General features: G+C 50.1%; 19 protein-coding genes across 74 annotated transcripts; 9 read left to right on the forward strand and 10 right to left on the reverse strand.

The window, feature by feature from the left end:
- Positions 1 to 1,283: 1,283 nt before the first annotated feature.
- On the reverse strand, positions 1,284 to 11,818 carry KIF7 (kinesin family member 7). Its single transcript, XM_074318066.1, has 11 exons — positions 11,682 to 11,818; positions 9,213 to 9,327; positions 7,997 to 8,348; positions 6,563 to 6,763; positions 5,879 to 6,272; positions 5,205 to 5,736; positions 4,598 to 4,708; positions 3,803 to 4,030; positions 2,275 to 2,411; positions 1,772 to 1,887; positions 1,284 to 1,585 (listed from the first exon to the last, which is right to left on the reverse strand). The coding sequence occupies exons 3-11, from the start codon at positions 8,322 to 8,324 to the stop codon at positions 1,284 to 1,286; spliced, it is 2,349 nt and encodes a 782-aa protein (XP_074174167.1). The 5' UTR covers positions 8,325 to 8,348; positions 9,213 to 9,327; positions 11,682 to 11,818.
- A 2,984-nt stretch (positions 11,819 to 14,802) lies between these two features.
- PLIN1 (perilipin 1) lies at positions 14,803 to 29,808 on the reverse strand. 4 transcript variants are annotated; one of them, XM_019719885.2, is made up of 11 exons: positions 29,671 to 29,808; positions 28,632 to 28,726; positions 26,877 to 26,980; positions 26,178 to 26,236; positions 23,309 to 23,513; positions 21,475 to 21,557; positions 20,080 to 20,344; positions 19,614 to 19,786; positions 17,917 to 18,108; positions 17,284 to 17,529; positions 14,803 to 16,305 (listed from the first exon to the last, which is right to left on the reverse strand). In XM_019719885.2, the coding sequence occupies exons 4-11, from the start codon at positions 26,220 to 26,222 to the stop codon at positions 15,979 to 15,981; spliced, it is 1,536 nt and encodes a 511-aa protein (XP_019575444.2). In that variant the 5' UTR covers positions 26,223 to 26,236; positions 26,877 to 26,980; positions 28,632 to 28,726; positions 29,671 to 29,808; the 3' UTR covers positions 14,803 to 15,978. The 4 variants fall into 4 exon arrangements, with proteins under 4 accessions (XP_019575444.2, XP_074173928.1, XP_074173927.1 ...); XM_074317827.1 differs by lacking the exon at positions 28,632 to 28,726 and having other exon boundaries at positions 26,877 to 26,977; positions 29,671 to 29,805; XM_074317826.1 differs by lacking the exon at positions 28,632 to 28,726 and having other exon boundaries at positions 29,671 to 29,804.
- PEX11A (peroxisomal biogenesis factor 11 alpha) lies at positions 29,022 to 34,700 on the reverse strand. Of its 3 annotated transcripts, none has more exons than XM_019719890.2 (3): positions 34,560 to 34,700; positions 32,949 to 33,064; positions 29,022 to 31,035 (listed from the first exon to the last, which is right to left on the reverse strand). In XM_019719890.2, exons 1-3 carry the CDS (start codon positions 34,613 to 34,615, stop codon positions 30,467 to 30,469), a joined length of 741 nt encoding a protein of 246 aa, XP_019575449.1. In that variant the 5' UTR covers positions 34,616 to 34,700; the 3' UTR covers positions 29,022 to 30,466. The 3 variants fall into 3 exon arrangements, with proteins under 3 accessions (XP_019575449.1, XP_074173933.1, XP_019575452.1); XM_074317832.1 differs by lacking the exon at positions 34,560 to 34,700 and adding an exon at positions 34,104 to 34,503; XM_019719893.2 differs by lacking the exon at positions 32,949 to 33,064 and having other exon boundaries at positions 34,560 to 34,694.
- Positions 34,701 to 34,738: 38 nt separating this feature from the next.
- On the forward strand, positions 34,739 to 70,403 carry WDR93 (WD repeat domain 93). 6 transcript variants are annotated; one of them, XR_012491334.1, is made up of 17 exons: positions 34,739 to 34,824; positions 38,842 to 39,186; positions 39,797 to 39,989; positions 41,672 to 41,736; positions 45,359 to 45,437; positions 49,177 to 49,292; positions 50,778 to 50,816; positions 52,637 to 52,721; positions 54,594 to 54,765; positions 55,952 to 56,022; positions 56,583 to 56,669; positions 57,650 to 57,769; positions 59,063 to 59,276; positions 60,686 to 60,749; positions 62,207 to 62,363; positions 62,821 to 62,916; positions 70,050 to 70,403. XR_012491334.1 is itself a non-coding variant. In XM_074317823.1 (17 exons), the coding sequence occupies exons 2-17, from the start codon at positions 38,860 to 38,862 to the stop codon at positions 70,144 to 70,146; spliced, it is 2,088 nt and encodes a 695-aa protein (XP_074173924.1). In that variant the 5' UTR covers positions 34,739 to 34,824; positions 38,842 to 38,859; the 3' UTR covers positions 70,147 to 70,403. The 6 variants fall into 6 exon arrangements, 3 of the variants coding, with proteins under 3 accessions (XP_074173924.1, XP_074173925.1, XP_074173926.1); XR_012491335.1 differs by lacking the exon at positions 70,050 to 70,403 and adding an exon at positions 64,402 to 69,972; XM_074317823.1 differs by having other exon boundaries at positions 62,715 to 62,916.
- On the reverse strand, positions 44,713 to 75,211 carry MESP1 (mesoderm posterior bHLH transcription factor 1). Of its 2 annotated transcripts, none has more exons than XM_074317830.1 (4): positions 74,466 to 75,211; positions 74,012 to 74,220; positions 71,937 to 72,087; positions 44,713 to 45,381 (listed from the first exon to the last, which is right to left on the reverse strand). In XM_074317830.1, the coding sequence occupies exons 1-2, from the start codon at positions 75,150 to 75,152 to the stop codon at positions 74,146 to 74,148; spliced, it is 762 nt and encodes a 253-aa protein (XP_074173931.1). In that variant the 5' UTR covers positions 75,153 to 75,211; the 3' UTR covers positions 44,713 to 45,381; positions 71,937 to 72,087; positions 74,012 to 74,145. The 2 variants fall into 2 exon arrangements, with proteins under 2 accessions (XP_074173931.1, XP_074173932.1); XM_074317831.1 differs by lacking the exon at positions 44,713 to 45,381 and adding an exon at positions 71,345 to 71,448.
- Positions 75,212 to 90,138: 14,927 nt separating this feature from the next.
- Positions 90,139 to 92,300, forward strand: MESP2 (mesoderm posterior bHLH transcription factor 2). Its single transcript, XM_074317829.1, has 2 exons — positions 90,139 to 90,981; positions 91,676 to 92,300. The coding sequence occupies exons 1-2, from the start codon at positions 90,154 to 90,156 to the stop codon at positions 91,940 to 91,942; spliced, it is 1,095 nt and encodes a 364-aa protein (XP_074173930.1). The 5' UTR covers positions 90,139 to 90,153; the 3' UTR covers positions 91,943 to 92,300.
- Positions 92,301 to 95,491: 3,191 nt separating this feature from the next.
- ANPEP (alanyl aminopeptidase, membrane) lies at positions 95,492 to 124,008 on the reverse strand. Of its 6 annotated transcripts, none has more exons than XM_074317380.1 (22): positions 123,856 to 124,008; positions 119,501 to 119,608; positions 111,478 to 112,266; positions 110,810 to 110,952; positions 110,558 to 110,697; positions 110,025 to 110,151; positions 109,787 to 109,941; positions 109,446 to 109,559; positions 109,194 to 109,337; positions 109,031 to 109,096; positions 108,825 to 108,890; positions 107,042 to 107,217; positions 106,711 to 106,790; positions 105,303 to 105,436; positions 105,161 to 105,216; positions 104,200 to 104,347; positions 101,402 to 101,493; positions 100,863 to 100,973; positions 100,591 to 100,758; positions 99,675 to 99,815; positions 99,198 to 99,279; positions 95,492 to 96,068 (listed from the first exon to the last, which is right to left on the reverse strand). In XM_074317380.1, exons 3-22 carry the CDS (start codon positions 112,056 to 112,058, stop codon positions 95,916 to 95,918), a joined length of 2,877 nt encoding a protein of 958 aa, XP_074173481.1. In that variant the 5' UTR covers positions 112,059 to 112,266; positions 119,501 to 119,608; positions 123,856 to 124,008; the 3' UTR covers positions 95,492 to 95,915. The 6 variants fall into 6 exon arrangements, with proteins under 6 accessions (XP_074173481.1, XP_019574804.2, XP_074173478.1 ...); XM_019719245.2 differs by having other exon boundaries at positions 119,501 to 119,611; positions 123,856 to 123,978; XM_074317377.1 differs by lacking the exons at positions 119,501 to 119,608; positions 123,856 to 124,008 and adding exons at positions 112,514 to 112,632; positions 118,945 to 119,022.
- Positions 124,009 to 131,328: 7,320 nt separating this feature from the next.
- On the reverse strand, positions 131,329 to 167,209 carry AP3S2 (adaptor related protein complex 3 subunit sigma 2). 2 transcript variants are annotated; one of them, XM_019719248.2, is made up of 6 exons: positions 167,053 to 167,209; positions 163,321 to 163,412; positions 162,794 to 162,905; positions 153,204 to 153,275; positions 134,314 to 134,421; positions 131,329 to 132,740 (listed from the first exon to the last, which is right to left on the reverse strand). In XM_019719248.2, exons 1-6 carry the CDS (start codon positions 167,119 to 167,121, stop codon positions 132,612 to 132,614), a joined length of 582 nt encoding a protein of 193 aa, XP_019574807.1. In that variant the 5' UTR covers positions 167,122 to 167,209; the 3' UTR covers positions 131,329 to 132,611. The 2 variants fall into 2 exon arrangements, with proteins under 2 accessions (XP_019574807.1, XP_019574808.1); XM_019719249.2 differs by lacking the exon at positions 131,329 to 132,740 and adding an exon at positions 132,751 to 133,770.
- A 4,836-nt stretch (positions 167,210 to 172,045) lies between these two features.
- On the reverse strand, positions 172,046 to 180,109 carry ARPIN (actin related protein 2/3 complex inhibitor). 2 transcript variants are annotated; one of them, XM_074317726.1, is made up of 6 exons: positions 180,091 to 180,109; positions 177,201 to 177,276; positions 175,146 to 175,278; positions 174,248 to 174,454; positions 173,675 to 173,838; positions 172,046 to 172,793 (listed from the first exon to the last, which is right to left on the reverse strand). In XM_074317726.1, exons 3-6 carry the CDS (start codon positions 175,156 to 175,158, stop codon positions 172,785 to 172,787), a joined length of 393 nt encoding a protein of 130 aa, XP_074173827.1. In that variant the 5' UTR covers positions 175,159 to 175,278; positions 177,201 to 177,276; positions 180,091 to 180,109; the 3' UTR covers positions 172,046 to 172,784. The 2 variants fall into 2 exon arrangements, with proteins under 2 accessions (XP_074173827.1, XP_074173828.1); XM_074317727.1 differs by lacking the exon at positions 180,091 to 180,109 and adding an exon at positions 178,573 to 178,774.
- A 7,167-nt stretch (positions 180,110 to 187,276) lies between these two features.
- LOC109438254 (uncharacterized) lies at positions 187,277 to 220,840 on the reverse strand. The gene is made up of 12 exons (XM_074318068.1): positions 220,579 to 220,840; positions 219,789 to 219,967; positions 219,152 to 219,664; positions 218,253 to 218,366; positions 217,331 to 217,512; positions 216,327 to 216,435; positions 214,539 to 214,651; positions 214,074 to 214,178; positions 209,648 to 209,738; positions 196,491 to 196,644; positions 191,677 to 191,750; positions 187,277 to 190,331 (listed from the first exon to the last, which is right to left on the reverse strand). Exons 1-5 carry the CDS (start codon positions 220,838 to 220,840, stop codon positions 217,483 to 217,485), a joined length of 1,098 nt encoding a protein of 365 aa, XP_074174169.1. The 3' UTR covers positions 187,277 to 190,331; positions 191,677 to 191,750; positions 196,491 to 196,644; positions 209,648 to 209,738; positions 214,074 to 214,178; positions 214,539 to 214,651; positions 216,327 to 216,435; positions 217,331 to 217,482.
- ZNF710 (zinc finger protein 710) lies at positions 219,026 to 270,623 on the forward strand. 12 transcript variants are annotated; one of them, XM_074317715.1, is made up of 6 exons: positions 219,875 to 220,687; positions 222,076 to 222,155; positions 222,644 to 222,735; positions 261,089 to 262,571; positions 265,200 to 265,391; positions 265,862 to 266,278. In XM_074317715.1, exons 4-6 carry the CDS (start codon positions 261,117 to 261,119, stop codon positions 266,228 to 266,230), a joined length of 2,016 nt encoding a protein of 671 aa, XP_074173816.1. In that variant the 5' UTR covers positions 219,875 to 220,687; positions 222,076 to 222,155; positions 222,644 to 222,735; positions 261,089 to 261,116; the 3' UTR covers positions 266,231 to 266,278. The 12 variants fall into 12 exon arrangements, with proteins under 12 accessions (XP_074173825.1, XP_074173816.1, XP_074173822.1 ...); XM_074317718.1 differs by lacking the exon at positions 219,875 to 220,687 and adding an exon at positions 220,721 to 220,916; XM_074317717.1 differs by lacking the exon at positions 219,875 to 220,687 and adding an exon at positions 220,956 to 221,535.
- A 604-nt stretch (positions 270,624 to 271,227) lies between these two features.
- On the reverse strand, positions 271,228 to 286,877 carry IDH2 (isocitrate dehydrogenase (NADP(+)) 2). 2 transcript variants are annotated; one of them, XM_074317725.1, is made up of 11 exons: positions 286,773 to 286,877; positions 278,373 to 278,464; positions 277,307 to 277,472; positions 275,908 to 276,068; positions 275,681 to 275,824; positions 275,048 to 275,184; positions 274,724 to 274,875; positions 273,193 to 273,305; positions 272,930 to 273,027; positions 272,755 to 272,847; positions 271,228 to 272,289 (listed from the first exon to the last, which is right to left on the reverse strand). In XM_074317725.1, the coding sequence occupies exons 2-11, from the start codon at positions 278,421 to 278,423 to the stop codon at positions 272,202 to 272,204; spliced, it is 1,203 nt and encodes a 400-aa protein (XP_074173826.1). In that variant the 5' UTR covers positions 278,424 to 278,464; positions 286,773 to 286,877; the 3' UTR covers positions 271,228 to 272,201. The 2 variants fall into 2 exon arrangements, with proteins under 2 accessions (XP_074173826.1, XP_019573604.1); XM_019718045.2 differs by lacking the exon at positions 286,773 to 286,877 and adding an exon at positions 286,099 to 286,317.
- SEMA4B (semaphorin 4B) lies at positions 286,428 to 360,707 on the forward strand. 17 transcript variants are annotated; one of them, XM_019718024.2, is made up of 19 exons: positions 286,853 to 286,992; positions 292,400 to 292,563; positions 293,027 to 293,093; positions 294,113 to 294,224; positions 304,356 to 304,415; positions 337,662 to 337,845; positions 351,059 to 351,222; positions 351,395 to 351,457; positions 353,027 to 353,125; positions 353,657 to 353,768; positions 354,032 to 354,145; positions 354,290 to 354,441; positions 355,293 to 355,474; positions 355,613 to 355,763; positions 356,737 to 356,947; positions 357,051 to 357,166; positions 357,422 to 357,588; positions 358,631 to 358,716; positions 358,977 to 360,707. In XM_019718024.2, exons 4-19 carry the CDS (start codon positions 294,123 to 294,125, stop codon positions 359,705 to 359,707), a joined length of 2,694 nt encoding a protein of 897 aa, XP_019573583.2. In that variant the 5' UTR covers positions 286,853 to 286,992; positions 292,400 to 292,563; positions 293,027 to 293,093; positions 294,113 to 294,122; the 3' UTR covers positions 359,708 to 360,707. The 17 variants fall into 17 exon arrangements, with proteins under 17 accessions (XP_074173806.1, XP_019573583.2, XP_074173808.1 ...); XM_074317708.1 differs by lacking the exon at positions 294,113 to 294,224 and adding an exon at positions 288,343 to 288,467 and having other exon boundaries at positions 286,856 to 286,992; XM_019718023.2 differs by lacking the exon at positions 293,027 to 293,093 and adding an exon at positions 288,343 to 288,467 and having other exon boundaries at positions 286,856 to 286,992.
- Positions 360,708 to 361,211: 504 nt separating this feature from the next.
- CIB1 (calcium and integrin binding 1) lies at positions 361,212 to 364,297 on the reverse strand. Its single transcript, XM_019718049.2, has 7 exons — positions 364,060 to 364,297; positions 363,906 to 363,940; positions 362,826 to 362,934; positions 362,100 to 362,250; positions 361,847 to 361,965; positions 361,675 to 361,763; positions 361,212 to 361,470 (listed from the first exon to the last, which is right to left on the reverse strand). The coding sequence occupies exons 1-7, from the start codon at positions 364,108 to 364,110 to the stop codon at positions 361,449 to 361,451; spliced, it is 576 nt and encodes a 191-aa protein (XP_019573608.2). The 5' UTR covers positions 364,111 to 364,297; the 3' UTR covers positions 361,212 to 361,448.
- Positions 364,298 to 364,423: 126 nt separating this feature from the next.
- On the forward strand, positions 364,424 to 370,590 carry GDPGP1 (GDP-D-glucose phosphorylase 1). Its single transcript, XM_019718046.2, has 4 exons — positions 364,424 to 364,816; positions 365,599 to 365,722; positions 368,177 to 368,233; positions 369,258 to 370,590. The coding sequence occupies exon 4, from the start codon at positions 369,266 to 369,268 to the stop codon at positions 370,421 to 370,423; it is 1,158 nt and encodes a 385-aa protein (XP_019573605.2). The 5' UTR covers positions 364,424 to 364,816; positions 365,599 to 365,722; positions 368,177 to 368,233; positions 369,258 to 369,265; the 3' UTR covers positions 370,424 to 370,590.
- A 271-nt stretch (positions 370,591 to 370,861) lies between these two features.
- TTLL13 (tubulin tyrosine ligase like 13) lies at positions 370,862 to 383,112 on the forward strand. Of its 5 annotated transcripts, none has more exons than XM_019718031.2 (14): positions 370,862 to 370,999; positions 373,559 to 373,828; positions 374,175 to 374,215; positions 374,902 to 375,020; positions 376,310 to 376,440; positions 376,672 to 376,828; positions 377,222 to 377,365; positions 377,661 to 377,746; positions 378,020 to 378,251; positions 378,733 to 378,926; positions 380,377 to 380,562; positions 380,860 to 381,037; positions 381,319 to 381,498; positions 382,059 to 382,570. In XM_019718031.2, exons 2-14 carry the CDS (start codon positions 373,569 to 373,571, stop codon positions 382,428 to 382,430), a joined length of 2,280 nt encoding a protein of 759 aa, XP_019573590.2. In that variant the 5' UTR covers positions 370,862 to 370,999; positions 373,559 to 373,568; the 3' UTR covers positions 382,431 to 382,570. The 5 variants fall into 5 exon arrangements, with proteins under 5 accessions (XP_019573590.2, XP_019573591.2, XP_019573593.2 ...); XM_019718032.2 differs by having other exon boundaries at positions 378,733 to 378,917; XM_019718034.2 differs by having other exon boundaries at positions 382,018 to 382,335.
- Positions 383,113 to 383,558: 446 nt separating this feature from the next.
- Positions 383,559 to 387,987, forward strand: NGRN (neugrin, neurite outgrowth associated). The gene is made up of 3 exons (XM_019718048.2): positions 383,559 to 383,791; positions 384,153 to 384,263; positions 386,919 to 387,987. Exons 1-3 carry the CDS (start codon positions 383,628 to 383,630, stop codon positions 387,508 to 387,510), a joined length of 867 nt encoding a protein of 288 aa, XP_019573607.2. The 5' UTR covers positions 383,559 to 383,627; the 3' UTR covers positions 387,511 to 387,987.
- Positions 387,988 to 390,068: 2,081 nt separating this feature from the next.
- On the forward strand, positions 390,069 to 406,077 carry VPS33B (VPS33B late endosome and lysosome associated). 2 transcript variants are annotated; one of them, XM_019718050.2, is made up of 23 exons: positions 390,069 to 390,494; positions 393,194 to 393,274; positions 393,637 to 393,698; positions 394,715 to 394,764; positions 394,915 to 394,982; positions 397,662 to 397,707; positions 398,664 to 398,758; positions 399,042 to 399,146; positions 399,630 to 399,726; positions 399,936 to 400,013; positions 400,219 to 400,292; positions 400,575 to 400,661; positions 400,850 to 400,940; positions 401,130 to 401,204; positions 401,442 to 401,506; positions 401,629 to 401,683; positions 402,997 to 403,043; positions 403,592 to 403,724; positions 404,287 to 404,360; positions 404,854 to 404,955; positions 405,133 to 405,208; positions 405,317 to 405,433; positions 405,712 to 406,077. In XM_019718050.2, exons 1-23 carry the CDS (start codon positions 390,399 to 390,401, stop codon positions 405,789 to 405,791), a joined length of 1,854 nt encoding a protein of 617 aa, XP_019573609.2. In that variant the 5' UTR covers positions 390,069 to 390,398; the 3' UTR covers positions 405,792 to 406,077. The 2 variants fall into 2 exon arrangements, with proteins under 2 accessions (XP_019573609.2, XP_019573610.2); XM_019718051.2 differs by having other exon boundaries at positions 390,089 to 391,215.
- A 2,703-nt stretch (positions 406,078 to 408,780) lies between these two features.
- On the forward strand, positions 408,781 to 432,801 carry PRC1 (protein regulator of cytokinesis 1). 5 transcript variants are annotated; one of them, XM_019718053.2, is made up of 15 exons: positions 408,878 to 409,034; positions 416,968 to 417,100; positions 417,311 to 417,433; positions 418,828 to 419,061; positions 419,140 to 419,310; positions 419,792 to 419,941; positions 420,935 to 421,082; positions 421,855 to 421,991; positions 423,736 to 423,831; positions 424,572 to 424,718; positions 424,891 to 425,001; positions 427,271 to 427,381; positions 429,813 to 429,989; positions 430,311 to 430,352; positions 431,755 to 432,801. In XM_019718053.2, the coding sequence occupies exons 1-15, from the start codon at positions 409,024 to 409,026 to the stop codon at positions 431,824 to 431,826; spliced, it is 1,863 nt and encodes a 620-aa protein (XP_019573612.2). In that variant the 5' UTR covers positions 408,878 to 409,023; the 3' UTR covers positions 431,827 to 432,801. The 5 variants fall into 5 exon arrangements, with proteins under 5 accessions (XP_019573615.2, XP_019573612.2, XP_019573616.2 ...); XM_019718057.2 differs by having other exon boundaries at positions 429,813 to 429,912; XM_074317654.1 differs by lacking the exon at positions 408,878 to 409,034 and adding an exon at positions 413,718 to 413,740.
- Positions 432,802 to 437,610: the final 4,809 nt, after the last annotated feature.

Below are 437,610 nucleotides of genomic sequence, written 5' to 3' on the forward strand. Positions count from 1 at the left end.
AAAGCAACAAACAAACTCACAGACACAGACAACAGTACGGAGGTGACCAGAGGGGAAGGACGAAGAGGGAGAAGAAGGTCAAATATATGGTGACGGGAGGAGACTAGACTTTGGGTGCACAGTGCAATATACAGATTACGCATTACAGAATCACACACCTGAAGTTTACATAATGTTATTAACCATTTTTACCCCACTGTCAATTACAAACCGGGGGTGCCAAAAAAAATGTATACACATGTGGGGGCAGAGCCCCAGAAAGTAGTTTCCAGGCTCTCGGCCTCACATAGAAAGGTGTTGGCTCAGGTAGTAAATGGCCATCAACTGTGATTGGATGGCCATCAGCTATGGCTAGTTGGCTGTAACCAGTGAGCCATTGGCCACTAATATAACTGCTGTGGCTACACTAGCAGAAAGAAAAAATGGGGGCTAGCAAGAAGATGGTGGCTGAGCCTGCAAGCGGCGCAGTGAGGGTTGAGAATTGTGTGGCTCCTGTTTCCTGTTTCTCCAACCCAGCCACCAGCGAGAATATAGTGGTATGACTCCCCTACCTATGGCTCCGTGGGTGTTCCTTTTTGGCCTCACCATATCCTGCATTCTTATGTGGGGAGCGGGAGCTGAGACCCGGCAGGCCGCCCCACACAACAACACATTTTAAGAAAGAAAGGAAAAAAAACTATTAAAATTGTAATACTCAATACACGCCGATAACAAAAGATGATTACAAGTCACATTTGATTTCTACAATTACAAGAGGGGCTCAAAGTGGTTCCCATCAGCGTCCAGACACTTCTGATGACGGCGAACTACTGCTTGAGCAACGCTGACCAAAGCATCCACTTGTAGACATTTTTTTTTTTTTTTGACACTCCCAGTATATATGTATTTCAGCAATGAAAAGAGGAATAAAACGTGGGAGAAACTTGGTAACTGCTAATCTTGGTGATGGGTATACGGAGACCCACTGTACTAGTCTTATTTTCTGTTTGAAATTTTTCACACTGCATTTTATACTAAATTTGTAACTATTGCTAAAAAGGTTCAATGGGTCCCCCCACTTAAAATCACCCCCTACTCCATCACATGTATGACCAGTAGTAAACGTAGCATGATTTGGGGGCCCTATGTGTTCCCCAGGACTGAGAGATTCAGTCCTAACACAGCAGGCACTGGGTAAGTAATAACAGGTAATGCTTCCTGAGAGCTACTCTAAGCACTTTACCTGAAGTAACTCATTCCATCCTCACAACCCTGGGAAGCAGGTACCATTACTTATCCCCATTTTAGGGATGAGAAAGCTGAGGCACAAAGTGGTTATCCGACCTGCTTTTAGGATCACACAAATGGAAGAGGCTGAGCTGGGCATCAAACCAAGGCCGTCTGGCCCCTGCTCCAAACCCAGCCTCGGGTGGGGGCCGCCCCAGTGCCCACGCCTCACCTGTGCGGACCAGCTCCCCAATGAGCTCCTCCTTCACGCGGATGTTGATGGCCAGCTCCCGGATCTTCTGCTGGGCTTGGGCCAGCCGCCACTCGGAGGCAGCGGGGACCTGGCGGGGCCGAGCCTGGGCCTTGCTCTCACGGACCGCTGTATAAGACCCACTGTCAAGTCTGCTGCCCCAGCCAACAGTGGGGGAGGCACAGGGGGTAAGGGGAGGGGCAGGTCCTGGGCAGGGGCAGGCAGGGGTGAGGGTGCAGTGTCCAGGATAGCTGGTCCGGGACCACGGAGGGGATGAGGAGCCGGGGCCCTCTGTATCCCTCCCACCAAGCCCACCTCTGGGCTCCAGGATGGCTGCACCCAGCTCGTCAAGGCCAAGTTCCGGGTCCTTCCTGCCGGGCGGACTCCCTGGGCTGGCCTCCTCCCTCTGGCTCCACTTGCTGATCCCGTTTCTAGAGGGCAGACGCAGGAGTCTGTACCTGCCCCCAGCCCAGCCACCTCCTGGACCGGAGGGAGAGAGACAGGCCACCACCGACCTTCCACCCCCTCAGGGTCAGTGGAGCCCTGGGGTGTCAGCCCAGCAGAACCCAAGGCCAGGAGCCATGCTTAGAGGGTACAGGGCAGCCGTGGGCAGCGAGGACCACCTTGGAGACTGAGAAGCAGGAAGCCTGGCCCACTCCACGGTACACCTACCCCAAGTACTTGGTTCAGGGCCCACAGTTCCTGTCTGCTCTCCTTCAAGGGTCGGCCAGGGCGATGTAGGTGAGGGCACCGAGACCCCGGGTCCTCCCAGCCAGGCCCTGACTTGGTCCGTGAGGTCAGCAGTGGGTCCTACTCACCTACGCAGGTGCAGGGTCCGTGGGGGTGGCGGCTCCTCCTCCCCTTCCTCCCCCTCCTCCGATGCAGCAGAAGAGCCACTTTCCAGCCTGTCTACCTCCTCCAGCAACTTAGCTCCGGTCTCCCGGCCATTTGGCACCTGCTAGGGGAGTGTCAGGGCTCAGGACAGAAAGCCTCCAGGGCCGCCTCCATCAGCCATTCCCCTCCGCCTCACACCTCTGCCTCAAGCCCTGCCTTACCTTTGAGACCTACCTCAAGTGACCCCACGGACGCCTTTCCAAGCTCACATCGGAGCAGGAGCCTCCTCCCTCCCCCCATTTCTCCCTCCCTGGCTCCCACAGTACCTGGTACTGTCAGCTGACCATCTGCTCTTTCTATCTTGTACGAGGTCTGGTCTGACAATTAAGTTCGTGAACTTGTTGCAACGCTGTTGCTAACCTTTTCTGATATCAGAGGGATTATTCATTATGAATTTACACCAACTGGACAGTTAACCAAGTTTATTATTTGGAAGAGCTGAAAAGGCTGCAGGAAAAAGTTAGACGACCTGAACTTTTCGCCAACAATTCATGGCTCTTGCATCACGACAATGCACCAGCTCACACGGCACTGTCTGTGAGGGAGTTTTTAGCCAGTAAACAAATAACTGCATTGGAACAGTTATTGCTCACCTGATCTGGCCCCCAGTGACTTTTCTTTACCTGAAGATAAATACTGAAAAGAAGACATTTTGATGACATTCAGGACATCAAAGGTAATACGATGACAGCTCTGATGGCCATTCCAGAAAAAGAGTTCCAAAATTGCTTTGAAGGGTGGACTAGGCGCTGGTGTTGGTGCATAGCTTCCCAAGGGGAGTATTTCGAAGGTGACCGTAGTGATATTTGGCAGTGAGGTATATAGCACTTTTTCTAGGATGAGTTTGCGAACTTAATTATCCGACCTCGTACACAGGTCACCTGCACCCAAGTCACATCTTGCTAACAACACCCGGCCAGAGTGGTGACTTCATAAGACTTCTGGCAAACCCATGGCCTCCCTCTCCTCAGTCCCTCAGGACTCGAGAGCTGAGATGACCCAGTGCTTTCAGGCAGATGCAGGAGCAGCCTTTGTCCAAAAGGCCCTATGTGGCAGAACTAAGAGACCAGACTCAGGGAACTTAGGGCTCATGGAAAAGTAAACTTGCAAAGACAGGCACCCAAACACAGAGAGGGAGGCCTCAGAGGTGATGAACTTCCCATCTCTGGAAGTATGCAAGCTTCCCTTCCAATGCTAGAAGCCAGAAGCCCCTCTGTAACCCCCAAACAACCTCTAGCTGCCCTGGGGCTTCCCAATGGCACCACATATCTGAGAGACCCTACCAGAGTCACACAAACCTTGGCCCTTCCTGTAGTGACACAAACAGGGGCACCTCACTGCTGGTCCCATGAAAGCATGGGGTGAGAGACATTCTCCAGTATCACCCTGCCCCTGCCTGAGCCCACCCAGTCCAACTGGCCCAGCAGATGCCCAGCATCGCCGCTTCCTCACCTCTCCCCACTTCTCAGGGCCAACTTCATTTCCAGGAAGACAGGCAGGGGGCATCATGCTCAGCACATGGGTGTGGGTGCCCCCCAGGGGGGCTGTGTGAGGCCGGGGCACAAAGGACCCAGGAGGCAGGCCCTGCAGGAGCCCTGGGGCACCCCAGCCAGGCCGCACCATCTCTAGTCGTAGCCGCAGCTCGGCCATCTCCTCCTGCTGCTCACGCAGACGGTCGCTCTGCAAGACATGGTCCAGGGGCTGCTGGGGGACTCGGCTGGGGGAGGGGGTGCTGCAGGGATGCTGACAGGCAGAAGTGCAGGAGACTGAAGAAGAGGTCTGGGGACACCCGCTTGCTCTGGGCTAAAACTGAGGACCGCCAAATACCTCTGACCGCCTCTTGCCCACCCACACCCACACACAAACTGTACTAGTTCAGGCTCAAGCTCTCACACCACCCGGCCGCCTCCGATCACTCACTCCGTCCTCCATGTCCATACCCATCACTGCCACCAGAGGGCGCCAGGAACACTGCTGGCTCAGTTATCTTGAGACAAAAGGGTCTGACTCCAACTGCCCCATCCTGCCGCCCCTCGAGTCCCACTTCCCCACCCACTCGTGACCATCGTGCACAGCCACCCGCATCATTGTTCCTCACCTCCACACTTTTGCTCATTTGTGCATGCCCCCATCTCTACCCACCCTGCCAGAATGCGAGCGGCTAATTTCTTCTCACTCCAGGAAAGCTCAGCTCACTTTCACCTCCTCAAGGAAGCCTTCTCCCCACCGTGGAAAGGGCGGCCCCACCTGCAGCTTGTACTGCTCCATGGCATCCTCCAGTGCAGCTAGGAAGTCTCGGTTCTCTTCCTCCAGCCGCGCCACCTGATTCTGCAGGGCCAGCAGTGCCCCATCATCTTCCTACCGGGGCAGGGAGAGAGGCTTCAGCACCCGGAGCTGGCACGACAAACCTGCCCGTCCCTGGTACCCCGGGGCCCTCTCTCTGCCCTGCCAGGGGATCCCCTAGCCCTACTTGTTACTCTGCTCCAAGCCCTGACTGCAGTGGGCGCCCCAAACCCCAGCTGCACTGTGGGTCCCTCTGCAAGCCGTTTGGGCCATCTCTCATCATTTTTATTAACATCACTATTATTACGAACAACTCACTGCGCCTTCACCAGTGCGCTGCGTGCGTCTTACACCTTCACCCTTACACCAACCCCAGGAGGCAGACATCAGTGCCACTGTCACCCCTATTTTAGAGACCCTGAGGCTGGGTGACGTTACCAAAAGTGACCTCGGTCATCAGCAGAAGTGCCTCTGAATCCCTAGAGCGCTCTGCTAACGGACAGGGGGCAGAGGCACGGCTGGCTACCCAAAGATGATCTCCCTTCCCCTGCCCGCTGCTCCCAGGGCCCACCTGGCCCCTGGCCACCTTTCTGCCGCCGGGCCCCTGCGTGGCCTGCTCCTCCGCGGCGGAGGCGCTCTCGATGCCGCTGTCGGGCCCAGACGCGGAGCTCAGCGCGCTGCGCTCGCCCTCGACAGCGCACAGCCAGTCGCGCACCTTGCGGGCGGCGGCGCCAGGCAGCCCGGGCTGGGCCTGCAGCTCGCGCAGGAGGCTGTAGGCAGCGTCGGTGCGGGCCCGGTAGCGCGCGCATTCGGCGCCCAGGCGGGCAGCCGCCGTGGCAGGGGCGGCGGGGCCCGGGGGGCGCCGGCCACGGTGGATGATGCGCGTCTCCGAGCGGTGCCGAGGAGGACCCCGCGCGCCGGCCGCCTCCTCGGGCACCCGCTCGGCCTCCGGCCGCCAGTTGATGGTGGCGCGGTTGCGGATGTTCTGGGCGCGGCTGGCGTAGTTGAGGGTGTTGAGGGTCTCGTCGAAGTCCGAGGAGGAGGGGCTGACGCAGGCGATCATCACCGTCTTGGAGTTGCCGCCCAGCGAGTCTTTGAGGATCCTGAGGACGCCAGGCCGGTGCGTCAGGGACCCCACACAAGGCCCGCTCTTCGGAATGCTCGGCTGCGCACCCCAGACGCCGGAGGGGGCCCCATCCCCTACTGCCCGCCCCCCCAGCCACACCGAGCGGACGAGTGGCTCACCGCGTGATCTTGGAGTCCCGGTAAGGGATGTGGCTGCCCCGGCGCTGCGGGTCGCCCAGGGCGCTGATGACGTTGCCCAGAGCCAGCAGGCTGCTGTTGATCTGGATGCTCTCCTTGAGGCGCTCGCCCGAGCTGCCCGTCTTGAGCACCCTCTCTGAGCCCGCCAGGTCCACAAAGTGGAACTTGGACACGAGCAGCTGCGCCGCGGCGGGGCGGGGCAGGCGGCTGGGGGTGCGTCCCCGCTGCTCCAGGGTCACGGTGAACACAGTGTGTGAGCGGCTGGACAGGCGGTTGAGGTGTGTGGCTCCCGTGTGCCGCGCGGCGTTGCCCATCTCCAGGACGCTCAGCACCTCGTCCAGGCCCTCCACGTCCACCTCCTTCACCCCACACAGCACTGCGGGCACACAGGGGCAGGGACAGCCTGCGACCTGCCCTCCACAGCTCTTCCTGCCTCCGCTGCCCCTTCCCCAGGTCCTGCCCCTCCTGGTCTGGGCTGGAGGGGCTCCAGCTTCCCCCACGCCCACCTCAATGCCTCTCACTCTGGGGGCTGAAGAAATACACCACCGTCAGTGGAGACGGGACACCAAAGCAAAACCTCCCGGGGTTTCCCAGTTAGGAGGTGTCCCTCCCAGCCAGGTAAGCAGATGAAGCTTCCAGTCAGTGGAGGACCCAGGATTTCCTCACCAACGTTCCCACGGTCGTCCTCCCGCAGCTGGATGTCACGGCTGGCAGTGCCCACCTCCAGCAGGTCCCGGAACTCCTCCTTGTACACTTCCAGGTAGGACACGTGCAGCAGACAGTCAAGCAGATCGTTCTCGTCAATGAGCTTGAAGGCCTCGGCCATGGCCCGTGGGATGATGCCCTGCTCGTCCTCGTGAAGGGAGGCTGGGGAGATACCACCGTGCCTTCAGCTGGACACCCAAGGCCCTGAGGCTCCTGCCAGCATCCGGATGGGGCTCGTGTGGAGAAGGCAGCAGCAGAGGCCGGGATGGGCTAGGCAGCCTGGGCCAGGTCATGCTCCGGGGGGTCAGGCAGAACCACAGAATTTCAGAGTTGGAAACAAACTCTCATGGGTCAACTAATGCCTTTCATGATGTAAGCATCCCCTCCACTACTTTCCTGCCAGATTGTCAGATACCCTTGGCTTGATTACTCCCCAAGACAGGGAGCTCATTACTATAGTCTACACTTAGTTATCTAAAGGACCTCCTAAATTTATCCCAAAGAAGTAATAAGAGGATGTTCAGAGCAGCACTCTTCCTCCTAACTTCAAAAATAGAAAAAAGCAAATATCCCAAGTGCCCAATCCTAAGATCCAATAGGGGATAAGGTTAAATAAATTACCTTATATTCACAATGGAATGTCCAGCCGCCATTACAAAATCAGATTGAAGAATATTTAATGATATAGAGAAATGCCCAGGAGATATTGTTAAGAAAACATAAAGGACACAAAAGAATGGGTACAAAGTAATCTCTTTTTTTAAAAAAAGTGTAATTTACAAAGAGAAAGAAACTGAATCAGTAACAGGGTGAGTGATTTCTGAAAGGAAATGATCAAGTAAATTTTATTTTGTGCATGTGCTTTTCTGTATTTCCCTAATTGTCCTTGACAAACAAGTACACTTTTATAATCTAAGAGAAAGCCTTCACACTCCGTAAAACGGGGAATCCCTTCAACTGTCACAAAGTGCCTCTCCCAAACCTCAGTGCACCTGCCCTGCTATGCAGCCACCAGGGCGCCTCTTGCAGGACAGTCCCCATTCGAACGACTCCAACTTGGTGTCCTGACCCTCAACAGCCATCCCCGACCACGTCCAGAGACAAACCAAGTTCCCAAGCCCTTCCTCCCCAAGGTCCCCAGAACCAGCCAGCGTGGTCCCATCTCTATGGCGCTGAGAAGGCCATCCTCGACTCCCAGGACCCTTCCTTCCTGCCCTGCCCAGCCCACTGACATGGCTGGTCCCACCCCAGGCTCCGGATCTGTTCCAGAAACCTGCTCCCCCTCCCCCAGCCACCCCACCTTCAACAGGGAATGGCAGCGAGAGGGCTGGGCAGAAATTCAGGAGCCACTGAGGCCCCTCAACAGGGGCATGGGGCCCAAGCGGGGTCACTCACCCACACTGGCCTCCCCCATGGTGTATGTCTTCCCGGAGCCTGTCTGACCGTAGGCAAACACGGTGGCATTGAAGCCCTCGAAGAAAGCCTCCAGCAGCGGCTGCACACAGGCCTGGTACACAGCCTCCTGCCCGGCGTCCTCGTCCAGCACCACATGGAAGCCAAAGTGGCGGTCTCGGCCCAGGGTGACACGGCCCTGCCCCGGCTCCACCCGCAGACAGCTCTGGTGCCCGTGCAGCAGCTCCTTGGGCAGCAGTGGGCGGACTCGCAGGGCCACCCTCACCGGGGCCTCCTCGGCCCCTGGCAGCCTCTGGGACTCCAGGCCCATGTGGACAGAGGGCTGCTCCAGGCCCTGTGGAGAGAGGAAGAGTTCCTGCCCTCAGCACCTGCACTCCAGAGACTGGACTCACCCTACAGGGGACCTGGAGCCAGATCCCACAGCTCCTGACCTTGGACAGACAGTGGGGCTGGCCAAAGTTCCGCACACCTTCGGGCCCCAGCCTGGTGCTCAAAGGCTGCCAGCACCACGAAACTGCCCTACACAGTAACATTTCTTGGCTCTCGTCACTGGCAAACTAAGGCCCTAACTCACTCACTTAACATCCAAGGGCTTGTTTTCCAGCGGCTCCCTTTCATTGTGACCCCATCTCCTAGAAGATGAAGACACACACACACACACACACACACACACACTCACACACACACACGAAACTCCTTTCCCTAACACCCACTGAGGCAGAGACCAATCTCTGCTTGTTACATCATTCCCCCTGCCCCACCTTCAAAACAGTCAACAGATCCTTCGAGATCAAGCTCCCACTGCCAAATCCTGTTAATTTTATCCCCTAAGTATAGCAGTCCCCCTCTTACATGCAGGGGATACATTCCAAGATCCCCAGTGGACGCCTGAAACCACAGATAGAACCAAGCCCTATATACATTATGTTTTTTCCTATGCATACATTCCTGTAGTCAAGTTTAATTTATAAACTAGGCACAGCAAGAGATTAACAATACCTAGTAAAATAGAATTACAACAACCTACTGTAGTAAAAGTTATGTGAACGTGGTCACTCATTTTGGGGGAGCCCTTGCTGAAGTCCTCATAGAGGCTCAAGGCTTTCTGGGAGCAACCCACTGGCCACTCAGAACACACTTTCCATTCATACCTTCCACCCACACATGAAATGGCTTTTCCATCTTAACTAGCACTTACCACACACTATGGCCGTTAACTCTTGCAGGTTGAGGTGCGACAGCAAAACTAGCATGAATTGTTTTCCTTCTTCGCAATTTCACAGAAGGCTCGTTCTTACTGCAGCTCTTCCAACCTAAGCATATGATATTTTTCTTTCCTGATTAAGTCCAGAACTTTCACCTTTTCACTTAAAGGAAGCACCTCACGGCTTCCTATATTGCCAGCATCATTACTCTTGCACTTTGGGGCTTATTAGGTAAAATAAGCCTCACATGAACACAAGCGCTGATACCGTGTTTCCCCCAAAATAAGACCTCACTGGAAAACAAACCCTAGCAGGATTTTTCAGGATCACCTTCCCTGAACATAAGCCCTAATGCATCTTTTGGAGCAAAAATTAATATGAGAGCCGGCCTTATTTTCAGGGAAACATGGTACCATGACCATCTATGCAGGAAGCACCCACAGCTTGCATGCACTTGATTTTCACCACAGGTTTACCTTGCTTATTACTTTGCTTTACTGCACTTCACAGGTATTGGGTTGTTTTTCAAACTGACTCACATCCAAGACGGCCAAAAACATCGTGAGATTTCATCACGATACTCAGAACGACGCACAGGTTCAAACTTACCAGCCGTTTATTTCTGGAATTTTCTATTAATAGTTCCAGACCACAGTTAACCATGGGTGTCTAAAACCGCAGCTAAGGGTAGGCTACTGAATTTCTCAAGTTCACCTGTTTCTCCCCATTTTATGCCCAAGCCCTGGTCCTGGCCAGTGACGTCTTCAGAGGATGACCTCTACCAGCCCCTCACTGGTCTGTCTCCCTGACCCTTGGACACAGCAACCAAGGCCATTTTTTAAAAATGCAAACGACATCCAAATTCCCTACTTAAACTCCTCCCCAAAAAGGCCCCCCACTGCCCTTGAGAGTCTAAACCTTAACAGGGGGACTAACAAGCCCTGCATAACCTGGACTAATCACATGTACCCCACCTTTCCTCACCTTTCTCTGCCTGCAACATACAGTTGTCCAAGCTGCCTCCTCCTCCTCCAAGGTGAGACTGGCTCCACCTCCTTCAGGGAGCCAGACAGCACCTCCCCCACCCTCCCCCACACACACCCTCCTCCCAGGCCGCTCCCATCAACCATTGATCACTGTTACAATTGCCAGATTACCTGTTGGTCTCCCTGCCCCTCCCAGACTGGGAGCTGGGAGGCAGGGACGCACCTGTCCCCTTGGTGCTGTACCTCCAGTGCCCGCTCAGGCCTGACGCTTAGTAGCTGCCCAACAGAGAGGACTAATGTTTATCCAAGGAACCTTCCCAGTCTTCATCCCTCTCTTACCCCAGGCCTCACCGCCCCTTTCCCTGGGGCCCACTGTATTTTTCACCAAAAAAACCTCATTTACTGTGCTTGGCTTTATGGCGCTTCACAGGTGTTTTTTTGGTTTGTTTGTTTCTTACAAACTGAAGGCAAGCCCCTCCATCAGCAAAAAGATTATAATTGGTTTTATTGGGAGACCTTAGTGGTGATGGTAGACACAAGCCTCCTGCCCTGCCAGTCGTACAAAAGCACTGCACATGCAGTTATGCACAATACATACTACTTGATAACGCTCATAAACTGTGCCTGGTTTATGTACTTACTATCCTATCAACCCTTAGAGTGTAGTCTTTCTACTTATGAGGCTTGGCTGTGAGACAGCACGCCGTATTACACGCAGCAGCCTCACACACAGCGTTTATTCCGTCTCTTGATTTAACCATTTTCTCCTGTGCTTGATTTAGTCCCCTCCTGTTTTGTGCCCTCACAGGCTGTGCAGGTTTGTAGCCTCGGCTGTCCCAGAACCTAGTGTGTAGTAGGCTGTCCTGTCCAGATGTGTGTAACTGCCTCTATGATGTTTGCACCGGACGCAACCGCCTACCATTTCTCAGCAACGCTTGAGTACATTTTCTGTCAGCACGTATAACGGTTTAATTGAAGCATCCAGGCCCTGCTGAGTGCCGGGCCCTGGGGACACAGCGGTTCCTGCCCCGCTGACCCAGAGCTTTCTCAGGCCCTCGCGGTCCCTGCTTCTGCGCGCCCAGAAGGCGCCCAGACACCTCCACCGGTGCGGTCCCGCGCGGGGAGGACGTCAGGAGCCGGAGGCGGGAACTTCGAGAAAGTTTGGGAAAGTAGTCACAAATGCACACCCGACCCTCACAGCAGCAGCGCTCTCTCCTCCAGACCAGGCCCGGGATGTCCGCCTCATGCCCCGGACCTAGGGAAAGGGGAGCTCCCGCTTGCCCAGGGAGGGGCCTCCCGGAGGCTAGTAAGCAATGGTGGGGGCTCCTCGTGCCGGGCCGGGACGCCAAAGCCGTGCGGGTTTCCAGGGCCACCAAGCCCAGGCCTGCTCAGGACGGGGCGAGCGCGCCTCCCACACCCAGCCCACGCGCCCAGCCCTCGCCCTCCACCCTCCACCCGCCCCGGGCCCACACTCACCTGCTGCGGTACCAGGGTAGCCCCCAGGTCCGGCAGCCAGCCTCCCTGCCTCAGAGCGGCGCGCTCAGATGCCGTCACCAGGACCCCCGCCCCCTAAATAATCCCGCCCCTCCCCCGCAACTCCGCCCGCTCGGGCTCTCGGGGACCTAGGAGGGGCGGGGCCACGAGGGGCGGGGCCTTGCCTGGGGGCGGGGCCACGTGTTCCTGGTTTCCACCCCCAGCCCCGCCGAGGTGTGGCACCGCCGCGCGCTGACAGTAGCGCAGGCTTATGGAATTCTGTGGCCACAATTCACGGGGCCGAAGCCCATCTGCCCACGGGCCGGGCACCTACGTCTCATAATGGCAAGTTGTTAACACGGGAGAAGATGGAAATTAACTAGGGACCATTTTGGCTCCGCAAGGGGAGGGTGGATTTTCCAACCCTGAGACTTAATAACTAGACTAAAAGCTAAGTTACCCTTCCTTCCTTCCTTCCTTCCTTCCTTCCTTCCTTCCTTCCTTCCTTCCTTCCTTCCTTCCTTCCTTCCTTCCTTCCTTCCTTCCTTCCTTCCTTCCTTCCTTCCTTCCCTCCTTCCCTCCCTCCCTCCCTCCCTCCTTCCTTCCTTCCTTCCTTCCTTCCTTTAGGTGTAGACCTTTCCTCCTGCTACTGCACCGCCCCCTCTAGCTGCACTCGCCACGCCCCCTCAAAGCTAAGCAGAGCTCTCCATCCAGACCCCAGGAAGCCTCCATCCCCCTCTTCTCCACTGATTTCACGTCCCCTTCTAAAGCTGAAGATTCCATCCGCCACGACTTTCAGGGTTGGGATGGGGGTCCAATTCTCCCCAAGTGGTTGGGACTCTGGCTGCACCCTTGGCACTCACACTAGGCAGTCATTGCTGTGCCCCTTCTCTGCCCCAGACCCTGGGTGACCCAGGGGCTGGATACCTGAAGCCACCAGGGAGCTCCTATTTAGGCCAGGAAGAGAGCAGGACGGGGCAAGGGGGGGGCGAAGGGGGGGGTTCTGTCCCCTGGAGCGGCCTTCCTGCAGAGCAGACCCTGACAAGTCCTGGCTCACCGCTCGGGCTTGTAAGCCCCCAGTCTGGAAAGGGCATGGGATCCATGGGTGGGCTCCACTGCCACCAGCCTCGAGTTCCTGGGTGGGCCACTGCCCCTAAGAAAGGCCACTGGGAGTGGGGGTTCCTATAGAGCTCTTAACCCACCTCTCCAATTGGGGAGGTTATTCTGTGGGCAAAAGGCCAGTGGGAACCTTGCAGAGGTTTCATCCTGCATCTACCTGGGCAGGTGCTACCCAGGTGTCCCCAGCACTCAAGCCATCCTAGACTCCTGTCATCTCACTTCTAACACCAAGCCCCGATTTGCCCTCCACAGTAGCTTCCAGTCAAATTTCTCTGTAAACCTCCCCAGCCTTGCCACCACGCCACCACTGTCCCTGGCCTGGGCCACTGCAAAGCCTCTGTGCTGGTCTCCCTCTCGTCCCTGTAACACATGCCATTGAAAAAAAAAAAAAGGTGTACAGAAGGCGGCCAGTAAGTACACTCAATGTCTTGTAGATTCCCCTTCCAACGTATGTGTCTTGCTCCATTTGGGCTGTTATAACAAAATACTCCAGACTGGGTGGCTGATAAACATCAACTGTCTATTTCTCACCGTTCTGGGGGCTGGAAGTCCAAGATCATGGTGCCGGCAGACTCAGTGTCAGATGAAGGCCCACTTCCTCCCACACAGCTGTCTTTTCACTGTGTCCTCAAAGGATGGAAGGGAGCCAGCTTTCTAGGGTCTCTTACAAAGACACTCTTCCTAATCAGGAAGGTCCCACCCTCATGACCCAATCACTCCCAGAGGCTCCACCTCCTAATGCCATCACCTTGGGGGTTAGGATTTCCATATATGAATTTTCAGGAGCCACAAACTTTCAGACCATCACACTATGATATACAAGCATATACATACTATTATGTACATGTGCCATGTATGTAATTGTTTACTTGTCCATTTCACCCACTAAACTGTGAGCTCCTTGAAGGGAGTATGTCTTATTCATGTCTCTTTGCCTTGGCCCAAGACCTGGCATAGACACTCCACAGGGGTTTTTGGTAAAAGTTACTGAAAAAGGAATGAAAACTGTCTTTGCTCTAACAGAACTATGGATGTGGGACAGTATGGTATTTTATTGTAGGTACAAAATGACAGCGTGGTACATGGAACATACCCAGAGAACAAACGCACATCCTCACGATGGCCTCTCCTTATGTTTTAGAAGTCCCCAAACCGGGTACCAGACAATCCGTCCTCAGCTCAGAATCCCTTCTTTTCTCATATCTGTTTTCCATTTCCAAGCCACCCTTGTCTGCCCCCAAAACAGCAGAAACTTCCATCTCGCCACATCAGAAAATGTTTCCTCAGTTCTAAGACTTGCGTTTTCTCACATCCTAACATTTCTGAAATTGAGTTGCATCTTGGCAGTCATTACCAATTCAAACTTGGCACCAGGACAGGTGATATGGGGATGTCCACATGCCGCCTGGAGGAGACAGTGTCTGCACTTCTGTAACCTCTGGTGGATTGGTTGCACTGGGAGCGCTATGCCTGGTTGAATTTCAATTAAAATCTAGAAACATATCTGTCACCTAAAATGTCATTAGAAAAATGGAACTCTGATGTAGTAGCAAAATTTATCTTGTGTACAGAAGATTTCTGCAGAAAAGGCTATTGAAATTGCCAAGACTCCTCTAGATCTGTATCAGGAAACCCTCAGCCTCAAGGAACAGAAACCACAACTTGAAGTGGCTTGAACAATAAGGTCATCTGTTATGTCAGAAAACAGAGAGATCAGAGGAAGGAGTGCTTCAGGGCAGGTTGAGTCAGTGGCAATGTGACAAAGGACCAGGCTTTTCCAGTTCTCTCTGCTATCACCTTCAGAGAGAAAACACCCAGAGACGGAAGAGCGCATTTAATTATCTATGTAGCTGCAGATGAAAATGATAAGAAAAACAGAGTTTGGTTTTGGAGCGCACTTGGCATTATCTAACAATATTTGCAACATAGATACCCTTTCGCCCATCAGGTCACGGTTCCAAGTGATAATTTTGTCCTATAGATATATACACACGTACACAAGACACTCTGTATAAGGACATTTATTGCAGTACTGTTTGCAGTAGCAAAAAAAAAAATAAGAGAGAGAGAGAGAAAGAAAGGGAAACAACCTAACAGTCCTCCACCAGGGAACTAGTTAAATCAATTATAGAATCTACACTATGAGGCACCTACTATGTGGCCATTAAAAAGTGCAAGGAGGATTTATGAGAGTGATACAAAAAGATCTCTAAGATATATTGTTAAGTGGACAGAGCAGGTGAGTGTAACATCCCAGAGGTGTGCAAACAAAATGGGGAGTACATACACACACGTGCTAGCACGTGCACAGCCTGGAACTAGGACGATATACAGGCGACTGGCACCCTGGTTGTTTTTGTGAAGGGGAACCAGGACCTCAGGGCTCCAAACCTTTTGCAGTGTTTCAATTTTAAATTGCATGTATTCATTCCTTAGATTTACCGAAGATTAACATTTTCAAAAACAGGGCTTGAATGGTCTATACAGTGTAGACTTTATAAGGGGAAGGGTCACCTGTCGTCCAGCCGCCACACTGGGAGCGCCAGCATTCAAAACGGGAAATGCGCAGGTGGAAGTCAGGATGCAAATGGGAATGACTATGAGCCAGAAGGTGGCGCTACAGAGCACAGGTCGGGACCCAGCCTGGGACAACGTCGGGCACCGGGTACACAAAGTGACGCTGAGATTTTATATAAATACACGAGAGCTTTTACACCCGATTGTTGTTCCTTCAAAGTAGCCTACTGAGAGGCAGGATGCTCAGAAATCTGAGCTCAGGGCTTAAAAATGTGCCCAGAGCTCCTGCTTGGCCCTTCAGGGTAGTGACACGTCATTCATTGGTGGCAAATATTTGTCCTCCGTAGATGGGTCAAAATCTTGGAAACAGTCAAATGTCATTTCGCCACAAGTTTGGTTAAAGAAGAGATCAAATTAGGCAATTAATCTTTTAGTAGAAAACAAGACATACAATCAAAGAAGGCTGCTGCTCTGAAGCTTCTTAAAAATTGGCTCTGAGGGCTCAGCTCCAAAAGGATGCTCAAAAGCTGACGTGTGGCTGGGCAGCCTGATCGGAACGAGCCTCGGGCTGCCCAGCGGACTACTTTGAAGAAGTCAACGCTCTCTTGGAAGTGTAGGTTTGCTTACTTGCTGGCCACACGGCCCGGGCTCCCTGGGTGCGCGCTCAGCTCTTCTTGCGCAGCTGGTTGTACTGCGCGCGGCCCAGGATGGGCTCCATGACGCTGGGCCGGAAGAAGCTGTCGCTGACCCTGCGCGCCGGCTTCTCGCGGGGCGCGGCCGGGAAAGCCGGGCGCGACGAGGCAGGCGGGTCCCCCCTGTCCTCCAGGCCGGGGCCCCGTGCACTGCGTAGGCTGCCTCGGGGCTGAGCCGGGCGCAGTGTGGAATCGGGGCCAGCGGGCGGGACCCCAGACCCCCGGCGCTCGGTCTCAGGCGGCGGGTTGTCGATGTCCCGGAACTCGCTCTCGGGCTCCATCAGTGACAGCCTGGGGAGCTGAGGACCCGGCAGCCTCATCAGGGCCCGGTTTGGCCTTCGCCTTGCGACTGCCACCCCCCACCCCTTACCGCCCCTTTTCCCGCCCCCCACCGCTTCCCCACCCCACCCCCGGCCCGCTCCCAGGAGCGGCCATCAGGAGGCCACAGGCTGGCTGGTGGAACAAGGGCCTCGCGCCGTGGGATGGGGTTTGGGGGTAGATTGCTGAGGTCCTGCCTGCTCTGACGATCTCCACCGTCTACACACCCAAGGCAAGGCAGACCCCCACCAAAGTTTCTGAACCCCTTGTGCCTCCCTCAGAAGTCCCTCAGTGGGAGGTCAGTGGCTTTCCTGACCTTTCTGGGGCCTGAGTTGTGAGCTAAGCACAACCCACACATTGCCCCAGTTAGGGAGCCCCCACCTGGGCCTGTTTCAGGGCCCAAGGTAGGCAGGCTGGCGGCCAACACCCCTGGCACACCTCTCGGTGGGAGTGACTGAATGCCCCCCCCCCCACTGCTCTAAGGGAGGCCCCTGCCCTGACCAGCCCTCCCAGGGCCTGTAACTTGCTCCAGGAAGGGGCCCAAGGACTCCCAAAAGGCTGGTACTGGTGTCCCTTGGGTTTTTCCTGTTGGCGATAGCTGACAGAATTGAGATGGGGGCAGCTGCTGTCCCTGGAACATAGCCCACCCCCAAGGACCTCAGGCAGCCTCCCTCCAGCCCCTGCCCAGGGAGAGGCCTGCAAACCTCCCAGGTCCTGCAGGTGGGAGCCGAGGGGTGAGGGCTGGGCCACTGGGGACCCCCAGACTGACGGGGAGGAGGGATGTGGGAGAGGAACCAGGCCAGGGCAACAGGCGTCTGCATTCCTGGGGCTGGGAAGGGCCCCAGTCAAGGCCCCAGTGTGTGGAAATGTTTTCGGGACACTGAGGGTCAGAGAAGGATCACCAAGGAGATGGAAGGAGGCCGAGGGACGGGGCGGGTCAGCGTGGTGGCGGGACTCACCGGCACATACTGCACGACGGTGTCCACCACGTTGTCCGTCACGCCCTTCAGGGCGTCTGACAGGGACATGGCCCTCCCTTTGGTGGAGGAGACTGGTCTGGCTGGGGTGAGGCCCAGCATCCTCCCTGCCGTGCCCAGCACAGCTGCAGGTGCCCACGTCACAGCCGAGATGGTGCCCTGGACGGCCTTCTGCAGGGTGTGGGCCACACTGCCCAGGAGGCCCCGAGGGCTGGGCTGGGTTGCTACCTGGGGACCAGGGCAAGGTCAGCGCCTCCTGTAGCGCCTCCCCTGGCCCTTCCCCTCACCACCATCCCCAGAGCTAGAGAAAGAACCTGGCTCGGCCCCTAGCTGTGTGGTCTTAGGCAGGTCACTTTCCCTCTCTGAGCCTGTTGCTTCATCTGCGAAATGGGGACAACAGGTTCGACCCTGCCTATCTCATGGGTTGTTGGGAGGGTCAGCTGAGAGAAGGGCATGCAAGCACTTTGTTGGCGGGGTGTCTGGGGTGAGGTGACGAGTGCCGCCCCCAGGTGCCACGTCCCTGGGCCCTTGTATCACCCTGTGCCTCGCTTCTCACCCCTCTGTGGGCTGTGGGACCTCCAGGCTGCCGCACCCCCACTCAGCTCCGGCTCTCACCTCACTGAGCAGCTTCTCCTCCATCTCTGACTCCTCCTCCTCCTCAGTCTCCTCTCCCTCTGTGTCTGTCTGCTCGTTGTGGTCCTCCTCCTGGGAGGTGGCCAGGTTGTGCAACCAGGGGACCCGCACCTCGCTCTGCCTCCGGGACACCACTTGCATGGCCGCTGAGGCGCCCCACTGGGCCAGGCTGCTCTGAGGGAGTGAAGGCAGAGGCCCCCGTCTTCACAGCCCTTGCAGCCAGAGCCCCTCGCCCCCGGCGTCAGGTGGGGGACATGAGCAAGGCCTAGCTCCAGCAGACCATTCTGAAAACTTTTTTGAGTGGTAACAGACATACAGTGCACACATCTTCAGTGTACAGCTCTGTAAACCGTTACAAGCACACAGATCAAGACAGAGACCATTTTCAACCCCCCAGGAGACGCCCTGTGCCCCCCACCCAGTCAGCAGCCCCCAAGGGTGACCACATTCTCACCTCTATGCACTGGCTTTGCCTATCTGTGAACTGCGCATAAATGGACTCAGACACTGAGTGTCTTCTTTCGTGAATACCGTTTTGTTCAGCATGATGTTGTGAGACGCCCCCGTGTTAGGGCGTGTTGAAGTAGCCCCTTCTTTTCCCTTTCTGTGCAACCGGCCAGTGTAGGAAGAGACCCACCACATGTCCCCATTCTACTACCGATGGACATTTGAGTTGTTCTCAGTTCCCGGCCAAGGATAAAGCCAAGAACATTTTTGACCTGTCGTGTGGGGCATATAAGCTCTCATTTCTGTCGGGTGGAGTTGCTGGGTCACAGGACATGTGCAGGTAGTCCTTGTAGATCTTTAGAGTGAAAAAAATCAAGTGGGCCAGTGTGTCCCATGGAAGGAAATCAGCAGGACCCTCTGGGAAATGCCCCCCCCCAGTGCAGGGGACAGAGAAGAACTGCTGTGACAGAACCTAGCGCACAGTAGGCTCTCAGCAAACGTTCGCTTGAATGAATGAGCCAGGCCTGACGATGCTTTTAAAAGTATCACCCCAATGAGGGCTGAAAAGTGGTTGTCGTGGTTGCTGACCTTTAGGCTTTAATGTTTTTATTTCCTTTTTGGCCTTAGCTTATGAAAAAAATCCAGCTTATCTCTGCTAAAAATACACAGAGAAAGGTGTGTGTGTGTGTGTGTGTGTGTGTGTGTGTGTGTGTAGGGTGGGGGTGGGGGGAGACAGCCCTCCCTGGGCCTAGAAAAGGCAGTTTTACCTTGGGTGCCCTGGGCTGCAAATCAGAAGCCTCCAGAAGGAAAATCAGCAACCTGGGGTCATCAGGGACAAGGCCCAGCTGGGGCTCTCTCCCCAACAGAACGGGTCTGTGTGTGGCTCATTTACAGGTGACACTCCCTATGCCTGGACAGCAGATGGGGGTCTCTGCTCCCTCACAGTTGGGAGGGTCCGCCTGGGGGAATGAAGGGGGGTGGGACCCCGTAGGAGAATGGGAGGGACAGAAATGGGTGGTGGGGAAGGATCACCCCGGAAAGGCTGACCTGCCTTCAGCTCGCGTTGTCCTTTTCCTCCCCTTGCAGCCTAGAGGACTAGCCCTCCGTCCCCCACTTCAGGCCTCCTGTCTTTAGACCTAAAGTCGCAGCCCAGGCTGGAAGAGCGGATGTTCCCAGGACATGTGGCAGAGTCGAGTGGGGGGGGACCTGGGAGGGACCGGGTGGACACTCACCAGAGGAGCCACACCTGGGATCCACATGGCCAGTGCGTGGCCCTGCTTCAGCACCCGGGCTGTGGTCTGGAAGGTGTGTTGGGAGAGGGTGTTGGCCAGAGCCCCAACCCTGCCCACGAGGCTCGGCTTGGCCTTGGGAGGCTTCTGGGCTCCCTGGCATCCTGGAGCAGGGCCTGGGTAGGAGTTTGGGGGGAGAGAAAGGATTAGAGATGAGAGGGGCAGGGGAAAGCTGGTCTGGGTCTAGGCTTTGTCCTAGCTCCACCACAAGCTCGGTGTGATTTGGGCAACTCACTTTCCCCACTTACAAATGGGGCGAAGTGAGGATGGGTCCATCTGGAAATCCCACTGGGCCTGCCCTGCTCGAGAGCAGTGGCTGGATGAGCCCTTGCCAGTTTTGCTCATTCCCAGGCAGCTTGGGGGCCCACTCACTCCCCGGGTGGGTCCGCCAGCCCCTAACAGCAGATACCTGACTCTTTCTTGGCTGGAGGGAGGAGGAGCTCGACCACCTTCTCCACACCGCCCAGGGCCAGGTCGGCCCCTCCAGAGGCCAGCCGGCCGGCGCGCGTGCTGGCAGCGTACTCGGCAGTGTCTTTGGCCACGCCCCACGCCAGCTCACAGCTGGCCAGGGCGGCCCCCACCACCTTGTCGGAAGTGCTGGCAATGGGCACGCTGATGCTGTTCCTGGCGCTGCGGAGGCGCGTGGAGATGGTGTCCTTCAGCTCGGAGGCGATCTGGGGGAAGCGCAGGAGGGCGGGCACGTTAAAGGCTCAGGGCACTGGCACCAGTATGTGGACACCTGGAGTAAGCTGGGCTTGAAAGGGAAAGGGCCCAGCTGTCCCCGTGCCAACCATCCGGGTCAGCTGGCTTCTGTACCGTTTCTGCCTGTCGAGGTCCTGACCATCCTGCGAGGTCCCCCCGGGGCCCCCTCCTTGATGACACCTGTCCTGATCCCCTCATGCGCACAAGGCCTCTCCTCTCCCAAATTCCTCCCCTGGCTCCTCTGTCCTGCCCTCAGAACACTGCTCCCGGGCCCATCTGCATAGACCGTGGTCCATAGACTTGGTTGTTCTTCCTACAAGTTCTGCATTGAAGGGGTTTGTCTCTCTCTCCTAGTAGTAACCTGGGACCTCCCGTAACAAACACATTGTCCTTCATTTGGAGACAAAGGGGAGTGAAGAGCACAGGCCTGGGAGCCCAACAGACCCACTGTCATGTGGCCTCCATGTAAGGCTGTGGCCGTTGGGAAGTCACTATTTTGTCATCTGTAAAATGGGGACAACCACCGCATCCCTGAGGAGGGTTGACAATTACATGAGAAGGCTCTAGAAGTCACGCCTTATGGCCCCTGGCATAGGGTAGGGCTCAGTAAATGTCAGTGGGACAGATGAGATCAGAGACTGAAGTTTATTCCCCAAAAGCACCTGACATGGCCCCGACCACAGCAAATACCCAATGAATATGTCTCCAGGTGAAGTGCCTTTTCAGTCTCTTGGCCCATTAAGGGTTGGATCTTGAGGATATGGGACTGCAATCCTAGGATCTGATGACGTGACCCACACACTTAGGGGGACCTCGTCCTCACGTGGTCCAATGCATGCCCCTGGGGTGGGAAATCAGGATCAGTGGGACCCACTCCAAGCTCCTCTCTGGGTTTGCCGCGGGCCTTGGGCCTGCTGGTCCCTGCCCTCATTTGGCTCCACAGAAGCACGTGTGGCCTTAGGGACAGGCAGCCGCCACCAGGAGGGCACTTGCCATAGAAATGAAAGACGCGTGGTCATGACATCATCCGCTCATGCCCTCTCCTCCCGAGGGGCAGTGACAACAGAGTGTGGGGCACATTAGAGAAGAGGAAAAGGCTCACCTTTTCAGGAGGGTACTGGAGGGCCGGGATCTTTTCCTCCAGGTGGTCCAGGCCTCGGCAGGCCAGCTCGTTGGCAGCTATGACTGGAAGCAAAGGGCCATGGTGGGGTGAGCCCTGCCCCCAGTGAAGACCCAGTAGGGACCTCTGTGCCAAGGCAGGCGCCTGGGAGCCCTCACACCCCCCAGCCCCGCTGTCTGCAGGGCATCTCGGAACCTGGGGCCCTCTGCCCCCTTCCGCCCCCATCTGCTGTGACTCCTTGAGACCACGCCGGTTTCTGCCGTCTGTGTGGGGACACCTACACTCAGCCCACTGCAAGTCACAGCCTGCCTCAACCTCACTTCCTCCTTGCAGATGTGGGTTAATGGTGCCTGCGTGCAGGGTTGCTGTGAGGAGAAAGTGGTGGAAACTACGTGCATCAGCAACGAATACTGGACTGTCCCTCCTTCCCTCCCTCCCGTCTCGGGGTGAGCACGAGGTGACCAACTCCCAGCCACAGCCCAGCCTGGCCCCTGACTGTCCGTGGCCCTTCCTTTTAACCTCTAGGAGTGAGATGGTCACCAGTGGGAAAGAGGTTCACAGGGAAGAGGAGCTGCCCCCAGGGAGCGGGGCGGGTGCCACAGGAAGCTTCCAGGAGATACCGCCCCGGGGCTGCCAAGGGCTAAGCTCCGCCATTACAGTCGTGGAGGTCAGTTTTAAAGGACACTTATATATACTCTTTCATATGTTCTTTCTCCAGGTATCTTAGTTTTCTTCACGGAAATTCTTTAGTAGCGAGCCAGGATTACTTAGCCACCTTCTGCCTGGGCCAAAGGAGACCCGGGGACGTGACCTGTGGCGCGTGCAGGCAGGGCGGCTGGCCCAGGGCCTGGGTCTTCCTTACGACTGTCCTCCCCTGTTTGCTGTGTGGAACCCTCAGACACCGTAATTCTCTCATCGGGATGGTGGAAGGTCCCACACTCTCTGGTGCTGCTGGAATTTCCCTCAGTTCTGTCAAGAGCTGTGCCTTGGAGACCACGTTTTCAAACGGGGACAGGTCTGGTAAGGCTGCAAGGACAGCTGTCCTCCACCTCCAGGCCCCGGGCTGGTGGCTCTCTGCTGCTCCCACCTGGCATGAGCTGGTACCAACAGCTGCTGGGCCCAGAGGGCTTCCCCTGGCCTTCCCCTCTCCCAAGCCCTGCCAGGCCAGCCCTCGTGCCCACTGCCTCTGCGTCTGTGCCAGACGCTGCTAGTTCCTACAGCTGCTACTGCCGCTGGACTCGGAGCTAAAGTGGGTGCCGGGTCCGCCCCGGGCCCCACTCCCACCACTGCCCACACAGCTCTGCCCATCCCTCCCCCCTGCCCATTCTTTGGCCCATCACTATTACCCTAGAGCAGGGGTGTCCATACTTTTGTCAACGTTTTTCACCAAGGGCCATATGCGGTAAAATACACAAACAGCCGGGCCACTCACTTGAGGTGAAGTACGTATTGCCTCACCTGGTTTATTTAAGGAAACTAAATATATTTTTGAAATTTGCCGCGGGCCAATTAACAATGGATCGCGGGCCGCAGTTTGGACACCTCTGCCCTAGAAAAACACCAGTTGAGCACCTATGGATAAGAAGACAGGTGTCTAATCTTTCCATATCTATATACGTATCTGTATCGTCTACATCTACAGATGAGAAGACTCTGCAATGAGTCCGACAGACAAAAAGGCGGACAGACATCTAAGCAGACAGATATGCAAGCTATGAGGGGATCAGACAGACTGACAGGCGGACACACAGACTGGCAGGCGGGCTGTGAGCAGCACTGGACAGGCGGGCAGCCTCCAAGTGCCACGCGGACTCACACTGCGTGGACAGCCTGCGGACCACCGGCTCCATGCTCCAGGCTGCCAGGCTGCTGGCGCCCTGCACGCCCTTCTCGTAGGCATTGCACACAGACGCCACCAGCGGGTGGGCTTCCTTGGTGCTGCTGTAGGTCTTCTGGACGCACTCGCAGGTGCCACTCACCACCGGCAGCTGCAGGACTCGCTGCAGCACGTTCTCCTGCTCCTGGCAGGGAGGGAAGGAAGGAAGGAAGGCATTCAAGTCGTCCCACCCCGTCCTGGGGGCACTGCCGGGGCAGGCAGCCCCAGGGCCACGGAGCCCATGGGTGAGGCCCGCGGGGCTTCAAGTGGCCCAGGAGGAACCCAGGCCAGAGAGTTCTCTGGACGCCCCACAGGAAAAACAAGGCGGCCTGCCCTGCAATCTGGTCGCAGGCCAGGGCCTGGAGTGCGACGGGGGCAGTCGCCCTCCTCCAGGGCCCTCCAGCCGCCCCTCTCCACCTACTGTACAGAGCGATGTGCCAGCACACCCGCCCGGAGTCCTTATTCATCGTGGTCTGGGGGGCTTCTCTAAACATGTCTCTGGTCTTTCTGGGACAGTGCCCCCTGCCTGTGCACGCGTGTCCCATGCTTGGAATAGAACGCTCCCCTTTCCTCCTATACCCCTCCTGTCTGGAGAAATGCCACCTCCTCAAGACACAGCTGGGGAATCCCTTCTTCTGGGAAGCTTCCTGACTCTCCTCCCTCACCTCAGAAGCCACCGCTTCTGTCCCCAGGCTGTCTCCACATTGGTCGCGTGATGCTGTGATCATGTGTGTACCTGTCTCTCTCCCAGTAGACTGTCATCTCTGTGTCCCCGCTACCTTCCTAAAGTGGGCACAGTAAGTTGAATAAGTGAACCATGGTCGGGCTGCACCTACGTAGCAGATGTAAGTTTAGATCTGCGCACAGAACCACGGCTTCTCAGACCTCCCCCTTAGGGACCTCTGCAGCAAAACTGCTTCCCACCGTCTCTCTGGGAGGCTTGTGTCTGGATGTCTCCTCGGACAGAGCGCGTCCGTCCTCACGTGGCCTATGCCCCTTGTTGGACAGCGCTGAGGAGCTGAAATCCGCCTCCACCCTCTGCCCTCTGGCAACACTGAGCAAGTCAGTTTCATCATTCATGGGCTGGCCTTTTCCACACTGGAAGGCAGATATGTCTCCCTTCGGGGGTCCCTCCTCCATGCCAAATAGCTCCAGTTCCTAACAGGCTCACCCTGCCCTGGTGGTCTCCTCTGGACACGCTACAGTTTGGCGTCGCCTTTCTCACAAACACAGCACTCAAACGTGAAGACAGCGTTCCGGGGGTGGTCTGAGTATGTGGGGCACCAGCGAAACCAGCACTTCTCATTATTGGGGTGCTGTGCTCTTACCAACTTTGGCAGCAGTCACATAAGCAAACTTTAGGTCACCTACGAATCTTAGTGAAAAGACACTGGTCTTTGAGTAAAAGAATGTGGGTTCTAGTCACACAGAGGGAAACACTGATTCAATGCCACTCTGCTCCGAGCACCAACTGGCTGCTTGGGTGACCTGACCTCACTTACGCCTAACAGAGACCCTCTGAGGTCAGCATTATCACCACCGCCTTGCCGATGAGAAGAGAAAGACTCAGTGATGGGAAGTGACTTAGCCAAGATCACACAGCCAGTAAGTGGCAGAACTGGGATTCTAATTCAGGCCTCACACGGCACATCTGGGATTTGTTTAAAATAACACAAGGTGGGGAATAGATGAAGGCGAGGATGAGGCAGGACTGGCCATGGATTAAGGGTTGTTGGGGCGAGTGAAGGGTATTATATTCAGCCTGCTCTCAGGAATGCTAACAATTCTCCACATAAATGGTAAAAAGAGGACAGTCCCCAAGTCTGACTCAGACGCTCGAGCTCGCTACAGCTTTGAATTTGCACGGTTCTGCTCAGGAGGCGAGGACCTAGCCTCTTCTGCAGGCAGGAGCCGGGGGACCCACCAGGGAGATGTGCACCGGGCCACGGGCTACAATATTGGAGCTTTTTGTCTTGCAGGTGAGTTTGAGATATGACCCAGCAAAAGACTACGGCCATAAACAGAAAACATTTTCTTTTATGTTTTGGAGTCTTCTGGGGTTGTTTTAGGCAAAGGGGGACAGAGATCCTGGCAAGGGAATAAAGCACCACCTGTTAGGAGGGCTTACCTGTGCCCTCGGCCATTTAGGCCTCTCCGTGTTCTACGAGTCGACACAAAACTGAACACAGTAATGCACGGAGCAAAGGGCAGCTGAAGCCTAACCCCGGACAGCATGGGTATTGCGTGGGTTCACAGGGTTTTAGTTTCACTAACAAGCTGAACCGTGCCGACATCAGAGGCCTTGCCGGGAGGCAGCAGGACACCTAAACGTGTCAGCATTCCACGGCACAGGGAAAAGCAGGCGAGATGCACAACCCTGGACGCCCTGCCCCTTGATCCGCTTCCCACACACGGCAGCCCGGGCTGTGCACCCTGGGGCTCCATGAGGTGCCATTTACAGACCCCAACGTGAAGGACGCCCTGGAGGTACAGAACGCAAAGGCTCACTACTGGATGGGGGGCTCTGCGTCAGGGCTCAGCACAGTTCCCTCCTCCTTTCCCGCCCAGCCATTTTTCTGTCCTTCTTCTCCAAGGTGCGTAGCTTTTAATAGGCCCCTGCGCTCCCCAAGCCCAGATCCTCTACCGGCCCCTGCAAAAAGCAGTGAGGGCAGGAACAACGATGCTGTAGCGGGCAATGAACTTGAGTGTCATCCAGACGCATCTTGCTCTCCGTCCCCGAGCCTCCCTCCCTACTCCGCCCTCCCCCAGCCGTTGCCCAGCCCCATCTCACAGAGCCCAAGTTACTTACGGGGAGGTCTCCGTCAGGCAAGGTCAGGCCCTTGTTGACAGCCATCGGAGCGCTTCAGGCTGCAAAGCAGAGGGCCCCAGGTCTATTAGAAAGCCCTCGGCCGGAGACCCACAGTCCCCTACCTCTCAGGGCCACCGATGGGACCCAGGCTGCCTGGGAGGTCAAGTTCCCTGAGAGAAGGCATGAGGTTGGAGGGGGAATGTCACAGATCTGCAGCCACTTCCTGGAGTCCCACAGGGAGAGGCCCTACAGCTGCCTGTCAAGCCCGATGTCTCTGAGAAGGAGGGTTCAGGGTAAAGAGCGAATAATGAAGACAGTGTTAGGAGGGAAGAGGGTTTAGAAGGTTAGGGTCTCTTAGATGAGGGGCCAAAAGAGACTTAAAAAAATAGGTTTCGTGTTTAGTCATCTTTTTTTTTTTTTAATGAAGAAATTTTGCCTTAATTCCCCTCTTTTTAAGCAAGCCTATCTGCCAGTCCTTCCCTCTACGCTCTACCAGGTGAGAACGTAGTCACTCTTAAAACGCGCTATTTTGTTGGCTGCATTCTGGAAAAGCCAGTGGCTCCAGACTGTCTACACTCTTGGTCATTCACCTTGCAGGCCTCTTCATCCTCAGTAACATTCCCAGGACACCCTGACCCAGCTTCTTTAACTCTCAGAAACCCACCGGCTAAGGCAGATGGCCCACGACCCAACACTCACTCCGGCTAATGCCGCCTCAGTCCCAGAGCCCAGGCTGCAGTGTCTCCTCCGGCAGAATTCCAGTTGCTCTGAGGCGTCTCGGCAATGCCACTAACACCTCCCTGCTAGGGGAGGGCAGAGGAAAAGAAAGCCGGGTCAATCGGTTGTCATGGTTATTTGAGCTAGGGTCCCCGGGGCATATCCCAACTCTGTAAGATTGAGCCAAGTGGGAGGTAGATCACGGAGCTGGACATCCAGGCTCAGAGGAGTTACTATTCCAGAGCCTGGAAATATCAGTTCTGTAACATGTTTCTGGCCCCCCGTTCTCAAAAAGCTGTTTTCCACAAAGGTTGGGCTATGTCATTAATCTCGTAAGCTCTGAAGTTCCGTATCTTGGGCTCTTTTTCCACAGAGGGTCCTGTGGAGCTGTTTTAAACCCATTCCATCCTTTAGAACTTACCAACCAGGGGTGGATTTTGACAGTAAGATTAAAACCCACACGGAACACAGTTCACCTGAATGTACCACTCTTTGATTATGAAAAGAAATTGTTCTCAGTGAAGAAGAGAAGCCGGGTTGGGGTTGAGTCCTTAACAGTCCAGCCTTTCAGGGAACAATTTCAGCTTCTGGAAATTCCTAGATTTCAAGGAAGTTTATTGAACTCTACCTGGTCTAAGATGCCAGCAGAGGCAGCGGGAGAGCCAACTGGATTTTGTCAAGTCTGGAAAAGTGACCGTGTTGACCGAGATCCTATTAGTGACCTACAGCCCGAGACCTACCTCCTCACTCGCACCTGTTCCTGAGCCCGAGTTCTAGTTCCTGGCTCCAAATGACGGAGGACGATGGCGTAAGCCATAGTTTTCAGACTGCCTCAGAAGGGCCTTTTAATTAAAATGGACAGCAGGACGAGACTTATTTCCCTTGTTGGTAGAGTTGTACCTACTGTCCTAAGTGGTGTGCTATGGGCAGTGGGAGAAAGAGGCAGAGGGTGGGGAAGAACGGAGCTTTACAACAGGTCCCTAGTAATCGATTCTGTACCTGATACAATAAAGCAGGAAAGGGAGACAGGGTCCAGCAGGGAGCCCCCAAAAGAAGTAATACTTGGTACATTTAACACTTACGGGTCCAACCAGGACTTTTAAAACATGCGACAGTGATGGAGAGAAGGCACGTGTGTAGAGAAGTGGCCCATGGCCTCTCTCCAAGGTTCAGGACAAATTCCCCACGAGGCTGCATCTGGAGAGCAACCTGGGCCAAAGGGCGGCTTGAGCCTTTGGACAAAGGGCTGTGGGCCAGAGGGCTCTGTGCCTGGAAGCTCTGCTGACAAAGCTGATCCTCTGTCCTCGCAGCTGGGAGTCCAGAATGTGGGTGAGAAGTGAACACGGTGAAAGGGCTGAGGACAGTCCCTCGGGGAGAGCCCACTTTCCAGCAGCCACCTGCAGGACACCGTTCCCTTCTTCCCTTCCCCACCCCCCCGACATGTGCACAGTGGGCCCCACAACGAGGCAAGGCACTTAGACATTCAGTGTTGAATAGCAAGTTCTCGGGCAACAAGGTTCAGGTGCGAGTGTGCTGGCCTGTGCGCCTATTAGGAGCAGCTTTGATTTTTAGACTCCCTCACGAATGTGGAGGCTCGGAGGTGGGAAGGGCTAGTTAAAAAAGAGCAAGATACATGGCGGGGGGGTGGGGGGCAGCACCGGGGGCCACCAGGAAGGTTTTCCCAAAGTCGAGAAGAGGTGACATTCCCCAAAATCCCCACCGCCCAACCTAACTTACAGAGGACAAAAGTACCAGGACGGAGCCTGCCGTCACCTGGGGCCGCAGATTCAAGGCTGACTTCTCCAGGCGGAAGCCAAAACACACTGACGGGGCTGAAACAGAGGACCTGGGTAGCAGCCTGGGCGAGACCACCTTAGGGGTCTCCTCTTTCAACTCAGGCGTTCTACGTCTACATCCTCCTCCTCCTCAGCTTGGATCCTCCAGGCGAGAGCTCATTTTACCAGCTCACTCTACCAGCTGTGTAGACTCTGAGTAAGACTGTCTCTAGGCCGCCTTCCTTTGGACGCTTCTCCGTTCCCAGAACACATTCACAGATACATGAGGCAAGTTGGTTTAGAAATTTAATTAGACACGATCTATTACAGTAGAGAATCTGAAGAAAGTAAAAATAGTTCAAGTTTTTATTTGCCCTGATCTAGCAGATTTCATTTCTCCTAAAATTCCAAAAATGTTCTTTTTCAGATCCTGTATCTTGATTGACCATTTTAAAAGCAGAGAGCCAAAGACCTGAGTCTACTGTTTAAGAAACTCAATCGCATTTATGGGAAATTTATTTGGTGTACGTCTCTTTTTTTTTCATTTCCACTCAGATAAACGAGATGGCTTTACTGGTAGGGCGGCCATCAGCCTCCTATTTCTCTACCTCACATCGTCAAATTAAAGATCTGTAATCCCAAATAAGAACCCAACACTCAAGACAGGAAGAAGGAATGAGTAAATGGCCTTGACTCCATATTCAAATGTCCTCTTCACTAGCCCCTAGTGTTCTTTCCACTTCTCCAACCGCCCCACACATATGAAGTCTGACTTATCACAGAAAATGGCAAACCTTCTATAAGCAGAGTATTTGTGAAATTTAATTGCATAAATTTTGATGAAAATTAATTTAGAAGGGTCCACACTGTCACATGGCTTTAAAGAAAACAATCTAGTTAAATCTAAACATAGTTTTAATTTATGTAGAATAAATTATAAAACCACTGACCAACAGATGTTCTCACAGAGGTTTTTCGTACAGAACTCTGGAGAGTCTCACCTTTCCGCTCTGTCCAGAAGGCAGTGAAATATCATGGAAAAGATGCTGGATTGAGAATCAGAGGAGTGAGGTTCTGGTCTGCTTTTTTAAACCTCAGTGTCCTCATCTGTCACAGGTACCCGTTGTGACGGCCACATTATTATTTTCACCTCAAGTTCTTTCTATCTGCTTCCGATTTTTGCTTACTCGCTGTACTACCTAAAGACACAGTTTATACCATGTAGGTGCCTGATGTGTTTCTGATTCCACTTCTGGACAAGGACCGGAGCGCAGTGATGTAAACATGAGCAATCTCCGAGGCTATAAGTTCAGCTCCCCTCCATCCTGGCGCTGGCATCTATGGAAGAAGGGGGCGGGTAACTGCTCAGAGGAAGAAGGGGCCTCTACTAGATCTGGGAGAGGGCTGTGCCTCAGACCCACTGTGGTCTGCAAAAGCAGCGAGGCACACAGCCCAAAGGTTACTGTACAGTAGTGTTAGTTTGGGCCTTTTTCAATGGTTTTCTTTCCATTTTTATTCATTCAGCAAACGCTAAGCTCCTACTATGCACGTAAGAGATGCTCAGTAAATGTTAGATGAAGGGAAAATACTCAGGAATTTAGAAGTCACTTCAGCACTCTAAAAAACATCTATACATCTTCATGCGCTCCCCTTCCCCATTCTTGGACCGACTTCTGCTCACGTCACAGGCCACTAAATGCTGTCGTGAACAAGTCTTTAAACCCGTTGTGACATGGTCTGTACCCAATGCAAATGTCCGTTCCACTAAGAGGTACAAGTCTTTGGCCTGAAACTGCCTCAGTGGGTCTTCAGCTTCATGTGAGGGTATGCCACAGTGATAATGCCTGCGATAGAGGACAAAAGACCTCCAAGTCCAATGACACCAGGATTGGACTTATAGATCCCCAACTGGTGCAAAGGGTTCAGGATGTCACACAAGTTCTTCACCGTGTCCAGGAACAAGGGAGGATGCCTCCTCAGAGATCGGAATAAGAGGAGGAGAAAGGACTGGAGCCATTCTGTTTCCTCATCGGCCACGCTGCACCCCGGGTCCTGGGAGGGTGACTTCTCCCGCTTTGCTCTATCATGTGCAACCTGCTCCATCTGCAGGAAGATTTCATACAGATCCCTGACCAGGCTCAGCAGGAGAGAATAGTAGTAGTGGCGTGCGGCCCACATCCGCCATTTCTCTTTGTTAATGCTGGAGGTGAGCCCTACGCTCCTCACCCACAGGATGGTGTCACAGATGAAATATAGCACACGGTTCAGGTTGGCGAGTGTCAGGCACAAGCGGGGCACCGGGTCCGTGGCGTACATGCTTTGCTCAGTGGCCTGCACAGCGTGGACCACGTTGCCTAGTCTGAACCCTGTAAGGAGAAGCCACAACAGTTAATGGTTATTTAACAAACGTGCAACAGGAAGGCAGGGTCTCTGCGTCAGGGTGAGAGGCCAGCACTTGTTTTTTTAACAACGGACGGTCATCTGAGACTCAGTCTTGGCTCAGGAAAGGAGAAGGGCTGTACATTATGTTAAGGACACCAAAAATGATCCTGGAAGGCAGGAAAGACAGTGGTCCTTTAAATGGATCACCTCCATTCCAGTGAGTACTTCACACTGCCTTACAACATACTTCAGGGAAGGTCAATCATGAGTGTGGACTGTCACATTCGACTATCACCAGCTACGCTTCTTTAGGGGGACGGTACTCTGATAACATGAACCCCAGATGCAACATTCTTCTGGGGAGCCTGATGCCCTATATTTTATTTACTTCCCAGACAAAAGTCTGCTTTGTAGAAAACGCCATTATCAATTTGCCATTTTCTCTGGTCCAAACCCGTTTTGCCTCCCTACTGTCAAGAAGACAAAGTAAAGATGGTAGAATTTGGTGGCTAGGACAACTAATAATGTTGTCGCATGTGACTCCTAGCTGCATTAAATCAACCGTTGCAAGGCGTGTCCTTATCTGAGCATGTAATTCAATTAATTGGGTATGTATCAATGAAATATTTATTGAGCAGCTACTCGGAATGAGTTATATAGTCCTAAACATTACGGAGGATACAAAAGAAGCACTTTCCTTAAAGGATTATATCTTAGACTCAGCCAAAGCTCAGAAGTAGCTACCCTCAGGACACTTATAATCTCAGAAGAATGTTTGCTATTCTTTTATCAAAAATAACACAAAACAGAGTATGTAATGAATACTCCTGGGTTCCAGTTCTGGCTCTTGCACTAACTGACTGAGTGACCTTGGGTAAGTCCTTTCTGAACTTCAAAGACTAGTGACCTCTAAAGGGCCTTTGAGCTCCAACATTCTAAAGAATCTGAGAACTTCTCATCTTGGCCTTCAAAGCCATCCAGAAAAGCTCACCTTAGTTTTCCCATCTTGTTTGACAACTCAGTCTTCTGTCAAACTAGGTTTCTCAATCCTCCAATACAATGGTTTGCTCGTAACAGTTCTGAGCCTTCACTAGAGGAAAACCATCCTTCAAGAACACGCTCCTTCCATCTCGCACGAGGCATACCTCAAGTTCCACCTCCTCCCAAACACCTTTCTTTTCCGCTACCACGTATTGGGCACCAAACCTTGTGTCACTATTTACACCACGTGACCTGAGTTCTCCCATACCGCTCAGAACTCTGCCTCTGTGAAGTACGGTCTGATTTCTACATTCCAACGCCTCTGCTCACCTACTCTAGCAACATCCGGCTCTCCTCAAACAACGAGGAGGCAGGCGCACAATGGTTATTAGAAGGATGGGCTTCCCCAGTATGATTTAGTGTTCAAGTGAATCAAAAGGCGTATAAAACAGTGGCTTCATTTTTTGCCATTAACATGAAACCGCGGCACAAATGGTCTAAGAAAGTGTATCCATTCGTTTCTTCTAGCAATCCCCCAAAAGAAGAAACGGAAAGGGCAGGGGGTCCAGGATACAGCTATTCTGTTCTTCTAGAGAATACAAAGGGCTCCCAGCAGCCAGGAACTCAGGTCAAGGACAGCCGAAACCTTTTGTGATTCTAAGAACTAAAGGTGAGCTAACACAAGGTCCGTCCCACAGGTTACGATTAAACAGAAAGATGGTGTAGCGCCAACTGTGGACACAGGAGGGTGAGTGGTCGGCAGCCAAACAGGCAACGTTTTGGCCTGTCGTTCCGTGAGGGCACACTTCCCGGTCGACTGCCTCCACAAACTCGACTGCCTGCAAAGGATTTTGTGAATGACTGAGCCTGAGGATCTAAAGCAGGAGCCACGTCCCTCAGGAGCTGGGCTACTTACATTTACGGCCTGTGCTCACACTGGACTCCAGTTTCTTGAGCTTCATTACCACCTTCTCTTTGCCAGCTTGAGGCTCTAACAAATAGCTAAGCAACATGCATGTGTACTGAGTGGCTCTGAAATGGAAAAGAAAATGAGAATAATTTACAAACCAAATGAAACTTGATTCGTGAAGTACGGGAAGGAGAAACATGCCTTGGTAAAGGCAAGGTTTCCAAGACCACGTCTCATGTAAACTGTTCTTACTAGAGCAAAATTCTGCAACAGTCACCCTACAGGGCCAAAGGGGAGAGTACACGATGGAAATGCAACACAAAGGTAACGGCAGAGAACTTGGCGGTAATCCAGAGCCCTCGGAAGGCCTTCTGCTGGCACAGAGAAGCGGGTACTGCCAAAGTGGTAAACTGCACAAAAACTTCCCTCATGCTAAGTCTGCCAAGATCCATAGTCTTTATTTTCTCCAGTGCACAATGATTTCTCAGATTTCTAAAATGCATGTTTTTACCATATACCCTGTTTCCCCAAAAATTAGACCGAGGGGGACAATCAGCTCTAATGTGTCTTTTGGAGCAAAAATTAATATATAATATTAATATAATAAAAAATTAATATAATATAATTTATATAGTAAAATAAGACTGGGTCTTATATAATGTAATAATATAACACCGGGTCTGATGTGATGTGATACAATATAATAAATATAATATAATAAATATAATACAATACCGGGTCTTATATTAATTTTTGCTCCAAAAGACCCATTAGAGCTGATTGTCCAGCTAGGTCTTATTTTCGGGGAAACAGGGTATGAACCCTCCGCTTCAGTTTGTCCAACTGTGACATGGGGATGATTTATCCTCATAGGAGTGTGATGAGGGCTAAATGAGTTAAGAGGTGTGACCCACTGAGATCAGTATCTGGCCTACAGTCTGCTTCCCAAAGTCTTATTACTGGGGCTATTCTCACCAGTCTGTTGTATTAGCACTTGTACACCCAGAAGAGGAGGAAAAGCTGTTCAATAAAACTGCGACTGTAACTCATCTTTTTTATTATTGATCAAGAATCAACCAAATTTCTTTTTAAAAAAGCATCACCAACGATTTAGCATTAAATCCACAATCACTTTAATATTTTTGATACCAAAGCGTGTACCTCAAGCTGTTAGTTCTGCTTGCATTTTGTTTTCCAGTTCACAAAACTCATTCTACGGTATCTCACTGAGGGAGACAGACAATAAAGGAAAATAAAGAAGATAACTACAGTTCCTGTTTCTCCATAAGCACATCGTGGGATATTTGAAGCCACAACCAAGGGGTTGGTTCCCTAGCCACAAATGCCAACCCAAACTGTCTTTTCAAAATAAATTCCTCGGAAGCACCTTGAGCAGAGAACCCAGGCTTCCCCAGGTTAGGAGACCTCGTTACCCAGACGCGGCCTCTCCGCCCAGCAGGGTGAGGGGAGCTCGAGTCAAACCCCCTCCGGGAGCCGGGGGACTGCTCCCTGCTTCCGTCCACTGGGATGCTCCCTCCTCCTCGGGGTGGGGAGACCCAGGACCCAAGCGCGGTCGGGGGAAGGGGGAGGGGTGGAGGCCGCTGGCACCCGAGTCACCTGAAGAGCCGGTCACGGCCCTGGGTCTGGTTGAGGAAACGGGTGAAGGCGTCCATGGCGTCCGGCCCAAGACCAAGTGTCGCACCGGCCTGGGACGGGAGCCCTCAGGGGCACCGTCGGGTCCCCGCAGGAGGCTCTGCCACCCGCAGCGCCCAGGAGTCTCTCCGCCCCCGGGGGCCGGGGCACCTTGGGAAGAGCTACTTGGAGACTTCCGGCGAGGGCCGGAAGTTGTGGTTACTAGGGCGACACCAAGCCGCTGGCCCAGGTGAGTGAAACCTCTGCTTCCGCTCTGTGGTGCTTCGGCCCCCCACTTGCCCCGGGACTCCCCTCTACATCCAGGGTCTCTCAGAGGGGGCTGTGAGGGTGCCCGTCTCCCCAGCCGCAGGCGCTCCGGGGACGCCCCGCGCCACCCCGCAGCCCCGGCTCCCCAGGTGGAATCCCGAAGGGAGCTTCCCCTGAGATTTTGCTGGGGGACTGCGGGGCCTCATCATTTCCCAGGTCTGTGCCTCTGTCCCTCCAGCAACACCAGACCCAAGTCCGGGGAAGGACATGGTCAGAGCAGAGAGAAGCAAATTCGTGGAGTGTCCTTCTAGCATGAGAGCCAGGAACAGGGAGGGCATTTTCTATTAGGATTAGTGAACACCCAACGAAGATCGCTACTTAAGGAATCCTAAAGGGGCAACGTGAACAAAGTGAGGGCAAAAATTGATTACAATAAAATTGCACCACTGAACCTTCCTTCTGTGGGGCTTGAAGACGTGGAACCCTACCCATTCCCTAGCAGTGATTTTATAAAATGCATCCCTGTAATTATAAAACAAGGTCACCTATTTTTGTAATCTCTATTCCCCTGTTCCGGCCTGCCCTTGAGATTTGCTGGCACTGGAGTAGGAGTACAACATGGAAACCCAAATACCACATGTTTAAATATTTAAAAGTTTTAAGTCAAAGTGACAAATTGTTAAATACGTTCTGTTCTCCTACCTTGACAAATATACTTGCATAACGATCTAGAAGTCCAGTCTCACATTCAGGATTCTTGGGCTCTTTGGAATAGCTGGAAACATATCTGGAATATGGGACTGTGGGGAGAGCTGGCCTCCAGTCCTTTCCTACCCGCCTTCTCTTCCTATTTCGGGCTCCCATCCACATCACTGAGAGGGGCCTTGCACACGGTGTGTGGATACTCCAAGCCACATCCAAGTTCTCCTGCAAACAGCTAGGCCTTGGCCACCTTTCAGGTCTAAGGCTACACATTAGCAGCTGGGTCTGCCCTCAGGAGAAAGCTGGGAAAGAGGCTCGGCAGGCCCTGACATCATTTGGACGGGAAATTTCAGGGGTATATAGGTACCCTGAACATGGTCTAGACTCCAGAAGGGGGCATCTAGACTTTGGGTGGTATATCCTCTTGGCCCTGAAATTATTCATCCTTTGCAGAGGGAAGTGCCTGGAAGGGAGCCAGAAGGATTCTTTAAGTTCATGGCCCAGGACAGGGCCATACTGTTAAGAAAATAAGAATTTGTTGAATGCTGGCTACGTACCCACCACTTTGCGAAGCTCTGGGCCTCAGGTCATAGGTTAATGAGGGACACAAGTAGAGAAGGACAACACAGTCATGTGTTAGATGACAGAGATGAGCGCGGGGTGCATCTAAACACAGCTTTATACCGTTTTCTGTACTGATAATTCTGCCTTTTTCACAGTGCCATATAAATTATATCATAAAGTATGTAGCTTTTTCTGTCTGCTTTCACTTAGCATAATGTATTTGAGTTTCATCCGTGTTGTACATATCAGGAGCTTGTCATTTTTTATCGCTGACTAGTATCCCACTATATGGATGGACCATAGTTCATGTACCCACTGAAGTATATTCGTTTTGTTTCCAGTCTGAGGCGATTATAAATAAATCTGCCAGACATAGTTAAATACAGATTTTCTTATGAAACATGTTATTATTTTTCTTGTGTAAATATGTAGGAGTGGGATTGTTGAATCACATGTTCAACTTTCGGAGAAACTGCCAAACCTTTTTGCAAAGTGGCTGTGGTATCTGTATTCCCAGTGAATACGGGCTATGAGTGGCTGGGAGTTTTCAGTCTCACTTATATCAGGTCACCTCAACTTATCCCACATCTCAGTCTCTTCATTTTCCCCCCAAGTTATTTCTCTCTTTGTTCCATGTTGTTTCTATTGCTATGTCTTCAAAATCACTAATCTCTTCTTCTGCCCATCTAATTTGTTTTGCTCTGAAATCTTGTTGTGAGTCTAATCCAGTGTATTTTTCATCTCAGACTTATAGTTTTCATCATTAAAAGTTCAGTTTGAGTTTTTAAAAATATCTTCTGCATCTCTACTTAACCCATTCAGCATTTATTCTGGGTTTTTGAACATTCGGAATATACTTTCTGCTAATATCTGTTTGATTATGAGTCAGTTTTAATGGACTGATTTTTCTGTGTATAATGTCTTGTATTTCCTTGCCACTCTGCATGCCGGGTAATTTTTTTGATTAGGTCCCAGACACTGTGAATTTTACTTCACTGAATGCTGGATATGTTTGAATTCCTGTAAATATTCTTGAGCTTTGTTCTGGCATGCAGTTAAGTTACTTAGTTTGGTCATCTAACTTCTGAGATTTGATGGGTGATACCAGAGCAGCGTGTATTTTAGGGCTCATTTTCCCCACTACTTGGCAAAACTCTTCCGGGTACTGTCCAGTGTTTGTGAATTATGAGGTTTTCCATTTTGGCTGGTGAAAACAGGCATGATTCCTGGCCCTATGTGAGCTCAGTTCCTGTTCCCACTATTGCAGGTGGTTCTTTCCGCTGAGATTATGACTGAGACTCAGTTTCCTCTCACTAATGCACTGGAAACGTCACAAACGTACTCTAGTGGGTGAGAAAAAGTGATGGCGGGAGGGCGTTTATAAGACTTCCATGGCTTCCAGACGCTCTGATAGTGCAAGGCTCTGCTCTACTACATATGAAGCACCTTAAAATGTGCTCTATACAGATGCACCCATGTTCACTGCAGCATTATTTACAATGGCCAAGACAGGGAGGCAACCTGGGTCCATTGATAGATGATTAGATAAAGAAGACGTGCTGCGTAGGTACAGTGGGATATTACTCAACCATAAAAAATGAAATCTTGCCATTTGCAACAAACTGGATGGACCTAGAGGGTATTACGCTAAGTGAGATAAGTCGGATAAAGACAAATACCATATGATTTCATTTATATATGTGGAATTTATAAAACAAAATAAATGAACAAACAAACAGAAACAAACTCATAGATACATAGAAGAAACTATGGTTGCCAGATGGGAGGGAGGTTGGGGGAATGGGTGGGAAAGGGGGAGGGATTAACAAATTGCCACTTTTAAAAACAGTCACAGGGATGTGAAGGACAGCATAGGGAATATAGTCAATATTACTGTAATAATTATGTTTGGTGTCAGATGAGTACTAGATTTATTGGGGTGATCACTTCATATGTTATATAAATGTCTAGTCACCATGTTATACACCTGAATCTAATATTGCATGTCAACTGTAATGGAAATTAAAAAAAAAAATTTAAATGTACCCGATGTTCCACATTAAATACTTTTAAAACTGTAATTTTTGAACGCCTTTTTAAAATTTGTAAGTTTGAGTTTCATAAAGTACAGATTATTTTTCTTTAAGACTCAAACTTTATGCACACACACAGTGAGGCTGATAAGTTGTAACGATTTTTGTAAATATTTCATTATTTTGATTTTGTGGGGGTTTTTTCTTGTAGTCAATTTTTTTTCAAGTCACAAACATTTCTGTAGGTCCCTGAAAAATCTCCTAGGTTCTGTGCACTGTGCCTGCAGGACTCCCGGATGGCATCAGTGGGAACAGCGAGACCGGAATAAATTAGGCCGTAATTATTGGAAGTGGTTGAACTGCCTGTGATTGGAGGTGAGGGAAAGGAAAGGCAGGAGTCATGAGCACAGCCATTTACAGAGACGGAAGAACCAGGGGAAGACGTAGTTGAAGGAGAATGGGTGAATTCTATTTGGGACATAGCGCACGCCATCGTGGGCTGGCCTGGACCATGTGCATAGTCAATCCCTGTCTCTGCTGATATCCTTACTCAAGTGAAGAGCAATGTGGTGACAATCCTGTAAGAAATGAGAGTGCCAGGCTCTAGGATAAATAGTCCCCATAGGCTGTTGTGCTAGAGAAGATGATACACTGTGTTCTAGTAACTTCCCCAAAGCAGCGTTGCTTACTTCTTTTGTCAGCTCTTCGGCGTTTCACAGATGTTCCCAGCGCTGCCCTCTGTGCTGTCGTCCCCTGTTGGAAGTCGCGCCCAGAAGATGCGGCTGCCCATGTTTACACAAAAGGGGCTCCTGGAGGTGCCGTCCCCGACAGAGAAGGACTGGTCTCAGGATGACGACGAGGATTATGTCTTCAGGGATCCCGATCGGGAGCGGGACTCCCTGCCTCAGCCTTATCGGATGATCAACAAGCTGGTGACCCTTCTGTTTGACAGGGCGTGGGAAGTCATTGAGGAGAGGGACACGCTGAGGCAAGTGGAGCTCAGCCGGACCCAGCCCACCACCTACCCTCCGGTTATGGAAAGCAAGGTAGGGGGCAGCTGCCCAGGACTCCCCGCTCCTCAGTGGGGGTTAAGAAGTGAAAGCCCCTAAGCCAGGGAAGGGCTTCCCACCAGGGAGCGTCACTCAGTAAGACAGCTGCATTTTTGGAAGATTATTAGCAGGTTGATGTAGATTAAAATGGATCTAGTCATTGCCTGGGGAAGCGGGTGTTCTGGTTAATTAAAGATTTTATAGTCAGCAGTTATTTAAAAAACCTTTCTGAATGTAGTAATCACACTCATGCTCGATGGCTGAGAATCTACCAGTGCCTCAGCTAGAGCTCTTCCCACGGTGTTCTAGACGCATCAAGTACAGGGGAAGGGACCACTTGCCCACTCATCACAAGCCCCATGGTCACGCTTAGTGTGGGGAATTTCCACTTATTCTCCACCTCTTTGTTTTCTCTGGCCCCTTTCCCAAGTGGAATGCTGTGACTTTCTTGATACTTTCTTGATTGTTGCAAATGGCAAGATATTTAGGTGAGCCCTGTGTTTGGGGATATTTTCTCTAAGAAGGGCACACATCCCTCTTTGAAACATTATATTATGTGCAGATGGTAACAGCTGAAAATCATTTCTTTTTTGTTTTTTTTTTACAGCTCAACCAAATGCCAAACTGTATGGCTATTTGCCAAGACTATGTGTTTATTGGAGGAGCCAAAGGATTCTCCATCTATAATCTGTACAATGCCAAACGGATATACGTTTGGGACAAACTTAAGGTTGATGTCACTTCCATCTGGGCCACAGATCTGGGGAGTGAAATACTTGTTGTTCCTGTGGATGAGATGGGTACTTGTTCTTCATCTTCCGTTTAGCCTAGTTTACATACCTGTACACTGCTGTTCAATCTCAGCTCCCTCCCAGGTGTGGGCGGGGCCAGACATGGGGAGTCTCCCTGTAGTAACTAACCAGGCACCATTCCAACAGTTCACAGATTTGGCCTATTTAACCCTCCCAACAGCCGTGGGAGGTAAGTATGAGTTATTATTCCTGTTTTCCACAGGAGGCAACTTGAGGTAACGTGGAAAGTAAGTGGCATAGACAGGATTCGAACCAGGTGGTGTGGCCCCACAGTGCACACCCTGCAGTCCTGCCGTGCACATAAAGCAGCGCTTGCTTTTTTCCCTCGGCCTGAGGACAAACCAGGCCCTCCTGGGGACTATAGAACAGAGAATTACAGACCGTGTCCTGGAGGACACTGTGTCTGCGGCCGAGTGACAGCACCTGACTGGCATTTTAGGAGGGGCACACTGGTATGAGTTTGGAAAAGTCAAAACGAGAGGCAGAGAGACCAGGAAGAACTACTGCATTAGTTGAGGACAGAAATTATGAAGGTCTGAACCCAGGCAGGGGCTGTTCAAATGGAAAGAGAAAGCGTGTTATGGTTACGTAAGATGGTAACATTAGCGGAAGTGAGGTGAGGGATAGAAGGGAATTCTTTGTACCAGTTTTGCAAGTTTTCTATAAGTCTAAAATTAGTTCAAAATAAAAATCTTTAGAAATGAAAGGGAAATGTAATAGAAAAGCTTGGTGAGTTGTGGAATATGTGTATGGGGTGGGGTAGTAAGTGACGGGGAAGTAAAGAAGTAATGGGGTCGCTGATGAGCCACACTCCTTGGGAGCCGTTTGAGGAGACTGAGGCTTCAGGCGTCTGTGAGCGGAAGAATTCCATCTGAGCGCGCATAGCTGTGAGGCACCAGGAGTGGGAACGTTGCTACTCGGGAAGAGGTGGGTCTGAAGGCAGGATGGCACTGCATTCTAGCTGGTTGGTTTCAGGTCTGAGTGACACTCAGTGGGATAATTGGAGGGCAGAGGCTGCCTTGGTTGTCCCCAGCACATTCATGGTCGTGGAGCAGATATGCCATGAAGTTTTATTGGATTGAGTTAGATTCTCATCCACAGTGGGCAGGATGCCTTTGCAAGGTCTGTATTATGGGTGGACGGGCGAATTCTGAGTGTCTGGGAGGCGCCTAAAGAACAGTAAGAAGTCACAGTGGATGGTGACCCTCTCCTGGAGCCCTCAGATTACAGGGGAATTAGAATGACAGAACGACTTATTAAATCAACATTAACTGTATGAGGAGCCTGTCGGGTTGAGAGATGAGGCACATAGAAGGGTGAGAGCTGAGCCTTTCCCTCACAGAATCTATGAACTCACCAGAAGAATAGAACAGGAAACAGACGGATAACAATGCGAGGTGGCATGAAGTAGACCGAAGTCAAGGAGAAGAGGGTAGGGCCAGGGCAGGGCCAGGGTAGGCAGAGAGGACCCAGGAGGGAGAACAACCTGAACATTTCAAGTGCAGGGTGGAGGAAGGCCGGGAGACCGGTCATCACGGCAGGGGAGGGGCCAGGGAGGAGGCCTAAGAATGCAGGAGCTCATGATGGTAACTTCAGAGAGTCCAATAGAAAATTCGTTCTCCTTTGGCTCACTTGTCTATCTTACAGTCTTACTTATTTGTCTGTTTCAGGTATCGTCAGACTGTTGTATTTTTATAAGGGTGGTCTTTTCCTCATCAAAGTCATCAACGAAGTGGTAAGTTCCCATAGCTGGGCCAAAAAAATCGAGTTTCCTGTTAATATGGGGGCGATGACAGCTGTCCCAGGATCGTAAGAAACAGAGACCTCCCTGGTCAGAGGGCCTCCTCCGGAACAGTCATCTGAAAGCTCCCCCACCTCTGCAGAGTGCATGCTGAATGCCTCCTCTTGTCAAGAGAAGGAAATGACTAGGGAGCTCCAGTCCAGACTAAGCACCAGACCAACAAGTCTGGTCACTACTCATTGGTCCCCAAATGTTCCACATCCCGCTCCTTCCGCCTCCAGTGCTCTCTGTCTCCCTACCTTCTGTGTGTGCTTCTTCAATTCCTCTCCTTCCTTAAGACCAGCTCAAATATCTCCTTCTCTGAGATACTTGCCCTGATGTACCCAAAGAGCTGGTCTCTCCCTCTTTTCTGCCACCGCCACACAGAACAGAATTTCTATCATAATGTTTTTACCACCCTCCATACTTATTTGTTCAGTGACTGCTTCTTCCCCTGGCTCTAAGTTCCCCGACGGCAGGGGACATGTCTTATTCACCTGTGTATCCCTGGTTCCTAGCACACTGCCTACAAATACTGTAGGTTATCAGAACATGGTTGGTTTTTTTTATTTTATTTTATTTTAATCCAAAAAAGAGAGGGTATTGCTCAGAGTAGATGTTTAATTGCATTTTTCTTGTCAAAATATTATTGATGGGCCCCAAAACAATGTGGTGGGGAAAAGAAAGTATTTTCAACAAGTGTTGCTAGAATGCTGGATAAAAAAAAGGGAGGAAATAAACCTCAAGCCTACTTCACACCATATATAAAAATTATTTGAGATGGATTATAGACCTAAATGTAAAGCCTAAAAACATTATCCTTCTTGAAGTAAACACAGGAAAATATTTTTTTTCAACTTTGGGGCAGGCAGAGATCTCTTAGGACATAAAAAACTCTCACCAGAAAAGAAACAAACTGGCTGGATTTCATCAAAATTAAAAACTTCTGTTCTGCAAGACACTGTTAAAAGAATAAAAAGATAAGCCATAGATGGAGAAAATAATTGTAACTCACATACCTGATAAAGGACCAGTATCCAGAATGTGTGAAGAACTCTCCAAATTCAAAATTAAAAAATGAAACAACTCAATTTTTTAAATGAGCAGAGGACTTGAAAAGAAAGGACAGTTCACCAAAAAATGGATAATGGAAGGGACGTAAGATGTTCAACATCATTAGTCACCAGAGAAATGCAAATCAAAATCACCAGCTATCACTGCACGCGTATTAGAAGGCCTAAACTTAAAAGACCGACCATCCAAGTGTTGGCAGAGCTGTGGAACCGCTGAACTCTGACATACCACTGGTGGTAAAGCGCAATGGTACAACCACTTTGGCAGTTTTCTAAAAAGTTAAACATACACCTACATATGACCCAGCCCTCCTACTCCTAGGTAGGTACCCAGGAGAACTGAAAGCCTAGCTCCTTACAAAGACCTGCACAGGAATGTTCGCAGCAGCTCAGTCTGTAATGGCCGAGAACCGGAAACCACTCGATGTCCACCAACAGGTAAACGGTCAGCAAATCGTGGTACAAACATTCAAGGACTACTGCCCAGCAATAAAAAGGAACACACAGAACAACGCGGATGAATCTAAGAATAAGCACACTGAATGAAGGAAGTCAGATGAAATAGAATATATACTGTATGATTCCATTTCTGTAAAATTCTAGAAAATACAATCTAGTGATAGGAAACCTCAGTTTTTGCCTGGGGTGAGGTGGAGGGATTACCAAGGGGCAGGAGGAAACTTTGAGGGTGATGGTAATGTTCACTGTCTTGCTTGTGGTGATGGTTTCAAGGGATAGACATATGTCCAAACTTATCGAACTGTACATTTAAACGTGTGCGGTTTAGTATATGTCATTGTACCACTAGTAAAGCTGCTAAAATTTTTTAAAACTTCTGCTCACCTAAAGATGTTATTAGAGTTTATTCGGTATCTGGGGTGAACAGCAGACCCTATGGAGCCCTGAGATACCCCACCGCCGCCCCACCTAGTGACCCTCACTCCCCAGCACCATAACCCTGGGCAAGAAGGCCCTGCCCACACCCACACCACCCCCGGAAGGAGCGACACCTGCTAGCGGGGCAAGGAGGTCATGGCAGCAAAGGTTTAGGGAAGTCAGATGGCTCCATGAGGACAACAGATCCATTCTATCCAGGCTAGAAGAGACTGCTATGGGGAGTAACGCCAGGAATAATGTCGCCTGTGTGCAGGGACCCTGCTGGCATCCCCCTGGTGTTCCAACCCTCCTGAGTGGGGAGAGGAGATGGAAGGGCTGACAAGCAGGTCACAGAACAGGGTAGACCAGTGAGACAGAAACTGTGTGTGGGGGGTGGGGGGTACGCCAAAGCCTGGAGAGGCCAGCAGGGAAGAGGAGAAGGAAAATCATGGAGATGAGACCCCAGGTCAGCAGTCACCTCAACAATGGATCCCCATGACTCAATGACCAACACAAAAGCACAGGAAACCTAAGCCATATGATGGCCAAGGGATGAAAGCAGCCGAGAATTCCACTGAAAAGTCATCATCCTCTGAGGCTGACCACCTAAACCATCTGGTCTGTCATCCAACAGGAAATGAATGTGAAATTCCAGCAATAAGAAGTGAATGTAAGACTGGAGCAGAATACATTAAGTGCTTGTTTTTTTTTTTTTGTTGTTGTTGTTGTTGTTTTTTCAGTTTTCCAGATAACTAGAACTATGGGCATTATCTGGTTTTTATTTTTACCTAGAGATGTCTCTTTTTGGTAATACCAAATAGGTTTTTTAAAAAGCCTTGTTTTCCTCAATCCAGCTTTAAAGTTTTTTTTAATTGGTTTAAATCTTGCCAAGTTGAGATTTTTAACCTTATTTTTAATTTGTAATAAAACATTACATACAACTTGACTTTTTTTCCAAAAAAGTCAACAAAATGCAAGTATCTGTTAATCAGGTTCTTAATAGTAATAATTTATAATTATTTCCAAGAATAATAATTATTATAATGATACTATTATGAAAATGTAAAAGCAAGCTACAGACAGACTGGGAGAAAATATCTGCAATGTATATATCTTTTAAAGTATATCCAGAATATATAAAGAACTCCAAATCAATAATAAAAAAACACAATAAAAAATCAGCAAAAGAATTGCACTATTTTACGAAAGAAGATATACAAATAACTGATTTTTTAAGTGCCTAATGTCATCAGGTAACAGAAAGGTGCACATTAAAATCACAATGAGACACCACTGCTCACCTATTACAGGGCTTACAATGAAGAAGAAGCATCAAATACTCCTGAGCGACACAGCAGCACAAACTTTCATACTTGGCTGTACAAGCATAACATGGTGCAACCACTTTGAAAAACGGGAAGTTCCTTATAAAGTTCAATTAATTGCCCATCAATTCCATTCCTAGAGGCCAAGAGGAATAAAAACATATCCACAAAAAGGCATCTTTTCATGCCTCAAGCTTTGAAAGGATGTCCGTTCCCTGGCGGGAACCACGCGGGGCCTGAACTGCCCACCCCTGCTTTGTGGTCAGGCCGAGCTTAGTCCAGCAGCATCTCTCTTCTTTTCAGGAGGACACCAGCAAGCAAACCACCTGTGTAAAGATGGAGATTTCTCAAGGAGGGGACTTTGCAGCCTTCCTGCTTCAAGGTAAGATGAACCAAAGGCTGTGACCAAGGTTCAGATGTGCAGTGTCTCCAGACAATCACTTTTCCCCCAAACTTATTTAGAAATAATTTACAGAAATTGCAAAGACCTTACAGAGTTCCTCTATATTCTCCACTCAGTTTCCCCCCCGCCAGCATTTAACAGAACCATGGTGCATTCGTCAAACGTAAGCAGATAAATTGGTATGATACTATTAACTACAGATTTTTTTCAGGTTTTACCAGTTTCTCCACTGATCTAATTTTTTTTGCTCCAAGGTTCAATCCAGGAGACTATACTACATTTAGTCATTACGTCTCCTTTGTCTACTCCTCTCTGTAAAAAAGCCTTGGTCGCCGGGGCCCACGGGCTGCGGGGCAGGTGTGGCGGGAAGTCACCACACACCCGGAGTCCTTACTAGGGCCCGGTGGCGGCCGGCCTCCTGGTCGGAGTCAGTGCGAAGGGGCAGAGCTCCGGGAAGGAGCGGCAGTTCCTCGGCCTCCCGCGGAGAGCGCAGCCTGTCGGTTAGACCAGCTCTCCGAGGGCGGGGGCGCAGGCGGAGCGCCGCGGCCATGCAGCCGGCAGGAGACGCAGGCTGCCCCGGAGCGGAAGGCCCGGGAGGCCCCGGCAGTGCGGGCATGGCGGCCCCAGCGTCTGGCGGGGCTCCGCGTGTCCTGCGAGCACAGCGTGGCCCAGAGCCGGGCGGAGATGCAGCGTCCACGGCCAGGAGACCGGGAGACCGACTACATAGATTCGCCCTCAGCGTGCCTTTCCCGTCCCCCTTGGAGGCTGACATCGCCTGTGCGTCTCTGGCCCCAGATGCGGAACCCCACCCAGGGGCGGTTCGGAAGGAGCTCACAGTGAGCGGCAGCGTCCTAGCGGTCCGCTGGAGCGCTGAGGATGCTCGCCTCCTCCGAGTGTCCGTCATCAGCTTTCTTGACCAGCTTTCCCTGGTGATGCGGACCCTGCAGCGCTTTGGGCCCCGTCTTTCCCGCTAAGCCTGAGCTAGGAGAAGGGGGCTGAGGCCCAACCTTGTGTCCCATCCTAGGCACTGGAACCTTCCTACGACAGTGATTATTGCAGTCGTTGCCACTTTACTATGGAGCCCTAAATCTTTTGCCTGTACCGGCCCTTGGGCACGGGGGTTCACTTCATTTGTTTGGCCCTTACTGCAGACAACAACTGAGCCACTATTCCATGTCTGATTTTCTTTTAAACTACAGCACCTAATAGTCTTGCCTTTGTCCCAGGGTTGGAGGAGAGGTCTGGGATTCAGATACTCAAGCACTACCAGGTAACTGAAGACAATTTAGGAAATGGAAGATGGTTCCTGTCGTTCAGTATTAACTACTGTCAACATGTTGGAATCTTTCCTTAGTTTTAAAGCTGTATTTTATATAGTAAATGTATAACAATAATACATAATGTGTAATATTTTGCATTTTTACTGATATTTTTAATCTAACATGAACATTTCCACTAAAAATTCTTCAAAAGCATTATTGAATGGAGGCATAAAAGATACATTATAATGTAATTATTGGCTATTTAAATTACCGTGTTTCCCCGAAAATAAGACCTAGCCGGACAATCAGCTCTGATGTGTCTTTTGGAGCAAAAATTAATATAAGACCGGGTCTTATAATATAAGACCCGGTCTTATAGTAAAATAAGACCCTGTCTTTATATTATGTTATATTATATTATATTATTATATTAAAGACCTGGTCTTATTTTACTGTAAGACAGGGTCTTATATTAATTTTTGCTCCAAAAGACGCAGTAGAGCTGATTGTCCAGCTAGGTCTTATTTTCAGGGAAACTGTATTTTCAATTTTTTTGTCCTATTATAGGTAATGGATGAGTCAATGGAATTCTTGTATATAAATCTTTGCATGAATGATTGTTTCCATAAGATAGATGCCAAGAGGTAGACTTACTGCGTCAAATATTTATGATTTATTTTTTTAAAGCTGTCAATCTACAGTGCAGAATTGCTCTCCAGAAAATACACCCTCCCACCAGAATGCTGGTTTCCCACTTCCTTGCCACTGCTGGGTCTCCTTGGCAAACATTTTTAAAAACTTAGTTTGCATGGGAAGAGCAAACAACCCAGATATACTAGAGTCAGAGCCTTGTGGGCTGACTGGCAGTGTGTCAGGTCAATGAAGAAAAGTGCTGGGACAATTGGTTAAGCCTTTCGTTGGCAGGAATGAGCTCCCTATAAAATACATTGCATTGCTTGCTAAACTCACTTATTCTAGCAGCTCCTTTATAAGTGCCGTCAGATTTTCTCCAAGATGATCATGTTTTCTCAGAATAAAGGTAATTTTAGTTCCTTTTCAAAAAAAAAAAAAAAAGAAAAGAAAAGAAAAAGAAAAGCCTTGGTCTTTCCTTGTTTTTCGTAACCTTGACACTTTTGAAGAGTACCAGTCAGATATTTTGTGCATTGTCCCTCAGTTTTAATTTGTGTGAGTTTTTCCCCATGACTCAACTGGGGTTAAAAATTATGGGGAAGATACAGAGGTGAAGTGCCCTTTTCATTGCATTGTACCAGGAGGTAGGTGATACAGCAGCGTGCCTCACTACTCTGATCTTAACCTTGACCATTACTTAAAGTGGTGTCTGCCACATTCCTCCACTGTTGAGCTACTGTTTTCCCTCTCCAAGCCACACTCAAGAAGAGAGGATTTAAGCACCACTTCCTGGAGGTAGGAGGAGCAAAGAACTTTTAAATACATGTTGAAACCACAACAGTAACTGATAAACATTTGGGGGGGAGATACCTGGAGACTCTGCAAATATCCTGTTTCTCCTTAACGTTTTGCCCATCAATTTTAGCACTCATCATTGAATGAGCTGCGATTGTTACTATGGTGATAGAACATGTTTTATTCAAATGATTGTTAGCTTGGTTTTTAACTCTTAAATATTTAGACATATGGTTCATGGGTCTCTGTGTATGCTCTTACCCCAGGTCCCTCAAATGTTAAGTGCTTCAGGAAGATATATGTTTCATAACACTTTATGCATCAAAGGAAACTTTCATACAATCTGTAGTAGCTTCCGAGGGCTGCCATAACGAAGGGCCATCAACTGGGTAGCTTCAAACGACAGATATGTATTCTCTGGCAGTACCGGAGGCCAGAGGCTGAAATCAAGGTGTCCGGGTGATCACTTCTTTAAGGAAACTTTTAGCCAGAATCCCATCCCTCTGGAAGCAACCTTCCCTGGCTGGCAGGTATTTGGTACGGAAGCTGAGCTTATTTCTATGACAAGACAAACCCTAGGAGTTGTCATCTCCTCGGGTATTGGTCCGAAGAATTCTCTTGAGGCATCTCTCCCAATTGTAAACCTTTCTCGGCCACATCCCTCCCAGTTATAGATTCTATGTAAGTCACCTTCCTCCCCAGACAAGAATCTCTGCAAGACCAAATGTCAGTGGGATTTACCATTTGGAACCTAGAACACACGGGCAGCAGGCCCAGCAGCCTTGGGTTAGGAACTGTTAGGTCAGTGCAGTGAGTGTGAAAAGGCGCTGGACGCGGGGGGCCCCAGCTCTCCAGGAGTGAGGACTGGCAGTGACCATGGGAGAAAGACGTCTCCTTCGGTCGGTCAAAGTTGCTTTTCCGCGGGTGTCTCCTGTGCTCCGTGCCAGGGGTTCTGAGAAGACAGGCTATTTCTCAGGAAATTTGTTGCCTACTTGCAGTTGCTCAACGGCTCCCTTGGTTTCCCAATGCAGGAGCCGGAGATATTTGGCTGGATGTGTATAAATTGCCCAAGGAGTCTTGGCTCAAGGAAGTCGAACACCCCCAACTTGCTCTGAACCCAAAGAAAAAAGGCAGACAGCCGCAACTGGTAGGAAATATCTCTGTTTCAAGTGCTATGTTTCTTCCTACCCTTGACCCAAATCCTCCTTGGAATCTCAGGCTGAACAGGCACCGTGGCCCGTGTCTCCCAAATGGATCTGCTTTGGGGACAATCGGTTGTTGAACAGCAGAGTGTCTTGGGGAGTGGGCCTCGCATTAGCCTCCTTGTCTGGGAGTTGCCACTCCACCAACGTCACTCCCAGGCCGTTCTCTTGGGGGGGCCTTTCATCCTGACTCTTGCCTCCTGGGATGAAATAATCCTTTCCTGCCTCGCAGTCCACTCAGTCTCCCAGATTATGGCATCCACAGGTTGTCCTCCATGTACAGGAATGCACACATACAGTCTTCGTTTTATTCTTGGGAGGTGGGAACTCTACCATTTCAGTTATTTTGACCCCTGGGCCTTGTGCCATGTCTTCAAAATACAGTTCCTCAGTAAATGTTATTTTAAAACTTAATTTGCTCATCCATCTGAGGTGCACTTACTGTTATTTTTAACCAACAACTAATATTAATGAGTGTGCCTTTAAAACCTATTGTGCTAGGCGGTAAAGAGTGAGTGACATGATAAGTATAGGCGACTGAGACTCACTTTCACTGCTGAGCTCAGAGTGGCTCTGAAGAGATGCCTTTTACCCCAGTGAATGTCTGGGGGGGGGGGGGGGGCGGGTAGTTCTGTATCACTGGGAATGTAACCAGCTCGGAGATCGTCCTCCTCTGAACTCTTACTGAATTTTCTTCTTTGTACCTCTTTTTTGACACCTCACACACACACACTGCATTGATTTTTAGTTACCGTGCTGTGCGTGAAAGTCCTTTCTTCTTAACTAGAAGTTTCTGGTTTTTTGTTTTGTTTTTACTCTTTTTTATTATTACTTTGACTCAGGTGATAAGTTTCTGAATTGTTAAGACCATACCTTCTGCTACTTTTTATCAACCAGCCCCTTGGTATTATATTCAGGTGCCCGACAGGTATGTTGGGAGGGAGTCATTTATTATCCACCTGGGAAAAGCTCCTTGGAACGGGGTGGCTTCTCACCCCATGTCACTCAGTTCCCATACTCTGAGAAGCAGCCAACTAATGCCAGTTACAGTGAGTTACTGTATGGTGAGTTACATTTAGAGGTAGTTAAATAAAGTTGTCAACATTGCACATATAATTTGCCAATCAGAAGTATTCACTTCACCCTTGAGTTCTGTAATGGTCTCCTACCTGATCCTACCTCTGCTTATTCATATTTCCTCTTCCCGTCACTGTTTACTTCCTCAAATACGTTTAAAGTTCCCGGAGAATGGGGATCATGTGTTAAAATCCTGTTGGCCAGAGGACCACACAAATAGTGGTCCTCTGTGTCTACTGAATGAGTTCCTACTCACAAGAGTAATCGGGGGAAGAGACAGCATCTCAGATTAAAGGGGGAGGGGAACATACATCAACCCCATTGTGAATTAATTTCTCCTTCTTTTTTCTCAGAACACTCCTGAGCCCATGACTTCAGATAATTTAGAAATGGTAAGAGACTTTACAGAGAGAAAATCTCCAGAGAGATTTAAGTTGCATGTTAGAGATTTTTATTTTTAGTTGTACTTTCTTATTACACCTTTGGTTGTGCTATCAAGGTGATGCTGACCTCATATAGTAAGTTGGAAGTGTTCCTCTTCTTCTAGTTTCTGGAAGAGTTTGTGTAGAGCTTCTTCCTAAAATGTTTGATAGAATTTATCAGTAAAGCCATCTGGTCCTGGAGTTTTCCTTGTGGAACTACAAACTCCATTTCTTTAACACGCAAAGGATTATTTGGGTTATCTGTCCCTTCTTAAGCAAACTTTTGTATTTTGTGTCTTTCAAGGAATCTGTCCATTTTTTTCTAAGTTGTCAAATATATTGGCTCAAAGTGGTTCATAACAGTCCCTTATTATCCTTTATTATCTGTAAAATCTGTTTTTATGTATCTGATATTAGTAATTCATTCCTGATATTGGTAGTTTGTATTTTCTCTTTTTTTTTCTTAACAGCATGACTAGAGGTTTGTCAATTTTATTGACCTCAAAGAACCAGTTTTTCATTTCTTTTTCTCTGTTGTTTTGTGTTTTCTATTTAATTTCCAGTTCAATTTTTATACTTTCTTTCTTCTGCTTACTTTGGGTTTAATTATTTCCTGGTCTTCTGGTTTCTTAAGTAGAAGCTTAGTTTACTGATTTACGATCTTTCTTCTTTTCTGATATAAGCATTGAGTGCTATAAAGTCACATCTAAGCACTGCTTTAGATGCATCCTTTAAATTTTGATATGGTATGTCCTCATTTTCAAAAATACTTGAGAATACTTCCTAATTTGCTTTTTTACCGCTTTTTTGACCAATGGATTATTTACAAACATGTTATTTAGTGTCCAAATACTGGAGATGTTCCAGATATTTTCCTTTTTTGGTTTATAATTTAATTCTATTGTAATTAGAGAACATACTTCAAATTATTTGAAACCTTTTAAAGTTATTAAGATTTTGTTTTATGCCTAGAATACGGTTTATCATGGGAAGTGTCCTATGTGCCCTTGAAAAGAATGTGTGTTCTGCTGTTGGTCAAGTTATTCACGCCTTCTACATCCTCACTGCTTTTCCTTCTATAACCTTCCTCAGGGGGTTCCTGGTTTTAGCACTGAAAGCCCCACATCCCAGGAAACCCCTCAGTCCCAGGCAAACTGGTACAGTCGGTCACCCGACCTGGGAGTGCACTGATTCTGTCTACTTTTTCTGTCAAGTATTGAGAAAGGAGTGTTGGGATCGCTAAGATTATAGATTTATCTATTTCCGCTTTCACTTCCATGAGTTGTTGCTTCATGTATTTTGAAGCTCTGTTATTAAGCGCATTTGGAACGTTATAGCCCCTTGATGAATTAATCATTTTATCATTCAGTGACTCTTTGGTCCCTGGTAACATTCTTTGCTCTGATATCTGTAATATCAGATATTAATACAGCCATCCCAGCTTTCTTTTGATTAGATTTACAAGAGGTATTTTTTTCTATACTTTTCCTCTGAATATATTTGTGACTTTATATTTAAAATGAGTTTTCAGCAGCATATACGTGGGTCTCGCCTTTTTATACATGCTGTCAAACTCTACCTTTTATTTGGGGAGTTTAGGCCATTTATATTTAATGTGATTATTGATATGTTTGGGTTTAAATCTACCACTTTGGTGTTTACTTTCTATTTGTCCCACCTGTTTTTCTTCCTTTCCCCTCTTTTTCTGCCTTTTTTTAGAATGAATGTTTTTAATGATTCTTTTTTATCTCCTTTGTCAGCTAATTATCTGCGTCTTTTCCTTACTGTAGGATACAAACATTTGTTTTAAAGGAGACATTAAGTTGAGTCTTCCAGTTCACATAATGAAGATCAAACCACCCAAACCAGTTATGGGTCAGTATGATTCAACTAATATTCTCTTTCCTTTTGCCACTGATTTCTCAAATTTGTCTTTCTTTGCCTTTTCCCACACTCCTATCTTTTCTATTTATTAGCAGCAATATCTGAATTACGAGTATAGTTCTGCAGAGGAATTTTTTTTAAAAGTCATAAGCTCTGGGACCTAAAGACAAAAACGACAAATGTTACGAGTATACACTTAACTAACAGAATTGGGAGATCAGGAGAGAGAGATCTTTCCCTGAGTGCTAGCTGAAGTTCATTCATTCCTACATTCCTGTGTTAGTTCATTCATCGGTACAGTAAGTCCTTACTTAATGCCATCAATAGGTTCTATGGCTTTCAGTGAAATGGTGTATAAGGAAACAGTTTTACCACACACTCATTGAGATAAACAAGAGTGACGTTCCCACAACATCTCATCAACATGATAAGGAAATGTTCTTTGAAGACCTGCTGTATCTGCTGAGCGCCAGTAATACTGAGCAAGCACAGAGAGGAGGGGGACACAACTCCTGTGCCCTAATGCCGCTGGTCCACCGAGGCAGAATAGAAAGAAACCGCCATAGTAGGATATGATAAGTGCAGCAAAGGGGAACACCCAGCGCCATGAAAACAGAGGAAGGAGTGACTAACTCTGTCCCGGGTGTAGGCAGAGGCTTATCAGAGGGACCTTTGGGAAGGTTTCGGAGAATAAGTAGGAGTGGGTCAGGAGGAGCGGAAGGGAAGTCCACTGCAGGCAGAGGACACAGCATGTCCTCTCAGTACTCGCACATGACCGCAACGATGCAGCTAGAAGAACGTCCACGCAGTGTTACTGATGGAGGCAAACACTGGTTAGATCAAATCCAGTGCACTCATACAAAGGAATACTTTGCAACCATTAAACACAAAGAGGGAAATGCGAAAGTCCAAGAAGAGCCAATTCACTCATGTAAAAGAACGTGATGGTACGATTTGTTCCATCGAGATTTATTATAAGCAACAGTAATTAAGAAAGATAGAAAGATGAGTGAATCATAGGTAGAAAGGAACATATATATAAAATATAGAAATATAGTAGCTAGGAAAATAGATGAGTGAAACAGGCCAGAGGTGAGAAGAGACCCCGGCATAAATGAACAGGTGATACCTGACAGAGGTAGCCCTCCAGAGCAGTGGATAAAGCACGGTCATTTCAATATGTGGTGCTGGTTGTCCATACGGAAACAAAAGTGAAACCTGACCCCTGCTTCATAGTACACACAAAAATAAATTCCAGATGAACAATAGAAGTAAATATGAAAGTCTTTTAAGACAATCAAGCTTTTAGAAAATAATATAAGGCAATATCTTTATGACCTCTGGGTAGGGAAAAGGCTTTTTACACAAAACACGAAAAGTACTTACAATAAAGGCTAAACTTCACTACATTAAAATGAAGGACGTCTAAGCATCCAGACAGGTAGTTGGCCAAATGTAAGCACAGGGAGAGACTGGGGCTGCCTAGTTGGGTGGGTCTTCAGCGGAGGCTGAATAGTGACAGTCCTGGTCGGGTTGGGGCCTTCCTAGCTGAGGGGACGGCAGCAGTGACCTCAGGCCTCCAGCGACATCGTGAACATTCTCCTCGGCCTCCCTTGGAGATGCTTATCCGGGATCAGGAAATGACATTGGGATGGGGCTGCAGAAGTAAAAGGAGGGAGCGCAGCTGCCCATGGCCTGTGCTCCCCGAGCGGTGGGGTCAGAGAGAGGCCGAGAGAAGACACCGCAAAGCCCGCTGTCTGAGGAGGGATTCTGCAGGAAACTGGGAAGCATGGAGGAAGGAGGGGGACATCAGGAAGGGGGCAGCCAGATGGCTTGACCAATTCTGGAATATTTGCAACCTAGGTACCACCTTTAAAAGCCCCCTGGAAGTCTTTGCAAAGATAGAGGACTGCTACGGGCTGGGCTCGGGGCAGAATCACTTCATCAAGGACAGTCAGTGGGAGCAGCACGCGGCCATCTTCAAGGCCACATACAAGAAGTACCTGGACGGGGAATGGGAGGAGGAGCCGCCCAGGTGAGCCGGGAGGAGGGCCGGCCCGATCCCCCTGCTCCCCGGGACCCCCCGAGCTTCTCTCTGGGCACACACAGGAATCAACTCAAGGACCTGAATTAATCGGGGGCCTAAGAGCTCTTCCTGGTTTGGGGGATTTTTCTGAGAACTTCAGCAGCTCTTTTGACAAATTGTACGGAGACTGTTGAAACAGAATGAGAACAAAGGCTGAGATATGGATTTCGAGAAGGAGTAGACAGCTGTGGAGATGAGAAATAGAGCTTATTTTACACTTGTATGTATGATAGCATCTCTTAAATTATTTTTTTTCCCCGATTACCTAGACAACATAGAAGATCCCAGAGATGGGGCCATAAGTCACCACTGCTAACATGTTTCTCCATCTACACCCGGTCTTCCTAAATGTAACATATTCATGTGTAATTATTAAGATACGTCACTTTCTAACTCCGGTCAGCAGGTTGGCCCCACTCACCCCACCTTGTGACTGTGAAAACTGAGCTCAAGCGTTTGAAGTGTCTGCTGGAGCTGGTTTCAGGAACTAGCTTTCCTTACCGCTACTGTGGCTCTCAGGAATGTTCTGGCTTCACACGGAAGTGAAACCTCTCATCTTGCCATCAAGTGGATCTTGAGTTCCCTCACTTCAGGGCACGAAGTCCTAGGGCTGAGCCCTGACAGCAACTACCTGAGACCTGAACCGGAACCCAGCAAGGTTCAAGGGTGTACTGCCTAGCTAGGCACTTAGGAATTGTGCCAGTTGTGAAACCACCGGCAATTGTCCGTCGTGGGACTATTTCCACCAGAAAAAGCTACAAACCCTATACATCAGGAAATCGGGCCTTTTTTTTTCCTTTAAAGAGCCAGTTTATGAACACACCACTGGTCGTATGGCCCCAGGACAAGAGAGCATTAGTGCACATCACCCAAGTCTGGTCCTTAAGAGGTGTTCCCCAAGGGTGGGGAGAGACTCCGGCCTGGGAGAGACTCCACCGCTCCGCCCGCCCTGCTCTCAACAACTTCCAAGGTCTGCGCCCACCAGGACCAGCCAGAATGCGATTTGCCCCAGGGCTCTTACCCCTGGGAAGGGCCATCCTAACTACCCATTTCTGGTCTTCGTACTGAGTCTGCCAGCATTGCTCCTTGCCAAGGAGCCTGCCACGGCTCTGACTGGTGTTTCTTTCTTTCCCAGTACGGCCACGTTCTATTTCCTCCTTCCTAGCTGCATAACTGCAATGCCAATGGAGGTCAAGAGCCCGTCAGGTAAATGAACGGATGGGGTGCTGGGGGAATGCCTCAGCGAGCCCCCCTAGGGAAGTTCCACGCATCAAACCCGCACGGTGGAGGGGGCCAAGTGGAAAGCAGGTGCCAGCTGCAGCTGCCCAGTTCCTGGTTGGACATGTGGCCCCCCCAGCCCAGGTTCCCCAATAACGGAGGCTGGCACTGTCTTCAGGGGTGACCTGGCACAGAGGCGAGTGTGAGCGTGCATGCCACCAGGCTGCTTCTGGATATGCCTTCATTTTGTAGAAGGTGTTCTGTAAACACTGACAGCCACGTGGACAGGACTGACCCAGGTGCGAAAGCAGCCACGGGCAGGTGTGACCGCTCGCTCTCCCTGCCCACGAAGGCTAGCTGGCCCTAGGAGCAGCCCTCCTGGGAGGCCCAGCCACTCCACCTGGGAAGCTCACCCTTTTGTTGGGCGCTGCCTAGTAGAACAAACCACTTTGGATTTCAAACCAACTTCCTCTTGGGCAGACACCTCCCATACAAGCCAACGGCCACCCAGACGCCTCACGTGACTCCCCTTTCCTCTCTTTTCCCAGGGGTAGCCTGTGTCCTGGGCGTACACTGGACCAGACATCACAACTTCTTCCTCTATTCACTTAACCGGACCCTGAAGGATAGAGTTGGTACGTCACTGCTGAGATGGGGGCTGCCCACACTCAGACCGTGTCCTTCAGCTTTGCTGGACGCACGTGACTGACACCTCAGTGTCGGGTGAGGGGAGCGGAGCTGTGCAGGCAGAAGTGGGTGGCTTAGTGGCAGTGTTGTGACCCAAAGGCTGTCTCTGAGCTATCATGTTTCTTAAAGGCGACAGATCAATAGGGACAAAGCCCAGTCAGGTCCACAGGGCTCCTTAGGCAGCTAAGGTCCAGGCCCAGCCCAACTGTCCGCAAACTGTAGTCTCAGGCCAGTCATCTGACGCCCCAACCCCCGTTTCTCATCTGAGACGTAGAGCTGATTAATGACACCATCCCTGTCTACTGCACACATTTGTTGGGAACAGCAAAATCCAGAGTTTCCGTATGTGAAAGCTCTTTGAAACTGAAATGCACGCAGGAAAATATGGATGTTTGTTTGTTTTTGTTTTTTACAAATTTGTGGAAGCAGTTGCATGAGCAAAGTTTACTTTGTCATTAATTCCTTGAGCTGTTATACTTATGTTATACTTTAAATAATACTTCGAAAGTAACACTGACAAATTTGCAAGGGAAGCATTTCTTTCCTTCCACCCCTCTCCCAGAGAGCCTGGCTCGAATCTCGGCTTCTGTACTGACTGGCTGTGTCAGTCTCCTAATCTGTGAAACGGGCGCGTTAACCGGACCCAAAGCACGGGATCCTGGTGGGAACTCAATGAAATGATGCGTGAAGTGCTAGTCGGCTCTCGCTCACTGTTAGCTGCAGTGGAACAGAGTGTGACTTGTCACGTGATCCTGAGGAAGGAGCTAGCGGTACATGGAGCGGAGCGCTGGGGGGTCCTCACAGGGGCTCCTGCCCACGTCCCAGACGGGCAGTCGAGTCCGGGTCTCAGGCTGTCCAGGTGGAGATGATGGCTGGGTGCGGGGTCGGGGGGGCAGGCTGGTGAGTGGAGTGGTGTCCTCCCCGCTAGAGCCCGAGGGCGTGTGGCCCTGCGCTGCGCCCATTGCCGTGTCCCAGCTCAGCCCCTCCAGCTCCTGCCTGGCGCTGGCCTGCGAGGACGGTGTGCTCACGCTGTGGGACCTGGCCGAAGGTGAGCCCCCACGTCTGCCTAACACCTGGATGGCTCTCCAGGGACTGACTCCGGGAGCTCGGAACTCCTGCAGGCTCCGGGCCTTCTTTCAGATCCACTGCTCCTGAAGTCAGCATGGGGTACTGGCCCTGCCTTCGCCTCATTCATTCATTCATTTAACAAACACTTATTGGACCTAAGCGGTGCTGACACGTCCGCTCCCCCATATGGTTACCGAGTGCTCGCTGTGCTGGGCCTGACGCCAGGTCCTGGAGCCCACCCGTTCCCTTCACCGCCACCCTCCAGACAGCACCTGAGATCACAGCGGCCCCAGCCCTCCTCCTGGCCCCTGGTCTTCCTTCCTGCTCCTCCCCCCACCCCAACAGCGGGATGCTCTTTGCTATTGAAGCTAAGAGACCTACACAGTGGTCAGTGCGCGACCAGCAGCTCTTCTGGGTGGGTGGCACCTTGGTGTGGTCCCTGCGGCCAGCTCTGTCGATGCAGAAAAGCAAAGGTATCTATTTACCCTAAACTGACCAGCCTCTAAGGGAGCGTCTCTCTCTAACCAGACTTTTACAAAAGCCACAAATGAATCAGTGGTTTGTCAGTTTACAAGAGGATATGTGGTTCATTTGACAGTGGAGGTGGCCTTCTTCCCTGGGAGCCCTCCCGGCAGACGCGTCGGTGAGGAGACGCAGACGTGGCGCCCTGATTACCGGGGAGCTCGTGATCAGACCGCACAGCTGTCTGTTCTCAGGGGGCCTTCTGTCCAGTCTGTGACGCCTTCCTCACCTGGGCCTTTTCCATCTGAGGAACTCGGTGGCTGTTTCAAACGGGGACGTTTTCCCCACTCGGTGCTATGATAAACACCGCTCAAAGTGCTCCTGCTCGTTACTGGTCGCACCCACGGCTTTACTGAAGTCGTGAAGGTTATGTCAAGAGCAGAAGAATGACCGTCATTTCACAATCCCTTGCCCAATAGCCTGTTTTTGTTTTTCTGGAGGGTGATAAACTCTTGTTGTTTGGCTCCTGGCACCTGGTCAGGACTTAGCACCTAGCACCCCCTTCTCGTGCCTGAAACCGCTGCCCCTGCTGCACCATGACCTCCACGGTCAGCTGGGGGTCAGTGCCTGGCTGGGTTGCAGCCCCCTTCCCTCAGCTCCAGTGCTGAGCCTGCCCCCGCCCAGCTCCGCTCCGTACTCAGAAGCTTCGTTTCGCCCTCACATCCCTCCTAAGCTTGCGGGTCCACGTCCCCGCGCCCACGGCTGCATCCCCGTCCCCTTCCTGAGCTGCTTGTGTGTCATTGCTCTCCAGGATTCCCTCTTGGGGTCATCGCTCTTCCTGAGGGATGTTTCTGCCAAAGCATTCACTTCCTAAAATACTTCGTAGTCCACAAAGGACAGAACATGTATCCTGAGGGTCCGGTGAAGTCCCACACGATGTGTGTGGTGCTGTGCACAGATGCGTCTCTCCATCTGGTGGCAGCCAAAGGAACCCAGGGACCAACCAGCCGTGTGCTTGTGGAGAGGTCAGTGGTTTGAGGGCAGGATGGGGTAGACGATGCAATGTAATAGTGAAATACTGACACCTCTCCGACCAGAGTCACACTGACGCCTCTCCGACCAGAGTCACACTGACACCTCTCCCACCAGAGTCCACTTTTCCCATAGGCACCACTCTCCCGATGAGCTTCTCAAGACCACCAGTATCTCCTATATGAGGGTATACATCTTCCTAACAAAACTGCATGATGGCACAGATGACATCTTTCATGTCCCACACAGCCAAGAGGGTCAGTTTTGCCAGAATAACCACAGCCTTTTATCAGTTTCCCCAAGGGCTCTCTCTCTCTTTTAAATTACGAAATATTTTATGCATGCAAAAGATCTATACAGTAAGTATTTAGTATACGTATATATATAGAGAGAGAGAGACAGACAGAGACAGAGAGAGAGAGAGAGAGAGAGAGAGAGAGAGAGAGAGAGAGACTCCCCCGTAACCACCACTTAAGAAGTACATCATCCCCAGTTCAGATAAGGCTGTGGCCTGCTCCCTGCTCACCTCCTCCTCTCTCTTCCTCAGAGGTAACCGCCTCATTCCTGACCTACTGTAGACAACAAGCCATCCCACAGCTTGATGGCTTCAGAGGACAGTCACTGTTTAGCCCCTGACTCTGTGGGCCGGTCCTGCCGCTGGGTCTTCCTTCAGCTCTCACATGTGCCTGCAGCAGCGGGCAGTCCAGCTAAGGGCTGGACAGTCCAAGCTGGCCTCACTCACATGCCTGGCGGTTGGCAGGCTGTGGCCAGGGCACTTGGCTCTCCTCCCAGTGGCCTGTCCTGCAGGATTCATCCCCTGGTTGCTGAAGGGTCCCCAGCAGCAAGCGAGGGCAGCCGCCCTGCACAAATGCTTCCCCAGCCTCAGCGTGTGTTACGTGGGACAGAGCCCGTCGTGGTCACACCTGCATTCAAGCAGTGCAAAGATAGACTCCACCTTCCGATGGGAGCTGCTGCCAAACATGAGGGCCAATTTCTTTTCCAATCCATCACCTCATTTTTCTAAATTCATTCCTTTGAATTCCTTTAAAAATTAGCCACATCCATAGGCTCGCATCTCCAAGCAACTTACTGCTTAACTGCATATGGAGGGAACGTAAGTGGCGTCATATTCTTTGTATCCACCAACATGCTCTTTAGTGCTATTTATTCTCTAATTTGCTTTGCAACATGGTTCATGAGCGAGCGTGGCACCTGCGCAGCCCGTTCTTACCCTCCGTGCTGCACCGTATCCCACGGTACGGCTCCCAGTTTCTGCTGTGAGGCACCGTCGCCACCATGCCTCCTGATGCTTGCATACAAGCGTCCCTTCAGGAGCTCTGCCTGGGAGAGGACAGCGCAGCTCTGACACTCCAAGGACGAGTGTGTGTCCCGTTTCCCACAGGCCTGTCAAGCACCTGGATGAAGCCATCTGTGCAGTGGCCCCTGTCCCGGCCTTGCCTGGCATGGTAGGTTCCTCATGCCTCTCGTTCCTCTTCCGTGAACGTCTCCATGTTTCCTTCACAAACATTTGCTGAAGGCCTATCTATCATGTGCTAGGCGCTAGGCTAGCTTTGGGGTACACAGGTAGGAAAGAAAAAGTCGCTGACTTCACGGAGCTCACAATGCAGGGGGGCAGACCGGCGAGTCACCAGGCAGCTGCCCTAAACATGAGAAAAGCTGTGGTACGTGACGCACTGGGTGCCATGGAACAGAGACAGGGGGCACCTAACAACCTGCAGAAGTCGCTGGGGGGGATGTTTTCTGGAGGAGGTGACAGGACAGCTGAGCCGAGCCACGGGAGCTAAGAGGCGGGAGAACACTGTCCGGGCAGCACAGGAAGGCCAGGTGGAGGCAGAGGGGCCAGACCAAGGAGGGTGTGCGCGAGCCCTGTGTGGGGTGGGGGTTGGAGCAGGGGAGCAGCACGGAGAGGGAGGGGTGTCCGTGAGGAGGCGGCTCCACCGTGCTGGGCTGCCTTGCTGTGGCCTAAGGACAGGGCGGCAGTGAGGCTGGTTCCCTAAGCCTCACAGGGCCCGCTGGCGGGACGCAGGTCTGGGGGGAAAGGGTGACTGTGGTGTGGCCCTGCCAGGGGGGAAGGGCCGATAGCCCCCCCCCCCGCCCCAGGAGGCGCTGGGAGCCCAGGGCTGGAAGTGCAGATTGTGTGCTCACCAGCGGGTACTGGTGGTTAAAGCCATGGGGCCAGCAGGTACCCCTGGTCAGAGAGAAGGAGTGGGTGGAGAAGGGGTTCGCTGGGGGACCACCATCACTGACAGGACAGGGAAAATGAGCTCACCCAGTGACTAACAGGGACACCCCAGGGCCACCAGGAGGGGGCTCCTGGAAGCTCAGGGAGGAGACCTTCCTGTGCTGAAGAGAAACCAAGTACCTCGCGGAGACCAGTGTCCACAGCGGGGACAGATGGCGCGCGGGGAGGGGGAGGAGCGGAGAGGATGTGGGTGTGAGAAAGGGGACCTGGTGTGGCAGCGGGAGGAGGCTGGGCGAGTGGCATGTGTTCATGTGCAGAGGGAGGGACTGGGCAGCAGACAGGCTGACTCGGATCTCAGGCGAGGACGCGTTGAGGACTGAGCAGGCGCCCAGGAGGTGGGAGGCAGGGGCATCTGCCCGATGCAGGACTGGATCCTGGCCCCACGGAGGCGGGCCCGGCAGCAGAGATGCCAGGGGACTGGGAAGAGAAGCCAGAGCAAACGGGGGACAGACACAGCACCAGATGAGGGCCTGCTGCTGGTGGTGGCCCCAGCGGGGTTCACACACACGCCTGCCATTCCCCTGCACAGGGACGGGGGCTGTGAGCCCCAGAGCTCGTCAGGTCTCTGTTGTCACTTCTATGTCCAGCTGCATCTCTCACTCCTACTGGGGTGAGTGACGTGGTAGAGAAGCCCCCATTCACTGTCCTTCTGCTCCCCAGGTGCTGGTCTTCTCCAGGAACGGCTCTGTGCAACTCCTGGACGTGGCCAAGCCTCAGGTCGTCTGTGCCTTCGCTCCTCCCGGAGCGCACCGTCCGGCGGGGCACTGGACGCCAGTGTTTGTCGTGTCTTTACAGCAGCCGTATTTCCTGCTCCGAGGTATGGAAGGGGGCCCACCAGGGCTGCTGCCCAGGTGTGTGGCCGGCCGACCATTTCCCTGACTCTTAGTCCCCTCACAAAGCCTAGGGTGACCCCACCCAGTCTGCTTCCCACTCTTCGCCCCCCCCACACACACACACAGACCAAAAGTCCTCACCAGGCACTTAGAGGAAATGCCAGCGGCCTTGTCTCTGGACTCCGGCTGCTGCAGATCAAGTGAGCCCCTCACAGCTCAGCCCCGGGGACCCAGACTTTGTAAGCAGAGAGCAGCCCCCACGTCCCCACCTGGGCCACAGACGCCATAGAGAAAGTCATCCTCGTACAGAACACGGCGCTCTTGTTCCATCTTAGGAGACCCTCCCGGGGAACCAGAGTCCACTGACAGTGCCAGTGACGTCCAATCTTCTGTCTTCTATTTTCATTTCGACTCCTACCCACTCTTGGAAAACACCTCAAGGAACTGCACCATTCCTCACACTGACGTGACGGACGGCACGGCCCTCGCCCAGGTGGTGCCCTTGGAGAAAAGATGCGAGAGCTTCCTGCAGAGGAGGTAGAGTTCTGGGTCTGTCCCCCCGGGCACAGAACGGGGGTTGGCGCTGGGTGAGGAAGAGGAGGTGTTTGGTGGTAAGACCCTTTCAGCACTGACCGTCTCCCCTCACTGAGGGATCCATGGATTGCAGCCGTGAGTCACACTCCCATCCACGTTCGGCTTGGTAGAAAGGGAGGAATGAGTTCAGGCCAGTGGGAAAGAAGGCCTCCAGCGGGTGTGTCCTTCCTGTCGAAGCTGTCTTTTCTTTTTCTGCCTTCTCGATTTTTCTAAAGCATAGCTGGGCTATTAGACACAGCCACTGAAGGCAGGGGTTGGTCAACGACGGCCTGGGGCCCAGTTCAGCCCACTGCCTGTTCTTTATAAAGAACGCCTCAGTGGGACAGTCAGGCCATGGGCTTACACACATCATCTCTGGGGCTCCGCGGCAGAGAGAGGCTGTACCAGCGACCACACGGCCCGTAGAGCCCGCGGTCCAAGGCCCCTTTCCTTTGTCCACCCTCTAGACAGACGCTTACGGCTGGCATTTCTCCTCTTACCCGCCCTTTCTGCCACTACCCCCAACCTGCCAGCACTCACTTGCATCCTTTCTGCTGTGAAAGCCTAAGGAAGTGACTCAACCCATTCTGGAGAATCAGGTCTCTCTTCTGATCCATCCACAACAGATTCCTGGGGCTTGCGAAACCTTGTTGATTTCTGCCATGATCTGACTGTACATTTTAGGTGGAAAGAATCATCGGCAGGGCCCTGGATTCTCATCCCAGGCGGGTGACTCTGGCAGGTCTCTTCCCTTCCGGGCACTGGAGGTCTGTCTGTAGCGTGAGCTCGGAGACTCTGGCATTGCTCCCTTCTCCACAACATCCCTTCACGACCACTTCTCCCTTTCTCTACTTACTCTTTCCTCAAGAGGAACAGAGTAGATACTCAGGTTTCAGTTCTGACTCCACCGCTTACTGTGAGACCTTGGGTGAGTTACTTAGCCTCTCAGAGCCTCAGTTTCCTCATTCATTCAAACAGTTTTTATTGAGCACCTATTATGTGCAAGGCTGTGTTCTGGACATTTCAGTGATGCCTGATCTTCAGGTTTTGAAGGTATTTGGTGAGATAATACATGCAAAGTGCTAGGCACAGGGTAGTCACTCAATGACTAGGAGGCACGAGAACCATGATGATGGGTCCCCTCTGGGTTAATCCTGGGAAAATTCTAAACCTCACCACGAGGGGCACCACAGCTCCCCGCATGACTGCAGTTACCTGCTGCGTTTACTTCCTTTGGCGTTGTGGTGGGTTTTGGGGGGGCCTTTCGGTATCTCACGGAGGGAAGCGTGCTATTCATGAGGAGAGGCGTGTATGTGGCCAGTGGGCCTTGGGGAAGGAAGACAATGAAGAAGGGGACAGTTGACATTTCCGCTGCTTAAACATTTACCCAGAATGCTTGGCTACTCCTCACATGGAAGTTTATTTTGACACTTGATGACTTGTTCCTAGGAGATGCAGCTGAAGAATTTAAGGGTGAAGTATCACAACGTCTACAACGTACTTTCAAGTGGTCCATGAAAACATGTATAGAGAGAGCCAAAAAGAGAAAATGTTAACAGCGGGTGAAACCCAGGAAAATATTTAGAGAGAGAGACAGAAAGAGAGGGAGAGAAAATGTTAACAGTGGGTGAACACAAGTGAAGGGTCACTGTACTACTTGCAACTTTTCTACAGGTTTGAAATTTTCCAAAATAAAAAGGTGGAGGAAATGATAAAATACTATTTACAGTCTAATCCCTGATATTAAGAGAGAAGACTGGAAATGTATACACCGATAGTAACAGTTGTTATATTTGGATAATGAAGTATGTGTTTTTGTTTTTTCAGTATTGTCCATATTTGCAACTTTTCCACACACAAAAAATAAGCATTATTTTGGTAAATTTAAAATAATGGTTTGGGGAAAAAAAAAGACAGACAGAAAATCATGAGTGTGAGGCGAGGCTACGGCACAGCGAGGCTGTTCCCTGGGGGAGGGCACGGCATGGGTCTCCCTGGTGCTCTGGCCTGATGGCGCTCAGCAAACTGTTTAATGAGCCTGTTAACATTTCTGTCCTAAACCCCTCCTTTTACCGGCCTAGCAAGGGTGAGCCACCCCGCTTCACCCAAAGCTAATTGGCTACCCTACCGGTGGGTGGGAACAGACCACGGGCCAGCAGCTCCGGCTCTGATCTCACCTCCAGCGGCAGCAGAAAGCTGGGCAGCTCCGGAAGCCTCAGTCCCTAAGGGACATTCCCACCCTCGGCCATGGCGCCGGTGCCAGGGAGGTTAGTATTCAGACCCCTGCCAAACCCCGCTTAGCCCGCGAACGTGGTTTCAAGAGTAGAACCACTGCCATAAGAGTAATTCCCCGTTGCACACAATATTCATTATTTCTGTTATAAGTTACATCTGCACTTGTAGAAATGTAGAAAACAAGATAATGCAAAAGAGAGAACTTAGTAACCCATAATGCCATCAGCAAAAATCCCGGCCACGCCATTTGTTAGCGCATGCTGCCTATTCAGCTTTCACCTTCTCTTGAGAAGACAGGCCCTTCTGCCGCGACTTCCTCCAGGCTCCTCCACGCCACCCCCCCCAACTGTCTCTCCTTCAGGTCAACAGTTTAACTCCCAGGCCCCACACCCCGACCCCTCCCGGGAAGGGGCCACAGTGCTGGGCGGGTGGAGAAAACTGTCATCTGGGGAACCTTCTGCAGGGAAGAGGCCGAAGTCAGTGGGGCTGCCTGGGTGTCCACTGGGGCACAGGGCAGAGGGAACTTAGAGACGTTCTCCTCAGCTGGGAGGGACGCACCCTGTGGTTGCTGCAGGCCGTGCTCGAAGGAATATTTACTTGGGCCTAGTCACAGTGTTCCAATCAAACCCATTTTCTGAACTGGGTCCCAGCAATAAATCGGGAGGCGCTACCATTTAAAGAAGGCATTCCTGTTCTCCTTGCTCTGAGGCCTGATATCTGGGCCTTTCCCAAAGAGTACCCACCCATATTATGAACTTTCAAATGCACAGCAGCTTTGAAAACAATCTCAGTCCACACCCACATACCCACAACCTAGATTGTCATTAACATTTTACTCTTGTTGCTTACCACACATATCCATGGACGCCTCAAAGATTTTAAGCCTATTTTTTTTCTATTTATAGCTTGGCTGAAAGTTTCCATTGGCCCTAAAACGAGGTGAAACTTTAAGGCAATGGGTTCATGTGGCAATAGAGTCAAAGTTTGAGACTTGCAAGAGTCTGTCCAAATTGTTCTCACCAAATCTGCCCTGGGCCTTTGGGAAGGAGCAGTGTGAGATGGAGCCCGCCCTCAGGGCTTTGAAAGGAGGCCAGTCCTGTGAAAGAGCCACACGCCCCCCTGCTGCCCCCAAGCCTGGCTCTGGCCCCTGCTCCCTTCCAGCCCCGGCCTCCAGGGCCCCATTTCCATCTGGCTTCGCTCCGTTTTAGTGTCTGCCACCTCCAGCTGGGTCAAACTTCTGACCACAGACAGAAATTTCAAGACACCAGGAAGCAGACAGAAACCGTTGCCCCCCCCCTCTCCCCCTTTATTCCCTGTGAAACGCAAGGCCAAGAAAGGTACAGGTTCTACCCACCCAGCTTTCTGCCGGCAGAGGCTTCTGGGATGACCTGGCAGACCTGGGGCCCGCTGGGCTCCCTTGGTGAGGGACCGGCAGGCCCATGGGGACACCAGGTGACATTTCCCTTGAGGCTGCAGGAGGAGGGCGAGGGGTGATGTTCTGACTGCCTTTGTTACTATCCCTGGCGTGGAAATGGGGGGGGGTCCATCCTAACTTTCCTTTGCCTTTCTTGAGAAACAAAGGGATGACTCCCTGGAAAACTATCTATAGACGCACAGACCCGACACGCAAGCAGTCAGGCTGCCGGAAGCCAGAGGCGCTGTGGGGAAGTGCGGAAGTCCATCTTCCCTCCCACTTTGCCATGGATGGCGCCTCTTTTTGGAAGATGTTCGCACACCCTGTCAGTACCTCACTTCTAAACAACACACAGCAGCCGTACTTTGTTACGCCATCCTGGGAGGGAGAAACCTCTGCTTGCTGATGGTGGCAGGATGGGGGTTCTCGGGCGCCATAGAGGGCTTTTCCAGGGGGTTCCTGCCAGTCCACGCCGAGCCTCAGATGAGCCCGGCACCCTCCCCAATCCCTCCTTGGCCCTGAGCACTCCCAAGGGAATCACACTGCTGCCAGGCTGGTTCCACGCAGGACGCCGTGCCCAGCTTCCACCTGCTCCCTCCGCAAGCAGGCTCTCCCACCACCTTCCCCCGCCCCAGAGGTGGATAAGCCCTCCTCTGCTTCCCAGGGCGCTGGGGTCCCTTGGCTGCTCTCTAGACTGCATCACCAGTCACCCTACACACACACACACACACACACACACACACACACACACACACACACACACACACACACACGCCCTGCCTGCCTCCTGATTCAGAGAAAGAGGCACCCTGCCCCTAGTGAGACAATTACTTCCTCCTGCATTTGGGGTTCCAGGCCACCCCTCCCCCAGAACACCACCATCTTCTCTTCCATCTGGTTGGCGACCTCCTCTGTCCTAATCACGGCACATGTGCCCCCAGGGTCCCATGTTAGCAAACAAGCAGGCACCGTCCCAGTTCCGCAGCTGCCTGATTTCCCTGACCCGGAGCCCGGCCCCCAGGAACTGCAGCCGACTCACGGTGCCCTCTTCTCCCGTCTGCTCCCCAACCACCCCAACCACGGCTGACTCACCGTCGGGAGGCCCCACCTTCCCGACATCCTCACACGGTCCCTTCTGTGAGTTTGTCCCAGTGTTTCTGTAGGGTAAACCCCTAGGGGCAGCCTTCCAGGGTCCATCCATGTATAACTGTGATAGTTGTACCCACCGGCCCCGAGAGATGGTGGTCACTCCGTGTCCTCACCCCTTCCCCGCACTGGCCAAGACACAAGGGACGGCAATCCTGTCACATGGAAAGTAAGGAGGTCGCGTGTTTTCTGCGGTGTATGTACCTCGTGTGTTTCTCTCCTTCCGTGGCTTCGGTCTTTTTCCTCTGCGTGGGCTCACTTCCTCGATGTTTAGTTCTCTGTCAGTATGGTGAGACCAGTTCTTCCCAGTTTGTCTCTGGGTAGGAGTAATGTTGGTGTCTTGTTCAGCCAAAGGGGAAGTTTCAAATGTGGCGTCAAGCCTCCAGCCCCCCCCCCACCGTTAGGCTTCACCGAGGGGCAGGTATAAAGAGCTTCAAATTCGGGGTGCGAGACCTGCAGTATGACCGGGGTGCACTGGCGACCTCGAGCGCGTGACGGGGCAGACCTCAGTGTACTCAAGTATAAAATGGGTGGCAGTCCTTGCAGGACGCTGCCTGGCGCGTGCAGGAAAGGTGAGCCATTCCTCGGCACTAGATCACGAAAGAAAGCCCTTCTACACACCAACGTGGCTTTTGCAAACTCACCCGCGTTTTCTTTAACACATTAATGGCTTTATTTCCGGTCTTCCTCTTAAACCTTGTCCTAGTTCCCTCTATTCGGCTGCCTCCTGGGTGGTCGCTCAGTGATTCTATGTTGTCTGGATCCCCTGGCCCAGCAATGTCACTGTCACTTACGTATCAGCAGAAGCGCGATTAAAATTAACCCTGACTGAGCACCCACTGTGTGCCAGGTACAAGGCTAACACTCTGTGCGCACAGCTTATTTTTTCGCTATTAGTATCCCTGCTGTACAGTGAGGCAGCTGAGGCTGACAGAGGCTAAGTGGCCCGACCAAGGGCACCAGCTTGTAAGTGAAGGCGCTGAGTGTAAACACAAGCCGCACGGGTCCGAAGCCCGAGTTTCCAACCTGCACACACACTGCCTCCCCCCACCACACACAGGCAAAGACGCGGCCCAGAGGCCTTCACTGCAGCCCTGATCACATTAGCAAAAGACTGGAAACCCTAAGTGTCACCAACAGGGAAAAAGAAAGAGGCACATCTGAGTGCAGCTGCCGGAACTGATTTCCAGGCTATGTTTTCAGTGAAAAAGAGCAGGATGCAAAACCGCGTGTTGCACACTTCTATTTAAGTTTTAAAAACAAGATTATCTGCAAGTCCGTGCTTGTGGGGAAAGAAAATAAGGATCTAAAGTGAGGAGATTCACTTTTAATTGTATACTTTTTGTATACAATTGTATAACTTATTATATATTAATGACTAATTAACTTGTATAATTTATTTAATTTTAATCATATAAAATCAATCTATTTGGTTTTTTTAAAAAGCAATATATAGATTCTTTTTTAGGTTAAAAAGGCTTTAACGTACTGAGTAGCAGACACATCTCCACGTGGTGTCCCCGGGGCAGAGCCTCAAAATGGATCCAAAGCTGCAATCACTGTCTTCCCCCTAAAAGTGCTCCTCCTCCTGCTTGCTTTAAGCTTTACACCGCCCGCCTGTTCGCTCAGGCAGCTGAGGCGGAAACCTGGGCAGCCTGCACCCCTGCTCAGAAAAGGCCCCGCCCACCCTGCTCGCAGGGGCCACCTCTGCATGCAGAATGAGGGTGGATCCTGGGCTTCTCTGATTTTTCTGTACCGATCATGCATTCACTTATTATTGAAACAAACAAACAAAAACCACCCTCTTATTTTTTAAAAGACCCAACTCAAACTCTATCTCCGCAGGCAGGGGCCATCTCGTCTTCCTGTCTGCATTATAACCTCGGTTGCATTTCAACGCCTCCTTCTACAAATGTCCTCTCACTCTTATCACCCTTACTACACTGGGGACAAACAGGGGCTGTTTTGGTCACTTTGGTCTTCCCAACACCGGTACCCGTGCCTGTCACTAGCTTATTAAATGGAGTTGTTGGCATTCTGACATGTTTCATGTTGGTCCATGCAAACAGACTTCTGTTCCAAATGTCACGGTGCCGTCTGCCACCGTCCACCTCCCGGTTCAGAATGCTACCCCTCAGGCCTTCAGTAAAAGTGTTTTGGGTGCCTGCTGTGTGTCCTGAGGACGCAGAGGGGAAGCACATGTGTGTCACCTGGAGAGTTCCTGATATGAGCACAGGGAGGTCAAGGTCAGCCCTGGGGGCCTGAGGGCCGGTTCCTCTCATCTCCCACTGTGTGGCCCCAGGTTTCAGGAGCTGGAGAACAAGGAGAACGAGCAGGAGCACCGGAGCCGGCTGCGCAGGTACTCCTTGCTTCTCCAGAGAGAGAACGCCAAGAAGTGATGGGGCCGCAGCCCCGGGCCCTGGGGAAGGGTTTCAGCAGCACCGGCTTCACCCCAGGAGGCCCTCGGAGGAAGAGACACAGCCACAAAGGACTGCAGCTCGGCAGGCCCGAGGGGCCTGGACTTGCAGTCTGGGACCTCCACAGAGCCAGGAAGGGGAGAGCTACTGTTTTGGGGGGCTTCAACCACTATGCCGCTTGTCAGAGCCCTCAGGCAGACAGATATGTCACCCAAATAAACAGCGATGTTGTTTCCAGACTCCAGAGTTGCTGTGGTGTGTTCATTCCCCAGGTCCAAACCCCAGCGGGGACCACTCGCCTCACGGTCCCAGGAGAGCCACTTTGCTCAACTGAGCAAGACACCCAGCCCACCCCAGCTACTGTGGCCCCTCTTTCCCTCCGCCCACTTCTTTCCCCTCCCTGTGCTGGCTCATAACCTTTAATGGAACCGCTTTGGAGAGGCCGAGGCTCAGAGTGGTTGAGTGATCTACTGAGGTCACACTGGTGTAAGAGGCAGAGGTGCCAGGAGAGGTGGCAGGCAGGAACCGTGCCACTACTGCCCCTTTCCTGCTGGCCTGCGAATTTTAGAAGAGGCTGGAGGGCCTGGGGGGCACAGGAGCAGGGCAGAGAGGCACCTTTCTTCTCTAGGAACTGCCCTTCCCAGGAAAGCAGCTAAAGGGCTATGCCTGCCTCTCTGAGGACATCATGTGGTGTCTTTGAGAACTGCAGCCTCCCCCATGATACTGTCCACAGAAGCCAACTGCACACAGGGTTTGTCACAAACCTTCTTTTGTGTCCCCATCTACCTCCTCCCCTGGGTCACACACAAGCTCCGTTAGCGTGACACCTTCCTCACGGCACTGGAACCGACAAGCTGCAGGTCCCCTTTCCTAGATGAAGACACTCCCCTTCCTCTGCCCCCAGTTCATAGTGTGAGCCTGGCCCGTCCTTGAGTACCTGTGTTGAATAGACGAAGGTCGGCTTAGCTGCCCCACCTTCACACACTGGCCCATCCAGCACCAGCGTCTACACAGCACAGCTGCCTCAGCGGGAGCGACATGTGCAGTCAACAAGCAGAAGCGCGTTTCCTGCCCGTGTCCTAGAAACTCTATTTCACACCCGAGATGCACGCATGCACGCACGCTTGGCTGCCAGGGCTGTTCCAAAGCCCGGATTTGTCCACTACCACTCACAGTTGTCCCCACCCCCATAGCCACGTACCAGTTTTGCGAAAGATTCCTTGACCTTTTCCTGTAAAACGACACACCTATCTGCCTCGCCTCTGGCCCAGAGGCTAAAGTGACCTGAAATTAGATGGTGAAATTCAAGTCCTAAGCACAGAGCCTGGCCCATGGTCACCGCTCTATACACGTCTGTTTCTCCCTCACAGGAGTTCTGATCAGTCCGGCTACGCAAGCAGCTCTGCGGGAAAGGACGCCCGTGCTGACACCATCCCTGTCACTCCCCTCTCCCAGCAAGCGTGCCCCCAGACAGCCCCAGACCAGGGCACCCTGCCAGGGCCCCAGGCGAGATGAGATGCCAGCCAGTACCCTGTCCTTGAGACAGGCTGGTGTTTAGCTGTCACAGAGGCAGTGCACCCGTGGGTAAGCACACAGGCGCTGGAGCCACATCTGGGGCCCAATCCCAGTGCTGCCACTGAACTTTGGTGCCGCCACGTTATCAGTGAGCCGCTTCCTTACTGCACTTCCGCACCCTTAAGATGGCCCCCTTCGCGGGGGCTTACCTCACAGGTTAGCTGAGAACTGAGAGCACGTGTCCATGGCTCACCTACCTGGCGCTGGTGACGGTCCTGTCCCTCTGACTGGGCACGCAGGGCTTCCTCCAGCTGCCGTGCGGTGGGGCTGGCCCAGGAAGGGGTGGGGACGGGGAGTGCTGGGAGGCGACCCTTCCCACCTCCAATCCTTGGTCTTATTAGCAGGGACCTGTTAATGAAAATCACACCCAGATGCTAATAAATGGTGGGCGGCCCAGCTCTGACGGAGATGAGCCCCTCCGCAGGGGAGGGGCTGGCCAACGAGCCCCACTTATCTGTGAAAAGACTTGTTAATAACTTTAATTCCCCATCCTAAACCGCAGGGCCTTTGCCATGCAAATAGATTTCCTAAACTGTGTAGGTTCCTGGAGAAACGCTCCCATCTACCCCGCTTAGGGTCCTGGAGGGGGAGAGTGAGCTGGGGGTGGAGGTGCTGGAAGGTGAGGTGATGAGCAAAGGTGTGAGGTCCCGCCCCCGCAGCTGGGTCTCTGCTTTGGGATTCCACTCTGCAGCCAAATGCGGCCAACATGCGCCCCAACTACAGGGCAGTGACCCCATCCCACTCTGAATTACTGCCCCTCCAGACCGGGACTGGAGCCCTGTAAATGATCCCAGAGGTGGGTTCAAAACAAACCCATCGACATCAGTGGATAAACTGTGGTGTATCCGTACTATGGGATACAACTGGGCAATAAAAAGAAAGGGAGGACTGACACACAGACAACATGGAATAAACCTTGAAAACCTTATGCTAAGTGAAAAAAGCCAGACACAAAAGGCCACACATCATGTGATATACTCATATGAAATGTTCAGAACAGGCAAATCTCTAGAAACAGAATACAGGAGAGTAGTGGGATGGGGGTGGGGGAGTGGAATACAGGGTTTCTTTTGGGGGGGTGATGAAAATGTTCTACAATTAGTGGTGATGGTTACATCAACTATGATAAAACCAGTCAATTATATACTTTAAAGGGGTATGGAATTTTATGGTATGTAAAGTATATCTCAATAAAGTTCTTATAAAAACTAAATACCATGGCTATATTTCAAAGCTTGAGGAGGCCAGAGGGGAGAACTGGGTATCCATAGAGGGCTGAAGGACCCTTAAACAGAGGGGTTACCTCCCCTTGCCCACCTCCCCCCTGGCCCCCCAGGCTTGACTGCTCACCAGATCCCCGGACCCAAGCCAGGCTCCTTCTGGGCTCAAGGCTCCCCTCTCCCCACAGAGCAATTCCCTCATCTGAAACCAGCCAATGTAGACAGGAGTGTGGCAGCCTGGTCTGCTCTAGGTCAGCTGTGTGGACTTGGATGCGGCCAGATGGGCCTCATTCACCTAGGCCTCTGGGAGGTCACGTCACATAAACTCTGATGTTATTTTACGTCCCTACGTAATCCCCATGGGAAGGAAACATGAGTGAAGGGAGATGGGAAAATCCCAGAGTCCAGGCCAGGATGCTCCAGCACAAAGGGAATAAGGACTCGGGACATGTGAAATGGCTCCTTGGAGCTGGTGTCCCCTCAGGCCCCAGAATGACTGGACCTAACAAAATCCTACCAGGGCCAGAGAGCTGACCCTTAGTTTAGCCTTCTGACAAATGGTTATTTGGATACAAAATGTGTAAAGGACCCAACACAGTTAAGTACAACACGTACTCACTAAATGAGATGTATTTTCCAGAGAAACTTTGGTTTTTCTCTAGCTCCCGACCAGGTTTAAAAAACAAAAAATGGACAGACTCCATTTTCTGCTACTTTTCCATATGAAGCACGTTCCCTGCCAGGCTGGAACAGGAGGTGCTAAGCCAGGGCTGGAGGCAAGGAGGAAGGGGTGTGGGCCTGTGCACTCTGGGGACTCAGGATTGCAAGACAGCCTCTCAATTGTCCTCAGGTCTTCTCTGGAGGAGAGGGAGGGAGCTATGTGTCCATACAGAGAAAGAAGAAATTGCCAATTGACACCAGCACAGTTTATTCACAAATAAATAAATACATATTAAGCAGAGCTTCCTGCCTGCCTCTAAGCGTCTACCCTATGGTTCCTTCCATCGCGGGAGGGGATAGGGAGGGTGGTCCTGGTGGGGACAGGCTCTCACCCTCAGGAATGCCCATGCCAGCATCCCAGGTGCCCTCGGCCAGGAGAGGGAGTCTGGAGAGGGGTCGCTTCGAAGGTGCTGAGGCTTCAGTGCTCACAGACAGGGCGCCAGTTGTCCGTCGTCACTTCAGCTACTCAGGCCGGTGGCCACTCCAGGGGCGAGAGGGGCATCCAGGTCTCCAGCAGAGCCAGCACGTCGCCGGATAAGAGCTGCGGAGAGAGCGGTGACAGCACGGCCCTCAGCGCTGGGCACCGAGCGTGGGCGTCCGCGCTTGTGGGCTCCACTCTCAAGGACCGTGCCCTGCGTGTCCTCTCCCGCCCCTAGCCGCCTGGGCGCCCCGGGCACACCAGCCATGTAGCTCGGGAGAGAGCGGGCGAGGCCAAGCTCCGGGGACAGCAGGCGGCGCCCTCCTGGAAGGCGCGGGGCGAGCTCCGCGCGGGAACGAGATACTAACCGGAGACGACGGGCCCGGCTCCGGCGCCTGCCCCTCCGGGCGCGCCGCTACGTCGTAGAACACCGCAGGGTCGCGCGGCTCGGGCGCCGCTCGGGCTCCGGGACAGGCGGGGGAGGACGCCCAGGACCCCGCGGCGGGGGCGGCGGAGCCCAGGCCCGGGCCGCGCGCCTGCGTCTGCGCGGGGCCGCCGTCGGGGCAGAGCGGGCAGCCCTGAGGGAGCGCCGCGTCGCTGTGGCGCCGGCGCCGCAGGTTCTCCTCGCTGAGGCCCAGCACCGCCGACAGGTGGCCGATGTAGCGGATGGCCAGGCGCAGCGTCTCGATCTTGGTCAGGCTCTGGCCGGCGGGCGCCACCGACGGCGGCAGGAAGCGGCGCAGCTCGTGCAGGGCGCGGGCGAGCGTGCGCATGCGCAGCTTCTCGCGCTCGCTGGCGCTCTGCCGCTGCCCGCTGCCCAGGCGGCTGCTCCGGGCGCCGCGCCTCTCGGTGGTCGCGACGCGAGGGGCCGCGCGAGACCCGGGCCGCCTGGATCTCGGCACGGGGCTGCCAGCCGGGGCGCTGCCCCAGGAGTTCGGGGACGAGGCGGGGGAGCAGCCGCAGTCCCCGTCGGAGGGTGGCGGCGGCTGAGCTGGTCCCCAGGCCGCGGGGAGGATCCAGGACTCGGAGAGCGGCGGGCACAGGGACTGGGCCATGGCAGCGGCGGCGCGTCTGGGGACAGGCGGCCGGGGACCGCTTTATCCCGAGCCCGAGGTGTGAAGTGGCCCCTTCCAGGCCACATCAGCACATCAAAGCTGGCTCAGGGCCTGGAGGGGGCGGGGCCTGACCCTTTGAACCAACGGAGGGGAGGCCGAAGGTGCCGGCCGGTGGGCTGCAGCAGGTTGCACCCCCAACTCCCGCCCCGGCCCTCGCATGGGCACCGTCCTCAGCCACTCCCGCCTCCTGCCTGCGCCCAGCTCCGGGTGTTGGGCCAGCTCAGCAGGTTAAAGGAAGCATGATCAGAGAGACCTGGAAGTCCAGTAGGTAGGTTTGGGGCTGCCCTCACCTGTTGGGGACCTTGCAAACAAATTTTCTTCCACCTTCGTTTCCACTGTATATAATGGGGTCCTAGGGTCATGCTGCATCCAGGTGTATAGAATCAGCTAGGGATTGGGGGTGAGGACCTGATTCCTGCTACAAGTGAGAGAAATAGTGATCCATTCCTTCTCTGAGACAGACTGGTCCTGGATGCGACCTTCCCTGGTGGCAGTGAGTAGAGGGGAACACTATGAGGACACTATCCCAGGCACGTCCAACAAGCTGGCAGAATCTGATCAGGTTGCTGGACCCTCTGAGCCAAGGGAAGGGTGAGCCCCCTGCCCTCCAGGACACCCTAAGCTGGGCAGGATCAGGGCCTTGGCTGCCCCCACTGTTCTCTAGCTGGTGTTCTGCACCTTTGGGGTAGGTATAATAGGCCTTGCCAATGAAATGTGAGTGAAAATAACACACAAAAAAGCATTTGACAGAATTCAACACCCCTACATGATATAAATTCCCAATAGATGGGAACTTTCTCAACCCGAAAAAAGGCATCTACAAAGAACATACAGCTAACCTCATATTAAATAGTGAAAGACTGAAAGTTTTCACCCTAATATTGAGAACAAAACGAGATTGTCACCTCCTACCTAAGCGTATTCACCATTGTCCTGGAGAGTCTAGCTTGGGCAGTAAGAAAACAAAAAGGCATGCAGATTGGAAACGAAGAAATAAAGCTATTTGCAGACACCATGATTATCACGTAGGAAATCTCAGAACCTGTATTGTCTACCTAACCCCTCTGGTTGGAGTTTGCACCTTGTAACAGCTACAGCTACTTCACACGAGACGCTCTCCAGCTGGACTGCAGAACCTGGTGTCTGGCTTCACGTCTTCAAGAGAAGTGGTACCTAGGGTCTCTTCCAGTGCTGGGGATCTAAAGTTTTGCATCCTCCATGGCTTCCAGCCCTGGAGACTGATGGGAGAGCTGATTTGTAGGAAAGGAAGCCAAACGGCTTGCTACCTTCTCCTTGGGCATCTCTGCCCACCACCGCCCCCTTCCCTTGTCTCTTTTATCTTCAGTGCCCTTGACCACCTCTAACACTTACACCCTCCTCTCTGCTGTCTGTCCCAGCAGCCCCAGAATGCTTATGTCCAGGGTCACATCCAGGAGAGGCAATATCAAACCACCCTTGGGGAGAACGGAGAAGCCCACTCCCTGGGGACACAGCGTAGGACCCATCTACTTCCAAGGGGAGCCTGGCCCAGGAGGGCCCCCATCAGCCTGCAGCTGTCAGCAGGGTCTGCCCCTGGCTGACAGATGCCTTGGTGGGCTCCAGGTCCAAGCCAAGAACCTGGTATTGGAACCCATTGGGGCCCCTTCGATCCTGCTGGACCCAAGGGAACAAGCAATTGGAACTTGGCAGTGTTGTGTACAGCGCAAGAGGGGGTGCAGGGTGAAGGCTGGACAGCTGGGGGGTGCGTAGCAGGGCAAAGCCTGGACAGGCAGGTCTCAGACGGTCTAGACACCCTGTTGCCAGTCTTCTGAATATCAAAAAAATCCCTCCAATTCCCACAATTGTGATTTCCACTGGTTTGTAGGCAACAATGCTCCAAAGTGAAATCTGTGTTTTATTAAGTACAAAATCAAATAGACATAATTGGACAAGAGGCTGTATGTGTGGGAGGCAGACTGTTTATCCTGAAAAGAGCTTTGGTCCCTGACGTTTCCCAGATCTGGAACCTAATAGTTAACATTCGTTAAGTATTTACATGGGAGCCATAGAGAGATCTGGAACAGGAAAAGGCACCATAAGTGGTGTGTGACAAAAGGGTCTCTGGTGTCAGGGTTGAGGGAGGGATAGAAAGACCCAAGGGTGAGTGTGGAAACAAAAAGCCCACAAAAATGGCATGAGAGAGGCAGGGTCTTCGGCCTTAAAGGCTGATAAACTGGAGGTGCCATGTGGGAGTCCCTCCCTCTCCTGTTGCCCCTGGCGTCTCTGGGCCCAGGTTGTGCAAAGTACCGTCCATAGGCCTGATGGAGCCAAGTGGGGGCAGAGCAGGAACCCCCAACCCGAGCCTGGGCTCTCCCCCCTCCTGCCAGCCAGCCTCCCTCTTCCCTTTCCCCATGCCTCTCTTGCCTTTGATCTCCTTATCACGGCCTCTCTGGTAGGTTCATTTGGGAGCTGCCGGAGTTAATGAGTTCTCCGGGCAGCAGGGCCCACATGCCCTCCTGCTGGGGTGAGGACTTCACACCTCCGAGGCCTGTGTTTTGACAAGTGCCGAGCCAGTGGCTCCTGCTGCCCCTCTCGAGCCTGCCTTCTCCTGCCAAAGTGTAAGGCTGGGAAATGGGGCCGGGGCACAGCCCCCCTGAGCAGAGGTGAGAGTTCAATGGGGTCCTTAGCCAGGGTGAGGGGCAGGCAGGGCAGGGCAGCATCCTCACAGGCTGGGACCGGCTAGGAACCGGCTGGCTTCCTCAGCCCAAGCCGCAGTCCTGGGCACTGCTCCCCTCCCACCTCCCAGCCCAGGGCCCTCATTTCCCGGCCAGACCCTCTGACATAGGCGTGCTAATCAGAGGTGCTATGTCACTACTCCCCTTGCAGCCCTTAATCCCCACTGGAGCCAGAGCCCCGGGAGAAGGAAGCAGCTCTGCCACCGCCAGCCTGCTTAGCGTCAGCAGGCATATCCCCTGGGAAGCTCCTAATGTGGGGTCCCCTATTGCCAGGAGTCTTCCCATCACACCTTGTACCAGCCCGAGACAAGACCTTTCAGGGGCATGACTGTTACTGACGAAGCCCCCACCTTCATAGAGCCCTAGGACGCCCCTCTGGAGTGTGGCCAGTGAGGTTGCCGTCCCTGCCCTGCCATATACAACCTGTGTCACTCACTCTGTCTCGGCCCCAGCTTCTGCTGCTGTGCCCCCGGGGGACTAACGCCCACCGTGCTGACTGCCGCCGTGGTGAGTGCCAGGTTGTACTACACAAGCTCGTGCAGCGCCACGTGCACGTTCGCTACTGTCCCCGTGCTGGGCTTGGCTGGGTCACAGCTCACAACCACGCTGTGATGTGGATATTACTGACTCACGTGGTGGATGAGGACACGGAGTGGCGAGAGGGTGTCCCATGTCACTTAGCTAGAAGGGGCAGAGCTGGGGACCATGTGGCTCTGTCTGGGGCCGCAGCCTGTGTTTGCCCCCTGCCACCTCCCGTCTCCTCCTCTGAGGACTCGTGGCTCCTTTCCTCCTGGAGGGAAGGCCTGAGAGTGAGGGTGCCAGGTGGGGCGATACCCTGGAGGCCTCCAGTCCCCATGGAACCTTGCTCCACGTCCCAGGGGCCTGTGGAGATGAACAAAGAAAAAGGTTTCCAAGCCCGCCCTGGACCTGCTGAACCAGGGTCCCCGAGGATGGAGCCAGAGAGTCTGGATCTGAAAAGTAAAATCTCCCCAGAATTAGGAAACTCGGCCATTTTTGAGAAACAGTGCCTATAGTGAACACCCCCCAATGCAGAGAGTGGAAAAGGCCCCGGGGAGTGCCTGGCCCCCCACCATGCATCCTAAGCACCCCTTGGGTCGCAGACAGATGAGGATGAGCTTGGCTTGGAGAAGGGGCTGAGGTTACCTGCAGCCCAGAGCATCAGAGGCTCTGCCCCCCTCCTTCCCCAGCAGCCTCCCAGCTACTGCCCGGCCCCCCAAGCTCCCAGGGAGCCCCTTCCAACTGAGATCACCCCCTCTCCTCACACCTCCAGCTCCCGGAGCCACTGAGCTGGCAAGCCATATGGAATAGATTATTCTGGACCCATGATAATCTGATTATCTTGGCCATGGGTCAGCTGGATGCCAGCCAGTGGAAGTCACAGGAGGCAGAGGGGTGATGAGGAGGGAGGGGGTGGGAAGAAAGGAGAGAGATTTGGCAGATTCTGGGAAAGGCTCAAGAGGAAGTGCCAGAATCTCCGTGGTCCTAGGAGCCAGGCTGAGAAAGCAGGCTAAGTAGACAGCACTTTCTCCTCAGGGGCGTCACATGTCCGCTTCTTCGCTCCGTCTGGGTTAGCACAGGAGGGCAAGGGGTGGTCTACGCTTTACAGTGGAAGGTGGGGAAACCAGCATAAAGGGAAGATGCAGACATGTGAATGTGGGGAAACTTGTCACACAGTACCTCAGTTTCCCCAGCTGTAAACTGAAGCAGGGGCTCCCGACCTCCTGCTGAGAGCTGAGAGCCCTGCAGGCCGCGGCGGGAAAGCATCAGTCTCAGGCCACAGTTTTGACCACTGAGTCATGCACACGGGTAACAGTGCATAGACGGATAGGTGACGGGATACACTGATGTGTGCTTGCATTCCCAGCCACAGCCAGCAGAGGGTGCTGCCAAGCCAGCTGGCACCTTGGGATCTGAAAGCACAGACCTACCTCTAAGCAGAGGCCTTCCTCCTGGAGCAGGGCCAGCGCAGGGCGGGATAGGTACCAGGAGCTAAGCAGATGTGTCAGAAATGCTGGGGCTGCCTTACAAAGTGGGTAAAGCTGGCTCAGTGCTGGGGTGACAGGCCGTGTGACCCTGACAGCCACTTGCCTTCTCATGTGTCCACTGGAAAACACGCATCTGCGTGCAGAGAGGCAGAGCAAGACAGCCTAGAGGAAGGAGAAGGGGGCTGGCTCAGGAGGGCAGGGGCCAAGCAGCGCTCAGGTCCCTTCCCCCTTCCTGACACACACGCCTGGGAACAAAGGCTGGAAACAGTCAAAACACAAGCTGATCAAACTCTAGGCGGGGCATGCCTTGGGCTCTGTGCCCTTGCCAACTCCCAGGTGAGGATTTGCAGGCCCAGCTCAGCTGCCAACTTGGGGTGCGTCCAACACTAGCCCCTCCAGAAAGTATAGGATAGAGCTTTCTGCAGGCCGGATGTACAGGTTTCGGGCCCCTTCCAATACCGCCCCTGCCCTCGCGACCGCTCACGACAGCAGTGAGGTGCCAGGTGAGTGATGAATCTTGGCAGGAGGGGGCGGCACACAGTGCCAGCCCAGGCCGCCCGGCTAGAAACCCTGGTGTGAGCGGCTCCCACACCAAGCTGCTCGGTCCTCAGGCAGCTTCAGGTCCTCCTTCAGAGGGGCAGGGGAAGGAGGGCACCCCACTTTAGACCCAAGAAAGAGCAGAGTGGGGGGCTCCTAGGACCGAGTTGGAATGCCTGGGCAGAGCCTGGGGGAGTGAGGAATCTCTGGGCGACCTCCTTTGCCAGAAGCTGGGGGACGGGGACGTCCCTAGATGGAGTGGGAAACATCTAGAGGAAGGGGATAGAGATTAAATTGACCAAATAATAAGTCAAACAGGGGAAGGGTCTTACATGATCAGCACCGATTATGCGCCTAAAACTGAGGAGAGGATGAACTCAGTCCTTGGCTCTGGAGGTCTCCCACCAAGAGAAGTCTGGATCCGGCCCTTGGCCTGAGCCAAGGCAGTTCTCTTCACCCTGGGCGCTTATGCGCCAGCCCCGGCCCTGTGTGTGTGCATGGTGAGTCCCTGGCACGGGCAGCCAGGCTGGTACGGCACCGCGGGTGTGCCACGTGCTGCTGGCTGGCCATGACCAGGCCCCCACCTCCGGGGTTCCCAGGGCTGGCCTGAGGCTTCAGAGCAGTCTCGGCATTTGCCCAGTGGTTGCCCTGACAGGAATTCATCCTGATTAGAAAAGATTCGCGGTTCAAGTGAAGACATACTGCTGAGTGACAGAGTCTAGTTGCAGAAAAATCCACTCCATGTGACATTACTGATATAAACAAACACGTAAGAAAACGAGAATCTAAAACAACCCCGTGCTTAGAAAGTCACCAAACGACAGCACGTATTTTGTAAAGGTGTACTGTGTAAATGGCATTGTCACCAAATCCGTAATAACATACCAGGACTTATTTGGTATGTGGGGAGGGCAGGGCCGGGCTCTGGGAGGTGGTCAAGGAAGCCTTAAACCGTATCTGTAATGTTTGCATTCTGACAAGGAGATTGCATTCATATATGAATGTGCAATTAAACATATTTTTTAAATTATAGGCGTAAGGACGCCCCGATGCGGAAAACATTAAGGCGCCTCAGTGTATACGAGAACTTGTTACCACCACTCCAGGGGGTGCTAGGCAGGCCTTCAAAATCTCGCTTGGGAAATCCATCTGCTGATACGGAAAATGATCTGAATACGTCAGTGAGAAAAGTCGGTCGCCAAACAACGTGCTCTCTAAATACCCAAAGGAATCGAAAGCAGGGACCAGAGCAGATGTTTGTAAGCCAACGTTCACAGCAGCAACAGGCACAAAAACGAAAAGGTGGAACCAACCCCGATGTCCACTGACAGATGAATGGATAGACAAAATGTGGTCTATGTCCACAATGGAATATTATTCACCCGAGAAAGGGAATGAAGTTGGGCACATGCTACACCGTGGATAAACCTTGAAGACACGATGCTAAATGAAATAAGCCAGCTACCAAAGGACACACACTGTATGATTTCACTTACAGGAGGTGTCTAAAATAGTCAAATTCAAGAGACAGGAAGCAGATTAGAGGTTACCAGGAGCTGGGGGCAGAAGGGAACGGGTAAGGGGGAGCTGTTGTTTAATGGGCACAAAGGTTCTACCTGAGGTGATAAATAGGTTTTGGAAATAGAAGTGGTGATGGTCACACAGCATTGTGAATGCAATTAAAGCCACTGAATTGCATGCTTAAAAATGGTTAAGATGGCACATTTTAACCTTATATATAGAGGATGCCCCCCCAAAAGAAACACATTTTAAGAAAGGAAAAACTGTATTAAAATTGTAATACTCAATGTATAGTCACATTTGACTTCTGCAATTACAAGAGGTGCTCAAAGTGGTTCCCATCAGCGTCTAGACACTTCTGATTATGGCAAACTACTGCTACATACATAACATCTCTTAAATGTGTATACATTTTTTTGGCACCCTCTGTATATTTTACCACAATTAAAAAAATTGTAAATGTAACATACAAAAACGATTGAATTGTACACTTTAACAGGTGAATGTATAGTATGTAAATTATATCTCTATAAAGCTGTTTATAAAAGAAAATACATACACCAGAAGCTTCAAAAAATGGAAAAACAAAAATCCCTGACATGCTCTTTCTCAATGCCTGTGTGTATGTGTTCAGGTATTTGTAGGGGTGCCGAGAAAGGCTGGGGTAGAGATGTGGGGCTACCTGCTGACGTGGAACTCTCTGGGTGCATGAAACTGGAGGCATTCAAAATTCCCTTCTTTTTGACTGTCTATACCTTCTTGCTTTTCTGTAACAAGCATTCATTGCTTTGGTAATTAATGAAAGGAGGGAGGGAGGAAAAAAGGAAGGAGAAGAGGGGGAGGAAGAAGGAAGGGTGGAAGGGAGACTTTGCAGAGCCAAGACCCCAAGCTTGTCTGCATTCCAGCCGGTGGGCCCAAGCTCCTTCAGCGCTGGGTTTACCCTCCCAGAGCCTGGGGTTCCAGGAGTGGGTACCACTCAGTCTCCCTCTTCGTCCTTTCCAGGAGCCCCAGGACCACAGATGGTCACCCCTGTCCTATAGGGAAGGCAGGCAGGACTTGTGGAGTCCCACGTGCTGAACACACAGTGCTACTACACCTAACCTTCCCAGCAAGGGCACCCATTTCACTGATGAGGAGACTGAGGCTCAGGGGGATTGAACCCAGGCACAGGTAGCTCTAGGCGTGGCTGCCCCTCCTGGGCCCCAGGCTCTGACCCAGGCAGCTGTGGGGCCTCTGCAGGCCCTTCCACACCAGCCTCCTCAGCTCAGCTATTTTGTTGCGGGAAGAGCAGGGAGACCCCTCCATGCCCGCCACCTGCGGGGCAGCTCCCTAGGTACTGGTGGCCTCTAGCCCCTCCAGTGTCCCCAGCCAGTAGTGGTCCATCCTTCCCACCTTCCTCCACACGCTCTCCCTCCTGCCCTGCCCTCCTCGGCCCACTCCCAGCGCCCCTGGCCGGGTCTAGTAGCTCTGATGTGACCAGTCTCCTGTCCGGTGTCCTGCCTCCAGCCCTTCACCTTCCAGCTCCTTTTCTTCCTCAGAATTTCTGTGGCCTCATTGCCTCCCGAGTCCAAACTCAACCAGCAGGATTTGCACTCCCCCCACCCCCGCCCGTCCAGGCCCTCACACCCCTCCTGGGGCTCCAGCCCTCTTGGCGTTGCCCAAAGCAGTCCTGGGCCTCTCCACTCCCAGACTGGGGCTCAGCTCTTCCCGCTGCCAGGAATGCCCCAGCTCCACTTGGAGAAAATCCACCATTTCTGGTCCCTCCCTCCCTCCTGTGACCTGGCCTGGTGACTGACTGGCCAGGAAGCACCTCTGTCGCCCGTGGGCTCCCAACACACTAGGCCACCATTGATGCAGAGCTGCCTTGTTCCTTTCTCCTCCTCCTCCAGCTCCAGCTCCCAGAGGGCAGCAAACTCACCACCCCCCAGGAGCCTTCACCCCCAGCCGGTTGGTATTTCCCAGTGGTCTTGTACATGGTCTTTGTGGGTTCACATTCTGGCTCTGAGGGACTGGGGCAAATGATGGGGCCTCTTTGGGCCTGGTTTCCCCATTGGAGGAGGAGAACAGCAGGACGCTGCAGTCCTGGGGTCTGAGCACTGAACGGCTGCCACAGGCCCGGCGCTGGCACTTACTCTGTGGAAGTGCTAGGAAGACAGGTGGCCTGAGGCCTGGTCAGGGGGAGCTCCAGTTCCAGCCGCTGCTCTGAGACTTGTCGTGTGGCTGTCGGTCTCAGAGTCTCCCAGTGACACCGATGGTGCCCTGCTTGGCAGGGCCTTGTCATCGGGCTTCCCTGGCTGTGCCCAGAGGCATGCACCCGCCCCTGGGCCGGGAGGGGCAGTAGCTGGGCACGCTGACGGCTCCTGGAGTAAGGGGCCGTCCGGGGCCGTCCTCCTCCATTTCCTCCCTCGCTCCCTCGCCATCCCAGGGACACAGACCCTGCCTTTTCCCTGGGCCTACAGGGGCGGGGCGGTGGGGGGTGACCTGCAGTCTCCCACCCCCACCCCAGAAGCACATTCTGGGGTTTCTGAGGGGGCCTGCTGCCTGGCTGTTTTGGAGGCCCCTGCACACCCTCGTTCCCAAGTCAACACCTTCTGCCCTGGGGGAAGCGGCCTTGTGTCAACAGGCAGAGTGGAGGTGTGAAGGCAGCCACAGTGGCCAAGGGGGCGGCTGGGCTGGCCCTCACTGCTCGGCTGGTAATGAGAATACCACACGGCCCCTGCAGCCCCTCACAGGCTGCCTCCTTCCCTTCCGTGTTCCCACAGCCTGTCCACCCCCAGGGCCTGGAAGGGAAAGCAGAGCTACGGGGCACAGGCCAGGCCTTAACCTGGCTCCAGCTCCTTGGACCCGATCCTGGGGGCCCTGCACTACCTGCCCAGGGAGAAAGAGCAGGTGGAGAACTGGGGCTGGGGGTAAACAAACAATGAGGCCTGTGCAAGGCCGCCAAGAGCAGGCCTGGCACGTTCGGGGCCCAACCTGGGCCTCTGCCCTGCTCATCCGACAGGTGGTCAGGGGCAAAGTCCTGGGACATCAATAAACGGAGAATGGGATGGAGGCCTCCGTGTCCTCACCTATGTAACAGGAATCGTGACATGGGCACTGCCGGCCTCAGCACCAAGCTGACTGGTGCCACACGAGGAAGCTCAGCCAAAGGTCACAGTGGCCCTGTGGTTCCAGCCCCACAGCTGGCCATCTGAGCCAGAGCTTCCGGAGCCCAGGAGAGCAGGGCGGGAGACTCAGGGCGGAAGCGCCTGTGCGACCTCATTCTGCAAGCCCAGCGCAGGATGGGTGCCCTGTGGCTCCCTCACCCGGAGGCTGCCCAGCGCCCGGAGGCGGCAGTTCCTGTGTTCTCCCTGCTTCTTGGCCTCGGCTCTAAAAGCACCTCGGGATTGTCAGGTCCACCCCCCTTGTTTTATGGAGCTCGTCAGGGCTGAGAGGCAACAACAGCCATCCACTGCACTATACGTGCCGACCGTGTTCCATCGGGCCTCTTCCGGATCTTGTGCAGAAACAGGCCACTCACTCCCGGGACAGCCCCTCTCAGCTTAGAAAGTTCTTCAGACTCCCCCTGGAGTATTCTCCTCCAGGTATCTGGAGACGACATCACATCGCCATATTGTGTGCTTCCTGGACAAAGCACCCCCAAGTCCTTCGGCTATTTCTCTGGTGACCTGGCTTCCAGCCCCTCACCAAGCTCCCTCCCCGGTTTGTCCCATTGCTCATACACTGTGGCCCCTCGGTCTGACCACTTTCCTGGGTACGGCCCACCCTGCCTAGGGAATGAGAGACCAGCCCTGTGGCTGAAGACCCCGTTTCTTGCCAATAAGAAGGGAATCACTTTTGTTTCTCATGCCCCCTGATGCGTGGAAGGCAATGACGGCCACGCCTTTTCCAGACCTGCTGCTGGTTACACCTGCCTCCCGACCCTGAACTTAAAGGGAGGACACCCGGGGCTCCGTTGATTCTACCTTATTAGATCCGATGGGTTCTTCTGGCCTGTTGGGATCTCTTTAGGTCCTGGTTGCTACCCAGTTCACTTCTTGGGTTTGGATCTTGCCCCACATTAGATCAATTCATATCTTCATTCCAGATCATAACGCTGCCCCTGAGAAGCTGGGACTAGAGCCGGTGGCACAACACGAGGCCTGCTTCCAAGTGAACATCCATCCATTCATCTGGGGGAACAAAGAATCTGTTATGAATTATCTTAACTGAACTGTCATCCAGCTTACCTGGCCCCATTTGTTGGCAAGGACACCCCAGGAACGTCTTTCTTATGTGGACAGGAATTGTGTCTGGCTGCTCAGAGCACACTCCCAAAATGACAATGATGTGATTTTATTTTCTCTCACATTAAAGACTTTCAGGAGTAGAGAGTTCTGGACCAGTATGGCACTTCCATTGTCATTGATGCCTCAGGCTTCCTGCTGCGGCACTATCCTTCGTGTGTGACTTCTATCCTTGAGGTGGCCTCACGGTCACAAAATGGTTGCTGAAGCTACACCCATCACGTTTCCCAGGTAGAAAGAAAATATAAGTGGTCAGAGCCACAGGAATGTATCTCTCTGCCTTAAAGAGCTTTTTTAGAAGCCCCATCCAATACTTCTAACATTTCATTGGCCACTCCATCCGCTAGGCAGGGTGGGAACTGTAGTTGTTTTATCTGGGCATATAACCACCCACAGTAATACTGGGCCCTGTGATTAAGTTAGAAAGAAGAACAGAGGCTGTAATACATGCTGTGTGGGCAACCAGAAGTCCTTGCCATCCTCATGCACATGCTACTGACCATGTTTCCTAAATCTAGCCACCATTTCCTCAGCTGGTAAGGGGTGGAGCTGGGACTCTAAAACCCAGGTCTGTCTGATTCCACAGCTCGACCTCCTAACCATGAAGCTACACTGCTTCCCTGTGTAAACGGGAGGCCCAGTGGGAGGATGCACTTTGGTTTTCCCCTCGTGAGTGGGGCTGACAGACACTGTGTCCCTGGCCCCTAGAGCCTGGCTGCAAGGCCTAGTGAAGAGCCAGGGGCCACAGCAAACCAAGCCCGGGGTCCCACCTTCCAGAACTTATGCTCTGACATTGCACAGTCTAAGGCCTGGGCTCTGGGGAAAGCTCAAAGGTAGACAGAAGGCGGCCAGGGGACCCTAGAGAGGGAAAAGCATGCAGGGCTCTGTGCTGGGTGGAGTGCCATTATTCACCACATCCTCTCACAGGCAATCCCTCCAGGCTGCTCTGATGAATGGGGGTGGGATGGGAGACAGGAGGAATAATTCTGAAAATTCATAACCATTCTGGAGAACACATGGCCACTTCACCACTCCACATCCAGCTACCTGTGCACAAGGCAGGGCTGTTTGGCAAAAACTAGAAACACGCCAAAGGTGTAGCAATAAGAGACTGACTACGGTGTGAGCATGCTTTGGAATATTATACGGCAATTAAAAAGAACGAGTCAGTAAGATCAACAGCACATCAATCTGAAATTTCAGAACCCAGATCAAGAAATATATATGAAACTTGATGAATTTTGTTTACAACTGTCAATTCCATGTACATAAATTCTTTGATAGTACAGTGTGTCAGAGTTTCATAGTATTGTACAGCTTTGGATGAATAAATGGTGATATTCGAGTACGTACCCTACGTTTGCCATTATTTCAACCTCAGAAGTGTGGGACTGACTGCTTTCTAAGTCCACAGTACCCAAAGGGAAAAGTAGCTCTTTTTTTTTTTTTTTTTTTCACCTTGGGCTTAAACCCTTTTAAGTCCCGAAATGTTGTATAACTAACTGCTTCTTTCCAAAGAAAGCCTGTTTGAAATCCAGCATGCTTAACCAATTCCATCTTCTTTTGTGTTATGGACAAATTAAAACATTTCCTCTCCTCATTCATTGCAGCTAGAATAAACTAAACAACAGTTAGTGACCTTGGTCAGCGTTATTCCATGTCCATTTTTACTTCATCATAATGTTACAGTGGTAACATAAACATTTTTTCTCCAACATATTTTAAAATAAGTCCTGAGGAAAAAGGGATGCAATTTCATCATTGAACGTCTATCTGCACCTCCTGCCACTACATCTTTTATCCCCCAAGTAAAATGATCCTCTATGATTGAAACAGATGAACACAAGTCACCCATGACCAACTATGAGTCAGTTAAATATGTCATGACATGGAATGCTCTAAGATATGCTACTAAATGAAAAAACAGCAAGTTACAGGCTCGGACAGGCACGTGTCGTAACGTTACCCAACTTACGCGATGTGTTTTCTAAGGAGACATGTTGAAGAGAATGCAATGGACCAGGTCTGGAAGGACACATGATAACCTAACAATAGCTATTACCTTTGGGGACGGCTTACAGGGCCGTCAGCTTTCTCCCTAATGTTTCCATTTCTTACCAAGAGAATGTATTCATTATGTAATTTGTGAAACTAAAAGTTAATTTTTAAAAACAGCCATAGAAATACCACAAGGCCATTGATGACTTCAGGGTAGGACCAGCTAACCTATTCCTGCATCACTGTGTTGGCCTTCAATTATTGGCTCCTGAGTTGTTTTTCATGTCACACTTCTGCTCAAAAGTCAGTTTGACTCCCCATTGCCTTGGGAAGAAGACCCCACTTCTTAGCCTGGCACCCCCCGCGTGTGCTCTAGCTCTCCCCATCACCACCCTGCACACTGTTCCTGAAGCACCTTGGGAAGTCCCACTGCCAGTCCTTTGCTGATGCCATTCATTCCCACATCCAGAATGCTCTTTACCTGCCTCTCTCTCTGTGCAAGTCCTAGTCATGGTTCAAGGCCCCGCTCTACCTCTCCACCTCTGTGGCCAAATTCTACAGTCCCTGGCCCTCATGAGACCCTTAGTCTTTCCTCGGAAGATCACAAAGGACACTGACACCTCCTTTAAACTGTAATTATTGCTGAGAAGTGAGAGCTTTTATGTTATAAACTTTACCATTGTTCAAGTGGATACTATGAGACAAAAACAGTCCTGTGAGTAGAAATACAATTATTATTCCTGTTTTATAGAGCAAAAGGCTCAGACAGGTTAAGGGCTCTGCCCAAGGGCACACAGCTAGTTAGTGGTGGGCCTACTAATTATATCATGACCTGTTCACTCATCTCTCCCACAAAACTGAGACCCTGGTGTGCCTGACATTTACCAGTTACTAAATATTATGAATATGAATTAAATGAATAATGCCTACAAGCATCTTGAAATGTAAATACCTTCTTTATAAAATGACAGCACCAAACATTTAGCCCACTTACCAGGTACATACTAAGTAGTTCCGTGCACGGTTCCCCTTAGTACCAGCAACCACCCTAGGTGGTGGGTATTCTGTATTATTGCTGACGATGAGGAAACTTGAGTCTCAGAGGAGTTAAGTCACTTGTCCAAAGTCACACAGCAAATAAAAAGGATCTGACTCTGGCCTGCTTGTGGGGGACCCATCTTCCCCCATTTCATTCCCATTAATTCTTCTTCTGCAAGCTGCTCTGTTCTGTTTTTCAGGAACAGAAATTAACTGTGGGCAACAAGATGACTTTCTCAGTGTCACTCAGCAAATCAGCAAGTGCAGGTTGGAAAGAACCCAGGTAGGGTCAACCTGTATGTCTCTTTCCCGCCCACTGCCCCATCCCCCATCACTGCTGGCAGGTCCCTCCAGGCTTGTCTTGAAGCCTTACAAGCACAGGTGTGGGCACTGGGTGTAAGTTACTGGGCACGGCCCCCCAGGGACTGGTGATGAGCGAGGCGGCCACTCATCACAGGGGGCCATGTGTGACTTGGGGGACAGCCCTAGACGATGGCACTGCCCACGGTTGTCGGACTCCTGGGCACTCACCCTGCGCAGTGGACGGGGCGGGGTGGGTGGGTAGCCGGTGAGAAGCTTAGCAACTCCATCCAGATGCGAATTGTCCCTCCCACACTTCCCGGGCTGCAGGGGCCTCCATTAGAGCTCCTGAGGGGTCAGAATCCACACCTTCGCAAATGGGCCCGCTTTCCCAGGGCCCCCCTGCCCAGACCTTCCCTGGGCTCTGTGGGTTTTGACACCTCTCTGTAACCTGGCGGGAGGCCACCTCACACCTTTGGTCCAGATAAAAGCTCAGGCCTGGAGGTGGCCGGCCCAGCCTCCCATAGCCCTCCGCCCGGCCATGGCCCAGTCCCCTTCCCTGCAGAGCCTCGACCACTGGATCTTACCCCAGGGTTGGCGCTGGGCCGGCCACTCGGACTCCACGTCCCCAGCCTCCTCCTCGGATTCGTCGGGCTCGTGCCCCTGCGACGGCGCCCGCGGCCCCTCGCAGCCCGCGCTCCCCGCTCGCGGCGCCGGCGCCGCCGAGGCCGCCCAGACGGCGCCAGGACGAGCACGGCCGGGACCCGGCGGCGGGCAGCAGCGGCAGAGCGCCAGCGAGCGCGAGAAGCTGCGCATGCGCACGCTCGCCCGCGCCCTGCACGAGCTGCGCCGCTACCTGCCGCCGTCGGTGGCGCCCGCCGGGCAGAGCCTGACCAAGATCGAGACGCTGCGCCTGGCCATCCGCTACATCGGCCACCTGTCGGCGGTGCTGGGCCTCAGCGAGGAGAACCTGCGGCGCCGTCGCCGGCGCCACGGCGACGCGGCGCTCCCTCAGGGCTGCCCGCTCTGCCCCGACGGCGGCCCCGCGCAGACGCAGGCGCGCGGCCCGGGCCTGGGCTCCGCCGCCCCCGCCGCGGCGTCCTGGGCGTCCTCCCCCGCCTGTCCCGGAGCCCGAGCGGCGCCCGAGCGCTTGGGGAGCAGGGTCCTTGACGTGGGTCGCCAGGTGACACCCCCTTACTGCCCCAGGATGCAGTCGCTCCCGCAGGTGTCGCAAGGGAGAGCCCCCGACGCGGCCCTTTGGACGCTGCCCCAAATCCGTTCCGGAACGCTGACATCCCCACAGCCCGGGAACCAGGCCACGCCCTGGACGCCGCCTCCCGCGGCTCCGGAGCTGACTGCAGTGCACCAGGTACCGAGGTCCGCCCCGCTTCCCTCGGGTGGTCCCTCCGCTTCAGTTGGAAATGGACGGGGTGGGTGGGCTCTAATCTGCAGAGAATCCCACGCTCTTTAGATTCCCATCATCTAACCCAACCCTAGTTCGGGGTGGAGAGAAACTGAAGGATGGACAGCATGCTAACCTCCTTGGAGAAAGGAGAAAGAGATGGGGCCCTGGGGAGTGAAGGCCACCCCCACCCCCACTTAGAAGTCTTCAAAACATTGTGGGAGAGGGAGGAGCCCTCAGACTTGCACCTGTGGCCCTAGGGTTGGGGGCTTCCTGACAAGATTGGCTTTGAGCTGGTAACCATAAAAGAGCATATTAATAACCAAAATTTATTGAACCCTTACTGTGTTCCCAACACCATGCCTGACACTTTACATGTATTGACGCATTCAACCTTCCAGCAACCCTGTGAAGCAGGTATTATCATCCTCATTTTACAGATAAGAAAAATGAGACTCAAAGAGCTTATCTGAGTTTTCATAGATAGTGGGTAGCAGAGCTGGGATTTGAACCCTGGGGGGTGTCTCTCCACAGTAGCTACTGTTCACCACTTTGCCTTACCGCATTCATAGCACCAGGGAACTCTGGGGGGCATCCAAGGTCAAGATTTCAGGGCATCAGGCAGTAGCCCACTCACCAACTGCTCTTGTCTCTCTTGCAGGGTATCTCTGTGTCTCCAGAGTCCTATGTGTTGCCAGAAACCCCTCCCCTCCTGCCCCACTCAGCATGCCAGAGACTCCAGCCTCAGACCCAGTGGGGATACTGGAGCCACAGTGCAGAGATGCTCCCCAGCTCGGAGGACCAGGGAGCAGGCCCCACCCTCCAGCTCAATGATGAAAGCCCTCTCCAGAGCTCAGGCCTGCAGCTCAGTGGCTGCCCTGAATTTTGGCAAGAAGATTTGGAGGGGGGCCACCTCGGCATCTTCTAATGGCTTTGCTGTCCCCTTTCCAGCTGGGAGTCTGGCCTGTAGTGTGAGCACCCTCCTTGTATGTGACATCAGTGGTTTTCAAACTTTCCTTTAGCCAAGGGTCCCTTTCCCAAGTGATGTCTTTCGTGGAAGCAGTGTTTGAAATAGTTGGTGGCCCCTGGCTGGAGTTGGGGCTGGGGCAGTGCCCTCTGCTCCTAGACACCCCCCAGAAAGACCTGCAGAGCACAGCCTGAGCTGCAATAAGACAGTAGCTGCCTGACCATGAAGTTGGCAGGGCTGGGAGTGGTGGAGGAATGGGTTCGGGGAGGGGGGAGGGCAGAAGCCTATATGCTTTGATTTTGCTTCTTAAAGAAAAGACACAAGAAAAATCTGGTTTGGTCTGTTTTTCTTCTATCAACGTGCGTTTTATGGCCTCTGGGAAAGGAAAAATGTTCCCATCCTGTGGGAAACAAGCCATGCTGCTCTTCCCTCCCCAAATCCAAGCCTACCAAGGTTGAGGTGGGCCTTCACTTGCCAGTTGGACCATTTTTACTGTGCAGGGGCTCCCCCTGGCCTGCTGTGCAAGGTGGCACGGGGGGGTCGACGCTTGGACCTGTTCACTTGCCTCAGACCCATCACATTGCCCTTTCCCGTTCTCCTAGGTGCATCCCTGCTGGCCTGTGGGACTCTGTCACAATTATAGGACATTGCTTTCAAAGGATGCCTGAGTGGGTCCCACTTAACTAGGTCAGTGTATTCGTTTGCTTGGGCTGTCCAGACAGAATACCACAAATTGGGAGACTTAACAGACATTTGTTTTCTCACAGTTCTGGAGGCTAGAAGTCCAAGATCAAGGTGTCAGCAGGTCTGGTTTCTTCTGAGGCCTCTCCTTGGCCCCCTTCTCACTGTGTCCTCTCATGGTCACCCCTTGGTCTGTGTCTGTTTGACTCTCTTTCTATAAGGATACCGGTCCTATGGGGTTAGGGCCCACCCATGACCTCATTTTACCGTAATTACCTCTTTACAGAGTCTCTCTACCCCCAAGCTGGGTATCGACATCAGGGCCCTGACTCCCTGTCGAGTGCTCTTTCCTTCCCAAGAAACCCCAGAAAACTCAAGGTCTTGGCTCCAGCCACAGCATCTGCACTGAAGACAGAACTAAACAATTGCCCGTCTCCTTCCTTTGGCCCCCACCCACCTGGGGTTAGTCCTATAGGGACAGAGACAGGTATCCCTGGTCCAGTCACTGATGACCATGCTTCCCCAGCTCCGAAGCCCTGCAAGGGCTGGAGTGGAGCCCAAGAGAGTCCTGGCCTTCACCACCGGCAGCCAGAGCATCTTCTAGAATTTGGCAGGCTCGTTCTTCCAGCTCAATAAGTACTCTTCTAGAAGGAGCCCACCCCTCTCCTCACACTCTGGGAGGGAAGGCTCAGCCCCTTGCCCCCATCCGTCTGGTCCGGTTGGTCGGTCGGTCGGCGGCTGCACCTCTGCTAAGTGACTGGCAGGGGAGCGGGAGGGGCTAATGCGCGTGCCCTGCCTGGGATGACTGCTCTACCCATACCCTGGGGACCCCAGTCACCATCTGTGAGACTGGACATTTGCTGAGTGCCTCACCCAGGCCTTTCAGTGACCCCAGAGGAGAGGACATGCCTCCTGAGGAGCCTCCTGGAGGGTGGGGAGGCGGGAGAGGGCACAGCACCCCGGCTGCTTCGTGCTGACCCTCGGATCCTGCCTTCCCCCCTGGTCTTGAGCGCTGGACAGGCAGTGAGCAGCCTGGGTTCTCCTGGGCCCCTGCTCTGCGTGCGACCTTGAACAAGGAAGGCTGCAGGCGGGTGTCTGGGTCTGCGTGTCCTTGCTGCAGCCGGGAAACCAGTGTCCTCCAGCCACACAAGGCCTTGCATTGTGAGCTGTCAGGTGGCCCAGCAACGTAACATGTTTGTCACAGACCCTGCTCCGGCTCCAAATGGAGACCAGCTCCACTCATGCAGGGGCTCGAGAGCCAGCTCTACTGAGTTGTGACTCAACTTCCCTGAGCCTCAGTTTCCTTATCAGCAGAACTGAGATCAAGACTGTCCTTATCTCCTGGGACTGTTGAGAACCAAATGAGATAAAGAGCATAAGCATAAATGCTTAGCCCAGCGCCAGGCACAGAGACTGCTAGGCTCCTTGCCAACTCTTCTCCCTGGAGGCCAGCTCTCCCCCAGGGACACTGATGGTGGGGCTGATCCCTCCCCCAGCAGGAACCACCTGAGGGGGCCTGCACTGTCTCCCCAGGTCAAGTGCCAGCCACTGCTGCTGGGCACTGGCGTCAGGAAGCGCCAGCCCAGAGGGGCTGGGCTGAGGGATGCAGGGACCTGGTTGGTGGGGGACCCCACAGGGCCGGCCCCGCCCCACCCTTTGATGTGCAGACACCAGTAGAGCACGGGGAGCCTGTCTGCCTACCCCAGGGGAAGTGGCCGTGAGGGCAGAGGGCTGGTGGGGACTTGAGCCAGGAGACAAGGCTGAGGACCATAACAGGAACCTGGTCTCCTTACCTATCAGGCCAAGGGCTAAGTGGGAGTCGCCTCCTTTGAGCCACACCACACACCCGCCACAGGCTCAATCATCTTTGGAAGCCCAGGGCTTTCGGTCACTTGTCCAAGAAGCAGGGGCTGAGCCATGAACCGAAACCAGGCCTCAGGACTCCAAAGCCCGGGGCCAAGGGTCTCAGTGGATCAGGTGGAGCCCTGCAGCCATCTGTCTGTGACCTCCCTCTCGTTCCCGCCAGCCTCAGAGGCTCAGCTGGGCCTCCTGGGGCTGAGGCCAAGGTGAGCTTCAAACCATTTACCCAGAAATTCCCAGCAAGTCCAATGTGGGCTGTGGAACCTGTGGGTCCCAAGCCTTCTCCTCAGAGTCAGCCCTGACCCATGGCTCCCCAAGGTGATCAGGGGACACCTGCCTTTTTCTGTATGCTACTTTTGAAAACAATTACTTTACAAATTGATATCGCACCTACCCACTATGGATCCCAGAGAGAGAGTGGGACATGCCCTTGGCCAGCAGGTGGGCACACCAGGCCTGGGACCCAGGGTTTGCTGCCCTCAGTACAAGTCCCTTTCTCTTAGTCCCAGTTGTCCCAGGTGTGCTGACTGGGGTGCAGGAAGACGGGCCCAGCCAGCACTCTACTCCCTTGCCGCATATTAGGACGGGGATAAACCCTAGCTTCCGGAACTGTGGAAAGTCCTGCTTTCTGGAAAGCACTCCCTCTAGGCCTGGTCCCAAGCCCTGGCTCTCCCCACGCTGCCCTGGGAACCACTGAGTTCAGCTGCAGGCCTCCCAGCTCCCCATGGTTCCCCAGCATCCAGCAGGTCAAGCCTGCCACGAGAATTCGGATGAAATGAACACTGTGCAGACACCACACACGGGGAGGAAGGGCCAGCAGGTGGGCACGTCTCCCCTCCCATGCTCCCTGGGTAGGGGGAGCCCAGACCCCCACAGCACTGCCCATATACCCCAGCTTCCCTCCATCCCAGGCTCCCCAGCTGTTGTGCAGACCCACTCCTTCTCTGCTTTAGTAATGAGTCTGGAAGCTCATCTAGAAATCCTTTATCTATGTTTTTCTCTTAGAAAAAAAAAATAAAGATCTGGTGTCCTCTTGAGTGTCCGGTTTCAGGGTCTTTTTGGAAAGGTGAGGGAAGGCGCAGGGCAGCCCCTCAAGGCCATTCCTAGTCCACGAGGGCTTCTGCTCACCTGGCGCTGGAGCGGGGCTTCCCTGAGATCAGTCCCAGGGCTCTGGGCCCCAGGGGCCATGCCAGGTCTGGGGAGGGTTGGCACAAGGGCAGGGGTGGAAGTGTTTGGACAGTCTGGCCATCAGGAGCTGGATTAGCCCCACAGGCAGAGGGGAGAGGACGTGGGCCAGAGACTTGGTCTCTGAGGGGAGGATGCTGGTGCCTTGGGCTCCAGGAAGGGGGGCCCAGCCAGGGGTCACCTGGGCCTCTCACATGGAGGGTGGGGACTATTGGCTGTGGTCTGTGAACCACGTTAACACCTTCTGCTTGTTTTCCTTCACCCACTTGATGTTGGCTTTGGTCTTCTCCAGGGCTTGCTCCAGAGCCCGCGTGGCTGAGCCGAAGCCCGTGTCCATGTTGCTGTTCTTGAACTGCTCCAGCTGCCAGGAAAAGGGAGATTCTCAGTCTCGGGCTGAGTCTTCCAGGCCCAGTGCGCGGTCCTCCCACTCCATGTTAATCACCCCCCACCCCAATGGGGACCACAGCCTGTTTTTCAGGACCGGAAGTGCCAGTCCGTCCCTCTCCCTGCAGCAAAATCCGTATCTAGGGCAGAGGTTTCAAAAGGACGGCCTGGGGTAGAATCTGGCTCCCACATGTATGTAGCCTCCATTGTGTGGTTCTTCCTAGAATTGACCCTCAGTTTTTAAATGAATTACAATCTCAATCCAATCAAAGGAGGGCAGAGGGACAAATTAAACAGACACTAAAAGGAAACCACCAGCCAAATTCAAAATGTGGCCATTTCCACACTACAAATGATCCAGTTGCTTCAACAAATAAGTGGTATTTTTTTTAAAACAGATGGTGCAGATTAAAAGATGTATTAGTACTAGAGGTTGTAGCTGGGCAATTAGATAAGAAAGGAAGAAGTAAAACTATCTCTACTTGTAAATGACATGATTTCTGTATAGGAAATCCTAAGAGATCTACAAAAATATTATTAAAACAAATGAGTTCAGCAAGGTTGCAGGATACAAGATCAATATATAAAAATCAATTGTTTTTCTACACACTAGCAATGAAGAATCTGCAAATGAAATGAAGAAAACAGTTTCATTTACCATAGCATCCAAAAGAATAAAATACTTAGAAAAAAATTTGACAAAAGAAGTATAAGACTGGTATGCTAAGAACTACAAAACATTGTTGAAGGAAATTAAGAAGACCTAAATAAAAGAAAAAAAATAAATTTGTTAGTGGATTGGAAGATTTAATATTATTAACATGGCAATACTCCCCCAAAATCTAGATTCAGTGCCATCCCTATCAAAGTTCCGGTGGCCCTTTTTTGCAGGAATTGGCAAGCTGATCCTAAAACTCATAAAGAAACGCAAGGGACACAGAGGAGCCAAATAATCATGAAAAAGAACAAAGTTGGAGGACTCAAATTCCTGATTTTAAAATTCACTACAAAGCTACAGTAATCAAGACAGAGTGGTACCGGCCTAAGGATAGACAACAGACAGACCAATGAAATAGAATTGAGACTCCAGAAATAAACCCTCACATTTACAGTCAGTTGATTTTCAACAAGGGTGCCAAGACCAATTAACAGGGGAAAGAATGGTCATCAACAAATGGTGCTCGGACAACTGAATAACCATATGCAAAGAATGGTTCCGGATCCCTGTTTTACATAGATGAAGTAAAAATTTATCAAAGTCCTAAATGTAAGAGCTAAAATGATAAGACTCTTGGTAAACAGCATAGGTGTGTAAATCTAAGTGACTTTGGATTACACAATTGTTTCTTAGCTACAACATGTAAAGCACAAGCAACAACAACACAAAAAAGAAAGTTGGATTTCATCAAAGTAAAAAACTTTTGTGTATCAAAAGACACTACCAAAGGAGTGAAAAGACAATCCACAGAATGGGAAAATATATTTGCAAATCATGTATCTAATAAGGGCGTAATATCCAGAATATATAAAGAAAGCTTACAACTCAACAATAAAATGATAAATATCCCAATTTAAAAATGGGTGACGGATTTGAATAGACATGGCTCCAAAGATGACATACAAAGGGCCAATAAGCCCATGTAAAGATGCCCAGCATCACCAGTCCTCAGGGAAATGCATATCAAAACCACAATGAGACACCACCTCGCACTCACTTAGGAGGGCTAGAATGAAGAAAAGGAAAGTAACGAATGTCCACAAAGACAGAAAGAAATTGCAACTCTACATTGCTGGTGAGGAGGTAAACTCTGTGCCTGTTGTTTTGGAAAACATTTTGGCAGTTTCTCAAGAAGTTAAACACAAAGTTGCCAAATGACTCAGTAATTCCACTCCTAGGTATATACCCAAGAGAAATGAAAACATATGTGCACTCCAAAATTTGTACATGAATGCTCACAGCCGTGTTATTCATAATAAAGGTGGAAACAACCAAATGTTTGTCAACTGATCTATGGATAAACAAAATGTGTTTTATCCATACAATGACATATGATCATGGATAAACCTTGAGAATATTATGCTAAGTGAAAGAAGCCAGACACAAAAGGCCACATGTATGAGTCCATTAAATGAAATATACAGAATAGGCAAATCCATAGAGGCAAAAAGCAGATTAGTGATCGTCTGGGGCTCGGGACACAGGAGTGGGGAGTGACTTAATACCGTGTGTCCCCAAAAATAAGACCTAGCCAGACCGTCAGCTCTAATGTGTCTTTTGGAGCAAAAATTAATATAATTTTGTTATATTATATTATATTATACTATACTATATTATACCCGGTGTTATATTAACATAAGACCAGGTCTTATATTAATTTTTGCTCCAAAAGATGCATTAGAGCTAATGGTCCGGATAGGTCTTTTTTTTGGGGAAACACGGTAGGTAAGGGGTTTTTTTTAGGGGTGATGAAAAAGTTCTAGAATTAGATGATGGTGATGGTTGTACAACCTTGTAAATATATTAAAATCCATTTAAAATGGTGAATTTTACGATACCTGAATTATATCTCAATGTAAAAAAAAAGACAAATCAACCTCATGCAGTGAGTTAACTTTGGCTTCTAACTCAAACATACATATCAATTACACAAAGAATTTTAAAAAGAACTTGGAGAATTGGAAAATGGCCTGGGTATAAGATGACTGTTGATTTTCTTGGGTTTGCTAATGACTGAGATTATATTTCAAAAATTCCTTTATTTTAGATATAACTAAAGTATTTAGAGGTGAAATTATATAATATCACTGATTTGCTTGAAAATCGTCCACCCCCAAAAAATGTCAGCAAAATGTTGGTAATTATTCAGTCTGGGTAATGGGTACACAGCAGTTCCTGACATTCTTCTTTTTTCGCCTGTACAGAAATTCCAAAATGAACTTTTTGGATTGAACCGTCACCACTTAGAAAGTCTAGACACCCAGCTTGGCCCGTAACTGACGGAGGCCTGGCACCATGGAGCCCACTCTCCGTCATCAGACTCAGTGGCAGCTGAATGGCGGCCACCCCTGTAGACTGGGGATGGGCCCCAGGTTCTCGGCTTCTTACCTGTTCCAGCTCGTACTCAGTGGAGAATCGTCGGGTCACTGCCTGGATGAGGTTGGAGAAGGAGAAGGAGCCACCGCCGTAACTGCAGGGCGGAGAGAGGAACTGTGAGGGGAGGCGCTGATGATACTCAGTGCCTGACTCTATCCACACAGCTACCCTGGGACTGGCCCCATCCTGTCGCTGAGATGGCATGACATGCCTAAGGAGACACCACTAGGCACCTGAACACAGGTTTCACTGCAGTGTCCTCATTCCTATCACTCCAGAAATCACTCCCACCAGCCAGACTTCCTTTCGCCCAGTAGGAAAAGGGACGGCCCATGTCCCGCCTGATCTTTCAGTTCCTCCCCTGACCCGACCTCAAGCTGGGTTCATTTCTGACCACTATGCGGTGCCGAGCCCCCACTGCCAGCCCTGTGGAATCCTGTGCACACAGATTAGCCCCAGGCCACCCTGACATGCTCTCAGCAGACTCACTCCTCAAAGAGCTTCTTCCAGTTGCTCTGGATAAAGTTCCAGGCCAGAGTTTGCCCGACAACGTTGTTGGAGATGGAGATGATGGTGGAGGTGGCATCCTGCTTCCGGATTAACTCAGGGTTCAGGGTGTATCTCAGGTACCTGTGAGGGCAGGGCGCGGCGTTAGTAACTACTTCCCAGGGCTGCAGTCAGATGGCTCGACAGAGAACCCAGGCTGGCAAAGGGCCCTGCGCCCCCCCACCTCTGCGTCCTTTCCACATCCCTTTGGCATGCTGGGGGCTGACGGCCCCTTGGTCTGGCCTCCCTCTTGTAGATGGGACACTGAGTCCCCTACGCAGGGTCACGGGCTATGCATGTCAAGGGTCATGCTGACACATCTGGTGCTTGGTAAATATGTCATGGGGGGAGGGAAGAAGGGAGGGGTACTAGAGCCCTGCCCCAGGTAGGGGGGCCACTCCTGTCTTTGACATTGAGAGTGGCCTTTTCAGGAGATGGCATATGATGCACCCAATGGGAGCCAGGAGCCCTTATCAAGGCTTGGGGGCCGCACAGCTGGACGTTCAGTAAGACCCAGGTCCAGCTACATCACAGCCCTTGAAGAGAAAGAAACTGAATCACTGACAAGGAAAGACTGAGAAGCTGCAGCAGTGAAAAGCACAGGACGTGGGCCTGGACCTGGGTTCGAATCTTGGCTCTATCACTTATTATAGCTTCGGACGTTGGACAAGTTGCTTTGATTCTCTGAGCCTCAGTGTCATCATCTGCAAAATGGGAACATCCTACCCCGCTGCACAGGTTTGAGGACCCCGTGAACAACAATGTGGAGGCACCTGTGAGGCTGGTCTTTCTCCCCGACTTTGGGACCCTGGTCCCCGGTGGGGAGGGGAACTCATCCAGCTCGGCAAGCCAGTCCTACCTGTCCAGGATCCAGACGTGAGTGCTGCAAGCCAGGGCTGCTCGGAGCTTGTCGGCTTCATTTACCAATGTGGCTTTCTGGTACTGCTCCCAGGCGAAGTCCCACTCTTTCTCGCCACCCTGGGCGATGGCGTTGCAGTAGATAGTGGACCGCAGGTTGGCATGGATCCTGGCATGGGTGGGGGTGTTAGGGGTGGAGCAGTAGCAGGGAGGGTGAAAGCAGGGTCTGGGGAGGACAGATGAAGACTGGGGAGGAGCGGGAGATGCACTCACGGGTTATTACTGGGGTTAGCCATCCACTGGCTGAAAAGCCCCGCGGCCAGCTGCTTGCACTCGGGAACCCCACTGGAGCACGCGGTGCTGATGGAGTTAATCTCGTTGTACCTGCCCGAGGTGACACTTGGTCAGCTGCCTGGCCCAGACGGTAGCAAAGACTCCCCAGCTGCAGGCAGGGAGGCTGGGCTGGAGCACTAAGAATGCAGCCTACCCTGCCCTCTGGGTCCCCCTCTTTGCTTTGTGCCTTTGGCAGCCTGGGGACCCAGAGGGGCCGGCCCAGGGTCCAGCCCCAGCTTCAACGCCTAGAATCTGAATGAACGGGTCGGTGAGGGGACCTCAGAGTTTCAGTTTGCTCCTTTGTGCAAAGAGGCCAGATGGGCCCACAGGCCACACAGAGCCTCCAGCAAGGCCTCCGGCTCCTTGGCGGGGGTCACTCCCCACCTGGTGGCCCTAGTCAGGCCAGGAGTTAGGAGATGCAGAAGGGGTCACGGCCAGGGCACCACAGAACCTCCAGACCCAGGAGAGGTCATACTCACTGGTCCGTTAGCTTTTCCGGACGTATAGTCCATTTGTTGGTGACGTTTTTGAAATGATTGAAGAGGGGCGTGACCTGTTTCTTCAGGTAGGCCTGGGGGAAAGAAAACATTAGTAGCTTCAAAGGGGAGATTCAAGCCTGACTTGCCTGGAGTCCCATGGTGCCTGGATGTGGGTAAGCAGGCGGAGCCAGGACTACCACCTACAGAGGCAAAGCGGGCAGAGGCTGGGGGCCTTGACCAAGCCTCGCAGGGCTCAGCGGGGCCAGCACTAGTCTGGGTTTCAGGTGACTGATCTGAGGTCCTTTCTCCTCAAGGCTTCATCAATTCTAATGCTCTAAGTGTCACCCTTTCCTAATGTAGGGTTGGGTCCCACCAACCCCCGCCACCTGTTCCTAAGTATTCTGCATGTATTGTGGGGAATTTACAAAACACACAAAAAATACTCAGAAAATAATCACCATTCAGGAGCTTACCACAACTATGATTTCCAAGTTGACGCACTTCCCCCTTCTTTTTTCTTTTCTACCTTGCATAGCTACAATTCTGCATGCTGCACTTTTTACCTGGCATTGTAATGTCAGCCCCACCCATGTTATTAAAATCCTCTACAGACTCTGGTTCAACGCGGTAATCATCCGTCACGTGTGCCAACAGCAATCCGTATCCAAAGACAGAAAGAATTAACCCCCAAGAAAAAAGAAACAGGAAAGGAAAGAAGAGTGGGTAAGGGGTCCACACAGTTTAGGAGCTGGAAGGCAGACAGCGGCAGGTGGCAGAGGTTTCCGAGAGCGGGAGGAGGCAACAGGGGAGCTGCCTGCCAGGGGCGGTGGAGACAGAAGCAAGGACACTTGCTGTGGCAGGCTCAGCATTAGAGGCAGGGGCTGCACACAAGGCGAGGGAGTCCAAGTCTGCAGAGGGGATAATCAAACCCCCAGCCCTCACGTCCCTCCTTGCAGCTGGCCACAGCCCCCACCATGGGCGAGGCTGAATCAGAGGGGTTCAGAACTGCGGGTCACCAGACACAGTGGGAAGATGGCTGGACTGCAGAGAAGAGCACAGGTAAAAGTTTACGTGCTGAATAGAGGGGCCTCCAGCTGCCGTCCCCACTCTGATTCCAGTGAGCATCACCAGACTCAATACATAAGACAGAGCATAACACTCTGAAAACTGAATGGTCTCAAGGGAGCACACTCAGGGATATGATTTCTGAGGGGCCCCATGAAGAGTCACGTGGCCACCCAGTCACTCCACAACAAGACCCACAGGCAACACACCCCACCTCCCCACGGAGCTTCCAATCACTTTTTATTATCTCACTCTCAAATCCAAAGGGGCAGCTCAGCCTCCAACTTGAAAGAGGCGACCAAAACCAACAGATGGCACAGGGGAAACAAATCAATGGAGAAGAAAACTTCGGGAAAGCCTGTGACGAAAATCCTCTGAGTTCAGAGAAGTTACTGCACAGGATGCTAGAGCCAGGAACAACCCTTGGAAGTTTAAAAATACGACAGAAGAAATGAACACACTCTGTAGAGGAGAGCTGGTGTGTTACCCCGAGGGCATATCTGAGGGGGTCGAACAAAGTCAACACTCTGGGAAAGAGAAAAGAAAATGGGAGGACCAGTACGGGAGCAGTAAGTTGGATTAACAGGGGTCCCAGGAAAAGAGACTCTTAAAAATAAAAAAGAAACAAAAGAGAGGAAGAAAATTTAAAGGAGCAATGCAAAAATGTCCAGAATGAAAGAGTAGAAGGATGAGAAAGGCCCACCAGGATTGACAAGAGCCCACAAGCTTCCAGAAGGGGAAACTAGCCATATTCCAAGGACTGGAAATGAGAAAGACTCTGGGCTTCTCAACAGCAACACAAGAGGCTTGACGTCAGTGGAGCAAGACCTGACATTTTCTGAGGAATAACTTCCAACCTAGAAACTTCTAAAGCCAGGTAAGTTCTCAATCCCACATGGGGGCGGAATAAAGACATTTCAGACCACTTACTTCAGAACACCACCTCTTATGAACTCCATCTCAGAAACTGGAAGGGTAAAGGGGGTCAAATGTATGGTGACAGAAGGAGAACTGACTCTGGGTGATGAGCACGCAATGTGATATATAGATGATGTCTTGTAGAATTGCACACTTGAAACCTATGTAATTTTACTAACTAGTGTCACCCCAAAAAATTTAATTAGGAAAAAAAATCTCCTAGAAGATGTGCTCCCCTATGAGTGAAAAAAACTAAAGGAAGAACCCATGGGCTCAGGGAACAAGAGAGCCGCTCAACATGGGAGCTGAGTGGGGTTCTAGAAAAAAGCGGGGGGTTCCTTCAGGAAAAAGCAAATCGCAGTACTCTACATGGCTCAGCAGAGAATGTTAGTTAAATAATCACAACAAAATTAATGCTAAATACTGAGTTGACCCAATATTGTGATTGAACCCCCTTAGGAGGATGGGGTGAATCCAAGGTAGGAAGATTAATGAATTAAGAGTTAAACTCACTAATCATAATACCTCATTTACCATGATAGGAAGTTAATAATGTGAAAAATTTGTAATAAAAAAATGATCCCTTCAAGTATGACCTAAAGGCTACGTAGTATTCCATCAAATGGATATCCTACTTAACCAATCCCCAACTATTAGACGTTTAAGTGTTTGGGTATTTTTTTTCTTTTCCCAGGTCCTTTCCTTGTCCCGCCCAACCTGCTCACTCGTCCAGTCCTTGTTTCCTTCCCCCCCAATCCTCCTGCTCTCACCACGTTGGTCGGTCCTCACACCCTGCCAGCCATGCCCCTCTGTACCTGCATGGGGGCGTAGACCTCTGAGCGGTCGAACATGAGTTTGAAGTAGCTCAGGCTGCTCAGGGCGGCCTGCCAAGGCATGTACTCTGTCTCTCGGATCAGGAAGAGGGTGTTGTCCAGCGCCAGGGTGACAGGGACCTTTTGGGCACTGGAGGAGAAACAGAAGGGTTCAAGTCAGCACCCACATCCAGTCCAGCCCCCTCCTGGAGCCCGAGGTCCCAGAGCCCCAACTGAGCCACTTCCAGTGTTCACCAGGGGTGGGGGCGTGAGTGCTGGGTGGTGGCCCAAGGCTAGCCCAGGCTCCGCCCCCACCCACTGCCCGTCACAATCCCTTGCTTTTATCCCCATTTTACATATGAAGAAACCGAGGTTCAGAGAGGCCAAGTTGCTTGCCTAAGGCTACACAGCCCCTAAGAGACAGAGCTTAGATTCAAGGACAAAAAGCCTGCGCTCTTTACTCAGCCTATGTCCTCCGACTCGCTTGGCCCTCTGGGCGTTTCTCACGCCTCCTCATGCTGTCTGTGCACATCTGTCCACGTTTGTGGGTGACATCACTTGTATCATAGAGCTCACCATGACAGGTGCTCAATGTTTGTTTCTCCGTGCTGTTTTCCCAGATTTTTTAGCACCAAACAGCACAGCAGCCTGGCACACAGCTAGCCCTCAGGAAAAGACTGGTGCCATGGAATGCACTCCTTTTGGAGTTGGACAGGCCTGAGTCTGTCAGGCGCCACGTGCCTCAGACAGGTACACAAACTCTGAGTCTCAGATTCCTTATCTGGGAAATGGGCTGTAACACTGACGATCTCTAAGGGAGAGGTGCAGAGTGCAGGGAGCCCGCTGCACTGTGCCTGGCACATGGTGAGGACAACTGGTTCTCACTATGGAAACGCACTTGCTGAAGTCACCAGGCCTTCCCCGGCAGTGCCGGTCTGGGCCTAAGGAGGAAGGGGACACTCACCTGGCTAGGTCAAAGGCGTCGTGGATGACCTGTGCCCGATTGATGACAGGGATGGCCTAGAAGGGGCAACAGAGTGTGTGACCTCGGGGTGACCTTGGGCTGAGCCTGGGGCAGGAGACGGGGTGGGGTGGCAGACACCCACCGACAGGTCTGTGTTTAGCTGATTCTGAATCTTCTTCCAGTTGCCTTCGTCGTAGTTCACCTGGTAATAGCCCGTCACATTAAGGTTCAACAGGACCCAATCGTTGCCTGCGGTTTTGAACAGATTGCTCTGACCTGTGGAGAGAGACCAGAGCTAGGGCGAGGCTGCCCGGAAGACCACAGGCTGACCCTTGGCCCTCCTCTCCAGGCTTCTGTGCAGCCTGGCACCAGCTGACCCACAAGCCTCTGGGGCGATGCCAAGGAAAGGGGAAGAAAAGGGGTGTAGGCCCAGGCTGCCAAGCCAAACTCTGCCTCCGTCTGGCTGGTGACCTCAGACAGACCATGGGCCATATCTGAACCTCAGTGCCCGCCCTGCCAAGCACAGGGTCCGTGTGGCCGGGCCAGTGGCAGCTGCTTGGACATCTCTAACCACAAACCTCCAGGCCACTCAGACTCTAGTCCTCTCCATCCTCCTCTCTCAGCTTGTAACAGCTCCATCACACCCATCACCTAGTAGGGAGCCACGGCTTCCCATCCAGTTGCTTCCTCAATGCTGCCTGAGTTCCATGGGGTTCAGCGCCCCTCCTTTCCTTCTCTCCCTTCCGTCCTTTCTCCTGGCAGCCAGAGGGGACCCTTCCATCCCTGCAGGTCAGACCCAGTCATGTGCCCACTTCCCACCTGTCCCAGCTCCTCCTGGCCCAAGGACACAGCCATTGTCTACTGCAGCCTGCAGGGACCTCTACTCAGTCCCCACATTCCCTCCTGCCTCTACGTCTTGCACTTGCTATGTCCTCTGCCTGGAATACTCTTCTCTGCCACCATTAGCCTAGTTAACAGCTACTTCTCCTCTAAGACTCGGCTCACCTCCTCCAGGAAGCCTTCCCTGACTTTTCCATGAAGTTGAATCTTCCTTATTGCCAGCTCCTGTGCTCCAGTAACCCAGAGACTATACCTGCCTCTGTTAAAGCCCTCAGCACAGCTCTGGAATGTTTGAACTGCTTGCCTTCCTTCCCTTCATCTGCAGCCTTGGCTTAGGTAGAGGATGGCTTCCCTTGACCTTGGTTTCCTCAGTGCCTGGCAGAGTAGGGCTGCTCATTCTATGTGCCAGGCACTGTTTGAAGCATATTGCGTGGATTCTCTCCTCTAATCCTCACACAACTCAATGGGGTTGTGTTCTTAGAACCATTTTATAGATGAGGAAATGGAGACCAGAGAGGGACGGTAACTTGCCCAGAATCACACAGCTGGGCAGCAGCACAGTAAAGATTAGAACCAAAGCAATTGGCTCCATTTGGTGAATGAAATGATGAAGGAAGCCCTCTCTGAGCCTGCCGTAATCCCCAGAACACGGGCCAGGAGCTGGGCGTGTTGGGTGGGGGCTACTATCCGCGAGGACAGGGCTGCATTACTTTGTGGGACGCCCTCCAGCCAATACTTTTCCTGTTGTACACCATTTCTGACAGATGAGATGGGAACAATCCACAGGTAGCTGCAACAAGAGAACCAAGGGGTGGGCGGTGAGAGACGTCAGTTCCTGGCCGCTGCCGGCAAAGAGCAGTCCTGCCTAGGCTCCCACTTTCCGCTTGACTCTGACACCCAGGCCCAAGAGGGAGAGCCTGTCTACAGCCACTGGGGCTGGGACGACAGCAGACCAGACCCTGCTATGGTCTGGGGGTCCCAGAGCAACTGTCCCTCAGAACCCTCACGAAGACACCTGCCTCGGTGACCCTGTCTGCTCACCTGAAATTTGAGGGACGAGTGACTTCGGACGTGGGGTCAAGGAGGAAGTGCTGCTGGGAGATGGTCCCCGTCGTGGTGTTAACGGTGACGAGGGGGAAGCCCATCTGCAGGATCCAGCGGTCCATGATGTCACGCACGGAGGAGGGCAGCTTGATTTCTGTCTGACTGTTTACAGCCTTGGGCAGAGCCAGAGGGTGCAGCTGTCAGCTCACCGCCCCCCTTTCACCCCGCCCATCCAGGGCAGCCCAGCAGCCGCCGACTTCTCCCCGTGGTATCATTTCCCGGGGGAGGAGCACTGGGCTGGGGGCAGGAGTTGGGGCCCAGCCTGGCTGTCTCTCCTCGGTTGCCCAGTGCTGGGTGAGCGAGAACTTCCTGGTTTGTTCCATATTGATTAATCATATCTGTGTGGCCCCCCCATTCTGTGATCCAATCTGAGGTAGGTGGGTATGTGTTGGAGAGGGGGGCCCAGGATGACCATTGTTCAGCCGAACAACCCAAGGACAATGAGAAGGGAGAGGAGACAGAGGTGAGTGGAAACAGTGTCACAGTCAGGGCCAGGGAGAAGGCCATGGGCACCCAGATGGGGTCTGGGAACAGGCGTAGGGTGGTTGTTACTGCCTTTTTAGGTCTTTTTACATCTTTTTCCATGCTTGTGCATTGCTTTTGTGATAACAACAAAAGCCCAACAACATCTGTTAATAACTGAGAAAATAAAGACCTAAGAACAGGGCAAGAAAGCAGGCAGAAGAGCATGTCAGAGGGTACAGGCTGCGAGGAGAGGGGAGCTGTGGGGGCTGCAGAGAGAGGGGGCTCAGGGGAAGAGGGAGCAGGAGAAAAGGATGGAGCTGGAGGGATCCCCAGCATGGAGAAGGGCTCAGCTTTACAGGAGAGGAGTGGGGAAAGGAGGCAGGGCAAGGAAGACAGAGGAAGTGCAGGGGAGGGACCGAGCCAAGGAGGAGCCCCCATCAGTGGGCCGCGGGAGGAGGTGTGGCCAGGCTCACGCAGATGGAACTGGCAGGAGGGCCCTGGAGTCCAGCTGTGACTGTGACTGTGACAGAGCCCTGCGTCTCCTCTCCCTGGTCGGACTGGCCGTGGAGCCTGCGTATCTGGGGACTGGAGGGAGGGCAGCTGGCAGGGAAGCCTGGGCATGGGGTTCTGGAGGGGTCAGTTGGGCTGAGGAGGGCCTCAGGGAAAGAGGGTGCTGCTGTGAGGGAGAGGAAGAGATGGGGGTGATGGGGGCCCGGCAGCCTCCAAGCCCAGGAGAGGCACAAGGGGAGGGAGAAGGTGGGGGGCAGTCAGAGGCTTGGCCCCACAGCAGGGGTTGCTTGGAGCCTGAGCGGACAGGAGTGAAGGTGGGACCACATGGGAGGGTCTGTTTGTGCTGAGGATGCTGGTGTGGGAAGTCGTGCCTGGGAGGGGCCAGAAGGGCCCAGGGTCGCCAGGAGGCCGAGTCGCAAGAATGACCCCTGCCCATCCAGGGTTCCTGGGTGTGGCAACTGTGGGGGCGCGTTTCCTCAACACTGAGGTGAGGGGACTCCTCGGCGGCCATCACAAGCTCACTACATACAGCATGAGGAAGGTCACCTGCTGGGGTCTTGACCTACAGTCTTTCTCAACACCTTCAAGGAGCTACCGTTCTGCAGATGACCCACCAAGCTTCAAATGACCTGTCTGGGCTGGGAAGCAGTGGAGCTGGCCACCTTCTCATACATGTGCTGCCCGAGGGTCTTCTAGCATCTCAAAACCCCCACAGACTGGCTTCCAGGGGGCCGCTGTTACTTACCTCCTGCAGGTGATGCCACAAGTCCAGGTAGGTGGTGCTTTTGTAGGCAAAGGTATTGAGGTAGGACTGTGGGAAGACAGGCCACGGTGAGGGCACAGCTGGATCCCCCGGGCTCTACCACTCAAGCTCTGTGGTAGGCCAGGGCTTCGGGGCCAGGGGCAGGGCTGGAGAAGAGCCGCCGCCACGGGCTGGCCACACTCACTCACCGCCAGGCCCTTCTTGAACAGGTCCTCCGTCAGGAAGTCGGACAGCATCCGGAGCACCGAGCCTCCCTGGGGAGGGCGGGGAGGGAGCTCAGCCGGCCGTGCTGAGCCAGCAGGGGCCTGTGACCCCCCTCCCTCTCCACGACCCCCACGGAGATGGCAGCACCTTGCTGTACGAGATGGAGTCGAACATCTCGCTGATCTGGGCCGGCGTGTTGACCTCCGAGGCTGGGGCGGACAGCGGGTGGGAGGAGGCCAGCGCGTCCACGGCCATCACGCGGTACAGCTCGTTTTGCACTATGAGGTCTTTCTGCGAATCCCCGGCAGCCGTCAGTAGACCGGCCTGCGAGGGGGCACCCATGGCTGCCCCGCCCCTGCCCGGCCCGCAGACCCCAGGGCCCCTGCACAGCTGGCTCACCAGGTTCCAGGTAGGTTCTGCATAGTCAGCACCCAGATACTCCACGTAGGAGGCAAAGCCCTCGTTCAGCCACAGGTCGTTCCACCAGGCCACGGTCACCAGGTTCCCAAACCACTGTAGGGGAGGGGGGTCAGCCCGGCAAGCTACTCTGGCCTTGCAGTCACTAAAAGCACACAGAGGGACCCTTCCCGAGTGTGCAAACGCGCCAGACCTAGGCTCAGCGCTTCTCTGCCATTGTGACTGCCCCCTGCTACCTTGCCCGCTGCCAAGGACAGAGCCAGGACCTGTGCCATCGCCTCTCAGCTTCCCGTGTCTTTCTCTGCACTCCCTATGGGGGGTACCTGGTGTGCCAGCTCGTGAGCAATCACGGTGACCACGCGCTCCTTGTTGCTGCTGGACGAGGATTGCGGGTCAAACAGCAGCGAGTTCTCCCGGTACGTCACCAGCCCCCAGTTCTCCATGGCGCCAGCGTTGAAGTCGGGCAAGCCGATCTGGTCTGGGGAGGCCAGGCAGTGGGCAGGATGGCCTCTGGGTGTGGAGCCCCCTCTGCTGCCCCCCCATGGCGGGCCGCACACTCACCGGATTTCTCAAGTGGGTAGGGTGTGTTATAATGTTGGGCGAAGAAGTTGAGGATGGGGCCTGTCTTGTTCAGGGCATACATGCCGTGACCCGCCGCGGTTGCACTAGGTCGAGCCCAGATCCGTATCTACGAAAAGGATGGAGGTCAACCAGGGGCCCCCTCTGGGGTCCTGGTGCAGGTGGGCGGAGTCTCCAGGCCTGGACGAGGTCAAACTGGGAGACCTGGTCACAGAAGAGAGGGCTGGGGGCCTCTGAGGGGCTTTGAGTCCTAGGGAGGAGCCTCTGGGGAACAACAGCAGTCAGCCACCATCTGTCTGGCAGCCCTGAGTCGGGAACTCCCTTCATGAGGACGGACCCATTTTTCAGATGCAGAGACTGAGGGTCAGAGAACTCAGCTAAGAGGACTCAAAACTGGGATTCAAGATTCAAACACTGGCCCAACAATCAGTGGCTGGGACAGGGATGAGGAGACACAGGACTATCCCTCCGGCAAGGCCAAGGCTGGGGAAGGGCAAGGGGGTGCAGCTTCGTACCAACACGTTATTAGGTGACTTCTGCTCCACATATGTGAACTCGCTAACGATGTAGGCCAGCAGGTACGTGGACATGACAGGTGTGGTGTGGAACTCGGTGATGTTCCAGGTGGGGTCATTCGGGAACGGGACACTGGGGCCTGGGAATGGAGCACTCAGGCATGCAGGCATGCACCCTTTCCCCAACCCTGCACCCCAGCCCTTGGGTGCTGGCTTCCCAGGGCTGTGTGGCCCCCGGACAGACCCGCTCACCTTTGGGCAGCATGTTGGACAGGGCTGTGAGGTCACGGGGGTGGATGAGGGTGATGTTAAACGTCGCCTTCATGGCCGGTTCGTCGAAGCATGGGAAGGATTTCCGGGCATCTGCAGACTGCATCTGCGTCGTGGCCAGCACCCTGCCCAAACCACGGTGTTAGAGGGGTGCCAGCTGAATGCCTGCACCCGTGGGGGGGGAGGAAGGCGACTTTGGGGGCTGCTGGGAGTGCAGGGGAAGGGGTACACGGAAGGATACTCTGGCCTAATCCCTGCCTCCCTATCTCCCACAGGCAGCCTCTGGTTCCCAACAGGCCAGCAGACTCTGGCATATTAGAGCTCCTTATGGACTCAGGTCAAAGTTCTGGTGGGCTCCATCCCTGTTACCTAGGAGACTGAGGGCAATTTCTCTCCTCGGAGCCTCCGTCTTCCTAGCTATCCAAAGGGCACTTTAATCATTTATCCCTAACTCCCTAATATGGGGTAAGGAGGCCCTCGGAGAAAGGCTTTGTGGTCTCAGTAGTTGCTCCACCAGAGCTGTTTGGAGCAATGAGCCAGCCAAAGGCTCCAGAATTTTCTAAGGCATCAAAGCCAAGGCCGTCCTCGGCCTTAGCTCTTCCTCAGCACTGAGGACAGGCCCCCACCGGGCAGACCCAGGTCCCACTTACTTTTTGACATTGCCATCCATGTACTCGCTGCGGTAGAAGCCTGCCAGGTCATCAGCCAGCTCGCCCACAAACTCACTGTCCATCTCGTACACGCTGCCCGCCTGCAGCTCGCCGTTAAGATGCACCACCAGGTACTCGGTGAGCTCTACCAGCTCGGTCCTGTCGATGACGGGGGGCTGGGAGCCCCCCACACCCCGCAGGGTCACCCTGTGCCCGTTGGGGGTGGTGTAGTTGAGCTTCTTGCTATGGATGATGATGAGACGGGTGGGCTCATTGCAGGTGAAGCGGACGGTGCTCCAGCCCTTGAAGATGTACAGGCCATTGTTGTCGGGGGTGAGGAAAGGCTGCAGCTTTACGTTGTAGGACTCAGGCACCAGGGTCCGGGGGAGGCGGTACTGGTTCCACGGCTTGCTCTGGTCCAAGGTGGTGCTCACGGTAGTGGCGGGGCTGGTGGGGGCCACATCAGGAGAGCTCGCGGCATTCTTGTTCTTCTCCTGCGAGTACAGCACCGACAGAGCAATAATGGTGCTCACGGCTGCCACGCCCAGCAGTACGCCCAGGACGACGAGGGGCTTGGCCATGGTGAGGGTGGGGAGGGAGCTTGGGGAGGCTCAGGGCAGGCAGGGAACAGGGCAGCCTGGGGCCAGGCTTATATCCCGGAGGGGAGGAGCCCACAGCCCGCAGACTAGGCAAAAATTAACCCGGCCTCAGACAGGCGAAGGTCACTGGACTGGGCAGGGGTGTGCTTTGCCCAGGCTCCGGAGAAGAGATCCAGGAATAGTGCACCTGCTGGGAGCAAACAGTGTCCGGTTATAGGCTGCAGGCCGCCCTGGCGCCTGCCAAACCAAGGGCGGAAGGGTAGGGGGCAGCCTGGGCCCACAGGGTAGGGAAGCGGGCAGGTGGCACTGAGCTGTGTACATTGAGACAGTGGGGACAGAAGCAGGAGGATCGGGGTTAGAGTCAGGGAAGGACTTCCCAAGAGCAAGAGGTGGGAGACGCAGAGAAGGGAGAGTCAGTTTCTGGGTCAAGAACACACTGGGTCTCCCCTGTGGTTGGATGCTGGAAAGATGCCTGGGTTCCTCAGTGGCGCGCTCCCAGCCTCCCCTGCATTCCTCCAGAGCAGACCGGGCTCCCAGGTGTCCCTCCTTTGCCTTCCTGCCAATAAATGGTTTTCCTCAATTTTCAGCTCACTGAGTAGAAAACAGTAAGTTGTTTTGCCTTTTTAAGAGAGGAGCCTGGTGGAGGCTTAACCTTTTCCCAGCCATGACCTTGGGCAGGTAGCCTTGTCTTTCTGAGATCTCTTTCCTCTTAAACAATAATAATGTTCACCGCTGAGGTTTGTTGGACAGATTTAATGAGAAAACACATTAAACACCAAACACCCCCCCCCCATTCCGAGTTCACCGACTGCCTCTTTTCCTGTACTTGGTAAAAATGAAGATATTACTTATCATACTCAATAAAATGCGTTCTTCATGGAAAGCAATGTTTTTCACACCTTGACACTGCCTGGCCCTGACCCCCACATCCAATTCCCCCACACCCCGATCTCACCATGTCCTTAGTCAAAGCCACTCTCATTGTTTCTGTGGACACTGCTGTACGCTCATGGACTCCCCACTTCCACTCAGGCCCCCTCAAGCCTGTTCACCACATAAACTGGATCATGATTTTCTACTACTGCTGAAAACCTTCCTCTTGGTCTTGGAACCACAGCAAATATTCTAAAGTTCGGGTGCTTTCAGCCTACCCACTGTCCAGCCTCATTCTCACCACACTCCCCTCTGTTTTGGTTCTCCAACCTCTCTGGTGTTCATCCAGCCCCTTCACCACAGGACCTTTGCACGTGCTGTTCCCTCTGCCTGGGCCATCTTCTCTCCCTTCTTGTCTGGGTTAATTCCTATTCATCCCTCAAGTCTTTCTCAGAGAAGATGCGTGACATCCCTGGCCAGGTCAAGCCCCTGTGAGCCCCATTAGCTCCGCAAACCTCTTTTTCAAAGCCCTATAACTCAGCACGTTCCCCATCTGATCTGTGTGGTTGATGACTTAAGTCCTGCCTGTCTCCCTCAGGGACTGGAGGCCCCGTGAGAGCAGTGCCGTGGCTGCTTCTGCTCACCAGCACGCGACACATGCCTGACACGTAGCAGGCGCTCAGTACCTACTTGTTGAGCGAATGCACACATGCATGAATGGGCAAATGAACGGATGAGTCAATTCAGGAGTCTTGCCTTATGGTAGTCTTTCTAGGCCATCTCCAGTTCCGTCCCTGCCCCTACTCTTGCCGTCTTCTCTCAGCCTTCCTCCATCCAGGGCACACAGGCAGGACCCTTGTGGAGGCCAAATGAATCTCAAGACTCCCATCAATCTGCTCCATACCTCATTCATCTGCCCTCCCTGCCCCGGCTTGGGCCTGCCATCCCCGAGGCTACATAAAGGAATGTAATGCACCCAGCGATGAATTCATTCAGGCATAACTGCAAGAGGGAATGACTGCCAACTGTCACCTGGCCAGCAGAGGCCAGGGGCTGAGTGCTGGGTCTTCATGGGAATCCTGGGTGCCCATCTTTCAGATGGAATGTACTCTGAGCCCCCAGCATTTCCTTCTCTCCCTCTGGAGACCTGCCCCCGGTGCTGTGGTCTGGGCAGTGTGGACTGTCCACTTCAGTGGCCAGCAGCCACCCCTGCCAGGCCTGGGCTGATGGCCAAGGGACACTAGTGGGAAGCCAAGTGCCCAAGGCAGAGCTGCAACTTGGACATGGTGAAAGAAAGAACAGTGACACACCATGGTAATGTAGTGTGTGCTCCCAGTTCCGTCCATCAGGGTTAGAATTTGCCAAGGGAGGCCATCTTTATAGTACCCCTGAAGGCTGGCACCCAGGACCCATGCATCCCCCTGAACTGTGTTTCACCATGTCCCTGAGGAGGCCTGCAGCCCCCTCCCACCTTTGCAGCAGAAAGACCCACAAATCCGCTTGGCCTAATCCCTTTTCCAAACAAAGAAAGAGGCCCTGCCTGGCCCACAGTGGTCTCTTCCTGTTTGCTTTGGACACGGACCACAGGCCCAGCTGGCTGGAATCTAACTCTTTTGGAAAGGGCCCATTTGCCCTGTAATAGGTCCCTGCTCTGGACACCAGGCCAGCCCATGCTGGGGGAGCGGAGAGGGGTACGCTCCACAGCCCCCACCTCTGTAACACAGAATAGGGCCCCCTCCTTCCGCCCCCTGCTGTAGCCCAGCAGTGGCTACCTCCACACCCCACCAGGTAGTGGTAGCAGTGCTGTCCTGCCCTGTCACCCAACCCTGCCACACACCTTGGCAGAGGGATCTTCCTCTCCTGCTCAAGCCTGGTCTCTGGCTCCTCACTGCCCCTGGAATAAAACCTCAATTCTGGCTTGAGCCTCAAGACCGTCTGTGAGCCTGACCCTCTGGCCTCTATTTCCAAAGCCCCCTGTGGCTCCAACTGCTGGCATTTCCTCACACCCTCTGAGTGTTTCACATCCCCGTGCCTTTGCTCATCCTGTTTCGGCCACCAGGAACGCCCTTCCTCTCCCTCCTGTCAAACTCCTACTCATCCTTCAAAACCCAGCTCATATGTCACTCCCTTCTGTATGGGTTGCCCTTCTGTGCATCCCTGGCCTCTGGTTCATGCCTCTGTCACAGCACTTATGAAAAGGCCATCTACATGTTCAAAGCCTGCCACTGGACCTCGGCATCCCAAGGGAAGGCTCTGTGACTTTGTACACCCCTCCATGACTAGTACAGGTCAGAAGCCCAATAAATGATGGTTGAATGAATGATAACATCTACAATCCTCGCCATGGCTTACAGGTGCGGCGTGATCCAGCCTCCCTGTGATTCTCTGGTCTCATCTCATGTCATCTGCCTCTACTGCCCTTTCTCCTCTGCCTCACTGGCCTCTCGTGGTTCCTCAAGCCCACCAGGCTCTGCCCCCATCAGTGGCCCCACACAAGCTGCTCTTTGGGCCTGGTACACTTCTGTCTTTCCGTCACCTACCACCCACTCTTCCCGGAGGTTCACTTCGGGGATGCCATCCCAGGATAGCCCTGCCCCCAGCACCCCGGAGACTGAGCGTCATGAGCACTGTGCCCTCCTCCCCAGACAAGCACCTAGTGCACAGCCAGCGGGTAGCACAGCGTGTGGAATGGACGCACCACGGAAATGAGAGATAGTGGTTAAAGATGGAACTCTGTAATTAAGCCCCTGGATCCTCACTGAGGTCAGGTTTCCCCTCTATCCCCCCACTCTCCTTCTTGGGGTCCTAGACTGCACCCACAAACCACCTGTGTGAGCTGTGCCACATCTGTGATCCTCCTATATGTGATTTACTTAATATTTTTCTTTACATCAATTCACTCCTTACTCTCCTTCTGAGGAATAATGACCAAGCAATCATGGTTGGATGTGTTATGTCATATTTTTTCCAACACACGTTTCAATTCATGACTACTGATTTCAAAACTACTCATCTGGATAGCCCCTAAAATCATCTTGTAGAGATGCACCCACTTTGGGAATCACTGCTGCATCCGGCGTGATTCTGCGGGTGGAGTCACCTGCAGGCCCTCTTTGGGGTGGGACCTTTCTGCCAGTGAACAAAGTGTTTGTGTTCCTTTGTTCGTCTCTTGACGGCAGAAAAACCATGCTCCTCCAGCCCCATCTCAACCAAAGCAGCCTTTCCATGGGTTTATCTATTTATAAATACATGCCTATGGTTTGATCCAGAGAACAAAAGTTCTCTCGTTAAAAAAAATAAATAACTAAATGAAGGTTGACAATGATCACGTGAGAGAATATTTAGGGCAGAGCCACACATGTAAAAGACATCAACTGGACGGGAAAAGGCAGCTTCGTCTCAGATGTGGGGGGACAGGTTGCCCTCTATTTACACACAAAAACACCAGGAACCTGGGAGGGGCTGGGACGGAGGGAGCTGAAGGCGAACAGTCAGGAGAACTGCTGTGTGATCCCGCCCCCTCACCCTTGGGTGAGCTGCTACTCACTCTCCTTCGGTCCCCCCCACCCCACCCCATCCTGTCAATGGCAGGGCTGGTGGGCTGGGAGCTAGGGGACAACCTGAAGCCCATCTGTCTGCTCTGAAGAGGCAGTGAGTGGGGGGCGAGAACAAGCTCTGACCCCTCAGGTCCCTGGCTTCTGAGGCCTCCACTCACAGCTGCATGGGACTGGATGTGGGCCAATCCCCAGGGTGCTTCCTCTGGGAGCCTCGGACACTGTCCATCCTGTGAGAACCTCAGAAGGCCCCCTGATGGGAAGTCAGCTCCTATTTTGGCCTCTGGAGCCCAGTGCAGGGCACTCAGGAGAGAAGGGGTAGAGGGGCCTTCATGGGATTGGGGGGGAGGTATACGGCTGTGTAGGAGCCATTCTGGGCTGCGGATCCTGCCTGGTAACTTCCATCTGTTTAACTGAGCACCTACTATGTGCTCCACCGGGATAATCACCATTTGGCAGTTGAGGAAAGCAAAGCACAGAGAGGTTAAGTGGCTTGCACAAAGTCACACATCTCGTGCGTGGCAGTTTCTATAGGCTTAGCTACACATGCCTCCCAAAGCATCGTCCCATATAGCACCCCACATTTTCTACTACGCAGTGCCCAGGAGACATATACCTTTGAACATAACAACACCTGATTGCACATTACAGAAGGCAGATCTGGGTGGGATGAAACGTCTGATCATCTTTTAGGAAAACCAGGTCCCTTCTTCTGAACAGACACACTAAAGGGCATAGAGCGGGGGTGGCAGGAGCAAGGAAAGGTGAGAGACTGGGAACCTGCTGGAAACCAGTTTGGAGACTCTGAGCTCCCTGTCTCCAGACCAGTGCCAGGAGCTGGGGCTGGTTCTGGGAAGTGGGGAGCAGAGAGGGCTGCTATCAGACACATGCCTGTGGAGGACCCTAGCTCAGCTTCCAAAGGTGCAGCCGGAGCCACGGCTGACAGACCCAGGCTGGGGATGATGGATGAAGACACCCAGGGGCCTCGGTGTGAGCAGCTGGCCCACCATCAAGGCCCTCCCCTCCCCCCCGCCCCCGCAAGGAGTCCTGAATCTGCCACCAGGGCCACAGCCCAGTAACTAGGCCCAATTCGAATGGCCCAGCCCATTCCTACGCGGAGACCCCTACCTGTCTCCTCAGACTGCTTAGCAGTAGAGCTCTTGCAGCAAAGGGGCTGGAGGACATGGGTTACGGGAGTGGTAAGGAGCTGGGTCCCACTGCCCAGAAGGCTCTGGGGGAAAGCACGGGGCAGGATGGGCTGCTTCACACAGTTGGGCCTATTTCCCCATCTGTGAAATGGGAGCAGCTCTCTCCAGTACCTTCCACCGACAGTCTAGCCTTAGACTCTAGGGCTCCACAGGGGGCTAGTGGATTACGGCTGGACTTGGGCCCAGGATGCCTGCCCACTGCAAGAGGGTAGGAGTCACCTGCCTTCCCCAGGTCCCCTGTCTTCGGGTGCATTGGAGGCCCATCCCCACTTCCCCTTGGCATGCTCTCATTCCTCCCCACGCTCATCCCACAGGTCTACTGCCCTACCTCAAAAACAGATGAGCTGAGTACCCAACGGGTCCAAGATGCCACTTTTACAGGTGCGTACACAAAGGCGCAGAGACGCTCAGGCCATTTAGACACTGAGCCACAGTCAGACCTCAAGTGCTCTCATCCCCAAACAACACTGCCTGGTTGGTGCGTTCCCCTGGCTGGGATGGAGGGAGCAGGGGATTCAAGTTACAAAACCCAAAGCAAACCCCGGCCCACTGCTCTGCTGGGGGTTTGGAGGTACTTGGTAAGCACTCCATTAACCCCGTTTGGAGGACCCCTCCCCAGAACAAGGGCCCGATGAGGTGGTTGTAAGGCGGGAGGGAGACCACGATTGTAAAACGGGTGATTAAAAATAGGAGCGCCCTTTCCTATTCCTGGATGGGCCAGGGAGGGCTCTGGACAGAGGCAAAATTGCAGAGGTGATGCACAGGCTCCGGGGCCACACTCTCCAGCTGTGGTCTAGAGCCTTCTCCTTTCCTCTCCGGCTCCACCTTCCCACCCGCTAGGAGACTGAGTGCCCAGCTGCCGTGCTGGGTCCCCACGTGCCCGCACCTTTCGTCCCACCACCCTGCCTCGGACCCTAGCAGGGTGCAGTCTGCCCCGGGAGCCAGTCTCTCCACCTTTCCTCCCCAGAGGCTCCAGCAATCCCCTCCCCGCCCTGGGGGCCACCTCTCCAGGTGGGATGTCCCCTGTCCCGACTGGGCCACAAGATCGCAGCGGGATCTTGGCCAAAGGAATTCTTGCTTCTCCCTGGGCCTCAGTGTGCTGGTCTGAGAAGCAGAGGTCAGCAGCAGACGTGGGGTTCCTTGCGTGCACTGGCGGCGGGTCCCCCCTCACTCCGGCTGCAGCCCCCCAACCGGCCGCACCCCCTCCGCGCTCCTCCACCACGCTCCACTTGCCTCGACCGTGGGAGCCTCCTCCCGGGACGACCAGCCGGACCAGTAACTCACACGGCCCCACCAGGACCAGACTCCTCCTTTCCCCGGCTTTTAAAGGGAAGTAACCTGACCCGACCACTACTCCTCCTCACAGGGTTAACCCTTTCAGGGCTCCCGCCCGCCTTCAGCCGCGCAGGGACTCCCCCGTCTGCCTGCCAACCTCCGGGGTGTCCCGGAGCTCCGGGTGTGGGGCGCCGCGTCCTCTCCCCGACGGCCCAACCGGCGGGACCTGGAGTCTCTCTTCGGTTCCTGGTTTCCTGCTGCCCCCTGACTGAGCCCCGCTGTGACCCAGCCCCATAGCCCCATCCCTCCACATCTGGATGGCATCTGCCACTGGGGGAGGGGCACAGAGCTTGGCCCTTCGAGTTGGGGTGGGGGGTGAGCCCCACTCATCTAGGAAAAGAAACCATGCATCCCACCTCCCCCCAAAATGGATGTTCCGGATAACTGATGCAATTTAACTTTTGTGATTCCAGGGGACTGTCAGGAAGAAGGCAGAGGGGGACGCGCTTCTCACCCAGCTTCTGCTTCCAGGGGCTGTGTCGACATGGCAGGGTCCTCCTCTTCTCTGAGCACCTTTTTACTGAGCAGTGCCAGCCGGTATCAGTATCTGCCTCTCCTGTGGCTGCTGTAACAAATTAACACCAACTCAAAACAACTGCACGTTTCTGTAAGTCAAGTCCAAGATGGGTCTCCCTAAGCGACACTCAAGGGTGTCCGCAGGGCTTTCTTTCTTCCCGACACTCAGGGAACATGCGGCCTTTTCCAGCTTCTGGAGGCTGCCCACATTCCTCAGCTTGTGGCCCCTACCGTGTTCAAAGCCAGCAATTTCCGACATCACGTTACTCTGACACTAACTTTTCTCCTGCCTCCTGCTTCTCCTTTTAAGGATCCTCCACTTGGATAACCCAAGGTACTCTCTCAATGTTAAGGTCAGCTCACAGCAAATTTAATTCCATCTGCAACCTTAATTCCCCTGCCATGTAGCATAACATATTCCCACATTCCAGGAATTAGGAAGAGGACTTCGGAGAGGGAGCGTTATTCTGCCTCCCACAACACTCAAGATGCCTTCCAGACGCTCAGGTTTAGAAGCAAATGTAGAGATTGCCCAGCCGAATCAGCTCTTCCTCAGGCATTACTGGGATCTGTGTCCAGACTGGTTGCTTTCTGACGGACTGTTACACTTGCATTTGCTCTCTCTTTGGCAACTATCTGGTGGGCTAGGGTTCCTCTAAGCAGCAGCCTTCTTCTCCTTCCTAATGTGTTGCTGGGCTCTTAAAAGCCAGGCCACAAATTGGTTGGAATATTGAATTGTGTGCCAAGGAAGGAGGCTCTGAGTGAGACCCCAGCAGCTATTTTGGGCTTTCCCCCTCGCCCTCCAGTCTCATCCTGCCTGGCTCGTCCTCCAGCATATTTGACACAATCACCTCTATCGCTGACAAGCCAAGGAAAGGCTCAATCAGGCCAGAGGGGATCTTCCACCAGGCTCTCTGCCTTAGGCTCTGAGGGCATTTTGAGAGGAGTAAATAAGCTACCCCACAGACACAGACACAGACGACAGAGAGCAGCCTGCCCTTCTGGAGGGCAGTGTGGGGACAGGAATGAAGTCCCTTTCAGGAATTTAGCCTAATGACAGAATATTTATGGACAAGGCTTTTCACTACAGTATTATTTATAATCCAGGAAACTCAGATACACCCTAAATGTTCTGGTTAAATAAATTATGGTCTTCCCACATGATGAAACACTATCCCACCATGAAAAGCCAATCATGTTTATAACTTCCTAATGAAACCATGGGAGAATTAAAATAAAATCCCTAAGTGTGAAGTCCCTTCTAAATATTATACAAAACCTGAATCGCAACAAGGAAACATTGATGCATTTGACTACATAAAAAATTTTTAAAATTTCTGTATTGCAAAAAACACATAAGCGACGTCAAAAGAAAAACTTTTAACTGGGGGTGGAGTGGGATGGGTTGGAAACATAGGCAAAGGGCTGATTTCTCTTATAAAGAACTCCCATAAATCATTTTAATATGAACTGAAATGGAGGGAAATGGGCAAAGGATATGAAGAAAGTTAATGGAAAAGGGGACATCAAATGGGCCCTTAAACATGTGAAAAGATACTCAATAACTCTCTTAAAAAGATGCATGAGAATTCTATCTCCAAAAATACTATTCTTCACTTATCACATCAGCAAAGATAAAAAAACAAAAAACTTTGGCAGCACAGTATGTTTGTAACCGTGGGAGGAGAGAGGCATCCTCCCGTGATGCTGGCTGGTGTGCAAACTGACTCAACCTTGGTGGAGGCAATTTGGTAATATTTATTAAACAGATAAACACAGGCTCCCTTTGACTCAGCACTTCCACTTCTAGAAATGTATCCTACAGATAGCCTTACATACTAGCGAAACGGTGAATGTATAAGGCTTTCCGTGGCTACACTGTCTGTAGCTGGAAAGAACCGAAGTGGCTACCAAGCAGGGAGAACCGCACGCTCTTCCTATGACTCCATGCAATGGAATGTACGTCACTGGGAAAAAGAACATGGATGCTCTCTATGGAACAAAGTGCAAGCCATGTTGTTAAGTAATAAAAGCTGGGTGCAGGTCATTGTTCAAATAGCTTGTTAGCTGTATCTTAAAAGGGAAAAAGCACATAATTCGCTCTTAGGTCTGAATACAATGACTGTAAAGATACATCAGAAACTGGTAACACTGGTTGTTTCCCCAGAGGTGAACTGGGCAATCAGAGAGCCAGGTGGGAAACAGATTTTTCAATGTATCCTTTTGTTCTCTTGAATGTTGAACCATGTGAATACTCCATGTATTCAAAATATAAATACAATTAAAGTGGAAGACAGAAAGACTGGAGGATTAATGGATCTTACGATATAAACAATTTTAAACTTTTATATTTATGGATGAAATGATTTGATTTCTGGGGTTTGCTTTGAAATAATCCAGATGAGGTGGGGAAATCAGGGCTGGCTGCTCAATACAGCATGATTAAAAATAGTTAAGAATCAGGAACAACGTAATGTCCAGTAATTGGAGATTGGCTGAGTAAATTAGGGCTCTCCATGTGCAAAAATACTCTGCCACCATTTAGGACATAATAAATCACGATTTAGAAGTCCTAGAAGAATCTGTTTTGTTTTGTTAATAATCGTGGGGTGGGAAGACCCTTCTAAGTATTACACAAAGCCCAGAAGCCACAAAAAGAAAGGCTGAGAAATTGGACTACATAAAAGCAAAAATTTCTGCATTACAAAAACCACCACATGCAACGTCAAAAGGAAAGCTTCACATGGGGTGGGGGGAATTAGTTTCATTGTGATCAGTGTTGGAGCACAGAGGTGGACAAGGTGGGAATTCACTACAGTGTTCTTATTACTCTTGAATATGTTTTCAAATTTCTATAATAAAGAGTTAAAAATCATATAAGTATCTACAAACTTCTGTATGGCAAAAAACATCTATTATACTGGGCTATAATATTTGCAACACACAAAACAAAGGGTTACTATCAATAATGTTCAAAAATGTCTTACAAGGTGATTTTTCAAAATAAAGATGCCACAACTGAAAACTGGGCAAAGGGTTAGAATCAAAAACTCACAGAGGAGGAAACAAAAACGGACAGCTGACACATGAAAAGATGTTCAATCTTAGTCATATTCAGGAAATACAATTTCAAAACAATGAGATGTCAGTATTTGCCCACGATACTGGCGAGGGTTTAGACGACTGAGAACACCCAGTGTGGAGAACCAGCATTTTGCACAGGTTCCAAGAGCACTTGTGAACTGCTCTGACCACTTGAGAAAGCAAACTGGCAAGACTTATTGAAAATGTAAATGCATATGCCCTTTGACTCAGTGACCCTGCTCTGGGGAATTTGTTCGAAAGCCAGGGGAACCCAACCAGAACTTAAGGATATATATATAGGAGGAGCTTTATTGCAGAATTCCTTGTGCAAAAAAAAAAAAGGCTGAGGTGTCCATTTATAGGTAACTTCACATAGCAGTGAGCGAGAACAAGCTAATTCTGTACATATTACCTTGGAATGATGTCCAAAGTCTATTTGTAAGTTTAAAACCAAGTGCCAAAGCAATACATTGACAAAGACCCCCTCTTCATGAGAATGCTCTGGGGACCCGGCCACTGTGTAGGGGACAGAGCAGGAACACCTGTGCCAGACAGAGAACCGAACTGGTCTCAGTGAGGTCACCTTGATGCTGAAGGTGGGGGCGGAGGGCAGGAGAGACTACCGTTTTTGTCTTTATATACCTGTGTAGTCTTTGAATTGTCTGAACAAACATATACTATTTTTGCAGCAACCACCACCACTACCAAAACCATTAGACTACTTACTGTTTTAAAAAAGGAGACAAGAAAGTGGTGGGGAAGGGGGAGGTGGCAGGGGCTGGGCCCTGCTTGTCCAGTGTGGGGCCCCTTGTTGACCCTGGCCCTGCTCCAAGCTTGGGGTTGCTGGGCAGAGCCCTGGGGCGGCAGTGCCAGATGTCAGGGTGGAGCAGGGACTAGCTCCAGGCATCTTGCGATCTTCCCCTGAACTCCCTTCTCCAAGCTTGAGTCCCTTGACTGGGACAGGGAGTTTTTCCCAGGCCTCCCGCCCTCTGCTCATGAGATGGGAAATAATGTGGGTGTAGGCAGGAGAGGGGTGGAGACGCGCACAGCACTGTCTCCTCACTGTCTGTTCCCTACACACTTGTTCCTCTTCCTGGGGAGCAGTGTGTCTGAGAACTGAGCACCTACTGCAAGCAGGTAATTCCACTGTGTGAGGCCGGCACAGCCCCTGCCCAGGCGTGAGAAGGGTTATGGCTGTTCACTACTCACTCATTTGGTCAGTCAGTGAACAAACACTGAAGGAGCACACACTCCCTGCAGGCCCACGCTCCGCTCTGTGCATGCAGCTGGTGCCCGTCCTCAGGGTCTCCCTGGGCCACAGAAGCAAGGATAAGTCTGTCCTGTTGTCCCTGTGCTTGTGCCCCAGTGCCCAGCACAGCACTTGGCCCGTGTCAGGTGAACAAATGAACCAAGTGCCAGAAGACCGTCATGACAGCGGGGAGTAGTGCCACTAAGTGCTCCAGGAGGGTCACTAACAGAGGGAACTATTCAGGTGGAGTCTTGAGGATCGTGTGGAATTAGTCTGATGGACAGGTGGAGGGAGGGTGTCCTAAGCAGAGGGAACAGCATATGAAAAGGCAGGGGGTAGGGTGCATGGTGGGGCGTAAGGCTGGGGTGGGCGAGGGCTGGACACAGGAGCCCTGGGTGCCATGCCAAGGAGTTTAGCTTCTATGAATATTGACAAAAGGCCACTGAAGTGAGATATGCCTTTCAGAGAGAGCCTCTAGGGACAGTTTGGGAACCAGCTTGTGTGTGTGGGGTGGTCAGAAGGGAGGCAGGGAGAGCAGCTGGGAGGGGGCAGGGGGTCTCCAGCGATGAAGGAACCCAGCCGCAGGCAGAGACCTAGGGGCTTCGAGGAGGGGGCGGCTAGGGGATGTTTAGGAGGCTCAGTGACCAGAAGCTGCGGTTTGGTGGGGAGGGGAGGGGAGGAGGGGAACTGGACTTGTCGCTCAGGCTGGAGAGGGTGGTGCTGGAGTCAGCACTTCCTGGAACTGAGATTTAAAAAAAATTTCTTATTGCTGTTGTTTTCAAGAATTCAGTTTGGGTTTTATTATAAAATTGATTAAAAACACATTTTTGACAAAAAGGACAAAGAGCCTCTTTTAGAGCAAACCATCTTGGTGAGGCAGGAAATGGGAGAAATGGGACAAGGCCTATTGATATGTTTGGCCCAGCGGGGGCCCAGGCTGTGGAGGGGACAGAAGGAAGCCAGAGCCCAGTGGGAGGCACAGAGGTCTTTGCGGCAGGGTGACAGGGAGGGACAAGCCAGGTGGGGCAGGAAGGCAGTGAGCCTGGCACCCTTAGGGGGGGCTCCCACCCCAGTGCACTGACCTCGGGCTGTGGGAGCCTCCTGAGGGCAGGGCAGGGTGCTCAGGAGGAGGCTGGCTTTGCAGTCACACAAGTGGCTTCCTATCACGGTCTGACAGTTACAGGATGGGCAACTTGGAGCCTTCACCTTCCTCATCTGTAAAATGGGGGCAGGTCTCCATTGAGCTGTTATGAGACTAGATGAGGTGTGGACAGTTTACCATGAGCAATGGTACCTCCACGGACGCTTTCTGTCAGTGTCTGACCAGCTTGGCACTGCTCGCGTCCCCTCCAGCCTCTCTCCTTGGGGCATCAGCCTCTTTCCCCAGGAATCCTCAGCTCTGGGGGTTTCCGCATTGGTCTCCTCTGCCACCCCTCCTGCACCTCTTCCCAGGGTCCTGCCATCTCTTGAAAGAGCCCTTTCCTGGGTCCCCCTCCCGGATCCCCGCTCTCCAGGCCTCTGCTCACCTCCCTCCCCATCTGTCACCCTCTGCAGCCTTCCTTCTGCCCACCCTGAGGCCACCCGGCAGCCCCCCTCCATAACAAAGTACCACAAACGGTGGCTTCAAACAAGAGAAAGTGATCCTCTTGCCATTTGGAGGCCAGAAGTCTGCAATCGAGGTACCAGCAGGGCCAAGCTCCCTCCACAGGCTCTTGGGCAGGACCTTCCCTTCCCGTGGCCCTTCCAGCGTCTGGTGGCTCCAGGTGGTCCTTGGCTTGTGGCTGCATCACTCCAAGCTCTGCCTCTGCGGTGACAGGGCCAGCTCCTCCCTGTGTCTCATAAGGACACCTGTCACTGGATTTAGGGCTCACCTGAATACTCCACCATGATCTCATCTCCAGATCCTTAATTACACCAAACACCCCCTTTTTAAAATAAGGTCCAGGGATTAGGACGTGGACATATCTTTTGGGGGGGCCACCATTCAACCCATTGCAGCAGCAGGGCCGTGGGGCCCTCCTCAGCCTCTTCCAGCGCAGCCTCTGCCCACTGCCCAGGTGGCTCACACCCCCTCACCCCACACCCGCACCACAGCCTCCTCTGCCGCCAGCATCAGAGAGAAAATCAGGTGTCCTTTCCAGCTGCCCATGGGGCCCCACCTTCCTGGCACCTGGGAGACCTGCTCCAACCTGTCTCACCTCCCAAGGGCTTCCTCTTCTTGCTCTGGTAGCCTGAGCCCTTTTCTAGAATACCCTTCTTTGAAATCCGAGACGCTGGACAGTGTGGCCCACGGAAGCCCAGAGGCCTCCCCATTTCCACATCCCACCCCAGCGGAGCCCCCGGCATTCCTCGCATTTCTCTTCATGCCCTCAGGAGTCTTCCTGGGGCCCCCACATGCTCAGGAGGCCCCGAGGCCCCAGTGTGAGGACACCAGCCCGCCAGGGTGGCTCCCAGCTGTTCTGGGATGAGCGCCACCTGCCCCGGAGGCAGGTCGTCCTCTCCCTCACACTCAGATCCGTACCAAACGTGGCCTCCAGCACTGGCCGGCCACAGAAGTGGGGCCATGGGCCTGGGATCTACACCTGGGCAGAGGTTTCAGGAAAGGGGTGGGCCAGATCCCAGTGTCCAACACTGGTCCTTTGGGGAGGCAGGCTGTGGACAGTGGCCATTAAGTGCCAGGCTTTGAGTCATGGCTGTGATAATTACTAGCTGAGTGACTCTGTGCAGGAAACTTCTCTGTGCCTCAACTACAGAGAGTAACAGCACTTTGCCTCACGGGCTGTGGTGACGATTAAGTGACGAGCTGGCTATTCCCTGATGAATGAACCAAGATGGAGTGACCCAAGTCTTCCCACATCTCCCACACACCAGCTCAGAGCCCCTGCACTCGGCACCAGCTCTGTCTGATGTGAACATTTGAGGGCTAAGGACACAGGGGTCCCTTCCAGCCTGGGAGGACTGGGGAGGGGGTGTGGAGACCCCCAGAGACAGGACAACAGTAAAAATGACCTAACAGTCATTCCGCTCCTACCATCCCACGTACTGTTACTTGGGACACCTGAGGACCCACTCAGAGCAAAGCTGGGGCCTGCAGGCTCAGAGCAAAAGGCCCATGTGTGAGGATACGTGGGACAGAGGTCACACGGAGGCCAAGGGAGCCTGGTCCAGCCTGGAGTCGTACCTGTTCCTGGGCTGCGGAGATGGGAGCAGCTCAGCAGGGCTGGGCTGGGCTGGGGCTGGGCGCGGGGTGACCTGACAGGAAAGGTTGTAACCCTGAGCGAGCACAGAGGCTCAGGGAGGGCCCGCCTCAGGCTGGCTGTCAGCCTGTGCCAGGTTAGGTCCTCGTTCTCATCAATGTGCAAGACAACCTTCACTCTGCCCTCTGGAAGGCGTGGCGGGCACACCTAGGGCATGCCCAGGAGGCAGGGGAGCCACCGTTCCCAAGTGCTCTCAGGAGGCCAACCTGATGTCAAAGGTGAAGAAAAAGGAGAGCCTGACTCTTGCGAAGGCCCAAAGATACCATTTGCCATGGGTAGTGGGGTGCTCCCCACAGGACCCCAACTCGCAACGCGGCCTGCTTGGCCAGAGGCCCTCTGCCAGCCCTAGCCCAACGCCGAGCCCTCCGGCTATGCCCGCAGGACCTCTGGATTTCTCTGCTGACTTTGGGGAAAGGGAACTCCCCCACCACTTATGGTTCTACTGTGATGAGTTAGCTGTTTTGTCTTCTAACTCATCGTAAAGGAAACTTCACCTTGCAGAGACTCTACCACTTTTCCTACAGATTTATCCAGGAGAGGCCTCTAGATATGGGCATGGGACCCCACTGGTCCGGCCAGGCCAGCATCCACTATCCCATCACCCCTCTGCAGACCCCCTCTTTTGAAGCCCACCTTGGTGCCCCTTCCCGTCTGCCAGGCTGTCTCCTGCCCAGCACCTCCAAACTCCTCCCAGTTTATTGCATTGAAGTCAACTCCCCTTCCCTCTGCACGCGCCCCAACGACAGCAGCCAGTGCCTATGGAGCCCTTCACGGTCCACACCGGTCCTCTCATGAACCCTCACAACCCTCCACGGCGGGAGTTACTGGCACCCCTTTATGGGTGACGCTGATATTCCAAGGGCTCTGTGTCAAAGGGCTGGATTGTGACCCGTACTCTTCTGGTACCACCTTGAGGTCTGGGTCCGCCCCACCAGAACCAACCAGCTCGGCAGAACCAACCCTTCCAAGTTCCCTCATTTCACTGCCGCACTCTGGGGGCCCGCTGGGACCAAACGCAAGCCCGAGAGCTCATCTCTTCCTAGTCCCCGCGGCCTCGGCCTCTCCCGGGGGCCCCTTCTATGGCAAGTCCTCCCTTGACTTGAAGTTCCTTTTCTGTTTTGATTCTCCTCTCACTTCCCCTGCCCACAGGCTAGATCCTTAATCCTCTCATTTTCTGACCATGTCACTCATCCCATGGCCTCCACCACCACCTCTCTGGGACAGACACTCATTTCCTCTCTGGCCCACTCCCAGGTTCCCAGCTGGCTGGTGGACATCTGCCCCCAGAGACGCTTGGGCAACTCCAACCTAACATGTCCACCTCCAAACTCTGGATCGTTCTCCCTCCCAAACCACCTCCTCCTCTGGCAACCACACTCTCTCTGGTCCTCCATCACTCGGGCTCCGCTGTCACCAGCTTTGCTTTTCTCTTCCCCGGAGCCCTCCTCACCTGCCACTCCCAATGACACAACCCTAACCCGCTTCCCAAAGCGCTGAGCACAGGCCCGGAGCACACAGCTCTGGTGAGTCACTGACGACTGTTTGCTTCAACCATTCACGCAGCCAAGGGATTTACTGCACGCCATGCTCACGGCAGTTGGGGTACAGCACTGAACAGGAGAGAAACCTCTGCCCTTGAGGGGCGTACATGCCAGCAGGGAACGGACAGTACCTACAGCCCAAACATACAGACGTCAGAGAGCCAGGGGAAAGGAAAGGCGGAGCAAGCAGAGGCAGTGGGGACGCGGGGTGCTATTTCACACGGGTGGCTGGGGAGGCCCCTGCTCCCTACAGCGGAAGATACACTCTCAGTTTTGGTAACAAAAATCCAGGGTCTGGGTTTCTTAATCCTTTAAATTGAAAACACTTGTTTCTATCAGGGATGGCGGGGCTGTGTGGTTTGGGAGAACAGGGTGAGAGTCTGGTTGAACAGCCTTTTATTATCTTAATTTTTGAACTACATGAGTGTATTTCCTTTTTAAAACATTGTAATAGCAAAGAATTTAAAAAGTCTTTTGGAAAAGATTAATCATTTTCAGGAACTATTTCCTTAAAGGGGCCTGTGTGCAATCGACCAACAGCTGCCAGAACGCCGCAGATGTGGAAGCCTCCAGGGCTCCCGGGGCCAAAGTCTTAACCACACGGCAGCCAATCGGCACCTGTGAGCACCAACCACACGCTGCTGCATGAGGCTAACAAATCCCACAATGAGGGGGCCCCTCTCGGCAGGCGGGCGGGGAGAGGACAGGGAGCCCCAAGACCAAGACACGTGCTGGGAGCTGACAACCCCCCCACCGTCTCTCATACTTAAGGGGGTCTCCCTCTGGGCTACCGCACTCACTCCTGACCTTTACCTTCAGGCACCCATCACTGCTGCGTCCTCTTTGCAAAGCCATGGACAGATGGCCATGCAAAGAAAAACCCTACCCAAGACTTGTCCTCGCGACAGGACCTAGCCAGCAGCCTGGTTTTACTCAGTGCCCTGGTTTCTCTTCTGGCAAAGCTGGGCCAGAGAGGCTCAGTGGAAGTGGAGGTAGTGGGAGGGAGGGCAGAGGCCTGAGTAACAGAAGACAGGTATCCAGCCTTCATCCTGAATGTGACAAGCACAGGGCCATGACCAGGCCCCGAGGAAAGGTGCACTGCAGGGAATGAATGCGTGTGTTCCCCAGATTCAGATGTTGAAGTCTAATCCCCAATGTGATGGCATTTGGAGGTGGGGCCTTTGGGAGATAATTAGGTTTGGAGGAGGTCATGGGGGTAGAACCCCCATGATGGGACTGGTGCCCTTATAAAGGGCCATGTGAGGACATAGCAAGAATATGGCCTTCTATGAAGCAGGAAACAGGTCCTCAGCTTGACCTCAAATCTACTGGCACCTCGATCTTGATCAGCCTGCAGAACTGTGAGACATGTTTGCTGTGTAAGCCTCCCCCTATGGTATTTGTTACAGCCGTTTGAACTAAGACAGGCTGTTCGGACCATGGGATGGTGGGGTCAGCTGGGGGTGGGAAACGGGTGTGGCCCTTTAAACATTCCATGGAACACAATCACTGACGCAATCTGAGCACTCAAGAGACCAAAGTAGGAAGCAGAGCCTGAACCGAGCCTGGCGCTCACCAGATACTCAGAAACTGCCTAATGGCAGAATATTAGATTTTAATTAGTGGAAGCAAGCACTGAAAACCCAGTATCCTGTACCACTTTAGGAAATGCTCTGTGTAAATCCATCCAGGGCCAAGGACTCTCAAAGTTAGACCCAGCCCATATTTTCATAACTGACACCCCTCAGCAGCAGTACTGTACCCCTCTCCAAAAACAGGCCAACAAGGATTTCGTCTTCACTTAAGAAAAAAAAAAATGTATGGCTTTGCTGACAGCAGACAAGAAAGCTAGTTGGATTTGTAGGCAACCTGAAGTAGTTAATGAACAATGACTGTGGCTTGTTCAAAGTGACTGAGTTTTCCATATACAAAACCAGGTTGGAGCTGTACGCCAGTTTTAGAGGCAGTGAGGAGTGGGGTTGGGGTGCCCACCGTTGGGAGTCTACAGGACCAGCCAATGGTTTGTGGGCACAAAACACAGGTGAAACATTTGAAGACTATTCCAGGAACTCCAGGACATGTGGCTTCCTGCTGTCATGCATTAAACCACAAAACAAATCAAGTCAAACGACTTGGCTCTTATTTCGGGACCGTCAACGCACCTAACACTCTGGGCCTGTATCCTCATCACCTCAGTGCAGGCGTGCAGAGGGCCCTCCTGCTCTTACACTCTGCGATGTGGTCACCGGCTACCTCAGAAAGCCAAGCCTGCGCTTACTTAACCCCTGTGAGCCTGTTTCCTTATCTGTAAGGAAGAAGATGAAATTGGGAGAGGTCACCCTGAGCAGTGGAAAAGAGGGGGCTTTGGAGTTAGGCAGGCAGGCCGTCTCAAATCTTAGCGCTGTGTGGCCTTGAGCAGGTTACCTGACCTCTCTGAGTCTTACTTTCTTCACCTGGAAACTGGAGATGACAATGTCTGGATTAAGGATTGCGGAAGGATCTTGCCTGTGTCACCTTCCAGCAGGTGCAAAACAAACATCAGTTTCCTTCCTTTGTTCCTACTTCACATTCAGCAAATATAAGAGGGATGTGAATGGGCTGAAATGTCTGTAAAAAAAACAAACACAGAATGTCACCAGGTTTTGACATCAGATGTATTTGCCTACACTGCCCTCTTCCAACATAAGAAGGCTTCTGCTCAACATGGGCAGTACCGGAGAGGATCGGAAAGCCTGAGGACGAGGGGCTGCCTGAACAATGGGCGCCCACCACAGGGAGCATGCTCAAACAGGGAGTGGGTGTGATGGGACATGGGCCCGCGGGGTGCCACCCGCTGGGCTCCGCGACAGCATCAGGAGGCCTGCACACAGTCTGGGCCCCTGGCCAGTGGGCGCCATGGCGGTACAGTGAGCTCCACACCGTCCCCGACCTGGCCTTGAGGCAGTGCTACTCCGAGGAGGGCTCTTATCGCCCCTAAATGCTGACAGGTCTCCGAAGCTAGTCCAGAAGCTGTTGCAGATGGAGGTGGGTTTCCCATTCGGAGAAGAGTCATCATTCGTCACACAGCAACACAGGAGAACGTGTTTTACACCCAGAGAGAGTCGTAATTCTGAGATGTTTCATATGTTGTCAGGTTTACCTTCGACAGACACAGGGCCTCTTCCCTTTGAGCGGGGACACCTCAAGCTGTGCTAGAGATGGCTGTTGTGGGGGTGCGCTCCTGATCAGCGGAAATGTGATGGGCATGCACCAGGCTTATGATGTGGATTGTGTCCTGCACATAAACACCTGTGACAGCAGAGCTAGGACGATGGCAGTAGGGAGATGTACTCTGCAGGAGGGGGTAATCAGAAAGCTTGGCTATACAAAAGGATTCTGGGTATGACAACCCTAGCAGAGCCAGGAGGCCATGGTTCTCCTAAGATCCTGCCCTTGTTTGCCAATCAGCACACCCCCAGGCCTGAAGGGTCAGCTCTTTTCTACTCATGGCCCCTCAGCAGCAAAAGTAAATGCTACGGGATGCCAGCTCTCATGGCACTAAGGGAGAAGACTACCTGGAGAAGGTACAAGTGCTGGGGTTCTGGGAAGCAGGCGGGCCTCTCAATACAGCCCCCAATGCCTGGGAGCGGCTGCATGTGGGAGGTAGAGGGTGCAAGTGGCCTGGGCGCGCTGACCCTCCACTGGGGAAGCCAGGGCGCTCCTCACATCTGCAGTGGCCACGTGTGTCAGAGACCAGCCAGGCTGCACATGTGAGAACGGAGCACATGCTAGCAGGGTCACAGGACTCCCTTCCCGGCTCCACGACAGCAAGGCTCGGACCCGAGGCTTGAGCCTTCCAGGGCTCAGAGTGGGTTCTGTTGCGGGGCTGACGTGGCTTCGCTTGTTGCGAGGACTGCAGTTCAGCCCAGCCTTCAGCTCTCACACAAACTGGGACAGGTTGGGGACTTTGATGTTCAGATCACCGATGTTGATGTTCCGAGGAATCTCCGGCAGATTGATGTTTTTCACCGCAGACACGGCACGGGCGGGGGCTGCTGAGAGGCCGCCCTGAGGAGAAATGAGACGTGGGTATGAGACAAACCTTCAGTGTCATCTATGGAACGCTGGAAAAAACAAAACAAGGAAAGAGGCCTAGCAAATGTCCAACCTGAGCACACGTAACGCGAGCTTTGCTTTTTTTCTCCCTGCTACCTGGATGGTCGCCAATAAAACAATTAGGTGACGTGGGGGACTATGGCATAGGGGTCCAAACCCTGCGCTCCTACGGGAGGCGTGCGGCTCACCCACTTTTATAGCCCCAGCCCCTAACGGAGATTGGCACACAGCAGGTGCTCAATAAATGCTTGCTGAAATGATCGGAGGGGGTTTCACCAAGTCACGGTTGGTATCAGGGGCACTTTTAAGGTTACAAAACATAACAAAACTCTTTCCTCAAGAGACCAAAGACTCTCATAGACAAGTGCAGTCACAGGGAAATTCTTAAAAGGAAAAGGAATGTCACAGCTTAGGGTAAATGCCTGCCAACTAATAAAGTGAGATGGAAAACAAGTGGCTTTCCAAATGTCATATGGCAGCAAGATGGGGGGAAGGACATGCAGGAGGTGGGGTGCATCCAGATGCGGAAGGACTGGTAACAGTCAGCCCGCACCCTCCAGGCTCACCCCCGTGTGCAGAGAGCGGGAGGGGTTGACACAAGGGCGCTCGCAATCATTTCCTCTTTACTGCCTACCCTCTGGACACCAACTCGGAGCCACCCGCGCCCAGCACGTCTCCATTTCTTTTGGTTGCCAAACCCCTTGCCTCTGACTCACTTACTATTCCTGGAAGCTTCCCAGCCCGCATTTCTAGAACTACAGCTGCCACAGTAACTGTGGTCTGGAAAAGCTGCAGCAGGATTGCCAGGCCTTACAGAAAGAATCCCTGGTTTCGTAAGATCAAGTTCTGCTACTCAGAGCAAGGAATATCTTTAAGACACTCAGATAACAGAGCAGGAATCTGTTCTGCCATTGTAGCCGTGTGAAGGTGGATCCCCGCCGCCTCTCCTCCCTGGTAAGGCTGATGACGGTGATGGAGAGACCTCGGGAGAGGAGAGACTTACTGTGAGCATCCGCATGAAGCCAGCACCATGTGGGGGTGGACCCGGGCATGGTATTTTCAAACCCAGCCCAGACTCTACAATAGCTTTTTATAAGGCTAACTGGAAATAAGGAAACTGGCAACTCTGAGGTCTGAAAGACACCAGGAGAAATGGCTGCTGGGAGATCAGACTCATACAGCACACAAACTAGCAAACCACACTGGAAGTAGAGAAGGGGATTCTGGGTCCCTCCAGGGAATGGGTGGCTTTGAGAGAAGGAATTACAAACCACAAACATGGGTCAGACCTCCCATGCCAAAAGCTGACTGCCTTCCCGTGGCATCTGGCTTTTCCATTCACACTCTTAACCCCATTCTGACCTGGCCTTCAAATGAATGAGCTTTGATGAACTCAAAGAAGAAAGAAGGTGAGTGTAAAACATTCCTAAGGTTCCACAGAAATACAAACCAACACAGGTACCCACTCTTCCTTCTGCCCAAGACCTGGTGAACCACCCAGGGTAAAGTGCAGCGCTGTGCTCACCTCCGATTTCTCCAGCCTGTTCTGAGCTTCAATCTGAGCCACGATTTCGTTCATGTTGGTTTCCAGCACCATCCCACCCATCACCACCTCCTGCAGGATGTAGTGCACCTGCAGGGGAAACAGAAGTAGGAAGGGTTAGAGCACGCTGCGGGAGCTGGTGTGGCCCCAAAAGAAACGTCGCGGGCTTTCGTGTAGCAGCAGAATAATCGGACCCGACACTGGTTCCTGAGTCACAGACACAGAAGTCCCGATCACCCACCTTTCAGGTGAGACCACAGGGGTTTCCCTCACACCTTGCGTGTCATAACACATATCTTCCATGAGCAGCGGTAGAGGGGCCTGGCTGCACGCAAGGCGGGCGGATGGGAGCACAGGCTTTTAAGTCAGGCAGACCTTGGTTAATTCTCAGCTCTGCTATTCATCAGCTGGTGACCTTGGGCAAATTAGCCTTTCAATGTTTCCGCTTCCTTCCAGGATGCTGGTGAGGACTGAGTGCGATAATCTGAACAAAGCTCCTCACTTGCTGCCTGGCACACACTGAGATCTAAATAAATAACGATGGCATTCATTACAGTATCATCGTCAGTCGATGTCCATCAACAGAGAAAGAGATAAACAAAATGTGGCATGGACATACAATGGAGTACAATTCTGCCTTAAAAAGGAAGACAATTCTGACACGTGCTCCAGCATGGAGGAACCTTAAAGATCTTATGCTAAGTGAAATAAGCCCGACACCAAAGGACAAATACGGTATGACCCACTTATATGAGATACCCAGTAGTAAAAATAAAGGAGGCAGAAAGTAGAACGGTGGTCGCCAGGGGCTGAGGGAAGTGGGGAATGGGGAGTTGTTGTTTAATGGGTGCAGAGTTTCAGTTTTGCCAGATGAGAAGAGTTCTGGAGACGAGATGCACAGAAATGTGCATGTACTTATTAACCCTACGGAGCTGTATACTGAAAACTTTACGTTATGGACACTTCACCACGATGAAAAAGAACAGGTCACTATCCCAACAGTCCTAGTACTATATTTACCCCTTTTGTTGAACGCACCCCATCTTGCTGGGGGAAGTGGTACCTGTTGAGCATCTACCATGCCCTGGGCACCTCAGTGTGACTGATTTTAATTTCACAACATCCATCTGAGACAGGGACTGTGAGCTGCGTTTTGCATGTGAGAACACTGACACGGGGCAGAGCCGGTAAGCTCTCCCCACGCCACAGGCACCAGCAGCACTGAGCCAAGGCCTGTGCGACTCCGGAGCTCACGCCCCACCTTTCCCACCTCTCGTCCTCCAGGTCCTGAGCTGGTCCCCGCTCACCCCTTACCCTGGTCCGCATGGCATCACTTCAAGACTTGCCTCCGGGGTATCACCGATCTTGTGTGGATTCTGCCATGCTTTCGCCCCAAGGCCTAGAACAGTGCCCAGGGAGGGCAGGCAGCCTGAATGAATGGAAGGCTTTACATGTGCCTGAGAAGCATGTTCCTTGTGCTTAGAAGATGGACGCCAGCGTGGTGCCGGAGGCTTTATGGAGAAGGTGCAGTGACTGGCCTAACGCAGCACAACACGGGACCAGTGGTTGGCTAATAGGAAATGTCAATTAAGACTTCTGATTTGAACACTGCATCATGAAGTCAGAATTTTAAAATGCTATTCAAAATGTGTTCTAAGTGCAAAAAGGAGAAATAAATAAAAATGCAAACTCCATTTTCAGCAAAACTAGAACATAACCAAAATCCCAGGCCCCCAAACAGGTGGAAAAGTTGTCAAACACAGGGAGCTTAAACACGGGCTCCTTTCCTTTCGAGAAGGAAATGATGAAAAGGACGCTATGTAGAGAGGATGCAGGAGCTGGAAAGCTCAGAAAAGCCTGCAAAAATACACTTCCTATAGGTACAGGGCACGCTGTCTGGGACCAAACAGATTCCTGGTTCTTTGGACGATAGGACCTCGCCTGGACCTAGAGTTGAGGGTAAATGAGAAACCACACAAACAACCTATAGTTGCCTCACAGAGTTGGTCTCTGTGCAGCGGAGAAGATAGGCTTTGCATTGTGGAAAAGCTCATACTTGTATATGCCTCTCTCTCTTGGCCGGATGAAATAAAGGGTAAATGAACTCACCCAGAACCCTAAATCATGAGAACTGCAGCCAGCTTGGAATACAGACTAGGCATGCCCTAAACAAGCATCCTGCAAACCGCTGGTTCCTGAAAAACTCACCTATTTAAAGATGAGTTATAAAAATGAAATCTGCACAGGATCTATAATAAAGATACAAGAAAAAAATTAGGAAAGAAAAAGGCAGACTAAGCTATACACTGGAAAAATGCCATGGAGCAGATAAGATTGTAATACAATATTTTGCAAAATTGAAAAAAGAAAAATATGAAGCAAGAGCTCAACGCAGAAGTGCAAGAGCTTATGCGAGAGAGAGGGGGAGACAAGACGACGAGAAGACATCTACTAACACTGCTCAGGAAAGAAGTGGAAAGAAAAAAACGTACAGAAATGAAGGTGAAACTGGAAGAAACACCAGGGGGAAGAGACACTGCTAAAAACATAGTAAGGAATGACAAGGAGAGAAATGAAAAAAAACCAAGTACAGTGAAACGAAAAAGAGTTCAAAGGAGTAGAGAAAATGAGAGTTACAGAAAACAGCAAAGGAGACGTGTAACATCTGCGTAAAAGAAAACTAACATGGAATGGAACGATTAGATAAAGATTTGTCCATAAAGAGTACATACACATAAAGATATAATTCAAGGCGTGTCTGAGACACAGAGGATCTACATACATACTGAAAGGACACACTGTACCCCAGGGAAAAGAGACCCTGAACACTCAGTGCCGAGACAGACCTTCACGGGGAGATTTCTGCAACCTGGCAAAAAGATTAAATCACTTAAAAGAGGGATACAAATCTCGGTATTTTGTAGGAGCAATACCTACAAAATTCTCAAGGAGAGACAGTGTGACCTGAGAATTTTATACCCAGATGATTGTCAATCAAGAGTAGTAAGTGGGAACTGTTGTCTTTCTTGAGGAATCTACAAAAGGACACACTTCTGCCAGCCAAGGGATGACCGGAGAAATCTATGGCAGGAAGATGGGTGGTGAGCATTGAGTCTACATAACGGTAGGACTAAGACTAAACGGGATCACAGTGACAACAGAATGTCCATGCTTAACGTCTTGACAAAAATTTCTGCCTAGCAAAAATTAGGAAGACAGGAAAAAGGAGGTAGGTTGAATGTGAACACCGATTTTCTATCCGCAATGACTGAGAGCTGATGGCTATCACTTAAAAATCAACAACCCATGTAATGAAGATATAGTCATGACTTTTATTGTGACTCTGCCCAAGGTCCACACCCACAATCATTTACTATAAACAAAACTCTGAGAGCCATCAAACTTCTGACTTAGGGCCAACAAGCTCTTTTCTGCTGACTAGAGTTCTACACCATTTTTCTTGCATTAAATTTACCCATCATGCATCTTCCACAATTTCTCTTTTCTCTAAAGCAGAGGGCGAACTCAGGCTCCTGTGAAGCAGTAAGTACAGAATCCTTCTAGGTTTTTTGGAACCCTCCACCTCTCAGCGCCTGTATTTATCTTGCCCTAACCTAATTCAGCTTCATTTCCTTTTTAAAGTAATTTGCCTTTCCAAAGCATTCGCCTTTTCACAGGACATTTCTCTTTTCTCATGCATGGTTTAACTGTGTATTATTAACTAAATTACATGATCACAATGCCAGTGTAACTGGCATCAACGGGTCTGAAAACATCACACTGACCTCTGGCGAGCAGTCACTCATGTGGTTGTCTATGAGCAAGAATGAGCAACTAGGGATCAACTGACCAGCTGCCCAGTCACCTGGCAAGTTGGGGAAGACATCTTCCACTGACCAAGAACTGGACCATGACAGACAGGCAACATTTCTTTGAGTGAAGATGGAAGGAACTTGGGAAAGTTGGAGGTTGTCACGCACAGGTGTGGGGAAAAGGTGGCCAAGAATTAAAACTCACGTGCGTAACACACTAGAGATACTGTCAGATCACAGCGAATGCTTCTGCCAGATGACAGGAGCTGATGATGGACTTGCTCTTGAGGATGCTAGTAACAGACATGTGAGAAAACACATCGGAGAACCTGAGAGTTAAAGGACCGACCTGACAGAGGGAGGCGGGAAAAATGAAATCTCCAATCTGAGTCATGTAGGTGGCAATACAATCCACAACAGAAGAAAGCAGAGGTAAAGGTCCTCAAGAGTCCTAAACCCAGCCTAACACAGTGTGTACTGAACAAATAGGAATTATCAATTAATAATTCACAGTGTTCTGCTATTCAGCCACCACCTAAAATAATGACACCAGCGAAATGCATTCAGAAGCGTTTGTTCAGAGAGCAACAGTGGCAATTTGACCTAGGAATAATCACAACCAGGAAGAGTTTCATCTGAACAAAAAGGTTACGATAACCCCAATAAACCAACGGGTTATCTTGATGTAAAGGGAATGCAACAGTGGAAATAGTTTCAACGATGAATCTGAAAGTTCAACACATAAATACTGGGTGGAAAGTGATGTTTTACAACCTCAAGATACATCAATGTATGGCCACACTTCACGTGACTGAAAGTGGGAGTTTATAGTTAGTCCTGTCCTATTAAAAATATTCTTTTTAAAAACGCTTCAAAAGTCAAAAAGTAGGGATGATTACCAGAATCGAAACATCTATTTCTCTGAAGGCAATCGAACCCACTATCAAGCCTCGATTTCTCCTCCCCACACGTCTGGACACCTGTCTTCTTTCATGTTTCTTTTCTAGGAAGCTGCCACACCATCCTCCCTCCCAGAAGGTACTTGCTTCTATACATGGATCCACTGCGCATCCAATGTGGCCCCACTCTCCTTTTCTGTCAATGTAAGTTAACTGAGCTCTCCCCTACCTCATTCCCCAGAGGCAGTATGTCTGTCCTGGTCAAGATGGGGACCTGTACGTTTCTGTCCTGGGCTCCCTGCGCTTCTGTGACCCGTTTACTAAGACAAAGTGAGGAGAGCAAATCTGTTGCGTGCTGAGGATTCGACAGCACGTGGGGACAGCGTAGGGAGTCCTGGAAGGTGTGACTCTCCTGTTGAAGAGCCTCAGTCTGACGTTCTGTGCCAACCAAGGCGTGGCCAGCAGTTCCACAGAAAGGCAAAACGCGCCCTGGGAGGCATCAGGGCAGTTCCACGAGTGTCCGACCTGCTGGGACTTCCTGATAGAAGGAAAGACAGCACTTCTCCAAACTGGAACAAGGGCTTGTCGTGCTGCCGACTTTGCTGCCATTTCCTAATCCTAATGCTCACTACCTCCGACTCTTCATGGGGATCCGGTTAAGCAGTTCTGTAAAAATCGGAGATATTCTTCTAGGATTTGAGGTGCTAAGTACACAAGACTTGGGCCAGGCAAACTCAAGAAAGGCTGAGGACCCACTGAGATACCACTCGTCAGTGACCGTGCTGTGCTCAGTACACGTTTCTGCTGAGGTACTTAACTCAGGGCACGGCCAAGCTGTCTACTTGTCTATCTCTTCTCCTTGACCATGATTTCCTTCGAGGGAAGGTTCTATGTCACCGTCACCTGGGGGTCCCCAATGCCGAGCACGATGCTTGGTAACAGCGGTACAGCATAAATGCTGGCAGAATGGACAGGAGAAGCTCATCTGGCTCTGAGTCCTGATTTTGAGGAGATACAGGCCTTTTGAGGTGGCCTGGCTCCCCATCTGGCCCTGAAAAACACGCTCTGCTGCTGGGACACCAAGTGTTAACCTCGACAGACAACAGTGGGTGAAAACGAGCTTGCTAGTTTCATGTCAGAATTGACAGAGTCTGAGAAGGGAAAGAAAAGCATCACTGCAAGGACAGAGACGCTCCTTAGGGACACCACTCCGGAACTGCTGGCGATGGAGACAAGTCGGTTTCAACAACCCCATCTTAGGACAAGGGATGTTTCTCACTGACGTCAAAAAAGTTCTGAGTGTAACCCCGGGTCAACGGAGACCATCACCAGAAGCAAACTCATCTGGAGCTGGAAGATAACAAACATTACTCTTTGCCTCTAGTAAAAACAGTCTCCAAACCTTAAACTGGCCACGTTCTAAAAGCTTCTTTTTAAGTATAAAGCTGATGATGTATTTTTCTATAGATGTAAGTAAGGTTCTCAGGCTAGTGGCTCACAAAAGCTGACTTTTATAAATCTGTGGTGCCGCCCAGAACGTGGTACCACGGAGCAGCCCTGCAGCTACAGCCAAGTACCGGAATCGCACTTTCTACAGTAAAATGCAGTTCTCTATAGGGGTGGCAGGAACCCATCTGGCAGAACTCCATGGGCAGACAGGGCAGCGAAGATCGTCCGAGACATGGCACGTTCACGCCCACCACACCCCAAGCTCCATCACCTCCACAGAAAGTGCTAGGCTGGATGAATCCCTCGCTAGGGGTTTTGCACTGGAGGACAAAGGCCTATCACACCACAAAAGACAAGGCTCACATCCCCGATGATCCGCTCTCACTCCTTTCTTAAAATAACTGTGTCACCAAAGGAGACAGTAAAACTAATAAAAAAACAAAAGAGCACAGTGCTTGTACTGGAACGTGAGGATGCCAACATTGCAACACTCAAGTTTTAAAAAAGGATTGGTAACCACTAATAAGATACCTCGTGTGCTATATAAAGACCGAGTGCTGATTACTTTCTTCCCCTTCCTGGCTTGCTTGGTTTCATGAATTCCTAGGCAAGGTCTCCAGAGAGTAAGAAGTCAGATTTTTCTTTTTATTGTTTCAGGTGTACAAAGAAGTGAGATTCTTGGTAGGGTGGGAGAGGCACCATTTCCTTGGCCACGCGAGAGGGTGTGGTGGCTTTTAATAAGTAAGCCAAAGGGGACAGAGGACAGACACTAAGTGGACTGACATTGAGAGGGGAAGAGAAAATCATTTGAGTCAGACTCTAGTTCCCTATATTTCATTTTAGAAAAAAACAAAAGGGGAAGAGGGCATGAAAACACCTTCCAGAAACCTGGTACATATGCCTGCTCTCTTATCCTCACTTTCATTCTAAAGGCCAACTTTTTTTTTTATTTAAAGATGAAGGGAACAGGACTTTATTGGGGAACAGTGTGTACTTCTAGGACTTTTTTCCAAGTCAAGTTGTTGTCCTTTCAGTCTTAGCTGTGGAGGGCGCAGCTCAGCTCCAGGTCATTGCCGTTGCTAGTTGCAGGGAGCACAGCCCACGATCCCTTGCGCAAGTCAAAACCCGCAACCTTGTTGAGAGGACGACGCACTCCAACCGAGCCATCCTTGTTGAGAGGACGATGCACTCCAACCGAGCCATCCGGGAGCTCAGCTCAGCGGCAACTCAGCTCAAGGTGCCGTGTTCAATTTTAGTTGCGGGGGGGCGGAGCCCACCATCCCTTGTGGGACTTGAGGAATTGAACTGACAACCTTGTGGTTGAGAGCCCACTGGCCCACGTGGGAATTGAACCGGCAGCCTTCGGAGTTAGGAGCATGGAGCTCTAACCGCCTGAGCCACCGGGCCGGCCCCTAAAGGCCAATGTTTTATCAGTGTTTTAAGACATGCTATGAACTGCCGGCCCTCATTTTCTGGGTGTTGCCTTTCATCTATCTACAAACGAACACATTAATAACTGGATTCCACAATGTCGGTGGAGTGTCTCTGTAGGTTTAACTGCCACGGAACGCACGAAACACACAGAGAAGTGTCAGCCATACCTGGCTCTGCTGGAAGAGTGAGACGTTAAGTCACCATTTCAACGGAAACCTTCAAAACTCTCCCATGACTTCGAAAACAGAATCTTCTGAACATAGCTTCGCCCTTGCTTTACCACTCATTGTTAATGTTGCTTAATGAATCTACTCTATGCTGATATTCCCTTGGGAACTCTCCGGCACACAGGGCTGCCTGGCCCGAGCAGCAATGCAAGCTAAAGAAAGCAGGCAATCTGCTTTGTGAAGTTCCCATTCTCTTTCCTCCTGTTAGCGTCTCCTGGACCCCTTTTATGTCCTTCCTTGGTCTTCAGACTGGACATTTCCAGTTTTCTCCAGATGTCTCCCTGTCATGAAACTCCGTAAGACTCAATCCCTAGCCCTTGATTTTCTTTCTTCTCTGTCACTCACATGATCCTACATTTTTTCAACGAAGATTACAAAACATCTAGTTGATTCTCATCTTATATAGGTCAAGTTCTGAGGTCACCAAGTCAGATGGAAACTATACACAGCCCCAAATCCCTTACTTCTTTGATGGAGTCCAACCCAGCTCCGTTTTCCTCCACCAGGAGAACTGACGCCTTTCTTCCCCCAGTGGAGCACCAGACGACTTAAGTGAGTGGCTTGTTTAGGGACCACGTCGATTGCAAATGTGCATTAAGCATTAAAACAACCTGAGGCATCACGAGGCACGTGACAGGCATGTGAGAGGAGTGCAAAGAAGAGCCAATTCAAATGTTCCATCTCACACTCACTCCAGGCACACACTAACTGAGCACAACTGTATTTAGAATTTTCTTTTCTTTTTGCCTAATGGCTAGAGTGGAATCTGTATAAGCTAAATATGTGTATGTGAGCCCAATGGACCCTCTACACACAAGGTAATGTGTCAGGCTCAAGGCAGTCACTCATTTTCAACACAAGAATGTGATCTGCAACAATGTCTATTTTCAAATATTCTTAAGCACAGAAGGCTAAGAGCTGGAAGGAGGAAATGAAGATAAGACGTGGACCCTGTCCTCAAAGGGCTTATACTCAAGTAAGGAAGATAAAACATACGGGGAATTAACTGTAATAAAAGAAGACTTTTATTACCATGACCGAAGGACAAAATGCTATAAAAGTTCAAACACGGTTGGGCCTTAAACTAACTGGTAAACGGAGGAGGGAATGGCAAATCTCCCAGCAACTCATTAACTATTCTTCAGGCTCTGCTAACAAATAATTCTTTAATAAAGGATCACTCACTCATGTGCTTTGCGTATGTGTAGATGACAGCAGCAAAGTATACCACTGCATAGTAACCCTTCCTTAAAAAAAAAATAAAATCCTATTATGAGTTAGAGTTCTCTGTGAATTTTTTTTAATGCCTCCCTTACAGCTTTATTTATTTATTTTTAAAAAGATTTTATTGGGCAAGGGGAACAGGACTTTATTGGGGAACAGTGTGTGCTTCCAGGACTTTTTCCAAGTCAAGTTGTTGTCCTTTCAGTGTTAGTTGTGGAGGGTGCAGCTCAGCTCCAGGTCCAGTTGCCGTTCCTAGTTGCAACCATCCCTTGCGGGACTCGAGGAGTTGAACTGGTAACCTTGTGGTTGAGAGTCCACTGGCCCATGTGGGAATCGAACCGGCAGCCTTCGGAGTTAGGAGCACAGAGCATCAAACGCCTGAGCCACCGGGCCAGCCCCTCTGTGAAGTAATTTTTTAACAATGTTCTAGCAGGACTTCTTTCGCGTCAGCTGTTTCATCCACCTTCATTTCCTGCCTGTTTGCAATACTGGTCCTAAATGGTAAGCATGGTAATGGCTAAAGAAAATGATCCAGGCCTTGTCCTCTTGAATTTTATCCTCTCTGGCTGGTTATCTGCTAACACAACAGGACCCAAACATCTCTTTCCACACTGAGTAGGCTGATGCAGGAGAGGACAGTAAGGGCCGTGGAGCAGTGTGGAGAGTACAGGGTCTGAACTCTGTCTCTGCCACTTACTAGCTGTGTGGCCTTGGAGAAACGGGTGTCCTGGTTCTAAACCTCCATTTCTTCATCTGTAAAATGGGGAGAACTAGTGTTCTTACCTCACGCGCCTATTCTAAAGATAAATAAGGTGACACAGGAAATAACTGAGACACTATATTTAAAGCACTTAGCTATTATGTGCCTGACACTTAAGTACTTGATGAATACTAGTTGATGTAGTAATTACAAGCAGTCTTTTTGGTCAACCTCCTTTGTAATGCAGGAATTTATTCTTTGGCTCCTGAGAAAATTTATTCTTCGGCACCTCGGTGAAGAGAGCTCACTACTGTTCCTAAGCTGCCCATCTACTGTGCAGCAGGAAGAACTGTCAGAAAGTTCTTACCTGTATTGAGCTGCAATGTGCATGTAGCCATTTGCATCCCAGGGCCCTCCCTGTGCCCTCTGGGTGGGAGGGCCTATAAATAAATAAATAACTAAGTCCCTACCCTCTGCCCTAGGTTTTTCTCTCTCTCTTCCTGATCTGACTAAATGCCGTGCCTGGATCCACGAGCCTCTGTCTAAGGAGATGATCTCCACCCCCATGGTTCCTGTTCCTTCCAAAGCATTGCTCCTGGAATGGCCCTGGGCCCTGCTCCACCCTCTCTAGCCCTTTCAGTGCCGGGTCAGAAACTTACAAAGCTATGCTATCCCCACAGACAAGGGACATAGCTCAGCGCTGCTGCAGCACAACGTGCAAAAGGAGGACCGGCGAGTGGAGAGGCCAGAGGCCTTGGAGGGCTTTGTAAGCTACGTGATGGGGCCTCAGCTCCGTCCTTTCGGCAGCGGCCCCATCTTTTTTTATAGTCCCGGGAATTCACCTATGGAACACATTTCCCTCAATCGCTCAGGGTCTGTCACTTAGCATCAGAAGGGTTCTGAGGAAGGCAGGGGAAGGAGTCAGGCACGTCCTCCTTCTCCTTAAGAGCCACTGCTGTGGGGGAGACGGAGACACTGAGTAATTCAAACAAGGCAGTTAGACTAAAGACACACTTTTAGCGTCTTTAGGCAGGTGTGGAAAGGATGGATTTAAGGGGGAATTTGGAGTAGGAAACAGTCAACATAAAGTAGGAAAAAGTAAAAATAAAGACAAAATCACCATTTATTGAGCTATGCAATTACTAACTCCAATTCTCAAAATAACCACGAATGATGGACTCCACTAATTATAAATCACACCATTATTTTATGTATCACTAAGAATAATGTTGCCAATTAAACTGTGAAATGCCACTAAGGCAAATCTTGATTTGATATGTTAAAATCATAAATATTACAAAAACTGAGTCTAAGAATTCATGAAATATGGTATTACCCTTATTTTACAACAACTAAACTGAGGCACAGAGAGTTGCCTAAGTCACCCAGTTAGAACCCCAAAATTCGAGCGCATGCACAGGTTATAATCTTGAAAGTCAAGCTCTAATTAGAATTAGACCTTTCCAGTTTTAAAAAATGAGCCTCTAGCTGTGTTGATCAGACATTATATTTGAAAAGTACTATAAAATTAATAAATTAAAAACCACCCAGAATTTGAACAATCAATCAACTACATCAATCAACCAATCATATTTGAATGCCCTGTACTGTTCAGGTCACCAACAAAGTATCATATACTGACACTATTCCAAGAGTTTACAACCTACTGGAAACAATTAGGACTCAAGACTTGAGAGCGTAGCAAGAAGACAAACAGCTTGGAGAAGTACCGCAGTAGCGTTCAGAGAAGATTTCACTGTATGGAGAATTTGACCTGGGCCCTGATAGGTGAAGGTGGGGTATTTCGGGATGGGGAGTGTCAGGGACAAAGGTAAAAAGGTGGGAACTAGCAGGGTACCTACAGAAAACAGAGGGAGAGAACTGATGGGCCTGGGGGGGGGGGTCTGCGTCCCAGGGTGGGCAGGGCCTGAGGGCCCAGAGCCCACAGTCCAGGCCTGAGTGTACAGTGAAGGAAAATGCCAGAAACGTTTTCCGGAAGATTAGACAAGGTGAGGGAGGCTGGGGGCAAGACTGGATACAGCTGCTGTGGTTACCTAGAGCTGATATGTTACCTGGATTCAAGTAAAGGGAATTTTAAAAAGGAAAAGAAAAAAAGTAAGAGGTGGACTTGAAGAAAACACGGAAGGAACCAATACCATCTGGTGACTTCTTGGAAACAGAAGGGGAGGTCAGCATCCTTGAGATTTCATGCTTTGAAGCAAGATGGTTATCGCTGACAGAAGTAAGAAAGTCAAGAAGAGAAGATACTGCTGCTGCGGGGGCAGCAGCTCAAGGGGGAGGCGGGAAGGACGTGGCGTGAGGAGAAGAAGCGGGTGGTTTGGGGCACACGACGTTGGAAGTGGTGGCAGGAAGTCCAGATGGAAAGGCGCTGCACACTCCTGGAAACACAGCCTTCTGCCGGGGCAGAATGAGGTACAGTTGTCCCCCATCTGCATCAAGCACCTGAGTGCCCAAGGATGGATACACAGCGAGAGCCAGCAGGGAGCTGGGGACAGAGCTGTGGGGAATGTTCTGCAGGCAGGAAAAGAAGCTGCGGCCAGAAAGCCCAGGGGGTCAGGCCCAGTCAGCAGGGGACTTCCCACTCCTTCCCTGGTTTTCATAACCAACATTAAACGTGACACAGGTAAATGCAGGTATGTGGATTCTGAAAATCTGAAGGGACGCACTTGTGTAGTGACCAGGCAACAACCCAGGAAGTGCTCAGCTCCAGGCTGGCACCGGAAGACCTCCCTTCAGTTTAAACCACAGGGAGAGGGGACTGGGCACCCCTCCACCATTGCTGCTGACAGCGTCTCATGGTGCAGACCTGTGTGATTTCAGACACAGGCTCAACACCTTGTTCTCTACAGAACGTGAATCTTAATTCTTGAGGCCATAAGCAGGCAGGGCCACAAAGATGTAGCAATGGAAGCGACGTAAACGCAGTGGATTCTTTTCAGCAGGCTGACAGACCCATCTGCTTTCTGACTCAGACATGGACACGGATGCGGAAGCAGACTGCGGGCTATTTACCACCGCTGTGCACACACTGCCACCCCCTCCCCACTCGGACGCCGGGAGATAACCACGGTTCCTAGGAGAGGACGAAGGGAGACTGTGCAGACAATCTATCAATTTATCTGGCTTTAAGCTCAGACTTTGCCTCCGAGCAGCAGAGCGCGACTGAAACTGTTTACCGTGCTAGGCAATAAAGCCTCGGTGGAGAGGACTGCCTGTACCCTCCAGTGCAGTGGGCCTAAGAGAGCCAGCCTGATAAACAGGCAATGTGCGCACGTGGCGCAACGTTTCTGAAAAGCTCGGACCCACACTGACCTCGGAGCCCGCCCCAGGGGCAGCGATGACCCCTTGCTTCTGTAACGAGGACCTATCTGATCCTCCCCACCTTTCTCACTTCCATTCAGCCTCAAGGTCTTGGCCCTTGTTGTTCCCTCTCCCTGGAACGTTCTTCTCCTGAGAGCCACCTGTCTCTCCCTCTCCTACTTACTTCAGGTATTTGCTCAATGCCATCTGATCAGAGATGCGCTCCCCAACCCCCCTATAGAAACTATCACGCCCTATCTACCCACCCCTTTGCCGCTTTATTTTCTCCGTCGCACTCATCACCACCTAACATTGATTTTATTTTCTCTCCCCCAGTAGGTATAAGACAGGAAAGTTTTATTAACTATTTCCCCAGCACCTAGAATAGTGGATGGATAAATGAGTTCAGTCAGTATGTACCAAGTAGTATACTGATACCTGGAAACGCAGTGGTGAACAAGACAGTCTGATCCTTCCCTTAATGTCGGGGGTGGGGGGCAAACAAAAGAATGAAATGCCACGTGGAACCGTTCCAAGCACTTGCCGTGTACTGACTGCTCCCATCCAGATACCAGCCAGGGGCTCCATGACTCCCAGTCCACACACAACCACCCACAGCACAAGTCCTACAGTTCTAAGAGGCAGAGCCAGGCGGGCTGTGCAGCGTGTGCTCTTAACCAAGCAAATAAGCAACACAAGGCACCATGACATGCCACGGCCACAGCAGTTAGGGTCCTGGGGAGGGGGCTTGACTGATAAGACACGAATGGCTGTTTCGGTCTGTGGGCGGGGGAGGAATGTGAGGAAAGGTTTTATGAACACTAACTTCTTTGATGGGTGAGTCAAAATAGTCAGTCTGGAGAGGCAGGAGGCTGGAGACTCCGTTTTGGACATAACTGAATTGGAAGATAAATGAGTTTTGATGATACTTTAGGAGTCATCAGTAGACAATCAACAAGCCATGGTATTGCGTGAGATTTCCTAAGAAGGGAATGTCTAAAAAAAGGGAAGAGGGACCATTTAGGAAGTAAAAAGCCCAAGAGGCCCAGATGGAATGGCCATAAAGATAGATAAAAATACTGTGTTTCCCCAAAAATAAGACCTAGCTGGACAATCAGCTCGAACGGGTCTTTTGGAACAAAAGTTAATATAAAACCTGGTTTTATTTTACTATAAAACCCGGTATAATATATTACAATAATATAATTAATGTAACATAAGACAGGGTCTTACATTAATTTTTGCTCCAAAAGATGCATTAGAGCTGATTGTCTGGCTAGGTCTTATTTTCGGGGGAAATAAGCCATCCTTGGAACGAAGCTCAAAATATGTACCTACAAAGGACATGACTAGGACAGATGGGGAAAGGTAAATATGAGCTACATATTGAATAACAGTATTTAGTAATGATAAATTTCCTAAATATGTTAATTATGTTATGGTTAATTACTTACTTGTTGTGATTCAGTATGTTAGAGAATTAGGCACATGTTATAAAATATAAGACAATGTTCTTGTCCTTAGGAAACACCTGCTGAAGTATTTGGGGATAAAAAGTTATGATGTCAGCAACTAACTCTCAAATGGTTCAGCAAAAAAGTACGTATCTAGAGACATAAAGGCAAGTGCGCCAAACGTGAGTACCTGGTGAATCTACGAGCAAGACACAGGAAGACTCTACAGGAAGAAACGCCGCCTTTCGTGACTGACTTGCTTGGGGGACAGGAAGGGGGAACAGGTTCTGAGTGCACATGACCGAGAATGGTGGCAGCACGACTAGAAGAGGGAAGCGGGGGGAGAGACGGTTTTCAGAGGACACGTGCTGAATCCTGCTCTGGATGAGAAGTGGCAGGAAGAAACAAGACACCAGAATAAACTAAGAAAGAAATGTCTTCAGGCAGCTGGAAAAACAAGAATGAGAGCCAGGCCGTACATCAGGACTACACATCACGACGTGGGAACTACCTAAACGGGTAACAGTTTAAGGACGAGAAGTGGGTGAGGTCTAAGAAACGGGGGAGAAGAGCGCGGTGAGAGACGACTGACGACAGCATTTACCAGTAGGAGGCGGGAAGACAGAGAGAGAGAAGGCAGGAGGGCCGATGTGGCAGAAACCACGGTGGCACGAGGACTACGAAGGATGCGCCGTGCAATGATCAACAGCAGCAAATACTGCAGAAACGTGACGAGAGCTGATGACCAGCAAATGGGCTCAGATCATCGGTGAACTTTGGGCAGGAGTGAAAACCAGGCTAGTGGGCCCCAGAAAGGCAACAGATGAAGGAGAAATACGAGAGGGGGTATAAACCTCTCCCTCATTTAAGCAGTTTACCTTCAGTGAAGGACAGAGATGGAACTGCAATGGAAAGGGGCAGGAGAAGCATGGGAGGAGCTGTGTCCCGGGAGGGACTGGGGCAATGTGGGGAGATCTGTAGTGACAGAAGGAGCTAATAAAGACAGCTCAGAGACGAGGGGAAGCAGTGAGGTTACGGGCTGTGTTGGGAAGAGAAAGGAAGAGGGCTGAGCTCCAGAAGTAGTGTGAACAAACCTGCCTTTAAGGCAGGAAGAAAGGGAGACAGAAGAGGCGAAGACCACAGCAGTGATAAAAGAGGACAGCAACAAAAACAACTTATGAGCGGAAAAAGAAATCTCAAGATTAGAAATAAACGAATTGCCAGGGCAACAGGAATCGTCACCTGTGGCCCTTCCACAGGCCTGCGACTCCAGCCACATCTGCCCAGGGGAACAGGGCAGCTGCCCATGACAACCTAATGCAGAGTGTGAAGGCCTAGGAACTGACAGGCGTTCCCGACTTAAAGTGGAGAGAATCTTCAACTAAGAAGGATGGAGTTCAAGGTGATATTCCTAGTATTGTCTTAAAACAGGTCATTTGCCTATCTCAGTAAAAAGACCATTTTCTACTCTCGATAGGAGATACACCTGAATTAGCAACAGCTCTACACGAGGGCAAAGATAAGCTTGAAATCCCACTAGAAGAAAGTCACCTGCTGGGAAACTCCTTCAGACATTCTAAAACGTGAGTAGAGTGAAAGTCTGACTCCTGGCGTCATCACTTTTCAAAAATCACAGGACATACGGAGAGTAATTTCCTGATGTCATGTGAACAACAAAAAATTACAACTCTATAAACTAAAAGAAAATTGCAGCAGCAGCAAAATACTATATGGCACTTACATGAAGATAAGATAAATGAGAAATAACAAAATTTTTATGGCCTTTTATTTCCATGACCAATAAAATAGTTGGGACTGAAATTACTTTACTGCTCTAGCAGGTATCCTCACAAATATTTAAAAGATATTATTAGAATGATAAGGCAAGGGGGCGGTCTGATGGTTCAGCTGGTTAGAGCACGAGCTCTTAACAACAAGGTTGCTGGTTCAATTCCCGCATGGGATGGTGGGCTGTGCCTCATGGAACTAGAGATTGAAAACAGCGACTGGTCTTGGAGCTGAGCTGCACCCTCCACAACTAGACTGAAGGACAATGACTTGGAGCTGATGGGCCCTGGAGAAACGCACTGTTCCCCAATATTCCCCAATAAAGTTTATATTAAAAAAAATGATAAGGCAAGAAGTCATGATTAGCTCAGGAGATGGAGAAAAAGCTTCTGATACATTTTAACACCGTTTCATGACTAAATGCTGTTAGTCACTAGGAAGAGAAGGGAAGAAACTTCCTCTACCTGAAAAGAATATTTACTGAAAAAACCCCTCCTATATGTGAAATACTATATATATAGTAAATGCCATGCTTCATGATGACAGAATGAAAGCTTCCCTTTGAATCAGGAAGAAACTTAGATGCCCAGTATTCAACAGCACATGAGAAGTACAAGGATTGGAAATAAACGGGCAAGTTGCTTACAGATAAAATATCAGAATTAATAAAGAGTTTAATATAATCTCTGGATTCAACATCAACATACAGAAATAAAGCAATTTTTATATACTAGCAATAAACAAAAAATGAATATTTAAAATCATACACATAAAAAACAGGTATCTAGGAATAAATTTAATAAAAAATATGTAAAACCTCTATGGGAAAAATTATGAGTCTTCACTGAGAAACCTCAAAGAAGATCTAAAGAAATGGATACACCATAATACGGATAAAACTTGATATTGCTAAGATTTAAATTTTCCTCAAATGTTCTATAGATTCAGTGCATTCCAATCAAAACCCCAACAGATTATGTATAACTTACAAGTTAACTCTAAATTGTAACTAAAATGCAAAGGACCCAAGCTCAACCAGCTGTTGTCCCACAAGCCCGAAAGTTTTCAGGTTTTGGGCAGCTGGCAATTCCCAGACGCCGATTGCCTGGTGTGCAGGCAGCGTGTGCATCTCCTACTGGTAAGGTGACTCTCACAGCTGCCTGATAAAGAGAGGGCACTGGGAGAGGGGGGTTGGGGGGTTAGTCCAGAGGAGACTGGCCCCAACAGACCTCTCGCCATGGGGCCAATGGGACCTGTGCCTTCTCTTCCCTTGCATGGGAATTTCTACCTAAAAACACCAGTGAGCTCTGGAAGCCTTGTGAGGCTCGGGGAGCCCCAAGTCAAGTACAGTAAGTTCTCACTTAACGTCCATGAAGGTTCTGCAACTTGAAGCAATACAACGAAAGCAATTTTCCCACCGGCTAACTGATATAAACAAGAGCGTCATTCCTGGGGCCTCTCTCCAGGATTGCAATGAAGACGCTGAACGGAACAACGTTATTCAAGGGCCTGCTGTATCTACAGAGCTATGGGGTGCTCGGATTCTCCTGCACTGGGCTCCCTGTGGAGCCCCAGAGCCAAGCCAGGTGCTGCGAGGGAAACCTCAGTCCATTCCAACAGCCAACCCTAAGAATGCCCTCACTGCATTGGCCTGGAAAGTGCCATCTGAGGACCCTGGCAGAGTTAACTGAGACAGAAGATCCTGTTGGAAAACGACAGGAAAGTCCTCTAGACGGCAACGCTAGCAGGGACGGATCTAACAACACCGACCGCCTCATGATGCAAACAGATTACCAGGCATCATGGCTTAGCAATGAGTAACATTCTCTAAAACTCAGTGTCTCCCGCCAAGTGGGTCTCAGCGACAACAATCAGCGGAAGGAAAACCGGGACCAAGCAAATCTAAGACACATCAACCCCCACCGTGAACAGCACTGGGTACAGTGTGTGCCCAGTTGGACACAATGAGTGTGGCAGCTTCTGTCCCCTTGCTGGCTATCTCCCGCGTGTTTCTGGCACATGAGGACATAGGCCATGCCAGTTACGCTAGCAACACAAATCTGAGAACATGTACTTTGAACGACTTCAGTTCGCCTGACGGTCAGCTTCCCTAGAGAGTATCACCTGATCCAAACTACTATATTACTCATTAGGAAAATACCAATTTTTCTAGCTAAGTCAGAGCCCCTGAGTCATGATTATTCCATAGCTTCACTCTCACTGGACTATTGCCTATGAAACTCATTTTACAATCAACATAAAATTATTTATCTCACTCTGGGCCTGGCAGCCATCCATTCCCGTGACATCACTGCCCTATACCAGGAAGTCTTGCTGAAAAGATGGACCATGATATGGACCTAATAATAATCTTGTAGTGTTAACAGTGGTAACAGGTCTTAGCAAAATACCCCCTAAACTACCACACTTAAGTTTTCCATAAAACAGGACCTAGGACTATCACCAAAGTAAAAAGCCAAAGGAAAAACATGCGGGTGTAGAGGTAGCCGGAGACCTCCAAGGCTCTTAGTTTTCCCATGACCCTGGTTTGGGAGAGACGGTACCTTATCCATATGGAAGATCAAATCCAATTCACAAACATTTTCGAAACACTTATCCAGGGTCTCCACAAAAACCTAGGAAACAAAGACAAATAGGTAAAGAGAGAAACAGGAGTGTATTCACATCTGCATACACATCACATTGGAAAGTAAGGGGGTTGTCATGACACTCTCTATCTTACGGGAATTCTCAGACAAAACAAAAGCTACCAGCATTAGGTGATCACCCGACTTATCCCAACTCAGAGGGGACAGCCTAGGGTAGTGGGACAATCTTGTTTTCAGTCTAGCAACACAACCAGCAGGCACAGGTGGCTTTCTTTCCCCCTTTGTAAGATGCTGATTTACGTAAAATAACAAACTGAAATACCAACTACTTCCAATACGACGTCCTTCCCCCAAGCCTTTTTTCAGTATATACAGGTACAAAAAAATGTCACTATTACAGTGTTAACACAGTTGCGTCCTGCTAATTTCAGTTAACATTAACTTCAAACACCTCTCCACGAATCAACGTAATGTATATGCTTACAATTTTAACTTTTTAATATAATACTGAAACAGAAAACACGTATTAATAGTAAGGGTACAGCTTCATGCATTTTCAGAATGAACCCATCACGTAACGCCACCCTGGAACTGACATGGAATACTACCAGCTCCCCGGAAGGTCCCCTCAGACAGCACCGACTCCCCAACGGTAACCCACTCTGACTCGTAGCTTCACAGTTCAGTTCTGCCTGTCTCTACATTTATGTAGATGGAATCATACACACACACTCCTTTTGTCTGGCTTCTTTCTCTCAACAATGCTTATACATTCCTCCGCGTTGTTGCATGTCATAAAAGCTCGTTAGTACTCACGGCTGTACAGTATTGCATACTAAAATTTATTTCTCCATTCTCCTACAGAAGGCACACTTGTTTTCAAGTTTTTGACTGGGCACAAATTAATATAAATGGAAATTATATTTCCAAGCACTGTGGAAAACAATTTGCCATAATTTACTAATACTCTATGACCCAGCAATTTTTGGAGGTACATACCCAACAGAAATGCATACAAGTTTTGCCAAAAAATACACAGAATAATTTCCTAACAGCACTATTTTGAACTCTTTCCATCTTTAACTGTGACTAAAGAGCTCACCGTAAAGATACCACACTTAACTACGGGCTTGTTTTCCAGATCCAGCTGGGCACTTTGTGAGCCCTTACAATCCAGCAATTCTGTCCTTCAGTTTAGGGAATTGTATCAAATAATTTTGTTGAGAATTTCCTCCTTTCCAGGTTCCTACCCTTTTTGTTGAGCTGCTTATACTGGAGTATCAGGCCTCCTTATTTTCTTTTCTCTCCCAATTCCCTCTCAGATTTTTAATTTCTAAGAGATCACTTTGTTTCTTGTTTGTTTAGCAGCCCATTTTTTATTTGTCTTTTACTTCTCTGTGGCTTAAAGACAGGAGGTTGTTTGCCTTACTGTTTTCCGTTCTTTGTATGGTCTCTGTTTCCTCTAAGATGCTTTTCACTGTTTGCTAGTTTTAGTCTCTATCTTCCATGTCAGAGGCTTCTGTCGGATGTCTGCCTGTCTTTGTTTTATTCATAAGAACAACAGCCTGAGTGGAGGCTCTGTAACTATCGCTACTTGTTGTGGGTCCTCCCCTCCACCCCTGTGGGCTTTTAAATTTCCTTCCCCTTAGGGTGGTCAGATTTCCCAGAGAAATTTTATAATCGTCTGCCTGAAAAGTAAAAGACTAGCTGCCAGAAATTTAGGAACTGAATGGTGGGAAAAGGGCTGGGAAGTTAGTATACCACACTCACCAGGCATATGTTCATGGAATCTCATCAACTGTGTCTAGTGTCCCCCAAGAAATGGGGAAAGGACTTAGCGATCTGGCTGGTTCTCAGACAACTTTCCCTGTCCACTCCACACCCACACCCCAGTGAGACTGTGCTGCCAGCTCTGTGCCTTTGAGGGATCCATGGGGTGTAGCAAGTTGGCTGTCAGCTTTCGCTACCACAGGCCTGGGATGTGGCTTCCTTGGGTTTACCAAGTCAGTTACTAGGCTTTCATATTCTTTGCTTTCAAAAAATTCCTTGTTATGGTCTCCTCGCCTGTTCTCTCTGTACTTGTGTGTATGTATGTGCTATTAAAATTCGTGTTCTACAGGTTTTCTTTTCTTTTTTTTTCCTTAAATATTTCATTGGGGAAGAGGAACAGGACTTTATTGGAGAACAGTATGTACTTCCAGGACTTTTTTCTAAGTCAAGTTGTTGTCCTTTCAGTCTTAGTTGTGGGGGTGCAGCTCAGCTCCAGGTCCCGTTGCCACTGCTAGTTGCAGGGGGGCGCAGCCCACCATCCCTTGTGGGAGTCGAACCGGCAACCTTGTGGTTGAGAGGACGTGCTCCAACCAACTGAGCCATCTGGGAGCTCAGTGGCAGCTCAGCTCAAGGTGCCATGTTCAATCTTTAGTTGCAGGGGGCGCTGCCCACCATCCCTTGCGGGACTTGAGGAGTTAAACCGGCAACCTTGTGGTTGAGAGCCCACTGGCCTATGTGGGAATCGAACCGGCAGCCTTTGGAGTTAGGAGCATGGAGCTCCAACCGCCTGAGCCACCGGGCCGGCCCCTACAGGTTTTTTTTTAATTTTTATTTTTCAATTACAGTTGACATTCAGTATTATTTCGTATTAGTTTCAGGTATATAGCATAGTGGTTAGACATTTATGTAACTTACAAAGTGAGCCCCTGAATAGTCTAGTACCCACCTGACACTATACATAGCTATTACAATATTATTGACTATATTTCCTATATTGTACTTTACATCCCCATGACTATTTTGTCATATTCTATAGTTTTAAAGGAAGAAAATGAAATTAGAAGTATGGAAATTCTCAAGAGAACTTTTTCAAAAAATGAAACTGACAAAGTTTAAAGTTCTTCTAGAAATAAAATATGAAAGAATCTGCCAAGAAAGTCTAGAAAAACAATAATGAGATATGACGGGTCTTACTAGGTATCAAAATGCATTGCAAAGCTTTGGAAATTAAAATAGTGCAACACTAAGATAGAAATGAAAGTATGGATTGATGGGACAGAATACAAAACACTGAAACATACACGTTTACAAAAAATGTAATTTTTTTCTAGATGTGGTAAATCATTTTCATTACCGTCAAAGACATAAACCAGTTTTGGAAATTTGTTCAAAGGTTAAAATTCACACCAAACCTGCTGCAAATGAAGACAAAGGTAGAGCAAAAGTATTATTATTTGTCTCTTAAATATAGTATCTACTTTCCAAAAAGCAAGATGGGCTTTTGCCTTAATGATGAACAATGCTGGCTCTAGAATTCTGTGCAATTCTGAATAAAAATGAATTCTCTGAAAATCATTTTCCACTTATTGTGAACTTTAACAGACCAAGTTCAAAGGCAAATCATGATAAAAACTGCCATTGTCTTAAATTCTGCAGACTGAGTTTCAGACAAGCTGCAGTGAAAAGCCACTGTTGAGAAACCCAGTGAAGCACAAGGACACAGCACGGACTCTTCGAGTTTTGAAGTTCGAGGAAACTGGAGTAAAAAGTTGATTTTGTGTGCTAATACTTTTAGATGCTCCAGGAAGACCTCAAATCATGCTAGCCATAGCAGGCTATGAAAAAGTCAAGGTAGTTTGCTGTCGCCAAGTGGCCTCCATACCTGCAGCTCCCACACCTGGCACCACCAAATCTTCTGCCTCTCCCTCTACTGTGGATGGCCCCTCCGTCCTCCCTGCTCTGGAGCGTTTGGGGTGAGGGCACTACCTTGTGTGTGGGGCTGCCCATGAGGAAAAGATTAACTAGTTAATAAATAGTGCTGGAATAAATGGCTATCCTTACGGGTAAAAAAATAGTTACCTGTCTCAATACAGACATAAAAATACCTTACAGCTATTAATGAGCTAAATGTAGAAAACTAAAAAAGCAACGGTAGATCTCTTTTGTGCCATCGGGCTCTCTGGTAGGAGCGATTTAGTTGGTCTGTGAAATATGCTGAACAAGAGAAAAACAGGAAAATGCTTCGGCAAGGCAAGACAGAAGGGGACAAATCCCAGCCTGCTTAAATACAGGATCAACTGAATTTTGACCACACGGACCCAAATATCAAATTTAGGAAACTAATGGGTATTGAGAGTGCAGCTGAAACTTGATGTCGCTCAGTTGATAAAGTTACAAGACTCTGAACACCAGGAAGAAGTATTTGGGAACCTATGCTCTGCATGAAGTAACAGGATCACAAACCCCCACCCCCAGAGGAATGGGAGTGGGGTTCACGTCTTCACTGGTACAGTTAGAAAAAGGTCACACTTTTCCAGTTTGGGACTTTACAGACTTCTTGTTATGTCAGGTCCTCGTTCACCAAACAGCTGGCATTCTAACGTGCATGGGGGCTGGACTTTAATTTACTGAAAAATAAGATTCTTACCACACACAAAAATGGCAACTATGTGACATGATAAGAGGTGTAGCCAACACTATGCTATGGTGGTCATCATTTTGGTATACGTAAGCGGTATCAAATCAACACACTGTACGCCTTAAACATGCACAGTGTTTTTTGTCAATTACTATATCTCAATGAAGCTGGGGGGAAAATATCATTTTTTAAATAAATATCAAATCATTCTAAGTTTCTCGGGGTTCACGCACATGATCTTGCCCTCAGACTTCCCCAGCAGGGGCTCTTGTAAACTCTCAGGGATACTGAAGCTAGATCGTGACCCACCTTCCCCTAAAAGTGGCAAATTACCCTTTCGTTACACAGCGAAGTTTGTGCTTGTCACTCAGTTTTTCCAAACTAAGTAAAATATTTAGGGAATATATGTCAGGTGGAGAAGCAAAGGAATGATGAACTCAAAAGTCTGAGGACAGATGCAGTGAATGAGGGGTATACAGGGGCTTTAAGGGACTAGCAATGTACTGTTTCTTAATCTGAGGGATAGTTTTATTTTATTGGCGTTCTTTAAATTGTATAGGCATGTTTTGCATATTTCTGTGTACATACAATATGTTTCACACAAAAGCATTATAAAACAATAATCTTACTGGAATTCTGTTAAGATTTCCAGTAATTTATAATCTAAAGTACTGACATTTTAATGAGTTTTCTCAACTCACAAAGCGCGTTTTATTTATTTTGCTCTTTTTTCATATTTTCAATAGTTTTAAAGTTTTCTTTATACAGGTCTTGTACATTTTTTACATTTATTCCTCGGTATCTTATGGACCTTTTTGCTATTATTTTGCTATTCCCTTTTAAACGTATTTCCTAACTTATTATTGCTAAAGGAAAGCTACTAATTTTTACATGTTAAACTTGTATCCAGTCCCCTTACTAAACTCTTATTATTAGTTCTACTTGTTTTCCAGTTGATTGTTTTGGATTTTATAGGTAGATAATTTCATCTGCAAACATATATTCTTAAGGCTAGTAAAGCCAATCCCCATTACTGCCATTTTCCCCTCAAAACACACTTTGTATTTCTTGCCCATTTATTTTTCCTGACAAATTTTCCCTTTACCAAGTTCTGTAAGATCTCCTGATGGAACTATATTGGTTTCCCACTGAAACTACTGATTACTACTGTCATTTTCACTTTTTCCAACAAGGGGAAGGCTTATAGCTCCATTTAGTTCAAGTATTCCTTTACGTTTTTCCTTTATGATTTTACAGTTTTATTGGAATCAATGTCAAGTAGTCCATACTAAGCTAATTTCCAAACACTAAATATCCTTTGTCACTACTATAAGTGAAATATCTTCAATTACAAGTTTTCTAGCTGTTTTCACAGAAATAGAAAATTCAATTTTGATGAATATCTCATATTCTGCTATTTTGCTCATACCATTCATTACTTGCTATACTTTTTTGGTGTTTTTTCTTTGAGGTTTTCTAGGTACATAATCAGGCCATCTTAGTGATAACTTATCCCTCTCTTCCTTTACTATGTTACTTCTTCATTTTTTTTTTTATCGTCACTCATTACGCTTGTTCAAATTGGAGCAACTAGTAAGAGACATCTTGTTTACATGAATGACTGTAGATTTCTCCCCTGAGATGACACTGGCTCTTGGTTTCAAAACTAAAATTGGCTGCTTCTAGGGAAATAAACTACGTAGGTGACTGGGAGAGAGAAGATATTTTTCACTGTATACTCTTGGTGTGCCTTTTGAATTTTGAACTACATAAATGTATTATTTCTTCAATAAATAGTTTACATTAAATAAACATGCACCAAATAATCAAATAAAAATGCTTCCTATTCCAATTTTAAGAGTATTTCAGGAATATAATTTGGATGTTCATTTCTCTCAGCATCTACTGACACAATTATAATCGTTTCCACTATTTTTCTTAGTGCTGTAAAAGATTCTGGGAAATTTTCCTTGTTAAACTGACTTGTATCCTTGGGATAAAGACTATTTGAACCCAATGAACAAATCTTATAGTATGTAGTATTCCTGAGGGAGGGAAAATTTTAGAGCTAGAAAATAACATCTACTTGTTAATTGAAACAAACACACACTGAGAAGAATCAGAATATAAAACAAAAACCCTAAGTCCAACAAAGCTTAAAAGATTTGTTTAAGGCCACATTGGGAGAGTCAGAAACAAGAGCCAGGTCTCATGACTCCTTGGTCCAATTGATTATTGTCTAAGGTTTTATTTAGTGATTCTGTATCAATACTAATATGCAATATTTGAGTTAACATTTTCTTTTTGAGAAGCTTTTGGATCACAATCAATTTACTCTGTAAAATACATTCAAGTAGCAGAGTTTTTATTGAGTTTAAAAAATAAGTTTTATAATATAGAGGTTTTATTGTACTTCAACATTAAAAAAATTTTTACTGAGTCTAAAGGGAATCGGTTTTTTTTTAACCTTATTTCCTCCTAATATTGGATTAAGTGCTTTTTCTTTCACCTAATTTGGATATTTTTTGTAGACAGCTATTTCAAATATATTGGTAATGTAACTACAAATATGATCCTCTAAAAACATTTTGATATTTTCTATTTCTGATTTTTATGTTCTTTATATTAGGCCAACTACTGATTTTATTGTCCTTTCAAAGATCAAGCCTCTTAGTTCCCATTATTTTCACCATTTACTTATCAAGCTTTCCAAACCCAATGCACACTAAATATTTAATAAATGTCCATTATGTTATGAACTTACATTTTTTTCTGTCTTGTCTGAAATGCATTTCCTCTAATAACTACATCTCCATTTCAAATATATATTGTCACTGTATTTCCTTCATTTTCTAATACACTTATTATATGCACATTTCTATAACATTCTATAATTTACAATACTATAAAGTACATTGCCACAATTGAAATCTACAACCTAATATTTCTATACTTACAGATGGTCGGTACACTGCTCAAACCCAGATTTTCTAATTCTTCATCTTGAGTTCTTCCTATTATGCTACGCTGACTTTTAATGTCCAATTTGACTCAGGTATTAAGAAAGCATTTAAAATTATCTTAGAGGGGAGCCTTTTTTTTTAGATGTTTTCATTATTTATTTATACTTTTATGTATAAGTGAATATGATGTATGAAATTTTTAATCAGCTTAAATAATTTTCTAAATGTGAATGGGTTTAAATAAATAAAATTTAATTAAAAGTTGCCATGTCTAAGAAGAACGTCACTTCTTAGAAAAGAGTCTGGTGTATTTAAAATGAAAATACACATTCAAGATTTCCATTTATTTGTCCCTAAGTATATTAAATTTAGCTTTTTAAATTTTATCTTAACAAAATAAAATATATTAATAGTATGTAAGCAGGTAAAGTTTATATTTTATAGCTAGAGTTTTCTTTTCTATAATTGTTAATTAGGTTTTTTTAAATTTCTTATTTTTAATTGTTTTTTGATTTTTTTTCCCAATTACAGTTGACATTGTTGTTAATTAGGTTTTAATGCAAGCTTCTATTTGAGTGCTTTCTACTTACGTGACTTTACTCAAGTCACTTCAAAGAAGCCCACCTAGATTACATGCATAAAATGATAGAATTGTACTAAATTAATGGTTCTAAGCTAGGGTTCCTACACATCTCAGTTACCACGAAGGTAATGAAAAGAATCTGTAAGCCATTTCTAATTTTCAAAAAGACTAACAAAAATCATGTTTTACTATGTCAAGATTGCACAGACTAACTAAAGCATCAACCTTCTTTGTTTTAGGCTAGAATTGTAAGAAACATATAGAAATATATACCAAAAAAAGTATGAATTTTTAAGTAGCATTTGGTTTGACAGTTAAAAAAATTTCAAAACATGATGCGATATTGTAATTTATAAGAAATATTTGGTATTCATCCCATTTCTGGTACAGACTTCCCAAAACCCTTGGAATTTCCTCAGTGATACAGGTGTCTTTTGTTTATGTTACTAAGGTGACTTCTGGAAAGCACCAAAGGATGGGGGTTGATTGCCAAGGGAACCAACCACGAGTAGAGAGTGGGAGACTGAATCAACCACCAGTGGCCAATGGTTGGATTAATCATGCCTAGGTAATGAAGCCTCCATACAAATGCAAAAAGACAGGGATCGGAAGAGCTGCAGGTTGCTGCACAGCAGGAAATTCTGGGAGAATGGTGTGCCTGGGGAGGGCACCCCAGCTCCGTGCCCTTTCCCCAAATGCTGTTCTATATATCTCTTCCATCTGGCTGCTCTTATGTTATACCCTTTCATAATAAGCTGGTAATCTAGTAAGTAAAATGTTTCTCTAGAGAGTTCTGTGAGCTACTTTAGCAAACTAAGCAAAACTGAGGAGGGAGTCATGTGAACCTCTGTTCTACAGCCAGTCAGTCAGAAATACAGGGGACAGACAACCTGGTCTTACATGGTATCTATCTCCAGATAGTGTCAGAATTGAGTTAAATTTATGGGACACCCGGTCAGTGTCCATGGAGAACTGAGTTAGCTGCTTGGTGACGGGGCTAAAAAACACACATACATTGGAATTGGTGTCAGAATCGTGTATGAAAACCAAGGGCAGTGAGAGGGCTGAGTAGAAACCAATGAATCCAAAAGCTCTAAGAGTTTTTAAGGGTTGCTAAGGAGCTTTCTCACAGCACCATCTGGTGGACATCTGGCAACTTTTACCATTATCCAGAAACAGATTGACAAAAGGTTCTACAGGGTGGTTACTCAAAAATCCAGTGTAGGGGCCGGCCTGGGTGGCTCAGGCAGTTGGAGCTCTGTGCTCCTAACTCCGAAGGCTGCCGGTTCGATTCCCACACGGGCCAGTGGGCTCTCAACCACAAGGTTGCCAGCTCAACTCCTTGAGTCCCGCAAGGGATGGTGGGCTGCGCCCCCTGCAGCTATCAATGGCAACTGGACCTGGAGCTGAGCTGCGCCCTCCACAACTAAGACTGAAAGGACAACAACTTGACTTGGAAAAAAGTCCTGGAAGTACACACTGTTCCCCAATAAAGTCCTGTTCCCCTTCCCCAATAAAATCTTATATAAAAAAAAAAAAAAATCCAGTGTGAACTCTAAGGTGGCTGCCATCACTAGCTGACTACACATACCTGGATGAGGTCCAAGATCCCAAGTTCACTCTCCGACGAATCCACACAAAATACAAAGTAGAGGGTAGCATAGTGCCGATAAATCAGTTTGTAGTCAGAGCCACCAATCAAACTGCGGAAATGGGAAACACGTAAACGTTCACATCTTTAAAAAATCAAAGAGAAACCTTGTCCCAAGGAATGAGAATGGAGTCAACAGAAAAGAGGAAGACAGGCCAAACAATAGGCCATTTCTACCAGGTGAACGCAACCAAGGTTGGCAGTGGTGCCCAAAGCCACTTTTCCTGACCTTTTCTTCTGCCCACCCTCCCAGGAACCAAACATCTAAGTCAGTCATATCTGAAGCACAACCATTCAATACCTTCCAAACACAATTGGGTCTCTTTCTCAGCAGATCAGGCTAAGATCAGCTCAGGGTGCATTGGGGACCCCCCCCCCCGACACTGGAGTACTCCCTGAAGAAGCAGTAATGATAAAAGCCACCCAAAAGAGAAGATACGGGGAGAAAACTAAATCTGACTATTTACCTCCCACTTTCCAAGAAGTTACAGATGTTGTCATCCCTCTTGAGAACTAGATGGAAGGTCTCTCGAACAATCTGCTGTTGAATTTCTTCTGGCTACGGAATAAAATAAATGAAGTAATTCAGTGGGGATGTCTGAAAATACATCTCATTGATGGAGAGGGACAGGGAGAGAAGTGCTTCCAAGCTGGGAAACATCTGATTATTTGGTTATCGGCTTCCAGAAAAGATAAAAACGATTAGATAAAAAATAAAAGGGGAACCTATGGAAAAATGGACAAGCCCATTACAGGAATTAAGACAGAGTGCATTTACCTAGCTATCTAGTCACTAACCATTACAGTCCTCATAGATAAGCTAAGATTTCTTTATAGTTAATAACCAAGGAAAGGAGAACTGATAAACTATCGTGCAAGGTCAAGAACTACTAAAAGGCCTGGTCCTGAAATATTTTGTCTTCCCCTACAAGACATCTATAACAGGGTAAATAACAATGTCAATAGGTCTAATACTTTAAGGTCAAGATGTAATCATGTACATGTTTTAAAAAACTGAATTTGCCATCTTTTCTACTGGTAATATAGGTATTACATATAAGATGCTGTGTTACTCACCAACAAAGTTATTACTGAGAAAGACAGAAACAGTTCTATTTACAGTAAGAATTTTGAACAACTGCAGAGCTATAAATACTTTTTTCACTTACTGCATTATGAGCAAGTGCAACTGTGATGGAATTTCTTGATAACTCACCTTCGATTTGTATTTATACATGTGAGGTTCATAGTAAGTATGGTTTAAAAGAAAGGATGATGGGAGCAAGAACGAGTCATTACAGCAGTAATGAAAAGCCCTAGAACAGCGCTTTCAAACCACAACGTGCAGTAAGTCATCTGGGAATGTATTAAAATGCAGATTCTGATTTAGCAGATCTGGGATAAGTCCTGAGACCGTTTCCAACAAGCTTCTAGGTGACACCAATGCTGCTAGTCTGGGGACCACACTTTGAGTAGCAAAGCTTAAGAAAACCTTCAGAATGGACTTGCCCGGAGAGTCAGAAAATCAATTCAAGAGATGTTAATCGCTTTCTTTCTACAACATTGAATGTAGGTTGGAAATAGTTATTTAAAAGAAATAAAGGGAAAATGTCATTGTGGAGAAATCATTTTTTGTAACTTTGACTCACCATGGATACACAGTGGCTCTCAGTATTTACTGAACAGATAAATGAACACTTGCTCAGCACTGGCCACTGCAAGTGTGAGCTAATCAATCACTACTTTCCTGGTTTCCATGTAAAGAAGTCATGGAGCTCACAGATGCCAGGAGTTAAAGGATTAACTCCGTGTCCTTGGAAATACGAAACATACTAAGCATCAGCACTTTTTAAAACTGACAGAAACATCTATCTGACTCCAGGGGGAAGTGGCCACAGTCAGGGGAGAAGGGGTATGAGGCTTCCTAATTTCTAATTCAACAAAAAGGTAATCTAGCAACTGCAGACACGCCTCAACTGTTTTCATAATCCCTCATATCTTTCAGTATTCAACAGTTTTCAAGGTAATCTTCACTCATGAGCTAATCTGGCTCTTATAAAAATCCTATGTTCTTCACAGACAATATACAAATGGTCAATAAGGACATGAAAAGATGCTCAACATCATTAGTCATTAGGGAAATGGAAATTAAAATCACAATAAGAATCCACTTTATACCCAGTAAAACGTCTTTAATCAAAAAGATAGTAACAAACGTTGACAGGGAGGTGGAGAAATTGGAACTCTTATATATTGCTGATGAGAATATAAAATGGTACAGCCACTTTGAAAAACAGCTTGGCAGTTCACCATAAAGTTACCGTATGACCCAGCAATTCTATTCCTAGGCATATAACCAAGAGAAATGAAAACACGTGTCATGCAGGGTGTCATGCGGGGTCTCTAGTCCCGCTCCTCACATAAGAACACAGGACTTGGTGAGGCCAAACAGGAACACCCACGGAGCCATAGGTAGGGGAGTCACACCACTATAGTCTCACTGGCGGTTGGGTTGGAGATACAGGCAGCAGGAACCATACTATCCGCCACTTGCCATCCACTCCTCTCTGCCAACCAACCTCACTTGCTAACTGCAATCCATGCTCACTAGCTCAGCCACCATCTTCTTGCTAGCCCCCCATCTGCTGCTAGCGTAGCCACAGCAGTTATTAGTGGCCAGTGGCTCATTGGTTACAGCTGATGGCCATTTACTATCTGAGCCAGCACCTTTCCACGTGAGGCCGAGCGCCTGGAAACTGCACTCCTCTGTCCCCACAACATGTCCACACAAAAACTTGTAGCACATGAACGTCCATAGCAACATTATTCACAAGAGCCACAGGAAACATCAACTGGTGAACGTACAATCAAAATGTGGAATGTCCATATAATGGAATATAATCCGGCAATAAAAAGTAATGAAGAACTGATACACACTACAACATGGATGAACATTAAAAAATATACTGTACTAAGGGAAAAAAGTCATAAAGACCATGTATTGTTTGATGACATTTATATGAAATGTCCAGAATAGGTGAATTTAGAGCGACAGAAAGTAGATTAGTGGTTGCCTAGGGCTAGGGGAATTGAGGGGGAAATTCAGAATAATTGCTAATGGGTAGGGGTTTCTTCTGGGGTAATGAAAATGTTCTAAAATTGATTGTGGTGATGGTCGCATAACTTTGTGAACCTACTCATAACCACTGAATAGCACAGTCAATAACACTTTTTTAAAAAACAGAGGGAAGATTTCACACACATAAAAATACAAATATAAATTGAGTAGTTATAGCGAATGTTAATATCTTCGCCTCGATATAATTATTTAATAAAATGTAGTCTAGCTCAAAAATATCCAATTAAAAATATTTTTTTCATTTCTACTTGACAGAAGAGGAAATAAAGTCTGAAAGAGGTTTGTTAACTTGTCAACAGACACAAAAGGTAAAAAAGGTGGAGTTGATGCTTGAACATTTTCTCTTTCCCCCCTTCAGTTTCACCAATCTACTCATTATGTATGTAATGTTGTTAAACGTTACCAAATCACCAAGTCATCAAGACATAAGAAGGGGCGGGGAGAGAGGGGAACACATAGGAGGGAAATGATGTTTGTGTTTCCAGAGAAACGTTTTTGTAAAATTCAAGTTAATACTATCATTTACTGAGCCCTCATGCGGCAGCATGAATTATAATTTCTCATCATTTCCCACTTTTAAACTTTTTCCAATTTTACGGAGTGAAGAGTATCCAGTCCCTGAGCAAACCCAGCCAACACTGAAGCGAAATTATTCCTAGAAAGCGCTTATCCAGACCCCCTGGCTAAAGCAAAAACTTTAAGAAGCTGCATTATTTCTTCCTCCTCGTGAAATTCAGTTTAACAACCCACAAGATTGAAGTGACTTCGACCATTCTCAGTGAGCACCCCCATCCCGTCACTTATAGTGCCCTGAGACCCAAGAAGTGGTGTCAAAAAATGATACAGGAATGCCGAGGGTCCAGGAAGAGGTCAAGGAGAGCAGGGGGCTTGGGGCAAAAGGCCACACTGGCCTCGGTCCGGAAACGGTCATTAAGGAGTACGAGGGTCATGCACGATGCCGGAGCCCGAGCTGGTCAGCAGGCTGCGCGCGTCGGGGCCTACGAGAGGGAAGGGGACGTGGGGGCCCTGCAGGGACGTGATGAAAGTGGGCCGCACTCACGAAACGCTGGTAGAAGCGGACCAGACGCGGCTTCCCGTGGTTGTTGAAAACCATAATCGCCTGAATCATCTTTGCCTGCCGCGCTTCTCTTAACACAGGGAGCTTCCAGAAAGCGTCAACTTCCGCCACAACACGGACACTTCCGGTTGGTGCGCTGCTGAAAAGTAGCCGGCGGAAACTTGTCCTGGCGCCCAGAGGCCCGAAGGTGAAGAGTCCGGCTTCCCCGCAATCCGCGGTGAACGTTCCAGGATGGACGGTGGGCTCGCCAGAGGGAGGCTGGTGCGGACACCCAGGCTGGGGAGGGTTGTCACCTCGGCCAGCGTCGGTTGGTCAGTCAGTGCCTGGCCAAGACGCGTGCGAGCCCGGATCTGTGCCCACCCAGACTGACCCCTTGTCGCAGAATCCCGGGCTCGGCGCAAATCTGAGCACGTCGGAAAAGCAGATCCAAAAAAGATACACAAATGTTCCCGCAGGAGCCTCACTTTCGCACCGTTTGCGCGAAAACACACAGTCCAGTCTTACTTTTAACACTTGCAGGACGTCCCATAGTGTGAGATGCCAGCTAATTTAGCCATTCCCCGGTTGGGGCACATTAAGGTCATTTTTATTTTTTGGCATTCTATCCATGGTAGATACAGAATGGTGGAATTAAGGGATCTTCAATGCAATTTCATTTAAAAGGTAACGTTTTTGGGTTGTTGTTTTTTAAATGATTCATTGGGGGGGATTGAGGCACATCTCCCAATATTGCAGATAGAACTGGAAATTGGAATCACGTATTCAGATGACTGGCAACATGTGTCAAAAGCCTTTAAAATATATAGAACATTAAACCCTGCATTTCCAGTTTTAGAATATGTAATACAATGATTATGGATATGTGAAAAGATTTAAGTGTGAGAACGCACATCTCAGCAGTGTGATTACAGAGGGAAATGGGAAGCAAACTAATTATTCCAAAATGAGAAATTGTTAAATGCACTGATCCACATGCATCTGAGAAAAATTAGTAATTAAAAATCATGTAAAAGATGTATGGTATAGGGAAATGATCATGACATCCGTAAGTGAAAAGATTACACAAAGTACGTACAGGGATACCCCACTTTGTAAAACTTGGAAGTAGATACACCAAAATATGAATAATTGTGGCTGATGGAATGGCAGCTTCATAACATTCAGCATAGGTACCTGGAACCACATTGCCCAGATTAGAACCCTGGCTCTGTTGACCAACTGTGCACCCTGGGCAAGTGTTTTCATCTGCAAAACTGGCATAATATCTGTTTCACTTACTGTAAAACGGGGGTTTTTCTACCTGAAAAAAAATCAATGTGTTTAGGCAGTTGTTATGAACACAAAAGGAGTTACAAGCACTTGGGGCAGTATCTGGCATGTAACTACCTACGTGATTTAAAAAACGATGGTGGAATTATATATTTTTTTCTTTTTTTAAAAATTTTCTAAAATAAATATGTATTACTCCCTCTGCTTGACAATTTAGAGTAATTTTCCATACCTTACTATGTAAAATCCTAATTTACCTTGCAATAACATCTTTCACCAAGTGGATTGCCCCTTCCTCTAACCAAGGAAATATTTATCACTCTCAGAAATATGTGAGGCTCTATGCTTTACATAACATGCTTTGTATTTTCAGGAAAATTCGGAAAGGTTTTTGAATAAGATTACTGGATTCCCTTTCAATGGAATGCTGGATATTAGGGATTATCTTATTTTATGGGGTGTGTACCTGTGATTGTTCTTGGCTAGTGTATTTGGCACCTTGATAAAGATTAATATTTAGAGAAAAAAATGTTATTACTCTTGTAGCCAGAGTTTTTTAATTTAAAAAAATCTAAAGGCAGTAAATATGCACTGAAACTTGACAAAGTGTTCTAAATGTTGATTGAGAAGGAATACCAAACAAAATTCTAAAACAGAAGAATGAGGGGGACCTAGCTCTACCAACTAATAAAACCTACTATGACATCATAGGGAGACATTGAAATATAATGGACGGGTGGAGGGGGGTGGTAGATGAGGGTAAAGGGGGTCAAATATATGGTATTGGAAAGAGAACTGACTCTGGGTGGTGAACACACAATGTGATATATAGATGAGATATTACAGAATTGTATACCTGAAATCTATGTAACTTTACCAACAATTGTCACCTCAATAAACTTTAATTAATAAAAATAAATTGATGAATTCTGGGAAAAAATATATATATAATGGATAACTTAAGTATACAAAAATTTAATATGTAATGTAGGAGACATCTTAATAGTAGGAAGGAAATCAATGAATTTGTTGGGATAACTGGTTAGCAATCTGAAATTAAGCAATTTACTTATCTTACTTCATATCCTTCCACAAATTAAAGGCAGAGTGGATAAAAGAGTTAAATATAAAACCAGATAATAACCAAAATGGAAGAAAATTAAATTGAGAATCTAACAACAAAAGAGAATATAAGCTTAGAAGCAATAAAAATCACAAAGAGTCAGCAGATATATCTCTATAAAGATTTTGCTTGTAAAACCCATTTTTAAAAATGGAAGAAATAAAAAATAAAAATGGAAAAGAAGTTGTTAAAATATGGCAAATGGTTATATGTAAAATATACATAATTCTGTTAAACTAAAAAGACCTACCCCCTAAGTAGATAAATGGGCAAAGGAACTGAGTAACAAAAGAGGAAATACATCTAGGAAATGAAAATGAAAACAATGTTTAAGCTCACTATTAATGGGGGGCAAAGCTAATTAAAATTAAAATATTAACTTTAAAGTATTATTTTCACCTTATCAAGTATCATTTTTAAAAATGTTATCATACCCAATTCTAGCAAGTGTAACAATGAAAATGGTCCTCTCTTACACTGCTGGTGAAATTATAGTATAATTTAGAACAACCCTTTTGGAGAGCAATTTGGCAACATAACAAGACCTTTACAAAAAATTCCTAGGTTCCCAGTAATCTCACTTCTGGAAATCTGTCCCTAAAGAAATAACTCAAAAATATAGTGGGGAGGGAGGGATGGAGGGAAGTGGGTAGGTAGGTGAGACTGAAGGGAGATACAATTTAAAACAATTCTTGACACATTAATTATATTAGCTCCAAAAACAAACCAATTAATTATCCCCAAATTGGACAGTGATAGAGCTACGGTGGTCAATCTTAAAAAACAAATGGTTATGAAGACTATGCAGCAATATGGAAAGTAATTATATAACAATTTTTAAAAGATGCTCAAATTTCATGTGTAGGGATAGTATGATAACAACCATGTATAGAAATTGCATATTCCAGGAACAGGCCACGCCCCCCCACCTCCATGGCTTTGCTGGTGCTGTTCTCTTGCTGGAAGGTCCGTTTCCTCCTCTGTCAACATGAATTTCTTTCCATCTCCACTGTCAACGCTATAGACCAAACCACTCTAGACTCTCACCCTGACAACTGCAGCAATCTCCTCATGGGGCTCATTGCCTCCAGTTTCTCTGTAGTCAAGTGACCTTTGAAATACAGGAATCAGAGCTCACTCCCACAGGGGACCATTGGCTTCCAGGATGTTAAGGATAAAGGCCCAAAATGCTTATGCTGAAGATGCCATGTGCATTCTCCAGCCTCATCTCAAAGACAGCTCTCCCCCTACCCATTCTCTGAGCTCCAGCCAAATGGCCTTTTTCTTATAGGAGCCCCAGAAGACAACAAGCCCTTTGGCTGCTCAGGGCTTCCCCCACTGACACACTGAGCCTCCTTGTTTGGAATGGTGGCCTGCCCATAGGAGTTTGCCATACACTATGGCCACAGTACTCTGGGCAGCAGGATGCCCTCACTGGGTGCCTCTACCCCCAACCAGTGTCCCCAGTTCTCCTCCCGCTATCCTGGCCACCCGCATGGTTGAGGTCCCAGTATGCTCAACAGTGAGCGAGGCCCATTCAGACACAGGACACCAGGGAGGCGGCTTCTATAATTATGGAGGTGAGAGATCACAAGGGAAAGGGCGACAAGAACGGAAGCCACCCGTGGGCAGTGCACTTCAGGTGGCCCAACCGAAGTGTGAGTCCCAAGCCTCACAGCTGGATTATTGAGCCCCGGCTGAGACACGCAGGAGAGCAAACAAAAGTCTGAGCCATGACAACAAATGCTGGAAACACAATACTACCTACTCAACTGCTGATACCGGCACGGCCGACTTCAGCCTGGGCAGACCAGCAGCCACGGGTTTAGGGACCTTCCCTAACGTCTGGGAATATAACCCGGCTTCACTGGGCCAGGACCTGCCTGGGGCCTGTGTCCAAGGCCCTTCTGTAGGCCAAGGAAGCAGAGAACGGGGAATGAGCATATGCTTTGCTTCTGACAGCTCTGGACTGGAATCTGGCTCCGCCACTTATTAGCTGTGTGACTCCGGACAAGTCGCTTAACATCTCTGAGGCCCCATTTCTCCTCTGTAGTTCGCATGTGGAAGCAGAATAATCCAGGAGTTAGGAATGTGGATTTGAAATCTGACTGCCTGGCTCTCTCCTCTATATTCTATCAGTGGAGCCTCTGAGCTTCAGCCTCATATGGAAAGAAATGGGGAAAATAACCATAGGTTCCATGTGGGATTGTTGTAACGATTAAGTAAGATACCACAAATGCTTGGCACAGGTTTTAGCACCAGGAAGCACTCAACAGTCAGTGGCTGTAATGATTATCATGGAAAGCATCTAGTGCTGTGTTTGATACATCAGAGGACTCAATAATTGTGAGGTCACCACCACCCCTTTTCCCTGAGGGAAGCAGGACCCCCCTGCCACCAAGTCCCTACCCACTCTTAGGACATGTAGGTTTCCACTCTAGGTCGCTTCACAGATATGGGTGTGGGCACACTACCCAGCCAGGCAACGCTCATGACCAAAAAGAAATGGCTTCCTTCTTATAGGAACCTGGCTCAGCTGAAGGACTGTTTACAACAAATAATAACCCAGTCAGTGTAGAGGAATCATTTTCTGAAGATTTACTCATTCATGAAAAGTTCCCAAGGTACAAAACAACAACAGAAAAGGGGTTATCAAAAATGTGGCCTGGCAGAGTGCGCCTGAGACGGCGAACAGCCAAGCAACCCTGAGCTCAGCACCCCCAGGAAAGCAGCCGGGGGGGACAGGAGGCAGCGGACCGGAGGACGAATAAAGAGCTGGTAGCCCTGGGGGAAGAAAGGGACGCGGGGACAGGAGGCTCGAGCAGGCGAGCAGAGACCTCAGCACTCCGCCGTGGGTCGCGGGGCAGGTGTGGAAGGAAAGCAGGAAGTACAAGGACAGAGGTAGAGAGGAAGGAGCCCCTGCTAACTTCTCCTCTGAGCCACTTTGCATGCAGATGACGGACGCTCCCCAAGTCAGTACCAAAACCAAGTGCAGCGGCTCTGACTGCCCCCCACCCCGGGACTCGCCCACCACCTGCCTCTAGAAACAAGGCTGCCACTCAGGGCAGGGGCTGGCATGAAAATGTCTAAGAAGGCTAAACTCACATCCAGGGAGGGACCCTCCGTGAGCCACAGCGTGGGGCCCCACTGCTAACGTCGTGGTCTTGGATTTGATCTTAGCAGAGCTTGTTCAAAGGGTGTCCCATGGCGGCTGTGTGGAAGAACTGGGCAGGCTGCTTCCTCGAGCTCCAGAATGGAAGTCGGTGGAAGAAATTCTCAACAGTGCTGGTGGGCCCCGGAGATGCTCCACTTCCCACTAACCTCAGTCGTCCTGGGGATAACGTAAAGTGATGTGAACACAGCACATTTCATAAAAGTCTTCTCCAAGTTGGGGGACAAACAAGGGTTCCACAGAATGGTACCAGTGGGGCCCTGGGCCACCTGCCTGGGGCCCACCTCCTCAGACCTGGCCCAGGGAGCCAGCCTGGCAGCTCCAATTGTTTTTACATACAAGACTCACTTTATGAGATAAAAAAGGAAACCAGACCCTCTACTCTACCCGCTCCTGCTTTCTCTGACAAATGTCATCATCTTCACCTAGATAAATAGCCCATTTTTCTGTTGACTGTTTCCAAATGTTCAGTTTGGGGCCTTTTAACATCAATTCAAATCTTGAGGTGAAATCCACTTCAGAAAAACAAATCAGTTCTGAGTAGGCTGAGGATTTACTAGGGGGTTGACCTTTGGCACAAAAAACTATTAAGGACTAGTCAGCCCCTTTCCAGCCACTCTGGGCAGGGAGCCCAGCACAAAGGAGAACAGCTCACTCCGTGGCTCAAGTGCCTCAGCCTGGGTCATGTAGTCAACCGACGTGACAATGTTTGGAGACTTGATATTAAGTCTCATTGGTTCCCCTCCGCTGTCCATTCTTTCCATCCTTTGCTTTTATGTATCTCTGGGTCTCTCTTGTAGATTGGCACAGTTCAGACCCACCAAAAGAGACAGGTCCCAGGTTGTCACCCTTCAACCTTGAAGGAATTTTCCTGATGCGAACATACTCTCAGGAATTCCACGGAATTAACCAAGGCTGGAGGGTAAAGCTTATGCTACCATCTCCTTGTCCTACACCCAACAACAGCCCGTACCTACAAAACTCCTGCCAAGAGACCAACCACACCAATGCCAGGTCCACGGTCACTGCCCTTGACCTACCCACTCGTCGTCCTCTGCCCCGTCCCCCTGCTCGCGGGTCTCCGCCAAGGCCCCCTCTGAAGACTTTTGAGCCATGATGTTGTCTGTCCACGATGCCCCTGTCTTTCCATCACCAGCAAAATTACACTTGGTCACTGTTCCAGCCTCAAGTTTGGCTAATGAATCTGAAAGAAGGGAAGACGTTAAATGGTCTCTGCTCTATGGGGGAAACATAGTGGGGGGCTGGCCCCTTCTGCTGGGGTCTCTGAGGCCTGAGTTAAGCCCTTGTTCTCTTCAGTCTGGGAGTGGACCTGAGGGAGACCCCGGGTGGGACCCCGAAGGCACGAGATAGGAGAGGCCACCCTCAGGAATCATGAGATTGGGGGCACCCCAGGATCCAGAGTGTCTAGGCTTTAGGCCTCAAAGCTCTGGTCCAGGATTTAGGAAAAATCTTAGGGGGTCATGTTCCCACAGAGGCCAGACCTCACCAGCTCCCATGAGCTCTGAGCAGCAGGAGGAGCTTTGGACAGGAAGCCAGGCGACCCTGCACGTCATATGGGAACCTCAGGCCTCAGTGGGGGCTGCATTGCTCACCCAAGAACGGGCCGTCGCCTCGAGTTTTCAGCCGTACCCCGGCCCCCAGCTCCAGCTCCATCGCCTCCAGCTCTGACTCAGGCATCCAGAACGCCACTGTCTGCTCGGGGGTGAGGCTCTCTGTCAGTGCAAGCAGCTCGGGCTTATTGACCAGCTCCTTCAGGGCCTCGGGCGTGAGCCTGTCAGTGTCCCCCTTGGCGTCCACCTCTGCAGGCACACAGCACGGGAGCATTATTCCCACTGGAAGAGCAAGCACTTAGGGAGGGCTTTTCAGGAGCCAGGTGACGCCTGAGTGTCTTTCCCGAAGGTAGGACTCTGAGCACCCACCCCACCCTGCCAGGACTCATCGAGGAGCTCAAGCCAGAGGCGGTACAGGCATGGGCTCCGGGCCTGACACGTGGCAGAGGCTCGCTAGGCGTTCAGAGAATTGATGAGTCACTGAAAGCAGGAGTGAACACCAGGATAGCGGGATGGATGGGTTCCCACTCTACCTTAAACCTGCTCACAGAGGGGCAGACAGCGAGGTCGTCCTTCTACCACCAGACGTGGAGAGAGGAATGAAATCACAAAGGGCCCAAGAACCAAATGGGAAGTTTGGCAGGAAAATGGAGGCCACCTCGGGCCACCTGGGCTCTGCGCAAAGGCAGTTAGACCCAGAGCCAGGTTCATGGATGATTCCGCCAGACTGCAGGAGACGGCAGGAGTTGGGAAGGCCAGACAGGCCCTTGGGACTGAGGTGGGGCACTGGGGTCCCCTGAGTGAATGGGGGGGCCCCCAGGCATGGGCTGTAAAGCCAACCATGCTGAGAAGACCCTTTCTGCGGCCAAGAGAGGCCTGGGCACAAAGGAAAGCCTCAGCGCAGCAGGGCCGGGGGTGGGGGGGGACAGCAGACACCTACTGTAGGATGACATGAGGAAGCCCGTGTTCACCTTCCTGGTGGCGCTGAAGTTGGGCTCGATTTCATTTCCCTTGAGGTCAAACTTACGGCGATGGATGCGACTAGGCCGGATGTACAGCACGTAGTAGCGCTCCTGGGGGCCAGGCAGAGAGAGTAGGGGGGCTGCTCCAGTCCCCCCGCCCTCCATCACACATTCCCCACAGGGCTGCGGCTGCAGCCCTCCTCAACCTCACTCTGTACCCCAGAATCCCACCTCGGCTCCAAAGGGGACAGATGCCCCACTCCAATATGCATCCATCCATCCATCCATTTATTCATTCATGTGCTTCGTAAAAGCACATGCCACACGTAACGAACCACGCCAGACGTCCATGAGAGGGCGGGCCAGGACCTGACGCCTCATGTCGCCAAGACAAAAAGCATATGCAGACAACCATAACCCAAGCTCCAAGGGCCCCAGGAGAGCAAGCAGCCACGGGGCCCTGGAAACGGCCCTGAAAGGCCGTTCTGAGGGGGGTCACTCTGCCTCTTTCAATAGATGTGGGCCCTGGGGCCAAGCCTTCCTAGCCTCCGTTTCCCTTGTTGCATGGGGATATGATGTCTGCTTTCAGGATTGTCATAAGGGTTCGATGAGAGAATGAAGGAGCAAGCAGAGCGGAAAACCTGAAGTGTGCTGTTATGCTGGTTGTCAGCTGTGCTAATCACAGAAGGCGGGTGAGGGGTGGCCGGATGGCTCAGTTAGAGCGTGAGTTCTCAACAACAGGGTTGGCGGTTCAATTCTCACACGGGATGGTGGGCAACTAAAGATTGAAAACGGTGACTGGACTTGGAGCTGAGCTGCGCCCTCCACAACCAGACTGAAGGACAACGACTTGGAGCTGATGGGACCTGGAGAAACACATTGTTCCCCAATATTCCCCAATAAAATTTATATAGAAAAAGAAGAAAAATTAAAAAAATAAAAGCAGGTGAAATGCTCCTGGGGATTAAAGATGAGCAAACTGCTTTTTGGGAGAAACAGAGAAGGTGGAGAAAGCTGCAACTGTGGAAATAGGGTACAGGAAGCGTATTAAACGTCTGGGACAGGCGTTTAAAGCCTGTTTGAGCAACATGGGCAAATGGACGCTAAGAATGGAAGAGGGTTGGTTTGAGATGGGCCTTGAGTTGGCATTTGGAGTTTGGGTTTCACTGGGCAGACAAGAATGAATCCTGTAAGGTTTGTGAGCAGCAGAGAGACCCTCGGAGATAGCTTTCAGGAAACAGGTTGGCAGCAGGACAGGAATGAGCGTCGGGGGCAACCAGAAAGCAGGGGGGGCAGGTGCCAGGTTTAATCAGGACAAACTACTTCCTGGGGGCCATGTGAGGACAGGGGACATGGAAAGAGAAAGCAAAGGGAGTACCCTTAAAGTAATTCAATTCCAAAAAATTCACAGTACACAGAACTTCCCGGGAACAGAGCTGGTGCCCAGAAAGGGGAAGGTCACTGCTGACCTCATACCCACCCCGGCCGACACCCCACTCTGACCTGCCCATCAGGACAAGCAGTGAGAACCTCCAGGCCAGGCGACAGGAGCCTGGCCTCTCAGCCCTCCCAGCACAGTCACTCAGCCTGCCCACCCCACCCGCCTCCCGCCATTCTAAACCTGTTCCACCAGAAGGCCACAGGACCTCTTCGGAGGGCCTTCCATCCCACTCTGCACCACGGCCTTAGTCCCGAGCCACTCACCTCACCCCTTCGTCCTCTCAACCCTCCCAATGCCGGCCCAAAACACACCACGTGGGCTCGGGGCCTGGTCGGTCTTCTCAGCAAACACGCAGGCCCTCCCATCTGTCTGCTGCTCAGAACAACCCTCATTGATCATTTTCCACTCAGTGGCCCCTTTCAGCTGCTGATCTCCTGACCCACCTCCCCCCTGTCTTGTGAGCCCCTCAAGGAAAGAGCTGGACCCCACAACTTGGCACCGGCTGAGCCAAGCACAGGGAGATGCCTTGGTGGGTGAGGACCATGAAGCCAGTGCCGGTTCCTTTGGGTACCGCCCAGGGAAACATCCTCACCTTCTTCCCATGCGCATCCAGGATGCTGTGACGAGATATATCGACCAGCTCTCCCTCCAGCAGGACGCCGTTACCCCTGGGGATGAGAGGAAAAGGAGGGATCGGCTTGTTCTGCCAGTCCTCAGGAAAGAACGGTTAAGTTCCGTGGGCCAGGTCAGAGTCCGCCCTGGGACAGAAGTAAGTCCCACACGTGTCTGCTCTTCACCTGGTCCCTGAGAAGGCCAGGCACTAAGCAGCCCCCTTTGTGCTTCCCACATGGGGCCTCCATTCCTTTGAGGGTCCCAAAGGCTGAAATGCTGCTCAGAGTGCAGGAGGGACCTTGTCAAGCTACAAGACCAAGCCGTTGCCCCTGTACTGTAACTGGAGCCTCAGTCTTCTTATCTACAAAATGGGAGAGTAACAGCCACCTCACTGCTCCTACGATGACAAGATCATGCAGGTGAAGGTGTTTTGTATACTATTCAGTGCTTAACAAATATAGATTTTACTTCTTTATTTAACCAATGTTATGTGTGTGTGTGTGTGTGTGGGGTCTAGGCTGCTATAAAGTATTTTTCCTTTTCACCTGTTTTAAAGCACTCTCATATTCCTGTTCTCATAGCCACGTTACAGATGGAGAAACCCAGACTCAACTTTTGTGACCAGCCCAAGATCACAGGGTCCCCACGGAGAGGAGCTGGACCCGCTTCCCCATTCTAGTGTTCAAACGCAGAACCTGTGGACTTCCTTTTTTGGAATCACAGAAGTGGAGAGGGGTGGGGACAGCTGAAGGGATGGGGATGACACCTGACAACTGTACCCACCTCCTCACCTCCTCAATCCTTCAGGGTTTGTAACTGCAAACAGAACGTCCATTCACTGCCACAACCTCCGCCTCCATGGCAGAAGGCCTGGCCCTGCAGTCCCACCCCGGCCTCCAGGCAGGCCTTGCCATCCCCCAGCCCTGCCAAGGGGACTCCCAGCCTCGGTTCCGGCCACTTCTGGTGAGGGGGTGCAGCCCGCACAAAGGCCTGAAGGAAGGCATGGCGGCGTGGCAAGTGGTTGCCGTTTACAGCCACGGGGGTGGGGTGGAGACAAAGGTCGGTGTGAACTGAGCACCGCCTTTTCAGCCCTGCTTGGGGGTGGGGACCAGACCCTCTCCCGAGGGTCGGGGGCAGCAAGGGCGTCTTAAGCCCATCGGTGTCTTGGGGGGGTGGGCTCCGGCCTCAGGGCGACGGGGCGCTGGAGGAGCTTTGGCACGTCCTGCCTTTCCTCCCACCCGCACCCCGGCCCTGGGCGCCCCGTCTCCAATCCGGGAGCCCAGGCTGAAAGCTGGGGCGGGAGAGCGGACGAAGGCCAGGCCGTCGGCGCGGGGAGGGCGGGCGAGGCCTACCCCTGGTGGGTGGCGGGCTCCCAGGCCCCGGGGAGCCGTGCGCTCCGCACCGCCTTGTTCCGGAGCGCGCTGTCCTGATAGATGCGGCTCATTCTCCCCCCGCCGCTGCGCAGAAAACCCGGGGTACCGCGAGGGGACGCGCCAGGAGGACGCGCCGAGACCCACGATTCCCGGCGACAGATCAAGGAAGGGTGCGGCCAGCCCGGGCGTTCCCGACAGGCTTAAAGGGGCCGATCCCCATTCCTGCCCGAAGGACCCACTCGCGGTCGGAGGGGGTTTCCGGGAAGACCCGCGGCTGGGGCCTTAGAACGTCCTTCTCTTTTCTCTCTCTTCCTTGTTACTAAAGGGGAGACCCCTGCCCCAACACACGCACAAAGGGGAAACTGAGGCTCAGAGCGCCTATTGGACCAGCTCTGAAAGAACGGGTTTCCAGGGAGTAGGGAAAATCCATTAGGGAGGGCGGTGTGATCAGCATGGAAGCTACTCTATGCCCTGCCCGCCCGAGGTCCCAACAGCGGCGGAAGGAGGGTTCCAGGGATCTGTGCCGGAGGAGCCCAGGTTTGGGTGTCCGACCCACGACATACCAAGGTTTGAAGCCCAGCTGTGTGACCTTGGGCAAGTTCCTCAACCTCTCTGAGCCCGATTCCTCCTCTGTCAAATGGGTCACTATCCGAGGAGCTGTAAAGATGAATTAACTCGCTCTAGAACATAGCATTGCCCCTCTCTGTCCCCCCCCCACACACACACAGTGTGGGGGGCCCCTACCCAGCTTCCTACCCAAGGAAGGTTTGCCCAAGTATGCATGGTCTAGGGGTACATTGTCCAAGCCTGGGCTCAGGGGTCTCTTCGGACCCCAGGACTCCTTTGTGCCAACATCTGGGGCAGGTGGGCCCATTCATGGAGTCCAGCTGTGTCCTCTGGGGGAGCCTCAAAGGGGAGGTAGCCAGGTAGGTACCTGGGAGCCCAAGATGAGCAGTCAGTGGTGGAAGAAGCACCACCCTCTCCCCCCCACACGTGACGTTCATGGGTCGTAGGCATTTTTATTTTCAAGGGCTCCTTCCTCCGTTAACATTTTTTAAAAATTACCTTTTATAACTGGGTTGACATAAGGATGCATATGTTGTTAGTTACATATTGAAACACTTTCTTGGCTCCCACATTCTACTCTTCTTTTTTTTTTTTTTTTTAAATATATCTTTTTTTTTTTTAATAGATTATTTTATTAGGTTTTTTTTGGACTATATTGAATTTCTTTAAATGTAGTCTTTAATGATTGCTGTGTTTTTTTGTTGTTGTTGTTTGTTTTTGTTGAACTGGCAACCTTGTGGTTGAGAGCCCACTGGCCCATGTGGGAATCGAACCGGCAGCCTTCGGAGTTAGGAGCATGGAGCTCTAACCACCTGAGCCACTGGGCTGGCCCCCCATTCTACTCTTCTGATTTTAAAAGAAATGAAGACATTTCTGTGGGCCCCAGGCAGTGTGCCTAATGGATTGGTCAGCCCACCCCGTCTGGCCTACCTGGCTGCTCCAAAATGTCTGGGAAAGAAGGACACACAACTCTAGGAGGAAACCCCTCTGGGCAGCACTGCACTCTGGCTCCCTCTCTTCAAAACTCCCCAGGCCGTGGAACTCCTACAACTCAATAGCCAAAAAACAAATAACCTGATTAAAACATGGGCAAAGGAACTGAAAAGATACTTCTCCAAAAAAGACACACAAGTGGCTCGCAGGCACGTGAAAGGCTACTCAACAACACTCATCATCAGGGAAATGCAAACCGAAACCACACTGAGCGATCACGTCACACCCGTCAGAATTGCTATTATAAAAATGACAAAAGAAACGTGTTAATGAGGCTGTGGAGAAAAGGGACCGCTTGTGCACTGTTGGTGGGAATGTAAATTGGTGCAGTACCATGGAAGACAGTATGGAAGTTTCTCAAGAAATCAAAAATAGAACTATCGTCTGATCCAGCAATCTCACTTGTGGGTATCTGTCCAAAGGAATTGAAATCCGGATCTCAAAGAGATATCCACACTCCCATATTCCTTGTAGCACCACTCACAATAGCCAAGCCATGGAAACAACCTAAATGTCCATCGATAGATGAACAGAAAAAGAAAACGTGCTATATGCATACGATGGAATATTATTCAGCCTTAAAAAAGAAGGAAACCCTGTCATGTGCAACAACATAGATGAACCTGGAAGTGAGAGAAGCCAGACACAGAAAGACAAATACCGCATGATCTCGTTTACATTGGGGAATCCAAAATAGTCAAACTCACAGAAGCAGAGAGTAGAATGGTGGTTGTCAGGGGCTGAGGGCATGGGAAACGGGGAGGTAATAGTCAAAGGGTACAAAGTTTCAGGGATACAAGATGAATAAGACCTAGAAAGCTAACTTACAGCACAATGCTTATGGTGAACAATATTGTATTATGTACTTGAAAATTTACTAACAAGGGTGATCTTATATTATCACACACAAAATAGTAACAGTAAGTAAAGAAGACTTGAGGACACTTTTGCAGGTGATGGATATGTTTATGGCATAGGTTGTGGTGATGGTTTCATGGGTGTGTACTGACCTCCACACTCATCAAGTTGTATACATTAAATATGCACAGCTTTTTGCATGTCAGTCATAGCTCAATAAAATTATTTAAAAACCAACCAACCAACTAAACAAAACAACTCCCCAGGCTGGTCGCAGCCACCTGGCTGGCATGGCCACCCTCCTGCTACCCCTTCCTGTGTCCTCTCACCTTTCCCCTCAAAAAGCTCCCAATCGAAAGTTCAAGGCCCGAGTCTCGTCAGCCACATGTCAAGTGCTCAGTAGCCAGCAACCTCGGGGCAGAAACACGTCTCCACCATCACAGGAAGCGCTCCTGGACAGCGGGCGCGCCTAGAAGTCTTCTCTTGGGGAGAGTTATCTGTTTACCGGGCCCATGACTTCCCCCATCAGAGCCATCAGCAGACCAGGCACCCGCAAGACACAGGGACTAAAAGAGCAAGAAAAATGTTTTTTGAAAGGTTTTGGTTTTTATTTCCTAAAAAGTATCAATCATCGTGGGGGGAAAAACTAGAACTTTGTTGGACTTTCTCACACCTATATGCAGGTTATGGATGTTTCTCTATATAAAATTACAAACCACCAGGTACAACATGGAGACAGCTTAAGCTTTGGGCCCCTCGGTTCCACGGCCCCTTTTTAAGGACAGAGATGGATGGCCCCAACAATATGTTCACACGGTCGCATGCTTTGGTCAAATTTCCATAGGTTAAGGCCGCGTGGGTGCTGTCAGTTAAGATCACTCTCTCTTTTTGCCTGGAATCCTTCTTTATCTCGTGTCAGATGGCACTGGAGTGGATGTGAGTGAGGGGAAGTTGGTATGGGACGCAGGTAGTTGGATTTTGTGGAATAGATGTATGTGGTCTCCCACCTAGAATTCTTTGGCAGCTGTCCTGCTGTAGAAGTGTCCTGCCACCCTCCTGCAGGAGGGCACAAAGCGTGTGACACAAAGGAGCAGGGTAAGGGGTACCTGGGTGGGGAGGGGAGGGGAACAAGGTGTGAAGCACAGGGAGCCAGAAGCTGGTGGCAGAAAATGATTCCGCTCGTCAGACAGGTAACATTGTTCAGTGGAGGATTTGGTTCTCGTTAATCCTGGTCAATATGGAGGTTCATTCAGGAACATTCTCACTAAAGCTGTGCATGTAATTATTATTATTATTATTATTATTATTATTTTTAAAGATTTCCCAATTTTTAAAAAGATTTTATTGGGGAAGGGGAACAGGACTTTATTGGGGAACAGTGTGTACTTCCAGGATTTTTTCTAAGTCAAGTTGTTGTCCCTTCAGTCTTAGTTGTGGAGGGCGCAGCTCAGCTCCAGGTCCAGTTGCCGTTGCTAGTTGCAGGGGGCACAGCCCACCACCCCTTGCGGGACTCGAGGAGTCAAACCGGCAACCTTGTGGTTGAGAGGACTCGCTCCAACCTACTGAGCCATCTGGGAGCTCAGTGGCAGCTCAACTCAAGGTGCCAGCTCAGATCAAGGTGCCGTGTTCAATCTTAGTTGCAGAGGGCGGAGCCCACCATCCCTTGCGGGAGTTGAGGAATCGAACTGGCAACCTTATGGTTGAGAGCCCACTGGCCCATGTGGGAATTGAACCGGCAGCCTTCGGAGTTAGGAGCATGGAGCTCTAACTGCCTGAGCCACTGGGCTGGCCCTGCATGTAATTATTAAACCACTGAATTTCTTTTTCCCTCTCTTGATGAGCACTGGGCAACACAGAATTTATCAGGATTCCCATAGGGCACGAATAGGTAACAGGAAAACAAACCAGGAACGTGTGTGTGCGTGGAATTTTAGGTTTTATGTATCAGATCACATCTTAGCCTACTGGACACATCTTGTCTTGACAAAATAAGGTAGTTCCAGAAGAATTAGAGTGTCAAATTGCCAAAATTCAGTGAAATAACCTGAAGGAAACACAGACCACAGAGCAAAAGACACAAGACAAAGGAAGCCCTCAGAGACAAAGCGTAACATAAAATAAGCTGCCAGAATGAGAACTCAACCTATCCATCACGTTGCATCAATAAATGCAAACAGGGCAAGCCTCGTTTGGAAAGAAAATCTATGACATGCCTGGGTAGCAGACATCCCTTCGTGCCTCATCAGAGCCTTTCATCCTCCGGCCTCTGACACATGCTGTCCTGGCCTCTCCGTTGTAGTGACCATCTCTGCTTGGGCTCTGCCTGACTTCCTGCAGAAACAGTCCTCCACACCTGGTCTCATGGCCACACCGTGCCAGGAGAGGATTGTGAAATTGGATTGCCTATTGTTCTGATGGCAATAGGCATCTGATTGCTAGTGGTAAGTGGGGGGTGATAACCCTTGGTATGAAGTGGCATCAAAATTATTGAGGTTTCATCTGTGGTTTTGGAGGTAGGCTGCAGGTGGAAGGTGAAACTGAGCTGGGGAATGGGGGACCTGTAGTATTTGATGAGATGGAGGCAGTGATAATTATAAGAAACCTAGAGTAGGCTGACTTTTACTAATAACATCGGCAACCTAGCAAAAAAGAAAACGATCGGCTCAGCGTAGCTAACAGCCAACTTAAGTATATGTAAAAATCATGGTGAGCTTGACAGCCGTTTTTAAGGAGACTCTAGTCTCCTGCAGCTGCAGGGCAAACTGTGAAAAGTCAGTCTCAGCAGCTGATTGTAAGGAGACAGCACTGCCAAAGAAGGTTGACTGTGCAGTTCTGACAGATCTACTGTCAAATTCAGGGACCCCACTAAGAAAAGAGTGGGACTCTGGGATGGGGATTTTGGGTGGTGGAAGAGCCTGAACACGTTGAACCCCCAAGTTCCCCCTGAACTCTTCTAGCCATCAGAAGCAGCCCACTCCCTAATCTGGAGACAGTGCAAAGACCTCACTGGAAGCAGATGTCTTGTAAGCTGTCACTTGCTTTTCTTAAGACCTGTCTCCATCATCACGCATCACCTCCAGACCAATAATCAGAATCAGCTCTCACCACAACCTGAGCTGGAAGGTCCAGTCTGCTCCCAGAGGATCAGCTCACACACCCAAGGAATCGCAGACCTGCCCAACGCGTGTCATGGGGACTAATGGAAGCCATGAGGCAGGGGACCGGAGGTGAACGACCAGGGGAGTAGAAAATATGGCTGGACTGGAGGGAATTTATTGACATTGGGGCATTCACTTGCTAAGTGGCATTCAATATCCCAGCAAGGTACCTGCAGCTAGTCTTACCAGTATGTGCAGATGGCCATGAAACTTGTACATGACAATGAGGTGGAGATGCCAAAACTTCCTTGACACAGGAAGTGGTTATAAGGCTCAGGGAGAGGGGAATGTTAGAGGGATTTTCTATGTAAGACCTGAGAACCCACCATCTGACTAGGCCCAGAGGCAAGGAGGAAAAACGGGGCCACCGGAGCCTTTGATATGTCCTGTGGGGTTGATGGGAGTAGATAGTACCATGGAATCAGAGGGGAGAGATAGAGACAGCGATAGAGATGATGATATATAGAGATGATGATATAGAGATGATAGAGATGGAGATGATAGAGCTAGAGATGATAGAGCCAGAGATAGAGATGATGATAGAGATATAGGTAAAGAGTGGGTGAGTTGAAGGCTGCTGTCATTCACCGCTATGGAAAACAATGGTCCCTTGTCAATACCCAGACCTGTGTCGGTTTTCAGACCCAGAGTCCATTGAAATGGGTGGGAGTGCTGAGTCCCCTTGAGGAAAACTGAGAGTTTGTTTTTTTCTCACATCAATCACTTCTCCAATTCTCTAACACCAACCGGTGTCGTACAATTGAATTCAATGTAGACACTAACTATCGAATTGGCACCAGACTCCACAGGTTTTGGGGCTCCGTCCCACGGGACTGCCCCCCACTTTGGGTGCCAGTCTCAAGTATTGCATCTCTAGGTTACCCACTCTTCTGTCTGACTTGGCTACAAAGTTAGGGGTTCCAACAGCCCCTACCCTCAGGTTTGATAAATTGCTAGAAGGAATCACAGAACTCAGGAAAAAGCTATAGTTACTCTTCCAGTTTTTATAAAGGATATGAATGAACAGCCAGGTGAAGTGGTACACAGGGTGAGGTCTGGAAGGGTCCCAAGTCCAGGAGCTTCTGTCCCCTTGGAGCTGGGGTGCGTAATCCTCCCAGCATATTCATCAACCCAGAAGCTCTCTAAACCCCATCATTTAGGGGTTTTCATGGAGGCTTCATTACACAGGCACGATTAATGAAATCATTGGCCATTGGTGCTTCACTCAATCTCCAGTCCCTCCCCCCTCCTTGGAGATTGGGAGGTGGGGCTGAAAGTTCCAAACTTCTAATCAAGGCTTGGTCTTCCTGGCCACCTGTCCCCAACCTGAAGCTATCTAGGGGCCCCCTAAAACTTGCTCCGTTAGAACAAATAATGCTCCCATTGCCCTAATCATTCATGAAGTCCCCAGGTATTTAGGAGCTTTATGCCAGGAACCAGGACAGACTGAACATTTTTCTTATTATACCACAACCAACACCTCAAGTGTATGTCGAAATAGACCTCCAGTCCTTCCCCCAGAGGGAACAGTGGCCACGGACTGGATAACTGCACTGGGGCAAGAGGGCTGACACCATCCTAACTGGACGTGGTGAGCAGAAATTGGCATATGTCGATATCCTAGCCATATCTACATATATGACAGAGAGTAAAAGAGAAATCCCACAGAAACATTCCGAGGCCTACCACGCTGGTGAAGTTGTTAGGGACCTAGCAGTCTTGCATACATTGAGACATTTCTATGAAAGTAAAGGACAAATTGTTGCACCTTGCACCTAAGAAAGAGTGGCATGCTCTTACGAGTAGGTACTGTGTATACAATATCAAAGCACTTCACTTATTTTTAAGTAAAAACAGCAACGTACAATACAGTGTGCCCAGCGGTCACTCATTCAGCAAACACAGTGGGCCTCCATTATCAGAGGGTTTCACATCTGTAGATTCAACCAATGGCAGATTGAAAATATTCAAAGAAAAATGTTCCGTCGTTGCTGATGTTTACTATGTACTTAGGCCTACAGTGGTTGTAGCTGTACTGAACACGTACAGACTTTTTCTTCTTGTCTTTATTCCTCAAACGATACAGTACGACAAGTAGCTATACAGCATTTATATCGTGTTAGGTATTTTAAGTAACCTAGAGATGGTTTAAAGTAGATGGGAGGATGTGCGTAGGTTATAAGCAAATACTACGGCATTTTATATAAGGGGCTTGGGCATACCCGGATGTTGGTATCCATAGGGATCCTGGAAACCAATCCCCCTCGCACACCAAAGGACGACTGTATTAATAATCGAGGACTTCCTCTATGCCAGGAACTGTCCTAGGTCCTGGAGAAACAGGTAAACAAAACAGCTGCAATCCAAACTGCCAGGAAGCTTACATCCTGGGAGAAGAGAGGGACAATGAACAAATAAGACCCCTCCGAAATGAGATCATTTCCGATAGTGGTAGATGGTAGGAAGGAAACCCAACAAAGAGGTGTGACAGTGAGAGGTTGGGGGCGGTGGGTCTGCTTTAGAACAGGTGGTAAGGGAAGGCTTCTCTCCAGGTACCATTTGAGCTGAGGCAGCAGGATGCAAGCGAAAAGCCCCGAGGCAGGAAAGGGCTTAGAGTGCAGAGGGCCACGGAGATGGGAGTCCAGCTGGAGCCAGGTGACCGGTGCGGAGAGCAGTAACGATGCCATCTGAGAGGTAGGCAAGGCTCAGAATTTGTAGTTTGCCTCTACAAACATGTTCTCCTTGTATAAAAAAGGAGGCTACAGATGTACAAAAATGCATTTTTTCTTGCACATGTGCTTGTTTATGTGCAGAATATTTCTGGAGGGAGAAACAAGAAGCTGGTCATGGAGGCTGCCTCCGGCACGGGGGCTCCAGGGCGGGAAGGCGACGTATGTTTCATAGCGTTTCTTTTTATGCTGTTTGATATTTTTACCATGTACATGAATTACTTTTTCAATTAAAAACTAGTTAATTTTTTAAAACCAGTGGAAACATCTTAATATTCAATCTCAGCTGTAATCAAAGAGATGTATATTCAAGCATCACAGAAATAAGATTGTTCAGGAAGGATTTAAAAACTCATAAAGCTCATAGTTGATGAGGACATGAGAAAGCAAACTCGTGTTGTTTGTATGTTTTAGTCGTGGAAATGAGCATATATGTAAGCCATGGAGTCCATAGTTATCAAATATGAATTACTTTTTACTAATGCTCATACTCCCCCCACCATTTGTCATTATATTCAGAACTAAATACATCCTTAAAAGGTTATTTGAAATGCCATCTTTGTTATGGCTCCCTTTTTTTAATATGGCTGCTCTCCTTGCGAATATTTCTTGGCTTTTTATTCTGTCCCACTTGTATGTCCGTGTAGTAACACGACATTTTGATTTTTGTAGTTCTATGAAATAATTTCTGTAAGCGATAGGGCCAGCTCCCCTTTGTCACTCTTCTCAACTTGACACGTTAAGGCACAGCTGGAGTAACAGTAACTCCCACCGCCTGTGTGAAGCAAGGTGTGCCTAAGGGATTCCCACCTATTGCCAGACTCACGCTCCAGAATATTAACTGCTACTCAACTATGTGGTCGATTTGCCCAGAGCAAGTCTAATAGGAATGGACGAAACCTATGCTTCCCTGAACTAGATGTCTCCACACCGGGCACAGGTCTGCCAAGGGGCAGCTGTGGTGTCAGAGGTGCTGAGATGCCCGAGGTGGGTTTAGGTGCTATTCTCCATGCTGTGTGCAAGACACTGAGTTTTAGAAAATAAATGTGCTCTTGTTGCATGGTGGCGATGTGGTCATGCGAACTGTAAGGGAAACCCCCCGACCAAGCAGAGGTAGGGCAGGTCAGAGGGGTTCCTGTGAGTGTCACTTCAGGGGCCTCCAGCCACACTTCTCTGCTCTGACCGCTTGACACCGTTCTGCTGCCTCCTTCATCTCGTCACACTTTGATTGTATTTAAGTCTTTGTTCGGCTTTGGTGCCTCTGGAGAAGTAAATTATCTCTGAGGATTAGCGTGTTTGGGGGAGGTGGGTCCTCCTAGCGCTGCCAGCACGGATGCCAATCTGTATGGAAAATTCCTCACTGATGTGTTCATGAAGAAATGGGTGATGTTAAACAGTGACATTTGGGAACAATCTTGGAGGAACTCTGCTACTCTAGTTCGGCTTGAAGACCTAGTGTCATAGAGACGTCCTGTCCACTTGTCACCCATGGCACACTGTCACCCATGGGCACACTGTCACCCGTGGACTGGAGACTGGGCAAGAGGGGAGAATGACCATTTCCCACACTCTGTCCCCAGCCGTCATCCACATCCTGTGGCAGCTGGTTTTCGTGGATTTGAGGAAAGTAAGGGGCTTCCGAAATCCTTTTGACATTTGCTAGAAAAGATTTTGTTTTTGAATGTTATTTATTATTTTCTCAGAGCTACATAGTCACTGTGGAAAATCTGGAAAATACAGAGCGGCGTAAAGAATTAAAATCACCCAAACTCCGCCATTCAATGTAACTGTAGTTAACATTTTCATGCATTTCCTCCAGCCCATTTTGTATATGTAACTGAGATCTTCCAGTACATACACGTTTATTTCTTGACTTCCACTATTTGTGTGATTAAAATAGTCCATAAAGATAATTTTAATAACTGGGCAAAATTATATTTTACGCACGTGTAATAACTGTGATATCATTCTCCTATGCAGTGCTTTTAAGTGGTTTCCAAGCTTTCCTTTTATAAATATAGCAGGTCTCAAAATGCAGTGCAACTGTATCTGGGATGTGAAGAAAAAATACAGCTGTTTCATTTTTTTGGTCTTCCAATGTCCTCGTCTCTGGCTAGTGTGTGTGTGGGGGGGAAGTTACCTTTAAAATCTTAGTCCTACCCAATAATCCTTATACACAAGGCTCAGTCTCTAAGAAAAAAGGTGTCTTCCGCCACTGTCCAGATGGCGACTTGGGAGTAGAGGGGAAGAAGTGTGGCTTCTGGGAGCCCAGGGATAGGGTGTGAGGGTGACTCAGGGTGTTTGGCGGTGGGTTTGCTCAGGTCCTTGCTGATTCCAGGGTGATGTCACATCCCAGTGACCCCTCCAGAAATGTCAGGATCCCATGTACCCATGGGGACGCTACAGGGGCTCAGGAGCGGGAACCTCAGGGCCCCTTCTTCTGTGATGGTGCAGCCTCCTCCAGGGGCTCCAAGCAGGAAGAGACGCAAAGCCCCCTCAACCAGGGGTGTCACTGAGTTACTGACTTAACTAAGTGGCTCTCATTTCTGTCTGACTTGCTCTCCTCCTCCTCCTTCACTGTTTCATCTTCCCACTTTCCCTGGGGCCTGAGACAGATAGGCTTCCCCCCTGCTCTGCCCCACGTCCCTCCAGGGAATGGCAGCAAAGCTCGTGGCCTGCCTTGCAGAGCGGGAAGGACTGCCTTCTCCACTCACAGAGGACCCCACAGGCTGAGTCCTCGGGGCTCGGCTGCTGAAATGCTAAAGGAAGGAGCTTGCAAGTGTGCCTATGATCCAAAGAAAATAATTTAGGTCTTTTTTGAAGAAAGACACCCATTTTGCAAGGCTAATTTCTTCCTGCATAATTTTATTTTGAATGTCAGAAGCTGGATATTAATTCCTTTTTTTTTTCTTCTGTCTTCATTCTCTCTATAATTTTGCACTTTACTGAAATGAATGCCATCAGTTAGAAGACGCACCGTTATTTCAGGTCCTCCTAAGAAAGACAAGCGAGCTGCCAATGAAATTATGAACAATACTGCCTTATTATTTAGGATTTTGGTTGATGCTTTTTGAGAAAGCTCTGTCTCGGCTTATTCAGACATACATTTTTATCACTCCTGTGCATAGGTAAAAAGGAAAACAGAAGCGAAATAAATTGGAAAGTGATCCTAAAACTTCTTCACGGAAGAGACTGTTGTAGAAAATGATGCTTCTGAAGCCCCTTTCAACGCAGAGCTGGGGAAGATCGAGTCCTTGTCCACAGCGTATTGTCAGTGCACTGTTGACATAGGATCCCTTAGCCCAGAGATGAGGACATCTGCCACTGCCTTTGCGACTTTCTTCCAAATGGCGGACCCCCATCCTGCAAGTGGATACACTGCACCTTCCCAGCCAATTGACACAGGTGTTAACAGAAGGTTTTCAGACCACGACTGCAGGTGGGCAGACAAAGACCACCATATCATTTCTGTTGCCTAGCCAACCACTATTGTCAACCAACACCGATTGTAGGACAAACCCCAGTTTCACACACGTAAGTCTTAGACACGATGAACTATCGTAAGCCTTCATATTTCTCCATCCCACACCTCTTCTTCCACCTCTAGGCAGGTGGATGCTTCAAGCCAAACAGAGAGAAAGTTGTGTTCTTGGAAAGACATGGATCTTCTCTGAGATACTCATCCTATTACATAAACCGCCGTGGAAAGGAAATCTTTTTTTTTTAAAATTAAATTTATTGGGGTGACAATTGTTAGTAAAATTACATAGATTTCAGGTGTACAATTCTGTATTACATCATCTATAAATCCCATTGTGTGTTCATCACCCAGAGTCAGTTCTCCTTCCATCACCATATATTCGATTCCCCCTTACCCTCATCTCCCACTCCCCACCCCCCACCCCCCCAAAATCTTCTAATATAAAGCTTTGACTACAACTCTGCTATTTCTTCAGATAGATTCCTAGGAGGGGGGTTTAGGTACGAAAAAATAAGGCTGACTGTTCTTTTCATGAATATAAACCATAGTTACTGGATCAAATGTGAGGGAGGCAGACATGCAAGCGCGTACACACACACACACACACACACACACACACACACACACACACTATGGCAACACCAGCAAACAAGAAGTGCTTTCAATAGGACCAGAAATGATCGGGAGCCCTTGAAAGACAGACAGAGGATGAGGCCAGACTAAGGGAGGAAACCATGGCATAAACCACGTGCGAGGGAAGACGGCTATAGAAGTCGAGAGCAGCTTAGAGGCTCTAAACGCAGAAACGATAGACACGGGAAACAGAAGAAAGCTCTGGGGCGACTTGCAGTTGGTTGAGGCATCACAGCAGGAACGGGAGACTTGCTCTCCTCCCCTGATTGTGCCAACAAGAGGACGGCAGAGCCATCTGCCCACAGTCAGGAGCAGTAAGGTGGGCACTTGAACTAAAAAATCAGGGCAGGACCTGGGAAGGCCACTAGCACGTAGAGCCAAGATGGAACTTCTTCAGCCAAAGGCAGATGCTGCTAGTTCACCCCACTCAGCAGAGCCTTCCCTTCTTCCACCATAATCGTTGGATTCAGGATGCAGCAAACAGTTGCAATACTCACAGACTAGCCACGTTTGTTGGGAATGTTTGACAAATAACAAATCTGACTGACAGTGGCTCAAGCAAAAAAAGACATTTAATTAAATCACATCCCAAGATATCTAGAGGTGATTTCAGGTTTGGCACCTCTGACTCAATTAAAGCCATCCAGGAAAACAAATCTCCTACCTTTCCACTTCACCATCCTTGGTGTATAGCTGCCTCATGGTCACACAATGGCTGCCACGGTCCAGACATCACATCTATGTCAAAGGAAGGAAGACAGGGAAAGAGGCAGTGTCACTGAGCTTTCCTGACACAAGTGTCCATTTTATAATAAAGCAAAAGATTTCCCAAAAATTTCTCAATAGGCTTCCACTTATATCTCATTGGCTAGAACTTTGTCACATGCCAGCCCTACCTGCAAGGGAGGCTGGGAAGAGAGGCATTGGAATTACAATGGACTTAGTATGATCATGAATTGTCACCTGAGCTGGGTGAGCATATGATTGCCTAAACACAATCAGGGTTCTGTTAGGAAGCAACAAGTGAGGAATATATCACATGAGCTCATTGCCAGAGTCTTTGAAAGCTAATAGGAACACTCAAACATAAAGACAATCACACATCCAACAGTCAAAAAAAATATGGGAGGATTAACACCACCTTGAAACAGAGATACTGAACCCAACAAGCAGAAGAAAACAATAAGACTTTAGATTAATTACATACACTACCTTCAGACAGATAAAAGAGACATTTGCATTCCAAAATAATGATAATAAAAAATTAGAGATTTTGGCTAATAGACAATCAGATGTTAATAATATGCATTTTTAAAATGTCAATGCAAAAATGCAAACCACAGAGCAGAAAGATAAACCAACGAAGAAGGAAAGAAAAAAATGATGTACACCTAGAGACAGTATGATGACATTTCACACCACCAAGGATCAAAGAGAAATCCCTAAGAGAGGAAAAACGGATGAACTATAAAGGACAAAAAAAAAAAAAAAAAATTAGATTGGCATCAGCCCTTTTTTGGCAATACTGGATGAAAGAAGATAATAGCAAAGTTTTGAGGGGGGTAAAACATTATGAGCCAGGAATTCTGTCCCCATGTATATACTACAGTCAAGCGGGAGGACAAAACAAATCCATTTCAGACCTTTGAGATCTAAGACATTTTACCACCCAAGACCCACACATGCAAGAACTATTAGAGGATGTACTCCAACAAGAAAAAAATAGGAATCTGTGGCAGACAGATACTTAAACGGTCCAAAGGATCTCTGCCTCCTGGTGTTCACCCTCTTGTGTAATCCCCGCCCCTTGAGTGTGGGTGGGACCTGTGACGTGCTTCTCACCAAGAAAACACAGCGAAAGATTCCGACTTCTGTTTTGTCAGCAGACTTTCTCCTTTGCTTGCTCAAGGAAGCCAAGTGACATGTTGTGAGCTGCCCTATGTTGTGAGATGCCCACATGACCAAGACCCAGAGGAGGCCTCCATCCGACATCCAGCTAGGAACTGAGGCCCTCATCCAACAACCCAAGTCCTGGGTCTTTCCTCAGTCAAACCTTCAGATGAGACCCTAGCCCGGGCCCACACCTTTTTGCAGCCTGGGAGAGACCCTGACGCAGAGGCCCCAGATAAGCCCGGCCTGGATTCCTGACTCACAGTGAGATGCTGTTGGTTTAAACCAGCAAGTGTGTGGCGATTTGTTATCCAGCAACAGATGCCTAACGCTGAATCCAAGATGCAAAGGTGGGCTGGCTATAGGAAGCAGTGGTGGGCAAACAGGCCAGTGAAACTCTGTGAGAAGTCCAAGAAGGTGTGGATTAAAAGCAAACTCTGGAATAAGAATCTCTGATTATTCAACACGGGAGGTGGGGAGAAGAGGAGAAATAAGGGAGGGAAGAAAAAGGGTAGAGGATTTCTTGTCCTATTTGAAGGTATGATATAAATTCTACCTTAAACTCTAGAGACTAATACATACATATCGCTCCAAATATTTGTACTAAAATGTTAAGGGTAAAGAACTTGTTGAAAAACCAATAAAAATTACAGCAAAATCTTTTTTAAAAGGCAAATGCCCACAAAGAAGTGGAGATTGGTAGAGAGAACAATAGCAAGACAATAAACAGATGGACAGGCAGTAAACGATGCCGCACACCCAAAAAAGCCGAATCCTAGAGCTTAAACTCGAGGTGGCCATACTGCAAAGAAAGGACTACAGAAAAGGGACATTCAGGGAATTTAAGATATGAGCTATTGGGAGTGAAAGTGGAGGAAATCTCCCAGAAAACAGAGCAAGAGACAAAGAGATGGAAAATAGAAAACAGAAAATAGAGGCTCAACCCAGGAGATCCAGTGCTCAAATAATTAGCGCAGAAAAGGAAAACGGAGGCGAGGAAATTATTTGTGAAACAATTTGAAACAATTTCCCAGAATTCTGGCCATCATGCATAAGACAGTTGTGAACGCTTTTAAATAGCTCAGAATACATGATCACTGGGGGGGCCCGTGCATGTTTTCCCATTTTATTCACATGGATTTGCATTTCTGTACGCATTTATTTATGGAAGGAACTCCCACAAACCCATCCCCCAACTAATCAATAACTATCTATGGGCTCCTTGCCTACCCCCCCACACCTCCTTTGCTTTCAAAAGTAGCTTTACTATACATCCGGGTGCCGGAACAATGTATTATTTTGTTTTACTTGGTTTACAATCTTAGGAAGAGAGTATCACTCTGTGTGGTCGTCTGAGATATACTTTTTTCACTCATCTTTATACTGTGCAGATTTGTAGCTGTTGCTGCCTGGAGCCACAATTCAATCATTTTCACAGCTGCATGATATTCTATTCTTTTTTTTTTTTTTTTTAAGGAGGGCACAGCTCACAGTGGCCCATGTGGGGATCTTACCGGCAACCTTGGTGTTATCAGCACCACGCTCTTACCAGCAGAGCTAACCAGCCACCCCTATGATATTCTATACTTTATACTAAAGTTTACTCATTCATTCTCCTACCTCCTACCAGCTTGGAAGGATTGGGAAAGAGCATGTATGTGTGTGTGTGTGTGTGTGTGTGTGTGTGTGTGTGTGTATGTGTGTTGATAATGAGATTTCAATCCTCATCGTCTCCAGTGGAAAATCAACAGGTAATGACTAAAACGGAAAAATCAAGAAGTAGCAATACACGTATATCATATAGAGATAAAGAAGTAAATATGAAATGAATCAGCTAAAGGAGTGAAAGTGGTTTCCGCTGAGGGGGAGGACGGAGGAGACAGCTGTTTTTCACAACAAGACTTATATCATAATTGGACTTTCACACCAAGTGCACATCTAACATTGCAAAAAGGTGAAATATGAAGGGGAACCACCAGAATAACAAAAATAGGATAGAGCTTGCAAACTATCAGTGAGAAAAGAAATGGAATAAAGAAATGTGATTAATCAAACAAATGGTAGGAAAAGAAATAAGAAAAGCCATTTTAAAAAATGTAGTGGTTTTTTTTTTAAAAAGGATATTAGTTTCCTATTGCTACTATCACAAATTACCACAAATTTAGTGGCTTATAGCAACACAAATTTATTAGCTTGCAGTTCTGGAAGTTAAAAACCCAAAACAAGTCTCCCTGGACTGAAATCAAGGTGTTGGCAGGGTTCCTTTCTGGAGGCTCCAGGGGTGAATCTGTTTCCCTGCCTTTTCCAGCTTCTAGAGGCCTCCCTTACTCCATGGCTCATGGCCCTTTCCTCCATCTCTGTGCCTTTCTGCCACAGTCACGTCTCTGTCTGATTATCCTCTTCTGTGTCCCTCTTGCCCATTTAAGGATCCCTGTGACTGCACTGGGCCCACCCGGAGAATCCAGGATGGTCTCTGTATTTGAAGGTCAGCTGGTTAAGAACCGTAATTCCATCTGCAACCTTACTTCCCCTTTGCCAGGTAACCTAACGTGCTCACAGGTTCTGGGGATTAGGACGTGACGTCTTTGGGGGGCCGTTATTCTGCCGACCACAAAACAGTACAGCCAATAGAAAACAGAGTTAAACAGAAACAAATAGATGAAAGTTTAGAAAGAGGAGCAAAAATTAGAAAGGAGGAAATAATTGGGAAAATGGAGACAAATTTATTAGAATTAAATTAAGATGAAAGATTTTAGATCGAAATGGACCACAAGGACCAAAGAAGAGAGAAAAGGAAAACCCACACTTAGAGGAATAATAGTGTAATTTAAGAATGTCAAAGACAAAGAGAAACTTTAAAGTTTGCAAGAAAAAGAATAGATTTTTTACCAAAGAACAAAGATCAGGTTTACATCAATTTTTCAATAACAGTACGGGATGCAAAAAGGCAATTGAACCTTTCTTACAAATTATTGAAGGAAAAGAATTTAGAAACCTAAAACTTGACATCCAGCCATATTTTCATTCAAATATAAGGGTACAAAAATATCATGAGGTTTACCAGGCCTGAAAAGGTTTGCCACAGAAAGAGTCACACTGGAAAATAAAGTATTTAAATAATAGGAGAGACAAATCTAATAAATGCTACAGGAGCAAAACAGGGTAGAGAGCCACTGGGGTTCGGGTACAACCTGGCATGAGGTGAGGGGTAAGGAGGTTTTCATGTCTGGGGAGATGACCCTTCATGGGGAGACGGAACCCAAGAGGGATCAGGAAAGTGTCCATGGGGGAGAGATGGCAACTGCAATAACAGATTAGCTACATATAAGGGATTAATCACATAATTTAGTATATCAAAGACAATGGAAACCAAGTTTCACAAGGTCAGAGAAAGAAGTTACAAATATGCAATGGAAAAAGGCTACAATGTACCCTGTGGGGTTGGATTGCAATTCCAGGTGTCTCCTGAACTCATGATTTTCAATACACATAAACATAAGCTTGTAGATAGGTTTACTATGTATGTTCCCTAGCTCTGTCCCCTCAGAGGGCCTGGGAGAAGTGACACCCCTAAAGCTATTCACATACCTAGTGTCCATGTTTGCAGGGCAGGCAAAGCACACTATCAGAGCTGGAAGCTGAACAATTCCCGCAGCTCATTCAGGGCTCAGGGATGTTTGAGTCCTAGCCAATCTGAGTGGAGGGGCTTCATTGAACACCCAGTGCATTCCTTGGAAAATCACTGAAAAACAAATTACAGAAACTGGCATAAGAAGAAATAGACACATTCCTGTCACTATTCAACAAGCCAGATTTGTAATTTCAAAACAAAATCTTCACAAACACACATACACACTCACAGGCAACATTCTTAGGGGAAAGTTTATGGCTGAGCAAATATTTGTATTAGAAAAGAAGAAATTTCTAAAATCAACCTTCCACCTTAAGGAACCAGAAAAAGAAGAGCAAATTAAACTCAAAGTAAGTAGAGGGAAAGAAATAAGATAAGGGCAGAAATCAATAAAAATAGGAAGCAGTCAAACATTAGAGAAAATCAATGAGGCCAAAAGCTGGTTCTCTGAAAAGATCAATAAAATTGATCAACCTTAGATAGACTGGTCAAGAAAAAAGAAAGGAAGGCACAAATTGCCAACATGTTTGGATCTATTTTTGTTTACTCTATGTTAAACATTCATATAATTCTAGTCAAATGTACAAAACCAGGTATGTTCAGAGAAGTATGACTTCTCCCTGTCCCTTTTACTCTGTCTCCTTCCTCTCCTATAGGTATTTATTTTATTTGTTTTGTGGCTTATCCAATCCACATTTGGGCACAAGAAAATACATGCACAGTGAATATACCTGCAGCATTGTTTTAAGGAATGCTGTGTTTCTCAGATGGGGCTCTCTTGGGGTGGTTTGAGATTCTTGTGAATATAGTCACGTTCAAATATAACCAACGCATCCAAACAGAAACTTTTAGAGTGTTCAAAAACACATGCAAGAGTGGGTTTCACAGATCAATGAATATGGTTATAGTTGATAAACATCTGCAAAGAATATCAAAGGGGCTTATCCTGACTCTGCAGAAAGAGAGTTCCACCTTTTTCTTGAATGTAGAGTGACAAAGCACCTGGCTGTCGGATCCAGGTTTCTGTGCAAAATTGGTCCAGTTCATTTTTCAAAATCGTATTTTGTATTCCACAGGTCCTGCTAATCCCGAGTGATGCAGAGTCCCTTTACAATCTGGCCAGTAAAGTTGGTGGCCCTCATACCATCAACGGACAAGTGCGTCCTGACCAAGGGAGGGGTCTTTCAAAAGCCTTTTGTTGTCAGTGTTTAAAATTGTTACCCTTTTCCTGTAATAAAGTGATGAACCTTAACTAACCATCTTGACTAAAACTCTAATTACTTGTTTGTTTTATCCTGAGATAAAAATCCAATGTCTGCACTGGTACTATAACCAGAGAATGCATAATGAGATTTAATACCAGGGGTACCAAAAAAATGCATACAAGTGGACATGTGGGTCAGCGTTGCTCAAACAGTAGTTCGCCGTCATCAGAAGTGCCTGGATGCTGATGGGAACCACTTTGAGCACCTCTTGTAATTGCAGAAGTCAAACGTGACTTGTATTCATCTTTTGTTATTGGTATATATTGAGTATTATCATTTTAATACAGTGTTTTTCCCTTTATTAAAATGTGCATACATTTTTTTGGCACCCTCTGCATTATAGTTGTTCCTGGTATCCATATGGTGAATATATCTACCTGACGATCAGTGCTAGGAATAATTCCTGATGCTGCTGTGATTGTATAAACACTTGCATGGCTCGATCCAATTGTTTACAATTATTTTCACATTAAAAGTGATAGTGTCCTGATAACTTACAATGTGTACTTGGTAGAGGCTTTCAGCTACTCTTCCTTACGTGGCAGATGTGTTTAGTTGCTAACGTGAAATCTCTTTTATGAGATGATCGTCATGTACAAGAGTTTGGATGGGCCTCTCTCTGGTTCAATGCTGGTTACATATACAAAGTTCCTGCATAAGAATTCTTGTTAGGCAATCTTAACGGACGATGAAGCTGACACTGTAAACCGGTAGGGAAAAGATACCTCGTCAATAAATGGTGTGGGGTCAAGGGGATATCTGTATTGAAAATGAAAAGAAACTCAGCTCCTATCTCATACAATATACAAAAATCTATTTCACGTGGATTATAGACCTAAATGTGGAAAGCAAGACCAAAAAGCTTTTAGCCAATAGCTCCATGTAGCTAACAATCACTAAAAATGTGGCTAAACCTGATTTGAAATGTGCTCTCTGTGTAAAGTACATACTGTATTTCAAAGACTTAACATCAAAAATGAATGTCAAATATCTCATTAAAAATTTTATATTGACCACATGTTGAAATAATATTTTGATGTATTGGGTTAGACAAAGTATATTATTAAAATTAATGTTGCCTGTTTCTTTTTACTTTTTTAAATGAGACTACCAGAAAATTTAAAATTACGTACGCGTAATAATTCATTTGTGCCTCATGTTATATTTCTATCATTCGGCAGCTACGCACTAGAAGATAGCATAGGAAGACGTATTCATAACCTTAGAATAAGCAAAGAGTTCTTTAAAAGGACACAAAAAGCACTGACTACAGTGGAAAAGATTAATGAATTGGACTTCATGAATATGAATAACTTCTGTTCATCAAAAAATGACATTCAGAGAGTGAGAAGCATCAAAATTAAAAACATTTGTGCTTTTAAGGACATCATCAAGAAAGAAAAATGACAACCCTCAGAAAAGGAGAAAAAAAATTGCAAATCATGTACCTGAGAAGGGTCTAGTATCAAGAATATATAGAGCGCTCTTACAATTTAATGATAAAAAGACGAATAACCCAATATGAAAATGGGCAAAGGATCTGAATAGGCATTTCTCCGAAGAAGACACACAAACGGCCGACAAGCACGTGAAAAGATGCTCAACACCATTGGCCATCAGGGAAATGCTAATAGAAGCCAAAACAGGATCCCACTTCACACCCAGTACAATGTCTATAATCAAAAAGACAGTAACAAATGTCAGTGAGAATCTGCAGAAATTGGAACCCCCACTACTATGGGGATGTACAACAGTGCAGTCACTTTGGAAAACAGCCTGGCCGTTCCTCAGAAAGATAAACACAGAGTTACCATGTGACCCAGCAATTCTATGTGTATATATGTATATATCCAAGAGAAATGAAAATATATGTCCACACAAAAACTTGTATACTAGTGTTTACAGTAGCATTATTCATAGTAGTCAAAAAGTAGAATAACCCAAGCATTCATCAACTAATGAATGGATAAACAAAATGTGGTATATCCATACAATGGAACATTATTTAGGAATAAAAAGAAACGAAATACTGATAAACACTACGAAGTGGATGAACCTTGAAAACATTATGCTAAGAGAAAGAAGCCAACACAAAGGACCACATATTGTGTGACTCCATTTACATGAAATGTCCAGAATGGGCAAATCTATAGAGACAGAAAGAAAATAGATGAGTGATTGCCTAGGACTAAAATAGTGGGCAGCCGGAGGGGTGACAGCTAAGAGGTGTGGGGTCTCTTTTTGGGGTGAAGAAAAGTTTTCTAAAATTGATTGTGGTGATGGTTACACAACTCTGAATAGCCTAAAAGCCACTGAATTGCACACTCTAAATGGGTAAATTGCATGGCTTGTGAATTATACCTCAATAAAGCTGTTTAAAAAACAGAGAGAGTATGAAGGTAAACCATAGAGTAAGAGAAGATATTTGAAATACCTATAATAGAAATAGAACCATATCCAGAAAATATAAAGAAATTCAAAAGTTAGCAAGAAAAAATAAAGACAACCCAACAGAAAAAGAGCAGAATACTTGAGTAAACATTTCACAAAAGAGAGTGTCTAAATGGTCAATCAACATAGGAAAAGAGTTCAGCATTAATAGTCGAGATGGAAATGGTATTACAACCATAATGAGATACCACTAGCCTCGCATCAGAATAGCTACAATTAAAAATTATTGCCAGTCAAGAATTAACAAGGGAGTGATGCCAGCAAGATAGTGGAATAGGCGGTCCCTAGCCCTCATCCCCACACAGAAACAACAATTTGGCAGCCATCCACGGGAAAAAGTGCCTTTCTGGAAGCTTTGCGATCCAGGTTGCAGTTTGCAAAAAATATTTTTTAATTAAAAAAATAAATGAATTCACAAGGTCACGAAGCAACTAAAATTCGCATATGCAGTTGGTGGGAGGGTATAATCATTTGAAAACCTATTTTGGTATCTATGAAAGATAAAATATGTAAACCCTATGACCCAGCTATCCCATAGCTAGGTACACAACCAACGGAAATATGTACATATATACACCAAAAGATATATATATATATATATATATATATATATATATATATATACAAGAAAATTTATAGTAGCTCTATTCACAATAGTTCAAAACTGGAAACAGTCCAAATATGTGTAGAAAGTCGAAGTTCTCCATACATTGTGAGATAGTCCGTAATGGGCTACTATACAGCCATAAAAATGAATGCACTACTGCTACAGCTACGTGGAGAGTTGTTGTAATTAGTATAACGTTGAATGAAAGAAGCCAGTCACTAAAGAATTCACAGGTTGTATAATTCCATTCATACATAGTTCAAAACTAAGGAAGATGAAACATTATTGTTTAGAGGTGAAAGCTCAGGCCATAAAATTCTAAAAGAAAAGCAAGGAAGTTATCTTTGTGGGAGGACGCAGTGACTGGAGGAGCCGCTTTCTGGGGCGCTAACGCTGTATTCTTGACTTGAGTGGTGGGTAGGTGGTGTTCACTTCGTGATACATCACTGAGCTAAACATGTCTGTTTTGTGTAGATTTTTACATGCATGTTACAGTTTTATAATAAAAACGTTTTAAAAAGAAGAGTATTTACTAGCAAGGAGACATATGCCTGTGAAGTATCATAAAGTGAAAAAAGTTTGCAGAACTATTTATATGGCATGGTCTTAATTTTACTGTATGAATATAGATTTATCTATGTTTGTATAAATACACTGATCTGAAGTGATGTAAACCCAGGTCATATGGTATTTATCCCTGGACGCAGTCACCAGTCTTCTTTGTTCAGTTTGTTTGTGCCCATGTATTTTCCTGCTCTTTCTGTAATAAGCCTTTATTGCTTTTCTAATAAGAAATAAAGCCATTTTGTAGTATTGGCCTGGGAATAAACTAACAGATCAATAGAACAGAATAGAAAACTGAGAAAGAGATTCAATAGATATAAGACTTTGATATGTGATAAAGGTGGGATTTCAAATCAATGGGGAAAAGATGGGTAATTTGATAACATTTCATTGGTTCAACTAACAATTTGGAAGATAAAGCTGAATTCTACCTCACACCTAAACAAATCCTAAATAAGTCCCTATATTATTTAAATGCAAACAAAAACTTTTAACCACACTAAATAAAAACATACGTTTGAGAAGAAAATGTAAGCAAATAGTCCCATCATCTTGGAACGGAGATCTTTCTAACCTTGTATCAAAGTTGGCTCGCACAAAGGTGGGCAGATTTGGCAATTTAAAAATATAAAACTAAATATACATATATATATATATATATATCAGAAGTTCATAATAATCACAGCTGTAAAATGCCTAGGAATAAAATTAACAAGAAATGTGAAATGTCTTTATGACAAAACTGTACAACTTTACTGGAAGACATAAAAGAAGACCTGAAAAAATGGAGAGCTTGGTGGAGGGAGTCAAATTTATTCACTGTCACTTTGCGCATATGTATATATATATATATATATATATATATATATATATATATATATATATATATATAGAGAGAGAGAGAGAGAGAGAGAGAGAGAGAGAGAGAGAGAACCTAAATATTTGGGAATAGATTACTCCTCCAACTGTGTGATGTGCAGTGGTTAAGAATACATAGCCCTGCACACACTTTTACATGCAGGGAAAATTTCTCTGCCACTTCTTCTCACATCCCCCAAGCCTGGGGGAGAGAAGTTGCTGGACTTTGATCGGTCCTACACAGCAAGCTGAGGTCACTGTGTTACAAGGACACACACACACTTGGTCTCCCTGTGCTGTCCCGCCATGCACACCCGGTTTAGCAGAGGACGGGCTGTGCCTCACTTTCTGCCCTCACACTGGGAGGCGTGAAGCTGACCTGTTTCTAATCCCCTAACTTGAGGGCTGGCCAGATTCCCAGCCTCAGCCCAGGCTCTGTGCTGCCGTCCAGCTTCTACCCACGTCCTGAGTGAGGCAGTGGCAGAATGGCCAGGCCTGCTGGTTCATGGCGAGGCCTCCTGGCCCAGGAGACAAATGACGATACATAGTCACATGGTTGCAGGGTGACTGCAACAGGCAATATCTAGCCATCACTCTATAACCAGAGGACTCTACAGCAATGTGGCACTGTGCTGGAGGAAGAAATTGTCCCATGAACCTAGGTGCCAGATCTGGATGATGTAAATAACCAAAAGCCATTATAAACTAGCTGGGGAGATAGAATAGCACATTGGTTAAAAATACAGATTTTACAATGCCTGGGTTCAAGTCCAGGTTCTACATCTAGCTAGCTGTGTGACCTTTGACAACATACTTAACCACTCTGAGCCTCAGTTTTCTCCTCTGTAAAATATTACTGTGCTACAGTACTATTATAATGATATTTACCAATACAGGGCTCTTACGAGGATTAAATGAGTCAGTATATATAAATAATACTTAGAACTGTGCCTGGCACGGAATAACTATGTGTTAGTTGTTACCATCATTACAATGGAATCTAAGAGACTCAGAAAACCCCTGCCCAGGCCGAGCTCCACAGCCTGGCTACGCAAGCACCTCTCCTGAGAGGGAACCAGGCACCCGGAGAAGCCACCGGCTAACATGCCCAGCCTGTCGTCACCTGGCCATGCTCGTTGAAACTTGCCGCCTGTGTGCTAATTGCAGTAAAATGGAACTGCTGTAAGATGCACCAGGGCGCACGTTTTGCGCTGGTTCTCAAACCCAGGCCTGTCTGGTATCAGGCATGTGCTCCGCTGACAATGAAATGAATGTGCTGTGATCTTGATTTGGCTACTGACCCACGTACAGGAGCTCCTTTGGGAACCATTCTGTCCACCCGCAGCCTCCCAGAGTTGCTGAGCGCAGGGCCCCAGCCCCACCCTCACTGGGGCCCCCTCAAGACCCCACCTCCACACAGGTGGGGCTGATTTCAAAAGACGCCTAGCATGTATTGCTGAGTGAAAAAGCAAAAGGCCGAACAGTGTGTGTAATGCAATTGTTGTTGGAAGCATACAGGAAACTGCATTTTCAAAGTCTAGCAGGATGTATGCCAAACAGTGCATGGTGGTTACTTGGTGGGTTTACCTGGGCAAGGGGCTTGAGTGTGGAGGAGGGGGCATGGTCACTCTTTGCTGTAGACCCGTTACTGTGGTTTGACTTTTTCACAGCAACATATGCAAATTTGGCTATGAACAAAAACGAAACGAAACAAAACAAAACAACAAAAACATTTTTTTCAATAAACATCAAATCACAGGAAAATATTTGCAACATGTATGTCAGACAAAGGGTTAAAGCAATATCTCTAAGTGTTCAGGAATAGAAAAAGTAGTTGAAGAGAATAGAATAAAACAGCAACAGTGGTTATTCCTAGAGGAGACTTAATGGGATATTTTAATTTTCTTCTTTATACCCTTTCCTATATTTTCCAAACATTTAGCAATAAAAATACATTATACTTTCCTAGTCAGAAAAATACGATTTTTTAAGTTGAAGGGAAATATAACAATAAAAACAGATACTTATAGAGAAGATATGAAAGGAAACCAGAAGACTTAAGAGGTTTGAAAAGATAGAAGGTAAAATGAGACCATTTAAAAAGGAAAGATAATTGGGAACAGTACAAGTCAGAATGATAAAATATACACACTAAAATAATTAAAAAAAAACAATAAGCGAAAATATTGAAAAGCAATATTAAAAATCAATATTAAAAATCAATAGCCAGAAAGTTGAAAAGAAACCACTAGAAAGCTTCTGCAGGTCTTGCAGGCAGGAGACCCCAGCTGAGGTCCAGCTGCATCCTCAGGGTGCCTCACGGGCTCCCCAAGAGGGAGGTGACAGGTCCTTTGGCAACTTTGTGGCCACCCAGCCCCCAGGGCTTCAACCTCCAGGACCTTCCACCTTATCTCAGAGTCTTGCGGGCATGTGCCTGACCCCCCCAGGGCTAGTGCGGGGTGGGGGGGCTCCCCCATGCTTCAGTTCCTGCTCCATATGTAGCTCCCCTGTGGCGTGCTGCCAACCCCGGAGCCATTCTGGCTCCACACCCCGGCATTCTCAGGTCCGCCCTGCCGTGCAGCCCGATGGGCAGCCCAGGTGAGCCTCGGCTGCCAGCCCACTTTCTTGAGATACTGTGGCCCAGATACATCAGATGATGTTTGCAAAGTGCCTGGCACACAGTGGGTGGGTAGCACACGCTTAGGGAGTAAGTGGCTCTGAGTGGCATCCCATCCCCCAGGAGTTCGAGCCTGCGTGGGCTCCATGTAGACATTGCTGTGTCCTCCCACAAAGACAGACCCCACATCGCAGCAGCTTCCTTGGCCTGCAGATCAAAGAAAGCCCCCACGCTGCCCCACGCTAAGCTCAGGCCTCACTGTGCCCGAGAGAAGGGGGTGCCACGGGCACAGAAGGGTGCCCTGAGGCTGCAGTGAGTTCTCAGCAGACCCTCTCCCCACCCACACCCGACTGTAGCGCCCCAGCCAGAGCTGCACCCTGTAAGCCTCTGGGAAGCCCAGAGACCTCAGCCAGCTCCGCAGATGCCCCTAGCTGCTGGCTAGAGAGGCATTTGTGCTCGTCAGTTCACGTCAGCGTGGCGCCCCTACCTAAATTACAAATAGGTCCTTAAACGTATAGCTGTGGTCAGCCCAGGCCTGGCTGTCGCCAGTGAGAGCAACGGAGCCTATCCAGGGACCAGGGCAGTGCTTCTCAAACTGTAATTCCTGTACAGAGTCACCTGGGATCTTGTGAAAATGCAAATTCTGAGTCAGCAGGTCTGGGATAGAGCCTGAGAGTCACGTTTCTCACAAGGAGGCTACTGCTGGTCCAGGAATCACACTGAGTGGCAGCTGCCAGACAGTGCCTTTATGCCCATGAAATCATTAAACTCGAGGGGACTCCAGAGGCCAGGTTCTCTGGCTTCCCATTAAGGCCAGCAATTTTTCCTGCAGCATTTCTGATAGCAGGACAGCATCTGGCATGTACTAGGTACTAAATAGACGATAATTGGCCTGAAGTAAAATTATTTCCAGGAACAGGAAGCTCTTCTGGTGAAGGCAGGCCTTTCCTGGTTAGAAAGCTCCTTCCTTTCAGCCAGCCCAGGCGCCCTGAAACTGCCACCCGCTGGCTTTGGCACACCCCATGCCGCTCCACCCAGCAGGTACCACGCAAAGCGCCGAGACCGAGTGAAATGTTTGCAACCTAAAAACTAAACAGCAAGCAAACAACAACAAAAATGGACTCCAAAACTAAAAAAGCAGAATCACAACTAATAAATGTTTGTCTACAAAATGTAGGATGTGTCCAACTGGCAACAGCAATGTGACTCCTACATAGTTAGGTATAAATTATATTTAATTGTGGGTGCAGGTGCATTTTAAGCTGCTTCGTGGTACCTGGGGTGGGGCCTCCCAAAGTAAACATGCCTTTAGCCCTCAAAGGTCTTAGGTGGCCTGTATCATCTTCCTTAGACGATTCTCTCATCAGAAATCAGTAATTGTGGCCTCCCCAAGGCATCACTCTTTTACATTAAACCAATTCCACAGGTATCCAGGCTGGACACAGGGAGAAACACACCTTAAAAAACAGGTAAGAATACTTCCAACTTCTTTCTGCCAAAAATAACAATGGAATCGACATCTTTTTTGCATAAAGTCTTTTTAATAGTTGGAATTACTTCACTACCACGTGGACTCAAACAGGATTAAGACGCCTGTCTCACCTTCTCATCTAATTGGTACCAAGTCCTCTCAATGCTTTCTTCTTAATATTTCCTAAATTCATCTACTCTTATCACATTTACTGTTTAAATTCATGGAAATTAAATAACACACTTTTAAACCACCAAAGGGTCAAAGAATAAATCACAAGGGGAATTAGAAAATACCTTGAGACAAGTAAAAATGAAAAACACAACATATCAATCCTTATGGGACGCAGTGAAAATGGTGCTAAGGGGGAATTTTACAACTATAGATACTCACATTCAAAACGAAGAAAGAGCTCAAATCAATAACCTAACTTCATACGTCAAGAAATAAAAAGAAGAACAAACTAAATCCAAGCTAGAAGAAGGAACTTATAAAGGTTAGAGAAAAGCAGAATAGAACATAGAAAAATAATCAACAAAATTAAGAGTTTTTTTTTAAAAGATCAACAAAATTGACAAACACTTAGCTAGACTAAGAAAAAAAGAGAGAAGACACAAATAACTAAAATTAGAAATGAAAGAGGAGACATTACAACTGATTTTGCAGCATATAATATTGTGAACAACTGTACACCAAAAAATTGGATAACACAGAAGAATATTAATTCCTAGAAAAACATACCTACTAAGACTGGAATATGAAGAAATAGAAAAATCTGAGGGTATAATGTACACCATGGTGAATATAGTTAATAATATTGTATTTCACATTTGAAAGTTGCTAACAGAGTAAATTTTAAAAGTCCTCATCACAAGAAAAATAATTGTAGCTATGTATGTTAACTAGACTTATTGTGGTGATCATTTCTAAATATATACAAGTATCAAAACATTCTGTTGTACATCTGAAACTAATGTTTGTTATATGTCAATTACACCTCAAAAAAAAAAAAAAGAAAATCTGAAATCTGAACAGACTTATAACTAGTAAGAGATTTAATGAGTAACCAAAAACCTCCCAACTAAGGAAAGCCTAAAACCAGACCACTTCACTGGAAAATTTTACCAAATATTTAAAGAAGAATTAATATGAATTCTCCTCAAACTCTTCCAAAAATGTTGAAGAGGAGGGAATACTCCCAAACTCATTCTAGGAGGCCAGCATTACCCTCAGACCAAAGCCAGACAAAGGCACTGCAGAAAAAGAAAATCATAGACCAATATCCCTGAAGAACACTGACGCCAAATCCTCAGCAAATGACTAGCAGACCAAATTCAACAGCATGTTAAAAGGATTATACACCATGACCAAGTGGGCTTTATCCCTGAAATGCAAGGATGATCTAACATACAAAACTCAACGTAACACATCACATTCACAGAAGGAAGGACAAAAACCCCACGATCATTTCAATTGATGCAGAGAAAGCTTTTGACAAAATTCAACATAATTGTATGATAAAAAACGACAAATTCAGAATAGAAGGAAACTACCTCAGCATACAAGAGTCTCCCCTTTATCTGAAGGGGATACGTTCCACGACCCCCAGTGGATGCCTGAAACCACGGAGAGTACTGAACCCTATATATACTATATTTTTTCCTAAACATGTATATGCTTTCTGGCTTCCCTTTGGCGTGCCCGAATGGCCAGCGTCACTACACTGCGCTTTGGGGCCCTTCTTAAGTGAAATCAGGGGGATTTGCACACCAGCACGGTGATATTTCCCTAGTCAATCTGATAACCGAGATGGTTACTACATGACCAGCGTGCAGGGGGTGTCTACAGTGTGGACAGAGTGATGACTCACGTCCCAGGTGGGACAGAATGGGTCACTCGAGATTTTCATCACGCTACTCGAACGGGTACAATCTAAAACTGATGAATTGTTTATTTCTGGAATTTTCAATTTAATATTTCAGACCACAGTTGAGCGTAATAACTGAAACCTTGGAAAGTGAAACTGAGGATTGGGGTAGGCGGGTACTGTAATAAAGACCATATATAATAACCCTACAGCTATCATTACACTTAATGGGGAAAAACTGTAGACTTTTCCTCTAAGATCAGGAACAAGACAAGAAAGCCCGCTGTCACCATTTCTAGTCCAACATAGCACTGGAAGCTCCAGCTACTGCAATTAGTCTATATTGCCATTCAAGTCAAGGGACCCCAAACAGCCACATTCGCTCAAATGTTTTTCACCAAGGGTGCCAAGGCCACCCACTGGGAAAAGGGTCATCTCTTTAATAAACGGTGCTGGGGAAAGAGGATATCCACATGCAAAACTGGATCTTTCTACCAAGTACAAAAATTAATTCAAAATGGATCGAAAATCTAAACGTAAGATCCAAAACTATAAAACTCCATGCAGAAAACATAGGGGGAAAGCCTCCTGACATCAGATTTTGCAGTGCTTTCTTGGATGTGACACCAACAGCACAGACAACAAAAGAAAAAACAGACAAATGAGCTATCATATCCCCTCACACCCATTAAAAAAACAACAGAAAATAACAAGTATGGATGAGGATGTAGAGAAATTGAAACCCTTGTGCACTGTTGATGGGGTTGTAAATGGTACAATTGCTATGGAAAACAGTATGGCACTTCCTCAAAAAATTAACATAGAATTTTTGTATGATCCAGCAATCCCACTTCTGGGTAAATAAAATACCCAAAAGAATTAAAAGCCAAGACTTGAACAGATATTTGCACTTTCACGTTCATGGTAGCACGATTCACAGTAGCCAAAAGATGCCACCCAAATGTCCATCGATAGATGAACAGATAAACAAAATGTGGTAGATTAGATTACATACAGTGGAATATTATTCAGCCTGAAAAAGGAAGGAAATCCTGCCACAAGCTAAACATGGACGAACCTTCAGGACATTCTGCTAAGTGGTATGAGCCAGTCACAAAAAGACCAATATTGTAGATTCCACTTACATGAGGCATATAGTCAGATTCAGAGACAGACACTGGAGTGATGGTTACCAGGGACAGGACAAGGGGAAATGGGGAGTTTTTTTAATGTGTACAGTCTCAGTTTAGTGAAATGAAAAAGCTCTGGAGATCTGTTCCACAACAATGTGAATATACTTAACACTATTGAACTGTACATTTAAAAATGGTGAAGATGGTAAATTTTACCTCCCAAAAAAGTTTTTTTCAACCATGCCAAAAAAAAAAGGAAAGAAACAAAAAAATCTTCTCACCTTCTCGAGGTGATTCTGAAGAATTTCAGCTTTGAAACCACTGGCCCGAAGGTATCCTGAAGAGCTTCTGGAAGCCCGGTTTTGAGCTGGGCTGTGAAGGGTGGAACCATTTTGGTTGGGTGAAGAGGGGGGAAATTACAAAGGAAGGCATTAGTTCAGCAGCAGCAGCCTATCATCATCACAAACATTTATTGTAAGTGCCTATTAAGTGTCGGGTGTGTGTTTCGAGAACACGTGTTCTCTCATTTAATCCTCTCAACAGCAGCTCTGTGAGATGGGCACTGCTGGTGCGGATTTATAGAGAAAGGGGATGGCAGTTCGGAGGAGGCAGCGAGGGGACCCATCTGCCTAAGGCAAACAGGGCACGTAGAGGTGATGCAGCCTGGAAGGGAGGAGGCCAGTTGGCCTCGACACCAGGCAGACACCCACATGACACCATGGAACGAGTTCTCAAGCACAGGCCTACGATGCCAGAGGTGTTTTCAGCAGGTGAACCTGCAAGCAGCGTGCGGGAAAGTCCTGTGCTCTACATAGGGGTGGAAGCCTGATCAGTGCAACTTGGGTGACAAATGGAAGTGCAAGTTGAAGGTCAAAGGAAATCCACCCCTGAAGCAGGTGCCTGTTCTCTATCTGCCCCTACTCCTGCCATGCCAGGCCTCTCTGAATGACTCATATCCTCTGGACTAGGCAGCAGGACTCCTGGTACCTGCCCTGCTCTGGCTGAACAGGACCAGATGGGGCAGGGCTGCATTTTCCTGAAGTTCGGTGGCTGGCACTGTGGGCATTGATTGGCATGAGGGTACGATGGTCCCTGAGCGCGCCCTCTGCTGGACGCTCCTGGTCTGGCAACTCTCTGCAGGCTCTGTGGGCACTGGGCCCAGTTAGCTTTCATTTTTTATTAGAATGACGGGATGTCTTTCCGAGCCTGGGTGATATTAATTACAGTCTGTTGTATAACAACCTGGTTTCATAGAGGACAGAGCCCTCTGTCCCAGAGGCCTGTCCCCCAGGAACCCCCCAAAAGGATGGACTTCTCACAAATTCTGAACTCCCTCCTCCTTTTGCTGCTCAGAATGAGCCTTCAGCATCCTCAGGCCAATCAGGCAGAATCTTGGAGCTCCTGGTGGGTTATGCTGCAAGCTGCTCCTTAAGAATGGAGAATTCTAGAAATTTGATCTAAAAGCTGGACACAGATGACCTTGACAGGGCAGTAGATCTCTGCTCCAATAAAGAAAGGTAGTGGTCTACTGTTACCGGATTCTTCCAAGAAGGGCCTCAGCCTCACACGGGGAACACCATAATGGATTCAGGCATTGAGCTGTGGGGATTTCAAACCTCTTTTAGCAGCAAACCCTTGGGACCCTTCCTACTGGGCCTTCCTGGCAGTGAGGCAGCTCTGCAGAACCCAGGATTCCTACGTGGGGAGAGGGAGGGGAAGGGGAATTTTTCATTGTAAAGTTCCCAAACTAGCCGAAAATATATAGCTTTGTTTTGTGTACATTTTTCTTTTTTATGCAAACTTTATACTAACTATAACTTGCTTTCTTCACGTAACAATATATCTTGGAGATCATTTTTATTTTCTTAGCATGGTAAAGTTGGACTTATTTACATAACCAGAAACGTTCTCTTTTCCCTTAATTTCTTCCACTGGTTTTAAGCTTAAAAAGTCATTTCTTCTTTAGGTATTTGAAAGTGTCTATTTTATTTTCCTTATTATTGTTGCTGTTATTTGCAAACAGAATTTGTTTGTTGTATTATATGCTGCGAGGGTACACATTTTTTTTTCCTAATTGTCAGCCAGTTAGCTCAAAATAATTTTTAAAATAACCCTTTCTATTCCCAATGATAGTACTTTATTACGTGTTAAATTACTATGTGTATCATTGCCTCATTTTGAGCTATTTTAATCTATTAAAATGACTGTACATTTTTGCCTTAATACCACACAATTTTAAATATTATAATTTTCTAATATGTTTTATATTTAGGTCAATTCTCTCCAGCTTTACTCTTACTTTATAAATTTTCTTTGAAATTCTGTTTATTCTGCTAAATGAATTTTTATAAAGCAAATTAATTTTTATATAGCAAAAGTTGAAAATTTGGATTTGCACTAAGCCTGTAAATTAATTCGACTTTCCATCTTCACATTATTTCGCCTTTGCATCAGGCACACTGTATGTCTTTCCACATTCAGGTCTTCTCTCATATTCTTTACAAAAAAAAAGTTTTCTTCATATAGAAAATGCTATATTCTGGATTAATTTATATAACATGGGGTCACCCATGCCTCAAAACTTTAGAAGACATTGCCCTCTCCCCAGTAAAACCTCTGGACTCAGAACTTTTGGGGGCAATATTCTTGATATCTTTCTTAAATTCTTCCTCAACTCATCTATTCATTAAACTAAGGATTTATTTCAGACGCCTACTATGTGCCCAGCCCAGTTCTATGTGATACACCAGTGGGAAAATAGTTTTCTTACAATGCTCTTGAAATAAAACGTTTTAAATTATGAAACAAAAAAAGAAAAAAAATGAAACAAAGTAATTAAAAAATAAAACATTTAATTAAAAGAACACAATTATTTACAAATAAAAAGTTTAATTAAAAAAACAAAGCAAATTCTCTCTTCTCAGGAAGCTCACATTCTAATGAGGAGAAAAGGGAAACAAGTAAGCCACCAGGCATATGTCATATCAGATGGTACATAGGAGAAAAGTGAAACAGTGGGGGGGGGGTCGGGGGTGCCACTTTAAAAGCTGGTCAGGATTAGGTTTTGAGCAGAAACCCAAGGAGGTGGCTTACATTTTCCACTTCTGATTCTGTTCAATAGAGGAAACTTCTCTATGTTTTTTTTCCCACAGAAAACTATCTATTTCCTTCAAGTTTCAAATTTGTGGGCAATTTCACCTAGTATCCTTTTATATTTTTAGTCCAGTTCTGTTGTCCTTTTACCATTTCACCTTAAGTTGTGTTTGCTTCTGGTGTTTTTCCTTCATTATATTTGTCCATTGTATTATTCAGACTTTAACAAAAAGAATCGGCTCAAGAGATAGGTATTATTTAACTGCTTTTCTAGTTTCTAATTTATTCTTTTCTGCTTTTTTCCTGCTTTCCTTCTGCATCTTTATTTATTTTTCTTTTCTTTTTTTTTAAATATTCCTAAATGACTTCATGAATATTTTGTTTGTTTAACTTTTCCTGGGCATAATAATAAAATCATTTTAGAAGCCACAGTTTTTGAGTAAAACTTTGCACGTGTACTGTTGGTTTTCATTAGTACAGTTCTTTTTTGTCTTATTTCCTAAATTAGCACTTGGTACTTGATGTCCTTCTTTATCTAAAAGCGATTTTGGAGAATTCTCAATGGTCAATTTCTAACATTAATTTCTAATTTTATCATATTGTCATCAAAAGATGTGGTCCACATAACATCTGTATTTCAAATTTATTGGGATTTTCTTTATGGCGAAAAATATGATCTGTTTTTTAAATTGTTTTGAGGATCCTGGAACTTACAGCCTACGCCAACAGTTGATATGCCCCCAGGAACTGGGGAAAAGAACAAAATGTGGACAGGAAGTGATCTTGATACAGGGAGACAGAGAACTGCTTTTTTTCAGTACCGACTACAGGTCAGGCTCTGTGCTAGGCACCTGGCACGTACTGTCTCATTCAGTGGTCAGGTAGGTTCTTCAGAGCAGGAAACCAAAGCTCAGAGAGGTTAAGTAACTTCCTAAAGTCTGTTCCCCTGCTCAAAGCTCTGACCCCCTTGCATAGCTGAGCAGGTTCCCACTTTTCTTTCAGTTCATTTTAAACATAACCTCTTGTAAGAAGGCTTCCCAAACATGAGAGGTATGTACCCCTCTTCTGTTTTTGTATAAGTCATCGCTAGTCTTACATCTGTCACCGTTGGTTGCCTGGAGGACCCTTGAGGGTGGCCAGCATGTTAGGGGTTTTCCATAAATGTGTGTTGATGAATAAAGACAATAAAGTGAAAAATAAAGGCAAAGGGAGGAGACCAAAAAGAGAATACATGTCTGAAGATTCAACACAGCAAACCCATCACCCTACGGCACCTCTCCTCCACCGCTGCCAAGCAGGTGAAGCCTGGGGTTTCCAGGTAATCATATTCACATCAACAGCTCATTCCATTTGCAGAGTGCTTTCCCGTCTACGCAGCAGTATCTCATATGCATTATCTCATGTGATCTTCTCGACAAACACAGGTGGCCCTGAGCCCATTTTGTAGGCAGTGAAACCATTCAGAGACTGAGTCTGGCCAAGGTCACACAGCTGGCAAGTGGCAATAGCCAAGAGCTCCTCAGACTCCAGTCATCGCCACATTCAAACTCGAACCCTGGTCCCTCCTGACTTTAAAGCAGGTACACACACACACACACACACACACACCCCTACCTTGCTTCCTTGGTGGAGAAGATGGTAAGTCCCCTCTCATCGTGCTCATCATGGCTTCACAATGATGTCCTTTTTTTCCCACCAGACAACATGTTTAATTAATGCCTTAAAGGAAATTCATGAGAGTGAACCCTGTAACATGCTCATTCATGCATCTGTTCTTATGAACAATAAACGTTTATGGAACCCCCAGGTACTTGGCTGGCCCTGGACACTGACCCAGGTGGCAGGCTTGGGAAGACAACTTGGAGGAACCTTCAGGGCGGTCCTGCCCACAATCGACCCACAGCTCCCAGGCCTGCCTCCTCCTCCCCTGTCCTCCCAGTTCCCACCCCACACCCTCTCTATCTCCCTTCACAAAAAGACCCATTCTCTTTTTGCACAATACACTTTCACAATAGTAGTCTATTCAGCTCAGAGCCCAAATCATCAGCAACCAAAATGCTGGTTCCCCTTTCCTCTTACCAGGTCTTCATGCATTTCCAGAGGAGGAGAAATAATTGAAGTCTGCAGCACAACTTCCTGTTTGCTTGGCTGTTTCTACTGAGGACTGTAAGCTCCTTGAAGGCCTGACCTGTCTTTGGAATGAATGAGAAGCCTAGATCTTGTTCTCTAAAGTTACTCCTTAAAAATGATACAATCATTATAGAAATTTGGCAAATACACTAAGAGAGAAAGAAGAAAATGCGTAAAACGTGCCTCTAATTCTAAAAAACAGAAATGACTTTTAACTTGTCTGTGTTTCCTTCCAAGCATTTTATGTATTTTTTGGGATAAATACAGATGTATATACAAAATTGGACAAAAATATAATTCTGATGCATATGCAATTTTGTATCTCACTCAGTATATTACAAACATTTCCCAAGTCATTAAATATTCTTCAAAAACATGCTTTTAATGGCTGTGTAGTATCACATCAAATGTGTACGCCATAACTTCTTAAACATTTCTTCACTGTTGAATACTTACCATATTTCCCTCCTCCCTTCCTTCTCCCCTCTCGCTACCTTTTTTTCGGTTTGTGATTTTTGCTAACATAAATAACAATTGATAAATATCGTTAACACACGTCTTTGTCCACATTGCTGATTCTCTCAAATAGATTTCTAGAACTGAACTTACGGAATCCAAAGGATGCAAACTTTTAAGCTTTTCTTGATCTCTAATATCAAATTATTTTCCAGGCTTTGTACCCATGAGTTCTCTCACAGCATTATGGCTTTTATCTGTTTGTTTTTAACTGGTGAAGTTGGCAATTTCCTGTTTACGGTCGATGGGCTCTGTTTCTTTTGGCATATTTTTATTCTTATATTTATGCAAATAAGGCCAGTTAACTTATGGGAAATAAAGCCATGCAAATATGTACCCTTGGTCACAGGCAGAATCAGAGGACATGGGTCATTATTCCAGGAAAAATGATTTGCACATGTCACATGTTCACCCCACCTGTCCATGCAGACTCGCTTTTTTTTGGTTTTTCCCCAAAATTTTAATTATTCCTAAACTGTTACTATATTTCTGATAATTTTGTTTAGCTGCTCAATACATCTGCTGTGGAAATCCAGTCATTAGCTTAGTTTTCAGGGACTGTCCACCAGTTCCGGGTCCCTCTGCTATCCTTTCAGGAGCCCTGAGTCTAGCTCTGCTTCTGCAGCCCCTCTTAGTTCAATCCTGGGATCCTACACCTTCCATGAGGGGATTCCAGTTGAGAGATTTGGTATTAATAATCAAATATTAAATATGGCAAAGTCACTGATATTTTTAATAACGTTTGTTTGGTTCTGTCAATGAAAGAAACAGATCTTAATAATCACCTGCTAATCTCCCAGCAGCTACTCTAGTGAACACATCAACTGAAACACTGACGAGCTGTGCTTCACCTCTTTTCTCAGCTTACAAAATCTCTTAGATTTTCAGAGATGGATGTGAACATTCTGGAAAGTCTGTAGCATGAATGCACCCTCCCCAGGGAAATCATGATTAGTAAAACTTATAATACACACCTTCCTTCCCAATTCAGCTCTAAAGGGGCAACTGTGGGGCTTCTGAAATGCCCAGGGGAGGCCTCCACTGACTGCTTCTGCATTCGAGCAGTCCACTTCTTTCTCTCTTCTGTGAATCCAGAGGCTTCTTTCCCCAGTTTGGGCAGGGATTTGGCTAAACCTTGTAGTGTCTGACTGTGAGTTTAGGCCTAACATTCTTACAGGCTTCACAATTTACAAAATACACTATCATGCATTCATATATTACCTGGTTTAATTCCTCCCAACAACCCCAGGAGGTGGACATTTGGAAGGTAAAAAGGTGTCACAGAAGGCGATGGGTCACCTGTCCAGACAGGGTCTCCCGGGGAGGCAATCTGTAAGAGAAAAAGTTAATGGGGAGGTAGAGGAGAGTCCTTCTAAAGAAAAGGAGTAAACAGATGCTAAAAGGAACTCCCAACTGGAAACTGTCTGCAAATTCTGGCTCAGTTACACCCTAGCCGTGACCTTGGGAAGCTTTTTAACTTTTCTGTCCCTCAGTCTCAGCTATAAAATGAGGAGCAGAATACGGCATAGACCTGGCACATATGTTCATCATAGTGGGTCCATAAAAGTGAAAAACTGGAAACATCCCACAAGTCCAACAATTTGTTTAAACAAATTAAGATACATGCATACCATGGAATAATATCATTCTTTCTTTAAGATTGATAATGTGGGTGGTTAAAGAGAGGGAAAGATATTTGTGACATATTACTGGGCGAACATGGTTACAATTTGGTAGGTATAGCGTAACGCTATTTTTGTTAATTTTGTAAAAATAACATATTTACATGCATAGTCATTTGTTTAACATTTACTTTGTACAGTTTCATTATTATGTGCATTTACATGCAGATATGCGGATATAAAAGGTCCAAGGATATACACCACAATATAATGTCTCTACAGGGGGTTCCTTTTCAGTTTTGCTTAGCTGATTTTCAAATTCTTTCACAATGAACTTGTGTCACAAAGAAATAATAGAAGTGTAAAATGTTTACAATGCAGAACTGGAAGACTGGTGTCTGCCTGGATCCAGGGGGCATTTTGCTGGTGCCAAGTTCATCTGCAAGTTGCTTAGAGAATGAGGAACCCAAACAATGGACTAAGAGGTTTTGAGAGATTTAATTTGGGCTCTGGAGGAGTCAATAATCCCCTTCTTCCCCTCTCTCCCCCTCAGTGTGAACTTCTGTGCCTACTGCTCTCCACTGAGCAAACACAGCCAGGTACCTGCTCCCATGCGCCCTTCTGGATTTTACAAGGCCCACTCTCTTCTGATTCCTGTTTGTTCTTCAGGCAGGCTACAGTTCCACTGATGAGGCCTTTGCAACCAGTCTTCACATTTCAGTCATGTTCCTGAGACTACACCCTTGCCACCTTGATCAGACATAGGAGTTCCCAATCCAGGCCACCTGTGGGGAAATAGGGCAGCTTTCAGTGAATGCTTCCTCCACAACCAGCTCATCATGTTTCTGCCATGGTGACTCATCCTGGTTTCAACCCAGAACATAATCTCATTTCTAGGTTGTGAGGGCATCTCTCTGTCACTCCCTGATTTATAAAAACAACGAATGAAAGCTACATACATGACATCCATGACATAACTGTATGTCAGATGTTTTCACCTCCATTTTACAGGTGAGAAAACTTTGACCTAGAGAGGTCAACTTTCCCAGGGATAATCAACAAGTAAACCTGGGCCCTTAAGCATAAGATTGTTTCTGCAACCCAAGATCTTCTTACCTCCATTTGAAAAGCGAGGAAACTGAGTTTAAGTTATTCACTGAAGCTGTTATTCACCCAAGTTCATGAAGTTAGCAAGTGGGAGAGGCTAAAATTTGAACACCTCCCCGATACCCGCCCCCTGCTCCACTTACACCCTGTCACACTCCTCGCTCTCTCCTCCACTACTTGTGCCCGGATACTGTCCTCACTCCCCACTCCCCCACTTGTACTCCACACTCCAGCCAGTACTTGTGGCAGTTCCCAGCATCTGTAAGAATGTGCTCTCTTGCCCTGGGGGCTTTGGACAGCCTGTGCCTTCCCATGCATTTGCCTGGCACATGCCTACTCAGCTAGATGTAACCTCCTCTAGGAAGCCATCCCTGACCACACTAGTCCAAGTACCCTCTTAGGGGCTTCCTGGGTTCACCTCTGCATGCACCACGGAGCATTGTGGTTGCCTGTCTTCTTGCTGCTTCCCCTGCTGGTCTGCAAAGCCTGAGTGAGGACTGTATGTGCTGAGGGGCCTCAGCACCCAGCACAGCTGCAGGCACAGAATAGGTACTCAGTCAGCATTTGTTAAACGAATGCTTGACTATCAGAGCTGCGTTTGCCTTGTTTGAAGGAGACAGCTTAGGTGCACTAAGCAGGAGGATATAAAATGACGGAAATGTAGCTTCTGCATATCCTATTAAGAGGGCGTAGTGGGTAAATGCTCACTTTGGGAGATCACCCAGGGCTCAGTGTGCTGATATTAAAACCACGGTGTCCTTGCTTAAGCAAAGTCTCAGGCTACTGTTTTCTCACTCCCAGTCAGAAACAAATCGTGCTCTGAGTGACTGGAGTCGTAGCTCACAACACCAGGCGCTGGTTTAGGGTGGGGTGAGGGGCAGTGGCCTTGGGGCCCCAGTCTCTATAGGCCCAGGCCTCCCGGCTGGGGGGAGGGGTGACGAGTGGCAGGTCCGTCCCGGGAGGCTGCAGTCACTGGGGGAGAGACAATAGGGCTCAGCATCTGCTCCTCGCTGGGAGAAGGGACCCTCCAGTGAAAAGCCAGGGAGAGCAGGGAAGTGTGGGAGGAATTGATGAGAAGGGGTGGAGCCAAGGAGATGCAGCCGGGAGGAAGGAAGAGAAGGGGAAGGAAGAGAGGCGGGAGGCGAGAGAGGAGCCAGGCTTTCCTTCCTCTCCATGACCTGGTCCTGAGCGGCAGCCTCCTCAGGCATTGTTTCCTGCGGAAACTCTGAGGGCCCACGAAGACCTCACGTTTCTCCCCAGCCCCTGGCAGCAGCCCCAGTCCAAGTGCCAGGCATCCAGCAGGTGCTCAATACTTACTTGAGAAAAAGAGAAATGTGGCCAACTTTGCTCTGCGAACTTTTCCCCTGCCTTCTCCCCACTTCTCCGGAGAAGCTGAGGGCAGAGCAGGTCTTGGGAGCACGCCCGGGCGCCCCATGAATAATTGACCCTTCGTGGCGGCTCGGCCCGGCTCTGTCCGAGGACTCCGGCCCCGCCCAGCTTCGGAGTCAGAAGCGGCTCCCTCCGAGTGGCCGGCGGGCTGAAGGTTGGAGGCCGAGGGTCCGGCCTGCCCGGGAGCTGGGAGGAGGCCAGGCTGTGCGGAGCCCCCGCAGGGAGGCGCAGCCGCCTGACCCCCGCGCGGCGAACGGCCACGCCTCGGCGCCCCCAGCAGTGCGTCCGGGGCCGAGGCCCAGGCCCTGGGATTGGAGGGCCCACGAGGGCCCGACCCCGGCTTCCAGCCCCTTCCCCACTGGGCCCCGGCGCGCGCTCGAGTCCCGCGCCGCTCCCTCGAGCCTGGCTGTCCAGGGCTCCACAAACAGCTGTTTGAAGGCTCTTTTACAGTTCAGTGCGGTGCGGGGACGCCTGTTCCGAGCCCATCTGCCTACTTTAAAAATACAGGAGTAAAGAACACACCTAGGCTTCCACCTCAGGCCGGGGAGGGGCGACTGGGCGGCACCCGGCAGCCGCGCCCCCGGCCCCACTGACGCCCCTTCCCGAGGACGCCCGGGGCTTCCCTTGGGGCCGGGGGGCGCGAAGTCCCCCGGCCCCCTTTGTGCCGGGCCGGGCCCCCCATTTCCATGAGAGGCCCTGCCGCTCTCCCTCTCCTCCGCTTCAGTTCATCTTTGTTCCCCTTTTCTGAGGAGAAAAAAAGAGAGAGAAAGAAAAGGAGGAAAAAAGGCGTGACTTGATTTTCAAACGAAACTCCCACAGCAAACAAAACCCTTTTAGAGAAATAAGAAAGGAGGAAGAAGGAAGAAAAGAGGGAAGAAAAAAAAGGAGAGCGAGAAAGCCTCCAGGCGTTCCATTTGAGTGGGAGAGTTGAACCGAAAGGCAGAGAAAGAGAGGAAGAAAAAAATCCTCTCTGTGGTGGAAAGAGAAAAGAAAACTTGGGCTGACAGGAGGGGGGTGTGGGGGGGTGGAAGGAAGTGAGAAAACAAAAGAGAGATAAAAGGGCTGCTTTTCGGTCTCTCTTCCTCTGCGAGCTGGCTTAGGAGGAGCTGTTTTGCATCCCTTCACGTCAGCCCTGCCTCATTCCCTTCTTCCAGGGAGGGAGAGGGAGAGAGAGAGAGAGAGAGCGAGAGAGAGAGAGAGAGAGAGAGAGGATAGAGGGGCAGAGAGAGGGAGAGAGAGGGAGAGAGAGAGAGAGAGAGGGAGGGAGGGAGAGAGAGAGAGAGGGAGAGAGAGAGAGAGAGAGAGAGAGAGAGAGAGAAGCGGAGGGCGGGCGGCGGAGCAGGCGGCGGGCGCGCGTGGAGGCGGCAGCCGGCGCGCAGCAGCAGCCCGGGCGGTGGGCAGCCAGGAGCCCCCCGGCCCCGGCCCGCCGAGGGCCCCCGCGCAGGAGCCGCGCCCGGACCCAGGGTGAGTGTCCCGCGCGGCCTGGGCCCCTGCAACCCCGGGCGGGCGGGCGGGCTGCGGCGGGGGCGCGGGGGTGGGTCGCTGCAGCCGCGCCGGCCCGCCCCCCGCCTCTCCCCGGGGACGGCCGCGCGCAGGCCCGCGCCGCGCTGCAAACATGTCGTCTTTCCCTTTCACTTCCACATTCCCTCATGCCGGCGAGCTGGAGGGAAAGAGGGAGAGATGGCGTCTGGGGGTAGGGGTGGGAGGAGGGAGAGGGGGAAGGGAGGGAGAGAGGAAGGGAGCGAGGAGAACGCGCGAATGAGAGACTGAGAGAGAGAGGAAGAGAGAGAGAGAAGCAGAAATGAAAGGAAAGCGCCGCGGTGGCGGCAGCGGCGCGGGAGGCCCGGGCGGCGGCGGCGGCCCTGGGGCCCGCACGTGGGTGTCCCGGCGCGGGTGCGCTCCCCCCGCCGCCCGCCGGGGACTCAAAAGTTTCGCCCCCTCGCCGCGCCGCCCCGCCCCTCGGCTGCCCACAAACTTTATTCTCCTGGCGGGTGGGGTGGCCGCGCGTCCCCGCCACCCGGGGTGGGGGAGGGTGGAGCGCGCCGCCGGGGGTTCGGAGGGGGTCCCCGATAGCAACTGGAGGCGGTGCGCCGCGGGACCCCCGCGGGGTCGGCGTCGGGGCGCCCCGGCCCGGGACCTGTTGAAGACGCTCGCTGTCTGGCGGGGTCCTCACGGCCTGTCCTCAGCCTCCTGAGTCTCAGTCCCCCTAACTGGTCACCCCCTCTCAACGTCTCCTCGTGGTCATTTTCCTAATTGGACAGAGCTGAGCGGTGTGATCGTCGGCGTCAGATTAGGGGTCCTGAGGCTGCCAGGTGGGCGCGGGGGCCGGGGGGCCGTCGGGGCAGCCCTGCCTCCCCACCCCGGGCGCGCAGATCCCACCATTCCAGCCCTCTGCCACCGCCCCCCCAATCGCGGACTTGCTAAGTAGTGCGTGTCGGTTTTTTTCCAACTTGCCTTTTAAGATGACTTTTATGATCGCTGCCACTGCTTGCCTCCAGTCTGAGGTGTAGTTTGGGAAGATTTAAGAGGCCAGGGAGGTGCTTGCGTGGATTTTAACTAACCCCAAACGGTCATTAATGTCTCTCTAAGCTCCGCGATGGTTCTGGCAAGGCACAGCGGTAGCCTGGGTGCGTTTTCACAGGGATACTGAGAAGTGCTGGTCCTTCCCAGTCTCAGCGGTCCACTGACCATCCTCTGGGCCCTTCCTGGAGCTGGGGGCCGGGAGCCCTAACTGCTCAGGGCGCCTTCAGCGCCTTTATTTCTGTGCAAAATGGAAACTCCTAGCTGGCAACGACCTAGACGGGACACCAGTTCCAGTGGGCTCCTGGGAAATTTACAAAATTTTCCCACAGGTGTGAGGAGGACTTTGCACCTTTGGGGGTCACCCAGCCAACTTTGAAGCTGCTCTTTCTGCCCTGTCTTTGTTCCACGTGTAAGTAAAAAGAGTTCATTTCTGCCAAAGAAAGGGCCTGGGGGCCTGCATCCCTGTTTTGCCATCACCAGGGCCCTTCAAAGGACCTGCTGGGCCAGGTGGGAGGGGAAGAGAACCACCCCTAATTGTCATTAGACCTTAGAAAATGTATTCTCAATGTTTGTGATCAAAGCCGTGGGCCTGTCTGGTTTTGATTTTGGAGAATCAGTATGACTGTCCCTTTCTCATTTGTTTTAAAGTGAATGTTGTTTTCTAGAGCTTTTCGGGTGGTTTTCGTCAGCTGTCCCTCAGGCCATGTGTCACCCTGGGCCAGGTACCTGCCAGTCTTGGAACAGGACCTCTTAACTGGTCATGTATAGTTCCAGCCACATTAGTGCTCCAGTAAGCTGCAGAAGCTGGCTTTCCTGTGTGGAGGAGACATTGTAGTGGAGCTGCTTTCTTTTGGGTAGAGGGAGTTGGACATTTGGGTCTCATTTTCTTTCTTCCAGGCTCTCTTGGTTGCCTGTGTGCCCATGGAGGGAGATGCAGTGAGTTGAAGTGGGGGCAGAGGCTCGCTCTTCTCCTCAGACCAGATTCCTGGGTGAGTCCCTGTCCTGTGGTGTGTGGCCTGCGTTATCGGTTCTGTACTTGGGTCACTTCCATTCTAACCAGTGAGACTTAATTTTAGGCCAGCTGTCTAGAGACGAGGAGACAGGCCAGGTCTGGAATGGTTTTTGAGTTGGTGGAAGGGAGGCTAATGGGTCCACCAGAGATTTTGTACAACTTGTATTTTAGATTTGCCTTGTGGCCCAGAGATACTTCTATTGGAGTTGTGCCTAGAAAGCTCGAGTTTGGAGTTAGAAGGGAGGAAATAAATAAAGAAGGATTGCGGTGCCCCTTAGAGATGCCCCCTGATGGGCTCCTCATCTGCCTTGTTCACCCACCCCACCCCCCATCCCAGAGCAGGGGCTCATTTTGTTGAAATAAGGGATCTGTGTGAATCTGTTCAATCTCATGTTAATGGTGGTTGATCCCAGACCTTCGGCTTCAAAAGCCGGAAGAGGACCTTAAAGGTTGTCTAAAAGAAACCGAGGCATGAGACAGGCTCCAGGCCTGGGGTCCCACAGTAAGTGGCAGAGCCAGCGCTGGAACCTGAGCTTTCAGTGTCCACTCCCAGGGCTCTTTGCACAAGGCCGCTGCCTCTATTCCTGCTGGGAAACCCGAATCAAGCTCTGGCCAAGGAACGTGGTTGTGAGAACATGAAACCATGGGCTTAAGCTCCGTGCCTGAGACTAAATGGAGCGCCTTAGTTTTCAGCCGTGTTACACAAACTGTCCTGGAGGATTTGACGTCCGGGGTGACTGCTAGGGGGACCAGGAGCTTCTGGCTGTTTTAACATGGACCTCTTCACTGTCCACTTGTTCAGTGGGGCAGCACTTCAGTTGTCGGGCTGTTCCCAAGTCACACGGAGCACTTTCGGTCTGGAATACTTTCTTGATGCTTTGTACTTGTGATTCAGTTAGGAGTCTGGGGAGAAGATGGGATGTAAGGGCCAGAGACCTGAACGGATCTCTCTTTGAGGATTAGATCTCCTCCTAGAATGTCAGTTCTTTCTTTGTTCATGGCTAAGAGGCCTGGCCTACAGAGGGCCCCGATAAATACTTATTGAATAAATATTCTGGACATTAGGAAAAAGATTTCCCTCTTAGAAACAACCCACGTATAATACAAGGAGGCAGGGACAGGGAGGTGATTGATGGGAGCTGCAGTTTTGCAGTGAGTCATTGCTTCAAACAAGCACCAGACAGGTAAGGCAGGAGGGGCTGGGGAGAGTAAGCCCTGAATGGGGTGGAGCCACTGGGTGGAGACTTGTGCAAAACAATAGGGCGGTCTCTAATGGACTGGATATGGGAAGAAGAAGAAGAATCATATATCTTGGGCCAGGCTTGGCTAAGTGCTTTATGAATATCATCTCCCTTCATCCATCGCAGCTGCTAGCTGCTATGTTGTTATTCCCATTTGGCAGATTGGGAAACTGGAGCACAGGGAATTAAGTAACTCGTCCAGGGACTCGAGCTGGTATCTAAACCCAGGCAGATTGACATCAAACTTCGCTTCTCTAGAATGACGATGAGGAGCTGGGCACTCAGAGCTTTGGACTTTCTCGAAAGGATGGCAGCAGAAAAACTTGAAAAGAAATTGTTGGTCTGCAGGGGAGTGAGGCTGGTCAGGGAGGGTGCACCCTGCTTCCTGTGCCAGGCTCCTCACAGTGCCCGAAAACCCTTCACCCAGTGAAGACTTTAAGGGGATGCTTATTTGGGGGAGCTTAACTATTCCCCAAGCAGAGTGGCTAGTACCAGATCGGCACTATTTTGCACTTGATAAAGATTTAGCAAAAAAAGATTTTTTTTTAAGTGCACTTTGTACCTTAAATTATGGTTGGCATGTACTTGAAAGTGGTGGTAATTTTAAAGCCAGATGTTGTCCTTGAGGCCTCCAGAAAGTGTTTCCTGCATGTGTAAACCTTCCTTTCCTGCTCCAGGATGCTGGTCCAGGCTGTTCCAGGCCATAATACTACCCTTTTATTGACAGTGTGTGATTTACCAGTTGCTGAGCTAGTCCCGTCCTCGTGGAGCTTGCAGTCTCCCTGGGAGACAGACATTAATGATTACACAAATACTCTTTAATTACAGTTGTTATAAATGCTTCAAAGGAAAAAGTACAGAGGCCAGGGGAGCTGCTGATCAGGGAGCACAGGGAAGGGAGGTGTTCCCGAAGAAAGGACATTTCAACAGTCACGTGAAGTGTGGGCAAAGAGGCTTTAACCAGGGTGGGGACAGTCCATCAACCTTGACGTAAACCTTTGCTCCTCTCTGTGATCCGAGCATCACTGTACGCTGCGAGCTTGTTAGAAATGCAGAATCTCAGGCCCCTCAGCACACCTGCTGAGTCTGCATTGGAACAAGAGTCCGGCACAGGGTAAAGTCTGAGAAATGCTGATGGACTCAAAGTACCGAACTGGGACGTTCTTGGCTTTGCTGGGAATGAATTGGGTGACATCGCACAAGTCACTTCTTAGGGTAACGAGGGAATGAGATCAACTCACAAGTTCCTTCTGGCTTCTCTGATCTCTGGTTTCTGCTGCTTTGTGCAGCCACTGAGTTTACTGAGGCCCTGGGCTTACCCAGCGTCCACCTCTGAGATGCCTCTGGTCCGTGCTCTGGGATGACTTCAGGACGCACTGAAAAGGGGCCAGACCATCAGAGCTTTGGGGAAAGATCAGAATAATTCACAAAAAGCATGTGGAATTTTGTTGCACACAGAGAGACTGTGTTAGGGCGACCCAGGAGGATTTGGCCTGAAGAGAGGAAAACTGGCCAGAGTCAGGGGCCTTGGGGAAGAAAGGTGTAACATGTCTGTCAAAAGGAGAACCCAAAATGAGGGCGGGAGGCACCTGCCCAGCGGTTCCGTGCATGTGAACATAATACTTTAGGAATTGCCAACGGAGTTTCGTCCCTGAGATCCTCACGTCAGTCTTTGTAGAGAGGACGTGAGGTCTGAAACCATGGGTCCTCCAGCCTTGCCGTCTGTGGGTGGGCTTCGGTGGCACCTGCAGCTGTGTAGGTGGTTACGTGCGTGTGCACTTTTCTGAGAAGATCCATAGCTCTCACCAGCCTCAAAGGGGTCTGTGGCCTCCCAGAACTAGGGAACAGTGCTTTTCTTGATGAATCTCCTCCAGCTCTTTTATCATACGGCACTTACTGTGTGTCAGGCACTATTCTAAGCACTTTCCATCTATTAGCTCATTTACAGTAAGAAACTTTCCAGAAGTCATGCACCAAGTGTCAGAACCAGGATGGCACGCCGGCAGTCGGCTGCAGAGTCCCTGCTCTCAGAGCCCACCTTAGTACCAGGGCAGGTGGGCCTAGGGGGCAATGCTTCTGGGTAGAACAGAAATGGAGATTACAGAGGCCCCCACTTTACAAGTAAGCATCTCCCAATGGTTCACGTGTAAAACAGGAAGGATTTCCCCAAGGAAACACGTTATGAATAGCACCAAGTTGCCAGGCTAGCCCGTGAGAGCCTATGTCTGTTGGGCCCAACTCATGCTTGTTTGCAAAGGGGAAAAAAAAAAAAAGAGAAAACAAGACTGCTTCAGTCTTACAAGCTAAATTAAAAATTCTACAATTGGTGTTTGAAGAATTGCAGTGTCAAATAAGGGGCGTGGGTGAAGTGGTAGCAGGAAATTGGGGTAGATTCTGAGAGGGGATTAAAGAAGGTTAAAGGCCAAAGCAGAGCCAAATGTATGTCGAATCAGCAGCTTCAAAAAGTAAAATAACTGGTTTTTATTACTTACTAATTAATGTGTGTAGCTCACAGACCTGACCCTTCCCCCATCCCTAGTGCCTTACCCCAAGTACAGAGGCCTTTTGTCTTCTCTTTTATTCATTTCTGTGCTATTTGAATTTTTATCAGTATGTATTATCTTCAAAATCTATATATTTTCAAATGGAGGCAAAGGACTATTAGAAGTGGGTTGACCTCTGGGGGGGAGGGGTTCTGTCTTCTGCCACCATCATCATAAAGGACTTTCTGATATTAAATATATATGCTCTATTGTGTGTGTGTATTTTGGGAATACTGAGAAAACGATTGGAAATGTGAGGATTTTCAGTGCAGGCGGAAGCTGAGAATAAGGGATCACATTGCAGCCCAACTGCCTTCGCTTTCTTCCTTCCCTCCCCCCCAGGGTGTAAGAAATAGAAAATCAAAATCAGGTAAGAATTAGCACCGCAGAAAGCAGGAATGCCCACCCTCCCGATTTACACCGGAACCCAGCTTCTCTGAAGACTCTTGGTGATGTGTGGTTTGCCTTCTGGGTGGTGTCTGAATGCCATCTCTGGCCCTGTCCTGTTTCCAGTGGGGCTGCAATGGAGGGGCTTCCAGATGGGGAAGATGGTCCTGCGTGTGTTGGGGGTAAAAAGCACTTGCCAAACTTGAGCGGTGGTTTTATGCGCCCCCATCAGAGTGTCCTCCCAAGGACCATGTCCAAGCCGGCCTCTCAATAAGCATCAGGTACCCTTTGGAGACTGGTGGTGCTGGGTGGCGAACCCCACCCTGTGACGTCGATCCTGGGACCCCCCAGACCCTCAGCCGCACCTCCTGTCCATTCACTAGCTACAGACCCCAAGACCACTTGTGGACTTGGGAGCAGGTCACCTCTGAAATTCTGAACTCTTAAGGGTCCCTCCACTGCACAGCCCTGCCCACCCCTGCCCCAAGCTGGGCCTACTCTCCTGGGCCACACCCCCACCATCAGCCCCAGCCCTGGTTCGCAAGTCCTGCCCTGGCCACCTTCCTAGAGTTGAGCACCCCATATCCTCCTGTGCCCCAGTTCCCCACTACAGCGACGGACACACCTGCCTCCCTCCCTTTTGGCCCTTCTTCTCTCCGGCCCCCTCCCACCTCGCTTCTCTGCACCCTAGGACTTCACAAAGAAGAGTCCACCCTCCTGTCCCTACGTCCTTTCTCCCCCTCTCCTCTCCAGCCCCAAAACAGCAGAGTGTATTTCACCCCTCACCCTGACCTGCTCTCCCAGAAGTCCCAAGCCACTTCCTGATCACACCCCATGGCCCATTTGGTGGCCTCTACTTTGACTTCTCCAAGGCAGGTGCTGTTGTGGAGAGTCTTGCCCCCAGTGGATTCTGGCTCATCACTCTGGGTGTTTCTCAGACCTCTTGATCCTGCTTTTTCTCCCACTCCCTCCTCTCCTGGCTGCACTTTGGTACCTGGCTTCCCTTCCGTGTGTATGGTTTCAGCCTGTGCAGTGAGGACTCTTGGCCTGTGTCCCAGGCCTCTTGTCGCCTGTAAGCAGCTTAGAACTGGGTTTACATTTGTTATAGCTTTGGATATATATGGATTTCTTTGTGCCATCTTATTTTATGCTTTCTGTTTCTTCTTTTTCTGAATCTTTCTTCTCTGTTCATTCTTTCTTTTAAATTGATTGAAAGTTTTTTTTCCCTTTTCTTCCCTCCAATTTTTTCTCTGTGCTGCTTTGGAACTTACACATTCTGAATAAGGGTTTAAAGTCAGTTGTTGTGTATATCTTTTTTCAAGCAAAGAGAGGACCTTGGAATGCTTTATATAAAGACGCTGTTGTCCCTCTCGTGTTCAGTTGCCATAGAGTGGATTAGCTGCATCTTCTTTCTCTCTTTAATTCTACAAACTGGACGTCATTTTTGATGTTCTATATGTTATTTCTGATGTATGTTAGATCTTATTCTGTCCTTTATGTCTCTCAATGCCTTTTTCAATTTCAGTCTTCTGGTTTTTTGTGGTGTTTCCTGGGTAAGTTTTTATTTGTCTTCCAGTTCACTAATTCTCTCTTTAGTTATCTCTAATCTTCTGTTTAGCCCTTCTATGAGGCATTTTTAGGATCAATATTAACTCACAAATTTTAATATATTTGATGTGTTTTAATCCATGCTGTTAATATTTTTGATTCTCATCCTTTGAGATTTTCATTTGGATGATTATATTTTTTTATGTCTGTGTTTTTATTTTATCCTTCTCAAGTATGCCTGATCTATTTTTTTTTAAATATGCTCTTATTCCTTATTTGTCTTTAATTCCTCATTTTATTTCCTTCATCACAGTAAGCATACTTATTTTGTATTCAGTATCCAGTAATTCCAGTATGTGAAGTATTTGCAGGTATAATTCTGTCGTTTGATGCTTCTGCTGATTCCCACTCATGAGGGCTTATTCCCTTATGTGTTTTGTGATTTTTTAATAGTGAGTTGATATCTGTTAGAGTTCTATGTGTGAGAATTCTTTCAGCTATGGGAGCGGAGTACATTCTCCCATGGGTGATATGTTGCCTTCTGCCAGATGCCTGAAGGCCCTGCACATGGGTCCCTTTATTTATAATTCTTAGCTCGCAGTTTTGAAGGCCTCCGTCCACAGCTAACACTAAGCCAGATTTCTTCTTTCCTGATTATGTACCAGTAGACACCCCGCTTTGGCCCCATTGTTCCTTTATTGCCAAATGCCTTCTCCCCATATTTGGACAAAGCCCTAGTCATGCCAGGCCCAATTAAAAACGACGTATCTTCTGGCCTTTTCCATGCCACCCCTTGCAGCATTACCCCGACTTTCCGTATTCATTGGCCGCTATTGCCTTACCTCTTAGTCTGTAGGTGTGCGTGTTCAGACCCTGCGCTGGACTCGGACCTTCTTGAAAGCTCAGGGCTGTGTCATTTATTTCTGGAGCCCCAGTGCCTGACTCACTGTTGGGCAAAGCAGCTGCTTAATAGATATTTATTGATTGAACAGAATTTATGCTAAAATCAATACTTTTCTTCTTCTTGAATAGTAATAAAAAAAGAATCACAAACACTAACCTGCCCCGTGATCTGGAATAAGACCAGTTCACCTCTTTGGATCTCAGTGTCTTTAGCTATAAAATGAAGGGGTGCTTCTGAGATCTCCACTTGCTCTAAGATACTGAGATTCAGCGTCACTTGTATGACTGGCATGGCTCACAAGTGGAATGAAGAAATGGGAGGGACATGGAGAGAAAGAGCGTGATTCTGAGGTAACGGGGCGTGATTTGGAAGAAAGGAAAGAGAAGGGGGACTCAAAGATAAATTAATGTGAAAGAAAGATGGCATTTAGAAATTTGTGACCATTAGACAACTTGATGGCTGTCTAAATAAAAAATGAGCACATTGTCACAAAATAAATTTCAGATGGATTAAAGATGGTAAATATATATATAAAAAAATGAACTCGGGAAAATACTAAGTCTGACTTAAAACCCAGAAGCCAGAAAAGACTAGTATATTTGACCCTACACAGGTAAGTTATTGCTGTGTGGCAAAATCATCATAAGCAGAGTCTAAGAGTCTCCTAGTTCTCAAAACTAGGAAAATAGTATTGTAACATATCAGAGAAAGAGCTAATTTCCTTAATATCTGAAGAACATCTACAAATCAATAAGAAAAAGACCAGTGATCCCACTTTTCAAATGGGCCAAGAACATGGATGGTTTACAGAAAAGGAAATATAAATGGTTTATAACCATATAAGAATGGGTTCAACCCACTAGTAATAACAGAAATGCAAGTTTAACTCTACCATGGAGAAGTGACAGTGGGAACAAATACTCTCATAATTGTTGACCCAGTGTCAGTTGGTACAACCTGTGTAGAGAGGATTTTTGACGATACTTATTAAAATTAAAAGTGCATAAGTAATTCTGGGAATTCCTCTCCCAGATATGTCGTACCCATGTGAACTGATTTTTCAAGATACTTCATTGCATCAGTAGAGAATCGGTAAATACAGTATCCTCTAACCATACAATGAAATTCTGTAGAAAAGAATGTGAAAGCTCCCTATGTACTCCTGTGGTCTCTGAAGTGAGAAAGTAAGGGACAGATGCCTGGCCATGCAGTAGCTGCACCGAGCTACCTGGGAGCGTAGTAAGGTTGGTTTCCCATAGCGGGGACTGACTTTTCACTCTTATCTTTTTCCGCATTTTGAATTTTGTTGTTAAAGAAGGAAAGGAGATTAGGGTGGAAAGGTAGGAGGGTGGGAGGGAGGGAAGAAGGATCTCACCTTTGCTCTGCATTTTCACACAGTTTATTTTAGTTACTTCGGGAGCAGGATTACCATTTCTATAGACCAAGAACCTGAAACTCTGAAGTCTGAAATGACTTGCTTAAGTTCATGGAGAGAGCCTTGGAACCTGGCATGGAATCCCATTCTCATGTCAGAACCACTGGGCTCCTCTCTGTAGATCAGAGTGTTCTTGTTTCCTTCCTTTATTTTTAACTGCCATCTTGTAATGGCTGTACACGGAGGCCTACATCCAGCCCTCCCAAGGAAGTGAATGTAAAGTTCCACCTCACTTCCTCCAGCTGGCTTGCCGACTCACAAGTGTGTACAGGGCAAAACTCAGGCGGTAGGTGGTGGAGCCAGCCCAGACCCAGGCAGCCACATCAGACGCAATGAAGAGCTTTGGGGATGAGCTTTGCAGTCTTCCCTTTGAAGTTCCCAGCTTTTATCAGAGTGTCTGAACCTTAACATTATTTCAAGGGAGCTTTTATTACTGCCTGTGAACTGGCCTCAGGTAGGAACCAGCTGCCACCAGGTGTCGAGGGAATACTTCACTTTGTTTCATGACGAGGAAGTTTTCAGGGCTTGAGGTACTGGGAAGATTCTGGAAGAAAAACTTTTTCTGTGTTTCTATCCAGAGGTGCAATCAGATGGCATCTCTTTAATTAAAGGGAGGAAGAGGTGCTTTTTGTGTTTTAGGAGTTTTTTTGCCTCACAGAAACACCTGTGCTGTTTTCAAAGTACGGTATTGCCTGCTTCCTCTTTGCTGAAGCGAAATGCTGTACGGAGAACAAAGCTAAAGGCGCTGGTCATATATAATACAAGGCTGTAATTTATAGGACACAGCTTCACCCTGGGAAAGAATCTGATGTCTTTAAGAGATATGAAATCATCCCGCACCACCTGTCCTCGTGTGCGGTGTCATATTTATTTTCTAAGTTGGAGTCATCGTCTCTTAAGAAAGCGGCAGAGCCCTTCGGGGCAAAGGAAGGAGAAAGCTCGTGGGGCTGGGAAGTCTTCAGGATCCATGGGCCTGCGCTGGCCCATCCAACACCCCGCCCTGTGCTACTGGCCTCTTTACCAGGAAAGCATCCTAATGACCCCCACCCCCGTCCACTTTGATTTGTTTGGCCAATGAAAGTGGAAGTACTTGGACGTCACAGAGCTGTCCCCTGGTAAAGTTTGCACCCAGCCATTTGCTAAATGCACGAGTGGATGGGACGCGCCCAATGACTGTTTCCCACATGGATGGATTTTGATGTTGGAGCACAGACTTGACAGCTTTTGACCATAAAGAGGACTGGAGAGATCCAGACGTCTCCCGTTGCTCCTTGGGTTTTCCTGACACTTGAATACTTAATTCCATGCCCTGTGGAATTTTTCCTTCCTTGAGCTCTCGGTCCTCTCTTACACACAAGCCAGCTTCTGTAAATGGTACACTGTATATATCTTAACACCTCCTGCGTGGTCCATTCCATCATCTATTAATGTTCTAGTTGGTTATCCTGGAAAACTTCTGAGTCAGATCAGCTGAGTTCTTTTGCTTCAGTTGTAGGATGTGTCAGAATTTCTCTTCTAAACCCCTATTTTGGGGCCTTTACGCCTTCGTTATAAAAATGCATTCCCAGTCGCCAGGTAGATTATCCATTCTCAGCTCTGGACCTGGTCTCTTTTTCTCTCCCCTTTGAATTCTTTGTCGGAAGAGATGGCCGTTGTCCTTTCCTTGATCAAGGACAAAAGTCACATTTGTTTTACCTTTTCGCACCTTGGCCCCTCTGCCCGCTCCCTTCTCCCTGTCTCAGTGGCAGTTACTGGAAGGACCTGGACAGAAATTTGGGTCCTGGGTGTCCTGGGGCACCTGGCCCCCTGCTAGGAGCTTCACCCCTCTGTACTCACTAGGCTCTCCTGGAAGATCTCACTTCCTTGTGACTGGAAACCACCTCTTAGTCCTTGAAAAACAGTCGTAGGTGGTTTTAAGATGTCTCTGTCCAATTTTTTGTTTCTGTTTTTCAATCCAGTTCAGATATGAATGTCCACGGAATGAACAGTCTCTTGGATCTTGGACCTCTTCCTTTTGTTTTTTAGAAAATAGCTTTTATTGATTTCTTTTCCTTGTTACAAAGAGATTTATGATTGTTGCAGAAAATTTAAGAAACAAGCAAAAATAAAAAATAAAAAACACTTATAATTGTTAATAGTTTAGTATATTATGTATACTGCCAGCGTACATTTTTTTAATTTAAAAAAATGAAATCATCCTGGATATGCCATCTTGTTACTTTTCTCTTTTCTTTTTGTTTTGCTTTTACTTAACGATGTGTGTTATTAAAATTTCCATTGGATTAAATGTTCTCCTCCAAGTCACTTTAAAGGGTTGCATAGTGTTCTTTTGAACAGATGGGCCATAATAATACATATTTAAGCAGCCTCCCACATTGAGGTTGTTTCGTCTCTTTCTCTTTTATAAAGAGTTCTCTGGTGGACATCCTTGGGCATTTTTGCCCACAGCTTTGATACATTTCTAGAAGAGAATCACTGGGCCGAGGACATATTCTACCGTGTTTCCTCGAAATAAGACCTAGCCGGACCATCAGCTCTAATGCGTCTTTTGGAGCAAAAATTAATATAAGACCGGGTCTTATATTACTATAATATATAAGACCCAGTCTTATAATAATATAAGACTGGGTATAATATAATATAATATAATATAATATAATATAATACTGGGTCTTATATTAATTTTTGCTCCAAAAGACACATTAGAGCTGATTATCCGGGTAGGTCTTATTTTCGGGGAAACAGTAGAGGCTCTGGATTTAGAGGGTTAAATTGCCGTCCAGAAACGTTGCATAGTATTTTTTGTTCCTTTTGGGTGAATACCAAGTCTTATTCTTTGTGGTACGTTTTTAAGACATCATTTTCCAAATGTTTCCCGCATGTTGGTTAAGAGTGACTGGCCGGGTAAAGGCCTGAGGGACCCAGCACACAGCTGTCCTGGGAAGGAGAACCTCCCATGCTTGCTTTTTGTGTACAGGGGTCTCGAGGGCTGAGGCCAGAGGCCTTTCTGGCCTCTTCTGACTGTAGGCAGCTGGGTAGAGAAATCTCACGGTGCCACCCTTAGGGTGCCTGGGGCAGAGCTGGCTTCGAGGATTCCAGAGTCTCTCAGAGAATTTAGGCTGGTCTTTCCTCCAAGGCTGTGCTCATAAAACAAATGTCTGCCCTGCCTCCAGAGTCCAGAACTGGTTGTCCCTGGTGGGCTTGGTGTTGGTACAGGGTGGTGAGGGGCTGGAGGGTTTCCTGTGCAGACATTAGACTGTCCCCGACCCAGGTCCTGCCTGCGCAGGGCACTGCTTCTGCCCAGACCTGCAGCCTTTGCGGCCCAATGCTTCCATCACTGCCCTGGGGAGGCGACGGGACAGGAGGGGGTTTGATGGAATTGCGGAGGAAGTAACATTTGCTTAGGCTAAATCGGGTCTTCCTGTTCCATTCCTCGCTTGCGCGCCCTCCTTTGTGTGCTTCCTCTTCATGGCAGCGCATTCTTCAGGGTAGTGGGTGAGGCCTCTGAGGACCTTCCCTACTTCTTAGCTCCTTCCTTTCCTCTGCACTCCTGGTGACACCTAGGCTGGCTTGGCTCAGCTGAGCCCATCACTGTGGTGCACGCACCTCCGCTCTGTCGCTACATCCGCTCTGCTCTGGCTCCGGGCCCTATCACCATCCTGTCCAGGTGGTCGAGTCCCAGCCAAGGCCCAGTCCCAGCCAGCCCTGCTTTCTCAGGCCTGGTAGGAAGGCCATGGGCTCATGGAGGCCCGAGCTGCCTGCCTCCCCCCACCACGAGAGACGCAGTGTGCCAGCTGCTGCCCGTTGGGTTACAAACGACAAAAACACAAAACCCAGCCCCCTGAGATGAGGGACGGTTTGGTTTCTATGAACCAGACGACTCCTGTGCTGGAAATGAGAGGCACGGGCTGGGGGAGGGAGGCTGGAGGTTCCCCTGGGGTGGGCTTTGTTTAAAATTTAATATGCTCTTCCCTTCTCTCAACACACCAGCGAGGACGGCTTCTAGATGCTTTGTCATTTTAGCCCCGTTGTCTGTCTGGTGGAGGAGATCTCTTATCTGCTGGGCCCTGCCTCTCTTCCCTGAGAGCTCCATCCCCGTCCCACACCACACCCCCTCCGTTTGTGATACGAGATTATAGATCCCATCCTGCAACCTTAGATTCCAATGAAACTTGTCACTTTGCTTCTTAGTCAATTAAGATTTGGGGGAAATCTTTGAATGGTGTGGAGCCTACCAAGGGCATAAGTGCTGGGCAACTGTGGAGTGTGGTCTGAGGGCGTGGCACTGCCCTTAGCCCTGTGGGGAGTGTTGGGTCCCAGGGTGAGGGTCTCGGGTCTGGGTGGCCTGAGGCAGAGTCAAACGTTTGCTCCCGTGTATGTGCGAACTTCTGACCTGCACCTTCTTGGCCTTGGGGAGCTCTGCAGGGCAAAACGTGCACTGAGCACAGAAACAGAGCTGCCCTTTTCCCCACAGGCAGGAGTGGATCTGAAAGATTGCTCCCCACAGAAGTGGGCCCAGAGGCCAGGGGAGAACCTTACTTCAGCCACAGAACTCAGCACCAGAGCCGTGGCTTCCTGTCTTGGCTTGCCGTCTCCTAGCCTTGGTTTCACGGCTGTGACATGGGTTCATGGGCCCGCTTCCCATGGCTGTGCTTTGTGCTGTATAACACTACATGGTTCCCATGATCGCTTGTGAAGTCAGGGGAGAGACCCGCGCCATTCTGAATCCCCCTTTTTCTTACAAGTGTCCTTTATTCCTTTAGTCAATCAGCAAACACTTAGCAAGCACGTAGTATGTGCTAAGCGATGGCATGAGAAACATGGTCTCTGTCCCCAGCGAGCCCTCCCCCAGAGGGGTTTTGGGCGTGTAAACAAGAGCACAGGCTCTGGCAGTTGACCTTGGGTTGAAAATTGCAGTTTTTTTGAGTGGAACTCAGGTCATGTTGAGGAAGAAAGAAAATAAGCCCGCATGGGTCATCCACAATAGTTGGATTTCACTATTTTTCTCTTTGAAGGAAAACTCTGCCATCACAGTAACGGGGTATATATGTATGTGTGTGTGTGGGGGGTTAGAGTGAGGAGCATGGAGGGGTGAGGGGGGTTCTCCTGGGTGTACCCCAGGAATGAATTTCCTCCTTCAGGGTCCAAGTGACTGTGGCTTCCTCACAGACCGATGGTCTTTAGGTGTCAGCGCTGTTTTGGGTCCAAATCCCATTTTTCTTGGTGACTTCCTTACCTGTCTGTCCAGGGAGAATCTTTGCAAAGACAGAGCTCAGGGCAGAAGATTTCTGTCGCCAAGCCTTAGGCAAATACACATTTAAAGAAATCTCATTAATAAACTAGTAAATCTTACGCTTATATAGAACATTTGGAAATCCAAAAAAATGTAAAGAAACTGAAAATTGCCCGTAATCTCCCCAACTAGGAATTACCAACACTGTTTAGTACCTTTACATATTTCCTCATAGTCTTATCCGATGCACATATGTAAATATACTGTATTTTAAACATGGTTACGAGCATATTGAACTTTATAGTCTTTTCATTTTTTTGTCTGACAGAACATTATGGCAAGCAAACACTTTTAAAAAGCACTTGGGCTTTGCAAGCGAGCTTATGCTTTGCAAACATTTCCGTCAGCCACCGGTATCCAACTGTAAGAACGCACGTTCTACCCAAAACAGAAATTGTGCCAATCCAGGAGGTCTTTGATCACCAGGCAGTAAACCAAAATATTGTAAATTTAAACAGACGAAAACTAAAACCCAACCACTTGAAAAAAATTTAAAACGCTCTCCTAAGTGGCTATTGGGTCAAAGAAGAGCTAAGGTATATAGTGACAAATATTTAGAAAGCATTGAAAAGCAGAATGCCATGTAACCAAACCTATGGGTGACAGCTGGTGCTATTCTCATAGCCTTAAATGCTTTTATTTTTAAAAAGGGGGAGAGAAAAAGAATAAATCAAGCATTCAGCCTGAGATCTTAGGAGAAAAAAAAAAAACCAGAATAAAAAACAGCCCCTAAGGAAAACAGAAAGAAAAAAATAGTAAAGATGAAGGCAGCAATAAATGAATTAGGAAACAGAAACAGTGAAATTAGCACAGATATCCAAGAGCTGATTCTGTTTTTAACCAAACAATAAAGGAAACTAACCTCTGGCAAATCTATGTGAGAAATACAAGAGAGAAAAGAAGAAGAAAAAAAAAAGGAATGAGAAAGGGGACATGGCAAGAGAGAGATTTTTAAAAGTAAAAATGTATGCACAATAGACGCAACTTTGAAAATCTCAGTTAAATGAATGCATTTCTGAAAATGTACATGTTGCTAACTAAGAAAAAATTTACTATCATTATCAAAGTGATGTCCCCTCTACCCGAACAAGACACTGGTCCCACGTGTTTTTGCTAAGTAATTATTTCAAATTTGATGATACTAATAATGTTGAGCTATTCCATGGTTGAGCAAAAGATGGAGAGCTCTCCAATTCATTCTACAAAGCAAAATAAGCCTGATATTAAACATGGCAAAGAGACCATATTGAAGTATGCAAATGCTACGTCGGAAATAAAATTCAATATTATATTAAACAAGTCATCCACCATACCCCAGTGGGGCAAGGGGGGGAGGACTGTCGATATTAGGAAAGCTTAATATAGTAACTACGTCACACTAATGGGTTAAAGAAGTGTAATAAAATCAGATTGATTCCAGTATATGCAGGGGAAAATTGCTTCAAATCGAGCAGCCATTTCTACCTAATCAATACACCCAAAAAAAGGAATAGAAGAGTACATTCTTAGCATGATTAAGAATATCTATTTCAAACCAATAGCCAATATTATAATTAACTGAAACATTTGAGGCATTCCGATTGGAACCAGTAACAAAATAAGAAGGCCTGCCAACACCATCACTGTTTACCTTTGATTTTGAAATACTAATCCACACCATAAAACTGAAACAGAAATATAAAGAAGGAACCAAAGTAACAGCATCTACAATTTATACCAAATCATGAGCTAGAGGTTAATTTCAAAAGTTTAGAAATTTTTAAAAAGTCATCAAAAAATTCAAGAGATTTGACTACCTTGGGAGGGCTATGAGAATTGTACAGAGCAATTGAAAGCCTGGGAGGAAAGATTTTATTATAAGACCCCTATAGGGTTAATATTTTAATTCTACCAAGATCTTCTATATATTGGTTTTACAATCAAGATTTAAACTGGAAGACAAAGTGAACAGACAATATAATTAGCAAGTAAATAATCCGGTGGTTAAGCTCCATGGTCAGTTCACTGTATGACAGTTACTATGCTGAATTCATATTTGTTGAACATATAAATGAATGCAACGCAAGTTTTTAAAGTATGATACCATTATTTTTACCTTTTCAATTAGCAAGAGGTTTTTTTCAAGGTTTTATCATGAAAAATTTCAAATATGTAGAAAAGTTGAAAGAACAGTAAATTCTCGTACATCCATGACTAAATATAACAGAGACTAACATTTGCCGTATTTGTGTCATCTGTACATGTATATATTTTTCTCCTGACTCGTTTTGGAGTAAGTTGCAGACCACATATCACTTTTCCCCTGAATACTCGAGTTTGGGAATCTTAAATCTCCCAGAATGTAGCGGTCGGTTCAGAGGGTTTGGGAAGCTGTTGCCCTGTGCCCCACGGGTATCTCTGCAGATTGTCCTTGTGTTTGGGAAGGTATCTAGGAGTCACAGTCGTGACCTTCTGATATGTAAGAGGAAAGAAAGTGCACACTGATTGAGTTTCAGGCCCAGTGCTGGGTGTTTTCCTGGTGGTCTCCTATTTAATATTCTCCACAACCGTATGGAGGCAGCCTTGTGCCCATTTTGGGGAAAATTGAAGTTCAAAGAGGTTAAGTAACTTGCCCAGGTACACACAGTGGCATTATTCAGCCCAGGCCTATCTGACACCATCGAATTACACAATATTTGTCTCTTCATCTTCTCTCTGCATGAATGCATGAAGGCATTTCGTGAGCAGGGTGGACACATTAGAAGCAACCGGAATATTCTTCATTGCAAGAACAGGCAGGCAAAAACGGTGATCTGTACCCTCATGTGAATTTCTGTGTTTGTGAACACGATTGTTGATTATGAACAAGCAACACGGAAAATGGCTCGTATCGTCCAGCAGGACACCAGAGGATACACTCCCTGGTCAAAACCTTCCTGAAGAGGCCCAGGAAGAAATAGATGGGAAGTGGTTGGGTTAGGGTGAGAAGGAGTAGTCATTATTTTTCTCTTCCGTCTTTTTCAAACTCTTTGCAATGGGTGGTTTTATTAATTTTGCAATAGAATTTTTTAATCAAAAAAAAAAGCACTTTATACCCGCATGACAGTTCTGTAAGCTCATGTGGGGAAGACTCTGCTCTGTTTGTTGTTGGTCTTTTATTTTTCAATGCCCAGCCCCACGCCTGGCATATTATGGACATAATGAAGGTGTTAGACGAGGGACTCGGCCCAGGAACACGTTTGCAGGGAGCTTCCATCAGCTGGTCTCCCCGAGAACAAGCGCGCGCCAGGTGTGTGTCATGGGGTGTGTCACGGGGGAGGGTATTTGTAGGGTGGTGAGCTCTCCATTTCCAACAGGAAGGCCCCACCATTGTGTAGAGGCCATTCTGGCCATTTAGCATCTCTGGGGCATTTAGTGCATCAGAACCATGTGGAACAGACAAACTCTAGCTCGTGTGGAATCAGATTTTATGTCATTCTCGGACTTTCAAAACTGATGATTTTATGAACCGCTTATTATTTGCTGAGTGCTTACTAGAGGCCAGGCTAAGTGCATTTACAAAACCATTCCCTCATTTAATTTTAACAACCATGAGAATTAGCAACGATGATCTCTATTTTACAGATGAGGAAAATGAGGCACAGAGGAAAGAGGCATGAGTTCCAGGGCAAGTCTTGGTTGGTTTTGCCGAGAACTTGACTTTCAGCAAATCACAAGCCTTCTGGGCTTTAATCTCCTTGTCTGGAACAACAGCTGGCATTAGTGGAGTGTTTACTATGTGCCAGGCCCAGCTGAGTGGAGAATGTGAGTCCACCTTCAATAAACAAACAAACTGGATTCCTTCCACTGGTCTCTCTATGCCAGGGCTTTACACAGCACTTGCGCCAGCGGAAGAAACCCCGTTGGTTTTCTTTGGGCTTGTCTTACTCTTCCAAGACCAAATTTTTGAGCCACTGACCACACCCCATTGCTCCTGGCACTTATGCAGCAGGGGCATTTGCAGTGGTCCCACCAATGGTTACTCCCTGCTGGAGAGAGCTTATCAAAATACATTTCCCAGTGTCCAGCCCCAAATCCTCTGGATCTGGGGAACACCCATGAGTCCATCTTAGATTACCTTCAGCTAGCTGCCAGTCTTGTTGTGATCAGCTTGAGCCAACCGTGAACTATTACAGTGGCCCTTTTCTCCTGAGACGGCACCTGCAAAGGCTTGGGCTGGTATAAACCAAAGCCCACTTTCGTGTGGAAGAACCCAACAGAGTTATGGACGTGGTTAAGGATTGCAAATTTTGTGCTCTACACTGAGCGCTTGCGTTTCTCATTGACAGAACGTTCTCTACAAACCTCAGCTCCCGGGAGCTCAGCAGGCCACGAGTAGTTGAATGTAAATTCCGAGAACCCTTAAGAAACATAAATGTATTACTTTCTGTTTTTATGAGAGAGGAGAAGCAGGTGAGAGGACTGGAAAATTAAACACCCCCCAAAAAATAGCAATTAAGATTGCATGTTTGAACTATTAAGAACAGGCAAATTTGGGGCTTTCTTGCCTATGAGCTGAATTTACGTCTCAGAGGAAATACATATATCTGCCTGTAAGACTCTTAAATTTATAAACATTGTCATACATTCTTAGGCCAGTAGCACACGAAAGTACAGGTCGTGGATTGAAGTGTGGTGTTACCCCAACCAGAAGGAGCTAAGTATGGAAATTGAGAATGATGTTTAGAGACTTTTGTAGTGTGACGTTACCATGACGACACCCAAGTAGGTGATTGGCAGCTGCATCGTGAACAGGGTGTGGACCAGTGTCATTGACCTTATGTGGACAGTCGCAGGACCAAGAGCTGCCTGTTAGTGTTAGTTCTTCGAGGGATTCAAATAAAATGGATTCTCCCCTGCAGGGAGTTGGAGAAGCGCTGGGCATGTTAAAAGGGTTGAGTTTGCAGTGGGTAAAGAGCTGGGAGAGAGGTAGAAGACTTCACACTCGACCTTCCATCCCAACAGGCCAGTTCATGCAGAAGGGGGTTGGCTGCCATGCCTGCTGGCCATTCTGTTAGGGAGCCCCTCCACTTGTCCCATAGGATTTGTTTGAACCCTGGTCATGGAGCCTGTGGGAGAGATTTGCTGGTCCACAGTGGAGCCAGGTGGTTTAAGAGGTGGCCTTCGGAGTCTGGCCAGGCTTGGCTTGGAAAACCTGGGCACTTCCCTGCTTGTGGCCTGGTCCACTTACTTTCCTTCTTCGTGCCTCAGCGTTTAGGAAATGGGGAATGACGGTTTCTCCTGGCAGGGTTCTCCTGAGCGATAGGAATGAGATAATACACACAAGGGGCTCCATGTACCATCTGCACTGGGAAGGAGGGTTCTTTGTGTTGCTTTGTCTTCATTCTTTGAAAGAGTGGATTGCATTGTGGGTCTCCAGGAAGTTTTGAGCTGCCCTCCCTTTTCCGAATTCCTCTGTGTGTGTGTGTGTGTGTGTGTGTGTGTGTGTGTGTTCTGTACCCTTGGTGGCGGTGCTGGTGGTGGCGGTGTCAGGAAACAGCCACCAGTTTCCTGCCGATTAACTCAGTTCCTGGAGGGTCCTCCCTCGCAGTAAGGGAGGCCTGGCCTCCTGCCTCACCAGCTTGCTCTCCTGGCCCCTGGCCCCTAAGGGGCCTGCCTGCCCTCCCACTGCCCGAGGTCCCAGGACACCCTCACAGGCCTGCTGAGCCGGGCTCTGTTCTGGCCATGGGTGGGGCACCCAGGTTCCAGCTGCCGCTGGTTTTGCCTGCAGGTGTATTTCCTGTGCACACCTGGCATCTGTGGGGACTTAGGCTTGTCCCAAGTGACCCCTCAAGTTGGACCTAGGAGGTTTTGATCATCTGAGCTGTAAGCCCTGGGGTATGATGCTGTTAGGGTCTGCGGCCCCTTTACAGGAGGCCTGATGGCAGGGGCCTCAGGAAGGAGCCCAGGCCAGGGTGGAAGACCCCAAGATTTCCCTGCTGCTGAAAGGGGAGTCTGGAGGGCCTCTCTTTGGTCTTCAGAAGGGAGGGTCTAGTACGGGGAGAGGCCAGCATAGTGCTGGATTTGGGGTCCCTAGTCTGCCACTTGGCCCTTGAGTGAAGGACCACAGAGAAGGGAGCTCTGCTGGCAGAGGGCACTAGGCCTGGCACGGCCACGAGGCCGTGGTTTTGGTCCCAGACACCCCAGCTCTCTGACTGCGGGGTGCCAGTGATGAGCTGAGGCTTCCTGCTCAGACCCCTCGGCGTCCACAGAAGTGGCATCTCCCGAGGGCTGCCCGAGGGTGTGGACCCCAATGCCTGCAGGTCGGCCAGGACTGGGCAGCGGTCATCGGGCTGGCTCGGGCCTCAGCACGACCCATGCTTCTTGCACAGGGACGGGGCCAGGACCACATTGGGCCTGGTGTGTGGAGGCCCTCAGCTTCCTGAACGATTATACTTCCCAGCACACGCACAGCTCCGCACACGTTTCACCCGAGTCGGGCCCAGCTCCTTAGCTGGGATGGGAAGCCCTGTGCTTGCTCAGACCTAGTGGCTGAGTCAACAACGCCGGGATGTGTATTTGGTTAGCACACAGAGCGGCCGCTGAGCCGGCCCACGGCCTTCCTGCTCTTGGCTTTCTAGCAAAATGTCCTCTGGAAAGGTCAGCCGGGACCAGCTACATAATACGTGGGGCCTGGTTCAAAATGAAAATGAGGGCCCTTGTTTGAAAATGAGTAAGAGTTTCAAGATGGCGGCAGCAGCGTGATGACACCAAGGTGGCCTGTCCTCAGCCTGGGCCCCGGGGGGCTGCACCCTGAGCTCAGCATTCCCCAGCCTTGTAAGACCTGGTGGCAGAATTAGGCTTCTCTTTGGTAGAAGAGGGACTTTTCATCCAAACCCGCTGAGTTCGGAGACGTGCTCTCCCCACAGGCAGCTTTTCTCAAGGGTAGGAGTGACTGGAACTTCTCCTTTTCGTCCTTCTCCCTGTCTCTGTAAACTCAGGAAGCTTTGAGGCCCTCCCTCCCTCCCAGCCCTTCTCCTTTCTTTCTTCCCCTCCATCCTTGCTGCCCTCCTCCCATCTCTGTTTCTCTCTTCCTCTTTCCATTGTGTTTATTAGGGGAAAACCCTTCTCATGTTTGCTGTGTCACATTTTCCAGCCGTTCATTTGGTGCTGTTTGATTTTCACGTCCCTTTAATGACACGAGCGAGATTGCTCCTTGGATTTCCAAAGCCTCTCGCTGAAGTGGCTCAAGCCAACACCTTCCCCCCCCCCCCCCCAAGGATGTCCCTTCAGTGGCCTCTGGCTCTGTCCAGATGGTCTCTGCCCATTGGGAGCCTGGAATGAATTCTCATTGTTAGCATTCGTCACTCACCACCTCCCCCCTACATGTAGCCGTCAGCCCTACTGGCCACGTGGAAAGAAAGGCGGCTCCATTCTTCCTGGTGACACCCCCAGGAGCTCTGGTGACAGACCTGGCCATAGTTCCCAAACATAGTGGCTTCCATGGCTTCCATGAAGGCCCGGGTGTGTGAAGGGGTTAAGCAGCTAAGCGCCATGTGACACTGTTCTGCCTTCCCTCACCCTCTCCACAGTCACCAGAGGATTCTCACAGCAGCCATACTTCCTTGCGGAAAACCCTCCTCTGGTCTCCTGCTGCCTAAGAACAGCGTCCAGACCCTGTGTGTGGCCTTCCAGGCCCTGCCCTCCTGGAAAGGCAGGCAGCCAGGGTTGCTAAAGAGACACTTGAGCCACACCTGGAAGGATGGAAGAGGTTTGGAAGGTGGAGAGAAGGACAGGGAACATTATAAGAAAGGGATGGCCCAAAGGACAGAGGGGAGGTAGGAGTCGGGAGTGGCTGGGGAAGACGGGCAGCGGGACCTCAGTAAAAGTCTGGCTCTGCTCGGAGAATCTGGAATCACTGGGTGGGCCCTTGCAGCAGTTTGCCTTTGTTTCCCCCTGTCACCAGTCTGGGAATTCCCTTGAAGCACTTTAGGAAGGTGACAGGGGCCTGGTGGCAGCCCTGCTCGCAGCAGGAATGTACTGAGCCTTTTCTCTGTTAATGGGAAGGGTACCTTGCTCTTCAGCCCTGAGCCCCCAGCCAGAATGAACTAAGGGAGCACAGAGCAGAGCTCGGGCAACTAGGGAGTCAGCTGGAAGAGGCCTTGTTCAGAAGGGGAAACTGAGTCCTGATGACCAGTGAACACATCACTTGCTGCGTTGGGCATCTTGGTAACAAACCAAATATTGGCCCAGCACATGCAAAAAAACAAGCTACAACATGCCTGCGCAGTCTGTTTTCTCATAACTTCTTATTTTGAAAATGTCAAACACAACAGAAAAGCTAAGAACCTTCATCTAGATTCTTCAGTTGTTACCGTTTTTGCCGCGTTTACTTTATCTTGCTCTCTTTCAAACGGTTTGGCTGAATCATTTGAAAGTGAATTACAGGTAGCATGAGGGTTCATCCCTAAATACTTAGGCAGGTACCTTTTAGGAGCAAGGACTTTTCCCTGCGGAACTACCAAACCATCATCACCCCTAAAAATATTACCATTATTCAATAATATGAGTATCATCTAATATACGGTCCTATTCAAATTTCCCCAATTGCCCTGCAAAAGTGTTTTTAGGTTCTTTCCCTGGTCCAAAGGCTCATGAATTGCCCTTGGTTGTTGCGTTTACTTCATCTAGCACAGTTCCCCTGCTTTGTATGTTGGTGTGCGATGTTGGCTTTGCAGAGTCTGGGCAGGCCAGCTGTCTTATAGAGTGGACTCTGGCTTTGTCTGATTGAGTAAGTTCAAGTTAAGTTGGCATAGTTTTGAAACCCGCCTGATCACTGCTTCATTGTGTCTAAAAGAGTCCTAAAGCAAAAGGTACAATTGAGGGTGTCTCCTTTGTCTCCTATCCCTGACTGAGTCATGGGATGTCCTGTCCAGCCACCAAGGAAAAGGGGTGGCTTTAGTAACATTATATTCTATTCACACAGTGTTTCAGCAAACTGGAGATTGTTCCACCTGATCCACAGCCAGCCTTGGGCAGGCGTTCTCTTCACGCAGTGGATGGGATTCTGAGAGGCTGAGTTTGTGCCCGGGTCCACAGCATTAGGCAGAACCAGACCAAAACCCAGCCCTTCTGATCCATCTCGGGGCACCTGGAGTGGCAGCTAGGAGAGGGGGCAGAGTTGGTGCCCTTGCTGGACTTGCCCCAGCACTGGGTAAGTTACTGGGTGGTACCACCGAACCTCAGCCCTGGGCCCAACACACGGAAACTCCCTGAGTGCTAGGCAGAGAATACGGACTATTCTCAAATGTGATCTAACCTGTTCTGGTGACTCCCGCGTCATGGTGAATGCATTTAGTTACTGAACTGTGTCCTGAGGTGTTGGGATGGCTTGTCCACCCTGAAGGGTCCCAGGCTGCCATTTGGTAATTTTTCATCCTGAGCCTTCGCCGTCAGCTGCCACAGCCTCCTCACCCTTTCCACCTCCCCGCTCCTGCTACTTTGCGTCTTGCATCTGCTGTGGTCTAGGAAGCCAGACACACAAGCTTGTTAGAACTGAGTCCAAAGGCTGTGAGTGAGGGGCTCTGTCCATGGAGAGAAGCGGGACTGAGGCACCAGGACCCCTCTTGGAGGCACGCCCGTCAGATTTACTTCTGGGCTTTCTGGGCTTTTTGGTACAGTACTCCCCTGCTCTTAGGAGAACTTGAGGTTGCCAGAGAAGAGACTTCTGCTGCCCAAGTGGGGTGTTGCTGTTGTGTGTTTCAAGTTCAGAAGGCCTAGAAAAGACCATGACATCCAGCAGAAGTGGCTGGGGAGAACAGTGAGCGTGTGTGTGGGTGCCAGAGAAGGAGGGAGGGCACTTTGGGTGCCATGGTCACGGCGCTGAGTGGCTGTGCAAGCTTGAGTTGGGACTCTGAGGGGTCCCAGGGCACGCTGCCTTTGCCTGGTCGTCTGTATTAATATACACCCCACCCCAGAATTCCTGAGGGTCTGCGCCTCTGCAGAAGAGAACTGGGCAGCAACATCCCTGGTTTCCCAGGGGATCTTGTTGCTAAAGCCACGTGCCAATATTCTGCAGGCTTTTCTCCCAAGGTACTTTCCCTCCATTCTGTTCCTCCTAACTGTGTCCCCTTGGGCGGGAGCCTGCTGAATTCTGTTCTTTCTCAAAGAGATTTCTATCCTCATAAACGTATAAGCGTGGCCCCCTTTCTCTTTCTCAGCGGAGGCCTTCACGGAGGAGTTCAGAGATAATTATTGTTCTTACTGGGTTAGTGTCTAGCTCTGATTCTTCCCAATACACCAGGAGATCAAGAAAACATCTATGAGATGTTTTATCTATTAGTTTAGTGATCAATTCCTTTTTTTTTTTTTTCTAGACACTGGGGTATCTTGCCAGTGAAATTCTTTAAAGCTTTTTCAAAACAAATAAAAATGTAATTTGTTGTAATATGCAGTTGACCCTGGAACAACACAGGTTCGGGCGGTGCGAGTCCAACTGAATCCACGAATATTTCTCAATTGACAATTTGAAAAAACTTGCAGATGAACCGCGTGGCCTAAAACAGATGCTGGAAACTTACGGTATCTATAAATACGTAGTGTAGTATACACGTCTTTTCTCTTCCTTATGATTTTCCCAACAACATTTTTTCTCTAACTTACTTTATTGTAAGAATACAATATGTAATACAGGTAACGTACAAAATATGTGTTGATCTACTGTTTTGTTATTGGTAAGGCTTCCAGTCAGTAGGCTATTAGTAGGTAATTTTTTTGGGGGGGGTGTCAAAAGTGGTGGATTTTTTACTATGTGTGGAGTCAGCGCCCCAGACCCTTGTATTGTTCAAGGGTCAACTGTATTAAAATAATGCCTCCTCTGAAAAGGCTTTCTTGACCCCCCCAACTTTCCAAGGCTTCCCCTCTTCTGGGCCCTCGAAACCCCCATTGCCATCCTCAAAGTCCTGAGCTAAATTGTAATCACCTACTTTCTTGCCAATTGCCGCCCCCACAACCGAGAGCTCCTGAGGGCAGGCTTGGTTCTTGCTCGTCCCTTGGAATGCACAGGCCTATAGCAGGGCTCAGTAAATACCTGCTGGAATTTGCATTGGTGGGATTGACATGCAAGAGAGAGTATATGCTCTCAGTGGTTCAGTGACACTTCCCACCCTATGTTCCCTTGCATCGCCACGTGTCCCTTCTCTCGGCTTCCTTGTTGGGCTTTGAGGCCCTTCTGGGCCTGCTCCAACCCAATAACAGCCCTTCCCAGAGGAAAGGGTTTTCTTTCCCGGATCTGTGGTGCACTCCACCCCCCAGGAGATTGGCCTCAAGCAGCTCAGGGCCTCGGACTGGTCCTCGGCACGTTAAGATCCCAGCCCACACCACTGAGCTTGGCACAGACTGATGGCTCAGTAGATGAGTGAGGTTGAAACTCATTCAATCAATCAATCAATCAATCAATAAGCCAATCAGTGAGTCTTCGTCCACTCAGCCTCTCTGTTCCTAGGCACGTCTCATTACCCAGCTTTGGGTGATCAGAAGGAGAAAGAAACGTCTGCATAAAAGGTGACCCCGTGTCAGGTTTCGTCATGACCCTGCTGAGTATTGAAAGGCAGGAGGAGCAAGAAAAGGAAAGACAAAGGGGACAAAGGGGGACCAGAGACATTCACCTGGGGTCTCAGAGGGACGTCTGGAGAGATGTTTGGTCACTAGATTGAGGGCTGTGTGGACAGGGGCCACATGTCCCCTGGTCCAGCTCACGGGCGATACCCAGTGATAACTGATGAGGAAAGGACAGAAATCCAAATCCAGGCCTGTGCTGGAAGAGCGACTTGGGTTCTGTGTATCTTGTACTCAGGGAAGTGCTGATCGGTGATGTGACAACAAGCTTCCGTGTCCACAGAGTCCCCTTCCTTGTAAGGACACTGATCCGACAGTTGGCAGCCAGTGAAAAGGCTCCAACCCACCCTCTCAACTTCCTGGACTGAGCCCTGGCCTGGGCTTCCTTGGAGCAGTTGCTGGAGAGGGCACCCCATCCCCGGCCCGTTAGAGTCATTCACTCCACATGTACCGAGTGCCTTCTGTACGGCCCCACAGCTGGAGAACTGAGTGGACGTGGCAGCGGCCGGCCTCTAGCCAGCACACCTGCCGCACTCGGACACTCCTCTGTCCTCCTACCTGGACTCTTGGCTCTCAGCCAGAGCAGGAGACCCCCGGGGAGACCAGCCCTCACCCACAGCGTCCTGGCCGGGGCTCTCTCGGCCTTGGCTCCCCCAGGGCCGATGGGAGGAAGCCACAGACAGGCGGCCGCGGCCAGGGCAGGGGTGCCGACCCTGAAACAAAGCTGATGGCTACCGGCCCTTGCCCCCTGCTACCGAGAGGGAGCCCTTCTCTTGGAGAGGTAGTGAATTTCAGGGGAAGCCTTTAAAGCAGCTCTTTTGATGCTTCTCCAGTGGAACTGAATTTATTTTCTGTACTTTTAAGAATTAACTTGCAGTTCTCAGCCTCTCTCTCCCTCTCTCTCTCTCCCCAGAAAGGAGAGAAGGAGAAAAGAAGAAAGGGTCTGCATTGTCGCCGTGATTGGCACCTTCTGTGAATGAGGGGTCACTGCGCCAGGCTGCTCCTTTTCAAGCGCTCCGTTCTCCCCTGCCCGCTGTATTCACGCTGGAACGTTCTTTCTTTCAAAGCTTCTGTCTTTCTCTCCCCTTTGTGTCTCTGCTTTCCTTCCCTTCACTTTCCTGCCTTTCATTTTAAGCTCTCACCATCTCCCTCGGGGACCACTCCTCTCGCTCTCTTTTTTCCCCCCTTTTCTTTTTCTATTCAATTCCTTTTTTTTCCTTTTTGCCTCTTTTTTTTTTTTCCGAACTTCTTTTTTTCTTTTTCTTTTTGAATAGTGCTTCTGTTTTCAAGGGACGGGATGAGTAGAGAAGTCGGTTTATTTGAGGAAGGGAGAATGTGAATGTTTGCATTTCTCTCCGTTGCTCTAACTAAATGTGTTAAAAAAAAAAGAAAATCACCACGCTGGATGGTGGTTTCCTTTGGGCTCCTGCTTTGAGAGGGAGGGGAAAGGGTCTCTGCCAGATAAGAGGGGCCTGTTCATCACAGGTCAGGTGGTTCTCGCTGAGAAATCCTGAATGAGTCACGGCCTGGTTGGCTGAAGGCGTGGTGCTGTGCATGCAAGATTCAGACATGGCCCTGGGGACGGTCTCCCTCTCTGCCTGGGCCCAGGGTGGCCTTGATGTGACGGTGAGGATCCGAGGTGCATGTGGACCCCCAAACCTCCCTCCTCCGTGGGAGTCGGCTTTCTCGGCCGTGGGAGCATCGTGCAGGGGCTGACACGCGGCACAAGAGTTGTTTGGTGAGGCCCCCATGGCGGGGACGATGGCCCCACATTGGCTGGACCCAGAGTCCTGGAGAGGAGGCTGGGTCAGCAGAAAGGAGGAAGCGGGGAGTCGCGATGGCTCCAAGGAGGTGAGCGACGCTTGGAGTTCAGATGGGTGATGACTGATTGAAGGTTTGCCATCTTGGAAATGGTACAGGGCCTGGGGAGACGTGGGGGGCCTCTGAGAACAAGCCCTACGTCTCCCCATCCTCTGCCACACCCAGCGCCGCCAGCCCACGTAGGGGCCTCACAAATGTTTGTTGAAGTATGAACGGGATGTGTCCTCAGCCCATGTGGAATAGGTCCAGCATAGCACACAGCCAACTAAACTGGAAAGCACCATACCAAGGGGGGCCCATCCCCTGCCCCCTCAGCACAGGGCATGGAGGGACGGGACACGGGGGCAGGGCCCCAGCCACGTCTGTGAAGAGGGGGAGGGACAAGTCAGCACCAGGCGTGGAGGTGGCACAGGCACAGCAGGGCGGTGGCCAAGCCAGACAGGACAGGGGGGGCCACGGGCAGGCTCATAGGTGGGGCCCAGGGGAAGAAGAATGCCGGGGAAGTGGATCTGAACCCCCTGAGAGGTGGTTTATTCAGGAGACATGTGCCGAGCACCGACTCTGCCAGTTTGGAGGATGACACATGCTGCAGAGGAGGACATCCCAGAGCGCCACCGAGCTGGGAAGGCGGCTGTGTCCTCCCTCTGGGTCTGGGTGACGAGGGCCAGGGGAGCTGTGGGTAAAGGTGAGCTGGAGGCGGTGGGGAGTTGTACTCCAGGGAACAGATGGAGGACGGGGTGCCCGGGGAGCAGGAGCCATCCCTGCTTTGTCTCCCTGAGTCACCACTGCGCGTCCTGGCCCTGTCTGCTTCTCAGACACCTGCTGGCAACCCCAGAGCCTGCCAGGGCGGGCCTGGCTGCCTGTCAGGTTTTTCCAGTTTGGGCAAGAAACCTCCTTACACCCCATTAAGGCACCCACAGCCGCCCTGGCCTGGAGATGACAGGGGAGTCTCCGCCTGTAAAGGCAGCTCGGCTCCTGGCAGGGAGACGGGGGTCTGCATTTTGGGAACAGGCTTCAGAGGCAGACATGTTTCCTGGTCCCCCATGTCCAGGGGGTCAGTTCCCCTTCAAGAACTGGCACCAGGAGCCTGGCTCCTCCAGTAAGTAGCTTTGTGGCCCCAGGCACATTACTGAAAGCTAATAATAGGAGCACACAGGCTGCCAGGCTCTGCTGTGAGCACTTTGCATATTTTACCTCGTAAGGCGCCACCCACACTTTAGCGAGGAGAAAAAGTCACCCGGTTGAGAAGTGGCGAAGGTAAGATTTGAACTCGGGTCTTCAGATTCCAGAGTCTGGGCTGTACACCAGCGCTTCTCATCCTGTTTTTGAAATTCTTAGTTCTAATCCTTGCAAACCAGTATTGTTATCAACGCTGCCTGGATGTCATAGCGGTGCCAAATAGCTATGAAAGTGTCTGCATGCTACCCTCATCGGTACGGAAGCAGTGACAGGGAGGCAGTGCTGTCAAGGGGTTCTTAACCTTCCGTGCCTCAGTTTCCTTATTGGTAGATCGGGAGTGAGGGTACTAGTACCAGCCATGCAGACAGTGGTTGCTAATAGCTAATGCAGTTAGAGTTGGCACAGGCTGGCACTGTAGCTCTCCGGACAGCCAGCCAGTCTGCTCGCATCAGGATTTTGCCATCTGTGGAGTGGGAATAAGAGCTGTGCCCACGCAGGTGCTGGCACTGACCCAGCAGGGAGGACTCACTGGCATCAGGCCAGGAAAGGGCTTTGTAAACTGTAGAGGGCTGTGCCCGGGTGAGCGGGCGTGCTTATTTCCCTGCCCGGCTGGCTTTCTGAGTCCCAGAGGAACTTGTGTTTCATGCTGCACTTTGGCTCCCGGACGCGGGCCCTGAGGGCGCCTGGGCCAGTGCACTGCCCACCGGTCCTTGGTGCAGCGCAGGTGTGCAAACGGGCTTCCACCCCTCCCGTGGGTCCTGCCCGCCAGCTGGCCGTATGAAGGTCGTGTTTGTTAGGTGACCGGGGAAAGAATGCATCTGCGCGTCGCTCCTGTTTGCCGCCGATTACAGCCTGTATGGACAGCCGTGTGTGTGTGTGTGTGTGTGTGTGTGTGTGTGTGTGTGTGTGTGTGTGTGATGTCTGCGTGTGTGCACTGTCAGCCTAAATGTTTCGCCAGCTGTCCCTCCCCCCCCCCAGAGATACACAGAGGCATTACGTGAATGAGAGAGGCATTCTTGACTCCTCTCCTGGCATAAATCCGTACTCGAGTTGGGTGTGTGGGTGACTGCAAAATAAATGTTGATTACGGCAGCGGCAGCTTCAGGAGGCAGCGGCTGCCAGGCGCTCTGCCGAGAGGGACGCCTGGGATGAATCACGCTGGCTGCCGGGAGAGAGGAGAGGGCTCGGTGCCCAGGCCGCACTCCTCACCCGGCTCCTCACTCGGCACCTTCTCTGTCAGCTGCTCTTCCTCCTGTGTCGCTCCTGCACCTCCAGCCTGGGCAAGCCCTCTCCAGCTCCCCCTGCGTCTATGGGGGGAAGGGGTTCCCAGCCAGGCTCTCCCATCGTGAGGCTTCCCATTCCCCTCCGCCCCCGAATACCCCCGAGCACACTCATTGAACTAACCTCCCGACAACTCTGGCAAGTGGGGACCGTGATCCCATGCCCCATGTGGGGAGACGGAGGCGCAGACAAACCCACATGTAGAGATGGACGCAGACACCACAGCCCATACTCTGAGCCGCTGTTGCCTCCCAAGTACCAGTTTACGATGAAGAATGTTTCTGACCCCTTAGGTTTACAAAGAAACAACCAAAGTGAAGTGACTCTGTCCTCTTGTGGTACCCCACACATTTAGTGCTCATTTCCTGTCTGGCATTTGGCTCTGCTGTTGCGTCGTTCTTAGTTTTGTCTTTCTAACCAAACTGTGAGGTTCCTGAGAATGGGGAACGTTTGTGTCCCACCAGCAGCCAGCACCAGCCTGGCCCGTGGAGTGACGATGATAGAAATAATAAGAATAATAATTAATCATAATAATAATAGCTCTCAGTAGCAGAGTCCTTACTATGCACCAGCCTTGTTAATTCCCTTATCTCCTTTATATGAAAAGCGCAAGCATTTAAGTGAGACCCCGGAATGACACCCAAGCCCCACCTGTTCTCTGGCATGTCTGTGACCTTGAGAAGGTCACTCAGCTCCTCCTTGGTTTCCCTTCCTTCTCTGCAAAGTGGGCTTTCTTCTCAAGATTCTACGCTTTATATCCCTGGTCTCATCAGATACCAGCCTGGCCTGAAGGAAGGGCTCCGTGCTTGGTACATCTTTTCCTGTCACTGTCCCCATATCACAGACAAGAAAACCGAGTCCCAGGGAGGTTGAGGGCCTTGGCGAAGGCCGCACAGATCGTGAGTGGCAGCGCTGGGCTTGCAGGCCAGTCCGGCCAGACTGAGAGCCGCGCTCCTCTCCCCTTTGCAGAGTGGGGGCTGTCCTTCCCCATCCCTCCCCCGTCTGCTTCCACCATCTCTGCCTCCTTAGGTCCTGCTCGTGGGTTCCTGAGGTGCTAAGCCAGCCTTTTAGGGGAGCAGTAGAGCTGTCGTGTCATTGGCACCTCTGAGGGTCCGCAGGCCTGGACCCTGGGCTTTGCAAGTGGCACCAGAAGGGCAGGCCAGGAGCTGCTCTGGGGGACCCTTGGGTCCCAGGACTTAGGGGTAGGAGAGCTCTCGAGTGGGGCCTTCCTTTTCTCGGAGGCACTTCAGGGTCATGGTAAAGAGTGAATTTTGAAGAATGGATGAGTCTTACCCTCCTGTTCAGAGTGACAGGACCGGGGCACATTGAGCAGCCATTGTGTGTGGTGGCCTAGGCGTCAGGCCTCATTCACACGAGGCAGGGTGGGGCCTGCAGGAGGCAGCGCGGCCCAGTATGGGGGGCCTTCCTGAACTGTAGTGAATTCCTGCGAGGGCAGCTCCGAGGAGGGGTCCTGCCCTGGCTTCCCCCTGAGGGGGCTTCCAGCGGTGGATCCCTCAGCGCAGCCTCGGGAAGGCGGGGCCAAGCCCCCTCGGGTGCCTCCCACCTGTAGTTTGCTCCCTCCCTTCCACAGGTGAGGTCGCGAGAGAGTCTCTACGGTGGCAGGTAGGGGGTTCCTCCCGGGATTTGTCTGCGTCTGACCCCGGGAGGTGACCTGCGAGAAAGAAGGCTTGCACTGAACTATAGAAGCCAGGGTTGATGAAATGGGGTTTCTTTGCCCTCCTTCCTTCCTTTTTTCTTTTTCTTCTTCTTTTTTTTTTAAGCCAGAGATAAATAAATGTAGCCCTGAGATGACAAGAGAACATGGAAGGAGATAAAAGGAGAGTAAAAGGGAGCGAGAGACCAGAAGCAAAGGACAGAGGGGGACTGGGACTAGGCACTGCCATGAGGGAAGAGATGAAAGTGGAAAGAAAGAGATGGAAGCACAGGACCGAGTGGCAGAGTGGAGGATGGGGTTGCCACGGAAACGGAAGGAGGGGAGGAACGGAGGGAGGAGAAGATGGGATGGAGAAGGCTGAGGGCTCAGCATGGGGGGCCTGAGGCAGCGTGGGTGAGGGGCTCCCAGGGCTGAATCAGGCCCCCGTGTGGGGAAACTGAGGTTGGCAGGGGAAGAACACACACCCCAGGGTGGGGAGAGCTGGGCCTGAGCCCGGGGCTGACGCAGCTGGGGTCTGCTCCCCCCAGCCTGCAGGGGCTGCCTCTCTCCAAGCCTCAGCTTCCACACCTGCAACGGGGAACTGGTCTCCCTACCCCAGAGGGCTGCCTGGAGGCCTAGAAGTTTCCCGTGCTCATCACAGGACCTGACAAAGTTGAAGCCCGGTAAATGCCCCTAGTGTTCCTTCACTGTGGCTCTTGTCTTTGTCCCATGAACGTAGGAGCCCACATTTTGTTTGGTTTTCCCTGTTAGATGAAGCTGGTGATGTTTGGGTCCAGAATACTGTACGTACATGGGAGATAGATGAGCTTTTTGCTTCTGGAATTGGAGGGAAGACAGCGAGCCTTCCAAAAACACAAGGCCTGCTGTCCCTTCATCTGGGAACAGGCACTGGTCCTGCAGCTCAGGGAAAGGACGTCCAGATGGTGTAGGGTGGAAAGAGCTCAGAGCTCCTAGGCTGAGCCCCTGGGGACCCTGCCAGAGCAAGACCTTTCTCCATGTGGCCTGGAGGTCACCCTGGGGAGGAGGCAGAATGTCCTGGGGCGGAGAAGAGCACAGCATTTGTGGAACTCTCAGGCAAGGATTTCCCCCATGTCTCACTCACTCTAGGCCCCTCGCAGACTGCACTTTTTCCTTCCCCTTTTCCTACTCTAGTGTCCTTCTCTTAGGACCCACTCTGTTCCCCTACAGCCACTGTCCTTCAGGGTGGACCGTCTGGTGGGGAAGATGCCCCGCAAACAGATACGATTGTGAATCAGTGTGATTGTATCAGGGCTCTCCAAAGAAACAGCAGGCTCTCCAGTAGGATATATACAGAGAGAGAGATTTATTTTAAGGAGTTGGCTCATGCAATTGTGGGGGCTGGCAAGTCCGCAATCGGCAGGGCGGCTGGAAACTCAGGCAGGGTTTCTGTGATACAGTCTTGAGGCAGAATTCCTTCTTCTCTGGGAAGTTTCGTTTTTTCTCTGAAGGCTTCAACTGATTGGATGAGACCTGCCCACATTAAGGGGGGTAATCTGCTTTACTTGAAGTCAACTGGTTGTAGAGGTTAATCACGTCTACAGAATAGCTCAGAGCAACACCTAGAGTTGTGTTTCACCAAACAACTGGGCACCACAGCCTAACCAAGTCCATACATAAAATTAGCCTGTGTTCTCAGGCTGTGGAGGAGGCCCTCGCCCTGTCCGAGGATGAGGATATTCACCCAGGGCGAGGGAAGGACCATCCTAGCAGAGCAGTCAGCCTGTACAAAGGCCCTGAGGTAGGAAACAGCCATAGGAGGTGGGGGGTTTCCAGGGGGCAGGAGGCTCAATGGAGGGTCAGGCGGAGCCTGGCTGGGGACCCTCACCCTTCAGGACATGCGGTTTGTGGTTTGTGGGTTGGTGGCACTGCATTGATGGATCAGCAAATCTGTCCCCAGAGAAAAGGGGAAGCTGAGGCAGAGGGAGAATCCTGTAAGGAAGAGGCGCACACACTTCCTCCTGGGCGGGCCACCTGCCCCCACCCTGGCTGCCCCGTCCACTGCTGCGTCCTGGGCCCTGGGGGCTGGCAGAAGTGAGACAGCCGCAGGGAGCCCGAGGTTTGCACAAGATGCCGGCTTTTGCTTTCGCTTCCTCTTCCTTTCTGGGGACGTGAGCAGAGTTTACCTTTGAGTGTCCAGTGAGGAGGACAGCAGAGGAAACCAAGCGTGTGGTTTTACTACAAGTTGAAATCCCAGGAGTGTTTCTCACAGCCATGTACATACATGGGACTTCCTTTCTCGTCCCTGGGGGCCCAGCTCCCTGCCCTGTCCACTCCAGGGTCGCCTTCTCGGGGCACAGATCCTAGAGGGCTTGCGTGCCAGACCAAGGAGTGGGACCCTCCTCTGCGTTCTGCTAGGCCCCGACGCCGCTCCCAGGCCCCGGCCCTCGGCCCGGCCCGGCCGACCCCAGCCTGTACCTCCTGGTCCCCCGGGATCCTGGCGCTTTAACTATTGACTGAGCTCACTCCAGGCAGCTCCCTGAGGGTGGGCACCTTAGTTTTGCTCCCGACTGCGTCTAAAACCAGGAACGGTTACCCGCCACCTAGGAGGTACCAGGAAATGTTCGCTGAGTCGGTGGTGACTCCATTGTAAGACTTGTGATCGCCATCTCCGAGCCACCGGCTAATTCAAGGCCAGGATGAGGGGGCCCAGGGCAACCCCGTCCTCTCAGCAGCAGCCAGGGCCCTGCAGAGCCTGTGTCAGGGAGCAAGCGACACCTGCTAACTCCTCAGAAATAGTCACCAAAGTGCCCCGATCGCAGGGTGCTTGGGGACATCCCAAGGCTGGGCTGGCAGAAGCCCCACAGCCTCCCTCGGGCTTCGTTTGGTTCTTGAGAAAACGTAGGTGGTGGGAGTTAGTCGGAGAATAGCCAAGTGGTCACCAGGTCTTGTTGGTTCTTCCTTCAAAGTGGCTCCTGTCCCCCCTACCCCAAGCCAGACCAGGCCCTCGAGTGCCTTCCACCCGAGTTCTGCCTCACTGTGGCCCAGGGTCACTGGCCACCGAAGCTCTCTGACCCTCCCCTGCAGGAAGGGGTTCCAGCGAGGAGAAAGGAGCTTGTAGAGCAGCATGGGATGAGAGGATGTCACATCCTGGGGAGGGGACCCTGGGTGACAGGCAGGATGGCCAAGGATTAACCCACCCTCGAGGGTCCACTTAACAGATGAGGAAGCCGGGACCCTGACAGGTCAGGTGACTTGTCCAGGGTCACACAGCAAGTCAATCATGAATTCATTTGAGAAGTTGGTGTCCGTTTTTACAGGACTAGAGAAAGTAACAGTGAGAGTCTGGGTCCCTGCCTGGATCGGGGAGGCCTCCTGCTGATGAGACTCTGGTCCCTCCCCAGAGGCTGGCCTGGCCCTCAGGCCCAGGAGGGGGTGATGCTGAGTCCTGGGAAATAGGGCGGCTCTGGGCCTCTGGTGTCACCCAGTCACCCACGGTTTCCTCCCGTCTCTCTGCTCGACTCCTTCCCCTCCCCCTTCTGCTTTTGTTACTTGGCTTCCACTGCCTCTCTCACTCTCTCTCTCTTTCTCTCTCTCTCTCTCTCCCCGCTGTGGCCTTCCTTCCCCCCACTCCCAGCACAAGTCTTTAAACTACAATTAGGCAGCTATTTTGTTTCCCTGCCATTGCCGTTTCCTTTCTCTCCACTCTGGGGACAGGGTGCTCTGGTCGGAGGCCGAGCTGCTCCCGGAGGGACAACCCTCATCTCATAGTTGAGGAGCAGTCTGAACCCCCCTTTCCCTTGGACACTGTGGAGAGAGAGCTTTTGTTTCCAAGCCTGTAGCACTAGGGGTGGGGAGAGGCCTGCCCTGAGAAGGGAGGCGCTGCAGGGAACCGTCCTGTCACACAGGTTGTGAGCCCAGGTCGGCGGGCCTCAAACAAGAGGGTTGTAGCCTGTGAGAAGCAGCCAGAGGAGGGAGCAGTGGGGGACCAAAAAGATGGCCCAGGAGAAGGAGGAATAGTGACACCCGCTTGCACAGCCCCCGGCTTCCCACTGGTCGTTACTGTGTGTGACAGACACACGCATGAGAAATGCAGGTGAATTAGATTTCCTCTGTCATCTTTCTCCTGGCCTCTGTCTCAACAAACAGAGCTCTTCCTGCTGAGCAGGGCGGCATGACACAAGGCATTCCTGCTGGCTCCTTGAAACCTGAGGGGAGCAGGGCAGCACCTGGGAGCTGAGGGGGCCGGGCTCGGAGCCAGGATGCTGGAACAGAACTGGAGATACGGAGCCGGACAGGCCTGGTGCGGGCCCGGCTCTGCCCTCCTGACAGGGCTCTCTGGTCACGTTACTTAGGCCCTGGATCCCTCTGCTGTGAAATGGGGTGACACCGCCCTCACCCCCGTTGGGTTGCTTTATGATTAAATAGCTTGCCTAGGGCCTGGTGAGCACTCAGTAATGGGAAGCTAGCTCTTCCACCCACGTTTCAGGTGACTTGTTGACATCTCTGTGTCCCCCTGACTTGGGCATAAACCCCTCAAGAGCAAGGCCTCTGGGAAGGTCCCCTTTGACACACAGGCACAGGCTCCTGACACAGAAACAACTTCTCCAGACCTCAGCCCCGAAGTTGGCACTGCCTACCTGTTCCCGTAGGAAGGGGACACCTGGCTGGTGGAGGCCAGGCTTGGCTTACACCTGGGGTCCTGGTGTGGTTGTTCGGAGGGACCCCTTTCCATCTGAGAAGGGCCTTCCGAACAGACACAGTAAATGACACAGTTACCCTCCCTGGACCCTCCACCCCACCCTGGGCTCTGGTTCCCATGGCAGGTACTGGCTGAGTTTCTCAGCAGCCCATTGGCTGATGGAGCCATGTGACCTGTTTCTTTGCTCCTGTTCCCTTGAGGAGGTTGCCAGGAAAGGGGTGCTGCCAGGTATTGGGGACAAAGAGAAAAGGACAGGGAAAGCGAGTAAACTTTACACTGACCGTCTCATCTCATCATCTCGTCTCACTCCATGAGTCAGGCGTTCCAGAGATGGAATAGAGACCTCGTTCCACAGAGATGGAATAGAGACCCCGCTCCACAGAGATGTGGAAACTGAGGCTCAGGACGTGACAGGATGTGCCAGGGCTACAAAAGGGCAAAGTCTGGATTTTAACTCAGAACCCAGGGTCACGTCGTCAGCATTAGGCTTCACTGTTGAGGGTCAGTTCCTCCCCTTCCCCTCCCACTGGACCCTGCCTTTGGGGAAGTGTAGAAAGAATTCTGAGCTTATTGTCTGTTCAAACCCACAGGAGACACGAGGCCTGCCCAGGGTGCTGCTGGGAACTGTGTCACACAGGCCGCGGCAACCAGAGGCAGCAACGTGTCCGCAGAGTGGCTGTTGTGGGCACAGGTTCTCCTCTGTGGACCCCATGAGGGCAGGGCCCCTGCCTCACCCACCTGCGTCTCCAAAGCACAGGCCCGACCCAGAGCCAGGATCTAGCAAATATGTGTTGCATGAATGAATGAATGAGTTCTCGGTCCCTAGAGGTTGTCTGCTCACTCAAACCTTTGCTGAATTTGGGGCCCCAGAATGGAGAAATCTCTGGGCTTTGTGGCTTTCCTTAGGACAGGCTCCTTCCCGAGATCTGCGCAGTCACTAATAGTGATTAATAATAGTGATTCTTTGTATCTGTTGAAGGCTCTACAGTGACTAAAGCCCCTGCACCGATGTTGGGACCTGGGCTCTCACAGCCCTTCCAGGCGGGGTGGGGTTTTCATCCTCATAGTGAACTGAGTAAGCTGAGGTACAGAAGTGACTGTGAAGTGACTTTGCTTTGTCACTTGTAAGTGACAGAGCTGGGACTTGAGGCCAAGTTGCCTGACTCCTAATTAAGTGCTCATTCCAAAAGCGGGGTGGGGTGGACTCTGGATCAGGTTTATCTCCTCCAGCCTGTTCCCAGATGGATTCTGCCACCGCGTCGGGGGTTTGTTCCGTCTGACTCCTTCCACCAGCGCCTCACTTGAAGCTGAAGTTTCATCTGTAGGGTCCGTTTCAAGGAGGCTGAATTCCTGTCTGGGGTATTTTATATTTAGCCAGCTTCAGGAAGGGGAAGCTCCCCTGGCCTGTGGGGGAAGGGAGACACCAGGCCAGAGCCGGTTTCCTGAGGAAGGGCCGCTGCTGGGCCTTGTGCCAACTGTGGCCCTGGGAGGAGAGCAAGCGAGGCTGGCAGGAGCCACCCCCTTCCTCATGGAGCTCCTCCGATGTGCCAGGCACAGAGCCAGGAGTGCGGGTTCAGTCCTGAGTCTTCAGGCCAGGGAGAAGGCCCTCCCACATCCGGGCACACTGCTCCTTGTGCCACCAGAGGGCAGCAGGTGGGGAGTAGGGGAAGTCCCAGGAACAGGTGGAATTTGAGGGAAGCCTGGGAGGCTGGTGGGAGGAGCCAGGAGCTCGGTGGGGTTGGGGAAAGGGGCGGGGTTGGGGAAAGGGGCGGGGTTGGGAGGCCCCGTGTGCAAGGCGGGATTGCAGAATGCTGGTGGGGTCGGAGACGCTAGGAAGGCAGGACTCCCGCCCGCTTGGGGTTTGGAATTGGATAGGTGGGTGCACTGGCTTTTTAGAAGAATCTGTTAGATCAGAGAGCGTGGCTGTGACGCTGGGAGCCAGTGCGTTTATTTCAGACAGTTGCCTCAAACATGTTAGCTGTCACAGAGCCCTTCTTTCAAATCAGATCTTACAGGGATTTCCAGTGTACAAATCAGGAAAAAAAAGCTGTATTTTTAATCGGTATAAATCTAGCATGACCTTTAGCTAGTCAAGACAGTGACCTTTTGGGATGGACATAGTCATTTAGCATGAGGGGTGTTAGGTGGGAGACACTGTCTGAGGTCGGCCTTGGCACCTAATTCATTGTTGTATGTTGCCTTGTTTTTGCCCCATATATATTCTTTTACAAAACCAAAACACCTCATTCATATGGACAAGCCGTTATAAATGGTGACAGTTGTTTAACACCGCACTGTACAGTCTCAAGGTCTGTGCAAAATTAATCACCTTGACGACAAAGCTGGTGGGGCTACTGAATGAATGTGTTGGAATGAGGCGTACTTATGTACATTTGAGTAGATGGATTTTCTAAAATAGATTTTTGAAAATAGAAGAATCTTTATTTTTTGCATTTTCGAGTCTGATTTTTGAGGAGCTCCTCGAGGACGTGTAGGGGAGAACCGCTGAGGAAATCCAACCTCCCTGTTTGACAGATGGAAAGACTGAGGCCAGCAAGGGGCCAGGGCTTACCCGGGATCCCACAGGGAGGTGGAGGAGATAGTCAGATAGCCAGAAGGTGTCACTGCCCCCCCCCCCCCCCCCCGTAATTACAAGTGTGCCCTGTTCCCAAGGCAGGAATAGAGAGACTTCAGGGACAGACGCCCCCCAGATTAGCCGAGCCCTTGCTGACAGTGTGTCTGTGTGAAGCAGGGAGCCCGCAGTACTAACGTCCCCTCTCCCCCTGCAGCGATGCCCTCCTAGCCAGCCGCCGAGGGATGGAGGGCTTCATGGACTCAGGGACCCAGACTGACGCCGTGGTGGTGCTGTCCTTGGCTCAGGCCGCCGTGCTGGGCCTGGTCTCGGAAAATGAGCTCTTTGGAGCCACCATAAGCGCCGAAGCCTTCTACCCGGACCTGGGGCCCGAGCTGTCCGGGGCTTCCATGGGGGAGCCCGGGCCCCCCGGCCCTGACGTCTACCAGCTGGCCTGCAACGGGCAGGCCCTGGACGAGCCGGCCGAGGAGGAGGTGCTGGAGGTGGAGGCGGCCTTCGAGAAGCACACCCGGCGGAAGACGCGGCCTCCCGTGCGGCTGGTGCCCAAGGTCAAGTTTGAGAAGGAGGAGGAGGAGCAGGAGGTCTACGAGGTGTCTGTGCCCGGCGACGACAAGGACGCGGGCCCCGCGGACGGCCCCGCCCAGGCGGCCAGTGGTGGCTGCGAAGCCCTGGTGCAGAGCAGCTCGGTCAAGATGATTGACCTGAGCGCCTTCAGCCGCAAGCCCCGGACGCTGCGGCCCCTGCCCCGACTCCCGAGGCCGGAGCTGGACGTGGCCCCCTACGACGCGCACTTCCCCGACCCGGCCCGGGATGGCTTCCCCGAGCCCAGCATGGCGCTGCCGGGCCCCGAGGCCTTGCCCACGGAGTGCAGTTTCGAGCCGCCCCACCTGGCTTCCCTGAGCGACCCCGAGGCCCCGACCATGGAGTCCCCGGAGCCCGTGAAGCCGGAGCAGGGCTTCGTGTGGCAGGAGGCGGGCGAGTTCGAGGCGGAGGCGGCAGGCGCGACGGTGGAGCGCCACAAGAAGGCGCAGCTGGACCGGCTGGACATCAACGTGCAGATCGACGACTCCTACCTGGTGGAGGCCGGCGACCGCCAGAAGCGCTGGCAGTGCCGCATGTGCGAGAAGTCCTACACGTCCAAGTACAACCTGGTGACGCACATCCTGGGCCACAACGGCATCAAGCCCCACTCCTGCCCGCACTGCAGCAAGCTCTTCAAGCAGCCCAGCCACCTGCAGACGCACCTGCTGACGCACCAGGGCACCCGGCCCCACAAGTGCCAGGTGTGCCAGAAGGCCTTCACGCAGACCAGCCACCTGAAGCGTCACATGCTGCTGCACTCGGAGGTCAAGCCCTACAGCTGCCACTTCTGCGGCCGCGGCTTCGCCTACCCCAGTGAGCTCAAGGCCCACGAGGTGAAGCACGAGAGCGGCCGCTGCCACGTGTGTGTGGAGTGCGGCCTGGACTTCTCCACCCTGACCCAGCTCAAGCGCCACCTGGCTTCCCACCAGGGCCCCACCCTCTACCAGTGCCTGGAGTGCGACAAGTCCTTCCACTACCGCAGCCAGCTGCAGAACCACATGCTGAAGCACCAGAACGTGCGGCCCTTTGTGTGCACCGAGTGCGGCATGGAATTCAGTCAGATTCACCACCTCAAACAGCACTCGCTCACCCACAAGGTAAGGCCGCCCTGAGCCCCCCGCACCGGCCCCAGGCCTTGGCCCGTCCCAGGCTCTGCCCGTCCTCCTGTCCTCATCCAGCGCTGCCCACGTCCTGGCTGAGATCCTGAGGGCCTAACATCGCTGGTACGCCAGCGAACAGCTCTTATTTTTACAGTTACGTACTTATTTTGACGAGTATTAGAAAAAATATGTACTTGAAATTCGTGGGTTTTCTAATAGGAAAACCTTACTTATTTAAAACAATCTTTTTTTATGACTAGTTTCAGGTGTACAAAGCATAGTGATTAGACAGTTACACCCCTCACAGAGGGGTCACCCCAACAAGTCTGCTACCCCTCTGACACCGTACACAGCTCTGACAGTACCGCTGACTGTTCCCTATGCGGCGCCTTACATCCCGGGACCATATCTTTTTTAAAACAATTTTTTGAATGAAACTGTGAGGAACCCCTGTAGGACCCAAGGGACACAGTTGGAGAATCAGAGCAGGAGCCTCCTCTCCCTGTTTTATAAATGGGAGGACAAAGCCGGGATGCCGCCGGGAGATGGACGAGGCGATGAGAAGTCCAGAGGGGACCCTTTGCTCCTCGTAACAAAGTGTATCAAACACCTGTGACAGCCCTTTAAGAAAAAGCTAAATATGTTTCATTTTAAAAGGGAATAGATGTAAGGGAAAATATTTATGATGGAAAAGCACAGTTGGTTCTAGAATATGGCTAAACTCGGCAAGGTGGTTTGTAAAGAGGGAAAAGATAGAGCAACACTGTTGTTATTCTGTCCCTAGACATAACCTTGAACAGTTCTCCCCTCCCGTCCCCTCCCTCCCTTCAGGCCAGTGGCCACCCTGCCTTTCAGCCAATGTCACCTCCTCCTAGAGGCCTCTTGGGTCCCACAATCCCACTCTGGCGCTTGGCCTGCCCCAGGGTTTCCACCCCAAATCCATCCAACTTCACACTTTGAGGCCGATGTGTGAAGAGCTTTCTCTCTCGATAATGGTGGCCTCAGAGACGCTCCAGGTAGAACTTGTGTCTTTATCTGTCACAGTGGACACGGCAGGGTGGGGGGGGGAGCAACAGCCTGCCAGGCCAAGAACCCAGCCCTCCCCTGCCCTGGGAACTTTCTCTGCCAGAGAGGAGATTTGTAAGTTTCATCGTGGGTGCTGCTCTGGTCAGTGGGTGCAGCTGCCGAGGGTGTAACGTTAGGAAGGATTCTAAAGCTGAATCTGGGCTCAGCCACGAGACTGGAATGGACATGGGGGGAAAACCAGATGAGTGATTATTAATGTCTGCAGGGAGGTGAGAGTGGAGAGTGACAAGTACGTGTGCTATATATTTGCCATCTTTCTCCTCTACTAAAAATCCCCACATGCCTGCGAAGTGTTAAAAGATAAATAATACTGTGAAGGAAAGCTGAAAGCAAAAATCAAAGGCTAATACAATTGAAAGCATTCCTATCATCAGCCTGAAATGGTACAATGTGCACATCATTTATAGAGTACGCTCCCCAAAGGGCCGGGCCCCCTGCTGGACACACACATCTTTCATGTGTCAAACAAGCATAGACGACACGAGACACGCCCCTGTCTACTAAGAGAAATACACCGGAACCGTTAAATTATAATACGGAACTTTGTACCAAACAGCAGTTGGGAGAGCAGCTGTGACCACAGATTTCTAAGTCTGTCCCCCTGGGATTCTACTACATGACTGGGGTCCTAGCAAAGAGATCAGTTCCCAACTTTTGTCCTAACTTTCCTCCTCAGACAATACAGTGGACTCCCTGGGCGCCCAGCACCCTTTGCTGCTCTGGGGCCACCTCCAGACCGTGGAAAAGCATGTTGACAGTCCAAACCACAGGGTTTCCCCTGGAGTTTTTGTCTCCTGGCGCGGAGTGTCCCAAATCTCATCAATAATAAGAATCACCGAGGGGACCTGTGGAGACTAAAAATCCCTGGACCCACTGAGTGGGGACCTCCGGGGAGCAGCCTGAAGGGCTGTTCATTCAACAAGAGCTGCCCGTGATCCTTATCACCAGGGAAGCTCAGGAAACTCTCTCTTGGGGTTCTGGGGGGTTGAGAACTAACTGCTACGTACACCTGAGTGTCACTTTTCCTGGGGTGTCTGTAGCTTCAATCATATTCTCAAAAGGGTCTGTGCCCCAGAGAGACCACTGGGAGATGCACTGAGGAGGAAAACACATACATACATCCTGGATCTGAGGAAATAATCCACAGCTACCAGGCCCAGGCTGTCCCTTCTTGGCCACAGGCCCCTGGTGTCTGGTGTGATGCTGGCTTGTAGCAGATGCCCGGTAAATGGCTGAGGAATGAATGGGTGAGTGAATGAATGAATGAATGAACACATTTGCCTGGTGGGCAGGAGACCGCAGGTGTGTGGGTAGGAACAATAATTGCCCAGCCAATCTCTGCCTAATACGGGAAGACTTCCTGGAGGAGGTGGTCCTGCCCCCACATTGTCCCTGTGGTTTTAAACAAGTAGTACCTGTTTGGAACACCCTCAGGAAGTCATTTCCCAGAAGCTGTACAGATGCTTTGATGCTTTGGTCCACACACTTCCAGAGGCTGTGCCCTTCGTGAGGCCCTGACCGTTGCCTCCACCCCCACAGGGCGTGAAGGAGTTCAAGTGCGAGGTCTGTGGCCGGGAGTTCACGCTGCAGGCAAACATGAAGCGGCACATGCTGATCCACACCAGCGTCCGGCCCTACCAGTGCCACATCTGCTTCAAGACCTTCGTGCAGAAGCAGACCCTCAAGACCCACATGATTGTACACTCCCCCGTGAAGCCATTCAAATGCAAGGTACCTGGCCACCAGCCCCTAAGGTGGGACGGCCTCACAGGTGGCCTGGGGTCAGCATGACTGCAGCAGCTGAAGCCCACGAGCTGTGTGCGCGAGTCTGTCTGCAGTGCATACAGTCGGCGCTGCTTGGGTGAACTGCCTGGGCTTTGGGAGCTGGAGTGGGCAGTGGGGGTTCAGATCCTATAAGCTGCTGAAGTTGTGTGTTCTGAGCTTGGGGAGGGGAAAAGTCAGGGAAGGAGCCCAGGCCTGGGGCTGAGCGCGTCGGAGATCTGAGCCCTGGGCTTCTGACGGCTCCAGCTCAGACCCCAGGAGCAGTGACCAGCAAGGAGGCTCGATTCTCTGTGTCTCGGACCTCTGGGGTCACATAGAAAGGACAAAGTGAGTGCTGTCCCCAGCGAGTGAGGTGGGAGCGGGCGGGGGCTTGGGGAGGGCGGGCTCCCTGGGCTGATGTGCCAGCCGGTGTGTTCCAGGTGTGCGGGAAGTCCTTCAACCGGATGTACAACCTGCTGGGACACATGCACCTGCACGCGGGCAGCAAACCCTTCAAGTGCCCCTACTGCTCCAGCAAGTTCAACCTCAAGGGAAACCTGAGCCGGCACATGAAAGTCAAGCATGGTGTCATGGACATCGGCCTGGACAGCCAAGGTGGGTGGGCCACGCGCACTGCGCGGAGCAGGAGCGGTACGCCCCGGACACACGCAGCAGCCTCCTGTCCAGTTAGGGGAGTGGGGAGGCGGGCCAGGCCTGAGACCTCCCTGGGGTGGCCTCAGGCCTGGAGAGGCGGCCCCCTGGACGGCCATCACGGTGCTCGTGACCGGATGTTCATGTATCCTGCATAGAATTTAAGTGGGCGCACATAAACGGTATAATAAAAATCCTACCTGACACTTACAGAGTGCTCGCTGTGTGCCAAGCCTTTGTTCACTCACGTGACCCTCCCCGTGAGGTTGCCTCTGTTCTTACCGCCGTTTTACAGATGCAAAAACCCGAGGACAGAGAGGTCAGGTAACTCATGCAAGATCCCAACCCACAGGAGGTGACACACACTTTCTCTCCGTCCTGACAGATGACATGTAAAATAAATGGGTGGGAAAGAAAGCATCAAATGGGAAAAATGGCAACTGGAAAGATAAGGGGGAGTCAGGTGAGCTGACAACTCCAGGTGCACTATGGGAGGTGCAGTGGGCACGCAGAGGGGCGCTCTGACCTTCCCAGCAGCCAAGACAACGCGTGTAACTGTCCTTGTGGCCAGTGGACTTCAGAGCAACATGCTTCCTGTTTCCTCTCCGGGGGAGAGTAAGAGCCTGCTCCCCTTTGCTCTGAAACCAGTGAGAACATTCTAAGAACTCATGAGCAGGCCGTTGCTCATGGCTCACAGGCCGGAATTGGGTCCCGTGCCTCCTCCTGAACCACTCACTGGCAAAGGGTGGGATTCCCCTTGGACCAGTGGTTCTCCACACAGGGGTGAGTTTGCTCCCAGGGGACACTTGGCCATGACTAGAGACACTTTTGGTTGTCACAATTGGGGTGATGCTAAACATCCTACCATGCACAGGACAGCCCCACAACAGAAAATTATGGCCACAAATGTTAATAGGGGTGGGGTTTAAAGCCCTGCCTTTGACTTAGCAGGGCTACCCCCCACCCCCTGCCAGGCGGGGGTACATTTCTGCCCGAAACACATCACACCTCCTAGGTGGAGAATACGCACTGGGGCTTAGCCCCGGTCCCTGCTGGCCATCCTGTCAGGATCCCCAGATGATACCTGGGGACCCACTCCCTCCGTGAGTCACCAGAAGGCAGCCTCAGGCTTCTTGTGTGTTTTCTGTCTGGCTTTTTTCCCAACAATAAGAACTTTATAAGAAGATTTCAGTTTGGTAAAATTATAGGAGGCCTCTTAGAGTTTCGTGTTGTCCTCTGTGTTAACCTCCTTGGATGTCTGTCTGTCCTTGGAGAACGTGGCTCAAGGAGACCACTGGGTAGAACTGGCTTCAAGCACAAAGGTTGGCAGGAGATCAGAGGAGAGAGGCCGCCTCCTGCCAACTGAGGCAGAGCAGCACAGTGGATGAAAACAGCAGCACTTACTGGGCGCCCTTTGGCAAGTTGCTTAACCTCTCTGACCTGCCTTTTGATCTCATAAATGGTGCTGCTGTGAGCATTCATAAGATGATGTATGTCAAGTGCCCGGCATGCAGTAGGTGCTACATGAGTGGTGACACAGGGCAGCAGGCTTTCACATGGCAAAGGGGACCGGTAAGAAACCTTGTCGACGAGAGGGAAGTTTAGTCACTTAAGAGGGGCAGAGACAAGATGCAAAGAAGAGGTCAAGGCCAGGCCTGCACCCCCACACATACACAGCTCTAGGGTTCAGGTCTGGTGACCCATCAGAGAAGCCACAGGGGCCTGGGGCCTCCCCAGTAGGAAGGCTGACGGGCAGCTGAGAATCCTCCGGAAGCAGTGACTGGGAAGTCCTTTCTTTAGAAAGGTCATGGCTTCCTGTGTGTGTGTGTTTGGGGGTGGGGGGTGGTGACAGGCTCCTCTCACGAGGTGGCACGCGGACCTAACTGCGCCCCTCTCTTGCAGACCCCATGATGGAGCTGACAGGGACTGACCCCTCTGAGCTGGACAGCCAGCAGGAGATGGAAGACTTCGAGGAGAATGCGTACGCCTACGCGGGCGTGGAGAGCAGCGCCGAGGCCAGCGTCCTCACTGAGCACGCCATGAAAGAGATGGCGTACTACAACGTGCTATAGCACACGCTGGGCGGCCCAGAACGGGGTGAGGAGGGCCTGGGGCGTGGGGGTGAGACCCGTGGGCTGCGGGAGCACCTCCTGCAGCTGAGAAACAAGCTACTGCCCCACTGCCCTGAGCCCTGCCCTCCCGCTGAGTCATTTGCACCACTAGGGACTTTTAGACCAAATGGACTGTACTACTGGCCTCAGCTGTGAACCAGGCACAGGCCCTAGGCATTCTGGGGAAGGAAGGGGAACACAGAGGCCGGGTCTACGTCTCATCGGCCTGCTGCTGTGGGAGGGTCAGGGAAATGCTGATGGGAGCCATTCGGGGACAGGCCACAGGGCACAGGTTCTCAGGTGTCTCCAGGCCCAGCAGAGCTGGGGCAACCAGTGTGGGCAGGGGTCCGGACACTGGAGGAAGAGATCACTTGAGTCAGGCCTTGTTTTTCCTCTGGACCAACTCCTGCCTCCAGGGATGGTTGAGCTCCTGAGCTGGTTAGCACTGCCCACCCACCCACCAGCCCCTGGGCTGGGAGAAGCCCAGGCCCCGGAGCCGCCTTCCCCACCCTCCCTGCCTGTGGACAGCCGGGCAGGGCCTCTGCCTTCTACCTCCTGGTGCCTCCTGCGCTCTCCTGGAGCCAGGCACGCATGCAGCCCTCGTCCTGGCCCTGGCCCGCGGGAAAGCGGGGTGTAGCCCAGCCCCCAGCTAACGCCCTCTCCAGCCAACCCCCAAGAAGGCCCCACAGCCCTAAGGTGGATTTCGACAAATGTCATCCAGTTCTGTCTTGAGCTGGGACCCCACACCACGGTCCCCAGCGTGAACAAAGCTGGGACAATGCCTTGTGTCAGGCATACACTACCAGAAATGGAGGCCCCCTGAGCGAGGGGGCAGAGCACAGTGACGAGACCACTGGGGACATAGAGGGGCTGTCCTCAGAGGACACCAAGGACCATCGGTATGGGGGGTGGGGGAGCTGGAGTATTTTTCTTATTTAAGGTATAACAAGTATGCATTTTGAGGTTGGGGACAGCCAGGAGTCAGCAGGCTCCCAGGAAGAGCAACATATTTAAAAAGGAAAATGAAGACCATAGAGAAAAAAAGATTGTTTTTGAGCGAATGGGGATATTTTGAAGGTAATTTATTATTATTATTTTTTTTCCTTTCCAACTCTGTGTCGCCTATTACCTTTTCTGATGGAGATGATTTTCTTTTCCCCAACAGAAGCATTCTTGTGTGCTGTGTGTGCTTTGTGCCCCCCAACCGGAAAGGGTAGGACTCGGGCTTGGAGGGGACTGCCCCTCTGGCCCTGGAGGTCCAGCTGCTGGTAGGAAGCCTCAGGAGGCCGGGGCTAGAGGCAGGAGGAGGCAGCCAGGCAGCCCATGCACCCACTGCCGGGCCCCCCCGCTGTCCCACCCACCACAGAGGCCAGGGCCTTGACTCTGCTCAGCCAGCAGCTCGCTCCCTCACTTGCCCGCTCTCATCACCTCTGTCCCCACGCCACCGCCCCTTCCCTTGGAACTGAAGGCTGCAGGCCCCCGGGCAAGGAAATGGCAAGGAAATAGCACCTTTGGGAAGGCTAGGGCACCCTGACTCCCCGTCCTGAGGCCGCAGTGGGGGAGGGGCAGGCAGGGCTGTCCCCAAAGGCACAGGAGGTGAAGCCACCAACTTCAGCCCAGAAACCAGGTGAGGGGGAAACAGCTGGGGGCGGAGGGGACCAATCTGACATGCAGCTGCCCCCAAGGCTGTATCCCTAGTGAAGGACCAAGCCAGGCCTCAGGTGGCTGTGACCAGGACGGAGGGGAGGATCGGGCAGCCAGCTGCCCCTTCCTTCTGTGCTTACACTAAGCGACAAACAAGAGGGCTGGGGCTCTCCAGACCCCGAGGCCCCTCCAGCCTCCCAGGTGCCCGTCATGATGACCCTCAGGTGGCAGTGACCCGTCACTGTAGAAGACATTTTTCTCCTGCTGAGCAGAAGCATCATCCCCTGCAAACTACCTCTTCCCACAACGTCTTTCTTCCCTGGTACCAAAAAGAACCCTGTACCTCCTCCTCCTCTCTGCTGCCAGCGCAGTGGCCTTGGTCCTGGAAACCCAAGGGAGAAGGTCTGGGCCCCAGAAGGGGCCCCCCTTTCCTCCCCCAGCCCCGCCATCAGCACCGGCCCTCTGCGAGGTTCGATACTTGAATGCTCCTGCCCTGTGCCTTGGACCTGGGCAAAGCGAAGAGAAGGGGACAGCACAACTCAGAACTAGAGCTGGGGGGTGGTTTTGGCAAGGCTTCTGTCCTCACCCCTCGCCCCTACCTTTTCAAAAGAGGTGTGTGGCCTCTCGGGTGACTTTGAAACTCCTGGATGAATTCCATTCTAACTTATTTTGACGTGTATACAAACCAACTGTTTAGAAATTCCACTTGTGCAAAGCCCTACTGTGTTTTTATGTTCCTGTTTAAAAGAGAAGTTTACTTAGCAATAATTATAAATAAATGAATATTCTTTAGTGAGGTGACTGTGAGTGCTTCTTTCCATGGTTCTTGGGGACCTGGTCCTCACCCCTCCCCTGGAAGGAGCTCGCACTAAAGCTTTGCAGCCTCATCCAACAGGGCATCACTCTCCAGGGCCCAGGAGACCCAGACCATCCTTTGCACTGGAATGAACGCCTGCAGGACCAGGTGTCTAAAAGGAGCTGCTCCAAGACCAAGAAGGGAACAGACCAGGGCCCCAGAATTCCCACCACTTGCAGCGAGAAGCCAGCTCCCTACCCACCAACGGCAGAAGGACAGAAGCCAGCTCACGATGCCAGACTAGGCTTCAGAGGCTTGATGACTGTGCGTTCTGGGGGACTGCCAGCCCTTTGCTGCCGATGGGCAAGAAGGGGCCGGAAACCTTGAGCTTCCCCCCAGGAGCTGGGCCTCGCAGAGTCAGCATGCCTGCTCTTTTTTCCCACAGCATAGGGAGCTCAGTGCCAGGACAGAGGAAGAGAAGTCCTCCCAACAGAAGGGGGTGCCAGGGTGGGTGCAAGGCTGCAGCCCCTTACAGCTATTGAGGTTCCCAACCAATGGGTTTCAGGAGCTGTGAGTGTCCCCCCCCAACATTTGGGAAATGGACTTAGGGTTGCCACGTATTTATTTTATCAAGTGAATATAATACAACTTTTCCCCAGGACATTTTCACACCAAAAAATAGAATATCCCTGCATAAGGATAGCCCTTTAAATTGGACCTGTTTCACTTCATAGCAACTTGATAACCTTACTTTTCTAGTTTTGCTAACGAATGGAGAAGATGAATCTAAGTCTGGGACCCACTGGCCTAGACTACATGGGGGACCCCATTCACACTCCGTCTCTAGCCCGAGGCCGCCGTGAGAAGAGACCGAGAGGCAGCTGCTGAGTGGGGCCTGTTTTTAGTACAAAAGGCAAAGAGATCTGGAGATGCTTAGAAGGTGAGAACTAACAAATAAATAAATACATAAATAAACATGTAAATAAATAACCTGAATCTATCGAGAAGTGATCCCAAAATGGAGAACATGATATAGGAACGGGATCGTGCTAGGAAATTCCAGGGAACCCACCGGCCTGCGCCCCGAGTTGCAGCGGCTCCGCGGACTGCTCCCATAGAATGAAGGAGGCCCACCCTGCTGCCCGGTCCCCTCCCCTCATGGTGGCCCCCTGACTGGATGGAGCCTGGGACAGAGGCCTGTTGTGGCCCCAGACGCTCCAGTCTGTCCCTAGTGGAGCCCCTCAGCCCTTTGGGGGGGTCTCTGCCTCTAGGCCCCAGCTGCCTCCTTCCCCTGAGGGACAAACACAGCAGACGGTTTTGAGAAGAGATTTTAGTAACTAAATATGGCACCGTGTGTTCCAAGGGCGATATAAATTACAGTATGCAAAACATACTGACTGGCTGAGGTAAACACACTGTTCCTGCCTCACGTCACCATGAGGGGAAACGCAGAGACTTAAAAACATCTTGCTTATAAAAAATGTCCCCTAGAAAGGCCGTCGGCGAGGGCCGTGAGGCTCACCCTCCACTGCGTGTCAGAGGACCAGTGTCACAGCGGCCGGGCAGACACCCATCCTGCTACTGCTGGCCCAGGGCTTTGTCCAGGTTGCTCTTGATGGTGTCCAGGAAATCCGAGGTGTTCAGGAAGTGCTCGTTCAGCTTCACGCTGCCAAGGGAGAACACCGCTCATGTGAGGGGCAGAGGCCGGGCTGGGGCATCTTAACGGTAGCCCCTGTGGGGAGGGGCCCGGCCTGGCTACAGGTCAAAAGTTGCCTACAGCCCACTGCCCAAAGGCCACAGCAAGTTCAGCAGGAACCTGGGAAGGTCTGTCTGTTCTTTTCCAGGTGAATGGGGAACTGGGTACAAACCCTCCTGGGAAAAGCCGTGAGGTGGGTGTGGGAGTGGGTGGAAAAGGCTCTGAGCAGCTAGCCTCAGGGATGGGGACCCGTGCTCACTAGGCCTGGTCTGGGAAGCCTGGCCCGAGCCACCCCTCGGGCTGTGGACCTGTCCTGCGCAAGGCTCCTGGCAGCTCAGCTGACTCAGGAGGGGCATTTCAAAAGGCTCCATGGCTCCTTCCTACCACCCCGGAGGTCCCAGAAGGCCAACCCTGCCCTCTGCCCAGGCCACCTACTTGCTGAGGCCGTGGATGCAGCCTGCCAGGTCCTTGGTCATGGCCCCACTCTCCACTGTCTGAACGCACACCTTCTCCAGGGTCTGGGAAAACCTGCAGGGGACGGGGCAGAGTGAAACCACGGCTGTGCAGAGTCGGGGCCCCGGGCTCGCTCAGGCCCGTCCTCTGTGCTCACCGGATGAGGTCCTGGTTCCCGTCCAGCTTCCCCCGGTGCTCCAGGCCACGCGTCCAGGCAAAGATGCTGGCGATGGGGTTGGTGCTGGTTGGCCGGCCCTGGGGGCACAGGTCGCAGGGGAATCAAGAGCCAATCACACAACAAGGGGGCCACCTGGATGCAGCTACCCATCCCTAGACTGACAGGGCCAGGCCCATGCCAGCCTTCAGGGCCAGTGGGCTCTCGGCCCCAGGGGAGCGTTTGTGGCCACGCTCTCCACTCACCTTCTGGTGCTCCCGGTAATGGCGGGTGACTGTCCCATGAGCAGCCTCAGCCTCGATGGTCTTCCCATCCGGGCAGACCAGCACAGACGTCATCAAGCCAAGGGAACCAAAGCCTGAAGAGGGAGAAGACCCTTCTCTGTGTCAGTGCCTCTCAGACCACCCAGGCCGAGCTACTTCTCAGCTTATGTCTCCACCCACGCCCAACAGTAACTGGAAGGACAGAGACTGTTTTGGGTTGTCTGCCCTTGTTGTGGGTCTCCAGGGCTTGGCACAGGGTAGGGGACACGCGAAGGGGGCTATCATTGGCCTATTAGCATATATCCGTGTCCCCACGTCCAGGTGTCACAGAACCTGTAGCCCCCGGGGACCAAGACCCCATAGAGTTCCAGCCAGCCAGCCTGCCTCGTGACAAGGTGGCATATTCAAGCAGAAAGAATAAACCCTGCTGCCAGCATTTCACAGCGATCACCCTATCTGCCACTCTTTTCGGCTACTTAAAAGCTTTGGGATTTATTCCCAATTTTCCCCACATCCAATGTCAACCTTTTCTGTTGTTAAGGTCTCCTGGGCTTCAAAAGCACCCATGGCACCAAAATAAGAATTATAAAGGCCCAAGAAGGAAAAAGTGGGCAATTCCTATAGGAAAATTATTCGTCCAAGAATTTCTGCTGTTGGGCCAGGGGGAGGGGGTCCCTTCTTCATTTTCACCTGCACCTTCCCACTCACCAATTCCTTATATACTTAGGGGTAACTTTCATGCTTTCTCTTGTCTGCTATGGCTTTTCATCCTTCCAGCCTAGATGGGAATTACTCTAGTGAGAGGATCACCACTGAACTTTTCAAAATAAAGCCAAGTTTTATAAACCATCGAGACCCTCTGCCTTTCCATCACAACATGGGATTCTCTTCTTCTCGGGAGCTCGACCTCACCCATCTCACACCACCTGTTTCCCTTCCACTCTATGCTACATGCTGCCTACCCCCACCATCTTTCCTGCTCCGTTCCCCACACAAATGGGCTATTTCTTATGTTTCTTGTCTAATTGCCTCACCCACACTTTCTACCACAATCCAATTGGTCTTTCAGGATGCTCGAGGGCCTAGGGGTTTACCGTCTTCCCCAGAATTCTCCTACATCCAAAAAGTTTACTGTGTAAAACAAATTTTCTGTAATTTAAAGAGCACCCAATGTGCCCAATCCCATGTTTCCGCTGGAGCCAAACTTAGTCACTTGGTCCCTTCCTGGTCAGGAACCTCAGGGGTGACACACGTCGCCCTTTAGAACTTGAATTCCTGTGTCCTCCTATCCCTTTCACAGCAGCCTTAGTAATACACCAGTCCAAACCTAATTTGTGACCCTTCCTCACTCAGATGCCAGGGAGCTCCTGCCCTCTGCTGTCCACAGGGGATCCTGCAATGAGTTGGCAAGTCCCAGGCCTGCGGCTACACTAGAAAAGTTTTATACCAAAAGGGTCTGAAAATCTGCCCCGCCACAGAAGGTTGACAGCCCACGGCCACAGGCCCACCGCACCCTGCGCCAGGATGTCCGACTGCACGTCTCCGTCGTAGTTCTTGCAGGCCCACACGAAGCCGCCTGAAGACTTGAGGACCTGAGCCACCATGTCGTCAATGAGCCGGTGCTCGTACCAGATCTTATTCTTGTCGAAGTCGGTTTTGTAGTGCCTGGAAGGCAAAGGGGAGATGACAAGAGGCTGACAGGTGGGGGAGCCCTCCCTGAGACTCGGAGCTGAGCCAGGGGCACCGGGACAGCAACGTCCCTGGGGGGGAGGAGGGCGGGGAGGGCCAGGAGAGGGGCTGTGGAGTCCCGGGAAACAGTGAAGGGAAAGGCGGTTACTTCTCAAAGATCTCCTGGAAAATGTCCTTGAAGCGCCCGTCGTAGGCTTTCAGGATGGTGTTTTTGGTGCTCATGTACAGCGGCCACTTCTTCTGGATGGCGTACTGGAAGCAGCTGTGCGCAAAACCCGAGATGGACTGCGGGGAGAAAGAGCGGTTCCTGGCAGGGTCCCCCAGGGCCAGGCCCCAGCCCAGGAATGGCACCCCTTCCCTCTGCATGACCCTCTCTGGTAGTCTGGGTTATCCCAGCCACCGGGGAGTGAGCACCTGTTGTTTCTGCTGGCCCAGCATCCCTCTCCCAACTGCTCGGAGGAAGCAGCCCCCCAGCTTTGCTTTGGAAAGCTACCCCCTCTCCATAATTCTTACATCATACGGCTGAGGTGGGACCAGTCTCTAAGTTGACAGTATGTCACGGCTTATCCAATCAGAGTGCCTCCTCCCTCGGGGCCTCTGTGATTGGCTCAGACATGGTCATGTGACCCAGGCCTGGCCCTTTGGCTGGAACCATAAGCAAAGAGGTGCTTTTTTTCTGATAAGGTAGCCAAGCTGGGGGCGGGGAACGGGGGGCGGGTAAAGCCTGGAGCAGGAAGGCCAGGCTGGTGCAGAGGAGCTCAGGCTCCCGTGGCCGCCTCACCTCGTCGGTGTTGTACATGCCCATGCCCACGCCGCCGGCGGGGAAGTTGTACACCTCCCACTCCTTAGGACTGCTGCCATCCTTCGGGGTGAAGACCATCTTGAACTTTCCGGCCCGGTCGGCCACAAAGTCTGTGGCCTTGTACTGCAAAGAGGAGAAGGTGACTCAGGCAGGGGCTCTAGATGGGGGTCCTATGCCAGCGGAGCCCCACTCCCGCCGTGGCCCACCTGGTCGCCGTGGGCGTGCCTGCCGATGGTGATGGGCTGGGTCCATCCAGGGACAAGGCGGGGGATGTTTTTGCAGATGATGGGCTCCCGGAAGACAGTCCCTCCGAGGATGTTCCGGATGGTTCCATTGGGACTTTTCCACATTTTCTTCAGCTTGAACTCTAGGAGGACAGAGAGAAAATGGCCCCACTGCAGCCCCCACCTTCCAACCAGAATTTGAACCCCAAGCAAGAACACAGCCAGACGGGCATCCTAAAAATCATCCTGGGGAAGCAACAGTCTACAGGCTGCACGCGTGGGCTCCGGAAATCACATTTCCTGGCTTCAAGGTCCAGCTCTACCACTTTGAGCTGTGAGTCATATACACGGAGCTCTAAGCTGACATTTTTTATAAAATACCCAGCCTTCTGGGTTGCTGTGACGATGAAAGGAGCACATACGTAGAGTACCTAGGACACAGCCTGGCACACGGGAAGTGCTCTGTCAGCTGTTACCCCCACATCACACTCAGACGAAGCTCAGTCTGAGGAACCCTGGCAGCACAGTGCCTCACTCCACATGCTCTGGTTCGAACCCCAAGACTGCCACTAACTGCGGGGTCAGCCCCAAGTTACTAAGATGGTGACCCTCGACTTCCTTGTCCATAAAATGGGGAGATATAAACCCCAGCATCCAGGAAAAATCAAAGAAAACCTGTGAGAAGCGCTTAGCCCTAACATGACTCCTATACCCTAAGGTCAGTACAACCTGAGAGACAGCAGGAGGCCTGGGGAGTTTGGCGCTGTGTCTTGAATGCTTCCTTCTCGCTCCCTGATCCTCTGCAAACTGCTAAACCACCCTTTCTTGAACTTTCCAAACCTGGCCCATTTATCCACAAACTGGTGCCATTTCGTGGAACCTTTAGGAGCAGCCCCAGAACCAGGGACCAGCAGCCAGTCCACACCAGTTAAGGGTACTTCTCTGAGACCTCCATGGCCGCAGGGGCAGTGGCAGGACACGAGTGACGTCCCTTGGAGTCCTCTGAGGCTCTGAAGGATATAGGCCTGCCACACAGCCCTCCTCTAGACAGAGACGGCCCTGGTCTCTCTGTAAACCTGCCCCCGAGATGGCCCAGGAGGCCAGAGGGCCAGGCTACCCGTCCTGACAGCGTCAGCACTAGCTTCCGCCGCTTCTCCTTCCTTCCTGTTCCCAAGGGCACCTACCCTGGCCAGAGCCACACAGCACAGCAGAAGCACCACAGGCCTGGGAGCAAGGGACATGGATTCTGGTCCCTGTTCTGTCACACCCTAACTGTGAAACCCAAGGCCAGCCCCATCACTGCCCCTCCCGACCCCCACCTACAGGGACCACTAGGGCTCTGCTGTCGCCCAGGCATTCACAGGCCCCCCACCCCCCGCACCTTCCACACGGGCCTCATCAGGGGTGATGGTGGCACACTTGACAGCCACACTGTACTTCTGGGTGGCCAATGCGGAGTCGATGGTGACCTGGTCGTCAGTCTTGTCACGGTGTGGGAGCCCCAGGTCAAAATACTTGAGCTGGACGTCCACGTGGGGCAGGATGAGCTGGAGACAGACAGGCAGGGCGAGGCATCAGCCCGGACGACTATGACTCAGGGACACGTACAGGCCGTGGGACAGTGTCCAGGGGACCCTCAGCCAGGGCGGATGAGGGGAGGCCCGTGGAACGAGGGGCAGGGCAGCCGTTCCTCATGGGGCCAGGACAACGCCGGCAGGAGGTGGGGGCTCTAGCGAGAGGCTGGAGAACCAGGCTGCAGCCTGTCACAGGGCTCGCCCCCTGGCACAGACCATGTGTCCACTGTGAGGGCCCATCCACGCCGCCAAATCCCAACTCCAAGGGCAGCTACATTTCTCTATGCAGTGGGTTCCCTCTCCTCCCCATTCAGAATGACGATTGTCAGCCTTCTTCTTGTGGACACACACACAATACAGGGGTCTCCACACGGACAATGCATTCTGCCAGGCAGACCCCAGGGGAAGCCAAGCTGCCACCCTGTGAGCCACGTGCCATGGTGGCCCAAACATATCACTGTCCTACGGCACGCACCACAGTCACGACTCATGGTGACATCCCTGAACTGCTAAGAAAAGGCTAAGTATGTGCACGGATGCCGTGCTCACCAGCCCTGTTCTCTTTTCACTCCCTCAAAGGAGCATACCAGGATGTAGGGGGTCAGGATAGAGATACAGGATCGGCCTTGAACCTGCACAGCCTGGGGAAACATGCAGGCTTTGGCCCCAGCACAAGACACAGACAGTGGGGGCGCAAGAACCATGAGCGTCTGGACATGACAGAAGCAGGGACGGCAAGAAACAGTCCTGCTGCTGCCCACCAGGCGACAGGTGCATCAGGCAGGTGCCATGCGGCCTACGAGACATGTGCTGGGGCAGAATGCTGCGCCTGGCCAGCTGCATGGAAAGCCACCCACTTCAGGAGGGAACTACCTTCTCCTTGATGAACTGCCAGATAATACGGGTCATCTCATCACCGTCCATCTCCACCACTGGCTTGGCCACCTTGATCCTTTTGTCGGCATCTAGGACAGGGCACAGACAGCATGTGACGCCCCTGGGAGATTGGTAGGGCAGCCCGTCTCCTCCCCCCGTCTGCAGGAGCACTTCCCAGTACCGGGGACAGGACCCCCCCACACACACACACTGAGTATGGCCAGCGAGGACCAGTCAGATGGATGCCCGCCTGGCCAGTCAGATCTCCTCCCCTGGCATCTGAAGGCAGAGGAGACAACACACAGAACCAGAGCCAGATGAGGCCGCCTTGTCCAGGGGCTGCTGCCCCCCAGTCCCCAGGGCAGCCCAGAATCCTGTCTGGTCCAGTCCATGCAGTCCATGAGCCAACCCCTGTCCTTCCAACATCCGCTCAAAGTCAACCAGTCACTCACTTGGTCTGTCGCCTGTCACCTGAGAACCTGACTAGCGTGAAGTGAGGAGGGACTGTATTAGCACCTCCTCCGTGCCTGACAGTGTACCCCACCCTTTACATGATGCCATTCACTCCTCTAACCACTCCCCAAGGGGCTATCATTATCTCCACTGTAAATGTAGGGAGGCTGAGGTTACAGTTTGAAAACGGGAGAATTCGCTCTCGTACGAGAAGCGCACACTTGGGGCACCTGGGATCGGAACTCAGGAGCCTTGGTCCGAGCCGCCTCAGCTCAGCCAGTCCTGCCACAGCGTCATCGTCAGAAGACTGGGCGAGTGGCTGAGCCAGGCCCAGAGCGAGGGCAGAGGGGGAACAGGAACCAGGGCGGCTCTTCAAGAAAAGTCTGACTCATGAGAAAAACCCACAGTCTGGGAAGTGAATTCCAAAGAAAACCCAAGAAAATGGCCCATCCAATCAATCAGTGAAGGCTGCCTTGGACGAAGCGTGGTGACCCTCTGATGGGGACACCAGCACACCTGCAGTTTCCTCTGCCCACAGCCTAGGGGAAGCAGTGACAGCAGAGCTGGCGAAAAACCTGCCGTCGGGCGTCCGTCTTCAGAAGCCTCACTCACTGCTGACCCCCAGGAGGAATAGGACAGCTGAGAACTGCACCCTGTCCCCACAGTAGCCCTCGTCAGCCCATTCACTCGTTATACACATCCTTACAGGTGCAGTTCGGGGTCTTCCACCCCACCAGACTACAGAAGAGGGAACACTTCAAAACACCAACATCAGAAGTGACATCTGCATGGTTGACAGAACAAGACGGAAGCCCATGAAAAACAGGCCTAGAAACTGAAACTGAAAACGCATAGCCACCTGTGCACATTTAAAACATGCCAGAACGCACACCACAGCCATGACCAAGGATGACACCCCCGACGCTAAGAAAAAAGAGTAGTGTGTACAGCGAAATGCCCCACTTCCCAAAGATATGCAAACGGGTCGGGTTTCTTGGTTTCATTTTGTTTTGTTTTGTTTTTAATCTGAAAAGAATCTTAGAGATCATTCAAGAAGAAAAATGAGACCAGGGAGCGTGGCTTGTGTCAGAGACAGGACAGAGCACAGATCCCTGGATCCCTGCAGCCTCTGGATGCCCTTGTGGGTCAGCTGTAGAGAAGCAGAAAGCAAACACAGACTCAGAATACTTCACTCCCTAGAGAACAAGGTGGCCGCTGCTGGCACTGCTCTATCACTATTCCCAAGATGCAGCAGGGTATTTGGACCTAAGCTATGAAATTCCTTCACCTTTTCTGGTCTACAGCTTGAAGGGAACGGGCTTTAGGACCTGCAAAAAGTTTCCTGCGCTATGACCGAGCTAGCTTAATTTTTAGGAGCATTTCCTATGGGTTACTTTGATGAGAACTAATCCAGTTTTTTAAAAATATATTGACCCTACCATATATATTCAGGACCCCTAAGGAGAGATTCATTTAGGGGCCAGTCTTAAAGGTTTCAGCCTCAGCGTGGGCTCCACTCAAGTTTTGTTTTTGTTTTTTTTAGTTTATTCTTTTATTTATTTATTTATTTATTTAAATTTATTGGGGTGACAATTGTTAGTAAAATTACATAGATTTCAGGTGTACAATTCTGTATTACATCATCTATAAATCCCATTGTGTGTTCACCACCCAGAGTCAGTTCTCCTTCCATCCACTCAAGTTTTGGACTTCAAGCTGGTAGCCTGTGGGCTGTGGACACCACACTTCCTCCATGAGGGATTTCAATGTCAAGGTCACAAGCAGGCAGCCCTTCCTGCTGTGCACAGCAGGTGTCAAAAACCCTTCAGCCCACAGGGCCCACTTATTCACAACCAGGTGCTAAGCGGCTCAGCCTGCCCTCAAGGAGTGAGTATGGAGGGGAAAACCTGTAGGTAACTGGGAGAGAGAGAGCAAGCAGCATCTTTATCAAGGTTAGGAGTGCAGCCTCCCTGAAAGCAAACTTTTCGAAGGAGCTGGGAACAGCAATGTGAACCACAGCGGCAGACACTCCTTTTGTTTGACGCAGGTAGTATTTTTTGGTTTTTTAATATTAATCGGAGGCCAAAGTTTTAAAAATTAGGGGATGGTAACAGCAACAACAAAAAACCAAATAACCTGATTAATAAATGGGCAAAGGACTTGAATAGATATTTCTCCAAACAATAATACACAAACATCACTCAACATTAGGGAAAAATCACAACCACGAGATGCCACCTGACACCCATTAGGGTGGCTAATGTAAAAACAAACAAACAAACACAGAAAACAACAACTGTTGGTGAGGATGTGAAGAAATTGGAACCCTGGTGCACTACTAGTGAGAATGTAAACTGGTACAGCCCCCGTGGGAAACAGTGTGGAGGTTCCTCAAAAAATTCAAACTAGAATTGCCATAAGATGCACAAATCCCACTTCTGGGTACATATCTAAAAGAACTGAAAGCAGAGTCTTGTACAGCCATGTTTATAAGCAGCACCATTCACAATAACCAGAAGGGGGGAGCAATCCAGGGTCCACCAAGGGATAAATGGATAAACTAAATGCGGCATGAACCTTCAAGAGAACAGGACTCTTTGGAAGGTTAAGAAAAACTTTTCTCCTAGAGGTTAAACCATGTTCACATTTCTAAGTTTTTCAAGACTGGGCTCCCCACACCTTAATCATGGATAGACCTGCTTTGAAACTAAAAATAAAAAAGAAGCACCTCCATGGTTTAAGAATGTCAGACCTACCTCAATAGCTTTTTCCTGCTTGGTTTTTTGTTTCAAATCCCACAATGGCAACTCCCTTTGTATCTCCAGGAGACTTACAATAAGATCTACCTGTATAAATAACATTGCCACATTTCCCAAACACTCTTTTAATCCAACTGCCATTCACATTTATGGGAAGTAACTCCTGTGATAAATTACAGGCAGAATCAAACATGGAAGGATTTAAAAACTGTATCCCCTAAGCTTTTCACAATTTCTATACCTTACTCAAAAGGTCAATATATTTTAACTTGAATATTTTAAGACAGTATGTACGTGTAATGGACTAATATTATTCAGCCTTAAAAAAATATCTTGTCACATGCTAAACATGGATGAACTTTTGGACATTCTGCTGAATGAAACAAGCTAGTCACAAAAAGACAGATACTTATGATTCTAATCATATGAGGCACCTACGAGGAATCAGATTCATAGAAACAGAAAGTAGAATGGTGGTTGCCAGGGGCTGGAGGGAGGGGCAGATGGGGAGCTGCTGTTTGATGGGTACAGAGTTTCAGGTTTGCAAGATGAAAAAGCTCTGGATATTGGTTGCAGACTGAATTACAGACTTCAAAATGGTTAAGATGGAAATGTTTGTTATGCATTTCTTACAATAAAAACAAGTAAAAAATAATTTAAAAAAATTAAACTAGTCACACACACACACACACACACACACACACACACACAGGAGAGTTTACATAAAAATCCAGGCTTTCTTGAAGAATGGGTTGCTTCCCGCAGGCACGCAGAGCTGCATGGCTCATGACAAAAATGGGCTGGGCTGAAGCAGCCTGTCCCTTCATGCCAGGCCTGCCATGTACCCTCCATAGCACCCCAAAACTTCGGAGTTTGAGACTTTGCCGTTCAGCCAATATGGGGGAGACACCCATCGTCTGCCCCTCTCTGGGATACAAGCCTCCTGAAATCCGAGGAACCGCGCTGGGCCTTCTGAAGGCCTCCAAGGGACACCATGACATCTTCAGAGGAGACAGCGTACAAACACTGCTGTCTTGGCCACAGTGTGGGGTGGAATTACATTAGTTGCAAGAGGCCCTTTAGGCCAACTCTCCTCCCGATCTGGGGCTTCTAGCACCCAACACGAAGCAAGGATTCAAAACCCATCCCGTTTCAGGAGCGGCCTGTAGCTCCAAACTCAAGGCTCAAGGTCCCCCCCCACCCCCTGACCCCCGCAAGGACAGGTGCCCCCACCATAACTGCTTCTGCTTCGACCACATTCCTAGCGTGCTGCTCTCAGCAGAGGGGCTTCTCAGCCAGCATGCCCAGCAGAATTGGGGGAGGGAGGAGGCAGCCTCAATTCCTGCAAGCTCCAGAAGGCAGGGTAGCAATTCTGGAAGACACTAGTATTTTCTTTGGTGTCATGCTTCGCTCCTCTCTTTCTCTCAACACTCACATCCAAACCATCAAAAAATCCTACTGGCTCTTCCTTCAGAATATATCCAGCACCCCACCACTTCTCACCACCGCTAGGGCCACCACCCAGGTCCGAACGAACATTCCCTCGCCGGAGGATGACGATGGCCTCCTACCAGGTCCCTGAAGACAACAGCGCTTCTGTTAAAATGTAACTCAGGTCATGACACTCCTCTCCAAACCCTGCAAAGCCTCCACTTTCACTCAGAGTAAAGGCCAGCGTTCTCCCCAGTGGCCTGCAAGCCCCCGATGGCCCCCACGGCCTGGCCCATCTCCTGTCACTCACCATTGTGCACCCGGAGCCAGCCTCATGCAGGCCTTCCTCTCTGCCTCTCCCGCAGGCAAAGGTGCACTCCTCTGCCATGACTTTGGCACCTGCGCTTCCCTCTTCCCTTGATAACTAAATGGCCTCTGTCCTCTGTCCCCTCAGCTCTTTATTCAGTGAGGTCTTTTCCGGCTGCCCTACCCAAACTTTCACGCACACCTTCCCTGCTTATCTGTTGTCCTGTTATCATTTATCACACTAGCCAACTTCTATCTTGTTTACCGTCTGTCCCCAAATTAGAATTGAAGCTCCAGAAGGGCAGAAATCTTTGCCTCTTCTTCTCAGCTCTGTGCCTAGCACCTTGCACAGTCCTGGCACATAGAAGCACAATATTTGTGGACAACATGAATGAATGCCAAGTCACGGTCAATTCTGTCTGTGCTAAGGACTGCCCTACCCTCACCTCTTGTTTGGATAAAATGTGCTCTCCCCCACCCCCACCTCCCAGGATGCATTGCCACAGAGGCCGGAGCATTCTCACCGTCACACTGCACCAAATCATCAAAAATGTGGCAACTCTGCCAGGCAATGGGCTCCCTGCCCTGGAGAAGCACACAGTTTATAGTGGATTAATATTTGCAATCTGCTGGCATTTTAAACCTGGGTTTACAGAAGTAGAAAATCCAGCGCATGCCACAAAGCCCGGCTTCCAGGAATCAGAGAGAAGTTTCCAGCATCTCATACCCTGAAAGGAATCAGTGCACGAGGCCTCAACCTCACCTAGAGGATTTGTGGACAGGCCCCAGGCTTTCCAGAGGCTTTTCCTGCCTCAATGACAGGCCTGCCCAGAGACCTGGGCCCAAACACGACCCCCCAAACAGCTCTGAGGCGCAACTGTGGTCTTATCTGATGTGGCTGAAACAGTGGAGAACTCATAAGAACTCCACAAGTGGGTCCGCAAAACTTTGAACAATCATGAAATAATTTGCTCTGGAAACTGCGAGTACAGGCAAGTTACCAAGACCTGAAAAGGCAAGGAGCAGGGTGAGAAAATGAAGTCCCCAGGCTGGGAGTGGAGCAAAGGAAGGCTCGATAAGTAATTCTCCCTCACGCCCCCAAACTCTAGCTTAGCAGAACCACAGAAGCAGGCAGTGGAGGCCCATGCGTTGTAAAACTGGAAAGAGCCACGTGTGGGAATAACTGGGCAGCAATTATTCCAGCCAAAAAACACTCTTTCCTTGTCATCAAGGGGAGTGCCAACTATTCTGTCTCTGGCAGTGTTGCCAGGTAACAAAGTAGCAGAGGTCACAATTGAATAGTGTCATGTCCAACTCAAACACCAGGCGTTCTCCCCATTAATAACCAACCTACTTGGGGACTTCCAGAGAGACCTGCAACTTTTTATGTGTGACCCATATTCAGGCCCCCAAAGGGGCTTTGTTTTCTTGTTTATGTGTGTGTGGGCGGGTTGTTGTTTCTTGTTGCTGTTGTTGTTGTTGTTTTTACCACCAATGCAGGAATAAAAGGGAGAATTAGAGAATGTATCTACATTCCACCATATTTTGCTTAAGGAGGTGCCCTGTGCCTATGGGAAACTTGGTTTGGGACCGGGGGAAAATTGGAAACTTGGGGTGGCAAGGCTGGCCCCTTACAGACAAATCCTAGAAGTACAAAAGCAGAAATGACCTTGGCAGATTTGGGGGGGGGCATTGGGGCCCAAGCGCTGGTCAGCTGCTCCCACACTCAGTTAAAGATTACCTACACCGGCAGTAAGGCCAGGCCACCTGGTCCCCACCTTCTTGCTCACTCTTCTGGCTCACAGCAAGGGGTTCCTGGCCGGGTCAGGATAGGGGTTTCCGTGATAACAGGCATCAGACAGGCCCAAGGGACCTACATTGTTCCCTGCCTTTCCTAGCTGGTGATGGAGAGCCAGGGAGCAGGTAATGCCCACACGCCAGCCACATGCGTGGGTCATGGAGACACAAGCTACCTTTCACTTATTACAACCCGACTGCTGTCTTTTCTTCGAAGCCGGGAGCTAAGGTACCACAGAAGCTGTGAACTACCATTGGGGAAAGTGATATTTTGGCGCAGCTGCCAGGTTTCTGCATCGGTGAGCCAGGCAGGGCTACCGAGCAGCGCAGGAACCGGCCCACGAGAAAAGGCAGGTCAAGCCAAGGAGAGGCCCCAAGATGGAGCCTCCAGTGCGGCGACAAGGAGAAAGGGGGGAGTCCAAACAAAAGAGAAACATGAAAAGCACGCTCCTCCAGCTGTCGCGTAAAAGGCTCCAAAAATAGCTGACGAGGGCCTGGCAGCGAGAAGGGATTACAGCGCGCCAGGCTGCAAAGGAAGGGGAAGTGGATGCCTCCTCCCTCCCGCCTTTGTCTGAGCAGGGACAGCGCGCGGGGTGCTCCGGCCCCCACTCATTCGCTCGTCTCCCGCCAGGGTCGCAGGGTGAGCAGGACGCCCTCCTGGTCCGGGACACCCCGAGAACTCCATAGTTACACCTGGGGGCGCGGGGCAGCCCAGAGCTCCCGCCCGCACAGGCCACAGGGCTGGCAGCGCCCGGGCCACCAGTTGCCACCGTCCTTCAAGTCCCCCACCCCTACGCCTGGCGCGGCCTGGAAGCTTGGGGCTGGGGGGTGCGGACCAAGGCCGTCCCCAGCTCTTTGTGTGCCCAACCCCGCCGTCCCCGGTCCGCGAGCGTCCGGGTCGCGCTCCCTGGTCCCAGCCCGGAGGCCGCCACGTCGCGGAGCCGGGCGCGCGCCCGCCCGGACCCTCTGGCACTCACAGTGGCGCCGCGGCTGCTCCTGCAAGTTGGGGCCTGTCAGGGCTGCCGGCGCCCAGGCCGGCCCGGGGCCCGAGGCTCTGCCGAGCGAGCGTACGACCCGCAGGTAGCCAGCCATCCCGAGCAGGCGAGGGAACGGAGCCCGCAGGCGAGATCCGCGCGCCGGCCGCAGCTCCCAGCTGCCTGGCGGCGGGCTGCCCAGACCTGGGCGCTGGGCGCGCGGGCACGGCCGGGGCGGGGCTGCCGAGGCCGCCAACCCATTGGGCCTCGCAGGGATGAGGCGGGTCCAGGCCCCGCCGGACCCGCCCCTGCACGCAGCCCGCCCTTCCATCCCCGCGGCGGGAAGCCCAGCTGGACCAGCGCCGGAGGCGGGGGAGACCCACCGCGGCCTGCGCGCGCCAGGGTCGGAGCTGGAGGGGTAGGGGAGCCCCCTCTGCAGGACGCCCCATTAAAACCAGGGTATCAGCTGCTGACACCAGCTTAAACCCCAAAGGCCTGAGGACATTCCCGCGTCCTTCGAGTTTGCTGGACCCAAACCCCCAAGGCGCGTGAACCCAGTGCGCGTCCCGCGCTCCTGAAGTAAAACCATGGGCCCCTCGGGCCTCCGTACGTTCTCAGATCCTCCGGTCCCCTCCCCGGGTCGTGCAGACTGACTGGAATCCCCCCCTGCGTCTCACCAGGAGGTCAAGCTGCTAGTCGTGGAAGTCACAGCCAGCGTCCTCCCGTCCGAAGCGGGAATTAGAACAGGGACAGGCCTGCCCGGCGACCTGGGCGACATCCTGCCTGTGAAAGGCTCTGGGGAACACGCTGTTCTCAAGGTCAGCCACCGGTGCTTATCGCCTTCCAGATGGGTGCTCAGCATGCAGCCGGGGCTGAATAAACTCAGCGGCTACCCAGGTAAACAGTTCCACTTTTGCCTGTTTTCACAGAAAAGACAGTACTGATTGGTTCTGCCATAAACAACCAAAGTCTCTCTCTCTCTCTCTCCACACCCATTTTCTTGAAATGAGACACAAACAGGGGCTGGGTTTTATTTAGAAAAATCGGACCCCAGCCCCCCACTTTCCCAGTCACAATTCATTCCAAATACTCTGCAACCTCTTTCAGCTGTGTGTTGCCAGCTTTCCCCTTCACTGCCTCACAATCAACATTGCCAGATGGAGCCCGGCCAGAAAAGTGACCTTGAATTACTGACTTCAAAATTTCCTTCACCCTGTCCCAGCCACGCAAAGCTATTGCTTTGGCCCAGAGATCCAACAGACTGAACCCAAGGGGAGGCTCTTTCGGACCCCCCCAATATTTGAAGCCTCAGTCAAATGCCTGTTCTTGGGCCAGTGTGTCCTAGAATGACCCATTATCCCTTTCACTCTGTTGCCAATTCTGTTGCTCAAAACACAAGCATAGGCCATGGAAGTTTCTGGTATCTGGTTTTCACGCCATCCGGGTATTGTCAGGCACCTGGCCTCAGTGTCTATACCTGTGAACTGGGAGAATGGACCCCCGAGTATCCTTCTGACCCAGATATTCAGATCCAGTTATGTATGTCAACTCCCCATATTGCCACGTCTGAAGTGGTCACAAAGAAATTGCTGCCCACCCCGGGGGTTAATCTGCTCCTCTGCATGGTGGACCAGGATGTCAGAGGCCTGGCCAGAGGCAGGACTGAAACCTCAGCGTGTTCCAGAATCAGGCCTTTACCTGCACAGGGGTCAGAGTGGGGGCACGTGTGTCCTCTGAAAGCACAGCAGCAGCCCCAGGCAGTTGAAGCAAAGTCTTCAAGTTAAACGGCCTCTCTGCTCACCTCCCAAGGCTCCAGTTCCATGCCAACCTTCCCATATAGTGCCTATTTGTTGAGGTCACTGGTGTCAGCTCCATTGGCTCAGAGAGGTTAGGACACTTACTCAAAGCCACACAGCTGGAAGTAGTAGATCTTTTGTTCAAACCTACCTAGCTAGCTCATAGACCATTGCTCTTTTAAGGAGAAAGAAAGGAAAACCAGAGTCTGTAGTATTTGTTGCACTTGTTTGGGATTCCTGGTGGTACTCACTAGTGGCCATGAAACCCACTTTGGAGAAAGAGGGTGTTTAAAGGAAAGGTGTTTGGATCCTCCAGTTTGGGGCCACCAGATTTGGACAGTCCCTCCATTCCCCGCTTGTAATCACACCCCAATTTGCAATTGAATCTAGGTTATGTGCAAGTTCCCTGTGAAAGCACAAAAATGCATATCACTCATTCCCTCCCCTCCAGGAGCCAGACACCCACATCTATGCAATCACCACAAAGCAGGCACAAGAGTTTCCCAAGAGGAATTTAGATGACATGTGAAGAAGCATCTGGCAAAGAGAAAGTCACCTCTGATGGGGGAGTCCCTGGTGAGCTTGGGGGAGGAACAGCCATCCAGTTGGTTCCTCGGGGATATTTAAAATCTGGGGGGAGGATGGGCAGGCAGGCTGGGAGGTGACGACCTTGCACTTTATCCAGGTGGACATTCCACAGCGTTAGTTTTGTGGTGCGTTTGCAGGTGGGAGTAACATCTGGCAACAGCAGTGAGGGCACGGTAGGGGGTCAGGCCCGGGGAAAGGAGACCCAGGCCCCTGAATCAGGGGCAGGCCTGACACAGGGTCCTGGCAGGACCCCAAGAAAGGCAAGACTCCAGAGATGGTATGGAGATAGACGGGCAGGAATTGCCGCCTCCCACATGGTACAGGGGGAGGAGTCCGAGTGACTCAGGCTTCCATCCCTGGATTGGGAAGAATGGTGATGCCATTATTAGAAACCAGTGCATCGGAGGAGGAGAGGGCTGTGGGGGAGGTGTCCATAGAGAGCTATTTATGGTCATCTCGAAAGTGATTTCCCTGCCAGCCGTCTGTGTTCGGTTTTTCTCCCCATATGCTGCTTGTAGCACTGTCAACCTGAGCAGTTACTTCCCACTCTAACATTTGCCATAGCTCTCCACTGCCTAATACAATAAAATCCAAATAGCTTGTAAGGTTTCTTAGCTTCTACCTCCCTCACCACCTGTCTCTTCTACTATTTGCTCTCTCCAAGAACCCTAAATTCAGTCATTCCCCTGAATAGTTCCTGCCTCTGAGCCTTTGCACTGTCCCTTCCTTTTATCAAGTGGACTCTTTCCACTCCCCATGGCCAGACCTGACTCCTTGGTGTCCAAGCCCAAGCCCGCCTTCTACAGCCGGCACTGGGGGTGAGGATGGGGAAAGGGGCACAGCATTCATTTATACGTGAGTGACTGTGTCAGGTAAACAACTCACCAGACCCCCCCACCACTGAAAGAGACAAAACACTACTCTGATTTTAACTTCGTAAAATAAATCTATAGACAGTAATGGGCAGGGTCCAGAAACAAATTTGGAAGGTTCTACAATACTGTTTAATTTCATGAAATTTTCTCTCCGCTTGCTTAAGTGAATCCTAAACATTCCTAAGAAAACTAGAAATCCAAAGTTGGAGCAATGGGAAAATGATTGAAAGGCCCCATTACCTAACAGTTTCTCCCCGATGTTGGAGTCATTTGTTATGATTGTCTCATTACCTGAGCAAGTCACTTCAGTTCTCTGAGCCTCAGTTTCTTCATCTGCAAATGGGGAGAGTAACACTACGTCGTAGTCGTTATTAGGATTCAATAAATTCATGCAGATACAATGCTTAGAATGGTGCGTGGCACATGCTGAGAGACCTGCTGGTGGTGGCGTTCAGATGATCTGTTCACTCACATCCTCTCCACACCAGCTTACTGAGCTCCTAGGACATGCCAGGTGTGAGCCTGGGATGGGCAAGAAGGCACAGTCCATTCCCGAGAGGACGGTAGTCCACTGGGTGTGTTGGGGAGAATAATGTATAATCAAGTCATTTCAAAATACAGCGGTTGTGGGTGGAGGGCGTGTTGGTCAGTACAGTCTCTTTGGAGGGCAGTTCACTAGCATCCGTCCTATGATAAAATGTACATGCCTTGGGACCCAGCTAGTCCACTTTGAGGGACTCTCCCCACAGAGGTACCAGACTGTGACGAGACAGAAGGACAAGGTCCACTGCAGCACTGCCTGTAACGGGGAGGAATTAGGAACGACCTAAGTGTCCACTGTCAGTTGTATTAATGAAATAGGACTATATTTGCTGATGTAGAAAAATGTGCTGTGATCTATTACGTGAAAAGAGAAGGTTGCGGAGAAATAGCTCATCTTACTATGCATCCGTACATATGAAAAACTATATATGAGAAATTGAAGGCATATAAATCAAAGCGTGTATGGAGGGTAGGATTATGAGAGACTCTCAATTTCTACTTTATACAGTTCTGTGGGATTTGAGACTATTATGTAACAAGCATCTATTACGTTTGTAACCAGGAAAAGAACAATGTAGATAGGTAATTGTAAAACCAATCGCCACGGTAACTTATGTGCTGTCCAGAGTGTCCCAGGACCATTCCTTTCCATTGAGGCTTTTGCTCTAGCATTGTTTCTGTCCTCTGGGGAAGTGAAGGGTTAAAGGGCTGTTGGAGGGGAAGAGGAAGTGAGGTCAGGGAAAGAAGGGTGAGGGGCCCCTGGGTGAACCTGGCTGCAGCAGCGGACTGTGACACCAGCTGCGAGCAGCTGTCCCCAGGTGCTCCACGGGGGGCCGCTGGGCTGGACAAAGGAGGATGGGAAGACATCCAAACATGATGTAAAATTAGGTGGCGATTAGAAGAAGGTGGTGTGACTTAGAGCAGTGATTCTCAAAGTGTGGCCTTGGACCCCGGAGCAGGTGGGGCCGGGCAGGGGTATGTACTCAGGAGGTCGAAACTATTTTCATAATAATATTAGGAAGTCACTTGCCTTTCTCACTGTGTTAACATTTGCGAAAACAACTCCCCACCTTTAAAAAAACAGTCTATTCATGGGATATTCTTAATAAAGCAATAAAAATTAATAATTTTATTAAATCTGAGCTCTTGGGTATACATCTTTCTAATATCCTATATAATCAAAATGGAAAGTAGAAATAAAGACCTTATAAGGTGGTCGTCTCCTAGGAAAGCATACAGGCTTATTTGAGTTGTGAGCTGAAGCTTTTTTCATAGAACGCCAATTTAAATGGAAAGAAGAGCTGAAAAAGAAACCATAGTTATTCAGACTTGATTATTTGGCAGATATTTTTTCTAAAAAAAAAAAAAAGATCGACATGAGCCAGTCACTGCAAGGAAATAACTGATGGTATTTGTTGCCAATAATAAAATTCGAGGTTTCAAGAGAAAACTAATGTTTTTAAAAATTTGTGTATACCACCCTGAGCTTGAAAGGGTCCCAATTCTTAACATTGTTTCTAATGAGATTAGTCGTATTAGCCAATGTGGGTCCTTTTCACATTGTATAATGAAATGAGTCACCTTTTGGGAGAGCTGATGTGCTGCGTGGGTAAAGCATCCATTCAAGAACGGATTTGAATGTGATAGAATAAGAAAGGCACATTGATGTTGTGTCAGATTCCACATTACAATTATCCTTTGAGATGCTATCAATAGTACATTTTGTTACAGAAAAAGAATAGCCTGGGTTGGGGTACACCCAGTCTCAGTGACCAGGAAGCCGAGACCAGGCAATGGCGTGCTGGTGAGAGCCACCCTGAAGCCCAGAAAAAAAAGGCCACCTGGGCCTCCCCCCAGCTCAGCCCATGCAGGTCAGATGCCCTTGGGCTTGTGGTGCCCGCTGTACCCAAATGCACCCCCGGGCCCAAACCATGGTGCAGGCTGGTACGTGGATACGTCCCAGGATGACCTGAGGTGGCCCTGTGGACGGGAGCTGGCTCAGAATCTTTTCCTGGAAGCTAACACATATGAGAATGATCCAGGATTAGAAACGTTTCCCCCAAAGGGAAACTATTCCTGGATGGGCATAATAACCATATACAAAGATAAACTGCCAAATTACAAAGAAAAGATTAAGATATTTTGTGAGAAGCATTTGCACTTGGCTGTAAAATTTGCTTCATCTTGGATGGCAGTGGTACTTTGATGTGAGAGATAAAGAGAAGTGGGACCGGATTTTCATGGAGAAAGGTGACATGGTAATGCTTCCTGCAGGAATGTGTCACTGCTTTACAGTGACAGCCGTGTGGCTGTTTGTGGGAAAACCAGTGTGGACCGCATAAAACCAGCCAGCTTCTTCCATCCTCAAGGACAGCACATGAGATGTTTGGCACAGACCAGCATAGCTTACGCTCCCTGGGAGCTAACACACTCCTTCTAAAGATCCTCAACGTGATAACTGAGCAGAAAATCAATCGTTTTCTCTTTGCCTTTGTTTTATAGACTTGAAGCCAGATTACTTGACCAGAATATTTTTTTTGATGAAAGGCGCTATAAAGCTGGTTTTTACATGGAAACAACTGCAAATGTGGACAAATCATTTTCTCCAACTCAATCCCGATCAGTCGTTCAACTTTAACCCAAATGAAAGTTTCATCTCCTGAAATGTGAGTACTTACATGCTCTATTGACATGATTCTCACTTTCAGCCAGATATCAGTTAATGCCTTGCGTGCCTTATGAGAAGATTGAGGTATAGAAATATATTGGGTCTTTGTCCCAGTTCCTGGTACAGAGCTCCCCAAAATCCTTGGAATTCCCTGAGTGGTAGGAGGGTCCTTTGTTATTCATAGGCAGTTCTTTTTTGAGCATCATTTCCACTGGGACAGAAGTTCCTGTGCTCACGAACCTTCTGGACCTTTATGTACCTCCAGAAGGAATGTATCTGCCAAGAAGGACTCCATCATTAGGTTTGAGTTAAACATTTTTAACAGGAATACTACATAGAGTGCGTCATTCCCATCGGATTGCATTAGGAAACCCCTGATGTCAGTTTTCCCTATTTCAGTTATGCCTAACTAGGTTCGGAGACTCTCTTCTTGAAAGTGATTTTCTGTTTCACTGCCCTAGGTCTATATACTATGTCTTCTCTGGCACCGTTGACTCTTCCTTTGTGGTCCAATATGTGGTGAAATGTGTAAGTTCCACGTGTTCTTGAAAACAACAAAATTTAGCTCCATAATTGTCAGATGCAGAGTTGGACATCTGCCCTCCATATCATGCCTGTCAATTGTGCCTTTCAAACCTCCACTCTTGAATTGTTTCTATAAGCTTGATCTATTAGTTTCTGAGAAACGTGATAAGAAGTCCCGATGTGCTTGTGGACATGTTTCTCTTTGTCATTCTATCCCTTTTGAAGCTACGTTGTGAAGTGTTAGGTTCACGTCTATTATGTTTTTCTCGTGAATTATTCCCATAAAACGTGCTGCTTTGTGCTTTAAGATTTATTTTGTAGTACACTGTGACACCAGTTTTATTTTGGTTGGTATTTGCCTGATACATATTTTTTCAGGCCTTTCACTTCCATTTTTTTCTGGCGTCACCATGTTTTACGTGTATCCACAGGGAGCTGAATTTTGTTTTGGTAACACGCTTTGCAAGGCAGCTCTGCTCACCACTATCCCACCAACGCTGCACGGCTTATAACATACTTTGAAAGTATCTGTCTTCTAAGACTCATTTAAATGATCACATTTATAGGGATTACTGAACATTATTTATTTATTTCTATATTTCATTTTGCATTTTTCTATTTGCCATGTTTTCCTTTGACTTTTTTTCCAGTTTTATTGCGGTATCATTGGCATGCAATATAAATTTAAGGCGTTCCGCGTAATGGTTTGACTTACTCTTGCTTCTTTTCCCATCCTTTTTATTTTTCTATTGGATCAGTCAAGATGCCTTTCATCTTCGCCGCCTCCCCACCCCCGCTTTTACTGGTTTCGAAATTGTACACTCTGTTCCTACTTTTTTAGAAAATAAATTCTTAGCTTAACTCTACAAAGTTTAAAGCTCAGCGTTTTCTTTATCCTTCTTAAAAATATGAGAACCTTAAATGATTTCTCTCCAATGTCTCCGCGCCTATCTTCCATGTTATTATCCCCTAGTATTTTAGTTTCACTGGGTTTTCTGACCCCCTCATTTGTTTTCAAATAGGTTTTTCAAGATGTTTGATGGTTTCTTAGCTCAGCACGGTGTCTTCCTTGCATTCCACTCCTACCTCCTAATAACTGCAGGTGTCACTGAACAGATCTTTCAACAAAAGTTTGTAAGTACTTTCTCCGTCTCAGATTAAGTTTACCCTCACTCTTTCTTTCTTTTTTTTTTCTTTTTGCTGAAGTATAATATATACATACACATATACAGAAAAGGACACAAATTATCAGTGTACAACTTATGAATGTTCACCCAGATAGGAAATGTAACTCACCAGCATCCCCCCAAAACCTCCTCAAGCTACCTCGTAGGCACAATCTTTCTAAACGTCCATAAAAATAATTGCTATCCTAACTTCTACTAACATGGACTGGTTTTGTCTGGTTTTGTTTTTCCATAAACAGAGTCACATCATATATGGACTCTGTAGTCTCACTTCTCAAAATTACGTTTGTGAAATTTATCTCTGTTTTCGCATGTAGCTATGATTTCTGAATTCTGTTGCTGTATCAAAGTCCGTTTTATGTGTCTGCTGCCATTTATGTATCTGTTCTACTATTGATGGACGTTTGGGTTGTTTCCAGCTTGGGGCTATTGCTAGTGATACTTCTGTGAATGTTCCTGTGCTTGTCTTTTGCTGCACACACGTGTGAAATTCTGTCGGAGGATCCCTAGGAGGGAATCACTGGTTGTAGGGTACATACGGAAGCGTTCAGCTTTAACAGACACTGCCAAACAGTTTTCCAAGTGATTGTCTACTTTATATCCGACAGGCGATTATCTGAGAGTTTCAGTTTCTCTGCACTGGGCTGGCATTTGGCACTGTCCTTCTTTTCGATTTTAGTGGTTCTTGCAGGTGGATAGTGGTATCTGATGATGGTTTTAAAATGCGTTTCCCTGGAGACGAATGAAATTGAGTTCCTTTTCACGTGCTTATCATCCATTTGAATATTCACTTTGGTGAAGTGCCTGTTTCAAGTCTTCTGCCTATTTTTCCCATTGGATCGTCAGCCTGTTCGTGATGTGTGGGAGTTTGATATACATTCTGATATGAGTCCCCTTTATGGATGTATGTATTACAGCTTCTCTCAGTGGCTTGCCTTCTCATTCTTTTCTTTAATTGAGGTATAATTTGACAAAACATTATATTAGTTTCAGGTGTCCATGTCAGTATTTGTTTATGTCATTCTCTTAATATGTCTTTTGATGCACAAATATTCCTAATTTTAATTTAGTACAATGTATTGACTTTTTATAGTTACGTTTTGTGTCCTGTTTGAGAAATCTTTTCCTACTCCAAGATTATGAAGATATTCTCCTATAGTATCTTCTTAAAGCTTTATTATTTTACCTTTAACATTAATATCTGTAATTCATTTGGAATTGATTTTTGATGCACCCTGATTTCAGATGTTAAGTGTGGAAAGCTATATGTAGCCAAGAATTGATAAAAATACAGTTATTTTTTTAACCTCTGTTTTTTACTTGATGCTTCGCAGGCATTTTTCTCTCCCATTAAATATTCTTCTTCTTGGGGTGGCCAGTTAGCTCAGTTGGTTAGAGTGTGGTGCTAATAACACCAAGGTTGCCGGTTCGATCCCTGTATCGGCCACTGTGAGCTGTGCCCTCCTTAAAAAAAAAAAAGTATATATATATATATATATATATATATATATATATACACACACACACACACACACACACACACACACACATGTATATACACACACATACACATATATATATGTGTATATATGTGTGTGTGTATGTATATATATATATTCTTCTACAAGACTCATCAGAGGCCACTGCCTGGAGCAGAGGCTCTAGAATCAGACAAGCCTAGTTAATGACTCTTACAAGCTATGTAACTTTCAACAAGTTCTTTAAACACTCTGGGCTTTAGCTTTCATGGGAGGTGCCCAGGTCTTGAACGGGGTTGGTTACACAGTTGGATCTCAATTCCAAATTAATAATTGGTTGATTTAGAAGCACTACATGAACTGAAACAGTGTGTCATTAAGTCTAGAAGAGTCTTATTTAATCATTAAAGTTCCCTGAAGATCTCCATTAGGCCACATTTTATGAATCCTATTTTATTGGACATGACTAAGAATATGCATCAAAATGAATACCCTCTGACAGCTGAAAATAAAGTCAGGCTTGGTGGCAGGAAGGAGTGGGAGATAGAACCACTTAATCCAATTCCCTTATCAGATTATCAGATTATTCTTTATCTGCAGAGCTAATGGGTATGAGATGATTCCAACCTTGTCTTAGCTGGTTGCCTAGGAGGAGAGTTGCTTATCTTCCCTGTGGCTCACTTTACCATCTGTGAAATGGGTAGAGTAACAGTTCAACACCAACCTCCTGGTAGTATTGTGAGAGTACTTAGCTGAGGGAGGGTGAGAGTATTAAGCAATCAGTAGTGGGCACCCTTATTCTCAGCCTTGGTGGGGTATTGACCAGCGAGAATTGGACCTGTGAGGCAGCTCACTCCAAATCTGGAGTGGGAAAACCCAAAGGCTGGAGTGGGGTTCGGGCCCTGTTTATGGGGGCAGATGTGAAATACTGGAACTCATAAGAAATGGCTAAAGACAAAAACCCGACATCAGTTTGCAAGTAAGGTACTGGTAAATGTTTTTAACAACCACTCTGTGGAGGGTGTGTGTGTGGTGTGTGTTGATTTTTAGCATTTGCTGATTTCTGTGGTGTACGTACTTGCACCGTGGCCAGCTTCATACTACCAATATCACATCACTGAACACAGAATTACACAGCATTTCCATTTTATAGTATTTCCACCATATAGATACAATGGATGTGAATAGCCTTGAGGAGATACCGTGTTTCCCCTAAAATAAGACCTAGCTGGACTATCAGCTCTAATGCGTCTTTTGGAGCAAAAATTAATATAAGACCCAGTATTAAATTATATCATATAAGACCCGTCTTATTTTACTATAAGACCAGGTCTTATATAATATAATATATATATATAATATATATATTATATTTTATATATATATATGTGCATATATATATATATATATATTTGTGCATATATGTGTGTGTGTGTATATATATATATATATATATATATATATTTTATAGTAAAATAAGACAGGGTCTTATATTAATTTTTGCTCCAAAAGATGCATTAGAGCTGATGGTCCAGCTAGGTCTTTTTTGGGGGGAAACATGGTACTAGTAAAATCTAGTAAAATAAATAGGAAGTGATGAGTTTTGAGTATTTTAATATCATTTTTTTAATTGTAAGTTTATATAACTTAATTCTTAATAATGACCGTGTTTAATAACTGCCTTGTAAAATTTAATGGCTGGCTCCTGAGCCTGTATACGCTGTCCCCAGCCACCACAGAATTAGTCCACGAGTCCTCTTTTTGGGCCTGTACTCCTGCACAAACAGCATTCCCGTCTAGTGCAGGGCCTGGCCCCTGGCCAAGCGCTGAGGACAGGTTCAGTGCACTTCTTCAGGACCAGTGCGCCTGCCTGTGGTAACTGTGTCCCCTCCCCCAGGACACAGCCCCGAAAATGACCTTTTCCCTCCCTGGCTCTAAGCTTTGTCATGCCCGTCCAACAGCACCTCACCCCACTTCAGGACAGGCTAGCTCAGGAATGCCGGGACACGCACTTTCGTCTTCGTGGTCAGCTATGTGCTGAACCCACGTCAGGTGCTGGGAAGGACATCCAGATGGCCCGAAGCAGAGCAGCAGCCTCGGGAAGGAGCAGCCGGCTCCTCGGCTGGCAGCCCCATGACATCTGCATTCTCGAGTGAGGAATGCCCTGGGCAGACAGACCCCACCAGTCCCAAACGCCCACTTCTCGGTGTACACTCACTCTCTCCATCGCTGCTCTAACCCTGCACTTTGCAGAAGCCGTCATAACACGGACGACTCTGTGACTGGGCGCTTGCTCTAGAATTCCCCCACTGAGGTGTCCTCAGAGCCCTGTGAAGTAGGTACCAGTCTCCCCCGCCTCTAGGGAGGGGAAATCCAGGACTCAGCGTGGTGTGCTAACGTGCCCACAGTCGCATGGGAAGGACCGGTATTTTTCCTGTCTTCCTTTACATGGTCTCCCAGTTGCACCCTTTCACACGATGCTTACTGCTAAATGTTCTCAGCAGAGACAGTAGTGGAAGCCATGGCTCTGAAACGATGGCTTAAGGAGAGAGTGTGCTGTCAGGACGGAGTAGGGGCGAGGGGGAGGGATCGTTGAGGAGACCCTGGGGGGACACCAACACCAAAGGGCCCCTGAGGAAGAGGAGACCCAGAAGGGCTGTCATAGAAAGCGTGAGACGTCCAGGGCCTGCACAGTGGGAAAGCTGCAACGTGGACAAGTAAATGAGCACCGAAAGGCGTCCCCTGGATTTAGCATCCCCGAGGCCATCCGTGACCTTGGGAGGGGCTACTTCTTTATTTCTCCTCTGGATGGTGAGGAGGCGGGAGCAGTGAAAGCAGGAACCCAGCAGCAGTGGGTTGAGGGAAGGCTGGGAGTCCACCAGGGCCGACTTCTCTTTCAAGAAGGAGAAAGCAGGAGGGAGACGCTAAATGGAAGGAGGGGTTAGGGATTTGGGTTTTCGGGTGGGTTTTCTTGTTTTGTTTGAAGCTGGGAATATCCTTAGTAAATGTCTGTGCTGAGGGAAAGGAGCTGGCAGAGGTGAGGCTGAAGATGGCAGTGAGAGAGGAGGGTGATGGGGAGAGGTGGCTGAGACCACACTGAGGGGTCCACACTGCAGGTGAGCACATTCACCCTCCTCTCCTGGGGAGGAGGGAGCTGCACTGGATGGTTGCTGCCTGGTGCTGTCTGTTTCCTCAGGTCAGGAGGAGGCGGAGAGTGAAGGGGATGAACAATTGGGGGCACTGAGGAGAGTAGTGGGGTCTGTAACATCCAGTTTAGGAGAACAGGACGAAGGGGTTGTCGAGAGATGCAGCTGAAGTAGGAAGTAATACATGAGAGGGGGACAGTCCCCTCAGATGGCATTGCCCCAGCAGCTGTGTCTTAAGACTCCTTTGTGGATGCTGGTTTTCTCTGTAGCCATTAAGTTCATCCATCACCTCCTTTTCTTACTGCTTTTCCCACCAGGAGGTGACACTCTCTCCAAGTTCGAAGGACAGCTCCCCAGGGCCCCCCCAAAAAACTGCATTAGGGTGTGTCTGGATTTCTTCCCAGCCTATGTGGTTACAAGGAGATGTCGGCTGTCTGCAACCTGGAAAAGGGCTCTCGCCACATGGGCCAGCGCCTTGAACCTGGACGTCCCAGCCTCCAGAACTGTGAGAAACACGTCTGTTGTTTAAGCTCTCTGTGCGTGGTCATTTGTAATAGCAGCCCGAGCTGACTCAAACAGCACGCAGAGTAGCTCCATCTGCAGAATGAGGAAGTTAGTCGTTTTGCCCAGAACAGAGCAGGACTTCTAGCTCCAGGTCAGCGATTTTTCCACTGCGTCACGAGGTGTACCACAGGTGCCATGGTCTCCTGTGGTCTTTCCTTACTTGGTCAAACAGAAAATACGACCTTGGGATGGGCCTCCCTGCACTCGGCCTAGATGTAGGAATTCATTGCAAGCTTTGGCCCTTTTCCTTTGAACCTGATTTTACCGCTTCAATAATTTAGACCAGAGTTTCTCGAGGAGGCAGATAGGTTTTCTCTCTGATCTATGGCGTAGTGTGAACATAGACGCCTCCTAGAAAGAGTTCAGTGGTCAATTAGCCAGGTCTGCCGAGAGCAAGGCAGTGGGAGAGTCAACCCTGTGCGTTAAATACTTGCCCAAGCTGGTAAGAGTTAAGGCAGGTGACAGACATAAGGATGGGCTTTGCGGAAAAGCTTGGAAAGGGACGAGATGAAACATTCTACAGAAGCCTTGGTTTTTCCGTCTCCTCGCTGAGTAGTTTAGCGTGCTATGGCTGCTGGTTGAGAATGTTTATGCCTATTTGGGGGAGTCAAGACAGGGGGTACCAGAAGGGAGAAGAACAAATAGCTGTCAAATTCAGGGCACAGTGCGCAGGGCAGTTACCAAGATTTCTGAGCAAGGCTGCCTCTTGGCATCCAGACCTGAAGAGTTCGGGAAGCCAAGGGCCTGTCGAAATAGCCTGGCAGCAGCAATGCTGAGTTGTCTTCCTGCCAGAGGCAGGCACAGGACGTACCAAATGTGGCCTGGTCCTTTGCTCTGGGTACAAATGGATTTAGAGTCTGTGGGGCCTGAAGCTTACACAGTTAGGTTGGCTGATCAGGGGAATGCAAAATGAGGTACTGAGCCTTGGAAGGGACCGATGCAAGTGAGGGTCCCTGAAGCTTAAGCTTCAGAAAGGGGTCTGCGTGGAGAAGAGAATGAAATAGGATGAGGGGAATAGAGCACAAAGCCAAGGGGAGACTACCCTAGATTGGAGTACTCAGGGGAGGTTGACTTCTGAGCTGCCAACCAAATGACAAGGAACTGACCAAGGGGACACCTGTGTGAAGAGCGTTTTGTGCAGAAGGGACAGCAAGTGCAAAGGTCCTGAGGCTGAAACGGGCTCGGGATGCTAGAACTGGGAGCAGATCGGGGTGCCTAGCGAGTGGTCAGCCAGGGCAGAGGAGCAGGTACGGAGCTCAGGGGAATGGGCGGGGCCCAGGCACGTGGGCTGTGAAGGCGTGGCTAAGACACCGTTATTCCAGGATCTGTGGGAAACCACTGAAGGCTTTTGAGCGAGGCTAATTATGAAAAGAGCATTACGGTGGGTGTGGAGAATGGCCTGCATGACATTCCAAGAAGAAGGTGTCACATAGAGGTGGAGGTGTGTCAGCAGGATCTGGTCCTTCTAGGTCTGACAGTCAGGAGGACAGTCCCCGGGACAGAGGGTGGTTCCTCCCAATTCCTGCAGCGGCTCCCTCTGCTCAGCCTCCCCTGTCACTCACGGTCACCCATAGAGCGCTCTGGGCTCAAAAGGGCTAATTCATGCCTGTACTGCACGGCTTCATGGGTCTGGACATTTTCAGAAGTCCCGGGTCAACCTCAGGTGCCCTTAGCTACCCCTGGGGCCCCAGGAGTGAGCAGCCGTTTCCAGAATGTGTGACAGCGGTGTTTGGGGTGGAAAGGAAGGTGAGCCTCGGAGCACCCTCCCTCAGGCTGGCTCTGCGGTGGCAGCCACGTGCCCTCCTCGGCTGGGCCGTCCCGGGTGTCCGTCCAGCAGACGGATGTCATGGGAACCTCTGAGGTGCTCCAAGTCCCAGAGCAAGCACGTGGCAGAGGGGGGAGGAGGGATTGCATTGCTGGGAGCACCCAATGAATAGGTCTGTCCTGTGGAGAAGGGGGAAGGAAACATGGAGTAGTTCAGAGGGTCTTCAAGGCAGGGAAGGGGGGCGGATGGGGGTCTGCAGAGGACAGCAGTGGATGGCATGTGTACCCAGGAAGCCTGGGCCTCTCCGCCTGGTCCCCCACCCCCACCCCAGCTGAATTCACAGGGGCTACCGGCCCCCCTGCATACGCCCAGGACGATATCTTTGGATATCGTCTAAGTCCTGGAGTCTAAGGCCATGAAGACATCAATATGCGGTAGCCCCCGTTCGCTTTCCTGGTTGGGCCCTGGGAATGGGAAGACACACAGGTGACGAGCTGGCTCCCCCAGCGGGGCCTGCTGGAGCTGAGGCATTGGGTGTCAGTGTCTGAGACATGTAACTAAGGGCTTTCGGCCAGGTCAGAATGACCTCGGGGACCAGGAGGACAGTGTTTACCCACTTTCAGGTAATGGGAAAAAGAAAAAGAGAGAGAGAGAAGTAACACACTGTAGAAGTGCAGCGAGGAAACCACTGTGATAAACAGGATAAACAGGTTATCTGGTTACAAGGGCCTGGCAGGCCTGCCGAAGAGGGAAGAATAGTTGGAGAGGTGCTGGGGATCCCCAGCAAAAAACAACCAACCAACCATCAGAGAAGGAAACAATGGAGAAGGACCGGAAACAGTGCTGTGGCCTGGATGCCATTACCCCAGTGATGTAAGGCCCTGCGCCCAGTCAGCTGACAATGAAGGCAAACAGAGCTTTCGTTGGAGACTATACAGTTGCCAGGGGTGTGAAGCCATCAGTGGGAAGAGACCGAATGATTGAAAAGGTTGGGGTCAGCCAGACTCTAATGTCCAGGAAGATAGGATTGTAAGGAGGTAAAGGAAACCTCATTCCATCTCTGGTTTCTTGGTCAGGAGAAAGCCCGTCCTCTGATGGGGTGGGGCAGTTGGTCAACCCAAAGCCAGAAGGTGGCAGTGTATACCCAGGGAGGGATGCTGGGTAGGGTCCCTGCTGAGCTGGCGTCCCTCGGGCCGACCACTGTGAGAAACTGTATGGCTGCCACATAGATGAACCTTGGGGACATTATTCTGGGTGAAATAAGCTAGTGTCCAAAGGACATACACCGTAGGATTCCACTTATAGGCGGTATCTAGTCAAATTCACAGAGACAGGATGTAGAATGGTGGTTGTCAGGAGCTGGGGGGAATGGTGAGTTATTGTTTAAAGCAGGGGTGTCCAAACTGCGGCCTGCGGGCGAACTGAGGTCCGCAATCCATTTTTAATTGGCCTGCAGCAAATTCCAAAAATATATTTAGTTTACTTAAATAAGCCAGGTGAGGCAATATGTACTTCACCTCAAGTGAGTGGCCCGGCTGTTGGTATATTTTACCGCACGCATATGACCCTTGGTGAAAAACGTTGAAAAATGTTTGGGCACCCCTGGTTTAAAGGCATAGAAGTTTAGTTTGGGGAGATGGAGAAAGTTCTGGAGTTAGATGGTGGTGATGACCGCTCACCAAGGCGGACGTACGTGATGCCCCTGAACTGCACCTCCAGAAATATTGACGATGGTAAATTGTGTTGCGTGTATTTTACCGTAATATTTTTTAAAAGTCCTTTGGTGTCTCTGCCCCTGGGAATTTCTCACCGGAATTTCTCCCAGACTGTAGCTCCTGCCATTTTGTTCCACCCCACCCCCCTTCATGTCTGCGAAATGCTCTCCTGTCTTCTCTCTTTTCGGGGTCCCTTTCCCCGAAGTTCCTGTCAAGGACCCCTGTAAAGCTGTTTAGTTCCTCGTGTGTTTAATCATCTCCCTCCACCCATGTCCCTGGCACCTCCACTTCCTCAACCAAAGTGGCTGATGGACATATTTTCCTAAACAAAACTGTTCTCACCCTGCCAGCTTGCCATCTGGTGTAGGCATCGGTCCTCAGAGGCGCGGACTAGTTCAAGCCCACAGCTGAGGCTCCGATCGCCACTCCTCCAGCTGCCAGGCTGAGGGTAGACCGGGGGGCCCCGGAGTGAATTTATCAGGGTAAAGGCCGCTTGGGGCAGCTTCTTGGCAGCCTGCCAGCAGCCCCTTCTGGCAGCGTTCCACCTGCCTGTGTATCACTGAGCAAGTCTGGGGTGTGCAGGGTTTGAGGAGGAAACAGAGGGATGATGGGCAGGAATGGAGTGTGTGTGTGTGTGTGTCTGTGTGTGTGTGTGTGTGTGTGTGTGTGTAAATGCCCCTGGAGATGTCCTAGGGGTGGGGAAAATTAAAGGAAAGACCAGGAGGAGACCTCTTGCTGTGGGGGAATGTGACAGGCGTAGGTCTTTCAGGCATAGAGCTCCAAAGCAGAGGCCAGAGAGGGCGTGGTGAGAAGTCTTCAGGACAAAAACGGCCGCTTGATAAGCCCTCACTGTGTGCCAGCCTCTAACCGCTGACAGTAGCTACAGTTACTCTTGCTACATGCCAGGCATTGTTCTAAGCCACCGCTATCTAATAATCATACAACACAAGCCCATTTGCAACTTTATTCTAGTAGCTATATTTTATGTTGTTTGTTTTTTATAAAGTAAGCAGAAGTTTATTAACACGTATACCTCATGTACACACAGGAGATATCGGGGGGGGGAATGAGTAACTCTTCATGTTTTAAAACGTTTTTTAAAAAGGTGAAATTAATTGCAAAATATGGTCTGCTTAACCCCATAGATGCAAAATACTACCCTTTCAACATGTAATCAGTATAAGAAATTATTAGTGAGATATTTTACATTCTCTTTTTGTAACAAGTCTTCAACTCCCATGTGAATTGACACTTCCAGCCCATGTCAGTTTGGACACGCCCCATTTCAGATGCTCAGTGGGTGTATGTGACTGGTGGCAGTTTAGATACAGTCATTCTAAATGTAAACACTTCGGCTGTATTGATTCATTGAGTCCCCACAGCCATGCTCCTGTTCTCCTCATTTTACAGGTGAGAAAAGTCAATCAGAGAAAGAAAGTGGCAGAGCCGGGGCTTGAACCACCTGCTCAGGTAAGTGTGGGGCCAGAGTCAGCTCACCTAACCACTGTGCTATGCTGTCACCAGTCTGTGGCTCATCTCTGTTAGGGCTTAAAGACAAAGTCTGTCTGCCGTTATTACCTCTGTTTTATAGAGGAGGAACTGAGGGTAAGGCAAGCTGAAGGATCTTACTGGGGTGTGAACCTATGTGGAGTGAAAAGTGGGGCCCCATCGCTTTATTCTTCAGCGAAAGCCAGGGAAGGAAAGGCTGGGCGTGGCCACCTGCGTCCCACACTTCAGGTTAAGGTGTTTGCACCATTATTTAGATGGTTGCCTAACAGTCTATCAAACAACGCACCAGAACTCATTTTAGCAGTCCCTATTTGGGGGCAATTTTTCACTAATAGAAATAGCTCTGCAATGAGCATTCTTGGAAATTACTTTTTCCAATAATCCAAGAAGTGTTTGTTCTCCACGACCTTATTGCCTGGTGTCCAAAGCGCGTAGGAGAGCCCAGCAGAGCCCCCGAGCCTGACCTCTTGCCACAGCCTATGGCTCTGAGCTTGGCCACGTAAAACCCTGGTGCTTCCCAGTCATAATTGCACTTTCTTATTCATCTGCATCCAATCCTTGCTTCCACCCATCTTCCTGCTCTCCGATGAGCTTCGTTCAGCTCAAGAGGAAATACTTCTGGAGCCACAGGGTTGGCTGGGGCTGCCTCTCTTACTGGCGCTTTATGCAAAAAGGTGCACTTCCTGTCTTCCCGTCAGTCCGGCTCTCAGGAAAGTCGTGTTTAGAGGCACAGGGAGCCTTCACCCTCCTGTTTCAGGGAAATGTTTGTACAGGTTCCTGGCTTCCTCCACTTTACATCTCACTGACCTTTTCCCTTTCTGTCTGGGCTTATCTCTTACTCGGTGGGCAGTGTTTGCACTGGTAGGAATCCAACTGCAACAGTTCCATAAACTGCCTTTTTATGGGTTTTTTTTCAAGATTTTTTTTTTATTGGGGAAGGGGAACAGGACTTTATTGGGGAACAGTGTGTACTTCCAGGACTTTTTTCCAAGTCAAGTTGTTGTCCTTTCAGTCTTGTTTGTGGAGGGCGCAGCTCAGCTCCAGGTCCAGTTGCCGTTGCTAGTTGCAGGGGGCACAACCCACCATCCCTTGTGGGAGTCGAACCCGGCAACCTTGTGGTTGAGAGGATGTGCTCCAACCAACTGAGCCATCCAGGAGCTCAGCGGCAGCTCAGCTCAAGGTGCCGTGTTCAATCTTAGTTGCAGGGGGCGCTGCCCACCATCCCTTGCGGGACTCGAGGGATTGAACTGGCAACCTTGTGGTTGAGAGCCCACTGGCCCATGTGGGAATCGAACCGGCAGCCCTCGGAGTTAGGAGCATGGAGCTCTAACCACCTGAGCCACCGGGCCGGCCCCCCTTTTTATGTTTTTAACTAGAGCAGAGGTTTTTAATTAGCGCACATGAGTGTTGGAGGGAAGGACACAAACCCCCTGAGTTAGTGCTTAAAATCTATGCGTGTATCCTTCTAGAGGGAGGCTGCTTATGTCCATTCTAGGGTCACAGTCGCACCTAGAGTCTGCGATGGGTCTGACAGGCCACCAGATTAGACCTCGCCCAACTTTTCTGGTACCACTTCCTGACTCCTTCCTCTTCTCCACAAGCGGGGGGCTTTCCATTCAGGACTCGTCATCACAAACAGACCTGCCCTTAGGGGTCTCTGAGCCTTGTGGACGTGGTGGCTGGTCGCAGCTTGTAATAGAAATGTCTCACCTTTGCTCTGCTGGACCTCTGCTTGCTCCTTGCCCTACAGGTAGAGGCTCAAATTCAAGCTATGAGAAAAAAAAAAGGTACAAATTACGTCCTGAACCCATGGGTTTTTCATGACCAGCAAAATTTTCCAGTGTGAAAACTTGAAATGCCCAGAGCTTATGGTATTGCTTGCCTTGTCTCTCTTTTTAATTACATAGTATGTTAGTCTGCTCAGGCCGCCATAGCAAGTCCCATGGACTGGGTGGTTTAAACAGCAGAAATTTATTTACTCACGGTTGGAGGCTACACGTCCAAGCTCAAGGTGTCGGCAGGGCTGGTTTCTTCTGAGGCCTCTCTCCTTGGCTTGTAGATGGTTGGCTTCTCCCTGTGTCCTCACATGGTCATCCTTCTGTGCATGTCTGTGTCCTAATCTCCTCTTCTTATAAGGACAAAAGTCATATAGGATTAGGGCACACCTTGGGGACCTCATTTTAACTCAATCACCTCTTTAAAGACCCTATCCCCAAATACAGTCACATTCTGAGGTATTGGGGGTTAGAAGTTCAACATATAAAATTTGAGGGACACAGTTCAGCGCATAACACATGTTACATTTCGTGATTACAAAAGCAACATATAGTCCCCATAGAAAATTAGGAAAGTTCAGAAATGAAGAAACTAAGGTAAGAATCTCTGCAAAAATCGCACTGATTCTAGAATTGTTTTGTTGAAGGGCATACAAATGCTAACAACTAGGGCTCAGATTTAGAAGGAAATTTTACGAAGAAGGCACATCAAGATAAATGAGACCTGTCCGGTTAGCTTCCATAAGAAGCTGCAATGTCAACCAAGCTGATTTAGGTAATGGGGCAGTCAGTTATTTTTCCTTACTCCGTCTTCCTCCTTAGCTGAATTTTCTACATTTTCTTTAATGAGCTGATATGGCTTTTTGTGATGGGGGATATAAACAACTGTTACAGAATCCTGCCAGGGAGGGCAACCGAATGGAACTTTTAGTTCTGTTCAGAGCAGGAAGATGAAAGCAAGAGCAGGCCTGCTGCTAGGAGCCCACGGAGGAATGCTGGTAGAGGCCACAGCGGGAGACGGAAACCGTCAGCCTTTCAGACCTGGCAGAGAAGAGTGGGCCTCACTAGAGAGGAGCTAACTCCAAGATGGGCTGAAGAGTTTGTCAATGGGCGCCTGGCTACTTGAAATAGGGTCCCTGGGCCTGGACTAATTGTATCCGGGCTACTGAGAAAGAGGATGCTGAGCCGCTGCCAGCGATCTTTGCAAAATTGCAATGGAAAACGAGCGGGAAGGTCGGTGAGGGACAAAAGGCCATTCCTGGTTTTGAAAGGGAAAAAAGCAGATGCTGCAGACCCTGGGCCAGAGGGCTGAGCGAGATGAAAGGGGTGGTTTGGGCAGCCCTAGGAAAGGAAGCGACGATTCCTGGGAACCAGAATGGGTTCAGCAGCTTCAGCTCCAGACCAACCTGATGCTTGTAACGCTGGGTTCAGCAGGTCTCCTAACAGACTGCTTGTTACAGTTTTGTCGTCGAGATGGGGAAATACGGAGCAGATACTAGCAGCATTAGGTCAGATGGCAGCAGATTGGATGATCATAGCCCTCAAATTAGTGGGCTGAAGTCAAGGTGAAGACAGGTCTCTAGGACTAAGTCGAAAGGGTCTGTGGGGTTCAACATTTTTCATCAATTGGTGGGGATTAGGGATACAGTGGAAAACAAGAAAGATATTGCCCTGCCCTTGTGGAGTGTAAAAGCTACTGTAATCTACTCATTTATTAAGGAAAGTTGGTTTTTGCTTTATGGAAATACAAATATTTCTTTGACCTCATTGAGAGAGGTATAGCTCATATTAGTGGTTTAAATGACGGTGTTGCCTCATGGTTGGGATGTGTCACAAAGCTCTGCACACAGGTGGGGTCTTGCAATGGCCTAGAGCAGTGTGATTGGGAAACCGGTCCATGCAGGTGAGGCAGGTGAGGCACAAATTGTTCCCCAGGCCCTTCTCCCCCCACCACACACACACACACACACACACCTAGCATCTTTCTTCCTGTCATCCATATGCCTCAGGGAAAGTTGACCCCCACACCCCAGGAGTCACCCCATTGACCTAAAGGGAACCTATTGCCCCTGAGGGCGATGGAGTCAGGAAAGGGCACGTGACCCACTGTGGTCAATATTCTGAGGAGAAGTCCTAGGAGATGGGAGTGACTTCTGGGACACATTTTCTCCCTCCTAAGAGAAAGCCACAGTCTGTCAGAAGTGTTTTTATCAGCAAGTAACAGACCAGGCCCTACCACCCACACCCTGACAAGCAATGGTTTAAGGTGAAGATATTCAAAGAGCTCAGTTCAAATGTCTGGAGGTAAGTGGTTCCTGGCTTTGGTTTGGTGCTTTACATAATATTAGGATGAACGTCTCTGTGACTCACTTTGTCTTTCGTTTATGGTGTCAGGGAAGCTGCCAGTCCAGCCATTCTGTCCCTGGTCAGGCAGGAAGGACGGGGCTACGCTCGTGACACCTGTCCCTTTTCTAATCAGAGCTTTCCCAGAAATTCCCTCGCACTTCTCCCCTTGTATCTCATTGGGCAGGACTGTGTCACTTGGCCACTCCTAACTACGAAGCAGACTGGGACAGTGAGTTTTTAGCTCTTCTTGTCCATAGAAGAAACAGGAAAGAGAGAAGGGGGTTGGGAAGTAGAATAAGTTACCTCCAAACAGGAAGTAACAATCTAATCTGTGGGCATCTCCACGTCTGCGTCAGCTGCTGCCATCTTGGTTCCAGCCTGAGCAGGAAGCAGGCACTGAAAAGGCCAGAACAGAGAGATGGAGAGAACCTGTGCCAACACCAACAACCCCAGTGAAAAGTGACCAAAGCAGGTAGAGACAAAATCCACAGGAAAGGAAAAGCTAGTAGTCCTTAAGTATATGACACAGCGCTCAACTTCACTCATCACGAGAGCAATTAAAATTGAAATAACACTATGATACCACTTTTCACCTGTCAGATTGGCAAAACCCCAAATGTTTGACAACACCTTCTGTTGATAAGACTGTGGGGGAGCAGGTACGCTCATGAATGAAGGGCAACTTGGTATAATTCCTAGAGAAATGCATGAACTGGGATCTTTATGTCCTCATGAGATGCCATATTCACTGACGTGAAGCCCACTCTCCCAATAGGACTTCCTATTAAATGACAATAAATGTCCTCACTGATTAAGCCAGTCTGAGTAGGGTTTCTGTTACCTAGAACCAAAAATATCCCAAATAATGTTCCTGCCTCCCACCCTAAGCCCAGGAGCAAAGGTGTCTGTCCAGAAGCCAGATCACGGCGTCTGCCTGGGTCTTGTAGTAACTACACAAATCCAAACAGGTACAGGTCCAAAGACTGAGGTCATCGCTGATGGTACACACTCTCCCAGAAAACTGGCCATGAGCCCCTTCCAAAGACGGTGGGTGGTCAGCTGCCGAGGGTAATTCAATCCTTGTGGTCACGAGAGGGGGCTGCGTCCTGGGTGGTTCAAAGTCCTCGTGGGATCCAAATATAGAGATGACGCCGAGAACTTAGAACCTGGGATGGCAAGACGGCTGCCTGGGTCCTTCTCGACCTGGTGTCCTGATGTCTTTAGCTGTTTGGTTCCTCTGATTGTCTTTACTTGAGTTTCTTATTCACTGAGCGCCTTTCTGCTTCCTGCGTATTCCCAAGCTGTGTGGCAGCTGCATACCGCACTGTAAATGAGTGAGACGGCTTCTGTTTCTCTTTTGAAAAATTACTGAAGAATAGACGGACCCAGTGGGATCCCTCAACCCCACACCCCACATTCCTCACGAATGACCTTCCTTGTCTTGGATGTAGCTAAAGACAGCTGGCTCCTGCCCAGGTAGTGCATTTCATCATCCAGACCCTCTATACTGAACCCGATGACCGGGACAAACTTCCAGGCGAGTCACAGTCAGAATGGACGGCTGGCACGTGTAGTGTACTGCAGCCCCTCCTGTGTGTAGGCCTGCACCAATCCTGCCCAAAGTGTTCTCTGCAGTGAGAGAGAGAATTCCTGACTTCTGGGTCCAGGGAATTCATGGCTCTGTGGATCCAAAGGACTTGGTTGGCTCCCTTCTAAGATGGAGGTGGGGCCAGGACAAAGCATAACCAGTAGAACCTCACTGAGGTTGTACTGGCAAGGGTGGTACTGGTGCCCCCAGGTACAGCCTTAGGTCTGCCATGGGCAGTCAGAGGTGTACAGTGGGCCCCGGATCCCTGCTGCTGGTTCATGTTTGATCATGTGAGAGCCCAATGGTGGGAGCAGGAAGGCAGAAAGAGTGTGGGCCCTTTGGCAAGGATAGAACGGTGAGAGGAAGTGCCAAGGGGCCACCGTGCCTCGGGGGTGTCCTGATGGTATCCCCAAAGATGTGTAGATGCTGGCCCCCTCCTTGACATCTGTCCGGCCCCACATGGCCTCCATCTGGCATTCTTCCAGACTCCTCTCAAACCGTATTTCCAGCAGGTGTCCTGCCATCAGCCTTACACCCACTGAGTGTTGCTCTTAGCATGTGTCTGTGTAGTTTATGCCCTGCTGGTAATCTGTGATTGTGTGCAGGTTGTGTCCTGTGTGTATGTTGTAGCTGAGGTGGATTTGGGCCCCTGAGATCGGGACCTGTTGTCTACTTGTGTCTGGATTCCATCCGCCTCCTCCGCAAACACCACCATCAACAATAACAACTGGAACCTAATACAGGGCATTACGTCACATAGACAAAAATGCTTGTAAATGAGTTAACATCACCGACACTCAGAGGCTGGCCCCCACTGGAAACGTACACTATGTAGGTGAAAAGCTGAGTTTTCAAAATGGAGGAATGTGTAGAGAGGAGCCCTTTCCTTTCACGGTTCATTTAACAGGCGAGGCATTTGCCCTGATAAAGCTGTGAGAATTACAAAAGAAGTGGGAGGCGTGTTGCATAACCGCACGGAACATATTGACCCGGGGAAGACTCTTAATAGAGCTGGCGAAGTACTAAATGTTAAAAGAAATGAGAGTCAGAAGCATTTGCTTTGGCTTTGGAAAATCAAAAACAGCTTTTTCCAAACAGCCTTTACTATGCAATTCCTTGAGATAACAATCTAATGTAAGTGAATTATTTGTGTTCTTGGTTTTTCAGAAATGTATTTTCTTTTTAAAAAACGAAAACTTAAAGTAAAGGTGCAGATTCTTGGTGTCCGGGAAGAACAAGGTGCAAGGTGGCTCCTGGCCACAAGAGGGCGCCGTCTCCCTGGACTGAGGAGCCTGCTCTGGCGGTTCTGGCTTTGCCCATCCTCAACCTAGCTGAGACCGCAACCCACTCTCTGTATGTGGCCCAGGTCCAGGGGTTGGAGTGGGCTCCAGACCTCTTCTCCTATTCAGGCAGCTCCCGCAGCGGGTGTATGTCTGGGGTGCAGAAGGCTATGAGTGGTCAGGCTGGGGAGGAGGGCATGTTTAAATTACAGACTGGGCAGGAGTGCTGTGCTGGCAGCTTTGCCCAGGAGCCAGGAGGGCGGTGGTGTCTGGGGCATGACCTCGGGCAGCTGTGGTGCTGGTTAGGGTGCTGGGCAGGGCCTGGCTGGCGAGGCCCAGAGAGCGTGGGTGTGGCGACCACAACAGAGACCGGGGTCACACAGGGCCTCTGGGAGCCTCTGCTGCCTGGCCGGCTCCTCCCAGCTCTCCCAGTCCTGGGATTGTGTGATGCGACCCAGACAAAGTCCAGACTTCTCAGTGGGGTCCTCTGCAGTCTGGCTTCAATCTTGCTTCCTCAGTGTTATCTTCTCTCAAAGTAGCTCTTCTCCAGCCCAGCTGGATGACCTGCTCTCCCCTCAAACGACTGGGACTTTACTTCATTCATTCATTCATTCGTTCATTCACGTATTCATACATGCAATAAACAGTAGCCAGGCACTGTGGAGATACAAGACATTGCGCTTTCATGGACACTGTAGTTGTAAGCCCCCAGGTCTTTATTCGTGCTCTTCTCCTTGCCCTTCTCTGCCTGGCCAGATTTTACCATCCCTCAGTGACCTCCTCCAGCCTCTCTAACTCTAGGAAGCCCCTTCTGATTACTCCCAAGGGAGGCAAGGGGCCTTGTGTGTTCCTTCACGGTTGTATCTCGAGCGCCTAATACTGCTCCTGGCACAAGCAGGGCCGAAGAAATATTTGTTGACTTGAATGAATGAGGCGTTCTTGTGTATCTCTGACTCCACAGCCTGATTGCTGAAACTTTCACTTGGCAAAACAGCCTGCATGTGACATCTCTCCTGCTGCACTGCGGTGCTTCTGACCACTCCACTGACGCTCGGTAGTCGGCTTAGGCAGGGCTCTTGAGTTGCAAGGAACAGGAAGGAATTTATTGGCTCCTTGAACCACCTCCCCAGGGGGTGGACAGGAAGGGCTGGGCCTCCCTTCCGGAGGACAGGAATCTGGGATTAGGACGTCAGGACACCCTTCCACTCATCGTGTCTTCATCTCCTGCTCCTGCCAACAGGCTTTCTCCACCCAGAAAATGTCTGTCAGCCGGTCCAGAGTCCCATCTTCAAGCTGAGCACACACAGAGGGATAGGGTTTCTCTCTCCAGCTCCGGTTTTTAAATCCTAATGAAAGCTCTGATAGGCTTGGGTTTTCTGTATCACACCCTCTTCCCTTGGAGCAATCCCTGTGGCCAGGGGCAGTGATGGAGGACGATTGCAGCCCCGACTGGAATGGCAGACTTGGACTAGACAAGGAGCAGTTGATCCCCAAAAGATGGGTCAGAGAAACAGACAGGGCCATTGGGAAGAGCTGGGACCACCACCCTGTGACAGGCCTGCAACAGGGTGGCGCTTACGTTTTCAGGTTTCTTTCGTCTTCTTGGGGACAGGGACCTTACGTGCCGCACCATGCTGTCTTTGCTGACAAATATTGGCCGATTTCTAGAAAAAGGAGGGTTGTTTTTTTTTTGGCTGGAATCCCTGGTGGTTCTTCCTTCCACTTTCCATGAGCCTACAACTGTCCATCTTGTCGTGGCTGCTGTGAATGAGGTCATTTGTCTTATCTCAGGGTGTGGAACTCTAAAGCACTCTGGTAGCCATATTAGGACTTGGGTTGTCACTTCTGGTTGTCCTTCTGAGAAAATCCTCTGAGCCCAGCAGTGCGAGTAATAGCTTTCTGTCTTCGGTGGGGAATGGCTCTACGACTGGTTTTTCTATTTGTGTTTCTTTGTTTATTTTGGTAGAAAATGAAGGCAACTTTGTAAAATGGCATCGTCGTCGGATGGTCTCTGGAGTGTGTCCGTTTCAGAAGGTGAGGCATTCCTCTCAGAAGAGCTCCAGGCTTTCAACAGCCCTGTTAGGTAATATGATTGTACTTATTTCTTTGATGGGGAAACTGAGGCCAAGAGATGGTCACATGCCCAAGGTCACAGAGCTGTGGGAAGTGGGGAGGAGGACGGCGAGACGTGTCTGGATAGGGAGCCACGTGCCAGAGGCTTTGCGTGCCGCAAATCATTTCATCTGCCCAGCTGTCCTCTGAGGTCAGAATCAGATGACAGGCTTGGTAAAAATGTGCGTCTTTTCCAAGGTCATAGATGCAAATAGGGGTGGGATTCATTGAGTCCAAAGCCCATACTGTTTTTACGTCCTTATACCGTGTGACCTCGCACAGGTCACCTTACCCCCTGTGCCTCCGTTTTCTAACCTGTAAAATGGGGATGGTAACAGTATGTGCCTCATGGGTCTGTGGTGAGGGTTAAATGAAACGACGCCTGCTCTCAGTAAGAGCTCTAACGGGGGACGCTTTTGTTGCCGTTGTTATACCAGGAGACCTCCCTCAGGGTCACCAGTCAGGCCACTCCCTGTTGCAGGAGAATCAGATCCCTGTGGGAGCCCCTTCTCAGCCCAGGTGCTGCAGAGGCCCCACTGCAGGTGCCTGGGAAAGTTTGCCACGGGAATAAAGGGAACAAAGGCTCCAGGTGCTCGCATGGTGCTTTGTCTGGCTGAAGGCCCGTTTCCTGCTCGATCAGGTTGCTCTTGGCAGGCTGGGCTCATGGAGTGGCCCTTCCTCCCTGCCCCCCCAGCCCAGGGCGGAGGGCGAGGCTTGGCCCAGCCGCGTGATGCATTTCCTTTCTGGAGCTCAGCCCAGGGGTCTCAGTGGCTGAAGCAGGAAGCCGTGGGACATTGGGCCCCCTTCCAGCTCTATGGCCTCAGTGAACCCCCTCCCATGCTCCCCTTTTGGGGTAGCCTTGTGGGTAGAGACTGGGGTTCATGGGCCAGGATCAACCCAGGAATGGAGCAGTAGGGTGACCCTAGGCAAGCTGCCTTTCTCTCTGTGTCTGTTGTGCAAGTACGGAGGTTCTAGACGTTTGGGCTGGTTCGTAGATAAAGCTCTTGCAAGCCCTAAAATTTTTCTGGGGCGCCCAGCATGGAACTGCGAACCCAATGGAGGGTGGTGATCTTAGTACAACACCAACTAGATTGTATCTCTCCGTGCTTACACCCGCCTCCCCGCCCTCCCTCTCCTGCTGCAACTCCAAGCCACCAGCTTCAAGTTCTTTGAACAGGAGTGTATTCCTGCCTCGGGGCTTTTGCACTTGTCCCCGTGCTCTGGGACACTTTGTGCTCCACGTATTGGCATGGCTTTCCTTGTCACGCAGGCCTTAGTTCTCAGGTGTTATGTCCTCAGAGAAGCCTTCTTTCGTCACCCCCAAAACTAACCCCTGCCTTGTCCCTCTCCATCACCCTCATCCTGCTTTGTTTCACTCGGAGCCCTTGCCTCTCTCTGAAGGTGTCTTGTTTTTATTGTTTCCCTTTTTTGTTGTCCACCTCTGGACTGAAATCAAAGCGCCATGAGGAAAGGGCCTTATCTGTCTTTCCTTCCACTGTCTCCCCAGCCCTGGCACGGTACCTGGCACTCAGGGGCTCTCTGTAGATCCCCTCGTAAGTCCCATGTAAATTGCAATGTCTGTTCCCATCATGCCTCTCTGCTCTGGGCAGTGGGCCAGAACTGGGATGAGGCGGCATTGCTGGAGTGAAAACACTTTAGACTTCCCAAACACTTTCACACGTGGTGCCTCATTTGCACCTGGCGTTGACCTACCTGTAAGACAGGTAGGGCAAGCTCAGGAGCTCCGTTTTCACAGATGAGAAAATTGAGGAGCCCAGAGGCTTACGGAACTTAGTAAGTTCCTGAAGTCAAGCGCAGGACCAGGGCTAGAGCTGGAGTCTTAGGCCATTTCCAGGCTTCCAGGAACGCCCTCAAAGAGAAAATCCCCACATCAAACCCATTTTTCCATTAGGTCGTGTCATCGACATAAACAGAATCGAAATTGCTGCATGAGAGGGTAGGACTCTGACCTCTGAGGGTCTTTCCTGCTCTCAATTTTTCTAGCGCTCTGTGATTTATGTGTTACCTTTAAGTCTCAGCCAGGGAAACTCTAAAATTCTTGCCCTCTTTCATGGCTGAGCAATCTCAGTTTCTTCCCTGTTCTTCTGCTGTGGAATTACAGCCGTGCTTCTAGGTAGAACCTAGTACACAGTGCTCAGTACTTGACACAGTCCTACAGCACACCCAGTTTCACACGTACCCAACTGCAAAGGAGGCTCAGACAGGGGAAGGGACTTTCCACCAGGAAAGTGGCAAAGGCGGGTCTGGAACTGAGCCGGAGAACCAGCTGGTCTAACCCAAGCAGGGTATTTCTCCCTCCCCACACCTGCATACAAATTCCCTCCCAGCTGCTCGGAAGATGGCGTTCTTCATGGCGTAAAATGTTAAAATCATAATGCCATCTTCAGATCCCTTTATTACGCTCATTAAGGGCTTATTACGTCTTGCCGTGGCCTCCTGCTCGACCTACAGCAGAGAGGGAGGCGATGAGATGCTTCTCCGGCTGCGTCCATATGACGGAACCCACAGCAGCTCCTCCAAAGGAGGACAGAAGTCTAGACGTATTGGTAACTTTAGAAACACATGCGTGTGTGGGTGCAGGCGCACAAAGAGACAGTCTGGAAGGCTGTGCTTCAGAATGCCAGTGGCAGCATCTCTGATGACGGCCTTCTGAGTGATTTTCACTCTCTTTATGCCTTTTGATATTGTCTGATTTTTTTTTTTTTTTTTTACAAGGAGCAAGCAGTTCTTTTATAATCAGGAAAAAAGCCACTGACTAGAAATAAAGAAACAGGAAGAAGCCTCGATCGATGTATGACCATTGTTTTCAGTCCAATCACACTGAGAATGTAGGATTTGTGTCAGATGGAGCCTCTGCTTGGGGGGCATTGAAAATATTCCTGTAAGGAGGACAAATGAGACACCTTCCTACTTGTTTATGTGTGACTGTCAATGAGTCAGAAATCCCTCAGAGCCGTTAACTGATCTGTCTGAACCGATGAGTCAGGGTCCATCCCAGATTGTATGTTTGTGTGCTTCCCGGTCCAGCTCTTCCGGGGCCAGCCCCCAGCTTCACGCAGGCACACACAGGTACCACCAGCCGACTCCCCCGTATGTTCTGGGAAGGGTGTGGGTACGCTTGGCTTATTCATCTGTCCTTAAGAGGTACACACACCACTCTTGAGTGCTGAGCTCAGACTGTAAACTGCCAAATAAGAAAATAAAAGGGAAAATAAATATCAGTACTTCCTGTTCCATAAATGTTGCAACAGTCTAGCCGTAGTTCAGAGTATGTATTTTGTGAATAACCATCAATAACCTACATGTCTGTCAATAGCGGTCAGTTATAACGCATTATGGGATGCCCAGGGAATAGAATATTCTGCAGCTGTTAAAAAGAGTGAGATAGATATATGTACAGTGACACAGGAAATGGTCCGTTTTAAGAAAAAGAGGGCAGTTGCATAGCAAGCAGTGTGTCTACAGTATGCTCCCATTTGTGTGAATGTGCAGTATGATTCTTATTTTTTAAATTGTAAATGGATATCTTCTCATCGTAAAAGGATAAAAACTACAGAAAAATGTGGACTAACATACGAAACTCCCCCATCACCACTTACCTCAGTCAGGGCGGCTAGATTGTGCTGTGGTAACAGACACCTCTAAACATCTCCGTGGCTTTAAACAAGAAAGCTTTCTTGTCCGTGCTTTATTCCCAACATGGCTCGCAAATGCTCAGCTATTTGTGGTCCTCATGGCACCGCTGTCAGCTTCTGATGCCACCTCCCAACATAGGTCTCCAGGGTCCCCTATTGCACAAGAAGAAAGCATGAGAACCACACACTGGCCCCAGTAGGGACACATGTCACTTTTCCTCACAGTGTGTGGGCCAAAGCAAGCCGCATGGTTACATCTAACGTCCAGAGAGTATCTAATGCTCCATGTGCCCAGCAAGAAGAGAGCTGGAAATACTGGGGAGCCCTGGCAATGCCGACCTCCCGTCCCAAACCAGCTGGATCGTGCCAGGCGTTTCTGTTTCCATTGGTGTACGTAGTAGTAGGTTTACGGTCATTTGAAAATATAACACAGACTTCGTAGTCAGAGAGACCTAGGTTTGAATCCCAATTTATGTATTTTATATGTGTGTGTGTGTATGTGTGTGTGTGTGTGTGTGTGTGTGTCCCCCTTATCCACGGGCAACCACAGTCCAAAAATATTAAGTGGAAAACTCCAGAAATACCCAGTTCATAAGTGGTGACTCACACACTGTTCTGAGTAGCGAGATGACCGTGTGCCCGCCTGCCTGGCGCGGAGCCCTCCGTCTGTCCAGCTTCTCCCCGCAGTGGTCACTTGCCTCCCGGCCCCTAAGTCACCTAGCAGCCGGCTCCTTACCAGATCGGCTGTGGCGGGATCGCACTGCTGTGCTCATCCCCCTGATTTTCCTTCCTAATGGCCCCAAAGCGCAAGAGTAGGGGCGCTGGCCATTCGGACACGCCAAAGGGAGGCCGGGAAGTGCTTCCTTTCAGTGATAGGAAATATCTATCTATCTATTTATCTATCTATCTACCTACCTACCTACCTACCTACCTACCTACCTACCTACGTATCTATCTATCGTCTATATATCTCCTATGATCTCATTATTTAAGAAAGTGTATTAATTATATATACTTTGATGATATGAAAGGATAAGTGTCATAATATTAGCAGTTATTACCTCCAGGAGATGGGGATATGAATTGTTTTCTTCGTGCTTGTCAGAATTTTCTAATTTTTCTATAAAGAGCAAGATTGCATAATGAAAGACAAAGGTTATTTAAATGTGTCTTTTGTGACTTTTTATTATCGGTCAGTGCTCCAGGTAATTTGCTGGCATCTGGAGGGGACCGGGGCTGTGACTGGGCATCAGGGCACCTTGGTTTGTGCTGTGTGTGACCTTGGGCAAGTCCCCTGAGGTGGCTGGTATGTGTACCTGTTGTTTACAGATGCACAGACAGGACCTACCCTGTGCCCAAGGCCCCACAGCTCAGCTCATGGTGACAGAGCTGGGTTTTGAACCCAGGTGTCCTGATTCCGGCTCCAGGACTTTCTACACGACATCACAGCCGCCCCTCTCTGAGCCTCATCTCTGAAATGACAGGTCAGAACATAGTCCCTTCCGGCTGAAAATACTTAGTGTCCACAGGGAGTTGCCCCCTCCCTCATCATTCCTGGTGCTTCGCAGGCCCCAGGCCTGGTGGTGTGCCCTGCTTGTCCGGTGCCAGCCTGCCCTAGGCCAGCCGGACTCCAGGCTGGGGTCTGAAGAACTCCAGCCTGCCCACGGCCATCAGGAAGGGGAGCGCGGGGGTGCTCTGGCCAAGCATCTGGCCGTGTGCCCCAGCGCCAGGCAACTGCCCATGAGAGCTGGCGGGGGGCCAGGGACTCTTCTTTCCCTTTAAACAGACACAGGCAGTCTGTTGAGATTCTGGAAACATCTGACCTTTTGCAGAGCATCTCAAGAGTTGTCAGGGAGGGCCAGAGGGAGGCCCTTCGCTGTCTCTAAGTGCTTTAACCCTTTCCGCACAACCCTTCCCAACAACAACAAAAGGGATCAGTTTCCAACAAACTGGAAAGATCCGTGGGGCCTCTTTTCCTGCGGGTTGTCTGGGGACGTAGATCACGCCTGGAAGCACAGAAGAGACATTTAGCCCAGAGATCTCCTGCGTCATTTTCTCAGTTCCCAGTGTCAAGGGTAGGAGGCCTGGGCCACAGGACAGAGGGCCTAGAGGAGAGGGGCTGACAGGAGAACAAAGGGAGCAGCTCGGCCAGCCCTGAGCGGAGGCCCTGCTGGAGGGCCCGGATGTCAGGGCTGGAAGGGGAGCTGCTCCTTTGACAGAGCAATGTGCTCCATCATTCATCCTACAGGTGTTTATAGGGCACCTACTATGTGCCGGGCACTGTGAGAGGCTCCGGCAACACAATGGCCAAGTACACCCAGCTAGACGCATCACGTGCCTTTGTGGAACACTCGTTCATGGGGGGAGGAGACTGTGACCCAGTAATTGCGATCGCAAATCTCAGTACAACTGTTTAGGTCCTGGGAGGGCCTGATGGGGGGACTTCATTTGGGAAGGTCAGGAGAGCTTTTCCAGGAAGCTGTATGAGCAAGCGGCTCAAGCTTTGCTGCTGAAAGTTGGAGCACATGTGCGTCACCCGGAAAGAAGCTTGTGAAAATGCAGGACCTTGGTCCTGGTCCTTGCCCCAGGCCTCCTGTATCTAAATCTGCATTTTAACAAGCTCAGCCATGTGATGTGTGTACATATGAAGGTTCCAGAAGCAGTGCGAAGGGTTGAACTAGGTACAGCTTGAAACTGGAGGAGAACCTTCCAGATAAGAGCCCTAGGGTGGGATGGAGCTTGCTGCAGGATGGGAATGTGTGTGTATAAAAAACAAACAAACAAAAAAAAAAAACAGTTTTTTAAGTGGGAGAGACTTCAGCATGCTTCAAAGCTTTTAGAAATAAACCAGTGGAGAGGGAGGGAGGGAGAGGGAAACAAAGTACAGTGGAGGAATGGGGGGAGGAGGTACGATTCCTATAGGGCAAGCTTCTGAACCTCTGCTGCGAGCTGGAATCTCCTGGGGAGCTTTAAAAGATGGCCGTGTGGGGCCCACCCCCAGGGACTCAGGTTTACATGCTCTGTAGGTGCAGCCAGCTACCCCAAGGGATCCCAGTGTGCACCCAGCACAGAGAAGCACTGTTTGGCGTGAGGAAGTCTAGGAAGGGAAGGGTGAAGGGCTGCAAGTGGGTGCGGCCTGCCAGGGGCCCAGGAGGGTCCTTTTAGCTGCGACTCACATTTGGGAAGGGCCTCAGATTTAGAATTCAGATGTCATCCGAAAATGTATTCATACAGATCGCCACTGTATTTACATGGGGCTGTTAAAATCGCTCATTTGTTGTGTTTAAACGTTCACGATAACTGCATTCTTGTTATTTTCGTAACCCGGTTTTGGCGAGTTTTCTACCTGTCCCTTTTCATGAAAGTAGCCTGGGTCTCTCTCAGTGCAAATGGGAAAGATAAAGGAGACCTCATCTGGTGGCTTCTACTTTGGGAAGTAAAGGGAGGGTGTTGGAATTTGGGGAGAAGGGAGAAAGTTTAGGGGAGTTGTTGCAGACAGTGGTACAGAGAGGTGATCAGAGAAATGAGTGGGCCGGCAGGGCGGGGTTGGGGGGCCTCTGAGACTGCCGACCTGGATGGCAGTGGGACCTTCCCCCCTGAGTGCTGTCCCCAGAGCTTACCCAGAGCTTGTGGTTTACCCAGAGCTTTTGACAGACAGTGGACACACAATGGCGAGGGAAGTGAGGCACTGAGGCAATACGGTTGTTGAAATGGATTGTGGACTCCACGTTGGGTTAGGAGGGAATGGAGAGAGGGAAGGCAATGGCCTGGGAGAAGGTGGAGACGCTGGCGAGGTCCAGGGGGGTCCGAGGGGGTGTGTGGAACCAGATCGCGGCCAGACCGGGGTGCTGGAGTTTGGGGCCTTGGCGATGGAGCTGTCCGTCACTGTTGGTGGAACGGCAGTGGTGGAGGTGGGGTGGGAGGTCAGTGGAGACCTAAGAAACCACATGCAGACGTGTCTTCCACGTGGATGCTGAAGTCACAAGACAATGACAGGGCTGTGGGTGGAGAGAAGGACTGGGGGCCGGGAGCCAAAGTCTCCAGGGACTAAGAGGAGTGGCCAGGACAACCGCAGGGCTTTGCCCAGAGGAAGGAAGAGTCCTTTTCAGGAGGGGCAGGGGCTGTGCTCCTCCCCTGTGTCCAGGGAGAGCTGGGGGAGGCAGAGGAGGGGCCGGGTGGAGAAGCCGGGGAAGTACAGGGTGTGAGGGACGGTGCTATGGGGCAGAGACGCAGTCAATGACGTGAAAGGTTTCAGCTGGTGGCAGTGGTTCTCCACATGTGCTTTCTCTACCTGCAGCAGTGACACCACCTCGCACTTGGGAACTTACTCGATATGGAAATTTTCAGGACCTGCCCAAACCTACTGAGTCAGTTGGGTGGAGCTCAGCCATCGTCTGTAATGAGCTTTCTGGCGATTTTGATACAAGCTCAAGTTTAAGACCCACAGGAATTTGGTGCTGGGGGAAAACATTCTGTTTCCCTTTATGGAAAGAAAGAAAACTGAATCCCGAATGTATCGTCCCATGAAAAAGTGGATTCTGTGTGGGTTAAAACCTAAATGTGTCCAGAAAACTATGAAGTTAATAATATAAAACGTTGACAAGTATCGCTGTGACCTTGGGGCAGGCGTGAATTGCTTAAATAAAATTTCGAAAGCATGAGCCATAAAGCAAAACAATCGATTAGTTTTATTAATCAGAATTAAAGATTTCTGCCCAAGGATAGATACAGTGACAAGATTAACAGGTGACCAGACTGGGAGACTGTATTTGGGACTTCTCAACCTGACAAGGGACTTAATACCTAGATTCAGACTATATTAGGAACTTCTGCAAGTCAACAGGAAAAAGATGGGACTCACGTGGGGAAAAAGGGGCAAAGATATCAGTAGTTGATTTACAAAAGGAGAAATTTAAAAGCTAATGAACATAGGAGGAGATGTTAAATGTATTAGAAATCAGGGCAATACACATTAAAGCAGTTTTAGTGATAGTAGCGCCAAACTTCCAAACTGGAAGCAACCCAAAAGTCTATCCATAGGCGAAACAAATTGATGTTCACACAATAAGTACTCAATGACAAAAAAGAATGAGCTGTTTTTTATTAAAGTATAGTTGGCATACAATAGTATACAAGTGTCAGCTGTACAACGTCATGATTCAACATGTATATGTCTTATGATGTGATCACTACCCTGTCTAAGTATCCCTCGGTCACGGTGCCAAGTTATTGCAATATTATTGACTATATTCCCGAGCTGTATACGACATCTCCTTGGCTTGTGTATTTTATAACAGGAAGTTTGTACCTCTTATTTCTCTTAATCTTTTTCACCCATCCCTTCACCCCCTCTCCCCTTTGGCATCTTTGTTCTTTGTTTCTATGACTCTTTTTGTTTTGCTTGTTTGCTTGTTTCAATTTTAATTCCACATATAAGTGAGATCATTGGTATTTCTCTTTCTCCGTCTGACTTATCTCACTCAGCATAATGCCCTCTAGGTCCATCCACATTGTCGCAAATGACAAGATTTCGTTCTTTCTTATGGCTGCGTGATGTTCCATTGTTCATATGTACCACCTCTTCTTTATCCATTCATCCATCAGTGGGCACTTAGGTTGGTTCCATATCTTGGCTATTGTAAATAATGCTGCAGTGAACATAAGGGTGCATATATCTTTTCAAATTAGTGTTTTGGATTTCGTGGGATACTCAGAAGCAGAATTGTTAGGTCATATAGTTGTTCTATTTTTAGTTTTTAAGGAATCCCCATACTGTTTTCCATAGTGGCTGCACCAATTTACAATCCCACCAATAGTGCATGAAGGTTACCTTTCTCCACACCCTCACCAGCACGGGTTATTTGTTGATTTATTGATGACACCATTCTGACAGGTGTGAGGTGGTTTTAAATGGCATTTCCTTGATGATTAGTGACGTTGAACATCTTTTCATATGCCTGTTGGCCAAGAATGAACTATTGCTATAGCTCTTAGAAACATTATGCTTAGTGAAAAGCAGCCAGACACAAAATAGTATATACTGTGTTTCCATTTAAATGAAGTTCTAGAACAGGCAGAAGTAATTTACAGTGACAGAAATCAGATTTGTGGTTGTGGGGGGCAGGGAGGGGAGACAGAGGGCAAAGGGCACAGAGAAATTTTGGGGGTAATGGAAATGTTTCTTATCTTGATTTGGGTTGTGTTTATAGGTGTATGCATTTGTCAAAACTCATCAAAATGTGCACATAAAATGTGTTAAAATATTGTAGTAAATTATACCTTGGTAAAGTTGATTCTTAAAATATGTTATTATGTTTATAACATTTAGACTGGAAATATTAGACAGCTGGATAATGCCAGGATTTGGGAGGGTGCAAGGGTCCTTGGCTGGTGGCATGTGGATGGGGTCATATCCTGCGAATAAACTCAAAGAAATTCTCACATGGCCCATAAGGTGGGAGACAGGAAGACATTCACTGCAGAGTTATTTATGGGTGTGGGGAGTTGTGGGGCATTTGGGGGTCTGTTCTTGGTGCAGTAGATGGGATACCTTGGAGTACGATGCAGCAACTAGAAGCAGTAGATCAGAGGTACCCAGAAAGCATGGATGGGTCTGCGGAATAAAAATACTAAGAAGTAGAATTAGTATAACATAATGCCGTTTATGCCATTAATTAAAAATACAAAACAGTCCAATTAGAAAATGGGCCAAAGACTTGAACAGACGTTTCCCCAAAGAGAAGCGATGGATGGCAACTAAGCACATGAAAAGATGCTCAATATCATTCGCCATCAGGGAAATGCAAATTAAAACCACAATGAGATATCACTATACACCTATTAGAACGGTTCAAATATAAAACGCGATAACATCAAATGCTGGCAAGGATGTAGAGACACTGGACCTTTTATACGTTCTTGACGGGAATGTAAAATGGTACAGTCACCCTGGAAAATAGTGTGGCAATGTCTTATATAAAGCTAAACATGTACTTACCGTAAGACCTAGCAATGATACCTTTGGGGCATATATCCCAAAGAAATGAAACTTACGTTCATACAAAACCTGTATGTGAATGTTTATATCAGCCTTGTGTGTAACAGTCAAAAACTGGAAACAACCCAAATATCCTTCAAAGGGCCAATAGTTAAACTCTGGTATACCCATGCCATGGACTACCACTTAGCAATAAAAAAGAAAGAACTAAAGGTACACACAACAATCAGGGTGTATCTCAAGGGCACTATGGTTAGTGAGAAGAGCCAACCTCAAAAGGTCCCATTTATATAACATTCTCAAAATGACAAAACTATTGAGGTAGAGAAGAGATTGGCACAGGGTCCTGAGTAGGCGGAGTGTGACTCTAAAGAGTACCAGTTCTGTATCTCAGTTGTGGTGGTTGTTACACAAATCTATTCATAAGTCCTAGTAGCATAGAACTATACACACACACACACACACACACAAACACATACACACACAAACACACAAATACAATAAGGGCATGTGAAAACTGGTGAAATGGAATGATAAGGTCTCTAGTCTATTTGACAGTGTTATACCTACAAATGTCACTTTCTTGGTTTCGCTAGAGTACTGCACGTTCTGTAATGTCGCCATTGAGGGAGCTGGATGAAGTGTTCATGGGACACTCTGTACTTACTATTTTGTAATGTTCTGTGGCTCTATAATTATTTCAAAATAAAAAGGTAAGAAAAAAAAGCACATGTATACAATTCTACAATACACCCTTGGCAAGGACGCATAGGAACAAAAGCATGTATCTTCACCGCCTTAGAGCGACAGCCTATAGGGGAGGGAGTCGGGGAGTGGACAGGATGAAAGGAAAGAACAGCTCCGTTCCTCAGGGGACCTGGTGCAGACCAACGGGGATGCGTGCTGGAAACTGAGGGGATTAACTCAAGCCTCTCCGCACCTGGGGTCCACAGCCAGGAAGGGAGGGGGTGGGGAGGAGGGGGACCAATAACAGGGAAGATAAGGCCTGTTTTGCAATATTAAAGGTGTCTCCCTTTTTTCAGTGGGAGGCTGGAAGAAGGTTGGAGGAGGAGGAGAGGCAGGAAAAGGGAACAGGGAGAAGGAATGGAAAAGGGAGGAGAGAAAAGAAGGAAGAAGGATGACCTGGAGAGAAAAGGAGGGGAGGGCACGTTGTTTTCCTGATGGCTCTGGGCTGGTTTGGGGACAGAATGGGTCCGGGTGGCCTAAGCCCCTGGAGCTCTGAGGCGCCTTGAAGGCGCAGATTGCAGGAGTTCCTCTCTGCAGCCTGTGCTCCCCAGGAGGCGGCCGTGAGCTCTGGGTTCTGTTCGGGAACTTGAAAGTATTGAATTTGAGCACATCCTCCTGCCCCCAGCCCCCAGCATTGTTTGGAAGCCAGAGCCGAGAACTTGATTGCACGATGGTTACTACAGCCAGTTACACACAAGAGAGGTCCACTATCTTAGCTATAAAACTCAGTATGTTTTGCTCCTAATTGGATGGCTGTGAGGTGGAAGGAAGCACACGGAGAAAAAGGCAGTAATTGAGGAAGCGTGTCAAGGCTTATTGATAAGGATGCTTATCTGGGCATCACTTACATAATGAACAATTAGAAACAAGTTAAATGTCTAATAATAGAAACTTGGTTAAAATGTGTACTACATTCCTGTGGAAAGGTTACAAAAGAGTATGTACTAAGTAATCCTTTTTCTAAAAGATACAAATGTATAACTGCCCAGAAAAGAGACAGGATATTCACCAAAATAGTAACACCAGTAAGTTTAAGTCTTGTGCACTTTACGTCTAAATTTTATAAATAAATAAAAGTTTTAGCAAATATCAACACTGCTGGTCTCTGGGTAGAGTGAAATTATGGGTGATGTTTTTCATTGTGTTTTTCTGTTTTCCAACTCTTTTGTAGTAAATATAAGTTCACTTTTGCAGACAGACAAAATCATCGCGTCTTTCATTTTATGGGGGAGGCCTGTCCGGGGAGTAGGGCAGCTCCCTACCCAGCTCCGTCTGGAAGGGAGGGGTGTGGCAGAGGAGCAGTGCCACTAAGCCTAGCGTGGCCAGGGAAGATGCTGGCATGTACCTCTGGTTTCTCTAGCCTTTTGACCCACCAGCTCCTGCGCTCAGCTACTTCCATGCCCAGACTGGTTGTTTCAGGAACCGCCCAGAGAGCCACTGTGGCTTTCCTGGAAGACAGCAGAGTTTAGGATGGGGGACGAGCCAAGGTCACTTGATAGATGCTAGATGTTTATATTTATAACCGTATCTCTCCCCTCCTGCACATCTCCGGGTTTCGTCTCCCTAGCACAGCGCTGCCCATTGCACATAGAGCCGCAGCACTGCGGGGGCGGAGCCGTGGGTGGTTTCGTGCAGGGTGGCTCTGCTACTCTCACTTGCCTCCTACCGTAAACAATACTACCATTATGGAGATCTGACCGTGTGCCAGGTGTGTGCCTACAGAACTGCATTGCTTTTTACCACAACCTGTGAGGTTCCTACTGTCCTGATGTCCACTTTACAGATAAACTGCAGGCTCAGAGAGGTTAAGAAACTCGCCCTAGGTAACACAGCCAGTCAGGCGGTAGTAGTTCTAGGATTCCAATCCAGGCCCGCTGGATTCCAGGTAGTGACACTGCAGGACCCAGGTCAGATGAGGTCAAGCCTTCCAAGGTCAAGGAGGGCGCAACCCCATAGACCCCCCGCGGTCTATTGGGGCCGCAGAGCTGTGGTGGGGCCAGGTCCTGACTGGGGGATGGGCGGATAGCAGCAAGCCCGACACCCGGTGGGCGGTTGGTAGAGGCGGGCGTGGAGGGGGGAGGGGGAGCCTGCAGGGCACCTCCCGACAATTCCCGTAAACACTGGCGGGGCGGGGCTTGGCCGAGGCCCCGCATTTCCGGGGACGCTGAGCCGGACTGAGAGTATCTGCGGGGACACTTCAGGTCCTCAGGGAGGGCGTCGGGCAGGCCTGGCAGCCGGGAGGATCCTAGGGACACTGCGGGAAGAGGGGGTACGCCATAGAGCTAGCCCTGCTGTGGGCAGTGGTCACGCGTGGGTCAGGACACTCTCAGGTAGGTGCAAAGGGCAGGGTGGGCGGGATCAGGGCGAAGTCGCAGGCACTACCACCGCCGACTTCCCACAGGGCTGTCTCCGAGAGGGCGCCACCCGCACGCACGCTCTGATGGGTACCGGTGCCCGCCCCCGGGGTAGCCTGTTGCCATGGCAGCACTGGAAGCTGGGCCCACTTTCTCCTGGCCACCGGGCCTCTGCACTGATCGGTTTAGCTTATCTGACACCACCCCCTCCTCCCATACCTGGAACTGAGAGGCAGGAATCCTGACCCTGGAGGGAAATCCTTTGGAATTTGGGAAAGGCCTGGTCAGAACGGTCCTGGGTATGACCTTTGAGTTAGGCTTTTTGTCCTGGCTGCTTCTCTGAGTGACAAGGTGGATTTAAGGGTTAGCAGGGGAAGTAAGTGGGGATCCTGGAAATGAGTGGTCTCTAGTGTCCTCCCCGGAGCAATTGTGGTCTGGCAAAAGGACTCAGGAGCCCTGGGTCACCCTGGGAAGGTCATCAACGTCTACTCACATTTCCCCACCTATAATGTATGTGCTTTGACTTACAAATCACAGAATTATTGTAAAAGCTGAATGCCATGAGGATAGGGAAGGACACAATTAAAAACACATTTTTTCCCCCAGAAGATGCTTAAGACTTAGAAACCCGTGTGGTCCCACCCCTCATTTTCATCAGAAAAACTGGACCCAAAGAGGTTAAATTACTTTCCAAGATAACACAGTGAGTTGGGTTGGACAGAATTTGAACCCAGTCTCCTGACTTCTAGGCCATGGCTGGTTCCTTTGGTGACTATTCTTCCCGAAGCGCAGGGAAATCTGGGCTCTGTTTCCTTGTGACCTGGGTCTCAAGCTTTCGGTGACAGGTGATCTAAAGACAGGGACATTGGCGACAGGTGGAATAAAGATGGGGAATGGAAGGTGGAGGTTTGGGGAGAACCTCAGAGAAAGTCTCTGTCCCTGGTGTAGAGGGCCTGTGCCTTGGGGCTTTGCTTTCATGTCATATCGGAGTGGATTGCCCTAAAGAAATCCCCCGGAGCCGAGCATTCCCCAGCTATCCAAAATGCCATCTGTTCTGAGACCAAAAAAATCTGTTGAGACTATACGAACAAGAAACCCTTTGGCTGCCTTAAGGCAGGGACTGGGACCTCTCACATTCGGGAGGTGCCTTTTCCTCTGAAAAGGATAAAAGGAAGGCGGGGGTGGGAGTGGGGTGGGGAAGAGATCCAGGAAGAACACTTGAGTAAATCATTTGGAAATGATTTGGGATGGTCAGTCAGCTAGAGCAGAAAACTCATTTATTCAGCTAGTAAACATTTACTGGGTGCCTGGTATTTCCAAGCTCTGCCCTGGGGGCTGGAGATGAAAAACCTGAGTTAGGCTGGCCTGCTGCCTGCACTCAGGGAGCTCCTGGAAGCAGAGCTAGGAAGAGAGGGATGTGATGTGTAAATGAGTATTTCACTCCCGCGTAGCGAGTGCCCTAGTGGAAATCTGAGCAGAGGGCAGAGGGAACCCAGAGGGGCAACTCCGGAAACCAGTTGAAAAACAGCACGGAAACTGGTTGAAAAACAGCAGGATTGGAGCCTGTGAAACCTGGGAGCACGTGTGCATTGCTGCCAGCTGGGCCCTGGCCACTACCTTTGTCCGAGAGACAAAGGGATGAGTGAATGTGTCCAAAGAGAGTGGCAAGGGTAGGTACTCTCTGCAAAGCAGAGCTTCAGGGATCCTGATGGAGTTCTGTGAAGGCAGCAAGCCTGCCAGTTTCCTGTCATTTCATCAACGCTCAGGAGGCACCATACGCACCAGAAATACTTGGGAATGAAAGCAGAAAGGGAGGAAAGGGACATGAGACAGAATTATCCGGAGGATGGCTATACCCTGAGACGAAACACTGGTTGAAATTCCAGCTGTAGATGAAGTATCCACGTGGGTTGTAGAATCAGATCTGTGTTCTGGTCCCAGCCTTGACTTACCGCTGTGTGATCTTAGCACGTCCCTGAACCTCTCTGTGCCCCTGTTTCTCATCTAGGAAGTGGGACTATTATAATTCCTAGCTCCCTCTGTCAGGAGAATTGAAAAATGATTGAATGTAGAACGCTCGGCACGTGCCACAGTCACCATAAATATGAGCCTTATAAATGTCAGCTGTGCTTCAGGTGGAATAGTTTACCAAATAATTCATGTCGAGGTTGCATAACTTTTCCAAAGGGAGGTGTACTTTCTTTTTACCTGACAAAGGCTAATTTTCAAGTTCCCTGTGTCTGCAGATTAGCAAACCTGAAAGAAAGGCTTTCCACCTTTAGGGGCCAGCAAGCTTTTTGAAATCCGATGAAAGCTCTGATCCCTCTATCAGAACCAAACAGCCTATCATTGTTGGGGTTCAGTTCACAGCTCCCTGAAGCCCATCCTGGGGGTTAAGGGGCTCCCTTCTCCATTGCTTACAGGCTATAATGAAGGAACTAAGGCGTCAATCGTGGGAGAAGGGCCTGGGAGGGGTGAGGTGAATCTGCTCCCTTTTGGGGGGAGGGTCTGTGGGGTCCCTGTGGAAACCATAGGTGGAGAAGCTGGAGATAAGCCTGTGTGGCTGGGTAGGTCACGCGCCAAGTCCAGGCCCTTTTGAACCCTCCTCCTCTGGGGTCCAGTGGGGCCCACCTGGAGCTCATAGTGGCCTCTGGCCCAGCGTTCACTCCCAGCCTGGGATGGCGATGCCAGGAGTTAAGGAGCCACTCCTGTGTGTCTGGTGTGCAGAGCCCTGTCTCAGCGTGGGTCGTTGGTGCCACCCTCATACCAGCTTTCTGCAAGTGTTGTCTTCTGATGCCATTGATTTAGGGTGGCAAGTGGACACACGGCCACAGGGTGGCAAAGCGGGGTGATAGCGCAGACTTGGGAAATGCCGGAAATCAGTGGGGTGCACCTGTCCACCCCCCAGTCCCCTGACGGCTCACCTGTCTTGGCCCACTTTGCGGGCAGCGCTGGAACCAAGAGCAAGGCTCTTGGTGTCAGAGAAAGCATGGTAGCCACCAGGTGACCCGAGGTGACAGGGAAACTACAGGGGTCAGACAGCCCCTCCTCCTCGGGGAGGGGCCTTGCCTCCTAAGAGAAGGTTGTTCCTTGGGGTGGAGGAAGGGCTCTGGCTTGGGCTTCTCTCCCTTCATGAGCCATGGCCAGGGGCCTGGGGCTCAGAGTGGGATTTAGGGTGAAGGAACTTGGTGGGCAGGTGGGTGGTAGATTCCTGATTTCTTGGGATCTTGGGAACGGAGGGTCCTCAGGTCTGATAAGCCAGACTGGAAGCCAACACGCTCTCCTAGACCCTCAGGCTTCTTGCTCCCCACCCTCACCTGGCCTAGGTCACCTACCTCCCCCTGTGAGTGGCTGCAGTGGCTTCAGGGGAAAGACAGTCACTTAGCAGTCACTGTGTGCCTGTTGGGTGGCAGGTGCCAAACACCAGCCAGGCAGTTACCCAGGCTCTGGAGGCCCCCGCGTGAGCGGGCCTGCGGGCACAGGCTGACACCCCTCCTTGAACTTGTGTTGGGGGCGGGGAAGTGACAGTGGCAACTTCATGTTCTACCGTGCCCAGGCAGGGACAGGTTGAGCCCTGCTGGTTGCACCACAGCCCCGTGGGCCAGGGGGTCCCCTCCCAGGGAGTGGCCAGCTCAGGCCTCAACAGGCCCCAGCAAGGGTGGCGCCAGGGCGGGTGGCGGGTGGCGGGCTGCTCACCACAGCGGGCACACCCCAGGGCCTGGCCTGGGCGACTGGTTCCTTTTCTCTATAAGAGTTGCAGCCTCAGCACTGAGTTTGTAGGAAGCAGTTGAACCTGAGGGAGAGCCCAGAAGGGGTCCTCGGAGCTGAGCATCTCAGATGGTTAAAAGTTATTGAGATGGTGGCAGCTCAGGTGGGTGAGGGTACCTGGGAGTGTCCTAAGTGTGGCTTTGGCTGTGGCACGTCCACCATGTACCAGCGCTCACACCAGCTCTCCTGGCAGCCCATGGACCTCGGTCAGTGTTCCCATCTCACAGGTGTGGAAACTGAGGTTCACACAGGTTGTGTGGCTTGCTCCCAGTGCACCAAGGAACGGCTGGTGCTGAGATTCTTCTGACGGAAGAACCAGAGTGCCTGACCACTGGCTTCTACCACTTACCAGAGCAGGAAACACGAGGGACCCGTGGAGGGGAATACAATTTGGGGAACAGAAATGAGGCCATTGACACTTATTGCCAGCCCCTGGTGAACCGTTGCCTGTGAGATCTGAGGCTGTATTGGTGCTGGCCCAGGAATGCCCTCTGCTGCAGAGGGTATTGCCCCAAGGAGGCTCTCAGCCACCAGAATCTGGAAGTCACTGGCTGATTTAAAAGCACACACAGGCTGTGCCAGCTGGTGTTGTTTCCTCATCAAAATGTATTGACGCTGCAGCGGAGTGCTGCCCAGCCCCCGGGAGGAGACACCAGCAGCGTGCCAGCCAGTGCGGGGTGGAGAGCTGCAGCTGCAGACTGGCATGGCAGGAGGGCTCAGGGCGATGCGGGGATGGCGGCAGGGGGCCAAGGCCTGGGGAGCTGGGCCCTAGCCAGTGTGTTGTGAGGCTTGCTGGGCAGCCTGCCAGCCAGCCAGGGCCCGGGACCGGGAGGCCTGCTGCTCCAGGAGGCAGCGGGTGGGGCCTTTGGGTTCAAGCTCCATTGGGCTTGGCAGGAGGCCCCTCCCCCACGGCCAGCAAACAAAGCAATGACTCCAGAATAGAATTGTGGGAGCTGCAGAGCCAGGTTCCCCTGGTGGGAATGACAGCAGGCAGGTCTGGCTGGGGGCCACCTGGCAGGGGCCATCCGTGCCTGGCCCGCACCTGGGCAGAGGCGGTCCCTATAGACGATTAGTGAGTATTGATTGCAGGGCAGGCTGGCGCGGGCCTAGACTGACCGTTCCACGGCCAGTCTCCGCGCCTGTGTTCACTGGCCTTTCCTTTGTACCGAGCAGGTTAGAGAGGCAGTGCGCACATGTGCTCATTTGCTTTATATTTTTAACCCTGTTCCTTTTATTGGTAGCCTTTCTCCGTTCTCTTCCTTCGCTCCCTCTTCTCATTTTGTTTTCTTCCACCTGATCCTAGAGGTGAGGTGGTTTTTTTGTTTTGTTTTGTTTTTTTCACCTTTTGGGTTCTTTGCTTCCCCTCCCCCCGTGATGACAGGTATACGGTACACATTTACGCACAGGAAAATGCACACATCTGAAGTGTGTTCCCAGCTCTGAAACATTTTAGCATTTGTATACAGTTGGGAAACCAGCACCCAGCTCAAGATACAGACAGACGATCTCTGTCATCCCTAAAGTTTCCTTGTCTGCCTACGAGGCATGTGCCCCCTCACCTGGCATCTCCTCGTGTGTGTGTGTGTGTGTGTGTGTGTGTGTGTGTGTGTGTGTCTGTCTGTGTTTGTGTCTGTGTGTCTGCGAGAGACGGGCGGAAGGTGAGGATGGGAGGAAGGCAGGACTGTGTGAGAGAGCATGGAGGAAGAGGGCCAGGCAGCTGATGGGGTTATGCTGCCGGCGGGGAGGCACGGAGGAGGGTGCTTTTCTCTTCGGCTCTTTCTATATGCTCTTTCCAGGCCGCCCCTGAACTCTTTATAACGGACTTTCTGGCCGAGAAAGACTTGCTCATGTCCAAGAGTGGAAAGGGGAGCAGGGCACACGGCATTGGCTTGGGAACCACACTTTAGTGCCCACGGGAAGTCAGCTCAAGTGAGGTTTTTCTCTCAGCTGTCCTCCGTTTTCTCCAGTCTGGGAAGAACAAATTGGCGCACTAATGGAAGACGGGGCAGCCCACAGGGGCCCAGGCCACCACGCTGGGGGCATGGAGTGAGGGCTCCTCTCCAGGACAACAGTTGGGTCCTTCATTTTGTCAGCCCCGTGGAGGTCCTGTGGGAGCGCTGTGCTTGGCACAGAGGCTTCCAGCGGTGGAAGACCTGTCACTGTCCCCAACAGGCTTGCCACCCACTTGGCATAAGACATACTTAAAGCATTTGAATAGCTATGAGCGGAATATAATTAACCACCAAGCGAGCTGCTTCAGCCCCTGCCTCCTCTCCTCAGGGATGAGCAGAGCAGTCACGCCACCCTGGTGTTGCCAAGACACTAGGACAGGCCAGCCTGCTGCCCTATTAGGAGTTACCTGCCAGCGGGCTGCCAGCACGCGCCGCGCATCCAGCCCTGTCCTGGGCGAGAGCTCGAAGCAGAAGACAGGCAGGCTCGTTCCCTGATCGCAGCATGATTTCTTGCCATTTTTTTCATAAGATTCTTATGGATGATATAGAGAAATAGGGGCTGGACGGTGCGGTGCAGGTAGGAGGACACCGAGCCAGCTGCTCAGCCTGGAAAGGACATTGACCAGGTTTAACCGTGATGGAAGGCTCTGGTGGCACTCGGCTCTGATTCGGGTCCTGTCTCACACATAGCACCCCCCCCCCCAAATTTATAAAATACCCATAGCTTTTCTGTATTAACCAATTGTTAAAACTGCCACAGATGCAGTCACACTATTTCTAACACACACACACACACACACTTAATTATAGTTGACAGTGTTATTCTGCTTCAGCTTCAGGTGTGTAGCGCATGTCTTTTCAATTTCTTAAAGCCGTTCCCCCATCTTTTTTGCCTTTCATCAGACTGACCTTTTGGAAGAGTTCAGGCTAGTCGTCTTGGAGAGTGCTGGCTGCATCTTAACTGTGTCCTCATTGTTCGATCAGAGTTCAACACTTGTGACCAGAATGCTACAAGGATTGACGTTGTGTATTTCTTGTTGCATCACGTCAGGACATAAATGATGGCAGGAAGTCCCGTTACGGGTGATGCTTCTTTCAACCACTTGGTTAAGATGCAGCCCCAGAGCTCTTCCTTAGGGACTCATTTTCCCTTTGGTACGTCATCTGTGGGACCCACTTTGATACCTTGTTTACATATAGTTTCCCAACAATCTTCCACTCACTGGTTTAGCATCCAGTAATGACCCTTGCTTGAATCTAGATTTTCCAATTCTATCATTTCTTCTACATTTCTCAGCCAGCATTTTTCTGCAAAGGAAAGCTTCCTGTCTCTCCTCTCTCCATCAGTTTCTCTGAATGTCACTGTGGATTATACGCTGTTTCTAATTTAATGCATTGGAACCCATTACTTCATTTTGATTTTTGATGCTCAAATTGTCCCAAGTTTAGTCATCAAGCTTGGCCCTATGTTCTTTTGACGTGACCCCATTAATCTTTAATCGCTTCCTTGCTTTTCTGGCCCCACAAAATGTCCCAGGCTCACTTTTTACTTTCCCTTTCATTTCCCCAAGGAGCACTGCTACCTTTTATTGGACAGTGGTATTTAGAAACCGAGAACTAGGTGCTCGGTCTGCTCACCCAACATTTTTTTTTTTAACTTTTATTCTATTTAAGTGTGTTTTTCCAGGACCCGTGAGCTCCAAGTCTAGTAGTTGTTTCAATCCAGTTGTAGAGGGTGCAGTTCACAGTGGCCCATGTGGGGATCAAACAGGCAAACTTGGTAGGAACACCGACCTCTAACCAACTCAGCTAACTGGCTGCCCCATCACCCAACATTTTTATCAATGACTTGAGTAAAGGCATAAAGAATGCTTATCAAATTTACAGATGACGCAAAGCTTGGAGGGGAAGCCAAACGTATGCTAATAGAAGTCATTCAGAATGACCTCAATAGGCTGAAATCTGGACCAGAACCAACAGATTTAAAAGAGATCAATACGGAGTCCTGTGCTTAAGTTGAAAAAGATAATTGTATAATTTCAGGTTTAAGGGAACTCTTACAGGACCAAAGGTGACATCAAAAAGTAGCTCTGGTGGTTGGTTGTCATGAGCCAACCGTATTCCCTGACGCTTAGGTTAATTCAGCCAATACTACTCGAGGGCCTACCGTATGCCAGGCAGTGTTCTAGAAGCTCGGGCTCTGTTAGCTAACAAGTCAGATAAGCAAAAATCCCTGCCCACCATTTTGGGAGTGGAAGGGTAGGTAGGGAGTTTAGACAATAAGAAAAACCACAACCAATAAGCAAATCATGTAGCATGTTAGAAGGTGAGTGCTTTGGGAAGAAAATCTCAGCGTGAGGAACAGTGGAGGAAGTTCAGACTCCTCAAGGTGATCTTGGAGCAAAAATTTGGGAAGCAGTGGACTCAGCCTTGGGGCTATCTGGGGGCGAGTGCCCCAGGCGGAGGGAGTAGCCAGGACAAAGTCCCAGTGCCAGTGCCTGTGAGTAAGCCTGGGGTGGAGTGCGTGGGGGGAGGGCAGTGGCCGTGGCCGTGGGTGAGAGGAGAACGCAGGCCTTGCAGCCACTCACTGGAAGGCCTCTGGCTTTTCTTCTGAGTGAGACAGGGAGCCATCGGCGGGTCTTGGGCAGATGCGTGCCATGACCTACCTGACTTTGGTGTCATGTGAGTCACTCTGGCTGCTGAGTTGAGAACAGAATGCCGGGGAGCAAGGGTGGACGTGGGGAGCTCAGTGAGGAGGCTGCGGCAGTCACCAGGAGAAGGGAGGTGGTAACTGGCCCCCGGGAGGTGATGAGTGGTCAGCTTATGGATTTGCTAGTAGATTGGATGTGGGGAGTGAGAGGAAATGAAGGAGTTTGGTTCTTCACCCGAGCAACTTAAAGACGGGCTTGCTGTTAAATGAGATGGGGAAGGTTCCCGCAGATGGAGCCCACTCTTGGGAGGGGGAGGGAGAGGTCAGGAGCTTCCTTCGGAACATGTTGGCTTTGAGATGCTTGTCAGACCAGACAGCGGTGGAAATGGTGAGGCCCTTTGGAGTTCGGGATAGAGGTCCCGGCTGCAGATACAAGCTTGGGCGTTTGCTAAAGATGGATTGACAGCACTTATAAAGGTAGTTAGTGTCCAAAGTCTGGGCAGGGCTAGAGCTGGGCGTGCTTGCTGCTCTCCACAGCCCACGTGGAATTCTGTGTCCAGTGCTGGGGTCCCTTTTAAAAGGGGTGCTGCTAGCCTGGCCCGTGCCCATAGAGGGTGTAAGTCCTGGAGCCTGGAGCAGCTTGGCTGCAGGAGAGAGGACCTGGGACCATGTGAATGCGGTGGCCACCCCCACGGCCCCCCTGTGGGAGAGGATGGAGGCCCTGGGCATGGGGTGAGCGCAAATGGTGGTGTCTCTGAGGAAGCTCGTTTGGCAGGCGGGGGTGATGAGGAACTTTCCCAGGACTGCAGCTAATTCCTGGAGAAACTGTCCCCACTGCCATGGAAATGACTAGCAAGGTTGTGAAACTCCTTTTCATTCGAAATACAGCAAAAATTGCATTTTACCGCGATCCAGTGCACACTTAGGAAAAGTTGAAACAGTGTTTCCCAAAGCTAATGTATCCTTTTGCTGACCATCCCACTTGGATACTTTCCATTCTGTTTATTTTTTAATGCTGATAGGGAGCCCAGAGGTTGATTTAAGGACCTACTAAGGGGTCCAGCTTGCAGTTTGAAACCCCTGGTCTCAGCTGGCCTGAGCCACCCTCCCGGGCATGTTAGGGACCAGTCCTGGGGTGCGTGGATGGTGCCTTTTCTAAGGTGGGTGCTCTGGGCTCCACTCCAGCCTTAGACAGTGCGTTGCCCTGCCAGCCCGGGCAGGCTGTGGAGGTCTCACTTCCCTGGCAGGACACGAAACCCTTTGATTCCGCTTAAGCTCCTCGTGCCCGGCTCCCCCACCCATGGTTAGGCTTGGTGTGGACAGAATTCTAAGCGTGGACGCCCCACAGCGTCCTGGGAGTAAGTGCGGGGCCTGCAGGGAACGCAGCCAAGACCTAAGGTGGACTGATCCGTGCAGAAATTTAGACGCAGGAGCAACCAGCCTCGGCGTCAGCACGAACTCGGTGGAGCTCATTTGGTCACGGACAAGTGGGTGTCAGGAGCTTTCGCAGGGGAGGTGGGAGGAGGGGAGCGGAAATAAAGGGACGAGACCCAGGCCCGACCCTCACGACGCGCACGGTGGAGACCACACCACCCGCTCAGAGGGTCGCAGAGCAGCCGGAAGGGGGCCAGGGCGGCGGTGGGAGGGTCTGAAGGTGGAGGCGGAGATCTAGGGGTCCGCTTTCCTCCGCACCCCAGCTCGGTGGCCTTGGCGCCTACAGATCCCTGGATTTGGCCCCTCTAGGTGCGTGCACAGCTGGCGCCCCTCGTGCCCACAGCGCCCAGGAAGGAGGAAGGGAGAAGGGGCGGGCAGGGCCGGGAGAGGCAGGGCTGGCTGCCCGCCCCACTTCCTCCTCCGGCGCGGCCCTCCCTCCTAAGCTGGCGGCGAGCCTCGGAGCGGGGATTGCGAGACCGAGACCGAGCTGCGGGGACCGGGGGGGTTCGTGCTCGCGGCGATCACGTCACCCGTTGCCCCACCCTCAGGTCCAGGGGCTGGTCCACCGCCGGCGAGTCCAGTTGAGCCACCTGAGCCCGAGCCCGGAGGACGCCGTCGCTGTCCGAGCCCCGCGCGCCGCGATGGCCGGGAGGAACCGGCTGCTCCTGCTTCTCTTGCTGCTGCTGCCGCCCGCGACTCGGGCGTTCGCCCCTCGGATCAGCCTGCCGCTGGGTGAGTGCTGGGACGGCTCCGTGGGCGCGGGGAGGGGGCCCCAAGGTGCCTCGCGCAGAGGTTGCTGTGACAAAGGAGTCTGGGGGCCTGTGGGAGGCATGGGGTTCACTAGGACCCCTCCTCCTTTCAAAGCGCTGCGGGGAGGGAAGGAGTGAGTGAGTGAGAGGAGAGAGGAGCTGCGGGCCGCCGGCCCCTTTCTTTTATTCTTTTAATGGGCTGGGAGGGCTCCTCTTCCTCTCCCACTGGGTCGCCCCTGGTAGGGCGCCCTTTCTCGGTGGCGCCTCCATGGTGTTGGCTTCCCGATCCTCCGCCTGCCCATCTGTTTGTCTTTGATGCTGACCAGAGCCAGCGGCGGGGCCGCCCCCAGCTTGCCTTCCCGTAAACACTGGGCTCTGGTATTCCAGCAAGTCGCAGCAGGACTTGGGAGTCCTACGGCCTGCGCGCCAGCCTCCCTGTCTCCCTCCCGGCCCCTTCACCCTGGGGGGATCACCCCGGGCCTGGGGCCTGGGAGGCACCAGACTGGGGATGCAGACAGCTCTGGGTGCTGAGCCTCCCAGGCCCTCAGAGTGACCCAACGGTACCGTCCTCACTGGCCAGGTCCTTCTCCTGGGGCTCACGCCTCCTTCTGTGGCCCCTTCTCGTTCCAGCCCTCCGCTTTCCCTTCTTACCCCCCTTTCATCGGGTTGCCTCTCCAATTCTTTAAAATCAGAGGGACGTGGATTCCAAGCCTATTTCTGCTACTGGGCAAGAAAGTCCCTTCTCTCTGAGCCCTCATTTTCTCATCTGCAAAATGGGCACAGGTACCTGGCAACCCTGTCTTAGAGATTTGGTGAAACTTGGTGTGTTACATGGACATATGTCTAAAGGTACCCGATAGATGTTGCTTCTCTAAGTCCCTTACTTGTTGGTTGTCACACTGTATGAATTAAAGCAAGGACCTATAAATTAGAGGCTACAGACTGAAAACTGCCAAACTTCCGTCTCCTACAGCACCTCCACCCCTAAAAGTATCCTATTTGCAAAACAACAGAGTAGCAGGATCAGCACTTAAATGCACCCGGTGGCCGGCCCCGAGTTCCATCTCTGAAACACAGCAGGACAGTGCTGAGAAGGTGGCCGGGCTCAAATTCTGCCTCAGGCACTAGTGACCATGTGACCTTCAGCCAGTGGCCTAACTCCTCTGAGCCTTGATTTTCTCATCTGTAAAACGGGCATAAGACCAGCACCTGCCCCCAGAGAGTGAGGAGTAGATCCAGTTTGGGTCTGAAAAGTCCTCAGGACAGGGCTTGGTCCGCAGAGAGCGCGCCGTAAGCGGTAGCTGTCTCGGTTGTGCTGAGGCGCAGGCTCATCCCAGCACATCCTGACAGTGCTGGGTGATTGCGCCTGCGGGGGGCAGTGCTGGTGCGGTAGTGTGGCCGCAGTCCCTCCAGCTGATTAAGTGGGGATAAACATGTGTATCCGGACCAGGCCTGGCTGCTTCTCTGTTGTGGCCACAGCTCCCTCTGGCCTCTGACCCTCTCAGCTGGGGGGGCAGGTGAGATGAGGTGGGGGAACGGGGCTGGCCCGTGGAGGCCGTATCAAATGCCCCAGGTCTTGTGTGCAGCTCTGGCACTGGCTGGGGACCACTCGCAGGGTGACTGAGTGGCAGAATAGGGGGGCCGTGAGGCGGAGCCGAGAGGACCTGCTTTTTGAGCGCACCTACACCTCTTGTGGTTATAACCCACGCGGCTCCAGGCCCTGGCCCACTTCCGCAAGTTCATGACCATTACCTGGCCGTAGTCCAGGCTTCTGTCACACACCAGCGCCCCTCGCACAGGTCACTGGGTGCTATGGTCTGGATGGCTGTGTCCCTCCCAAATTCATACGTTAAAATCCCCAGAGGACTGAGACCCTTGGGTTCACCTGTGAGGACCGCCCCCCCACCCCCCGCCCAGAGATGACACACGTTTTGTGCACGGCACAGTGGCGCCCAGCTGAGGCGTGGAAATGCAGTGCACACTCTGCTCTCCAAGCTGTGGATCTGAGAGAAAAAGACCCTCCGCTGTGTGCTTGAGGCTGGGGCTACCCAGAGGGGACCCGGTTGGCCCACCAAAGCCTGGCATGGTTTCGCAGCAGCCCTGACCTGAGCTGTGAGCACATACTCCCGCTTTACTGAGCTGCACTGCAGCCTGCGTGCCCACCTCACTGGGCTTCCTCCTGGCCCTCGATGCCCACTGCCCCGCTGCTGTCTACGAGCACGTCCTCCTGTCGGGCTGGGAGCCCCAGAGTGGAATGCCCTGGTGACTGAACAGGCTCACCCTCCGAGCGTGGCCCGAGGCGGCTTCCTGCCTCGTCCCTGGGGGCTCATTAGATGTTCCTGGCAGCGTGCCCCTCCTGGGCAGGCCCATGGTGGCCATGGGACACTGGGCATGAGGCCCCAGGGCCCTGCCGTCACAGAACAGGGAGAGAGTCATGGAACTAGACACCACATCCCCCTTTTCTGCCACCTACTGCATTCCCACCCGAGTCCCCCAAGGACCTAGATGCCTTGAGACAGTGGGCTGTGTCTGTGGTTTGAAACCAACCCCTGGAAGTGGAGTATCCTTCCTGTGGACCCCTCATTACTGCCGATCAGATTCCTGGGGCCACCAGGAGGGGATGCCCCATTTGTGGTCTCACTCAGTGGCCAGGAGGGAGAGGAAGACTGGGGGCTCCCGGGTCACCTGGTCAAGCTGAGGCCATAAGAGGGAGGGAATTGTCCCTGTGAAAGGACCACTTCAAAGAAGTGGGTGGGATGTTGGTTCTATTGCTTTGGAAGCTGTGCGCTCTGGAATTCCAGGACCACGGGGTGTGCAGTGTCCGGAGTGGGAGAGATGCCGAGCGGAAACGATGGCCTGGCTGTGTCAGCTACGCGGCCCAGTGCCTCCTGGCCTGGCCATGTGCAAAGAAACAAAAACCTGCCCCTATGGCTCACCAAAGTCGTATGGGGTTCCCTTATATGGGCAATTAATAAGAATTATTAATTCGCCCCTGCCTTGGATGTGACTGGCTGGAAAGCTATGGACACAGTGTTTCCAAAGCAGATTGGAAATAAATCTGCAGGCCTGCCCCCTGCAGTCAGCAAAACCCCCTTGAGCCGAGAGAACGGGGCACAGGCACAAATCAGCTGCTTGTCCTCTGACCCTGGAGCTGGCACCCAGGGGCACGGCTACTCTGAGAAGCCCTCAGAATAGGCCGCTTTCAAAGTCTGTACCTGGCCAGGTACTGGTCTCCCTCCACGCTGTGGCCTGAGCTCAACATGAGTGTTTGTCTTCAACTCTCACCCGTGGGCTGGCATCTCCATGGCCCCTCCGGTCAGAGCTGTAACTGTGGGGACTAACGGCCCGGCGTGGAAAACGAGCTGGCCCTTCTTACTAACTGCACAACCTACCTCCTCCAGGCCTGTTTTCACGCTGGCAAGGTAGAACGGTAGCAGGACCCATCTCCCAGGGTTCTGAGAGGATGACGTGAAATGATGGATGTAAAGTGTCTGGTGCTCTGCCTGGCACTTGCCGCATCCCCAGTCACAGGTAGCGGCTTCTGTTCTCCATGGTAGCAAGTTCCTGCCCGCCTACCCCGGTGAGGTGATTTGCATCAACTTGGTAGACGCTGTCTGCGTGCTCGGTGTGTGGAGGCCCTCTGCTCGGTGCCCAGACCACAGGCCAGGGGAGGAAATGGTACAGGCCCACCCCCACCCTGGGGGAGACGTCACCCCCAGGGGTCCTGCTTCCTGTAGCCCACTTTTCAAGCCTCCTGGTTCAGCTCTTGCAAAGTCCTGCTTTGCCCCAAGAACCACCCCTGCGCGGTGTTGACCCGCGCCTTCCTCCTTCCTGCCCCTCGCTTGCTCCACTCTGCCCTCTGCATAACCCACATTCAGCTGCATGTTGAAATGCCTGTGTGCCAACCCAGCAAAACTCGAGGATTGCACAACTTTTGGGGCACATCTGGATACACCCGCTCATTCATCTTCCAGATTAGAGAGACAGAGGATGGCACGGGGCCTGGAGAAAAGGCTGGACTCCGGTTATGACGTCCATCACGCCTTCCTATATCGCCTTCTTGGGGATCCGCAGTCCCCTTCCCACCCCCACAGGTGCTCAGGATTGGTGGATAGGCCTCTGAGGTGGCCCTCCCTGGGGGACACAGGTGGAGAGGAGCAAATCAAGCATGAGACCCCCTTGGTCCAAGCTGGCCTGCTCTCAGCAGCTCCTGCTGCTTTCCCCAGCAGCCCTCCCAGCCCCTCCTCCGTGCTTCTGACCCCCTGTCCCGGCAGGGCTCCCCTGTGTCCAGGATGGAGAGTGGCTTCCACAGAGATGGCTCCCCAACGTCCCATAATGGGTCACTCCACCTCCCGCCAGTCCCAAAGCCACAAGCCTTTCCTCTGCTCCTAGCCCTGTGCCATCGCCCTGGTCACTCTTTAGCCACCACTCCTATGTGACCATCTCCACTGCAAGGCAGGAGCCAGCCCTCCAGCCCTGAGGTGACACAGGTGGTGTCCTCCTGTGTGTGTTCTAGCATTCAGTACCTCGGACAAGGTAGAAGGCGGACAACAGGCATAGAGCTGCCAGGGGCACCCGCATTGGTTGTCTTGTTTCCACCTGCCTGGAAGATGGAATTAGTCCCATTTTATAGATCAGACAACTGAGGTTCAGAGAGAAGAAGTATGTTGTCCAAGTCATATAGCTCTGTCTCCCAAACCTGTGGCCTGACCTCTTCTCCACGGGACCTCTGTGGTCGGCACTCGTGTCCTCTGAGAAGCCCATCCTAATAGCATAGTGGGGTGCAGAGAGCTGGGAGGCCTATGGTGAGGGGGTTTCAGTGGGGACAGTACACAGAAACCTCGCATGTTATCATAATTTCTAAAGAGGGGTCAAATGAACCGACTCCCTGCCTCTTTTTCGGCCTCCCCTCGCCCATCCTCTGAGAGAGGTGCTAATATGAAGAGGGAAGAAATTTCCCCGAGCACCCGCTGTGCGCCAGCTACTACCCTTGGGTGTGGAGGTGGTGGTATTGTTCCATCTTGCACAGATGAGGGCACTGAGGCTCAGAGAAGCCAACTCACATTGTCAGAGTCACACAGCTAGAAAGGTTAGGGGGTCCAAGCCTTGAGCCACAGCTCTTTGGTGTAAGAGCCACATTCTTTCCATCAGAACAGCTGCCTCCTGCGTCACCTGTGAAATGTACAAAAACAGCAAAATGACCCAGCCCAGCCCTTGAATAATTGATAGGTTATGTATTTCCATCTGGTAAAGAAATCTGCTGAGGTCACTCCCTGGACGGGACAAGGATGCAGCTGAGGCCCCTGGTGGCACTGCCACGGTTGGAAGTAAGGCCAACCCAGCAGCCGTGGCCAGCAATGTGGTGCCTGGGGACTGGGGGCAACGTCTCAGACAGGAGTTTGCATACTGGGGCCAGTGGTCCAGAGCCAGCTGGAGATATGTTTCGTTTGGCCTCCAAGTGTTTTAGAAAAATCTTAATCAGTCACCGATATTTAAAACGCAGGTCACTTTATATAAAAATCCAGGTGTTTAGCTCGTCTGAAGGTCTGGCAAGGCTGGGCCCCCATTCCATTTAGCAGCAAGTGTGTGGGGCTACGCAGTGGCCATCTCCTCAGAGGGCACCTGCCTCCAGGCGGCTGCACCCTGTCCCCTGCCCTTGACCACTGCCCCCCGGCCCCCGGCCCATCATGATGGGCTTCTGACATGGCCAGGGTGCTGGGTGTTTACTCAGCAGAGTTTGGGAAGAAGGAAGGCAGTAGAGGAGTGGGGGGCATGGGTATGGCCAGTCCTGACTGTTTGTGGCCCCGTAACCTGGGAGCAGGGCTTGGCACGGCCTCATGCCACCTTTATTCGGTCTCGCCAGCACCCCTGGGAGGGCGGCCTCTCAGAGACGGCAGGTGCCTTGTCCAGAGTTGCACAGCTGGTCAGTGGTAAGTCAGGACTTGCTCATGGGCCTTGTGCCTGCCCCTCCTGGTCCCTGGGGCCTTTCTCCTGTGTCCCCGCAGCACTTTCAGCTGCCATACCTCCATCTGCACCCTGGGCCTGCAGTGCTTTGGGGCGGAGGCAGAGTAGGGGGGTGCAGCCTCCGGCTTCAGGGCCTCCAGGCCGCCCCCTTTGAATCTCAGGCCCCTCCCGGGACCGAAGCACCCTAAATTGGGACTTAGGGCTCTGTCAGTCATTCTTTCAATCAACACATGTTTATTGAACAACTTTTTGGAATTCACCTGGCCAGGTGACACACAGGATACAAATATGAGTAAGATGCGTCCTCAAGGTGCTTTCAACTCGGTGGAGGAGACAGGAAGCCTCTTGTCATCAAACAGTGTGGCCAGTGCATCAGAGAGGTGTGAACAGGAAACGACGGGTGCCCAGAGAAGGGGCCCAGACAGGGATTCAGGAAGGTCTTCTGGAGGAGGTGAAACAGCTGAGTCTCAAAGGATGAGTAAGAGTTTGTTAAAAGGAAGGGCCTCCCGGTCAGGGGTACTGCCTGAGCAAAGACTCAAGGGGAGAAACAGGAGCTTGACTTGCAGTTTGGTGTCATGCAGTTGACACTGGGGCGGGGGATGTGGCTGGTGAGTTAGGGGCTTGGACATAAACATACGATTACGGGTTTCACACAGGACAGACACAGTTCCCAGAGTCCTCTGGCTGCAGCATCGCAGCGGGGTGGGGGGCAGGGCCAGCTGGGATGGAGGCTTTGCAGTGGCCCAGGTGAGAAGCTGGTGCCTGGGTCAGGACTTGGTAGCGGGGACAGTGAGGGCAATAAATCTGGAAAATATGGTGGAGGAAGAATTGGCAGGATTTGATTATGGGTTGGCTGTCCTCGTTGGAGGGGTGGGGGAAGGCAGTGGGATGCCAGGTTTGCCGCTGGATGAGTGGTGCCCCAGAGACACGACCCCAAGCTGAAGAGGGGGTTTGGATGGGGGCAGGGCCGGAGGGGCCCGCACCGTGGGGGCTGGAGTGTTGGAGGAAGAGCTGCACTGGAGGAAGCGGTTTGGGGGCTGCCAGCATCCAGGTCGCTGAGGCGATGGGCATGGATGTGGGACCCCAGGGCCAAGTGCAGGCTCCAGGGAACAAGAACATTCAAGAGCAAGCCCTGGAGAAGGCTGGTTGTAGCACTGACCCTGAAGCTGGCAGCCCAGGGTCATGTCCCAGCCACTCTTCCGGCTGGTCACCGCGCCAAGTACCCCCCTGTGCCTCGGTCCTCTCACCTGAGAAATGCAGGTGGTGATGCCTGCGTCACAGCAATGTTGCCAGGAGTACGGGCATTGCTCAGCGCTTCGTACGTGCCCGCGTGCGTTCTTAGCTCTTGGAGGGAGGAAGCCCAGGAGTGTGAGGGGATGTGAAGTGCCCTTGAGGTCCGTGGGGCAGACACCTGGAGGACAGGGGACCTTCACGAGGCCACGTGCCGTGGAGGCCATGCCCCTCGGCATCTGGGGTCTGGCAGCGAGGTGATGCCTGGGCCCTGGCGAGCGCTGGGCTGGTTGAGGCTTGACTCCCAGTGGAGGAGTGAGTGGGAGGTGAGGAATGGAGACGGCCCTGGGCGGCTCTTCTCTTCAGGATTTTGGCTGAGAAAGGGGAGGAGGGAGGTACGCAAATTTCTAGGATAAATATTAAAGAGAAAAACTGCTTTCTGGGAGGCAGAGGTTAATGACACAGCATCAGTCTCCGAGGAGATGAGAGGGCAGTGGGAAGTTGAGGGTGTTTATGCCTGATGGCCCCAATTTCCTCGGAAAAAGGGGAGACATCTGTGAGAGAAGGATGGTGGGCCCGAGGGCAGAGGCCTCAGGAGAGAAAGGTCATGAGGCAACAGGCACGCAGCGCAGTGGCGAGAGGCCCTGGGTGGGGCAGGCAGAGGTCAGGCTGCCAAGGGGATGGCAGCTCGGGGCAGGTCCTGGCTTAGGGCTCTGCTGGCCTGATGGGCAGAGGTGGTCTGGGAGGGGCTGGCGGCCACGTGGTGGTGCTGGCAGCAGCCAGGCTCCCTTGCTTTGTGCCTCTTTCTTGGTTACCTGGACCCATGCAGAAGGCTTTTGGCGCTCAGCCCTTCTTCCTTGCTCAGAGTGAACCTTCCTTGTTGGGGACTCTGTCCTGGCTTGGTGACGACAGAGTGGCCCACGGCTTCTGGCCTATCAGGCCGCCCTGGGCCGTGTGGAGTGAGGATGTGTGTCCAGGGTGCTAGCTGCCCTTGTTGGCCACTGAGTCAGCACTCCTGCTGGCACAAGTGGGTCCAAGGGTCCCATGTGACTTCCTGGGAACAGGTGTTCCCATGGAGCCTCTGGGAGGCTCTCAGGGGCTGTCCCGGGCCCAGACCCTCTGGAAAGGGTCACGGGCCACCCCTGCTGCTGGGGGCGTCTTCTTGGCTCTGTCGCCACTGGTGTTTCATGGCCCCCTCCTGCCGGGGCCTGTGGAGGGCCGGATATTAGGCCAGGTCAGCTGTGGTGCGGAGAAAGGTGAGGTGCGGCTCTGAGTCATGGCCCTGCCCTGCCGCAGCTCCCTGGCTGCCCAGGGGTGGGGACAGAGATTGCTGAGCCTTCTTCCAGTCTCAACCCTGACAGCTCCAAACTTCCGGCTGAGTCACAGGGAAAGAGAAACTCTAGACAAGATAGGGGCTGAGTTGTTTCCGCATCACTTCCTGCCGATAGTGAAGGCCCTGGGATGGGGAGTGGGGCCCTCGCGTGCCCCACTCCACATGACCTTTCGGAGGAGCCCCTTGCCAGCCCCTGTGCAGCCTCCTTGGGGCCCCGGACAAGCCCCCTGCTCAGGCCTCTGCTGGCGCAGGGTGGATGGAAAGGTTTCATCCCACCTGGGAAAACGCCACAGCCTCAGGCCGCCCGGCTCTCTCCGTCCTGGATTCATCCACTCACTGGTGGAGGATGTGGCTGGGGCCACACAAGACACCCTGCACCTCACAGAGAGCAGCTTAGACGCTCAGATCCACCCAGAGGTGTGCCAGCACTCCCGGGGGGCCGAGGGCACAAACACCCCCTCCCATCCCCTCGGCACAAACAGCAGCCTGGAGCGAACACACAGGCATGGACAAGCCCTGCGGTGGGACACGCGTGCGTACGTGTGAGTGCGCGCGCACACACGGGCAAGCTCAGGCAGGGCCTGCACAGACATCTGTGCTGGGACTGCAGGTGACCCGTCACGGGGGGCCAGCTCACACACACAGCATGGGCCTGTGACAGCATCCCTTACTGAGCTGCTGCTCTCCGACTGGCCTGGAGACCCTCGTGTGACCAGGTGCAGGCCGAGGTTACAATCACCTGGCGTGAGTGTTTTCACCGTGAGGACGAGGGAGGTACAGCTCCTCCCAGCTGTGCTCTTGCTGGGCTGGATTTTCCTGCAGGGCTTTGGGCTTTTGTTTTTGATCCGCTCGAGTGTTGAACGTGTGCCAGACACCGTGCCAACCCTGGGATAGCGTGTGCAGTTGTTGTCAGTAAGCGCTCAGTAAACGTGGCTTATTATGTATATTATTATTTACATACATTATCTCATTTCTTCTCATAACAACCCTATGAAGCAAGGTGCTATTATCCCCACTTTACAGATAAGGAAAGCAAGGCTCCAAGCTGTTAAGTGGCTTGTCCTGGTGGCAAAGGGCTTAGGAAGTGACAGAGGCAGGATTTGAACCCAGGTCTCTCTGCCTCTAGAGTCTGCACTCCTAATCGATCTCGTGGAGATTCCCAGTTGGAAAGCCAGCCCCACTGACGAGCCCCTGTGAAGTACAGGGCAGGAGGGACGGTGAGGGCCACGGCCGTCAGGACACCATGGCTTTGAGTCTGAGTGGCCCAGGGCAGGGGTACTCAGGAGGAGAATCCCCAGAACGGGAAGGTGTGGTGTGAGGGGCCCCTCGCCCCATTCTCTGAGGCATCTCTTTCCTGTGCTCCAACATAAATTGACTGCACTCCCAAAATGACTGGAGGCGGTGTGGGGCCTCTTGAGCAGCTGGCTTGTGTGGAGGGCCGTGCTGGCCCGGGGATGGCAGCTGGTATCCTGGCTGCCCCTCCAGCTGGGTTGTGCTCTGTCTGTGTCACCCTTGGCAGGTTTCCACCACCTTCCAGGCCTGAGTGGGGCCGAGCTGTCACCGGGGCTTCAGCTTTTATCTCTGACCTCTGGCGTTTCCCTATCTGGACAGATTCCATGAGCAGCCTCGTGCCCGGGCTGAAATCCTCTCTCTTTAGGCAGAGAAGCGTTGGCAAATTTGAGCCAGCCTTTGCTTTCAGAAAACTGGAGGGGCGCAAAAGATAAGGTGGGACTGCAGTAGCCATTTGCTGTAGCCTCACTGCCGTCTCTGAGACTGCTGTGAGTTTTAAGTGTTTTCATTATCTCGTGACACACACGAGCAAACTAAAGCTGCGTGACAGGACATCGACACTGCCCACAAAGGACGGACACGACACTTCTCAAAATGTGGTCCTTGGACCTTTCACTCCAGAATCACCTGGGAGCTTATAAACTTGCACATGCTCAGAACCTTCCCCAGGTCAGCAGCTGCATGCAGGCAGGGTCTGGAGTTGAGATCTTCTGGAAGATTTTGCCACATCCTGCAGTTTGCAGACCGTGGGCCCCGGAAAGCAACCTCTGGAGAAGGCCTCTCACTGCAGCCTTTTTTTTGGCTGTGTGGCTTTGTGTAAGTTGCTTAAGCTCTCTGAGCTTTGATTCCTTCATTTGTAAAGTGGGGATAACAACAGTCCCTACCTCCTAGGGTGCTTGTGGGCATGCAAACAGTTAGTATCTGCAACACATTTTCCCGGAGTGGATCTGTGCTGGCCAACGGGAGGGCTCTCCTTAGGGTGGCGGTTCTTCCCAGGAGGCAAGCACAGAAAGGTCAGGCTGCGTTCCAGAACGCTCATCGGCTCATTGGCGCAAAACACAAGCAACATAATTGGGGCCCAGTGTGTGGGGAAGTTTTCTGGTTGGGAGGAATGGAAGGTTAGTGCTGGAAACTTTCCTTGGCCTCCCCAGTACGTAGCGTGCCCATGGGACGTAGTGAGGAATCGGGAATTTGAGACAAAAGATCTGAGTCTGGTGTCATTCTGGACTTACTAGTTCAAAGAGAGCCCTTAATTTCTCCGACCACCGCTGCTGCCCTCTGTGGTTTCAGCAGCAGCAGAGTTTGGATTCTAGATGTTAGGACTCTCCCCTGTGAATTCCCAGCACAACTCAGTTCTAGGAAGAAGGCTTGTCACTGGTATGTGCCCCTCCTCTCGAGCAGTGAGGATAAGATAACTGCATTTCCCTTTTTTCTTCAGCCGCTGGGAGGCTCAGCAGCCCATCGCTAGTAGCTGTGTAGCGACTTCCAAATCTGCTGCTAATGGGAATCTGTCCTTCCTTTCTGGTTTCGGCGTTTTTTTCAGGGTTTTTGTTTTTTTTTGTTTCTTTTCCTCTGCTCCCAATTGTAGTGTTTATATTTCACTACCTTCTTTTCTTTGTGTTTCCTCACCCTTGTGGAACCAGGCAGGGGGTATGTAAAATTGCTCACGGTGTAAACGCACATGACGCCGTCTTCACAACTGCTTTGTTGGCATGTGGTACTTGTTGCTTCCTCTGCTTCGTGAACCTGCATTTGTTTGTGTGGTCATAAGCCACTGGTCAGTTAGGAGATGCCTGAGGTTGGGCAGGGTGGCTGCTTTGTGCTTGTTTTCCTTTTCCTATCAGCTGCTTAGAATTTTTAAAATAATTTCTCTCCAAATCCATTAGTCACTCAGAGCACGAACAGTACCCTGGTGGATAGATGTGCGTGTGCTTATTGCTGTTTTCTTCTTTCTCTCCTCAATTTATTTCTTTTGCATTACACTGGTATAACCTGTAGAATCCAAAAATGATAACAAGTGAAAGGAAAAAAAAATTTCCCTGTAATCCTACCAGGGCTACCACTTTTCAGCATTTCGTGATTTATCCTTTGGGACTTTATTTCTATGTTTATATGTTTCCCCACAAAAAAATACAATCTAACTATATACATATAATGTTATAACCTCAGTTTCACTTAGTGGTAAATAATTAGTATCTTTCCTTGTTATGATGTAACAATTGTATAACCATGGAAGGCATTTAAAATTTGTATCAAGGATACTTGCACATCATTTTTTTTAAGTATAGAAGGATTTATTGTGACAAGCAACAACTTCCTCAGGCTTCGCCAACCCCAGGCCTGGTTAAAGGGGCAACTTTTAATCCCTTTGTCTTCTTGTTTCCTCTGTATATTTAAGTAAAATGCTTATACCCCTATTTCTTGGCTTATCTGATGTACTGATTTGCTGCTAAGAAAAAGAAGGCTTTCCATCACTTATCACCTTTCCCCACCTTCTCCAAACATTTTCTGCCACTATATTTGGTTACCTTGGCAACTTAAAATAATATGCCTTAACCTCAGTGTCTTGTTCCCTTAACTGTTGACAGTCTCTTGGGGACCCTCTTTGCTCTTAGAGGACGATATAGACTCCACTCTCCTAACTGCCCTCACGCCCAGTGTCACAGCGTCTGTCTGTTGTACGTTCAAGTTTCTGAGGTCAAGGTTGATAATCTTGTGCCAATTAAATGAGCAGCTTGTTTAATAACCATAAGTCTTCCATGAGTGGTCGTGAGATGGTGCTGAGTTAAAGACCAGTGTCTGCCTTTCTGTTCCGAAGTAAATTGTGTTCACTGAGGGCCACGGGGTGGGCTGTCCTTACAAGTCCTTCTCTGTGGATCTGATTGATGCCACTCAAAGGGGAGTTGTCAAATGTCCTTTCCTTTCTGACATTCTGGTGTGTGCTCAAAAACCATCACTTTCTATTTTAGTTTGCTTCACAGTTTGACCATGCCTTTTTATATCATTTGTTTTGCTTATTTTTTGGGGGCTTCTATAATAATACAACACCATTTTTACCAGCTGCTAGTGTTCCGTCAAATGAAGTATTAGGATTATTTTCACCCAGCGCCCTGTGGTTGGCCGTTTAGGTTGTTTCAATTTTTCATTAACGTGAATGGTGCTATAATTAATGTTTTCTTCCGCATTCACCTTTGCGCATTGGTTTCTTGCATAATGTTTGCGAGTCCGGGAATGCTGCTCCCCTTTAAGCCTGATCCCCTGTCCCCAGCCCCTTGCCACCTACTGCCATGCTGACCTTACCTTCATTCTGATTGGTCCATAGAAGAGGGTTTTCGTGGGAAGGGGGGCCCCTAGGTAATGTCCACCTTCCTCTCCCCAGATTCTGAAAAGCGGCCATGCTTCAGATTCCAAGTTGAAAATGTATCCAACTACACGGCCCTTCAGCTGAGCAGGGATGGCAGGACCCTGTACGTGGGTGCCCGAGAGGCCCTCTTCGCGCTCAACAGTAGCATCAGCTTCCTGCCAGGCGGAGGGTACCAGGAGGTGAGAGATGATGCCCGGGGCTGGCTAGGCTGGGCAGAGGACGGCGGAGGGGAAGATGGGCAGGAAGACGGACCTTCTGGGTCCAAGGATGATGCAAACAGAGAGGGAAGACGAGCGGGGAGGCATGCCTTCCATTCCCGCAGGCACTCACCTGCCCCCTCTCGTTCCCCAGCTGCTGTGGAGCGCAGATGCCGAGAGGAAACAGCAGTGCAGCTTCAAGGGCAAGGACCCACAGGTGAGTTAGCTCCTCAAGGTGGCCTGGGCTGCAGGCGGCAGGGAGGGTGGTAGTTCTGGACGCAGGACGGAGGCAGGAGTGGGAGCAGATGCCGCCAGCAGTGGTGGACCGGGCGTAGGCTTCTGAGGTGGCCAGACCTGGGTTTGAATCTCAGCCCTCTACTTACTATCTCTGTGACCTTGGACAAGTAGACCGGCGAGCCTCAGTGTCCCCACCTGTAAAATGGGGAGAACGATGTCTGCCCCACTGGTCTCACCGTGAGTGAGGATTCAAGGAGCTAATAGGCGTCAGGCACCTGGCACAAAAAAGTGCCAGTTAAAGGTCGGCTTCCAGCAGGAGTAGCGATTGGGTAGGGGCAGGAGTCGTGTCCTTCGGCAGGTGGCGCCTGATGGGGCAGGTCTGAAAGGTCCTGCTTTGGTTTGGGCCCCACCGATGGTCGGGGGTTCTGCTCCAGTCCGGGGCTGTCCTGGAGGACTCCCCACCATTCCCAGAGGCCTCCCGGTGCTCAGTGCAGCAGGGGACGGCTAAGATGAAGGAAAACAGCACCGGACTTGGGGTCAGGACACAGGTTCAAGTCCTGACTGCCCCAGACTTCTTCTATTCAGTGAACCTTTAGGAGGCACGTGCTGTATGCCCAGGGACTGCTAGACACTGGAGATGTAATTGTGAAAAAGAAGAAAGAACCATAGGCAAAAATCAGTCCGTTTAAAAGGTGGTCAGGTTCCACTTCATTAGAAAAAGGGACGCCTGAGCCAAGATGAGGAGGTGAAGGGCTTGACCGTGGGGCACGTGGAGAAGGAGCAGGACTGTGGACTCAAATCCGAGTGGGGTGTTTGGGGAACCAGTGGAGGGCTGATCAGAGGAACTGCATGGTCTGCTGTGTTTGAAGAGGGCCACCTTGGCCGCCATGGACAGAGGGAAGGAGACCCGTGAGGGGCAAGAGGTGACGGGGACCCACACTGGGGTGTCACCAATAAAGGGAGTAAGAAATGGTCAGATGCCCGATGTACTTTGAACATGGGGCCCCCAGGACTTCCTGATGGAGAAATGGGGGGTGTGAGAGATGGGGAGTCGAGGCTGGCTGCAAGGCTTGGGGCCTCAGCAACCGAGAAGGTGGAGTCACCGTTACTGAACGGGGAAGGGATTGGGGAGCTATCAGAAGCTGGGCTGCAGGCGCTGTTAGATGCTCGCGGAGGCTGTCTGTCCATGAGTCTGGGGCCCAGGGCTCAGGGCTGAGTGTCTGCTCCTGCTCTGGGCTGTGGCTTCCTCCCCAGGTGGGTTGGGATGGACCAGCGCTTTCTACTGAGGTCCTGCAGGGGACCCTCAGGGGCCAGGACAGCCCAAGGTGGGGGATTTTGTGCCTCAGCCCACACTGAAGAAAAGTTTGCCAACCACAGAACTGTCTGAGCTCCAAGGTCCCCCGTCCAGCACACACACACACGCTTATGGCCCTGGGTCTCCTGGGTCCTGGGAGGCTCCTGCTCCCGGACTCTCCAGTGAGTCTAGGGGAGGCCTCGGTGGTGCCCCCTGGTGGCTGGCTGGGGCCTGACATCCTCCTCCCTCCTCCAGCGTGACTGTCAAAACTACATAAAGATCCTCCTGCCACTCAACAGCAGCCACCTGTTCACCTGCGGCACTGGGGCCTTCAGCCCCCTGTGCACCTACATCGTGAGTGTCCCTCCTCCCCCGGCTGGCCCGTGGCTGGCCTGGAACGCCCTCTTTCTGCCCCAGGGAGCTGTTCTCTAGCCCCAGCCCTGAAAGAGGGGCGTGTGTAATCATCCAGGCCTTAAGATCCTGGCCAGCCCACGCTGACGCGATGTGGGTTCCTGACAGCCCGCCCTGTACACCCCTCCTCCAATTCCTCCCACTTCTGCGTTTCTACCTTATGCACACCTTAGCAGAAGGAGGCGTTTTGAGGCTGTGGATTGGAGCCCCGGCCTGGAGCCAGACATACCTGGCTTTGGGTTATACTGTTCCCCCTTCCTGGCTCACGTCTTTCTAAGCCTTGTCTCTCCTCTCCCAACGGTGTTACTAGTGCCCACTGCAGAGGTCACATTGCTGGCACTGTCCTGGGTGATGGGGTGGGGAGGACGGGCTGTGACCTCTTCCCGCATCCCCCTAGAGTTGCCTTCTCTATCTAATAGCAGCCCCCTCCTTTCCCTGGCGTGCCCCTCAGCCCATCTGTCTGCTCCCCTGCAGAACGTGCAGAACTTCACGTTGGCACAGGACGAGGCGGGGAATGTCCTTCTGGAAGATGGCAAAGGCCGTTGTCCCTTTGACCCCAATTTTAAGTCCACGGCTCTCGTGGTTGGTGAGTGTTGGGGGCAGGGTGGGTTCATGCGGCTCCCAGGGCAGGGGGCAGGTGGGCCTCAGGCCTGAGCTGGTGGGACTGTGCCCTTTGGGTTCCCAGTGCAAAGTGACCCTGGGCTGCCCTTGGCTTTGGCTTCTCCTACTTCTCACTCCCTCCTCTGTGTACCCCGAGCGAGGTGGGAAGAGCTGGGGTCACTCCAGGCCCTGAGCAGGGAGAGGGGGCCGTGCCAAGGGGCCGTTCCCATGGGAATGTTCTCTTGGCAGATGGCGAGCTGTACACTGGAACAGTCAGCAACTTCCAGGGGAATGACCCGGCCATCTCCCGGAGCCAAAGCCTCCGTCCCACCAAGACTGAGAGCTCCCTCAACTGGCTGCAAGGTGAAGTCCCCCCGCCCCCCTCCCCCCAGGGGGCAGGCCCGGGAGCCCCGGGGAGGGGGTGCTCCCCCCAGCAGGGCCTGAGAACAGAGTTTCGCCTGTCTGGGCCTCCTGGGCTGACTCTGGGCTCCCCACCGGCCCCCACAGACCCCGCGTTTGTGGCCTCGGCCTACATTCCCGAGAGCCTGGGCAGCTTAGACGGGGACGACGACAAGATCTACTTCTTCTTCAGCGAGACTGGCCAGGAGTTTGAGTTCTTTGAGAACACCATCGTGTCCCGCATTGCCCGCATCTGCAAGGTGAGCACAGAAGGTTCCGGAAAGCAATATGGGTGCAGGTTCCGGAAATGCCAGGAAACTCCGCTTCTGTGACCTTGTCTCCGCGTGTGACCTCAAGCAGGTCCCTTCCCCTCTCAGTTACAGCTTCCTGGTCTGTTGAATGGCCAAGCCGACATTAGCGTTTGCACATGGATTAAATTAATCCATGGGAGATCAAATATATGGTGATGGAAGGTGAACTGACTCTGGGTGGTGAACACACAATGGGATTTATAGATGATGGAATACAGAATTGTACACCTGAAATCTATGTAATTTTACTAACAATTGTCACCCCAATAAATTAAAAAAAAAAAAAGATTAAAAAAATAAAATAAAATAAAATTAATCCATGGGCAGCTTTCAGGCCTGTGGCAGGCAACAACTAAATGTTGCCTATGGGTGTTACAGTCCCACCACAAGAGGTGACCACTGTTAACATTCTAAAAGCTTCTTTGCTAATCTTTTCTTTACATATATGTAAATACATGTACATCTATATTTATATTATTAAAAAACTACTACCCAGCAAAAGTTGTGCTGCCAAGCAGTTTTTAGCAGGAAGTCATGACCTCTTCCCATAGTTGGAGACAGACTCCCCTTTGTCCTTTAGTGTGGGATTCCTCAGTAAGGAAATCACTCTCATTTACTTGGCCTGGGGATGGGACCTAAACGTGGCCTCCCAGCCTTCTTGATTTTCAGTGGAACTCGGGCCTGGCTTGGCTGGCTGCCCTCCCTGGTGTGTGTCCCAGCTACGGCTGGGAAGGGGACTGGAAGGAGCACGAAGCCCCCCAGCTAAGTGCCTGAGCCCAGCCTCTGTGTCCCTCCTCCAGGGTGACAAGGGCGGCGAGCGGATCCTGCAGCAGCGCTGGACGTCCTTCCTGAAAGCCCAGCTGCTGTGCTCACGGCCTGACGACGGCTTCCCATTCAACGTACTGCAGGACGTCTTCACGCTGAGCCCCAGCCCCCAGGACTGGCGTGACACCCTCTTCTATGGGGTCTTCACATCCCAGTGGTACGGCTCCTGGGACCTAGCTGGGGGTCGGGCCCTGAGGGGTGGCAGGGATTGGGGCCCAGAAGCTGGCCTTTGGGTCCAGCGGGCCTCGTCTTGAGCGCCGGGGCTCCTGGATGAATCCAGCCATTTCTTTTATAGGCACGGGGGGACCACCGAGGGTTCTGCCATCTGTGTCTTCACCATGAAGGATGTACAGAGGGCTTTCAATGGCCTCTACAAGGAGGTGAACCGTGAGACGCAGCAGTGGTACACTGTGACCTACCCGGTACCCCTGCCCCGGCCCGGCTCGGTGAGGACTGCTCCCTGCACCGGGGGGGATGCCGGGAAGATGGGGCCCCACCCCAGGTGGGATCACTTGGCTCCTCCAAGTCTGTTTTCTCATCTTGAAAGTGGGAACAAAAGCCCAGGCCTGCTTGTCCTACTGGGTTAGATGTGACCGTGAATGTTGGGACGCCTACAGACCTGTCTCAGAGTGGGCAGATGTATCCCCATCAGGGTTATCACTGTGTGCCTGTGTAATCGTCTGTCTACGCGTGCCTCCCCCTCTGCCTGAGCTGCTTATGGAGCTATTGAGTGATAAATAGCCAGGCCATGGGGGAAACAGCCCTTTCTTCTTTCCTTCCAGCCTAGTGGGCTCCTCCCAAAGCAGGCTTGAGACAGGATATGGGTACCAGCAGTTTATATGGGAGGCGATCCCAGGAGGCCGCATGAGGAAATAAGAAAGTGAGAAGGAAGGAGCAAATCCAAGAAGGGGTGTGTCCATGAGTCCTTTCTGCTGTGGGCATCTGGGGCTCAGGTCCCTGGGGCCCTGAGAGGCTGTGTGGAGCACATCTCTGCATTGTCCCATTAGAGTGTTTGTCACCAACCCCTGTGCCTCATCAGCTGAGGGTCACTCTGGGATAGTAAGTCTCAGGGCTCTTACAGAGAACACCCTCAGGCCGGAGATCAGGACGCCCCGGCAGTATGGGAATAAACCGCAGGCAATGCTGGTCAGCGGAAGGGTGCTAAAGGAGCAGGCAGTTGGTGCTGTCGCTCAGGGCCTGGAGGAGGGCAGGGAAGAGGCACAGCCGGGCAACCTGCCCGCTGGGACCCCCCACACCCTGAGCTTTGCCCTGTGGCTTCCAGATGCGCACCTTGGCTCTGCAGACCTGTAGGTGATGTGCCAGGGCTTCTGAGGGTGGGGCAGCACCCCTGCCATCTCCTGGGGAGGCTCCATCCCGCCCGGAATGTTGCTGTCCTCACGCTACCACCTCTTCCTTCAGTGCATCACCGACAGTGCCCGAGAGCGGAAGATCAGCTCCTCCCTGCAGCTCCCGGACCGTGTGCTGAACTTCCTCAAGGACCACTTCCTGATGGACGGCCAGGTCCGAAGCCGCCTGCTGCTGCTGCAGCCACAGGCCCGCTACCAGCGGGTGACCGTGCACCGCGTCTCTGGCCTGTACCGCACCTACGACGTCCTCTTCCTGGGCACTGGTGAGTGGCTGCAGCAGGCCAGGCTCCCTGTCCCGGGGATGTGGGGACGTGGGGACGTGGGCAGCGGGCTCCACCCAGGGCCTGAGTGCTGCGCTCGCTCCAGGTGACGGCCGGCTGCACAAGGCGGTGGGCGTGGGCCCCAGGATGCACATCATCGAGGAGCTGCAGCTTTTCCCCCCGGGACAGCCCGTGCAGAACCTGCTCCTGGACCCCGACAGGGTGAGAGCAGGCGGCAGGGGCCAGACCGCGCTTGGGTGACTTCTGATCCACAAGCCTTCCCCACCCAGCTGTTCCTCCCTTGCCCCAGGGGGATGGAAAGATCCAGGCCCATGGCCTGAGCTATCAGAAAACGGGGTTCCCAGATGCATGAGAGGAGGCCCTTGAGGGGTGTCTCTGGTGGGCCTGTGAGCCAGGTGTGGCTGTGGGTGGTGGCCCTGGCTGCCGTGCCTGCCTCTCATCCCCGTGTCTGTCCAGGGTCTGCTGTATGCGGCCTCCTACTTGGGTGTCGTCCAGGTACCCGTGGCCAACTGCAGCCTGTACCAGAGCTGCGGGGACTGCCTCCTCGCCCGGGACCCCTACTGCGCTTGGAGCGGCTCCAGCTGCAGACGCAGCAGCCTGTACGACCCGGAGACAGCCTCCAGGTGAGAGCTGCCACCCCCTTCCCGCTCCCTCGTCCAGCACTGTGCACTGGGCCTCAGCACACCTTTCCCGGGCCCTGTGCAGTCGCTACGCAGCTTCATTTGCGTCCCTTGTCCACATCACGCTGAATTAGCTCCCCTTCTGCCTCTCAAAAGTGTGGTGGTTCAGACAGTACATTGTTTGCCTTACCCACCTATAAAGCGGGGACATGATTTGGAAAAGTATGAAATTTCACAGCCTTGCAGGAGAATGCAGATTCGCCTGTGAGTGTGTTTAAGTAACAAAAAATAGGAGCTACACAACCGTCCATGAACAAACCCATTACAAATGGTTTTCAGAATACCTTGTTCGGGTTGTAAAATGTTCATATAGAAAACTTAGAAGCTAGAGATAAGCCCAATCGGAATATGACTACCCCTAACCCCCCCACCTAGAGAGAATCACAGTGAGGATTTGATATACGGTCTCCCAGATTTTTCTACACATGTAAAATAAACAAAAATACATATGTTTTAAATTAAAATGGGGTCTGCCCCACTGGTAGTACCCTCGCTTCACACAGAGGGATGCCTGGTGCCAGGTTTGTATTTCACAAAACCGTGTCTGCGTACACGTCTGTGCACCTGGAGGGACACAGCAAGAATGCGCCCTGGATACTCGTGATTCTTCGGGATGGTAGATTGAGGGTGATTTTTGCACAACCCTTGTGCTTGGTTGAGTATTTCAGGTTTTCTGGGTGCATCAAGAGTTACTTTTCTTCTTTATTATATTTTATTAAAATCAGTGCATGTGCATTGCTTTAAAAGAGACAGCTATATACATAGAGATCCAGCTGTCCTTCCAAACATTTTCTAAAGGCCCGTATTGCTTTTGTAATTCAGAGAAGTGTTGTAGTAACTTTTATTTGAAATAAATAGTGTGGAGACAGAGCTGCTGGCTCAGCACCGACGGGGGTGGCTGCGTGACGACCTGTGCTGCATCTAGGGTGGGGGGTGCAGGCACATGGGCGTACCTGGCCTATCCCAGACTCTCTTTGCTCCTCAGGTCATGGATCCAGGACATTGAGGGGACTCACGCCAAGGACCTCTGCAGCACTTTCTCGGAAAAGGGCCGGGTTGCTGTACCAACAGGTAAGGTGCCCCTCGAAGGGTGGAGGGAGGCAGGGGCCACGTGACTTCAAAGGCTCCTGAATGCAGACCCTGGTGGGTGTAAAGGCCCTTCCTCCCATCCTCATCCCTCCAGCCTGCAAACAGGGCCCTGGGAAGTGAGAGTCAGTCCTCAGACGTGCCCCGGTGGTGTGCTGAGCACAGCCCAGAGGGAGGTGGGTGAGCTGGGGCCGCTAGGGCTGCCAGGCCCCCTGTACCCATGTCTGTGCCTCCCCTGCCTGCAGGCGAGAAGCGGTGTGAGCAGGTCCAGTTCCAGCCCAACACGGTGAACACCCTGGCCTGCCCCCTCCTCTCCAACCTGGCGACGCGGCTCTGGCTGCACAATGGGGCACCTGTCAATGCCTCGGCCTCCTGCCGGGTGCTGCCCACGGGGGACCTACTGCTGGTGGGCAGCCAGCAGGAGCTGGGGGTGTTCCAGTGCTGGTCACTAGAGGAGGACTTCCGGCAGCTAGTGGCCAGCTACTGCCCAAAGGTGGAGGACACGGTGGCAGACCGGAGGGGCAAAGGGCCCGTGGTCATCAACACGTCGCGGGTGAGCGCACCAGCCCACGGCAAGGCCAGCTGGGGTGCAGACAAGTCCTACTGGACGGAGTTCCTGGTCATGTGCATGCTGTTCGTGCTCGCCATGCTGCTTCTCATCTTGTTCCTCCTCTACCGCCATCGGGGCGGCATGAAAGACTTCCTGAAGCAGGGGGAGTGTGCCAGCGTGCACCCCAAGACCCGCCCTGTGGCACTGCCACCGGAGACCCGGCCGCTCAATGGCGTCGGCCCCCCTAGCACCCCACTCGATCACCGAGGCTACCAGACCCTGTCGGATAGCCCTCCAGGGCCCCGAGTCTTCACTGAATCAGAGAAGAGGCCACTCAGTATCCACGACAGCTTCGTGGAGGTGTCCCCCGTATGCCCCCGGCCCCGGGTCCGCCTAGGCTCTGAGATTCGGGACTCGGTTGTGTGACAACAGACTTCTAGAGGAAGTCACCCTGGCTTCATGGGCCGTGAATACTCAGAGGGGGTCAGCTGGACCTCTGCTCCTCGTGACACCCCATGTGGTACCCAGCCCTTGGGAGTCATGGAGCCAGCTGGCCGGAAGCTCTTCAGACCAGGAAGCCACGGCCCCGGAGGTCCCGGCTGAGGATGGCGCCTGCCTTGGTGGGCAGCACAGTGCTTCTTACATAAACTGAGCCTTTGTTTAGAAGACCATTGAAAATGTGAAATGAGAGTGAGAAGTGAAACAACAGAATGCTGCATACACAACAGTTCCAGTTCCCAGCCCCCAGCCTCAGGGAGGCTTCGGGGAAACAGATAGCAGCCTGGCCCCAGTGCCTAGATTTACCTCGCCCATGGGAATTAAAAGCATTGTCACCCCCCAAAAAAACAAAAACAGTTGGACTCATCCAAAGTGGTGGTTTGAGACAGAGTTGGGAATCCCTCACCAGCTGGCCTCTTGCAACCTCTGCCCCTTTCACTGCAGAGCCAGGGTCCAGCTCAGGCTCCGTGGGTCCTGCCTGGCCAGCTGGCCAAGATGTTACGGCCATCATCCTGTCACCTCAGGGACCAGAGAGCTATGCTGGCACTGCAGCCCACACAAGGCCCTGGGCTCGAGCCACCTCTGGACCTTCCAGCCTGTATCAGGTTGTAACCACGTGAAAGAGCAGGCAGTGTGCACCCTGAGAGTTTATGAGGAAGTACACCTTGGCCTTGCCATTCCAGGAAGAGGCCGCTGCCTGCTGTCCGGTCTCCAGCCCGAGAACCACGTGTCCCTATCCGCGTGTCACCCCTAGCCTTGTCTCCGAGCCCAGGCCCTTCACCCCGACTCTTTGCCTGTCCCCGCTCTAAAGGATGCTCACACTGACCAGCACAAGGCGTGAATTTATGTGGATTTTATATTTTTTTAAATGAGGTGCACTTTACAGTTTTTTTTGTAATAAAATCTCAAGAACTGAAAATGAACCGTGGCCCTTCCTCTTAAAGGACTGTTTCTTTTTGAGATTGGGGGTCTGAGCCTCCTCTTTCCAGAGGCCAGTGGGCAGAGCCAGCCTTGCCGGGCCGACTGCATCTCCCCACGGAGTGTGGTTCTTCAGGGGGGGGCAGTTGAACACACTGATGGGGTGGGGGCAGTGGACTTGCTCAACCGTCTGTTCAGGGGTAGGGGCACAGAGAACAGGGGTTTTTTGTTTGTTTAGCTCTAAAAGTTGGTTTAAAGATGATCGTACAGTAAGTGATTTTTTCTTTTGGTGTACAGTTCTATACATTAACACATGTAGAAATTCATGTAACCCCCAGCAGTCAGGATCCGGGACAGTTCCATCCCTCATGCTACCCTTTCATGTTCACTGCCTCGGGGCGGGGCGGGGGGGGTCCGTGTGCCTCCCTGCTGGTCCCTTCTTTAGACGTCACGTATTCCCCGTGTGACCCGTCTCCTGAAGCCCATACCAGTGTCTCTAGGGTCACACACAGGGTCAAAACTGCTAAAGCTTTATTACTGATGAGTAGAAACAGAAACAGAGCAAATGACAATGGCAGTGAGAAGGGGAGACGCCCTGACATGGAGAGCCCTCCCCCACCCAGGACAAACTGTGCACTGCCAGCTCGACTGGGCCAGCCTGGCGGCTCTGGCACACGGGCGTAACCTTGGCCACAGCTCAGCAGTGGAAAGGTTCTTTGAAAAGGTTCTGGGACACACGCGGTGGCTCCCGTCACAGGACAATCTTGAAGGAGCTAAAGAAAAGAAGAGTGGGTTGGATTTTCTGCTGGAAGAGAAGTGTTAGGAGTAACGCAACCCTTCCCACCTCTCCCCTTTGGAATGCGCTGTGTCCCACATCTGTCAGTTCCCTTTGGAAGAAGAGCTACCCTGAGACAGTTAGAGGAAACGGGGGGCTCTTCCCGGGCACCACCCATGACCACGTGGCACCACTGTTATACCTGGCGAAGTCCGGTGAACGGGAGATGACGTGCTGGAACTCGGAGAGGTTGATGGTCCCGTCCCTGTCAATGTCGGACTCTTCCAGGATCTGGGAAAGAGACAACATCAGGCCAAAGCCGCAGCCCTTCCCTCGGCTCCCGGGACCCCCCTCCGCTGGGCCCAGATGCTCACGTTGTCGATGAGCTGCTTCATCTCGGAAGTACTGAGCCGTGTGTCCTCGCCCTCTCCTGTGAGGCAGTTCACGAGCCGGCTCAGGTCTTCTCTGTTCAAGGTTCCGTCGTCATCGAAATCTAGACAGCAGACACAGAAGCCCGAGAGGCTGTGGTGGGGATGAGCTCCAAGGCTGACGCCCCGCTCCCAGCAGTACCCCTGGGAAGACCACGGGGAAGGGCCTGCGTGCCACCAGGCTCCTCCCGGGCCGCACCGAAGATGCGGAAGGCATAGTGGGACTTGATGTCTGGCGTCGCTGAGTCACTGAACACGCTGAGGAGATCCAGGAAGTCCTCGAAGCTGAGGCTATCTCTGTTTGGGGAGGTGGAGAAGACCCTGCAGATTCGCTCCTTGAAGGGGTTGGCCTAGGAAGAGAGCTTCTGTGAATGCCGCAGGACGCAGCCCAATCACACACTCAAACCTTACTGGGAATTAGAGGGAGGAGGCTCGTGGGGGACAATGACCAGCACTCTGGGGCCAGCATGGGGGGCAGGACCAGTGACCCAGCTGGGGACGGGCAGGGGCAGCTTCTGGGAGTCAGAGGTTAACCCACAGGTCTGCCTGAGGGCAAAGAAGGAAGAGGGAGGCAGCCTAAGCAAAGAGAATAAGATAGGCTGGTTATTTATAACACACAGAGTTAACTGAACGCTTATTGTGTTATAGGCGCTGGGCAGAGAAATTTTCTTAGCAGCCCTATTGAGAAGCAATAGCCTCTGGAACAGGGTTTCTCAAACTTGAATAAGGTAACTCAATTCCCCTTTGATGCTTCAAGACAGGTCCTAGAAGCACCATTTGAAAAACACCATTCTAGATGGTTCCAGTGGGTGATTAGGTAAAGCCCTTGCCCCCAGGAAAGTAGGGCTAAAGAGAGAAAAGACCAGAAAGAGAACCAGTGACCGCAGGACGTCAAGAGGAGTAGCAGAGGGCGGGGGGCTGGCACCTTGAGCTCTGGGAGGCTGAGGATCTGCTCGAGGGACACTCGTGCCTGCAGTGAGTCCTCCGTCCTCCGGTACTCCTGCGGAAGCAGCTCACAGAACCGCCTGTGGGCTCTGGCAGAAGGAGGGACACGCGTTGGTGCACCTTCCTGTGTGTATTACATCCCTGCTCCTTGCCAGTGCCGCCCATTGCACACCAGGTGAGGAGCTAGGCCAGGTACAGAGAACTTCTGAGTCGGCGGCCTTGATAAGCCAGGAGAGATGTCACAAGATGGGACAGGCTGGGAATCCAGTCTTGCAATGAGTATTTCCTGGGGGCCTACTGTGTGCTGGGCACTGATTCTAGAGCTCCCTGAGAGACGGAGGTTGGGGAAGGAGCCAGAAGAACAGGGAGAAACGGGCAGAAAGCCAGGGGTCTGCTGTTCAAAGCCTCCCTCTTTAGGAGCCACACGGATCTATCTCCTCCGCAGCCCCACCTCCTTCCCACTGGGATTACTTTAGCCCAGGGAAGCTCTGGCCACATAAAGCTGGTACACGGCTAGGAAGGGGGTTCCAGCCCCAGTTCAAAGCCTCTTTCTCAGAGTCTCAGGCAACTTACCAGCCTTCTCGGGACCTGTTTCACTGCCTCTGTACCTCCCTCGGGAGGATTAAATTAGGTAATGTAGGGGTAATTTAGCACCGTTCCTGGCGCAGAGTAAGTGCTCAGTAAGCGTTAACGGTTATGTATTCAGCCCAAGCTGGGAGAAGGAGCCAGGCTCCCCACGGCTTCTCCGGCTTTGCCGGTAGGCAGTCAGCCGAGAGCCACGGCAGCCCCCGCCGGACTGGGGCAGGAAGTTCGGGTCTGCAGAGGTCAGTGGGGCACAGAGAGAAAGCACCCCAACTCCGGCTGGAGGTTGCACCGGTGGGGCCCCCGTGCGGCGGGGAGGGCGTGCCCGCAGCCCTGCGCAGCCGAGGGCTCCGGGCGTTGGACTCCAGTTCCGGCAGGCCCCTCCCTCTGCCCGGGCCTCAGTTTGCCCATCTGTAAGGCAGCCCCCCGAAAGCCATCTCTAGAGGATCCCGGAGAGGAGTTTCCTGACGGCACTTACAGGAGGATCTCCTGCTTGGTCAGGAACGTCAAGTCCTGGAAGGCAGAGCAAGACGCGGTCAGCGGACCGCCCGGAGGCCGCGCCCGCCCGCCCAGACTCCGCTCCCGAGCTCAGGCCAGCGCGCAGGCTCCCCGGGGCCCAGAGTCCCGCGCACCTGGTACTCGGCCAGTAGCTCCTTGGACAGGCGGCTGCCCGAGCCCCCCATCGCCAAGCCGCGCGCACAGCTCCGCCAACTCGTCTCGGGACGCCGGCAACTTTCTCACTTCCGCCCCGCCCTCGGGCCGCGTCCCCGCCCCGTCCCCGCGGCAACCGCCCCTGGGGCCAGCGTCCCCCGGCCCGCCCCCTCTTTAAAGCGCCCAGGAGATCCCAGCCCGGTTCCGCCGCCGGCTCCCAGCTCCGGGCGGTCCCCGGCAATTTGGAGGCGGGCCCCAGGGCGGGGTCGGACGCTCCGGGGCGGGGCCCAGGCTGCATGGCCCCGCCTCCGGGGATGGGAGGGGCGGGGCACGTCTCGTGCGTGCGTGCAGGCTGCGCATGCGTTGAGAGCACCACGACCTCGCAATGGCCGCGGTAGAACCTTGAGCCAAGTCGCTCGGTGCAGCCTCCTCACCAGCAGCAGGTGGTCGCGACGGCGACCTTGGGCGAGGTCCGGTAAGAGGCAGCAGGGAAGTCTCTGGAGCCACGTTAACTGAAAAACTCGCTGAGTGGCCAGAGGCCCTCGACTACCCCTCTGCTCAGGGACTGCTTTTCCATGCAGACGTTACCACCCGGCATCCGCCTCCCGTGTTGCAGCGCTCTTGCCACCGCTCCAGAAATAACCATAACTTTGCTGCCTACTGAGGCTGTTTACTGAGGACCCACCTAATGTCAGGATGTGTGCATAGTTACTTCGATTCTTACAACAGCCCTGCAAGGTAGGGTACCATTTCAAAATGTGGAAGTACAGAGGTCCCGAGAGATTGAGAGACTTGTGTAGGCAGGCTCTGGCATTTAGAAAGCCGTCGCTCCCTTCTCAGTCTCTCTTCAAAGTTCTCCACTGTTGTACTCTTCACTCCCACCCATATGCTTTCCTCTGTGAGCCCCACTGTTGTAGGAATATTCCATCCTGCACCCAGACTGTGCTGACCTGTTAGCTCTTGCCCCTGAAAACCCCTAGGACAATGCTTGGCACAGAGTAGGCCCTCAGTAAGTAAGTATCAGATGCATGAATAATAGTGCAGGTTCCTACACTGTCCCAAAAGGGGCGGAGTCCAAGCTGCTGAGAGGAGGAGGTTGAGGTGAGAAGAATTCTTTTGTTTTCAGTTTTATTGAGGTATACATGGCAGATAAAATCGAGGGATTAATTCTTGATTCTTCCAATTAATTCTACTTGCAGATCTTTGTAAAATCTAAATCTGAGCATGTCAGTCTTAGTTTAAAACCAGTTAGTGGTTTAAAACCCAAATCCCAGCCCTCTGTAGTCTGACTTGAGCCCCTCTGCTGTCTCCTCAGACTCTGTGTTTCAGCCACTATGGGCTTTCAGTTCCTCTTCCATCTTATCCTCAGGGAAACTTTTCCTGATTCCCTAGACTAGATTAGGAATCTCTTGCCCCCTCAGAGTATCAGGGTCCTCTGATCGTCCTTGACAGTGTGTATTATGTTTGCAGTTTTTGTTTATTTGGGTGATGATTGGGTTAATATCTGTTTCCACCACTAGACTGATGTGCTTTGAGAATCGTGATCTCCAGGACCTGATATGTGGCTGTTGTTGAGGAAATGTTTGCTGAGTGACCAGTTTTCCCAGCACTCAACAGTACGGCGATCATCGGAGAGCGACTCTGGTAAGACTCACTATGTCACCGTGTGAGCCCCACCATTGTGGAAATATTCCATTCCAAGAAGCAGAGGTTGCAGAGTAATGGGAACACCACAGCCAGTCAAAGTGACTGCAGTGGAGTTCTGTCCCAACCTGACGGTTTTGACAGTAGGCTTTTTTTGCCCAAGAAAGGGTTGGTCTTTCTTTAGTTAGTAAAAGGGTAGGTGAAAAGCAAGAAGCTGTCACTGTGTCTCCTGTAGACTGAGGAGAGGGAGTGCCAGCCAGCCAAGGAAAATCCCTGGACTTAGTGGTGAGTCTGTATCTCTTCACAGTGAGGGTGTGGGAGTTGACCTTGAGCCATGGTGACCAGCTGTGATCTAGATTCTCCCAGCCACCTCGCTTGGCTCTGAACCCGAGTTCATTGAACAACCTTCTGGTTATAGTTTTGCTTCCTGGTAGATTTTTGTACAGTGGAGGGACTATACTGTCCAGCCAATAAGAACATTTTGTGCTACTCAGCATGTTTCTCGTTAGGCATTCTGAGTCATCGATCCAATCCTAGCATATTGTCCTTCCTGCACCTGGTCAACTCTTGATACAGTGATAACACTGAGTTGCTGATATACTTTTAAAAACAGCTTCTAGTGCTGCTTTGTTGTAAAATTAATTTTGTTTCTTAGTTAGGTTTTCTCCAAAGGTTTGTTCATTTATCATATTTTTGTTAAAGTACCAACTTTTGGGTTTGTGAATTCCCCTTTTTTTGTTTGTTTGTTTTCCGGGACATTTTTTCCTCCTGCTTGTAACATTAGTTCCTTCTTCCTGGTTGCCTTAGGACATCAGATAAGATGGTCACACAGATTTCCCGAAGCAGTGACATTTTATCTGAGATCTTAAGGAGCCAGCCATGTGAAGAAAATCTAGGGAAAGGGTATTTTTGACAGAAAGAACTGAAAGTGCCGAGGCCCTGAGCAGGAAGAAGCTTAGTAAGAGTGAAGAGCAGAGTGGGCAAAGGGAAGTGTGTGGCATGAGATGAGGTGAGAGAGGGAGACACAGCCAAGCCTTGAGAGCTGAGAGGCTATGCTGAGGAAATGGACTTTATCCTAGAAGCTCAAGGTCACATCACTAGTGAGTGTTAGAGCTAGAATTCAAACACCTGTCAGCCGCCAAAACCTAATCTCTCACCCTTCTGCCAGGATGATACCCACCTCAGAGGCTTGTTGCCAGGGTCACCTGAATGGACTTGGAAAGTCTCCAGCCTTTGGCAGGCACAAGATAGACATGCAACTTGTGTTCCCTTTCTCCTGGTTTTCTTAGAAATGGCCCCATACTGTCACGTGGTCACTGCTGACTTGTCACTATAAAATATACCTTTTTATTCCTAAGTAATGCTTTTTGTCTCCTCGTTCACTTTAATATCAATACGCCCATACCCACTTTCTATTTCGATTGATTGTTATGTCTTTCCTCGTGTTTTTCACCTTTTGGTGTCATCTTGGTCCTGGGTCCTTGGTCTTAGCCTGTAACTTTCAGTGTTATTCCAAATTTGTATCTAGCCCTGATCTTATCCTTGACCTCCAGCTTTGACTATGTAACTGCTTACACCATTCCTCCTCTTGGAGGCCCAGGCTGCTTCTCAGACTCAGCCATCAAAATTGAACTCTTGATTTCTCCTTTCCTCTAGTCAGTCTGTTACCCCCCACCCCTCCACCCTAGCTTCTCTCTCGTTGTAAATGCCACTGCAGTGTACCTAGTGTCTGCAGCCGAGTCCCTCCCACTTCTTCCTCTTGCTACAGTCCCCATAGCCAGGATGTCAAGAGGCCCTGTTGGTTCAGCCTTGTATACCCAGAAGTTGAAATGGCTGCATCGTATAGTAATTCTCTTTTTACTTTTTTGAGAAACTGCCGTGCTGTTTTCCATCATTTTATGGAAATGCTAACATTTAGTGGCATCATTTTATGTTCCTGCCAACAGTACACAAGGGTTCCAATTTCTCCACATCCTCATCAACCCCATTATTTTCTGTTTTTTTTTCTCATAGTAGCCATCCTAATGGGTGAGAGGTGGTGTCTCATTGTGGTTTTGATTTGCGTGTCCTTAATGATTAGTGATGGTTAGTATCTTTTCACTTGCTTGTTGGCCGTTTGTGTATCTTCTTTGGAGAAATGTTTCAAACTCACTTTTACTAGAATAATTTAAGCCTTTCCATTTTATTGTCAAAATTACGCTTAGCTTGACTTAAATTTTTATTTTGGTAAGAAAACACAGAAGATTCACCCTCTTAACTGTGTGTAAGTGTACAGTGCAGTAGCGTTTAAGTATATGCACCTTGTTGTGCAGCCAGCAGATCTACAGCTGTTTTATTACAAAACTGAAACTCTGTACCCGTGAAACTCAGCTTAAATTTTCGTATGTCATTTGTATGTTTTTTTATGTTTCCTTTGTTTTATTTCTTTTTTTTGTTTGTTTTATTATCGTGAAGGTTCTGGACCAGCAGAGCAGAGGGAACCCAAGGCTGGACTGCAGCAACTCTACTGACGTAAGTCTCCTTCTGAAGTTCTATCTGCGCCAACAGCAGGCCTCTCTCCCCGACACCACTGGATCCACGGGACTCAGGGGCCCCAGTGGGAGATGAAGACAGGCACCAGTTTCCCCTTGAAGGATTGGCTGGGCATTTATGCACACACCGGGCCACCCTCACCCAAGTGGCTCTATGCACAGTCATTTGGAACCACTACCGAACAGTAGAAAAGCTATCCCCATCAAAGGAGGCGTGGTCAGCTTTGAAACGCTGGCCATTCTCATACACTGCAATACTGGTATAGTTTTCTGGAGAGCAGTGTGATGGAATATATATCTAAAGCCTGAGCCATGAGCCTACTCTGACCCAGTGGTCTACTGGGGTTTTACTTTAAAGGAAAATAAAAACGTATAAGCAAAGGTAGATACACAGGATATTCATTGCAACCTTGTGTATGATAATATGAAATTGGCAACAACCTGTATGTACAATTACAAATCAAGAGCCATCTGTATATGAAAATTAGGCCAAGTGTAAATTGTGATTTTTTTTTTTTCCTGGACGTTGAAATTAGGGTTGTATTTTATCTTTTTTTTTTTTTTCTCCATTAAGAAAATTGACTCGGGGGCGGCCGGTTGGCTCAGTTGGTTAGAGTGCGGTGCTCTTAACAAGGTTGCCGGTTTGATCCCCACATGGGCCACTGTGAGCTGTGCCCTCCACAACTAGATCGAAACAACTACTTGACTTGGAGCTGATGGCTCCTGGAAAAACACACAAATAAATAAAAGTTAAAAAAAGGAAAAAAAAAGAAAATTGACTCAGCGTATATAATTTTTTTTTCAATTCCAATATATATTTTTAACTCAGCAAAAATGTATGCTAATCTACACGTGGTAGAATTATGAGTGATTTCTGTGTTTTCAAAATGTTTACCAAAGGCATGTATTACTTTGGTAATCAAAACAAGTAGAGTTTATTTGAAAATTAAATCTGTGGAAAAGGGTTGGCGTCTTGTGTTTTTCACCCCTTATGATTGTTGCAGGTCAGCCCATGGCTGTTCCACATGGTTCAAATGAAACCTCCTATTTGCTACCTCCAAACAAAGAGGACTGGGAAAAGCAAGGCATTCCTGACTTTATCTATGGACAGAAGGACCTCATGCAGGAAGGGGTTCAGTGGCCGAGGAACGTACCCAGCTTCCTGGACACGCTGCCGCTGTCTCGCTTCGACACTGTACTCTGCTCTGCCTGGAGGCAGCGGATGGAGCTGGGGCTGTTCCGCTACTGCCTGGGGGAGCTACAGACCCAAACCCTCCCTGGTACTGTGGGTTTTGTGGCTCAGCTGAATGTGGAGCGAGGGGTGCAGAGGAGACCCCCCCAGAACATCAGGAGCGTGAGGCAGCCATTTGACCCTGAACAGTTTAACTTCAACAAAATCCGGCCAGGAGAAGTCCTCTTCCGTTTGCACCGGGAGCCCGGTCTCCCAGATGTTCTCCAGCAAGAGGACATCCTCGTGCTGATCAATGTCAGCCCCCTGGAGTGGGGCCATGTGCTGCTGGTGCCGGAGCCCGCCCGGGGGCTCCCCCAGCGCCTGCTGCCGGGGGCACTGCGGGCCGGGCTGGAGGCTGTGCTCCTCAGCTCACACCCGGGCTTTCGCATTGGCTTCAACAGCCTGGGTGGCTTGGCCTCAGTGAACCACCTCCACCTGCACGGCTACTACCTGGCCCACAGACTGCCCGTGGAGGGGGCACCAAGCGAGCCCCTGGACCCTGGGGGCCATTTGTACCTACTCCAGGCTGTCCCAGCTCCCGGCTTCCTCTTCTACACCAGCGGGCCTGGGCCTGACCTGGAAGCCTTGATAAGCAGGGTATGTCGGGCCACTAATTATCTCACTGACCACGAGATTGCACATAATTTGTTTGTGACCCGGGGGGCCCCACCTGGAAAGTCTTCACCTTCCTCAGCCCTCACGGGAATCCGGGTAATCCTCTGGGCCCGGAAGTCCAGTTTTGGGATAAAGGAAGGTGAGGCATTCAATGTTGCCCTCTGTGAGCTGGCCGGTCACCTCCCTGTCAAAACATCCCAGGACTTCAGCAGCCTGACAGAAGCAGCCGCTCTGGCCCTCATTCAAGACTGTCTGCTGCCCCACGATCAGGCGGCAGAGGTACGGTCAGCACTGGTGGCCTTGGTAGCCCAGGAGGAGCAGTAATCCTTCGGGAGCGTTTGTTTTCTAACTAACCCGAGTCCCTTTTGAGAGAGCTGTCTATGATGGGCATTTGCATGACTGCCTTCTCTCTTGTCTCTGGAGGGAGCAAGAACTGATAAAAGTGGTCTCTTTGAAGAGGAAAAACCTTGTAATAAATTGAATGAATGAGCCCTTGTGGATGTATCTGCTTCTTCTCACCTTTCTTCTTGGACAAGCGCCAGGAATGTCTAACCTGTTGTTGAGAAGGGAGAGTGCACTAGAGTCACACACTCCTGACAATATACGTGGACTTTTCTTTGCCTTTCGTATCAAGTCTTAGGAAAGCGAGGTTATGTGCCTCTTGTGTGGTGCCCCCACGTCCTCTGATCTTGCCTCTTACTTGTTCTCCCTTTGCCCACCACTGAGTTTTATGGCTTCATCCCTGCCCTGCATTCGGCCGGGCTCCATTCAGATGCCCTCCTTCTAGGACATTCTTCACCTGCCTGACTGCCTTGGAGTTTCCTCAGCCCCAGCACTGAGCTGAGTGTTCTTCACATACGTCGTCTTGTGTGAAAACAAGTGGTCCTCACAGCTTTAAAGGTATGAGTTCTCAGTATCACCATTTACCAGACAAAGAGGTGGAGGCAGACATAGATTTAGTAACTTGTTCAAGGTCCCACAGCGACGTAATGGAGCCAGGACTGCAGCACAGGCAGTCAGACCCCCGAAGCGGAGCTGGGACTGTGCTGGTGACTGCCTCTCCGGGCAGCGGCTCCCGTCACAGTGGTGCTCTCCTTAACGGTTCCCGGGTCCCCAGTCGTTGGCTCTCTATGTCCAGGACTGACGCTTTTATGTAGAATTTTACAGGTTTTGATCCCAAAAAATTAGTATAAAAGTCTCACTGGGATAAGGCACAATATGTACTACAGCCCACTCTCATAAGAAAAACATTTTTAACTTAAATGTTTGCATTTATATGTTGACCATTTAAATTTCTATCAAAAGCTTTTGGTCGGCTCCATGGTTTTGGCACATTGCCTCTTTCTGCAACACTTTGCATATACAAACCCCACTTTATTTTGCTTGTTCACTCTTTGAAGGTCATGCAGGTGACCATGACAGCAAAGTGTATTCTGTGTCGAAGGTGATGAGCCCAAATGTCAGGATTATCCCACTTATTCCCTAGGACGGCTGTTTAGTGGAGAGCCTTCTCTGGCCCAAGTAAATTTTTCCATTAAAAGGGAGGAAAAGGCAAAAAGATTTTCTTTATGGTGGTACTTCTCAGCCATTTATATATTTAGACGGAAGCTTTTTCTAAACTTGAGAATAGAACACTTAGAGGACCCTTTGTTCTCAGAGCCCTGGGCTTTGAGGTGCTAGGAAGGGCTGATCCAGGTGCCCCCCCCCCCTTCTCCGCCTCTTCCCTTGCTTTTTGATGGAGGTCTGTGCTAAGAGGTTTTGGATTTCATCTAACCTTGAAGAGTTCAATTGGGTGGTAACAGATTTGTATTTTAGTAAGAATACTTTAGCTGCGAGTGTTCTCAGCAGCTAATGGATGGATGAGGCAGGAAGAATAGAATCAGAGTCCAATTAAGAGATTGCTGAATGGTGGTGATTCAGGCAAGAAATGATGGTTAGAATAGTGCCTGCAACACTAAATATTTGTCGAAAGAATGAGAAAAATGAGTGTCCTGGAAGCCAAAGGATTGCAAAGCATTTCAAGGAGGGAGTAATTGAGAGTATTGTATGCTGAAGAAAGATCAAGTCTGTGAATCAGAAAATGTCCATGTCCTTTTAAAGGAGGGACATTTTTAAAGTGTCCTCTAGATTGAGCCGCAGGAGATAATCTTAAGGGGACAAGTTGGGCTCAGTTTGGTGGCGGTGGCAATAGAAGTCAGACAAAATGGGTGAAGTGAAGGAGCAGTCTGATAAGGCGGTTGGTTTTCCTTCCTTAGTCAATGGGGCTATCTCAGCTCACCAGGCCGAGCGCATGCTAATCGGGGCCGCCCTTCCTGAGTGCAAAGACTGTGCTCAAGCCATGGTTATTTATTTATTTATGTTTTAATTGAAGAAAGGCAAGCAGATGTTGCTCCAGAACAGAGGTGGCCAAATTCTGGGCTTGGCTTGTGGGTTCAAGGAATAGTGGGAGTGGAGCTCTTGTGCAAACGGCTGTGGAAACGGAAGGACTACAAGTCCCATGATGCACCGTCAGTCTCGAGAGCTGCGTGCTCAACGGTGCTTCCTCCGCCAGCCCTAAGGACAAACGTTTTCGGTTCCCGCCCAAGATGGCCTCCCCGGGAGCCCGAGTGGGTGTGGTTTCCGACAGGCCGCGCCTCCAGAACGCTGCTCCATTGGGGGCCGCCCTCGTGTCCATGGTGACGGCGTCGGCTGCTGGCTTGCGGAAGGACGTGCCTCCGCCGTGGGCATCCCGTAGCTAGGAGTAAACCCCTGGGGTGGGGGAGGACTGTGAGCGCGCCCCCCCCTCGCGACCAGCGGGGACAGCCAGTCCTGTGAAACAAGGAGGCGGTCCCGGAGGCCCAGCAACACTCGGGAAGGACCAAGAGCCAGGCATAGGGTGGACATGAGTGACCAGCTGAGTCCAGTCCCAAGCCTCTAGGGACCGACCCTGAAGCCCATCCGTTCTCCTTGGAACTGGGGGTGGGCAGAGTCCTCCAGGAGCTTTCCCTCCGCCAACAGACCCCAAGGGGTCTTAGCCAGCGGGTGTCTGGCCCCAGTGTATACACATGGAGAAATTGAGTCATGGGACAGAGCAAGGGCCAGCCTAGGAGACCTTTGACCTTTGGTCTTATGCTCTATTTTAAAATCGAAGCACCCCAGCCATTCTCCCCATTCAAGAACAAACAGGCTACGTCACGTAAATGGCCCTTGACAGCTCTGTTCAGCTCCTGCCGGCACGCTGGTGTGTGGAGTGAGCTTGGGTGACTGGTTTGTCAGCAAATCCAGCATCTCATGGGCATCCCATGGTCCCCATTACCTACTTGGAAAGAGTCCATTTTGTAGCGTAGTGGGATTGTTCTGTCCTGAGGAGCAGCAGCATTCCCTTATAACACCAGGAAGTTCCTTAGGGAGGACCCTGCAGGCCTCGCCCCTCCTGGAGGAAGGTCTGACAGGTATTTACCTCCCGCCCCGTCCCCTCAGAATCTGAAGCATGGAGCCAAGTACCTGTAAGACCAGTGAGTCGGAGGACGACTGCGTTGAAGAAGAGGAATCTGAGGAGGAGCGTGATCAGGAGGGAGTCAGCATCCCTTCTAACCCTTCTCAGCAGACGCTCTCCAAGACTGACTGTCAGGCATTGGGGAATGGAGTGCCCTTGTCCATTGTAGCCACAAAAATTCCGGAAAAGCTTGTCGCCCCAGCTGACTTAGATGACTTAGAAGTCGGGAGGAGAAAGAGAAGGCGGAAGAGCAGGTAACTGTTCACTGGACCCTCTCACCTGCCTGGCTCCACAGTCACCCCGGCCTCCCTTCGGCATGGGTGGGCTGGGAGCCAAGGTTTTCCTTTTCGCCTGGGAAAGGGGACAGGAAATACAAGAGCCTCATTAACCTTCTGGTACAACAAAAACATACAGAACCATGTGGGCTGGCTCAGTGTAGAATTTCCACATGTTTACATCATCCTGGTCGTTAGAGAAAGTGGCTTCTAGAGAAAATGAGTTGCATTGTGAATTTGTTGGGTGTCTCTTCATCTGAGAGCCTGGCAGCCCAGGGTCTGGCCTCTCCCATTCTGGCTGATTTCTGCTGTTCCTCCCTTCCAGACCCCTGGCCATCAACCTGACCAACTGCAAGTATGAGAGTGGTAAGCACCCGGCCTGTCACCTACACCACCGTGGGTAAGAGGACACCTGCGGCTGTCCCCCAGTCAGGCTCCCTGCCTCTGGATCTTGTTAGGCAGGCCTGTACCCTGTACTGAGCCCCCTGCTCAGCTACCAGCAGCTGAGACAACACTGTTCCCGTTAGTGTGGGCGCTAGGGCAGGAATCTGCAGTTAGCTAACAAGAAAGAAAATGACTGAAAGTCATTGTCCACCCTTCCCAGATTTTACCAGAGATGAGACATAGACCAGGTTAAAACTGTGTTTTAAAGGACGTTTTTGACCTGACTTTAGCAATTTTTAAAGAAAATCAGCAGCTAGGTCAGCCATCTTTTCCTTTCCTTTTGTCCCTGCTGGCATCTGTGCAAGAGGCCATCCAGAGTGTGAGGTGTCATTGTGACACCTACCAGGCCAGGGTCAGCTCTACAGGCCAGAAACTGTCCTGCGACGGAATGACAGGAGCACAGAGCCAGGCTCTAGTTTTCTGTCACAGATTTTGGAATGGACCCAACAGCCTCATGAACTTGCAGTTGTCACATGGTAACTAAACCATAGGACTACCTTCCTCCTCATCCTGCTCTCCAGTCAGGCCGTTTCTTACCCCACCCAGCGACAGTCCCAGGGCTCGTTGCCCGCGGCCAGGCTGGTGCGCTGACCTCCCTCTCCCCACAGTGCGTCGGGCAGCCCAAGTGTGTGGCCTGAAGGAGGTGGGGGAGGAAGAAGAATGGATTGTGTACTGGACAGACTGCTCTGTCTCTTTGGAACGAGTCATGGACATGAAGCGGTTTCAGGTACAGCCTCATGACCCCAGATGCTAACGGGACTGTGGCCCCAGAATGCCTGCTCCCACCTTCTGCCCGGGTGCCTGAGACTGCTACTGTGTGGCTGCACCCCGTGCAGAGCAGGAAAGGCCAGGGCCAGGGGCTTCTGCTCACCAGAAGGTGGTCTCCTTTGAAGCCTGCAACTTCTGCTATCTGAAGTGTCTGCTGGGCACATCCTATCGCAGTGTTTGCTGTTTGCCTGGAGGCATGTGCCCAGCTGGCACTCTCCAGGGCAGGTGAGCCCATCATAGGGGAGACTCATGCAGATTCAGAGCCAGCTGAATGGCCCAGCCTTCCTAGCAGCTTAGCCTAGCAGCTCACATCCACTAAGAGGCAGCGTAGGGTCCTGCATGGCCACAAGAAAGTCAAAAACGACGGACCAGGGTCTATGAGAAGAATATAACTTCTTCATGGTATTTTTGTTATCCTGTAATTGGGTCTTTGTGGTGGTTAGCAATAAAATAATTATAAAGGGTATGCAGGCTTGTTTTGAGGGGAGGCCAGGAAGGGAGTTGAGGAGACTGTGACTTGTCCCACAATGAGAAGAGCGAGGGGGTGGGGGCAACGGGGGGCACGGATGGAGCGGTCGTTAGATGAGGGTAGCAATAATTAGCAGCATGGAGCGAGGGCTTACTATAGGTCAGACACTGTGTTAAGTGTCTACCTTCTTACCTCATTAAATCCTCAAAAAAAAACCTTCAGTGGCAGATACATCTTGTTAGGAAGAGAACACCGAGCCGCGGAGGTTCACACAGCTAGTGAGTGGGAAAGCCATTGAGCGCCCCGAAGCATAGTGAGGTGGTGCCCCCAGCTCTGCGGGGTTCCAGCAGGCCCCGGGAGTGCCATGCCTCGGGGTGCCGTGGCAGTGCATTCCGTGGGCTGGTTCTTACTTTCCTTCTGTCCCTGGGGAAACGTTTCCTCGTTCGCTTTGTGCTGTCATCCACCATTTATTACAGGACGAGTTCCTGGTGACCTGAAGGGTGTTATAAGCCGGCTGGCCGGCTCAGAGTCCTGGCTCACCTGCTCACTGCCCCTCGTTTCTTGAGCCCGGTGTGGACGTGTGTTTTGGGGAGAGGCCAAGGAGAGAGATTCACTTGCCTTGGGAATCTTCCTGTTTCTCCTTGGGGTACTAAGGAGTGTTTACCTCCCCATGACTTCTACCTTGATCTTGCTCGTCCACCACTGCTCTCTGGGCTGCCCAGGCCCCAGGCACTGCCACTTCCTCCGGGGAGTAGTATAACCGCCTGGCTCCGTTTCAGAAAATCAACCACTTCCCTGGCATGACGGAAATCTGCCGGAAGGACCTCCTGGCTCGGAACCTCACCCGTATGCAGAAGCTCTACCCGCTGGACTACAACTTCTCCCCGCGCACCTGGTGCCTCCCCGCAGAGTGAGTCGGCCTGGCTCCCAGGCTGAGAAGCGCGTGGGAGGAAAGGGTCCGTCATCTCAGTTCCCTCCAGACTCTGGCCTTGTGGCCTCGAATGCCTCAGGGGGTGGAAGTGGAACGAGAGTTTCAGCTGGTCAAAGAAAAGTAGGTCTGAGACTGAGGGCTCCAGGAAGAGCGTGGACTGAAGGGCGGGAAGGAGCAGGCACCTTCTGACCAGCCCCTCTCTGCACATAGCTATGGGGACTTCCAGTCCTATGGTCGCCAGCGGAAAACCCGCGCGTATATCTGCAAGCCAGACAGTGGCTGTCAGGGGCGCGGCATCTTCATCACCCGCAACCCCCGGGACATCAAGCCTGGAGAGCACATGATCTGCCAGCAGTACATCTCCAAGGTGAAGGGCGCCTCAGGACCACCGCGACCCTCGGCCGGCACTGGGGTGCCCTGTCTCCTCAGCCGAGGAGGAAGCCCTTTTCAGGCGCCTACCCTTTCTGCCACCCCCCAGTCTCCTGGAGGCCGTGTGGAGCCCGGGCTCAGAGTCAGCATGCTTGGGTCTGAATCTGAGTTTTCCCACTTCCTAGATATACGGGACTTGGGCAAATGTTTCACCCTTTCTGTCCCTCAGTTTCCTCGTTTGTTAATGGGAACAATACCATTCACTACCTTACATAGTTACTGTGGAAACTGAGTGAGTTGCTAGGTATTTGAAGCACTTAGGGCAGTGTGTGGTACATAGTAAACACTTCACAGCGTGATTCTTTTTCCTGGTGGATTTGCGCACGCTCAGCCCTTCCTCATTGACGGCTTCAAGTTCGACATGCGAATCTATGTCCTCATCACATCCTGTGACCCTCTGCGGATCTTCATGTATGAGGAGGGTCTGGCCCGCTTTGCCACCATGCCCTATGTGGAGCCCACTTGCAACAACCTGGTAAGGGGCCAGCAGCAGACCTGGGGGGCAGGGGGGCACCCTCTCCTCTTGCACTGCTGAAGATTTATGGAGAAACCAGGTAGAGAGGCCTGTGACTCCGCTGGCTTGTCACCCACTCGTCACCCAGTGAGGGCCTCAGCGCTGGCGGGCAGGGGAGGAACAGCACACCCTTCTCTGGGGAAGAGGGACAGGAGCTGAGCAGTCCTGGGGACGGGTGGGGACTCAAAAGGCATGAAGAACTGGCGAGGAGAGCTGCGTGGAAGCAGGGGAGGCCACAGGGCCGCTCTCTCCCCAGGAGGAGGTCTGCATGCACCTGACCAACTATGCGATCAACAAACACAATGAGAACTTTGTCCGGGATGATACCATGGGCAGTAAGAGGTACTCCCTCCTCGGTTTTCTTCCTCTGTCCCTGAGCCCTGCAGTCTCGGCAGCCCGTGAAACAGACTGGCTCTCGGGAGGCTGATGGCTCAGGAAAAGTCAACCTTCAGACCCTTGTCCTGGGCAGCCCCAGCCCCACCCTGGTAACTAAGCCCTCCTCCAGGTGGTAGCAGCCCTTTAAAGCCCAGGAACCTAGGCATGGAGTTAGGTGAGTGGTAGGGAGCCTCCCGCCTGCAGAGAAGCTGGTCTTCCTCTGAGCACTGGGCCTCACAGGAAGCTGTCGACGCTCAACGCCTGGCTGCAAGAACACAGCTACAACCACCGAGAGATCTGGCTGGGCATCGAGGACATCGTGATCAAAACCATCATCTCCGCCCACTCTGTCCTCCGCCACAACTACCGAACCTGTTTCCCCCAACATCTGAGTGGAGGTATTTGTGCCTGTTTTGAGATCCTTGGTTTTGACGTCTTGCTGGACCACAAGCTGAAGCCCTGGCTGTTGGAGGTGAGGATTATCTCCTGGGCTTTGCAAAACCAAGGGCCAGAGGTCTCTCTGAATAGGACACTGGGGTACGGGGTGCACTCGAGTGGTGGAACAGAGGGCGGGGGCCGTGACAGCATTGGGGTGGGTGGGACCCCGGCAAAAGGCATAAGACCTCTACACTTGACCTGCTGAGTGAAACTTGGTGGTCTCTGGCCACCACCGTAGGAATCCAGGGTTTGGATCCCAAATGCTCCACTGTAAGCCGTGCCTTGAAGGACACTGTGTCTACAGAGTCAGGCTGTCTGATTTGCTGTCACCAGCCTGTGCATTGGAGGGGTGTCTGGGGCAGAGTCCTATGGCCTTGGAAGTTAGAACATCCAGCCTCCTTGGCTGAGGCCCCTGCAGGGGGACGTCTCTCCTAGATCCTCCCACTGGGTCTGCAAAAGACCACCACCTGCTCAGGTGGTCTCAGAAGGACGTGGGTGATGACTCTTCCTGGCAGGTAAACCACTCGCCAAGCTTCACCACTGACTCACAGCTGGATAGAGAAGTGAAGGACGCACTCCTCTGTGATGCCCTGACCCTTGTCAACCTCCGGGGCTGTGACAAAAGGAAGGTGATGGAGGAGGACAAGCGGCGAGTCAAAGAACGGCTTTTCCAGTGCCACCAGCAGCCACGAGAAGCCAGGTACTCCAGGTACCCCACGTGTTCGGTTGTGTACTTGCCTTTGTTGTTACTTGCAGGAGAGTAACATTCTCTAGATGGAGAAGCAGCCTGGGGCTGATTAGCTATTAGAAACAAGTTTTTTTGGCATAGATACTACATCACTTGTCATAGATAATATGTTCAAAATGCAAGTAGTCTAGTCTCTCTCCTACCCTTCTCCTCCAGCTACTCAGTCCCCCAACCCCGGAGCCAATTAGCGTTCCTAGGGTCATGCGTATACTTTTTCAAACATTTAATGCACATGCATACGTGTATTTATACAAATTGTTTTTCTCCCTTATCTACCCAGACAGTACTATAACTTTCACACTCTCTGTACCCTGCTTAGCAGTGTATTTTATAGCTATTTCATATTAGCACATAAGGAGCTTTATGTGGTTTGATTAACTGAGGGTTTTTTATTTTAACGAAGCTCCTCTAGAAACCATTTCCTGAGAATGTTTGAATAATGAAACACAGAAGACAGTTTAGTCATTCTATAATAGGGGACGGTTTAAATCAGTATTGTTCACCCACGGTTGTTTTAATTGTAAGATGGGTTACAAACATGGTAATTTGTTGCCTATACTAAATTACAATTTGTTAATGATACGTTATAATGAATTAGAGTAGATTTAGGATTATTCCTATATAATGAATTAGAGTAGATTTAGGATTATTCCTATAGTAACGTCACTCTTCCCCACTTGCACTGCAAGAGGCAGGGCCAGTGTGTATTTGATTTGCCCTGCTATCCTGAGGGCCTGGCACAGAGGAGGCACTTAAGTGTTTGCGTGAGTGGGGGCGACGCATAACTAAAAACGCCATGAACGTCCCACGAGATTGGACTGTGTACGTGACTTAGGAATCCTGTCTTTCAATGGGGAAAAAGGTTGAAAACTGCTGCACTTAATAAAGAAAGGTACAGTCATACAGCAGAATACAAGGCAGTCATTTAAAAATGTTGTATGAGCCCATTTTCATCTAAAACAAGAAGGAAGGAATAAATTCAGAGCATGGTAGTGAGTGGCAAAGCCAGGAAAAATTCGGGAGGTCCTGCCCCAGAGTTCTTGCTCATAACCAATATGCTAACCGCATCATAAGATGATGGGAGGTTTTTATCTTTTTTTTTGTTCTCCTAAGATTTTCTGTAATTAGAAACCTAATTTTTTATAAGCAGAAATCTAAGAAAATTGTGATAACTTGGAGTTCTAGCTTACAAGTGGAGCGTACTGCACGTAAGATGAAAACCAGATTTCTGGAAGTCAAGCCTAGTTTTGTGGGCTTGACACACAGGTGCGACTGACCACAGCTGGGTTTGGCAATCTTCAACACGGCCAGGCCCTGAAGCTAGCAGGGGGTTCTTACAGCTCCAGCCTCTGTTCCTTTCCTGACTCAGCACTGTCACAGCTTTGACTCACCTGGAGCTCGGTTTTCACAGGCGAGAACAAATCGAGTCGTCTCACACAGCCCTGCTGGACCAGGAACGCTATGAGGATTCTCACCTGGGCGGGTACCGGCGGATCTACCCTGGGCCCAACACAGAGAAGTACGCGCCCTTCTTCAAGAACAATGGCTCCCTCTTCCAGGAGACTGCTGCTTCTAAGGCCAGAGAGGAGTGCGCCAGGTACTCTGCACTGCGTTCTCCTCTCTCCACTGGGGGCGGGGGGGGGGGGGGGGGCACATCCTGGAGCTGAACTGCTCCCCAGCGGGGTGGACGGGAAGCCAGACACTTGAGGAAAGAGGGATGGAGTTAGAAATTCTATCAGACTCTTAATGACTCAGTGTAGTAGGTTTCCAGTCTTTCCCCACACTCCTCTCACATCAGTCACCAAAACGTCCTAATTTCCTACTCCTTCCCCATCCCCATCCCCTGCCCCACAACACAATTTCTCCAGTGTCTGAAGCTGCTGTGTCTTGTCAGGCAGCAACTGGAAGAGATCCGCCTTAAGCAGGAACAGGAGACCTCAGGCATCAAGAGGCGGAAGGAAAGCAAGGAGCAGAACCTGGGCGAGTCAGCAGGGGAGAAGAGCCGATTCAGGCCCAGGCTCCGGGACTTTGCCACCCACTTGGCCTTCAGGAACCGGAAGCAGGGGAAAGAGGTATCAGGGGTTTTTGTGGCTCTTGCCTTTCTTCAGAAACATGGGTTGGAACTACTAGAGAAGGGAATCCCTGCTGTCCTCTCCTCTTGTACAATGGGGTGAGTTCCTAATGAGCACACTGAATCCTACCTGTTGCTACAGGAGCTGGGAGAATGGAGAGCAAAGGGAACCTTCCAATAGGTCAGGGAAGGGATAGAGTAGGCAGGAGTCCTGCAGCCGACCTTTTTGGGGTTCGGGACTCATCCCTGGAGACCCTGCATGCGCCTGTCATGTGCCTGTAGCTGCTCCCGGGACACCTGGACAGCATGCAGCCGCAAGCTATCGTGGAAGAGGAGGAGCTGGAGAGGATGAAGGCCCTGCTGCAGAGGGAGAACCTCATCCGGAGCTTGGGTATTGTAGAGCAAATCACCCGCCTGCTACACCCCAGCCACCGGGGCCAGAAAGCACTTCTCGAAAATCGGGTGAGAGTCCCTACGCAGCGTCTCACAGAACAAGGGAGCAAGGGTTGTACCAGCACGTGGTGGTGGATGCGGCACAGGAGGCTAATGTGATGGTATCTGGCAGTGGAGCCTGGGACATGGTCTCTTGGTTCCTTTTCCATCTGTTCCCAAGCTCCCTTGTTTTAGTAATGACATCCAGCCAAGTGCAGCTCCCAACCTGCTCACTTACAAGAGACTTGTTCTCTATATTCCTGTCTTGCAATAACCCCAAACTCATGACTGACAAATAACAAGGCCGCCACCCTCAGTTGTTTCTTTGTAGTCTCTCCCTAGCACTGCCAGTGCCGGGGCTCCATCGGGAGATAAGTAAACGGTCTTGGGCCAACAAAACAGCTGCTGCATTCACTATTCCCTGGGCTAGTAGCAAACCTATTGGGTCCTGTTTTGGTTGAGCCCCAAAGGGGTGGGTAACTGGTTAACTAGTGGCTACCACCTAGAAGAGATTTTTCAGTTACCTGTTTCTTCCGCCACTCCATCCAGCCTCACAAGAAATGTGATAAGGGGCTGCTCTTCTCCTCTAGCCTCGATTTCACCACGACGGGCTGGGCAGTCAAGAACTGCTGTCTGAGAGTCTGTTCCCATTGGCCCTCCTGGGAAGGGCCGGCAACGTGCAGGGCCCTCCTCATTTCCTACATCCAGCTCAGCCCCACGAATTGACCCTCAGGATCTTAGGGCCAATGCCAAGCATGAATGCTGCATTTCCGCGTCATTCCCGGTGCCAGCTACAGCCCTGGAACTTCAACTGGATAAGAAATCCAGCTGCCTTCAGCCCTTGTTCACTGTCAATGAAGAAATCTGCAAGGTGCTGTTTTCCCAGTGCCAGAGTCAGGCTCACGAGCCGTAAGTATGCAAAACTAGCTTTGGTCCCTCTGGCGTGGGCCAGTTCCCACTAGCAGGTATTACAGCTGGGATGCGCCCAAAATATAACATGGCACTGCCAGCAGTGCGGGAATGGGGAAGGCAGTGGACTCCTGTTTATTTACCTCCTCCTATGTACTAGAATCTGGTGATAGAAATTGCAGAAATGCAGCCCCAGCACTCAACAAGTAAACACACCAATTATAACGCAGTTGGTAAAGACACTGGAGGGAAGCATAGGCTGTCATTCCTGTGTTGGTAATTGGGCAACAGTTGGGAAAGAGACAGGGAATCTTATGTGGAGGACCCATGTTTCCCCTGCAGAAGGCCAAGCCGTCAGGAGGCTAGAAGCCATAAACCGAGCCCTGGCAGGGTCAGTGCCACCCTCTCTAACCCCAAAGCAGAGCTGTTTTCTGCAACCGGAAAGAGTGGTAAGTGGCCCACAGACTGAATGCACCTTGTCCTCCGCGGTAAACTCGGAACACAGAGCCGCCAAGACCTGGGGCCTCTGCCCTAACTCCGCCCCCCTGGCGCAGAGCAGCACCCCACTTCTGGACATCGGCCACCGCGCCTAAGTGCAGGGAGAACCCCCTCGGGTTTCCTAAGGGGCAAAGGGCCTTCAATCTTTGCTAAATGAAAGGCTGCCACCAAGCTTGAGTTTGTAAAGCCCTGGTCAGGAACCCTGTTTGCAAAAGGCACAAACAGAAAGACACCAAGAATTCCTCAGTAGCCTAAGGTGATTTTGGGATCGGAAAAGACTAGACGATGAAGAGGAGCCAGGACCCGCCATTCACTCAACTCCGCCCTTGAAACCGGAGCCTGGATTTATCGCTTGGTGGATGGTCTGAAACCTGGGTACGGCCCCGGGTCTGGAGGTCATCGCCGCGACAAGGACCCCCTTTTCCAGAGGACTTCCGAGGGGACGCCCTTCCGCCGCCGTGGCGGAGACAGGCCGGCCTGGGCTGGCGGAGGGGCGGCCCTTGGCAAATGAACCCGTCTTTCCATTAAAGTTTATGCCGTTTTCGTAGGCGCGTCCTCCACCTCATTCGGGCTCTGGCGTTTCAGGGAGGCTCGCTCCATAGTTAGAGCAGGGACGGGGCGGCCGCAGCGCCGTCGGGGCTCACATGGCCCGCCTCCGGCCGGAAGCGCCCGTGACGCGCGAGCCCCGCGCTTCCGTCCCGCCCCTCGGCTTCCGGTGGTGCAGCGTTTCGGGCTGAGGCAGCTTTGTCAACATGGCGGGCAGTCTGAGCCGCTTGCTGGGAAGTCGTGTCGGTGCTGCCGTCGCTCGCCGTGGGTTCGCGACCCGAGGGGTGGCAGGCCCGGGCTCTGTCGGCCGCGAGCCGGATCCCGATTTCGACTGGGAGCCGGAGGAGCGGGAGCTGCAGGAGGTGGAGAGGTACCGGCTCCTTCCCGAGCCCTCAGCCTGAAGCAGGTCCTCGGCGCCCCGGCCCTGCAGGCAGCGCCCCCTTGGCGCCGGGCATCCTATTGCCGCATTCGCAGGGACCCGTTTCTTCCCGTTATCAGAGGCGCAGGGGCAGGTGTTCAGTGTCCTTGGAGCCATGGGTCCCTTCACTAGTGACGTATTTCATGACCCGTTTTTTAAAAAGTTGGGCAAGCTTAGGGGCTGTTCTAGGCGTTCGATTTCTGAGGCGCCGAACAAAGAAAAGAGGGCTGGGCACTCCGGTAATTAGCCCGAGACGCTTCAGCCACCCGTCTTGCTTGCACGCATGGCTTCTGCCGTTGGTTCTCTCCCCCAGCACCCTGAGACGACAGAAAAAAGCCATTCGGTTCCAGAAAATTCGGAGGCAAATGGAGGCGCCAGGTGCCCCGCCCAGGACCCTGACGTGGGAAGCTATGGAACAGATCCGGTAAGACTCCTGGTAGTTGGGATCTGCTGTGATGATAAGTGAAGAAGACTGGCGCCAGAATATTGTTGTTATATTTTCCATCACTTTAGATTTCTTAAAGAAAAGTAGAGTAATAACCACACACTTCTATAAGCCCGTCATCTTGATTTAATGGTTTTTAACATTAAGACACAGTTGGTTCATTTTGCCGAAATTTAAAAATACTAAATTGCAGACATCACAACATTATGTACATTTTTCTGAGGAGAGGATCTCTAGCTTAGAAAATCTTAAAGAGATGCTTTCATAAGTTTTAAGGTTTTTGTTTTGAATAGATTACATATAGTTCAAACAGCATAATGTTTGCACATTGAGAATGATTAATCCTGGTCAGTCTCCTATGGGTGCTATTTTTAAGAGTTTTTTGTGGCTTTTTCCAGGTTTCCTTATGCAAATACAAGCAATTTAAAAAAATTTCACCCAATCACAAACAGTGCTGTAAATACTGTCTATGTTATTTTCACTTAATGTATTCTATAGACCCTTCCCACAACAGAAGAGAAAGCTCTTCATTCTTTTTTATGGAAATCATAGAATATCACAGTTTGGTTAACCAGTCTTTTATTTATTTGCTTATTTTTTAACCAGTCTTTTATTATGGGTACTTGGATTGTTTCCACTCGCTTGCTATCACAAGTAATAGTGCTGTCGTGAATAATTTTTGTATACACATCACATCTGCCAGACGTCGTCGTTTTATACCTTCCCAGCAGTAGAGTTGCTGGGTCCATGGGCACATGGATTTGTCTTTTGATAAATATTGCTAAATAGTCCTTGATAGGTTATTTTCCATTCCTATCAGAATGACTCTTGAATTGCGATTCAGAGTAAAGGGGATTCTGGAGAGCTCGTCAAGACGACTGGGCCTGTGGCACCTTCGAACAGCTTCCTCTCCAGTGCAGAGCAACAGCTTTTTCAAATCTTCCTACCTGTCACCTCTCCTTTTGTGGTCAATAATGTCCTGTTACTTCAAGGGAAACAACGGGCCACTACGTAAGAAGCCTTTAAAGCTTCTTGCTCTTCCTTCTTGTTTTCCATTCTCAATCCTGTACCCTGTTTACATTTCAGGGGAAATGGTAGCCCTTCACTTGTCTAGGACCAGTCCTGTGAGCTCTCAGTCAGATCCCTACCTAATTCCTCAGGGACCTACATCTGTCACCTTCAGGTCTTTCATCGTTTTGTTCCCAGCTGGTTCCCTGGCTGCCTACCATTTTGTTTGTTTGTTTGTTTGTTTTGTCTGAAACCGTTCCCCACAAACCCATCAGTGATTTACTCAGTATTAGGAATAACTGACACTCTAGTCTTAATCGTCCCTGCCACTACAGGATTTGACCTTGTAGTCTGCTTTCTTGAAATTCTCTTCTCCCTTGACTCAGATTCCACTCCTATTTCTAGAGCTGCTTTTCTGTTTCCTTCTGGGCTCCCCTCTTCTTCCTGTATCTTAAAGATTGTTATTTTTTTAAGAGTTGTGTTCTTGGTCATTTTATTTCACCCTGTATATTTCCCCGCCTAATGTCAGTCACTCACATGGCTTTAACAACCTTTGCAAGTCATGTTGCCTTATGACTTCTAAATCCATCATCTTCAGTCCATGTTTTTCTTCTGAACTCTGTATATTCAGTTATGCACTAGACATCTGTTTGGATGTCACACAGGTTTCTTAAACTCAACATGTTGATCACTATGTAATTCTGCTTCTATTTTTGCTATAACCCTGAGTAGTCCCGCCAATCACCCAAGCTGAAATCCTGAATCTCAGCCTGCTTCCTCCCCTAATATTTAGTCCCTTACCAAGTTCTACCACGTGGCCTTCCTAAACTATTTCTCGAGTCTTCCCTCCTGCTCACATTGCCACTGCTTCAGTTCATGCAGCCTGCATTGCTGTGACAGCCTCTTGCCCGATCTTTCCACCTCTAGTGTTGCCACCGAAAAGCTACCATTGGATTGAGCTTCAAATTCAAATTCTGCCCATGGCATTCCATGGCTTTAAATCCTTCCTTGGTTTGCTGTTGCTTTGGAATAAACTCCAGACTCCTAAGCATGACATCTTGGTCTCGCTCTCCCTGTCAGACAAACGGAGCTATTCCCAACATAAGTGACGTGCTGCTTTTCATTTCATACGCTCGCTCAACTGTCAGTGCTTTGGATCTCTTCCTCCTCTCCTCTTCTCTGCCAGCTCATTAGTCCTTTTCATCCTTTCAGACCAGCTCTACTGTGGACTTCCTGAAATAATTCCTGGGCCATGCTGCAAGTGTTGTGACAGCCTGTCCCTGGGCCTCCCTCGTGGGTGCTCTCCTAGCATCGTCTGCTATGACAGTCACCACAGGGTTGTCACGTGTGAATACATCTGTCTCTCCCTCTGGATTGTGTGTTCTTTGAAGGGAAGGACCATTTTCATGCATTCCCCGGTATCTCATGGACCAGTGCACAGTGGGTGTTCAGTTGATGTGAAACTAAGAGGGGTTGGGTATTGCTTTCAGCACATAGGGTTGGAAGACAGCCATTTAGTGGCAGGAGGCAGGCGATGCTTGCACTTCTCACAGGTTTGTCACTAGTATTATCAGCCGTTTTGATAGACTTCTCCACAACTTGAAAAACGACTCCGTTTTCCAATAGGTATTTACATAAGGAATTTGCAGAGACCTGGTCAGTTCCCAGATTGGCTGAAGGCTTCGATGTCAGCACCGATGTGATCAGAAGGGTTTTAAAAAGCAAGTTTGTACCCACATTGGAGCAGAAACTGAAGCAGGATCAGAAAGTCCTTAAGAAAGCTGGGCTTCCAGGCTCGGGGGAGAACTGGAAGGTTCTTTCTGCAGGCCACTCCATGTCAGGCTCTTTGCTGATCCCAAGGGGGGAAACCTCATCCCAAGGCCAGGGTCACAGCACAACTTTGAAGATGACAGAACTGAATAGTCACAGTACAAACACACCGAAGAGACAGACGGGAAGGAATACAGGAATCCAGGGCCTGGAGAAGGAGCGCTTTGTGCCTGTCACTGCAGCCCTAGGTCATCAGAGAGCGCCGCAGAAGTGCTCCACCAGTGATTCTGAGGCCACCAGGGGAACGGCCAGTGATGGGCTGCCCGCTGAGAAGAAGCTGCAAGAGTGGAAGGCAGGGCGACCGGGAGACCAGAACTTCAGCAGCAAAGTCGTGCAGAGGGGGCGAGAGTTCTTCGACGACAATGGGAATTTCTTGTACAGAATTTGAACTGGAGCCTGGCTTGTCAAGTTGCCACGGGAAACACAGCTGGGCGAGTTGTTGGAACTGCCTGGATTTCCGTGTGTGGATTATCCCCTTGGAGTAGGCAGAAGTGATGAGCCTGCACGTGGGAGGAAAGCTGCTTGGATTTGAATGGGACAAGGGGCGGTGAGCTCCATAAGGCAGGTGTGTATGGGTGGGGGCGGCGGGCTGGGTGCAGTCCAGCTTCCTGGAGCCGTGGTCCTGGGCTGACCCATGTGGGTCCTCAGTGCTCAGCCTTCCTGCTTAGCCTCTGCGTTGAAAGCAGCCTGTGTTGCATGTGTTAGTAAGAGTTTCTGTGATGCTTGCGGTATATGTTTGGGAGGAAATGAAAAGTTTGCCTTCTGTCCTCATTTACTTCTTGATTAATGAACACTAACAGTTATGGAACTGCTTAGTCAATGAGTTGTTTTCATCATGTGCAAAATAAAGTGAGATGGAGCAGTCTGTTCATTGGTGGTGTGGGATGGGAGGGCTTACCTGTGAGCCCTGTTTAATTTCCCCCAGTATTTGAAATCCGTTACTACTGTTATTTGTCATCACCTGCCTTGTCCCCATTAGAACGTAGACCCCATGAGGGCAGGACACATGTCTGTTTGTTGCTGCAGTGTCAGCTCCCAACATAGATTTCAGTATTGGTTGAGTGAATGAAGAAATGGGGGACCTCATACCAGTCAGCCAGTCCACAGTGGCAGGAAGCCCTGCCTTTTACCTTTGCCAGTCTACCCACCCAGACCTCAGCCAACAACAAGCCCTCGCTCCCTCCAGGTTGACCTGTTCCTGTTCCATCCTGTCAATGTGTCTCACGTTCTAACCCACTGGGCACAGGTGCGGCTTCTGGTGGAGGAAGCAACAGATGACAGGCCTCTGGCTGAGCTGGAGAGGGCAGCTGTGGGTGGAGTGGGCACCTCGCAGCAACCTTGGAGCCAAGAGGTGGGCAAGCTGGACAATAGAAGGGACTTAAGTCCCTGTGCCCTGGAGGGTATATGTGTCACTCATCTGCTCAAGGCAGCCTCCACCTGTCTTCAGCTGAGATTTGATCTAAGGGGTGTGGAGGGAGAAAAGCTCAGTATAAAATACGAGATGAGCTCTTGAAGCCCATTGTGAGCACAAAAGTTGTGTGCTCAACCTTACAGAGTTTTTCAGACAAAAAAGTAGGGAAAATATTGTAATGCAGTGAACTCCTTGTACCCATCACCCACCTTGAACGTTTAACAAATGGCCAGTCTTTGTTCATTATCCTCACTTAGCCCACATTTCCCCTTCCTTATTTTAAAGCAACTTCCAGACATTTCATCTGTAAGTATTTCAGTTTGTATCTCAAGAGATACTCCTTTTTAACAGACATACAAACCATTACTGTACCTTAAAAGTTTTAGTAATTCCTCAATATCAGCTAATATCCTGATAGTGTTCTCTGTTTCATAAATGGCTTTTATGGTTGATTTCTTTGAATTGGGACCCAAACAAGGTCCACACACTGCAACATTGCATTGTGTTGATATGTTCCAGAAGTCTTATTTATTCTAAAGTGCTTTCCTCTTCCACTTTATTCCCCTCACCATTTGACAGGTTACTTGTCCCATATAATTTCCTGCATTTTGGACACGGTTGATTTCATACTTATGGTGTCTTTTAAGATGTTCCCACCGCGCTATTTCCTATGAACTTGGAGTTAGATCGTGAGGCTCAGGTTAAATTTTTAGCAAGGGATGCTCTACTTAAGCCTCTTGTCAGGACATGATGTGATGTTACCATTGACTAGTGAGTTCAGGTATTGCCAGCCGCATCTATCCCTTGTAATGGCTCTCGTAAGTTCTTTTTCTTTTCCCCCTAATCAGGTAGATAACAATTACCATACCCCTGAAAATTCCCTAATTTGTCTTCCCAGGCAGTTCTCATCCCCAAAGTCAATCACTTTCCTGAAATTTTTTCAACATAGTTTTTCCTGTCCTAGAACCTTACATAAATAACATCATATAGATGCCACTCTCGTGTCTGACTTCTCGCATTTATTCAGTTATTTTTATTGTATAAATATGCCCCAGTCAATCCATTTTCCCAAGAAGGGCATTAATGAGTCAAAACTCCGGTATCCAAAGGTCACAGCCGCCGGGACTTAGCACCCATTGGATGCCAACTTGCACCTCTTCTCCCCCCGACCCCAATCCCACCTCCCATGCTTAAGGAGTCTTTCCTGCAGATCAGAAGCCCGAGATGTAGCGTGCCACTCAATTTGACAGTAGGCTTGATTGACAGCCAAGATCCCCAATGATCAACGCCTTTCAGACTCCCAGTTGGGTTGCCCATTGTATGATGTTCTGAAAATCGAGCAAGTGCCCAACCCTTCCTTGAGTGGGTTAGGAGAATTGGGTGTGCCCTTAAACATTAGTTTTATCACAGGACCACTCCCCTGTAGCCAGAGATGAGACTGGGGCGTTGACGCGTTCTCTCATCTTCACATGTCCCTTCCAGGACGCCGTCCTCTTCCCATTAGGCCAAGCGCCGGTCGAGCGAACGGGACTTCCGGGAGGTCCAGGAAGTTGGTTCTCCCGGCAGGAGGCGGGGTTCTCCCTGCAGCGCGAAGTCTGCGGGTGTGGACCAAAATCCTGCTGACCCGCGGACTGGAGCAGGAAGGGCCGGTCGGGATACGGTGGCGACAGGTCTGAGACGAGGGTCGCCCGAGGCTGCGGCGGTCTGGCCGGGAGGTGGCCATTCATTCCTCCTGCGCAGCTGGAGTGAGGGCCGCCTTGGGGGCTCTTTCGAAGTCCGTGCCCAGGCCTGAAGGAGAGCCACCAGGCTTCTCCTAGCGGAGGGCGGCCGCCTTCTTCCACCCCGCCGTGCAGGTGACCGCTGCCATGGCTTTTCCCCACCGGCCGGACGCCCCGGAGCTGCCCGACTTCTCCATGCTCAAGAGGCTGGCCCGAGACCAGCTCATCTATCTTCTGGAGCAGGTCAGTGCCCGCCGCGTCTGGGGCCTTGACCACACCACAGTGTAGCGCTCCCTGGACGCCTGCGTCCTCCTCGCTGAGACCCCTTGGTCTTGTTCTTGGCGCTTCTGTGGCAGGTGCAAAAGAAAGCACTCAGTGAGGAAAACCAGAGGCCAGCAAGAGCTCGCTGCCCGGGACCTGGCCAGAGAGTTAGTTAATGGCAGTAACTATCCCCGCCCCCCACACACACACACACACAGGAAGACACCACTAGTGCCAGGCATCGCTGGGGATGGAAAGTTGGTGAAGACGTCTTGGTTATCGGGGATCTTACTCCAGTAGGAGCTGTATGAAGCCAATGGCCACACACGGTGTCATGTGGTCAAGGAATGACAGGGTGCCCGAAGCGTTCAGAATCCGCAATCATTTCTAGCGGGAGTGATGTAGGCGTTTGAAGGAGCTGGAATGTCAAGAAGAAGCATATTTGCCTTGGAGATGGGAGAGCGTGTTCGGGGCAGATGGACTGGTAGGAGCACAGCTGAGAAACCAGGGAGAATGACCAGCAGTGACACAATAGGCAGCTACTGAAGAATTTCCCCCGTTGGTGGCGTGAAGCAAGCAACACTTGAAGATGATGCTAATGGCCATGTGTGGAGGGGGGTAAAGGGGAACCAGAAGACCAGTTAGGAGACCAGAGACTGAAGGAATAAAGGCCCACACAAGATTAGTGACACGGGACATGGAGGTAAGGGATGGATTTTTAAGTCATGGCGGAAGAAGACTCACAGACTTATTGATTGGTTTTGAAGATTGAGGGAGGAGCAAAGCTGAGTTTAAGATTTTTGACTTGGGTTAATAAGAAAATGCTGCTGCTGCTATAATGGTAATTGATTACGTCTATAGTTATGTGTTTAATGTCCACATTCCCTACTAGATTGGAAGGTCCGCGTGGATAGGGTACGTGTCTGTTTTGTGTAACACTGTATACCCAGTGAGTGCCTAGCTTAGAGTCAGGCACCTAACATTCACTTAATAAACTTTTTTTTTTAAATGTTAACTCTTGTATTTTATTTTTAAAGATTTTTATGGGGAAGGGGAACAGGACTTTGTTGGGGAACAGTGTGTACTTCCAGGACTTTTTTCCAAGTCAAGTTGTTGTCCTTTCAATCTTAGTTGTGGAGGGTGCTGTTCAGCTTCAAGTTGTTCTTTCAGTCTTAGTTGTGGAGGGAGCAGCTCAGCTCCAGGTCCAGTTGCCGTTGCCAGTTGCAGGGGGCGCAGCCCACCATCCCTTGCCGGAATCGAACTGGCAACCTTGTGGTTGAGAGCCCACTGGCCCTTGTGGGAATCGAACCGGCAGCTTTTGGAGTTAGGAGCATGGAGCTCCAACCACCTGAGCCACTGGGCCAGCCCCTCCATGTATTTGTAAAATAACCTGTTTTTGTTCACACTACCGCCACCCTCCGTTAGGTCATCATTCACTGTCATATTCTTGGGCCGCTTGAGCTGTGGCATTAACCACATAGGTGGACTCTGTCTCCAGTTTCTCATGTCTCCAATCATTGTACCCACAGATCTCAGATTCAACCCACTGGAATTCCCAGCTGGTAGGATGCTGCAGTGCAGAAAAGCTTTCTGTGTTGCCCTGTTCCATAGCGGATCAGCTCCAAACTCTCTAACCGGGCATTTGGGGCCCGCCCTTCATGTTCCAATTCTGGCCTTATTTTCCACCATTCCCCTCCATCAAGAGTTCTCAGCCTTGGTGCTATTGACATTTTGGGCTGATTAGCTCTTTGTTGTGGGGTCTCCTGTGCACGGTAGTGTCTTTAGCTGCATCCCTAACCTCTACCCTCTGGATGCCAGTAGCACCCCCTGCCCCAAGTTGGACAATCAAACGTGTCTCCAGACATTGCCAGGTGTCCTCTGGGGCCAAACCATCCCTGGCTGAGAACCACTGCCCTATATGTACCTTATGCATCAGCCAAAGTGAATTGCTTGTTCTGTTCTTCCCATTCAGCCTGTTCTCCTTCCCCGGCCTCGGCTGGATTGCCCTTTTACTATGTCACTGACAGCACCCTCCCCACTTGTCAAGGCCTAGTTGAGAGGAAACGTGCAATGAATTCCCTCTCCCTGCCACTCAGAGTGACCTCTCCTTCCTCTGGCCAGGTGAGAGAGCAGTGCCAGGAGTAATGACGGGGAGTCAGATGACAGGGACCTGGGGTGGGGAGTGGCTGGGTGACAGGTGAGGACTGTCCTGGGCTACGTGTTCTGTATTGAACGTAGGTTAGTTTTGCAACCAGAAGGAAAATGCTACTTAAAAAGAGACTTAGCAATGGGTGAGGGGCTGCAGGACGCAAGGGGGAGTTTGGCTTTGTTCCTCAGGAGAGCAGGGTGACTGGGAGATATAGCGGGGCAGACGGTGGAGAAGAGGGCGACGATGCAGGATGAGGTCACAGGCGAGCAGGAGGGCTGAGTGACACGGACTAGAACTTAGAACGAAGGTGAAATAGCCACTGGTACAGAAAATGGGAAGAAGACAAAATAGGTGACTGTGTAGAGAAATGTCAACTGGACATAATACTGACAACAAATAAGGAGCTGGCATCGATGAGGTCTGGCGCCCTTCCACCTCAGAGACTGCGTCTGTGAGAGAGATGGCTACGTGAGCTGTCAGCCGAGGGAGCTTGTGTGACCTATGCGTGACCAAATTTCTGTGTCTCCTTCAGCTTCCTGGGAAAAAGGACTTGTTCATCGAGGCAGATCTCATGAGCCCGTTGGATCGAATCGCCAATGTCTCCATCCTGAAGGTACCTGCCCCTTTCCCAGGCGGACCCAGGCGCCCCTTTCCTCATTGGGCAGTTTTTCTTTTGCTGCACAGTACAACTTACTAAGGCGTGGCTACCCTTGTGGGGGAAGGAGTGGGGAGCTGGATTGGGTGGGTGCGCAAAGGGTGGCTGCTACTGTGGTCTGCGTTGGTATCAAATTGCTTTACTTTTGCTGTTTCTGTCGACAGTTTGCGGAGGGTTCAGTGGGATGGTTGGCAGGGAGGCAGTTTGATTCCCAGAATTAGCACAAATAGGAGCCCTCCCAGAAGTCCCTGCCTTTGCATCACGCTTTGGGTTTTTTCCAAGCGCTCTGTGTCTCTTGTCCTGTTGGGTTCTCTCGGCAGCAACATGAAGTGGACAAGCTGTACAAGGTGGAGAACAAGCCAGCCCTGAGCTCCAGTGAACAGTGAGTGTCTGGAGAGTCCGGCTCGGCTCCGAGCTGGAGGAGGGCCCTGCACGTTTGCCCTTGATCTGTCCTTGGCAGAAATCTGACACCAAGGTGTTTGTGACACGGTTCTCCTCCCCACACTTTTATAGTTTCATGCCTGGGTTATACTCGAGCCCCCTAACCGGTCACCCTTTCTGCAGTTCGGCCCGTGTCCCGTTCTCTCCCTAATCCAGTCCGCCACCTCTAACCAGCGGGGTGAAGCTCTCAGAAATATTTTCACTGTGCTCTTCTCAAGCACCTCCAAGGCTTCCCTTACTGACCGAGCGTGACACGCGCTTTCACGTACGCATGCGTGCCTTCACCCTTTTGGCTGGTCCATTCACTCATCCTGAAATTGTCTCCTGTCCTCTGCGCTCCTGTATAAAGTACCCAGCCTTAGAGCCCAGCCCCACCGCCTCCACGGAGCTCTCTGGTGCTCTTCCAGTCCAGGGTGATTTTCTCCTCTGGATTTCCAGGCTGTTTAGGATTTATCCTGTTTACTTGGCACAGTCACATACTGCCTGTTGTCTAGTGTTTGTTTTTATTTTTACTATTTCTCAACCTTAAGTAATGTGTACCCTCTCTTGGAGGAAAAACTCCTGGATACACGGAGAACACATCCATGAACCTCTGTTCGAAAAACATACTTTCTTGTATTGTTTTTAACACCTGATTGATAGCATACACCACCCATATGTGCAGCTTCTTTTGGCTAACAGTTTGTGAATTATTTGAGAGCCGCCACTCCCGGGTCCGCCCTAGGGCCAGTAAGTGTTCCCAGCCCAGCACGGTGTGCCTGCTGTCCTGAGGGGTCTTCTGTGGGCAGCACGTGGAAGGCCACGGTGGCTGGGACGAGAACTGCAGGCCTGTCGCGAAGAGCCGGTGGTGAAAGAGCTGGCATTATCTCAGTTTCTGCTAAGCTGCTATCGCCAACTTCATGGTTTTTCTTCACTGAGGGTTTTTAATTCATTTTTCTTTTCCTTTCTCTCCCATAGATTGTGCTTCTTGGTCAGACCCCGCATCAAGAATATGCGGTACATTGCCAGTGAGTGTGCCGTGGGGGACGTGTCTGTAAGCCCTGGGAGGGGGCAGGAGCTAAGGCCTTGGCCACACCACGTGGAGCGGGCATCTGCTTCCTCGCTCCTCGTCTAACAAACGGCCCCGCCTTTCTGGGCTGCACTCCTTCTGTCTGTAGATCTTGTCAATGCTGACAAACTGGCCGGCCGAACTCGCAAATACAAAGTGATCTTCAGCCCTCAGAAGGTGAGTTTGGATCCTGGTGGCAGTGGGATAGGGTAGAACAGGACCGAGAACTGCGAGGGGCAAGAGGCCAAGAGGGGGACCTCCCTCAAAGCCTTAGGTGTGTCTCAACAAATCCCTGTCACTGTCTCATTAACGTAGACCTGATTGTGTAGCAGAGGCTGTGTCACCAAACTGCCCCAAATATAGATTGTGGAACTATGGGAAGTGGCCTCTACAGATTTCTGTAAATGCAAAGATTGACACTTTTGAAGTAGAACCTGCCACGTCTGCTTTCTAACACAGGTTCCTGCATAGTAATGGTACACGATGTTGGGGACGTTCAATGACTTTCTTCTAGAGCCGTTTGATGATAAATACAGTAAATCATTGCCCCACGCTCAGCCTTTTCTTACACAGGAAAAGAACCTCAGAGAGCATGTTACTCCACCCCAGCTTGAGCACCTGAGGGCACTGAGGCCCAGGTCACACAGTGAGTTAGCAGAGCCAGGCCAGGTTCCTTCCATCTTTATCTCTATAATTGCAGTGAGTGTTTGGCGATCTGTCAGCGTAACTGCGTTTCTTGATTCCATGAGGCTCCCCTCTGGCCCCCACATCGGTGCATCGTAGGTATGTCCTGGAGCTCACCGACTGGAAGGAAAGATCTACCAGGTTTTCAGGTTTTCACACTGCCCGCATGGGCCTGTAAAGCAGTACCCAGCAGTACATGCCCCACCTAGAGCAGGTAGAAATCAACGCTGAGCGGCTAGGGATTTGTTCCTTTTCAATTTTCCCAAGAAAACTCTAGAGAAAATAGAAGACTAAAGACACTGGAGCCAAAGTGTGAATTCTTGCTTTCGTACTGATTGCCTGTGTGGTCTTGGCTAAGTTACTTAACTGCTCTGTGTCTCAGTTTTTTCATCTATAAAATGGAGTTGATAATGGTACTCAGCTCTTTTAATTTAAATTAAAATTTAAATTAAATTAAAATTTTAGTTAAAGACTGTTTGAAGATTGATAGCACAGTCTTCCAGCTGTTCATCCTGTTGAGGAATACAGATGTGTCACATGTAACGTCACCAGGGCAAGAAATTACTGAATAAGATACGCTGTCAGAATTACAGGTTACTTTTGGATGTTATTAGAGGAGCTATGACAATAATTTCTAGTTTTTGGAGTCTCACAAAACCTTTTTTCCCCCCAAATTATACTTCCGAGGACAGATGTGTTTAAACAATGACTAAAACAGGTGGTAACAGTTTCAAATAACCCTACAAACCTCCATATTACACAGAAAAATAAAATTGATATTTTCATGAATTTTCTGCATCATCTACATCCTATCTAATTAAGTTCTTTGACCTCATTTTATGTCACAGGAAATCTCTTGCTGAGACTCCCTTTGTTAATTATTGAAAATTGGCAGTTTTTGAACTGGGCTCTGGAATTCCATTCGTTAGCGTAAAGGGTAGGCCTGTGGCCTTCAGAGATGAGTGAGGGAAGCATAGGACTGTGGTGTAACAGGAAAATGAGCACGCAGCATTCGTCTTCCACACCTCACGGAGTTATAGGGATTAAGAGATTTAGTCCTAAGAACAGTAACGATCATGGTTAGTCGTGTAAAATGCTTGATAGATGTCCATTGTCATTATTGTCACCATCATTGTCAGATGGAGTGCCTTCTGCCTTCCTCATTACGGCCAAATATTTCCTCCTTTTCCCACTGTCTCAGAGCAGGAGGAGACAGTGGTCTTTTCCCATCTAAGCGCAGCTGGCTCGCTGTGTTCATGGCCCCGTCCCTGCATTTCTTCCCCATTCTCTTGCTTCATCAGGCAGAACCTTTCTCTTCTGTGAGTGACCGTGTCTGTCCCTTCTAAACAATTCTCCCTCTGCCATCTCCTCTCTGTCAGGGGCTCTCCCTTTTTTTGTGGCCAGACTTCTGTGAAGAATTGCCTGCTGCCACCGCCTCTGTTCCTTCACCTCCACCGTCTTCTTTAAATATAGTCCCCTAAGAGTCTTGTCAAATGCAGTGATGTCTGGTTCATGCACGTCCTACGTGACGTCTCTGGCACTTGACACTGTTGCTCATTCTTCCTTGAGACTCTGACCTGCCTGCTTGCAGAGCTGCCGTTTTCTCCTATTCCTGCCTCTGTTCTTTCTCGGTCTCCTCCGCCAGGTCTCACACTGTGCACCCCTCTATTGTTGGTGTCCCCTAGAGTTCTGTCCTGAGCTCTGTTCTCCTTCTGTGTTCTTTTCTCTTGAACAAACCACCCACTTTACCTGCAGCTTATGTGCCACTGACCCCCAAGGCGGTATCTCCAGATCCCTCAGTGTCTCCAGGGGTCCTGAGGACATGTCCCACCAGGACGCCTCTCCCCACCACTGCTCCTTACCTCCCACCTCTGTAGCGCGCTCACGCCCTCCCTTCTCTGCAGGGAGGACTCACCCTTCCGTGTGACAGCCGAAGTACCTTCTGTGTAAAGCTTGTCCCGTCTCTCAGGGAGAAAAAAAGCAAATAAATGAAATGAAATGGCTGAAAGGGGAATGAAGTGTTGGGCTAATGACTCCTTTCTAGATCTAAGAGTCTGGGTTCTCCTACTGGGTTCAATAAGTATCATCCTCATTAGCGACTGGGGAGGAATTCCACGGGCAGGGAAAGAACAGAGACGAGGTGTTGACTAATCAGCTGCTTTCCTCTTTCAGTTTTATGCCTGTGAGATGGTGCTTGAGGAAGAGGGGATCTATGGAGGTGAGAGGAGATGAATGTGAGTGAAAGGGGGAGAACATGAGGAGGAAGGAAATAACTGTCATTCCCCCGCCCTCTCCTTTCCCTGTCTCATTCCTGTTGGCCTGAGCGTGGGAATGAGTGGGATACTGAGGGGATGTGAGGGCTTACAGATGGAGATCATCACGTGTTTCTCCCCTTACCTTCTAAGACGCCCACAAGGGGGGATTGTGCCCCCCGCTGTGTGTTCCCCAGGCAGCACCAGCCTGACCACAGCAATCCCTGCAGAGAATTCTGCAGTGGCTCAGGAGAAGGCCCAGATTCTTCCCCATGGCTTCCCACACCTTCCTTCTTCAGGCCCCTCCCTGGGGGCCCGCCCCTTTCTCCTGACTCGCTTCCCTCCATCGGTGGGGACTTCACGTGCTAGTCCTGTTGCCTAGAACATTCCCCACCCTACACCTTCTTGCCAACCCAATTCTTACTCAGATTCTAAGCCGAAATGTCACTTCTTTAGGGAAGCCTTTCCCCACCCCTAGATGAGGTTTGATCCCTGAATGTTTGTGCTCACGGGCTGCTGTTTCACCTCTTTGGAGCACAACTGTGCTGAAATCCATGTGGCCTAGCTCTCCCACGAGGCTGTAAGAATGTCCCCAGCGCTTAGCCAGTGTCTGCGCGCCTGCAGCTTTCCATCAGTATTTGTCAAGTCAGGAATGAGTGTTTCCTCAGCGCTTTTGGTCAGCACGCGAATGCGAACACACCCCGTCACATTGTGTGACAGCCTGTCCTGTACCTGTCTCCTTTCATTACCAGACTGAGCCCTTCAGGGCACAGGCTCTGTCTTACTCATCCGTGAGTGTCCGCGCTCAGTGCAGTACTTGGCGTGCGGCAGATGCTCAGGTGTTTTCGCATGACTGGCGGGCCTTCTGCTTCGTGTGGAGCCACGTGCTTTGCAGGGCCGCTGATGCTCTCTGTACTCGCAGATGTGAGCTGTGACGAGTGGGCCTTCTCTTTGCTGCCTCTCGACGTGGATCTGCTGAGTATGGAACTGCCAGAATTCTTCAGGGACTACTTCCTGGTAAATGCGGGGCCCTTGGGTCTTGGCATCGGTAGGTGGGGACAAACATGGGATCCGGTGGGCTGGCCATATTGACGTACCTTCCTCCAAGCTCTCTCTGATTATGTGCGATAGTGACGGGGAGATTGAATGCTGCTGACGTGTCCGTGGGACTGCTTTGGGGGTCAGTGGAAATGATCTTTCAAGCGTCCCCCACACCCTGCCTTCCTGCTCCAGGGCTCTAGGGCTAGCTGCTTTTCAGATGGGTCTGTCGGGTCGACCCTTGTGTTTGTGGCCCTTGCAGGAAGGAGATCAGCGCTGGATCAACACTGTGGCCCAGGCCTTGCACCTTCTCAGCACTCTCTATGGGCCCTTTCCTAACTGCTACGGCATTGGCAGGTGTGCCAAGGTGAGCGCTGGCGTCCTGTGGTCCTGGCAGCCGCAGCCCCCGGTTCTCTGCCCGCTGAGGATTGTCCCGGGCCATCTGTGACATGAGCTGTATGCTTCACCTTGCCTTGATGGCAGCTCAGAGAAGAGAGCTTGTGTGGCTGGCAGAAAGGCAGCCAGGCCTCCTGGGCAGCGTTCCTACGTCTCTTTTTATCTTTGCTGTGGGGAGGGGTGGGGAGGGATACGAACAGAGGGGAACAGGACAGGTAATGTTGTTACTACTTGGCTCCCGTCTTGGGGTCAGGGAGGTGTCACAGGGAAGGGGCTTGGCTGCTTCGGTAGGTGTGGGGCTCCAGGCGGGACCTGGAGGACGCGAGATCGAGAATGTCTTGTATTTCTTACAACTGTGTATGAATCTGTAATCTCAAAATAGAAAAGTTTAACTAAAATAAAACAAAATTAAAAATTTGGGAAAGAACAAAAAGAATTTCTTGGTCGCTGGCAGATGTCACATGAATTGTGGAGGAAGCTGGAGGAGGAGGAGGATGGCGAAGCCAAGGGCCGAAGGCCTGAAATTGGACACATCTTTCTCCTGGACAGAGGTAACCTGCGCTCGGCGCTCCTCTGGGCTGTGGGAGCCATGGCATGTGGGAAACAGGGCCCCGTTAGGCCCTCACATTGGGCTGGGAATGCCAGCGTTGATCGGGAGCCTGGGCTTAGTGCCCTGGGGAAGGCACTCGAGCTGATACCGAGCAAATGGGGTAAAAGGCGGGGTCGGGGGGCCCCTCACAGTCGGGGATCTTGGTTTCAGACATGGACTTTGTGACGGCACTTTGCTCCCAGGTGGTTTACGAGGGCCTGGTAGATGACACCTTCCGCATCAAGTGTGGTAAGTGGCGTCCTGGCAGGAGGGAGGTGGTCTTGAGGGGCTCCTGGGGCCTCCCGCATGGGGCGGGGCTGCTGGGGGACACCCAGGCCTGAGGGAGCTGCCGGCTCCCGAGTAGTCGGGAGGACGGTTACCGGCAGTTCCGGGAAGGGTAGGAGAAGGAAGGCCTCGTCCCAGCTCCTCATAGCTGTCCCCTCTGCTCTCCAAGGGAGTGTCGACTTTGGCCCCGAGGTCACGTCCTCTGACAGGAGCCTGAAGCTGCTGCTTAACGCTGAGGATAAGGTGAGGGTGTGGGTGCTCGCTGGGCATTTCCCCAGGGGCTGTGGGCACCAGCTCTGGGTGGGGAGGCTGAGGCCACGGCAGAGAGGGGGCCCCGCCAGTTCAGAGCGTACCCCAGAGCACACAGCAGGCATTTGACCTCTGCTGTTTGATACCAGCTCAGCTTTCTTCGTGCTTTTGTTGCAACAGCTGGGCACCCTCCCTGTGCCATCGTGACACTAATGAGGGGGGAAGGAACAAGGTCGGTTCTGTTCAGTAAGTGGTTCCTGTCTTGCTCCCTCGCAGGTGTTTAGCGAGATCCGCAATGAGCACTTCTCCAATGTCTTTGGCTTCTTGAGCCAGAAGGCCCGGAACTTGCAGGCCCAGTATGACGTGAGGCTCCAGGCTGGGGTCCTCTGTTCTCTTTCCTCAGTGGCTTCCCCAGGCTGCTGCCCCTCGGTGACCCCTCTGCTCCACGACAGGCTCCTTGTCTTTTGTCTGCGGTTGGTGGGAACCGAGGGAGGGCAGTGGTGCCCCGTGTCTGAGGGCAGGCGCGGTGACCTGAGGCGCCCTCCCCACAGCGCCGCAGAGGCATGGACATCAAGCAGATGAAGAACTTCGTCTCCCAGGAGCTCAAGGGCCTGAAGCAGGAGCACCGCCTGCTGAGTCTGCGTAGGTCTCAGCGCGAGGGGAGCACGGCGGGAGCGCTGCCCTGGACAGCAGACAGATTACGCTCTCGTTTGCTCTAAAGTGGGAGGAAGTGCTTCTGCCTTTGGCCTTGAGGTTTCTATTCTTCTGGACAACAGAGGAGTATCCTCTAGAAGCAGGAGTATGTCAGCTGGCTTTTCGTCCTCTCCGCAGATATTGGGGCCTGTGAATCCATCATGAAGAAGAAAACCAAGCAGGACTTCCAGGAGCTCATCAAAACCGAGCATGGTGACCGCAGTGGCCATGCCTGGCTCCTTCTGCTGCCTCCCTGCTCCCAGCCCCACCCCACCCTGAAAAGATGCTCGCTGGCTCTGTGGGACGCTGCTTCCTGTTAGAAGTCCTGGGGGTCCCTTAAGCCACCCCAGGATGGAGGAGGAGATGGGGAGACGCATGCCCGTTAGCATAGGTGGCAGAGCCTGAGCTGCCCACCCTCCCAGTGACAGGCTGCCCTCTGATTACCCACAGCGCTGTTGGAGGGCTTCAACATCCGGGAAAGCACCAGCTACATTGAAGAGCACATTGACCGGCAGGTGAGCAGGTGGCGGGGCTGTGGGAGGGGCCTTGAGCGGTGGGCTCCGCCTCCAGCGGAAGGTAGAGGAGGGAAGAACGCGTCTTAGGAAAGTTGAATTCTCAACTCTTTCTTCCTGTGTAGGTGTCACCTATAGAAAGCCTTCGCCTCATGTGCCTTTTGTCCATCACCGAGAATGGTGAGTCCCAGGGACCAAAGATGCCGATTGAAAATTATACCTTAGGGATACAAGAAATGATTTTTTTTTTAAAGATTTTATTTGGGAAGGGGAACAGGACTTCATTGGGGAACAGTGTGTACTTCCAGGACTTTTTTCCAAGTCAAGTTGTTGTCCTTTCAATCTTAGTTGTGGATGGTGCTGTTCAGCTTCAAGTTGTCCTTTCAGACTTAGTTGTGGAGGGCACAGCTCAGCTCCAGGTCCAGTTGCCGTTTTCTAGTTGCAGGGGGCGCAGCCCACCATCCCTTGCGGGACTCGAGGGATTGAACTGGCAACCTTGTGGTTGAGAGCCCACTGGCCCATGTGGGAATCGAACCAGCAGCCTTCGGAGTTAAGAGCATGGAGCTCTAACCGCCTGAGCCACCGGGCCGGCCCCAGAAGAAATGATTTTGAATGACACAGATAAATATCCTAGCAGGCAGAATCTTTTCCTGTCATTTTGTGGATTCTTTTCCCTATAAAATTAAAGCAATTTTTGTTTTGAGGGAAACATCCCCAGGATAATTGAGTGTCCCCACCCTAAGCAGGACCACATCCGGGCCCCCCAGAATAAGGCCTGTCACATTTTAGGACTACAGAGGCATAGGACAGAGCGGTATATCTCTCTTTCATCCATCTGGCCTCCTACCCTCAACAAGGTTTCATAGCTCAGTCTAGGAACAAGGGGCAGCCAACCAATTTCATAAACATTTCCAAAAGCCCAGATTCTGCAGCCTTTAATGGCAACTTATTTTGCTACTGAAGTCTTCTTTAGTTGGTGAAAATTCTTTAAGGTTGCTCTCTACCTAGAGAAGGGGTTTGCTTGTTCTAAGTTTCCTGTATTCTTACCTCAATGGAGGAAAACATCTGAGACTGTACTTTGGATCCTGTAAACACTCTAACTACTCCTCAGTAGCTGTAAGGCAGTTCCCAGTAGAACAGGCCCAAAGCCCGGAAGAAGTGCACGGGAAGTCCCTTCCTTTCCTCCTGCCATGTCCTGCCCCCATCCCAACTTCGCTGAGCATTCGTTCCAGGTCCCTCTGCACCCAGTGTCAGGGCTCTTCCTTGGAACTCTCAGATCCAGGCTTTGTCTTTCAATAATCCAACTTAAATTGAAGAGTCCATTTAGAATCAGCTGTATAGGGTGCACGGTTAACATCATTTACCGAATCCTTCCTTCTGTTTGAGGTTTGTTTTTGGGGGGAGATGGGTGGTTTGTTGGTTGGTGGGTTGGGCTGTATATTTTAGGAAACCTCAGCTGGTTCATGAACCTGCCTTATCTTCCTTACCCTCAGGTTTGATCCCCAAGGATTACCGATCCCTGAAAACACAGTATCTACAGGTGAGGCCAGGAGAATGTCTTCTTGAGGGCACTTGGTGGAGGGAGGTCACTGGACATTTTTGAAAGAGGCAGAAGAGGACACGGCCCCTTTCCCGTCCCCGTCCCCATCCCGTTTCCTTCGGGCCTCCCTCTTAGGGGGTGTAGGGACAGTCGGCACTCAGGGCCCCTTGCCACTGCCTGTTTCTCCCACTCCCGATTCTCACAGTGGGTGCACCAGGTACTGAGTTCTCCCTCCGGGACTCTCCCTCACTGTAGGCCCTTGTGCGGCATTAATAAGCTTCCTTCCAGGTCATTCTCTAGGCTTCTCTCCTCTGTGAAGCCTCCCCATCATCCTTCTATCAATTGCTTCCTCTGAGCTTTAATGGTTTTGTGTTGCCTTTATTCTTCTGGGTTTGGTATGTAGTTATTTCTGGTAAGAAAATCTTTCACCCAAACAATGTGAGCTCTTCAGGGCACAGGCTGCGTAATCCTTCCCCCTTCCCCTCCGTGTCACCAGTGCTAGATCCTTGGTAGATGCTTAGTGAAGAGCTGGGTTGCATTTTCTTCAGAGCTATGGCCCTGAGCACCTGCTGACCTTCTCCAACCTGCGGCGAGCGGGGCTCCTAACAGAGCAGGCCCCTGGGGAGACTCTCACGGCTGTGGAGAGTAAAGTGAGCAAGCTGGTGACGGACAAGGCTGCAGGTGAGTAGGACGCGCAGGTAACCTCTTCCCCGCACCCTTCTCCAACCGGCAGGGCACCCTGGGAGAGAGAGAATGGGAAGGAGAACGTGATTCCTTTCTATGACTGCATTACTACTATTTCTGCTAGTAGGAAGCATTTCCATTTATTGAACACACCACGTGCTAAGGTCTTTAGATATCGTTTCTCGTTTAATCTTCACAAAGGCTAGTTTTATCCCTATCTTACAGAGGAGGAAACTGAGGCTTAGAAAGGTTAAATGACTTGTCTAAGGGCCCTCAGTAAGTCCCATTAGAACCCAGGTCGGTTTGACTCCAAGACCCATACACTTAACCAGTAAACTGGGGTTGCCCTGCAGACGGCATTTAGTAGGGAGCTGGCACCCTGTAGGAGGAGAAGGACAGGGTGGGGAGAAGGTGCTGAATGTCTTCATTAGTTGCAGGGACCGGGGGATGAACGGCTCAGAGATGTGACAGGTCCTGTCATTTCCTGAATGGCACTGCCTGTGGCAGTGTCATGAACCCACAGACTTTAGATGAAACCCAGCACCGATTTCTTCCCCAGGAAAGATCACTGATGCCTTCAGCTCTCTGGCCAAGAGGAGCAATTTTCGTGCCATCAGCAAGAAGCTGAATTTGGTATGTGGAGCAGGGACAGACAGGGGAGGCTGCAGGCTCAGTTCACTCTGAGTCCCCAGAGACCTTTCTGTTGTTTTGATTTTATAAAGATCCGATCGTTTGGTACCCTGATAGCATCAGCTTAATTTAATAAGGAGATAAGACACACAGATTCATTCGGTGAATAAACACGTAGTAGGCACCTACCTACCACCAGTGCCGGACAATAGGCTGAGTGCTGCTTCAGTGACAGACATGTCCTATGTCATTGAGGGGTCAGCAGAGGGGCACCCCTCCCTCCAACCCCTCACAGGGAGCTGGGGACTCATTCACGAGAATCGGCGGGTACTGAGCAGAAGCTTGAATCTTCGGTGATGGATTCTGTTTTTTGTTTCAGGGCTATTGCTGGTTTAGATGAAGTAAGACTCATCCTTGGGGACCTGCCACTTTTCCCTGACCCTGTAAAAGAGTGGGGAGCTGTCCCGTGCCTCATGTGGTCCCCTTTGCCCTTTAGATCCCACGTGTGGATGGCGAGTACGACCTGAAGGTCCCCCGCGACATGGCGTACGTCTTCAGTGGTGCTTACGTGCCCCTCAGCTGCCGTGTCATCGAGCAGGTGACCGCAGTGACTCCCGCTCCCATTTATGTTTTCATGTTCCTTTAGTCCCTAGTCTGTCCCAACTTTTAGCTGCTCTTGTAACTAGCAAACAGTGTGACAGCTAGGCCGCTGCAACCTTCCTTTCCCAAGTCTGGTCCTGTCTTAGCCCTGAGACTAGCATTCATGCCTCCCCAGGTGCTGGAGCGGAGGAGCTGGCAGGGCCTGGACGAGGTGGTGCGGCTGCTCAACTGCAGCGAGCTGGCGTTCGCAGGTGCGCGGCGCGGGCGGCGGGCGGCGGGCGGCGGGCGGGCGGCGGGGCTGGCGGCTGGCCCGGGGCGAGGTGCCAGTGATGAGCCCCCCCTACCCCCGACCTGCACAGGCCTGACCAAGGAGGACAAGGCGTCCAGCGAGTCCCTGCGCCTCATCCTGGTGGTGTTCCTGGGCGGCTGCACGTTCTCGGAGATCTCAGCCTTGCGCTTTCTGGGCAGAGAGAAAGGTAAGCGGGAGCAGAGAGGTGACGGCAGGCCTCTGTGGGATCGGGGTCCCAAGGCCGTGCTCAGGACGGCTTCACTTGCTGTGGGCTGACGAGCGTGGAGCCCCGTTCCGCCCGGCGAGGCACGCCATGCCCTGAGCATGGCACTGACGGGCTGTCTGTAGCCGGCTGCTCTGGCCCAGCCGGGGCTGCGGACCTGGAGGGGCTCCGTAGGGCATGGCTGGTGTTGGGGGCTGGTGATCTGCTGGTCGTGGCATATGTGGCTACTTTTGGCTCCTCAGGGTACAGGTTCATTTTTCTGACGACAGCGATCACAAACAGTGCTCGCCTCATGGAGGCGATGAGTGAGGTGAAAGCCTGAAGTTTTCCCGGCCAGTCTGAAGCCTCCACTCGTTCCCCAAAGGGAGGCAGGAGCTGGGCTCCCAGCCGCACAGTGTCCACCACGCACCCTGCTAAGCGCTGGGGAGCCCGGGCCTTGTTTGGGGCTGGAGAACACATCTGAGGAGCGTTCACTTCCTGCTCCCGGGACATGTCTCTTTTTTGTTTATGAAGTACAGCCCAGGCTGGGAAGCTAATGGGAGGAGAAAGAGCTTTTGCAAAATCCTGTTTGAGTGTTATTGTAAATAAAGCCTCTACTCTCAAATGTAGTACGTTTAGTTCCGCACCAGCACTTCCATCTGTATTTGTGACGCACAGGGGGCCTCATGTCTTCTCGGCCTGGTCTGAGTCTCCCTTGGCACTTGCCCTGTGCTGGAGTTTCCGGAACCATAAAACGAGGGGGAGGGTTAGGTAGATGGTCAGTAAACACCTCCCAGTTCTAAATCCTGCAACTCATTACACTTGGAAAAACAAAAGTGTTTTTTATTTTAACTTGAGGCACCTTCGTTTTAGGCCTTTGGTTTATTACACAGTGAAAGATTGTGTGCCCTGTTAGGGCAGTTTCGGGCATCGGCAAACGGTGCCGCACACACTTCCCCAGTGCCGTCTTCATTGCTGGTTCTGGTGGCCTTCCTGTCCCTTCCCGTTAAACATTGTGAACTATAGCGGCATCTGTCAGTGGTCTCGGCCGCCCTTTTCTGACTTGATCTCACTGACAACCACCCTTTCCTTCTTGAAATTCTCGTCCTCAGCTCCCATGATGCGTTTGCATCCTCCTACAGTCTCCTAGGTCATACTTCCATCTCAATTTCTCCTCTCTCCTACCCATCTGTTGACATCTCTCTCTGTCCTTTGTCGTCATCCACTTCCAGAGCTCAGGCTCCATGTGAGTGTTGCGCCTCACACTAGTATCTCCAGCCTGGTCGTTCCACAGGCACTTCAAACTCCGTGTCTAAAATAAGCTCCCAAACCGAACCTCCTGTCCCCACTTTGCATCCCTAAGTCTGTTCCTCTCCGTGTTCCCTTAACATTCTCGTCTACCCACGTTTTGTTCGTGTAAGGAATCATATCCTTGACCCCAGATGTTTTTCTTTTTATTCCCCTGCACTCCGCTGGTCCTGTCCTCGACCCATCACTTTTAAATGCTTCTGGTTCATCCCCTGACCATCCCCATGGCAGAGGTACTTACGGGTTTTTGCCTGGGTTTTTGGAAGACTGGCCCAGTTGCTCTGCCATCTGTTCCCCAGTGCTGCCACTTATGAAAAGAAAGATCCAAACCTGTGGTGTTGAATCATCAAAAGTATTCTTTCCATAGAATGATGGTGCTGTATAGTGCACATGCCAAGGAAAATGCACACCTCAAGTATCCAGCTAGATTTTTGACAGGCTACGACAAGCTAGTGTGCAAGATCAAAGGCACAGCTGACAGGGCTGTTAGTTTAGAAAGAACGTGTGGCAGTCAGAAAAGGATGGTATGGCCAAGGGAATAAACAGTGGCAGTGAATTGCACTTACATTCCAGAACAGTGCTGTCTAATAGAAATGTAATATGACCCTGTAAAAGGGTCCTGCGCTTATGTACACTACACAGTGTTTCAAACGCTGAGTATATGCTCTGAATACATACGTATCTTCCAAGTTAGCTTCAGAACTCGTGTAAGAGAAATGATAGCAAAATTGTCTTATCTCTGGATACTTATCATACTGGCCCTGGGGACATGTCTGAGGATCACACATTTTTGAACCTTTCTGAAAAACTCTCAAGGTCATCAACCAACAGTACCAGTAAATTTAAAAAGTGGTGCCACTGTATCAGCCAGGTGAACATTTGGCATGCTGCTGACAAAAAAATATTTTGAAGACACTAATGAAATTCTTCTGAAAGTGAGAAAAACATGGTCCTGAAGGTTTACTTTTCCTTCATGGAAAGCCAATGAAAAGGATTTCCCAGAAATGACAGTTGTCCAGTACCCACGGGAAAATGTGCAATTTCAATTGTAGTGAAGCAAATAAATTAAACAAGGAAATGCCACTTTTTGCCAGGAAATTAGCAGAGACTTAAAAGGAAAGTAGCAGTCAGCGCAGCTGAGGGTACCCTGCCAGTGAGGCTTCCTTGGTGGGGGCAAATTAATAAACCTCTCTAGCATTCGGTAATTAATTACACTTGTAGGAGTCAACTGCAAGAAAATAATGCAAGATACAAAGATTTATGTATGAAGACATTTATTTGTAAAAATTACAATATCCATCAATAGCAAAATAGTTGAATTATAAGATACCCACACGTCAGGCTATTATGCGACAACGAAGCCCTGAAAAAAAGTGATTAATAAGCACTTAGGAATGTGGCATGTGTTCAGCGAAGGATACAAAAGTACTTTGAAAAATTTCATGACAATTATATAAACCCGTGTAATTTGAAAGAAAACCATGACCCAGGAGCTCGCCACTTATTTCCCAATCGCGGGACGTGGGTAAGTCACTCCAACCTTTTTGAGCCAGTTCCCTGCTCTGTAAAATGGGGCTGGTACTCACCTCACAGGACTGTTACCGCGATTAAAGGGGACCCCTTGTCTAGACAGGTAGCGGCCCGTGGGCAGGGTCCGGTGTTCCCTCCCTTCCCCTCGAGGCTTCCTACATCCGGGGAAAATTGCCACCAAAGATCAGTTCCCGCGCGCGCTACCTAGGCGACCCAGGGAAACAAGTTGAGGCGCCAGGACTTTGTATTAAACCCGCTCCGCCACCGGCCGGCTGCGGGCAGCGGCGTCGTTCTAGGCGTCGAGGCTTGGAGGCCGGGCGGCGCTGCGGAGCGCACTTCAAATCAAAACAGCGGCGGGGCGGGGCGGGGCGGGGCGGGGCTCGGACCACAGGGCGGCTCCGCGCGCGCGAGCACGTCACCCGCGGTGCGAGGAAAGCGAGCCGCGCAGGGGCGTGGCCGGGCGCACGCGCAGACGGCGATCCCAGCCCCAGAACCTGGGTGCGCTCGGACCCGACTGCGCACTCGAGGCGGGGCGAGGGCGGGGCTTCGGGAAGATCGACGGGACGGGGCGCCAATCGGGGGCTGCTCCGCCTCGGGTTTGGTTTGAAATCCCGCGGCGGCCCAACGGCTCGCGAAGCGGCGACTGGGACTTCTTTGGCGGTACCGGGTGGTTGCTGCTCTCGGTTCCGCGTGAAGTAGTTCGGGGACCTCGACGTCCGGTGTTGCGAGCGTCCATCATGAGGAGAAGGTGAGGGTTGCCCGGGAGTTGAGGGACGCGGGAAGGAGCGACGCAGGTCCCGGGTGCGGGGCCGGTGTGGGCTCCGAGAGGCCCCTCAGCTCGGGGCAACGGTGTCACGTCAGCCAGGCAGGGCTGGTGGCGGTGAGCCAGACGCGCACCTTGTTGTCGGTCGCAGGCCACCGTGGGGCCAAACGTAGGCGCCCGGGAGGAGTCGCAAGTGCGGGGGGACGGGTAGGCCCGCAGCGCGACCCGCGACCCGCGAGAAGCGCCGGCGTCCGGAGCCCCACCCTCCGCGTGCTCACGGCGTCCCAGGTGCTGCTAATTTGCACGGTGGCTCGTGGTGACCAGAGTCTTACGGTCAGCGTTTCTCGGTTCTCTTTAAAGCCGTGAAGTTTGTCTTTATCTACGTTTTTCCGTGTATCTGGGCTGCAGTGTTAGCATTTTACCTGAATTGGAAAGATAGCTTGGTTCCCTTGCAAGTTCAGACGCTCCCTTGAAGGAATTCTTTCCCGGTCGTTTGAACAACGCGGACAGTGCTGGGGAAAGACTGTCCGGCCTGAGATCGGGGCCAGACACGTCACGCTGTGTGTGTAGTCTTGGGACTTCTGGCCAGATGTTGAATGTCCGTTTCCTCACCTCTAAAACAAAAATTGCACAAAATAATTTTCTGTTAAGAGCGGCACAAATATCACCCTTATTTTCTGAAAGTAGTCGGTGAAGCGTTAGGATGAATCATTATTAAATAATTCCTTGGTTTTGGTTCAAACTGATAGCTGTATGGTTACATGGTTACTAATTCCCACGGTTCTTTTTCAAATGCTTGCCTTTGGGGAACAGTAATTGAGCACAGGTCACTGGTACCATTGGAAAAAGCACATGTCCTTGTGAGGTTGTGAATTACAACTATTTATTTAATTTTAAACTTTTATTTATTTTAAGTGTGTTTTTCCAGGACCCGGCAGCTCCACATCAAGTAGTTGTTTCAATCTAGTTGTGGAGGGCGCAGCTCACAGTGGCCCATGCGGGGATCGAACCAACAACCTTGTTGTTAAGAGCACTGCGCTCTAACCAACTGAGCTAACTGGCCACCCCACAAATATCTTATTATCTAAAGGACAGCGTAATTCTGTGCTTTTAAGTTACTATTGCATCTGAGGACAAGTAAAACCTACAGTGACATTTTATGTCACTCTTATTCCAAGTTGGTTTTTGGGTTGTTCAGCGTCTTCTGCTTTCAATAGAGTGAATGAAGGGGAGAGAAAGTTATCAATTAACTTTGGTTCCAGGCTGACAGATATCACTAGGCTTTAAAACAACAACTGGAATTACTCTACTCACAAAAGCAGACTTTGGGGTAACCTGGATTTCAGGTGTTCATATTTAGAAAGGAATGGAAACTAGGCCTCAGATACATAATGCTTATCGGCTTGGTCACTGGATTGACTACTGGTTATGGGTACAGGTTGTACAGATGGAGCTTAACAAAGGCCTGTTTAGGAATAAGTAGGACAGTGGGTCAGTGACTGCTGCCTGAAGGTAGGAAATCGTTTAGAGGACCATTTGAGATCTTTACCAGTCCAGTAGGTTCAAGAGACTGGAAAAACTGGCCCTTTTTACAACCTTTGTGTCCTTGGGTGGTATTCTTATAAGCACCCTCAGGTTTTCAGTGGATGCATTTATAAGGAAAATATCTCAAATTTGCACCTCTTAGGAGATTTAGGGAATTCCCTCTTAGGGAACTTACAGTATATAATTGTACCATGATAATTACTATTCACAGTGATTGCACTGAGGCATCTTATGATCGTACAGCTTTTTCGAAGCATCGAGTTATTAATCGAAAAATACTTCTTGAATGTTTGTTATGTACAAGGAACCATTCTAAGTGCTGGGGAATCAGCAGTGAATGAAACTGATACCTCTGTCCTTTTGGAGTTTACAGTTTAATAGCAAAATAAATAAATAAGTCTTACATTAAATGGTAATAGTGCTGTGGAGACAAATCAAGAAGAGACAGGGAACAAGGAGTACTGATGGCGTAGGAAAGGGAGTGCGGTTTTCAAGGGATTGGTCAGGAAAGGCCTTGCTGAGAAGGTGACCTGTGAGCAAAGAGGCCTAACGGAGGCAAGGGGCCAAGCCATGGCAAATCGTTGGAGGGTTTTGAGAAGACGAGACATGGAGCCAGCCTGTGGCTGCCGTGTTGACAGTAAGCGTGAGGAGGCCACGGCAGAAGCAGGGAGACGGGCTAGAAGGGGGTGCGGTACAGGCACGAGATGAGGGCGGTGACCTGGCCCCGGGCCGAGTGGCGGGTGCGGGCAGGAGTGAGAGTCTCGCTGTGTTTTGGAGTAATAAGAATGAAGTTCATACAGTTGGAATGTTGCGAAGAGTGGAAAATTGTTTTAATTCTTTGAAATTTATCAATTGTACTTTGAAAACTGTACTCTCAGAAGAACAATCTCCAACTAGAATGTATGACAATTCCAAACACCGCTTTCCCACTGGCCACATAAGGTTTGTTAAAGGAATTCAGCTCCAAGGGAGGCTTAGCTTTTTCATTAGAAGAAATTGTGGGAATACTGCTTTTAGTTAGTGGCCCATCTCCTGGGGTTCAGCCACCCCTTATCTGTGGTTTTGCTTTCTGTAGTTTCAGTTACCCATGGTCAACAGCGATCCAAAAATATCAAATGGAAAACTCCAGAAATACCCAGTTCATAAGTGGTGACTCACACACTGTTCTGAGTAGCGAGATGACCGTGCGCCCGCCTGCCTGGTGCGGAGCCCTCCGTCTGTCCAGCTTCTCCCCGCAGTGGTCACTTGCCTCCCGGCCCCTAAGTCACCTAGCAGCCGGCTCCTTACCAGATCGGCTGTGGCGGGATCGCACTGCTGTGCTCGTCCCCCTGATTTTCCTTCCTAATGGCCCCAAAGCGCAAGAGTAGGGGCGCTGGCCATCCGGACACGCTAAAGGGAGGCCGGGAAGTGCTTCCTTTCCTTTAAGTGAAAGGTATGTATGTTTAGGGGAAAAACATACACTATGCACACATATATAGAATGTGTTTGTGTGTGTGTGTGCACGTGCACGCATCTATATATATACACACACACACACATATATACATACATATATGCCAAGAAAATGTGTACAGTGGACACTAGGGTCAGCATTGCTCATCAGAAGTGTCTGGACGCTGATGGGAACCACTTTGAGCGCCTCTTGTAATTGCAGAAGTCAAATGTGACTTGTATTTATCTTCTGTTATTGGTATGTATTGAGTATTACAATTTTAATACAGGTTTTCTTAAAATGTGTATACCCATTTTTGGGCACCATCTGTGTGTGTGTGTGTGTGTATGTGTGTATATATATGCGGTCTCAGGCATCCACTGGGGGTATCCCCCGCAGATAAGGGGGGAACTATAGTACAGATATTTGTCCAGATTAAGTAATTGGGTTTGAAATCTACAAAGTTTGTACCAATCTCATGTCATTTTATTTTGTAGAAGTAATTTGTTTGACCAAATTAGCAGTCATATTTGTTTTTCAGTTAATTTACAAATCAAAAAAGCTTCAGATTATGTGCCAGATTTAAAAAAAAAAGGCTTCAAAATATAATCCCCATATAATTTACCTACTTAAAGTGTACGATTTAATGATTTTTAACGTAATTCAGAACAACTATCACCACAGTCAATTTTAAAACATTTTCATCATCCCTTCCAAACACCTCAGCAGTCAGTCCCCTTCCCCACCGTCTTTCCTCTCCCCAGCCCAGCCCCAGGCAACCACTAATCTGTCTCTATAGTCGTGCCTGTCCTGAACTTTAGCACTAAATGGAATCATTTGAAATGTTCTCACATTTACCTGTTCGTTGGTTGGTGGCCATTGGGGTTGTTTCCCCTTTGGGGCTATTATAAATTAGGCTGCTGTAAACATTTGTGTCCTAGTGCCTTGTGGACATATGTTCTCATTTCTCTTGGTTATATACCTACGAGTGGAATTGCTTGATGATGTAGTCACTCTGTGTGTGACTTTGAGGACTTGCCAGACTTTTCCAAAGCAGCCGCACCGACACCAGATTGACTGGAGATATCGCGGTGCTTGTGTTCAAGTCCACCAGCCGTGTGTGTGTGTGGGGGGGGGGTCCCCACCGGCCATGTATGAAGGTTCCGTTTCTCCACATGTTGTCAACACTTGCCGCTGCTTTTTTCATTCCAGCCCTCCTAGTGGTGGGAAGTGGTCTTTCTTTGTGGCTTTGATTGGCATTTCCCTGCTGGCTAAAGGTGTTGAGCGTCCTTTCGTGTGCTTGCTGGCCTTTCGTGTGTCTTCTTTGGAGAAATGTCTACTGAGATCCTTCGCCCATTGTGCCAGACTTCTCCTTTTGCAGAAAAGGGATCACGTGACCCTCTGGATGCTTTGCAGAGCTGGGCGGCACCGCCTGTAAATCTGTTTGTCGGTGTCGAGAGCACATGAGCCCCGAAGGTAGCTGGAAGGTAGAACATGGCGAACCTTCGGCAGGAATTCAGGGCCACTTGTACACTGTTGAGCCATAAGTGCATCAGGGTGTGGCAGAATGAAGATGGAGGAGACGTGGTCCCTGCCCCCGGGTTCCTGGTCGTCTGGGTGGGGTGGCTGAGGAAGCCACAGCTGTGCAGAGGGCGCTGGCAGGTGGACGGGAAGTGCGGAATCCTGCTGGCAGCAGAAACAGCTGCATGTGGGGGTGAGGGGCTCTGCCCGGGAGCGCCCAGGAGGGTCAGTTGGCTGGAGTTAGGGAGTGTGGGGTGGGGGGGGTTAGGAGGAAAACCTGAAGGTTGAACTGTTTCCGGGGGGCAGTGGGAAGCTTTGAGGGGCGGAGTGAAGCAGGTGCCTGACGACTTGGTTTCCCTGAGCACCGAGCTCTCACGTGGGTGTTGGCCAGGATGGGGGGCAGCCAGCCTGGAGGAGACGGCCCCGCCCCCGGGAGAGTTACCCCAGAGCCATACCCTGCGCTGGTCTGCCTCCGCTCCCGGGTTTTGCAGTCAATTGAATATTGACCACTGCTTAGCTCTTGTAGGTGATTTTTAATAAAAGGCTCAAGTGAGGATGTTAACGAGTGCATTCTTTTGTGTTAAAAGTGGGTTTATTTGCCTGGGGAAGCTTTGTAGTTGAACTTTAGTTGAGATTATATTAAGTAAATGCCTTAACTACCTGTTAACATTTGTAAAATGAAGGCAGTACAGTAAATTCTTGTAAATGCTGTTTATTATCTGGGTGTCAATATTGGCATCCGGTGAAGGCCACTGATATTTGTGCAAAAGCTTGCTTCACCGCAGACAGGCAGCCTTTAACGTGGGATTTCTTAGCTAGAGAAATGTCTTGGGTGTGAATAGAGTAAACCGATTGTTACGGAACTCAAGGCGTTCGCCGCTTGGGGTGCTCTATTCAAGAACATGACGTGGTGGTCCTTAGGCAGTTCTATTTACATAGAGCAAGTGAAGGAGACGGGTTACACATCCGCGCTCTGTCCAGAGCTTTAGCCATTGCTTATATACCCTGATGGTTACTTACAGACTGATTTCTTCTTTGCATCAGTTGGGTTTCAGGGTCAGAGCCAAGCTACTCCGGCTGCAGCTGCCTTTGCAGAATACTGGGCTGCATATGGACAGTTAGCAAGAACAGCATTTAGTAAGAACCACCCAGACCTTGATACCCTTGTTCTATCGAGCACTTTGGAGAAACTGGTGTTCTGGGCGACCTAGGCTGGTGACTCAGAACCACTGAACACGCTGAGACAGAAAGGGGGCCACTGAGTGCCTCTAGGCCCCCCACCTGTAGATGACTCAGTAGAGCTTAAGGGACTGGTGCCAGGCTTCCCACTGGCACAGCGCACCCAGATTCTCGTTTCTCTGGTGCCAGAGCAGTTTCTTTGTCATCCAGTTGCACCTAAGAAAGGAGAGAAAAAGCTCTGTTCTTTACGTGGTTATCATTTTTAACAGCACACTTACACGTAATCCAAGACGCCCAGTTAAGTTTGTGTTTCAGATAAACAATGAATAATTTTTAAAATAACCTCTTTGAAATGGAAGAAAAACGTACATACAGAAATGTGCACAAATCAAGTGCAGACTTAGTGCGTTTTCGTGAAGTCAGTGCTTGCCTGTGTGAGCAGCCGTCCCTGTCCGTGTGCCCCTCCCATCACCACCTCCCAGGACAGTGGCAGCCGCTGTCCTGGCTCCTGAAAGCACGGCTTCGTTTTGCCTGGTTTTGGTCTTTATATCAATGGGATCACATAGTGATTTGGCCTCTTTCACTCAGACTGGTTTTCCTCCTCTCCCCAACTTGTTTTTACTTTTTCACATTAGTTATGTCTTTTTTTTTTTTTTTTTTAAGATACATTTTTTTTTTTTTTTTAGATTTTATCGGGGGAGGGGAACAGGACTTGATTGGGGAACAGTGTGTACTTCCAGGACTTTTTTCCAAGTCAAGTTGTTGTCCTTTCAATCTTAGTTGTGGAGGGTGCCATTCAACTTCAAATTGTCCTTTCAGTCTTAGTTGTGGAGGGCGCAGCTCAGCTCAGCTCCAGGTCCAGTTGCTGTTACTAGTTGCAGGGGGCACAGCCCACCATCCCTTGTGGGAGTCAGGGAATCAAACCGGCAACTTGTGGTTGAGAGGATGCACTCCAACCAACTGAGCCATCCGGAAAATCATCGGCAGCTCAGCTCAAGGTGCCGTGTTCAATCTTAGTTGCAGAGGGCCGAGCCCACCATCCCTTGCGGGACTCGAGGAATTGAACCGGCAACCTTGTGGTTGAGAGCCCCCTGGCCCATGTGGGAATTGAACCGGCAGCCTTCGGAGTTAGGAGCATGGAGTTCTAACTGCCTGAGCCACCGGGCCGGCCCATTAGTTATGTCTTTTATCTCTTTTTTTCTTTTAAATTTAGGGTATGATTTATGAACAGTAAATTTAACTCATTGTAAACGTTTAGCTTGAATTCTGATCATTACATACAGTTATGTCATCACGATTAAGATCGAGAACCGTGTCATCACCCTAAAAAGTGTCCTTGTGCCCTTTTGTAGTTGATCCCAGGCAACTCGCTTGCTTTCTTTCACTACGCTTTTGCCTTTTCTAGGGTTTCCTAAAGTGGAATCGTAGAGTGTGCAGTCCCTTTGGGTTTGTGCTCTTTCACTCCGTAGCATTCCCGTGGTGTCCCGGGTCACCCGCGCTATGTGGTCACTGCCGTATCCGCTGTGGGACGCGCCAGTTTCCGTCCTGCTGGGGCGCGTCCCGCTTGTTGGGGGTTTGTGCTCTTGGGAGCAGCGCTGCTCTGATCCTCCTGCGTGTCTGTGGGGCGTTTCTGTACAGACAGGCGTGCACAGGAGTGGATCTGCTGGGTCCAGCTTCGGTAGGCACTGCCAACAGGTCTAAAGGGACTGCACTAGCTGGTCCTCCCACCAGGAGTTTGGGAAAGTTCTGGCTTTTCCGTGTACTCACCAGCGCTTGATGTTTGTCCTTTTGATTTTAGCAATTCTGCAAGTTAGTAGCTGTAATTTTAGAACAACAACAAAATTGTGATTAATTGCCAGCTGTTTTATAGGAACCTTTCACCAGCAAACTCTTGCATTAGGTGTGAGTCTATGTTACTGGTCTTTTTGTTTGTTTTTTCTTTAATAAAACATTTCTGATTCTATATTATACTGCCATGGGTAGAATCACTGAAAGTCAGATTCTGAGTAGTATTCAGAAGATGGACTGTCCATGATGTAGTACGATACTGAATTTTGCTGTGCCTGTGTTGTAGTGTTGGGGAGAGAGGAGAGGGGAGTGGGTAAAGATGAATTAAGCTGAATGCTTGTTTTCAATTTGTCCCAGCCTTGAGGCCACCGAGAAACTCTTCAGTTCCTGTAAATACTGCTTTTAGTGTGTTGGAGGCAGTGGCTCATGCAGCTGGCTTCTCTTGCTTTTCAGTGACGTGCTCGCAGAGGAGTCCGTACTCTGTCTCCAGAAAGCCCTGACTCACCTTCGGGAAATATGGGAATTAATTGGGATTCCCGAGGACCAGCGCTTACAAAGAACTGAGGTGGTAAAGAAGCACATCAAGGTGAGTTTAGTGCTGGAGTCTTTGCAGTGGGAGGGCTCGGGATGTTGTCATCTCACGTGAGGGGGCTTCTAGCAGTGATACGCAGACGTCAGGCTCTTCCTGGTGCCTAAGTCCTTTCTTAAAACTGTGAAGTTATGAGGGTTTTGCTGTTACTCGTTCTTTTTCTCCCTTTGGCCCGACACTTTTATGGGACTGTTTTCTCTCCCGTAGGACCTCCTGGATATGATGATTGCTGAAGAGGAAAGCCTGAAGGACAGGCTCATCAAAAGCATATCCATCTGTCAAAAAGAGCTGGCCACCCTCTGCAGCGAGTTACATGTTGAGCCTTTTCAGGTACTTGGCAGGGTCCCGGGCTCCTGCTGGGTCTGAGATGGAAGGTGTCCTTGTAGGGGTGGTCCTGGGCACGAGACGTGGGGAAAACGTGCTGCCTGGGTAACTAGTTCCAGCAGAGTAACTTTTCCTTCTGTGAGGGTTGCCCTGGTGAGAGGTGAAGCAGCTGAAGGACGTTGCAATGAAAAACAAGCGTCCTCTGGCTGTCGGTCTATGGGGCATATATGTAAAGCAGCTCTTCACTCGGATACTGGGCCATTCTTTCTTTGAAAGAAAATGAAAAGAGCTACCTCGGAAGCAAAACTGACTAGTGACATAAGGGAAAGTTATCTAAAAACCTGCCTTTGTGGGTTTTTTTCATACCCAAAAGCTGCGCACCACTGAGCCAGCCAAAATGGCCACTTGAGCAGCAATGTGTCCAAAGCTTAGGTGTCAGGAGAGCAGTCACGTTTAGAGCGTGCCGTGATTATCTGCGTTTATCGCTGCGAGGCTGCTGTGTTGTGCTACAGCACAAGTCAGGGGCTCGAATGAGGACACCAGCTGGGTGAGAGCAGTAGGAGATGGGGCCCCCAAACAGATTGTTTGCTAGTACCAGTAAAAGCAACGTCAGCATCGTAAAAATGAAGACAAACATGGAGCTTGGGAGGGTCACTAGAATAGATGTGCGAGCAGAGACAGCACAGGATGGCTTATGTGGTACTGATGCGGTTCTCAGACGCCTCTCCCCGTGACAGGGGCACCAACTCCGGGGTATCTAGGTCAGGTCAGCCGGGGCGGGGGAGGGGAGGCCGCCTCTAAAGGGTTAGGATCAGTCCTATGTGACAGCCAAGAGCAGTCAGGCAGACTGACATCAGTGGAGTTTTCCGGAATCAACAGAAATGGCATGAAGACCATTGATTTTGGACAAATAGTTTCTGTCTTTAGTCTTTTTTTAAAAAGAACTTTAAATGTGAAATTGATGAGACGTTAGGTAGATGGTACATCTCCCTTAAATTACATCCCAGTTCTTAGGTCACCTGTGTTGAGTAAAATTTATAGGACATATAGCTGCCACTTTCGTTTTTCTGTTTATCAGGAATAGAGCAAGGAGTACTAAATTGTTTTTTATTGATGAGGTGATATCCTTAGGATTATTGGGATGAGCATTTAGTTATGAGCTAAATATACCACCTATAGCTAGCTCAAAACGAGCTTTCCAACGAATTTTCACCTCTTGCAAAGGTGACCAAGTACCTTTCCTTACCGGAGACCTTCCTCAGGGGAGCCTCTTTGTGCCATATTCTGTTGTCTGTGAGTTGACGTATTTGTAAGTTTAAGTAAAAGTGTCACCCGAGCCCTCTTTCATTGTCCTGGTTTTCCTTTGGAACCTTGTAACCACGGTCCATCATCTTACACAGGAGGAAGGAGAGCCAACTATCTTGCAACTAGAAAAAGATTTGCGCACTCAGGTAGAACTGATGCGAAAACAGAAAAAGGAAAGAAAACAGGAACTGAAACGACTTCAGGAACAAGACCAAGAGCTCTGTGAAGTTCTCTGCACACCCCGCTATGACGTCGACAGTGATTCTGTTCCCACCTTGGAAGAGCTGAACCAGTTCAGACAGCATGTGGCCGCTTTGAGGGAGACAAAGGTACACTGCTTGCATCTGTACTTCCTGAAAGTCAGTTTGACCTTCCTGTTGGTATCTTACAATCGTTTCGTTTTGTAGGCGTCTAGGCGTGAGGAGTTTGTCAGCATAAAGAGACAGATCATACTGTGTATGGAAGAATTAGATCACACCCCAGACACAAGCTTCGAAAGGGACGTGGTGTGTGAAGATGAAGATGCCTTTTGTTTGTCTTTGGAGAATATTGCAACACTACAAAAGTTGCTGCGGCAGGTAATGTCTACTCAGATTCTGGCCTGGGATCGCCGTAATGTCCAGCAATTTGAATAAAAGTGACAGTTTTTTTCTCTGTTGGTCCTAAATAAAGAGCCAATGTGAGTTAAGAAAATGAGGGCAGATAAAGATGGTATATGATGCACAACCTTGATTTTTCTTTTTTTTTTAAACACAAAGTTTTATATATAGCTTTAAGAATAGGAAAGTGAAATTTTGGATGAAGTAAGTCATTGAATTGTTAGTGTTTAATGAAAACTTTTTTTAGTTCAGGATTTGAATCCTAATTCTTGGGGTCTGAGGCCTCCCCGTACTGACAGCCTTACAGTTTGTGTTCAGGAGTCACGGAAACACACCTCTTCCCAGTCTTATAAAAAGTGCTGCTTTTCCATGTGGGCCCAGATGTTTCTTTGTGGGAGGCTGAGGGCTGCCGTCTCTGTGCTGCTGTCTTGGCTGTAACCACTGTCTTCCCTTGCTCCAGCTGGAAATGCGAAAGTCACAGAATGAAGCCGTGTGCGAGGGGCTGCGTGCGCAGATCCGAGAGCTCTGGGACAGGCTGCAAATACCAGTGGAAGAGAGAGAGGCTGTGGCGATGGTTATGACCGGGTCGAAAGCCAGGGTGAAGAAAGCGGTAAGAAACCCAGAGGGCGCTGGCTCAGCAGTCTCTGTGGACATTTCTGTATCGAGTCTGATGTCTTGACCAACTTCTGCCTTGAGCAAGCCCATTTTGAAAGCAAGCATCAGAAAAAGGTGGCAGCAATCTGTGTATCTTTTTTTTTTTTTTTTCCCCATTTTTTTTTTTATTAAATTTATTGGGGTGACAATTGTTAGTAAAATTACATAGATTTCAGGTGTACAATTCTGTATTACATCATCTATAAATCCCATTGTGTGTTCATCACCAGAGTCAGTTTTCCTTCCATCACCATATATTCGATCCCCCTTACCCTCATCTCCCACCCCCCACCCCCCGCCCCCCTTACCCTCTGGCAACCACTAAACTATTGTCTGTGTCTATGAGTTTCTGTTTCTCATTTGTTTGTCTTGTTCTTTTGTTGTTTTTGGTTTATATACCACATATCAGTGAAATCACATGGTTCTCCGCTTTTTCTGTCTGACTTGTTTCGCTCAGCATTACTCTCTCAAGATCCATCCATGTTGTCACAAATGTTCCTATATCATCTTTTCTTACTGCCGAATAGTATTCCATTGTGTATATATACCACAACTTCTTTATCCATTCATCTATCGAAGGACATTTTGGTTGTTTCCATGTCTTGGCCACCGTAAACAAAGCTGCAATGAACATTGGAGCACACGTGTCTTTATCTCTAAATGTTTTCAGATTTTTTGGGTAGATACCCAGGAGAGGGATTGCTGGGTCATATGGCAATTCTATTCGTAATTCTTTGAGGAACCTCCACACTGCCTTCCATAACGGCTGCACCAGTCAATCTGTGCATCTTTTATCTTTTATTCTTAGGTTTCTGGGCCTTTGATATCAAAGAGTGTTGACTTAACCTCTGTGGTTTTATGTTGTGATTTTATTAAACAGGGAAAAATTTTGCAAAGCTAGTGAATGTAAAAGTGTGGCGAGGACCTTTAACAGATCTCTCTTTTTCAGCTGCAATTAGAAGTGGATCGTTTGGAAGAACTGAAAATGCAAAACATGAAGAAAGTGATCGAGGCGATACGAGCGGAGCTGGTTCAGTACTGGGACCAGTGTTTTTACAGCCAGGAGCAGCGACAGGCTTTTGCCCCTTTCTATGACGGTTAGTACAGGAGCCGTGGTGTTTATGTGGCCTGCACTTGTGAAAAAGTGCAGATGTTCACCCGGAAGTACTTCCTCTGCTGAAGAGATATAACTACCTGTTCAGGCCAGTCAGCATTAGTTGCCATTCCTGTACAAATAAGCGTTTGCAAATGCTACTGGGAGATGAGGGATCTCTTGATTCCTATATCACTGCAGCCTATAGTTGTGAAGCTCGAGTTTATCAGGTGCTTACTCTATGCCAGGTGTAATGTCAGACTCCTAACAATAGTATCTCACTTCATCTTCACGTCAAAAGATGAGGACGGGAAGGCACATAAATGTTGAGCAACTTAAACCAGAGGCCCCGCAGGTAAAGGGCGGAGCTCACGTCTGAGCCCCTGGAGTCTGACTCCAGAGCCCAACAGAATTCTAGTCTGACCGGAACTGAATATAAAGTGAGGCTGTCTGCTCAATTTCACATTGGGGACATTTTCTGTGACCCAACGCTCTACTGGGCAGGGTGGAAAGGACGAATATGAAAGAAACCTAAGACAAGGTGGGAGAGGACACAAAGGTTTGAGAATCTTCGTCATTCGAGCCCACACCCCAGTCCCTTACTCCCTGGTCCCCCCAGGCTGATAGCGACACACCTGGCTTTTATTATCCACAATGTAACAGTTTTACTACAATGAAGAAGAATCTATTTGCATTTCAGGGGGAGGAGGGATCAGTAAAGTGGGGTACTAAACACTGGAGGAATCTTCCTGAACTGCTGGGTCTGTGTCTTGCAGAGGACTACACAGAAAGTCTGCTCCAGCTCCACGATGCTGAGATCGTGCGGTTACGAAACTACTACGAGAGTCACAAAGAATTCTTCGAAGGTGTTCAGAAGTGGGAAGAAAGCTGGCGGCTTTTCTTAGAGTTTGAGGTACTGCCCTAACTTTTGTCTGTTCCTTAAAGGGCAACGAAGTGTTGAGAAAGCGCGTCCTGCGTAGTCAGAGTCTAGTTTTTGCTCCTCACCAGGTTTCTAATACCGTGTCTTCATCAAGTCTTGGAATTACTGCTAACCCGTCTCTATTTGTTAGTCTGACGTGCAGGAACACATAAGAGAAAACCCAAAGTAAATGGCTTAAATAAGGAAGTCCAGAGGTAGGCAGTGCAGGGCAGGTGTGGCAGTTCCACAGTCGGGGTCTTGGGCTTCTCCAGCTCGTGGTCCCCCAGCACTAAGGGGTGGACCTTCCCCTCAGGTCCAAGTTGGCTGCAGACTCCCACTGTGGCGTTTCAGGCAGCGTGGTGGAGGAGGGAGCACAGAAGGCGCTGCCCCTCCAGCCCCTCTAAGGGCGCTTCCCGGCGCCTCTGCTCGTACTCAGGTGCCGCACCGCGGCTGGCGAGGCTGGGGGCACTGCTGCCGCAGAGGAATTCAGGTTCTGCTCCTCAGGAAGGCGAGAAAGACGGGCGTGGGGCCAGGCCATTCGTATTCTCTACCATTCCAACTCTTGCTGTTTTCTCAGAAAATTGCCTGGGTGTTGGGGCACATTTGTATACATTGAATTCCTCTTCTTACCTACACAGCACGCGCGGGTTCCCTCAGAGCATTTTAGATGTGGGGGCTGGGACGAGGATGAGGCACCGTGGGCACAAAATCAAGCAACCTGTTCTCAGGGTCACACAGGCGCTTCAGCAAGTCCTGAGTTGAACTCAAGTTCACAGGTGGGAAACCAGGACTCAGAAGTGGGGAGAACTGAGCGAGGTCTTCCAGCTATTTAAGATTGAGGGTCCTGGGCCTCAGTTACTCCTTACTTCTGGGTGAAAGCAAGGAGGAGGAGGAGTAAATGTCAACAAAGAGCCAAATAAACAACCGTTGTTGACGTGCCAGTAGTTAAGACAAAATAAGAGGCGAATTGCCATCCCCTGTAGTTACTGTTTGCAGGCTGGCGCCCACCGAGCAGGCTGGAAGGGAAATGGAATTTCTTCACAAGCTTAGCCCCCAATTTGTCAAGATCAGTTCTAAACTTTTCTGGTTATCTGCCCCTAATTGTGAATCTACACCTAACTTATATTTATAAACGATATGCTTATATTACTGTTCTGATACACTGAATACATGATAGAATAACAAAAAGCAGAAAAGTTAAAAAGCGTATGAAGCCTAACGTACTACGTTTTTCTACTTGTCCTTTTATGAGGTTAATGTAATGAAAACCGGATTATCTATAAACCCCTTAACTTGGCACATTCAAGCTGCATTGTCTCAACAGGCCGGAAGTGAGTGGGCACGTAGGGTTGCCACCAGCAAACTCTGAGTGTAGACCTTCCCCTTGTCTCCATGTGGCTCATTTCCTGTAGCTGATGTGTAATCTTTTGACATCCGAACCAAGGAAGGGAGCCATTGACATTGTGCACTAAATATTAAAGTCTGTCTTCCCTTTTAGATAAAAGGAAACAGTGGCTTTCCTGCACCCCAGTGGATGTGCTTGCCCCTGGTGGGAGTGCTCACACCCACTTCCTGCCTCAGGACCCCTATCTTCCTCAGCACTGAGGGAGTGTGGGAATGCAAAGCTCTCGGAAAGTCTCCTTAGTAATATGCATCTGTGTTTGACAGCAGGTCTTGGCAGAAGTCATTGGTCTGACTGCGTGTCCTGGGGCTCACTGATTAAAATGTATTTTCACAGAGAAAAGCTTCAGATCCAAGTCGGTTTACAAATCGTGGAGGAAATCTTCTAAAAGAGGAGAAGCAGCGAGCCAAACTCCAGAAAACACTCCCTAAGGTAATGTTGTTGCTAAGGGTTTTATCTGCAGAATGCCTCACTGTCTGTCTAATCATTTGCTCCCAAACTGTCTTCTCTCCCAAAGGTCAGGCAAGGATGATAAGTAATCATAGGCCTTCCTAGTATAAGCAACTGAGGATCAAGGGGGGTTAGTTTGCAGGGGAGCCCGTAACACATACCACAGTAAGACTGGGCGGCTTACACAACAGACATTTATTTTCTCCCATTTCTGGAGGCTGGAAGTCAGGTCACGGTGCAGACAGGGCTGGTTCCATAGACTGGTAGATGGTGTCTTCTCCCCGTGTGTGTCTCCACGTTTTCTCTCCTTACAAGGCGCCACCAGGCCTACTGGTGTAGGATCCACCCTGATGGCCTCGTTTTAGCTTAATCACCTCTGTGCCCAAAGTCACTTGCCCACCTTTTCACAGCTGGTAGGAGGCAGATTCCAGGCGGGAACCCAGGTGGTGGTGTCCTTACTGGCACCGCTTCTTCACAGCTGCCGGTCCTCCCGATGCTCCTCTAACTTTCAGCACCAAAACCTCAGTGGCCACACGCTGGTCCTCACCTTTTGTGAAGGAAGCGTCCTTGGCCTGGGATTTCCCACGTGGGTCCGTCCAGCTGCCTGAAGTGGGGCTCGTGATGCTCTGGCGGGGGGAGGTTTATTCTTTGGGGGAGTCGTTCTGTTTGGGCTTCACACCAAAGATGTGAATTAATTAACGTGTCCTTGTGTCTGGTCTCAGCTGGAAGAGGAGCTGAAGGTGCGGATTGAAACGTGGGAGCAGGAGCACGCGCAGCCGTTCGTGGTGAACGGGCAGAAGTTCGTGGAGTACGTGACAGAACAGTGGGAGATGCACCGATTGGAGAAAGAGCGAGCCAAGCAGGAGCGGGTACGTGAGCCCAGCTCGGGAAGAGGGGGCAGAGGTCCTGGGAGCAGCCACTCCCCCAGTGCCCAAGGCAGCTCGGGCTGCAGAGGGTCGGCACCAGGTTTCCGGCCCCGCCCCGTCCCAGACCTGTTTTCTTCCTGGGATCTTACCCCAGTTGCTTCTGACTTTCACACAGCAACTGAAGAACAAGAAACAGACGGAGACGGAGATGCTCTACGGCAGTGCTCCCCGCACACCCAGCAAGCGGCGAGGACTGGCGCCCACCACGCCGGGCAAAGTGCGCAAGGTAAATGGCAGGCCCTGGGCTGCGAGGGGCCAGGGCTGGGGGCCTCCTTGCCTTCTGTCGGGCAGGTGGGGAAAGGGCTTTGCTGCACTTCCGCGTGGAGTCCGCTTGACAAGGGGGCATCGTGGCCCTTCTCCCTCTACTCGTACTTCATGACATATAAAAGATTTGAACATCACCTGCAGCATAGCTCCAAGACTGCCACTGAGAATATTTGGTGTTTTTCTTGCTTTTTTAAAAAGCTTTTTAAAATAATATATTTTTACAAAGTAGAGATCACGGTATATAATTCTCATTTCTGCCTTTTTACCTATTTTGTGTTGGTTATGGTTTTTTTCATAGCAAACTTTCTTCAAATACACACTCATCATTAGCTATATATTGTCCTCTTGACATACTGTCATTTGTTATTTCCCTATTGTTTGATATAACAATGAAAATAATGTGGTAAACTTTTAAAAACATGTTTTAGAACACCAAAATTCAATTCCAGAAAGGTTTGTTTTAATTACAATGTTGAGAACCTCTGTGCCAGATGCTGAGAGTACAAGTGCGACAGTCCTTGCTCTCAAGAGTGCTGTTTTCAGACATTTCTGATGTCCCGGCTCCACCAGTCACCCAGCCTCTGGTACCAAGGTGGGCGTAACAATGTGTGTTCCCAGTGGCAGAGCCTGGCACGTGACATTCCCACACTTTTGAAATTTTTGTCCATCTGATGAATAGGAAGTAATGTCTCGTTATGATTTTAGTTTGTGTTTCCCTAGTTACTAATGGAGTTGGGCATTTGTCTCTTTGTTACAAATTTTATAGGAATTCTTTATGTTCTGGATACCACTCCCTTGTCGGTTGTGTTATAATAGCTTTTCTCAGTATTTATGTGTGTTTTGTGTAGTTCGTCTTTTTTTTTCTTTTCTTTTTGTATCTCCTTTTTTTATTATCTTGAGAACTTCTTTTTCTTTTCTTTTTTTTTAAATCAAATTTATTGGGGTGACAGTGGTTAGTGAAGTTACATACGTTTCAAGTGCACAATTCTGTAATACATCACCTATATCTCACATTGTGTGCTCACCACCCAGAGTCAGTTCTCCTTCCATCACCCTATATTTGATCCCCCTTTACCCTCATCTCCCCCCTCCCTCCCCCCTTACCCTCTGGTAACCACTAAACTGTTGTCTGTGTCTCAGTTTTTGTTTGTTTATTTGTTTGTCTAGTTCCTTTGTTGCTTCCAGTTTTATATCCTACATATGAAAAAATTCATGGTTCTCGACGTTTTCTGTCGGACTGATTTCATTTTGTAGCTTCTTTTTACTCTTTATGGCACTTTGTTGATGAGCAGGAAGTTCTAATTTAATACAATAAAAGTGTTTTCTGTCTTTTCTTTAAGGCTTGTACTTTATAAGTGATCCACCCATGACCTGAAGCCACACAGATATTTTCATATGTTGTATTTCCTAGTCTGTGTCTTGTATCTGAATAGTTTTACTATCCCATTTAAGGTTTTTAATCCACCTAGAGTTTTCTAGTTACAACGGAAGTTTACAGCTTCATTGAATAAGATTGACACATAATATTTAAAGTGTACACTTTAATAAGTTTCCACATGTGTACACTGAAACCCTCACCACAAGACAGTGAATGTTTCCATTTACCCCAGACGTTCCTTCCTCTTCCCTCCTTTCCTGGCAGCCACAGATTAGCTCTGTCTCTATTGAGTGATTTGCACTTTCTAACATTTTATGTAAATATGTAGTATGTCTTCTTTCATTTTGCATAATTTCTTTAGCATAATTTTTTTAGAGATTCACCCATGTTGTTGCACGTATTGCTAGGTCACTACTTTTTATTGTTGAGCAAGCAGTGTTCCTTTGTATGGCTGACTGTACCACAGTTTGCTTATTCATTCGCCTATTGATGAATATTTTGGCTTCTTTCTGGTTTTTTGGCTACTATAGATAAAGCCGCTATAAATATCCATGGATAAGTCTCTGTACGGGATCTGCTTTCATTTCTCCTGGATGCCTGCCTAGGGGTGTTGTAGCCGGTCATGCCATAGGTGTCTGGCCCGCTTTCAGAAACAGAACGGTTAGACCCGTTTACAGCTCCCCCTGCTGGACGTAAACAGGCTTTGAACACTTTTCACAGGGTTCCCCAAAAGCTCTTTACCGTGTAAACTCATCTTTCTTACAGTGCTTCTCATACTCATTTCTCAGGAGTGTAGGGACAGGTTGCCGAGCATGTCATCTCCATTAGTAATGTCTGTTTTTCTACTCAGCTGAACACTACCACCATGTCCAATGCCACGGCCAACAGCAGCATCCGGCCTGTGTTTGGGGGGACCGTTTACCGCTCCCCGGTGTCTCGACTTCCGCCTTCTGGTAGCAAGGTTAGTACGCTCCTTGTGCAAGCACGTTCCCAACACCGCCCCAGCCGATTTTTCCAGCGGCCCCACCTACTCATTCCAGTTTCTGAGATCCCTGAATTTGGTGATCATTGAGATGCTGAGAGCTGACAGATGTGAGCTATTTAATCTGAAGATTGAATGAGAGAAAGAGTGGTCTGTCGGAGACCCACAAGCATCGTGGGGGAGCCCTGGGATGGGACTGGGAAACTGAAGAGCAGGTGGTGGTCTCTGCAGGCTCAGGCAAAGCCCGGTCTCGAGTTGCTGCTGAGCAAGTCCCTGCACGTGGGTTCCCGCCCTGACACTGGGTCCCTGGACAGATACCCTCGCACAAGGAGACGGGGGCGTGTATGTGCTAAAATGTGTTCAGTGTTTCAAGTATTTTACAGACTATGCTCAAGGTGTTCTGCAAATCGTTAAGAATTCATATATATATGTGTGTGTGTATATATATATATATATATATATATACACACACACATATATATATATATATATATATATGTTTGTTTTCTTAAATCAAAGTTTATGGGGGTGACAATTGTTAGTAAAATTACATAGATTTCAGGTGATGTAATACATCATCTATATATCACATTGTGTGTTCACCACCCAGAGTCAGTTCTCTTTCCATCACCATATATTTGACCCCCTTTACTCTCATCTACACCACCACCACCCCGACCCTCTGGTAACCACAAAACTATTGTCTGTGTCTATGAGTTTTTGTTTCTTCATTTGTTTGTCTTACTCTTTTGTTTTCAATTTTACATTCCACATATCAGAGGTTCTCTACTTTTTCTGTCTGACTTATTTCACTTCGCATAATAATCTCAAGATCCATCCATGTTTATGCAAATAGTACTATTTCGTCTTTTCTTATGCCCGAATAGTACTCCATTGTGTATATATACCACATCTTCTTTATCCATTCATCTATCGAAGGACATTTTGGTTGTTTCCATGTCCTCACCATCGTAAATAAAGTTACAGTGAACATCGGAGCACATATATCTTTACAGATAAATGCTTTCAGATTTTTTGTGTAGATATCCAGGAGAGGGATTGTTAGGTCATATGGTAATTCTAGTCTTAATTTTTTTTTTTATAGTTTATTTTTATTTTTTTGTTGGGGAACTGTGTTTCTCCAGGGCCCATCAGCTCCAAGTCGTTGTCCTTCAGTCTAGTTGTGGAGGGTGCAGCTCAGCTTCAAGTCCAGTCACCGTTTTCAATCTTTAGTTGCAGGGGGCACAGCCCACCATCTCATGCGGGAATTGAACCGGCAACATTGTTAAGAGCTCGCACTCTAACCAACTGAGGCACCTGGCCGCCCCTATTCTTAATTTTTTGAGGAACCTCCACACTGCCTTCCATAGCGGCTGCACCAGTCTGCATTTACACCAACAGTGTGTGAGGGTTCCTTTTTCTACACAGCCTCTCAACACTTGTTACTATTTGTCTTGTTCTATTTTTTATTATTATTAACTTCAGGTGTACAAAACAGTACAATAGTTACACATTTCACCCCTCATAAAGAGATAACTCCCCCTCTCCCAATCTGTTGCCCCTCTGACATTGTATGTATCTATTGCAATTCCACTGACTATTCCCTGTGCTGTACTCCATATCCCGGGACTATGTGTATTAAATTATACTGTATTTCCCCGAAAATAAGACCTCGCCAGACAACCAGCTGTAATGCATCTTGTGGAGCAAAAATTAATATAAGACCCGGTATTATAATTATATTTTATATAGACCCAGTTTTATGTCACAGTAAAATAAGACCGGGTCTTAATTTTTGCTCCAAACGACACATTAGAGCTGATTGTCCGGCTAGGTCTGATTTTCGGGGAAGCAGGGTAGTTGACACAATATTATTCAGCTCCAGCTTCAGGTGTGTACAGCGCAGTGGTCAGGCAGCTACACTGTCCATGGAGTGGGCTCCCTAATGAGACAAGTGCCCATCTGACACCCTATAACATCTTTACATTATTGGTTATAGTCCCCAAACGGTCTTTCACATCCCCCTGGCCATCTTGTCTCTACCAAGTTATGCTGCCTAATCCCCTCCGCTTCTTCCTCATCCCCACCCCCTCCCTTCTAGCAACGCTCAGTTGTTCCTGTGTCTCTAAGACTGTGTCCCTTATCTTCTTGATGACACAGCGCTTCTAACTGGGGTGAGGTGATAGCTCATTGTTTTTTATTTGCATTTCTTTGGTGATTAGTGATGTTGAACATTGTTTTATACCAGAAATTCTGTGCAGGATTACAGACACACGGCTAATATAAAGATGATATCAGTGTGCGTGCATGTGTGTGTGCGCGCGTGCGTGCGTGTGTGTATAGATGTGTGTTTGCGCATGCGCCTTTCCTATAAGGATATCACACTGATCCATCTTTCCTTTCTCTGCAGCCAGTCCTCACTTCTACCTGTTCAGGGAAAAAAACCCCCCGCGCGGGCCGGCACGGAGCCGACAAGGAGAACCTGGAGCTCAATGGCAGCATCCTGAGCGGTGGGTACCCCAGCTCGGCCCCCCTCCAGCGCAACTTCAGCATTAATTCTGTTGCCAGCACCTATTCTGAGTTTGCGGTAATTCACCTTTTGTAACATCTACCAGTCTCTGGGGAGCACACAGTTGGGGCTGTAGGCATCTTCCCAGGGGTACCCAGGCTCGTAGTTAGGGCAGTTCTTTGAGGCTGAGAATCCCTTTCCTGCCCTGACCATGGGGTGGGGGTGAGTAAGGGGGGTACATAGGAGGGAAGTTGGCAGCAGCACACAGACATTTATTTAACTTGGATCCTTCTACTTAAGAAATACCATCCCCTGGCTGCAGGAGGTGACCCTTCTGATCACGGCCCTGGTGCTCTCTTGGTGGAGTTCTTGGTAATGGTCTGAATTCTCTGTTCTTAGAAGGATCCGTCCCTCTCTGACAGCTCCACTGTTGGGCTTCAGGTCTGTATGGCAATCCCTGCATGTCCCGTGTCCCCTTTCCAAACTGCTCTGTCATCTGCTGGCTTCATCCCCATCTGGGCACAGGGCTGCACTAACCAGTGATCTTCAGCTGCACTGTCACCACCTTTTTGACAAGGGAAGCAGGAGTCCCGAGTACAGACTTACAAGGAACACGTATCGGACTTGTTCCCCACAGACTAATGTGCTGATTAACAAGAAAACTTGTTCAGACTTGAATTGGATTCTCAGCCCCACCTCAAGTCAGGCAAAGCTTTTTATCATGTGATTTCACAGCAGAAAAGGTTCACATACCCGCACCCCCCCGATTGTGACCTGCAAGGCCTCCAATGTGCTGCGAAGAATAGAGGCCCCACCCCTGGGGGAGGGCGCCCCAGCTGTGTGCTGCCTGTGGTGTTCTTGGCCTGTGTGATGACAATTGCCTGGAGTATCTGCCTTACTAACCCCTGGGCGCCCAGCTTTCTGCCAGCGCTCATGTCCTTGCCTGTGACTCTTTCTACCTCAATGAGCTGCTACGGCGTCCATGAGGCTCTGGAAGAGGGTCATTTTTCCAGAATGCTCTTCCGCTCCTAGTGCCATCGTCCATGTTAAGCGACACTTACCTTCCTGTGTCTTCTCTCTCCCCTCAGCATCCTTCTCTTGAGAGGTGAGGCTGCCTTCCCCGGGGTTGCTGGGGTACAGCCCCGGCGCCGTCCCTGAGGCCGCAGTACACGACGGCCCAGGTGGCCCAGGCCAGAGCTCCTTCTGAGCATTGAGGTCCACTCTGAGTCTGCCCTTTTGGAAATTTCATGACTAGTGTGGCGCTACCTGTAGAAATGGGTACGTGCCACTCTGGCTGACTGCAGGACAGAGGGTCTATGTTTCTTGTTTTGCTTGCTCAGCCAAGGCCGATTTCATCCCCTTGAAGCTTAAATGTACCTGCTTCCCTCTGGTTAGGCCTAGGACGCCTCATGGGCTCCTCTGGGCAGCAGACTAACCTCTACTAACATCTGTCCTTCGCAGCGGTCATTCGTGCTTTATCTTCTGCTTCTGTACCATGTGCTCCAGCATGAGATCAAATCACCAGGGGGTTCCAAGGCCCTCAGCCCCAGGGATTGGTAGATATGTGGTGCTTTTTAAAGGGCTCAAAACACCGAAGCTTGCTGCCTCCCTAGCTTGACAGCCCAGAATCGTTTGTAAAATATAAGGGATTTCTCTCCTGGGGATTTTAACAGAACGGACTGGCTGAGGAAAGGGGTCCAGGGCATATGCACACATGCCTATCTGTGACTAACAGAATGGTGCTCAGACGGTTCCTAACGCACCTGTGCGGGCACATCTGTCTGTAAGGGCGGGACATGCTGGAGACGGAGGACTGCCACTGATGTTCTTTATTTTTCAACAGCGAGAACTTTCAAAGGCCTCCAAATCTGATGCTACTTCTGGAATCCTCAATTCAACCAACATCCAGTCCTGAGAAGCCCTGATCAGTCAGCTTACTGGCTTCCTGTGCTGCCTACACTGCACCTAATTGTACAGGGTGCCTTTAATTTTCCATGGGCTTACGTGTGCTCGAGACCCTGCATAGGTTCCATTACCACGGGCCTGACTTACAGATAAACGTCCACCGTAGGCTTAGTGGGTCCTTAGACATTGTTATTGACTCAAGAAATACATTAAACGTTAGTGTGTAGCATAAGTACAAATTTTAGCCTATGGAACCTAACTGCACTTGCTAAAGCACGATCAGGGCTTGGATATCACCATCGTGTAATAAACTGGTTGACGGCTCATCCTTGGGGTGCGGGATGTGCCAACATTTTAGCTTCTACACTTGTGTAGCAATTAACATCTTTATTGCTTGGAGATGTTCACGTAACGCTGTAGCTCCAGTAGCTTTGCTCCCACCTCAAGTCCTGTCTTCACCACACAGGACAGCCTCCTCCTCATGAGGGTGTCTGTGTGTCAGAAGCTGAGATGACCTGACCTACTGCCAGAGGTGACAGGCAGCTTGGGAGCCCCTCTGCTAACCTGTGCAGTTGTTACATGGCACCAACACACATACATCCTGGTCTGAACTCTACTCCACTTCTCTGTCCAGCGTCCTGCGCCCATACACGTGCCCATTACCCCTTGCAGCCCTCAGGCAGGTTTTGAGGCTGTTGGGGAGGTTAGAACTTTGCACGTCAGTCCGGGGGACTTGTTCCTGCTGTAGCACACACACGAAGCCCCCTCTTTCCCCACACTATTGCTCACTACTGTTCTCCGCAAAGCACTACTATTTATTCTTACTCTGCCTGTGCCAGGACTAAATGCTTGTCAGGAGCTTACCAGTGTGGTCAACATCTAAGTATCAAGCCATACTGTACAATCACGTGTATACATGTCCTGATTTTAAAATATAAATATATTGTTCAGAATAAATTAAAAAGTGTGCACTTACATTGAAAAAGGATATATTGCAGTGTTTGTTTTCAAATATACCCAAATGAGGTTATGGTTCGTTTGATTTGGTGGAAAGCAGAAATTTCTAGTGAGACGTGTGGTTTTTATATTAACACTTTTTTTCTTTCTTACTGATCTGTTTCATTCTCTTTTTTTTCTATCTTGTTCTCCTTTGTACCTGAATTTTGTTCTACTTATCCATCTAACTTTCATTCACTCTTTCTTTCCCGCTTTAATTCTATTTATCTTTCTACCTTTATTTTTCTTTTAATAAACTTTTTATTTAAGTGTGTTTTTCCAGGACCCATCCACTCCAAGTCAAGTACTTGTTTCGATCTAGTTGTGGAGGGTGCAGCTCACACGGCCCCATGTGGGGATCGAACCAGCGACCCTGGTGTTAGGAGCATCGCGCTCTAACCAAATAAGCTAAGCGGCCTACCCTCTACCTATCATTTTTTTATTCTATATTTCTATCTTTTCTTCAATGTTCTTTCATATTCTCAATTTTCCATATTATTGTTCATCTGCATTTTGTTCCATCATTCATGCTTTCTATATTTTTTCATATTTTTGTATCTTCCCAACCTACTATCTTTGTTCTGTCTCTCCCCAGTAATTTGTTCCATGTATCTTTCTGTTTTTCTCTTTCATTATTTGAAGACTTTGTTTCGTTTGATCTATTTATCTGACATTCTATCTTTCCTCCATTTATTTTCTAGGCTCTTTCCTTTCCATTTCTGGTGTGTGTGTGTGTGTGTGTGTGTGTGTGTGTGTGTGTGTGTATGTATGTATAACGTGTGTGTGTATGTATAACGTGTGTGTGTGTTGCTCTCCTGTCTATCTACATACCAATCCTTATTTTCTTCTATCTATACTTTTATTCTGTCCATCTATATTTATTTTGGTCTCATTTATTTTAATTTATTGGGGTGACAATTGTTAGTAAAATTGCAGATTTCAGGTGTACAATTCTGTATTACATCATCTATAAATCCCATTGTGTGTTCACCACCCAGAGTCAGTTCTCCTTCCATCACCATATATTTGACCCCTTTTACCCTCTTCTCCCACCCCCCACCCCCCTTACCCTCTGGTAACCGCTAAACTATTGTCTGTGTCTATCAGTTTTTGTTTCTCATTTGTCTGTCTTGTTCTTTTGTTGTTTTTGGTTTATATACCGCATATCAATGAAATCATATGGTTCTCTGCATTTTCTGTCTGATTTATTTCGCTTAGCATTATACTCTCAAGATCCATCCATGTTGTCACAAATGTTCCTATATCATCTTTTCTTACCGCTGAATAGTATTCCATTGTGTTTATATACCACAGCTTCTTTATCCATTCATCTATCGAAGGACATTTTGGTTGTTTCCATGTCTTGGCCACCGTAAACAAAGCTGCAATGAACACTGGAGCACACATGTCTTTATGCATAAATGTTTTCAGATTTTTTGGGTAGATACCCAGGAGAGGGATTGCTGGGTCATATGGTAATTCTATTCATAATTTTTTGAGGAACCTCCACACTGCCTTCCATAACGGCTGCACCAGTCTGCATTCCCACCAACAGTGTATGAGGGTTCCTTTTTCTCCACAGCCTCTCCAACACTTGTTACTATTTGTCTTGTTGATGATAGCCATTCTGACTGGGGTGAGGTGATATCTCATTGTGGTTTTGATTTGCATTTCTCTGATGATTAGTGATGTTGAGCATTTTTTCATATGTCTATTTGCCATTTGTATGTCCTCTTTGGAGAAATGTCTCTTCAGGTCCTCTGTCCATTATTCAATTGGGTTGTTTGTTTTTTGTTGTTGAGTTTCATGAGTTCCTTGTATATTTTGGATATTAGCCCCTTATCAGAAGCACTGTTTGCAAAAATCTTCTCCCATTCAGTTGGTTGCCTCTGTATTTTGTCGATGGTTTCTTTTGCTGTGCAAAAGCTTTTAAGTTTCATGTAGCCCCATTTGTTTATTTTAGCTTTTACTTCCATTGCCTTTGGAGTCAAATTCATAAAATACTCTTTGAACCCAAGGTCCATAAGTTTAGTACCTATGGTTTCTTCTATGCAGTTTATTGTGTCAGGTCTTATGCTGAAGTCTTTGATCCATTTTGAATTAATTTTGGTACATGGTGACAAATAGCAGTCCAGTTTCATTCTTTTGCACGTGGCTTTCCAATTCTCCCAGAACCATTTATTGAAGAGGCTGTCTTTCCTCCATTGTATGTTTTTAGCTTCTTTGTCAAAAATTATCTGTCCATATTTATGTGGTTTTATTTCTGGGTTCTCATTTCTCTTCCATTGGTCTATGTGTCTGTTTTTCTGCCAATACCATGCTGTTTTGATTATTGTAGCCTTGTAGTACAAGCCAAAGTCAGGGAGTGTGATACCTCCAGTATTGTTCTTTTTTCTTAAGATTGCTTTGGCTATTCGGGGTCTTTTGTGGTTCCAAACAAATCTGATGATTTTTTGTTCTATTTCTTTAAAATATGCCATTGGGATTTTGATGGGGATTGCATTGAATCTGTATATTGCTTTGGGTAATATGGCCATTTTAACTATGTTGATTCTTCCAATCCATGAGCACGGAATGTCTTTCCATTTCTTTGTGTCTTCTTCAATTTCTTTCAAAAATGTCTTATAGTTTTCAGCATATAGGTCTTTCACATCCTTGGTTAAGTTTATTCCTAGGTATTTTATTCTTTTTGCTGCAATTGCAAAAGGAATTGTTTTCTGTATTTCTTTTTCTGAGATTTCATTGTTAGTATATAGGAATGCAATGAACTTTTGTACGTTGATTTTGTAGCCAGCAACTTTACTGTATTCGTTGATTGTTTCTAATAGCTTTTTGGTGGAGTCTTTAGGGTTTTCTATATATAGCATCATGTCATCTGCAAAGAGTGATAATTTAACTTCTTCATTCCCAATTTGGATTCCTTTTCTTTCTTTTGCCTGATTGCTCTGGCAAGGACTTCCAACACTATGTTGAAAAGCAGAGGTGATAGGGGACAGCCCTGTCATGTTCCTGAACGTAGAGCAAAGGGCTTCAGTTTTTCACCATTAATTATGAGATTAGCTGAGGGCTTGTCATATATGGCCTTTATTATGTTAAGGTATTTTCCTTCTATACCCATTTTATTAAGTGTTTTAATCATAAATGGATGTTGTATCTTGTCAAATGCTTTTTCTGCATCAATTGATATAATCATATGATTTTTGTCCTTTATTTTGTTTATGTGATGTATCACATTGATGGATTTGTGGATGTTGAACCATCCTTGTGCCCCGGGGATGAACCCCACTTGGTCGTGATGAATAATCTTTTTAATGCATTGTTGTATTCGATTTGCTAGAATTTTATTTAGGATTTTTGCATCTGTATTCATCAGAGATATTGGTCTGTAGTTTTCTTTTTTTGTGTTGTCCTTACCAGGTTTTGGTATCAGGGTAATGTTGGCCTCATAAAATGAGTTAGGAAGTACTGTCTCTTCTTCAATTTTTGGAAGAGTTTGAGCAGGATTGGTATTAGATCCTCTTTGAAGGTTTGGTAGAATTCACTAGTGAAGCCATCTGGTCCCGGACTTTTGCTTTTGGGAAGGTTTTGGATGACTGATTCAATTTCGTTACTGGTGATCGGTCTGTTTAGATTTTCCAGTTCTTCATGGTTCAGCCTTGGAAGGCTATATGTTTCTAAGAACTTGTCCATTTCTTCTAGGTTATTGAATTTGGTGGCATATAGTCCTTCATAGTATTCTTGGATGATCCTTTGAATTTCTGTGGTGTCCGTGATAACTTCACCTCCTTCATTTCTGATTTTGTTTATTAGTGTCTTTTCTCTTTTTATCTTAGTGAGTCTAGCCAAGGGTTTGTCAATTTTACTGATCTTTTCAAAGAACCAGCTCTCTGTCACATTAATTTTTTCTATTGTCTCTTTGTTATCTATTTCATTTAGTTCTGCTCTGATTTTTGTTATTTCCTTTCTTCTGCTGACCTTGGGTTTCACTTGTTCTTTTTCTAGTTCTTTAAGGTGTAACATGAGGTTATATATTTGGGATTTTTCTTGTTTCTTGAGATAGGACTGTAATGATATAAATTTCCCTCTTAAAACTGCTTTTGCTGCATCCAAAAATGTTTGGTAGGATGTATTTTAATTGTCATTTTTTTCTATGTATCTTTTGATCTCTCCTCTAATTTCTTCTTTAACCCAGTCGTTCTTTAAAAGTATGTTGTTTAAGCTCCATGTATTTGTGTTTTTTCCTGCTTTCTTTCTGCAGTTGATATCCAATTTCAAAGCCTTGTGATCAGAGAATATGCTTGGTATGATTTCAATCTTCTTAAATTTGCTGAGGCTGATTTTATGTCCTAATATATGGTCTATCCTTGAGAATGTTCCGTGTACACTAGAAAAGAATGTATATATAGTCTGATGTTTTAGGATGAAGTGCTCTATAAATGTCAATTATGTCCATTTCATCTAATGTGTCATTTAGGGCTGCTATTTTGTTACTTATTTTCTGTTTGGATGATCTACCCATAGCTGTCAATGATGTATTTAAGTCCCCTAGTGTTTTGGTCAATTTCTCGCTTTAGTTCTGTTAGTAGTTGCCTGGTATATCTCAGTGCTCCCTGATTGGGGGCATAAATATTGATGACTGTTATGTCTTCTTGTTGTATAGTCCCCTTTACCATTATGAAATGTCCATCTTTGTCTCTTGTTATCTTTTTCACCCTGAAGTCTGTTTCATCTGATATCATTATGGCTACACCTGATTTTCTCTGGGTACCATTTGCTTGGAGTGTCAATTTCCACCCTT

This window comes from Rhinolophus sinicus, linkage group LG13 (assembly GCF_036562045.2).
Source record: "Rhinolophus sinicus isolate RSC01 linkage group LG13, ASM3656204v1, whole genome shotgun sequence".
Lineage (NCBI taxonomy): Eukaryota > Metazoa > Chordata > Mammalia > Chiroptera > Rhinolophidae > Rhinolophus > Rhinolophus sinicus.

Coding starts and splice junctions, on each gene's coding strand:
- NGRN (XM_019718048.2), top strand. CDS start 383,628: ATGGCGGGCAGTCTGAGCCGCTTGCTGGGAAGTCGTGTCGGTGCTGCC. Junction 383,792..384,152: donor GAGCTGCAGGAGGTGGAGAG/GTACCGGCTCCT, acceptor TCTCTCCCCCAG/CACCCTGAGACGACAGAAAA. Junction 384,264..386,918: donor GAAGCTATGGAACAGATCCG/GTAAGACTCCTG, acceptor GTTTTCCAATAG/GTATTTACATAAGGAATTTG.
- PLIN1 (XM_019719885.2), bottom strand. CDS start 26,222: ATGGCTGTCAACAAGGGCCTGACCTTGCCTGACGGAGACCTCCCC. Junction 21,558..23,308: donor CCGCAGGCTGTCCACGCAGT/GTGAGTCCGCGT, acceptor CTTTGCTTCCAG/TCATAGCTGCCAACGAGCTG. Junction 18,109..19,613: donor TCCCAGGTGTGGCTCCTCTG/GTGAGTGTCCAC, acceptor TCACTCCCTCAG/AGCAGCCTGGCCCAGTGGGG.
- MESP1 (XM_074317830.1), bottom strand. CDS start 75,152: ATGGCCCAGTCCCTGTGCCCGCCGCTCTCCGAGTCCTGGATCCTCCCC. Junction 74,221..74,465: donor AGCCGGGCCCGTCGTCTCCG/GTTAGTATCTCG, acceptor CTCTCTCCGCAG/CTCTTATCCGGCGACGTGCT.
- GDPGP1 (XM_019718046.2), top strand. CDS start 369,266: ATGGCTGTTCCACATGGTTCAAATGAAACCTCCTATTTGCTACCTCCA.
- ARPIN (XM_074317727.1), bottom strand. CDS start 178,664: ATGAGCCGCATCTATCAGGACAGCGCGCTCCGGAACAAGGCGGTGCGG. Junction 175,279..177,200: donor TGGATGCGCATGGGAAGAAG/GTGAGGATGTTT, acceptor CCTGGCCCCCAG/GAGCGCTACTACGTGCTGTA. Junction 174,455..175,145: donor CTTCCTCATGTCATCCTACA/GTAGGTGTCTGC, acceptor GTGTGCCTGCAG/AGGTGGACGCCAAGGGGGAC.
- MESP2 (XM_074317829.1), top strand. CDS start 90,154: ATGGCCCAGTCCCCTTCCCTGCAGAGCCTCGACCACTGGATCTTACCC. Junction 90,982..91,675: donor AGCTGACTGCAGTGCACCAG/GTACCGAGGTCC, acceptor TCTCTCTTGCAG/GGTATCTCTGTGTCTCCAGA.
- PRC1 (XM_019718053.2), top strand. Junction 419,062..419,139: donor CCGCTTTGAGGGAGACAAAG/GTACACTGCTTG, acceptor TTCGTTTTGTAG/GCGTCTAGGCGTGAGGAGTT. Junction 423,832..424,571: donor TCCAGAAAACACTCCCTAAG/GTAATGTTGTTG, acceptor GTCTGGTCTCAG/CTGGAAGAGGAGCTGAAGGT.
- AP3S2 (XM_019719248.2), bottom strand. CDS start 167,121: ATGATTCAGGCGATTATGGTTTTCAACAACCACGGGAAGCCGCGTCTG. Junction 163,413..167,052: donor TCCGCTTCTACCAGCGTTTC/GTGAGTGCGGCC, acceptor TTTATTCCGTAG/CCAGAAGAAATTCAACAGCA. Junction 132,741..134,313: donor ACAGGCTGGAGAAATCGGAG/GTGAGCACAGCG, acceptor ATTTCTCCTCAG/GGCGGCCTCTCAGCAGCCCC.
- WDR93 (XM_074317823.1), top strand. CDS start 38,860: ATGTTCCCAGCGCTGCCCTCTGTGCTGTCGTCCCCTGTTGGAAGTCGC. Junction 50,817..52,636: donor CTTCAGATAATTTAGAAATG/GTAAGAGACTTT, acceptor TCCTTACTGTAG/GATACAAACATTTGTTTTAA. Junction 62,917..70,049: donor GAGAGCTTCCTGCAGAGGAG/GTAGAGTTCTGG, acceptor GTGTGGCCCCAG/GTTTCAGGAGCTGGAGAACA.
- CIB1 (XM_019718049.2), bottom strand. CDS start 364,110: ATGGGGGGCTCGGGCAGCCGCCTGTCCAAGGAGCTACTGGCCGAGTAC. Junction 361,764..361,846: donor TGAAGCAGCTCATCGACAAC/GTGAGCATCTGG, acceptor TCTCTTTCCCAG/ATCCTGGAAGAGTCCGACAT. Junction 361,471..361,674: donor CGTTCACCGGACTTCGCCAG/GTATAACAGTGG, acceptor TCTTTTCTTTAG/CTCCTTCAAGATTGTCCTGT.
- PEX11A (XM_019719890.2), bottom strand. CDS start 34,615: ATGGACGCCTTCACCCGTTTCCTCAACCAGACCCAGGGCCGTGACCGG. Junction 33,065..34,559: donor GGCCGTGACCGGCTCTTCAG/GTGACTCGGGTG, acceptor TTTCCATTTCAG/AGCCACTCAGTACACATGCA. Junction 31,036..32,948: donor TGTGAGCACAGGCCGTAAAT/GTAAGTAGCCCA, acceptor TTCTCCTTACAG/GGTTCAGACTAGGCAACGTG.
- LOC109438254 (XM_074318068.1), bottom strand. CDS start 220,840: ATGTTTGCAGCGCGGCGCGGGCCTGCGCGCGGCCGTCCCCGGGGAGAG. Junction 219,968..220,578: donor GCGCCGGCTGCCGCCTCCAC/GCGCGCCCGCCG, acceptor TTTTCTCCTCAG/AAAAGGGGAACAAAGATGAA. Junction 218,367..219,151: donor CACATTTCTCTTTTTCTCAA/GTAAGTATTGAG, acceptor CTGTGCCTGCAG/CTGTGCTGGGTGCTGAGGCC.
- VPS33B (XM_019718050.2), top strand. CDS start 390,399: ATGGCTTTTCCCCACCGGCCGGACGCCCCGGAGCTGCCCGACTTCTCC. Junction 393,699..394,714: donor GCCCTGAGCTCCAGTGAACA/GTGAGTGTCTGG, acceptor TCTCTCCCATAG/ATTGTGCTTCTTGGTCAGAC. Junction 405,209..405,316: donor CAGCGAGCTGGCGTTCGCAG/GTGCGCGGCGCG, acceptor CGACCTGCACAG/GCCTGACCAAGGAGGACAAG.
- TTLL13 (XM_019718031.2), top strand. CDS start 373,569: ATGGAGCCAAGTACCTGTAAGACCAGTGAGTCGGAGGACGACTGCGTT. Junction 377,747..378,019: donor GATACCATGGGCAGTAAGAG/GTACTCCCTCCT, acceptor TGGGCCTCACAG/GAAGCTGTCGACGCTCAACG. Junction 381,038..381,318: donor ACCGGAAGCAGGGGAAAGAG/GTATCAGGGGTT, acceptor ATGTGCCTGTAG/CTGCTCCCGGGACACCTGGA.
- ZNF710 (XM_019718036.2), top strand. Junction 262,572..265,199: donor AGCACTCGCTCACCCACAAG/GTAAGGCCGCCC, acceptor CCACCCCCACAG/GGCGTGAAGGAGTTCAAGTG. Junction 265,392..265,861: donor TGAAGCCATTCAAATGCAAG/GTACCTGGCCAC, acceptor GGTGTGTTCCAG/GTGTGCGGGAAGTCCTTCAA.
- IDH2 (XM_019718045.2), bottom strand. CDS start 286,213: ATGGCTGGCTACCTGCGGGTCGTACGCTCGCTCGGCAGAGCCTCGGGC. Junction 275,185..275,680: donor GCATGTACAACACCGACGAG/GTGAGGCGGCCA, acceptor TTCTCCCCGCAG/TCCATCTCGGGTTTTGCGCA. Junction 273,306..274,723: donor GTCGGACATCCTGGCGCAGG/GTGCGGTGGGCC, acceptor CTCCCTCTTCAG/GCTTTGGTTCCCTTGGCTTG.
- KIF7 (XM_074318066.1), bottom strand. CDS start 8,324: ATGGGCCTGGAGTCCCAGAGGCTGCCAGGGGCCGAGGAGGCCCCGGTG. Junction 6,764..7,996: donor CATGGGGGAGGCCAGTGTGG/GTGAGTGACCCC, acceptor GTATCTCCCCAG/CCTCCCTTCACGAGGACGAG. Junction 4,709..5,204: donor GAAAGGTGGCCAGGGGCCAG/GTGGGCCCTGGG, acceptor CTGCCCCGGTAG/GAAGATGATGGGGCACTGCT.
- ANPEP (XM_074317380.1), bottom strand. CDS start 112,058: ATGGCCAAGCCCCTCGTCGTCCTGGGCGTACTGCTGGGCGTGGCAGCC. Junction 100,759..100,862: donor GCTAACCCCAGTAATAACCC/GTGAGTGCATCT, acceptor CACCCATGCCAG/GATCCATGCCAACCTGCGGT. Junction 99,816..100,590: donor CACGTCTGGATCCTGGACAG/GTAGGACTGGCT, acceptor CTGCCCTCACAG/GTACCTGAGATACACCCTGA.
- SEMA4B (XM_074317705.1), top strand. CDS start 292,541: ATGAAAGTTTCATCTCCTGAAAT. Junction 351,458..353,026: donor TCAAGGGCAAGGACCCACAG/GTGAGTTAGCTC, acceptor TCCCTCCTCCAG/CGTGACTGTCAAAACTACAT. Junction 353,769..354,031: donor GTCCACGGCTCTCGTGGTTG/GTGAGTGTTGGG, acceptor TTCTCTTGGCAG/ATGGCGAGCTGTACACTGGA.